At 54.1% G+C, this 453,698-nt stretch overlaps 12 protein-coding genes, 5 long non-coding RNA genes and 1 other non-coding gene across 70 annotated transcripts in view; 9 read left to right on the forward strand and 9 right to left on the reverse strand.

The window, feature by feature from the left end:
* STK25 (serine/threonine kinase 25) overlaps nucleotides 1–1,003 on the forward strand; it is a 9,892-nt gene extending 8,889 nt beyond the window's left edge. For both annotated transcript variants that reach the window (XM_017664770.3, XM_017664769.3), the window contains 2 exons: nucleotides 281–417; nucleotides 508–1,003. In XM_017664770.3, the coding sequence (XP_017520259.1) occupies nucleotides 281–417; nucleotides 508–547 (177 nt within the window). In that variant the 3' untranslated portion in view covers nucleotides 548–1,003. The remainder of the gene's footprint in view (nucleotides 1–280; nucleotides 418–507) is intronic.
* A 15,923-nt stretch (nucleotides 1,004–16,926) lies between these two features.
* FARP2 (FERM, ARH/RhoGEF and pleckstrin domain protein 2) lies at nucleotides 16,927–82,996 on the reverse strand. Of its 2 annotated transcripts, none has more exons than XM_073217793.1 (13): nucleotides 82,798–82,996; nucleotides 72,417–72,633; nucleotides 44,023–44,127; nucleotides 43,180–43,222; nucleotides 41,981–42,059; nucleotides 39,889–39,986; nucleotides 38,117–38,231; nucleotides 33,518–33,665; nucleotides 26,988–27,083; nucleotides 24,912–25,075; nucleotides 24,523–24,591; nucleotides 23,969–24,026; nucleotides 16,927–21,848 (listed from the first exon to the last, which is right to left on the reverse strand). In XM_073217793.1, the coding sequence occupies exons 2-13, from the start codon at nucleotides 72,612–72,614 to the stop codon at nucleotides 20,733–20,735; spliced, it is 2,289 nt and encodes a 762-aa protein (XP_073073894.1). In that variant the 5' UTR covers nucleotides 72,615–72,633; nucleotides 82,798–82,996; the 3' UTR covers nucleotides 16,927–20,732. The 2 variants fall into 2 exon arrangements, with proteins under 2 accessions (XP_073073894.1, XP_036865669.2); XM_037009774.2 differs by lacking the exon at nucleotides 82,798–82,996 and adding an exon at nucleotides 82,121–82,352.
* On the forward strand, nucleotides 82,368–83,932 carry LOC118970788 (uncharacterized). Its single transcript, XR_012123352.1, has 2 exons — nucleotides 82,368–82,879; nucleotides 82,988–83,932. It is a non-coding gene; the product is annotated as an uncharacterized lncRNA (long non-coding RNA).
* Nucleotides 83,933–87,424: 3,492 nt separating this feature from the next.
* SEPTIN2 (septin 2) lies at nucleotides 87,425–112,631 on the reverse strand. Of its 2 annotated transcripts, none has more exons than XM_017664767.3 (12): nucleotides 112,347–112,631; nucleotides 106,651–106,680; nucleotides 105,093–105,213; nucleotides 97,379–97,465; nucleotides 96,494–96,617; nucleotides 95,442–95,576; nucleotides 95,174–95,291; nucleotides 92,371–92,472; nucleotides 91,826–91,971; nucleotides 90,436–90,519; nucleotides 88,885–88,942; nucleotides 87,425–87,527 (listed from the first exon to the last, which is right to left on the reverse strand). In XM_017664767.3, the coding sequence occupies exons 2-12, from the start codon at nucleotides 106,657–106,659 to the stop codon at nucleotides 87,426–87,428; spliced, it is 1,086 nt and encodes a 361-aa protein (XP_017520256.1). In that variant the 5' UTR covers nucleotides 106,660–106,680; nucleotides 112,347–112,631; the 3' UTR covers nucleotide 87,425. The 2 variants fall into 2 exon arrangements, with proteins under 2 accessions (XP_017520256.1, XP_017520257.2); XM_017664768.3 differs by lacking the exon at nucleotides 112,347–112,631 and adding an exon at nucleotides 111,982–112,109.
* Nucleotides 112,247–181,742, forward strand: HDLBP (high density lipoprotein binding protein). 4 transcript variants are annotated; one of them, XM_037009559.2, is made up of 29 exons: nucleotides 112,247–112,387; nucleotides 151,288–151,352; nucleotides 152,611–152,723; nucleotides 154,473–154,630; nucleotides 155,644–155,859; nucleotides 160,539–160,745; nucleotides 160,865–161,080; nucleotides 161,628–161,834; nucleotides 162,003–162,110; nucleotides 162,966–163,070; nucleotides 163,415–163,493; nucleotides 165,135–165,274; nucleotides 166,675–166,779; nucleotides 166,909–167,022; nucleotides 167,896–167,982; nucleotides 168,138–168,269; nucleotides 171,013–171,231; nucleotides 173,234–173,455; nucleotides 173,541–173,759; nucleotides 174,533–174,671; nucleotides 175,865–175,912; nucleotides 176,012–176,166; nucleotides 176,893–176,997; nucleotides 177,201–177,335; nucleotides 178,278–178,421; nucleotides 180,103–180,288; nucleotides 180,824–180,940; nucleotides 181,055–181,180; nucleotides 181,292–181,742. In XM_037009559.2, exons 3-29 carry the CDS (start codon nucleotides 152,648–152,650, stop codon nucleotides 181,376–181,378), a joined length of 3,852 nt encoding a protein of 1,283 aa, XP_036865454.1. In that variant the 5' UTR covers nucleotides 112,247–112,387; nucleotides 151,288–151,352; nucleotides 152,611–152,647; the 3' UTR covers nucleotides 181,379–181,742. The 4 variants fall into 4 exon arrangements, with proteins under 4 accessions (XP_036865454.1, XP_073073893.1, XP_036865453.1 ...); XM_073217792.1 differs by having other exon boundaries at nucleotides 112,296–112,372; XM_037009558.2 differs by lacking the exon at nucleotides 112,247–112,387 and adding an exon at nucleotides 147,138–147,264.
* Nucleotides 181,743–183,408: 1,666 nt separating this feature from the next.
* LOC140844859 (uncharacterized) lies at nucleotides 183,409–188,107 on the reverse strand. The gene is made up of 3 exons (XR_012123350.1): nucleotides 187,590–188,107; nucleotides 183,854–186,911; nucleotides 183,409–183,743 (listed from the first exon to the last, which is right to left on the reverse strand). It is a non-coding gene; the product is annotated as an uncharacterized lncRNA (long non-coding RNA).
* Nucleotides 188,108–188,183: 76 nt separating this feature from the next.
* LOC108399778 (uncharacterized) lies at nucleotides 188,184–194,971 on the forward strand. 3 transcript variants are annotated; one of them, XR_005058901.2, is made up of 4 exons: nucleotides 188,184–189,269; nucleotides 189,382–189,931; nucleotides 192,955–194,021; nucleotides 194,124–194,971. XR_005058901.2 is itself a non-coding variant. In XM_037009569.2 (3 exons), exons 1-3 carry the CDS (start codon nucleotides 189,102–189,104, stop codon nucleotides 192,984–192,986), a joined length of 750 nt encoding a protein of 249 aa, XP_036865464.1. In that variant the 5' UTR covers nucleotides 188,184–189,101; the 3' UTR covers nucleotides 192,987–194,971. The 3 variants fall into 3 exon arrangements, 1 of the variants encoding a protein (XP_036865464.1); XR_005058902.2 differs by having other exon boundaries at nucleotides 192,955–193,638; XM_037009569.2 differs by having other exon boundaries at nucleotides 192,955–194,971.
* A 146-nt stretch (nucleotides 194,972–195,117) lies between these two features.
* PPP1R7 (protein phosphatase 1 regulatory subunit 7) lies at nucleotides 195,118–214,037 on the reverse strand. Its single transcript, XM_017664760.3, has 10 exons — nucleotides 213,903–214,037; nucleotides 210,980–211,108; nucleotides 208,997–209,052; nucleotides 208,392–208,457; nucleotides 207,805–207,935; nucleotides 207,278–207,440; nucleotides 205,517–205,633; nucleotides 204,591–204,695; nucleotides 201,298–201,384; nucleotides 195,118–195,423 (listed from the first exon to the last, which is right to left on the reverse strand). Exons 1-10 carry the CDS (start codon nucleotides 213,952–213,954, stop codon nucleotides 195,247–195,249), a joined length of 1,083 nt encoding a protein of 360 aa, XP_017520249.1. The 5' UTR covers nucleotides 213,955–214,037; the 3' UTR covers nucleotides 195,118–195,246.
* Nucleotides 195,655–205,510, forward strand: LOC108399784 (uncharacterized). Of its 10 annotated transcripts, none has more exons than XR_012123360.1 (10): nucleotides 195,655–196,032; nucleotides 197,057–197,296; nucleotides 197,380–197,599; nucleotides 197,690–197,890; nucleotides 198,903–199,035; nucleotides 200,474–200,634; nucleotides 200,754–200,843; nucleotides 201,887–203,316; nucleotides 203,517–203,570; nucleotides 205,143–205,510. It is a non-coding gene; the product is annotated as an uncharacterized lncRNA (long non-coding RNA). The 10 variants fall into 10 exon arrangements; XR_012123362.1 differs by having other exon boundaries at nucleotides 201,887–202,284; XR_012123363.1 differs by having other exon boundaries at nucleotides 201,887–202,104; nucleotides 202,187–203,570.
* A 138-nt stretch (nucleotides 214,038–214,175) lies between the features above and the next one.
* On the forward strand, nucleotides 214,176–252,456 carry PASK (PAS domain containing serine/threonine kinase). Of its 4 annotated transcripts, XM_073217796.1 has the most exons (19): nucleotides 214,176–214,921; nucleotides 223,559–223,791; nucleotides 225,345–225,577; nucleotides 226,199–226,369; nucleotides 227,019–227,159; nucleotides 227,684–227,818; nucleotides 229,353–229,598; nucleotides 231,225–231,384; nucleotides 231,955–232,108; nucleotides 234,919–236,159; nucleotides 237,150–237,331; nucleotides 237,741–237,908; nucleotides 240,313–240,411; nucleotides 242,227–242,352; nucleotides 242,435–242,569; nucleotides 245,448–245,647; nucleotides 249,543–249,676; nucleotides 251,188–251,334; nucleotides 251,894–252,456. In XM_073217796.1, the coding sequence occupies exons 2-19, from the start codon at nucleotides 223,671–223,673 to the stop codon at nucleotides 252,010–252,012; spliced, it is 3,912 nt and encodes a 1,303-aa protein (XP_073073897.1). In that variant the 5' UTR covers nucleotides 214,176–214,921; nucleotides 223,559–223,670; the 3' UTR covers nucleotides 252,013–252,456. The 4 variants fall into 4 exon arrangements, 3 of the variants coding, with proteins under 3 accessions (XP_073073897.1, XP_073073896.1, XP_073073898.1); XR_012123354.1 differs by lacking the exons at nucleotides 251,188–251,334; nucleotides 251,894–252,456 and adding an exon at nucleotides 244,828–244,969; XM_073217795.1 differs by lacking the exon at nucleotides 240,313–240,411 and having other exon boundaries at nucleotides 251,188–251,472.
* A 1,927-nt stretch (nucleotides 252,457–254,383) lies between these two features.
* MTERF4 (mitochondrial transcription termination factor 4) lies at nucleotides 254,384–259,803 on the forward strand. The gene is made up of 4 exons (XM_037009587.2): nucleotides 254,384–254,724; nucleotides 255,813–256,305; nucleotides 257,892–258,076; nucleotides 258,703–259,803. The coding sequence occupies exons 1-4, from the start codon at nucleotides 254,704–254,706 to the stop codon at nucleotides 259,072–259,074; spliced, it is 1,071 nt and encodes a 356-aa protein (XP_036865482.2). The 5' UTR covers nucleotides 254,384–254,703; the 3' UTR covers nucleotides 259,075–259,803.
* Nucleotides 259,616–333,699, reverse strand: SNED1 (sushi, nidogen and EGF like domains 1). 16 transcript variants are annotated; one of them, XM_037009580.2, is made up of 32 exons: nucleotides 333,323–333,699; nucleotides 315,267–315,554; nucleotides 312,463–312,603; nucleotides 311,602–311,764; nucleotides 309,361–309,486; nucleotides 309,026–309,139; nucleotides 307,402–307,515; nucleotides 307,202–307,315; nucleotides 300,592–300,717; nucleotides 300,245–300,349; nucleotides 299,923–300,036; nucleotides 299,372–299,488; nucleotides 298,136–298,252; nucleotides 297,838–297,954; nucleotides 297,524–297,637; nucleotides 297,102–297,275; nucleotides 288,598–288,711; nucleotides 287,917–288,030; nucleotides 287,462–287,575; nucleotides 286,190–286,303; nucleotides 285,538–285,834; nucleotides 284,161–284,344; nucleotides 282,374–282,486; nucleotides 281,166–281,447; nucleotides 279,834–279,978; nucleotides 279,649–279,725; nucleotides 278,277–278,378; nucleotides 269,445–269,561; nucleotides 268,757–268,844; nucleotides 264,622–264,705; nucleotides 263,845–263,882; nucleotides 259,616–259,745 (listed from the first exon to the last, which is right to left on the reverse strand). In XM_037009580.2, the coding sequence occupies exons 1-31, from the start codon at nucleotides 333,533–333,535 to the stop codon at nucleotides 263,846–263,848; spliced, it is 4,239 nt and encodes a 1,412-aa protein (XP_036865475.2). In that variant the 5' UTR covers nucleotides 333,536–333,699; the 3' UTR covers nucleotides 259,616–259,745; nucleotide 263,845. The 16 variants fall into 16 exon arrangements, 14 of the variants coding, with proteins under 14 accessions (XP_036865475.2, XP_036865469.2, XP_036865470.2 ...); XR_005058906.2 differs by having other exon boundaries at nucleotides 259,654–259,745; nucleotides 264,622–264,775; XR_005058905.2 differs by lacking the exon at nucleotides 259,616–259,745 and adding an exon at nucleotides 262,686–262,999 and having other exon boundaries at nucleotides 264,622–264,775.
* Nucleotides 273,783–273,883, reverse strand: LOC118970839 (small nucleolar RNA SNORA40). The gene has a single exon (XR_005058989.1). It is a non-coding gene; the product is annotated as a small nucleolar RNA SNORA40 (small nucleolar RNA).
* Nucleotides 333,700–335,818: 2,119 nt separating the features above from the next.
* CROCC2 (ciliary rootlet coiled-coil, rootletin family member 2) lies at nucleotides 335,819–400,985 on the reverse strand. Of its 16 annotated transcripts, none has more exons than XR_012123368.1 (31): nucleotides 400,853–400,962; nucleotides 396,383–396,439; nucleotides 391,985–392,135; nucleotides 390,973–391,118; nucleotides 388,873–388,979; nucleotides 387,609–387,774; nucleotides 384,705–384,808; nucleotides 383,928–384,125; nucleotides 382,683–382,779; nucleotides 382,513–382,602; nucleotides 382,192–382,398; nucleotides 381,744–381,943; nucleotides 379,955–380,128; nucleotides 379,403–379,547; nucleotides 378,982–379,128; nucleotides 378,541–378,708; nucleotides 372,355–372,548; nucleotides 368,937–369,064; nucleotides 368,462–368,631; nucleotides 367,636–367,812; nucleotides 365,130–365,243; nucleotides 361,714–361,857; nucleotides 358,909–359,126; nucleotides 358,163–358,322; nucleotides 357,103–357,270; nucleotides 355,145–355,502; nucleotides 354,767–354,966; nucleotides 354,321–354,441; nucleotides 353,507–353,640; nucleotides 350,885–351,054; nucleotides 349,067–349,195 (listed from the first exon to the last, which is right to left on the reverse strand). XR_012123368.1 is itself a non-coding variant. In XM_073217805.1 (30 exons), exons 1-30 carry the CDS (start codon nucleotides 400,928–400,930, stop codon nucleotides 339,157–339,159), a joined length of 4,569 nt encoding a protein of 1,522 aa, XP_073073906.1. In that variant the 5' UTR covers nucleotides 400,931–400,962; the 3' UTR covers nucleotides 339,020–339,156. The 16 variants fall into 16 exon arrangements, 10 of the variants coding, with proteins under 10 accessions (XP_073073905.1, XP_073073906.1, XP_073073907.1 ...); XR_012123367.1 differs by lacking the exon at nucleotides 349,067–349,195 and adding an exon at nucleotides 349,202–350,746; XM_073217805.1 differs by lacking the exons at nucleotides 349,067–349,195; nucleotides 350,885–351,054 and adding an exon at nucleotides 339,020–339,204.
* On the forward strand, nucleotides 394,395–406,791 carry LOC118970789 (uncharacterized). 2 transcript variants are annotated; one of them, XR_012123373.1, is made up of 5 exons: nucleotides 394,395–396,306; nucleotides 396,397–396,428; nucleotides 398,408–398,522; nucleotides 400,389–405,994; nucleotides 406,676–406,791. It is a non-coding gene; the product is annotated as an uncharacterized lncRNA (long non-coding RNA). The 2 variants fall into 2 exon arrangements; XR_005058909.2 differs by lacking the exon at nucleotides 406,676–406,791 and having other exon boundaries at nucleotides 394,395–396,077; nucleotides 396,227–396,306; nucleotides 400,389–401,542.
* On the reverse strand, nucleotides 404,790–408,521 carry LOC140844866 (uncharacterized). Its single transcript, XR_012123375.1, has 2 exons — nucleotides 408,321–408,521; nucleotides 404,790–407,410 (listed from the first exon to the last, which is right to left on the reverse strand). It is a non-coding gene; the product is annotated as an uncharacterized lncRNA (long non-coding RNA).
* On the forward strand, nucleotides 408,521–416,157 carry MAB21L4 (mab-21 like 4). Its single transcript, XM_017664777.3, has 5 exons — nucleotides 408,521–409,447; nucleotides 411,401–411,626; nucleotides 413,222–413,375; nucleotides 414,524–414,880; nucleotides 415,710–416,157. Exons 1-5 carry the CDS (start codon nucleotides 408,964–408,966, stop codon nucleotides 415,800–415,802), a joined length of 1,314 nt encoding a protein of 437 aa, XP_017520266.3. The 5' UTR covers nucleotides 408,521–408,963; the 3' UTR covers nucleotides 415,803–416,157.
* A 6,133-nt stretch (nucleotides 416,158–422,290) lies between these two features.
* Nucleotides 422,291–431,132, reverse strand: AGXT (alanine--glyoxylate aminotransferase). Of its 2 annotated transcripts, XM_017664778.3 has the most exons (11): nucleotides 430,614–431,128; nucleotides 430,343–430,535; nucleotides 429,031–429,095; nucleotides 428,578–428,678; nucleotides 427,487–427,557; nucleotides 426,446–426,530; nucleotides 425,172–425,267; nucleotides 424,359–424,428; nucleotides 423,835–423,930; nucleotides 423,130–423,258; nucleotides 422,291–422,621 (listed from the first exon to the last, which is right to left on the reverse strand). In XM_017664778.3, the coding sequence occupies exons 1-11, from the start codon at nucleotides 430,842–430,844 to the stop codon at nucleotides 422,514–422,516; spliced, it is 1,245 nt and encodes a 414-aa protein (XP_017520267.2). In that variant the 5' UTR covers nucleotides 430,845–431,128; the 3' UTR covers nucleotides 422,291–422,513. The 2 variants fall into 2 exon arrangements, with proteins under 2 accessions (XP_017520267.2, XP_036865490.1); XM_037009595.2 differs by lacking the exon at nucleotides 425,172–425,267 and having other exon boundaries at nucleotides 430,614–431,132.
* Nucleotides 431,133–453,698: the final 22,566 nt, after the last annotated feature.

Consider the following 453,698-nt stretch of genomic DNA (forward strand, 5'->3'; position numbering starts at 1 on the left):
ACAGGCGGAGACCCCTCTTGAGAACCAAGGCCTAGACACACATAGGCAGGTATGAGGGCAGCACCTGCCTTTCCTGGAGCTCTTCGGGGTTGGCTGGATTCTAACCAGACCTCCAGGGACTCAGTAGGGCCCAGCCCATCCTAGCTTGCGGTGGGAGGGGCATTAGAAGCTCTGGTGGCTGGGGGTGCTGCACGCGCACCACTTCCCCGCTGTCGGGCCCCTAATGCAAGTCACAGGCGGGCTGGGAAGCTGGTGGTCAGGCCTGGTGGTCTCTCTGCAGCTTAAGGAGAAGCACAGGCAGAGCGGCGGGGGCGTGGGGGCGCTGGAGGAGCTGGAGAACGCCTTCAGCCTGGCCGAGGAGTCCTGCCCTGGCATCTCAGACCAGCTGATGGCCCACCTGGTGGAGCGGGTGCAGCGGTGAGGCGCGGAGGGCCTGGGGTGGGGACTGGCTGCCCTGCCTTCAGCTGGGGGGCAGGGGTGGTTACGGGGCCTCTCCCTTCTCCGCAGGTATTCACACAACAGGAACCACCTGACCTCGACCCGCTGAAGTGTGCTGGTTGTGGAGCTCCGGGAGGAGGGCCTCAGCTTAGGGCTCCCTGAGGACTGGGCTGAATCAGAACCCCTCGTGCTGTGTCATGGCTGCGTGGGCCTCACTGCTGGGCCACAGACCCCACCCCATGCAGAGGACAGCCCAGCCTCTGCTGCAGCCCCGAGGCAGGGGCTGGTCTTGTGAGGCCCCCTGCTAGGCCATCCCCTCTGCAGGCTTGGATGTGCGGCCACCAGCCTGAGGAGCAGATGGGGGGCAGGTGTGGTCCCCCTGTGGTCCTAGATTTGCCTTGTGGTGTCGGATCAGGTACCGTGTCTTGTAAGTACTGGTGTCAGAACGTTTTGTATACAAGAAACCAAACAATGTCCTTGCTTCCCTAAATAATCTTGAGGTTCAGGTTCGTTTTCATAAAATATTGAGAAGCTTCTACCACTTTAAATAAAGACCTGAATTGGAGGCATGCTGGTGGTGGGTGGGGACCGGGACCAGGCAGGGCCAACAGCCCTGGTCCCCCATTGGAGTGCTCAGTTCCTGGCTTTGGAGTCCCTCACAGCCCCTGGTGACAGCACATGGTCCGCTGGAAGGAAAGCAGGATGGGGGCAGGGGTGACCCTGACCAAACAGAGAAGGCACGCAGGCACGGGGAGATGTCTTTTGTTATGGGCCACACGTCACAGGAATGAGTGCATGTGCACACCACCTGTCTTCAAGGCCCTCGCCCTCTCAGGGCCATGTGGGGACTTTGGTTTCCACTTGTCCAGAGGTATGTCAGATGGCACAGCAGCCCAGCCGCGCCCCCACCCCTGGTTCACCCAGATGAAGGACAGGGTGGCTGGGCTTGGCGCATGTCAGGTGGCAGAAGCTGGGGGCCACTGGTCCATTCCGGGCTGCTGCTCAGCAGGGCCCTGCTCCAGAGAAGGAGAGGGCAGGTGAGCACCAGCTTTGCCACGGCCTGCGGGCCTGCATTCCCAGCCGCACAGGCTGAGGGACCACGCTGGGTCTTGACGTGGTGTTGCTGCTCCTGTGTGTCATTGTGGGGATGAGCAGCTGTGGGCATGTGCTGACCCTGCCCGGCCTCCTGGGCTCTGCCACCCAGGCAGGATAGCTCAGGCTGCCACCTCCTTTGGGCACCTGCCCACCCCGGGCGAGCTGCTGGCTCTCCTGATCACCTCCATCCACCTGGAGAAGAGGTTGGACCATCAGAAACTCCCAAGCCAGCACATCGGGCCAACAGCCGTCCACGACCCAAGAGCCGGGGTTGATGCTTACGAGGGTCTGGAGGGGGCAGAAACCCTGCACCTACCGTGAGGGGACAGCACAGATGGCTGAGGTGCAGTGGCCAGGGCCACTCCCGGCTTGCAAGTCTCAGTGTGGCCACGTGCTTCTGCTCGAGCGTGCCCTGTGTCAGGCCCCATCTGACAGGTGAGCCTGGGGCTCTGAGTGCTTCTGCCTGGCTTTGCTGTTCCCACCCACGGGTTCGACGAGCTCAGAAGCCACACCGAACGGAGGCAGCTTGAGGACCGAGTGGCTGGAGTCCAAGGCGGCAGCTTCAGGTGATGGACCCAGAAGACGACTCGGGGAGGACAAGTGGCCCCTGGCTGCTGTGCCTGAGGACATCTTCCAAGTTGCCCTCCTGCCCAAGGGGAGTGCGAGGCAACCCACTTGTGTGTCTGCCCAGCCCTGCTGCCTCACCAGCCGCTGGCACAGCAGAGGGGGAGCTTGCGGGAGCCACACCTGGGCGGCGGCACTGTGGTTGGCTCTGGAGATGGTCGTGTTCCGTTGCCCGCACATGTGCACCGTGGTGGTGGCCTGTTGCTGGCTGTGCCCCTCTAGAGAGCCTGGCGCCCGGGGCAGCAGCAGGCCGAAGCCTGGGAGCCTGCAGCCCCTTCCCCGCTGTACAGCCTGGGGTGGCCCTTGTGGAAGGAAAGCCTGAGAGCTCAGCGGGTGGGCTGTGGCCAAGGAACACCGATGTACAGAAGCTTCCTCAGGTGCTGTGGGAGTCTTGCGGGGTCCTGGCCAGAACTCGCTGTGGGGTGGGGTGCACACTGCCAGGGAGGTGGCAGCCTGTTCTTGGCTGCATCAGTGGCCGTGGCCAGGTCATGCATCCGCTTCTCTTTTTACAGCTGGGTGCTGCGGGAGTGGGGGGTCAGAGCCAGCTCAGGGGCAACTGGCCTATGGGTCCCGACCATTGCTGGGGACCCTGCCTGCACCCCCCAGAGCTGTGGGGGATGGGGACAGGATGGAGGGTATAGCCCCTCAGCACTGGCACCAGGGCTACTGGGCAATTTGTTTCTGGTGCTGAGCTACAAGACCTAAGCTTCCAGGTTGAGTACCCCATGCTCACTGGCATTGGCCAGGACACGGTGAGAGAGCTGAGGGCTGGGCGCCCGCCGGGGGTCACAGAGGATGCTCCCTGTGCTGTGCCAGGGATGCCTGGCCACGGGGAGGGTGAGCGCTGCGGGGGGGCCCCTGGCTGCCTGGGCTCCCGCCTTCTCCCTTCCCCTTGACCTACTTGGGGAGGAGTGGGGTGACCTGTTCCCAAGCCATGGCCTGCTGGCCTTGTGCTGAACAGCTCTGGGGGTCCTGACGTGGCCGCCTGCCAGCCTGGTGCCAGAGCGCTCATGTCCCAGTGTCCCACCATCCCTGCACGGGGCAGCCCAGCAGTGCCACAGCCAGTCTCCGTGGGTCATTTCAAAGGCACCAGCTTCCCCCTTGCTCTCCACCAGGGGGCGGCTGCTCCTTTGGTTGCTTAACCTTGAAGCTGTGCCCAAGAGGTACATATACCCCTGACTAACACAATTCAGAGGGGACCCCAGGTCATGACAGGCTTCCTGGGACCCTGTGGGTGCAGACGTAGAAGGCCCTTACCTGGCTGCCACCACGATTGTCTCCTGAGCTGCGTGAATGGTGAGACAGTGTGGAATAGGCCATTCATTCTCTCTCCCTTCTACCTGTCAGTGGGAGGAGGTGGGAGTGTGGACGGGAGAAAGCCTGGCTGGCTGGACCCGAGCACAAAGCACGACACGAATCTCCACTGACTCTGGGGCTACGGGCAGCATGGAATCCCCATGCCACAGCACCTGCCACCCAGCTGGGTGAGCTGTGGGCTACAAGACACTACTTGTGGGTGGGTCCAGCACTTATTAGCTGAAAATCAAGCACAGGAAAAAGTGTTGGGTATTATCATTATTAAAAAGGAGTTGGACAAATAGTTTTATAGACCTGGTACCAAAACCTAGTGAAGTTAGATTCCAAGAAAAACCTATACATACTAATCCCAGTTGTAAGTGATTAAATGAAATGACTCCAAAGTAAAATATTACCTAATCAAACCTAAGAGCATAGACAGAAAATTGTTCTAAGACCAAGTAAGGCCTAAGAATGCAAGGGTGGTTTGAAAGCGGGAAGCTGGTCAATAGAATTGGCCTTGTTACACACTCAAGAGGAGAAGTGGACCTTTCTCTACCTGCTGGAAATTCCTTTGCTAAACAACATGTTCCATCTGATGGTATCTGTGAGGAACAGAAGAGATGCTGTGTTGACATGTAAAGGCCACCTTTCCTAAGCCACAGGCTGTCATCCTTCCCCAGGACTGGCCAGTGACACATGGCCCCACAGAGCGCACAGGTTCCCTGTGCAGGGTCTGCAGGATGCCAGCCACTGGGCCCCGCATGGGACATAATGGTCTGAAGTCACATGACCAGTAGCCAGCAGAAGGTCATCAAGAAAATACTCTCCCCTCATATGTCACTTCAATAATCAAAATGGTATATTTTTGAAGGAATTTGCCCAAGTGATTCCAAAGTTTATTTTGGAAGAATCAGATGCTTGAAAATAGCAAAGACCTTTCTAAAGAGAGGAATGAATAAGGGATGGAACTTACACATCCATTAATCAGAGGAGCACAGGTGGACACTGGCCCCGAGAGGCAGGGCAGAATGCCCAGGAGGAACCCCAGGGTGAAGAACCCCTTTTCACATGGTAATGGCAACCTCTGAGTGAGGAAGAGGACTCAACAAGCAATAGGGGAACGGCTGTATGGGAGAGATGTGACGTCCCAATCTGAACCCCACCCAGTGAGCACAGGCAAATGGGAACCACAGGAATGAAACCATAGGTGCACCAGGAAGACAAGGTGCCGACGGGACCCCGGTGTGGGCAGGAGTTGCCCGGGTCAGGGGCATAGGTCTGACCATGGTCACTTGAGTGTTTGCCAGGGCCCCCGGACCAGATGCTGTTCTGGGGAGACAAACCCTGTCCTCATCCAGATGGGAGTTCTTGTCCTACAAGGTAAAGCCAACTGCAGGCAGAGTAGATAGGACTGGCCAGTGGGCCAGGACCTCAGAGGGCTGGCCAGCACCTTTACAAATGTTTCACAAATGTGTAGGAAAAGCAGACTACAGTGGAGACCAGGCGACACAGCCGAGTGCCAGGCGACACAACAGTCAGGCAAGATTCAGAGAAACAGGCACGCACGGTGCTCACACAGTATGCTTCTCAAGACGGCTAAGGGTGTGTAGATAGATGCAGGTCTCAGGGCTATTTCCAATTCTGAAAAATCAGTGCAGTCAGATGACCAGCGTAAGGAAGTTGCCAAGTGATAAGGCGAGGGCACGAGGGCTCAGTGGTGAGCGGGCTGTTCAGCTCCAAGACCCTGGGAAGGTGATCCCAGTGCATGGAGCCTGCGAGTGTGTGGGTCGTGGTGCATGCTGGGCAGAAAGAGTGCTTTCCTTTTATGTTTTCGGTTGTTTTCTCCTATAATGCCAATGTAGCTGTAAAGAGGCCGCTTTAGCAGATGGGTCTGTCCTGCTGCTGGCCGATGAGGCCTGGCTGAGAGCAGGCAGAGCTGAGCTGCCGCTCCCAAGCAGGAGGGGACAGGGCCGCCTGCCAGCAGTGGCTGTAGCAGGATATTCCAGGCCAGACACGTCTTTATGGCAAACCAGCTGTGGCTGCCTCCCTCGGCCCTCTGAAGACGGGCCGCTGGCTGGGTGCAGGTCTTCCTAAGGGGACAGAGGGACAGAGTGCCAGCGCCTCCACATGTCCTTCAGACTGTCTTCATGAGGCCACAAGGGACCAGGCTGGCACCAGCTTTCAAAGGACAGCATTAAGGTGTCACACTGCACCTGCGGCGGGACACGGCTCAGAGCAGAGATGAAGGTCATGATGAGCACGTGGGCCATGCGGCAGAGGCCGTTGGGGCAGGGCGGCCAGGCTTAAGAGCGGCCCTGAGCCCGGCCTGGGCTTCTCATGCTGGGTGCGGGTCTTACCATTTCAGAGCTGTGCGCGTGTGTGTGTGACATTAACTGGTGCCACAAACAGCCAGGACATCATGAGAGGAAAGATAGGCAAGAGGTGGCCGAGGCGAAGGGCCTTGTCCTGCAGGTGCTGGCCGAGACTGCGGGCCGGCCTGCAGGCCTGGAGGGGCGCCCCCAGCCACAGGTGTGGTCGCTGGAGCCCCAGGAGCAGCAGCCGTGACCGGCTGAGGCACAGCCGGCGGCGCCCGGGCACTCACCGTCATGCCCAGGAGCGGGAGCAGGCCCCGGATCCGGAAGTGGCTGGTGTCCCGACACCCCTTTGCTCCTGTGCAGCAGCACATCTGCGAGCTGAGAGATGGGCCTTTGGACAAGCAACTTTTAAAAACAAGTGACTAGGTTTCATTGTTTCCATGGTGAGTGAGACCAGCTCCTTGCTGGGGCTGGTAGGAGCTTGTCAGAGTCAACTTGCTGGGGATGTTTCGCAAAAATGATTTTGGCAGAAGTTTTATTTTATGCACACACTCATTTTTTGACCATATGTAACTAGCCCTCCTGGGCCTGTGCCTGCTGCCCACCAGCTGTATGGGTTCATCAGCTGGAAGGGGGGTCCCCAGCTGGTCCTTACAGTCCCCCTCATCCAGGGCAGCTCGGGACTAACCCTCACTGGGTGTGAGGGAATTTGCTGACTGTGGGCAGCCTGGTGGCCACAGGCACTCCCTGGGAAGGCCTTGGCTCCCAGAGTCCAAGCCAGCACATCGGGCCTGTGGTGAGACCCCACGCACCAGCCACAGGCATGGGGAGCTCTCTTTTGGCTTCTGGCCCACTGAGCACAGGAAGGCGCTGGCCTGGAAGGATTTTGTGCAGCCCTCGCTGGGTTATTCTCCCTGGGGCCCCCACCCAGCGGCTCCCCACCCGCCTACCAGGAGGAACATCCTCTGCTGCAGGCCCTTCCTGGTGACCTTGTGCAGGTAGCCTTTGCCGAGAAACTCCTGAGAGATAAGGTAGGTCCCTCTGGGCCAGCTGAGGGCTGCTTCGGCAGATGGCAGGCGGCAGACAGAGGGCTGGGTTGGGGGACATCTCCGTCCATGCTTCTCTGAGCCCCTCGCAGGCTCCGTCCAGCCCTCCGTGGACCCTCGTACCTTTCCAGCTTTCCTCTCTCCTGCCTGTTCCCCTTGGCCACTGAGGCCTGTCTGGGGGCCAGGTACTCAGTCTTCCAGCTGCTGGGTACTCAGCACAGGCTGGCTATGCTGAAGAGTATCGTTCTTGCTGAGGGGAAGCTTCCGGAAGGTTTGGTCATGGAGTTGACATCTGAGCTCAGCTCAAAGAAAAGTGACAGGAGCAGCTAGTGGGTGGAGAGGGTGGGACAGTTGCTCCCCATGGGTGGCAATAGGTAGTGAGTGTCAGCTACCACCCAGGCATTGGCATTTGAGACAGGATTCTTAATAGCACACAGGCTATCCAACCCCGGGAGTTGCCACCCCAGCAGGCCAGGTCCCACGGTCCTCGTGGAGGAGGGGACAGCACTGCCTCTCCTGCTGGGGCCTGACTGTGCCCCCTCCGTGCTGGAGCAGGGCACACAGGGCACACACTGGACAGGTCCCTGACCACCGGCCTGGTGGCGGGAACTGAGTGTTCTTGCCCACTGATTGTAGTTACCTTCAGACGAGTAGGAGTTGGTGCCCTGAAAACAGGACAGAGGCCCCCAGCCTGAGCAGCCCCAGAAGACACGACAGGCAAGCTCTACACAGATGTACCCCTGGACAGAGCAAGACAGAAAACAGCTGGGACCCAGCCAGTCATGAGGCCTCGCTGCCACCACCTTCCCAGCCCTGCCCTTTCTGCTGAGCAGAGCCAGCCTGCACCCCCCCAGCCCATCTCCAGCGGCTGTCCAGGCCCTGCCCACCTTCTGGGGCCCCAGCCCCTCTCTTCCTTTGGCACCTCCTTATTAACTTCCTACCCAGTTAACAAGCCCTGCCCTTGAATTCCTCTGCTCACTTATGCAGGGTGGTTTCCGTCTCTGACTGATACGCACGTATAGCTTGGGGGGACTAGGAACCCTGGGTCAGGAGACAGGACATAAGGGATTCTGACTAAAAACAGCAATCACGGCGCATGTGAATACAGAGCCTGCTCCATGCTGGCAGTGGGGGCCCCCAAGGCCCCCCATCCCCTCCTCACTCTGTGTCTGCTCTCCTTTGTTCCCTTTACGGGCAGTCCCCTGGGGCCACCACCTCAGAGATGCGATGCAAGAGCCCCGCCAGCCTCTCAGGGAGGGGACGGTGCTGTCCCGTCAGAGCCCCTGGGAGGGTAGACTGGCTGCGTGGCGTCCGTACATGGGCCCACGTCCTCTTCTAATGAGGCTGACGCAGGGACGTGACTCCCGCGCCCACGTGCAAGTGCCTGTATATTTGTTGAGTCAGGAGACATCCCCTTGCAACTGATAATATAAGTTTCTCGTGTTGGCAGCACTGGGTGGCGGAAAGCAAGCCACCCAGGAGATACACAGGCCCGCAGGACAAAGCTGAGAGTTCAGAGGTGAACCCACGCACACAGGCCTATGGTTGCCTGACAAGGGTGCACAAACAATTCGACAGGTAGTGGGGGGCGTGTCCACACAGCAGAGAATGAGGTGACCCACCTCACAGCACTGCATCTAAATGAGAGCCAGGACACAAAACTTCCAGAAGAAAACTTCCAGAAGTAAGTCCTCATGCCTGGGGTTAGGCAGTAGTCTCTTCGCTGTGACACCTTCGCACGGCAACCAAAGAATGAGCAGGTCAGTCGGACTTCATCAAAAGCAACAAAAACACCAACCAAGTGGAACGCGCAGCCCACTGACTGGGAGAGCCCATTTGCAAGTCATATTCTGGTAAAGGTCTGGTATCCAAGTAGAGGAAGAATCTCAAAACAGTGAAAGGACAATCAAAAAGGTGGGCAAAGCTTGGAAGAGGCATTGCTCCAAAGGAGGCACACGGATGGGCCACAAATGCACAGACAGAGGCTTCCGTTGGCCGTCAGGGAAACACATTACAGCTACAGGACCGGCCACGACGTACTCCAGGTAGCTAGACTCCAAGACATGAAGTAGAGAAGACAGAGCCCTCAGATGCTCCTGCTGGGATGTGAAACGGTGCAGTCGCTCTGGAAAACTTTGACAGTTCCTCAAAATGCTATACAGGGTCTCCGTGTGGCCTAGCGATGCCGCCCCTAGGTATACAGCCAGGGGTCCACATGGGGACATGCACGTGAATGCTCAGAGGCCCTGTGCGCAGCCACCAAAGGGGGAACAGCCCAAGTGTCCACTGGCAGACAAGTGGGTGGACCCCAGGTGGCCCTCTGAGCGTGGTGCTGCTCTGCACAGAGGATGGGCACTGACAGGCTTCACCCAGAGGGACCTCGAAAGCCCTGACCTGGCCCTTACCCCTGACCCTGACAGAAGTCAGACACAAAGGCCATGTGATGCAAGATTCCATGTATAGGAAGTGTTCCGAATACGGAAATCCAAGAGACAGACAGTCGGTTAGTAGCTGCTAGGGACTGGGGGCGGGGGAGCGAACAGGGAGGGGTTTCTTTAGGGAGGGATAAGAATTCTGGAGCAGATAGAGGTGATGGCTGCCCGACTTTGTGAATGTGCTAGAAGTCATTGAGTCGCATGTGTTGAAAGGGTGAATTCTGTGGTGTGCATATATATATATATATTTGCTATCATTAATCTACAATTACACAAAGAACACTATGTTTACCAGGCTCCCACCTTCACACCCCACTACAGTCACTGTCCATCAGTGTAGCAAGATGCTGTATAATCACCACCTGTCTTCTCTGTGTTGCACAGCCCTCCCCGTGCCCCTCTACCCCACAACACTATACATGCTAATCATAATACCCCCTTTCTTCTTCCCGCCCTTACCCCTCCCTTCCCTCCCATCCTCCCCAGTCCCTTTCCCTTTGGTAACTGTGTGTCCATTCTTGGGTTCTGTGATTCTGCTGCTGTTTTGTTCCTTCAGTTTTTCTTTGTTCTTATACTCCACAGATGAGTGAAATCATTTGGTGCTTGTCTTTCTCTGCCTGGCTTATTTCACTGAGCATAATACCCTCCAGCTCCATCCATGTTGCAAATGGTAGGATTTGTCTTCTTTTTATGGCTGAATAATATTCCACTGTGTATATGTACCACATCTTCTTTATCCATTCATCTACTGATGGACACTTAGGTTGCTTCCATTTCTTGGCTATTGTAAATAGTGCTGCGATAAACATAGGGGTGCATCTGTCTTTTTCACTGGGCTGCTGCATTCTTGGGGTAAATTCCTGCAAGTGGAATTCCTGGGTCAAATGGTATTTCTATTTTGAGCATTTTGAGGAACCTCCATACTGCTTTCCATAATGGTTGAACTAATTTACATCCCCACCAGCAGTGCAGGAGGGTTCCCCTTTCTCCACATCCTCACCAACATTTGTTGTTGTCTGTCTTTTGGATGCTGGCGATCCTAACTGGTGTGAGGTGATATCTCATTGTGGTTTTAATTTGCATTTCCCTGATGATTAGCGATGTGGAGCATCTTTTCATGTGTCTGTTGGCCATCTGAATTTCTTCTTTGGAGAACTGTCTGTTCAGCTCCTCTGCCCATTTTTTAATTGGATTATTTTCTTTTTGTTTGTTGAGGTGTGTGAGCTCTTTATATATTTTGGATGTCAAGCCTTTATCGAATCTGTCATTTATGAATATATTCTCCCATACTGTAGGGTACCTTTTTGTTCTATTGATGGTGTCCTTTGCTGTACAGAAGCTTTTCAGCTTGATATAGTCCCACTTGTTCATTTTTGCATTTGTTTTCCTTGCCCGGGGAGATATGTTCATGAAGAAGTCGCTCATGTTTATGTCCAAGAGATTTTTGCCTATGTTTTTTTCTAGGAGTTTTATGGTTTCATGACTTACATTCAGATCTTTGATCCATTTCGAATTTACTTTTGTGTTTGGGGTTAGACAGTGATCCAGTTTCATTCTCTTGCATGTAGCTGTCCAGTTTTGGCAGCACCATCTGCTGAAGAGGCTGTCATTTCCCCATTGTATGTCCATGGCTCCTTTATCGTATATTAATTGACCATATATGTTTGGGTTAATGTCTCGAGTCTCTATTCTGTTCCACTGGTCTGTGGCTCTGTTCTTGTGCCAGTACCAAACTGTCTTGATTAGTGTGCTGTGCATCTTCCAAGCCATTTTTGTTTTTGCACCAAAGAGGGCTAAACAATTAGGTTTTCTAATAAGAGAGTCTCCAAGCCAAATGTCCTTCTGCCAAACAGTGTCCGGGGGGCCCCAGGGGCCCTGCCAGCCGGCCAACGCGCATGCAGGCCGAGACCACATACTGAGGCGTGGGGGCGGCTGCAGAGCCTTGCACATGGAGCAGGGGTCCAGCTTTGGGAGTCACGCCCTCGCCTGGCTGCCCCGCACGCCAGCCTGCCTGGTGGTTCAGGGGCTGCTCCCGCTGCACAAGGGGTGCACGCCCCCTGTCCTTGGCCTTGGGGTGCCCCCTGCACCCCAAGTACAGAGGAGATGCATGGGCGGCAGGGACAGATATGCCCTCTGCAGCCACTTCAGGATGAGACCCAAGGGGATGCTAAGGTGCTCACGACGGCAGCTCCCCACACGGGCTGCCACCGCTCGCAGGGCACAGGTTCTTCTTCCCTCCCCGCGGCCCTGGCCCAACACAGTCACAGCCCATTGTTTCAGTCACCCTCTTCCCCAAACCTCGGGTTCCTGGGCCCTTTGTCCTTTTGGTGTGCCCACCCCTGAAGCCACCTCACCCCCACCACCTTGTCTGCAACGTGAGGCCCTGGCTGCAGGTGACGGCCGGGCCACAGGTGCCATTGCCTGGAGCTCAAGCTCCCTGACAGTGAGCAGGGGACTGCAGGGAGGGCCTGTAGACCCACAGGCCCTGGCACGACCCTCCACCCCGGGGCACCCCCACCAGCCCGAACGCCTCCTCTGACTCCCGACAAGACGGGGTCCCTGGAGTCCTCCCCCTTCCTGGTCACTTGACTGACAGGGTGAATGCCCAACGAGCAGGACTCCTGGGGCCCCAGCACTGGGAACCTGCGGGTGCCAGGACTTGTTACCTTAACAAGCAACTGTACCAAAGGGCCCCAGATGGCGACTGGCATCAGGACGAGGCCGGGCCGGGGGCGCCATCAGCCCTTCTGCTCACAAGGCCGGCCGCCCCACCCTTGGGAAGAAGTCTGCAAACACAGGCCCACCGCAGTCCTGTGCCCGGGCGCACCCACCTCGGGCGTCAGCTCCTCTGCGTCCATCCCGGCTCTGCTGGCGTTGCTGTGGGCAGGGCTCCAGAGTGGGGACAAGCCCTGCTCAGCTGGGCACGGTGGGCTGCTCCATGCAGAGGGGCAAGGCTGAGGACTCTCCATGGAAAGGCCTGGAACTGCGCAGGGTGGGGGCAGAGGAGGAACAGGAAAGGCTGCCATGCCGGCCAGGCACATGCCTACCGTGCGTTGGCGCGCGTGTTCCGCGCTGCCTCCAGGCTCTTTCTGGGGAACGAGTAAACCAGATGCAGTTCTCATGTGACAAAATGAGAGACAAGGTGGCTGGTCGACCCTGCTTCACAGAGGCCACCGCAGATGGTCGGGACCCCAGGGCTCTGGTTTCTAGGGGCTTCTCACTGCTCTTGGGACTGTAACCGTGACGGGGCACAGAGCCTGTAAAGCGGGGGGCATGGTCAAGGAGGGGTTCTTCCTGTGGGTACAAAACAAGAGCCAGTCGTAAAATGTCAAATTGATGCTAAAAAAGTGTCTATTTGAAGGCCAAACTCATTCATTGTTCATTAAAGAAAACTGGATATTATCCAATTTGTCAGTTTTCTGCTTCCTGGGATTTTTCATGAACAAGGATTTTATTTTGTTTTTTTAGAATACTACAAAAGTAAGTCATACTTAAATTTCTTCTCCTTCTTAAAATAATGTTTGCTTTTGACTAGATAGAAACTTCTGGACTAGTTCCAAGGAGGCTGATGGCGAGGCACATTCCATCACATGCTTTGTAATAAAGAAATTTTCTTTTCTTTTCTTTTTAATTCTCAAAGGGTATTTCTAATGTTTTTCTATGAGTAACTTGAGTGTCAAAGTTTTAAAGATATCTTTAAAGCATATATAGGAGAAATTTAACTACTGTTTTAAAGCTATTTAAGATAGTGTTTTAACACCCAAAAGAACCATTATTTCTAACTATGACTGAACCAACTCACAAAATGCTGGAATAGAAGGAGGCACCGGGCAGAGCCCAAGGGCCTCCTCCCTCCCCCATGACTGGCTTCAAAGCAAGACTGTCTTATACAATGGCAGACTTCAGATGCCTACAGTGACCAATTTATGAAACCAAAATGGTTTATTTAGCCTAAAACATGTAGGCAGGTTAGAGTGGAGCTGTGTGGCCCCCACGCGCACCTCTGGCTGCTGGTGAGGCAGCGGAGCTGGTCAGCACCCGCATGTGCCTGCGGCTGGACAGGGGGGCCCTGGTTTTCACACTGAAAACCCGGAGCCTGGGGAGACTGCAAACTGGGGTTTCTGGCTGTGAGCCATCAGTGCTCAGACGGCAGAACTGCTCACAACCAGACAGATCCAAGACATGGGGGAACATTCAGGGACATTAGAAAGTCCAGACAGTTGCAATAGGAAATTATTAACAACAGTTTATTAGGATTTGCTTTTATTACACATTTAAAATTGCTAAGCAACCTTAAATAGCACAGCACTCCTCAGTTCCCCGCCCACTCCCCCCAGGCTGAACACGGACTTCACAGCTTCTGTGGGGACCACGTGGGGGCGCGGGTACAGGCCTGGCGCAGAGGGTTTCCAGGAGCCAGCTCTTCGGATCGGCGCTCCAGAACCCTCCTTGTCCCTAACGAGCCGAGGGCTGCATGTGAGAAACCTTCACACACTGAAAATTCTGAAAAAAGTCTAGAAGTTACTAGTAACCTATCTGTTTATTCTTCACCCTGGTATCGTTTAAGGTGTGAGAGCCAAGGTGAGTCACACCTGTCGGTCACAAAAATAGGGCAGTTTTATGCTCGTGTCTCCAGTGCCCCCCGCATGGCGTCTCCCTCCAAGACGAGCACTCCTGCAGTGGGTCAGGGTGGACAGCCGACCACAGTGGCTGCAGAACTGGACTTTACCCTCAGACAGCAAAGGGGAGACTCGGAGGTGGCGTCACATGCGATGAGCCACACCACGGCTGGGCTGGTCCGCACTGTCCCGTGGGGTGGTGGACTCCCGGCGAACAGCTCTGTAGCCGCCAACTCTGGGAGGAGAGGAACCCCAGGGCAGCTCCCAGAGCCAACTGACATTGTTGCGTAGATGTCATCGCACAAGACTCGTAAACTCACTACTTACTGGATGAGAAAGTACCGCCACTTGCCATTAAATATTTTTTATTAAATCAGCTACAGCAAAGCGCCGTGAATCACAACCACCTCAAACCATGTGACTAACACAGATCCCGCAAGACAAAGCAGGTAAAGCTGGAGTGGCCGTAGCATGGTCTGTGCAGGCCGGCCTCTGGCCCCGCCACGTCAAGTCCAGAAGAACCCACAGACCTTGTTTTGCGGCAGTTCACAGATGTGCTTTTGACAATTTGAAGGTTTGCGGCAGCCATGCATCCAGCAGGTCTACTGGTGCCATTTTCCCAACAGCATTTGCTCACTTTGTGTCTGTGTCACATTTCAGTAATTCTCACATTTCAAACTTTTTCATTGTATTTGTTCTGGTGACCCGGGACCAGTGATCTCTGATGTCTCTAGTCTAACTTTTGGGAAGCACAAACCACACCTATGTGAGACAGTGAACTTTATCCGTGAATGTGTGTGTCCTGACAGCTCTGCTGGCCGATGTTCCCGTCTCTTCCTCTCCTCAGACCGATTCACACCCTACGATGGCCTCCAAGTGCTCCAGGAAAAGGAAAGCCACACATCTCACTTTAAATCAAAACCTAGGAGCGACTGGAAGCCAAGAGGGGCTGAAAGCTTGGCCTTCTGCACCAGCCAGGTTGTGAAGCAAAGGAAAAGTCCTGAAGGAAATTAAAAGTGTTCCTCTAGCGACACAAGTACCAGGGAAGCGAAGCAGTCTCACTGGTGATGTGGGGAAAGTGTAAGTGGTCTGGACAGAAGATCCCACCAGCCACATCCCCTTAAGCCAAAGCCTAACCCTGACTCTCTTCAACTCTGTGGAGGCTGAGAGAGAGGAAGAACCTGCAGAAGGAAAGCTAGAGGCCAGCAGAGGTTTAGTTCACGAGGTTCAAGGAAAGAGGGCGTCTCCCTAACATCAAAGTGCAGGTGAGGCAGCGGGTGCCAAGGGGGAAGCTGCAGCAAGTTACCCAGGAGACCTGAGATCGTTCAGGCAGGTTGTGCACTAACACCAGACTTCAGTGTAGACGAAACAGCCTCCTTGGAAGCCGCCGCCGCCTGGGGCCTTCATAGCTGGAGAGGAGAAGTCAGTGCCTGGCTTCACAGCTTCAGAGGACGACTGGCTGAGTCTCTTACAGGGGCTAAAGCGGTCGGTGACTTTCAGCTGAAGCCGGTGCTCACTGCCCACTCTGCAAACCAGGGGGCCCTTAGGAATCGTGCTCTGTGAGGGGAACAGCAAAGCCTGGACGACAGCACACCTGTTTACAACCTACTTTACTCAGTATTTCAGGATTCCTTTGAAAATATGACTGCTCGCTGACAATGCACCTGGTCTTCCTGGAGCACCGATGGACGACGAGACAAATGTTTCCACACCTGCCGACACTACACCCACCCTGCAGCCCCTGGGCCAAGGAGTCCTTTCAGCTTGCAGGTCATTGTTTTAAGAAATACTTCTCGTAAGTCTGCAGCCGCCACAGGTACTGATTGCTCTGCTGGGTCTGGGCAAAGGCAGTAGAAGGCCTTCTGGAAGGGGGGTCACTACTGCAGATGCCATTGGGATCACTCGTGACTCATGGGAAGGGGCCAAAATATCCCTTAAAAGTACTTAAAGTTTTAAACTCTCACATCAAACTGTCAGCAGTGAGCAACTCTGGCAGGTGATTTTTTGGCATTCTCTATTTCCAAAACTTTCTAAGTACTCTTCTCACAATTTTTGAACCTCATTTTAGAAAGCTCAGCATTACATTTTCGTGCTTATCTTCACTCCACTCCCCTAACTCGGCGATAAAAGATAAACACCATATACAGAGGAAAAGTCAGGCTTGCTTCTATTCCGTGCCTTTAAATGCTCTTCTTCACTGTGATAAACAATCTTAAACAATTTTTGCTTAATAGTGGAGGAAGAATCAGCTCGTTCGGGAAGTTCAAAGACGGGTGACAGCAGGAGGCGTGGAGCTAGAAGCCAGCAGCTCCGTTTGGCTCGAACAATGACTACAGGGTTCGGGGAGACTGCGTCACCCAGGCGCTTTCCTAAGCCTTCCGCCTCGGCCCCCTTCCCTGGCTGCGGCCAAGCAGACGGACACCGACGGACGCTGGGTGCCAGAGGCCCTGAAACCCGAAGACCAGCAACCACTCCCAGGGGCGGAGGCAGGACCCTGCTCCTCAAGGTCGGCTGCCCGAGCACTCCCACCACCCGCACGGGCTGGAGCGGTGCACACACTCCGCGGAGGTAGCAGAGAGCTGTGCTGGGCGAGTGGAAACCCAAGTTCAGAACTGAAGTAAAGATTGTGACAATCTGAGCGGCCGCCGCGCTCCTGGGCCAGGGATTTTACGGGCGGGTCTGGTGAGGGGATGGCGGTACTGCTCTCATTTTTAGAGTTCGGCAGCCAACAGCGAGTGTGCCCTGAAGGTGCCACAGAGGATGTGCAGCCAGGACAGGCTTGCCCACGCCCGCCTCTGTGCACCCCGCGGGCTGCGCCAGGCTGAGCCGCCAGGCTGAGCAAAGAGCAGCCACCACACAGCAGGGCCTCCCCGGCTGCGCCCTGCGTGCACCTGCCGAGCGTCACAGTGCCTGCGGCTGTGTGGGTCGGGGGACACACGGAGCTTGGGGGTGGGGGCTGCCTAATGCTCGGGATGACCTTTGTTCATGTGAAGCAGAACTGTAAGCAAACAGAGGGAAAGAAAGCTAAAAAGCCCATTAAAAAAAACTCATAGTAAATGTTTCCTTAGTTTATTGAATGAACAATTAAAAAATTCTGAATTAGTACATATCCACAAATTCATAAATGGCAATTTCAATGGAAAACAAATTTAAAGTACCGCAAACCAGGCAACATTGGTGTCTCTTCAGAGAACGAACAGGTTCAAATGCATAAAGCGAGGCTAGTCCCTTTTCTCATCGTTTCCTGGGGTGTAGAGACGCCGCCACGCAGGCCACAGCACCAAGGACACGTCAGGCCCAGGCGCTGCATGGAGGGCCCCAAGTGGCCCCCCACACCCTGGCCATGGCCCCTCTTTCAGGACAAGAGTTGAAGCAAACATGGGCAGCACACAGCCTCGAGGAGAGAAGGGAAGACTCCAACTTCAGGAGCCTGAGAGGATGTAACATTTCTGTGAGTAACTGTTCTAGAGACGGATTTCTTTGTTGATGTTCCATGAACCAGAGGCCTTGGTACCTTGAAGACATAGGAACTGGCATTGAACGTCACATGAACACATAACCCATGGGCAGGGTTCACGGGCTGTGCCCGTGAGGTCGTGACCACACCGCGAGTGATGCCTGGCCACCCCTTCAGGGCAGCAGACGGTGGAGGGGTCTGCACGGAGATCAGAATGTACCTATACACTGACAATCGAAAGGGCTTCACAAAGTGATGGTGATGGGGGTGAATTAACCAGTCTGTTTAAAGTTTTTCCTATTCAACTTTTTTTTGATGTGGTATTTTCACAGTTCATCACTCTATCATCACTACTATTTAAAAAATGTATTTTTACTGGAAAAGGGAAACTTGATCCCATAACTGGAGAGTTCCTTTGTAATATAAGAAAGACACATCCATGCCTAAGGATTCAAAAATGGCCCAGGGCACAGCATCACCTATTTCAGCACAGTCGTACCAACGAAGCTGTCCTGTGGGGAGGCTTTAAATAAGCATATACTGGCTGACATAGCATACTGGACTTTGGGAACTCAGATACAAAAATAGACTTGATAACTAGTAAAAATAAATATTCTACCTAAAGCAGAGTATTTTACTAGAGGTGGGCTTCATGGGGACAAAAGGCACGACCTGCCAGGGACCTGCTGCCAGCCAGCTCACCCACATGCCCGGCTCTGACGGCTGGCGGCGAGCCCCTCCTGCTGAGCAAGGCCACAGAGCTGGCAAAGCAGAGAACAGATGGAAAGGGGAAAACGGCCGACCTCCGGCAGGCATCCACCCGGACCACCGGCTCCTGATGCGAGACGCACCGGTACCAGGCGACAGGCTTCCCTCAAACATGGGCATCTGGCCTGGAACCCAGGTACACGGGGCGCCCTGCCACGGCGGCATCCCTGTGTAGCACTAGGGCTCCCCGAAAGGCGATCATGACCAACAGCCATGAACACCCAGAAGGCAAGCCCAACAAGGCTCGGGGCGCGGTGCCCTGGGTCTGAGTCGTCACATACATTTTAGTGTTTGCGATGAACCATCTCTTACAAAGATGAAGCACATAACGTAGCTGTTCCAGCTGCCGAGACAGCAGACAGACACCATATACGGGAGGAAATGAGGTCCTTCAAGCCCTTTCCCTTGGTTGCTGGAGGATTCCCTTGGGGTGGGAGTTACAGCCCCTCAAGAGGGGGTGAGGCACGACTGACTTCGATAAATGACTTCATTATAAAGGATGAGCTGTAAACTTTAAAATACTGTGAGCACTTTGGAAAAGTGCTCTTCAAAATTTTCCTAGATCTTGCCAAAAAACTAAGCCTGAGTGTGAGGATACCAGCACACCAGTGTTGTCTGTAGGGCACCTGGGGTGCCAGACTGGATCTGGAGCGGCACATGGGGCTCTCGGGATGGGCTGGGTATGAGCAGGGCAGAGGCGGGAGCACCCTTGTGTTTCAGATTTGTGCAGAAATTGAGGGGCTGCACGTAAGGGACCCACTTTAAAACATAGAGGACAGAGCATGAGCGAGGTCTTGTACTGGAGGCACTGACGGGGCATTTGCTGTATTCCTTTTACATTTTTATATGCCCTGAAAACTTTTAAAATAAAAAGCTAAAAATCCATCTCCAGAAAATGGAGTCTCACTGAAGAAAGAAAACAACCCTTCCTTGGGAAGGGTGCTAGAAGTGGTCTGACGACAAGGAGTTCGCTCAGGACCTCCAAGACAGGAGTGGACGGGGCGGCCCGGCTGCAGGGTCAGCTTGACCCCGTGGGCTCCCCAGGCAGAAAGGGTCCGTGCTGTCAGCAGTGGCCACCGCAGGCACCAGGCACTGACTGACGGAGACACGGCTGCCACAGGCTGGCTGGCGCACAGGTATATTTGTGGCTAACCCACACAGGCTTCCCCCCCAGCCCCAAGGCTTGTTGTGTAAGTGTCTAAAGGGAGGCCAGAAAGTCTCGAATGCTATTCTGCCACATGAGCTGTCAGATTCACATGGGCCAGCGCGCTTGCTGCAGACCAGGGTGATGGCCAGACATGCTGTGGTTCAAGGCAGCTCCAAAAATGGAAGATTACTCAGCACCTTTGGCCAAAACCCCTGTTGTTACTCGACTAGAGAGAAGTCCCTGCAAGAGGCCCCTGTGGCTCCCAGAGACCCGCCACCTGTGTGCACACAGGACACCAGCTCAGGCGGGCTCAGCAGGACGAAGACAGGGGGCTGAATGTCACCACAGGGTGTTTAGGAAAGAAACAGCTCTTAAGCAGGGCGCTGCTCTGAGAGGTAAGGTCAGAACGGACAAGCCACAGAAACCCCCAGACAAGACGCAATCCGTGGGCTCAGCTGACAAACGTGGCCTGTCGGCCCAGGGCCTGCATGGGCATGGCGCTTCTGTGCTGGGCTGCACAGCAGTGGGGTTCCTGTCCAGCCTGTGCCCTGGGCACCAGCCCCCACCCCACTGCCATCTGCTGACACCACCCTTCCTGCTGCCTCGGCACAGACGACTTCCATGATGCCACCCATTAGAAATGGCTAAAGCCCCCCTCACCTAAAGGAAACGTTCCTAAAGAGTGAGTGTCGGTTCACACCCGACATTCATCCTTTTCTGTGAACGGCCTGGGGAGGAGGCTCTGGGATGCGCTGCAGCACCCCTCCCGAGCGGGCCGGAGCGCCCGCTCTGCGCTTCCTGCCCCGGACCCGGGAAAGCTGGGCGGAAGGGGGCAGCTCGCGCTCACAGTGCATTTTAAGCCAACGCCTCTCCAAGCCTCTATCCGAACACAGAACTATTCCAGGTCTACACTCCCTAAGGGGGTGATGCTTTTGGTGCTGGGACACCAGGGCAGTCCCAGGGACCCTGCTATGTGCATGTGCAGCTGGGGACCACAGTACAGAGGCTGCCACCACTGCCTTCCCAGGATCTGGGTTCTGTGGGGCTTACTGGAGATTCCGTGGAGTGGCTGCACAAAGCAGGGACTCCATCTAATTGATCACAGGCAGCCTCATCTTAAAAAGTGGGGACGGGCATAAAACACCTTCTATCCAAGATTGACACATTTCAGAACGGTAACATCCGTGGCGTACGGCCCTGGTTCTAGGTGGACTGAGGCGCGAGCCAAGGGAATACAGCTGCAAGACTGGCGACGAGGCCCCGGACGCCAGCGGGAACAGCTCACCTCCTTTAAACCTGACGCATGGCTCTGAATTCATTCTGTGGAAGTTTGGTTCTTTAACATTCAAAACAGGGTAATCAATCAGAGAATCATTGAAAAAAATCTAGCCACGAGCACAAAATCACTTTCTATGTCTACAGCTAACAGCTTGAGCCCTCCCTGCGCTCAGCAGGGGGCCAGGTCACCCTGGAAGGGCACTGGGCACGGTCAGGATGGGTTTTTATCTATCCATTCTCCTGGAGTCAAATTCTTTACATTATTCTGCAAATCGAAAATGACTCTCTCCCCTCTTGTCTGTGTAAAAGGGTTGCTGAAGAAAAGCCTGATGTCTAGGGGGGCCTCAGCCTCGGAGCCCCAGGAATCTGTGTCTGGGCTGCTGGAGTCCTCGGCCGTCGTGGGCGGGTAGCTGAGCTGCTCTAACTGGTCGATGATGTCAGAGAACTGGAGGGCCGAGCTGGACTCGGAGCGGACTGAACAGGCTGGGAAGTTGGCCATGGAACTGGCCTCGGACTGGCTGGCCGAGCTGGGCGTGTGCGCAGACAGGCCGCCGAGCAGCGGCACGTGGCAGAGCGATCCGGCCTCCGAGGCGCTCAGCAGGCTCTGCGCCAGGCTGGCCTGCGCCTTCACCTCGAACAGCTCTGAGGTGTCTGGGGGGCGCACGCTGCTGCCAAAGCCACTCTCCTCCTCAAACTCGAAGCCCTGCTCTCTGTGCAGGTGGCCCACCTCAGGGGTACACCTGCCCAGGCCGGAGGCGGGGGGTCCCGGGGAAGCACACGCAGGTGCCCGTGGGGCTGGCCTGCAGTATGGGAGGGAAAAGGCTTCAGCACCTCCGGCAAAGAAGGAGATGTCCGCCGGGTCGTCATCTATGAACTCCTCAGAAACCTGCAGCCGGGTGGTTGTCAATGTGAAAGTGGGGGCCCCCCCGCCCTGCCCACCACACAGGTGCTCCACATTGGAGGGGGACGAGCATGCGGGCAATGCGCCCCCACCACGGTCATTTCTGCCAGCACCCCCAGCACCCAGGCCTAAGGGGCTGCAACTCCTCACGACACGACAAAACCCGACACCTTGACACGGCTGCAGCGCAGGGGACCGTGGGGGTGGGGCCCGGCAGGTGTCAGGGCCTCGGGCTGCTGCCCCGCTGCTCCTCTCAGCAGCTGGCCTCCTGTCCTCTGGCGCCTGGAGCTCACTCACGGAGCCGCTGCTGCCCTGGAAGCCAGGCAGGCCTGGAGGGGCCGGCGGGGCGGTGGAGGAGACCGAACAGGAGGCACCCACTGGAGATGGGGGCGCAGAAGTCCGCATGCCCTCGGGGAATGAGATGCTCTGGGGTCAAAGGAGAAAGAGAAAAAGGAGCACATGGAACTACAGATCACCACCAGAGTTGCCACGCTAGCCCAGCCCTCGTGAGCTCCCCCTGCACCTGCTGCCGCCACACACAAGGCCCCTGGGCCGGGCTTTCTTTTCCCTTTGAGAGCTGGAGGATTTCCAAGGGACCCAGGGCCATGGGTCCCTAACTTCTTTAATTTCATTTTATTCTTTTGAGGCATGAAATGTCTCCAGTAAGAAAACGTCCATCCCTGACATGGAGCCACACGTGCGCCACAGCTCCTTGGGGCCCATGTCACCCAAGAACGTGTTGGGTGCCCGGTGTTTCCCTGAGCCGTCCCGCCGGCTGACGAGGCCCTAAAGCAATGCACCGGCAGGGGTTCAGGGTCTGTGGCCCTTGGTGCTGCCAGCTGGCTGCGGCCAAGGGGTGAGCCGCACCGGCAATCTGGCTGAGGGCCCGCCTACAGCGCTCTTCCCAACACGAGGCGCGGGTCCACGGCGTTCTGAACATACGGGAGCAGCGCGAGTGGGGGTGCGGAGAGGCTCTGAGCAGGAGCGAGAGCTGGTGGGGCAGCGGCTGGGATGACCAGTGCCCCGCAGGTGCCCTGCACCATGTCCCCGCTCACGGTCCCACACAGGAACACCAAGTAGGCCTCTCTACTGGTGACGTCGCGTCTCACTCCACGCCACTCATACACACACACTAAGTGGGTGGTCAGACCGATCTGTAACACATGGTCCAAGTTCCTTTCTGTACAGGAAGAGGGTGACCAGCAGATGCATGTCGGAGGCGCAGTGGCTAACCTTTCACGAACAAAACTGAGCTCAAGTCGCTAAGGCTAATCTGTTTGTTTATCATACCGGCTTTTCTTATTCATATTTAATATTCTCCTGTGGCTTTAAAAAGACAGTATCAGAGAATTGAAGTCAAATGCAATTTTTAGACAACTCGTACTATTTAAGAACTACTCATAAAATTGAGTTCTGTTAAAGAAACAAACACTAATTCTTCTAATTTCAGTTGATTTACCAAGGAATTCCTAAACAGGAAACACAGAAGAGTTAAAGAATGTTTTCATTTAAAAGACACAATTAAAAACCTGTGGGGCACATAACCCTCGCACCCGAGGTCCAGGCGCAGCTCCTGGGGGCACCGACAGAACAGACTGTCCACCAAAGGCACCACTGTGCAGAAGTGAAGACTGTGCATATGAACCCGTGTAGCTGCATGAGGGACGGTCACGACGCACCCCTGCCGAGAAGGGCGAGGCTGCACATAGAACATGCCCATCTGCGGCGGCCTGGGGAAGGGGAGGCTGTGGTGCGGTGGATGCAAAACCCAGAAGGCCTGCTGCCCGCACGTCCTGGGGCACCGCGGCCAAACGTTTCCCATGAAGTGTCTGTGCCTGTGTGTGTCTGTTTTAATACAGTTGTACTCATGCCAACACAGAGACAGAAATTTTTTTCTGGTTTTCACCCTTAGCATAACAGCAAAAAGTCCCGCTCCGGGAATAGGGCTTAAGTAAATCTGTCTCCTAAACTGGCGTAACACTGTCTCAAGCTTTTATGAATAATATTCCCCTAGGTGTTTACCTGACAAGTAGCCTGTTGTCCACTGTGAACTCAAACAAATGGAAGCACAAAGAGGAAGCGAAGCCTGCCCGGGACCCCGCCACCCAGAGGCCGTGGCCTGTGAGTCCCCTCCTCCAGCCTTCCCCTCTGCACATCTACTTGGCGTTGGAAACCAAAGCAAGGCTGCCTTTCGCTGGCTGCACCTGCTGACAGTCGGTGTGTATCCCTGGTCATGCACTGTTCTTCTGAAACAAGATTTCCAGGCTCCTCAAGGTCTCCATCAAATGGCCACACCCGAGACTGGGTGAGTAAGTCCCCACACAAGGGGAGATGCTCACGCTCCGGGTTCCTGACAGCTCTGTGACGCACATCTCACCTCACGCGGCTTTCCCCATGTCAGGACTCGTCTCTGCAAGAAGTCCTATGGCTGGAACTGCAGCACGAGCAATGCGACCCATTTTAAGATCCCTGTTACAACACTGCCCACTTATTTTCCGAAAGTACAGGTGATTAGTATTGTGCATGCTTTGACCGGAGGGACTAACCTGTCTTGGGGAGTCTGCAGTCAGAATGCGGATAGACATCCGAGTCTTGCTGTGTCTTCTGCAAACAGAGAACACGTTGTGAGCACAGAGCCCTGCTCCCCTGAGCTGTGTTTAACACAGCACGTGCTGTGCCCATGAGGCAGATGTGCATAAAGTGTGGCTAAGGCCGGTAACACGCCAGAAGGCACTTAACTAGAAAGGGGCAGGATAACACAAAACAAGAATTCAAATAAAAAACAGATGCCCAGAAGAGGTAAAATCACCCCTCAACGCTGAAGGGAAAATTCCACATGCAAAGAAACAACATGCATTTTCAGATTCAATGTTTACTATACTGTATAAAAGCATGTTACATGCTAAGCTGCACAAACTGGAAACTGAAAAGCAATCTCTCTCTGTGTACAGAACTGTACAAATACATCACCAAAAAAAAAATAGAATGCAAGTGTCAAAATACATGTTTATGTATTTGCAATGACTTTTATTCAAAGGTCTACTATATTTAAAAGATTAATTCTAAAAGCACACACCATCCATCAAAGACCAGCGCGTACCTTTCATACGGAATTCTCTTCATCCCACCGTCTCTGACATAATCTACTAGTTGTTTTTGAGTTCTCCCGCTGTGAACAGAGGCAGAAAAGAACTTAAAGAAAAGAACCCATGGTAACCCGCAGCACTAATCTTCCACAAGAAGGCCTGCCCATCTGCTCACAAATGTACACATACATTTCAAAGTTATGCTTGAAATAAGCACAACTGATTTTCTAGACACAGACTTTAGTAAGCCTATTTTTCCACGGTTATATTTGATGTGCTCTCTCCAGTTTTACAATAGCTGCATTCTTATGTGATTCTCTGAAGCATTTCTAAATGCTTTCTTTGTGACTGGGGTACCCCTGCTCATTTTACAAGGCAGCCCGAGCCCCGTGCGGTGCCCCACCTGTATCTGAAGGAGGAGCCCCTGCTGAAGAGGACGGCTTTAGCCTTTGGCTTAGGTTGATCAAAAAGTCTAAAAAAGGTGTGATACTCCACACAGATCTTCCAGAAGTTCTTACATTCATCTCTGCTACCTAACAAGAATTCCAGAGTGTCCTGGTAAGGTCCCTAGAAACAAAATAAAAGGTTCCAGTAAGTAATTCAAAAATAAAATTTAGGAACAAAACAGCAGCAGAATCACAGAACCCAAGAATGGACTAACAGTTACCAAAGGGAAAGGGACTGGGGAGGATGGGTGGGAAGGGAGGGAGAAGGGGGTGGGGGCAAGGGGGCCTTACGGTTAGCATGTATAATGTGGGGGGTGGGGGGCACGGGGAGGGCTGTGCAGCACAGAGAAGACAAGTAGTGATTTCACAGCATCTCACTACGCTGATGGACAGCGGCTGTAAAGGGGGTTGTGGGGGGGACCTGGTGAAGGGGAGAACCTAGTAAACATAATGTTCCTCATGTAATTGTAGATTAATGATACCAAAAAATAAAAATAAATAAATAAATAAAATTTAGGAAGCAGGTCAAACGATAGGCTGTTAATTCCAAAGTTAAAAATTAGGAAGATACTTTTTCTGAAACATATAGAAAGACTTCTGGTTCTAGTTTTATTTAAGTGAGGAAAAGCGCAGTTCATATATCCAGGTGGAAGTGACAGGTTAAGGCCCATGTCCTGAAGCCTTCCCCGACTAGCACCCCAGGCCTCTCCCAGGCCGGCGGGCCCGTCCGTCTGCTGGGGCAGAACTGTTTCCGAGGGGCCTCGGGGCTGCTTGGACGTCCAGGATGCCCAGTTTTTCGGTTCACAAACATCACCATGAGCAAACGACCTCATTCTCTCTCATGATTATTCCTTAGGATAAATTCCTAGGAATTCATACTGAGCTCAAACAATGCACATTTCAATCTTGTCACATACATTGCCTTCCAGGACCATCACACTGTGACTTCTACATTCAGTCCTAAAAACCTCAGTGCTGAGGGATGCCAGGGGCAGGTGGAGGCAGAGCTGGGCCTTGAGTGCCCAGGCCAGTCCGACGTGCTGCTGCTGCGGCGCCTGGAGCAGCGATTCCTTTCTTGCCCCATCTTTTCACAAAAACTGCTACAATCTTTTTTTACTTAGAGAAAAGGAAGCAGCCTCCTGACTGCAGTTTGTTTATGTTTTTGTTATTCCTATTATTTAACAAGAAATCCAGCCATTCTTTCACACTTTCTACCTAAGGTAAACACACTTACATGGGGCACGTGAGCCTGGCGTTTAACAAAAGCCCTGGCTCATCAAATGCCTTTTAAAAGCTTCAGTGAAGCTTCCGAGATGGGTGCAGGGCCCTAAACCTCCCGGTGCTGAGGGTGTCTAGGCTGGCTGGACACTAAGCGTCGACCCCGTGGTGGCTCGGCTAATCTACCTTTTCTATTTCCTAACTTCCTCTGTACGCTGGCGAAGCAACGATCTGAACATCTGCGGACACTCTGAAGTCTTTGTTTTTTCCTATCAGACTGTACATTCACTTTTTTCCATTTTTATTCATTTTAGTAGATTCCTATGTAATTATTCCTTTATTGACTGACAATCTCAAAAGGAATATTTATTTATTTTCTGGAAATCAAAGCTTCTTCAGTTAACGCTTTTTAAAGGTCAATTTCTGAATCAAAATGCGTGAGCCTCTCGGGGACGCCCGTCTCATTCTGCACAGAAGCTCTAACGCTGATCTGCCGCAGGGCTTCGTGCCACAGCCCCACACTGTCTCGGCAGCCACTGGGGTCTCGCCGGGCATGTACATTCCCACGCCTACCCCAGACCTGCTGGGTCTGAACCCCAGGGTGGAGCCAGTGATATACGGGGTGCTGACAGGTTCGCCAGGAGAGAACTGCTGGGCAGGTCACCCAACAAGCACTTCCAGACTCCAACTTCAAATCTTGCCCTTAAATGCTTGTGTGCATTATGCTGAAATGATTTATGAAGTAGTTTAAAAACTCAGTATTCTAGCAAAATAAATTCTCTCACAATTTAAAAAGTGCTCAAAATAATACGTACATGGACCTCTGGGTGGAGTTTGACAAGAAACCTTTTCCTCTTGAAGCTGAGTTTACGGACCCTGGACCAGTTGAAAGTGTTAATTTTGGTGGTGTTCTGAAAATCATGAGACAGACACTTTGTAACACATTTGTAATCTAGACACACACACACAAATTTCTCAGGAAATGGAGAATGTTTAAATTATATCCTGACAGACAGCAAAGTAGTCCACTTGACATTTTATAATTACACTGGGATGAAGCTGAATTATTATTCAAAAGAAAACAGTTAAGTAAATGTCAGTACCAAACGTGTGTCTGTTTTAGAAGGAACTACTGCAAGCAAGGCTTTACTAAAAAATATATTTTTTATCAATGTTACTACCGAACAGTTTCTGCAGCCCACCCCTGCAGGAAGCGTGGTCGGGACGGGGCAATGGTGGGGCCGGGCAGGGTCGGGTGCAAGGGTGGCTCCTCAGTGGTGGAAACGAGTTAGGCGAGGAGGCCTGGCCTGGAAATGCAGCCGAAGGCAAGTCTGCAACGCTCCCAAAGCAGTGGGCACCCTGAGCACGTGGATTTGGGTCTCCAAATGCTCCTTTCCTCTGGGAAGACCAGGGCTCTCCAGGGTCTTGCAGGGTGAAGCGGGCACAGTACAAAACGAACCGGGAGGATCTTGTGTGAGAAGCAAACAAGCCCTCAAAAGGTGATGGGATGTGTCCGAGGGGCACAGGAGCCAGGCTGAAGGGCCTCCCAGCAGCCAGACACGGGTCAATTTATAGATGAAATAAATAACTAGTACAACTGATTAAAACCCTGCTTTCAATATTTTGAGTTATAACAATAACACAACCCGTGAATCCAGTGACAAGAAGGAACTAGAGGAATGGGGAGAAAACCTGTCCAGGAGCATGGAGGTGGACCAGAAAAGCCACCGCTTGCCCCTGGGACTCACCCTCCCAAGAAGCCTAGCCTGGGCCTGATCACGAGCCAGTGTCGGACCAGCCCATCTTACGGCCATTTGACACAATGACCAGCTCATAACCTGCTAAAACATCAAGGTCATGAGCAGTCAAGGGAAGAAGAATGTTCTAGATCGAAAAGACTGGAGACCCAGCTACGGCTGGGCACGGGGTCACTGGACCTCAGATTGGCTTTGTTGTGATAAATGGGATCAGGGCGAGCAGAGTGACCACTGAAGACGGGTTGGGGTGAGGAAGTGTTTGTAGTTCTCCTGGAAGCTCAAAAGGGCTATTGTCTAAAATGTACTTAAACACTTTCCTGGCTTTTCTCTTCTACTCTTGACCATCGTGACCTCTTATTCTTTTGTGCAAACTCGAGATGGACAGCAGCGAGGTGAGGGACGTTCTCCTCTCAAGAGACACTGAAGAGACCAGGAGCCCCAAGCAGGCCCGAGGTGCAGCCGTCCCACCCCCAGGCTCCTGAGATGGGACAGGGAGGGAGCACTGCTAACAGGGGCGGGCGACTCACATGTTCTGGAAGTAGATACTGGCGATACCTGCGCAATTCCGCAAATACACTAAAAAGAACTGAATGTGAACTTGAAAACGGCGCGTTTTATGTGTGTGAATTAATTTAAGAGACGTCCAAGTTAAGAGATGTCCTCAAAGCCAAGATCAAAATGTTAGAGTCTAAATGGGAACTGAAGCATCCTAGGCTCCCCAAATATTGCCCAACACAAAATCACTCTAATTTCTACTCAAAACAAAAAAACACTGGATGATTTGCCACTGTTTTCAAAGAGAGGCAAACACACACAGAAAACAGAAAACATCAGCAAGAGGAAAGGAAGGAACCCCCACGATCCCAGCTCTCAACTCCAGACCCATCTGGGCCCAGGGCAGAGGCTTCGGAGAGCAGACACCGCGGGAGACAGAGAAAGGCGTCATCCCGGGAAAGGCACGGACAGCAGTGCGGATGCACAGGTGCTGCAGCCGCCTGCCTGCCTTTCTGTTTCCTCTTCTGGTCAAAATAAAAAGTTACTATGTCCCACGGTTTTAGCCACCGTCACAGGTGAAGAGTGAACAGAAGCCAGGACGCTCGAAGCCTCTCCTCCTGCCCCTCACCTTGCCTGGAGGGGCTCTGAGACGCAACCCCTACACACACCTGTATGCTCACCATCATTTCTATCACACAACCTAGGGCCTGACTCCAAGTGTCAAACGAGACTGGAAACAAAACCAGGCGGTGCCAGGCTGGCCCTGCCCTGTGTCTGGCTCCGTTGCTACCCGACTCACAGTGACAGTGAGATCTCACCACCTGGGTCACCGCCCCGATGGGCTTCAACTTGCCCCTCCCCGCCCTCCCTCAATTTGCGCTAAATTCTAAATTGGGCGTTTCTATCACTGGTCACGTAAGTATTGCTCACACACTGAGCTATGGTGAATTATATTTTGTTCCTTTAATTTTAATTTTCCTTGAGTTACTAACTGCCTCTTTCATTTGCTTAATTTTCTATGTACCTATCGCTAACTGAACCCAGAGTAACCCACAGAGCTTCAAGACACTGCTGCGCACCGCCCCACGACCTGGTTGATGGGCTTAGTTTTCCGGGCGGCAGCCCGCCCTGCAGCTGGAGGGCTCCTTGCGCCTGCTCCCCACCTTTATGCACCCCTCTAAGGGACCTTAGGGACAGGGGTGCAGACAGTTTTGAAAACTGAACATCTGAAAACTATAGCTTCTTTCTGTACAGAAGTCACATGGGACAGGGCTTAGCATTCACGGCTGGGATGATTTTCTCCCTCGTTTGGGCCCACATCTGCTCCCAGTGCTGCAGCTGGCATGGCAACTCCGTTTCCGTCGCTTCCTCCCCTCTCCACCACCACCTGACCTTTCATGCCAGCCTGCACTCCTTCCTTGACTAGAACATGAGGTGTCTTCAATATGGAGATTCAGCCTGGAGTCCTGGAAGGTTTTCCTCATGTAATTCCTCTAACAATTTTCTTCTGCTGTTTTTGGGTCCTCTAGGACGCCTGGAGAGCAGACCTCCTGGACTGCTCTTTGAATTTACTTTTCTCTCCCATCTTCTGTCCTTTCTCTTTTATTCCACTTTGTGGAGATTTCTTCAACTCAGCCTTTCAAATACAGTCTCTTCTGCTACTATGTCTGCAAACATTCTTGTCTTCTGCGGTTCCCAGGAATCCGTCCTGCTCTCCTTTCAGAGATGCAAGGTTCTCTCTCATTTCTGTGAGGTTCTTTAGAAAATGCAATACAGGCCCACACTGGCACAGCTCCAATCCCACAGGCTCCCAGAACATGTCTGCAGCGAAAAGCCTGCTGTCACTCCTTCGCTGGCCTGCTGGCCACGGTGGCCTTCCCAGCATGGCTTGTCTGCGTGGAGTGAACAGTGTGTGTGCACTTTCCCCTGTTTGCTCCGCAGCCATAGCAAGCTACACACAGTTCTGCATCCCCTCCCTGTATCGCAACACGCCTTGAAGATGTTTCATGGAGGATGCAGAGAGCTCCCGGAGTCCGTACGGTCGCCCAGTGCTGCATAATGTGGGCGCCCTTCTCTGAGCACCCCTGTGACTCGCCAGCAGTATCTTACTACTCAGCAAACCAGGCTGAGTGAAAAGACGGACTGTCCCCGCTCATGAGGGGGCAGTGCGAGCACGCTGCTTGACAGAGGACTAGTGTCCTCTGAGGGTTCTGCAGGCTGTTGTTTTTCCTTTTCTTTCAACCTTGGTGCTGGTTGTTTCTTCTGAATATTAATTTGGTATTAAATTACCAAGGGAGTTCAACCATTGTGGAAAGCAATATGGAGGTCCCTCAAAAAACTAAAAATAGAAATACCATTTGACCCGGGAATTCCACTCCTAGGAATTTTCCCAAAGAAAACAAGTTCTCAGATTCAAAAAGACAGATGCACCCCTATGTTTATTGCAGCACTATTTACAATAGCCGAGATATGGAAGCAACCTAAGTGTCCATCAGTAGATGAATGGATAAAGATAATATGGTACATATACACAATGGAATACTATTCAGCCATAAGAAAGAAACAAATCCTACCATTTGCAACCACACGGATGGAGCTGGAGGGTATTATGCTCAGTGAAATAAGCCGGGCAGAGAAAGACAAGTACCAAATGGTTTCACTCATTTGTGGAGTATAAGAACAAAGAAAAAACTGAAGGAACAGAACTGCTGCAGACACAGACTCCAAGAAGGGACTAGCAGTTATCGAAGGGGAGGGGTAGGAGAGGGCAGCTGGGGAGGGAGGGAGAAGGGGATTGAGGGGCATTATGATTAGCACACATGGTGTGTGTAGGGGGCATGGGGAAGACAGTGTAGCACAGAGAAGACAAGCAGTGACTCTGTGGCATCTTACTGCACCGATGGACAGTGACTGCAATGGGGTGTTGGGGGGACTTGATAATATGGGTGAATGTAATAACCACAATGTTGCTCATATGAAACCTTCATAAGATTGTATTATCAATGATACCTTAATAAAAAAAAAGTAAAGTAAAATAAACTACCAAGAGAGAGGCTTTCTTCCTATTTCTGGTGACCCTCGGTTCTCTGCTGTTCCACCTGGCAAACACTGATTCAGACGTCAGTCTGATGAGGGCCAGGGCACCAGTAGGGTCTGAAAGCATCTCTTCACAGATCACTTACTAAAGAGAACAAGTAAATGTGCAGTGAGGCTGCACAGAGGCTCAGGCATGGTGCTGGAGGAGGACACCACATCACCCGGGCCTGGTTCAGCTGGGGACACATCACCCTGCATCTCATCACGGGGAACACCAGCCAATCACAGATGGGGAACACTGTGTTCAAAATGAAGAGGGATTGTGTTTAATACTGCTAATGTCATAAAAGATTAAGAAAAAGCTAAGTTCCAGATGAAGGAGTCTGCAGGCATGAAGCCAAGGCTGGGTCTGGTCCTGGGCCAGGTCCTGTCCTGGAAGAGGATAAGGCCCAAGGGCCTCCCTGGCCAGGTGACAGGGCTGGGGAGTGAGTGGTGCCTTAGGTCAAAGGGGTATGTCGGCAGCTTCGACAGTGCCCTGGGGTTAGGTGAGGGTGTACCCTACTTTAGGGACACAATGAGACCCTTAGGTGCAATGGGCCTGACACAGGCAACCTACTCTCAAGGGCTTCAGAAAAAATCGTGCACATGCACGTTTGGTGGGGGGCAGTCAGGAAGGATGCACATGCCAGGGGTTTGTAGGTGCCAACGGGTGTACTTCTGTGCTCCTCAAACTTACACAGCTTTTGCTACATTTGAAAGTGTTTCTGAGTGGCAGTCTTTAAAAGAGGGGCTCTCGGGTGCTGGCTGGCTCCTCTGTGGGCTGAGGCGGGGTCCAAGCCCGCCACCATGGGTCCCCAGCGCCAACACCTCTGGGAGCCTGTCCCGTTCCCAAGACATTGGCCGGCAGCACCCCCGGGCCAAGACCGTGCACAGCACAGGCTTCCTTGAACCCCACTTCCAGGGAGGCCATCATCCATACCTCTGAGCCCACCCTGGAGAGGAGACCTGGGCCTTTTCCAGGACAGGGGGTGCTGCTCGGCTGGGAGCAGGGCTGCGCTGAGCCAGCCTTCCCCCCTGCAGTCACTCCCTGCTCATCCACCCATTCCCAGCTTCCAACATTTTTTGACATTCCTCGTCTTCTGGTGTTTCTTCTTCTGCTCGTTGTTCTTACTGACTTAAAAAACAATTCCTATACTGTGTCTGGTGGGGTTTTGAGTGAACAGAAATGAATCCGTCTGCCACCTTGAATCTGAAGTCCCTTATTGCAGCCTTTTCCACTTCTTCGGTTACAATTTATCTTTTCCTGGGGACACGGACTGTGACGGACACCTGCCCTTCCCTCCTCAGTGAGCAGGCAGGGGCCACCCACCCAAGGGTGGGGCTCACTCGCTTGTTCTCGTCACAGGTGGTAGAGAATGTAACAGAATTAACATTCTATTTTCAAAATTAGACTTTTCTGACAGGAAATTAAAATTTGACACTAAGCTAAAAAAAGAAAAAAAGAAAGCAAGCATGGCTTGGCCGGGAGGCCTGTGTCAGACTTGGGCTCAGGTGAACCCAGGGCAAGGGGGCTGCCCGGGCTGGGGTGAGGGTCTGGCACCCCTGCAGCTGCTCTCAGGCTTGATGTCACACAGCCCAGCACTCATGCTGGACCACAAACAGGACTCAGGGGCCATTTCTGTGGCAGTTGACCTGTCCACTCTCAACTCACACAGAATCCCCTAGGGCCACACTGATGGCCATCACAGGCAAGGATGGGGGAAGAGGGGGCTGGGCACCTGGGAAGCTCAGGGATGCCCGTCAAGCTTCAGCGGGGCCCCAGCGGTTCCCTGTCAGGACCAACAAGGGGGTGTGACAGGGTGCCCGGGGGGCAGAGCCGCCCCAAAAGTGAGGACCAGGACAAGAGACAATTCCTCTACTGGGTGAAACTTGGATCAGACGTACAAAATCCCTCCTCCAAGTCCAAGACCTTATTTGTCAGAACAAGAACTTACCAGCACGCAACACACCCACACAGCCCCACACAGCCCGCCGGCCCTTGCCTGGTGCCTCCCTACCTGGAACACAAGGACCCCTGTGTGGGAAACGGCCAGGTGAATCTCGGCCCCTTCCCGATCGGAAGCTGTGTGGAATCTGATGCCATACATTTCCAACTTCCGGGCAACCTCAAGCACCTGGAAATCCGACTCAGCAGGTGTCTGGCCCCTGCAACAGAAACAGCTTGTCATTGCACAGAAAAGAACGTTTCCCCAAGAGCCAACGTTATAGACATGATCGGGAAAACAAGACAGAATAAGACAAATCAACAGAGGAGGCTTTGATTTTTAGAGGATGGATCACTCATCATTAAGTTTATTTATCCATTTGCAAATGCCGCACACCCAATACAGAGACTACAGAAACCGACTGCTTGCGTCTAGCCTGTAATCTGTTTCTTAACGGGCAAAATGTTGTCTTTGCGTCTCGAGAGGCTCAGCCTTACAATTTGTTCTCAGTACTGACAAGGGTAATGTGCTAACATTACACAAAGAGACTAATATTAAACGGTGGAAATCCCATGATAACACTGGTATACCATCAAACTCATTTCAATACTGGTAATGACTTATTTCATGATGCTCGGATTCTAACCATTCGAGTACACTTCTGTAGAACGCAATTATGAAATGGAATAAAAGTACCATCAACACATATTTTATCCCCATGACTCTCTCCCACGGCACTGCGTCACTCAACTATGTCCATGGGTGTGTCACCAGGATGGGGCCAACGCCAACTCACGACCGGCCTTTAGGAGGGTGACAGGCAGAGAGAGGCACCTCAGGGCAAAGGCGATGTCCTGGTTGGGGGCACCCACAGCCAAGGCCTGGGCCCCACATGTGGGATTCTCTGCTAACCACCTTTTCTTCCCTCCGAATGCCTGAAACTTTGCATCTTCAAAGAATAACACGACTATATGGGTCCTGTGACCCCGAGGTCTCCACTCTCTGAATCTGATAAACACCTATCGACTTCCATGCCAGTCAACCATCAACAAGGAGAAACACTGCTGTGATCCCACAGTGGCCAAGCTGCCCTGACCTGGGAGGTGGCGTGTTCCCAGCGCTGCAGGGAACCCTGTTGGGGATGGGGTGGAGAGGGGCTGGGGAAGAACTGTGGTGCAGCTGTCACTTTGAATGTGCTTTTTGCGGGGCCAGAAAGAAGCAGGGTGTGGCGAGCTGCCTCCCCTCCTTGGAGAAGCCCAGAGCCTCCTGGACCAGGGTCACCTCAGACGGACGGCAAGGGCCATCTTGATGAGGTGTCAGGCGGGAATGGGAAACATGTACTGGAACCAGAGCAAAGATGATCCTTTGTATAAAATGTCAGAAACCATGGCTGACTTGTGCTCGTGTTTCAGCGCTTTGTGGAGCAGAGGCTGTGAGCAACGAGACTGGGTCCTTAGCAGAACAGAATTCCAGGTGGAGTGCTGACGGTGAGGCTTCAGGGGTGTTGCCAGGCACTGTCTGGGGCTCAGAAGGCAGCCAAGGGAGCAGAGGGGGTGGCTGGGGGAGGTTCAGACTGGCGACCTCCGCACAGGCCAGGGAGTGGGGGACTGAAGGGGCTGCCTCTGCCCCCAGCCTGGGAGAGCTGTGGCAGGGCGGAGCCACTGCACAGAGCTCTGGGGGTGGCTGCCACCTACCCTGGTAGGGCGGCGGGCAGAGGGTGGAGCCACAGAGGACTGTTCTGGAGGTCCAGGGCTAACTGTCACCACCCCTTAGGTTGTGGAGTCCCTGGGCCCCAGGCCGCCTTTACAATTGGTCCATCTGGAAGCACTGACTTGTCTGGTTTCACGTTCACAGCTGGAGGGCGCTCTGCTCAGCACAAAGGCGCCTGGAGCCTCACTGTCCTGATTCCCGGGAGAGCCACACAAGATGCCCAGGGCTGCTGATGGCATCTGCACGTGAGAAGGATGCGCATCTTGGAGGGACTGGTCAGCTGCGGCAGGCTGGATGCGTCCCTCCGAGATCCATGTGCTGAAGCCTGACTCCCGGAGGGATGGCATGTGGAGGTGGATCTTTGAGAACCCTCACAGGAAGGGCTCAGGGAAGGGGCTAGTGCTCTAGAAATGAGCCCCATGCACCACGGAGGACAGAGAGAGAAGGCAGCCCCCACCTGAGCCGAATCTGCTGACGCCTCATCACAGACTTTCAGCGTCCGGAAATAAATGTGAGAAACAAGTGTCTATTGTTTCTGAGCCCCCAGCCTGGGGTGTTCTCTAACAGCAGCTGGATGGACTAGGACATCAGCTTTCAAATCTTTTTCTGTAATCTCAAAGACCCAAAAGAAATATGGTACAAATCAGAGAAACACATCTTCAATATCCTATTCAGTGTTTACAAGAGTGTTTCCAGTGGGCAGGGAAAACAATGATAAACTATGTAAGAAATTTATCTTAGTTAAAATGAAGGCAAAATACTTTCTTTAGAAATCCTACACAAAGATGATTAAAAAAAATAAAAGATGTGCAATAAATTTCTGATGAACGTGGTAAGCAAAGTCAGCATATCAGAACTGTGAGAACCCAGAGACAACTGAGCTCAGGGACCCTGTGCCTCCCTTGGAAACAGTCGTTTCATTTGCATATATAGCAGGTCACCCGACTTTCTTACTGACTTTCTGAAGTTCTAAAGCAGCCTCCTGTGACAACACACATATGAACACACATGTGCATGCAAAAACACACACAGGCACATGTGCTGACACACATGCACACGAGCAGACACTTAGCCCTTTCTGGACTGCCTCTCTGCTCTCTAGACGGACAGTCATCCCCAAGTCCTTGCTGGTGGACCTGAACCCACTCCCTCACCCAACTTCAGCGCCCTTGAGTCTGGCAACCACCCTGAACCTTGTGGAGCCGCCCCCAGGCATGCTTTCTTTCCTATCCCTTGGCCTGGACACGAGCCTCCGTGTGGGGCTACAGTCCTTCCCAGAAACCTCTCCCTCGGTGTCCGTGGCCCCGGGCCCCTGGGTCTCTTCTTTCCTCTAGCTGTTCGCAGCCCCCGTGGGTGCCCCTTCCTCACTCAGCCTCCCAAGGCCAGTCCCCAGGGGTTTGTGCTGGGCTCTGCCTCCCTGTGGGCCTCTACTCTCTCCCTAGCTGACCTCATCCACTGCAGGGCTGGACTCAGCCTGTGTGCTGACGATGCTCCGCCTGCGTCCCGGACCCACTGTACACGGGGTGCTGTCCATGTGGGACACTCCACAGCGTAGCAGTGTCCAGCATGCCGTGTCCTCCAGGTGTCTGGCCCCAGCTCTGTGTCTCTGGAGGGAGGGACCCTGTCCCCAACTCCAGGAACCAAGCCTGAACAGGACAGGTACATGACTCAGGTCACACTGGGAGAGGCCCTGTGTTTGGCTGGTCATCAGAGTCTGGATGTGGCCCTTGGTGCTGCTGCCCAGACCCCACTACCAGCCAGAGTGAGCAAGCACCCCAAAGGGACCAGCCAAGGGCATCCAGGCAAGGAGCCGGAGCCCCAGCAGGCCGGGACCCGGGAGGAGACTGCAGCTGCCCCAGGGCAGCCAAGCGTGCTGACCTCTGACACCAGGAGGCACTCGGAACCATGCTGCCACACCCAGGTGGGCCTGTGCCTCCATCAGCTTCACCGTACACAGGGGATCACGACAGAACATGTGTAGCCTCCACAAGCCTGGCCCACCATGAAGGTGGTTGACAGTGGCACCTTTACCCCCTCCTCCTACCCCCAGTCACCAGAGTTGCCCCATCACGCTGGCCCCTCCCTGGGCTGGTGCCCCTAGCCCCCTGGAGCTGAGTCCTCAGCCAGCCTGCCTGAGAGGCTCCTCCCACATGAAGCAGGCTCTTCGTCATTCTGGCTCCCGCACCACATGTACGTATTCTCTGTGTTCCAGAGCCGGGCGCACATAAGGCCCCCACCAAGCACACATGCAGTCTTGCAGGCGATGGGAAGTCCTCAGGGACTATGACCTTGGTCTGTGCTGTCCCTACAGCCCCCCAGTGCTGGCATAAGGCACTAAGCCCCAGGCCAGGTGAGGGATGGCCGCGGAGCCCCACCACCTGGTGCTGCTGGTGGAGAGCAGATAGGTGTGTCCCTGGCTACTAGCCAGGGCAAGGCCAGGTCACCCCCCTCCCCTGTGCAAAATCAAGGTCGCAGTCACCTCGCCACACTCAGCCCCGGTTCTTCCCCGAATCCCGCCTGAGCCCCCTCCTCCAGCCCCTTTCCTCACGGTGCCCCTCTTTTCACCCAGAAAAACACCCCAATGTCTAGTCTTGGAGAAGCCAAAACAATCAGTCAAAGCACAGGGCTGCAGCAGGAGTGCCAGCTGGCTGCCCCGCTCTGCTCCCCCATGCCTACCCCATGGGGGGCCAGCGCTTCCCACACGCACTCCTGTACCTGTGGGCCCCAACACAGCAGCCGCCCCGTGGCCTGCAGCTGGTGTCCTCCCAGGGCCCTACAGGCTTTCCTGGCCTTTCCGGGCGTGGCCTACCGTGTGGCGGTACAACTGCGCCCAGGAGTGCCCAGCACTGGGCGGGGGAGCCCGCAGAAGCCAAGGCGCGGCTCCTCTGGCCACACCCACTGTCCAGTCCTCACACAGCGCCAGCGCCAGCGCCAGGTGGGCAGCGCCGCTGGCTGACTCACGCGTGCCTCCGGTGGAACTCCAGGATCTTGCCGAGTGCGCGCTCCTGTCGGGGCCAGTACACGTGCGCTCGGAGGTGCTCCCGATCCAGACTTTCATCAAAGTCTCCTATTTCCGCTAAGAAAGGAGAGCAGCAGTTGGTAATTTTAACTTTCAAATGAAGAAAAATACATAAATTAAAAGTATTGAGTACTCTAAACCTGCACTACAAGAACATATCCCTCAAATAAACAAAACTTTGTATTTTATTCTCCGAGTGCCTTATGCTGTCAAAGGCAAACACAAAGGCAGGTGAAGAGATTTTTTTCTGAGTTTTGAAGAACAAAGACACTGACTGCCAAGTGAGGCCAGAGAGGCAAAGCCCTGAGCTGCCAGTTTCATGCAAGTGGGAGTGTTTTAAACCACAGTTTATCTGTAATAGTCTCATGACTATTGTGACCAGGATAATGTATTTTACTTTATTAGTTTCAAGGTGAAACGATTTAATTCTTTCTTCCTTCAGGGCCTCTTGAATTCTTGAGGAAGGTCTTTTTCTAATTACATGCTATTTTAAGGCACAAATGTTTTAAAAAGTAGTTAAAGCCCAATCATTTTATGCAGTATACTTCTTCTGTTTCGAGACCATCTCAAATTCAAAGAAAATGTTCATACTTAGTATCACACTTCAGTGTGTGTTCACAAGCCAGGACATTCTTATCCACAAGCACAGTACAACCTCCGTGGGCAAGGCAGGGCCGCGGTGGCTGCTACATTCCAGCCCCGGAGACCATCACCTTCACCACCCGCCTGGTCGGACCTCACAGCACAGACCGCTCAGGGTCACCCACTGCAGCTGGCTGCCACGTCTCTCTAGCTTCCTTCTATCCACACAGCAAACCTCCCAGGTGAAAATCACAGTTGGGTAAGTTACTGTAACAATGAACTGCTCACAGAGCCCTCCAGCAAATGGCACGGCCATATGACAGTTTGTGCTGAAAGCCATCTGTCTGTCTGAGAAGATGTCAGGCCAAATAAAAAATAGCCATCGCTCTGAAAACATCCTACTTAAGGTCAGCAGGCTCCAGGGCGCAGCATGGCGGACCCACAGTGAGGTTTACTGGTTGAAGAAGGTGTGTCGGGGGAGGGCCAGGTAAACTGCAGTCAGTCCATTACTCGTCAGTTCCTAAATTTTCTCACATCATACTTCCTGAGTCCAAATTTCAGAAACATTTAGTTTTGTGTCAGGGAGGACTGTGGTCTGGACTCGGCTTCTGGCCCAGCAGCAATGTGGGCATTTCCTGCTCCCTCTCCTGCCAGCTAGGGGCTGTGAGCTCCGCAAAGCACACCTGCTCTTCAGAGCCTGTTCTTACACTTTTTCTAGTTTATTTCTGAAGTAACTATAATTCCCCATACATTGCTGAACCACCTCTTGCTCTGTGTGAGATAATGAGGAAATGTTTGTTTTTTCCTTCCGGGCTTAATGTCTAGTCACAGAGGGGCTGTGACATTCACCCCAAGGAGGCCTCTTTCTGGGGGTTACCATCTGGCTCCTTGACTGAAGAGGTCTGTGGGTAAAACATGTGATGGCAGATGTGAGACAGTCCAAAGAAACGCACGTGGCCACAGCTTTGGCCTTGAGCCTCTGTCTTCGCAGGTGAAGACCGTCTGCCTCAAGAGTTCCAGTTCAGCTTCCCAAGGACAGCTGTGGGCTGTCAGCCCTGCCCCTCGGTCATGCCCCCAACCTGGCACCGGTCCTGCAGGCGTGAGTGCGGCGGCAGCTGCAGGGGTTACCCACCCTGCAGGAGGTGGGATGTGAGGAGGGCCGCTGTGGCATCTGCACAGCGCAGGTGCTCCTCCAGAAGGTCTCTCTTCAGTTGCAGGACAAACAGGTATCTAGAAGGGAGTCAAGGACGTCAGCGGTCAGCTGCAGGCCCTAAAACACACTCCCCATGCCTTGACCCCAGGAAGCAGCAGGGACCGTCATCAGCCAGCAAAGGCCAGGTTACAAGTTGTCACACGCAGTGCCTGGCACGAATGGCAAATGCACACCCAGCCCACAGAGCTGCCAGAGCTGGGCCGCATCTGCAAGAGAGGCTCACAGATCCACGCGCCTGTGAGCTGCACACACAAAACTGCACTGATGTTTTCGTAAGAAAGAGCAGAAATACCTAATTAAGACACAGCTTAGAATGTGGCTGTGAAATTTTTAAACAGTGATAATATTTGGTCTTGGCTAGAATCTGAGAAACAGGCATTCTTGAATACCACTCGTGAAAATTAACTAGAAGGTAATGTAGAAATATTTGTATGTTCATTTACTTCATCCACGAATAATTACCGAGCATGTATTATGTTCTCGGTGCTGCTCCAGGAGCTGGAAATAGGATGGTGAACATGACAGCCTCTCTCTGCCCTTGTTGGAATTCATACTCCAGTGTGAGCTGTTAAAATTTACTGTATTCCCTTACAATTTAAACATGTGTGCCCTTTAACTCAGCAATTTCATTTCTATGAACCTTTCCTACAGAAATATTTCCAGAGTTCCCAAAGATATGTAGGCAAGGATGTTTACTTGCAGGATTATAAGAGAAAAAAATTGGAAATAACCTAAACATGCACTAACATGATAATGGCTGAGTAGATTAAGGCAGTCACATGTGCTGACAGAAAGACGTCCATGATACGCTATGGACATGTGGGCCAAAAAAAATCAACCTGCAGTTCTGTATGTACAGTTTGATACTTGGTAAAATAATAATTTCTTTAATCAGGTCTGTTTGTGTATTGCTGGGAATTCATCTGGAAGACACTTGCTGAAGTGTCGATACTTCTGGGGAGATGGGGGGCAATGCTTCCTTTTCACTTTACAAAGCTTTATTTTAACGTTTTCTTCTTTGACCACAGAGGTGTCCATTTCTCTAAATAAAAGGACGTCTGCACAGAGACAGTTGGGACCTGGGACCCTGAATTCGGTGGCACTTCCTGCCGCTCATCATTTTCCAGGTGTGTTTAAAAGTTATCCCTCAAAAGGGACTTTCTTGGCAGATGTCAGGTATGTAACACTGTTAAGCTCTGTGTTCACTCATAAAAACACTTTCTGAGGTCCATGGAGTTCCATTTCTGCACCCGTAAAAACAAGGGGCCACACTGAAAATGGCATTGCTCCGTTTCCCTGTACCTGACAGTCCCTGACTGGTTGTATTAAAATGATCTGCACAAACCTACAGATTCGTGAGCTGTGTCTGCTCAGCGTGGGATCCACTCAGTCAGGAAGCTGCCCAGTTACTGTTACTACATACCTCACGGTTCTCTTCATGTCATCTTTGACCTACGGCTTTGAGTTGGCTTTTGGGTTTTGCTGTTTCATTCTTGAGTGGCACATGAAACACAAGGGAAGTCCTCCACGATCCTGTCACCCAGATGGAGCGACTGCAAACACTTTCTTGCCATCATTTCTGGAAAGACTAGATCCTGAACTCAAGAGCAGCATGGGATGTCCTGCTGGGCGGGACCCCATGCACTCGCATTCGGAGCCTCTCCCAGGTGGGCGTGTTTTGTCGGTGAAGAAGTAAATCTATGGGCAAACTTCCTAAAAACTTTATGCTCACGTGTAAGCCTATGCTTATTTGGAGAATATTAGTTCAATAGAACCCCAACATCCCATTTTATTCTCTAATTTGTACCGTAAATCTTTCTTCCAAGTCCTATTTGCATTGTGTTTGTACAAGAAATAACTGCCAAAATGCTTCTTTTAACTACTACATTTTGAACACACACAGGGTCATCATTTCCACGAGTAAATATGCCTGAGCACCTAGTGAGCCAGGTGCTGGGAGAAGCGCGGGCTGACCCCGCTGACAGCAGCCATGTCCAATGCAGGCTCGTACCTGGTATATTCCTCCTGCAACTGGCCTGGGTCAGGAGGGAAGAACTTCACTGCTAGACGAAGCACTGCATTCTTGGGCCCTACAACAAGAAAAATTTTGACCTCACAAAGAACGTTAATCTCTGCATAGGCACATACTATGATGTAATTGAGGTAGTCCTTTCAAATGGACTGTTAAAGTAAATCTCTTCACAGAAGATAGTAAGAGATTTCCTATGTATGAAATTACACACCCCAAGTGCCAGTCACATGTATCAAAGAAAAACTTAAATATTTTTGCATTAAGCAAAGATTACTCAAGAGATTCCTAAAGACAAGCAGGAAATTGCACATAAAAATTTAAAATATATTGCTTATATATTAGGATTAAGAAAGTGATAAAGAAAACTTTAGGCGTTTACACTAGCAGTAGTAACAATAAAAACATAGTTTTTGAAATCCTCATTTACTTCAGTGAAAGAAACATGGTCATCACTCACATGCCGAATCAGAACAACCTCATCACTAAGGAAAAGCGCAAGAAGTGAGTCCCCCTGAGTGCCCACCCCCCGCGTGCTGGCACTTTGCAAGGACACAGGCTTATTGTTCGCCCCCGAGGAGGCCTGTTCTGCCAGCTTGTGATGATCGGCCTTTGCCTGCCAGTGGGCCACTAAGTCCTTCCATGTGCCCTTTTCTGCTCAGTTGAGGACCAAAAATGTTACTGGTGGATTCAGACTATTAGTTTCTCAAAACACACAAAGAACTAAGAAGCATTACAATTGGCCTTAATTTTTAAAAATTTTAACAGAATTTAGACTAACAAAAATAATCACGTTTATAATTACAGAACAATATTAATAAAAGTATTAACTTTTATTAAAAGTGTTAATTAAAGTAATAACCTCAATGTCTTTCTATAACTTGGAGGGAAAATGCAAACTTATTTCTGCATATTGGCCAAAAATTAAAGTGGTGCCAATAGCCTATCCGGTTACTTCCAAATGTGAGGTGAGTTAATGGAGACCAAATGGGTGGACCTCTCTGCCTCATCCCCATCCTCCATGGTTCAGCACCAGACAGCAAGACAGCTTCCAGGTGCACATGCTGCTGGGTATCACTTCACTCCCCAGAGTGGCGGTGATGAACAGCTGGACATGCCTTGAAGAGTCAAGTATAAAAGCATCTCAAATGAACTGAATTTGAAGTTAAAAATGGACTTACTTCGTACTTGCCTAATGATGGGTTTCATAGGTTCAAGCCAAATCTAAAGAGATTTAAGAAAAGAGATAAAATTCGTTAAATAACTTATCTATTTAATAAGCATGTTATGAAATACAAAAGTGCTAATAATGAAGAGCCGTTTCAAGGCCGGACCATCGGCCCTTTTGCTTTTGATCCGGAACCCCGATGAACTCAGGGGCCTGGCGTGAAAGGCTAGCGCTCCAGGGAACACACGCAGCTCTGCAGAGCCGCGTACAGGGTGGGCATGGGGAGCACCGGGGGCGGGTGGGGGGTGCCCTGTACCAGGGTCACCTGGGTGGGCGCTGTATCAGTAGCCCGGCTGGCGAGGAGGCTCTGGCACCCAGAGCGTGCCCAGCGCTCGGCAGTGCAGACTTGCCTTAGAACTAATGGGTGGATTTTGGTTTCTTTAAAATAGTTCTGCCTATAAATATCAGAGCTCTCCATTTTCTAAGGCTCACCTACTAAGTAAAACGAGGCATGACCAGTTTAGAAAATGGTTTGCCCAATGATTGCCACACAGGATATACCAGAGATCGCTTTTATAACCTGAAACAAGAATTTCCTTGGCACACGTGTTGGCAGATAGAACCAGCTTAGGGAGGATGTGCATTTGGGCTTAGATAAAAGGCAGACATATTCCCCACGGCTATGAATAAAATATCCCAACAGTACAGCTTTGAGAATGATCGATCATGTGCGGTCATAAAATACCCTGCTTCTATCCTTACGGGGGGTCCTCGAAGGTGCTCTGTGACACGTATGTTGTCAGTGCCCCACAATCCACCCAGAGATAATTTCCAAGAACAAGTCAAAAGCACGTACCCAGTAGGACTGGATTGTTTGGAACTCCAGCCCGAAGTAGTCACATTCTATGAGATTTAAATGCTTCCACACCTGAGTCAGCAAAACCTGGCCGTTGCGCTTGGGCTGTGACGAGGTGGCAGAGAAAAAGCATGAGGATTAATGACCTTCAGCAAAGATCTATGAACCAGACAGGACGCTGCTTCCCGCATGTAAACTTCATTTGATTTCCTGCTTCCCTTTGCCTCCTAGTGAGGTTTACAAAAGGTCAGAGAAAAGAAATGAGGCTGAGGCTCTTCATGCTCGGAAGCTGGCAGCACCGGCTCCAGTCTTAGGTTCTCAGTGCGCCCTTGGCCCCATTTCTCTGTAACTTCAGGCTGTGGGATCCATTTTCGACCTCGGGAAATATTTGCTCAAATTTACTGAAAGGTGAGTCTCATGATCCATGTAGAGTGACTTACTGTTCAGGAGCAGTCACACTGGTGACAAGAGCAGAGGGGTGGCTTGAAAATGAGGTGGCAACTGGCCTCAGAGTGAGGCCCCCGGTGCACACTAATCACAGAAAATGTCCCAGTGCAGGAGGCGCAGCACGAGTGGGATTTACACCCGGGCGAGTGAAGTCCACCAGGCATGGCGCGGAGGACAGACGTGGGTCTGGCTAAATCACAATGTCTGTCTGGACATAAAGACAGGGACAAAGTGACACCCTAGAGTCACACGGAGAAAGCTATGTCTTCTCCTGTACGCTCTTACGGACTGGGCGAAGAAATACAAACGGCTGCAGCTATAAAAAAGGCACTCAAGCCCTGTAGTAACACAATTAACAGAAACAGCAATGCCACCTCCCAGAAGGCAGAGCGATGGGGAGGACAGGGATGCAGTGGCACTGGGGCTGCGGGAGAGCTTTTGAAATACAGTGCACAGTTTTCAGACTTGCCCCAGCAGTTCCACTCCTAGAACTTTCTTCTCCAGAAGGGCTCACACAGACATGCAAGGGGAAGCTGGTAAAATAAACAATGGTACCTCCATCACCGAGAACCATGCAGCCTTTAAAAAGAAAGCAGAACCGTGTCCATCAGTAGATGAATGGATAAAGAAGATGTGGTACATATACACAATGGAATACTATTCAGCCGTAAGAAAGAAACAAATCCTACCACTTGCAACAACATGGATGGAGCTGGAGGACATTATGCTCAGTGAAATAAGCCAGGGGGAAAAAGACAAATGCCAAATGATTTCCCTCATTTGTGGAGTATGACAATGAAGCAAAACTGAAGGAACAAAATGGCAGCAGACTCAGAGACTCCAAGAATGAACTAGTGGTGACCAAAGGGGAGGGGTGGGGGAGAACGGGTGGGAGGGAGGGAGAAGGGGACTGAGGGGTATTGTGTTTATTTAGTACACGTGGTGTGGGGGATCACGGGGAGAACAGAGTAGCACAGAGAAGGGACATAGTGGATCTCTGGCAACTTGCTGCACTGATGGACAGCGACTGCACTGGGGTTTGAGTGGGGACTTGATAATATGGGTAAATGTAGTAACCACATTGTTTTTTCATGTGAAACCTTCATGAGAGTGTATATCAATAGTACCTTAATAAAAAATAAAAAAAATAAAAAAAAAAGTAAGAAAGCAGAAACCTGTGCTGTCAGGGAGAAAGTCCCGGACAACAGTTCAGTCATGAAGGAGAGGCTGTGCCTCTGAGCAGCGTGATGACCCTGCTCATGCCACCTACCTGCGCCCAACAGAAGCAGGTCCAGGACACCAACCCCTAGCCCTGGACAACCCTGGGCTCTGCGACCACCTGGAGGGATCTCCCAGGGCTCCATGTCCTATGTCCACCTTCACCCCAGGGGGGTCAGGCCTGGCTGCGGGGCCACCACAGCATCGATGGGCGCCCAGGTCCCCAGTGGCCTGGCTTCCCCGTCCCTCCCCGGCTATGCCTCCCTCTCTGCCTGGGGGCTGCCATGTATGTTCTGACACCTGCTACGCCCCCTACCCTCGAAGAGCCTGTTTCGGTCAGTCCGCCTCCCTGCACCAGGCAGTCTGAAAGCTGCAGTCTGCACGGCGGCACTGTCCACACACTCAGACACTGGGTGAGCTTCTCCCATGGTTGTGGGACTTGAGGGCACCTGGAAATCTCCAGGCCAGACACTGCGGCTGCACCACCAACAGTCACACCCAGGCCATCTGCACTGCTGTGCTATACCTGGCCCCTCTTTTCTTTCAACTGCCTGGCCGCCCCAGGTGCTGGTCCCAGGGCAGGGTGAATGGCCCCCCCACTGGCCAGTCCCCTACCCACTGTCAGTGCAGCTGGGGCCTGTTCCTGACAGCCTGCCCAAACGCACGAGGGGACGCCAGCCTGTGGCAGGCGTGCAGACACAAACAAGCACCTTTCTGGTGTGCTGCTGTCATGCAACATCCAATGCCCAGAACAGGGTTCCTAAATCTGGGACAAAAATACATTTAATTATGATGCATTTTTATTTACAGACACACGTGTGGGCACACAGGATGGATACAAATATACGTACGTCTATGTATCTGTGTTTGACCTCATGAATTGCAGTAAAGTTTGCTGAACTAAAAAAGTCTTCCCAAATTCATTAGCCTGTGTTCAGGTAACAAAAGGAACTTTGTGATCTCTGTGTCACCTGAACTCCACACTCAACACGTGCAGACACTATCAGAATCAGGCGGCTTCACAACCACGCGGGAACAGGTATTTTCAAAGCACAGTGGGGGAGGTGGGTGGGGAGGCTTCTGAATCTGCTTTATGGAAAAGAACTCCCACACTCCAAGTAAATCCACACACATACCCTATAGAAAATTGCAACGAAAATAATCTGAAGTACAATATCAGCAAACACAATCTAGCAGACAAGAGAGTCATATACCAAAGCTGAGTAAAGTGACCCAAAAAAGGATGATTCAATATGCTATTAGGATGTTTATTACTACCTCACATCAGTAGACTTGTAGGAAAAAATCTTAGAATTATTCCCATAATCTTTGATAAGGCATCTGATAAAACTCAATGTCCACTCCTGGTATAAATTCCTAAGGAAGTAGGAAGTGGCTCCTCATCCAAGACAACACGGGGCACGGCCAAGGGTGTGCCCGGCCAGCCGGGCTGCCTGACGGAAAGGAAGGGGCACACTGGGAAAGAAGGCAGCTCACCACCTGCACACGCGAGAGTTTGCTCTGAAGATCCAAGAGCAGCAGGTGGAAAACAACTGCAAGAAGGTGGACATCAGCTGGGGCAGAGGACGGTCACTAGACAGACAGCAGCGGCCTTCACAGGTATGATCCATCACCACTTTCGGGACAGAAAGGAAGAAACCATCACAAGCGTAACAGCAACGAAAACCTGAAATATCTTGGAATGCACTGATAAAACCAAAGCTTCACTGCAGAAATCTAAAATCTGTATTACGAGAAAGAAAGGGGAACTGAGAGGAGTAGTTTGGAGGTGGGGAGCACTCCCAGAGGGCCATCCTCCTTTACATTAGTCCAAGGATCCCACGCCGTCCTAAGAGAAGTGTCAGGGGGATACTTGGAGGAGCCTGATAGGTGACTGTACGCTCGATGTATTCTTTAAATGCAAGAGTGGCCACGGACATTCTGAAAAGGAAATACAGGGAGGCCTGGGCCTGTCTGATGCTCTAATGGTCGAAAAAACCACAGTGGCAGGACTGGTGCCGACGCACACAAGCCAGAGGGGCAGACGGGGCGAAGATATGTGTCCGGTATGTACAATGTCGAGTGTCTAATAAAAGTGACATTTCAAATCAAGTAGGAGGAAAACAGATTATTCAATAAATACTACTGGATATCCACTGAGAAAAAATAAGGCTGTACCCTTACTTCACATAATCATTTCAAGATGAGTACAGTATCTAAGCACAAACATCTACCAGTGTACTGCACTGACATGACCGTTTATACGGGACACTCCAGCGTGAAGCTGTAATGGGAGGCTTGAGAGACTGGGCAACAAAAATACAAGACGTCTGCACAGAAACACTGTAACGTCAAGACGTCTTCAACAGAAATGGAGAAGACATTTTTGGCTCATTCCACAAAATGCTGGTTTCTTTAAAACATACCCAACTGTAAAAATCAGTAAGAGATTATAAACTGAATAGAGGAAGAGGCAAAGGATAGGTGTTTACAAAACCAGAAACCCAAATGATGCTCAAACACACAGAAAGCAGCTCACTGCACTCGCAATCAGAGATCTGCAAGTCGAAATTGAACTGGGATTCCATTTTTTGTCCATTAGGCAAGCAGAAGCAGCCTGAAAGCTCACTGTGCCAGGGAGCGCGGGAAACAGGCTTTCCCACGTGGGGCTGAGGGGGGCACTGGCACTGCCTCTGGGGGGCCATGTGTGCATGGAATTCTGGGGGTTGCAAACATTCTGCCCACAGCACCCGGCCGAACATGCATGGCCTGTGCGGTCAGGAGGAGCTGGCAGTCAATCTCTATGACCGTCTCAAGCATCAAGGTTGTGGAACACACAGGCCGGGGACCAGAGAGAGGTGACCATGGCCAGGTCCTCTGCATGAAGGACACTATGGGGACCAACAGGGGAACCTGCATGGGGCCCAGGAGGAGCAGATGGCAGGAAGAGGCCTGCGGTAATGTTCTGAATTATACTGATGAAGAAGCCGCTTGTTTGCAGGAAGTACACATGGAGTATGAGGGCACCAGGCACAGCGCTTCGTCTTGGTAACTCACTCTCCCATAACCCAGGGAAAAAAATTCTTTGTACTATTTTTGCATCTTTTCTGTAATTTGAGATTGCTTCAAAATAAAAAGTTAAAATATAAAAATAAACCCCCCCCCAGTATCTTAGCAATTGAAAACAGAAGACTGTACATATAAACTATTAGAATAAATGAATTTAGTAAGGTCACAGAACATAAAGTCAATACACAAAAACAATTTGATTTCCATAAACTAATAATCAACAACTAGGAAGTTAAATCTAAAAATTGCCATTTACAGGGGCATTGAAAATCAAATACCTAGGAATAAACTGACAGATCTAGTAGTGTGCTATACTGAAAATTATAAAACTCTGCTGAGGGGAGCTAAAGAAGACCTTAATGTAGGAAGGGATATACTCAATGTCTTCTAGTCTATGAACATGATACTTCCCTCCATAGAAGATGTCAGTTCTCCCCATGTGATCTGTAGTTTCAAAGCAGTTCCAATTAAAATCCCAGTGGAAATTGAAAAGTGATTCAAAAATTATATGAATACCAAAGACCTCAAACCAAGACAACATTAAAGACAAACAAAATTGGAGATATGAAGACTTTCAGATGTGAAGCCTTACACTGAATTTAGTACAGTACTGGGGCACCACCAGACCAGCACTTACACAAGAGAGTCCAGAAACAATCCCCCTCACCTCAGTCAACTGATTCACAGCGCAGGCTCTACGTGATTCAGGGCAGAAAGGATGGCCTTTCCAACAAATGGTGCTGAGCGAAGTGAATTTCAGCTGGAAAAAAAAAAAAACACTGACCCCTAAACCTCACACTACACACAAATATTATTTCAACACAAATCACAGACAGGCAGAACAAGAAAGCTTTGGGTAGCATAATCTTTAGAGGCAAGTATTTCTCAAACTGGATACAAAAGCACTAACTGACTAAAGAGTGCCTGACAAACTGGACGACCTGGGGTCACAGACGTCTGTGGGTCAAACACACTAAGGTGGGAAAATGCCAAGTCATCAACTCGAAGGTGTCTGCCATCTCACTATCCAATAAAGGTCATACGACATATGAGATCATAATGACAGACAACCCACTTAAAGAAAAATGGGCAAAAAAACTTAAACAGGCACTTTACAAAAAAAGATACCGAAATGGCCAGTAAACAGTAAGAGAAGTTGTATAATACGACATCAGGGACACAGTAAAAGCACAATGAGATACCACACAGGGCGCCTAAAAATAAAAGGACTGGTAATACTGAGCTGTGGCCAAGAATGTGGAGCGACCAGAAGTCTCATGCACTGCAGGTGGGAGTATAAAACTGTGCAGTCTCTTTGGGAAACTGACCGAAAGCATCTGATGAAGCTGTATGTCCATATACCCTGTGACCCCCCAGTTCTAGTTCTGGGCATACACTCAGCAGAAAAGCCTGCTTATGTACACCAAAAGATGTTCAAGGATGTTCACAGCACCTTCATTTATAGTTAGCGAAACTGAAAACAGCAGAAATATCAGACAGGATGAATAAATAATATATGGCTTGGTCCTACAATGGAATGGAATGCAGCAATGACAAAGGAAAGAAGCCACTGCTCCACGTACCGCACTTACAAGCCTCACGGAGTACATGCTCTGTGGTTTTGGTGATGTGGAATCTGGCAAAACCACCTGATGGTACTGGAGGTCACAACAGTGGCTACTTCTGGGGGGTCACTGAGTGTTAGGGATAGCACAAGCGTGCCTGCTGCCTGCTGTCCTTGGGGTAGTGGTACATACATGTGCATGTCCATCAAGCTTCCCACGGAGACAAGTGCACTTTATTGTGTAGGTTACAGCTCAATAAAAAGTGTTGCACAACAGCCTTTAGGGTTCATGAAAACCCATCTTTCACTTTTTACATCGATCCCCTCTATAAAATCTCTGGGGTGCCAACCTCAACGCTGCTCAATAACCTCAGAAGTCTCAAGATTGCAGCGCAGCTGCTTCTACTGCTGTTAAGTTCTGCTTGAGAAGAATTCCTAGCCTGTGAAGTGTCTCTCCATCTTCCACCTACCTAAATCCTTACCTGATCAGTCTCCTACAGACACAGCCCAGTTTGTCCAGAAAAGAAGACTCCCCAAAAATACAAGTCCAGTACAGTACCTACACAGCAGGATTTATGCACTTAAAGCAGATCTCCACGTGCAAATCCAGGCATCTGGATGATAAAATGTTCTCCTGAGATCATGACACTAAAACATATATTAGTTCAGTTTATCAATGAGTCATTTTCCAAAGTACTGAACACAAAAGAAATATAATTTCTTAGACTATGTTTTGGGAGAGCAGGAACCATATTTTCAATTTTATTCAGTAGTTAACAGATGACCACATGTGTACGGACTTTAAACAGAAAGAGGTCTCCTCAGAACGCGAGGCAGTTCTTGGTTCTTCGACTCAACAGTATTAAAAACAGCCAGGAGGTTCTTTGGCCCCAAATTGTTTACAAAGCAGTCATTCAAGTGTCTGTTCACAAATAAACAAATCACTTAATAACAGGGAAAAAACTTTCCGTCTGACCACAGTAACGCAGCCCAATCTGACGCAACTTATTAGAAGACTGGGTGTCATTACAGACAAAAGGACCAGGTGCGCGTGAGGCCTGGCGTGGGCCGTGCGCGCACTCCCTCCCGTGCAGGAAGCCGAGCGTGAGCCACAGCAGCACGCATGTGTCTCCAGCTCTCCCGGCTGCCCTCGGTCCTCTGGACCTGCAGTGACATAACACCCGGCTCCCAAGCTGGGGAAGGATGTTAGAAGGGTGCTGACCAGTCAGCTCCCAAACCCGAAGACGACCCCACAGGAAGATTAGTACTGACAGCATGGACCTGGGCTCAGACGAGGAAGCATCTCACGGTAAGATGAAGAGGAGAAGGCATTGCTGCTCCTCATCACCTCCAGGATGGAGACAGTTCCCTGACCAAGAGTGTCTGTTTTCGACTCGAAGGGGAAGAGGGACCAGGAATCTCCCTCAGGCACCTGCACCCCTTGGTGTCGCCACAAGGAACACGTTTCGTCCCTCAGTCCTAAGAACACAGACAGGGAGCCCTGGCTTTCCAGGTGGTGGCTGTGCTGAGCACGGGTTCTCCTCATCTGAGGAGGAGATACAGTTCTTCCCCTACAAGGGACTTATGGAGCTGTAGCAAAGTCATGTCTGAAAACTGCTCTGCCTGGTGCCTGACACCTGACAGTGTCCAAGTCCAAAGCAGGGGGTGCCCTGTCCATGCCCACGGGGCAGAGCTGGAGTCACGAGGAAACATCTTGCAGCTGTACGGAGAGGGCTCTCCCCCCACTTTGAGGACAATTCATCTCAGGCGGTATGTTCATCAAACATGCAAAGTATCTTCTCAACAAACATCCGGAAAGAAAAGGCTGCCTCGTCTACCTAGACTGAGAAGGCAGAGACGAGATGGAGGCCCCCGGACTCGATGGGGCTGAGTATCCAGATACTCAAAATGGCATCCAATTCTCTCTCCTGCCAATGCACGAACATGAAAAGTCAGTCTTTTCTAGAATGTATTTTCAAGATACTGAACTTTAAGAGAGTATTTTTCAACATTACTTAGCAAAATATGTTTTCACAGGCTCATTTCTCTTAATTTTTACTGGGGCATTGTGACCAGGACGGTGGTTCATTAAGTGGTACAATCAGCTGATCCCAGTTCCCTTGTATCTATGACATGTCCATCTCTACCCTCTCACATCTTCTATACTTAAAACTTTCTGTTCCTGAAAATACAGAACTTCACCCCAGCCGCACAGCAAAACTAGCTGTATGGCCCCAGAGTGGCAGAGGACCAGACGAGGAGAGGCTCCTGAACCCTGACCAGGGCCCATAACCTCTGGGAGCCCTGGTGGTACGGCAGATACTCAGCCCGTTTCCCACCTGGGGCGAGCAGCCACCTAGACCAGTGCTGTGTTCCAAGCACCAGGCTGGAGGACACAGCATCAGAATGTGCCGCATAAAATACAGGATACACGTCAAAGGCTTTTGTTCAGTGTTTCCATTTTCCAGTTGGTCACGGTGTGAACGTGACCCCAAGCTTAGACATAAAGCGTATTGTTAAAAATTTACATCAACAAAAGTACCATTAAAGATTGTGTCTGCATGGAAATGGGCTACAAAAGCTTAGCTAACAAAGTACTCCTTATTCCCCCATCTAAAGCTCTGTGGGAAAATTCTTGAAAAAGCTCAATTTTGTGCTGGAGCCTGTTTGCCTCCTGCACCCATCTATGGTTCATCTGCCAAGCTGTGACTCCTACACCCGTCTAGATGCCATCTGATTATACATTCACAGCTCTGATGCTTCCATACTTAAGATTTTTCTCATCTAATAATGAGAGCAAGCCCAGCTTCCCTCCTATAATATCATACTGTGCAATGAAAATACTCGAGAGCCTGCAAGAAACCAGGTCACGCATCCTAGAGTCCTGAAAGGTCACTGACAGTTGGGACAGGTGTTTCATTCCCAGCCTTGCACACTTCCAAACCCCAGGTTCTCACACAGCCTGAGAACACCACACCCCCTGAGGCCTGCTCCAGACTGCACAGAGAGCCGTGCGGGCAGCGCTGGATCTGAGAAGTAACTGCTCCTTCCGCTGACCGGGGAGGAGCGTGTGTGTCCCACGAGAAGGGATGTGCCTGTGCATTCACACTGTGGGCACAAAATAAGGTGGCGTATCAATGGCCCACTGGCCCCCGGCCTTTCTACAACAGTTTATCTTAACAACACAGGGGAATGGGATATGGGAGACCCTGGCCTGAGCCTGGCACTGCAGTGAGCTACTCGTCTACCTTCGGCCCAGGGGATCCAAACCCACCCTTCTTCGCTGTGCTCTGTGATACTGGGGCAGGCTTGTCAGTGTTTCTCTTTCACAAGCTGGCCTCGACAGTAAAAGGCGCTGGGGAAGACCACAAAAAGAGGGGGCTTCTCTCCCTGTTTCTGGGGCTTTGGGCTTTCTCGTTATGCACAGCTGCCCGCCAGGCTCTCTGTGGCCAGCAGGAGGCAGGGCACCCAGTGGCTCCACGGTCCTGTGACTCTCCTTGCCCGTTTCCGTGGCACCTTGGCAAACATCTCCACTGTACTTGGGTGGAAACCGCACCTGTGGGAGGAAGTCTCTTCTAAGGCTGAGTTGGCAGCTTCTGCTCTGTAGTTTTTGTGTTCTCCCTTCTTCCTGAGTAGCTGGCCCCCATTACCAATTAATAACCACATCCCCATTACACTTCCCAGTTCGAACTGTCTCCTTACTGGACCCTGACTAACTCAGGGGGAACAAGCTAGAAAATGCCTGTGGTCAGCATAGCTGGGATGTCTCTAGCTTGGAAAGAAGAGCTCTAAAGCTGGGGAGAAAAGCGCCCATCTCCAGGGGCCCTCCTGACGCCCAGACGAGGCTTAAAGGTGCAAGAACACCAGGCTACACAGGGTCTTGCACGGGCACCCGGTCTGACCACTTCCCCCAGAAGCCCCCACGTTCACCAGAAGGAAAACTGTGCCTTCCATGAGCTCTCACAAATGGGGGAAGGCGGGGGCTGCCTGGAACACCGACCTAGGGGTGACCTTCCAGGCAGAGGAACCAGTGGGGTGCAGGGAGTTGAGACGTGAGTGCAGAGTCGCATGGATCCCTCCATCACGGGAAGGCCGTGAACTCTCCTCACATCAGAGCAGGGATGACGCCAGGTGAACGCGGCTGTCCCCCTGCACTGCAGTCGTGTCCAGCACGTGTCCTACACTATCAGCCAAAGAAGCCACTTGCCACTTCTGGTAAGTTCTAGGAGTTGAGCAACCCGCCCACTTTTTTATTCTTTGCCTTTAACTTAGCACCAGGGACAAAGCCAGACATACAGGTCTGGGCTCAGCAGTAAATCTCCAAGAACAGTCGTGTCCTGGATGGCATGAAAGGCAATTCCTTTCCTTCTCTTTCTCATCTACAGAAGGGGTTCTGCTGGCTTGCCTGTCCGGACTTGTGTATACTTGTGCAAACTCACAAACAAAAAGGAAACCTGTCCACCAGTGGGCCCCACCCACTCATATAGGCAAGATCTTGCTCACCCCCAGGGCCCTGCAGCCAGGTACCTGTCATCTTCAGAAGAAAAGTGTGCCTGGAAAAATCAGACTGTGGCCTTTAAAAAAGGCCAGTGAAACCAACAGTGATCAGTCTGGAGCCTCATGTGCAAAAATACGTGGAGAACCAAGAATTACCAGACACTTAAAACCAAACTCCTGTAATGGAGATATTTACATGAAAAGCTAGGAAATTAATTCCCAGTAGAGCAAATGCTCTATTGAGTAGTATACCAAAGAAAACCTAACTAGAAAAACTAGGATTCCTCAAAAAGGTCAATGTATTCATAACATGAGGTGACTTTGGGGAAAAAAAAGGGAAGTAAAAAGATAACTCCAGAAATTAAACCTCAACAGGAAGCCTAGTAACAAAATGGGTAAGATGTGGCTCTGAGTCAGTGATGTGGAAGAGCAGACAGAAGCATTCTCCTAGACATGGGAATGAAGAAGGAAAGTTCAAGTTCAGAGATGCATCTGAGGAGCTCCACGGGGAGGAGATGACACAGGGTGGGGTGGCGGTGGTACTGCTGGCATGGCAATCCAGGAGGTACCCGCCGACTCCTCTTCTAAGGACCGTGAGGGGTCATCTCCTCAACCTCTTGCTGGAATCGTCAAAAATCAAAAATAAAGTAAACAAAAACATAACCTCTATTTTCAGCAAAACTAGGCAATTGGTCAGTCCTGAATCACAAGCTCGGTGGGAGGAGGGCCAACAGAGCCAGAGTCGGAGGGAGCCGGGGTGCGCGGGAGACACGCACAGGTCTCCGGGGAGCGGCTTCGGCAGGTGCCTCAGAGCGCGCCCGTCAAGGGCGAGGGGCAGCCTGGCAAAAACCTAAATCGCTTGGTTGCAAAAATGAGGGGAAAAGGCATTGGGAGCAGGGTCCAAGCTTGGGCCTGACTGGCTTGGAGAAGCACGGGACGTGGGACCAAACGGGCCAGCCGTGTGTGCGGGACATGGTGAGCGAGAACGCCCTGCTGGAAACCCCACCGCTGGCTCCGGCCACTGCCTGGGAGGGAATGCAGGCTGAGCCAACTCACAGGCCTCATGTCATCACATAGACTTCAAACGGCAACTGATGTATATGACCAGCCACCCACTCGAGGCCTCCTTAAAATAGCCAATCCATGAACAGCTTCTCTGCTTTAAAGATGGGACATCAAAACAGAACCATCACTGCAAAGGAGGAAACAGGAAAAAAGACAAATGTCAGGTGAACACTCAGCAGAAAGATGTTGCCTCTTAGCAGATGAAACTACGGCCAGTTTCACCATGAAAGTGAGACGGTTAGTAAGGTGCTGCCTCTGTATTACAGGAGCACAAAGCAAAGACGTAAGAGCTCTAGAAAGAGAAGATGACAGCTATTCAAAGAAAAAGGACCAGCTGGGTGATGGTCCCTATGCCCCGCTTTCTAGCTGTGAGGCCTTGGGTATACTTCAAATTGAGTTACTTGTCTTTTTGTTGTAGAGTTGTGAGACTTATTTAATTGAAAATATTTTTGTTTATTCTTTTCACTTTCTCAGTAGTATTTCTAGCATAAGTATATTTTATTTTAATGAAGTCCAATTTATATTTTTCTTCTGTCACTTGTGACTTTAGTATTGTATCTAAGAAGCCACTGTCTACCCTGTGGTCATAAAATTTTACTCCTTGGTTTTCTTCTAGTTTTGTAGTTTGAACTCTTAACATTTAGGTTTTTGATTCATTTTGAGTTAGTGTTTGTGTCTGATGTGAGGTAGGGGGTCCAGCTTCATTCCTGAGTGGGTGGATACCAACTGTCCCAGCACCATTTGTTGAAGACTTTTCATTTCCTATTGAATTTGCTTAGCACTCTTTGCGGTATTTTCATGAATTGACCACAAATGTAAGGATTTATTTCTTTTCCCCTGATCTATCTGTCTTTATGCCAGCACCACCCCACCTTGGTTACTGTAGCACTATATTAAGTTTTGAAATGCTAATTGCGAGTCCTTCACCTTTCTTCTTTTTCAAGATTGTTTCTTGCTATTCTAGGTCCCTTACATTTCCATACAAATTTTAAATTCAGCTTGCCAATTTCTGCAAAAAAGAAAGAAAGAAAAAAAAAAGCCAGCTGGGATTTTGACAGGGATCACATTAAATCTGTAGATCTGTTAGGCACTAATGCCATCTTAATAATGCCTTCTCATCCATGAACATGGGATGTCTTTCAACTTATTTAGATCTTCTTTAATGTCTTTCAGCAGTTTTGGACTTTGCAGTACACAAGTTTTCTCTTTTAATTATCAGTTTCACTGGAACTCATAATATTTTTTGGAATACAGTTGAGCTGTCTCTGGTGATTATTAGAATCTGGGCTATCTTAAATAAAGTATGGGCAAGGGGAGTGATGAAACACACAACAAAATTCCTGGGCTTTCATAGCTGAGGTTTATGCTTTGTTTACTGTCTTTACTCGAAAGCACTAAGAACAACTGCTAAGAAACATTTATGGTATTTTGGTAAACACCATTCTAAAAATGGAAGCGAATGATATATGTTCTCTAAGCCAATCTTTTCTCTTAATCCTTAGGTATTTACTAAAGGAAAAAAAAAATCTCAGTTTCTTTTGACATTCATTTGGTTCTGACATTCAAAATTTCTCTTTGAAGATTTTTTTCCCCCAGAAACAGAGTGAGATTTATTGAATTTACTTTTAGTAGCATGCAGGTCCACCCTCAATTAATGGAGCTTTTCAGAGGAAACACGCAATTCTATCACATATCAGTACTTGTTGTAGACAGGCCAAATGTAAATGTAGAGGAGATCAGAGATTCAATTATTGTAGGACTTTACATATATCACTGTGGTTATATTTTTTTGGAAAAAATTACAATGTGAAAATAGTAAATATTTTTGTTACTGGATTCAGCATAAATACAACTGTGAATTAAGTTTTAAAATGTAGGAAAATGGGTGGACAATGCACAAGGAAGGCTAATTTGACTGTAAATAAAAAAATCAGTGGACTGTATTTTAATTAGAATTTTATTGTGCTTGGGAATTTTCAGGTTTTAGTATTCTTTAATTTTTATTTTTTATTAAGGTATCATTGATATATAATCTTATGCTCAGGTTTCACATGAGCAATATTGTGGTTACTACATTGCCCCCCATTATCAAGTCCCCCCCACATACCCCATTACAGTCACTGTTTATCAGCGTAGTAAGATGCTATATAATCACTGCTTGTCTTCCCTGCGCTGTACTGCCTTCCCCGTGGCCCCCTACATTATGTGTGCTGATTGTAATGCCCCTTAATCCCTCCCCTTATCCCAGCCCCTTTTCCTTTGGTAACTGTTAGTCCATTCTTGGGTTCTGTGATTCTGCTGCTGTTTTGTTCCTTCAGTTTTTGCTTTGTTGTTATACTCCACAGATGAGCGAAATCATTTGATACTTGTTTTTCTCCAAGTTGTAGTATTCTTACATTGGAAAGGAGAAAAGACTTCTCTGGGTTATTCCCTTTGGAACTTTTTTTTCTAGAAATAAAAGTTTAATTCAAAATCTCTAGCTGACAAACTGGCTCTTCAAAATTCTCTTTTTATGGGTTATAACTACAGATCTCCCCTTCAAGAAATTAGCAGTTGACTATTTGAGAGTGTATAAATTTTGAGGTTTTTTTGTTAAACTTATTCCCACGTATTTTGTTCTTAAAATTTTGATGCCACTGTAAATGGAATTGTTTGGGGATTGTTCATTGCTAATGTACAGAAATATAACTGATCTTTATATACTGATCTCATATCTTGCAACCCTGAATTTATTAGTTGTTAATACTTTTTGTTGTTGTTCTTGATAGAGTTCTTAGGATTTTCCACATATATGAGACAGTTTCACTTCTTTTCCAATCCAGTTATCTTTTCATTTCTTTTTCTTTTTTTCCTAATTGTCCTGGCTGGAACTTTCAGTACTATAGGTAAGTTTTTAACTCTCTGAACCTTAGTTTTCTCAAGTATAAAATTAAACTAATAATGCTAACTGTGAGGATGAAATTAAATAATACATGCAAAGTGCTTTACAATAGCACTTGGAATGTCATAAATACTCAAAGCTGGCCATCAGGTTACATAGGTAAGAAACACTTCTAAAGCAAATGATTCAGGGAGGCTGAAAATAGAACGACATGGATGCACTGGCATATTGCAAACAAACAAGAAAAACTAGGGAAAACTGAACTTTATAGAGTGTGTGGTTGAATTTAGGCCAAAAGGCACTGGGACAAGAAAAGGACAGTTTATAAGAGGAAAACAGTGACATACCAAAAGGTTGATATATCAAGACATAATAATGAATATCTTTGTACCAATTAACATAGTGTCAACATTCATAAAACAAAACCCACAGGAGGTAAAAAGAGCAGACATAAACACATGAACAATGGGAAGCTGATTCACTTTCTCGGTGCTTATGTGACCAAGTGGACCAGAGCGGTACCATGGATGGTGTGTGTGTGTGTGCACAAGCACACACGAAAGTACTGAGAAGGCCTGGAAGAGTTAAATAGACAGTTATGCCCAAAATGTCGGATTATTTCTTGGGTGTAGAAGAAGTAATTTTAACTTTTTTCCCTCTGTACTCTTTTATATTAACTGAGATCAAATATCTGGTATTTTCTTTACTGTGAGCATGCATTAATTTTTTAATTGGAAAAAAAGTTTTCTGAGTAGAAAATGCAAACAATACAAAACACCATTATTTTATAAATCCAATTGACTTGAATAATTAAAAATAACAGCACCAATTTCTAAACTGCAGAAAATTTACAGTAATAAACACTGTTTTTTCATTGTTATTTTATATAGCAACAATTTTCCAAAATAAATCTCCCCTCCTCTAGTGGTCTTATTAGCTCTCTCCAAATCTGATGCCATTAACAAAAAAATGAAGACCCATCAGAAAAGCCTGTTTTCTCAGCAAGATTTCATCTCTCTCAAGATGTCTGTTTTTATTTTCTATGGTAATATGCTAACAAGTTCTATTTTATATGATCTTAGCACTTATGTATAGTTTATAATTTCATTTCATAATACAATTTGTAGTCAGTACTACATTTAGGATATGTTTCCATTATTTTATATGGTTTAAAAAGATGTAAGATTAATAATAAAGACAGAAGCAAACAGCTATAAAGCTAAATATCCTTGACTTAGCATGTCATCTATTTTTCACATATATGTTCCAATATATTTTCCAGGAGGATAGCTATGTTTAGAGCCTTAAAGTCATTCTGACTTGTCATAGTGAAAACTAATAGAAAATAAAAGACTTTCCTTCTGCTACAAAAATATGACTTTACCAGTTTCAAATATCAACACCTCCTAAAAAGCATATGGCCACATAATTAGTAAGGACCAAACCAATCCAAAAAGTAGAAGGCAACAATATGAATATCTAAAAATAAAACACTAAGAAGGAATGTATTTTTCATCATCAGGAACTCAGATTTATTGAAAAAAAGATACTTTAGATCCATCAATAAAATTATGACAGAGTCTAAATTGAGGCTTTTGAGAAGGCTGTTCGTTCCCAGGCAGGCTTTTTTTTTTTTTATTAAGGTATCATTCATAAACAATCTTATGAAGGCCTCACATGAACATTGTGGTTTCAATATTCACCCATATTACCAAGTCCTCACCAACCCTTTGCAGTCACTGTCCATCAGCGTAGCAAGATGCTGCTGAGTCAGTGCTTGTCTTCTCTGTGCTGTACTGCCTTCCCCGTGACCTACCTATATGGTAAGTGCTGCCCATAATGGCCCGTAATCCCCTTCTCCCTACCTCCTCACCCACCCTCTCCAACCCCTTCCCTTTGGTAACCGCTAGACCCTCCTTGGAGTCTGTGAGTCTGCTGCTGTTTTGTTCCTTCAGTCTTGCTTTGTTCTTATGCTCCACAAATGAGTGAAGTCATTTGGTACTTGTCTTTCTCCGCCTGGCTTATTTCACTGAGCATAATGTCCTCCAGCTCCATCCATGTTGTTGCAAATGGTAGGATTTGTTTTCTTCTTATTCCATTGCGTATATGTACCACATCTTCTTTATCCATTCATCTGCTGATGGACACTTAAGTTGCTTCCGTATCTTGGCTATTGTAAAAAGTGCTGTGATAAACATGGGGGTGCATGTGTCTTTTTGAATCTGGGATCTTGTTTCCTTTGGGTAAATTCCTTGGAGTGGAATTCCTGAGTCAAATGGTATTTCTATTTCTAGTTTTCTGAGGAACCTCCATATTGCTTTCCACAATGGCTGAGCTAGCCGACATCCCCCCCAGCAGTGTAGGAGGGCTCCCCTTTCTCCGCATCCTCGCCAGCATTTGTTGTTCCTTGCCTTTTGGATGCTGGCCGTCCTCACTGGTGTGAGGTGGTGTCTCACTGTGGTTTTAATTTGTATTTCCCTGATGATCAGAAATGTGGAGCGTCTTCTCATGTTCCAGGCAGGGGTTTAAGACAGTGGACTGAAGAGAAAATCTTTCTTTCTTTTATTGTCATCAGAAAAGCCTGTAAGTAAGGGCTGGGGTCCTTTCTTGCCACCATGGCAAAAATGAAGCTGTGTTACATGAAACTACAAACTATACACATAAAAGCTAACACATGTGCACAGAACATTCAGAGCATGCCAGTAACATCAGTTTGGACGCGCCTACAGATGTTTTTCATGTTTCTCTTAACAACTAGTCAAAATTTCTAAAAGTAAAAGCCCGTAATTACTGCAACCCAGGAGTCAAGGACCGAGGACAGTCTTACATAGTGGCCTCCTTGGCTAATGGCGTCACATCACTGATACCTGCATTTCAGCAGGAACCAGGAGAGCGTGACGCCAAAGGGCAGCACTAGCATCTCCCGAAGGGCACCACAGGAGTCTCCCTGCCACGTGCATGAGCACCCAGGCCCCTTGAGGGCATGGCAAGGACCCTCTCTCTACTCAGACGCCGAGGAGCCCCTCAGACAGCTCCTGATCTTCCTCCCGCAGCGGCTCTCCTGTGGGCTCCCACCTGGGGCCCAGCGCTGGCACCCTCTTGGCTCTTCAGTCCCTAAGCCCACACCTGCTGCCCCGCAAGTTGGGCAGGCTCCAGCTCCAAAACATTTCTTGGACGAACCTGATTCTCACCAACCCCTGCCCCTCTCACCCACGCCACTTCCTGCGCCAGGGCCTCGGCGCACCTCTGCTTCTGCTCCTGCACATGCTGTTCCACCACCTTGAACACTCTTATGAGAAGAGGGGTCCTTACCCCACAGCTGTCTGCCCACCTAAGAATGCACCCCCATTCCTGTCCCAAGTTTTATTCTCTCCTGAGTGGCACCTTCTTTACTGCCAAGCCCCCTCTGCAGAATAAGCACCAGGAAGGCTGAGCTCATTGTCCATCCTGGTCACCTCAGTACCCCCAGCTTCTAAAACAGTGCGTGTAACACAGCAGACACTCCGTAAACACCAGCTGAACAAATACTGTCCCCGAGTGCCACCGGGTCAGTAGCACAGCCTGTGTCCCAGACAGGGGACCCTCTGTCTTCCATCCTTTCTTTTTTTTTTCCAGATCATATTTTATTTTATTTTATTTATTTATTTTTGAGAGGGCATCTCTCATAGTTATTGATCAAATGGTTGTTAACAACAATAAAATTCTGTATAGGGGACTCAATGCACAATCATTAATTAACCCCAAGCCTAATTCTCAACAGTCTCCAATCTTCTGAAGCATAACGAACAAGTTCTTAGATGGTGAACAGTGCAAGGGCAGTCATATCACAGAAACTTTCGGTTTTGATCATGCATCATGAACTATAAACAATCAAGTCAGATATGATTATTCGTTTGATTTTTATCCTTGATTTATATGTGAATCCCATATTTCTCCCTTATTATTGTTAGTATTTTTTTAAATAAAATGCTGAAGTGGTAGGTAGATGCAAGATACAGGTAGAAAACATAATTTAGTGCTCTAAGAGGGCAAATGTAGATGATCAGGTGTGTGCCTGTAGACTAAGTATTAATCCAAGCTAGACAAGGGCAACAAAACATCCACGGATGCAGGAGATTTCTCTCAGAACAGGGGGGTGAGTTTCTAAGCCTCACCTCTGTTGATCCCCAATTTCTCACCTGATGGCCCCCCTGCGACTGTGCCTGTCTTAGGTTGTTCCTCCCTTGAGGAATCTTACCCGTCTCTGGCTAACCAGTCATCTCTGGGGCCATACAGGGAACTGTAAAGTTGGTAAGTCAGAGAGAAGCAATATTCTTTGAAAAGGTTAGCTTTTTACTTCTTTGCAGATTTATGCCCTGTGGCTTCTATGCCCAGCATTTGTCTTGAGGTATCTTTACCACCTGGAAGAATTATGATACTCGGTTATTTTCGATATGAGGCACGAATTCTTCCATCCTTTTCTTTACTGTCAGCTGTCATTTCCTATGAAGACTCCAGCATTCCTTCTCATTTCCTCTTTTTATTTAACTTCAAATACAATGTATTTACTAGTCCTCCAACTCTTAACTTTGCAACTTCAAGCGCAATGTAGAAATACTTGCAAATCATATACCTGATAAGCAGTTAATATCCAGGACATACAGAGAACTCTTAAAACTCACAGCAAAGAAAACAAACAGCCTGGTTCAAAAGTGGGCAAAGGGCCTGAACAGACATCTCTCCAGAGAGGACATGTCGGTGGCCAGCGGGCACACATAAGGACGCTCCGCGCCGCTGACCATCAGGGAGTGAAGATGGGATCACAGTGAGGCGGCGCCTTGCACCCATCGAGATGGCCGCCATCCAAAGAACAGGACAATAAGTGCAGACAGGGATGCGCAGAGACTGGAACCCTTGTGCATTTTTGGTGGGAATGTGACATGGTGCAGCCTCTAAGGAAAAAGTATGGAGGTTCCTCAAAAAGCTAAAAACAGAAATACCATGTGGCCCAGCAACCCCACTTCTGGGTATACACTCTGAAGAGCTGAGAGCAGGGTCTTGACAAGGTATTTGCATATACAGTTCCTAGCAGTGTTGTTTACAGCAGCTAAAATATGGAAGCAACCCAAATGCCCCGTAACATTTGAATGGATGACCAAGATATGGGGTTCATCCACACAGTGAAATATCATGTAGCCTTAAAAAGAAAGACATTCTGACATGTGCTACAACATGGATGAATCTTGAGGACATCAAGAGAAGTAAGACCATGACTAAAAGAAAACTACTGCACAGCTCCACTTATGAGGCCCCTTGGTGGTCAAAGCGATGGAAACAGAAAGCAGAATGGGGTTGTGTGTGTGGGAAGGAGTCAGTGTTTACTAGGTACAGAGTTCCAGGTTTAGAAGAGAAAAGAGTGACGGGGATGGATGGTGTTGACGGCTGCACATGTGAATGTATTTGATGCCACTGAAACCTATGCTGCAAAGTGGCTAAGATGTAAACTTCGTTATGTGTTTTACAATAAAAAACAAAACCAAAAAAGTGATGTAGACCATACATCAAACAAGCCCACAAAACCCACAAACCAAAACAGACAAGTAAGTCTGATAAAATTGTGTCTAAAAAACATAACTGCTTATTAAACAGGAGATTTATAAAAAATTATAACACAAACTGCAAAGGTGAGACATGAGCACCTGCACGTGCTGTTGGTAGGGCCATGACATACAACACACACCAAACACCTCAAAACCCTGACACAGAAGCTCCCTCCAGGTGGTATCTACATGAACCAATCAAGAGTGAGTATAAAGACTACAGAGACACTGAAAACAAAACCGTGTAGTCATTAAGAACTTTCTAAAGAGCAATTACATAGAAAATTGTCTACAATATGATTAAGTTTAAAAACAGACTACAAATGTGTATGGTCTGATTCCAATTTTGTTTACCTAACATATACGAGTAGGTAAAAGGCTACAAGCACATCCAGAGAACGTCAGTATTCCCTCGGGTAGTTATTAGCCTTGGCTCTGGGCCATTTATGATTTTCAGTTTTTCTACAAAGAACATGTGTTACTTGATTTCAGGTGAATCCTCTCAAGTGTCAGGAACCTCCTGGCTGTCTCCTGGAAGCCACTGGAGTCAGCAGCAGCGTGCGGTCCCTGTGCTCGGAGCATGGAGAGGCCAGGTTCCACCCAGAGCTGCTGCTGCGAGTGTCAGTCCTGGGGAGGCATAATTGCGAAACAGGGCAGGCCAAAATTTTGGGGAAAAAAAAATTATATATATAATACTCTGTACAAGTGAAAAAGTAGAATTCTCTCTTGGAAAGAAGAGAGAGAACTGTAATTATACAATTAAACTTTCTGGATATTGGTTACTTTCTCTATGTAAACGTTACAAATGAATTAGCTTTATTAATAACAAAATGATTTGTAGGGCTGGTATTACCTAGAAATGCTCCATTTAAGTCAAGGTTGAATGGGCCCTTGAGAAACACTGCCCCTCCTAGGTATGGAGAAGGGTTTTGTCTGTTTTGTTCAAATGAATGAATGAAGGGAAGGATGCAAAAGGGTGCCTGTGGAGTGACAAGGTGACAGGAACTTAGGGAGTGAACACATTTCAGAATGTGTCAACTCTTTTCTTTTTTGTTTTATTAAGGTATCATTGATATACACTCTTACGAAGGTTTCACATGAAAAATACTGTGGTTATTACATTCACCCACATTATCAAGTCCCCCCCATACTCCAATGCAGTCACTGTCCATCAGTGTAGTAAGATGCCACAGAGTCACTACTTGTCTTCTCTGTGCTACACTGTCTTCCATGTGTGTCAACTCTTTTCAAAGCCACTGGCCCACAATCCCACCCAAAATCACCTGAGAACCTTCTCAACATCGCTGCATGTTTTAAAACTGCAGCTAGGTGGAAGGCCCAGTGGTTATACAGGATGGGCAGAAGATGGCTCCGGTAGTTGGCCTCACACAGGGCCTGGACAGAGCAGCAGCACCAACAGAAGGGTGAGCTAAAGAGACAGTGGGGCAGGCAGGGTGCACGGCTATCTGCTGGGAGGACAGGCAAGAGACAGACATGCTGGGGGTGCTCCCACAGGGTGCAGGACGCGGTGAGAGGGTGCTCCCATGGGGTGGACATGGTGGGGGTGCTACCACAGGGTACAGGACGTGGTGGGGGTACTCCCGTGTGGATGGAGGATGTGATGTGAAATGAGCCTGTGGGGGAGGGGGACATTCGGGCAGGGCTTGCCTGAATGGTTCAGCCAGCTTGCAGAGCAATCCTGCAACATCGGGGCAGGGCTAAGATGGGCATATGACAACCAGCACATCCATTAGGACACCTGTGCACATGATGACACATGCTAGGATTTCTGAGGCAGCCAATACCAGAGGCCACCTCAGTGCTCACCAGCAGGACAGGAACAAACCTGTATCCAGTCAGAAAGCACAGGTCAGTGTGAGCGGGCAGCGCACCTGCGTGTTGGCTGGGCAGCTGCAGGAAGGCCTGCAGAGGACAGTTTGGACCTTCTGGCCTCCTGGAACTGCCCTCACCTTCAATCCTTGTGATGCCAGCAGGAGCTGCCCTCCTACAGGTCCAGAAGGGCACCTGAGCAAAGCTGTTCCCACACTTGGAATGAGGCACTTCCACGTGCCATCAGGTGACTAAGGGATGGGATGACCTTCCCATCGGCCATCACCACTACACACCAATCTCACGAGGTGGGGCTGTGTGGGGACCTGGCTGTGGAAGCTTCAATACCACTACTAGAGAACTAAAAAAATGTCCATGTCTGCCTTGTACCACCTGGCCATGTTCCAGGCATCAAGATCAAAGTGACAGATTGGCTTTCCAAGACAAAATAACAGGTTTCTACAGCTCAGGTAGAGTCACATAATAGTTGTATGTACTAGAAACACATGGAGCTTCTGTATAAAGCCTGTTTTATTCCCAAATTTCATATGCTTGAATTACGTTTTTTTCTGAGATCAGACCAAAATAAATTCTAAGGCAGTTTATTTGCCATATTTAGGATGCTCATGTGGAGAAATGACAAACATCTGGCTATGACACTTTCTGGAATTCCGACTATTTCTTCCTGTCCAAAAAGGAAACATGGAGCCTTTACTGGAACAGCAAGTCGTCTACATGGAACGTCACGACTGGAAGTCTGTCCTACTTGTCACAGGCTAAGCTAATAGCTCCTGCATTTTCTGAAAGAAACAAAAAGGCAGCAGGCAGGTGAAAAAAAGAAAAAAGCACTATAGGTTGGTTGAAGGATAGGGAGCCCGAGCAGGCAGAGGGCAGGGCGAGGGAGCTTTGTGGTCACCACCGGTCCTCTCCCAGGGGCCTCACACACCCAAACCAGGCAGGATGTTCTCACCACTAAAAATCACTTTTCCCACCACACTAACTTCCAGATTCTAGAAAAGCTATCGTTCACGTGAATTCCTGACCTGACAGTGAACTAAGTTGCTAAGCCATGACTGCTCTGGACAGCCTGCCCTTTGCGTCTGGGAGAGGCCCTCCTAGGAAGGACCTATGCCCTGGGAAAGCCTGTCACCCTGATGGGGTGTGGAGCTGAAAGTGCTTCTGTTCCCTAAGCGCGCCCAGGCTAAGCGCGCCCAGGCCACGCGGGCAGACAGGCAGCTTCGAGAGGGTTTCTTTTATGGCTGAGAAAAAAGGCTCTCTAGACAGAGGTCAGCTTTCTATTTTCAAAACGACAGAATTCATCTAACTGGCAACAAATCAAGACTTCATTAGATTTAAAAAACTGGCCAAGACAGACCTTTGGGCAGCTAAAAACCCCATCAACGCATGTCTAATGCCACTTACAATAAGACACGTTTGAAGCCCACATGTATGGCTTCACCCTGAATCCGTCTCAGAGGCTGCACCTCCCACTATGATAAATGCCTTTCCACACAAAGAGAAGTATTTAATTAGCAATCAGCATAAAGAACCACAAAGTATATGGTACTTCATTATCTTACAAAACCCCAGTGAGCCTAAGTCTGTGGCCGCAAATGATTTATGTGGATGAGGGGACCCTACACACTGGCAGCTGTTGCTCAGGGGCTGGGGGGAGGGGGAACAGCGCCGATGCACAAGCGTAGTGCATACAGTTCCTCCTATCAATTTGTGGGACAAGGCTCAGCGAGACAGAGATGAGCACCTGTTGCAGCCACGCTTCCTTCCCGCCAGCTCTCTGCAGCCCTCAGCCGTGCTCTTTGTGGGGCCCTCACTGCTCTGGCATGTAAAAATGTTCATGCACATGTGCAACCTGGGCTCTTCAAGAGGGTGAGCTTCAAAGCTGCTCACAATCTAGCCAGGGAACACTCCTGATGATAACTTTTTAATGGTGCAATTCTCATGTTTTTGGCTCAAAATCTTCCCTTCTTTAGCCATGGAAAATAACTTCTAAAATTTCATCTCAAATCACAATAAGATACTTACTACTTCACAACCACTAGGATGGCCAGCATCCAAAAGTCAGACAGTGGTTAAGTCCAGGTGAGGATGAGGAGAAACTGGAACCCTCACACACAGCTGGCTAGTGAAATGTGACATGGCGCAGCCACTGGGAAAACGGCCTGGCAGTTCCTCAGTCCGACACAGAGCGGCCATGTGACCTGGCAATCCCACCCCAAGGTACATACCCAAGAGAAATGGGGAAGTACGCTCACACAGAAACTTTCACACAAATGTTTATGGCAGCATTATTCAGAATACCCAAGAGGTGGAATGTCCATCGGGTGACAAATGGGTGAGCAAAACATGTATCCATACACTGGAATATCATCTGGCCACAAAAAGGAAGTTAATACTGATGCATTCACACCACAGAGCAGCCTCTAAACACGGTGCCCAATGAGAGGCCGACACATCGTATGGCCCCCATCGTATAATTACACTCGCTGTGAACCCCCCAGGGCAGTGCAATCTGTAGACAGAAAGTGGACTGTCTGCTCAGGGCTGCGGGGAGGGTCAGCTAGGGCGGGGCAGCCAGAGGCGACAAAATGGTCTTAAACTGACCACGCTGACGGTTGCGCACATCTGTGACTTAGGAGCGAATTGTGGGGTATGTGAATTGTCTCAATAAAGCTGCTAGACAGTCAGAGCTCAACTCTACCCTTCAGCACAATTAAATACCATTTGGGGAAGAGCACACCCTAGTTTCTAGCTTCAAACCAACTTAACTTATGGGCAGCGAGAATTAAGCAAGCATGTGTTCTCTAGATCTATAAAGAAAGAGGTGGAACAGAACAGCCCCCACACTGATCAGCTACACTAAGTTTCTCTCTAACTCCTGCAGTTTTACAGTGTTTGTGCCGACAGACAACAAAGTCCACTTGCCCAAGCTAGGAGACAGGAGCCTTTCTGAGGGCAATGCACAAAAGCCGAGGCCGCCTCGCCTGCGGACAAATGTGGAACCACGAGACTGCGTGAAGGGGGCATGAGTGCCTACAGTGAGGCCTTCAGGCTGAGCTGCTGTTTTCACTGAAGCAGAACAGAAGCACTTCAAAAATAACTAAATATCAAATGCTTCCCTAGGTTAAAAAGGTCTCCAATGTATAAACCTTCCATCTAAACCAGGAGATTCGATGCAATCACACAGAAGCCAGTGTTTTCCAAAGCAGTGTCAGCCATCAGGCTTGCAAGGTCACAGACACGACTGCTGAGGGCTTAGGTAAAAAGTCCAAGTAAGCAGACAGGACGGGGGTAAGATGGCTCCAAACACAAAATGACGCAAAACATGTGAGTCCCTGAGGACTGAAAACACTGCTGCAGAGAGAATTTAAAAAACCACTCTCACAGGTAGGGTGTCAGCCCCATCTAGACTTGACTGTGTTCATTCAATGTGCATTTACGCAGCAAGGCACTGTTCCGGGTCAAACGAAGCCCTGCCTCCTGGAACCTGTCTTCTGGGCAGAGGGAGTGCAGGCCAGCTCTGGGCTGGAGAGTCAGAGCTGGGATCTCACAGCCTGTGGCACAATCCCACACCGCCCCGCAGAGCCAAGAGCAGAAACCACTGCACCACGGTATCTGACTTCCAGTATAAAGGGTAGGGGGAGGGGAGACAAAGGTCAGCAGGCAAGCATCAAGCAGTCTTGACCTTGGGCTCTTTGGAGCTGTGGCCATGGGAGACCCTGGCAGAAAAGGGCAGGGCACACCAGCCTTCTTGGCCGGCCCCTTCCTGAGGGCTACGCGGAAGCGCTTCCTGGAGAAGGTGCTTGCTTGCTGGGGCAGGCCCCGCAAAGCATGTCACCGGGCAAACCAGACCAGCCGGCTGACATGCAGCTGCCCAGAGACAGTCTTCTTTCCAGAGACTGCATTCCTGACCTACGCCAACAGCTGTTGTGGCAGACTGCAAAGCTGCAGGTTCCCTGGCTCTCCCCATCCAGGTAGTTCTTCTACCTCTCTGCCCCTCGAATCTGGGCTGGCCTGGCTGCTTGCTTTGATCAATAAAACCTGGTGGGAGTGCAGGAATTCAAGCCTTGACCCCAACCGATCTCAGAGCTTCCACTCCTCAGAACATTTCTGTCAGTGTATTATAAACAAGGCCCAGCCTGCTCATCAGCGGGTGAGGTTCTGGACGGAGAGGGGTCCCAGGTGGGCCCCAGACATGCAAGGAAGGCCATCTGAGACCACCTAGCCCCTCTAAGCCCTCCCAGACCAGAACCTCCAATCCAGAATTCAGACATGCAGGAAACACGAGATATTTGTTGTGTAAGTACTAAGTCTTGGAATGGTTCGTTACTTCACAGAATCCACTGAGTTGTGGGGACAGGGAGTTTGGAGACAGAATATAGCTAACATATACAGGATACTGACGGTTAACTCCTTCTGAGGCACACATCATCCTCATAAGGTGCCCGCCCAACTCAGGGCAGGCACCAGTCTTCTGACGCCTCGATCTCTGGTGATGCTGCCGGGCACATCGAAATACCAGATGAGGGTTAAATGTGGTTAATAGGAACCGTGGTCTCAACTTATTAAAACCTTGACAAGTTCTAGATAGTTTGAAATCTTTAGAAAACATTGTCTCTGATTCCCTGAAGTATAAAATGACCCAGGTACCTGGTAAAAGTGTCTTTCTCAGAGAATGATCACATCTTATTTATGATTCAGCAGTACACAGGTGCTTTCTTCCACTTTGGTCCTAGTTTCAGTAGCTAAGGACCATTAAGCAGGACAAAATATTGTATGTTCTAAAAGTAAATTCTATATAGGGCAACTCTTTTCTTTTTCCTTCCTTCTTTCCTTTCTTTAAAAAATTTTGAACCTGCTGTGAGCTTGGATTACAGCAAATGTGTTTATTGTAGGGTGGCTACGTGGTGGAAAGTATCCCAAACATTTGGTTGGAAGAGATTTGGGAGTCCCAACTACATTTCCAGACCTTTAGCCTATTTTCTACAGGTGATCCATCAGAGAGCCAAGGATATGCTGTCAAATAATCGGCAGCTGGGAGCACTGCCAGGTGCCAAGGTGGCCAATTCCAGGTCCTCCCTACACAGGCTGCCTCTTGCAACACTGAAGTGATTGGGTTGCCGGGCACACAGGCCTGACCAGTTTCAATCCCTGTGCCCTAATGAAATGATATCTGATTTCCTCTTCAAGTAAGACTTTAAAAGAAGCATTTGGGGGTCCCTTGAGTTCAGCTGGTCTGAATCTAGCACTAGAAACACACGAGCAAGAGGTGCCGGCGTGTAGGAGGCTGGCCGCACACTCCCTGCAGCCTGAAGGGGGTCTCTGCTGCCCTCTTCTCGGCCTGGCTCACAGCCTAGTGACCTATCCTCTATGGAGCAACTGGACTGAAATCCCCAAGCACAGATAAAATTCCTGCTTAAGTCTAAATTCATTCTCTTGTCCTTACTTTTGTGACACCAAGAACAAGACAAGCTTTTAAAGATAATTGTTTTAAACCAATATGCAAACATTAGAAAAAAGAAAATACGCTTATGCATTACATATGAAGATAATTTTTAAAAAGAATATTTTTCTAATGCCATTTAGAAAATCAGAAAAAATATTTTCTAGAGTATTACATGGGTCTAAACAGTGTTAAATATAAATAACTAAATATATATACATATATACACAAACATACCTATGCTATATTCAATTCTTCTGGCCAACATTATCGGTGCAATCTATCATTAGAGAATGTTCACAATAAAAATACTGTCCCTGACCCAGAGTGACAAGCTGTGTGCTAACAGGTGTGACGCCTCTGCATGGTGAGTACTCAGTCCTCACTCCAGCAGCCCTGAGAAGGGGGGACTACGGGAGCCTCCCAAGTCAGGCGAGGAAGGCGACACACAGTGGGGCCAAGTGCCATTCCCGCATCCAGGTGGCCAGTGGCCAGCAAGGAAGATCTGGACAGAAGCAATCAGCTTCCAGCGTGCCCTCTGCGTCACTTGGCCTGCCTTCGCAGGCTGGGAACCAAGTTGATGTTGTATCAGCACTTTGAAGAAAAACAGGGAATGCTCTCCAAACAGAGAAACTCAGACTGCATCCAAGGACTTGACTGCACTACCACAGCCACGCTTGGTTAGCCTGACACTGAGGCCGTCCACCCAGTGAAATGGAGTTTGTGCTCCATACCTGACTTACAGAGAGCACGGAAGTGTGCCTCCCGGGCGTCGCTTCTTACCTCGACGGCAAAGAGCTCCATGGTGTTGTCCAGCAGCTTCACTCGGACGTGCAGGTGCTTGTCGAGCGCATGGGCTGTGTGCAACGCCGCGGATGCTGGGGTGAGCGTGGGCTCAAGCGTGCTCACACCTGGGGGGCTTGGGGTGCCCAGGCACGGCCCTGGGGCCTGCAGAACCCGATACGTCCCTGCTGTCTCCATCTCCACCAGCCGGGCGCCTCTGCAACAGAGCACAGAACAGTCGGCGCGGGTCAAGAGTCAGACACCATCAGGTACACAGGCCCTCCGCACTTCGCTCTCCGCGACTTCCCATCTTAAATTACACCGAATTAAGAGTTGACATTATTTTCGATTCATACATGGATGTGTGGAGTGCCAAATCATAACGAGTGCCACCGAATGACAGCGTCTCCTGGGTGCCTCTGTGAGCCGGCAGGGCACCCACTCAGGTGACCCACCAAATCGGGCACACGCTGCAGGGCCCCGCCCCTGCTACCCAGAGACCCGGCACACATGCCGGCCACCACTGCACCCCGGCCATCAGGTTCTCAGCCGTGCCGAGGGGGAGATGCAGAGAAAAGTGGTGAGGACTAGGCTCTGCGCTCTGGTTCTACCAGTGGTCAGGGCAGGAGCTCCAACCTCAGCCCCAAAGGCAGCATGCGAGACCCACACACCTGGTGTTGGGAGGCACCATCTCACCTGCCCTCACAGTAACCTTGTGACCACATCATGAGGACAACAGGGAGGTGCTCAGGGAGACACACTCTCCCTTTCAATACCCCCTGTGAGCAGAGAGTCTGGCTGGGGTGTTAAGCTATTAGCTTGAAAGGGCCTCATCGCATCCTTCTTAACAAAGAAGAGGTGCACCTGCCAGAACAGTTACACAGGCCTGCTATTAATTTTGTCTATTGATACACTTACCTTCTACTCCTGACAGATTTCCTTCTTAAGTATATGTATTTATGCTTGAAAGGCAGTCCGAAGGGAAACACAGTATGGCAAAAAGAGTGTCAGAATGTCTCTCCAGGAAGGAATGCACAGCTGCAGTTTCTCCAAAAAAATCTTCTATTTCTTTGCAAGTTTTTAGAGAATTAATCTCACTAAATTCCTAGTCACCCTTGCTGCCGGTTTAACTGCTCCAGGTCCCCAGGCCCTTTCCGCCTTTTCATGCTTATTTTGTTATCAAGACAAACCATTTTATGAACTTTTCATCTCTTGAATTAAGTTTCAAAAGCTTCTCAGGAACCCCACCAACACTTGCCACACTCAAGCCCTACACAGCAAGACTGCTTGCACGCATACAGAAGCACAAGAGATGAGACGCCACGGCCCCTGGCAAGAGTGGCACTAGCAGAATGGTGAGTTGTGTCTGCCTGCAGACACACTACCATCCAAACAGTTGCGAACGAGTGGCTGGCTGCCCTCGGGCGGGCATGGTGTGGCTCAGAGGTCACCGGTTACCTACAGAATCCTCGCTCCAGGCTGTGCCCTGAGAACAGGAACTAGATTCTCACTCCTCATGTTGGCTAAGTTCACGTCTCTAGCAAGGAAGACCATGAACCGCAGTAAGATGCAATGCTCCGCTCAGGACACAGGCCATGCCACACACGGACTGCACTCTGGGAATCACGATCTTCATGCCACTAATAGCAAACATGAGACCCATAAGTATGAGCATTTTCATTTGAACTTCACTAACTCGAGTAGTTAACACCAATGGGAGGGTCTGCAGCATGAAAAGGTGAAAGCACGCACTGGGCAGCTCACAAGCATGCCTGACGGTGTGCCTTCAGGAGCAGGTTTCTGAAACAAGCCTGGGAATGCTTCGCTTCAACAGCAAGGCGGTCCTCTCTCCCTTCTAAGTAAAGCTAAGTTCTGAAAACACATACTATCAAAATACAGGCTTAGAGTCACTTCCATTATTTATTCTATTGTAAATTCTTATTTATATTTCTTAATAATTTTAAATGGAAAAATTCTTTAGGTTTTCTTTTCTACTCATTATAAGGAAGTCATGTGCAAACATACTTCTAAAAAAAAGGACAGGACTCACTTAAGGTGTCCAGAGGGCACATCTGGGAGGGAAAACTCTAAGAACCACGTCCAAGGAGCTTATGACAGGAAAAGCCAGGGCAGTGATCCCTTTCGATGGGAGGGGGGGCTGTCACAGGTGCTGCAGGGAAGCGTGTCAGCAGTTCCTCTGCTTGACTGGGACAGTCCCCACTTTATAATTCATTAAGCCATGCATTTGACTCATGAGGTTTTTCTACATATGTGTTTACTTTATAATAAAAATATATTCAAGAATAGGATACTTTTAAATATTTTTTCATCTGTCATAAGAATGAAAGACAAATTAGACAGATGAAAAAAACTTGAAAAACACCTTCCCTGGCACAGCAAGGCAGACTAAGCCGTGGTTCAGAGGTGACCTCTCAGGGCCACACACCTTGGGAGCAAAAAGCTTACACCCAACTTCTCTTAGTCTAGTCCAAAGGAAGACATGGACAGGCCCTGGCTGAGACTCAGGGCCACAAGCTGCTCTCACACCAGGGGTTCATTTGAGGAAGACAGACTCACTTAAGAGGAAGTGACCCTGTGGGATGCCCTGCTGATGTACCAAAGAATACTATTGCCATTACAGGCAACGGGGCATGAACCACCCATTTAACAATCACTGGGCCTTCGGCTTAAGGCGGCCTAGAAAGGAAGGAGCTTTAAGAGAGCAGATATGTCACCCCATGCTGTGAACGTCAGTCAACCTTGGTCTCAGCCTGCCATCTATTTTAGGGCAAGCAGCATAATTGGACCCCTCCTGTGGGAATGTTCACCCAGCAGTCACTCCCTCCAGCCTGACAATGGGAAAGCTGTACATATTCAACATGTTTCAGTAAATGATGACCAGAGACTGCTGCTTTGCTTTGTATTCTTGCATTTAAAATGCAGGAATATGCAAGCTAGGTCTCGCTGCCTCCCCTTCTGCTGCCAGCTGGAGAGGGAGCTCTGCTTACTTTGAGGGCCCCTGTGATTAGATGGGGCCTACCTGAATAATCCGGGACAGCCTCACTATTTTAAGATGAGCTGATCAGTGCCCTTAATTACATCTGCCACATGATACAACGTATTCCCAAAAGTAACACATGGGGGTGAAGGTCATGGGTGCCAAATTCTCTACCCTGAAGTGTCGTCAGCAAATTCCACTGGCATCGTCTTGGATTTAGTCCGGCTCCTCTCTTGTGAGGATGTTTCCCTGGTTCTGCCCGTGTGGTGCCGTCCTGGGGTGTGTCCTGGCATTTCTGTATTGTGTTGTTCTGAGGCCATGCGTCCTGGCAGTCCTGTGGGTTCGTTTAAGCCTCAGGCTGTGGTCTCAGTGTCTGCTGACCCCCCAGGGGACCTCTCTGTCCTCCCTGTGCACTCGGGGCCAGCCTGCTCTCTAGGCAGTGGGTGGCTTACCCCCAGAATCTCTGGCCAGTCACTCAGAGACAGGCAGCCTGAGTGCATACGCAATTTCAAGGGCCACTTTCCCAAGCCCCTCCCTCTCTGCAACCTCCCCGGTGTACGGTGTACTTCCCAGTTGCCCGGGGCTCCCCTCTGCAGTGCTCCAGCCAGGAACCTGGGGTTTCAGTTGCCCTGGTCCGCTGAGCACTTCCTGTGACTACATCCCTGGCTGAGACCAGACGGTAGGAGGGAAGAGAACACAGGTCCCAGGTTTTGGTGTCTGGAGGCTCCTGCTGCCACAGGCCTGGCTGGGGCTGGGCTTGGGGCATGGTGACCTTCCTGCTCTCCTGGGCTGGTATCAGGCTGGGGTGCCACAGGACACAGGGATCCACAACGCAGTAGCACTTCAGATTCTGGCCTCTGTCCCCAGTCCGCCTGTTGTCATCTGTCAGCGTCCTGCACTGTCCAGGCTTCGCAGCCACAGGCCGTGGCAGAGACAGCGTGGCATGAGCTCACTCACTCTTCCTGGACCCAGAACTGGATGTCCACACATTTTAAAACATGTTTCCAGCAGTTGTCTTTGGGAAACGGAGGAGGGTTGATTTGTAGCTCCTTCTTCCCAGCATTCTGCATTTTTTAAATCACCCACAGCGGCGAGAGGACACTGCTTTGTAAGCCAGATGGCCTTTCTGCAGGCAACTGCCTGAGGACGCCTGCTTTAGGGACTGAGCTGGCGGGCGACCCTCAGCATCCACAGGCCCACCATCTGAGAGAAACTGCTCTCTCTCCTCTAGGAGTTATGCTTTTCTTTCTAAAACTGTTCAGGTAAGGTGCAAACACTTCAAACGCTCTGTGTGATCGATTTCTTGCTCAGATATTGAGACCTGTTCCCTCAATGTTCATCTTACTAACTATAACCAAAGCAACGGGGACCTTAAGCACAGAGACGAGAGAGTTAACACAGCCTAATAAACGGTTTGCAGAATACCTGTGCCGCTCCCTCCCCACACACCACCAGCTGCTGGAAGAGCACCCTCACCCCAAGCGCCTCTGCTGCATCATTGGCGTCAAACACGGGCCAGAAACTGCTTGGGCAACACCAGCACGACTCTCGAGCTGCCTGCCTCTGGCTCCTGGGCCCCTCTCTTGCACTGGCACCCCCCCCAGGGTCCTGGGAAAGGCCCTGAGCAAAGTGTGCCTATGGTCATAGCCTTTTGCAAAATTTACAAAAAGTACTCTAATGGTCATCTAAGGCTGCTGCCGCTCCAGTTTTACCTCTGTCCTTCTTCCCCTTTTTGTCAGGTAGCTTAGGAGGGGTCGTCAACCTTTGTGGGGTCCAGCTAAGGACACAATGAGTCAGAGACCCACTTAGTCCGGGTCTAGAGGACACACTCAGGTTGTCTGTGGCCATGCAGAGCATGCTTTGGTTACTACTGGCCGGACAGCGCAGCGCAGAGAGGGCTTCTCGGAGTACTGGCATCACCACTGCCTGCTCACCAGGGGTTTAGGACACCAAGGTGCCAGCCAGGAGTCCTGCAGCAAGGGGTATGGGTCCAGTGGCACCTGGCACCAGAAGTGTGAGGGCGGTGGGAAGGAAACAAGGTGTGAAATACAGGGAGCCAGGTGCCTGAGGGCGACCTGTCATCAGCATGTTCCCCTGGCAGTGGGGCTGTCCCATGCCTGGTCAAGGCTGCAGCTCTTGCCTATTAGAAAAATGTCAGTAACAAAGCAGCATAATTTTAACTGTGCCAATGGCTTTTTTTTGAAGAACGTTATGTTTCTAGGGTCCTCCCTTCACCAAGTCCCCCCCACAAACCCCATTACAGTCACTGTCCATTAGCGTAGTAAGATGCTGTAGAATCACTATTTGTCTTCTCTGTGTTGCACAGCCCTCCCCGTGCCCCACCCACCCAACACCATACATGCTAATCGTAATACATTCCATTCAAAAAAGTTTTTTTTAAAAAGCAATTGGCCAAACAAAAAGCAAATGATCCAATTAAAAAATGGGCAGAGGAGCTGAACAGACAGTTCTCCAAAGAAGAAATTCAGATGGCCAACAGGCACAAGAAAAGATGCTCCACATCGGTAGCCATCAGAGAAATGTAAATTAAAACCACAGTGAGATATCACCTCACACCAGTAAGGATGCCTACCATCCAAAAGACAACAAGAAATGTTGGTTCCCTCCCATCCTCCCCAGTCCCTTTCCCTTTGGTAACGGTGTGTCCATTCTTGGGTTCTGTGATTCTGCTGCTGTTTTGTTCCTTCAGTTTTTCTTTGTTCTTATACTCCACATGAGTGAAATCATTTGGTATTTGTCTTTCTCCTTCCTTGGCTTATTTCACTGGGCATAATACCCTCTTCTAGCTCCATCCATGTTGTTGCAAATGGTAGGATTTGTTTCTGTCTTATGGCTGAATAGTATTCCATTGTGTATATGTACCACATCTTCTTTATCCATTCATCTACTGATGGACACTTAGGTTGCTTCCATTTCTTGGCTATTGTAAATAGTGCTGTGATAAACATAGGGGTGCATCTGTCTTTTTCAAACTAGGCTCCTGCATTTTTAGGGTAAATTCCTAGAAGTGGAATTCCTGGGTCAAATGGTAAGTCTATTTTGAGCATTCTGAGGAACCTCCATACTGCTGTCCACAATGGTTGAACTAGCTTACATTCCCACCAGCAGTGTAAGAGGGTTCCCCTTTCTCCACAACCTCACCAACATTTCTTGTTGTCTTTTGGATGATAGGCATCCTTACTGGTGTGAGGTGATATCTCACTGTGGTTTTAATTTACATTTCTCTGATGGCTACCGATGTGGAGCATCTTTTCTTGTGCCTGTTGGCCATCTGAATTTCTTCTTTGGAGAACTGTCTGTTCAGCTCCTCTGCCCATTTTTTAATTGGATCATTTGCTTTTTGTTTGGCCAATTGCTTTTTAAAAAAAACTTTTTTGAATGGAATTGGGCAACACAGAATTTATCACAACTCCTGCTTTCATGAGACACAAACCTGTAGCTGTACTAGAAACAGCAGCAAGTATGTCTACAGGTGAAACCATGTTTTATGCATCCTGCCAATAGGACTTCTGAGCAACTATGCTAGAGGGATCACTGAAGTGTTCTATTTTCTGGCTTATGAAGGGACAATTTAAAAGCACACAGCCAAAGAAAGAGTATTACAGAGATGTGCCAGGTAATTAACACAGGTGCTATTTTTCTGGACCTAGTGACATTTGTATTTTTGGTCAGCTTTTTCAAATCTATAACTTATTTTCCTCATTCTACATAAATATTCACTTTCCAAGTTAATTTTTTATGTGAAACATTATATCTTTTTTTCTTGCAGTGGCCCATTCCCCTAGATTTTATAAGCTTCAGGCCCCATAAAATTGGCATCCACCCTCGCCCCACATGTTTGGTTGATTCCTTCAGACATTTATTGAGCACCTACTCCTTACTGAGCATGTCTGAACATGTAAGGATATGGCTTTAAGAGAGAGAAAATCCCTCCCTGTTATGGTAGAAAAAATGGGGAGATGGCCTGTGAAACAGTGGTAGGTGCCACGGAGGAGGTGAAGTGATGACAGCAAACAAGAAGTCGTTGGGTGGTGAGGGAAGGGGAGGTCTGAGGAAGGTCCTGACACAACGGCCACAGCGGTCCATGCCATGGCCACTGCCAGGCACTATGAAGAGGTGGCAGTGCCAGTGCACCCAGGTTTGGATCAAACCATTGGTGCACCTCATGGATCAAACAGATGAAGGCACTCAGCTCGGGAAGGTTAGTGACTAGCTGGTGGTGCTCAGCTCTGCAAATGACCTCTACCCGACCCTGATTCCAAGATGTGCTGTCTCCTCTCTGGTTTAAGAGACTCCACGTGCCAAGTACAAAGATCTAGAGGCAGAGGCAAGTATGTAAGTGGGCAGAACTGCCTGCCGCTGCAGAAACAGGAAGGTGGCCAGAGAGGCTTCTCATCTCAGGCGAAGGCCTCTCCAGACCTTGCAGAGGACAAGAGTGGTGTGTGCATAGGCCCGAGTCTGCTGGGCTGAAATGAATGGCTGAGTATGGCAGGGTCTAGCTGGTCTATAAGCATCATGGGGGCTGACCTAAAGGTCTGGATGTATCTCCTGTTCTGCAGCCAGGACAGATGGGATGGAGGAGGATTGTCCATTGCATTCTATATTATAGTATCTTTTTGCTTCTGAATTTTAAAATGGCTATAAACTAAAGCACCAGTTTAGTGGGAAAACAATCCCATGACTTTAAATTAAAACTACTTATGTCACTCTAACATCCCTTCTGATCTGTGTCCAAATCCATACATATTTTAATAGCAGTATAACTGCTATGTTCAAACTGTTTTGCCTTTTTGGTTAAGGCATGTTTTTGAACATATTTCTGTGGATCAAAATGGTTCAAATTGTTTGGATAGGACAGGAATGGGATTCACAGAGAAAGTTTACCAGCTGTGGAGTGTCCTGCTATAGTGACTGACACACAGGTTTTGCATAACGGAGTTTGTTTTCAAAACTGGGATTTGAAAATTAAAATCTTTATCGTATCTGCTAGTTGCTGTCCAAAAATATGAGACCAATTTACAGGATCAACCCCAGGGAAACCATTCCTCAGAAACCCACCAAACACTGGTCTTAATCAATGTAAGCTTTGTGGAACCCTCATCTTTTGGACTATTTCCAAGGTATAACTCAGAGTCAACAGACACACTACACATGTGGGCCTCAGAGAACACCACTGAAGTGACCTTGGCTTGACACCCAATGTTATGGTGTAGCTTTCCTGAATATCTGACACTACGCTGTGTGCAGGAAGCTAGAGACCCACTGGGCAAAAGAGACAAGCTGCTAAGAAAATGAAGGAGAAACCGAGCAAGCCAGGAAGAATCTGCTGCTGCAGGGCAGGGAGGAGGTGCTGATGTGGCCAGAAGCAGGAGTGTTTGGAAAGAGGGAGTGGAGCCTGCCTGCAACTGCCGCTGCAATCTTTGTCAATACAGCTCTTACCCTTCCCTGCAAGCAGGAGAGCTCTCCTGAAATCCTGCTCACTTCTTTCTCCACTGTCTGCTAATATCACGCTTCCACGTAGTAAGAGAGTGGCTGACATGCATTAGGCACTGTGTGCCAGGCATCTCACCAACGGCTCATCTACAGACGCTTAGTCCTCGCAGCCACCTTAGGAAGTAGGTAACTGTTAACCCTCTTTTATTGATAAGGGGCGGGAGGCAGAAATAAATGAACATGTCATATAAACGTCCTCTTTGGGGAAGGAGTTAGTACAGAAGGAACCTGGAAGTCTCTGAGATGTTCCCGCATATACATGAGCCAGCAAACCCCTGCAGTTCAGGAAACTGCGCGTCAGCATGTGGTTCAAAAAGCTCAGTGTGAAATACGTAAGGCCCTGCCCCAGGGCTGGGCAGACACCAGCCACTCCACTTCCCCTCCTTAAGGCAGGGCCGTGCAGCCTGGCCACCTCTCCTAGGCCGAATGAGAACTACGTAAGATAACGGGCGCGAAGAGCTTCTCAACACACCCCACACCTCTGTTCTGCAGAAACAAAAGCTTCAAAAAATGGCAGGGCCAGAAAATTAAAGTCGTATTTGGCCTACGTGCAAAGGTTACTCTACGGCCGCCACGTCTTCCCCCTCTCTCCGCAGGGAGGACACCCAGGTCCTCTGGGGCGATGCGTTCTACACACAGCGCGCGCTAACCCGGGCAGGCAGCCCTGGGTCAAACCTCTCCCCTTTCCTCTACGCCGCATACTGACGCTTTCCTGCAGCGCAGCCCGCTCTGATTTGTTTTTCACGGCCATTACCAACGAGCCCAGGGCGGGCCCTCGGGAGGTGCCTGCGCGGGGCGCGGGGCGTTTCCGGCCGCAGCCTGCCTTCAGGAGGCTCCGCGGCTTCGGGGGCGCGTCCCCGCAGACGTAAACGCACGAGCCCCTAAGGCCGGACTCCCACCTCTAACGTTCAGCGGAGGGAACGAAAGGTCAACACGAGTTTTCACAGGGCACTCTGAGCGGTCCTGCACGCGGAGCCCTCCCGGCCCAGCCACGGACCCCACGCTGGCCCCCGCCTCGGGCCTTCACGCAGACCCGCCCGGGCCGCGGCCTCCGGCGGGAGGCCCGCGAACAGCGAACCCCCTCGCTCGGACCCACAACGCCGGCAAGCCTTCCGAGCCCGGGCGCGGACTCCCCCTGCGGACCGCCGCGCAGAGGCGCCAGGCCCTCTCGCGTCCCCGCGTCCTCACCAACCTCGGGGTCCGCGTCGCCGCCCGCCGCGGCCTTCGCGTCCACGCCGGCTCCGCCTGCTCCCGGCTGCCCGCGGGCCGCGGCGCCCCGCCCCTCCGGCCCTGCCTAACCGGCCACGCAGGCCCCGCCCGCTCAGGCCCCGCCCCGACAGCCCGCCCACTCTCGGATGCCCACCCACCCCGCGGACGAGCCGCCGATTGGCTTGTGGACGCCGTTGGGGCGGGGCCTCCGCGGCAGGAGGTGAGTGCAAATCAGTAGGTTGCCGCCCCCGCCGGGCCGCGCTCTGCTTGGGACGGGGCCTCGACTCCCCGGGCCCGCTTCGTCCGGCCCAGGCCGTGGGCTTTCTTCCTAACCCACAGCCATTTCCCTCCTCCTGGGCTGCCGGGACCGCGGCCGAAGGGCACTGACGGCCACAGGAGGGTGTGCTGCAGCCGACGAGCCCGAGGACAGGGGCACCGCAGCTCTCTCCGCCTTCGCGGTCCTCCTCCTCTATAGCCTCATGACACCCACCCGGGGCCGGAAACGCGACACAGCCGGGGCCTCCCGGGCTCGACTCACAGGGGCACAAGCCCCTTCTCTTTCCAGGTGAGTGAACTCCTCTGGATCCCTCAAGACCCCACCCAAATTACTCTACGATCTTGGTCCAGGCGCGCCCCCGCGCGTCCGTCGAGGGTACAAACCAGGATTGACTCGTTTCCCTCCGAGGGGCCTTTCCGGTGTTCCGGTCCGCTGAGCCGACCTTCAGGCTTCCCTACAGCCCAGGTAGGGGGTGCTGCCGCTCCCCTCCCTGCCAGCCTGCCTCAGGGTCGCGGGCTCTGCCGCCGCTACACTGTGAGGGGGCTTCTCCTCTAAAGCGCTCCTTGCCCGCAGGCGTGAGCGGGATTACCCCTCACCCGGAGCCCCGCGGAGGGAGCGCAGGGCAGCGCGTGGGGGGGACTGGAGAGAACGGACTAAACGGTCGGCAGCTCAGGAAGCGCTGATGCCAGGAAGGGGCTCAGATCCTGGGACCCTGGGCGGTGCTGGAATGCAGGGGGCCGCAGGACGGGCAACGGCAGGAGGGCCTGCAGAGCCGCCAGCACGACGCTCTCGATCCAGCTTTTCAACATTCCCGTTTGATGGGTTGTGGGTTTTCCCTACCCCTACCTTCTTAGAAATACCTAGCATGGAAATTATTTTATATATTCATTATATTTCTATGTATTTAGAAGCTGTTTCTGAAGGAAATGAGATCTTTTCCCACTCCACTTTCTAATTAGTGAGTGGACATTACTGAACTCTTACTAGTGCTAATTTTTATCAGACGGTGTTTCACCTTAAGTAGATGATCAGATCACCAGTAATTCCTCTCCAGTCTGTGGGGCCTTTTTTGGGGCTAGCTCAGTACAAGGTGGCTGGGTCCTGATGGTACTGGTGCAAGTAATTCTTGGTTTTATGACATCCACATCTGCAGGGCTTTGAACCTTTCCTAGAAGACCTCCAGCCCTTTCATGAAGAACCAATAATGAGAACTAAGCATTTAATACCTAAACAATAGTGCTTTATTTATAAAAGGTTAGTTTCAATGGATACAAAATTGCTGTGTAGAAGTTGCCAAAATATATTTCTACAAGTAAAGAGTATCTCTTAGTAAAAAGAGCAACTGTCTATTGGCAAAAGCATTTATTTAGATTTGGGCAGCAAAACAAAAGGGGATTTAAAAGTGTGACAGTGTAGCCCCAACCCCCAAACCATTATTAGGTGGCAGTAGCCCTAAGTAGCAGTTTTACTCAAACATGCACAAGGTTTAGCGTTGACCACTTACAATCCCCAGCCCTCTTTAAACAGCTTTTAACTAGCATCATTAATAAGTGTCAAAATAACCCAAATAACTGGCATGGAGGTGCTCTAAAGTCACAGAACACTTTTTCTTGGTGAAAACTGCCTAATGTGCCTAAACCTACAGCTTTTGACCATTCACAATTATGCAACAGTGAAGTGGCCAAGATAGGAAGAACACCAGATTTTTCTGTAGCACATCTCTGTAACATAGTTTGGACCAAAACAAAGACCTCTCTCCTCATTCTCTGGTTTTCTTCACCTCCCCCTTCCTGTTCTAGCAAAATGAACACACTGAGCCAGCACCTGTCCTCCAGGTCTCCCCTTCAGATCTGTCACTTTCTGGGGGCCAATTTCCCAGAACCAGTAGAAATGCTGAGAAAAGCCTCCCCTGGGGGGTCAGTGCCCCACCAGAGTACACAGAGGCAGGTCAGGAGAAAAGGGAAGGGCTGACCAGGTGCGGTGTGTGCTGGTGGCGCCTGTCAGCCAGCCAGCGTGAAGACTTGAAATGTCTTTGTCATGGAGAAATTTGTACTACACACGCACATGGAAAGGGATCACTGCTGCTTGCCTCCCCCCTTCAGAAAATCATCCAAAAAGTAAACAGCTGAAGGAGAAAAATCTGGTCAGCAATTCAGGTCATGGGGCCAAGGCCCCAGGGCCTCTGACAAGGTCTGGGTCCTGAGGCCCACGCACCTAAGAGCTCTCATTTCCCTAGTGGGGTAGATCTATATTCGCAGTTACAGAGGATATATTAAAGTGCAGTATAAAAAATATAAAAAGGTTGACTTCTGATCAGACTGTTAATTTAAGAAGTTTTTTTTAAAATCTAGTTGAGTAAAATAGTTTGACTCTCATGGTATAGCTAAGAATCTTAGTTGCAACACGAAAACTAGAGCCTACAGAGACCGACTTTTCCAGAGCAGAACATAGTATGCAGTGGAGAACCGTACATAGTGGCTTGTGGCACATTCTCTACATAATGGCTTAAAAAATGACCTAACACAGAATCCAGGTACTTATTAAAAATTCACCTCTAAAAGCCTGTTTTTAAAAGCTATTTAAATATAACATCTCATTAGGTGATCCTATTGTTTCATTTAGTAAAAGATAAACGTGCAGATTAACTGACGGTATTGAATCAAAGCAGCAAAACTGGTTTTAGGTGTTGTGTTCAAACAGAAGGAAGTTCATCTCCCCCAGTGGGAATGTAACTGAATGGCCTTGCCCCAGGTCAGATCACCTCTCTACAACACTAGGTCCATGTCTTTGCCACTCTAGGCATATCTGTATGTTCTAGAAATAAATCAGAAATGCTCCTCAGCGATCAGTCAGGCCAGCCAAATCAAAGCAGTTCAATATTAACCACACAGACTGACCGACCCTGGATGTCAGCTCTAAATCAGTGGTTGGTTAAGGTAGAAGAAATGAAAACGGGAAGTTCACCTCACAAAATATAAAGTGTAATATAGCATGAATACAGATGTGGAGAGTACCTCATACAAAACACGTCCAAAGTTTAAAAAAAGTTAAATTCTCAGGCACAGGTACTATAAAATGTGGACACACCCCTCCAAGGGTCTCTTGAAAACACGCAGCTGTATTAGTCGCAGGGTGTGTTCTCTTCCTCTTAAGTGTTTTCTGTTAAAACAAAGTGCAACTGTGTAAATGGGAGTGGCGCAGCCTGGCTGCTCCCGCCACCTGCATTACGTTGTACTAACAAAAGGCATGAACGCTTACATCAGCTCTTAGGACCACAGAGTTAATATGTCAAGACCTAACTTGAGACTCCTGGAAATCCGGAGTACTGAGAAGCAGAAAAGTACAGATACACTAATTGTACGTGCCGAGAAAATAGTAAAGGAAGCCTCGCTCATGTGTACCAGTACAGGGGGTGCTCTGGCACCCACCCGGCCTGCCAGGCTCAGACCCACCGGAAGGGACACCCAGGGGCTTTGTCTCCTTTCCTCCCAGGAGGGAGGGAAGGTTTCCGCTACCCTGGAACAGCCAGGCCACGACACGTGAGACTCGGAGGATTCTCCAATGGACTTTCTCCTTAGAACATGCCCCTCCTACTCCACTAAAAGGGCCTCCCCTCTGTTCCCCACTCACCCAGGGTTTTGCTATAGCTTGCCTGACCCAATTGCAATTCTCTGTTCTTGAATAAACTCCATTTTGTTGATAACATTTTTGAGGTTAATACCTAGTCTTATAATTCCATGCTTAAAGTCATAGAGAGAGGGGCAACTCCTGCCTCAACAAGCCCTTCCCTCAGGAATCCTGTTCTCCACGTCACCATCACGTCCCGTGTCAGCCGAGCCTGTCTGGAGGTCCTCTGGCTAGTTCCATGACCAAAGGCCGATCACCAGCCCCCAGCAGGGCACAGGTGTTCTGACCTATAGGGGTGAACTCACAACACATATATCCCCCAACTGTTCTAGGGCTTCCGGGTGAGGACAAAGGGGAAGCCACCAACTCTGACGGGGGTGGGGTACACAGATGGCCCCCACAGTAACTGCTTACACCGTGCTTGGTATTCATCTTTTTGTGCAAAGATATTTGGTAACTGCAACTTTCCCCAGTGAGCCACACAAGGACATTCCCCTCCAGGTCCTCCCTTGCCACCTGCTACCTGCTGGGGAAGACACGTTGCCTTCTGTCTCCTGTTCATGCCCTGTGTGTGCCCTGTTCTACAACTCTCTCTTGCCTCAACCTGGTGTTGGGGAGCTCTCCACCCACTGCCACAGGTCTGTTCTGGTCCAGTGATCTTCTCTTCTCCAGGAGCTAGTCGGCCTCCACCGCAGGCTAACTGCTTCCTCCTCTGGTTTTTCTCTGATTTTACCTCTTCCTCCTTATGTTGGGAGGCGACGGGAACACCCACCTGGACAGCTCTGAATGCCCAAAGGATGCAGTGAAGCAGACAATTGCCTTTTCCTCGTCCTAGGGCCCAGGTGCCCTCAGGTTCCCTTTGAGCAGGGAGGCCAGTGCACACCAGGCTAGTTGCCTGTGGGACTCTGACTGCCACTGGTGGGAGCTATGACAGGGGGTTGGGGATGGGGCAGTCAGTAGCCTCCACCAGTGGCAGTCAGTGAGTCCCACAGGCAACTAGCCTGGCGTACACTGGTCTCCCTGCTTGAAGGGAACAAACCTGGCATAATTTGCCCTTTCATGTCATCTTTACCTTTGCATAAGCTGTTTTAATAACTTTTAAAATTCTCTCTGAAGAGATGTTCTCAGCTTTAATAAAAATATGTAATTTTCTCTCTACTGTTTATAACATTTGTAAGCTCAGGGAATATGAAAAATCTTTACTAGATGGAGTGGAGGAGAAGCTTCCATTTTTTAGGAGCAACCCTTTCTCCTTTAAGGTGAGCAACGAACTAAAGACAAAGCTTCAAAATGCTAAACATTAGGAAGACTGAAGGAGGCACTTGCCACTACATTCAGGTCAGGCTGTTAGGTAACAGGTCCACGTCCTCTGTTTCTGATTACCTCACACATGGTGCCCATGAACACCACTGTCACTGTCCCCGCTCTGCATCTGCAGCTGCATCTGTGCCTGCATCCTCGCGATCATCTCCTGCATGCGGCGGAGCTAGAGACACAAGGTGTTTGGAGACACGTTACTGGTTCTCAGGGTCTTTAGGGGCCTTCTGTGAGTCCTAGAATTTCAACTCCTATGCTTTCCCAAAACATGATAGAGTCAATATACAAAGAACTCTTACAAATCAGTAAAAGCACCAATAACTCAACAGAAAATCAAGCAAATGATAAAAAAATGCAATTCAAATAATAGAAATTAACAATAAACAGAAGAAGTAAGTGAAGAGAGAAGACAACATGAGGTATTTTTTTTTAAGCCAAAAGGAAAAGAGACCAGTGTCACCCAGCGGGGAAGGTGCAGTAACAGGGGTGGGGCCGGTCCAGCTCTTCTGGAGGCAAGGAGGCCCTAGCTCTTCACATGGTGCGTGTTCGTTCTCTGTTATCCTTGTTACCTTTTTCATCATGTTTATACGTGTTCAGAAAGGCCTCCTCCAGGCAAGTATTAAAGAATATTTATCTAACTTTTCTTCAGCTAACTTTGTTCTTAACACTTAAATATTTGATTCATACTGAATTTATTTGGCTAAATAAGTTTATTATATTTGTTTCCAAAAGACTGGCCTGTTCTGAATCTGTCTGGATTGCACATATTCTAACAGATCTCAATGCCACCTCTATTTACCTCAGAGCATATTTCCACACTTCGGCCTCCACACGTGTCTTTAGTCAGCCTACCATATGCCTGTCCCAAGCGCTCTGGTGACCACTGTTGTGGGAATTCCATACCCATAACGCAAGCTGCTGCTCACTGGTCCATTCTCATAGAGCTATCTGGTGTTTCCCATGCTTAGATTTCAGAACAAGTATTAGAAGTACTTTATCAAGCTCTCCCCTAAGAAAGAGTTCAGCAAACACACAACTGTGCTGGAATTACATTAAATTTAGAGAGAACTGAGATTTTTGCGCTTTGCATCTTACCTAAAAAGTTATGTCTATTTAAACTTTGAAAATTGTTTTTGGTAGTTTTCTAGTTTCTTCACCCACATTAAGTCCTACACATTGTTTCTTGAATTTTTATTAATGGTTGTGAATAGCAGTTTCTTTCATTCTCGTTTCAAATTGGTTATTGTCTTTGTAAAGGAAAACTACTGACTTTTTTGAGGAACATTTTATAAAAATCAGCCATGTTACTAAATTCTCATTATTTCAGTTTTTTCACTAAATTATAACTGGATATTGAGATAATTTATGTGAAGCAATATGTATATTATGTGTAGATGTATACAAAATAAAAATTGTATGTAACACATTCCTTCCCCCCAAAATTAAGAAAGTTGTAAGTTAACCACAAGTAATATTTTTGGATATAAACTGAAAGCTTCACACTTACAAAGTACTTTTCCACTTACCTCAGCTTCTTTTTCTAGCAAGATCTGGTCTTTATTCATGTCCTCATTTTCCACTTTTCTACAAGTTCAAAGGAGTTCCAATTATACTATTGTGACAAATATAGTTAGTTATTTCTGACAATGGATACCCAAAGCAAAATTTCACTTTACATTTCTGAGAAACATTATTTAACATTACATATATTTGTCATTTTTCTGATTAATGACATGAATGAATAAGAAAAAGAATGATGAAAAAGAACATGAAATGGAAAATTCAAGAGATTTTTCTTACTCTAAGTTGGGGTAATGACACATTCATCTTTACTCAAAAAACTAGCTATTTTAAAATAAGAGAATGGTCTTTTTAAGATAGTTGTTCTTGATGAACAGACTACAACCATTACAGCAAAAAGGAACAGGACATGTGCAACCCCGAAGAGAGGGCCGAGCAGAAGGCCCTCTGAGCACACGATCACACAGCTCCCTGTGTGCCCACAGTCTCAGGTTCAGCTGGGTCCCTTCCTCAGAGTGGGATTTTCTTGCTGCCTCTGAAACCTTTCTTAAGGTGTGGTCCCCAGTTAATAAGATAATAATGTGGACTTTAATGAGTACCTCCTATGTATGCACAAATCCATCAGATTTAATAACTGTGAATAGTTAAAAGAACTACAAGACAACAGTCCCTCTGTATCCAAGGCCTCTTGTCCCTGGTGTCAGTTCCCCACGGTCCAGAAGACGATCCTCCTCCTAACGTACAATCAGAAAGTCAACAGCAGCCTCACGCTCCAGCGCAGTGCCCGCATCACCCCCTCACTTCATCCCCTCACATGGTGTCTTCTCTCTCACCATCACAAGGTGGGGTGCAGCGCAGTGAGGTGTTTTGAGAGACACACACACACACTTGCACCACTCTTACTAGAGTACACCGTCATGACTGGTTTTCTGCTAGCTGTTGTCACTCTCTTACTGTGTGTAACATACATTAAACTTCATCACAGGGATATACACGGAGGAAAAGACAGCACCAGGGGTTTGTTAACCATGGTTTCAGGCAGCCACTGGGGCTCTTAGAACATGTCCCTCGCAGGTAAGGAGGTAGACTGTACAGAAAATTCTTTTCATAAATGATATATATCACTTATTTGTTAATTAAATCTAAGCCGAGATGTGGTTGTATCAGACACAAATCAGGGTCTCAAATAAAGACCTACTAGGGTGGGAGGCAAGGAAAGACCACTGCGGGCGGCTGCATGTGCTCTAGGGGCATAGGGGCCCCACCCTTAGTAGCTTCAATGGCAGGGGATAAGTCTGTCCTCGTTTACAGAGTGATGCTTCCAAGCGAGCGAGGACACACTACAGGTCTCTGGCCTTTTCCACCTAAAGCTGTTCTTTATGTGCAGATGATTAAAGCTACCTTTAACAGGCTAAAAAAGAAAAGCACAATTTCAGTTAAATTAGCAAGTATCTCCCAGGGGTTTCTGAGTAGGAAACCTAATCATGCTGCTCAGAAGCCAAGAAGGCTGAGCTGAATAGACAGAGGAAGGGGACAGCGGGACTCGGGACAATGACCTGCCGCCTCTTTTGAGTCTCTCGGAACGGAAGTTTTCGTAGTGCAGGTCCTGGGTCACCTCCTGGAGATCCTGCATGTGCGTGCTGGAAGAGAACACACCGAAGTGGCTACACGCATGTGCTGTTTGCACAGAGAGAGCAGCCTGACAGGAGCGCAGAGGCCCCACTTATACCTGATGAACTACACAAAGTTGCTGCAATTTCGAGGTAAGAGAGGGAGGCTGTGGGGACACCTCTGTTACCTGCATGGAACACAAACATGCCCCACAGGACTGTTAAGGGTCTCTTGGGCTGGGCCTCCCCACAGGCACCAGCAAGCTTGGCAGAAAGAGTCTCCACTGGACAGAGGCAGATACACAGAGACTCTCAAGATTTTTTTGAATAAACAATGTCTGAAACAATATACTTTTCTAAAAGTATGAAAAATACACAACTCAAATATTCATGACTGCATAAGTTTAAAATCTGTACCAGAAGAGCTAATTAGCTTAAGCTATTGCAAGACCATAAAATGAAGTATTTCATGTTCTGGGTAAACGAGAAACAATACTTTGAATTTTATCTTATAAAATGTACATGTTTTTTTGCCCAGCTTTTTCAAATGCTTGGCACTCAAGAACCAGTAGTGCCTTCACATTCCCGTTTACTCGGATCCAGGGAAATGGGCTGAGGACCGGCACAGGGCGGCTCATTCTCTTGCACCCGGAGAACACAGGTGGCACTGCCCCTCCCTGCAGCCTCCGCAGCCACCGCCTCTGTGTGGTGACGGATCACAGCAGCCAAGGACCCATCCCTCAGGGGCATGAGGCACTTCAGCATCTTACATGGTGATTCAGTTATGTTTGATACAGATTGAATGATAATTTTAATGTTATTTTTAGTGATTTTAATTCGCTAAAAATAGTTAAACCAAGTGAAATATATGGAACATATAGAGCAATTTTCAGTTATTCAAAATTTAGATCAGCCATTTTTTGAACTCCTCTGATTAAAGAGGTAATAGATTTGAGCAGTATTTTTAGAGTCCAGAGCAATAGCAATGCATGTATGTTGCTAAATGTGAAATTTACTTCTAGAAGAAAAGGTCTATTTTCATAGGTCTGTTGTAAGTGCTAAGAATCAATGGAAGGTTCTCCTGGCTCACTGTGAGAGCCTGAGGCTGACTAGCTGTGGTACCTTTCAGACCAGAAAGGAAAGTACAGTGAGCTACAGGCCCTATGGGGAGCAGGCTGTCTCACACTGTTTCTGAGCCCCAGGCCTGTGGCCCCACTGCAGCAGCATGATGGAGCTGGAAGCTGGTGGTCAGCTCCCATGCCACACGTACATCCCTATTTGGAAGCTCTGCTCTCCGTGCCAGGCACTGCCAATGGGGAATGCGCACACAGCTTACATGAGCATTGTCCTCAGCTTCAGGAAGTCATTGTGCTCTGGGTTTTCCACCTCGACGACACCCCATGGGTAGAGGCGCCCTCTGACCTTCTTGCCTTTGGCTTCAATCAGCTGATTGGACCCAACCACAGAGAATGGGATACTGGCCTAGAAAGATACACACAGGGTAGCAGGCTTACACTGGGAAGGACCCCCAGCTTTCACTGAGAATGCGAGAACACTGGCAAGGAGGGTGCGGAGCACTCTCACTGCAAGGCCCACTTGACAAGGTGATGATCTACAACGTTCTACTTGCAAGTGGCAGATACTTTCCACATGGGACAAATGCATGAAGACCAATTACACCTGCAGTAAGAGCTCCCAGCCTGAATGACAGCAGCATCACAATACATCGGAGCAAAGTCATTACTGTAACTGAGCCCATGTATAGCTTCACAGAAGCCCCGCCTTCCAGGACCTAGCCCTTGGCCAACTCCCTCTGCTGTGAAAGCACGGACAACAGGACATGCAGCTACTTATACCATGCGCGTGGGGACTGGGTCCTACTTTGAGAAGTCTAGTCTGCTCCTTAAAGTCTTCATCTTCATCTGATTCTGCATCAGGTAAGTGATAGATTTTGATGTTATGTTCTTCAATTTCATCCAGAATCTGGTGGAATGACAAAACCAGGAGCAATTTTAGCAAACTGCATGATCTTTTAGTCAAATCTAACTCGTAATATTAGAAATAGATCAAACATGAATAAAGAATCAAATTGTTTAGAATTATTTTCAAATGATTTTGCAAACTGCTGAAAAAGTAGTTGTTCATGTCACATTTTGAGGGATCCTCTGTCCAGAACAATGACGACACACCTCCACCTTCAATGTGCAAAGCAGCAGACTCAACAGCCTGCACCACAGCCCCAAGACCAACCCTCATCCTGGGTGCCTAGCGAGGTGCAGTGTGTGGAGACTCAGGAGGAGAGATACCCAGGCTGGGTGTTCTTGTCAAAGATACTACATTGTAGAAGTAACAGGAAATCCTGGGTGGCCAGAATGTAAGACATCCAGTCACACAGGACAGGAGAAGAACTTGGGTTACCAAGTGGAGGGTCCCCCCAATGTCAGGCTAGGGATCTGGAGATATAATAAGCAAAAACTGTCCTGCGGTGGAACTTCACACTCTGAACCATAAAGCAGGCAGTAACAGCTGAGAGGGGAGAAAAAGTTGAGCTGGAGTTGAAGCAAGCTGTCATTCATCAGTCAAAAAATTAAAAACCATGCCCCAAATGCCCCCACGTGCCAGGCACTCCACTGGGTGCAAGGCAGGCTGGAGCCCTGCTCGCTCTCTCACCAGGACCTGACCTTCCAAGGGGAGTAAGAACACAAACCAAATCAGCAGGAAATACCTGCTCCCTGATTGGTTCTTCTGAATGGGATGTTTTGGGGCTTGCATAATAAAAGACCTTGGACTTAATGCATTGCCCGCACTAACTCAGGAATCAAGCAAAGGCCTTTCTCGCCACCCACATTCTCTGCCCTGCAGCCTTGGCCTGCTGCCCTCTAGTGAGCCCTCGCTCCTGAATGAGGGGACGAGCCCCTCGCTCTGGGAAAGGCAGAGCGGTAAGCACAAACCTGCTCTGCCTGCTCCCTTTTCCTGCCTGTGACCCATCCCAGTCAATCCCACCTCTTTCCCTGGGCGGCCCTGTGAAGACAGGGCTTATACTGGGGATGAGAACAGAACTGAGACATACGCTAAGTAGTCTGTTCAGAAGACAGGATAAATGGTGATGAATCAAAAATGATCATGCATTTCTCAGTCTAGGCGACTGTAAATGTGTGGGACCATTTACAGAGTCAGGGAAGCTAGGAGAGCTGTCAGTGGAAGGGGGGGCTCCTGTCTACACATGGTTTACATGAAAAAGGAGGAAGGTTCTTAGAAAGCAGAAGCCACAAGAGATGATAGGATCAAGCTAGTGTTATGCAATGCTGACAATTTAGGGATCAGAAAGACAAGGGAGGTGGTAAAAACGGGCAGAAACCCAAGTCTAGGAAGAGCATAGCAGCCCACCTGTGGTGAGGCCAAGGCTGGTGGCCGGCCCCCAGCCAAGCCAATAGGAAGCAAGAGTTAAAGAGGTTAAGAAGAGGGTAAGAGTAAGCCTAGCAGGAAGGAGAGGCAGCGGGGGGGGGGGGGTCCAGAAGAGGGTCTTCTCGGTCAGAGTAGAGAAGGGGCCAAAGAAGGCGTGGAAAGACATTGCCATTCATCCCAGACTTTGAAGCAAGCCTAGGAGTTGGGTGAGAGCATTCTAACACTGACACGTCCCCTCCCTCACCTCTCCCTTAAGCAGTAATTGCTAAAATACTTTTTATCAAGCATAAAATGACAACCCTTTCAGGGACTCTTCCAGGGTCCTAAATATTTCCTAAAAAAGTGGCAAACAGTAGAGAAAATAAAGAAAAGGGCCAATACATCTGAGTCACAAATTTAAAAGCTGCAGCGGCAGAGTACACAAGGAAGTGAGAGAACACAAGTCAAACAGGGAGAGATTGTTTGCAGCAGGGCCATCAGTGTCTAAAAATACAAAAACATCTGTAGGTCAATTTATGAAATCAGTAAGAAGAGAGCAGGACTCTTAAGACTCAAGAGAACATGCTGCTGGGCATCAAGCCCCAGGATGGACACTTGTACCAACAAGCAGGAAGCAGACAAACCGGGCGCTGCCTCCTACTTCTCCACCAGGGAACACCACGGAAATGGTCACATCCAGGCCATTCGGGGGGTGGTGGTGGGAGAGAAGAGCTACACATTTGCTTTGGGAACAGAAGTTGCTGCAAGCTTGTTTTGAGAGAAAAACAGCCATCTTTCTAATGTTTAAATGTGCATGCATCTCCTGTGTAATGGTCTGCCTGCCTTACAGCACTCTAAGGCAGATGTGCGCCCAGGCCCATCACACAAACACTTTCGAGGAGCACGATGTGCCAGGTACTGCTCTCAACTCTTGGAATACACAAGTGAGCAAAGATGCCAGACGCCAGGACTGAAGGAGGCATGGGAAGACCAAGAAACACACAGGAGAAATTCAGGTGCCAGGTGCTATAGGGCCAGGTGAGTACTTGCTAGGTGTACTGGGGATTCACACTGTCCGACAGCAGAACAGTATGGCCCCATTCTGTAAAAGTAGGGACGTAAACAGACTCTTCCGGAGGCACGGCTGCCTACAGACCGTAGCTGATGTCTGGATCATCAAAGGCACTCGCCTGTATGACTCAGCGTGAGCTGGGAGCCTGCTGAGCACAAACGGAGCAGGTGAGCTCCCCTTCTGCCTCCCCAAGCTCCCCAGCCCCTCCCAGCTGCCCGGGGGGCTCACCCTCCTCTTCAGGCGCTCCCGCTCCTTCAGGGTGAGGGTGTCAGCCTTCGCGATGACAGGCACAATGTTCACCTTGTTGTGTATCGCCTTCATGAACGCAACATCTAAGGGCTTGAGACTGAAGAGTTCAGAAGTGTCACATATTAGGTAAAGAATAGGTAGATGACCCAAAACCTTTCTTTTCTCAAAATGACCCCAGTTCTTAAGCTGACTCATGCAGCGTGGGGGAAGCCCAGCGTGAGGCAGGCGGCTGTGGGAGGCCACGCACCCGTGCCCAAAGGGTGAAATGAAGTAAAAGCAGCAGTGCACCCTGTTGTCAACGATGTGCCGCCTGTTCAGGCCACTCTCATCGTGCAGGTACCGCTCAAACTGTTCATCGATGTACGAGATGATTGTCTTAAAACTGAGAGAAACACACTTATTAATCAAAAGGTACAAAACGCAGGCGGTCCCTAACAGAAAGCAAGGCTTTCTGTCTCCTGTCCTCCCACCAAATACAATTTGATAAATCACTGGTAAGGTGGGAACGGAAACCTGATTCCTACATTTGGCATGATGGAGGTTCTGCGGCTGTGACAGGCATGACTTCCCCTAAACTCTGGGGGTGGGGTGTCAAAGCCTGAGTGGGGTAGGTTCCAAAGAGCCTGAGATAACTGAATGGAGACAGAGGGGTGCCGTTGCTTCTGGGAGAGTGACTCTGAGGGCAGAGGGGCACAGACGGCGGGCCAGCATCAAGAACGGGGTATAGGATGTGAAACGGGGCAGAGTGCTGCCAGAATGGCCTGCGGAGGGAGAACTTCCTGACAACAAAGAAACACGAAACATTCTCCCTTCCTTTCCTTTTCCCATCTGGTGCTCCAAAGCTGAGCCTTAGGCTGGCAGGGACTGGGGCTTGACAGTTTGTGTGGGGCCATGGGAAAAGCTGCTCTGCTCTTCTGTTCTTGGCCTCATCTGGCAAATGAGTGTGTCTCTAGATTTCACTTTCTTGCACATGGACAGGAGGAAGACCATGCTACAGCATCCTGTCCGCTGCCCACAGTTCACATCAAGGTGTTTCGTTTATACTCACATTTAATGGATGGCTAGCTTTGCAGTCTGATCTCACTAGAAAGCTTAGAGAAAAAAAATACTCATTCTCTGTGAAATCTCTCATTCAAACAGTCACAGGTAAAGTGCTTTCAAGTGTCTCCCTGTTTTATTACATCTGCTACCCTAAATCCAAAGTTGCACACTGACACTGCAAGTTTAATACGTCAGGATGGGTGTTAACAAGCGCAGGGCCCTCAGCTCTCTCAGGGCCCCACATCCCTGTGCACGCACCAGTCCCTGCTGTTGATGGCATCCCCGTAGCCGGGCGTGTCCACCACTGTCAGGCGCAGCTTGACCCCACGCTCCTCAATCTCAACAGTTGAAGCCTCAATCTGGACAGTTCTCTCGATCTTCTCTACAAAAGAAGTCAGCTCAGTTAAGAGCCTGTACCTTAAAGCCAAGCCAGTTCGCAAATGAGAGACATGACCTGTTAGTAATCTTATTGCTATTAAACAAATGGAGTTTATTATTGCTCTTTGAGGAAGGTTCTTAGAAGATAATGTGAGAATTGTGTAGGAACAACCCCAGAGACACCAAAGAAACCTCAAGGCTGAGGTTAAAGGGTTGCTTGGCAAGGTTAAAAATCAATATTGGAAATTATGATTTCTGTTCCTGGGACTATCTGATGTCACTTAAAAACTGAACTAAGAAACACCTGGTGGAAAAAAAAAAAAAAAAAAGAAACACCTGTTGAGAGGGTTGCCTGTCCTGCTGCGGAAGCCCAAGTCCTAGGCTCTGGCTCTGCTGAACTCATCCACTCAACGGTGTTTGTCCTGCCCTGGACCCATCGTCTACACTAGTGACCTTCTACTTATGGGGCTTCTATCAGAGACACTGTTTTCACCTGATCCTCACATCAAAAATATGATGTTGACAGAAGCTACTTACTATACGTTACAGACAAAAACACAAAACTCAAGAGAGGATGGACACACAGATGTGTGGTCAGTCTATAGCCAGGGCGCCAAGGCTTCAGGGGCACATCCCTTTCCCTACATGGTGCTTTCCTTCTGTTAAAGCTGAATGAAGACACACACAGGCTAAGGCATGAGATACTTGGTCATGCACTCGCTTGCATGCAGAGCCACACTGACCACAATTTAGGAGCTTCCGTACCTGCAGCTCCAGGTATGACTCTTTCTGGATACAGATCAGTCAGGAATAGGCTGTTTATGAGAGTCGATTTTCCCAGACCCGATTCACCTTGAAATGAAAAGGAGAATATTGTCGTGAGGGCTGTCCATATGACGGTTACTCCACGGAGGCTGGGCACCATGTAGGTGCCTCACAAGCATCATTCTCTGTACCCCAAGCGATGACTGCAACTGGTAAGATCGTTTCACTGATGGGCAACTGGGGGTCAAAGGTCATAAACTTGCCCACAGTAGGAGCACCTTCCAGGTTTGAATCCAGGTCTGTGAGACTCCAAAATTCATACATGGTAAGATCAGAGATGCGATCTTGCCCTTCAAAATGGGTGGGTAGAGACAGGTTTCTTTTTAATAGAAAATGCATAGTAGGTTTTCAGTTACAAGTTTTGCTTATCATTAAACTCATCACATCTTTGTAAGACTGAACATATTTGTCCAATGCTGCCTCCCAGGCAACGCAGAAGGGAACTGGGAAGACACCTAGGCTTATCATTAAACTCATCACATCTTTGTAAGACTGAACATATTTGTCCAATGCTGCCTCCCAGGCAACGCAGAAGGGAACCAGGAAGACACCTAGGGCCCCTGCGACCTCTCGCTGTAGACAGACAGGCAGGAGTGGGCCATCACTTCCCCGTTTCAGACATCCCAGAGCCCACTGCTGGTGATGCCCCACTCAGTTGCGCAACAAGTGTTCTCACTCAAGCATCTAATGAGTTAAGAATCCCTCTTCAACTACTGTGACTCCATATTCTGAACGTTTCAAATTTGATTTCAAATTTGGTCCAAACCACCAAGATTAAATTTTATATTCTAAGGAAGAATGAACAGATCCCATCACTTTCAGTGTAGGTTACCATCTATGGCTTCATTTTGCATAAACAAGTGCTTCTGAGCTTGGGACCCTGCTGTCCCCAGATGCTTCAGTCTGCACTGCCCTCTGCTACGTCCTGCATGGTATGTGGAAGGGGTACACACCTGTTTCTAAAACCTTTATTTCTGAGAAAATCAGGAACAAGAGTGAATTTGAAATGTGTAGACACCCAAAATTAGGACTGCACTCCAATTTGACTGTGATTTTCACAGAACAGAAACACTGAAAGGACAAAATTAGTTATGTGTTGAATGTGTCCAAACCTAAGAGCACAAAAACATGACTAAATGCACACGACCCCTCCAAGTACTTTTTTAAAAAGTATCCAGCAGTGCCCTCTCTTTATTACACCGGAAGGGGATTTCACCAGCGTGCGCTAAGTCCCTTCCATGTGCTGGCACAGGCTGAAGAGCCAGGACCGGCAGAGAACAGGGGAGTCAAGTCCGTGCCCCTCTGGGGCTCTACAGTCCATCCTGACTGGGTGGCAACAGCTGTCTGAGCCCAGGGGCGGCACAGAGAATACAAAGCTGATGGTTTCTCTTGGAGCAGGGCCTCCTGACTTAGGGCACAAGTAGCTCTTGGGCAGCCGTACGAATAGTCTGCTCAGTAATGCAGAGCACAGGCTGCTCTTGGGCTGTGCGTGCTCCCCAGCTCACACCAGCACCTCAACCCCGGCAACAAGTTACTCAAACAGGCGCCTTTACAAGCGGAAAACGAGACTCAGAGGAAGACGTTTATTTAGGCCAGCGCTAATTCCTCAACATCCAAGAGTCAGCACATCCCGGGGTGGCGAATCTACTTTATTTACCCTTTAAGAGTAGTGATAGTCAAGACTGGGAAGGGAGGCATCCAGACTACAAAGGGCTCCTGCTTTCACCAGTGACAAGGAAACAGCATCTGGCACAAGGTGGCGCCACCACACAGAAAACGCGCAGAGGGAAGGTGGAGCTCCCTCCGCTGTAGTCTTTTCTGAAACCCTGCCAGGCGGACTGTCATGGAGGCTGGACATTTTAATCTAACAAGTTCTAGACTAACAAAGTAAACAGCAAAAGTGAGGCCAAGCCAGGGATGCTAGGAAATAATGAGCTTTCTCACCTGGGAAACTTCTTTTCACATTTACTTCTTGATTTTAACATGAGGAAACTGCTTTTGCAAACCTGTACCAAGGGCCCACGCTGGGCAGTGTTCCACGGCTCGGTGCGCTCTAGGAGCCTGTGAACCTACAGTCATGCAATTGCTGAAGGGTCAGCTCACATTTTCATAGCTTAGCCCTAGAGCTCTCAGGCTCACCGTCATCCTCCTGTGGGCGTGGTCACATTAACCCCCCTACTTTCCACCAGGTGATAAATTTGGCAACAAGCTTTGAATTTTTGTCCCGCTGTTGTTTCAAGATGAACTAGCCTCCCCCCACCCCCCACATAATGGGGGGGTGATTACCTTGGTTCACTAACTGTCACCTCACGGACTCTTCAGGGCACAGTCATCACGTTTTCTCACTCACAGACGACCTGCCACGTGACGGGGGCAGCTTCCCTCCTTGATGTCTTCAAACAGCTTAGTTCTGATTTTAAACCCCTTTTAGACTGCTGCCCAAACACCCCCTGCAAGAGCAATGCTGAGCGCTTTCACTTTTCACCTTTCTTCGTAGAAGTGAAGTGAAAATCCTCTTTGGATTTCTTCCAGTTGGCAAAAACAGGTTCTAACGTAGGTCTTACATACACTTAGGAAAAGGACTGACACCTGCATACCCTTTTCTTGAACTGGTAATGATTACAGTGTAAAAGTGGAGGGTTCTGGAGTTAACTGTCTCGCTGTTTCTTTCCCATCTCAGCCTTAATCCCCAAACTACCTGCTTTACTTTGAATCAACTTTACTGAGTCTCACCGATATGCCTGGGTTAGTTAAGTACACTCGTTTAATCTACAGTTGGGATAGTTTTGCCTGAATACTGCTCAGGCAAACAAACCCCACTCAAGATAAATGACCCCATGCCACTGGAGTCACCTTTGCCCTCGCCAGCCCCCACAGCATGCACCCACTCATCTACCCGCCTCCTGTCTCACTAGATGGGTCTGGATCACTCTGCGACTTCAGGTACGAGGCATCTACAGCGTGCCCTCTCTTGCGTCTGGCTGCTTTTTGCTCGGTGTAACTGATCTGAGACTAGCCCGAAGTGGCTGCATCCACCAGTAGTAGTATGTGTCTTGTACGGCTGAGCAACATCCCACGGTTGGATCTGCCAGCTTGGCCCAGCCTCCCACCCCAAGACAGCAGGCTATTTCAAGAAAGTGGCTGTGAACATTCGCATGCAGTTAGTTTCATGCTGGTGCTGCCGTTCCTCTTGGCTAGCTTCCACGGAGGCAGACTGCCAAGTTGCACGCTGTTTATAACATTAAGTATGTAACAAACAGGTTTCCAGAGTGGCGGTGTCGCTCCATGTTCTCACCAGGAACCAGGAGTACCCACCTGGCTCCAGGTCCTCACCAACAGCCGCTCTGCCAGCCTCTAGGGGGGTACCCAAGTGGGCGCACGGCACCACCTGTGCCGGCAAGCATGCACTGCCGCCCCCCCCTCCCCGCCCCGTGAATGAGGGATGCCGTGTGCGCCCTGCCTACTGCGGCATTCTGCAGTTTACCACAGAGCTCAGAACGTCAAACGGGCTATCCTGTTTGATAGTATTGTTTCAATATTCTATTTAATTCACTACTGATTTTCTATTTTCTCATAAATTACTGTGAGGTGTGTTAAAAACTCACATATTTCTCTATCAATTTTGCATCATGTATTATGAGCTGTTATTAGATGAACATGCAGGGTGTTGTTTTAAACCAATTCCTTTATCATTTGTATTTACTCCTCCGTCTCTGAGAATAATCAGATGGAGACGTGAATTCTCCTTTGCCTGATAGTGATAAGACCATGCAGCTTTCTGATTAGGGTTTGCAGGGTAGTTCCCCATTCTTTTATTTTTAACCTGTGTTTCTACGCTTGAAGTATTTTTGTTGTAGACAACCGAAGGCATTTGGTCTGATCTCTGCCTTTTACTTTGCTTATCTGTGTACATGTAATTATTGATGGGGTGTGCTCAAGTCTGCCGTTTGCCGCACTGTCTCTGTTTGCCCCATCTCTTCCATTTTCTGTGGGATTGAATACCTTTTATTTTATCCAAGCTATTGACTTGTAGCCAAACCTTTTCCTAGCAGCTGCTCTGGAGTTTACAACATGTGCCATTAACTTCATGTTTGTGTGGACACTGGTGCCTCACACACCATGGGAGAAGCTGGCACAGCATGCATCTACTCACCCTCCCATCCTTGGGGCTGTTCTTGCACGTTTTATTCCCACGTGGCTACATTGCTACTATTCTGTCTCAAAGCCAGTTATCTCTGAAACAAACTAAAAAGCAAGGGAAGCACTTATTTACAGCACACTGGCCATTTCCTCTGCTCCTCTTTCCAATCTGAAGAGCTTCACCCAGCCTAGGGTACAGGTCTGACAGTGATAAATGCTCTCAGCTTATTTATCTGAAAATGCTTCATCTTTTTTCTTTGATTATTGAAGGTTGTTTTGATCACACAACACTGGGCAGATGGCTTTCGTCACTTTACACTGTCATTCCACACGGTTCACTTTACTCCTGATGAGAAGTCGTGGCCTTTCTTACCCTAGATCTTGTAAGGAATCATTGTCCTTTCCCTTAGCTACTTGTGAGGTCTCTCTGTCCGACAGCAGCCTGCATCTACCCGCTCTGTAGTGACCTGCGTTTCTTTGTACTTACTTGCTCGGGGCCAACAGAGTCTGGATGCTGTTCCCTCTTCTCTTCTGTGCTTAGGCCCATCAGAACATATTTCATCTCGTATGTATCTTTTTTAACCTCTAGATGTTCCATTTGCTTCTTTTTTATTCTGTACTTTAACTCATTACATTCATGCTTTCCCTTTAAATACAGGCACATACTTAAGAGAGTTACCGTTCTTATTTGCCAAGTCCCTCATCTCCACCACTTCTGGATGGGCTTCTACTGCATGATCTCTCCTGGTTTTATGCCACATTTTTTTGCTGCTTTGCATATCCAGTAACTTTTCACTGGATGCTGGATATTGTGCACATTAACGGTATAGACACCTGGATTCTGATGTCCTTCAATGAGTGACGGGTTTGACCTGGCAAGTAGTTATTTGTGTATCAGCTTGATCCTTTCAAGGCTTGCTTATAAGCTTTATTAGGAAGGGTTTAGATGGCCTTAATGTCCAGAGTACTAAGCAAGGACTTTCCGGAGTTCCTAGTGAATGCAGTGTGATTTCTCCTCTGGTTGGCTGGAACTCCACTCTCTCCTGACCTCACTCCAGTTTTCCAACTCTATGCAGTCTCCAGTTCAGCATGGTCTCCTGGTGGCTGCCATTTCGCCCAGCCTCATTGGAATCTTACCTTACCTATATGAATTTAGTCACGAGGAACCCCCAACACACATTTCTGGAGCCCTTCCTCCTCTCTTCTGGAACTCGGTCTTGCTGCCTCCGTGTCCAGTTACCTCAGCCTCTTTGGGGTGTGATCCCTTTCTTCATTGCTCAGGTCACTGTACCCCCAGACCTGCCCTTCCTGTGGCATGGACAGGTGAACAGTAGAAAGCTGGAATGACTTCACAGTGCTTGTAATTTATTTTCCTTCTCTCAAGATCAAAGTCCTTTGTTGCCTGTTGTCCAGTATCTTAAAAGAGCTGTTTTATGTATTTTGGCCACTGTTCTACTCATTCAGGCCAGGAAGACTAGTCTTCAATCAGTTATGTCAGGGGTCAGCAAACTATGGTTCTCAAGTCAAATCTATCTTTCCAGCTCACAAAGCTTCACTGAACACTGCTTTGCCTCTTCCCTGATGGAATGTCTACAACTGTTCCCAGCACACCAGCAGGCCTCAGCAGCTACATCAAAAAATGTACGGTCCACAAAGCCTTAAATACTATCTGACTTTTTATAGAAAAAGGTTATTAACCTCTTGATATCATGGCCAGAAGCAGGAGTTACTGCCTGCCTTCGAATGCTCTAAAACTAAGTAACTGTGTTAGACTGCCCTGGGTTTCTTTTCTACCAGGAACTTGAATTTATATCATTATCACTATCATGTCATTATGCTCCTAAAACATGTCACCACCATTAACTTCTCTAGATCAAAGGTCCCAGTTTCTTTTCAGATATGTGTACTATTTACTAATAAAGAGTATTACCAAAATAATCACTTGCCCATCTCATGCCTGATTACCATCAAGCTTTTCCAATGACGGCCCTCACTGTCTTCTGGGGACTCTGCAGTTACAGAGAATCAAGTAAGATAGGACATGGGAAGTAGCATCAACAGTTCAGCAAGTTAAGCTTGTCATGGGCTCAAAAACAATACATGCCGTGGTCCACAGCAAGAGATACCTGACAACAGGAAAAAACGTCAGGTAACCCCTCCATTTCAAAGGACTTTAAATAATTTGTTAAAACTTCACAGAGGGTCCTTGACTTACGATTTTTCGGCTTTCTGATGATGTAAAGGTGATACACATTCAGCAGAAACTACACTTCAAGTTACTTGAAGACTTCTGATCTTTTCCTGGGCTACTGACATGTGGTACACGTGGCACAGCAGTCCCTTCATGATGCTGGGCAGTGGCAGTGAGCTGCAGCTCCCAGTCAGCCATATGATCATGAGGGTCTACAACCGACACGCTGACCACCATGTTTTTTTCACTCTTAGCACAGCATTTGATAGGTTACATGAGATACTCAACACTTTATTACAAAATAGGCTTTGTGTTAAATGACTCTGTCCAACTGTAGGCTAACATAAGTGTTCTGAGCACCTTTAAGGTGGGCTAGGCTAAGCTCTGATGCTCAGCAGGTTAGGTGTACTAAATGCATTTTTGCCTTATGACATATTCAACTTATGGGTTTATTGGGACATAACCTCACTATAAGTTGAGGAAGGTCTATATTGTAAGGGTTATTACTTATTTAAAATACATCCACCACAAAAACTTAAGTAGTCATGCTTTGGATTAAATATATTAGCTGTATTAAATATATTAAATGTGTAACAAATTACGTTAACACTCAGAGGCCTAAACCAACAATAAACATTTTGTTATTTTCTTACGCATTTTTCTGAATCAGGTATTTGGGAGCATCTAAGGTTGGTGGTTATTGCTTGGGTGGGGATGGAAGGGTGTTTTTAGTGGGTAACCATTAATATCAGTCACCAGCAGGCTTAACTGGAGCCAGAGGGTGTTTGAGATGGGTCGCTTACGTGGCTATTGGAAGGCCTCAGTTCCCAGTCTAGTGGACGTCTTTATAAGGCTGCTTGGGTGTCCTCCCAACACGGTGGCTGCTTTCCTCCAAAGTGAGGGACTCAAGAGAAGGCAAAGAACAGGCTGCAGGTAGGTCTCTGACCCAGTCTCAAAGTCACACACATTTGTTTCTGTGATTTCTTACTGGTCACACAGGGGAGCCCTATTCAGTATGGGAAGGACTAGAGGGCATACTGACTGCCAGGAGGCAAGAGGCACTGGGGGCCATTCTGGAGGCTGACCACCACAGTAAATAGAACTTTCACTACATATAAATAAGGAAATGACAGAAAAATTGTAATTTTACTCTTCTGCAGAATTTTCCAAAGAGTTTTTTCCCCTAAATTCTTAGGTCATTTGATTCTTTCAACAAAGGATTTTTCCCTTTGGTTTTATAGGTCACGCTATTACATTCCACAGGCTGGCGACAGGCAAAAGCCACGTAGTTAATAAGCTTGAGGGTATAAGGTAATTTCTTACCGACCACCATCAGTGTGAACTCGAAACCTTTCTTCACAGATTTTCGGTGAACTTGGTTGGGAAGATTTGCAAATCCAACATAGCCAGGAGTTTCTGGATTTATAAACTGAGGTGGTTGTTGCTAAAATAGAATTAAAAAAAGAGAGAGACAGTGAGAGAAATTGAACACCTTACTTGTTACTCATAAGATACAAACATGTGACAAACTCAGGTATCATTAGTTCTCACAAGTTAAAAAACACATAAATCAACACTTCCAGAAAGTCACTTCTATGAGAAAATTGATGGTATTCACTGAAGAACATTTATGAAAAAGAAACACTGATCCAGCATTAGTCCATATCTATATTCTCACCTAAAACTACACTTCTGTTAAGCAATTAAGCAAGACAAAAAAGACACATGCTTAATTCATCTCAGTACAACTTCAAAATTTTGATTTTATAAATCGTCTATAGTTTCAGGTAAGTCAGTCCAATTACAAAGTAATGCCACAATTAAAAGTGGTCTCACCCAACAAACACAGCTGAAGAATAGCTTCCCAAGCAAATACCTCCAAGCATCAGGTGTGACACATTTGTGTGAAGTCTCCAGAAAAAAACCATGTCTCTATATTCCCTAGGAGTTACGGAAGTGTCAGCAAGGGGAGGCGGGCATTTTAGGAGTGGGATGTTTAACTATCTGGCTTCAAAGCCCAAAGGGAAGACCAATGAGAAGGTAGTCAGACCGGAGGGCACTGCAGCATCACTGTCCCCTGCTGGGGGCTCCCTCATGGGGGAGTAACAGATGAAGACACAGCACAACTGCAGATCCAGGGATTGGACTACTCAAAGTGGGAGGAAATAAAAAAAAAAAACGATTCATCAATTGTAAAGAGCAAGATATAAATAAAGTAGTGTTTCCTTTAGGATCACATTTTGCAAGTGTATATGCTCATGTGCACACACAGGTGTAAAACGTTATGGGGTTACTTGCAGGTCAAAGAATGGCAGCTAATCTTTATTTTCTGTTTTGCTTACTGGTGAGCCACACTAATACTTGATTAAAAAGCAAAAATTCGTATGATGACTACACATCAGATAGTAACAAACACCCAAAGACTCCAAAATAAAAGGAAAGAGAAATCTTAATCTTGCAATTTTAACCACAAGTTCCACTTTTTTCAGCATGTCTTTTAGAACTAATTTATTTCAAGGTTCTGGGCTAATTGGCAAGAGTTCATATTACACCAATTTATCAAGTCTAAGAGCCTCATCAATTTCATCATGATAAATTATTAGAATCTGAAATTATTATTTGATTCATCTGCTGGGAATGATCTAAAGAGGCTAAATGGACTGTTAGTCATATACAGAAACAAGAAATTGAAAATCTGAAAACAGAAAGCTCCAAGCTACTAGGAAGACAAATTATAGTTATGTCTTAATGAATCAAATATATCAGCTGTATTAAAAATAAATATACATTAAAAATAAATATAACTCTTGAATATAAAGTTTGAAAAAATAAAGCAGTTTCACCTTACACTGTATATACATGATGAAATGTGATCTCTTACCTTAGACATCTTTTGTGAAGTTTTGTCAATCTGTTAAAAAAAAAAACAAAAAACATCCATATACGTACACACACATTTAATTCAGCATAAACTGACATCCAGAGAGACTTACACCTAAGGTGTCAACAGCCTGTATCACTCAGCTTCTTTCTCAATTACATAAAATACACTTCCCCAGAAATGATGGAATTATCATCTCATTACAAAATTAAATATAAACATGACCTCTGGAATTATGTAATTTCCTTTCTTTCAGTGAAACCTTTCAACAAGAAAGGGCGCTTGCCTGAGAGGCACTGTCTGCTATCTGGAGATTCTTCAGCTCCTGAGAACTAGATTTTTACCCTGGGGCCCACGGCAATATGCCTACACTTAAAAAGGAAGGAGGCCTTGAAGCCCCCGGGTGCTGGAGATGTGTGACAACGCCTTAGAGGTATCTGGAATTTTAGAACAAATTTAGAAGTCTTGCAGCTTTGGGAAACTTGGGAGTCTGTTGGGCCAACCTCTGATAACAAAAGTCAAGAAAGATAAACGCAGTCAAATTTGACTCCCTCTGGAGCTTAGAAATGTGTCCGACACGGCTTTCACTTTCTTGCCTCCCCATTTTCCCCAAACCTTAACATTCTGAAATACTACACACCTTAAGTTTCCCTTTGGAGTTAATGTTCCCAAGCACCTCTGAAGACATGGGCCCCTGCACCCTTCACAGGTGCCTTAGTTACCAAGCGTAAGACAGCAGTAGGACTCACGGGCCCTTAATCCCGCCGTACTGAGTCACAGAAGGTAAAGGTCACAGCCCTGGTTCCTCTTTCCAGGGCCCACTGGGAGCCTTCCTCTCATGTCTGGGAGGAACCAGATGGGGACTGGACGAGGAGGGTGAGACCCGTACTAACACGCATGCAGTCGAGGTAAGACCCGGACCACCACAGGAGGACCGCTGACTGAGAAGGAGAGCGAGGCCGGGTCTAGAGGACAAGAGCACTTCCAGCCTGGATAGCGGGGTGACGTGAGCTCAAAGGAAAGTAGGAATGCTAGGCGGAGGGGCAGCAGGAGGGGGATTCTGAAGAACCTGCCAGCAGGGCAAGGAATATAGTGGATCCTGGGAAAGCATGGAGAGCAGAGGTCCAGAGGTTTGAAAATCTGGAAAAAATGATTTCCTAGGCCCTGTAAATTACCAAAATGGAACCAAGAACTAGAAAACTTGATCAGAATACCACCGATCAGCTGAATAAAGATCTAGCAATGAAAACGTGACCAAGACTGAGTAGAATTAGAGCTGAATTCCAGCCAGCCCTCGCCAGATAGCATCAAGTCACTTTAGGCCACTACAAAAAAAGGGAAAGCAGTCCAGTTTACTTAGGAAGACAGCAGAACTTTAATAACAAACACAGAGGGAGGCCTAAGGAAGAAAGAAAGCTGGCTAGAGTAGGGTAGATAAATTTTATGCATGACCATAAATGCAAAAATTCTCAGTGACATATTTGCTAGCCATTAGATTCCAGAAATGTACCAACAGCATCTATCAGTATATGCCATTACAACAAATTAAAGGAGAAGAGCACATATGAACAGATGTTGAGGAAGCGTATGATAAAATTAAGCAACTAACTCTGATAAAAATAATAAAAATATTAGGTAAGGAAATAGCTTAAATATAATTCATGGTATTTCTGAAAACCAATGGCCAATGTAACTCTCTAAACAGTGGAATGCTAAATTGATTTAAATTACAGTCACTAATTAGGTTGCGATGCCCATTACACAATAATTTTAAAACACGAAAAATTTCAAACATATACAAAAGTACAAAACCCCCATGTAGCGCCTATTATCCTGCTTCAACAATTATCAAGTCAATCCTAGTATTATTTCAAATATCCCCTCAGCCACTGTTGTCATCCCTGATTATGATTACTAGCTGTTTTTAAAAATAAGGGCTCTTAAAATTAACAAACCATCATCATAAATTAAAAACAGCTCTTTATAAAACTTGAATTAACATTCCATATTTCTCTACTTGTCTTTTTTGTTGTTCAGATAAATAAGTAAGATCTTGATATTGCAAACTCACTATGATTATTTACTATTACTTTGGCAAGTTCATTGAAAATGCAGTGAAATAATAAAATGAAAAGTCAGAAAAACTTTCATGCTGATGACAGAATACACAAAAAGCATACATGCTCTGGCTTAAAAAAAATATAGAATAATATAATTTAGTAAGGTGGCTGGATACAAGATAGATATAAAGTAAATTTCTTTCTGTACTGGCAGGGAATACCAAGGAATGGAAACAGGGAAACATGCAATTTACAGTAGAATAAAGAAAAGAAACAAATCAAACCCAAACATGTAGGAACAATTCAGAAAGAGTAAATGCCTGACGATCGAAAAGACTGGGCACTTGCCTTACCAACTACCTCATCCATCTGATTTCCAATCAACTCAGTCTGACAGAGGACCATGCAAGTTTCTCCTGAGCTTCCCAAGTCCTCCTTACCAAAACCCCCGAGGCCCCAACCAACTTCATTTGAGCACCCTGACAGCGCTGCACTGCGAGCCCACCAGTACTCATCCCTTAGCTTGTACAGTAGGACTGAGGGTGCTCTGTATGAGAGAAAGGGGAACTTCCACTCCTATCAGTTTCCTCCCACTAAAGACCTATCTTGATGCAACCCATGAATGGGAAAATGGAGAATATCATGAATGGAACAGGCTTTGAATTCCTAAAAGACACTTCCTTCAACTTTGCTTTAATATTAATTACCAAGTTCCTTTTGCCACATCCTACTTCATATTCAGATTTTGTTTCCTGAAATCTAATTTGGATCCACTACGATTTTCTAACAACTTAAGTTATTAACTAATGTAAAATGCAAGTTGAAAGAGTTACGTTGAACTTCTGAAGCTCCTGATTTTCAGCGAGAATGCCTTGATCCAGCAACAGACTGCCAAGCGCTGTGATTAATTTAAACCCCGGGTGCAGAACTGTATTCCCCAACCCTCAGAAATGTGGTCAAACCAAAATTTTATTCTTTCAGGATGTGCTCATTCTAGATGCTATGAATTGTTTAATTTTTCTCTCCTTGACCCATGGTTGCCTCTTCCAGGGAGCAATTCTCCCATCCCAATTCACATTGAACAAACTTCTAAAACAAAAGATGAAGAGCAAATAGATAAAGCTGGATTCTTAGCAATATATACTTATTTTGCTGGTGGTATTAACATTAGTGGACTAGCCATAACTATGATTCACCACCATGTTATTCTTGTATTTACATACATCCTCCCAATCCACAAAATGACCTGCAGTGTAGGACCCCCAAAGGTCCATAACCCCTTATCCAGAGCCCTTGGAATGTTCTGGCATTCAGGTTCTTTGGATTTGAGGAAGGTACACGCATGGTTTACCACATAATGCCCTCAGTGACATCTGCGGCAGCACCCTGTAAGTAAATACATTTTCTGTAGTCATGTGTATGACAATTAGCACAAAGTGGGATAAATACAGACTGTGTAAATTGATTCACCCCAATTCTGCCAAATGAGTTTTGGTGTTGCCTTCTCTGGGAAAAAAGCAAAAACAAAAACAGCTTTTCATTTTCAGCAGTTACTGTTTTTGGAGTTGGGTCTAAAAAGGGACCTGATTTACATTTATGAATGGTGACAGAGGAGGGCCCCTCCATTTCCCTAGGTCACCTTGCTAGTTCAAGAGCAGTCTGAACGCAAATCTGATCTGATTTGAGAAGCTCCTATTCTTTACCCCAGCTGCAGTGCTGGGTTGGAGCAAAGTGGAAAATGGAAAAAAGTACCAGGACAACTTTTACAGCTGAGGAGATCGATCACTGCCAAGATTTGACAGAGCAGTACACGTGTGAGCCAGGATGCTGGTGCAAAGAAGGCTTGAACTTGAGCTGGTAAAAATGACAACCATGAACCTCCAACTGTGAACACCAGGAAAACAGCTTTCCCACCCCTGTGCGCCGTTACACTTCTCATGATGACAATGTTGACGTGAAACATCAAGTTTATCTCGAGTTACTATGATTTGAATCATTACAGAAATATCTGACAGAAGTTTCTATGTGTGGATCATTGTACTGGTAATGGGAAAGGTGACAAAATTCACACATCCCTTGCCCCTCCAATGACTAATGATCAAGTGGACAACTACCATACAAAACCATAAAGGCTAACATCAGGGAAACACCTATCGCGGCCAGAGAAAGTCTACTATGGGACAGTCCTAAATGACGGAGCAGGGATTAGGAAAGCAAAGGGGGGAGGTGAGGAGGGAAATGGGTTCCAGACAGAAGGAAGGGTTTGTGTCAAGGCCAAAAGCGAGAAAGACCCACAGCAGTTTGAACTAAACGTTCAGTGTGGTCGGGTCTTGCACCTCTGTGTGTGCGGTTGGTAAGTACGGTAGGGGTGGCACTGGCCAGCACTAGTCAGAAAGGTGGCCGGGTCCTGTGGGCCAAGCTAGCGGAGCCTTTACTGAGCAACGGCAGCCACAGGTCTGCATCCCCCTCTCAGGCCTCCAGGCGAATGGAGGGCCCATCATCCCCAGAGCTCCCTCCCCCCGGATTAAGCCCTGCACAGTACAGGGGCCGCCGCCTCCCGTCCCCCCGTGCCCTGCCTTATCTGCCGCGAGAAAAGGCTTTGGAAATCACCATGGCGTCAAGACTCGCTTGATGCTTCCTGTCTGCCAGAGCGGGCAGGGTGGAAAGGCCCCATTGTCCGGACGACCATGGGTGGCCGCACGACGAAAACGCGCCCAATAGGGCACAACCTGCACTTTCCTTCCGCGACTACTACCGCCACCGCACGTTCGGCGCCTCAAACCCGTTACTGAGACCAATTCACGTAATTTTCACGGTGACTAAAGTGTCAGTTGGGTTCTCCCAGGAGACACCTCCGCCGCCTCGGCCCGTGCCAGGCCTCCCGGGCAAATGAGGAGGGCCGGAGAGAGCCCCGGGACCGGAGGGTCCGCCGCGGTGGGGGTGGGAGCGCGGGGGAGGGGCGGCCGAGGGCGGGGAGGTCCCCCGGGGAAAGGATGGCCGAGGGCCCCGCAGGACCCCCGGGGAGGGGAGGGCAGGGGGCGAGGAGGGGCGGTGGGCACCCCCGGGGAGGGGATGGGGGAGGGCCGGGGAGGACTCGGGGTGGAGAAGCGCGCGAGGAGGGTCGGGGAGGACCCCGGGGTGGCCGCCCCTCCCCCATGCCGCGCGAGCCCCCAGAGCTGGTTGACCGCCGTCCCAAGCAGGCCCCATATCCCTCCTGCGCCGGCTTATTGTGTGCGCCCCGCGGCAGCGGCGACCCACGCGAGACACTCACCGCCACCCAACTGAAGAATGCACACCGACCGACCGACAAACCGCGCCGAAGAGCCTCCCAGCGTCCACCGTCTAGCTCCCCGCCACGCCCCGCCCGCGATCGCGTCATGCGTCACCACGCCGTCCCGCCCCCTGCCAACTCTTTCCTTGCCCTCGAGCGACCCGGCCTTCCTCCCGCCCCCTTTCGCCGGCTTCCGAGTGCGCAGGCGCAGGCTCGTCCGCGGTTTCCGCTCTGCGCAGGCGCTGTGCCCCTCCCACGGCGGTTGGCCATATAGAGGCTTGGGGGGGGGCGGTGAGGGAGGTCAACCGTAGCCTCTTCTCCTTTACCAAGATGGCGACTTGTCCCTGTTTCTCCACAGTTCCTACCTTATGAGCTTGGTTTTCTAACGCTGGTAAGAGTGGAACAGGTAATGTGATTCTTCACCTTGAGGGTAACTAGAGAGGGGGTAGGGGCGTTTCTTTAGAAGGAAAGAAGTGGCAGCTAAGGAGACCACGAACGGAGGGCCAGTGGCGGTAGGAGCGCGGAGCGACCACAGGGCTGGAGTATTCGCCTCTTGTGCTCGCCTCCAGGAAGATGGCGGCAGCACCGAGCTGGAGGCTCAGGAGCCGTGCTGCGGAGCTCCGCGAGCGGCCAGGCGGGTCTGCTCTAGCCACGTTGCTGTCGACTCGGTGGTGCGGAATCTCGCCTTGATTGGCTGCCGTTGCTCACGTGGGTCTGCGGGCCTGTGCACAGACCATCGAGTTGGACGTGCGTCCCCGGGGATGTTGCCTCCGTGCACCCCGGCTGGGCCTGCGCCCGAGGGGCCGGGCGCTGCGGCATCGCCTACCCTTGTGGTCGGTGCTGGGGAGACGCGGGCGGCGTCCGCAGGTCGGCTGTCGGCGACGTGGCGGGGCCGACCCTGCGCGTCCTTCCTTCCTCTCGGCGGCCTCCAGGCCCACAGCTGTCCGATACTCAGACCGAGGCTAGGCGCGGATGCCCTCGTCCCGGAAGCCTTCCTAGATTACTCGGACTCGTAGTAAATACGTATTTAGAGTCTGATGGGCGACAGCAGCATAGCTTTGGAACCCGAAGCTGTTTTCTGACGCGTGGGATATCGACAGGGCCACATGTTTTGACATGATGAGACACTCGGGGCCACTTGCTGAACATCTTCTTACCCCCGACTTGAGAAAGGGGAGGGTGAGACTTGCGAGGGTGTTTGGGTGCCCTGTAAAAACCACAGAAAAAGTCTTCCTGTGTAGCGTTTACTAAACATTGCATCTGGTCAGATGAGACATCCGAAGGAATATAGAGGAGTCGAAATCTTCAGTGTCGAGTTGACTCGCCCACCAGTTTTGGGTTTTGTGGTGTCCTCGGTTTAAAGCTACCTTAAGCCCTGTGGCAGTGACTGTTGTGTTTGGTGTCTGCATAAGGGCAGTCATTCTCTTGGCAGGTAACTTTCTTAAGGCCCTATTAAGATGGAGCACGTTACCATTAGAAATCTGACTCAGCCTGTAGCACTGTAGGATAAAATATGGAATGAAACAGTGCTGGGGCTTAGACTTTGATCATTTTGAAAACACCTAAGTACCCCCACGCTAAACTTATTAAGTACATATAATACTAAGATTCTGAGAAGCAGCGATTTAAAGTAGTTGAGAAGATGTTAAGAATGGCTTCCGTATTGAACTCCCAGTTCTGTGGGTCTGAAATGTCAACTATCAACCCATCAGGAGAGCTTTAGGCTTGGAGAACACAGAACATACCCCTTCAAGTCTTCAGGGACGTTTGGAAGCCGGTTGTTTACAACGAGTATTAAAATTCCTTGTAACTGCCATTAGCTCTTCCATGTCCCATGCACTCATCTCTAAGCAAGTTAAAGCCATTTGAGTAATAGCATTGCGTGTGAGGACAGCACTCCTCAGAAGCAGTCAGTCCACATTTCTTGGCACCTGCAGGCCCAGCTGAATCCTTGTCACAGTGCCCTCTCCAGTGGGCAAGGCTGACTTCTCAGTGACCTGATGGGAGAATACCTTCTGGATTCATCAAGTATTTTTTTCCTTTGGTCTCTTGTTTGGGCTTCTGATTGTCTGACTTTGGCCTCATGATTTCATTTCCACATTTCTATTAAAAAACCATTTATCAGAAGTTGCAGTGTACCAGATACTGTTGAGTGTTCTGGGGATGCAAAGGTAAAGAGGATATACACTTTTTCCCTCCCTCAAACAGCTTATGGGCTACTATGAAAGATTCACTTGTGAAAGAATAATCAGATGACAGTGTTCTATGTGCAGTAACAGAAATATGTACAAGATATGGAGATAGGAAAGAGGAGACAGTGATTACCTGTTGGAGAGTCTTCACAAAGAATGTTCTTGAACTGGAATTTACAAAATGAATGAGTATTTACAGGTGGAGTTGGCAGAATGGGGTGTTCTAGGTCAAAGACTAGCTTATGCAAAGGGGACGTATGACAGCTATAGCTGGTGGCATACGTGGGCCAGAGACTGAGAATTTGGTGCACTGCGAACATCTTAAATGGTGGAAGGCTTGGCTGAGATCCTGTGAGGGGCTTTAAGCCTGTCAGTCAGTCCTGCTAAGGCAATCTGACTTGGACAGGGTTTCACATAATTATACTCTCCATTGGGATGACGTGTGAGCCTTAGTCACAGGTGGGTCAGATGAGTTCTCCATTAATGTTTCCCAGCTGAAACTTACTTATTTACCAAAATAGCGTGAGCAGATAACACACTTTTGGAAGTTCAGTACTTAGGTTTGGCACAGCCCTTCACTGTACACCAGTTCCACAGGGCCATTGACCACAGGAAGGCTTTTCCCACTTTATTTTCAGAAATAACCAAGCCCTTGGAAGAAACGTATCCCCCAGCTGAGTAGTTATTGACCAGGTGGAAAAGCGGCCAGAGCACTACAGTCTAAGAATGCATCTGCCCTTGCGTTAGAACACCACCACAGCATCAGCCATTTGAAAATCAAGAAAGGAACTATTTTCTTGTGTATAATACTTTCCAAATTGATCACACAGGTTACTTTGGGGGTAAAGTAAGTTTGGTTTTGTTTTTCGTATTTTTAAAATCAGAGATAGTTTAGGAGTGTTATCCCTAGTAGGCTGTTGTTCACTGAAGTTTCTCAAATAACCATTAAAGACCAGCCAGGTGTGTTCCAGATGTGCGGGCATCTTCTTGCTCTTAATCTGGCAGCAGTATGTTGACCATGCATACTCTCCCTTAATACTTTTTATTGGCATTCATATGAAGATGATTTGATTTCAAATTAAGGCTCTATCTTCATGTAGTTTGTAAGTCAAATAAACCTAGAAAGGCTTTAAGGAAAAATTACTGATTTCCTTCTTTGCAGAGCATGCACACTTGCCTCTCAGCTGATCTCTTTGGTCTTCACCTCCAGCTCCACACTGTTCTTTGTCTATTCACTGGACTCTGAGAGTAGATATGAAATTTCAGCTTTTATCCCTCTGCATTCTCTGTGCAGACAAGTAGATAGATGACCGCCCAAAGCAGGACTGACTTTAATTAGGTCCTTGTTTCCTGTTCAGACTGTCTAGTGGCACCCCAACAGCCAAGCCAAATGCTGTGATGGGGGCACTTTTCCTTTCCTGGGTGAGTTTTAGTTTTCCCTGAAGTCCTTATAAGTCTTGTTGTGCTTAGTTTTCTATGTAACTGTCATTAAATTCAACCCAAAATTCACCCTTTGTCTAAATCTCTTTTCAAGAAATGCAGTCTTTTTTATCTAATGAAAGTCAGTATTTTATTACTCTCATCTTGAATAAATCTCTCCCAGACCTCCCTGCACATCATCTACATTGGGTGTCCCTGGAACCCACGTCTTATTCTTCCTTGATTTTTTTTTTTTGACCCTCATTTTGATGGAGCACTTCCTCAAATAGTTGTCCTGGAACAGATGTGTGGCAGGCGAAGTTTTGAGACCTTGTATGTCTAAAGGGCTTTTTTTCCCTGCGCTAACACAGCAGTGAGAGTTGGGCACCGTTTTGCTCTTTAGTGTTGAAGTCTGAAGCCATTCTGATTCTGAACCTTTAGATGTGACCATGTTTTCTTCTTTGAAGCTTGAAGGATTTTCTCTGTAAAATTCAAAACACACAGAACAGTAATGTCCCTCGGAATCTTTTATCATCTGTGTGTCACCTACACTTTGGATCCCTTTATTTGGAAACTTCTGTTCTTTGATGTTGGGCATCTGTCTTGATTTATTGCTTCAATTTCTTCTCATTCACTTCCTCTCTCTTCTCGATTTCACCTGTTGGGCCTTCTGGATTGACACTCTGATTTTCTTAGGCTTTCCATTTTCTTTCTGGAAGACATTCTCAAATTTATTCTAGCCCTTTCATTGAGTTTTTCTCATTTTATTTCTAAGCCCTTTCTCTTGTTCTATCTTATAAATACCTCCTGTTTTCATGGATATAGTATATTCTCTTATCTCTCTGAGGACATTAGTAAGTTTTAAAATTTCGGTTTCCCTGAAGACACTATTTGCTTCAGGCAGCTTTTTTTTGGGGTTTTGACTTCCCTATCAGAGCCTTTTCTGGGTTATCTGGTGATGTTTGCCTGCCTGCTCATACATCAGAGGGCCCCTGAGCTGCTTCGGGACTTGCCGATCGTGGTCTTCACTGCAGAGGCACTGGGCTGGGCCATCGCCTCACGGGACCCCATCAGCTTCTTCAGTCTCTTTGGATTCTCCAGAAAAAACACATTCCAGCCTCTTGCCCAGCTAGCTGCTTGTGTTCTGGGGGTCAAATGAGGAGAGAAGGCTACAGTCTTAGCAATAACTATGGAAGAATTTACTTCCCCATTAGGAGTGCCCATTAGGGTGCCCATTAGGAGTGTTATTTTTAGCTTACAAGTTGAGTTTCACTTAAATTTGTAGATCTTTTGTTCTTTGCTACTCCTTTGTAGCCCAGCTGTGGATTTGCCGTTTTTCAAGTGTGTGTGGAAATGCTGGTAGAAAGTGGACAGTAATTGTCAGTAGGAAGCCAGATTTTCTAAGAAAAGCAAATGGCCAGTAAGCAGAGTAGGATTTTGGTTTCATTGATATGCAAAGAATTGACATTAAAATCATATTTCCCTACAGATTGGAAAAAAATAACATGACCACTTTTAGTTATCAAGGTGAGGGGGACAGATACACTCCTGGTGTGGGGTATAAATAGTTAGTTGTAGCTTGTTGGGAGGGTAATCTTGCCTTGTTGATCCCTATCCATGCATCCTCTGTAATCATATGCAGGTACAGGCTCAAGTGAGCAGAGGGTATTTTAAGTGTTTGTAACCACCCACTAATAGCAACATCGATAGGGGATTTATAAGTTATGTTTATTCCCATTCGACATATCCTTGTTAATAAACAATGTATATTTGTAAACTTGGAAAAACAGCCATGATGCATTTTGAAGTGGACTAAGTGTAGCAAATGGTAAACAATGCACATAATATGATCCTGTTTGTATTTAAACCATATGTTAATATATCCAAGAAAAAAATACTTGATATAACAATTTTGGAAATATTTTTTGGGGAAGAATCATGAGGGATTGCCAGTTTTTACATTGTTTTGTTGTAGTTACATTTGTGCCAAAAATCACATTATTTGGTAGACCACTACAGCAGCCTTGTTGTAGTATTAATGTATTAATACTATCATTAATAAAACCAATACTATCATTAATAAAGCCCCGCAGCCCTGTACCATCCCATCCCAGGCTCTGCCTTGGGTGCAGGGTCCTCAGGATGCACGGTGGTGCCCTGAGATGCCACCACTGGGACCACAGGCCTCATCAGTGGCAAGGAAAGGCAGGAAGGTGCTGGTGCAGAGGCCTGTAGTTAGCAAGTGGCACTGAGCAGTCCGTATGCATTCTTTTCAAGTAGGTGTCTTATGAAAACCCTCTCTGTTCTGCCTGTGATTTGTCTGAATTGATCTTAGATGTCTGTGGAGATGGGCTTTGTGAGACACGCTGCCGTGGCTTGTGTCCTAGGTTTAGACTCAGAGGCACTGGAAGGTTGGAATGTTTGTCCAGGTGAGGACTGGGAGTCAGGAGCTGCACTTCAGTTTGGGGCCTGTACTTGACTTTGGGTGTTAGTTAGCCTGTAGGAGCTCAGCACTTTGCCTTTAAAGATGAGAAGCTGAATCTCTGATCATTTTTACCACTCTAATAGCACAGAACTCTTGGTCAACTCAGTCCATCAGCAACTTAATCCTCAGGTCTGGAAGGCTGGCAGAGGCACAGCAGCCCTCTAGCACACTGTTTTGTGATCCATTTCAAGGATGCATAAGTAATAACAAAAGCTTTGCCTTCTTCTGTGTTGTTTTATTGTCATCATGTTTCACAACATTTTGATGCCAGAAATCACATTCCTTGGTAGACCATCCTTGGTAAATCTATCCTTGCTAGAATAAAGCTCTTGTTCACTGTGTCCTATGCACCAGGCATCATGCCCTTTATTTTCAGCAGTGGCTCAGCCAGGCTATGTTGCTCAGCAGAGAACATCTGGCAATGTCTGGAACATCAGGCACATTTTCCATGGTCCTGCGTCAGGGGTGCTGCTGGCATCTAGTGGTAAGAGGCCAGAGGTGCCCACCACACTGCAGTGCCCAGGGCGGTCCCATACGAATTGTCTGGTCCAGAAGGTCAGCAGTGCTGAGGTTGAGAAGCCGTGCTGTATAGAGTCTGTTCTTGAGAGGGCTGAGCGTGTGGCAGGCCCTGTTGTTCAGCTGAGAGAAGAGCCTTGCCAGGTGGAGCCTCTGCAGGAGTGGCTGAGGCAGAGCTGTCGTGCCTGCACTGTTGGAGTCCTCAAGGTGGGCGATGGTAATGGACTGTCTCCACCGAGCTTATTCTGTGCCAGGCTTGGGTTAATAAGCACTCTACAGGTAAGCTTATGTGATCTTCATAGTGACACCAAAAGGTAGGTATTAATATCCCCAGACTTTATAGAGGTCAGGAGATAAGGCACAGAGAAGTCAAGATCTGTAATTATTTCGTCTTTATCTTGGTCCTGCCTTTAGAAGTTCACATGTTTGAACATTGAGGCTTGTTAGCTCTACCTAGTGCTTCCCCCCAGTGTCTTTAGCTTATGCTAAATCTTGAGTTCAAGAAGGTGATATCACATCCTGTAGTCCTTTCTGGTCCAGGAGTGGGGCCAACCAGGCCTTTGCAGTAAGATGTTCTACCCTGAAGTAAACATGGTTGTTTTGTGTCCCATAGGTTTTTTAATCTGTCTCCCTTATTTCAGTCTTCATCAGTAGGTTTTGGGTAAGGAAGTGAAAAAAAATCAAAGTTCCAGTCCTAAAGCCATTGAGCATTTAGGGCACATCCCTGTGGAGTAGTGACCTGTAGGTGGCTGCTGTCAGTCCATCTGGCTGCCTTCCTGGGATCTGCTTTCCACTCCAGACTCTTTCTGGACTGTGCCTTTACCATCCTGTCACAGCACCTCCAGTGCCTCTCGGATGTCATCTGATGAAGGCACCCATCTCCTGAAGTAAGCCCCTGCCCCCAGTCTGATACAGGACAAGCCCCAAAAGCACTTGTACTTGTTTTGGACCCGTGGAGCAGCAGTCATGCAGTCGTGGCAGGTGTCCCATGAGTGTTTTGAGGGGATGAACAGACAAGACAGTGTTGTTAGCTAAAAAGGAATATTGTGAGCACTTGTCCTTCACTGACTTTCAGTGAATTATAATGGACTGCTGACCAGGAGCTGCTCTCCATGCCCTAAGGGATATGCTGGACATAGAAACAAGCCAGTCCGAACGCCAGGTCTCAATGTGGTGCTTTCGTGTTCTTCAGCAACTTTGCACTTGTGGTGTCAGCCAGTGGCTTCAAGGAGCAGCTTTGCCCAGATGTTTGGGTGTGCCCGGATTAACAAACTGTTGACGTTCAGGGCCCAAAAGCAGGCTGAGCAGGTGCCTTTGAAGGTGTAGTACAGCAGTGGTCAGGGGCCTGCCGCTGCTCAGGCAGCCAGGCGTTCTGTGTAACACCGTGTCCTCTTGCTCATTTCCTACACTGTTACCCTAACTGGCGTGTCCTTTGTCTGACCTTCTAGCACTTGTCTTGGTGTGGTTTGAGCTGGGGACTGAATGATGAAGTGGGGCAGTACTTGGTGTTGCTCTGCTAGGTGAGAGAGGACTGCACATAAGCGGCATTCCCATGGCTTAGCTTGCTCTGATTGGCCATTCAGAGCTTCCAGATGCAGTGCTGGCTGGACCAGTGTTCTTCTTTGTTTCTTTCTGGAGGGAGAAGTAACTTATGCCAGGTACATTCAGTGTGTATTGTTTTATCTCTGCAGAAACTAACTGTTTGCCCTTCAGGGAGTCTATGGTGGGAACTTTGTGGTGATGTGGGGATTGGGCCTGCTCCGCACTTGGCCTGGGTGGGCAGTTAACTGATCTCTTCAACTTAATCCAGGGGCAGGCACAGGAGGGCATGGTGGCAGAATTCCCCTGCTCCAAAATAATGCAGCAAAAGTATATGCTGCAGAAACAGAGTCTAAGGTGTCTAACACTCTGAGGTGTCCGCAATCCTCCAGGTGTGTGTGGCTCCTGGGGAGGGAAAGCAGTCTTTGCACAGGTGCCTTGATAGCAGCTCCGTGCATGGCAACCACCCCTAGCCTATTAGCAGATTTACATCGGGAGGCTCTGGAGAGAGTATTCTCCGAAGAAGTTGCCACAGCAGACAGTCTTCAGGGAAATGGTGAAGCTAGAGAAACCGCCCTTACCCCTAAAGACTCTTTGGAACAAACAGAAGTCAGGGGGAAAGAGGAAAAAATAGGAGTGTAGAGTTAGAAGTAATCATTTTTGAAAGGGAATCATTTATTGGGCATTTTTTTGCTGGTTTTGAAATCAGGCTTGAGGGGTGTGATGTCCTGAGAAGCAGTTCTTCCCCCAGGGCTCTTCCAATAGACTTGCATGGTTTCTGATGACTTATTATACAATTGGAAACCTTTTACCCTCTCTTTAACTCTTTTTCTTTAAAAATTAAAAGGAGAGGACTGGATGGCCCTACGTGCTCATGTGCCTTTCTATTGTGCCATTCTGACAGATGTGAGCTGTGTCGCTTGATGGTCCCAGAACTTCCGGAAGGCCCTGGCTGGAGTTTTCTGAATGGGACTTTAAGTTGACTTTTTTCTCTCACTTTGTTTTATGTTGGAGATAGTGCACTGACTCCTGAATGTAGTGTATTAGGTGGTGACACGTGTGGACTCCATTTCTGCAGCAAATACTTATAGCTCATTTATAAATATGTTTCAGGTGGAATTACTGAATTGGATTTAGTGCTTTGATTTTTTTCTGGTAAATAGGCTAGCTTGGTGGTCCTGTAGCACTGGCTTAAATCACTGTGTGAAATCAGCTTGAAGAATACGGTTTTCTTCTTTCGAAACAAGGCTTCTATTTTGATACATTTGCTTGTGCTTGGAGCTGACTTGCCAGCCCCTGAGACCAAAGTTGTGTGTTGCCTTTGCTGCCAGTGCAGTGAGCTCAGCAGGTCTGCCGGGCTGCCTGTGCACCAGCCCCTGGGCTTGCAGGCTCAGCCCTGTGGCCTCTGGGATGCACAGACAAGAGCCAGCTGCAGCCAGGGTGATCCTGTGTGGCTTCATGCTGTTGGGGGTCCAGCCTTAGTTTGTACAGGTGCTGGAGATGATCATTTCCCCTTGATATTGGTAAGTACAGTTCTTTTCTGAGAGATTGGGCAAGTGAAGAGAGAAGACAGTAGTGTTACTGGGGCAATGTCTTTAAGAAAATATGTTGGCTTTCCTTTGACCTGTGAAAGATGCCTTTGCTGTGGGAGCAACCTGGCACGTCAGCCTCACCTTGTCTTGGGTTGGCTGGGGCGTCAGGTGTGCTTAACTACATCTTTGAGAACACGAGTAGACCTCCCGCCCTTCATTTCTTGGGATTGAGGATCTTGTGGTTCCAGGTGGTGCTGGTCGTTCCAGGACTAAATCTTCAAGGAGGAAATGGCGCTGAAAGACCCTGTGGTTTCCCTCCATCAGATCACATTGCAACTGGCGAGTATAGTAATTAGTTTGGATACCATGATGCGGCCGTGTGGCTTTATTGAGGGCTTTTTTCATTTCAGCTTATTTAGAGCTTAATTTGGTGTGCATTAGGAGGCTTCTTACAATGACACCATGATCCCAGATGTACTCTTGCTCATCTCCTATCTCTGTGTGCATCCTGAGGTGGAAGGCGGTGTGTGTGTGGACATACCTTCTCTTTGAGCGGCTGCTCATGTACATGGCCACTGCACTCCCCCAGCCTGGTCCTCCCTTCTCCTTGGGCAGTGCCCTCTTGCCTGGTATGGCTAGTTTTCTGAGTTCTGCTTCTCGCTCAGAATAGTCTGTTGGTGGGTCACAAGGCCCATGGCTGGCTCCCATGGGGCGTGTCGTGCTTTCCCCATCTTAGTGTGGTGTCTGAGAAGTTTGAGGAGCGCAGAGACTCCTGCCTCCTGGGGGGCTCTGTGCAGACCTTGGAGTTTGGGCTGCGCTGCCAGCACCTTCCTTGACTCTTTCTGATAGTCGAAAAAGATCTTCCATTAGCTTTGTATAGAAATGTGTAACAGGCTTCAGTATCGTAACAATATTATAAAATATAGGTAAAACTTTGTTAGGCTACATAAAACCTGGGTGAAAGATAAATTGATCTTAATAGTTGAATTTAGGATTAAACTGGATTTTGACATTGACCTTGAATGGTCAATGTCATATGCTGTCCCTCTTTGTTGATACGTTTATTTACAAATTAAGGCGTTTATTTTTTCTATTTACCGAAGTAGTACTATCTCCCATTTCATTTATATTTTTAATTATTTTATACTTACAGAAGTATTCCAAGAACAAAGGACTTTTTCTGAGCCACCTGAGAGTAAGCTGGTAACATGAGACCTCATGCCCACGGGTACTGTGGTATACTCCTTAATCACAGTACAACTGCCAAGTTCAGGAAAATAACATGAATGCACTGCTACTTTCAGACCCATTCACGTTTCACCAAAAGGCTCTGGTTCAGAATGACATGGTAGCGCTCCTGGTCAGGTGTCTCAGGTCTCCTGCAGAATGCGGAGTTTGTGTCCTACCTGCCTTCCTGACCCTGACACTTGCAATGATGACAGGAAGTTGTTTTGTAGCATGTCTGCCAGTGACTGGGCGCTCCTGTCAGTCAGGCTCAGGTCCTGCATCATGGCTGGAACAGCACACGGGGATGTTGGGTCATTCTTTCTGCATTCTCTCAGAGGGCACATCCAGTGGTCCCCAGGCCCAATTCCTGGTACCCTGTGTGGGAAAGCCCCTCCTGAACACCAAGAGGGCGATGGAGAATTCGGTTCAGTTCTCACTGTCCGCAGAGTGCCCCAGACTCCCCAGGTTAAGGCTCTGTCCTCCCATACTGTCCTCCACCCCCACTCCAGACGCTGGTCCCAAGCCCCAGGCTTCTTGTTACCTGTTCTTCTCACCAACCAGCTTGACTGAAGGTTCCCACTTAGGGTTATGAGTTTGCTAGAACAGCTCACAGAACTCAGGAAAACACATTTACCAGTTTAATAAAAGAAACTGTAAAGGATATAAGTCAACAGAGATATATAGAGCAAGGTCCCCAAAAAGGAGGGTGGGGCGTTGCTCGGCAGCATGTGGAGATGTTCTGGCTCCCCAAGTGTGGACACTGTCACTCGGTTAAGCAGGATACAAATGGGCAAAATGCTCTCTCCTCGTGGTTCGTGGGGGCTGCACTGCAGAGTCAAGGTTGACTAAGTCGCTGGCTGTTGGCTGAGTCGGTCTCCAGCCCCTCTGTGCTCTCCCCTCCCAGGGGCTGCGGGCTGGAGGTTCCCACCCGCCTCTGGTCACGTGGTTGGTCTCCCTGGCAACCAGCCCTTCCCTCAGGTGGGGTCCAAAGGTCTCATTAACATAAAGACCCTTTCCAACTTTATGGCTCCTAAGTGTTTTAGGGACTGGCTGAAGACCAGATATCTGAGAAATATACTTTGGCCATCTGAAGACCAGGTATCCACCTCTTGTAGATCATTATATCACAGTGCACAATTTTATTTTGTCCCGTTACTAGTGATGTTGACTGTGATCACTGGGCACCTTAAGTGGTGTTTGCCAGGCTTGTCCACTATGAGGTCTTTATAATTAAATATACAGTGAGGCAGTACTTGAAACTAAGTATCTGTTCCTATCAAACTTTTATTTTCTTAATTATCAATCATTAATATCAAGGTAGGCTAACTGTGTCCCATTTTATTCAGTAAGTTATCATTCTCTATTATCAATGTTTACTTTGACCGTCACACTGCCCCTTAAAGCCGGCCCCTATGCTCTTCTGCTGTGTTCCCGTTACTCATTTAGCACCTCTCGCCTTCTGGTACGGCAGCTTCCCCTGTCCCAGCCCTGGCCTCAGGCTTTTCTTCAAGCAGGCTGGGTTCCTTTCATGACAGGTGGTCTTCTGAAGCAGAGTCTGGCACCAGGTAGATTGGTTGTTGAGATGTTCCTGCCCTCAGGCCCCTCTCAGCAGACGAAGCTGCAGAGTGTGTGTGTGTGTGTGTACACGTACATGTACACGCTTACGTACGCAAATATGCATGCCTGTGTACTCATGCCTGTGTCTATTTCTATATCTATATATTGAAAAAGGTGTGTTAATTCCCATACCTCCAACTGCAGTCTGGTGTCACAGGGTTGCATTCTACTTTATCCCCTTCTTAATTGCTAGCACCCTTTTCCAACAGTGACAGTCCTCAGTGCCAGTGTCCCTCATGTACTGGTCTATTTGATTAGTCACCTTGTATGTTCCCAGTCTCCTATTGCTGCCCTGGCCTGCACAGGTGCCCTCTGGCTTCTTTACCTCATTCAGCCTCTGACACCCCAACCCATAGACATCCTCTTCACCCCAGCTGGGCTCTCGTAGCCCTGCTATGTGGACACTCCCTTATGTGGAAGCCCGTGTCCCGGGTTTTAAAAAGAAAGCCGAGTACCCTGTCTTTCTGCTGTGTGCAGGCTACTACTTGGGCCCTGGCCTCACTCTTCGCACTGGTCTGCCTGCAGTGTGGTGTCGGTGGGCGGTTAGCACAGCCTCACTGGTGCGCCCGGCCTTTCCAGTTCTCTGCCTGTGGCAGCCCTGCTGTCAGCCTCACTCCTGAGAGCCTGTGCTTTCTGCACCCTCGTGCAGGTACTGAGAGGAGCCCTTTGGAAGAGTGACTGCTGAATTGGACTGTGCGGACGTCTGTTAACTGTTGTCTTTAAATTGCCGTCTAATTTTACACATCCTCAGCTGTACTGTGGCCTGTTTTTCCTCACCATTTCAAGACCTGTGTCACCTTTGCTCGTTTTTGTTCACCTCAGAGTAAGGGCTGAGTGAGGAGGAACGTCTGATCGTCGGTTTATGCAGTTTGTGTTAATATTCTTTGAACTGTATGTTCACATGTCCTAGCCAGTTCAGAGGTTTTCCAAACAGAAAAACTATTTGTATCCTAACTTCCATATGTATTAGACAGTCTTTGCTGTATAAGATTCTTAAACTCCCATAGGACCAGATGAGTCAGTATCATCCTCCGTGTTGTCTCCAGTCTGTATCATCAGTAGGCTTTTGCGCCCCCTAATCACAGGCTTTCCAGCGCCTCAAGGCTCGATTGTTTGCTTCCAGATCTCTAATCCAGCTAAAATTTATTTTGGAGTATGGTGTGAGGTGTATGGAGCACCTTCATATTTTTCCAAAATGGATGACAAATTGGCCCAGTTCTGTTCGTTGCCTCGTCCATCCTTGCTGACTTGAGGTGGCGCTTACATAGGGTAAGCTCGTAGGTGTTTGAGTCTGTTCCATTCATCTTTTTTCCTCTTCCTTAGCTAATACCGCCAAGTAATAATTACTGTTGCTTGCAGTGTATACGGACTTTTTCTTTCCCAAATAAACTAGGCTGATTTTATTTTTAGGTGAATTTGGGAGCCTTTTTTACAGTAAAAACAACAATAGAACACCCTGCTGGGATGTTAGCTTCCTAGGGCTGCCTTGATATATTACCACAAATTGAGTGGCTTGAAACAACAGCAACTGGTTTTCTCAACAGTTCTGGAGGCTGGAAATGGGAGATCCGTCGGGGCCATCATCCCTCTGCTGCTCCAGAGGAGAGACTGGCCTTCGGCTCTTCTGTCTTCTGGGGGCCACGTCCACGTTCCTGGGCTTGTGGCCCACCGCTCGTCTGCCTCCATCTCCATACAGCTTCTCCTTTGTGTGGTCTCTTTGCCTTTCTTTCTAAAAGTACTTGCGATGGCCTTTAGGGCCCACCCAGATAATCCACGGCAATCTCAAGATCTTCAACATTTTTCCAAATAAAGTAACATTTTCATTCCAGATACTGGGATCCTGGGATCTTTGGGTGGCCATTACTCTATCACAGATGTTATTTGGCATTTGCTTGAGGTTGTAGATGACCTTGGAGACAATAGGTGTTCTTGTGATTGAGTCTCCTGGTGGAGACATGGCATCCTCTTCATGATTCAGGCCTGCGTGTGTGCGTCTGTGCGTATGCACGCACACGTGTATGTTTTGTGACTTACCGAACTTTGGTTTTCGTTATAATAGAGGGGTCTTTTGCAAACAGGTATTTGTCTCTTTGCTTAATTATGTCTCCTTAAGCTCATGTTTGACAGTCTTTGAAAATACAAGACATCTTTGTCATTTTGTTACTTAATAGAGTAACTTGAGCTTTACGTGAAGTATGATGTATTTTATTTCTGGGAAATACTTTTCACATTGCCATTTTCCTCTATTCCTGGTGTTAAATTCAGTAGGAAGCAAGGAATAGTGATGAATTTCATCAGTCTTTCGGGCATTTTTTAGGATGGCCATCCATCAGTCATATATATGTTTTATTTGTCCTCCTTTGAGCTGTAAATGTGAGGTGTATACATTTCCTAATAATGAATCATTACTGCATCACTAGAACAGATTTTACTTAGTCACAGTGTCTTATTTCCTAAATTTAATGCCAGATTTATTGGGCTGGTATTTTGTTTAAAATTTTGCATATTTTTAAATTGGTTTGTCATTGATAACCTCTTTTCTCTGCATTCATTTGTTTTGGGGAGGCAAAACAGTTCCCTGATTTTCCTCTGGGGAGCCACCTTTTCCACCATGTACAAGCCATGTGTTTTAGATGAAATGGCCCAGCTGCATGAGTGTACCCTGATTGGCTGTGGCTAATAGACATATCCCACCCCCTTGGTCCCTTGGCTACAGTTATTGGTCCCTTAATGGGCTTAGAACCCAATTAGTACCAGTGAGATACAAAAATAATTTGTGGGACCCCCAGAGGACAAAGAAACTCTTACTTCCTTGGGAGTTACCAGAAGATATAATTACTGCCACTGGTAATACCATTCTTATTTCAAAACCAGGCAAGCACTATGACCTCATCTTCTGTGTGTTGTTCAGTCCTTTTCTTTGTCGGACTAAAAAGTTAATTGCTCTTGATTGCTTTTTTTTTTCCTGAGAAAATGATTTTGGTTTCGATTGACCAAATCAGCTGCTTTTTGTGTTTTCAGTTTCACCAATTCTATTTTATTTTTTCCTTCACTACTTCTGTTTTCTCTCCCCATCTGGACTTGATTGCTTAGCTCATTTATTTTCATTCTTGTAATAAAATTTACAAGTTTGATTCACCCTCTGAGCACAGCTTTGGCAGCATCCTATAGACTTTAATAAGTAGTGTTCTTTGATCTTTTCCTTTTTAAAACCTTATTAGGAAAACTTTCAAACATTCTCCACAATAGAAGAGTGTACTGATGCCATCTGTCCACTAGCTTCGACAAATGGTAGCGCATTGCCATATTTGCTTTATCTTCATACTTCCCTCTTCCCTTACTTTTTGAGTTTGAGTATTTTAAAGCAAGCCTCAGATCTCTTGTCGCTTGTGAACACTTTAGCAATGTATCTTTAGTAGATGGGAGCTTAAAGAAATCGGACCTAACAAAATTAACTATACTTTGTTAATGTCATCCAATATCTATTCTGTGTTCAGTTTTCTCCATATGTTGCAAAGGGTTTTTATACTTGCTTTATCGGAATCAAAACCCAAAGAAGGTCTCCATGCTGCATTTAGTTGATGCTTCTTAAGTCTCTTTTAAAATCTATAACAACTCCTTTCTTACTTTTTTTTTTTTTTTTTTTTTCCATGTTGTTTGCTTATGAAAGCAGCTGGGTCATTTGTGCTGTGGATTTCCTACTTTCTGGATTTGGTGCTTGTATTTCCTGTGGATTGGTAGCTAGGTCTGGATGCTCACTTGGTTTTGGTTTTGGGTTTGGTTTTTGTTTTCATTTTTGTGTTTTTCAGGGTTGGGTTTAGGTGGGATGATGTGGGAGGTGGGAGCGGCATCGCTGTATCATAGGCCGTGCTTGCACCTAACGTGTTATACCAGTGGCATAATATCTGGCTGTCTTTCTTTTTGTGATGTCATGATTGACCCATGGGTACAGAGTCAGCAGGCTGATTTTATCCCTTATAAAGGTCTTTATCAACCACTTATCCATTGTGTTGAACAGCCATCTTGCTTGTGTCCATTATCTCATTGGTGTATCAGTTCCAGTGCTGCTGTAACAAAGTATCACAAACTGGGCTGAAGTCAGTCTCCCTGGAGTAAAGTCAAGGTGTCAGCAGGGCCTCCTGGAGGCTGTAGGGAAGAATCGTTTTTTGCATTTTCTGGCTTCTCAAAGCCATCTGCATCCTCCTCCTCTAAAGCACGTGATTTTAAGGACACTTGTGATTACATTTAGTACTACCTGCTTAATCCAAGGCAGTCTCCCCATGTCAGTATTCTTAATTCATCTGTAACATTCACAGGTACTAGGGAGGACATGGATATCTTTGGGGGCCATGATTTAGCCTAAAATTAGCAATTACAAAATTGAAGATTTGTCTTATTCTGTTTATACATGTATTAGTTGGCATTCTTGTATAAAGAAGGTTGTTCTTACCAATTCTGGCTACCCAGAAACACAGTTCCCACTGGAGAAAAAGGAGAAATGAATACTTTCTTTCCTTTATCAGTGTCTTAGAGTGCATGGGACTAGCAACATCTCAAGTGACAAAACATTTATTTGTGGCTTTTCCCTCCCAGTATTATAAACTCACTGCTCTGTATGTAAATGTGTTTCAAACCACTGAAGCCATTTTTTGATGCTCATATTGTTCCCCCAAGTTGGTTGTGTTCCTTGGACAGAGCCCCATTGTCTGGGGCCACCACCTTTCTGCCACAGCAAGATGCCCCATCTTGTCATACTCTGCCCCAGGCCCGGATCCGCCATTGGTCCCCAGCAGGCCCAGTTCCTCTTAGTGGGGAGTGATGTGGGTGACACATTCTGCACGCTGAGGACACTCCTTGCTGCTGCCCTCCTTCTGGTAACGGATGGACGCGGGTCCAGTCATGAGTGTAGTTCTTTCTAGTTCGTGTAACACTGACTTGGTTTTCACTTCGATGTGCATGTTATACTTAGGCCAAAAATCTTGGTTCTTCAGCATATTAAATTGATTACCTAGTCACCTTATCCTGTGATTTATGTAACATTTTAAGAATAACAGTACTAAACATTATTAAGACATGTCTCACTTGGAGTATACTGTCAGATAATTGTGTTTTAAAGTTATGTCTTCTCTGATGCTTGTGCCACCAGTGTGACATGGTTAGATTTGTTAGAACTTTTTTAGTAGGCTTTTTATTATAGTGTAAACATAGGAAAACTGCAAATCCTTAGTGCATATGGCTCAATTTCACTAACTGAACCCACCGATATAACCAGCATCAAGATGAAGAGGCAAGACATATTTTATTTGCTTTGAGAGTTTGTTCTCTGATTTATATGGTTCTAAAAGCAACATTGTGAATCATGGTATATTCAGATGAGTTTGGCATCCATCCCATTCCGCCCCCCACTTCTCCCAGTTTTCTTCCATTATTTCTTTTTGAAAATACAGAGGGATGTATGTACATTGCATCTCTGACTCTTCCTAGAATAAGTAAGGAGCATGGGCTGCACCTGCGGCCCCTCCTCCTTTCCCGAAGAGCGGCCCCGGAGGCCACGCCCTCTTGCGTGTGCCCATCTTCCCTGTGTCTGCGCTGAGTCATTTCATTGCATGCATATGACATGATGTTTTCAGTCACTCTCCTCATGGAAGTTGTGGTTGTTTCCAGACTTTCTGTTGGCTTTTTATTTCTCTCTGTTTCTGCTGTTGTCCTTTAAGCCTTTCTTCACGCAGCAGTTAGAGTTCATCCTAAGTGGGTGCTGAAACCCTGCTTAGAGTTGGCCTCCCTCATTGGATGCCACCATGCTGATCTGGACCTTGCTGGCCTCCTGTGGGGCCACAGACAGGTTGTCTTTTATCATCTGCCCTCTTTGGTTGATGTTGGTTTTCTCATAAATAGGAAGGTTAAGTTTGTTCTTTCCCTGCCCAGCTTTCTTTCATGACAGATGAACAGCTAAGCTCCTGCCCCCATTCGTTCTTACAGCACCGTGGCCAAGCTCTCTGCTGCCTGACTCAGGACAGAGTAGGCTCTGTCTTCTTTGGTCTGTCCAATGGTGGTTGTGTTCATGCACCTTAATGTTGAGATCTTTGGTGGGGGACAGCTGTGTAATTAAGGGTTTCTTAGGAGGTCTTTAAATCCAAAAGTTAGGTTTACTCCCTAGAGCAGACTGAGAAAGATAGTACTGGAAGAAATGATGGGGTCCCACCTCCTTATTTGACGAACGAGGAAACAGGCCGAGTGAAAAAATGTAATGTGCCTGGTATCACCAAGCAGAGGCACACTTTGAGCCCAGACTGTCACCCACTGGGGCTCAACATCTGGAGGGGAGAATCCAAAGACTGGATTTTTGTGATGTTTGTTCCTTTGTGGAAAAGCATTGTATTTCTACTTGGGTAGAACTGTTTCTAATTCCCAAGTATTTCCACCCAGGACTTTAACTAGCTTTGTATCCATAGCACAGTTTTTGATAAACATGAGCTAAGCTCATTCTAGCTCATGGAACTTTTCTGTGTAAATTGTAGGAAAAAAACATCTTCAAGTATTGGTTGTTGCCCTACGTCAAACTTGGAATTATTTTGTTTCTTGTCCTTTCAAGGGATTCATAGTCGGAAGATTAAAAGTATATATTTAGTTGTCGGATCAAGGCGAGGCTGCCAGGGCCTCATCTCTAGGTGTCTGTCCCCATCCCACCCTTGCTGCTCTTGTCTTCCCAGAAGCCACCACCACCTTGAGGTGGGCCTTGCTGTGTCTGTGTCCCATGCAGCATCCTCACCCCCTCCCCTGGGGATGGGGAATGAGGAATATGTGTGTCCAGGGGCTGCTCTGAATCGTGTCACCATGGTGTTCAGAGACATGGATGCATTTCTACATGGAACTAGTGGCCGGTTTCTTCACTGAACAAATAATTTTAGAGACGGAGGAGCCGTAAGGAGTCATCTAAGCCAGACAGCGGGGAGCATGCTGCTGGTGGGAGCAGTCTCTGCCTGGTTTCCAGGGTACAAGTCCAGAGAGGCGTGCTCACTGTTAGAGGCCTTTCTCTTTGCACTGAGGTGGAAGATGTTCCCATGGCCCTCCCCTGCCCCTTGTTGTCCCTGGTGCCATGCTGGCCGCTGGACAGAATTCAGCCCTTCCCTTACTGTACTTCATATTTAAAGACAGTTCTTACGTATCTTCCAATTCCCAAAAGTTTTAATGGGTTAATGCAAATTCTCATTCTTTTGGTAATGAGTGGTCCCTCACAAAGAAATCAACAACAAAAGTCTTGCTTCAGACCTCTTGCTGATTACGTGGTCTAATAACACAGCAAAGAAAAGAATTCTTGGGACTGGGCTTTTCTCTGATTTGTGGGAGCTAATACTACCTCACAGTTCCTCTGTTTGCCTCTCCAGATGGTAGTATCTGGTGAAAAAGTAACAAGCATCATGAATGCAGAGCTTTCTCTCCTCCTGTAGTCAGCTCTCACGGCACTGAACATATGTCTGTCCATAATGTCTATGCCTTTTAAAGCACATTTTTTTGGTAAGTGGTACAAGCAGTATATGTGCTCACCTCCCAGCTTAGTAACTTTGTTGTTAGGTTGTGTCTTGTTACCTTTCCAAGTCCATTAGTGTGTCCCCCTCCTTTATCCAGCTGCTACTGCGGATGTTTCTCAGTACCTGGCTTGGTGCCCCTGTTCTTCTATTCGCAGTGGCTTGAGTGTCCTAGAGGTACTGTGTGCATACATAGGTGTCTTCCTAACACAGCGGCTACGTGTCAACACAATGTGGAGCTGCATATTCTTCAGTGGTCGACATGGACCCTGGGCATATGGTTTAAGATTTGTTTCAACTGACATAATTTTTATTTATTTATTTGTTTGTTTTTAAAATTTTGTTATCATTAATCTATAATTAGATGAAGAACATTATGTTTACTAGGCTCTCCCCTACACCAAGTCCCCCCGACAAACCCCATTACATTCACTGTCCATCAGCGTAGTAAGATGTAGAATCACTACTTGTCTTCTCTGTGTTGCACAGCCCTCCCCTTTCCCCCACCCTCCACATTATACATGCTAAACATAATACCCCCTTTCTTCTTCCCCATCCTTATCCCTCCGTACCCTCCCATTCTCCCCAGTCCCTTTCCCTTTGGTAACTGTGTGTCCATTCTTGGGTTCTGTGAGTCTGCTGCTGTTTTGTTCCTTCAGTTTTTCCTTTGTTTTTATGCTCCACATATGAGTGAAATCATTTGGTATTTGTCTTTCTCCTTCCTTGGCTTATTTCACTGAGCATAATACCCTCTAGCTCCATCCATGTTTTTGGAAGTGGTAGGATTTGTTTTATTCTTATGGCTGAATAATATTCCATTGTGTATATGTACCACATCTTCTTTATCCATTCATCTACTGATGGACACTTAGGTTACTTCCATTTCTTGGCTATTGTAAATAGTGCTGCGATAAACATAGGGGTGCATCTGTCTTTCTCAAACTGGAGTGCTGCATCCTTAGGGTAAATTCCTAGAAGTAGAATTCCTGGGTCAAATGGTAAGTCTATTTTGAGCATTTTGAGGAACCTCCCTGCTTTGCACAATGGTTGAACTAATTTACATTCCCACCAGCAGTGTAAGAGGGTTCCCCTTTCTCCACAACCTCACCAACATTTGTTGTTGTCTGTCTTTTGGATGGTAGCCATCCTTACTGGTGTGAGGTGATATCTCATTGTGGTTTTAATTTGCATTTCTCTGATGGCTACCGATGTGGAGCATCTTCTCATGTGTCTGTTGGCCATCTGAATTTCTTCTTTGGAGAACTAGCTGTTCAGCTCCTCTGCCCATTTTTTAATTGGATTATTTGCTTTTTGTTTGTTGAGGTGTGTGAGTTCTTTATATATTTTGGATGTCAAGCCTTTATCGGATCTGTCATTTATGAATATATTCTCCCATACTGTAGGGTACCTTTTTGTTCTATTGATGGTGTCCTTTGCTGTACAGAAGCTTTTCAGCTTGATATAGTCCCATTTGTTCATTTTTGCATTTGTTTTCCTTGCCTGGGGAGATACGTTCATGAAGAAGTCGCTCATGTTTATGTCCAGGAGATTTTTGCCTATGTTTTTTTCTAAGAGTTTTATGGTTTCATGACTTACATTCAGGTCTTTGATCCATTCCAAATTTACTTTTGTGTTTGGGGTTAGACAGTGATCCAGTTTCATTCTCTCACATGTAGCTGTCCAGTTTTGCCAGCCCCACCTCTTGAAGAGGCTGTCATTTCCCCATTGTATGTCCATGGCTCCTTTATCGTATATTAATTGACCATATATGTTTGGGTTAATGTCTGGAGTCCCTATTCTGTTCCACTGGTCTGTGGCTCTGTTCTTGTGCCAGTACCAAATTGTCTTAATTACTATGGCTTTATAGTAGAGCTGGAAGTTGGGGAGTGAGATCCCCCCCACTTTATTCCTCTTTCTCAGGATTGCTTTGGCTATTCAGGGTCTTTGGTGTTTCCATATGAATTTTTGAACTATTTGTTCCAGTTTGTTGAAGAATGTTGTTGGTAATTTGATAGGGATTGCATTGAATCTGTATATTGCTTTGGGCAGAATGGCCATTTTGACTATATTAATTCTTCCTAGCCAAGAGCATGGGATGAGTTTCCATTTGTTAGTGTCCTCTTTAATTTCTCTTAAGAGTGTCTTATAGTTTTCAGAGTATAGGTCTTTCACTTCTTTGGTTAGGTTTATTCCTAGGTATTTTATTCTTTTTGATGCAATTGTGAATGGAATTGTTTTCCTGATTTCTCTTTCTATTGGTTCATTGTTAGTGTATAGGAAAGCCACAGATTTCTGCATGTTCATTTTGTATCCTGCAACTTTGCTGTATTCCGATATCAGTTCTAGTAGTTTTGGAGTGAAGTCTAGGGTTTTTTATGTACAATATCATGTCATCTGCAAATAGTGACAGTTTAACTTCTTCTTTATCAATCTGGATTCCTTGTATCTTTGTTTTGTCTGATTGCTGTGGCTAGGACCTCCAGTACTATGTTAAATAACAGTGGGGAGAGTGAGCATCCCTGTCTTGTTCCCGATCTCAGAGGAAATGCTTTCAGCTTCTCGCTGTTCAGTATAATGCTGGCTGTGGGTTTATCATATATGGTCTTTATTATGTTGAGGTACTTGCCCTCTATACCCATTTTGTTGAGAGTTTTTATCAAGAATGGATGTTGAATTTTGTCGAATGCTTTTTCAGCATCTATGGAGATGATCATGTGGTTTTTGTCCTTCTTTTTCTTGATGTGGTGGATGATGTTGATGGATTTTCGAATGTTGTACCATCCTTGCATCCCTGGGATGAATCCCACTTGGTCGTGGTGTGCGATCCTTTTGATATATTTTTGAATTCAGTTTGCTAATATTTTATTGAGTATTTTTGCATCTATGTTCATCAGGGATATTGGTGTGTAATTTTCTTTTTTGGTGGGGTCTTTGCCTGGTTTTGGTATTAGGGTGATGTTGGCTTCATAGAACGAGTTTGGGAGTATTCCCTCCTCTTCAATTTTTTGGAAAACTTTAAGGAGGGTGGGTATTATGTCTTCTCTGTATGTCTGATAAAATTCTGAGGTAAATCCGTCTGACCCAGAGGTTTTGTTCTTGGGTAGTTTTTTGATTACCACTTCAATTTCTTTGCTCGTAATTGGTTTGTTTAACTTTTGTGTTTCTTCCTTGGTCGGTCTTGGAAGATTGTATTTTTCTAGGAAGTTGTCCATTTCTTCTAGGTTTTCCAGCTTGTTAGCCTATAAGTTTTCATAGTAGTCTTTAATAATTCTTTGTATTTCTGTGGAGTCTGTCTTGATTTTTCCATTCTCATTTCTGATTCTGTTGATGTGTGTTGATTCTCTTTTTCTCTTAATAAGTTTGGCTAGAGGCTTATCTATTTTATTTTCTCAAAGAACAGCTCTTGGTTTCACTGATTTTTTCTATTGTTTTATTCTCAATTTTGTTTATTCTCTGATCTTTATTATGTCCCTCCTGCTGACTTTAGGCCTCATTTGTTCTTCTTTTTCCAGTTTCAATGATTGTGATGTTAGACTCTTCATTTGGGATTGTTCTTCCTTCTTTAAGTGTGCCTGGATTGCTATATACTTTCCTCTTAAGACTGCTTTTGCTGCGTCCCACAGAAGTTGGGGCTTTGTGTTGCTGTTGTCATTTGTTTCCATATATTGCTGGATCTCCATTTTAATTTGGTCGTTGATCCATTGGCTATTTAGAAGCGTGTTGTTAAGCCTCCGTGTGTTTGTGAGCCTTTTTGCTTTCTTGGTACAATTTATTTCTAGTTTTATACCTGTGTGGTCTGAAAAGTTGGTTGGTAGAATTTCAGTCTTTTGGAATTTACTGAGACTCTTTTTGTGGCCTAGTATGTGGTCTATTTTGGAGAATGTTCCATGTGCACTTGAGAAGAATGTGTATCCTGTTGCTTTTGAATGTAGAGTTCTATAGATGTCCTTTACGTCCATCTGTTCTAGTGTGTTGTTCAGTGCCTGTGTGTCCTTACTTATTTTCTGCCTGGTGGATCTGTCCTTTGGGGTGAGTGGCGTGTTGAAGTCTCCTAACATGAATGCATTGCATTCTATTTCCCCCTTTAGTTCTGTTAGTATTTGTTTCACATATGCTGGTGCTCCTGTGTTGGGTGCATAGATATTTATAATGGTTATATCCTCTTGTTGGACTGAGCCCTTTATCATTATGTAATTTCCTTCTTTATCTCTTGTTACTTTCTTTGTTTTGAAGTCTTTTGTCTGGTACTAGTACTGCAACACCTGCTTTCTTCTTGTTGTTTGCATGAAATATCTTTTTCCATCCCTTGATTTTTAGTCTGTGTGTGTCTCTTTGGGTTTGAGATGGGTCTCTTGTAAGCAGCAGCATATAGATGGGTCTTGCTTTTTTATCCATTCTTTTACTCTGTGTCTTTTGATTGGTGCATTAAATCCATTTACATTTAGGGTGACTATTGAAAGATATGTACTTATTGCCATTGCAGGCTTTAGATTCGTGGTTACCAAAGGTTCAAGGTTAGCTTCTTTAGTATCTTACTGTCTAACTTAACTCGCTTATTGAACTGTTTTAAACACTGTCTGGTGATTCTTTATTCCTCTCCCTTCTTATTCCTCCTCCTCCATTCTTTATATGTTGTGTGTTTTATTCTGTGCTCTTTTGTGTTTGCTTTAACTGCTTTTGTGGGTAGTTGATTTTATTTTTTGCCTTTAGTTAGTATTTGGTTGGTCTGCTTTCTTTGCTGTGATTTTATTTTCTCTGGTGACATCTGTTTAGCCTTAGGAGTGCTCCAATCTAGAGCAGTCCCTCTAAAATACCCTGTAGAGGTGGTTTGTGGGAGGCAAATTCCCTGAACTGTTGCTTGTCTGGAAATTGTTTAATCCCTCCTTCATATTTAAATGATAATTGTGCTGGATACAGTATTCTCGGTTCAAGCCCCTTCTGTTTCATTGCATTAAGTATATCACACCATTCTCTTCTGGCCTGTAGGGTTTCTGTTGAGAAGTCTGATGATAGCCTGATGGGTTTTCCTTTGTAGGTGACCTTTTTCCTCTCTAGCTGCCTTTAAAACTCTGTCCTTGTCCTTGATCTTTACCATTTTAATTACTATGTGTCTTGGTGTTGTCCTCCTTGGGTCTCTTCTGTTGAGAGTTCTGTGTACTTACGTGGTCTGATCGATTATTTCCTCCCCCAGTTTGGGGAAGTTTTCAGCAATTATTTCTTCAAATACTCTTTCTATCCCTTTCTCTCTCTCTTCTTCTTCTGGTACCCCTATAATGCGGATATTGTTCCTTTTGGATTGGTCACACAGTTCTCTTAGTAGTGCTTCATTCCTGGAGATCCTTTTATCTCTCTCTGCATCAGCTTCTATGCGTCCCTGTTCTCTAGTTTCTATTCCTTCAATGGCCTCTTGCATCTTATCCATCCTGCTTATAAATCCTTCCAGAGATTGTTTCATTTCTGTAATCTCCCTCTGGACATCATCCCTTAGCTCTTGTATATTTCTCTGCAGCTCCGTCAGCATGGTTATGACCTTTATTTTGAATTCTTTTTCAGGTAGACTGGTTAGGTCTTTCTCCTTCTCAGGGGTTGACTCTGATTTTGGTCTGTCTCAAATTCTGCCTTTTCATGGTGATAGAGATAGTTTGCAGAGCTGGTAGGAGTGACCGCTGGAAGAGCTTCCCTTCTTGCCAGTTTATGGCCTTCCTCTCCTGGGAGAACAGCGACCTCTAGCGACTTGTGCTGGGCAGCTGCGTGCAGGTGGGGCTTCTGATTCCTGCCCGACCACTATGGAGTTTAGCTCCGCGGTTGCTGTGGGCGTGGCCTGCCTCGGGCTGCTGCTCCGATATCGCGGGGCCACATTGGAGGGGAAACGCGGCCGTTTATCTCCGTGAGGGGCCTCCAAGCTTCCCTGCTGCCCAGGGGGTTAGTGTGCCCGGAGTTCCCCGGGATTCCCAGCTGCTGGGCTAAGTGTCCCGGGACGCTTTCGTCCAACTGTGGGGTCCCTGTCCCTTTAAGACTTCCAAAAAGCACTCGCTTTTCTTTGTCTCCAGGGTGCCGGCTGCAGGGACCGCTCGCATGCACTGTGTCTGCGCTCCGGTGCGGGTGGCTGGGGCTGGGTGCTCAGCAGTCCTGGGCTCCCTCCTCCTCCCGCTCCGACTCCTCTCCTCCTGCCGGGAGGGGCGCTCGGGTCCTGCCGGGCCGCGGCTTGTATCTCACCCCCTTCGCGAGGCGCTGTGTTCTCGCGGGTGTGGATGTAGTCTGGCTGTTGTCCTGTGTCTTCTGGTCTCTCTTTTAGGAAGAGTTGTGTTTGTTGTATTTTAAAAAATATATGTGGTTTTGGGAGGAGATTTCCGCTGCTCTACCCACACCGCCATCTTGGCTCCGCCCTCTCAACTGACATAATTTTTTTAAAGCAATCTGAATTTATTGGAGAATTTCAGTATGGTAATGTAGAAAGATTTCTCTATGCTCTTATTTCCTTATTTTGTATTATTGTAACGTTATATGTTTGCCTTAATGAGCAAAACGGGCGTTAGCAGGTTTGGGAGCACGCATCCACTGTCATGGGGATAGCTGGGCTTGGGCGGTCTGTTGGTGGAGAAGGGAGTTAGCCCCCAGGGTGGCTGGGGCCAGACTTGGCTTTATGCTTCGTTCTGAGATGGCTCTGCCATGGCTTGTTTACTCTGTCTCTTAGTGTGAGAACCAGCTGCTGCAGAAACGCTACAGTACATTCATCTTTGGGTACATGCATGAGTATATAGGTGAGAAATTCTTACAAGTTGGAATTGCAGGTCAGAGAGTACTTGAAATTTAAATTGCAACGTGTGGGTCACATCCATTTTACTCCTCCAGCTACACCAGTTTTCCCCACACCTTTTCTGATAGTCATGTAACTTTATTTTTGCCGAACTGAGAGGTGAAGGTACGATCTTATCCGATATTCAACTTGCATTTCTTTCCTACAAATTAAATACACATTTCCTCAATGTCTGTGAAAGATATTTATATCTTTTGTCCTTTTTTTTTTTTTTTTTTTTTGGTGGGTTGCTAGAGTCCTTGGAAGAAATACTATAAACTAAGCTTGGGCACTTCTTTCCCAGAAGTTTCTGAGACTACCGTGCACCACACACCCCTGAGATATTTTCATGACTGACACAGGTACCCATTTTGGGTTTTTTCCCCCCCTAATCTGAATTTATTCATTTTAAAAGATGTGAAATAAATTATTGGGATTTTTTTCCCTTTTAGGATTGTTATTATATAAAGTTTATTAATCAGAAAAGCTTGTCAGATTACATTTCTGCTTTGGTTGGAAACCAACTATATAGCAGCTGCTCTTCAAATAAGAGCTCCATGTATAACTGAACATTTTCTAGTACCCACCTTAAAAAGGTAAAAAGAAACATGTGAAAGTAAGCTCAATAATGTATTTTAACCCAATCCAAAATATTATCATTTCATTAATGACTAATAACAAATTTTACATTGTATTTTTTCATATTAAGTCTTCAAAATCTATTATGTGTCTTAGACTTTTATAGCATACATCAGCTGGCACCAGCCACACCTCAAGTGTTAGGCCGCACGTTGCCAATCAGTGCTGGCCACCACAGCTCTAAAGAGTGATGTTTCATTTCATTTCTATGCAAATCCATTATCTTAGTCTTTTGACTCTAACATTTGTCCCATCCACTTTTTTTAAAAAAGTCACAAGATATATTTATCTAACACATGTTCTTGAAGTATGCTGTAGGTGCTACTCTTTACTCATCTGTATAAAGATATACTGATTATTTCAATGTTTGTACAATTGTAGCAGATAACTGCATTAAATGTACTCATTTAGCAGAATGTGGTTTGTTCTTTTAGTGGAATAAACACTAATATCCCTAGTTGAGATGCCTACTGTAGGGCAAATTATATTCCTTGATCTTTTTAACAATTCACAAAGGCGTCAAAAGTTTACAAATGGGAACCTTGTAAAAGTTGAGAGCTGGGTCAAACAGCCAAGGTGACCCGGATGGGATGTGAGCAAGATTCTGAAGTCAGGTACCAGATGCCAGACTTAGGGTTCCCTCTACCCTTCCTTCCACTGTGGTTGCCTGTCGCAGCCTAGCTAACTCCTGAGTTATGCATTTTCACATCACTGAGAAATACATGAATCTAATAAGAGTAACTGTCTTTGAAAGTTCTAAGTTTCCCTTTTTATCACTTCCTGAGAAGAGGTGAAACTGACAATTAGCGGAGAAAGAACAAAGCGATGTAAAGGAAAACAGGGCTACAGCTATTTGTTTACTTCTCGCCTGAACTTGTACCACTATTGCAGGGAAACAGAGCTGCTGAGTTGAATGTACACATGGTAGTAAATACTCTCTGAGCTGCAGAGAAGAATCTAGTTTTGATGTGTTCAGTGTTAAGAGTATTCTGCAAGTCAACTTTGGTCGATACTACAGTTTATATTTATAGCCAAGTATAAACAAACTTAATCATAAAAGGAATTTATTAGTATATTTTAGCCATCTAGGGGGCTGAAAACATACTCTTCTTTGCCCTGACCTGACCACCACACTCAGTGTGGGAGAGCAAACTGCACTAAACTCTCTCATCTCTTAGTGCCAGCTTCCTACAGGATCGCAGGGCCTCTGAGCAAGTGTAGGACCTGAGCGGGTCCACAGCCTCGGATATGTCCTCTGGTCCAGTGCTCCTCCAGAGCCCTCATCAGTGTGGCCTCACCTGAGTGAGTTCCTACTGGGTAATCCGTTAAAGCAGAGAAGGATAGGAAGCATAAGTTACACCTCCCAGTGTGTCTATCTGTGTTGATCCTTTGACAGGTGGCTTAAAGTTGTTGACTGTTGCTAACAGTGCTGTGATAAATGTTCTGTATGTGCTTCCATTTACTCACTTGGGAGAGCCTTTTCTTAAAGTATGTGTCTAGAAATGGGATTGTTATCTCATGGATTTTGCATCTCAAGCCTTACTAGGCCTTGTGAGTGGTGTGAAGGAAGGACCTCAATTTTTCTCTTGTCTAGATAACCAGTTTTCCCAGAGGCACTGGTTGCATAGTCCTGCCCCCCAGGCCACCTCTTATGAGAGTGACATCTCTGTATTGTGGTGTCCATGTAGGGACCCTCCAGTCTGTGCCACTGTCCTCTGTGCCTGTTGCAGAACCAGCACTGCATTACCTGAATTACCAAAGCTTGATGTGTGAGGAGAGCAAGTCCTCCCCACCTTGTTTTCCTCAGAGTTGTGTCAGTATTCATGGTCTTTAATCTTTTGTATAAAATTCATTGTATATACAATTTCATATGTAAGTATTCTAAAAATTGTTTATGTATTGTTTTATAATAGTCATTATAAAAATTATATACAGAAATCTGTCAATAAAAGTATAAAATCTGGTTGGAAAATGCCTTATACACATGCATATTCACACCTTTTCTGAAATTCTAGCTGTACTTGCTTTCAATTTCTAGTCTATTGAGGGGAGAAGTACAGTCGCTATGATGAAGTCTTACAGGTAAACATGTCATTTCTTTATTAGGACTTTTCTGTATTTTAACAAAGGATTTTAGAATAGTCTCTATAAATCCTATTCTTTTATTATTAGACTTATTTCTTATAGTTTGATGTTTTGTATATTGATGTTTCCAGAATAGTGTTAGTTCTAATCATGTATTCATAAATCCTCTTGGATCTTGTGTTTGGACAGCTTTGTTGTCCATGAACACTGGCAACTTTATTTCCAATCCTTGAATATTTCTTTTTCTTAACTTATTGCTCTGGCTAGAATCCTTAATGTAGGTTCGAATAAATACAACACTGTTACAACCTGTCTTCATGGTCTAATGTGAATGCCTCTCATACAAAGGCTTTTGGTAGGCACCCAACATTAATGATTAGGGACACAACCTTGTACTCCTCCTTTTTGTCAGGAATGGATAAATCATATCGATTCTTTATTTCAATGTTTTGAGATGACCAAATACATTCTTGCCCTGGAGCTGAAGAAGTGTGGTGAATTATTTCATTTTTCTAATATTGTACCATCTTGTATTATTGGAGTAAACTTGACTTCCATTATTTATTATTTGCTTTTTCATTTCTGGATCAGTTTGCTAAATTACCTTAGGCTCTTGGTGAAATTCACACATTTTTCTCCTGTTATCCTTGTCTGGGAGGTATTAAAATTTCCTAGATTTGTGAGTGAGTTAGGAAGAAAATCTTGTTCAGGGCTTCCTTACAGAAGCATCTGGGCCTGTGTTTTTATTTCGATTTTTACATTTTGTTTCTTTGAAGATTGGAGAGGGTTGGTTAAACTTCCCATTTCTAACAGACTGTCTTTCTAGAAATTGCCTAATTCATCTGTTTTCAAGTTCTTGATAATACTTTTCTCAATAGAATTATATAATTTTTCAAAGTCTCTGTTGTAGCTGTAGTTTTTGACACCTGTTGAATTCTTAGTATTGCTTTTTTAAAACCTGTTCTCTCTCTCTCTCTCTTCTTTCATTGGTCATTTTTTGCCAGAGATCTAACTGGTCTTAAAGATTCAGTAGTGTGTTGTGTTTATTTTCTCTAGTATATGTCTTTTACTTCATTGATTTCTTATCTTTATTTCTTTATACTTTTAGATTTATTCTGTTGTTCTAATTTCAGGAGAGGATAATGAACTAATTTTTATTTTTTCCTCTTTACTAATATGATGGCTTGAGGCTATAAACATCCAAGTAACACTGCTTCATTCCACAAGTTTGGATATATAACTGCTTTATTCAGTTCTGAATATTTTCAGATTTCTTCTTTTGACTCATGAGTTATTTAGGAGCAAGTTTTTTAATTTCCAGGCTTCTTAAATTTTTATGTTGACTTCTAATTGACTGTGTTGTGGGTCAGAGACTGTTAATTGCTGTTATATTAATCCTTCGCCATTTGTTTTTGTGTTTTTGTCTTAGCTCCTGGCTGATTTTTATAAAAATTCCATGTATATGTGAAAAGAGCATGTCATTTCTAATCATTGAGCAAAGAATTATGTAAGTCCAATAAAGTAAGTTTATTAATTACATTGTTTTAACTTTATGCACGTTTTTAGTCTTCATTATCTTTTATCAAAAGAGTTGAGTCAATCTTTCCCTGTAATCTTGGATCATCAACTTCTAGTAACCTTCCATGTTTACTTTATATATTTTGTAGCTCTATGTTATTAAGTGCGTACATAAAGTTTTTTTTTAATTCTTGACCTCCTTTTTTCTTAATAATATTCCTTCTCCTACAGTCTATTTTATCTGAAAATAATATAGTTAGCTTGGCATTCATTTGGTTAGTGTTTGCCTGCTGTACTTCTTCTACCCCCTTACTTTTACCCTCTATGTCCTCATGGTTTAGGACTCTTAAATAAATAACTTACAGCTGGGTTTTGTAACTAGCCAGTTTAGTGTATTAACATTAGATTATTGCCACATTTGACGTTCATTTCTTCCATCCGATAGTTTGTGTTTTATTTGCCTTGTCCATTGCTTCTTTTTTACTTTTCTTGCTTCCTATTCTGTTTTCTTTTTTCCTTTTTTTTTTTTAGTAATTAGTAGTAAAAAATAAACAGTAAGTTATAATGCATATTGTAATGAGTACCTCTGAACCTACCACCCAATCCAAGATCTAGAACATTATCAATAACTTCCATTGGAATGAGTTTGATGCTTGGTTTGAAAGTTAAAAAACATTTCTGTGTACTAGATTATCTTAAAAATTTTATCATTCATTTACCAAGGGCTAAAATTAGTATCTCCAACCTCTCCTCAAAAAACGATCTTCAAGTATTGTAACTTCAGTTTCCTCCTACCACCTTATATTTTATTGCTGCCTGGAATTTTAATTTACCTTATATTTTAATTCCCTCCAGATGTAATTGTCATTAGTACATGGTCAGTGCTTGTTCACTTGATCAATACTTCTGTAAGCCTTTGGCTGTCATTCTCATTGTGCTGACATTCCCGTTGGTGGCAACTGCTTCATCCTTCGGATGTGTCTACTTCATTCTTATGCTTAAATAAGAGAAAGAATTTCAGTTGACAGTTACTTCCTTCAGTATAATTTTAGGGTGTGATTTGTACTGTTAAGTGGTCTGCCCTCCATCTCACAGTGCTGCATTAGCAGTAACCTGGCTTTCCTGTCTAGTTGTTTTTAAGATCTACTCTTGTCTTTGGCATCCTGAGGTTTTGTTATAGTATGTTTGGTCTCAGTTTGTTTAAATTATCCTGCTAGCCACCATTCTGTCTCTTTGGAAGGGATGTTATCTTTATATTCTAGAGTTTTCTCTGCAATTTTTCCAATATTTATTCTGTTATTTGTACATTTAACACTTGAACAACATGGGGGTTAGGGGTGCTGACCCCCTGTGCAGTTGAAAATCCACATACAACTTTGATTCCCCCAAAACTACTAAAAGCCTATTGTGGACAGGAAGCCTGACCATACATAACACCAACGATTAACACATATTTTGTATGTTACATGTATTGTAAGAAAAGGATTTTTTCAGATTGTTGCAAATCTCCAAAGAAGTTTCTAGTATTCATGATGAAATAATCTGCGTGTAAGTGGACCCAAGCAGTTCAAACCTGTGTTGTTCACGGGTCAGCTGTACTTTCTACTTTGAGCGCTCTTATTAGACATATGTTGGACTCTCTGTCTCCTTATCTGTGGTTCTAAGCCTCTTCCATTTGTTCCATGTCTGTTTTCTTTTTTTTTTAAGGCCAGCTTTTGTATCTCTAATCCCTTTGATTTTTTTTTTTTAATAGTTTAAGTCTGATCTGTCATCTGAAGTTCTTCAGTCTTTCTATTTTTTGAATTTTGGACTTCAACCTTTTTACAGTGTGGGTGGTCTATGGATATCCTTTGCAGCCTGATGTGAGGTTTATTCCCTCCTGAGTGGGGTTGCTTTGTTTTGTTAATATCTAGGTTTGGGCTAGGGGTTCTTGGACAAATGGGGTTGCAGGAATTTGAGCCTTGAACCTCTGTGCTACTCCATGGTTGCTAATCCTCAAGAGGTGCTCCCATCTCCCAACACAGACCAGTCAAGAAAGCATCCTGTCGTCTCTGTTCTAGTGGACTTTGCTGCTCTTTCTAGGACCTACCTTCTATTGAATGTTAGGCCTTTAAGGGATGGGGGTTGGTTCTGTTTTAACCTTTCACCTTGAGCGGGCCCAAAGTTTCTTCCTTGTCCCCCAAGGACTGAAACTCAGTTGTCACGGACTTGTTCAACTTTTGAGGCAGCTGTAGGGACTCACATATTATCTAGTGTGAACATTTCTGGACCCAGATGTCTCACAATTTGCCTTACTGTTAGTTTCAGTGCACTAAAGCTTGCTGGGAAGAAAAGTGGTCTTAATTACCAGCACAAAAGCATCTCCTAGGATGGTTTAGGGCACAAATTTAACATTTGACTTTATGTATATGTATGTCTGTGTGTTTTTTTTTTTTTAACCAACTCGTTTAAGGTCTCCTGTGTACCAGGTACTGTGTGAGCTTCTGCCTGTGGTGACATCCCACCTTCACTGGAAGTTTCTTGATGCTGGATCTGTTCCAAATCCCTCCACTCCTCCTTTCTCCTCATCCCCTCCTGTACTGCTGAACCCTCAGAAATAAAAAAACAGCAACCATACATATGTCTGAGTTGCTGGTTGGTTGACCCCTGTGCACCTCAGCGGAAGGAAGCAGTCCCTGGTACTCACAGAGGCTCTGCCAAGTCTCAGGAGGTGCCACCGACCAGGTGCCATTGGCGACTTAGGCTTAGCTTTGATGAGAGTGGGGTTCCCTTTCCTTGCAGGGTTTCTCTCCTCAGTGGTGTGAAGGGCTGGGATGCCCCTGCCCGCCGTGCCAGGCTTCTGCCCGGCCTTCAGCTTGCTGTACAGCTGCCTGCTTGATGTCTCCATGTGGCCTCCAGTGGGCGTATCACTTGCACATCCCTGATGTGAACTCCAGAGCTTTTGCCACACACTCCCCCTAACCGGTACAGGCTTCCTTCAGTCTCCCCGTTTGAGTGAGGGCAGCCAGGGACCTCCCTGCCATTCTTGACTAAGAAGGAATGCAGGCCACCTTGGTGTTTACTTCCAATCGTAATGAAAAGTCATTGTCTTCTTCAGGCTGAACAACTGCCGTAGCCCTGGACCCCCGTGCTCCCACGTACCTTGACAGTGGTCTTCTAAAATAACACATCTGGTAATACGTCATCTGCCACCAAAGCTCCTCACCAGCTCCCATCCTGAGCAGCACCTGTGTCTTTACTACAGGTTGTGCTGACCCAGCCCTGGGCTTCCCGCCTGCCCGACCTCGCTGTTCCCCTGATGTGTGCCCCATCTATGGCGCACGCTCAGTGTCCATGCCACTTCTCTGGAGGTGTAACCAACCTTGTATGTACAAATTCCTACACTGGATCTGTACCTGCGGACAAGAACCAAACAGGCAGTTACCACTGTACACAGTGAATGCAGCCCGCCCACTGGGGTGGGAGCCCTGCTCAGTCTTGTCTCGGGTTGGGCACACGGTTGCCCACGCATTCTTACCTGGATAAGTGCAGAGATAATGCGTTCTTTAAAGGAAGGGGCTCCACGTTTTGAAGTGGATTAAACTGGTAGCCAAAGAAGAGAGTAGGGGTGTGTTGTGGAAGTGAGGGGCGCAAGGAACAGAAGGGAGGTGTGAGGGAATGAAGCTCTGTGGCCCCCCACTCTGCGGCACGATCGCTTCCCCACGGGAGTTTATTAGGCTAGCGTTGTCCTGTCATCCAGCTTTTGGAAGTTGTAAAGGGTCGCGGCCAGCAGTTAATTTCCTTTGTGTTGTCGCAGAGGATTCTTGTTTCGGTGGGGGTGGCGTCGTTGGTGGCCCCTGCCTCCAAAGCAGAGCCTCCTTCCTGCCCTGTCCTCCTCGCCAGACCCTGCGGGGCTCCTGGCCGGCCCCTTGGTGGGGTTCCTTTCCCGGCTCCCGACCGCCGTCCCCCCCGCCTGGGAGGTGCCAAGCTCTTCGGAGTTGCGCTCGGCGGCCCGGGAGCTCGTCCCGTGCGGGGCTGCGGGGCGGGGCTGCGGGGCGGGCGGGGCGGGGCGCCGCGGCTTGACGTGTCTCGGCGGGATTGGAGCTGCCGCCCTATATAGCGGCGGGGGCCCGGGCGCCGGCCTCGAGCACCGGCTTCTCCCGCGCGGCGGGTCGTCGGACAGGCGGACAGGCGGCAGGACGCGAGCCCAGGAGTGAGCGAGCGGGGCTGGGCCCGGGGCGGGGTCTGGCAAGTTGGGGCGCCGGGGGCGGGGCGGTGGCGCGCCCTGCCGACGTGGGGCGCCGGCGGGGGAGGGGGCCAGGCGGCCTTCTGCCCCCCCACCCCGACCGCCCCGCCGGGACCCCCACCAGGGCCCGGGCGCCCCCCTCCCGCGGGCCCTGCCCGGCGGGGGTGGGGGGACGGCTACGTGTCACCACCGCGCATGGCCGCGGCTCTGGCACCGGCAGTGAGAAACTTTCCTGAGTCCGCGCACGGGGCCCGGCCGCGCCGCAGTCCCGGGGCCCGGTTTCCTCCGCGCCTCGCGCCCGGCCTGCAGCCCCCCAGGGCCGCGCTTCCACCCCGGCGCCCAGCCCAGCCCGGCACTGGGGGAGGGGCGGCCAACCTGGGCCTGGGTCGGTGACGGTGGCTCTGGCCGTTGCTCCCTCTTTCCCTCCTGCCCCCCACTACGAGCGCCCCTTCTCCAGCCCAGAGGGGCTGGGCGCGCGGGCCTGTCCCCTGTGCCGCAGGGGAGCGCTGGTGGCCGGGGTGGAGGGGAGTGGGGGGTGAGAGGGCAGGCCCGGAGCACCTCCACCTGCTGCCCGCCTGCGTGGTCAGGGTTGGGATGCAACTTGGACGGGCCCCAGGGTCCGTGCACGAAAAAGACATTTAGGAAAAATACCGAATTTGGATGAAAGGCGGGGAGGCCGACCGCGCTACTGCCCCTTTAAGCCTGTCCCCGCCCGCGGGCCCGCGTGGCCTGTGGGAGGGCCTGCTGAGGTGGCATCTGCGAAAGTTCCTCCTGCAGGATGGTGCCGATTTCCAGAACTCGGTGAAACGCACAGTGCCCGCCTTCTGCCCCTCCAGTCTTGTGCGAGGGCCTTCCTTGGATTAGGCTTTGTGAACTTTCTCTCTGCAAAGACTCTTACTTTTGAATACGTAATTGGCAGAATGTCACAAGGAAATCAACTTGTTTAGAAACACAGTAAAACTTCATTTAAAGACTTCTATCCTATCTTTGGAGCAAGTTTCAGATGTAATCTACAGTATCATCGCTTCCCATTTCTCCCACGCACCGAGTCCGGAGGGCTTGACAGCTCCCTGGGGTGGGAGGGATTGTTTACTGCTACCCACCCTCTTCCTTTGGTTCTAGCTGTGTGCTGCATAGTTATATTTTGAGATGTGTTTTTTTTTTCCTGTGGACATGTATATTCCGAGAAACTCCACTTAAAAGTCCAGGTTGAGAATAGTTTGAGGTTTGCATTGGATGGGCCTGAATGCTTCGTGCAGGGAATGGAGGTAAGAGCGACCAAACCGATGAAGAGACAGGGCCATCTTGGGAATAATTGGAGGAGGCAGGAGAAGGGGCTTCACGGGTCTGAATGGAGTCCTGGAGGGAAGAGTGGGCTTGTTCTCTGGCCAGAAGGGGGAAGGCAGTTGTAAATTTGGCATCATATAACAGACTCTTCTGAGGGCTACACAGAGGTGGGGGTGGGCCCCCTGGAAAGCCATGCAGCTTGTCCCTGGTGGCACTCAGACTGAGGCCGAGTGGTGTCTAAGGTCCCTGCATCCTGGTTTGAGCGGGTACTAGATGAAGTGGGGGACTGATAGCATGTGTTTGGCTTCTTTTCTCTGATAACGGGGCCTGACTTAGGTGTCATGGGAGCTTGGGATCCCAAGCAAAGGAGCTGGAGCAGAGCGCACACCCAGCTGCCCTCACTTTTAAGAGGGTGCTGAAAGTCCCCTGTGGAGCAGGGCGGGTAAGCATGCTGGGTGTGCTTAGAAGGCAGTTAGGCCAGTGGGAGGTTGGAGGGAGCGTCAGGCTGTGGGCACAGCTCTTCGGGGCTGCTGTGTTGAACTAGAGGCAGGTAAACAGTTGAGCCTAAAGCACAGATGGTGTCCAGCTCTGCGTTTCGTATGGGTTGTTGGGTTTATGTTCAGAATAAATTCTTTAAGGACAGGGTTTTGAGGAGCTTATAAGAAAAACAACCATCATACTTGATGATACCAGAACTCTAGATGTTCAGTCAGTTGCTTGTTGTGGTCTGTTTGTTTCCAGCTGTGACTGAGCTGCTGTGTGAGATGTGGAGACAGCGACCCAGTGTGTCTGTCACACTAGTCTGGAGGTCCACTGTCTGTCCTGTGCCAGGTGCCCGAGAGCCTGTGCACTTGAGAGCACTTGAGGGGCCCTGCGATAGGCCCTCCCTCCAGTGCACTACTTGGCCAGTTCAGCTGTGTTGATGCTGCTTCCTAGAGCCCCTGGGGCCCAGGGCTTTGATAGAAGGGCTAGCTGGAATTGCCCCTGGAAGGTGAGCTATCTCAGAAGATACCTTCAGGAATTGGCACCAACACCAGGTGCAGAGTTGGGACTGCTTATCTTTACAGACCTGTGGCTGGAGTGGAAGTGAACAGTGGCACACCACAGGTTGTTGTGTGGCTGTGATGGCACTGAAGACTGGCCCCATCCAGGGAGGCAGGAAGACTGTTGTGGGAGCACGGACAAGAGGGTGCTGGTGGCGTCGGTCACATACATGGACCTGGCATGTTAAGGGATAGATATCACTGGGTTTCAGGAAGTGATGTTGGCAACTGGGATGACCTGGAGTGGGCAGCTGTTCAGATGGAAGGTCAGCAGGCAAAAGAGTGAGTGTAGCCTGAGTCGGAATTCTGAGCAAGGAGGGCAGGGTGGACCCCTGGGTCCTGGCTTCCCGGTGCTTTGACCTAGAACGCCTCTGTCTTGCTCCAGACTGGCTAACTGCACCGGCCGGACACTTGCAGTCCCAAGAGTACTTGCCTTTGTCGGCATGTCAAGCCAGCATGTTAGAGTTACACCACTCTGATGCTTTGATTTAATGGAAAGGCTTTCTTGCCTCCTTGCCTTAATCTTTAAAACTTGCTAATTAGAATTGGTTTAAGACAGGTTTTTAAATAAAATGATCTTGGTCTGTTTGTCTCCAGCTTTCCCCCTTCAGCCTCAGGAACACCTGTGTGTCTGCTGGGACTGGGTCTAGAGGGGCTCTGGCCTGTGGCTCATAGCACTTTACCCGCACAGCTCAGGCCCTGCACTTAAATTTTCAAAACTCCTGAAATGCCACTGGCCTGTGCCCCAGTTGGGACAGTTGGCCCCCCGCCCCCACCCCCATTGCCATGAACTGTCTTCCTAGCTCCTAAGCCGTGTGTTTAATGGGGAAAGGTTTGGGGTTTGGGGTTTGGGGACAGGTAGGATGTTCCTGCTGCTGCTGTTGATCCTCCCATTCTAGACACATGCCCTGCCCAGGCCGTAAAGTCTGCCTTTGTGCACCTCACAGAGTGTGGCAGGCGACCTACCTGGCAGCCTCACTACCCCCAAGTCCCCCAAGGCACAGTGACCCACACTCTACTTCACAGAGCAGGGCTTTGCTCCTCCCAGGTAGCCTTTGAAGGTTCCTTCCAACCTGCTATTTTATGGCCTGGTTTCTAAATCCCCAGTGGATTAGAAGGGACTAAAGGAGGAGTTTCACGAGATAACAGCAAGAAGAGCAAAGTGACTGTGCAAAAATGCGGAGGACTCCGAAAGGCAGCGGCTCTCAGCCACCCTGAAAGGCTCAGGAGCCCCAAAGGCCCACATTCTGTTCTACGGGGCCGCATGGTTTCACAGAACCTTTTTCCTTTTGGCTTAACAATCGGATATTAAGGAGTACAGAAAAAGTTACTCAACCATCAGTCTTGTAAGGACTTTGCTTCAGAAGTGTTCCGCTGAGTAGTGGCACTTAGGCGATCCCTTGTCGGGGGAAGTTGCTTCTGACGGCCCCGGGGGCCCAGGCCCCACTGCGATGTGTCTGCTTCACAGCAAGCACGGCCGAGGGGCAGAGCCCCCTTCCCCCTCCTAGGAACTCGCTAAAGTATTGATGTCAGTAACCCAAATGTAAATGATATTTTCACCTTTTCTGGTTGGGAGGTGAAAGGATTGACATCATAGAGTGCAGATAAGTAACTTCTCTGGTTTTCTCCTTGTTCCCTCCCCCTGCCTGCCCCACACCAGCCAAAGCTGGCAGGCTAGCAGAGGCAGCCTCAGGACGGACTTTCTGGCTACTGACCTCTTCGCTGGTGAGTTTGACTGTCCTGTCTGAAGGCTTCCTATCCCCAGGCTGTGTATACACCTTCTTTCCTTCCCTTCATCCTCAAGTTTCTGGTCTCTCTTCAGAGAGCATTGCAGCGCGAGCAGCACATCCCTGCGTGCCCTTCACACGTGTCATCTGCCTCCCACTTACTCTTGATCTTTTCCTTCACTGGATTATGTGCGTGGGGCTGTCTGAATTGGGGTATTAACATCTCTTAGGGACACAGGTTATTAGTCTTCTTGAACTTGGGTGGGGAGGGGTCCTACTGAGATATAAAAATCATGCAAAAACTCACTATTCTTACTAATCACTTGACCCTCAATACTTTGGCCATGGTGATTTAAGGAGATGCCAGGTGTGTAACTGTATGAGGAGAGCGGGTGGTCCTTCATCGCAGTGTGGGCATGGAGCCCCCCTGGCCGGGAGGAGGCTCACACACCTGCCTCAGTGCTCAGGGAGCCCCTTTCCTGCAGAGGCCACCTGAGTCCCGTGCACTCAGGAGTAGGGCCTGGAGGAGGACTGCCCAGTTCTTCCCTGAACTGAGGAACTGTGGCCTTAGCCAGGCCCCACCTGCCACAAGAGCTCTCCCACCCCTGGGAGACAGATGCTGGAGAATAACCAGTGGGCACATATGAGGCCCTTCCCCGCACCCCCTTTGGGTCGCTCCTGTGGCCTCTTGCCCTCACGTTATGGCCACAGAGTCCTGTGAGTCCTTCCTGCCCACACTGTCCAGGCAGCACTGGGAGTCTGTTCAGGTCCCTGGGCCCCGGATGAGACACTCAAGGACACTGATCGGCTTTTTGTAGCAACTGTCATGTGACGACATTTTAGAAGCTTCAGGAGGCATGTGGATGAACAAATGAACAAAATAACCAAGATGGCTATTAGGAGAACCATCCCGATGTTGGGTTGGGGCTGGATCAGATGGGTGGTGGGTTCCTGGGGACCCTGTGGGTGGGGAGAGAGGTGCAGACCGTCCTGAACCCCTTAGTCCCTGCCTCCATCTCCTCACGGCAGCTTTTGAGGGGAAGTGGTCCAGGACTCTCTTTGACTTGCATTTTTCTCTTGAATCACTTGGTGAGAGTTTGTGTGTCACCTACGCAGGAGGCGTAAGTGAGGAAAATAAGGTGTAGTTTGCTGGTGAAACGGTCAACCCTTGGGTAAAACTCTGAGCTCAGCGGGCATAGATACTGAGAGTCGGCTGTACTTGACTTTGTTCTCTGACTCACGCCCTCCCACTTCAGGGGCTCACCCGGATTGTGTGTAGGCACGAGACCAACCATGAGCTCCGTTGCAGTTTTGACCCAGGAGAGCTTCGCTGAACACCGCAGTGGGCTGGTTCCACAACAGATCAAAGGTGACGTCCCCTCCCTTCTCTTCCTCACTCTGAGGCACCACTCCCTCCGAATCCTTGTCCAATCTGGGCCTTTCTAGAAGTGCCGTTCAGCCCTGTAGCTGTGGGGTAAGGCCAGGACCCACCTGTCTTGTGTGCTCTGTTCTGTCGTACCCTTGACGCAGGGTGGGATTGGCCAGGAGTGATGGATGAATCTGGATATAGTAAGATTTAAAATGGGGACAGCTTTCTGGAAAGCCAGTGGATTTGGCCATTGGTAATTAATGAGATGATTCTTTAAAATTGCTGTTCCCTGGTGTATTGGCCTAAAATCCAGGCTGTGAAGCATCCCCAAACAATCAGGAGCCTGCCTTGATGGTGACTGGACACTAGGCCTCTGGCTTGTGTTTTCCAGGGCAGCTGGTCAAAGCTGGGAATAGTGTCCTCAGTAGGAATGGGGTATGGGCAGTGAGTCTAATAAGACATTGTCACGTCAGCATCTCTGTGATGCAGAAATAAAGACTGATATTTTACATTCTTTTTCTTCCCCTTCAAAATCTGTTATGCACTTATCATTACAGGACAACTTGATTTGAGTGCTAAATTTTCATCTAGAATCCTTCATTTTGTATTTAGATTTTAGACAGTTTTCAGTTCAAAGAGCAGATTGCTCTACACCAAGTTGTTCCAAACATTGTGAAGTGTTTCTAATGACTGAATCAAATATCAGTTCTTAAGTTTAAATTAATTGAAATAAAAAATCAGCTTCGTCAATCACACTGGCCACATCTCAAGTGCTCTTTTCTGTGGGCGGTGGAGATCTGCACCCGTGGTTTACCTTGGGGCTGAGTACCCGCAGGGCCTGGTCTTTCCACCTGATGCAAACCCGGTGGGGTCTGCATCCCCTTTCTGGATGAGGGAAGCAGGGCAACGACTGGCCCACCCTGGGTCTCCACTGGTGTCTGAGGTCAGCGTGGCCACACAGCCAGTAGAGGCAAACCCACAGTGGGATGTGGGCCTGTCTGTGTCACCCCCTGCTCTGGGCGAACATCATGCCCAGTGTTCTCCACTGGGCCATGCCATTTCCAGGCACCACAGTCATCCTCAGGCATTCGGAGTGCTCCACGGTGCTCACACCTCTGCTCCCTTGGAGCTGTGGCGAATGGGACAAAGGCCTGAATGACTAGGACACTGGAAGGTGGAAGTGGTGGATGATTAGGGCCTGATTTCCCCAAAGCGTGCTGTTCCCTGTGGAGGGTAGGGGAAGCCAGGCTGCGGTTCCCACCAGAGGCATGTACAGCGCTGGGCTTTCCGTGGGAAGTCAGCAGGTGTCGGCCTCAGAGGCAGTTCTCACTGGCAGTGCTGGGCAGTGGCGTTACTTTGTTCTGCAAATTTAATTGCCTGCTGTGCGCCACACATTGCTGTAGTTATGATTTTCTAGAAACAGGATTAGAAAACTCTTGAGGGCTTAAAAAATCTCTTTGTCAGGCCTGCCATCAGGGGCTCACGCCATCAGAGGAGGAGTGGGCACCCGGTGTCTGAGCTGGCCACTCACTGCAGAGGGGGTGTGGAAGCTAGGGCTTTGCTCACAGGGTCAGAGTTCACACGCTGATCCTGAAGAGGTGGGCCTAGGGCCCTTGTCCGCCATGAAGAGGTATGGCGGGAGCTCTCAATGGAGCGGTGTTCTGTTTAGATGTTAAAACCTCACGAGTGTTTTTTTCATCTGATACTGAAAAGTACTGTGCTTGCCTTAATCTTTGTTGACTGGTCCAGTTGCCACTTTAAGTTCAGAAGAGGAGAGCGACCCTCCAACCTACAAGGATGCCTTCCCTCCACTCCCCGAGAAAGCAGCTTGTTTGGAAAACACCCAGGAACCCGCTGGCGCCTGGAGTAACAAGATCCGGCCCATCAAGGCTTCCATCATCACTCAGGTACAGACTCCGCGCTTTCGTCAGCTGCCCCTCCAAGTAGCCAGCGGTAGCATCTAAGGACTGCTTGGGCATGTAAAGGGAGGCTCTGATCAGTGAGCCTCCACCTTGGGGGGCTCCGCTAGTGCTCGGCGGCCCAGCAAGGGCCTGGGGAGTCTTCGAGTCCATGCAGTGCGGCCTTTGCTTCCAGCTGCTCAGATGGCCCTTCCCTTCCACAGCCCTGGCTCCAGTGGAAACTTGTCTGTGTCCGCTTGGCCACCTGTTGTCCCACCTGAAATACTCTTTTTGCTCCCATGACACCTGCCTCTGTCACCTGAACCGGGGGTGCTGGCAGGCCCAGCACTTCTCTCTGAATTCATGTCTGCTTACGGTGTTGCATCTTGCTGGATCTTCCCATCTTGCTAGGGGGGTCCCCGATGGAGCTGGTTTCTCCCCAGTCTTCCTGATTTGTTGAACGCACTTCCTTCCGCCTCGTGGTCCAGGCCCAGAACTGGGAGTCATCTTGGCTCCTCCTCCTCCCACCCTCACCGTCTGCTCAGCCTCTTCGCAGAGCAGCCAGGGTGACCCCGAGTCAGCACTGGGGATGTGTCCTGCCTGAAGTCCGTCATTGCCCTCTCCTCCTGCTGCAGGGGGTGCTGGGATCCAGCCCTTCCTTCCCGGCTCTGCCCGCACTGCTCCTGGCAGCCTCCGTGTTAGGGCCCTTGCTGTCTCAGAAGGCCCTCTGGGCCCTGCCCCAGCACCTCCCTCACCCGCCTGTTTGTGTCCTTCTCTGAACTTTGCTGCTGTCAGATGCTCCCCAGCTCCTCCTCTGCCTCAGCGGCGGTTCTCCACACCGAAGCATCAGCCTCCTGGCCTTGGGTGCTCTGGCCTTAAGTGCACCGCCAGCCTCAGAGTAGTGCGTGGTGGTGCTTAGTGAAGAGACTCGTGCTCTCCACCCTGTGCTCAGTGCCAGGACTCAAATGTCCTTCCCGTCTTCTTGCTCTATGACCCCTCCCTTTTTGACCTTTTCTGAGCAGGTGTTCCATGTACCCCTGGAGGAGAGAAAATACAAGGACATGAACCAGTTTGGAGAAGGTGAACAGGCGAAAATCTGTCTCGAGATCATGCAGAGGACTGGTGCTCACCTGGAGCTGTCTCTCGCCAAAGACCAAGGCCTCTCCATCATGGTCTCTGGGAAGCTGGACGCTGTCATGAAAGCCCGGAAGGACATTGTCGCCCGGCTGCAGACTCAGGTAGGAGTTCCCCAGATCCGGTCCTCCCGAGGGGGACACAGTGCTGCTGGTTCCTGGGACAAAGCTCAGACCTCATCAGACCCACCATAGTTCGGAGGTAGAATGACAACATTTAGAGCCTCCCGGCATTTTAAGTGAAAAGCCACTAAATCAGTAATAGCTTGGGACACCTACCATTTTAGTTATTTGGCTGAATAACCTGAAATTAAAGGCTCATCCCGGAGTTTGAGCCGTAGAAGACACGGAGCTTGCTGCATAGTGTCATAAGGACATGGGTGCAGATGGCAGTTCCCAGAGCAAGGTGGGGGAATCCTTGAGCGTGTTTACTATTAAATACACATTTCCAGGCCTCCAACATAGAGATTGCAAGTTGAGATTTTGTTTGTTTTAAACCAGTTACATAGTCATTAGCAGTCTGATACCATCACTCAGAAGTTAATTGGGAGCCACTGCAACAAATAAATGTGGTGCACTTTTCCGAAGCAGCACCACTTAAAGACCAAGAGACGCGGGGAGCGTGAAATGTCACATGACAGACAGAGCTTCCAGTGAGTTAGTTACACGGGGGCCAGTCCTGCCTGCCGCCAAGCCTATGAGCTCACAGGGTTGCTGGCTCTGCAGTGTGCTTAGAAGATGGGCCAAGGGGCAGGAGGAGCCCTGTGTGATCCCATCCATCACGTAGCCACATGGGGTCTTAGGATAGTCCCTAACCCCACCAGCCTCAGAGAATTAAATCATTAAATGTGGGAAGTTGAAAATGTGTGTAAATTGCTTCTCATTGTGTCTGGTGCATAGTAAGCTTGAGGACTTGCTTTTATTTGCTGGTGTGTGAATATCCAAATACTTTGTGATTGAGCCCTGGCTGAGGAGAGAACACTTTGAAGGCAACCTTCCCAGACCTTCTCCACTCCCTCTGGCCCCCGTTAAAAGCAAATCCCAGACACAAACACACTTACTAAAATTAATAGCAATTTCATAGTCTATCTGTGTTCCACCCAGTCTGTATGTGGACTTCCCTCAGTATCTTAAAGATGTTTCCAGGCTGATCGGTGCCCAGCAGCCCGCAGAGGAGGCTGCCGGCGGCCTGTGCTTACCCGCCTCCCCTCCGCTCATTCCTCAGCAGGCCCTGCCCCTCCTTTCCTACTACTGATTTCTTGAGACAGGCAGGTATTCGGCCTGTCGCACTGGCCATTACTACTCCTGTAAAGCTGGTGGTTAGGTCTGGAGGCTTGACTGGTTCCATATCCACCCGTGGGCACTGCTGCGTCCTTGGCGGTGGTTCCGAGACTGGACTTGGGGGTCTCTGCCAGGCCCGCCCACAGCTACTGCCGGCCCCTTGTGCTTCATAGCTGGGTCATGTGATCACTCCCTGAGCTCATCGGGATGCGGGCGGTGGCCTTGAGACCTCTCCCTTCTGCATTCCTGGGGATTCCTGTGGGGAATTTCCTCCTCCAGCAATTCAAGTGGCAACTTCAGGTTAAGTAACTGATCCTTCTCCCCTAAATGTTTAGAATAAATAGGTACTCTGGTATCATCATTTTAGTGTCATCAGGAATTTCTGATGGGTTTATTTGTCATCCTTTACGCTGAAATTGCCTCCTCTTGGCCAGTGGGAACCCCTTCAGGTTGGCACCTGCAGCTTTCAGACATGACTGCTCATCTTTGGTCACTTCCTAGTCTCTAACTCGGAGGGGTTTGTGTGGACTCACCTTAACCATTTCCTCCCACAGACCTGAGATCAGCTGTTTGTCTAAGAACTCTGACATTTCTAGAATGAAGCCATGTGAGTTCAGACTGATACTTCTAATTAAGTAGAAAAGTAGTCGGTTTTTAAAATCATTTGAAGTAAGTCTCTGTTTAGGTCATCTTGATGTATTTTAGGTTCATTTGTTCTAGTTTATTTTCAATTTTGAAAATTATTTAAAACGTGCTCAACTGTCGTTGCTCACCCCGTCCCGTCCTTCCCCTGCCGGGGCACCACCATCAGCCTTTACTGTCATACTGAAGTGCTCTGTGCCCTGGTTTCCTCCTGCCCGTTTTCTGGTGGCGCCCTCTCAGCAGCAGATAGTGGTTGCCTGATTCCTGTACGTGGCTGCGTGCTGCAGCTCAGTCACGCGTCCCTGCTGCCAAGCGTTTGGGAGCCTTCCTGACGGGCTGTTACAGACCACGTCACAGTAAAGATGAAAGCCTTGTGCAAGAGCTGTCCTCTCACCTAGCATATCTCGGGGTGGCTTCCTAGAAGTATGATGGCTGGGTCAGAGGGTAACCACAGATGTGATTTTGTCGTGACAGCCACAGCCTTGTCTGACCCTTCAAACACTTGGAGTTTTGTCAATCTGGGAGGTAGCTGGGTGTACATGTAATTTTCATTTTATGATGAGCAGGACTGAGCATCTTCAGTGCCTGGAGCACCTTGCATTTCTCTGCGCATGGGCTGGTCATGGGTGCATTTCTGTCACCTGCAAGTTCTCCATCTTGCTCAGTGACTCAGGCTCCTGAAACCATTCATCGGCAGTGCACGTCACAAGGAATGGTTCCTGCGCCATTCGTTTTTTGATCTTTGTGTTTTGCTGTGTGAAAGCTATTGGGTAGTCAAGTTCATTGATCTTGTTATTTTGAGCCATTGTTAGGAAAACTTTTTTTCAGTTGTGGGTTGTAAGGAAGTTGGTTTTTGTTTTCTCTGGTGCTTGTTAAGGGTATGCTTCCAATCACTGATTTGTTGGAACTTACTGAGAATGGTGCAAGGTACAGACTATGGAGTCAGCACCATTTTTTGAGAGTTTCCCCTAATGACCTGAGAGGCTGTTTAATCCAGTCCTGAGTTTTCATATTAAGTGGGTCTGTCCTGGGCTTTCACTGCTGCCCTGCTGCTGTGTCTCTGTGCTTAGTGTCCTGTTCTGATGTCTGACACAGCTGCCACCCCTGCTCAACTACTCTTTCTCAGGGCTTTCCTGTCCCCTCTGTCCTTTTTCCTACCATACAAACTTTAAGTCCACTTTTTTGCTTAAGATTGCAGAGCCCTTGGGTGGGTGTGTCTGATTCCCGACACACACAGGTCCCACTCTTTGGGCTTCGCATCTAGCTGCTTCATGGCCTTTTTTTTTTTTTTTTTTGCTCTGGCCTCTGGGAAGTGGTCATCGTTCCCACTCTATCTTCAGCTGTTGTTAGTGTCAGTTAAATGAAGCTGTTGACTTCTGGATTCTAAGTGTTCTTCCTGTTGGAGACAGTAAGAAGTGAATACAGTAGTGGTTTCCCCAGCTTCCTGGGTGTGCAGTCACACACCTCTTCCCAGTCCAGCCCTTGTGTCCGCTGTGTGCCCTCGCGCCTGCTCTCGCGTCTCCTCTCAAGGGAGGTTCAGCAGGGTGTGGGCAGCGCACAGCCTCACGGGCCACTCTCCCATGAAGTGTGGCTGGCCCTTGAGCAGTGCAAGTAACGTGCCCACCTCCCTGTGCAGTCAGAAATCCGCACTTGACTTTTGACTCCCCAGAAACTTTACTACTAAGTGCCTCATTTGACTGGAAGCCTTACCAGTGACAATAAACAGCCACTTAACACAAATTGTGTTTGTTATATGTATTACGTATTTTATTCTTAGAATAAAGTAAGCTACAGAAAGGTGTTTTTTCAAGTCACTGCAAATCTCCACAAAGTTTTCCCGTGTAGTTATTGAGAAAGGTCCATGTGTAGGCGAGCCCATGCGTTCACACTGTGATGTTTAGGGGTGAGCCGTTAATCTTGTCATATTTAAGGAATACATCCATTGATTTCTACCTTCTTGCACATTTTTATCATGAATAGATTTAAATTTGGTGGAGATGATCATGTGATTTTCCCCCTATGATGAATTATAGAAATGGATTTTCTAATAGTGAACCATTTTTGAATAAGCCTCGTTTGACCATAGTGTGTAAGCTGGTGGTCTTTTCTGTGCTAGTTGGGAAGTAAGGACACTTTTTTATTGCTTCTGTGTATAATGTTTCTGTTGTTGAATTGTCCACTATATAGTTATGTCCCTTGCGACAAAGGGAAGCCGGCTGACCCGTGACTTTCTGCTGCACCAGTGTTGGGAACCTTAATACTTTCCCTTTTTTTTAAGTCCTCTTGTAGATGGCTTCTCTGTACAGTTAGGAGGCCTGGAAACCCCTTTTCCTCTCACATTTTCCTGTGACCTCAGGAAGCTGCTTAGTTTCTGGCAGTTTGACTCTTTGGATGGAGGGGTGGGTTGTTTCCGTTTATCTCCTCAGATGGGATGAGCGAGGCAGGAAGGAGAGCTCACGACCAGGTAGCAGCAGCTCCGTGCCGGCTGCTCTCTCGCTGTGTCCTACCAGGGCGTTAGGGATTAAAGTGGAAAAGAAGACAGCGCTCTTACACATGCCTGTCCTCACGATGTCTACCGCTAGGCCAAAGAGTCATCGCACAAATGACCACTCTTACAGTCATGACAGCTGAAGGTGTGACTCGGGGCCATGGGAACGTAGCACACGTGGACTTACTGTAGCCTGGGGGTCAGGGCAGGCTTCCCCTAAAAGGTGCTGTTTAACCTGAGACTATTCTAAAGGCGTGGGGGGATTTGGCTAGGTAAGAATGGTATTCCAGCCAGGCATAATATCAGAGAAATTTGCTTTTTTGGAACCTATAAAAAAATTTTTTTCTTAGTCTTGGTTCTCATCCTGTCGTAGGCCTCAGCAACTGTTGCCATTCCCAAAGAACACCATCGCTTTGTTATTGGCAAAAATGGAGAGAAACTGCAAGACTTGGAGCTAAAAACTGCAACCAAAATCCAGATCCCGCGCCCAGATGATGCCAGCAATCAGATCCGGATCACTGGCACCAAAGAGGGCATCGAGAAAGCTCGCCACGAGGTCCTGCTCATCTCTGCAGAGCAGGTGAGGCCAGCCATGGCATGGTGGGCGTGCAGCAGCCTGGGCTCTGGCCACTAGAAGTCCTGTGTGTCCTCCATTGGTGTCCAGGGCTGTGTTCTCATGCTCCGTCCTTCCCTTCCCAGGACAAACGTGCCGTGGAGAGGCTCGAGGTGGAGAAGGCATTCCACCCCTTCATCGCGGGGCCTTACAATCGACTTGTCGGTGAGATCATGCAGGAAACAGGGACGCGCATCAACATCCCACCGCCCAGCGTCAACCGGACAGAAATCGTCTTCACTGGAGAGAAGGAGCAGCTGGCTCAGGCTGTGGCTCGCATCAAGAAGATCTATGAGGAGAAGGTGAGGTTGAGGAGGGGCCCATAGGCAGAAACAGAGGCCGGGGCTTGTGGTCTGGAGCCGGGGTGTAGGCCCCCCCTGCCCCTTCCTTCCCTTTTATCCCTGGAGAGCTTGCCTCCCCAGTCAGGATGTGAGCCCGGCCCCGACTCTGGAACAGGGTCAGAGCTCTGCTAGGCCGGCTGCCGCCTGGTCCCTGCCCGCGCTTGCCCTGCCCTGGACTGGGCTGCCTGGGGGCTGGCTGCCACTCAGAGCTGGTCTTAGAGTGAGCCGTTGGCCCATGACATTGGTGGGCTTGAGGTCTGCAGCATGTCCCTTTATTTGGGAATGGGACTTGATTTTCCATTCTTCCAAGTCACAGTGACCAGTCTTGCCTTGACTTAAATTCTCAGGTAGTCTTGAGGAGAAAACCAATCCTTGATCAGAGGCCTGTCTGAGGAGTGTCATAAGCCTCAGCCGCTGCGGTTCGGGGCCCTGCGCCCTGCCCCCGCCCTTCTGGCAGCAGCAGTCTGTCCCCGCCCGCCCCTCTGACACTCACCGTGCTCTCGCTTAGAAAAAGAAGACCACAACCATCGCGGTGGAGGTGAAGAAATCCCAGCACAAATATGTCATCGGGCCCAAAGGCAACTCCCTGCAGGAGATCCTGGAAAGAACCGGGGTCTCCGTGGAGATGCCGCCCTCAGACAGCATCTCCGAGACGGTGATTCTCCGAGGGGAGCCCGAAAAGCTAGGGCAGGCCCTGACAGAGGTCTACGCCAAGGTCAGTGCCCCTCCCCTGGCACGGGCTCCTGGCAGCGGTCCTGGGGCGGGGGTACAGCCCCGCAGCACATGGTGGGGTGCTCGCCCGCCCCCAGACCCCGGGGTGGCCTGGCTTTGGCCGCTGTGTGACTATGCGCAGCAAACCCACAGGCCTCCCTTGTGTTCCCAGGCCAACAGCTTCGCGGTCTCCTCTGTCTCTGCTCCTTCCTGGCTTCACCGTTTCATCATCGGCAAGAAAGGGCAGAACCTGGCCAGAATCACCCAGCAGATGCCAAAGGTACGCGCGCACCGTCGGCCTGCCGGGCAGTTGGCCTTGTGCTGTGCTGTTTGTCCTGTGGGCACTTTGGAAACTGGCACATTTTTCAGAAGCCAGCTTTGTGTGACATTCAGCTTCCGTGATTAGCTAAGGAAGAGCAGAATAAGATTTTTAAAACGTCTGTGTCATCTTTTGGTCTTTGTAACCAGAGAGAATGTATATTTCTAGGTTTGACGGTATTTTGTAGAACGTGGTTTGTAAGCTCTGACGAGCAGGCCTGTGTGCAGTGCTGCAGGGTGTGGGGTCAGTGGGCCTTCATCCTGTGTTGTCCTTGAGGTCTTCCCAGTTTTCCAGAGGAGACAGGATGGTGCACTTGAGCACGTCCTCCCCCACACCCCTGTGCTGGGCAGGCTGCCGCCAGGTGGCTTTCCTGTGAGCTGCATCTTGGCCCACCAAGCAGCTGCCACTGCTCCACAGGGCCAGTCCCCTTTCCTGTCCTTGTCACGTCACCACCTCCTTACCAGGGGGCAGGTCTTCATGGATTACAATCTCATCCCTGTTACCGTCTCGTTCTGTATGAGACCAGAGGAGGCAGCACACTGAGCGGGGGCAGCCCTGGAGCTGTGAGCACTGGGCACTGGCGTCGCTTTGCATGAGTGGTTTTGGAGGCAGGCATGGTGAAGCATCTTGCAGTCCCCATTTTTGGTGAAGGAGGTGATTAGACCACAGTGCTTAGTGTCCGAGCTGTGGGCACCCCGACCCCTGCAGCTCCTCGTGGGGTCTGTGCAGTTTTGGATCAGCCAGCGCCCTGGGCTCGGAGGGCACTGCCACTGTGCTTCCATCTTGACCGCCTCTGTCCTCACTCCGGCACGGCAGGTTCACATCGAGTTCACAGAGGGCGAGGACAGGATCACCCTGGAGGGCCCCACGGAGGATGTCAGCGTGGCCCAGGAACAGATCGAAGCCATGGTCAAGGACTTGGTAGGCGCCCCTCCGAGGACCACAGGTGCCGCTGGAGTGAGGGGCTCTGATCCCAGTGCTTCCCGCAGACCCCCTGTGGGCGGGCGCAGGGGTGGAGGGCTGCCTGCTGACAGACTCAGAGATAGGCTGGCCAGGGGCGGGAGAGGTGTGGAGAGAGGAGACCTTTATTTTGAAGAGGGACCTTCCAAGGTGCCAGAAGGACAACTTCACAACAGTTCTAGCAGCCGGAGAGCGAGAAGCCAGCAGCCGCCGGCCTCTGGACTCCAGCTCTGGCCGGTGCCCCAGCCCCCAGCGCGTCTCATGGCCTTGACGCCTGTCCGTGGGCCGCTCTGCTCCTCCCGTAGATTAACCGGATGGACTATGTGGAGATCAACATCGACCACAAGTTCCACAGGCACCTCATCGGGAAGAGCGGAGCTAACAGTGAGTGGTGCTCGCGGTGTGCGGTGTGAAGGCATTGAGGCTTCTGAGCATCCTTGTCTCCTCCTCGGGCCGTGGTCGGTCTGGAGGTGGACGCAGGGAACCTGATTGGGTCCCCTGCGTAGCCGTAGGGGCCCTAGGATTCCCTCCTTCCCCCTGCAGCCAGGCCTCCCTGCCGAGCACACCCGAACCTGGGGCCTGGGGAATAAGAGATTGAGAATGGCCAAGTCAGACAACACAGGGGGCAGGGAGAGGCTGTCTGTTGGGCAAGTAGAAAGCTGTCAGCCTGGGTCCAGCGTTGGACTTGTCAAGGTCAGACTGGCAGCACGGCTGTGGGGCGCCATAGTACACGTTACGTGGGCACTGTGCTGGAATCCCAGGGGGCTGTAAGAGCCGCTCCTTTGTCAGTTTGACTGGAAGGCTGTTGTCCATCATGGTGCTTAGTTCTGAACACAGCTCTGGCTCATGTGTTTCCTTTGTTGGGAGGCAAGAGGACCCTGTTCTGGGGTCTCCCCTGAGTTGCAGGGTCCCGCTGGTGTGGACATGGTGCCTCTGTGAGCACACCCCTTCAGTTCTTGCCCTCTGCGGTCCATTTCCTGTCCGAGGTCAAGCTGGGCACCTCTGCCTTGCTGGCTGCCAGGGTTGTGTCTGGGGCCACTTGAAGTGTCAGGGGGAGTCCGCACCTGTGGACGGCCCCCACAGTACTCACAGTGCTGCCTGGACTGTGCACCAGAAGCCGACTTTTGTCCATCTTTCTCGCTGGTTTTTGTTTGGGTTCGTCGTGGTGTTTTCTTAGACATGAGGACGCGCAGGGCCGCTCGGTGTGGTCCAGGGACTGTGTCTGCTCTGTGTTCTGGTTCCATTGCCCACCCACCTCCTCTTTCATGATCTGAGATCTGTCGTCTGGTTTCTGTGCCTGTGGCTTTTGTCCTGTGCGGTTCCACCTTGGAGCAGTTCATCGGCTCCTGAGCGTCTGGTGACCCTCTAAGGAGCGTGGCTCCCCGTACTGCACACTGGGCAAAATGCCCACCTGGTTTCCTAGTGATGACACTTCTCCAGCTGTGGGGACCTGGCTCTCTGACATGGGCACTGGGCTCTGTCCAGACAGTGACAGGAAGAGGTTTTCAACCTACACTTGTTCTGCAAAGTCAGCGAAGAGCTCAGTTTGGTCTGAACTGACAGTGGAGCCTCTCGGCAGCGGCACGGCCTCCTTGGGGCTCGAAAGTGCTCACGGGGGACTTGTCGCATGGGAGGGCTACTGATTTTTAATGGTTATTTTTGGAGAGCAAGCAGTTCTTTTTTACTTGAGAGCAGTTTCCAAATGTGTCTTTCCATCACAGACACCTGAGCTCTTTCGGCTATTCTAAAGCCCCAGTCACGCCCCACATCAGCTACATCCCCATCTCTGAGCAGCCCAGCTGTTGAAGCCTGAGGGGCAGTGCCAGCACGTGGTCAGCTGGTACAGGGCACACCTGGCTCACTTGAGAAAATGGGCAGTTGTGCTCTGGAGGTCTGACCATCATCTCTGTCTGTGGGGAGGCTGATGAGGTTGTTTGGGGTCTTAGCCCCATGCCATCATGTGGCTGGTCATCGGTGGGGTGTCACAGATGCTGAGCCCAAAAGGGATTTCTCTGTACCCTTCAGTAAACAGAATCAAAGACCAGTACAAGGTGTCCGTGCGCATCCCTCCTGACAGCGAGAAGAGCAGCCTGGTCCGCATCGAGGGGGACCCGCAGGGCGTGCAGCAGGCCAAGCGGGAGCTGCTGGAGCTGGCCTCTCGCATGGTAAGTCCTTCAGCCGGTGCCTCCGGAGGCCGCGAGTGCTCACCTGTCAGCCGCCCCTGTGGGGCAGCGCGGTCTGCAGGCAGTCGTGAAGGACCGAGTCGCCTGCCCTCCTGTTGGATCCAGCGGAGTCTGTCACAGCGGCCATGCTTCCTGGGTCCTCCTCAGGTCGCTGGGCCGCGCCTGCTGTGCTGGGAGATGCTGGGGCTCTGCGGCAGGGTTCCTGGCCTGGGCCAAACCCAAGGATCTGTGAAGCCCAGTTGTCGAGCACAGGGATTGGGATGGACTCCTCTGGGTTCTTACAGGTACCCGGGTGATTCTCAGGCGCAGTCAGGGTCAGAACACTCACTGTGTTTTACTCTGCCAGCCAAGGTGGGGCCTCACCCCTCCTCCCAGGGGAACGTGCTGCTCTCCCTGGGCTCAACTGCAAGGACACGCACGTTTTCCTGACCCTGAGTCAAGTGCAGATAACCATGTCACATGATTGTCAACCTTGGCTGCATGTGCCAGTCTCCTGGGTACCTGTAAGAACGGGTGAGAATACCACCTGAGTGCTGTGGCTAAGCGTGGGCCTGTGCAGAAGGGCAGAAAGGCCCGTGAGGAGCAGCCCAGGGCTTGCTGCTGTGCACCTAGGCCCCGCCGCCCAGCACCTGTGCATGCCTGGGGAGTCTCCCACCCAGTTTTCCCAGTTGTCACCTTTCTCAGCTATAATCTAGGGTGTAGATTCCACTTTCCACTGCCCTGTGACATCCCTGAGCTCCTTGCTGGCCAGGGTCCCTGTCTCTGGAGTATCTGGTGCCTACACCACCCTGCTGAACCCTTGTCCTGCCCACCTCATGCCAGTCATCCGTCTTTCAGAATCCTTCAGAATGCTGCTTGGCCGAGGTGTTCTGCCTTGTGCTGCAGCTCTGTGTCCTGTGTTGCTGCTGCTGTGTCACTGGGGCCTTGGAAGAGGGTGGACACCATGGTGGTGCAGTGCCTGTCAGGGCTGTTCATTATCCTGCACGGGGAAGTGCTGCCCACCTCCCGGAGGGGGGGGGGTTAGGCTGTGCAGGTGCTCAGGCCTGTGGCCCTCAGTGCTCGTTCAGGCGGAGTGCTGAGGAAGGCCCCGGAACCTGCGGTGCCACAGGCGCACTGGGCTGAGGTCCAGCACTTCTCACTGTGCTTCGTGTAGAAGATCAACATGCGGGCAGCGTGGTGGCTGCTGGAGGGAGCAGGCACCCCGTAACTGGTGCTCCTCCTGTAAGGGGGTGCTTCAGGGCTGCACCTGGGTGCCACCTCGCGACTGCTCAGCCTGTGCTGGGCTGTACCCTGGTCCCCAGGGCTCTCAGACGCCTCGTGTGAGGGGGAGTTGCTCACTGGTTTAACACCGATGACATCCTCTGCTTCAACTGTGTCTTTAGGAAAACGAGCGTACCAAGGATCTAATCATTGAGCAAAGATTTCATCGCACAATCATTGGGCAGAAGGGTGAACGGATCCGTGAAATCCGCGACAAATTCCCAGAGGTAATTTCCCAAGGGTGTTCTTTTTAGCACTAGGGGTGATCTGATTGGCACTGGGGGATCAGTGTCTCAGGATTTTGGAATCCAGTCTTAACACTAATGGATTTCAGACTCCTGATGGTTTCTTCCTAGGTTATCATCAACTTTCCAGACCCAGCACAAAAAAGTGATATTGTCCAACTCAGAGGGCCGAAGAATGAGGTGGAAAAATGCACAAAATACATGCAGAAGATGGTGGCAGATCTGGTAGGGGACATGTTCATCCTTTGTGCTGTGGCACTGCTTTGGCACCATGATGGCCGGGGGCTGGGGCCCTGGCTTCAGGACACTGGGTGCCTCTGCCTCCTCGGGGCCTGAGAGCAAGCAGCGATGTCGTCTCTGAGCACCTGGTGTTTGGTCTGATGGAAATGGCTGCAGACATCAGTGTGTTGTGGGGTCAGAGTGGGACAGGCCCCATTTCCTGTGCTGGGCCAGCTTGTTTACTAGGGGGGTCTTCAGATACCTGGGTGAGGAACTGTCCCATGCAGTGAGGAGAGCCAGTTACACAGGAGCTGAGGAGTTACTTGTTGGCCTGTTAGCTTCCTCAAGACCTGGAGTGAAGGACGAGTTTGCCAGTGTGGGTGTGATCAGTGGGAAGGCTGCAGGAAGCCTGTGCTTCCCGCAGTTTCGGGGGTGGGCTCAGCTCAGTATCACTGCAGCAAGCCAGTGGGGTGGCCCCTGCGCTGAGCTCCTCGGCTACCTGGGGCTGTGGGGCCTGTGTGCCCCTTTGTGTGTCCTGGCCTCTCCCTGCTCTCAGCCAGCTCTGGTCCTGGGTGTGGCATGGAGTCCCTCTTACCCCGAGTGTTAGAGGAGGGCACCTGGCCGCTCCAGAGTGCCTCTGGATCGTAGCACGTGCGTTTGACACATGGCAGGTTCTGTCGCTGCTGTTCATGAAGGGCTTTGTGTTTGCTGACAAGGACATGCCAGGGTAGCTTGGCTGAGTCATCTCACCTGTCCTCATGATAGACCCTGGAAGACCAGATGGTGGGACAGAGTCTGTCGCCTCAAATGGCCTTCGGGGACAGAAGGGGTACTTGACTTTAGTGTGACAGTTAATTGTGCCATCTCTCTCATTTTAAGGTGGAAAACAGCTACTCGATTTCTGTCCCGATCTTCAAACAGTTCCACAAGAACATCATTGGGAAAGGAGGTGCAAATATTAAAAAGGTGACTGGCCAGTCTGTCCCCTGAATGTGGGCTCTTCTGGCCTTGCCCTGTAGCCCTGCACCATTCTGGCTTTACCTCTGAGGGAGGGAGCCTCACGTAGCCCTGGGCTCTGTCTCAGCTGAGAAGCCAGATTCTCCTGATCTGCTCTCTTGTAGATTCGGGAAGAGAGCAACACCAAGATCGACCTTCCAGCAGAGAACAGCAATTCAGAGACCATTGTCATCACCGGCAAGCGGGCCAACTGTGAGGCTGCCCGGAGCCGCATCCTGTCCATCCAGAAAGACCTGGTAATGGGGTGCTGAATGGAGAGGCGCTGACCGGGCTCTCGGGTGTGGGAGCCTCAGCAGCTCCCTTGGCGTGGGCCTGGGGTTTAGGCCCGCGGGCAGGTGGCCCTCACTCACCAGGGAGAAGGCCTCGGTCTGGGGTTTGGGCCTGCTGCAGGCTTCCCGCCACTCAGCTCTCGTGGTGCTTGGGTGGGTACATGGAAGTCATCATGTCATGAAGGTGCTAGATGTTTCCTTGTCAATTTTTGAGAAATTTACATGGAAGAAACTATTAAGTGTTTAAAGGGTAATTTGCTAGGTTTTGATGTGTACTCCCACAGAGTCATATCCACAGCCAAGGGGAGGAACATACCCATTGCCCCCGAGATGGCCTCTGCCCCCTTCTGTGCTGCCTTGTCCCACTCGCTGCCCAGGCCCCCACGTGCCCCGATTCCGTGTCCCGCCCCAGGAGCAGAGTCAGGATGTCCTGCCAGCTCTCTGGACGACGACGGCCTCCCCGGCTGGTCCTGAGGGGCAGCCGCCAGCCATGGTGTCCCGCAAACCCCTGCGCTGCTCTGTGGCCGCACAGTGCTTCGGGGCATGGGTACAGGGTCTGCCTCCTTGCCTGAGCTTTGAAGTTTGTGTTTCAAGGGCTTTTCTGTTTCATCTACATTGTCAAAGTTTATTAACAGGATTTTCATCACATCCCAGTCACCCTTTCACTGTAGTGGCGTCATCTTTCTCATCCCAAGTATATAATTTACGTCATTATGCAGTGACTTCTCTTACCCCTGATTGTATTCCTGGCTCTCGAATCTGTTTTTCATATTAAAGTGGGCTTCATTTAGGCAGCTTGATTCTTCATTCAGTCTGACAGTCCGCCTCTTCAATGGACGTGACAGTAGCGGGCATCGCCGAATGCTCGCCCTAAGCATGTTTGCCATCGGCCAGTATACGAAGTTCTTACAGTAGTGTTGACTGTATTTTTAAGGTGATCTAAATACTAGGAAATCCTTGCCTGTCTGCCCCTGTGAATGTACCCTCTGTGCCCTGCCTGTATGTCACACCCACACCCACGCCAGCCATGGACCTTTTCCCTGTGCCCTTGTGGTTTGCCCCTTTCAGAGTGACGTGGAGTCGGAACTGTGGAGCATGTGGCCTTTTCAGGTCGGCCTCTGCTGCTTAGCCATGAGTGATGCCACGGATCATGCAGGAAGATATGTTTAGGTTTATAAGAAACCACCAGACTGTCCAAGTGGCCGCACCCTGTTCATCCCCACCGGCTATGGCACTAGCTCCCGTGGCCCTGCCTTCAGGTGGCTGGCACTTGCCTTAAGTTTCATTTGGGGCTCGGCCTCACCGTCATCGCTTACGGTTCCTGATGAGATCTGAAGCCGTCTTTGCTTTGCTCCACTGCACAGACAGACTAGCCTTCTACTCTGGCTGATTTTACAGTCGTGTCACCAGCTTTGAGCAAGTTATGACGGATCTTGGTGTGGTTTTCTTTGTGTTCCTTTGTTTGGAGTTGATGGAGCTACTTGGATATTGGGTTGAGAGTTGTCATCAGGTTTGGGAAAATCTGGGTCATTGTTTCTTGGTATGTTTTCCTGGCCCCCCTCTCAGGGACTCCAGTTGCCTGGTGTCGGGCATCTGGAAGCATCTTACCCCTCACTGATGCTCTGGGGTTTGGGCCAGATGCTTACTAGGGTGGGGAGAGTATTATTTTTTTCCATTAGTTTTAACTTCATTAATTTTCTGCAGTGTCTAATCTGCCTGTAATCCCTTCCAGCACATTGTCTATTTCAGGCAGTCTTTTCACCTCTAGGAGTTGGGTTTGAATCGTGCTCTATGTTGGCGCGTCCAGCGTTTGACCATATGCAGTGCAGTGGCCGTACCTGTCTCGGTGCTGTTGGCCACTGGCTGTAATATCGGGGTCCTTTCTGGGCTCTTCTCCATTGTTGTTACCTCCTTGCGAGTAGTTTTGTCCTGTTCCTTTGTGTGCCTGGTGCTTTTTTTGCGTGCCAGACATTAATCAGGATGACTGGTGGGTGCTGCATATTTCTGCGTTCCTGTAAAATCTGAGCTTTGTTAGGTCACTTCAAAGCAGCAGGCTCCTCTCAGACTGGCTGTGAGGACTGTCAGGTAGGGTCACAGCACTCCTCATCTGGGCCGGCTGTTTCCTGCTGCTGGGTGCTAGGTTGGAGTCTGCCTGTGTGCAGGGCTGGCTGAGCACTGCAGCCTCTCTCTGGCCCTTCGCTGGCCTTCGGCAGTCTCCACACATGACAGCGGTGTGCCGCCTCCTGTTCTTGGGCGTCTCTGTGCAGGCCGCACTTTCTTCCTGGGCTTTGACCCACCCGCCCTCGGCACCTTCGTCTTCCCAGACTGTCGGCTCTGTGTTCTCAACTCAGGGGCTTGACCAGGGGGCAGTCGTAGGCCTTTCTTGTTCACTTCCTGTCTGCAGTGTCTTGGGCTCCATCGCTTCATTCAGTATGCCTTGACTGGGGGCAGAATCCTTGCCTAAGGGTTTAGTAGGAAAGGTGGGCACATAGGCATCTTGGACCTGTCTCTGCTGCAGCACCAGGGAGGGTCTGGGAAAGCAAAGTCTGTTTCGGTGTGACACACGGCCCTCCTATGCGCTGACCCCCGCGTGCATGCCTGTGCAGCACCGGCGTGTGGTCCTGCTGTGCTGGCACCTTGCAGACTGTGACACACACTTTGTCTCCAGCCCTCGCCACATGTGGACATGGCTCTCGTGCTGTGATTGCAGGCCAACATAGCCGAGGTGGAGGTCTGCATCCCCGCCCGCCTGCACAACTCCCTCATCGGCACCAAGGGCCGCCTGATCCGCTCGGTCATGGAGGAGTGTGGCGGGGTCCACATCCACTTCCCCGTGGAAGGCTCGGGGAGCGACACCGTCATCATCAGGGGTCCTTCCTCAGACGTGGAGAAGGCCAAGAAACAGCTTCTGCACCTGGCGGAGGAGAAGGTGGGCACCAGCCTGGGCAGCGGGCGTGGGTCCCTGAGTCCGTGCCAGGCCATCCTCTCCTCATGTTGGAGAACTCCAAACACCCCTTCTCTGGGGCAAATCAGGAAAGCACGTCTTAATGTCCCTCTGTGAGGGCCTTTCTAGGTCAAATGCCACATACACAATGTAGAAAACCTGCTGTTGGGGCTCCCCCCACCCTTTTGTTTAAGAATAGTTTATGTATAATGAAGTTCTCCCTTCCTGATGTGTAGTTATGAGTCATGACAAGCGCACATCCATGTGACCACCTCTGCAGTAAATACGTCCTGGCTGGGACCACCCACCGTTCCCCGTCGGCTGTCTCGGCCCTTTGTCAGAGCCCCTCTGTGTGTCTGCACTTTGCTCCGTTCCGGCCTCCGGAGAGCCCGTCAGCTCTGTTCCTAAATTGCTTTTGGCTCGGCTGGACCTTTTGTCTTTCCCGTAAGCACTATGGGACCAGCTTACCGGTTTCTAGGGCGGAAGTCCTGCTTGGATTTGGACGGGATTGTGCTGACCGTGAAGGTCGCTTTGGAGAGAATGGACGTCTCAGCGTCTTGAATCTTCTAACTATCACCTCTTCAGTTTAAGTGACCTGTGTTGGTGGTTTGTAGTTCCCAGCGTGCAATGCGTGTTCACGTTTTTTTCCGTTTATTTTGTTCTTAGTGCTGTTGTAAGTAGGTGCTGCTTTTACTCGTCTCGATTTCAGTTAATGTGGCTACAGAAATATATTGGGTTTGTATATTGGCCTTGTTTTCCTCACCTCTTTATAGTTCCAGCGGCTTTTCTCGTGGATCCTTGTGAGTTCTATAGGCAGACCTGCCACCTGGGAGTAGACGGTTGTGCTTCTTTCTGGTCTGTGTGCCTGTGTCACACCGTGGTGCCTCGGCCTCGGTGTGGTTTTGAGTGAATAGCCACGGTGGGAGTGGATGCCCTTGCCCGTCAGCGCACCTGGGGCCATGCTCTGTGCTTGGCTCTTGAGTGTGAGGTGGGCTGCGCGACTTCGCAGATGCGCCTTCATGGCAGGGGACCTCGTCGCTGAGTTTGCTGGGAGCTGGGGTGGGGGTGTGGGTGGGTTTTGTCAGGCTTTTCTGCATTTACTGGCATCCCAGGGTTTTCCTTTTTTTAGTGTATATATTAGATTCCTCCCCCACCCTTACTTGATGTTTAACCTTGTCTTTCTGGGGTAAACTCACTTGGTTTTTGTGTCTTAACCCTTTATTGTGTTGCTGGCTGGGCTTGCCTGACACGTGCTTTCTCACGAGTCGCTCTTTGGTGGGGGGTATCTGAGGGTGGAACCCCCTTGGCAGTGAGACTGAAAGGCAGCACTGTTCTGTCGTGCGCTGTCCGCCTGGCCGACTTTGTCCTTGGGACCTTCATGCTTGTGGCCGGGGCGAAGGCAAGAGAAAGGGAAGAGAAAAGGCACCGTGGGCCCAAGGTGCGTGGAAGGGTGTGGCCCTGTGTGCGCCCTGGGCGCATCTGCCAGTGGGGCTGGTGTCCATGGCGGGGCCTCTGTTGGGCCCTGGCTCTTGGTGTCAGATGAGGACCTTGGTGGCTGGTCTTGTAGCTTGCCATCTGTGTGGGGGCTCACTTGGAGCACATGCCAGGGAAGGCCTGGACAGGGGCGTGCTCTGCCTGCTTTGGGAGGAGCGGGGGGCCCGGCCTGGGGGTGGCCAGGTGTGGTGCGGGCTTCATGCTGTGCGGGCCACCAGTCCCTCGCAGGTGGAGGGTGGCCTGCAGAAGTCCAGTCACTGCCGGTAAGTGGCAGGACAGGGGCTTGATAGCCATGTGTCCTAACCATCAAGGTGGGCAGTGCAGGTACTGTCTGGGTGCCCACCCATTTGTTTGGATGAGGTTGGTTAGTCCTGTCTGGGGGACGTGAGCAACAGTGTGGGAGACCTGCACCACACCACTGTCCTCCAGCCCTCATCTGCTTGGGGGCCAGGCTGGTGGCATCAGGAAGTGCATCTGGGCTCCTCCTCTGCAGCAAACCAGAAGTTTCACTGTTGACATCCGCGCCAAGCCAGAGTACCACAAGTTCCTCATCGGCAAGGGGGGTGGGAAAATCCGCAAAGTGCGCGACAGCACCGGAGCCCGCATCATCTTCCCCACGGCCGAGGACAAGGACCAGGACCTCATCACAATCATAGGAAAGGAGGACGCCGTCAGGGAGGCACAGAAGGAGCTGGAGGCGCTGATCCAGAACTTGGTAAGGCCGGCAGGGCCCAGGCCTTCAGTGTGTCCTGCTCTGCCCCGTGGTGGGGCCACTTCCTTTCCTCTCCTCCGTGCTGCAGGACAACGTGGTTGAGGACTGCATGCTCGTGGACCCCAGGCACCACCGTCATTTTGTCATCCGGAGAGGCCAGGTCTTGCGGGAAATCGCGGAGGAGTATGGTGGGGTGATGGTGAGCTTCCCACGCTCCGGCTCACAGAGTGACAGAGTCACCCTCAAGGGTGCCAAGGACTGCGTGGAAGCAGCCAAGAAGCGCATCCAGGAGATCATTGAGGACCTGGTAGGCACCAGGGAGGCCCGCTGGGGCTCTCGGCCCCGATGGCTGCTGGGCAACGCGGGTGGGTGTGCTGTAGGCCGTGCCAGACCGGGTGGGCTGGGGGCTCTCTGGTCCCATCTGACCAGCAGTCACTGAGAATGTGCTCCCTCCGAGCAGCAGCTGTCTGAAAATGTCTGAAAGTACAGTCTGCAAGGAGCCAGCTTCCTGCCCTTCTCCTCCAGTCCCCAAAAGAAAAAACATAGATTGAAGCCATCAAATCAAAGCCATGGGAAGCCGTGGGAAGCCGGGTCGGGTTTTCTACCCCAGCCTCTGGAGGGCTCCAGCCCGCTCCTCGTCCCCGGCACTCCCCTCCCGTGGTCCCGAGGGCCTCCCAGACCTAGCCCAGGGCCTCTCATGTAGCCACAGCCACAGTGTGTGCCTGGCACCTGGCTGGTGCGGCCACTTCCTGGGACGGGCCCTGACGGGCCGCCAGCTGTGCCGTGGGGAGGCCCTCCTTTGGCTGGAGAGAAGTGGGACGTTGTTCCGGGCAGAGCTTTGCTGTGGTTCAGTGTGGGGGTGTCATCGATCGTCACTTGCGTCTCTGGGAAACACTTCAGAGAGAGGCCTTCCCTCGGCCCTGCCCCTGGTGTGCCTTGGCCACCAGACTCACCTCCGGAAATGCGGGCATCTGTGCTTGCGAGTGACTGTAGAGGACCGAAAGGAAGGTGGTTTGAGCTGCATCTACCCAAACAGTTCACCTCTGCCTTTGTTTTTTCTTCTTGTTGTGCGTCCCCCAGGAAGCCCAGGTGACCATGGAGTGTGCTATACCCCAGAAATTCCATCGATCTGTCATGGGCCCCAAAGGTTCCAGAATCCAGCAGATTACTCGAGACTATAATGTTCAAATTAAATTCCCAGACAGAGAGGAGAACCCAGGTGGGTCCCTGCAGTGAGCTCCGTGCTGAGTGGGAGTCGTGTGAGCCATCCTGTTCTGGGGAGAGGTGGTGGCAGCGGCTGTCAGGTGCCCTGGGAAGTCCTTTCCCGCTTGGGCCCAGTGCAGGCTGCCCTTCTGGGACAGTGCTTCAGCCCTGAGTGCCGGGCTTGGGTCCCTGGGGACGGGTGAGGTGGTGGATGGCCAGGGAGGTGACCAGTGGGCTGAGGGGTCCCTGAGCAGGATCTGGCTATGTCTCAGACCTGACTTGGTGCGCCCGTCTCCTGTGTATGTGCACCCCAAGTGTGTTTGTGCTGGTGGTCTGTCTGCTGTGACCCCTCACTGGCTGGCAGCCCTGCAGCCCCCGTGTCCTCTCACTCATACCCTCTTGTCACGGCTGTGACAAGCTCCTCTGTTTTCCTGAGAATACAGGCTGCTGTTTTGAGTAGAAAATGAGTGAAATCATATTATCACATTTGTTTTACATTTGAATATTTACTTCTTAATTTTATGTTATTTCACCCTTAAAGGAAAATTGTGTAGACTGGTGCACCTGCCATCCCACCCACCCCTTTTTCCACACGCTCTTGTTTTTTCTGAATCATTTGAGTGTAATCTTCAGGCCTGTCCCATATCTGTAGTGGCTGCTTCCTAGGAGGAAAGACATTCCCCTTGACCATTTGCCGTAACTGGCACATTCATCTAATGTTATCGGTCCTGCGGAATCATGCTCGATGTTCACATGTTGCCGGTTTTGAAAGCGCCTGCAGGGCCTCCCCTTCCCAGCTCAGCACAGGACTGTTCACTTGTTCTCATGTTTGTTTACATCACATGGACTCCCGGCTTGTGTCACTCCATGGATACTGTTCTCCTGTCTGTTGTGCACACGTGGTCCCCAGCGTGGCTGTGGGACCCCCACTGGCCAGCTTGTGTGTCCTGTCACCATGTGCCTCCGTTTGGAGCTCTCTTCCCTCCTGCCTAACTCGCTCCTTCCTCCTAACTTGCTCAAGCACGTGCCCCCCACCGGCTCCACATCAGGGCGCCATGTGCCCATCCCCTGCCTGCAAACAGTGGGCCCTGCTCCGCACTCCTCCCGTGTGTCCGCCTGTTTGCCTCCCTTAGCCTTTGAGGTGGCTAGCTCCATGCCCGCCCAGGCGAGGCCCCAAACGGTCTGCTCTGCGCACCTCCTCCCGTCCAGGCCTTGTCCTCCTCCTCCCCCACCCAGCTCGTGGAAGGCGAGCTGCAAGTACGTGTCCTGAACAGAGGCTGGCATGCCTGCCGCAGACTGGGGGGCACCCAGGGCCTGGGTGCTCAGGGTTGAACTGCCCCTCTTCTCTGTCCCCAGTTCACAGCGTGGAGCCACCTGTCCAGGAGAATGGCGATGATGCCGGGGAGGCACGAGACACCAGGGAGGCTGACCCCGGCTCCCCACGGCGCTGTGACATCATCATCATCTCTGGCCGGAAGGAAAAGTGTGAGGCTGCCAAGGAGGCCTTGGAGGTTCGTGCGGTAGATGAGCTCAGGCCAGTGGGGCACAGAGCCACCCAGGGCCTGGCCCCTGCACGGCGCCAGCCTCCTGAGCTCCACAGGCCTGACCATGGTGGGCGAGTGGGGAGCCAAGGGTCCCACTGGCAGCAGGGGAATCATGACCCCCAGCCTCAGCTTCCCCCTCTGCAAGTGGCATTGCCTAGCCTGTTAGGCTTCAGGGCAAGTCAGTCGGGCAGTGAATACTGAGGGCTGCCTGTGTGCCACACCTCCACTGTGCAAACAGACCACCAAGAAACAAAAACGTATCCATCCCACGTCGAGGCAGATATGTGCTGTGGGGGAAGACGAGCAGAGGTAAAAGGCAGTGGTGGTCAGGAGTCATTCAGGAGCCGGAATGCAGGTGGCAGGCAAGCTGGTGCCCCTCGCCGTCACCTCTGTGACTCCCACAGGTGTCAGGGCCAGCCTCTGTGCCCTGCCTCTCCTGGGCAGGCCTCAGGTCACCCTGCTTTCCCAGGTGTTCTGTCTGCTTGTTTTGCTCTATAAGGTGCCAGGCTTAGGAGCACAGGCTTTGGGGTGAGTCTGAAAGTTTGCTCTGCCGGCATTAACCCAAGAACTGGACTCTGTGCCCTTCGCCCTTGGGTTTCCTGTTGAGTTGAAGTCTAGGTGGCTGTCCAGTCCACGTGGAACAGTGTGGAAGGTTCTGGGAAGCACACTGGTTCTCCCGGGGCTTCTCTGCAGGCGCTGGTCCCCGTCACCATCGAGGTGGAGGTGCCCTTTGACCTTCACCGGTACATCATCGGGCAGAAGGGAAGCGGGATCCGCAGGATGATGGACGAGTTTGAGGTAGTGTGGTTTGTGGCTCTTCCCGGGAGCCCATGTCGGGAGCAAGCCCTCTCCGGGCGCTGCCAGGGGCCCAACACTCGCAGCCGTCTGGGTGACGTGCTTCCCCTGGCCCTGTGTGCTGGTGCCTGTCTGTTACGGGGCAGCAGCGTCACGCTTCCCGTCCTCCTCGCCCCCAGCCTGCAGTCCTCTCTGTGTCTATGTAGGTGAATATCCACGTGCCAGCCCCTGAGCTGCAGTCTGGCACCATCGCCATCACCGGCCTCACCGCCCACTTGGACCGCGCCAAGGCCGGGCTCCTGGAGCGTGTGAGGGAGCTGCAGGCAGAGCAGGAGGACCGCGTGAGTGCCCGCCCGGCCGCACCGCCAGCCATTAAATCGGGCGTCCCCTCGTGCAGTCAGCAGCCAGAGGTCCTGCTGTTGGGGGCGCAGCCCCTTCTGGTTTCCAGTACAACAGCAACCAGTTAGATTTCATGTTTTCTCCTGACAGTAAATCTGAAAACATGTGCCTCCTGCCTTACTGAAAGGGGTGAAGTTGGGGTGGCCTGGGAGGGGCCCCCAAGCCTGTGCTGTGTGGTCTGGAGTGGGTGTCAGCAGGCCCCACTCACGTTCCCAGTCTGCGGTTTCCCGGGCGGGGACCCACTCTCCCTGCTGGGCTGACGTGGGAAGGACCTGAGCCATGGTGCAGGCTGAGGCGGCTCCACAAAGCCAAAGCCCCATCATGGATGATGCAGGGGGACGGGCTTTTCACTGCAGCAGTGACACTTGGGAGTCTGGCGGCAGAGCAGAGCCTGTGGACCCCTCTCAGCCTGGGCACGCTCCTCGCTGTCTCTGCCCCGGCACAGGGCCCAACCTCCAGCCACAGGCAGCCGGGACTGCCTGCCCCGTTGTTCCCTCTTCTCTTTCTGGCCTGACCCCAACCATAATGTAAAGGACCCTGAACATGTTTCACACCTGTTCCTTAGATCTGTAGTTTACAAGTTAGAAAGCAGAGCCAGGAGCTCGCTTCTGTGCCAATCTGAGCCCACCTGTGCCATCCTGGCCTCTGCACAGCCTCCCCGGGACTGTTTGGGTCTGATGGAAGGAGCAGTTGAGTCCTGGCTGTCACACGAGCTGAATCTGGAAGGTGGCACAGAGGCTGGCAGGCCAGCTGGGCTTTGTTTCTGCTGCTGCATTAACAGCAGTGCCTTCGAGGCCCAGCCTGGAGTCGGGGCAGGTGGGCGTGGTGGCCAAGGCTCGGCTCTCTGCCCTTTGCTTATTGTCAGTTGTTTGTTTCGCCTGCAGGCCTTACGGAGTTTTAAGCTGAGTGTCACTGTAGATCCCAAATACCATCCCAAGATTATTGGGAGGAAGGGGGCCGTGATCACCCAGATACGCTTGGAGCATGACGTGAACATCCAGTTTCCTGATAAGGATGATGGGAGCCAGGTAAGAATGGCTGTTCAGGTCGGACGCCAGGTTGAGCATGGGAGTAGATGGACTCTTGCTGGCTTTTGTCCCGACCTGGGAACAGTGACCAGGCAAACTAGGATGTGCCCAGATGAGCTGTGGAGGGCAGAGGTCAGCTGGCAGGTATCTGAGGCCCTGATCTGGACTCGGGGCCCTCCTGGCCTGTGCCAGCCCAGCGAGGGTTTCCGGGCCTGTGGGTGTGGCCCTGCTGCAGTGTGCCCTCCGCTGCTCCCTAGGAACCCGCCTGTCCTGTCTCCTGCAACAGCCTTTACTGCTCCTCAGGCCCAGCCCCCTCCCAGCACAGCTTTGCACGGGGGGAGCCCCGTGTCTGCGCCCAGTCCCCGCCATGGTGCACAGCAGAGTGCCCAGAAGCCCTGTGCTGGAACCTCCTGGCAGGGCAGCAGCTGCTGATAGGCCCCTGGAGCCTCTGGCCCCGCCTTCCCTGGGTCTGTGCCCGGGGGCTTCTGGCTGGCTGCGCCTTCCTTCCCTCCTGGGTCTGCAGGTCAAAGGTTACCCATCTGCCTCTGACCTGGGTTCCCAAGGAAAGGGAGTCTGCTTCCAGTCTGCCTCTGGGGCTGTTCCTCTCCGGCACCCTGGGCCACGTGTTTCCCTGCACTCAGCCTGTCTTTCCACAGAGTATGTTTGCACTGCCATTCATTCCAACTTTAATTTTTCCTTATCTTACCTGAGAGTTTAGCTCTCGGATTTCTCGCTTCACACATTTTCTCTGCACTTTTCCACACAACTCGGTTGTAAAGTCGTGACCTAGGCTCAGCACACTATGTCTGTCAGCAAGCATCCCACGAGCTGGGAGGGCTGCAGCCAGTTTCCACGCGCAGTGCGGTTCCTGTGAGGACCGTGCGCCATCTGCAGGACACTCTGCCTGGGGCTGTGCTTGGCAGTGAGTGTGCCCAGCAGGGTGCAGCTCCGCCCTACCCAGGACAAGAGGGGACAGGAGGCATGGCTGCTGGTCCACAGTCTCCAGGGCGCGGGCCTCTCCAGGCTTGTGGGTGGAGGGGCCTCTGAATTTCCCCTCTTCTGACTCGGTCCGGGTCCGCTCTGCTCCTTTACCTTGTGCTCTGTCTTTGTGAGTGTGTTATTTTCTCCTGTCCTGGAGAGTATGGCTCAAGGTGCTAATTGGTGCTCCGGTTTCCTTCTCTGGGCCTTGAAGTCCCGTTGGCTCTGGTTTGCTCTTTGCGCTGGACCGTTAGTGTGGTTCTGAGAGGAAGGCCCTGGCTGGGTGCCCACCCTGGCATCTGGTGCGTCTGCAGCTCGGTCTGTCTATAGGCGGCTCCCCCCTGTGACAGGCCTGAAGGGGCCTAGCCTGGCCCCGTGAAGCCCCTGGCCTGCACCCCAGCCTGCTGTCATGTCCTTATGTTTGTGGGCAAGCACCCTTTCTCTGCCTGCATGTGGCTGTCTTCTGGTGGGTCTGAGAGGGACCAGAGCTAACCGGACCCTGTTAGCCCATCGTCCTTTTAAGTCAGCCATTTGATTTCTCTTCCCTTGTAAGGTGAGGCCTGCCTCCCTCTCTCAGGCTTCTGTCCGACCTCCCCAGAACCTGTGCTTCCTTGTCACCTTGGAACCTCGTCCCGCTGGGTCGGTGCCGGGGGCCAGGAGTCCCTAGGGCACCCCCATTTCTGACTGGATTCTCCCTCCTTAGCCCCAGGACCAAATTACCATCACAGGGTATGAAAAGAATACCGAAGCTGCTCGGGATGCTATACTGAAAATTGTGGGTGAGCTCGAGCAGATGGTTTCTGAGGATGTCCCACTGGACCACCGTGTTCATGCCCGTATCATTGGTGCCCGTGGCAAAGCTATCCGCAAAATCATGGACGAGTTCAAGGTGAGTCCCCAGCCCCGTCGTGAAGGGCGTGTGCAAAGGCCCGCAAGCACGGTGGGTGAGATCGGGTGTGTGCTTGCCGTCCATCCGGGCACCTCCCTCCTCACGGGCTAGGTGAAGGGGCACCAGGGACACCCTGGGGTCTTGCCTTCCTGCCTCAGCTGCTGACCATGCTGGGGGTCCGGAAGGGGTGTCATCTGTAACTCAGGTGCCTGCCCCTAGGGCAGTGGAGTCATGTGGGGCCACAGTTGTGTGCAGTTGCCCTGCACTGGCCTGCAGAAGGTGGCCTCAAAGGGGCTAATGGGTTCTGCAGCAGTCAGGCACGTGCACTCTGCGGTACCAAGGTGCTTCCCCAGTGCACTGCCCTCCCGTCCTGTTGGCAGAGGGCAGCTGTGAGCCCAGGCTTGCACACTTTACTGAACTCGCTGGGGGGAGCTCCCCACAAGCCACCATCCCCACCACACATGGTGGCAACCCTCTGGTCCAAAGACCCCGGAAGGCACTTAGCCGCCTCAGCTGCTGCTCATGTTCCTTTCAGGTGGACATTCGTTTCCCGCAGAGCGGGGCCCTAGACCCCAATTGTGTCACTGTGACAGGGCTCCCGGAGAATGTGGAGGAGGCCATCGACCATATCCTCAACCTGGAGGAAGAATATGTGAGTCCGGGGCCAGGGAGGTCGTGCACCGCTGGAGGGGGGCCAGCAGCAGGCCAGCACGGTGGGGGTGCCCTCGCGCACCCCTGCTGCCGGCTGACTCCCCCGTGCCCACAGCTGGCTGATGTGGTGGACAGTGAGGCGCTGCAGGTGCACATGAAGCCGCCGGTGCGCGAGGAGCCCAAGGCACCGTCAAAGGGCTTCGTAGTGCGGGACGCTCCCTGGACCGCTGGCAACGAGAAGGTCAGCTGCCGCCTTCCATGGGCCCGGGACAGGCAGACCCGGCCTCCCTCTGGGGGCCCGTGTGCCAGGGTGGCAACCCCAGTGCTAAAGCTGTGCCTTGTCTCCCCACAGGCTCCTGACATGAGCAGCTCTGAGGAATTCCCCAGCTTTGGGGCTCAGGTGGCCCCTAAGACCCTCCCTTGGGGTCCCAAACGATAATGATAAAAAAGCAGAAACCTCTCCAGCCAGCTGACCTGAAGTCACCACACAATGGTTTGTCAATCCGACCCGGCGGCTGGACCCTCCATAAATCGTTGACACCCTGCCCCTGAGGTCTCGCAGTGAAACCGGGCGCCAGCCCCCAGCGTGCTCAGGACCTGCCCCTGGCTCCTGTTCCCGGGACGGTTCTCCGCTGTTGTGAACACTACCAGAGGTAACTGGACATTCGCCATAAGCTTCCTGGCCCACCCAGCATGTCAGTAAGGCTGGGGCCTCCACTCTGAGAGCTCCACGGCTGTGCCCGAGTCTCTTCCTGTGTCATGACCTCAGGAAATAAATTTCCTTGACTTTATAAAAGCCAAAACGTTCGCCCTCTTCCTTTCCCACCCCCCTTCCCCTCTGCCTGCCGTCCAGACCCTCCCTCTTGTAGAATGCAACCCCCCTTCTTCCAGCTGCCAAAAAGCCCACTTAGCCAGACCCCAGGGTGGGGAGGAAGACCCGGTGTGCCCCCCGGGAGCGCCTGGACCTAAAGGAGAGCTGTAGTGGGGCCGGTGCCGTCTGAGGCTGCCGGGTGACCAGATTCTCGGCTGGCCCTGGCTTGGCCGCACTGGGGTCTGAAAGCATCATGCATCCGCCCCGTCCCACCCGGCGCTGGAGGTCCCGTCTGGTGAGCAGAACCTGGGGGCGAGGCTTGCACATCTGCACTCTGGGTCGGCAGTGGCTGTCACCCGGCCAAGAGGCGGGGGTGGGGAGGGGCGGCAGAGGGGAGGTGGAGGCCCCTGCCCCCTCCCTCCCTGAGGGCCCTGTGCTTTCAGACACTGAGCTCAGTGGCCTTCTTCCCGCCTCAGAACTGGGTGGCAGCGGCATCACATTCAGGGTGGTGCCAGCCCAGCCCCCACGCCTCCTGGCCCAGCCTTTCCTGGTGGTGGGGCATTTGCCGCGGCCTTGGGGCCGTCCCGTGCAGGGCTTGGTGCACGCTGGGTGGCTGTGTGCCAGCCCCGGGGCTGCCTGGAGCAGCGGGCTTCACGGGCTCAGGGTGGACAGAGGCAGGGTTGTACCTCCTCAGGTGCGTGGCAGGCCTTGGTGTAATGGTGCCCTGCCCTGGTCACGTTGAGGGTCAGCTCTGGGGAGGAAAGGCGGCCTGGCCGCAGAGAGGGAGGTGCCTCTGTGCCATGCTGCCTCCCGGGCCCTGCCCCCGAGAGGTCCTGGGGGGCCTTCCCGGAAGACCAGCAGAGGAACTGGAGCTCAGCTGACTCGAGGCTGAAATGCCCACATAGACCAGCCACGGCGCAGGCAGCCTCATGTGCCGCCCACAGGCACGGGCGAGGACGGGTGCCTTGGCTGTGTGTCCAGGGACCCAAGCCGGGGAGAAAAGGGAAGGAAGGCCCTCTCTCTCGGGGAGCCTCTCCTCTCGGCACTCTTGCTTCCCGCCCGTCACACCTGCAGGTGCTTCACGACGTCCTTCCCCGGCATCTAGCCTCCACCCTCCCCCAGAGGTAAATTTTTAATTCTCACAACAGATTTTTGCACATGCACATCTACATCTGCATTTATTGCTAAATGTCCATTTAAAAACCCCCTTTCCTAAAACAGTGCATGTAGGGTCTCACCCTGTTTTTGGTGGTTACGGGTCTGAGGTGACTGCCCCCAGGCCTCCTGTGTGGTGGTGGCAGATGCTGCCGGGACCGCCCTGTGGGTCTGGGACGTGTGCCTGTTTCCTACTTGTTAAATGTCTTCCACATCCTATGTTTCCATAACTACAATCCATCCCTTGGCCTTAACTTTGGTATTTGGAGATTATATGCAAACATGTTAAAGGATTATGAATATGGATGACACTGGAATTTTATAAATTCTGAAATAAAGCCCAAAACAGATGTGATGTGCTGGGACTCGTTTATCACGCTGCACGTGAAAGTGGGTTTCCAGCTCACTCTCGGGCAGAATCTGCGGATGGGTCTGCTCTTCAGGGACTCTCCCGGAGCACGCGGCTCAGCCCGGTGTGAGGGGCCCCCAGGGGAGCCGTGCTGGGGGCCAGCGGTGGTCCCGGGCCCCGCGTGCTCACCCTGCCCCTCCCCTTGGCTTCCGAACTCAGGCATCCAGCAGGTGCTGAGCAGCCGTGCGGGGAGAGCCCTCCACTGAGGGAGTCCCCGTCCCGGCACCCATGTGGCAGGAAATGCCTCCAGATAGGAGCTGGCATCCAGATGCCTGGGGGTGGGCTTGTCCCCTCCTTGTTGAAGCCGATGGGTTCACCCAGGGACCCGCCAGTCTGGCTCCTGACGCACCCTACACGGAGCACCAGTCCCCCAGGAGACGGGTGGAAGAGCTTAGTGGAGACGACCCCGACGGCCGAAGACGAAGCCACCTGGCAGAACGGATCATTCAGAGGCGGGAGGGGCCTCGGACGCGCCCACCTGGCACAGTGCACGGTCAGACGCGGTCAAGGCCGTGGGGGTGGCTGCTCTGGGTACTTACGTGGGAAGGGTCAGCAGGACTGCCCCGATCACTTCATGAGAGCCCGAGGTGGGACAAGACCGTGTTCTTGAGCCACATTACTTAAAATTATAAAGTGTAAGACAACAGCAACAAAAAGGCCACTGGTGGGAAGAAAATGATGAGTTTTACAATGAGGGTACAGCACATGGTGGGGCCGAGCCCTCCGCCCGGGGCGCCTCACTGCTGCCCAAGAGCTGGCACGCGGACACGGATGGCTCCCCTTCTGAAAGCCAGTCAGCGAGGGACAGGAGGAGGAGCGCGTGCACCCCACGACAGCCACGCAGCCCGCAAGGTGCTGCCCCCACCCCCCACCCAGGCCAGGCCGCTGCTTGAGGAGGGCGGGTCCCGGACGTGCAGCTTTCTGGAAACCACGTCCTGACAGTGCGGTCTGCCGCCGAGAGGGCCCCTGGAGGAGGCCACCATGGGCATGGCGTGTCCCCCGTGTCAGTCCGGGGCGACTGGTGACGGCAGAGGAGGAGGAGGAACCTGGCGTCCCCCAAACCCCACCCCCGTCCGTGGGCAGCGAGTCCACAGAAAGCAGACGCAGAGCCTGGTGAAGCCCATCAGCTCATGGACTCTTCTCCCAGTTTTGAAAACAATGAAAGACAAAAGCTTCTGGAAGGAGCTGCACCAAGGGTCTCAGGAACATCCTCTCCTGAGTGTCTCCCTGGTGTAGGGGAAACTCCCATCTCCTGGGCATTCCCAGGCGCCTCTGCTCTGGGTCCGCACTGGCCCCAGGCTGGAGGCTGAGGGGGACGCCACACAGGCGTGTGGCTGGGCGGGGGAGGCGCTGGGGGACGCGGCCTCCCGCTGGTCTGCCGCGGTAAGGTTAAGGGGTGCTCCAAGGCTGCTGCCAGTGGCTAGGAGGAGAAGGGGGGCTCTGTGCAAGAAAGGAGAAGACGGAATCAAGGGGCCTTAGCAGATAAAGGGGAGGGTGGGGTGGTGAGGTGACTCCTGGCTGTGACCTGGAACCCCAGGGGTACGGGGGCCATGTTGTAGGCAGGACCATGTGGCCAGTAGGAAGAGGCAGGGGCAGGAAAGCCTGGAGCTGGGGGTGGGTCCCAAAGCACAGCAGCTTGACTGACACATGAACTGTGGTGTGTCAGGGCTGAGGGGCAAGTGGCCGCATGAGCAGGAGAGACCGGGGTGCAGGCCATACCTAGGCCAGCGAGCGCGGCTGGGGAGGTTCAGGGGGCTGCTGGGGGGTGGGGGGTCCCAGGAGGACTGTGCTCTGAGGGTGGAGTGAGGAGTGGGAGGGGAGCTGCGGCCAGCCAGCCCCGAGATGGTGATGGGAGCCCTCTGCAGGCCGCAGGGTACCCCGCACCTGGTGCTGCTGCAGTCAGCTGCCTCCGGGACTCTGGGGGTGCCGTCCCAGGACCCCGGGAGGCAGGGCGTATGGCAGAGGCCCCCGGCAGTAAAGGATGCCGCAGCCCTGCGGCCGGGAGGGGCAGGAGGTGAGCAGTGGCTTCTGAGGCTGTGAGCTCCTGCCGAGGCCTCCCTGTGCGCCTGGCTGCAGGTCCCTCAGCAGCTGACTCTTGGTGACCCCCAAGATCTCAGGAGAGGAGCTCCCGGCAGCCGAGGCTGTGGACCCAGACTCATCTCTGAGCCTGGGGCAGCTGTCCTTCCTGCTGTCTGTTCCACAGAGAGCCTGTCTCCGGGAGAGGGCGGACCTCATGAGCGGGGGACCTCACTGCCCTGGCTCCCAGGGGGCTGGGGCGGGGGCTCACCTCGTTCTCAGCCAGTGCCTGCGTGGCCAGGTAGTACTCCCACTTCCCCTTAACTCCAGGGACTCAGGAATGTGGACACCAGGAGGTGAAGGGCCTGGCCTTTGGAGAACACCACGTGCTGGTAGGGGAGGGGCACCCCTTAGTGAGACAACGCCCAGACGGGTCTGGGTGGCCAGAAGGGCTGAGCTGGAGACCACCCACCTCCCGTGGCCCTGGGAGCTGCCCTGGGACACGAAGCACCGCCGAGGCCAGATGGGGGTCATCAGCTCCACTCTACAGACTGGGAAATGGAGATACAGAGAGCTGTGAGCTGACAAAGGTCACGTGAGCTCGCCCCACACTTGGTGGTTTTGGGCAAAGCATCCCAGGGAGGGGGGCGGGCATGGTGCTAGGCTAGAGAGTGCCAGTGGGAGAAGCCCACGGGGGAGCTGGGCGGGCCTCGGCTGCCTTAAACACGACGATGGGCAGCGCGGAGGGCCCGGAGGTGCCAGTGGGTTGGGGAGTGGTGCCCATCGTCCTCCCTGAAAGCCCGGCGCCTGCGGGAGACGTGGCTGGCGGGAGGGGAGGGCTGGTTGCCGGCGGCACGTGCCTTTCTTTCTCCACCGTTCCTTCCCCTAGTCCTGACCGTCGGCCTGGCTTGCCACCGAGCGCACCTGAAGCAGGAACTGCTCCCAGGCGGGACACCCCGACCCTTCTTCAGCTTTGACCACTGTGGTTTCAGAAGGGTGGAAGGGCTGGGCTGCCCCATGCCCCTACCAGGCTAAACTGGGCCCCAGAGTGGCAAATACCTATTTTCTGGTAGGTGTGACAGTCCAATAAAGTGCTTCTCTAGGTGATGTCAACCTACCTACACTATGAAAACGTGCCATTGTATGAGGTGGGCGGTCTGCTCTGCTCAGTGGCGCCCTGCCCAGCACAGCTCTCCTTACTGACCAGCACGATGTTCAGCTCTGCTACTGCGGATTGAAGGGTCATCTTGTTATCCTTTGACATCTTAAGTGTATTTGTATTGTAAGAGATGACATTCTTATATCTTATAACATAAGCTTACAGGTAGTTGCCCTCCATGGAAAATATTACCAGGGCCAACTTTGTAGGACAAGGAAAAAACCGTTGAAAATTAAGAATACAGTCATTGAAAAAAATTCCTCCATGAATGGGATGGACTTTAAAGGCCAGATGAGACGGCAGGGGAGAGACAGCTGGAAAACCATTATGATGAAACCCCCTGGCATGCAGTACGGAGAGCCTGAGGGTGTTCGTCGGCGCACCCCGTGCCTGAGGGTTCCCACAGGTACACTGCAGACACCCTGCAACGGGGAGAAATGTGAACTCGGGGAATGCAGTGCAGAGGAAATCACTGTGGCCACAGTAGTAAGACACCAAACAGGTGTGATTAACAAATCACCAAAAAATGATCCTGTGTTTTTTGCATGGTAAAACTAAAGCTGCATAACAGAAAGATGGGGTGATGGGTGTGCAAAGGTTGGTAAAGCACACAAGGGTCCATGTCATGTAGCAGGAGGGGACAAAGATGAATTCCTTCAGTCTTTAAGAAAATGTAGAGCTAAGAATGTGTATTAAAAGTGTAATTTACAATAAAAATAGAGACCATCAGCTCCAAATGAGAATACAGAGGAAAAAAATACAAAATACTTGCACCCATCTACCTGAAAAACAGGAGAAGAGAAAAGGTATTCACTAAGAGATCACATACGGATTCGCATTCAAGTAAGAACCTCATTATACATAAAGCAAAGCTGGACAGAACTACATGAAGAAACTGATGATGCTGCATTCATGGAAAGATTTTAACTCACCTCTGGAGGGGGGTGGGCATGAAGATCTGAATTAACAAGCCTGACCTAATAATAGGTGTGTAGAGAACCTTGCCACAAAATTAAGATTCTTTTCAAGTTCACTTGAAACATGCAAACCCGTAATGACCAGACCCTAAAGGAAGTTTCACCTAAAGGCGGGAGGCTTACATCGTAGCCAGTCAGGTTCTCCGACCTCCAAGCAATTAAACCGGAATCAATGATTTTTTTAAGTAGCAAAAAGAAAACTCCATGCTTGGGATCTTCTCTCCTAAATCACAGATAAACAGGGAAGTCACAACTGAAGTTATGAAATATTTAGAAAAGAAGAAAAGAAATATTAACACTAACGGGCAGATTTTTAAGGGGTATGTAGAAATAGACATAAATTTATTAAAACCCAATAAAGGCTGAAAACAAATGAGTTAAGTTTTCAAGTCCAGTAGACAAATTTTGAAGAGGAAAGACATAAACTATATCTGCAAAGAAAATGGGTCCATAACCACAAAAACAGAACTTAAAATTCTAAGAGAAAAATATGAATGTTTTGTGTCGTTAAATTTTAAAGCTTAGCTGAAATGCTGTTTCCTGTAGATAAAAATTTCCAAAATCGACTAAAGAAGAAACTGTTCTAAACAGTAACCGCAGAGCCGTGCCGGGAATGAGACAGGCGCGCCCCCAGCCCCCACGCCGAGCGCCAGCGGCCCCTCCTCCCCCGCCGAGGGACCCCCGCTCTCCCCGCGCCCCCCCCCCCCCCCCCGGGCCGGCAGGTGCGCAGAGGCCCTCCAGGATGTGGAACCAGATGCCGGTGCGCTGCGCGCGCTGGGCCACAGGGCGCCGGTGCTCGCAGACGAACGTGGCGCGTCCAGGCGGACCTCCACCCAGTTGTTGAGAGCGCAGCGGCCACGAAGATGGTGACGAAGCCGAACTGCAGCACCGCTGGTGGGCGGCGGGGGTCCCCGCCGGGCCTCGCCCGCACCCCGTGACCCCTGCCCGCGCCTCTGGAGAGGGCTCCAGCTTCTGGCTACACCTGCCCCTCCCGCTCTTATCCTGTGGACTGAGCTCCAGGCTCCCTCCCCCAGGAAGCTTCCCGACACTGCCCCCGAGGGGCTGGAAGAGGTCAGGGACTGTGCACCTGGCCTCCCCAGTGCTGGGCCCCTCCTGGCCGGGTGCCCCAGAAACCTGCCTCTGATTTGAGGACTGGCTCCCTGCCTCCGGGAAGCTTCGGGAAATGGCTCCGGGAAAGAGGTTCCTGGGTCTTCCGTGCAGTCACTGCCGGGAGCACCAGGCCCCACTGCCTGCTGCCCAGTGGGGCAGGACACAGAGCCAACCCCCCTCGCGGTCACGAGAAAGCAAGGCTCTCCTGGCGGCTGTCCACCCTTTTATCCGTAGATGCCACTACTGTTACCCTTGTATGTCTTCTGGGCCAGGGAGGCCAGAGCAACAGGCTGGGCCAATGTGACACTGACATTACGGGTGGGCCCTGATGTGGTCTATCAGACCACCGGCTGGCAAAGGCACAGTTGAGGGTCCGAGTGCGGGCACTGAGGACACTTCCGGAGAAAGTCCAGTCCCCAGGCCCGAGCCTGGTCTCCCAAGCACCCCACTGCTCTCCTCCCACCGAGGCTGTGGCCCTGGCCTTCTGGGAGGGGACACAGAGGCCTCTCCAGGAGAGCTCCGTCGATGGCCCCGGGTCCCCTTCCGGCCTCTGGAAGGCGCTGCCCCTTCCCACCTCGGCCAGCCTTCCCTGGACACTGCCTGCCCCAACTTCCACAGTTCTCCGATCCCCTGCAGGCCTGGCTCAACCTGGGACCTCTGTCCCCCAGCCCCACCCCTGCGTCACATTTCAAGGTAGATGTAGATGGGATGCTGAGGCTGGAAGCCCCCAGGGGCACGGTGCCCTCCCTGCCCACAGTGCTGGCCGTTGGTGGCTCCTGCCCACTTCGAGTTACTCGTCAAACAGGCCCTCCCACGGAAGAAGCTCGTCTGCCTCCCGGGGCGCCTGTCCAGCCTCGGCAAAAGCCCCACCTTCCTCCTCCTGGACCGCTGCCGCTTCTGCCACCAGCCCTTGAGCTTCCTGGAGTCGGAAACACCCAGGAAGAATGACCCCTTCTCCCAGGTGGGGCCTGGGGTTGGGCACAGCAGGAACGAGGCCTCCGGACTCCCGAGAGCCCCCAGGCGCCTCTGTGGGGGCCGCCCCTCCCCCTGGCTCCCCCGCAGGGCTCTCAGGAAGATCTGCGTGGTTCACGGAACTCTGGGGGAAGGGGATTCCTCCTGCAATGGCAGAAAGGCGCCAAGAGCTATTGGGAGGGTTGGGAAGGAGCAGACGAAGACTGGCTGTGCCAGTGCGGGAACGGGTGCCTGGCCACACGTTCAGCCCCTGCCCCCAGCAGGCACCGAGCCACACCCTGCACTCGTGATCCTGTGGACTCAGCTTCCTGGCACCACCTGCCCTGAGAGGCAGGGCCACACAGCCAAGGTCCCCAGCCACAGTTCACAGCGTCCGGTGGCGGGTGAGTAGGGGTCCAGGCTGGGTCCAGTCTCCGGCAGCCTGCCACAGGGCTCTGGTTTGGGAGGGGGCCCAAGCTGCCTTGATGGGGGCCCCCGTGGCTGTCCACCGTGTACCTCTCTTCCCCTCAGCCCCATGTGGGGCAGTGGGGCCTGAGGGGACCCCAAGGGGTGGGCTGGCCCCCACCTTCCTTCTGCTCACTTGCACGGGGAGCAGACAACACCCTTTAGTGGATGCAGCAGGGGCCTTGGGTCCTTCTGGGGGTCACAGGCCTGGCAGGCTGGCAAAGCGGGCAAAGAGTGAGCAGAGCCCAGCGGCCCGGAAGGAGGGATGTGAGCGGGCTGGGCGGGCACGAGGGTGGAGGAGCTAGGGGTCAGGGCACGGCCCCTCGGCCCAGAGAGCCCGAGGCTGGGAGGAGCAGAGGGCTGAGCCCGCAGCTCGGACCCCCTGCCTCGCTCCAGGTGGCCCAGAGCCAGGACGTGGCATCACGGGCCAGGAGGCCCTGCGGGAGGTCTGTGCGGGGCCCCATCCCTGCTGGGGTGAGTGGGTGGTGGTGGCGATGCTCTGTGTAGAGTGGAGGCTTAGAGGGCGCCCCGGCCACAGAAGCTCAGTGTTCTGCTCCTCGGCGGGTCACTGGACAGGGGGAGACAAGCTCCCTCGGGTTGGGTTCTCTGTCTGGAGCCACACGGAGCACCTGGCCTTCCCCCCAAGGCGGAGCAGACACCGTGCCAGGCCTCTTGGCTCCAGGCGAATCCTGGAGCTCCCCGCCCCCCAGTCCAGGACACTGGGGCCCTGATAGGCCAGGGGTGCCTGCCCAGCCTTCTGGGGTCCTCTCCCACCTGCCTTCTGGTGGCCTATGCATCGCAGGACAGGATCCCACCCGGCACAGCGGCTCCCCGGCCTTTCTTGTCTCCTTAGCCCAGTGCCTGTCTCCTGGGGGCCACTTACCGTACTTGGCCCTCCACACACAGCTCTTCCTCATGGCGCCTCTTCCACCCGCTAAAGCCCGAGGCAGCCCCTTGTCTTGGCTGGAGCCACCCTGGTCCCCACACCCCCCCAGGAGCCCCTGAACAGCGGGTCAGGCCCCTGCAGGTGGCACTCCCTCTCGCCCAGCAGAGCCCAGCAGGCACGAGGACCCCCTGGGCCCGAGGGTGTCCGCACTGAGGGTATGTGGGGTCAAGCTCTCCTAACCCAGACCCTGAGATGGGTTCCCATTCAAGACCTCACCTCAGAATGCTCCAGAGGCCAGGGACGGAGTGGGCACCAGGCAGGGCAGAGGCCTCTCGATCTCACGGGCCTCTGGAGGGGAAGGCACGGCCCAGAACCTTCCTGGTCTGGAGCTCTGGTCAACCACTGCAGAGGACCATCCCGGCTCTCTGCCCTCAGTGGCCAAGTGGCTCTGACGGCCTCAGGGCCGAGCACCCAGGAGCGGTGGGGGCAGGTGGCTGACACAGTCTGCACGGGAGCGCCCCCGGGGGTGGTTCCGAGTCACTTCATATAATGTCTTACGGCTGGAAACGTTTTCAAGTTGCATTATTTTTGCAGTTTTAAAAAAGAGAAAGAGAGAGAGAGAGAGAGAGGAAGAAAGGGAGGGAGCAGGAAGAGGCGGGCAGGCTGCAACTAGCACAGGCCTGCTGGGGGGCCCCGGGGGCCAGGATCTGCTACACCACCTTCATTTGACTATAACTTTTTACATACATTTTTGTGACATTTAGAAATAAATTTGGTGGAAGTAACGAAAAGACCTCCTTCCTCATCTCACCTCACAAGAAGTGAGGAGGTGGTGGCACCTGAGTCCACTCAGTGGCTCCAGGAAGTGAGGGCCAGAGCCCTTCCCTTATGGGCTGCCGGGTGGCTGCAGCCGGTCCAGCCATCACGTCCACATCCAGGGAGCCGTGACAGCTGTGCCTGCCCTTTTCCTCAGGAACGCAGGGTCATCCGTGAAGCATGAGTCTCAGGCCACCCCCAGTTGTGAGGCAGCCTGGAAAGGGGGCAGATGCGTCAGACTGCTTTAGAGTAAACGTGCCTCACCGAGGGTGGGCACAATGCTGCTCTGAACAAATGGCTGGGGTGAAAGGCCCCTGCAGGGCCTGCCAGCTGGGTGCCCCCTCTGTTTTCCTGACATCACGCCCCTCACACTGCCCAGGGCTAGGCCACAAGTGGATCCCAGTCTCCCTGTGGCCACACATCTGCCCCATCTCAACGCCCACCCACCCTGCCTCCACAACACCCCCTCCCTTCTCCCTCTGCAAGGTGCCTCCTGTGGGGTCCGGGTGGGTGGCCCCTCCCCAGGTGTGGATTCTGGCTGCAGCAGCCCCACCCTGACCCCCCAGGGTAGGGAGCGCTCCTGTAGGTAAGCGCCCTTGGAGAGCTACATGTGCTCCGTGGAGTCTAGTCCGCGGGGCTGCGGCCCCTTCCCAGCCAAGGGGCACGGACTGCACCCAAGGCCCACTCAGCACAGTGCCGGGTGCTCTTCGGGGCTCAGGGTACAGCGGGTCCCTCTGCCGGCCTCGGCCACCACTGTGCCCAGGGCCCAAGAGCCGTGCCTCTGGCGTGCAGGAGCGGCGGCTCTGTGTCTGGGCTTTGGAGGGGCAGCCTGCTCGGCTCACTCCCTCGTCGGGAGCTGTGTGAGTGTCCGCGGCTGCGCAGCGCCGGCTCTGTCCCCGTTTGCACTTTGAGGACAGCACTGGGGCATCCAGGCCGCGTGGCCCTCTGGCTCCGCACCGCCTGCTCCTGCCCTTGGCCCTGTTTCTATGGGGGTTCCTGTCTTCTTTTTAGATTTGCTGAAATTCTTTGTACCTAAATGTTGGGCCCTTGCCAGATTTAAACACTGCAGACATCTCTTAATCTGTGTGTCTACTTGTGTGTCTTGCTCTACAGGGCGTTTTGCTCTTATGTAACCAAACACATACAAATCTTGTCTTACAGTTGTGCTTTGGGGTTTTAAGAAGCTCTCCCCCACTTCTGGCTCACAAACGTATTTCTCCACATTTCTTCTACCGACTTACTTTAACTTTTCACACTCAGGTTTAATGCCCTGGAGCCGGCCGGGCATGTGATGCTCAGGAGGGTCCAGCGAGAGTTCTCCACAAGGCGGGGTCCTCTGCCCAGCGCCATCCTGCCCCCGGCCCGTGGGCCCCCTCCACCCGGCCAGCCGCCGAGGCCCCACGCGACGCCCTGCCCGAGGTCTGCCAAGGCTGGCTGGCATCATTCTCACTATGGTCTGTGGCTTTCAGATTCTGCAGGAAGTCACCTCTCCAGCTTCTTTTTCAAAGTTCACTGAATTGCTTCAAAGTTTCAAGGTTTGATGTGGATCTTCCATGTATATTTTAGAACTTAATGAGTTCCTCAAAGAAACAAACACACGCTGAAGAGGACTGTGCCGGATTCGGCACCCCCTTCCCGCCCCTTCATCACTTGCATAGTCTGTTGAAGAAGAGGTGCTGGGCTCCAGCTTGCGGCCCAGCCGGGACGCCTCCTCTGCCTGGGGCGCCTCCCACAGGGGCCACAGGGCCACCCTGCCAGCTGCCGCCTGGGGTGCCGCCTGGCACCTTCCTCCTCAGATGCGTCCTCACCTGGAGCGTCTGGGCCCTCTTCCTCCTCCTGAGCGGGGGGCTCCGCGACTCGCCTCTGCTCCCGAGGGGCTCCGCTGACCCTGCGTGTACCACGGACTTCACGGAGCAGCTTCGGCTCCTTTGCTGCCACACCAAGGTGACGGCACGCAGCCCGCTTCCCCCTCTACCTCCCAGACCGGGCAGACATGACTGCGCGGTGCAGCTGCCGACTCTTTGGGGGGTGTATTCTGTATCTTGTCAAGAATTCTGGCCTGCATTATGGACAATGCTCAGGAACTTGTGGCTCAAACCAGTTTCATACCAATTGTCCTGGAACTAGTTGGCAGGCAGAGACCACAGCCCCACACCCACACCAGACACGTCCAGGCTGCGTGTGGTCAGGGAGGCCACTGCCGCTTCTCCACCGGCGCCCTTTCCTCAGCTCCGCACTTGGACTCATCTGTGGTTTGGCTGCGCAACTCCTCCGAAAACCCTTCCACGGCAACGGCATGCAAATGCCGAACGCTTGTGCCTTTGAAGGTGTCTCCGTCCTCAGGGTTTGGTCAGGGGCAGAATTCTAGGGGGACAGTCCAGGAGCCCTGTCTGGGGCCATGACCCTCATAAGCCCTCCTTCCTTTTTAGGAGTTTGCTCTTCTATCGGTGGACACTCACAGATTCGGATCACACAATTTATTCTGGCAAAGACTAGAGTCAGGACCAGACACGTCCCTAACCCTCGGCCGACCACCCACGCCTACAACTTCCCTGGCAGGGGACAAGCTGTCGCCGGGCCTCGGACATGGGCTCCCTGGCCTGGGGCAGTCTGTCCAGCAGAGTCCTCTGTGACGATGGAAACAGGTGGCCCCTGGCAACATGTGGCCACTGGGCACTCGGAATGTCACAAACACAACCACGGCCTGAATGCCTGTCATTTTAACAGACTTACATTTGAACTGAAGCAGCCACGTGTGGCAGTGAGCAGCTCCCATATTGGGCAGGGCGGCTCCGGAATCCTGCAGTAGGAGGGACCCTTGGTGACCCCATGATTCAGTCTGATTCTGCAGAAGGGGGACTGAGACCCAAGGATGACAGGGTCCTTGTGGCATCACATTCAGGCCCCAGGGGGCTGTTGATGTAAATCTGAACAGAGCCTGATGATGGGGTAACATGGGAGGTAACAGCGTGAGGATCCGGAGGGGGGCTCATGCTGTGAGAGCAGCCCTGCGCTCGGGGAGCCAGTGGTCTCCTCTCAACCGCGTGGGCACTACCGGCCTCAGAGCTGGGTGGGTGGGTGGGGGCATGCCCGGGGAGGGCTTGGGGGCCACAGCACAGGGCCACCACCCCCTGCTCACAGCTTTCTGTTTTTTAATACATATAATTGGGAATAAACCTGGCTGAGAAGCTCTGGCCGATAGGCCTCGAGGGCCCCAGAATGGCCTAGTTCCCCTGCACCAGGAGCACCGGCCCGCCCTTGCCAGGCAGGGCTGGGGCCTCCTCCCATCAGAGGACACATGGAACGAGGGGCCAGTGGCGGGACATGGGGTACCCGGACCGTGGGACATTAGCTAGGGACACTGTGTGGCACAATGTATCACGATGGCGTCCCAGAGCGGTGAGCAGGCCCCGCACACGGCAGTGATCGCTCAGGCCTTTTATTGCCATTGGGTCTGTGACTGTCAGTGGTGGTTTCAGGAGCAACAGGCAGGTCAGAAAACAGTGGCTGGGAAGCTCTTTGAAGAGAGGGCCGAGGCGGGAGCAAGGAGGCTCAGAACCTGACGAAGGTGGCGTCGATCTGCCGCACGGTGGGGAGGGCCAGCATGATCTTCCGCCTGTACTGGGGGTCCCTCTGCAGGGGGTTCCGCTCCAGGTACACCGTCTCCAGGCTCTTGGCTCCCTTCAGCTCGTCGAGGTCGCTCCAGCTCTCGAGGAGGTTGTCGTTCATCTGGGAGGACACGCGCACACGTGAGCACACACACTGGAGGGCCCTGGCACAGGCCCGCCTGGAGCCCCTGCCCCGCCCGGACGCGAGGCACAGGGGCACCTGGGTCCTCCCCACCCAGGAGCTGGGTGGGTGGCTTGGTCTTAAACCTCCCCCGGCACCCCGCGGAGCCTTCCGTCCCCTCTTGGTACACCTGGTCACCTTTCAGCAGGGCTGCAGGTGGAAGGGCACCTGTACGTGCCCCGAGCTGGGCCGTGTCGCCTCGACAGGGGCAAACCCGAATCAGGATAGGCAGAGGAGAGATGCCGTGGCTCTGACCGTGGCCCTGGCCCCCTCTCTCAGTAAAGAGCTAAAGTGGGTTTGGGGAGCCCTGTTTTCACAGAGCTTCTTGAGGACCTGTGACATCACCTGCTTTGGGAAATCTAGATTCCCACCACCCAGAGCTCGGCCCTTGTGGAGGAACGGAAGCCTCCTCCTGAGCTGAGTCACAGGCCCTGAGACTAAGAGCGGCCGTCGGCTGTCAGCCTGCAGGGACCTTCACTGGACAACCACAGCGGAGGACAGTGCAAAACGGGGCCTGCGGGGAAGCAGCCTGCCCTCCATGGGACAAGGGTAACTGCAGTCAGTGGGTTAATGTGAGCCTGCCTAAAATGCAGGATCACAGTAATGATGCACGTACCTTAAACACTTTAGGATAACACACACAGAAACACATTCATTAACCAGGTACTCATATGACTCTGCTTAGAAGAAATAAGATGATTTTGTGGCACACTCTATTTAAAAACCTGTCTCTAATATCATCAGCAGTTGATATTAGATTCAGGCTCCCAGCACTGGCAGAGGATGTGGTGCAGTGCCCACCTTCTCTTTTTCAATACAGTGGACCCCTGAACAACACAGGGGTTGAAGGGCTGACCACCATGCAAAACTGTGTCTAACTTCCAACTCCCCAAAAACTTCACTAGTAGCCTACTGTTGATCAGAAGCCCTACTGAAACATTAACAGTCAATTAACACATATTTTACATGTTAACGTGTATATACACTGTATTTATACAATAAAGCTAGAGAAAAGAAGATGGTTTTTCAAATTGTCATGAATCCTCCCCAAATTTTCCAAAGTATTTATTGGAAAATACCTGTGTGTATGTGGCCCTGTGCGGCCCCGGCCCATGCTGTCCGGGACCGCTGCGTGGCGGTTATCTGTCTCTGGCCCCAGCGTGCTCCCCGCCTCGCAGATCACGGCACTTCCTTTAGTCCACGTGGTGTGCTATTTTATAGACTCCTGGTCTTGTCAAATTTACAATGTTTCTTATTTCTTAGTACAACCAGCCACAGGAGAGTTTTCTCCAGTTTTAGTACAACGTAGAACTGGGAATCTCACTCATCATCAATGGTGCATTGTGAATGATGTCTTTGATACAGAGAACTTTTAGAGATTCTCATTTTTGTATTTTTCCAAAAATGGAACCCGAAACCATTTACCTCGGTTGTTTCCATAGCCATTCCAGAATCTCCCGAGCCTGGGCTCGGGTGGAGATAAAACAGGGCCTTTACTGGCTGTGAGGGAGTGGGGCTGGGGCGTGGGGTGCTCACAGAGGCGCCCCGTCGCTTTAAGAGCGCCTCTCCCCAGGGTGCGGCTTCCGGTCTCTTCTGACCCTGAGTACCTCCCACCTCCTCACGGGTTTTCCTGCTAAATGAAGCCTACTTGTAAAAGAAGCCCAGCTGACTGTCTTGCAGAGCACCGCCCGCTCTGGGTTTCTGCACGGGTGCCCCGTGGTGCCAGGGTGCCGCTTAGCTTGTTCTAGCCCTCCTGCATCCTGTAGACTTGAAGTGAGCCTAATGCCTGCTTGGGGCACACTCATTCTGGCAGGTAAGCTTTACAGATGAATCCCAGTGGGGGGCCCGTGCCCCGGCTGCCCCACCACCAGGATGCTAAGTTTGATCATGTGGTAGGTGGTGACCCTTGATGACTCTGGGGAGCACATCCCCCTTTGCAGTTAGCACATTCTCTGTACAGAGACACTGGCACATGGGTAAACAAGCAGCTCTGCAGTGACTTCAGTGTGCAGGGATGATCCCTGCCTCAGCCACAGGGACTCGGTGACAGACGCCTCCCTGGCTGATGATTCCCAGCAGACAACCTCATGCTTTTCAAGACCCAACCTTGTAGGATGTACGTTTCTCCATTGCAATGGTTTTTGGCTGACTTCTATATAGAAAACCTGCGTTTACTTTCCTCCAAACTCTGTTTTATACAAAACAGGTGTAGTACAAGATGCATTCCACACACAGCTGGTAGAACACCAAAATCACTTTTTCCTGAAAACCTACAGCACAGTTCAGCAAAGGGGATGTGTGTCTTGCATGCTGACTGAATCAAAGGTGTTATCTGTGACTTCACATGAACCTGAGATTCAAGAAAGAGCAAGAGAGAAGCCAGTCTTTTCCTGACCCAACCACAGAGGTGAAATCCTGTCATTCTGCTGTATTCTCTGCGTTAGAAGTGAATCAGTAAGGCCAACGTGCACTCACAGGAGGGGTGACGTGGGTGTGAGTCCAGGGCCTTGGGTGGAGGCACATTAGCAATGGCCCCCCACCACTTCTACTGGCACTTTTCCTCCCTGTGAGGAGCCACACTCACTGCCTCTCTGCCCACCTAGACTGGGGCCACTACACTGCTGAGCCGGGCTTCTGTCCCCATCCTTTAGAAGGTGCTGTGCAGGCTCGGCCACAGGCTTTGGAGCCTCCTCTGCCTGACGGGGCATCCGGTGTTGGACAGCCCCCACCCTGGGGCTGACGCCAGTGTCTCTGAGCACTGGGTGGCCACTGCAGCCGCCCTCTGCCCGGACTGGCTGAGTTTTGCCCCGTGCACCTGCAGGTCATTCTTTGGCTAAGGAGTCCGAAGGCTGACTTCTGGGCTCCTTCTCTTTGAGGCAACCTCCCTGCAGGGAACCTGCCCTGAGAACCCAGCCAGCAGAGCTCCACTTCTGCTTCCTGTGCCCAGAGAGGCGGCCGCCCTCTGGCTGGGCCCAAGTTCCCTTCTCTCAAGGCACAGCCTGTAAACAGCCACTGTGCACACTTGGCCATATTGTAGCTGTTTATGGTGCAACGGTATGACTGGCGCCGCTACACCTTCATGCCTAAAACTGGCCAAACCCAAAAGTAACACTCGCCGCTTTCTTAACCCCTTTGACCTGGCATCTCTCTTGAATGGGGAATGCCAGGCGGGGTCCTACTCCCATTATGGAGTTGCTTACCCTGTAAAACACTTAAAGTCGTTTCAAAATCATAATACCAATATTACTCCCAATAGAACTGCTGAGTGAAGTCCAAGGCTCCTTTGGAGTTATTTTTGTCATTAGAACATCTCACAAAGGCCACACAGTCAGAGCACTGTTTTCAGAGTCCCTTTAAACAACTCTTTCCTTGTGTGGCTGTTGTACTAATCTAAATTGTTTTGGGGTCCTTTGTTTCAGCTCATTTTCAACTGTAGGTTAAAACCTTTTTCCTGATGTGCAAAGCATTTCCAAAGCCCTAACTGTGTGAACGTGTGTACTCAGAGAAGTCGGTCCCACGCCTGCCTCCTTGCACCCCCACTGTGGCCACTAGGTAGTCAATGCTTCTAGTGTTTCTCATTAGTGGTTTCTTTGCAATAAACAACTGGAAAACAGGACAAACAGAGATGAAACAAGTGTTCTCACAAGCTGGACAAAGGTGGTCCAGGACGGAGGCCCCTGAGGGAAGGGACCCTGCCTGGGGCCCTCCCTGGACCACAGGGAGGGAGCCTGGGCAGCACCCACCGCCACACTGAGTTGAGGTGGTGTCCACAGTCTGGGGGTGCAGAGGCAGATGGGCCTTCTGGAGAGGAGTGGGCCATGAAGCAAAAAGGCTCCAGAAATCCACCCTTGAACTTGGACTCAAACTAAGCTGTGAGAAGTAGAGTAAAACCCTATAGATTGGCCAATGAAAAAGCCCCAGGAAGCCCTGAGCCGATCGATGGGCAGAGCAGGCCAGGGGGGGGAATGCGTCTGTGCTTTCAACAAGCAGAGCGGAGAGATGGCATTCAACACCCAGGACACTCCCCGGAGACCCAGGAAGCCACAGCCTAGGAACAGGGCACCCTGCCTCGGGCACTACTAGGGGGCAGGCCTCTTAGCTCCACTGGAAGAGCTAAGCAGGCCTCAAAGACCAATCAGGGTCTTCACTGTCTGCCAGATAAAAGGTCCAATACACTTTAAAGAAAAACAACAAAAATCTAGACACCCAGTAATTTGACACCATAATGCCTAGTTTCCTGTTTCTCCCCTAGAGACCAGCTATAGCTCAGTACAGCTCACCTGTGACGTGGGCACAGCACAGTCTGACGGTTCCTAGTTTGCAACTTCCCCTCTGGGAATCAATTCCTCAGCTGTAAAATGGGGGCATCCCGCAGGCTTCAAGGGTTGTCGCGACCATCAGACAGCGAGGGAGGGCATTGTGAAGGGAGGGCACTGTACAAATCCTAACTTTACTGTCTCTGTCTGGTGGTCCAAGAAACAGGACTCCCCTGGGTGTTCCAGGGCCGGGTGCTACCCAGCCTCCAGCAACTGCCAGCCTGCCTGCCTGTCTTCCTAGCCTCGCTGGCCCCTACCTGTGGCCTTAGCACCCCATGGCCCATGCTGGTCCCTGGCAGGGCAGGCAGAGGGAGGGGTCACACACGTCAGAAACACTGCTTCGGATCAGCAGCCTTCCCAAACTCACTCCCTGATTCTGCCAGGCACCTCTGCCCGCTGCCCAGGTCCCCGCCTCTGGATGGCTGGCCCTGTCATTTGGTTTCTCTGTGGGCTCCGCTGGCCTCTTCAGAACCAAACCCCTTCGTCCCAACCCCACCAGCCCACCCCGGCTGCACCTTCCTCGCGGCGGCTCACTTGCTCCCCAGCCCGGGAACACCTTTCCCACCGTCTCGCCCTGGTTTCTGTCTTCCCAGACCCACTCTGGCACCACCCAAAGACCCAGTGCTACTAACAAGGAGAAGGGGCATGTCCACAGCATGCTTCCTGTTTTCTAGGGAAAGCCGGACGCTCTCTGAAGATGAGGAGAGGAGAACGTACAGGGTGTAAGTGGGGTGAGCAGCGTGGCTAGACAAGGAAGAGTCACGCCTCGGACCCAGCAGGAATCCTGGACCAGACCCACCACACGGAGGACAGCACTCACGCTGCAGCGTCTCAGGTGAAACGCGTGGTGGAGCCAGGAGCTGGGCGGCGGGCAGCAGGATGCCTCAGGGGAACACCTGAGTGGGTCCTGGCACTGAGGACCGCCCCTCGCTGATCACTGTGCAACCCCTTTAGAGGGTCTCACAGCTCCTTACGTCCTGTCCACCTACTGGCTCTACAGAACTGCTCCCGAGAAACATGCCTAATACCATGAGGCAAACACAGGTGAGTTCCAGGATGACAGATTGCAGACACCCCACTGCTTCCCCTTCTCCGTGCTGGCACACATTCGCACTGAAGGCACCGGCCCCTTGGCTGTGTCTGGAAACCTTTTAGGTGCACAGCGATTCTCCAATTTAACTATAGTTAGTGCAGGGCTTCTCACACTTCCCTGCAGATTCGCACTGCTGACTGCACGGCACTGTCAGAACACCCACCTCGACTTAGTCTGCATCCGGGGGGGCCACGGGGCTGGAGAGCCTGCATTTTTAACAAGCTCCCCAGTGATGCTGGCGGCATAAGGCCATGGACAGAGCCAGTACCAGACACCCATGGCGGCACCACCCCAGGCCCACTCCCGCCGAGGATCTCGGGGCTGGAGCTCCCACGTCCATTCACACCACACCACACCAGCAGGACGTGCAGATGAGCATCGCCAGTCGCAGCGTGTCAGACTCACCCAGAATTCCTGCAGCTCTGTTAGGTGGCTGATGTTTTCAATCTTTTTTATTCTATTTGACGCAATGTCCAACATGGTGAGTTTGTTCTAAAACAAGGAAATAGAATTTTTCCTGGGTCATCTCAGTTCAACAATGACTCAGTGTCGTGCTGAGCTTGAGGCAGGGGAGAGCCCCCCTCCCTCAGAACATGACAGAACATGACCTGCCAGGGAGGCGACACGTGCCTGCTTCCTGCAGCCCACCCAGCCTCTCTGCTGTAATTTATGCCTATAAGCCTCACAACCACCCCATCGAGCTCTCATTTTCCCTGGGATTTTGAAACTGGTTCTGTCAGACCCAAGCCCCAGGCTCCCAAATCCCCGTTCGCAAAGACCCAGGGAGATACACAGTCCTGGGAAGAGCAGAATAACCCCTGCCTAAAAGCAGAGGGAGGCCTGGGGCTCCAGGAGGCTCCCAGGGCCGTCCGGGATGGGCTTCGAAGAAGGGGTGATGATTGTAGCAACGTTTGTTTGGTGCTTATCTTGAGGGAACATAAAATACCACAATACCAAGTAATCCTTAAAATAGTATTTCCTTCTTCATTGACAGGGAGGAGCTGCCCGGGCACAGCAGAGGGCGCAGAGGGGGCCACTCCCGGTGGTGGCCCTCCTCCCGGCAAGAGGCCCCCAGGAGGAAGGGGCAGAGAGGAGAGCCTGGGTGCTGGGAAGGGCAGGTCTGGAGCGGGCCTGGGATTCACAGGATGGAAGAGAGGCGGGCGGATGCCTGGCCCTGGGCGTCGGGCGTGTGGAGACCACGCTGTGTCCATAGTGTGTATGCCTTGACCCTTTGCTCTAAGATGTGCCCAGCAGACACTTTCCAATACACACTGAGCCTGAGTCATTTTTTAAGGTCAGAGTTTCATGACTTAACGGAGAACACGACTGCAGTGATCATGAAGTCTGTCAGAGCTCGCATTGCTTGCCCAAGTTTGTTTAAACAAAGAGTTGGTAAGTTCTTCTCCAATCAAAAGGGGAACATCTAGGAGTTGGCTGACAGCCTGGATGGAAGTTCCTTCCCCTGCTCTCTGCCTATTTCTGACTGAGGACTCCCTTCTGACATTTTCCACTGTATACCTATGATTATTATTCCAAATCCTTCCAAGTGCTAAGAGGAAGTTAAAGAATGTCCCAATAGAACAAAACCCGCAATGCAGACGCATTCAGCCAACAGAGCTGCCGATTCAGAAGCGCTCTGGCCTGGTCTGACTCCGTGGGGGCCGGGCCCTCACCGTGGCTCATCCCATCTCACAGAGCGCTGGCCTCGCCATGCTCCCAGAAGCCACGTGGCCCTCGGGCTGGGCACAGGCATGCCTGGGAGGGGTCCTCCGCCGGCTTCTGTAGGGCCCATCGTGCCTGGTCGGATTACTGAGGGACTGCAGCTTGGCAGGAGGCTCCCTCCTGCAGGGCTTCTGAGCAAACAGGGACTTAGGAGAACCCGTAGAAGAGGGGCCTGTGTGCAACAACAGGCCAGCAACAGGCCAGGCCCACTAACACAGCGCCCGCAGCCCTCTGCCACCCTTCTGCGGTGCTCACATGCAAGCACGAGGTGGGGGAGGCCAGCGAGGCCAACGTGTTCTGAAACAGGGCAACGGGATCCTCGTGCGGCCCCAGTGCGGAGGCTCCGTAGCAGGGGCGTTCTGGCTGCCAGAACTGGTCCAAAGCCCTGAGCACAGCTATGCAGTTGCGTGTTAACACATCTCATAATTTTTGGGGAAGCTGGACAAAGTTCCCAAAGCCCATTCAAAGGCAAACCAATGAGAACTGCTTAGCAAAAGGGAGGGCACACACACACCAAGACTGCGCTACTGGACCTCGCGGGAGCACAGCAGGGGCGGGCAGGACACCTGCTGGGCAGCAGGAAGACCCAGGGGCCTGCGATGTTCCAGGACAGTGGCTCTGCCATCTGCGAGGAAGGCGCCTTTACTTCCTTAGCTCCCACACACATTCCAGATGAATCAGAGAAACCAGAAGAAAACACAGGTGAGCCCTGGGCCTCTAGCTGAGCAGGAGCCCGGGGGAAGGGCCGGCATGCAGTGCCGAGCCTCACAGTGACCCGACGGCCTTCGGAGCTCATGCTGCTTTGTGCTGTTTGCTTCGGAGACCCAAGAATGACCCAGGGGTGAACCCACACGGTGGGCAGCACTCCTACTGGTAAATCCTCAACTTTGCTTCTTCCCCAGGGGCCTGGGACCAGCTGCTCCTTTGGACCATGCTGCCAACATGCCCTCTCCTGGGTGGGTGCTCGCTGTGGACTGCAGGGCCTTGGCACGGGAAGACCGGGTAGCAGGAGGGGCCCCAGTGCTCCTCACAAGCGTGGGCCCGACAAGCTGGGCATCCTGTGTGTACCCCCCACATGGCTCTGCTTGTGCGGCCTCCATCCCAGCCCCACCTCTCAGAACCATGCCTCAGCCTGGCACTCTGGGCCACCTGAGCGTGTGCCGGTTCAAGCTCACCAGCTGGTTGCCGGGGGAGGACGGGGACTAATCTTACCATGAGCAAGTTCTGACTCTTCCAAAATTTTATGTAGATGTTGGTGAGATGAAACTCAGCACGTATCTTTCCCCCAAAACATTTCTCATGGTGACTAGGCTCAGGGGCTTAGGCAGAGAGGCCAAAAGAGCCTTTACTAAGAATGAAACTGTTCACAGTAACAAAAGTGGCCAATCCAGTTACATTGGCTGGTAATTAAACAAAACAGAAAAACCCTCAGTAAATCGAATGAGAAAAAGTATTTTATTTGCTGTGAGTACTAGACTGAGGAGGGCAGGGCCACCAGGAGCCTTTGTGCTGGGTCAAGGTGGGGCGGGATGAGCACGCCCAGTCAGGCTGCAAGGCCTGCTGAAAATCGGGGCTGAGAAGCAGGGCTGAGGCAGCCACTGGACAGGAGTGGGGACAGCGGCCACTGTCATCACCACTAGCCCTCTGTAGTGCAGGGCGCCTGGAGCAGGCACAGTCGTTCTTACCGTCCTCCCCCGAGCCCATAGTGCTGCGGAGGCACATCTCCCACCAGCTTAGAGACGGCACCCTGGCTGCAGCAAAGCGGCCACTGAACGCTCACTCCAGGGAGCGTGGAGACCACCACACATACACAGTCCCCAGCGTGGGGAGGGCTACTGAGCTTCCAGGGCTCTAAGGTCCCCATGATAAACGTCTGGAGGTGCTGATGGTACCTAAGCCCAGGCCAGAGGCCAGGGTGTGCTGGCCCACCAGCCGCCCATGCCCATACGTCCCAGACAGACAAGCACACATCTTACATTGTTCTCCAGGCCCTCAATGACCTCGATGCCATTGTGGCTGAGATACAGCTCCCTCAGGTTCACCAGGCTCTGCAGACCCTCGATCTTGGTCAGCCGGTTGCTCTGCAAGAGGGAGAGTCAACAGCTGTCAGAGCAGTGCAGGGGCAAGACCAAAGGGCTGATGGGAAAGAAGGTGTCTCCTCTTCAAGAGCCGTAGCGATAGGGCGTCGCACCAAAGATGGGCCAGAGCAGAAAAGGAGGTCAGAATCTTGGTCTGCTGCACTGGCTAAAATTCATGCGGTGGGTAAAAGGCTTTTTGGCTGAGAAGCCACGTTTTAGGGGCACTTGGGGAAGGTCCCCTCCAGTTAGCTCAGTGACTCAAGGGTCACACCAGGGAATATTAAGACAGACAGCGACCCCCGCTTTCAGTATGCACTGTGCTCGGGGCTGAGCGGAGGCTGCAGAGCATCTGCTTTACAAGAGGCGTGCGCGGCTGAGGCTCCTGCTGCCCCAGGGCAGCCCCGCACGGCGGGTGGCGGGGGTCTGACTCCACTCTTTTGCTTCTGACAGAAAAGGTGACGGGAGGCTGGGCAAATGTGGGCCCTTACCAGCTCCCAGACACAGGGTCTGCCGGCTCCAGGGTTCGCAGACGTGGAAGGAATCGCTTCCACCACTGAGCCAAACACTTCAGGAGGAATCAGAACAAACCGAACCTACTGAAGAGCCCCTTTTGGCTAAAACTCACAGAGGACTTGGACTAGAAAAAGGACTGTGACCCTGAAAGAGGGAAATTTGAGCCCGACATGGACTTGCACAAAGTCTGCGAGACCTGACGTCTCCGTGGCTCACTGAGGTGGGAAGAGGCGGTGGGCCCGGACACAGGGGGAGGCACGCTCCCGGCCGCTCAGCAGCCCTGGCCCGGCGGGCGTCCGGCAGGGCGGTACCTGCATGCTGAGCACTGTCAGACTGGTCAGGGCATCCAGGTTCTGAAGTTTAGTGATCTTGTTTTTCCCCAAGAACAGACTCTCCAGGCTGGTCAAGGCGTCGATGTTCTCAATGGCCTGTGGGAGGGACAGGGCAGCGGTGAGCCCCCCGAGGCCGACTGGCCGCAGCGGGCAGGGAGCAGCTGTCTGGGGGTCAGCCCCGCACTGCTGGGCAGGCACATACCCCTCGGGAGACTGTCCCGTGAACCCTCCCTGGAGCGTGGCGGGAACACCAGGAGGCTCGGAGGGTCCACGGTCACACCCATGGGCTCCCGGCCCTCGGGTCCTCACAGGGCTCTGGTGCGCTGGGGAACAAACAGTCTGAAAACCCAGAGTGGGGCGACTCCTCAAGTCCCTCTGACTTCTAAAGTTCTGAGTGGACACATCATACTATCCTACATGGATATACCATTAAAATACGTTCCCCAGAGCCCAGGTCTGCACAGAAGAGAGATGCTGGATGTCCTGACCTTGGGATGCCCACTCAGGATTCCTGGAGCAGGGGCCCATGCTCCTTGGTGGTCAGGCCCCCTCAGTCTCTGTAACCCCGCTTGTGTCTCCCAGCTCGGATCCTGCGCTCAGCAGTCACCCCCAGGGCCTTGCATACAGCAGCCAGTCCTGAGCGCTCCTTCCCCCTCCCTGGGTTCCAGCAGACACCAGTAGAGACGCCAGCCGGCCAGGCCATCTCATCCTGCCCGTCACAGCAGGGCTTGGCAGGGGCAGTCTGAGATTCAGGGGGAGTGCACCCCGACTGCTACCGCCTGCGTGCATCTGTGACAAGCTACCTTCCTCTTGGGTCTCCCACGGGAGACACCTGATAAAACGCCGACACCTGGGCCACTGTCTGGTTTTGAGTGGGCTACACTTCGCTATTTGTGGCCCTCCTCTGCTAACAACTGTCACCAGAGGCCCGTGTCAGTACTGCCGCTGTGGCTCACATCCCGCCAGCTCTGGTCACCTTGTGCTGTAGGCGTCCTTCTTCCTTCAGACATGAGAGGAGGGAGCGGTGCTGGGGGCACTCACCTGGGCGGCCCCGCTCCCCTGGGATGCCAGGTGGGCTCTGAGCCACCCCCTGGCTGAGCTGGCAGATGTGCTCATCTTTCCCGCTGACCTGCCCCACACCAGTCCTCTGACTGCTCCCCCAGCTCTTCTCTGAGGCTCTAAGTCAGCTGAGTAAGGGCCCGTCTGCGTCCATGGAAAAGGAACTGCGTCTGCTTCCCACTCCGCCTGCTGCTCCCAGGTCGGTGGAGGCAGCATCTAATGCGGGCTGATCCGCGGTTGTACCCTGGGGTCATGGGCCAACCAGGCACCGAGCTGCCACATGCTTCCTGGGGCCCCAGCTGTGGAGGCCGGGCCACTGCGAGCCGCTTTGCCCTGCGTGGGGCACTTTCATCTCAGAGGCTCCCTGGAGGACACAACATTGGCACATTCGAAAGCAACATGCTCAGGGCTGGTTGGTCCACCTCCTGCAGGATGTACATGGGATGGTTTACTAAGGGTCTAGGTCGTGGTTTGGATGGAGAGCGAGTGAAATCTCTGTGCAGAAAGGCTAGACCCCTGCATCTGGGTGAACAGTCAATTAATGCTGACCTCCAGACAGCATTTTTTCTTAAAAAATACTGTTTCCAAAAAAAAAAATTATAGCATGTGATGAAACTAGGCGCCCCCTCCCCCCGGGCCCCCACAGGCCACGCACATTGCCGCCCCCGCAGCCTCACCTACCCGGATGCGGTTAGACCCCAGCTCTAACATCTGTAGCTGCTGAAGGCTGCTCATGTTCTCGATCTTGGTGATCTTGTTGTTGACCAAGAAGAGTTTTCTCAGTCGCGTCAACTTGTCAATCCCTTCAATGTTTCGCAGCAAATTAAAAGAAATATCTAGAATCCTGGGAACAGGAAAGATATTTACTGCTTAATAAGCATAGGTCGCACAGAATTCAGAACCTCACTAACTCAGAGGCGGCACCCTCTTCCGGCAGCCCGTACACTGCCCAGGGGACAGCTGGGGGCAACCTCCAAGACGCCCACCTGCACAGGACTGTGCTGAGGGCAGAAACTATGCCAGCCTCCAGTCAAAGGTCTGATTTGCAGGTTGAGACTGTGGGCAGGCCAATGTCACCCAGGACCGCCAGGTGCAGGGCAGGACCCTGGCAGACACAGGAGCCCCCAGGGTTGAGAGCTGGGGCATAGGGTTGGTTTTGGGGAGATGGGACAGGTACCCCAGTTGCTTCCCCAGGTCTCACGACTCACTCCAACTCTGTCAGCGCCTCCAGATTCTCAATCTTCTTGATCTGGTTGTCATAAAGATCCAGCTCTCGAAGACTCTGTAACTCCTCCAAATTCTCAATGCATTTAATTAAATTTTGACGGAGGCAGAGAGTCTGGGGGATGGAAAAAGGGCAGTTGACGTAGGCAGTGGAGGCCACAAGACAGTGTGAGCTGCGTCACAGGGCAGAGGACAAGCCTTCCAGGTGGGAGGATGCGGTTTCCACTCTCCTGCTGTGTCCTAGAAGGGTGCTGACCTTGGCCAGGTCGGGCGGACACCCACAGGGAGCAGACCTACTTGGAGAGGGAGGCGTTGGTCAAGCTTGGGAGCATGGCCTATCTCCACCTGTCTGCAGGCTCCGAAGTGAGTTAGGGACCGTGCAGTTCGGTGTGCGAGCTGCAGCAGGACACGCCCCTCAGCCTCCTGGACTGCTTGAATCCCGCCAGGTGTGGAGCGAAGGGAGCTCAGGTGCTGTGCGTGCCGGCCAGCACTCCTGCAGCACCGACTCTCAGCAACAGGTCCCCTATGTCCCTCAGGTGGGCTAGGCCCCAGGGTCACCGAGCCCCCTCACCTTCACTTTCTTCAGCACTTCAAACCCTTCGATCTTCCCAATGCGGTAGTGGTTCAGGTCAATGTCCTGAAACAAAGCAGAAAGCCAGCTGAGCTGCAGGCAGAAGCCTAAAGACGTGCTTCCTGGGACAGGAGCTACAAGGAGGCCAGCTGGTGGGTGGAAGACGCTCTTTGGTTTACCTATGACTTCAAAGTTTTGTGTGATGCTGACCCTCCAAAAGAGAAGTATAAAGGACCCCTCTCTCACCCTCTAGCCCCCGTGAGCACAGACATCAGCCTCAGTTTGGAGGAGATGAACCTGCTCCCGTCACTGTGGGTGGCTAGCTGCAGGCTTGGGGGAGAGCCCACGGCAGGCTGTCCCACAGCAGGCGGTCTTCCCCAGGCCCCGAGGCGTTGATGCACGGTGCTTTTCCAATGGTGGGGATGGTAGGACCCCACCAGCAATAACGTGATCATCTGACCATGTGATTTATGAGTCTAAGGTGTTTTGTTTGCTACACAGCCCTCAGTGGTTAAACAGAAGCAGGACGGCAATCATGGTATTGAAAAGGATGCCCTGGTGGTCAGAGGTCTGGCCCTGAGGCCAGGTTAAGCAGGTGGCCTTACCTCTGCCTCTCGGTCCAGGTTAATGGTTTCCATGTCCACAGGCAACTCCTGTCCTTCTGAAAAAGCAACAAGAAGAAAAGCCCACTCAAAGTCCCTGAGCATCGGAGGAGGGCTGTGATCTGTGTTGCTTGGCTCACTGAGCTAACCTGAAGGCAGAGGAGTGGCCAGCGGGGGCTACTCAGCAGGGGCAGCACCCTGTTCCAGAAACGGTCATCTTTCAAGCATGCTGAGTTTCCTGAATTCGGCTACTGGCAAGTCTCCAAACTCCCATCTGTGCCACTGAAGTTCCCAAGAAAGGAATGTGGCTGCTGCTGTCATCAGAAAGGAGGGGCCAGGCCAGCTGAGCCACAGGTGAGCCCAGTTGGCACTGGGGAGCCTGCCTGCCAGCGGTGCCCGGGCTGCCTCACCTAACAGCAGCCCGCCCTCCCATGGCCTTTCTTTCCTTGTCTGTGGCACTAAATCAGGCCGCCCGAACACAGACCACGTTCCAAAACACGCCTTTCACTGCTTGGAAAAGTGGAACATCTGTAAACACTTCTCTGGCTTTGTTTATCCATAGATTTACAGGAGATCACCCAACCTAAGACTGAATAAAAGGAGTCGGGCAAAACCCAGAGATGTGGGGGCAGGTGGTGTCCCGGCGCACGGACTTTCTGCGACTAAGTCAGTGAGGGAAGCTTTCACTCGCCATCTCCCTGCAATCGTTCCACCCACATCACTTCCAGAATACCAACACTGAAGTTCCCAAGTAAATGCCTGGTGCTTTTGTGGTAATTGCCTTCTACCTTAAAATTAGGTTGCCATAGTTACCAATCATCTTCACTGGCACAGAGAGCATATTATCTTAAAAATTAATTAGAAAAAGAATGAATTTGTTGCTTTCAACTGTAATAGTAATAATGTACAGTTACCAATATGCTAAAAGGACCATGTACTGTATATAAATCTGGAAAATGCAGAAGGTACAAGGCCCTCTCAAACCCCATGAGGCCCTCACCATCAGTCTGGTGTTCTCTCTTACGCGGATAAGACTACATACTACTACTGACACTTTTTTTTTTTTGGTATCATTAATCTACAATTACTTGAAGAACATTATGTTTACTAGGCTCCCCCCTTCACCAAGTCCCCCCCACATACCCCTTCACAGTCACTGTCCATCTGCGTCTACTACTGACACTTTTAAAATGAGATTCGGACATGCCCACTCTTCGGAACTGTGCTTTTTCCACCTGGTAATTTATCTCAGATACTTTTCTGTCTATTCAAGTGGTTTTCCTCATTCTTCTCAATGTAAATTGACTTTCTAAGCAAACAAAAAAGGGCTTAGATCATGGCTGACGAGGGTGAAGACCACCATTCTGAGCTGAGAACCTAATTTTTCTCATCTCTCAACTCAATTTGTTGCTGTTAACAAATTGCTATCAGGATAGTTGCCCTGTAAAACTGTCTTCCTAACGTGCAGGCAATTTGGACAATGATTCGCAGGCTTATAATCTGAAGCAAGATTCAGAAATGACTTCTCTAAAATATTGAAAGTGCTATTCTGAAATCAGTTCGCTGTCCCAGGAAAGACAAGCATGGGGGCGAGCCATGGTATTTACTTCAAATCTGTTTCTCAACAAAAGGTTAATGAAACAGTTTACTGATTCTGTCCCAGATGACACTTCAGTACCAATATTATCAGAAATAGGATTCTGCCTTCAGTGGAATTAGAAAAAACTGCAGCCTGCCTTCAGGGGCCATCAATGACCCAGCTTGCTAAGGGAGTGCCTCAGGGGAATTGGCTCCCAGAGGGCCGGTCCAGTAGCTTCCAGGCCACTGAGGGCCTCAAATGTACGGCAGCAAAGATCAGTCAGATAAACCTGTCTCTCACAGCAGGGCTCCCAGGACCCACCCAGCACGGCCACCTGGGGGCAGACCCCAGGCAGCACAGCCCCACCTGCTCACCCCAGTGAGCGTAAGGTCAACCTGGCCTGGTACCTTCTGGGTCCTCTTCGCCCCGCTCTCCTCCATCTTTCAGGCCGTGCTCGCTGAGGTCTGCCCCGATGCTGCCGCTCTGCTTCTTCCCTTCTTCATCACCTGATTCTTCAGATTCAACCCGCCTGTCAACTGAATCCACACCCGTCAGTTAAGAATTCACATTCACTTTACGTGACCTTTGAGGGACGCGTAACAGGCTGACTTTTAGTTTCAGTTTTAAGTCCAAAAGATTTCATTCAAAAACATTTGTCGAATCCGTTCAAGGAGCACTTGAGTGTCTTCCACGTCCCAGGCACCATCTGAAGTGTGCAGTGATGGGGAGAACATGGGGGTGGGGAGGGATGGAGCGAGGAGGCCACGAACTTGTGAAGAATTGCCAGGTGATCCAAAAGCCCCAGATCATTTTTGATTAAACGTACTAATGGTAAATGCAGTGACGCGCCTCCTGAGCGGCTGGCTTTTGGCCTGGATATCCACGTGGGGACGACCGTCATGACCCTACCGTCACACGCCTTCATCCATGCTCCACTATTCATTTGGCCAAGAAAGTCAGCCCAGTTCACAGGCCCTCATTCCGAGAGAAATCAAGACTAACTCAAATCAGACTGCGGACAGGAGGAGCTCTGATGGAAAGGGAAAGACAGTGAACAGTGCACAACGCCCACATAAAGTCACTGAAGCTCAACGTCAGCAGAGTGACACTGGCTCAATGCTTTGAAAGGCTGGTAAGTATTTTCTGAATTAATAAATAAGGCAATAACTGAATGTGGCAGACTGGTACAAATCTTTGGCAAGATAGCCAAATAATTTTCCTTTTTCCTAAGATTTTTTGACCTCTTCTGGAAGTGTCTAGCAGACCCGAAGCTCTGACACAGCACTCGGAATCACAAACCATACGGAAAGTGTTCTCTTTCCCACCTGCAGCCTGTCCACAGAGGGGTGTGCTCTGAGTGGAAGGAAGTCCTATTTCATTTTTGTGTCTCCCGATGGGCCTGCCAAAGCAATACCCAGGAAAAGGCTGCTGGGGAAAGCAAGTTCTCAGGAAATCCACCTCCAAAACTCCCAAATCCAGCCCTTCGTCTCTTCCTGGCAACTGCCGTGGCCCGGCCACTTTCCCTGTGGCGCAGGCTCCTGCCTGGCCTCCTAAGTGGGCTCCCTGTTGCCTGTCCAGCTCTGACTGATTGATACTCCACTGCGAGAGCATTTGATCTGAGTCTAAAATCCAAATCTGGTCTTTGACTCCAAAAATTTCTGCAATGCCAGTGGATCTTCCTGAGTTTCATCTTGTGCCCAAACACACAGCTTTGGTAGGTGTTTCCTTTTCCAAGCGTCAGTTCCCCCATCTGTAGGAAGAAGCTACTATATAGTATAGCACCTGCACACTAGAGCTGCTGTCAGGAGTAAATGAGAAAGGGCACTAGAGCAGCGAGCGTGTGCACGACAGGCCACAGACATTCACTACATCAGTTATTACCAGGCACATGGCACTCTGTGCTCAAGGCCAGGGGAGAGCAAGTTGTACTGGGCACTAACTAGTCTGCAGCAGCTGAGCCCAGGGTGGGAGGGGCTTGGCTGATGAAGAGCAGCCAGGGTGAAACCTGGGACTCTAGCCTGAGGGTAACAGGGATCTGGGCATGGGAGTGCAGATCAGCATATAAGGTGACTTTGGAGTACTGGGGACAACAGGCTGGCTCAGGGCATCGGCAGTGGGAATGGAAGAGGTACCGGAGACCGGAGACATTAAGGAAGTACAGGCATCAGTTTGTGGATTGACTGTGGGGGAGAAACACCTAGGTTTTGTACCTACCATTTACCAAGACAGGGAAACAGATGACGAGGAAGCAGGAGTAGATGGGGGAAGGGGGAAGGAGGAGGGTAGGAAGAAGCACTTCCTTGCCTGAAAAGAGCCAGGGTCCGAGTCTAAGACGGCTCAGCAAGACCCTCCTACCGCCTTTTCTCACCAGCCTCACGGCGCTCTCCTCCCTTATCCAATACGACTGCTATTCTGGGTCAAACTCTCCTGCAAACAGCTCACGTTCTCTCACACCCCTGTGCCTTTGCGTGGTTTCCTTGGCCTGAAACGATCTTTGATCTCTCCCCTACCCTATCCCCAGCGTGGCTGATTTGTGGTCGTCCTTCAAGGTTCAGATGGAGGCTGGCTTTGGTCGTGCACAGATCGCTCCCAACCTGCCAGCTCGTCCTTCACCCCGACCCTAACAAATGACACAGGGGGGAGCGGCTGCTCTTCTGGAGCTCTGTACCCCGCCCACGAAACCAGCCCAGCCAAATGCATATAAGCATTCGACGTGCCTGATTTTCCAATTTGGGTTATGCGTGTGTGTATGCATAATTATATGCACATATATGCATGAAATTGTTTCAACAAAGCGAAATATTTTAATTTAGACTTTTGGGAACTATGACAGCTTTGAAAAACAGGCACCCGCTCTTCTAGAACTCAGTCTCTGGGCTCCCTGTCACCCCTTCCCCACAACCTATTGGCTTTCGAGAAGACCCTTCTCCGCCCCACTACGGTCACCGGTGAGCCACTCGGGCGGGTCCCACGGCGCCCTTCGCCTTGTCTCCCCGTTAGCTGCCAAGACCTCCCTGCGGGTCAGGCTCAGAGGGTCGGGGCGCGGACCACCAGCCGGCGGACACCGGGCGCCGAGGCCGGCGCGCCGTCAGTCCCCACCCATCGACCGGCTCGCGCCGCCGCTCTCCCTCCGCCGGGTCCGGCGCCTCCCCGGCGCTGCCGCCCCCGCCCCGCCCCGGCGAGCCGAGCCTGCGAGCAGCTGTCAGAGGGGCGCGCGGCGGAGCCTGGGCCGCGGCCGGAGGCGGGCAGCCCCATCTTCCTCGAGCAAGGCGGTGCGGGTCGCCGCCCCCGACCGCTGGGCCCTTCGCCGCTGCCCCGGGAGCCGCTCACCCTCCATCATTTCCTGCGACTGGTGCTGGCCCGCGCCGCATTCTGCCGCCATGTTGGCTGCTCGTCCCCTTTCCGGAATCTGTCGCCTCAGGCGCCTCAGCCAATCAGGGCTCCAGCTCCGAGCCTACCTAGCCAATGGAATCCCAGTGCAGGGCTGAGTCCCTGGCGCGCCCGAGCCCCTGCGCTTCATGGGAGTTGTAGTGCAGCCGCGAGGCCGCACTTACCGGGAGCCCCTGCGTCGCCGACCTCACCTCCCCGCAGGTAACTGGACAGCGACTGCGAGGGAAGAAGGCAGGGGCAGTCCGGGCCGCACGCACGGAGCCGTGGCTGCAGGAGAGCGGGGAGGCGAATCCGAGACATGTTCTGGGCTCGTGGGCTCATAGAGGGACACGCCGGGGCGGTCTCTGCGTGGGGCTGCAGAGTGCGGGCCAATCGAGTGCGTCCCTGGCCTCAGGGCCGCGTCTGTACCGTGGGCCGATTGTGTCCTGGCATCGCCGCGCGGACTGAGCCCGTGTGAAGGGACCGCCTCTAGTTAACGCTCAGCGTGTGGCGCCCGCGGTCGAGCGCGGATGGGAGGCCGGAGGCCGGGAACCAGGGGGTAGGACCCGCTCCGTTTGCAGGTGCCGGGACAATCCACTGCCGGCGCCGAAGCCCCCGTCGGCCGCTCGGGTATGAGTGGCTCCTGATGGAGCCTCCCGCGTCCCCCACCTCCAGGCGCGCTCCGCGCTGCTCACCCTTCTTTCGAGACCGGAGGAAACGGTTTCCTCCAGGCTGGAGGAGGCTCGGTCTCTTTTGGCCCCTCTGCGGCGCCGTAGCGGTACTTGGCGCGTCCCTAGCAACCGTTAGCGCGGGCTTCTGCCCGCCGGCTCTCTGGATCCCGCCTTCAGGTGCCGCTGATTGGCTTTTAAGGCTTGTCAATCGGTGCGAGTCGCTCTGCGATTGGCTGATGGACTAGCGGCGATAGGCTCCCTCCCGGCGGGGTGAAGTGAACTTGGTGGAGTGACCCTCGCTTTCCCCAGGTGAGATTCGTGTGCTTCGGGGCGCCTGGCCGGGCTCTGCGGGGTCCCGCCGGCCTCGGCGCGGCTGTCCGACCAGCCCAAAGCTCGGGGCTCGTGCGGGCCGCGGCCGTTTGCCTGCCAGCCTCTGGGCGCGGCTGCTTGGCCCTGCGCCGCCCGGACTGAACGCGTGCGTCTGTCAGTCCCGCCTGCTCCCCGGAGTAGGCTTCCGGGAGGCTCGGGGGGCCTGGCCCGCGGGGCCCTGCGCCGCGCACGAAGCCCGTCGATGCTGGGCGGAGCCCGCGAGGTGGCGCGCACGCCCCTGCCTCCCTCCGCTTCCTTCACGACCCACGCGCGCCCCGGCGTCCCCCTCCTCACCCGGTTCTCCACCCAGGGCCCCGCCGCGGCCCGAGCTCCGAACTCGGATGCGGCCGTGATGCCTGGCAGCCCCTGGCCTTCCACACCCCATCGCCCAGATAAATCCATGTCAAGTCCAGGTTGAAGTTTCGCTTCTGGGTTCCTCTTTCCATCTCTCTGCCGTTGCCTGGGTTACCGTAACATTTCTCCTCCCCGCCCTCACCCGGGCGCCTTTGCCCCTGGAGGGATCTTTGTGAAAATGTGTATCTGGCAGTGTTACTACCAAGCACGGACCTTTTTAAAGTCAGTCTTTGGGAAAGAATGCAGACTGCCTGGGCAGGCGTGGGAGGTCCGGTGGCTCGCCCATGTCCTCCTGTTCTCTCACCGGTGTGCTGAACTCGTCCCACGGGAGCTCTGGGGATCTTTGCCTTAAGGCGCCTCTGCCAGGCAGGCTTCTTCATTCCACTTTGCTGGGCTCGGTTCTGCCGGAAGCTTTGCTGGCCTGGATCTGGAGGTGCGCTTTGCTTACACCCTCCACCAGAGCAGTCATCATCCTGGGTATTCTTTTAAGATGCTCCATGCCAGAAACATACAGTCCCAGAATGGCTCTGATGGTGAGTCAAGTTACCCCTAAACCTGAAGTCCAGAGGAAGGTAGATTGTAGGGTGGCTCAAAATGACATCTTTGCCATTTTCTGCTCTGTTGTCCACTGTGTTAACTTCATGCTGAAGTTGATTTTGCTCCTGGGTGTTCGACAGTGGTGGGAGCAGTCGAAGCTATTTGCTTTCTAGCTGTGTTTTGGTGGGAGAAAGGTGGTTGCTTCCAGAAGTTTAGCAACAAGTATTTTCCCAGAAATTCCCTGCACACCTATCCTGGCTGCTGTTAGGTCCTGCCATGCCTTCTGGAACCAAAAGGCACAACAGGAATAGGATGCCTCTGAAGATCCATTCGGTGCTGTATTCAGGTTCCCATGTTTTCTGCTTGGAGCAGGTACCGAAAACAAAACAAAAAACAAACAAAAAAGCCATTCTAAAAATCGAGGCCTGGGCTTCTGGGCATTTCTAGTTAGTGTTTGAGTCAAACTAGTGAAAAAGAAAGCGATCTCAGCTTGCCTGAAGCTGGGCTCTGTGCTCTCGGGGCCAGGGGAGGCTCTGCAGAGGCGCTGTGGGCCTGTTCCTGTGATGCGGGCGTGCTGAGCAGTGCTGAGCAGGCCCACAGGGACTGCCGCCGGCACAGAAGGCACAGAAAGAAAAAGGATTCCCTTTCCTGCCTCCACCTCCCGACCTATCAGCTTCAGGCACTATTTATCTACTTCCTCCAGTGAAACAGAACATTGCTTGTCCTTACCCTTCCCTCCTTTCCCTTTTCTTGTTATTTTTACAAAGTAAACTTCTATAATATTTACACTGTTTTCTGAAGAGTTTTATTATTGTTTTTTTACAAAGTAGAGTTTTGTAACATTTGCAGTGTAATCTGAAGCACGTCAATGTGCTTTTGTCTATAGGTTGGTTGTAGTAGAAAACTAAACTATGATACATTATTGTTATTTGTTGTAGAAATAATGAGTGTATTTAGATGCTTAGAGAAGGAAATGCAAACCCCTGACATTTAAATGTTGCTACTTGAAGGAAAGCAACCTGTTCTAATAGTTTAATATTTAATTTCTTGCTTTCTACTCACCTTTTGGTTCAGAATTAGCTGCTCTTTTTAGGATCCTGTGCTGGGTATATATGTGTGTATATAAAGCATCTCTTAATTTTTTAGGATGTAGTAGTTGATTTATACAAACAGATAAATGCAATGTTAGTCACAAACCATGACAGTGAAGTCAACACTTTTAAGCCCACCACCCATATGAAGAACCAGGCAGCCCTTTGCCATTGTGCCCTCCCCCGTTCCAGCTTGCTTGGGACTCTCAGAGGAAACAAACCTCCTGCCTGGAGTTTGAGTTTATCACATAAATGTGAATCCCTAAACAGTATATTTCAATTTGGGGGTGGGGTGTTATGAAAAGGGAATTCTGTTGATACGCTTTTGTAACTTGATTTTTTTTTTTTTACTTATGTTGCTACGATTTATCCTTGCTGTGTGTGTAGAAGTTGTTTTCACTGCTGTAATTGATAGCATGAATATACCAGAATTTAAAATCTGTTTTCTTGTTGATGAATGTTGTGTCCTATTCTTTTCCTTTTTTTCTCTTACTATTGTGAACCATGCTGCCCTGAACATTCTTGAGTGACAAGGATTTCTATAGACTTTTAAGTCTAAGAGTAGAATATACTGTTAGAGTAGGTGGATATTTGACTTAAATTGTTTTCTAAAGACATTGTATCATTTTCTTGTGGAGCCACATCTTTATCAACATGGGGTATTATTAGAATTCTTAATTTTCGCTGATTTAATAGATATAAAATAGTCATGATTATGCTAATAAAAGTTAAGCCCTTCATCATAGGTTTATTGGCCACTAGGGTGACCTCTTCTGTGAAATTCTTGTTTCTTTCTCATCCATTTTTCTGTTGGCCTGTGTCTTTAAATTTAAAAAAATTTTAAAAAATTATTGACATTTTAAACTATCTTGGATACTAATTCTCTGATTATATATGTGGCAAATATCTCCTCCCAAGTTGTGACTTACTTCATTTCTTTATATATTTTGTGAACAGACATTAGCGACTTCAAATTTATCAGTGTTATTTTTTAAAAAGCTAGAGCTTTCTGTGTCTTAAGAAAACTTGCCCAACCTAAAGTCTTACAGAAAGTCTTCCCAATTTCCTTCTAAAAGTTCAGTGTTTTGACTTACGGAGATTAAGTCTGGGGACTGATTTTTGCTCAGGATGTGTGCATAGCTCTGTTTTCGTTGTTTCCCATTTGGGAGACGAGTTGCCACAGCACCTTTGTGTGACTGTGAATGGCCTGTACTTCTTATTATTTTTTATTTATTTTGCTATCATTAATGTACAATTATATGAGCAACATTATGGTTACTAGACTTCCCCTATTATCAAGTCCCCACTGATGCCGGGGTTCTTGTTCATGAAGTCGAAGAATGAGCTTCACAAACGCTCAAGGTAGGAGAGCAAGGTATAGGCTTTTATTTAGAGATAAAGTGAGAAGACAGAGCTCCGGCTCACGCCAGGAGGGGACCAGAGAGTCCGTAGTGGTTCGCTGGCTAGGGGGTTTTATAGGCAGTTGAGGATTTTTCGAGAACATGAGAAAAAGTTTAGGGGTGTGGACTTACTAAGTAGTCCTAGAATATTAGAATTAACTTGATACAAGTAACTTCCTGCTCTGTTTTCTCCCTGAGATACCAGCATCTTGGTCTGGGGACAATGAAACAAGGCCACCTGCTCAGCCCCCAAGGTGGGCTGAGGTATTGTTTGCTAAAGAGTAAGTGAAGTGCAGTCTTACCCGTAAAGATGGAATCCTTCTTACCTTTTACTGTGTTATGGTTGGGCTTGCATGCTAAATTAGTTTGCCCAGTTTTGCAAAACCACTTCATCAGGTCTGAAGGAGGAAAGACAGCACATAGGCCTGGGCCTTTTAGCATGTAAAGTGAATTTTATACATGATTATGTGATTAGCATAAAATAAACATGTGCTACTCTTCTATATCTGGGGTACACCAGCTAATCTCACTGAAGAATGACTCCAGAGCTGAATGTTTAACACAGAGTTTTAGTAGAGGGGTTTCCTTGCATGTAGGTACATTGCTCTGACTGTAAATATCCTGCCTTGCTTTTTCCAGAGGCCCTCACCCTGCTCTGATTACACCCACGGTCCCTGTCTCACCACCACATACCCCATTACAATCACTGCCCATCAGCGTAGTAAGATGCTATAGAATCACTACTTGTCTTCTGTGTGTTATACTGTCTTCCCTGTGCCCCCCACCCCCTACATTATGTGTGCTAATCATAATGCCCCTTTTCCCCCCTTATCCCTCCCTTCCCACCCATCCTCCCCAGTCCCTTTCCCTTTGGTAACTGTTAGTCCATTCTTGGGTTCTGTGATTCTGCTGCTGTTTTGTTCCTTCAGTTTTTGCTTTGTTCTTATACTCCACAGATGAGTGAAATCATTTGTTCCTTGTCTTTCTCCACCTGGCTTATTTCACTGAGCATAATACCCTCTAGCTCCATCCATGTTGTTGCAAATGGTAGGATTTGTTTTCTTCTTAGGGCTGAATAATATTCCATTGTGCATATGTACCACATCTTCTTTATCCATTCATCTACTGATGGACACTTAGGTTGCTTCCATTTCTTGGCTATTACAAATAATGCTGTGATAAACATAGGGGTGCATCTGTCTTTTTCAAACTGGGCTGCTGCATTAAAAAAGATTTTTTTTTATTAAAGTATGATTGATATACACTCTTATGAAGGCTCCACATGAAAAAACAATGTGGTTACTACATTTACCCATATTATCAAGTCCCCACCCATACCCCAACGCACTCACTGTCCATCAGTGCATGGGCTGCTGCATTCTTAGGGTAAATTCCTAGGAGTGGAATTCCTGGGTCAAATGGTATTTCTATTTTGAGTTTTTTGAGGAACCTTCATACTGCTTTCCACAATGGTTGAACTAATTTACATTCCCACCAGCAGTGTAGGAGGGTTCCCCTTTCTCCACAACCTCGCCAACATTTGTTATTTGTCTTTTGGATGGTGGAGATCCTAACTGGTGTGAGGTGATATCTCATTGTGGTTTTAATTTGCATTTCTCTGATGACTAGCGATATGGAGCATCTTCTCATGTGCCTGTTGGCCATCTGAATTTCTTCTTTGGAGAACTGTCTGTTCAGCTCCTCTGCCCATTTTTTAATTGGATTATTTGCCTTTTGTTGAGGTGCGTGAGCTCTTTATATATTTTGGATGTCAACCCTTTATCGGATCTGTCATTTATGAATATATTCTCCCGTACTGTAGGGGACCTTTTTGTTCTACTCATGGTGTCCTTTGCTGTACAGAAGCTTTTTAGTTTGATGTAGTCCCACTTGTTCATCTTTGCTTTTGTTTCCCTTGTGAATGGCCTGTATTTCTTCAGGGAGAAGTAGAAGTCCTCAGTGACACATCAGGTGTCCATATGTGACAGCCTTTTGCTGTCCCTTTGATCAGTTCGGTCACTCCTTCCCAAACACGTCGGCACCGTAGAGCGCACTGAGTCTTCACACATGGCCGCCTGAGTGCTTCCCAGGGCCTGGATCTATGGGTTCGTTTCTTTGTTATTGAAGGTGGTTCATTCTCCTGTGTTCCAATGTTTCTTCCTCCACTGTGTCTCCAATCAGATTTTGGGTCATCTCAGTTCCTATCTCTTCTCTCTCATATTTTTATGTTTTCATTTCTCTGTGTTGCTTTCTGGGTTATTTGTTCCAGTGTATCTTTCAATTCACTAATTTTCTTTTTGGTTGTGACTACCTGCCTGTCTTAGCCATCTACTGACACTGAAATTAATGTGGCTGAGATATAAATTACGCACATAAAAATGTGCCAGCGTTAAGTACATAGGTCAGTGAGTACAGCGACATATATACAACCCGGCAGTCACAACCATCATCGGGTCCGAGAGCGCTTTGGTCACCCTAAGTCCTCTCCTTGTGCTCTTTCTCGGTCGACCTCCCTGCCCAATCTGCACTAGCCCCGGACAGCCGCGGCTCTGCTTGGCGTCCCTTAGGCCAGGTCTGTCTCGGGGTCACTGGAGTCCTGCAGGCTGTGGTCCTTAGTGTCTGGCTGCCCTGGCGCGTTGTGATGGTTCTGAGATTCATCCATGCCATTGTTTTTATTTCCAGTTCATTAATTTTATTGCTAAGTAGGGTCCCTCTGTGTGGGACACTTCCATTTGCTTTCCTGTTCTGTGGCTGGACATGTGGGTTGTGTCCAGGTTGGGGCTAGTAGGGATAAAGCTGTTGTAAACATACGTGTGGGAGTCTGTGTGGACGTGTGCTTTCCTTTCTTTTGAGTGGGTGCCTAGCAGTGCATTACTGTGTCCTCAGGCCCCTGGCACACGGCTTCCCAAAGTGTGTGGATATACCATTGCACATTCCCAGCAGCAGCAGAGGGGAGTTCCAGCTGCCCCCCATCCTTACGACACTCAGGTTTCCGTTCTTCTTAACTCAGCCGCCCTACTGGTTGTGTGCTGATAGTTAATTGTGGGTTTAACTTGCATTTCCCTGATTACTAAGAAGTTCAAACATTTTCTCATGTGCTTCTTTGCAATTTGTGTGTCTTCTCTGGTTAACGTACTGTTCAAAACCTTTACCTGCCACCTTCTTTTAAGAAAATTGTGTCAATCTTCTTATGAATCCTTAGGACTTTCTATGTATATGGTCAGGTTTTCTGTGACTCGCTTCGGTCGGGTCTGTGCCCTCCATTACAGGATGAGTGCTTTTTGTTTCTTTTTCCTGCCTTCCGGGTGGGCTGCGGCCTCCAGGACAGTGCTGAGTAGAAGGGGCAGAGTGGACCACTGCACCCTGTGTCTGACCTCGGGAGAGCGTTCAGCTTCTCCCCATTAGGAGTGCTGCTAGCAGTAGGTTTCTATATGTGCTCATTACCAGGTGAGGAATTCTCAATTCCAGATTGCTGAGTATTTTTTCTCATGAAGGGGTATTGGATTTTGTCAAATGCTTTTTCCTGCATCAGTTCATATGATTGTGTGATTTTTCTTCCTGTTTTTCCTCTTTGGCCTATTGATAGGGTGGATCGTGTTGATTTTCAAACGTTAATCACCCCCCGACCCTCCCAAGGAAGCCCTGCGCTGCCCGTTCCTCGCTGCTGCTGGCTTGCTGCTGGGCCGACCTTCCCTTTTGTCAGGGACCTTGTCCTCTCTGTGCATGAGCTGGCGGCCTGTAGTTTTTCTTTCTAGCAACACCTTTGTCTGGTTTTGGTATCAGGAAAATTCTGGCCTCAAAAACTGGGCTGGTTTGTTCCCTCCTTTTTTAATTTCAAGAAGTGTTTATGTAATATTGATGCTATTTCTTTCTCACGTGTCTGATAGAATTCACCAGTGAAGCCAAATCTAGGACCTAGAATTTCCATTGTGGGGAAGTTTTAATTACATGCTGAAACTTAAAAATTTGATTTCCAAAAAGCTGGCTTGACTCTTCAAATCTGGTTAGTTTTGAGAAACCTGCTTGCCCATTTTTGTGACTCCATCTTTTGTATTTTTAAACATACACAAGTATTTCTAATCCCTAATATTCCTGTGTGTCTGAATCTGGTTTTTCTGTGGACTCTCCTAGTAGCGGTTTTCCTTGTCTGCTTGACTGTAAGAGAGCATATCCGGCTGGTCTTAGTCTTTGGAGGACCTCAGGACTGTGCTGGGGCGCCTTGCTTCCCAGAGGACTGCGTTGGCCAGAGCCGGGTGCTCCTGAGTTAGGGCCCCACTGCCTTCCTCACGGGTCCCTGGCTGTTTTTAGGAACCTAGGGGCCTCCCTCCTCCTTGGGAGCGCTCATTCTCAGAGTTACGGCTTCAGGTCAGCTTTCAACTTACTTTTCAGGCAGCTCAGAGATGCCATAGAAGTGAAATATTTGCAAGATCTAGTTGTTCTGAAATGTAAGGCCACTCAAAGTTATCCACTATATTCTTATTCTTACTTTTTTCCAGAACTTTTATCTTTTGTTCTTAATCTCATCTTGAACTAGCTTTTGTACAGGGCACATTCACCCTGACTAGCTATTCTAACCCATGTCAAACCAGCAGACTCCACCTAGGAAGCGTTCACAGTGCGCCAGTCCCAGCTGGGGTCTTGGGTCCTTGAGGGAGGGAGGTGCAGTGTGACTGTTATGGCCCACATTGCACATATGAAGGCACTGCCACTGGAAGGTCACCACCTGCCCAAGGCCTCACCACGCTGGGTGCTGCGCTGCTTCCCCCAGCCTCTGTGAGCCGCTGTGCATATGTGGTCTGTTTCTGGGGTCGATGATGATATAGTGCAGCTGCTCGGTTGCCTGGGTTCGGGGAAAGCTGGGGCCGAGTGGTGAGCAGCCGCACATGGCAGCGGATTCCGCGGCCCTGTCGCGCTCCTCTGGGGCCTGGGGTGCTTTCAGCTGGTGGGGACCTGGGGCCTGCCTCCTGCCTGCTTTGCGGCACCTCCCTCTCTGCTCTGGTTCCCCGCGTTTGCCTTCTCCTTGGCGTCTCTCCCATGCGTTTCCCCAAGAGCTGCTTTCAGCACACGTTTGTCCCGGCCGCCCTCGCTTTGTGAGTTCTGACCCAGAATGGCAGTTGGGTGGGCGGGTCTTTGGGCTGAGCTTAACTCAGACTTGCAAAGAATTAATACGTTAAAACGCTTTTTTGTTCTTGCAGATGTTGAGTGGGCGCACTGTGTTCTGACAGCCGTTCCCTGGAGGACAGAGGCTCAGCGGCCTTTGACCCGGACCAGCGGCGCCTGTGCAGGAGCCTGTCCCTGCCGGCTCCGATGGAGAGCCCCGCGGCCCTGACCACCCCTGAGCCCAGCAAGCCCTCGTCCTTGGCCAACAGACACCTGAGCAGAAGGAATGGGCTTTCAAAACTCTGCCAGAGCAGGATGGCTCTCTCTGGTAACCCCCCCCGCCGGGTCACTGTGGCGCCAGCATTGAAAGTGAACACGTGGAATCACCTTTGGCTCTGTTCGGTTTTTCTGTTCTTGCTGGAAGATGGCTTGTTTCGGCCCACGTGGCTGGACCCTCCCTGCCGGACTTGTTCTTCTGTGATTCTTAGGCACAATACTCTCCTTTTTAGGCCATGTTGGAATTCACTGCCATGTTTCAGGGGCAAATTAGAGCAAAACATTATTTCTTGTATCAGACAGTGTGAGATGCTGTCCTGGGCTGCATGGCAAGCAAAATCCAGTTTTGCTAAATTAGCTCTAAATATTTACTGACCATGTTGCAGTTCACGCTTTCCTCCCTGACATGGACAGTCACCCAGACTTGAGCACAGCCGACCTCACATGTAGGTGGCGGGCAGCAGGCAGCAGTGTCCCGGGCTGAGTGGACAGCTGCCGGTCGCCTCCTGTCACCTGCCCAATCACTCCTGGGTGCCTCAGCACCCAGGTGGCCTGGAGCCTGAGGGAGGGGCTGCAGGGGAAGCAGGTGGGACCTGTCCTGCAGGGAGGGGGAGGAGGTGGATGGATGGGGAAGGACAAGGACGAGGAGGACGATGATGGCTCCGCCTGGTGGGACAGAGCTGGCCGCCCGGGGCCTGTCCTGAGGTGCAAGGAGGGGCCGAGCCTTGGGTCTGGCTGCCTGGGAAGAGGAGGGCCAAGGCAGAAGGGGGCGGGTTCCCTGCTGCAGGAAACGGCCTGAGCAGGCCCATGAACTGAGAAGGTCGGAGTGTCCTTGATGAAGGACTCAGAGGGAAGGGAGGGAAGAGTCAGGTCTGTGCTTGGAAGGGCGGAATTGACGTTAACTGAGATGAGAAAGAGGGCAGTAGGCAGCCGGGCCCCCGGGAGGGGTCGGGGCTCAGGTGCCGGTGTGGGCTGTCAGCACATTCCTGTGGGAAGTGTTCTTAAAGCCACAAGGAGTGGGTAGGACGAAGCAGAGTGCTGAGGCTGAGCGTGGGGCCCTGCTCTGGTGAGGGGTCAGGAAGGCGAGTGGGGCTGCTCTGCTGGGGGCAGTGGCTGAGGAGGCCCTCGGTGCCCAGGGTTGCTGGGGGCAGGGGAGGGGGAGTAGATTTTCTGGAACAGCAGGGCGAATGGGACAGTAAGTGGGGGATGGAAAGGAGGTGGGGGAGACAATAGGTAGCTCTTGAATTTGGGACTTTCCAGGAACAAGTGACGGATTGGGCAATAGCTGGAGAGGACGGCAGGTGAGGGCACCCCTTGGAGAGGGCGCCGGAGGGGCCTCAGAGTATTACCTACTCAGAAATGTTACCCTGGGGCCATTTGTGCTTCAGATGGGGCATGTCTCCATGGCCACAAGGCACCTGGTGGTGGCTTAGGTGGACTCTGGGACCATTCAGACTACCAGGGTGTGAATCAACCCTGCAGGTTCATGTAACCCTGGGTTCCTTTTGCAGGCGCTGGGGGCAGGGCCTGAACGCTTTGTGTGTTTCAGAAGCGAGACCCTGGCAGCCATATGAGGGCTAAAGCTTCCTTTCCTTCTCTTTCCAGAAGACAGATGGAGCTCCTACTGCCTGTCATCATTGGCGGCCCAGAATATCTGCACAAGCAGACCGCACTGCGTGGCTGCTCCTGAGCCAGTGGCCCTGGCGGGGTCGCTGGGCAGCGCATCCTGCTGCTCCCCGCCGGGAGGCTTGTCCTCGGGGTGGTCTACGCCCCTGCTCCCGTCCCCCATGTATAACCCGAACAAGGCTGTGTTCATTGTGGACGCCAAGACCACAGAGGTATTTGCTTCGATCTGTGACCCAGCTGTGAGTTGGGGTCTGTGCCTTCACCCTATAACCCCAAACAGAGGAATTAGTGTTTAAAGTGCAATTAGAAAATGCCTGGCTTTGCCTGCATAGTAGTGAAAGGGATGAATTTGGAGACCTAAGTATGAATCAACTAAAACCATTTGAGTCCTTATCAAGACAGACTGAAGGAAAGGGGATGAAGCACATTCTTGACTCGTGCCAACGTGCTGCTTAGCTAAATAAGGGTGGGTGCTCAGTATCTGAATTACATGTGTTTGTGTAACACCCATTTATATACAAATAACTGACACGGGCAGATGGGTAGGAAGTGTGGTATAGCCCTCATGTCTTCTGCATGGTTGTGATGGCATGGCGTGCCCGCCTCGGCAGGTGGAGGACATGTGTTTCCGGTTCTGGCAACATCCAGTGCACTGACCCATGGACGTTCTTGTTTCCATGCCCTCGAGATCCCAGAAGACCCGTGGGTGCTCCTGCTGTGAGCTCAGCCACCGCAGAACACTGCGGGAGGCCGGGTCTCTGGACCATCCCTGGGGCCCGTGCCACCTTCTCCTCAGCTCTGGTGGTGCTTATGCCCCTCTCTGCCACCTGCAGATCCTGGTTGCCAGTGACAAAGCTTGCCAGCTGCTGGGGTACAGCAGCCATGACCTGATTGGCCAGAAGCTCACACAGTTCTTCCTGAAGCCAGATTCTGACATGGTAGAGGCCCTCAGCGAGGAGCACCTGGAGGCTGACGGCCGCGCTGCCCTCGTGTTCGGCACAGTGGTGAGTGCAGAGCTCACTGACAGCGCAGCCGGTTGCCGGCCACCTCAGTGGCAGGAGCAGCTGGGTGGTGGGCAGCAGGCGTCAGAGGGACAGGAGCGGTGTTGCCGGGGCTTGGCATGAGGGCGGTGCAGGATGCTGGAGGGGACTGACCTGCGTTTGGCAGACCTGCAGGCTGCCACCTGGGCAGCATGAGTTCACGTCCCCACCTTCTGTCTGGTTTCGGTTGGAGGGGCCACGTGGCTGGGAGGGTTTCCTGGGGCGTTGAGCCTCCCCCTGTGACGTCTCCCGCCCGACACCCCCCTGACCAGCTCTGTGGTGCCGAGCCCGGAACCGCAGGCACCAGAAGAACCGAGAAAGCTGCCTGCTCAGGACTGGCTCCCAGAGGAGCGCTGGCGGCCCCGCACTGGGCCCGCCTCCTTAAGCGCTGCCAAGCTTTTCCTGCTGTGTCTCTGGGAAGCTGAGGACGGAAGGTTCTCTTCTGAGAGAGTGTGTGCACAGAGATTGAAAGGCTGAGCGTCAGACGCCTTGCTTCGTAGTTGGTCGACTTCTGAAGTGTGAGGCAGCTGAGCAGGGGTCCAGACACCCTGCCGGGGCCCCGGGGGACTTGGTGGCAGCCCCCAGCCAGGCGTGGGCCCCTCTCTGCCCACAGGTGGATGTCCTGAGCCGCAGTGGGGAGAAGGTCCCAGTCTCCGTGTGGATGAAGAGGGTGAGGCAGGAACATAGCTTGTGCTGTGTGGTCGTGCTGGAGCCTGTGGAGAGGCTCTCGGCCTGGGTGGCTTTCCAGAGCAATGTGAGTTTGTGTTCAGTTTCTCAGCGGCACGTGGCTTCACCACGTGCCACCCCTCCCAGTGCAAACCGTGTTCCCACTGGGAGCCTTGAGGGAGGGCTCTGAGGGCTGCGCCTCTTGCTGAAAGTGTGCGCTTGGGCAGGGACCTGACTATCCCAGGCCTCGGCTGTGAATCAGGATACAATCGCACCCACTCACAGGGTTGCCTCACCCGTCAGTGAGGTGACGTATGCAGAGCGGTGGCTGGCAGGCAGTGCTCAAACGCAGGCCGTGGCCGTGGGGGTGGCTCTTGTGATCAGTGGCTCTTGGGTGCGGGGCCTCTGCGGAACGCCCTGGGGAGCCAGTAGTGCGGGTACACCCGGCAAGAGGGGGAGGGTGCATCCTTGACAGGCGCTTGCCTCCTCTCGTGCTTGGGGAATGGGGCATGTGAGTGGTCTTGCTTTGAGCGCTTCAGGCTTCGTGAAGTTTAAAGCTGACATGCAAGAAACTTGTACTGTATCACTGAAAACACTGGTTTTTCCTCCAAGGGAACCATAACATCATGCGACACTCTTTTTGCTCATCTGCACGGGTATGCATCCGGGGAGGAAGTGACCGGGCAGCCCATCACAGACCTGATCTCTTCTGTGCAGCTCCCGCCTCCTGGCGAGCACATCCCGAAGGTAGGACCCCTGCCTGCTGCAGCACGTGGCTGTGGCTGGGCCAGTGGCCACTGGAGTCTGTTGCTCTGGTGGCATCAGGCTCTTAGAGCTGGAGACATAGACTGGGCTTCCTGACAGCAGGAGTGTCCCCCATGGGACGGTGGGGCTGGACCGACGAGAACACTCTGGGATCTGAGCCTGTGACCAAGGGTCAGAGCCTGTGTGGCTCCCCAGCTGACTGTGCTGTCCCCTCGGTCCTCCCCTTGGAGCATGCAGGGGGCACCTGTGGTGTCCCTTTTTGTGGAGCGGTCTGGGGGCCACGAGGGGCAGGGAGGATGGCTGACGGGGCTCCCCTCAGGCAGGTGGAGGGCCAGAAGGGGGATGGTGGGCAGCTTTAGGGGACAGTGGAGGTTTGGGGTGTGGGTGGAGGTTCGTTAACAGCTGAATCCTCCCAAGTGCCAGGCCGGACAGCTGTGTTTGACCGGTAGGCTCTGCCGCTGCAAGAAACAAGACCCCTTCCGGACCCCGTTGGCACCCCTGGCTCTCTGGCCTCAAGCTGAGAGCAGAGGCTCTGGAGCTGTTCGTTTGCTGCTTTCAGTCTTCCGGCTTGATTGGAAGCCCCTCCCCAGCCCTTATTTTCTCTGTGCCTTTTAATCTTTCCTAAAGCCGTAGCCTCTTGGCCCCCAGGGCTGGTGGGAGCATCCTTTAGTACAACCGATTTGGGACAGTGTTTGGCAGTGTCTGTTCCATCTGCACACAAGCAGACCTCTGACCACGCCAGGCCCTACCTGAGGGACATGCGCTGGAGGGCACATGTGAGCGTATTCTCTGCATGTTTGGGACAGCCACATACGGGAGCCACCCCACACCCCCAGGGCCGAGGAGACAGGGCTGACGGGGGTCACTGGTTCTGACCTGTTCTGGTGAAGCAGGAGCTCCCGCACATGCAGGCGCGTGCCTAGGACACAGGCCCCTGTATGCCTCGAGTCGTACAGGCTGCACCCCTAAACAGAGGGGCAGGTGGGATGGGTGAGGGATGGGCACAGGCTCTGGCCAGCTTGCCGTCTTATGAAGCCAGTAAGGGAGAAAGCCCTCAAAGCCTTTGGTTAGGAACACTGCTTCAGTCAAGCTGTGCTGAGGAAATGGGATACATTCCAGGTACTGAAGGCAGTGAACCATATGCAAGGACTTGAGGCAGACGGGGGATGGCCAGTAGCGGCAGGCAGCTGCTGCCCCCGGGGCTGGAGGAGGGAGGATGGAGTGAGGGACCAGATGCCAGTCCAGTCCTGGCGCCTTCCTCCATTGCCCTGGGTGTGCCGCCCTGGGGCTGCTGTGGAGTGGGGGGGCAGCTGCCGGACTGTGTCCCCTGCCCCAGTCATGGCTCCAGGTCAGGGCTCTGGCTCCCGGGGCGAAGGTGGGGTGCAGGCAGATGGAGAAAGAGTGGCGTGGGCATCGGGTGTCCCAGGGGCGTGGGGTGGGTCTTACTCCAAGCAGCAAACACTCAGAGCTGGGCCCCGTGATGCTGCTACAGCTCGGCGGTGTGTCTTTCTTTCAGAATCTCAAGATTCAGAGGTCTGTTGGAAGGGCCAGGGATGGCACCACCTTCCCCCTGAGCTTGAAACTGAAATCCGAACCAAGTGGCGGGGAGGCAGAAGGCAGGCCGGCATACCGGGCCTCTGTGTGGGTCTTCTCCACTGTCAGTGGCCTCATCACCCTGCTGCCCGATGGCACCATCTACGGCATCAACCACAGCTTCGCACTGGCGCTGTTTGGTTATGGGAAGACGGAGCTCCTGGGCAAGGTGCGCTCTGGGCTGCCAGAGTGTGTGCCTTGCAGGGAAGCTGGTCTGCTCAGACCACGAGGGGGCGTGTTGGTCCTGCGCCTTGTGCCTCCACGTCTTTGGTCCAGCAGGGCCCCCCCAGCCCGCCTGCATGTGCTTCTCTGGGCCCGCATCCAGTGTTCTGTGTCCCTCTGGGCTTTCTCCAGAGCCCCTGGCATTTGTTGTATGCGACCAGCTGCCCCAGGAGAGGCCTGTCCTCACCTCCTCTGACTGTCCTGGGGGCCGTGGTCGGGGCAGGGGAGGTGTTCTATGACCTTCTTCCCTGATGAGCTTTCTCAAAATTCCTTGAACACAGGGAGGTGGAAGTCTCCACATCCCAGGAGCCAGGCCCCCCAGGGGTGTCGACTCCCTTTTTTCTTATCTAAGACTGCTAAGCAGTCCAAACTATCACAAGCTTAGTGGCTAAAACACAGCAGTCATGTATTTTTGACACAAGTCTGCCTTTGGACCGAGCTTAGTAGGACAGCTCATCCCGTTCCATGTGTGGTCGGCTGGGGTTGTGTCCTCCCTGGGCTCATCCGCTCGTGTGTTTGGCCAGTGGGGACCATGGCTGGGGCCAACGTCAGGACCCCCTCCAAGAGCTTGGTGACCGGGCTCCAAGGGCCACCTTGGAGTGCCCCTCCTTGGTCCCTGCGGTCTTCTGGGCCCCTGGGGAGGGGACTCAGGCCCCCACTTGATGGAGGAGGGTCCTGGGGGAAGGAGGGGCTGCTGTGTGGCACGTTGCTCTTGAGGCCAAGCGGCCCCACCCTGACGGGCCTGGCTCCTGGGTACAGGAACCCTGAAGCCTTTCCCAAGCGCCTTGGCCACCACAGGCCTCTGCAGGTGCGGCAGCAGCCGTTCCGTCCTGGCCCTCCTGCCGTGCTGATCCCACGCCCTGAGACAGCTAGCCTGTTTTCACCTCTTTTTGAGGCTCCAGAAACAGGCCCCTCTCTGTCCTCTGATAAAAAGAACAGGAAGCAAGTAAGCTGACTTTTAGTTATGCTGAACCAAACGAGGTTTGGTTGTAGTTCATGAAAACACGTCTAGCATAGTTTCTGGATGAAGAGTCCCACGGGAAGGCCGAGGGTGCCGGGCCCCCCAGGGAGCGGGTGTGTTCCGGGCTCGCGGCTGCCCGGCCAGCAGGAGTGGGGGCTGCTCGTGGGTCTCCTGTGCAGGACATTCGCTCGTGCAGCTCCTGGGCCGGGCCCTTCACGCTGCAGCCGTGGTTGGACCCTGTGCCTGGGCTCTTCTCCTTTGCACTGGGGTGCACGTCCCTGAGACTTGATTTAGGTGCACTTCGCAGACGTGCTCTAGGCTGAAGGAGAACATGGGGTGGAAGCTGATGTGTCCATGGAAACCAGTAGGTGTTAGTGTAACTGGCTTCAGAGTGCGTTAGTACTGTCTTTTTCATAAGAAAAAGGGGAAATAATGAATTCCATGCCGAGCCTCAGAGGGGCTTTGGGGCTGTCAGAAGGAACTGGACCCAGGGTCTTTCCTACCTCTTCTGGAGGCTTCTTCACATTTTCAATGTCTCCCCAGACTGGGCAGTGGGACCTGTGGTCAGTGTGAAATCTTGTCAGTTCTGAAATGTCGATGTTTGTTTTCTAGAATATCACCTTCCTGATTCCTGGTTTCTGCCAATACATGGACCTTGTATATGACAGCTCCTTACCACTGCCAGACCTGGCCGACTGCCTGGACACTGCCACCCAGAGTGGGCCTGGGGAGGTGACCGTGGGCCCCCAGCAGGACCAGAGCCCAGCTGGTGGTGAGACCCGGCTGCCCTGCCCCCAGGCCCCAGGGAGAGAGGAGGGGGCTCTGGGTGACCTGGAGCGGCTGCTGGGCTGCCATGGGGACCCTGTCTGTGTGGTTTGATGTCCCTCTCTCTGCCTCTTGTGTGCTGTGTGTTCCTAGGGGATGGGAAATGTATGGGAGCCTCACAGATGTGTCGGCACGTGGAGGAGGACTGGAAGTCCCCAGGATGTCACCACAAGCCTGTGTGTGGGACCCAGTAGCTAAATGGCGGTCTTCATTTTAAATGGAGCATGTGGGCCAGCAGCCTGGTCACTGCTGTCCTGTGGGAGGGGACAGAGGAAATGGAATGAGAAACTGCCAAGTGCAGGCCGGGACACAGCGGGGGGGAGAGAGGCTGCTGGCCTGGGAGCGTGCCCGCGGGGAGCCAGAGGTGGTCGGGTGGGACGCACTGAGAAAGGCGTGGGGAGAGGGCTGATGGCGTTTGTAAGATCAAGCCGGGCCCCCCGCCTGCTGCTCAGAGGAGGCCCGTCCCGGCAAGGTGTGCCTGCCAGTGCGTGACACTCTCTTCTGGCATTGCTGCTAGAGTCAGCGGCTAACACCACACTTGCTGGTGGCCGTGTCCTGCTGAGAGGTGAGGTGCTCAAGCCTGTGGGAAGCCAAGAAGCCTTCACTGGGACCCAGGCCCCGGCCACTGGAGGCCATCGCCCTTCCTCCTGCCCAGCTCCGCCCACTCTGGGGTAAGGTCTGTAGGGAGCAAGACAGTGCACTGAGGGGGAGGCAGGTGGCAGGCAGATGAGGACTCGCTGGAGGGCAGTGTCAGCCACACGGCGGGCAGGCTAGCGTTCGGGGTGCCTGCAGCAGGCTGACCAGGGCAGGCTTTGTGAGACACTCCCTGTCTGTGGACAGGAACTGTGTAGGGCCCAGGGAGCTAATATCAGCAGGATTTTCTCACCTTCAAAATCTGTTCTCTTTGTGCATTTTTAAATAACAAAGTATTCTATCTAGAGTAGAGGAAGTCCATGTTAGAAAATCTGGAAAATTTGAAAAAGTAGAAATAAAAAATCCACTGTTCAGTTATCGTCCTGTTCTGCAAAGCATTTCGGTGTGTTTTCAGTTCTAAAAATCTCTGCAGCGTAGCGCCCAGGAACGGCCAGACTTGCTGCGTGCATGCCCCTCCCTGCTCTGGCCCAAGAGGCACCCGCTTCCTTCCTGCTCAGCTCCCCTCGCGACCCTGTGACCAGGATGGGGGTCAGAGCTGCCTGTCCTTGAATGTGACCTGTGCATGCCTAGGTCTGGCTTCTTCTGCCCTTGGTCATGCCTGTGAGGTTGATCTGCATTGTGCTTTCCAGTCTTCTTGAAATACGTAAAAATATGTCTCCGGTGAGCAGGTGTATTTCAAGAGAATGGTGGTGAGAGGCACAAGCCCCATGCTCGTGTCCTGCCTCCCCTAGAGGGGCTGCTGTGCCAGCTCTGCTCTTCTGGACCCCCTTCCCTGTGCATCGGACACATGTGTTTGCTCAGGCATGTCTGCTTTTGGTCCTATAACGCAGATAGGTGTGCACTGTGCACATGTATGCACATACGCATGCACTCACACACACCCGAGACCCGTGCCCAGCTCCACAGTTGACGAGTTTCCCCATGGATGGTTGCTGCCTGGCTTCTGCCCGCTCCCCTGTGGTCTGAGCCGTGTAACTTGCGGGTTCCTCTTGTGGGGTGCCCAGCAGCGGCTCCTCGGTAGGTGTGGTCCAGCGCCACGCAGCCTGCAGTCCCCTCGGTGCCAGGCCAGAGCTTGTTTTCGGGTTGTGCCATGAGGAAGTTCCACCGGGCAAGCCGCTCCACGTTTGCTCTGGATCGGTCATGCTCGCCTGCTGACCTGAGGTTGGCTGGCGCCTATAGACAGCCCGCGGAGGACCACTGCCCCCTCTCACCTGCCGCCTGTCGCCCTCCCAGTCCTCACTCTCACTGGCCCACTCACGGATTTCACTCAACAACTAAACATCACTAAAGACGTGAAGGCTCGTCCCTAGAACTAGGCTGAGATAGTCAGTGAGGCTGGGACGTGGGAAGGCAGGAAGCCCGATGCGGAGTGGCTGGGTCCCGGGCGCTGGTCAGTGCCCTTGCTCGGTGCACCCTGCGGCTCTCCTAGTTCGCCTGGCACTCAGCCCTGTTGTGTTCAGGCAGTTGATGCCGAAGCCAATGGATTGTTAGAGTGTCGATCAGGTGCTGAGACCTTGAGTGAAGCACCCAAACAAGCCGGTGGGGGCCTCGGGTCCCCGCGGCGCTGCTGCTGGAGGCCCTGCTGCCTTGGGGCTGAGCTGGGGCAGTTGAGGGGCAGGGAGAAGAGGGGCCTCACTTGCCCTTAAAGGCTCTCTTGAAAGCCCCACCCTCACCTCTCCACCTTAGCCAGAGGTCAGTGACACTGCTGCGTCTGGCCACTGGGGAGGGAAGGAGGTGGTGGGGTGCAGAGCCGCCCTGGGCCTGACCCCTCACCTCACCCATGTCCGAAGGGTGCCTGCCTGCCCGAGGCCTGGCCCACACCCATATCAAAGGGATTGCCCGCACTGCTGGCGAGAGGGTTGAGACCCTCCTGCCTCCTCGGCTGGCCCTGCAAGGGGCGTGCAGCTCCCTGGACACTGGCACAGAGCTGGTCTCCTGGCATGGGATGGATGGATGGAAGCAGATGACCTTTACCTGGGTCTGCAGACCCTCGTCTGCCCTTCAGCTGCTCCAGAAAGCCTCTGCTCTTCCTCCACCAGCAGCTCCTCTGTGGAGCCCTCCTTGCTTTGGGCTCCTCTCTGCCCTGCCTCCTTCCAGACCTCGGCAATCCCATTTGCCAGACGGCTGGCATGTTTGCCGCATTCTGATGGTCTTGGTGCTGGCCTCTGGCCTTGGACAGCATAAGGCAGGTGCTCAGCAGTCTGTCCCGTGGGACTGCGGAGGCGTGGCCAGCTGGAGGGGTGCTGGCCCTGGGGAGGCCTGCGGGTGCCTGCCTGGGCTGTGGCGGCCTCTCCCTCTAGGGCCCCGTGCTCAGTGTGTGTGCTTTGTGCTCTGGCTCCTGGGCACTAGTGAGCCCCCCACCTGTGAGGCTCCCTGCTCCTGCCCGCACCTGCCCTCTCTGAGCCGTGTCCCCTTGGCCGTGAGGGCCGGTGCATTGGTAGCCGGTCAAAGTTTAACCCTGTGCAGTGCTGGGAACTCTCAAGTCCCTGCTGTCCTTTCCTCCCCCTTCCTGAGGCACCCTGTGGATGGCTGAGGTTGCCCAGCCTGGATGCCTTACTCATTTCAGGGGACATGCTAGCCCCTGAGTGTATGACCCGGCGTGCTCGGTGGCATTCTTTGGTAAATCACTGCTCAATGTGGATTTATATGGAGATTCTGTGAGTTGCTGCTTTATTTTTTAATTTTGTTACAAAATTTAATTTTTTTCTCTGTCATAGTTTATGGTGTGAAATGCTTTGTGCTCATGTCCAATAGAGGGGGGTCCATGTGATCCTTTAACCCTTCTGTGGCCCTTGAGTAACTAGGTCATCTGTATTACAATCTCTAGGGTGGGCAGCATCCCAGAAGGATGCCCCCCAGCCCAGGAACAGTCATTATCTGAGGACCAGCAGAACATCCCGGAAGGAAGCCCGCCAGCCCACAGCCAACAGTCATGGCCCCAGGACCAGCGGAACCCTGGCTTGGGGAAAGAGGAGCCCCTGGCAGTAGGGAGCTCCCGAGAGACCCTTCGGGGGGAAAGTGGGTCTGACCCAGTGGACACAAAACTAGGTGCTTCCCATGAACATCCTGCAGCTCCAGGGCCAGCTGAGAACAGGGGCAGGAGTGTTGACACACACGGCCTAAACCAGGAAGCCCAGCTAGGACAGATGGGTCTGGGCAGTGCCAGCAGTTCAAGCCACAGATCTGATGCTGCCTGTCAGCTGGCTGCCCATCACCACCCACCTGCACCTGCACAGCGGGGAAGCCCGGGCCCCACCCGGACTGTGCAACTCTTGTGCCCCATGCCTGCTTTGGATGAGCAGGGAGCCTTGGGCAGCCATGAAGAGCTGCACACGTGCTTCGTCAGGGAGCAGCTGTCCAAGCCGAGCTCGGTGGGACCTCAGGGCGTCTCCTACACAGAGCTGCCCCTGGCAGAGCAGCCCCTGCTCCCTGCCCCCGTGTCGCTGTACAACCTGGGTGGCAGAGACCTGCACAGAGGCCGCTCTGGCAGCTCCTCGGCCTGCTATGCCCTAGCCACGGACCTCCCTGGCAGCCTGATCGAAGTGGAGGCCTCAGAGGCCAAGGAGAATTCCTTTACCTGGAACCTCAAGGAGCTCTTCCTCAGCATGGGGACAGACTGCACCTCCTCACACTGCCCCTGTACCACGTCTGAGCTCCTGGACAGCCCCTCTCCTTCGCGGGGAGGCTCCGGTGTAGACCTGAGCAGTTTGCACGGGCAGAGGCCAGATGTCCTGGACGACAGAGAGCTGTTGCTGCTGACAGGCACGCGCTTCCAGCCCCGTGTGCGCTGTTTGGGACACAGTCGGGCAGAGCTGTCTGAACCTTGTTCAGCGTCCTCTGTACACTATGGAGGGAGTGGCAGAGAGAGCCCAGGCCACGTGCCCCCCATGCTGGGGGCCAGCCCAGGGGATGTGTGCCCACCGTACGAGCCCGGGCAGGGCATCCAGGTCACCTCCACTCCTGTGAGAGGGGCCAGCTCAGTGACTCCTGGGGCAGCAGGCCTGCGACATGACATTCAGGAGGGCACCTACTGTGGGAGCTGCTACCACCGCGACGGCTTGCAGCTGAGTATGTCCCAGCGCGGGGAGAGAGGTCCCTGTCCCCAGCTGGGGCGTGTCCCATGCATTCCCTGTCAGGCTGCCTGTAGAGTGCAGAGCAGTGGGGTGTCGGGGCTCCCTGGTCCTGGGCTCTGAGGAGGCATCGTCCCCCACTTGGTTTTGGCAGAGATGATGTATTTAAGAGCCTGCCGTCATCATTCACCTCTTGAGAATCAGGATTCCAGGCGTATGTGCCTAGGAAGGCAGGATCCCGAGGTCCCAGCACCTCCCTGCCCCTTCTCGGAGCTGCTGTGTGCTGCGGGGGCCTGTCACGCCGTGGGGAGGTGCATGGCCGAGGTGTCTGCGCTGGTACTCCTGTGCGTTGGGGTCCGGGCCGCTCTGCTCTCTCGGCCGCCTGCTGGGGCTGGGTGTGAGGACCAGGCCCCTTGGCTTGCCTTTGGAAGTGATGCTTTCACTTCCCTTTTTGTTTTCTTGACTTTTTAACAGGTCCAAGTTCTAGCATCTGTTCCCTTATTGTCACTCTTGTGGTGGACTTACTAGGGCTGTTTTCCTAGACTTTACTAAGTCATAGAAATACTAGGAAACCAACAGAAGAAAAAAATAAAATCACCTGTAACAGGCCCAGCCCCCTGACAGAAAAATGCCGCATTTTAGTGTATACCCAGGAGGCCCATGAAACAAATTACATGTATAAACACACAAGTGCTCTATGCACGCTTGTGTGTGTAGAGCTTAAATGGCATGTGTGCGGTTTCAGTAGAGGCTGGCCACGTTCCTGTCACCCGGATGCGTAAACCCCAGTGTGTAGGGCTGTGGTGAAGGCAGGCTCTGCGGGCTTTCCCGAGGTGGCCGGCGGCCGCAGGTCTCTCCCTCACCTCTGGCTGCCCCCATGGACAGCCGAGCTGCGGCCCGCGTGTCCTTTTGCTGCCTACCCTCCGTGGCGTCCCCTGTGCACGCAGAGGGCCCTCTGAGTATGGAGCTGTGCTCTGGTCCCCCGCAGGCGTGCAGTTTGAGGTGAAGCGGGTGGAGCTCCACGGCTCCGCGGCATTGTTCTGCTGCTGGTTGGTGAAAGACCTGCTCCACAGCCACCGGGACTCAGCCACGCGGACCCGCCTGCTGCCCGCCACCCTGCTGAGCCCCGCGCACTCTGTGCCCGAGCTGCCTGCACCCAGCCCAGGCGAGGTTGGTACTGCCAGCAGCCCCACCTGTTCTCCTTGCCTTTCTCGGTGGAGACCCTTACCCATCAGCACCTGTTTCTCCTGGGATGGGAAGAGGGTCTCTGCAGCCTCCTTTTGACGCTGCCTTCTGATACCCTGTGGAAGTGTTAGCCCCACGTAGGATTTTAAATCTGTACTTGCCTGTGAGCAGGGTAGTGTGTGAATGCGTCTCCACACAGGTGCAAGTTTGCACTGATGTGTTGAGGCCGCATGGAGAGCCCACAGAAAAAGGGTGTCAGGCCGGGCACTCTCAGGCACAGGGGGTGGGGAAAGGCAGCTCAGGGTAGGTGCTGCGCCCACGGGGCCTGCGTGCCCACGGCCTCCTGCCCTGTATGGCTGCCTGCGCTCCCTCGGACCTTCCTGTGCATTTGCAGATGCTCGGAACCAAACCCTGGTTTGAGGAGCCTCCCAAGGCCATCGAGCTGGAGGGGCTGGTGGCCTGTGAGGGTGCATACACCCACAAGTACAGCACGCTGAGCCCCCTGGGCTGTGGGGCTTTCGGCTTTGTGTGGACTGCGCTGGACAAGGAGGAGGATAAGGAGGTACGGGGCTCATGGAGAGGAGGGGGCTGGGTCCCACGTCACGTGGCTCCATGCCTTCAGTCCCTTTGTGTCTGAACTCTGGGACCGTCGAATTAGGGTAGGAGGCCCCTGCCCAGCACCAAGCACACAGCCTGGGTCAGGAACAGTGCGCACATTCACCCCTGGCTGCCCTGTGCTCCCCGCCAGGGCACCGGCAGACTCCCCCCTGTAATGCACCCAGGGGCTGACATCTTAGTTTCCAGCTGGCTCCCTGCAAGGGGCCTTCCTGTGTCTCAGCTCCACAGCCATCCGCACTGTTCCTCTTCCAAAGGAGCCTCAGGCCTCGCCGTCTCTCCCTCCCCCACCCGCTGTGGGATGGGACCTGTCGTTGCTGGGGCATTTCTGATTGGGGAACTGATATGGTGACGGGCTGCCTGACCCTGCGAGTGCTGTCGGACAGCCCGGGAGTCCGTATCCTGGCCTGCCATTCCCGGGAGGCCCTGTGTGTGCCTCTGTCCCCTGCACCACTCACCACTAGGGCTTACCGAAGCTGTGAGCCGGGGGCGACGTGCATCTGCACTGGAGTCCCATGGCTCTGATTCTCACGGGTCCTCTCTGACCGTATGGACCGATGATGGTTCCCCTGCCTGCAGGGACGGTTTGTCCCTCCTCCCTGCTGTCCGTCCTCCTCACCCCTTTGCCTTCCCTGCCACGCTGGCCACAGGACCCGCAGAGCCATGGTCAGTAACAGGCATGTGGCCAGGGCCCCTGTGCCTGTCGATGACAATGCTGCTTTTATATCTTGATGGACACCTTCTGTTTGAGGATATTTTGTTTTATTTTCAGCTCAGTAAAGTTTTTTTAAAAGAGTGAATGTTGAGTTATGAAATGTCATTTCTATTGAGGTGACCATATCCTCATATTTGTTATATTAATACAATGAATGACACTGATCAACTTACCTCTGTAGAACCCACCTTGATTATGTTATAGTTCTTGTACTGCATTGCTGAGTTTGCTGTGTTAATATTTTTATCTGGGACTTTTTTCATTTATATTCATACATGAGTTTTTTCTTTTTTTTTTTAATGTCAGAGTTATGTAAGGCTGCAGGGCAGGCGGGGCTGTGGCACACTGGCCACATGGTACATGCGTGGTGGTGTCTGTGACCACGTGAGGCTGCAGGGCAGGCAAGGCTGTGGCACACCGGCCACGTATGTGCGTGGTGGTGTCTGTGACCATGTGAGGCTGCAGGGCAGGCAAGGCTGTGGCACACCGGCCACGTGGTACGTGCACATCAATGTCTGTGGCCACTTACGTCCAAAGAATTGTCTGTTCCAGGCATCAGCTATTTTTTTGGTTTTCTATAAGTTTCCTTTCTTATACTTCCTGTGAGTTAATTTTGCTATTTTTCTAGCTTAGCAGACTGAGTTAATATTTTTTAAGTTATTACTTAATAAACATGTTCATGGTCGTGGGTTTTCTTTGTCCACTTGGGTCACATCCTAAAGGTTCTGACATTTGCTGCTCTTGTGTTATGTGTTCTTAAGAGTCTGATTCTGAAGCTCGTGTTGTTACCTCTTCCCATTCGTGGTTTGAGTCAGGAATCGGGTGGGCTCTAGGATTTCCTTAGACCTGATACCTGAAGGAAGAAGAAAGAAGCCCCAATTTCCCTTGGTTTAAAAAGAAGCACACATATGTCTGCCTTTCAGAAACCAAAGATGACAATCTGAATATTGCCAGGCCGATACATTGTGCAGTAAAGCAACTGATCAGTGGGTATCTTGCTTGCGGGGACCACATCGGGCTCCACGGGGCAGAGCGGTCCCTGTGCTTGAGTCTGGGGTCAGTCTGGGGGCCGCTGCATCGTGACACTGTCCTTCCTGTGGCCTGCGAACATGGGGCATCCTCTATTTGTTGCACTGTCTTTGATTTCTTTGAACAATGTTTTATAGTTTGTATTGTACAAGTCTTGTCTTTCTCTTGTTGATTCTCTTATTTTTACATCTGGTTTCTTCTCCTTGTTTATTATTCATCTGCTGGAATATGTTTATGGGGTTTTCTAGGAAGAATGCATGGGCATCACACTTTGCGTCCTTATATGCGTTAAAAGGTGTTTATTTTTCCCTCATATTTTGGTGGTGATGTACCATTTTTTTCCCTCTCACATTTTATCCATTAGCATTATTTCGAAGTAAATTTTCCTACCAGCAACCTAAGGGTTTTCTTTCTGTTTATTTTTTATTTTTTATTTTTAATCTTTGGGCTTCAGAAATTTTACCAGCATGTATTTCTATGTGTGGGGGTTCTTGCTTCATACTTGGTAAGACTTTGGTGTGAACGTGTACAGCTTTCCTTACCTCAGGAGAATTCCATTCTTTTGTGCTGTTAACCCTTTCCTCTGGCTCTGAACTGTCTTCTGAAGCTCCTCAGGTGGGCGCTGGTGCTCGTGCGGGCGGTCCTCCTTCTCCGCGCACCCTCTGCAGTCTGCCTCCGAAGCCTGAAGGCGGCGGCCGTCTCTCCTGTAAGCCTCCGAACTCGAACTCATGCCAGAGCCAGCTCCTCCCGGCCGGCTCCCCGTGCTCTGTCCCCACGCTCTGTCCCCGTCCCTCTCCATCATCCCCCGGCTCCCTGGGCTCTGTCCCCACGCTCTGTCCCCGTCCCTCTCCATCATCCCCCGGCTCCCTGTGCTCTGTCCCCACGCTCTGTCCCCGTCCCTCTCCATCATCCCCCGGCTCCCTGTGCTCTGTCCCCACGCTCTGTCCCCGTCCCTCTCCATCATCCCCTGGCTCCCTGGGCTCTGTCCCCACGCTCTGTCCCCGTCCCTCTCCATCATCCCCCGGCTCCCTGTGCTCTGTCCCCACGCTCTGTCCCCGTCCCTCTCCATCATCCCCTCGCTCCCTGGGCTCTGTCCCCACGCTCTGTCCCCGTCCCTCTCCATCATCCCCTGGCTCCCTGGGCTCTGTCCCCACGCTCTGTCCCCATCCCTCTCCATCATCCCCCCACCCCCGGCTCCCCGTGCTCTGTCCCCACGCTGTGTCCCCGTCCCTCTCCATCATCCCCTCCCCCCCCCCCGGCTCCCTGGGCTCTGTCCCCACGCTCTCTCCCCCTCCCCCTCCCTCACACCCCCCCTCCCCGTGCTCTGTCCCCACCCTCTGTCCCCGTCCCTCTCTGTCACCCCCTGGCTCCCCGTGCTCTGTCCCCACGCTCTGTCCCCGTCTCTCTCCGTCAACCCCCCCCACCGGCTCCCTGTGCTCTGTCCCCACGTTGCTGTCACTCTCCCTGTCGATGGCAGCCTCCTGCCTCGGTTCCTTGGATCTTCTCCTGCATCTACCCTCACACCTTGTTTTCCCTCCCATTTCTTGTCTGGCCTGTCAGATCACGGTGACCTTCCCTTTTAGGGATCTTCAGAACTGGCCCACCTATCACCACCCACATGCTGGTCCCTAGGCCTTCACCCTCCTCCCCTGCATCGTGTGGGGGTGGTTGGGGACTGTGGGTGCTCCTGGCATCTGTGTGCACCTGCCAGCTCCCCTGCCCACTGCCGCACCTACCCCAGGGCCCTTGCTCAGAAGCTTCTCCAGCAGAAACCCTCCCAGGAAGCCTCCTGCCTGTAGTCCGGCACCTCTGCTACCTCCTCGGTGTGTGTGGTGGGCTGTCTGCCCTCTGCACAGACTGTGCCTCCGGGCCACTGTTTAGGCCTCTTGCTGAAGCGTAGAAGGCGGGCCCTCAGCCCCCTCTCACCGGGGTGCTGCTCATACCCTGTGCTGGCTCTCACCCTGGGCCTGTGTTCTGTTGAGTGATGAGCTTATGTTCAGTGACTAAATGGTATCTTTTTTCTATTCACTTTCTAATTGACTATCGTTAATTTTGGTATCATCATTTTTCTTATTTTTATCTTGTGTCCATCAGTCTTGTGAACTGTCTTATCAGTTCTCAGAATCAAGGTGAATGACAGCTTCAAACATGTTTCTAGATCTTAGGCCCCTTGTTTCAGTTTTCAGCCAGGACATCCAGGACTCAGCTGAGAAAGGGGGGTGTTGTGGGGTGCTGGGGCACCACTCTGCAGTCTCAGGGCCTCTTTCCTGCTGCACCCCCACCTCCCTGGCTCTTCCGGTGTTCAGCCCGCCTCCTATGGGACGCACAGGCCTGCTGAGCATTTCTCCCAGCTCAGACGTGCCTCCCTGTCGCCTCGTGTTTTGCCCTCTGTCATTAGGTTTCTTCTCCCAGGTCCCTGGGGCGACGGGGAGGGGAATGTGGGGGTCCTGCCTGCTGCCGAGCCAGCAGTGGGTGCCAGGCTCCATGGCACCAGTTACTTCTCCCTCTGCTTTCCTCATAGGTGGTGGTAAAGTTTATTAAGAAGGACAAGGTTTTGGAGGACTGTTGGATTGAGGACCCCAGACTTGGGAGAGTTACCTTGGAGATTGCAATTCTGTCCAAGGTGGAGCATACCAATATCATCAAGGTGGGCTCTGTTTGCTTGTCATTGAGGCCCTTACCTCGCTCTGTGAGGAGTTCTTACATGTGGTACTTTTGTCTCTTGCCAGGTGTTGGATGTATTTGAAAACCAAGGATTCTTTCAGCTAGTGATGGAGAAGCATGGCTCTGGCCTGGACCTCTTTGCATTCATTGACCGCCATCCCAGCCTCGATGAGCCCCTGGCGAGTTACATCTTCCGGCAAGTGAGTGGCTGGAGATGTGCTGGTGGGTGTGGTTTACTTGGGCGCTATGTCCTGGAGGCTGCAGAGACCAGGGGTGCATACCCAGTCCTGGAGGCTGCAGAGACCAGGGGTGCATACCCAGTCCTCACTGTGAGCTGGGTCTAACCTTCAGGTTTTTGATGTTATGGAGTAAGATACATACTAAGACACATATCTGAGGCCAGGTACCATCCTGGAATGATCGGGGTGGTGTGTTTAGTACTTGAAGTTGATTTGTATACATAAAGTACCCATACCTATTGCAAAAATTAGCCATCAAAGCTGACAGACTGGGCTTTCGGACCTGTGCGTTTGATCCGAATCCTTGTGCACCCCCAGAAATCCGTGCTGGCCTGTAGCAGGGACCACATAGCACCATGTGATCAGGCTGTGGGGACTCAAGGCTGCCAGGGCCGAATCACAGGCCCCCAGAGGTCACAGGGCCAATCGTAGGTCCCCTGGAGGCTGCAGGGCAGCACCATGTCCAGCATGTAGTGAATCTCAGTGAGTGGCAGCTGTTCAGCTAATTAAAGTTATCAGCAAATATGGGGATTCTGACAATTAATTTTACAGTGTGTTTTGTTTTGGTCTTTTTCATGTCTATTCATGTACGGATCTTCATCCACTTATTACAGAATTGGGAGAGTGATTAGTAAAAAAGAAAGGCGTCCTGGGAGAGAGGGACATCGGGGCAGGAGGTGGAGAGGAGACGATCATTCTTATTTTGAGTTTTAAAGAGAAGGTGGTCCCGAATCCAAGACTGTTCCTAGCTCCCTGGAAAGAATGGAGGAATACCTGGAAGGGGGGATATGAACAGTTCACAGATTAGCTCTTTGATTATTTCCTGGAGATGACTTGATTTCTAATGCAGCTTCCATAAGTTGGCATTTCTTCCTCAGAGCTGCAACTCTCACAAGTTCTGACAGTGTCTCAGGCCCCTGCTTGTAAGTCTGAGGCATTGTGGTTCTGCCCAGAGAGTGTCGCGCTCTGCCTTCCTGTGGTGGAAGGTTACCTACCCGTCTGTTTAGTTCATGGGAAAGTCGTGTTTCTGAAATCATGGCGAACAGTGTCTGTATGACGTCACAACAGCAGTTACTTGTTAAAAGCTGCTGCCTGTCGGTGATTCAGGGGCTACTGACAGGCACCAGTATTGTTCTGTACTTCACAATTTTGTACCAAGTATCTACAGCTTTTTTGTAGATTTACATACATAATAAGTGTTAGTTATCACATGTATTTACATGTAATGTAAATCAGAATTGCAGCTTTACAGAACTGTATTGCCATATACAAATTTATGTATACATAGAGCCGTTTCTCAGTGCAGTGCCTCTCTGCTCCGAATCCATTAGGGCCTGCTCAGCAGACAGCTCTCCAGTATAGCAGGTGCTGGGGGGCCTGCAGGAAGAGTGGCCTCTCTTCTGGGCTCAGGTTCTCTTCACCCCTTTGTGGTTAACCCCTTGGTACTAGTTAATAAACCTTGATGAAATTTTCCACATTCAGATTAATGTGTGGTTTGTTTCCCGACTGGACTCTGATATGTATGTAAATGTGTATGCACATGTATGATGTATGTTTATGTACATGTGAGTATGTAAGTACATGCACAATGCACACGTATGCACATGAGTATGTATGTATATGTGCAGTGCATGCATATATAAAGGTGTTTATAAATACTTAACTATGAATGTTTGCATATATGTGTATTTAAATACATATTTACTTGTTAATTACAAGCTAATTAGTTTAGCTGAGTTAACCCACCATTAATTATGGCTTCTGATTAGAAGGTACTCATCTATAAATGCAATGTTATCACTAATGATCAAAATGACTGATATTTGTGAAGTCATGGCCCGAGTTGGTAGAGTTGTGTCCCAACTGTGGAAGTGGTCAGGGAATTTACCGATCCTGGGTGAGCTGAACTGAAAGCCCACCATTGTTGATCCGTGACATCAGCCGTGCGGTGGGGCCTTCCCAGGCCCCGCTGACTGTAGTGGCTTTGCTCTTTCCGAGCAGCACTTGTGCACCTGGCTTGTTGAAATGAAGCCCATTTCCAGGGGAGCTGCTTTAAGTCCACATGGGAGAGAATCCCGCACACATCGGGGAAGGTACCGCAGCTGCTGTGCTTCTCTCTGAGAAGCTGCTCCGGTCCTGGGGCAGGGTTTGCAGACTCGGCTTCTGCTCTCAGCTCTGCCTCTGAGGCCTCGAGCACTTTCCCTCCTTGTGAACTGCAGGTGTCACGCTCAGGCTTTCTCCGGGCCCACTGCCCGCGCCCGCCTGACCTGCACCCATGTGAGTGCCTGCCACGTGGCTTTGTCCCTGCTGCCTGTGGTCTCTGTACCTCCCTTCCAGGATGGCTGTGGTGTGTGTGGAGGGGTGAGTGAATGTCCACTGGGAGGATTTCTTCAGTAGCCCACAGACAGAACTTAAGCATCATATATTTATTTGGGGGAGGGAGAAAGGGGGTGTTGTGGGAGAGCAAAGTTTCAGTCAAGTGAGATGAGTGAGTCCAGGAGACGGTTCCCACTGCTGACAGTGCAGCGCGGTCTCCTAGAGGTTTGCTGAGAGAGTAGAGCTCATGTTATGTGTCCTTATCACAAACCATAATAATGATAATAATGATGAACTGCAGGGGTCACGGACTCCTGCTGCCCTGTTGGCAGGGTGTGCATTGGCCGTGGTGAGCACCCCACTGCCAGTCGCTTCCACTGCCCCCGGCCTACAACATCTGAGTTCTTTGCTGTCACCTATGCATTATGAGTTAGATAATTGCTTTCTTCTTGTTTATCCTTATTTTAAATACATGTTTTACTTGTATTGCTTTTTTAAAAAGTCCCCTGTGGCCTGATTTCAGCTGGTGTCGGCGGTGGGATACCTGCGCTCCAAGAACATTATCCATCGGGACATCAAGGACGAGAACATCGTGATCGCTGAGGACTTTACGATCAAGCTCATAGACTTCGGCTCTGCTGCCTACTTGGAGAAGGACAAGCTGTTCTACACCTTCTGTGGGACGACTGAGTACTGTGCTCCTGAAGTCCTCCTGGGAAACCCGTATGTATTCGCATGCTGCATGCAGCCTGCTTCCCATCCCTGTGGGCCCTGTGACTGGACGCACTTTAGGTGGGAAATGGTATTAGTGCATGCCTCTTTCTGACGAGGGTGTTGAGTGATAAAGTATGTTTTAGAAAATAAGTGGACAGGCAGGCAAAGAAAGATTGGCCACAGGAAGCTGGGTGGTGGATACAGGGGTTCATTATATTTGATCAACTGTTGTTAGGTGTTTTACATAATTAAGAGTTAAGAAAATGACGATAGAGAGATAAAAGGGCCAAAGTTGGGATTCCTCAAATGCATGATGGGCATTTTTCTGTGTGGTTTATTTATTTTGAAGACAAGAATAACATCTATTCCAGTAAATATTGTAGGGCTAGCCGTACAGGAAATGAAGCAGTAGAAAAGTACCAAGGCAGGGCGTCCACACTGAAGCTGGCGCTCCTCACTGGAGGCGCCGCTGACGTCTGAGGCTGAGCTGGGCCGGGCAGGCCTGTCCCAGAGAACCTTAGAGAGGAGACGATGTGAGAGGACACGCGCTGACGGCTGCTCACACACCGGTGCGGCTTGAGTGAAATGAAATGGTTCTGTGCTCTTTCTCCTTGCACGAATTTCTGTCTGTCTGTACATGTACAGAATGGACTTACAAGGTCAGACCCAGACCACAAATATTTTCCTGTCCCATCCATTCATAGTTGAGAGAGGTGTAGTTGATGTCCCTGCCAGAGGGCTCATGGTCAGAGAGTCTGGCTGCCAGGGCGCCACGTGCACCTTTGCTGCTGTTCCTGCTGTGCCGGGCCACACCCCGTGCCCCCTCCACTTGGTCGTGTTCTCATGTGACAGGTGTGTGGGGCTCGGGTGTATCTGGTCGGAGCTGGATTTGACCTCAGGCAGCCTGAGTGCAGAGCATTCGCTTGCAGCCATGCTCTCCCTGTGATGAGTCTTGGCTCTTGGAGAAATCGCTCTGTGCTGGTGTCAGAGGCTCCAGCCACCCTTCATTCCAGAACTGGGACCTGAAGGCTGCAGGCCCTCCGGCCCCCATAAGCAGGGTGCTGGGCCCCATCTCTGTGCACATCCAGAGCCATTAGACAGTGTGAAAGACTGGAGGGGCAGAGCCTAGCAAGGGCCTCGGAGTTTCCTTTAAGATGCAGTTACCTTAACCATGGTATCCAGAGTGCCAGTGGCCGCTCTCCTGTCCTGTGAGGCCATCAGGTCATTGGTGTGAGATTGAGACTGCATGTTCACTGTCCACAGGACCATGATGTGTGCTGCGTGGGCTTCCCTGCCCCCACCCTTGCCCCTGGGCTGCGAAGCTCCCACAGTGTGGGCTGGGAGCACGTCTATGCCTTTGCGAGCTCTGATGACCTTGCAAACGTAGGGGTGCATATGACCCTGGTGACCACCCACCGGCCACCCGCCCTCCCCCTCTGGGGTGCCTCTGCCCCCTCTCCCCCACCGGCCTACAGGTGTGCACCCTGCATGCTCTCCCCGCTACACTGGTTCTCAGGCAGGTCTCCTGGGCTCTGACTCTGGATCCCACCCTCAGGAGCTCTGCGTCCCCCTCATTGGTTCTTTGTCCTTCTCTGCCGGGGTCAGTAAGTTGTGGCTCCTGGCCAAAGCCAGGCCACCACTTGTTTTTTTTTTTTTGTGTGTGTGTCATTAATATGCAATCACATGAGCAGCATTATGGTTACTAGATTCCCCCCATTATCAAGTCCCCACCACACACCCCATTACAGTCACTGTCCATCAGCGTAGTAAGATGCTATAGAGTCACTACTTGTCTTTGTGTTGTACTGCCTTCCCCGTGACCCTCCCTACGTTATGTGTGCTAATCATAATGCCCCTTATTCCCCTTGTCCCTCCCTTCCTACCCATCCTCCCCAGTCCCTTTTCCTTTGGTAACTTAGTCCATTCTTGGGTTCTGTGAGTCTGCTGCTGCTTTGTTCCTTCAGTTTTTACTATGTTCTTACACTCCACAGATGAGTGAAATCATTTGGCATTTGTCTTTCTCTGCCTGGCTTATTTCACTGAGCATAATACCCTCTAGCTCCATCCATGTTGTTGCAAGTGGTGGTAGGATTTGTTTTCTTCTTATGGCTGAATAGTATTCCACTGTGTATATGTACCACAGCTTCTTTATCCATTCATCTACTGATGGACACTTAGGTTGCTTCCATTTCTTGGCTATTGTAAATAGTGCTGCCATAAACATAGGGGTGCATCTGTCTTTTTCAAACTGGGCTGCTGCGTTCTTAGAGTAAATTCATAGGAGTGGAATTCCTGAGTCAAATGGTAAGTCTATTTTGAGTTTTTTGAGGAACCTCCATATTGCTTTCCATAATCGTTGAACTAGTTTACATTCCCACCAGCAGTGTAGGAGGGTTCCCCTTTCTCCACAACCTCGCCAGGATTTGTTGTTGTTTGTCTTTTGGGTGCTGGCCATCCTTACTGGTGTGAGGTGATATCTCATTGTGGTTTTAATTTGCATTTCTCTGATGATTAGCGATGTGGACCATCTTTTCATGTGCCTGTTGGCCATCTGAATTTACCACTTGTTTTTATAAGTAGTTTTATTGGAAAACAGCCATGCTGGTTGCTCACACAGCGTCTGGCTGCTTTCATACTGCCCAGCAGAGTGGAGTAGGGGCGATAGGCCTGTCGTGGACCCTGGGCCCGAAATGTTCACTCTCTGGCCTTTTATGAAGAAAGTCTGCTGACCCCTGTTGTGCTCTGTTGGGTTTTTCTCTTCAGCCTCCAGAATTCTTGGAATCTCTCTCCAAAACAGAAACAACACAAAACAGAAAGTGCTGAATCTGCTTTTCTTGCTTGAGCTCCTGCAGCCTTTTATCCCCTCAGTTCTCTGAGGTCTGCCCTCCTGGTGCCCCCTCCTGACCCTCTCCTACCCTCCCATCTATCCCTGCCCTTCCCCTCCCCTGTGGCCCCATCCTAGCTTTCTGCCCCCTGGCATCCCCAGCCTCTCTGCGGCCCCTTCAGAGGCTCTGCCCAGGGTTCTTCTCACTCACCAGCTCCTCGCGGCCACCTTGTCTGAATTCGAGGTCTGGTGAAATGTCTCGGGTTCCTAGAGCTGCTCTCTGGCCAGGAGCTCCAGACCCAAGCGCCCAGCTGCCTGGGGAAGCACGGGTGTATAACGGGCCCGGCCCCGCCGGGCAGCAGCTGCTTCTACATAAGTGGAGGTGATGTTTCTCTTGCCAGTTGTTGTGAGGTTTAGGATTGAACCAGGTAAATGCCTGGCAGAGTGTGGGCATCTCATAGGAGCCCAATAAGTGGTAGTTGGGATGAGGGTGTTGACAAGAAATCAGAACAGTGTGCCCCAGGGCCTCCCCACAGCGTGCCTCCCTTGCCCGGCTGCCCGGATGGCCCTGCGCCTTCTCACCTGGCTGCCTGGACCGCTCCGTGCCTTCTCGCCCACGCTGCTCTGTCCCTGCTGCCACCCCTCACTTTATCCGTGAGGAGCTCTCGCCTGTGCCAGTCTCACCTCGAGCACCCTTCATGAGTCACCTGGGCCATTCTTTCTGAAGGGCACACCGCTCTGTCTTGGTACTGTGGAGGCTCCCTGTGGTCCTGGTGAGCTGAGCTCCTGTGGGGCCTGGAAGTACTCTGCCCCACTGTGCTGCTCCCCACCTCCTCCAGGAAGCCCTGCCCTGCCTCCACATGCCGTGCGTCCTGTCCTCTGGTTGGCTGCCTGAGCCCCATGGCTGTGCTTTCCCCCTCCCTCCCCAGCGTGTGGCCGGCAGGGGGGCCGATGTGCTGGACGTTGAGTGTGTGAGGATGTGGTTGAGTGTGGCAGACTCACTGGGAGCCACTCCCGGGTGACGTGGGGGCTGGGCTGGCTGAGCAGCCCCCTCCGAGTGCCTCCTCCGCCCCCTCGCAGGTACAGGGGGCCAGAGCTAGAGATGTGGTCGCTGGGAGTGACGCTGTACACACTCGTCTTTGAGGAGAACCCCTTCTGCGAGGTGGAGGAGACCATGGCAGCTGCCGTGAACCCCCCGTTCCTGGTGTCGGAAGGTGAGTGTGGGCACAGGTGGTGAGCCGCCGGCAGCCCGGCACCTGCCTGCTTCCTGTCTAAGCACCCCTGTCCACACTGAAACTGCCCAGTATTTTGATCTGGACACGGGATAATTTGAAGATGACTAAAACATTAAGATAATCTTGTTTTTTTGAGACTTTTCCTTAGGGTGCGGGACCCTCTTCTGAGAGGGAGATGTTAGTGGCTGTGGCAGTGGCTACAAGACCTCGCATTCTGGTCAGAAACTCATCCCTCGGGGGCAGTGGAGGGACTCGGCCCCCTGGCGGCTCTGGGAAGTCTGGGAGTTTCTGACCCACCACAGGCTCCCCGGGAGGCAGTGACGTGAGCTTGGCTTCCCTCGCGGCCACGAGTTCTGGCAGGCATCTGAAGTGTAGGCCCGCGGGGGAGGCGGGACTGGGCTTGGCGGCCAGAAAGGCCTCGGGGGGGCCCCAGTTTCTGGGTCCCTCCCAGTTGTGACGTCCTGTGACCCCACGGTAGTCATTCATCCTTCTAAGTGGTGAGGCAGCAAAGGTCCCCATGCGTGAAGCCTGTGCTGTGGAGTCTCTGCTCAAGTCAGAGGCCCATCTTGGTCGGGCCGGGCTGCCGTTCCAGAGCCCCACTGATGGGGCTGAGCACAGACACGAGCTGCCCACGTCTGGGGTCTGTGGGTCTGGATCAGGGTGCTGGGAGACGCGGTGCTGCTGGGGCCTCCTCCTCGGGTCCTCGCGTGGTGGTGAGGGGGCGCGAGCTCACCGATGGCTCTCCTGGGGAAGGCGCTGTCCCTGCCACGTGACCCTTCTAACCCTGACTGCCTCCAAAGAGCTCACCTCCCGGTGCCGTCACGTGGGGGCCCGGGCTTCCACACAGGAAGTGGGGGACACGTGGTAGTCCAGAGCAGCCTAGCAGGGATTCTTAGAGCTTTGCTGAAGTTCGGGATTCCTGTGGAATCATGCCTCCTGCAGCCACTCCCAAAAGCTCTTCCAGGTGCTCCCTCACGAGGCTGCTGGACACTCTGCTGGGACAGTAAGGCCCAGAGCAGCCCTGGCTGAGGTGACACCCATGTTAGAAGAAATGGGACCCAGGTCCGGACTCAAGGCTGCAGCTCTTGGAGCTCGTGCTTCCTTCCTTGGGGACCATCTGGGGACTGGGCTGCCGGCCACCTCCCTCCCGTCCCTGTCATGAGAACCATGTGTCATTCCCAGCTCTGCACAGCCAGAGCCTGAGAATAGGCCATGGTTGGGAAGCACCACATGTTGGTTAAGTGAGCAAGGCCAGGCCCCCAACGCCAGCCGTCGTTCCAAGGCACAGACTCTGCAGCCTCCAAAAAGCACAGCTGCGCCTGTATGCCAGCTCCCTGGGGTGCCAGCTGAACATGGAAGTTCCCAGGCTATCCCCCACCCAGTAAAGGGGTGGACCCAGGACCTGTAGTTCTGATGTGCGCTCCTCTTGACCTCAGACCTACTATTGGTCTTCTGGCCACATGCCCACCACAGGGCTTTATGTCCCGCAGATCTCATGAACCTCATATCTGGGCTGCTGCAGCCTGTCCCCGAGCAGCGCACCACCTTGGAGAAGCTGGCGACAGACCCTTGGGTGACGCAGCCCGTTAACCTGGCTGACTACACATGGGATGAGGTGTGTCAAGTAAACAAGCCAGGTAAGAGGTGTGGCCTGTGCACCACGTCAGGGCCCATAGCTGGCATGTCATCTGTGAAACAAATAGGGCTTGCTTCTGTTCCAGAGATACCTGAACACCACTGGGGTTCAGAGCTTGGCTCTGGGCCTTCTAAAGTGGGTGAGCAGCTGTGGGAACCCCTGACAAGGAGGTACCCACAGAAGGGGGCAGGAGCTGGGGGTGGAGGGCCTGAGAAGGACAGCTGGCCATGGTCTGAGCAGGCTGAAGGGGAGGTAAGGCCACAGTGAGTGCAGTGCTCTGTGAGTGGGGAGCTTGGGGGGGCCCCTGGCTTTTCAGGCGAGGCTCCAGCAGCCTGGTTGTCTGGTCACTGCTGCTCAGAGCGGGCCGACCAAGCTGGTGTTGATGGTTCTGGGCACAGAGTCCCTGAAGCACCTCGGCAGGGTCTGGGAACTCTAGAACATTGCCGGATGGTTCCGAGGTGTCTCTCTGATGTCTTTTGCTCATAGGAACTCTTCCAGAGGGAGGCATTTTAGAAATTTGTGTTGTTAGCATGTGATACATTATCCTCTTCTTTCTTCAGAAAGCAGAGTTCTGTCCACTGTGAGTCTGGAGATGGAGAACAGGAGCCTGAGTGAAGTGGCCCATTCCCCGGGGCAGTGCAGGGCCTCGTGCCCCAGGGAGGCCCATGAGGGGAGCTGAGCACCAGCTTCCCGCTGCTTTTCTTCACTCTGCTAGGAATCATTTTGTTTTCACTCAGAGAAGTAAAGTCTCAAGAATTGGGCCCAGTTCACTTTCTAAAAACTCATATGCAAGTTTGCTAAATGCTAAAACAAAGGCTCCTGATACTGTTGTTTAGGTTATGAAATATACTTGGAATTCATTTTTCCATGACCTTGAAAAAGCATTCTAGTGTCAAGCTGAGTTTTGTACTGTGAGAAGGCTTTTAATTTGTGAACTGAAAGGCACATTAGATGCTTTTAATTTTCTTTTGTTTATATGCATGTGTTGTTGTTTCTTGACTTTGTATATGCCCATCTGATATGTGGAATTTGTAGCACTGGTTAGCCCGATGGCCAGACTATTTCATTAATTTATTTTTTTGAACTCCTTCCAAATTAAAGCAGTTTTGTTAGTAAATATTTACCTGCTTGGACTGTATGCATTCTTCCACGATGCTGGTGTGGGAAGCACTTCATTTGTTTTCCTGTTTCTGTGCTGCACTTGCCATAGCTGCAGAGAGGTTCAGTCTTGGTCAGTTTGGAGGTCCCTGCCATGCGGGTGGGTGGGCCCCAAACTCTGCAGCTCGCTCAGTCTAAAGAGGGTAGGGGGTTGTGGTGTTCCCAGGCACTTCCCTTACCCCTGTGCACACCTGTCCTGGCCCGGCCCACCATCTGTCAGGCCTGTGCTATGCATGAGGTCTGTAGCAGGACTCTGCTGTCCACCCACCACACCCTCCCTGCCATCCAACAGCCAGCTCAGGCCCCACTTCTGTGTTCATACGGGGGCATCCTGTCCAAGGCCCCACCTTGCGGCCTAATGGGGGTGTCCCCCAGGGTGTACGCCGTGTGGGGGTATCCAGCCCTGACTGGCTGCTTCCATCTTGCTCAGGTCCCAGTGCAGCTGTCACTCAGATGCCCCCCCCCCCCAACTCCAGCCCCTCCTCTGAGATGGAAGCAGCTAGAGTTGGTGAAAGCCAGCCTGTATTCTGCATCTGCTGGAGGGGAGGAAGTGGTTAGGGATAAGAGGGAACCTTGCAGTTTTGTCCTCTGCTGAGACAGCAGGGAGAGTAAAATCAAGAGTAAAATCCCACACATTGCTTCCTGCAGGTTCTGAGGCTCCCCCTACCTAGAGCCTCAGGGGCCAGGTCGCTTCTGGTAGGGTCCCGTGCTCGCTTCCTAACGCTCATTTAGGAGGCACTCAACTGGCCTCAGATCTCAGGAGGCTCAGCTAACAGTTAATTTTATACTCATCTAGCAGGACGTGGGCTATGCCTACCCGCTTCCCTTACAAGGCACTGCTGGCGCCTGCTGTCACAGGAGACCCTCCTCTGCCAGGGACAGTGAAGGCAGGGTTTTTAGCAATGGAAAGTGTGTGCTAAAAAGTTAGTGACGTTTACTCAGCAGAGTTCAGAGGAGCTTCTTGATGTTCTAAGAACTGTTTTCAAGAGAGAAAAAAACCCAAAAGTTGTTCCTTGTAGTGTTTATGATACTTAAGACATAAGTTACAGAATTTTATTTTTTTGAACAGGTGTACAGTGGGCTGAGAATGCAAAGTCCTGGCTCTAAGAACTGTTACTTCTTTATAAGAAAAGATACTTAAAACTCAATCTGACTGTTGGCAGTGGAAGGGCTGATGCTTTGAGTGTGCTTAGAAAGAATGACATAGAAAGTGCTGAGGCGGAGGCCGACAGGCTTCCTCGCAGGTCCCGGCCCGACCCCAGGGACTCAGTTCCCCAGAGGACTGAGGTTGCTGTCACCTGATTAGAGTAATTAATCCCTGGATGCCGGCGGAGCCAACCCTGTTTGGGAGTGCGGACAGCACACAAGGATTTTCTTAAGCTTTGGATGTAAAAGCATTCACATAATTTATTTGAGATGCTGACAGTTGGAGTATTTTAAGAAGAAACTTAGAGTAAAACAAACAAAAACAACCAATTTTATTCCACCCAGTTTAAAACCTTCCTTTTATTTGACATAATCCCTTTGTAAAAACATACGTTTTCTAGCTGGTGCCTGGCACAGAGCAAGTACTCTGTGTATTGTGACCCTGCAAGAAGCAGGTCATTTTTCTCGGTTCAGAACCAAGCAGATAAAACAAGAAACGCTTGCAAGTTAAGGCTCTGCAGTTTCGGCAGCTAAGAAAGCACACCTTTCAACTCTTCTTCACAACTGCCCTTCTGAAAGATGTCCCGATGTACCACCGAACCACGGTAGGTCTGATCTGGAGTTCGAGGGTGAATACAGGGGAGCCCGGAACGCCCCTGGGTTTCGGCCCCAGAGGAGACGGGACGCGCGGCGGGCACGGCTCCGTCCTTCCGTCCCTCGGGTTCCTCCGGGCGTGTGAACCCCGCCGGGACACACCTGCCCTCAGCGTGCGCGTGCGCTGCCGCCCTGGGACGCGGGTCTCCACACAGTCGAGCCGAGTCACTGCACCAGCGGAGACCCCGGGCCCGGCCGGCGCCGCGCGGGACACGTTCTCGCAGGGGGGCGGTGGAACCCGCTTCCCGTGCTTCTGCGCTCGCGACACGGAGGGCGGAAGCGGCGGTACGGAGAGCGGAAGCGGCGGCACGGAGGGCGGAAGCGGCGGCACGGAGAGCGGAAGCGGCGGCACGGAGGGCGGAAGCGGCGGCCCTGCTTCCGGCGCCAGGGGCGCAGCGGGCGCGTCCGGGCTATGGCGGCGCTCCGCTGGCGGGTGAGGTCGCGTCGGGGGCCAGGGCTCCGCGGGGTGGCGGGCGGGGCCGGGGTGCGCCGACCCGCCGCTGCCGCTGGGCCCGCGGCGCTCTGCCCCGGCAGCGCGCCTGTAGTGCGCCTGCCCCCGGCCGGCGGCCCCCGCGTCCGGGGGCGAGCCAGGCGGGCTTGGGGGCGGCTCGCCCGGCGGACGGGCTGCGGCGGCCCGCGGCGCGGGAGAGGGGCTCGGGCGCGATGCCAGAGTTGCGGGGTGCCGGCGAGGTCGGTGCCTGGTTACGCGCTCGCCTGAGCGCCGGGTGTTTGAAGTCGGCGGGAATTGTGTACGCAAGTTGGCTGACGAGGGCGAGGGCCAGATTTTTCAGGTGTGGGCACCAAAATTCGGACCCCCAGAGGTGGCGTGAAAATTATTTTACAGTAAAGACAGTTGCGATTCAGTAGCTACCGGCAGAGCCTTCTCGGAGCTTCCTCGTCAATAGCGGGAACTCTCGGGAGTGCGGATGCGGAGGACTCCCCTGGGGAGTTTCATGGTCATGAAGGAAGGATCTGCGTGAACAAGGATTACCACACACTTATCTCCCTGCAGGTTGTTCCCCTAGAAACCAGTTTGTTCTGCCCGTAGAAGCCTCCCCTGCCACCCTGTTTGCTCGGTAATCTTAGCCTTTTAGGGAGCCGCCTCGTTGAGCTGCCATATGCATATGAACAAACCTTTTTTCTCCTTGTCAATCTATTTTCAGTGGAATTGGCAGCCCCCATACCCTCACTGAACCTTAAAGGGTAGGGGGAAAGTACCCCCACCCAAGTTAGCTTTAAGCTGAAGTGGTTCTGCCCCTGCCCGTTTCCCTCAGTTGCAACAGCAAAAGCTAACGGAGACTTGCTTGATTCTGATCTCTGCCATCTTGCAATGCTCTGTTCTCTTTACGTGAACTTCCTTCTCTGTAGGATTTTTAAGTTCAGATATGATTTTGCAGATTGCTTACTAAAACTGTTAGGTTGGTGTGGGAGCGAGGCACCGAATACCTTGGCTCAGAGATCTTGTGGTGTCCACTCCACTGGGGCGGGGAAGAATTGACTCCCGTGGGTGCTGTCTTGTAGGCCTTTGGTCGGCACTGCCTCATCCCCCTCACCTGGGCCTGTGTTGCTGGGCAGACTCTTCATGGAGCACAGAAGAGGGTGACTGCTTCTTTGCTTCGTAGACGGACCATGGCCTCCAGTGGAGGGGGCCTTGAGGAAACCTATGTTGAAACCAAAAATGATGTTCAGGAACCGGAGTGCAGGACAAATCTGACTCAGTGCCTCCTTGAGAAGCAGAGGACTCCTGTGGCTCGAGGGTCCTTGGAGCGAGAGGAGGTCGTCCTTTCCCTCGTGGACATGGGCTTCAGTGATGTCCACATTCACGGACTGCTCAGTGTACAACCAGGTACCCACCCTCAACAGTTGCTTGACATCATTTCAGAATTACTACTCTTGGGTTTGAATCCAGAGCCTGTGTATGTGGCCTTGAAGAAAAGTCCTCAATTATTGAAACTGCCTATAATGCAAATGAGGAAGCGCTCCAGTTACCTGAGGAAGCTTGGCCTTGGAGAAGGTACGAGAAGGTGTAATGTCATTTATGGTGCTGAGGAGTCAGAGCTAGGGAGCGTGTAGTTCAGGTGAGATGGATTAGGGAGGCTTCTGGGAAATGGCCTGGTGAGTAATGTGTGGTTCAGCTTAGATGTGAGGGAGAGGAGGGACCTCTGCAGAGGGCATTACCAGAGGGCACGGGGATTGAGTGACAGGCAGGGACTTTGCCTGGGTTCTGTTGTAGGAGCTCCAGCATTTAGAACATGGTATGCGTACAGCACGTAGATGTTAGCATATGTGATATTTGTGTACATGTATGTGTGTGACTTTTGATGTTCAACTTGACTTGTACTTTGTGTCTATGATGGAAAAGCCAAAGATCTACAAAGTCCCTTGTAAAGACTTGGATTCCAACTAGGTGTCTTGATTCACTGTGGAACATGAGGTCTTACAGATTCCTGGAAATGTCGGGGTGGCTGGTCCCTCTAGTCCCCAGCTCCACCCCAACAGGGTTCATGCCTCAAGGATACACAGGTTCACTCAGTCTCTTTTGGGGCCTTCTGGAGAAGGGGCCTGGGGCCCGTGAAGGTCCCCAAGGACCCCTACTCACTTTGACCAGAGGGTTTCCACTGTTCTTTTTTTTTCATTCTTGATTCCTACTGGTAAGATTCTGTTGGGGTGGGGAGAAAAGGGTTGGGGATCCACTATTTCAGAGGATCTTGATAGGCCTCCTTCTCAACACAAGCAAAAATATAGCTTGTGTATTTCTTAACAGGTGACCTGTTAAAGGCTAAACTCTGTGCCTGTGTACCATGGCCATGAGCTAGCCAGCTCAGCACCACCTTCAGCGACAGAGAGAGCATCTGAGCTCCTGAAATTAATTCCCAATGTGTTTTAGCAAGACACTGACTAACTTAACTGCTAGGAAGATTTTAATTAGCAGTTTAAATAACTCAAGTTGCCAAGTACTAAGTTTTGCCCAACTATCCACATGCCCCAGTTTGCCTACAATAGTCTCAGTGTCTATCAGTTATCCTTATGCAGTTATTAATAGGGTTTCTTTCACTCCAAAATGTCCTGGTTTGGATGACGTGAAAGGTCATCCAATGAGCTGTTAAGTGGGCTGGGACATCGGTGTCCATGGCTGCTTTCCATACCATTCCTGCTGTCACATTAAGTGTTGTCCTGGAACCCCTTTCCAGTGAGGTCAGGTTCCCAGGTTTTAGGAATGTTGGTTGTGAAAGATTCCGTGACTTTTACTATGGAGGTGAGCATCCGCCCAGAGCCCCAGCACAGCTACCATTCCCCTTGTACTGTCTGATCTTCCCAGTAAATCCCTGTGAAATTCCTTTGGAGTGAGGAGGAGGGGGAGGTGGCCTAGAATGTGAAGCTGGCACCTTTCAGCTGGGAGGCCGGGGAGGGTGGGTTGGTGAGTTGGAGAAGTGAGAGGGAGATGTGTTCTGGCTCCTCCACGTCCATGGTGCTCTGGGAAGACATGGGTGAAGCCGACTTGCTTGTGCAGGATCCTTGTCTGCTTTCTAAATGCTGGCTTTAACTGGGTGCAACTGGCCCCTTGGGTTTCTGGAATATCCTGGAATTATGTACTTTTAGGGAAACTAAAGAGGGTACTTCAGTGTTACCCTGACATTTTCACCGTGCGTCAGCGTGACCTTGACAGCATCGTCAGCGTTCTCAGAGAGAAGTGCCTCTTCACGGGGCGGCAGGTGACCCAGATTTTGCACAGATGCCCTCACGTTCTTCGGGAGGACCCTGCTGAACTGGAATACAAATTCCAGGTGAGAGTAGCTGATGGGTGAGCAGGCCAGTCATGGCAAGTGTCAGCTCTGCCGGTGAGGGCACCCTGAGGGGGAGCAGACAGGGAAATGGCTTAGGTCCTCCACATGCACCACCCAGAGAGAATCTAGTTTTGGCTCTTTCACTTGTTCACAGTAAAACCTGCTCTGCAGCTTTTCTGCCATTAATAGTGAATGACCCAGTCCCATTCTTAGAGTCCAAATGGGGTCTCTGTTTGAAATAGTCAACTTAGAGCCAAAATCTTCCAATCTTTTGAACATACTTTGCTTGTTAATTTTTTGATGTAACTGACAATTGTTCTGGTTTTTTGGTGACAATTATGATGACTTTTTTCTGAAATCTTTGCATATTGTTTCCATACTGAGTTTTCCTTCCCCTATCTGAAGAAAAACAGTTCTTAATTTCTCTTCCTGCACTTTTATTTTCTGCATTTTTCTCAATATGCTTTGAAAACTTAGCCATCATGCAAATGCTGGTATCATAGTGTCCTGCCACTGTTAAATAGGCAGTTCTTTTTGAGTGCTTTTAGATGACTTGTGTTTATATGGATCGTGGAACAAGAGGTTCAGGTTTCTGCGCCTGAGATTCCTAACTGTGTCTGCCCCAGTATGCCTATTTTAGGATGGGGCTTCAGCACGTGGACGTGGTGAGGACCGACTTCCTGCAGTACTCCATAGCCAAGACCAGGCAGAGACACGTGTTCCTCGAGCGCCTGGGAAGGTACCAGACTCCTGATAAGAAGGGGCAGACACAGGTCGCCAACCCTTCACTCAAGGACATTCTCAGAGTTTCAGAAGCCGAGTTTTTGGCCAGGACAGCCTGTTCTTCTGCCGAGGAGTTTCAGGTTTTTAAAAAGCTCTTGGCTCGGGAAGAAGAAGAAGAGTCTGAGAGCCACGTGCCTGATGAGAAAAGCGCAAGTCTGGTCGGGGAGGAGGGGGAGGGGGAGGCGGAGGGGGAGGGGTTGGGGTTGGGGGAGTGATGGAAGGAACTGACTGGAACTAAGCACCCAGAGGTGTCAAAGAATATTCTCTTAATTTTCTCTTGGGAGCTTCACTAGGATCTTCTCAGATGATTTTTCATTTAAAAACTGTCCTTCTGGTTAAAAAACTATTCTAAGTCACCCGAAATGTAGGTCAAACTAAACTGGAGTGTGACCTGTTGCCAGGTCTCTGGGGAAGGCTCTCTTCTGTCCTGAGTAAAAGATTTACGTAGAGCTGTTCAGGTAGGGGGAGTCAGTGCGTCAGAATTCGGCTTTATTTTCCCCGTTGTGTCTGTGGGTGGTGATTCCACGACAGGGCTGGGGTGAGGTTCTTCCTGGTCCAGATGTCTTCTTACATTTCCTTCTAGTGATGAAGACAGAATCAGGAGAAGGCAGCGAGCTTTTAGGACATCACGGTACTTTATTTCATGAAAACAGTTAGCAGGCTTTCCATAAAAATACCGCGTCCCAATTGCATTCTGTGCACAGCAGAGGAAAGGGAGCCGGGATGTGGTTTCGTTCCGTGCAGCCCCTCATGCTGGCGGACCGTCGGGCTTCTCTCTCCCTGGAAGGACGGCCTCGCCTTTGCCCTCGCGGAAGTTTGTTCTCACACCAGCTAATGGCCAGTGGGCCATGCCCAGGCCTGAAGTCTGTTGCAGCTGAGGGCGGACCTGGAGTGGACACACAGAAAGGGGACATGGAGCGGGCCTCTCCAGCCATCCCTGCCCACTTTACAGGCAGGTTCTGAGACCAGGGGCAGGGCAGGGTGGGGCGTGGAGCCACGGCAGGGAGCTCTCCATGATGCCAGAGGGGGTGGCAGACCCCTCAGGGAGCTCAGGGGTCTGAACAGTGATTCGTGTCAGGCCAGGGAACGGAATGTGCTGAGCCTGGGGTCACCTCTGAGGGAGAGGCCTGCCCTGCTGACAGGAGCCCCACGCAAGGTGGGAGGATCGGTGTCTTAGAGCATTCTGGGTATCCCTTCTTGGGAGGGACTGGCACAGGATAGATGCTGCACAAAACATTCTTGGTGATGTGATGAACATTCGGGGCTTGGCAGCATTTTAACAGCTGTGGAGACTCCTGGGGCCTGGCCTTCTTTTTCCGTAGAGGCCATGTAGGAGCCTGTTGGCACGGCTCTCACCTGAGGCTATCTTGATCATCTAGCACACCTGGGGACTTGGCTGCTAGGCAGGTAGTGCAGTTGGGATCTTGTGGCTCTAGGCCAGGGCTGCTGTCAGCATCCTACCACACAGGACAGTCCTGCGATGGATGTGACCCAAAACAGCAGCGCTGAGGCCGGGTCTCCGTGGGAAGGCTTGGTCCAGCAGGATGTGACTTGGTTCATGGGAACTCGAGATTTTATGTGGGCTTACATTTACTGTATTCCTTTATCTAAAAGAGAAGCAGAAGCTGGTCTCCAAGGAGCCCTCCCTAGGCCCTGGCGTGCTGTCAGCAGCCCGGAGCTGTGTTCTTCGGGGGTGCAGCCTGCAGAGTGCCAGCTGCCCCCTCCAGGCTCATATTCAAGCACGACTGGGAGAGAGACATTGCTTTGCAGAAGAAAAGTAGCTCAGTGAATCCTTGGCCTCCGAGTCCCACTTAAGTGGCAATGGTTTGCCAGCGGGAGTCCTGCTGAGCGAGTGCTGGCGTTGGCTTGTGCTGGGGGGAGCCAGGGAGGTCGTCTTCACTGCCTTTCTCGGCCATGGGCACATTATTTGAAAATGAAGACATTTAACTCTGTGCCAGTGACTCTCCTCCTTTGTGCATCCCTGTGTGACACGTTCCTGGAACCGAGAGTCCTTGTGTGCTGCTGGAGAACTGCGGAGGAGCCTGAATCTGTGCGTGACCACACAGTCAGTTCACCTGAGGTTAGGCGCCACGTTGCTTCCTTGGCGACTCACAGGTGCTCCTTTCACCTTGACAGGAGGGAAATGTTGGGCCCTGATTGATTACCGTCTTCCTTGGGTGGGCTTTGGGTAGTTTTAAGGAAGATGTTAAAGCTTTAAGAATTAAAGAGTTTAAGAATAAGAGTTTTAAGCCATGTGAAAAAAGCAGTGGCTCATTTGGGACATTTCCAGGATGGACTGTCACTCCTTTAACATCAGGGAGTCTTTTCCCAAGTAACTGACTAGCCAGTCTCCAGACAGCGCACCACGCTCAGGACTCAGTAGACTTTCTTACAGAAACAAATGCTAGCGTGATAAACCCTAGACCGTTTCGACGTTCCCCTTGTGGCTTGAGGTCATTAACACGGCGGTAGAGTTAGGTGGACTTTTCCAGTGATGCCACTTGATCCTGCCGTTGGCTGGCGATGCAGCAGGTCACACGGATGCTTGGTGACTGGCCCCGGTTGCCACAGTCCAGGAGCCAGCAGTCCGTGTCTGTCTCTGTGCTTTCTCTCCATTCACCCAGTGTTGGAGCCCCTTGGCTGAGCTCAGCTGGCTTCTCCAGGGGGGCCTTGGAAACGGGGCTTTCTGGAGTACAGCAGAGACTTCTTGAACTGAGTATTCCTCCTTTCTGAAAGTAACAAATTGCAATAAATCAGACATACGTGCACAAAATTTTAGTAAAAATAAAAAGCTGAAATATACTCTTTTCAGAAGTGTTCTATAGAAGATGAAGGTCGGGAGCCCTCCGCGGCCGGGACGCTGCCAGGCCAGGCAGGGGAGATGCAGGCTTGAGCTTGGTTCCAGGAGCTGGGACGCTCAGCATGGCCCGGAGTGGCCAGCTTCTTCGGCTTTTACCTCATCTGCAGGGCGGGGACAGCTGCTCAGAAGGTGCTGGAGGGCAGGAGGCGTGGTGAGCAGGCTCTGCTATGGAGACGGGACTGCGAGAGGCTGCTTAGGGCCAGTCGTCTGAGACGGCGCCACTCTTGCCACGGACTAGAAGAGGCCTCCCACGCCTTCCGTCTAGCTGCCCGCTTGTCCGTCTCCACCGCGCTCAGACATGTAAGGAGGAGCCCTGGCTGCTCATGGTGGAGATCCTGCCTTGGCTTCCCGGGGGCTTTGTGTGGGGCTTCCATGAGACTCCGGGCCTTGGCGCTTTGGAGTGACACGTTGTCCAGGGCATGGCTTTCTCTGCATAAGGCTGAAGCCTGGGTGGTCTCATGGCCCATGGGACTTGGCACTCCCTGTTTTAGTAAATAAAGTTTGATTGGCATATAGTTGCAGCTGTTTGGTCACATGTCTATGGCTGTCTGTGCTGTGACTACCCAGCTGGTAATTGCTGCAGAGAGTGGTCCAGAGCCCAAGGTATTTGTAGACTGACCCTTTACAGGAAAAGCTGTCAACTCAAGAGTGCCTGAACCCCATCTTAGTATGAATTTCCATTTCTGCTCTCACAGTCCAGGGGCTTGTAGGATGGGTCACTAGCCTGTGACGTACCAGCATAAATCTGGAGGAGAGCAGGTGAGCGCCTGGAACTCACTGTCCTTTCAGGACCACCTCGCCTCTGTCCCGCCCTCCAGCCCACCAGCTCTGCTTCCACAGCAGCTCGGCCGCCAGGTCTCACAGGGAGAGCCTCTGACTTTGGAATCAGAACTGGTGTCTGGACATTGCAAAAGCGTTAGTAGCTGGCAGCTGCCTTGCTCATCCAGGGCTAACGCGCACACACAGGGTGGTGGATTATTTGCTGTGGCACACACTGCTCCTTTAAGAAACCTCAGCCTGGGTCATAGCACAGCTGTGAAGTGTATTGCAGGACTAGGAGGCGACTGGTCCCAGAACATTGCCAGGCAGGGTGGTGGGTGGCCAGGTGCCCAGCCTGGCAGGCCGTCTTCTAGAGACCAGAGGAGATGAGCTGCAGAGGGTCGGGCGCCAGCCAGGACCTTGTCTCTCAAGGCGTCCTTTTCAATCCAATTTCAGACCTTGTCTTCCTGGGCTTTAGAAACTCCTGAGGTTGAAGGAGTGTAATAAGAACGTCTTGACTCCTTTGAAGAAAAAATACAACAGGGCATGAGGGGAATGATATGGTTCCTCTTTAAAAGCTTTTCTCAGTGGTCCTGGGCCGCTGCCTGCACAGGACCGATGCTCTTGCTGCATCAGAATGCCGGGTGCGCTCCCTCAGCTGTGGCCAAGGGCGGGGCAGGCCTGCTGAGGGGGGCTGACTGCATCCTCCAGGGGTCGGGTGTTTGGGCAGCATTGCAGTTTGTAAACCTGAAATCTGCTGGCTGCTCCTGTTAATTTGGTGACGCCCTCACATCTTTTCTCATGACTTGGGCTGTCCCCAGTCACTATGGATGGAAAATTTTTGCATTCTGTTCTTGGGTGTGTGTCTGGGTGTACATGTTCCTGTTTTCTCTGTTGTTTCAAGAATGGGTTCTACAGGCTAGACTTTGTTCTAAAAGCTAGACTTTGATAATTAGTTGAGTTTCTGTTTTTATTAAAATGGATTTGCTAAATGAGTTTAAAAAAAACATTCTTCTGGGTTACTTGCTGCAATATAAATATTTCAAACCCACATTAGATTTGTGTAGTGACTTGCTTGCAAGCTTGGAGTGCGTGTGTTTTGGACACGTGTGTCTTTGGAGTGTGAGGTGGGAAGGAACTGACACCTTTGGGTAGACGGAAAGAACATGGAGACTTGCCATCTGATGGACTGACAGTGCCAAGGCCATGTTCTCTGTCACATGCTGTTTCCCGCCCCTCTGATCCCGGCCTCAGCCAACCAGGGCTGGAGTGAACCTTCTCTTAAAAGGCCAAGGGTGGGGATGAGGAGCGTGGCGTGGCCCCTGTGACCCCCTATGACTTCCCAGCAGGGTGGTGGGGGGCATACCTTAAGACTGCTCCAGTGCTGAACTGTTACTTTGTTTCCTGAAACAGAGGAATGTGGTTTATGAAAAAGAAACTGTGTCTGCAGCCCTGCAGCTTCTGTGCCCAGGCTTGTTCTGGCCCACATCTTGCCCAGTTTGGGGAATGTCATTAGTGAGACACTGTCACAGTGATCAGCATTCCAGTCTGTGTGCGCCCACCTGGCTGGATGTGAGCCATGCAGTTGTGGCAAGTGATTTGCACACGGCAGCTTTTCTGTGCCACACCCAGCATGTGGTGTGTGACTCGGCCAGCGTGTGGTATGTGAAGCCTCTGACTCGGGTTCAGCTCTGCTGTTCTGTAAGCACGCGGTGTGCTCGGGCCGTCCCTTATATCAGAGTTCCTGGGACTGCCCCGAGCCCTTGGAGAACGGGCCTGGCTGTGAGTGAGTGAAAAGTAGGTAGGGATTTACTGTCTTTGCAGGTATATACCTGGCTGCCAATAACGTTTTTTGGTTTTCAATTGTAGTACCAGGTACAGTGTGAATAAGCATAGCCATGACCCCCAGCACCCACCATGTGATCCCCAGCACCCACTGTGCCCAGCTGTACCCATCTGTGCTCTCTTGCACACATGTGCATGTGTACACGGCTGCACATCTGGGCAAACAGAATGCTTGGCTCAGCCCGCGGGCCTGTGGCATCACACAGTGGTCTGTCTCCAGGGCCACCCTTGCCCTGTCACTGTGTAAACTACACACAGGACACAGGACACAGCGTGAGCCTTCTCCCCAAGATGGCACCTGTTTGGGGTTTTCTTGACGCTTGTGCTTTCACAGCTCTCTTGGAAGCAGATGTCCTGGCGCACTTTGTAGACCCTCTTGTACCTGCGTAACAGGAAAGCTCTGTGAAGCCAGAAACCGGAGCGGACTGTTGTCCAGCCACTTCATCTGGGCCCTGTGAGTCCACAGATAACCGCAGGTGTTTGAGGGGAGGAACATTATTTTCATAATAAAACTTTACTTCATATGAATGTATTAAAAAGCCCAATATAAAAGTCATGTACTTTTTAAAAAAGTTAATTTTACCAAGGTATAATTTACATAAGATGATATACACCATTTTAAGTGTACATTTTGAGAAGTACTTGGACAAAGTCATATGATACTAAGAGAGAAAATGTGAAATGTCAATGACACATCTTGCTTGAGGCGGGCATTCGGCCCCAAAGCCTTGGGGCGGTTCATCCTCCCTTTTCTGTCTGTAGGCAGTTCATGGAGAAGTCGGGAGCCTTGGAGATGCAGGCATTAGGGGTGGGCAGGGTGGGACAGGGCACCTGACTTCTAGCGCTGCCCGGTCTACTTTGAGCATGTCTCTGGAACTTAAGCCTCAATTTTGTGTGAAATGGGACTTACCCATACTACCTCTCTCATGAGTTTGTAGATAAGAAACGGGGAAAATGTTTTGGTTCTTGTTAAAGCTATCAAACATCTGAGCTGTTGAAAGACCCAGGGAATTTGATGGGCAAAGCCCCAACTTGTGCTCAGTCTAAGAGAGACTTGAGGATTTCAGAACTTTGGTAAGACTTCCATGTTAGCCATCAGAGAATAACAGGATCTGGAATTAACCTCCCAGTACGAACTGGAAAAATATAAGAACTAACTCTCATAGATGTTAGAACGGAGCACAATACTGGCGTCCCTGAGAGAAGGGAAACAAATGAGAACGGGCCCGGAGACCACCCCGGAATTCGGCCTGGAAGCCCTTTTTGGACTGCAGTGCACAGTGGGGGTGGAGGTGGAATCCAAGCAGTGGTCACACTGAGTTGAGGAAACAGATTGGAGTTGGGGAGGCAGAGGCAGCTGGAATTTGTTGGGCAGAGTACTGGCGAGTAGGAAGCTATGCGGAGGAAGAGCTCCAGAGATCTGGAGGGGAGTCCCCTTGAAGATCGAACTGCACTTGCTTAGGGCGAAGCCCCGTGAGGCTGTGCAAGAAGAACCACTAAGATGCCAGACCGTTCCTAGAGCTGCAGCAGACAGTTAAGAGGCCACTCCGTAGAAATGGACACTCCAGAAGGTCACGTGTAATAGGGCAAAATTAATCCCAGAATAAAGGCTAAGCCAAAGCCATTCTGAAACAAGCCTCAAGAAGATCAAACCAAAATAACTACCTTGCAGAAAAAAACCCAAATTCTTGAAAAATGCACACACACATCCAGCCCTCAATAACAAAGTTTACAATGTTCAGCATCCAACAAGACATTTGAAGAATCATACAAAGAACTGAGTGTGACCCATGAATAAGCAAAAAATAACTGAATAGAAAAACACCCAGAAATGAGAGAATGACAAAAAGAGCAGACAAGGACCTTAAAGCATCTGTTAGATATTTGATCTAATAATGAGAAGAGAAATGGAGAATCTAAGAAAGAACTAAATGGAACTTCTAGATATGATAAAACAGTATCTGAAAAGAAAATTTTGCTGAGTGGGATTAATGGTAGGTCAGACACTGCCGAAGAAAGATCAGTGAACTTGAATGTATAGCACCAGAATCGATCCAGATGAAGGAGCGAGACAAAAGACTGAAAAGCAGAGAACTGAGCTGTGAGACTACCAGTCTAACACATGTCATTTGAGTTGCAGAAGGAGAGGAGAGGAACAGGAACAGAAAAAGTATTTGAAGAAATGGCAAAAATCTTCCCAATTTGATGAACGTCAGAAACCCACAGATAGAAGGACCTTAACAAACTCCCTGGAGTGAAAACATTCACCACTATACCACAGCACATCATAATTAATCTCCCCAAAAACAGCAGTAAAGAGAAAACATAAAAGCCGGTAGGGGCAGGGGGTGGGGTGCTCACAGGGCGCATAGTGGACCAGGGACTGCAGCCAGAAGACAGAGGGGTCACCTCTTTAAAGTGCGGAAAGGGAAGACTAATTGTCAACCAAGAATTCTGTATTCGGCAAATACATCCTTCAGAAATGAAGGTAATAGATAAACCTCTTTAGAAAAACAAGCAGGGAGAATTCATCGCCAGCAGACTGGCACTGTAGGAAATGTTAAAGCCCTGTAAGCAGAAGGAAGGCGATGCCAGATGGAGTCTTAGATCTACACAAAGGAGTGAAGGGTGCTGGAAATGGCAGCCATGCTACTAAATGCAAGAGACTTTTTACTCGCAACATATTTTTTTAAAAGATGATTGTAGAGAGCAAAAATAATGTGTAGTTCAGAGCATGTGAGGAAGGAAGTAAAATGCCTGACGACTCAGAGCACGAGGTGGGGTGGAGGCTTGCCATGTACGGGGCTGCCATCGCACTGCCATCGCACTGCGGCTGTGTAACCAAAGGTACATCGCGGTAAGTTACAGTGCACGTTGTAAATCCCAGGGCGGCCACTACAACGTTAGACCAAAGAATAACCAGTGAACGCACAGTAGAGATAAAATAGAATTCTAACAAAAAATTCATCAAAAGTAGCAGGAACAAAGACCAGATGGACAAAAAGAAAGCAAATGGCAACGTGGTGGGTTTAAATGCAGTCACCTCAGTTGTTCATTAACCTGAAAGTGGTGTAAACACTCCAAAAAGCAGATGTCTGACTGGATGGAAAGCAAGACTCTGCTGATACCAGGAAGTCACTTGAAGCTGAAAACAGGCTAAAGGTGCCAGGATAGGAAACTAGGCACACAAGGCTCTCCTGGGCAGGTGTCGGTGGTCCCACAAGCACAGCAGGCAGGTGGTGGAGACGGGCTCGCGCTGCTGGAAGCCGAATCCAGGTGCCCTGCCAGTGCAGGTCCCTGTGCCCCCACTGCCCTGTCTCCTGTGTGTGCTGCTGCGCTAGCCTGGCCCCAGGCCCCCCTCAAGTCCAGTCCACCACCTGGCTTCCGTGTCCCGTGAGGTGATCTTTCAGCATGCGGTGGAGCCCACCGCCTTCCTAACGAAGCATCCCTCCTGTCTCCCCATTCAGAGGACAGGTGCCCGTCTTTCCAAGGCTGCCCAAGGCCCGAGGGCGTCCCCTGGCCAGGCCCAAGCAGCACGCCCTGGGCTCCCAAGGCTCCAGCCCCAGTGGCCTCGGGCCTTGGCCGCCGATGCTTGACTGGGATGTGGTCCCCTCAGATGGCCCTCGCCTTCTCCAGGTCTGCGGTGCCACCTTTTCCAAGAGGCTTACCTGGATACCTGTCTTATGCTGCCCCTCTGTCCCCCAGCCCTGGCTGTCCTGGCCCTGCCTGTTCACCTCCTTTCTCCTGAGCACGGCCACCTTCTAAAGGGCCTTGAACATGCTCATGCTTCTCAACTGTCTCCCTCCCTCAGCTGGAATGCAAGGTGCCTGTGGGCAGGACGTCGGCCTGTTCTGTTGGCTGACCTGTGCCGAGGGCCTGGAACTATGCCTGGCACACAGTAGGTGCTTGTACTTGTTGACTAAGTAGGTTGACCCACAGAGAGTGTTAGCAAGAAAGGTCCCTGGGGTGAGCTAGACAAAGTCCCCCACAGCCCGGTTCGCCAGGGCCGCATCCTGAGAACAGAGACTCCAGCTCTCTGCTGTCTGTCTGCTCGGGGCTCTGAGGCAGGGGGGAGAGGAACACCCCCGGGAGTTCATGCACACGTGGCCCTGCCGTCAGTGGGGGTCGGGGGGGCCCAGGCTGCTGGGGCTGTGGAGGGGAAGGCCTGAGGGGTCCACGGCCAGGCACTGGGCTCAAGGCTTCCTGTGCCTCTGCCCCCGGGTGCACTGACTTAGGCAAGTTATTCAGCCTTTCTGCCTCGGTTTCCCACCTTGTTACCTGGTGGGAAAGGGTGGTCAAGGCGAGCCCCTGCTGTGCCCCTGACCACATGACCTGCTCAGGCCTTGGGAGGGTGAGGAGCTGGACCGTGTGAAGGTGGCTTGGGAGGTCAGGAGCCCTGCACAAATGCGGGAAAAGCAGAGGAAGAAACTTACATGTGGTGACACACGCCTCCTTCCCAGACCGGCAAGGACTTTGTCTCCGAGAGCAGCCGCGTGCAGGGCTGGGGCACCTTTTTACAGGCTGTGGGGCAAAGGGAAGGGCCTGGTTCATAAGATGTTCACTGCCACGGAACTCATCGTGCACCCTGGGGGCTGCCCATGCTGCTTCCTGGGCTAGGGGTTCTGTCCCCAAGGGCGCTCAGTGATGCCTCCGGGTCTTTGAAGCCTGTGGGCTGGCCTCCCTTAGGGCCATAGCCTCTGGGTTGGGGGCCCTTGGGTCTGCACAGCTGGAGTGGGAATTTCTGCGCCGGCACCCTTGTCCTCAGTCCCAGTCTTCTCAGGGAGGCCTGTAGGCCTTTCCCTCTCACCACATCTGGCCTCAGAGCGAAGACAGCCCCCTGCACCCTCCTCTCGCTGTGGGGTGGCTGTTGCTCTGTGCTTCCTGACCCCAGACTCCCCAGTTCTTAGGGCAGCACCTCGCCTTGGGAGGTCAGTGGGAGGTCCAGTGGCTTCTTGCCCACTGGCCTCCCTTCTGGGCACTTGTAAGTCTGGGCCCCATCCTGGCACCTATTGGAAGTCCTCATGGCAAACCCACCCTGGGCCACCTGTTTTTGCAGGCATCTTGAGGTCAGGACCTGGCCTGTGCCAAACCCCGCAGGCAAGGGAGTGACCCTTGACTTACCAAGCTCGCAGCGCCTGCCTTTGAACCCTGGGCTGCAGTCACAGCTGTGGGCATCCATGCCTGGCACGCAGGTGCCTCCATTCTGACAGGGGTTTTCCGAACAGTTCCCAGGGCTGTCTGCAAACATGCCGCAAACGGTCAGCGTCCAGGCGTCCAGAGGAAGGCCTGCTGGCACTGCCCATTGCTGCTTCTGGAGGCCCATCGCTGGGCCCTAGGAGTGGTCCCATTTTAGGTGGGCAGAGAGCAGAGAGCAGACCAGGCCTGGCATGCCCTGCCCTGCCCCCACTACCTCGAGGCAGGAGGACCATTCTGGGGCCCCACTCAGAGCTGAGCTCCCGCGTGGACCCACAGCCTCAGCGGGCAACTTAGGTCTGCACGGCCTCCAGCTGCCTTCAGGAGAGCCTCCCAGCTCTGCCCTGGCGAGTGGCCCCCGTCCCCACCTCTGCAGACTGCCCTTAGGCAGGGTCTCTTCTGCCTGGAATGGGCTCCCCTCGAGAGCCCCCCTTGGAGGCCTCCTAGTCCTCTAAGCTAGCCCCAGGCCACCTCCCCTGCCCCAGCCCCAGTCCAGGTGGCCCTCACGGCAAGCCCGTCTCCCTACAGCATGCCCACCACACACCGGGGACCCGAGGGCAGGCTGCCAGGGGGGACAGGCCTGGCCTGCCCTGGAGGGACCACTTTTCAAAAACTGTTTAGCTTTGTCAAGCTGTTTTCATTTTTAACTTAAAAAAATCGGGAAACACCAATGAGTAAGAATTCTGCATACCCAGCACTTCCAATCTCAGAAGGCCAGCCTCCCGCTACAGATATTCCACATCCCCCCCGACCCCCGTCCAACGCCCCCGCCCGCCAGCCTGGGGCCAGTGGCCTTTCTGGGGAGCTGGCCAGGGAGACCTCGCATCCCCCCTTGCTCCCCTGCCGGGCCCCCCTGGTTCTGTCTGCGGCCGCTTCCCCTGTCCTGCTGGATCTACTTCACTTTCTCTCCTTTTCCTGCCACGCAGTCTGGGACTTCCCTTGTCCTTTGTCTTTAGCGATGTGCTGAAGGCGAGTTGTGGGCTCTGAAAGAACTTTTTATTATGAAAAGTTTCAAACCTACAAAATATGGAGTGTGAAGAACCTGTATACCGTCACTCAGCCTCAATGATTATTAATGTTTGCCAATCCTTTTTAATGTTTCCATCTGTCCATGTCCCAGAAAACATTTCACCTGTAAATACACCAGCAGGTATTTAATATGTAAAGAGTCTTAAAATGTTTACATAAGCACAATGCTACTATTACAAAATTAGTGGTACTTTCTTAATGTCATAAGAAATCATAGTCCATGTTCAAATTTCCCTGATCATCTTAGAAATGTCATTCATAGTTGGTCTCATCTAATCAGGATTCATAAGGGTACCACTGCCTTAGTTTGATTATCTTACATGTCCTTTAATCTATGACTTTTAATCACCTTTCCCTCTGTATTTATTGAAGAAACTAGGGCATCTGTCCCAGAGATTCCCCTCCTGCTGGATCTGACCCCTGCTTCCTTGTGCCATTAACTCCTTGCCCATCCCAGGTTTCCAATGGGGTTCAGTCTCAAATGGTCTCTGCAGGGCTGCTTCTAGGTGGCGGCTGTGCACCCTTCGGCCACTCCAGGGGCATGATATGTCGCTGTGTCCGGTCTCAGCGATGGGAGGATCGATCACTGGTTCAGTGCCGGCAGCCTGACTGATCCAGAATGAAGTCCCCTTAGGCTCTGCACCTGATGGCTTGAGCGGCCATGGAGGTGCCGGATCTGCGTCCCAGACCCATCGTCTCACTGGGGTCGTATCTGACCCGACCTGGCGCTCCTGTGCTGTCACTAGCGGGGAAGCCATCTATGAAGACCTGCTTCTCCTTGCCCACCACTTGGTCACCGTGCAAGTCCGACAGGCAAGGCTGGAAGGGCGACCCATTCTCCTTTATTTGTACACTTGCCCAGCAAGCTGTAAAGTTGAACGCTACGTTATTCTTCCTTTTTGGAGCATCAGTGTGAACTCATGGACTTAAATATATATGTTACAGCACATAAAAAATATATATGACAGACGGGTTTCCATCTTGCAGCGGTGAGTCTTCCCCGGCCAGAGGGAGCCGGTTCGGTCGGCTTGTGCGCACTTTAGACGCCATCCCAGTTGTTTTTGAAAGTTCGCAAGTATGTCCTGGGTTCATTTTATTCAGTCTGCTTCAGTCTTGGAATCAGCCCCTTCTCCAAAGACCCCCGTTCCTTCCAGTGGAGAATGGCAGCCAGAGCCCACGGTCTGGGCAGCTCTTACTACTACGGGGTGTCAGCGCTTCAGCCCTGTTCGGTAGACAGAACTGGGAAATTAGATTTAAAAACTAGATTACCAACTCATTATCAATATTTCCAGTTCAAATGAACAGAATTGAATAAAAAGAAAGACACGAATTTTATTTAATTTCTTTGATTTTATATCTCTTTATGCCGAAAATCTTGGTGATGTTAACATAATTATTTTCTTTATCCCACAATGTACATGTGACAGTTTTAAAATAGCAGTATCAGCATTACTGCTCACATTAAGGTCCCTGAATACAGCTTTAAATTTCTTGCAATTTAAAAACATTCTTAGACTGTATCCCCCTGGGAGTGTTTCAATGTCACGTGGAATGACGCCTCTTCCTGTGCGGCCACGACGCCAACATGACGGGCAGGTTTATTCATCCAGCTTGTTCTCAGTTCTCAGCTGCTTTTGTTTTTTTCTTTTGGTGCCACATTTTCTTGGTTCCAAAGTCAAAACTGCAAAGGCATACTGAAAGAAGTCAGCATCCATCTCTATTCCTTTTACTTCCTCGTTTAACTATTTTTGTTGGTTTTATTGCTTTTTAAATATAAGAAAATAGGTATATATGTCCACATTTCTTATTTTTTTATCACAGGCTGCCAGTGGCACTTTGTCCTTTCTTTTTTCCACTGCCAGTTGCCTCGGCTCCTCCAAGGTCTGAGTCGTGACCTGCAGGCCAGTCCCTTTAAAGTCAGTCCCGTCCAGTCCCCAGCTGTCACTGTCGGCCAGCCCGGCGCTCTTCCAGGGGCCTCTGATCTCCACTTGAATACGGACAGGCTTCAGAAATTCTCCACCTGTAATCTCTGGGATCCAATTTCTTCAAACTGTGAGTTAAATTCAAACCATATTCACTCTAAGCTCCTGGGAATAGCACAGATCACTGGGGTGTGCAGAACCTGAGATCGAAGATCTCTGATAGGTCTTCCACACACAGATCTGACACACCATTTTGTAAGTAAAGGGAACCACGTATATCCTCTATGAGGTGTTTCCAACGAGGCAGGTCTACAGAAAAGGCCCCATTGTTTACACCTTTAAAACATTAATGCCACAGGATCAAGGCTACACAGGATAACAAGTATTAGAAAGTCATCTGATCAGAATTGTGTACAAGCAGTAAAACCTCCGTCCAAAAGAAATCTTCCCATTAATTAATCCCATGGATTTTTAAGCTGCTACTTAGCGAACATGGTACACACTGGTACAGAAAAACACGTAAAGTTCCAAGTATTTATTATCGATGAGCCAAACGAATGAAGATTTCACGTATGAAGTCTTGATTCTTTTTTCAGTCTCCAATACTACAATCTGTTTTGCTTATGAATTTTCAGATTACAGCTAAATTTTTACTTTAACTGAGTTTCTGCCTCAATTTAAGGTATAAAATATTTTCTTACTTGCTATCAATATAAAAGTACAGAAAAATATCAATGTGGCTATGTATGTTCTTACCACATTGGAGGAGAAAAAAACCGGGTGCTTTTAAATTAAACTTCACATCACTCAGACTTATGAAATCCTGTGTCCTATGCAGTCATTTCTAGCATTGCAATATTAAATCTTATACCTCATTTTACATTATGCACTAATTAATAGTGTTGTAAATGACCCAAGTGGGAATATCCAAGATTCTGTTTATTGCTGTAGCCTAACTTAATAGTTTTAGAACCCTTTCCCTGCAATAGTGGAGCTGGCCAATGTCACTGTAAAATGTGTCAATCCCAGGATTCGTTTTCTGAAGTCACGTGATAAACAGGGATTAAAAGTCTGCAAAAATGTCTAAATTATGACAATGTACTATACTTAATCTGACCTAAAAACTCACCTAAAGCTTAAGACATACCTTTAAGTCCAGACATTGTGTTCTCAAGTTAAAAGCCTAAAAAGAGAAGCCACCTTGAATGTCAACATTAGAACACTAAATTGTATAGCTGAGAGTTCCCTTATATCCTATTAGTTAATAAATTATTATCAGCACCAGCCTCCCACCACTTTAGTCTGTGTTAGGTATCATGCTCCTTCTTATGTGTATCAGAACTCACACTGAACAGTGACCTCTTGGTTGAAAAAGAGGATTTTTTCTGCACTTGTCTTTGTCCACAAACAAGTGCTAATATATATTCATGCTTATTTCCTACACAAAAGAGATGCCAAAACACTGTTCCACACATTACATTTTAAAAACAGCTTTATTCAGGTATAATTTATGTACCATACAATTCACCCATTCAAAGTGTATGGTTCACCGATTTTTAGCATATTCACACATATGTACATTTACCACAGTCAATTTTAGAGCATTTTTGTCATCTCAAAAAGAAACCCATTCCCTTTACCCCCACCCCCAGTCCTAAGCAACCACTTTATCTACTTTCTGTCACTATAGATTTCCCTATTTGGGACTTTCGTATGAATGGAATTACATCATACATGGTCTTTTGTGATTGGCTTTTCACTTAGTGCAGTATCTTCAAGGCCCATCTATGTCGTAGCCTGTGTCAGCACTTTATTCCTTTTTATGGTCAAATGTTCTGTTGTGTGAATAGACCACATTTTGTTATGAATTCATCAGTTGATGGACATTTGGGTTGTTTCCGACTTTGGGCTGTTATGACTAGTGCCGCTCTGGACGTTCTGCACAAGTCCTGGCGTGGCCACGTTCTTATCTCTCTTGGGGTCATACCTAGGGGCGGACTTGCTGGTCATATGGTGACTCTAAGTTCAATTCTTTGAGGAACTGCCAGGCATTTTTTCCCCAAGTGGTTGTACCGCTCTATTCCCACCAGCAGTGTTTGAAGATTCCAAGTTCTCCACATCCTTACAATGCTTGTTGTTATTTGATGCGTCCTAGTGGGAAGTGGCATCTCACTGTGGCTGCTACTAGCATTTCTTTGATGACTAATGATGTCAAACATCTTTTCATGGGCTTGTTGGCCATTTGTGTATCTTCCTTGGAGAAATGTCTATTCAGATCATTTGCCCATTTCTTGATTGGATTATTTTTGTTCTTACTCAGTTGTAAGTGTTCTTTATATATTTCAGATACAAATCCCTTTTAGATAGATGATTTACAAATATTTTTTCTCATTCTATGGATTGTTTTTTCACTTCCTTGATGGTGTCCTTTGAAGCACAAAAAGTTTTTTAAATTTTGAGAAAGTCCAATTTATCTTTTTTTCTTTTATTTCTCATGCTTTTGGTTAATCTAAAACCTAAAAATCCTTTGCTAAATCAAATATCATGAATATTTACCATGTGTTTTCTTCTAAGAGTTTTATAGTTTTCATTCTTCCGTTAGCTCTCTGACCCACACGGAGTCAATTTTGTGTAGTGAGGCAGCCGTCCCACTTCATTCTTCTGCCTGTGGTGTTGTCCCAGCACCACTTGGTAAAGGCTCTTCCCCCCCTGAACAGTCTGGGCCCCCTTATCGGAATCAGTTGACCACAGACATAAGGGCTCATTTCTCGACTCTCGTTTCTATCCCATTGATTGGTGAGTCTGTGCTGGTGCCAGTGTCACACTGACTTTATTACCATTGCTTTGCCATAAGTTTTCACAATGGAGTGTGTGTGTGTCTTACTTTTTAAGGATTGTTTTTGCTGTCTGGGTCCCTTCTCTGTGAATTGGCAGCATGCAGGGGGTATTCAGAAACTGTGAAACCCTGTCAGCAATCTCAACCCTCTGTAATTGGGACACCAGGCTGCAGAGACTATTAGTGAAATTCATACCATTCCTGGGTGTCTAAGGCTCTAACCCTGCAACTCATGTAGCACTGGGGGGTTTTACCAAACCAGCACCTACTGTAGCCTCGTTCTACAAAGTTGTCTCCACTACATGCCAAATTTATCATCACACACACACACATTAAATGAAAACAGAGAAGGCACGGGGGATGGGATGTTGCTGCATGCTGGGGTGGGGGCAGTGGGCTGCCCCTCTGTGAGGACACATTAATGAGTACAGTTTTAAATTCTGTCCTTGCCTGCTGTTGTCTGAGGATGGTAACTGCCTGCCTCTTTCTGGGTGGCAGCCACCCAGACCACCTGTGTAGTTGTCCAGGGGATAAAACCAGGATAGTCCCAAAGCCCCGCTGGGGTGAGAAGCTGGAAAAACAGGAAGAATCTGACTAGCCTCAGCATTCACTCCCAACCCCTGCAGTGGCAGGTTTGATCATGAGCTGCTCCTGGGGACTCGAAGGTGCAGCCCTGACCTGGAGAATTGCTTGGTGAGGAAACGCCAATCAAACTCTGCTCTTGAGGTTTCTAGGGCTCTCTGGGGATCCTATTTTCCTTGGGGAATAAAAGTCTAACAGCTTCCTGAGAGAAGGAGCAGATCACCCTACAAGGAGACAAGAACAGTGACGAGTCATCACTCAGGGACAGCAGCACTGGACAGAAGGTGACAGGGGGCTCTGTGAAGGACTGAAGGGGGGAGGGACTTTGAACCTCAGATTTTATATCCAGCAAAACTGTCCTTCAAATAAGAGCCCACATGAGCATTTTCAGGCATACAGGGCCTCAGCAGCTCGGCCATGCGAAGCCCCTACTAGTGCTTTGTGGAACTTGACAAGGTGATCATAAACTTTTATAGAAATGCAAAGGACCAAGAACAGCAGACACTGAGGGCCAGAGTGAGAGGGTGGGCCCTGCGGGGTGGTGGGCTTTGCCAAAGATACTGCCGTCGATGTGTCGGCTTGAAGGCAGAGCACCGGACGGAGCAGCAAGTGTGTGGGGCCTTTGGCAGCGCTTGCGGAGAGGTGCTCAGTGCATCTGCACCCAGGGGCTGCGAACCCAGGTCCCAGGGTCCAGAAAGCCAGCAAGATAAGCTCTGGTGAGACTGGGTCAACCACACGTCTCGCTCCTCACTAGAGAGCCTCCTGGGCCTCCTGTGTTTAGGCAGCATACGCCAAGCATGTCTACTTTCGTGCACGTGCCAGGGGATGGGTGCAGCACTGACCCCAGCCAGACACCACCGAGATGCCCTCTGAGCACAGAGAGTTTGAGGCTGCACGGGGACGTGACCGCCAGGGTTGCAAGCTAACAAGTCGTGGCCGCGACCAGCCTCAGGACAGAACATGGGGCGAAACCCAAGTCTGGGAGGCAGCCCCAGCTCTCACATGACTGCCCAGGCACATGTGTTGGTGCTGAGGTCACTCCTCCCCACTGTTAACCCTCAACTGAGCAAAGGACTAAACATCCAAATTCAGGGGCTAGCTCATGGGCGTGGCAGCAAGACACAAGGCACTGTTTGTGTTCTAGCTCACGGGTTGGGTTCCAGACCTAATGCCATCATTTTAGCAAAAGCTACTTAACGAAATTAACTCAGAGGATGGGGCCGGCATGACTGGTGAGAGGTTTCAAGGGAACAGATTTGTGCATCTGAGGCCGTTAAAGAGTCTTTCCTGCCATCACCTAGAATCATCTCACGCCCTCCAGGGCTTGTGTCCCTCACGTCAGCAGACACTGCAGACTGCCGTGGTGTACCCTTGAATCTCCCTGCAGCAGGGACCCTCACATTTCTGAATTTTATGAAATGAAACATCTACTATTTAGAAGCACTGGTAACGCAAACCATCTGACGAAAAGTTTATCTCACAAAACAATAGCACCATGGGTGTCTTCAGTCTGAGCTGTACCTTAACTAACCAAACATTGACTGCGTTTGCCTCAAAAACCAGGCCCCTCGGTGCTCACTGAGGCTGATGGCAACTTCAGGCCTCTCATGGTGAGAGGGAAGTGCTGACCTGTGGGGTGAGGGGAACGTGTCTATGAATGCACCCTTGGCGGGCACCTCTGATGTGTGCGTGTGGCCGTGTGACTGGGGGCAGGCCTGCAGGTGACTCGCCCTCAGAGGCGGCATCCTGAGCTCTCAGCTCACCCTTTCCAAGTACCCACCCCCTCCTGGGGTCTGGTTGATGGGCAGGCCCGGTCTGAGCCTGTGACTTGGGAGAAAGGGCCACTGGGTCCTAGAAGAACTAACTCCCTCAGAGGACAGGGCCCTAAGGGTTAGAACAAGGGGGCGGGGGAGAGCACGGGTCTGGGTTTGTGAAAGGCACCTGGGCCTCTTGGCACCATCCAGAAGGGAAAAACCCACAAACATGCCCTGCTGGGGGCACACTTGCTGCGATCCTCAGCAGATGCACCATCCAGCCCCTGGCTAAGGTGAGTGTCAGCAGGGCCACTGGCTCTGGCTACGCCTGGGCGGTGGTGGGAGCACAGCCTGCTCCCTTGCTGAGAGGTAGGGAGGGCTCTGCTGTATGCTGGGGGCGGTTCTCCAGGCAGTCTTGGGTGGTGTGGGTGGGTGCTGGCCCCAGGCCCACTCAGGGTCTGTAAGAGGACAGGGAGCCTCTGCCCAGTGAGGCCCAGCCCTCTTTCCAGGAGGTGCCTGGCTGCCCTGTGGGCAGGCACTGGGCCTCACACTCCCTCACTGCGGGTGGCCCCCGCCAGGCCTGCAGCCATCGAGGCTCCCAGAGGCGGGCAGCCCTGCACGTCTTCTGCCCACTTACTTTCCATGTGCTCGTTGCGGCCGTGCTCGGGGAGCTGGGGGGCCTGGCTGGCCTGCTCGGGGGCCGGCTCCACATTCGCGAGCTGCACCGGAGCCGTGGGTTCTAGGAGAAACCAGAACGCAGCTCGCTGGCCTCCATGCGCTGCCCTGTGCTTTCTTGGGCTGCTCCTCTCCCCTGGGGGTGGGGCCAGACCTGGTGGGGGCCCTGTGCTGCCTCCAGCAGGGCCCAGCCCTCCCCATCCTGCTCGCCCTCAGCAGGAGGCCCCAAATTCCACCGCCATCCCCCGTGCCCCCCAGAGCTGCGCAGCAGAGGTCATCAGTGGCCGAGGCAGGCCAGATCTCCGGTGTGACCCAGCAGCCTTGTCCTTTTAGAAGCTGCTGACGCTGCTGCTCTTTTCGGCCAGATGCTGCTCTCCTCTCCCTGCACCTGCTTCCTGCGGGCCACGACACCGCCTGCTCTCCTCGCGTCCACCCCAGGCCGCATGTGCGTGGCCTTCCAGCTGCAAGGCTGCCTCTCTGGTGTCCTGGCCTGCACTCTTGGGCATTATACATCTGCCCCCTTGGCTTTAGGAGGCCGTTGGCATCTGGCTGGCTCCTCGCCTAGCTCCCTAGGCACTGCTTGCACCCCTCTCCCGAGTCACCATGTGCAGTGACCCCCTTCTGCTGCCCCTCTGCTGGGCGCCAAGGGCTGCAGATGCCCTATCTGCTCCTCTTCACTGTCTGGGTGCCCACGCTTCTCCTCCCTTGCCTAGAAACGTTTGTGTGGGCTAAAAATTCTCATTAAACTGGAGATTAGGCTCCGTGCCAGAGACTTCTGTGAGGATGGGACCTGGCCTACAGGGGAGGGAATGGCCCTGGAAGCCCTGTCCAGTCTCAAGGTCCTCCGGGATAGGGGCAGCCAGCGGGCGTGTGGCTGCTGTGTCAGAATCTTGGCACAGGCCTGCTGCACGCAGATTAACCAGGTGAGAAGAAGCCAGGGCAATCCAGCTGTTCACTTGTGCCTGTGGTGCTGGGGCCAGGTGGAGAGGCCCAGTGGGTGCCATAGGTGGCTCTTGGATGGGGCATTGGCTCACCCTGAGGAGCAAGGGGTCAGGCAGTGTCCCGGGCAGAGCCCCCACGTCCAGCCTGCTGCTGCCGCATCACTGTCGTCTCCCCTGTGCGTGCCAGCTGGCGGCCTGGGCCTTGGCCCGCTGGCGGGCCTGGGAGGGCTCCTCGAGCCTGCAGTGTGCCACCCTGAGCCAAGAGCCCTGCACGGAGCCAGCAAGCCTGGCTGAAGAAGCTGGCACTGGGGGTGGCCTTTAAGCCCAGATTTGGGGCCTCATTCCTCATATGCTGGGGACAAAGGTCAGGTGAGGGGGCAGCCGGGCACTCACGTGGTCTCACGGTGATGCCGGGCAAGCTGTGGACCTTGGTGCTCACCCGCCCTCTGCCATCCACAAGCTCTGAGAACCTGTCGGGGGTCACAGCGGTCACACTGCAGGTTCTGCATGCAGGGCAGTGCGCGGGTGTGCCCAGCATCCAGTGTGCCCTGCAGGGGGCTGACAGCTGCGGCGTGTACCTGGGGATTGAGGTCGGCATGTCGGGGGGGTCTTGGCTGCTGAGCAGGCGCAGCTCTGGCAGGCGTGCGGGGGTCAGTCTGTTTCTGAGCACCCGAGGGTGGAGTCCTTCCCGGTGCCAGCGTCTGTCAGCGCCGTCCCTTGAGGCTGCGGGCAGGTGAGATGAGGGGGTGGCCCCACAAGGGTGGTCTGAGGCTTCCCTTAACCCCACCCGCCCGCTGCTCAGGGGTAAGAACTGAAGGAGGACGTGGGCGCCACGTGATGACGTGGCAGGTTTATAGCCCTGCCGCTTCCCTTCTGAATAGCCCCACATGTGCTGTGCCCCTAGCCCACCCTGGGCCCAGGTCCTCCACCTGCAGGCAGGGTGACACCTCACGGAGGCCCCCACCCACCCACACCTGGCTTCTCTGTGGGTCTCTGTCACCTAATGGCACCCTTCAGCCACCAGGCTGGGCACTGACCTTCACCTGCCAGCCACTCCTCCCTGAACCAGCTCATGGAGGAGCCCGACCTGCCTGTGCCCCAGGGAGGTGTGCCTGGAGCTGTGCCATGTTTGGACCTCTTGGAGCTAGTGTCCTTCAAGCCCAGAGCAGGCTGGGGGTTGGGAGAGAGCCCCTCCCTCCCGCATGTCTCCTGGCTCATGGTCCTCTCCCTGCAGCGCTGCCCAGATGCACCATCTGCCCACATCACCTTGTGTGAGCTTCAAAGGTGAGCAGGCTTGTGCCGGGCCCTGGGGGACCTGGCGGGCTTCCTGGGCACTGAGGGGCAGACCTGCATCTTGCTGTGTCAGCTGGGCCTCTACGCGCCCACCCCCTGTCCACCCACTCTGGCTTCCTCCCAGGCTATCCCTTCCTGTGGCCTGGCTGCAGTTCGGTGGCTTCCCAGGGGTCAGGCCTGGCAGCGAGGCCCTCCTCCCTACTGCCCACCTCCCTGGGGTCCTGCCACAACCTGCCCTAGCACCCGTTTTCAGGGTGTGCCCTGTATTCCTGCTCAGCCCATTGGGTTCATGGACAGCACAAGGTGAGGAGCCCTAGGCTTGTTACCGAAATTGCTGGCACACTGACCCAGGGCCAACTGTCCACCAGCCCTTCCTACCCCCCGATTTTCAACACGGAACTCCATGTCAACATGCCCTATTTCTAGGCTATCTGATGTTCCGTGGGCAGTGTGGCCCATGCCAGGTGACAGTCCTGGGCTGAGCCCTCCTTTTGATAGGAAGGAAGGCCCAGCCGCTGCCCTGCCGGTGGCTGGCAGTGGGCACGAGGCACTAGGCTGTCTGCCCAGCCAGCGTGCATGCCATCAGGTGCCCTGGCCCCCAGTGGCGCCATACTTACAGGTGATGATGTAGATGTGGGCAGGCTCACTGTGCAGCTGCTCACCCTCGGCGCTCTGCACGGCCGTCACGGAAAGCTGGTACCGCCGCCCGGGCATCAGGTCCCGCACTGTGTAGGAGCTCAGCTTCCCATTGGGGATGTAGCGGCTCTTGGTGGTCTGGCTGGTGGTCACATTGATGACATAGGCCTCCAGCAAGGTGCCCGGAGTGGGGGCATCCCAGACTACATGGGCAGAGGTGGCTGTGACCCGGGCAGCGGTCAGGTTTGCGGGAGCCAGGGGCCCTGCGAGCATGGAGTGGGGAGGAGGTGAAGGGGGCCAGCGGGGTCTTCTGCCAGGACACAGTTTAAAGATCTGATACACTGAGTCGGGATAGATGCCTTTGTCATTCTGAGGGATGGAGTGGGGGCGTTGGCAGCTGCTCTGTGTCTACTACAGGGCCTCTTCCTGCCCTGGGAGTTCCCCCGGAATGCCGCCTGCCAGCTCCCAGCAAGGCCCCCTCACCCGCACAGTCTGTCGGTGTGCCTTCCCTGTGGCACTTTTGAGCCCCCTGAGACTGGCCACACACACCTTCCCCTGGAACACAGATAAGGGGAGTGGGCTAGACAGGTGGGGGACGGGCCAGGGTTCTAGGGCTCAGAGCCAGGGCCAGGACTTGGGACTGTGCTGGCTCTGTGTGCCATGGGCTATCCATATGCCCCGCCCCAGGTGAGTGGGGTCCAAGTTGCCAAGAATGGGCAGTCCTAGAGCCTGGTGGGGAGGGATCATCGTCCCCATTGGGTTAGACCTTCCCTCCTCATTCATCCCACCACTGGCCCCAAAGCACGGACAGCACGGTGCTTTCGCCCCACCCACGTGCTGGGGAGAGACAGGTGGTGAGGGCCAGTCCTCCTCCCATGAGACCATGGAGCTTGGCAGAGTGGACAGGGTAAGCATCTCTGCCCACGAGCCCCTGTGCCTCTTTGTTCAGTGATCCCCGCCTAGTAGAAGCCCGGGAGCTCCGGGTGCTAGGCCAGCACCCATGCAGGGGGCCGCCTTGGAAGGTCGCCCCCGGTGCCCAAGGGGGGAAGGTCTCCAGGCATGTCACTGTTCGGGGCATGCTCAGTCAGGGGCTGCACTTCTGGCACCGCGGCCACTTTGGAGAGGACCGAGGAGGCCGGAGAGCTTCCAGAAGGCTCCAAGTGAGCCTAGCCCGCATCGCCCTACGTACGAGTCCACACGTGCAGCGGTGCTGAGGCCAGGCTCTCGGTGGGATGCTCCTGTCCTCCGAGCCCACTGAGGGCAGTCGCCTGGATGGTGTATCTCCTTCCTGGCAGCAGAGCCCTGCGGGGAGGGGAGGCCAGGGAGAGAGGGACAGGACTGTCTTGGGGTCCTTTGCATCAGGCCTGCTGTCCCCAGCAGGTACGACCAGGGACGTGGCTGTCCGGGCCCTGGCAGTCCAGGCAGCCTCTGCGAGGGGGGGACTGGCGGCCTGAGATTCGTGTGCTCCTCAGGCAGGAAGCTCATCCCAGGCCTGTGTGCCTGGCACAGTGAGAGGGCTGAGCAGGGGCCAGGCCTGCCGGGGTGCCCAGGCATGGTGGCCAGAAGGCTGGGGTTGGCAGGAGAGGCCAGGAAGGGCAATTGAAGGTCCACGGCACCCAGGGCAAGGCCTTCTGAAAGGTGGCATCTGTCGCTGCAGCCCCCGCACAGAGGTGCAAAGCGTGGGGGAGACGGGCCCCCGTGTCTTCCGGGGCATCTGGACTCTCCCCAGGCAGAGGGTGCCCCGCAACCGGCCCCAGAACACCCTGGGCCTGCATCTCTGACGGGCTGCTTGGGGAGGTGGCACCCACATGTGGGGGTACGAGGCGAGTCCTGTGCGACCCCACGGGAGGGTCTCTGGAAGCTCACGCCCAGTCCCCTGACTTCTCCCCAAGACCTTTCCCTTTGTGGGGCTTTGTGCCATTTCTGCCCAGTCCCAGTGAGTCCTGGGGTGGTCCTGGGACCCCAATGCTGTCACCAAGTGCTCACCTGGGGCCCCCTTTGTGTTTCTGTCATGCCATTTGGCAGCGGGCAGGATGTAAATCAAGAAAAGTCACAGGAACACTTAGAGGACAAAGCGCCGTGGGCTCCAGCATGGCACAGTTGGGAAAGTCTGCAGACTAGACCCATGTAGCGGCGTGTGCAGCTCACAGGGGGCAGAGGCAGACAGAACACTGCCTGGCCCAGCCACCCAAGGCTGCCCTGGGCGCCCGCCTTCCAGACGCCCATCCCGGGACCACAGCTTGGGGCTGCTCTGGACTGGACGCTGCTGAGCCCTTCCCACCAAGCCCGTCTGGACCTCAGGTGTCAGCGGCACAAGCGCTTTGGTGGGAACTGCTCGAGGGAGCGGGGTTTACTCTATAGGTTTTGTGGCTGGTGAACAACCCTCAGGGGTCCATCACGGACGGAGCCTGGGAGGGTTCAGTGGGTCAGGAGCGGCCCGAGGTAGGGGGTTGTTCAAGTGTTTATTTCAGTCATCAGCTATTTTGAATGACTGATGTTCATTGGAATTTCACTTATTTTATAGTTTTGTTTGTATTTGATTTGTAATAATTAAGCTTAAGGAGTTTATATGCCTGGTTTAAAGTTTGAACATATTACTTGAACAAAATAAAAATTTCAGGCACCCCTAGGGGTGTCCCGTTTTTTCTCTTTCAGAGGGGTCTTCATGACTCAGGCTGGAAGAACTCTGGGCCAGTCTTCTGGGGGTCTGTCTCCATCTGCACAGGACGCAGCTTTCCCAGACTTTTAGGGGGTCCCTGCTCTCTCGCGGCACTTTTGAACACTTGTGACGAGGAAAGGCAGAGAGACCCAGGACTGAGAGTGGCTCCACTGGGGGATCAGCAGGTGCCCTGCTTCTCCAGGTGGGCCGGGCAAGTGGGGGTGGCAGGGGAGGGGCACAGAGGGAGGGAGGGAGGCAGGGAGGAAAAAGCCTGGACCCCCGAGGGAAGGGAAGGCAGGGCTGACCCACGCTCTCACCCAAACGTGAACTTGTCCACGGCCTTGTCCACATCAGTAGACTGGCCCTCTTGGGCCTCGGGGCCCCGGAGCAGCATGCGGATGCCACTGACAGTGGCGTGACGGATCCTGTGCAGAGCCCACCGCACAGAGATGGTGCTGGCTGTCACATCGGCGACCTCAAGGCCCTCGACAGGGCGGGGTCCTGGGGGGCAAAAGGCTGCTCAGCTGATGCCACCTCCTTATGCCCAGGGGAGGCTGGGGGCTTGAGACGATGAGATAAGGCTCAGGAAGGGTGCTGGGGGTCACGGACAGGGGACCTGAGCCAGGCACGGCCAGCCTGGGCTTGTGGAGCGCACGCCTCGGCCACAGCAGGCCTCAGACGGTCGAATTGGCCCCAGGCTCCTGCTTGCGTTGGGGGCCACCTCAAAGGGGCCCCTGTGGGCACCGCTCTAGGCCATCAGCTCCACCCCAGGGCCGGTGTAGGTATTGGCCATTTGGACATGCCAGCAGAGGGCAGGGCCCTTCCTGAAGCGCGCCGACCCTGGGTCTCCCTTTTCCTGTCTCTGGCTGTTTTGATGGCTTTGACAGTGACCGTCTGAGCAGTCAGGGCGATGCTGGGGACTGGCAGGGATGAACCCAGAGGTTCCTGGGCAACCACCGGAAGGGGCCAGAGGGGCTGGCCCCCAGTCCAAGGGGCAGAGGGGAGCCCCCAGCTCCCAGTCACACAGCTCCCCTGCTGCCCACCCTGGTCTCCTGGTGGAGACCCCCCTCCGGCAGAGCAGGGAGCACCCCCCCACCTCATCCTGCTTGCTCTGCCAGGCGGGCGAGGGCTCCTGTAGCCCCGCTCTCCAAGCCACCCCGCTGGCCCAGGAGCACCCTTGGGGCCCCTCGGCTGTCCTTCCCAGCCTGCCAGCGGTGAGCCCCTTCCGCACCCCTCACTGGGCCTCCGCGTCCTCAGCGTCAGCGTCTGACCAGGCGGGACGCCTTCCCTCCTCCTCCCACCGATACCCTCTCCGCATCTCCCCTGTGGGCACCCTGACCCCGCTTTGGGCTCTCCACGCTGCCCACTGGGCGCCACTCACCAGCCCTGGCCTCCAGCGCCCCTTCCCCGGCCCCCGCCCGGCCCCCTGCCTGCAGAGGACGCCCCCAGCGAGGCGCCCAGGCCTCCCGGGCCTGACCCGCAGCTTCCTACTCCCCGGGCCGCGTCCTGGAGGCGTCCCCACCCCACTCCAAGGCTGCCACCTCCCGCTTGGCGCGTCGTGGGGCGCGCCTGGCCGGCTCCCCGCGGCCCCAAGCGCCCTGCCCTTCTGCGCTCCCACCCGCGTCTCAGCCCCGCGCCCGCTTCTGGGCGCCCCCGGGAGGCGGCCGCGGGTGGGCGAGCGCGCCGGGACCCACGTGTGCGCGCGAGCAGCACGGCCGGCCTGCTGATGTCGTTCTTGTTGCCCGCGTTGCGCCGGACCGAGAAGACGGAGATGGTGTAGGGCCTGCCGGCCGCCAGCGCCCGAAGCCGGTGCGAGGAGCGGCCCCTCTCCACGAAGTCGGTGCGGCGGTAGGAGCCGTCGGGGGATGCGTAGGTGACCGCGTAGCCGTCCAGCACCTGCCTGCTGGCCTGGCCCTCGGGCGGGCGCCAGGAAATGGAGACCCCGCTCTCTTCCACTCGCTCCACCTTGAGGGCCGTTGGTGGGAAGAGCTCTTCAGGGTTTCGGTCGAGAACAAGGGAAGGGGGTGGTCAGCAGTGGGCCGTGGAAGCCCGGGCCGCCAGGCGTCCCACCCGGCCGGCGCCGGGGCCTGGCCACCCCAGGGCAGAGGTGGGCACCGCTGGCCGGGAGCCGGCCTAGGGTGCCCGCAGGGCCTCCTGCATTTGGTCCCTGGCTCGCGCCTCCTGGAGGGTCACGTATGTGCGCACACGTGACTGCATTGACGCCCCCCTCTGCTGCTCAGGCAGAGCCAGGGTAAGTAGGCACCTGCCACCCTCCGGGGTGTCTGCGCCCTCCGGTGGGCAGGGCAGGGCAGCCCGCCCCCAGCACAGGCGCCACTGCCGCCTCACCTTTGGCGCAGTCCTTGCCCGTGTAGCCCACTTTGCAGGTGCAGCTGTGGGACCCATTGCTGGCCAGGCAGTAGCCACGGCCCCCACAGGGGCTGGAGAAGCAGGGGTCACTCACTGCGGGAGGGAAAGGCAGCAGTGAGCTCCCGGGCATCGCCAGGCCCCACCTCCAGCCGTGCCTGCTCCTGGGAACAGGGGCCCTTCCTGCAACTGCGTTTCTGGGGTGGAGGAGGGTGGTACCATGGGCAGTGCTTTGGGGAGGTGGAGGGGACACTGGGTTGGGGAGGGCAGCGCCTGCCAGAGGCCCCACTGGGAGGCTGGGCAGGTGTGGCCTTCTGCCACTGAGCCAGGCCATCCTGCCCACCACCAGCCAAGGTGCCCGGGCAGGCCTTGAGTTGGGGCAGCGCACGCCTGCCGCTGGCCCTCCTGGGGGCAGCTGGCAGCCAAGAGGCCGGGCCCAGCCGCGGCCTCTCTGCCCTGGGGCTGGTGTGAGCTGAGCTCCCTGGGCCCGGGCCAAGGTTCCCGGCGCAGCCGCAGGAAAGCACAGACGGCGAGCCCCCACCACTGTCCAGCTGCTGCTCTCCTGCCCCTGCTTTGCCCTCGCCCACCCCAGGCCTGTGCAGTGAGACTCTCTGGCCACACACAGTCCCCACCATGCTTGTCCTCAGGCGGGTCTCCTGGTCCCAGGCCTTGTCCCTAGCCCGGCTGTCACTGCCCGGCAGCCCTGTCTGCCCTGCACAGCTCGGTCCACCAGCCAGGCCCAGCTTGGCGCTAGGGACACGCACAAAGCCAGACCACTCCCCACCAAGATGTGCCGGCTCCAGGAGGGGAGACTGTGAGCACACTGGGGAAGTGGTGACAGTCCTGGGTGGTAAGTGCCACGGAGGAGGAAAATGGCGCTGGGATGGAGACGCATTTCAGACCAGTGTCAGGAAGGCCACCTCGGGGAGGGGCACTTCAGCCGGGACCTGGCCCTTGAGGGGCACCGCACTGGGCTGATTGGGGAGAGTGTTCCAGGGGGAAGGAGGCGAGTGCCAGGACGTGGGGGCCATCACAAGCCTGGCTCCGCAGGGCCAGGGGCCTGGTGGACGTTGGGCCAGATGAGTCTCTTTGGTGTGAGGTGGGACTGTGGGGAGGAAGGTGCAGGTGCAGGAGGTGGGGAGCTTCGAAGCTGTGCTGGGGTTCCCAGCAGGGGCAGAGGAAGGCCGCCAGCAGGGGGCCTGAGGTGGGGCCTGAGGTGGGGTCTCTGGAGGAGCAGGGTGCCTGCACCTCTACCTGTCTCACAGTGGTAGCCGAAGAAGCCCTCTGGGCAGACGCACAGGTAGGCCCCGCCGCCATTCTCACACCGGCCTCCGTGCTGGCAGGGGCTGGAGTCGCAGGCGTCCACCTCTGGAGAACACCCAGAGAGGGGGCCTGAGCCGCAGGGGGGCGTCTGGGGGAGGGAGGAGAGAGGCCAGGCAGGGGGTGGCGAGAGGGGGCCGAGGGGATGTCTGGGGGTGGGTGGGAGGGGCTCAGGGAATGTCCCTCAGCCTTGGCAGGCGCCCAGCCCTCCTCTCCCTGGGGCCCCTGCCTCTGGGCGGCCTGCCTGGTAGGGCCTTGGGTCCATCCCCTTCCCTCTGCCAAGAGGCCCAGCATCTGCGCCTGCTGAGAACAGGTTTGCGGGGCCTGCCTGGGGCCTCGGGGGTGAGGATGAGGGCCCAGTGCTCAGGGGCCCCCCGAGCCAGCCCTACCTGTCTCGCAGTGCTCCCCAGCGAAGCCCGCCGGACACTGGCAGACAAAGGCCCCCGGGAGGGGCCTGCAGGAGCCTCCGTTCCTGCAGGGATGCCCTCGGCACTCGTCTGTCTCTGCAGAGACAGGACAGGAGCCTTCACTGCCCCACGTGGCTCTACGTGACCCTCCGCGGGCTGCACAGCCCCAGGATCGGGTGTGTCCTGAGGTTTCAGCCCCATACCTGCCCCTCCACTGTCCATCTGACAAAGCCCCACTCCCAGCCACGCCTGCACTCTGCTGCCCGGGCCTCCCAGAGGCCCAGACAGGACACCCTGGCTGGCCCTCTCTGGGCCGGTGTCTCTGTCTCACAGGTGCAAGGGGGCCAGAGCTTGTCCAGCAGTGCACCCAGCAGGCCTTCCCTCCTTGCCGCTTGGCTTGGAGCACTGGACCAGGAGTCGGGACCTGACCCACCTTCTCTGCTCCTGAGGCCAGAGGCTGGGGGTCAGTGTCTCTCAGCTGACCCCAGCCTCCTAGGGACATGTACAAATGCCGTCCTTCTGGACGTCAGAGCTGGCCGGGGCCCGAAAGAGCAGGCTGCACCTGACCAGACAGCCCAGGGAGGAGGGTGGCTGGAGCCAGGGGGGCATGGCCAGTGCCTGGTCCCCAGTGCCACCCTGCAGTGTGGGCTGCGACTGTCTTACCCAGCTCACACTGGGCTCCCTCGCGCCCTGCGCGGCAGACACACAGGTACCCGGCGACACGGTCCTGGCAGGAGCCCCCATGCAGGCATGGCTGGGACCGGCACTCATCCACTTCTGGGGGCGGGGAGCCCGCGTGCATGTGCAGGAGAGACACAGAGAATAAAGCGTGTGGTCATCATTAGAGGCAATGACTTGACACCAGATTGAGCTGGACAGGAATTAGCTCTGTTCTGAGGAACTGGGCAGAGTTCTAGGACTTCCCTTGGTGCTTGGAGAGGCCAGAAACGAGGGCGGGACGCCCAGGAGGGGAAGGGGCTGGCGCTGGAACCGGGGCCTCAGTGCTAGGCTCGCGTCTGTGAGGCGACCGGGATGCTCCTAGTGGGTGGCCGTGAGGACCCTCAGGCGGCACTGCAGGGTGAGCGCAAAGGCCCCGGGACAGGCTCTGTCTTACCAGTCCTACATATAACAGCAGCGCATGCAGTCAGTACATCTGGGGCCAAGTCCTGCATTTTAAATTATCCACAGAAGGTTTAAAAATAAAAACTGGGAATTGTACTCCTGAATTTAGAATGCTCAATTTAGAAGGTATTAATTTTAATGCTTAAAATGTAAATATGTAAATAAATGGTAATGACATGATGACACCTGGGGCCGACCCCAGCTCCTCCGGTCGCATGGTCCTGCTCATCCCTTGTGATGAGGCTTCTGTGGTATCTTCTATTTTTAAATTTTTATGAATTGCCCGATTATGTGACTTTTTTGCTATTTATGAACTTTGTTAATAGGATATTGATCTGTGTGCTCTCCTCTCAAAATTGAATCAGTAAGACATGTCGGGTTCGCTTCCGTGTGATACTCCACGGCGTGATCACGCAGGACTTTATCCATTTGTGTCTGGTGGGCATTTGGGTCGGTTCTGGACTTCTTGCAATACCAAAAAGAAAAAATGCTTCTGCGTGTTTTCTTTCACATCTCCTTGTGTAGGTGTGCACATTTTAGATTTATACCCAGAAGTGGAATTGCTGGGACACAGTTTCATGAGTGGTCAACTTGACAGGTTAAGCTGCCAAATCCTTTTTCAAAGTGCTTACCAGTTCACACTCCGTCCAGCAGTTTACAGGAAGTCCTGCTGATTCACAGCCTCACCGATATGTGGGGTCTGAAGTCTTGCCGAAGTCTTGCCAACGGAATGTGTCTCTCTCTGCTTTTGACTCGCACTTTGCTGATCACTACTGTTTCTTTGTTTTCTTCATTTCCTCTCCTGTGAAAGGCCTACTCACACATTTTGCCAATTTTCCTACTGGGTTGATCATTCACTTATTGATTCAGGGCTCTTCATATATTCGTGAAAGTAGTCATATATAACTATATATATCTTCTCCCAGTTTGTAGCTTTTATTTCACTTTCTTCTTTAGGGCTGATGAATTTAAGTTCCTAATTTTTATATAGTCAGATTTGTTTACTTTTAGAATTTATAGTTAGTGCTTTTTAGTGGCTTAAGGAATCTTTCCTTGCCCCATGGCCAAAAATGCATATACCTATATTTTCCATTCAGAATTATATAGTTTAAGAAAAAACATTTAAGTTGCTAATTGATCTGGAATTTCTCCAAGTGCATAACCATTTTATTCCAGCTGTCATGAAGATCTTGTCTTGCACTTTTAGAAATTTATAGTTTTAGCTTTTATTCATGTCTGTAGCTCATTTCACATATACAAAAACATGTTTTTCACAGAGAAGACAAGTAGTGATTCTACAGCATCTTACAACGCTGATGAATAGTGACTGTAATGGGGTGGGGAAGGACTTGATAATGGGGGGAGTCTAGTAACTCTAATATTGCTCATGTAATTAATTGTACATTAATAATAGCAAAAAAAACTTATGTTTTTGATGCTATTGTATATAATATTGTTTCATTTTATTTCCTGAGTGTTTGCTGCTAGAATATGTTTGTTTCTATATATTGGCCCGCGTCCGGTGGCTTGACTTAGCTCACTCATTAGTTTTATAGCTTCTTTTATAAATCTCTTTTAAGAGTTTCTGTGCATGATTGTGTCACCCGTAGTTCTTCCTTTCTCGAAGATACGACTTTTATTCTCTTTCTTACTTACGGCACTGTGCAGGGCCTCCAGGATAAGGCTGGAAGGAATGGTGAAATGGGGGACACCCTTGTCTTATCACTGATTATAGGAGGAAGTCTTTCACCATTAAGTATTTTGCTTTTTTCATGGATGCCCTTTATCACATTGAAGAAATTCCCTTCTACTCCTAGTTTGTTAAGAGTTTTAAGTAATAGTTCAATATTGTCAAGTGATTTCTCTGTGTCTGTTGACATGATCATATGTTTTTCTCTTTCATCTCCTAATGTGGTGAATTTGATCATTGTTTTTCAAATGCTAACCTGTCTGTGTTCCTGAAATACACCTCACTTGGCCATGAGGTGTTATCCTTCTTAGGCAGTACTGCCTTCGACTCAGGAATGTATTGTTAGGGTTTTTGTGTCTATGTTCATGAGAAATATTAGTCTGTGATTTCATTTTCTGTAATGTCTCTGTTGGGTTTTGGTTATCAAGGCAACACTGGTGTCATAAATGATTTGAGAAGTGCTCCTTCCTCCTATATTTGCTAAAAAAAATTATATAGGATTAGTATTACTCCTTGTAAATGTTTGATAGAATTCACCAGTGAAGCAATCTAGTCCTGCCATTTTCTTTGCAGAAAGATTTCAAATTATAAATTAAGTTTCTCTAATAAATGTAGGGTTATTAATATTTTCTATTATTCCTGTGTCAGTTCTGGTAAGTAGTGCCTTTCAGGTATTATCCTTTTTCTTTAAGTTGTCAGAAATATTGGCCCACAGTTGTTTACAATATCCCTTGTTTTCCTCTAAATGATGACAGGATCCTCTGAAGGAGGAGCTCCTCTTTCATTCTGATATTGCTCATTTTTCTTTTTTTCTGGATCACGCTAGCTAGAGGTTTATCAATTTTATTGGTCTTTTAAAGGAAACAAATTCTGGTTTCATTGATTTTTCTCTGTATATGTCTTTTTTGTAATTACATTTTCTAATTGTTGACACATAAAAATACTATTGATTTTGTTATAATAACCCATATTCACTACATATGCTACATTTCCTGTAATTTTCAGTAGTTTTCCTGTAAAAACAACCATATCAGCCTGCAAATACTGACCTTTTTACTCTATTCTTTAGTATTTTCATCAATTTCTTTTTCTTACTTAGTTACATTGGCCAGTACTTCCAATATAATATTGATTATGTTAGTGATAATGGGCATCTTGTTCCCAATTTTAAGGGGAATGTTTCTCTATTTAGGATGTTTATTCTAGGTTTGAGGAAGGGCATAGTAAAATTCCTTAAAACTAATTTCCTTTCCCCAAGCTCAGCATGTCTTAGTTAAACAGAAGCACAGCTTTTGAATTCCAGATCCTCCTCCTGTATAACAAAGATCAGGAGACTTACTGTCCCACAGCTCTCTTGATGTGACCTCTACTCCTTCCTCTATGAATATGTGGAGTGTTAACTGTGTTTTACATGGTGCGGCCAGTCTAGCTGTGCTTGCGTAAGCACACCTCTCTGTGGGATGATGAACACTTACGGGGTCGTGTGGGCTCTGCTACTTCTCTCTTATAAGTTTTCTCCCCAATAAATCTTATATTATTTTATACCAAATGATACTACAGGTGTGTGTGCACACATATGTGCGTGTATGATGTTATTTTAATCTGGATAAGGAAGTACTTTTTTATTCCCTATTTGGTAAGAACTTCTCTTATGAAAGGGTATGAATTTTCTGAATTGCTTATTATGCATTCATTGAGATTCTTCTATGATTTTTCTCCTTCAATTGGTTAAATGTAGCAGATTTTTCTAATACCAAACTATTCTTGCAACAACCCAACTTGATAAGAGCATACATAGTCTTTACAGACTGTCAAATTTCTGCATCTATGTCCATGTGTAATGAACCTGTAATTTTACTTTCTCCAACTGTCTGTATGTGGTGTTGGTGTCAAGGTTATACTGGCCTCATAGAATGGGCTGGCACATGTTCTTTTACCTTCTGATCTCCGAAGAGCCTGTAAAATGCTGCAATGATGTGTTTCTTGGCAGTTTGGTAGAATTTACTTATTGTTCAGGCCTGGTATTTCTTTGTGGGGAAAAACTGATTTGATTTCATTAAATAGTCATAGGATTATGTACGCATGCTCTATTTCCTTGGGTAATTTTTGGTAATGGGACAGGGAGGCAGCAGGGCGTAACTCCTGCCCAGTTAGAGTAGGTGTGGGCCCTGGAAAGGGACAAAGTCTTAAGAAGCAGGGTGCTTGAAAGTGAAACAGTGTAACAATTTATTCCCCCTCGGGACCCAGTGGTATGGAACAGCTGTCGCTCATAGTGGCGTAGGCCCGTTAGCTTACAGCAGAGTATCCGGGAAACCCTCACAGACATAAGTTAACATACAACTAGCATTCTGGCTGAGTCTGTAGAAAACTCCCGCTGCAACGGGCATAAGACCCTAGACACCCAGACCCCAGCGGCAGCCTTGCCCCTCCCTGCCCCTGCGGGGAGCTCCACACTTTCTCTTACCCTGAATAAAGCTCTCTCTCTGTCTGAATAAAAACTATAAATCTCCTGCCTTGTGTGTTCACGGAGTTCATTCTTCGACTCCGCAAACAAGAACCCCGGCATCAGTAAGTTATATTTTTCTATGAATATTATGTCCATTTCTCTTACGGTTTCAAATTTATTTATATAGACTAGTTGATAGTATTCCCTTATTATATTTTAAATCTCTGCTACATCTATGGTTGTGCCACGCTTTTAACTTCTAAAAGCTATTTGTGCTCTTTCTTCATAAGTCTTGATGGCTATTTGTCCAGTTTAGTAGGCTCGTCAAAGCTCTGATTCTGGTGTTATCTTTTCTTTTGTGTCATTGATTATGGATCTTGTGTCGCCTCTTTCCTTCAAATTTCTTTAGTGTCATTTGCTGTTCTTTTCCTCACTTCTGAAGTCAGGCATTTAGTTCATTAACTTTGAACTTTTCTAACGTGTATTTAAGGCTATAAATTTTTCATGAAGCATTGCTTTGTTTCATCACACACATTTTGATGTAGGAAATGACTATTCATTTAAAAATCTATTTTCAGTGTCCATGTGATTTCTTCTTTGACCCATGAGCTACTTCAGAATGTCTAAAAATATCTAAACACAGAGATTAAAAATTTATCTTCTTGTTCTTAATAACTTAATTTTTTTGTTCAGACAATGCATTCATTCAAATTATTAATTGTATTGTTCAAATCTTTTTGCTGTTTTTTTTAGCTCCTTAACCTGAATTAATTGGGAGAAGCGGTCCAGAATTTCCCAGAATTATGGTGAATCTGTTGGTTTTTTTCCTGCAGTCTATTAATTTTTGCTTTTTATGAATTGAGACTATTGTATTAGATCCTTGAATATTCATAATAGTTGGATTTTCTTGATGAATTGAACCAATTATCACTGAGAGAAACCCTCCCATCATTAATGTTGCTTTCTTACAGTCTATTTTGTCTGATAGTAATGTAGCTAAACCAGCTTTATTTTGATCTGTTTTCACCTGGTAATTTTTCCATGCTTCTACTTTCTCTTCGTATGTCCTCACAGTTTAGGAGCGTCTTTTCCAGGAGCTGCAGCTTGTTTTGTTTTGTAATAAATCTGGCAATCTGTCTTTTACCTGGAGAGTTTAGTCAATTCATATCTGTATTTTTCCTATTATAATATTAACTTTGCCACTTTCTGTTTTGTTTTGTTTTTTCCTTCTAGATAGTGACAAACCCTACTACAGTATTTTCTAGTTCTCCCTTCTCTGATTGCTTACAGAATGTTCTGGGTTTATCTTATTATTTGAGTACTTCCTCTAAAAAAAGCCTCTGAAGCTGTGCCTGCGTGAGAAGATTGCTCTCACGATTTGGGTCTTAAGTTTAGTTATTTGGGTATTTATCTTGCTTGGGATCTGCTGACCTTGGCTTTGTGGGTGGATGCATTTCTTCATTTTTAGAAAATGCTCGCTTACTACCTCTTCAAGTTTTTATTTTCCGCATTCTGTCCCCTCCTTCTGGGACTCCGATCACACACCTGCCTGTCTGTCTGTCCCACAGACGTCTGATGCTCTTGTTTTTGAGAAGGACTCACTCACGAATGGCTCATGATGCACTTTTCTTCCTCTGATCTGTCTGGACGGTTTTCTGGGAGCCTGGGGCTCTGTGCTTTGTCTTCTGTGGTATCATTCTGTTGTGAGCCTATGCGATTTACTCTTCACTTCGGATGTTGCGTTTTCTACTTCGTTACTTGATTTTCTTTCCTGTGCTCAAATGGTCTCTTGTGTCACTCATTTTCCCCCCTTTTAAAAAATATATTTATAATGGCCATTTAAAAGCCCTTATCTGCTGATTCCGACGTGAATGATGGATTCCGTTCGTCTGCCGTCCTGTTTCCGTCGCCTGTTTCTCCTCCTGTAGATCACGTGTCGTGCCTCCTCACCTCCCGGGCACAGCGCACACGAGAACAGAGAGACCCGGGCAGAAAAGCCCGCCCCAGGGACGCACATGTTCTCTTCTCTGCCGGGCAGCCGAGCTGAAGAGCTGACCTCTAGGAGGTGCTCCGGCCTGGGCTGGGCACTGTGCTGGTCACAGCTCATGACTGGTTTTAAATGCCTGAGGGCTGGCACAGGCCTCTCCCTCCGGGTGGGCTCGGGATGCCAGCTTGTAAGGCTATGGAACCCCTTGGCTTCCCACGGAGCCCGCGGGAAACCTGTGGGCGCTGAGGACTTGCTCCGCGTCTGGGACCCCTATACCGGCGCATCCCGCCCACCCACGCCAGCGTCAAAAGCGTGGCGCGACTTCCCTGCAGCACGAAGCACGTGCCCGTGGGGGGCTCGCTCCCGGGGTGACGCGGCCGAGGGTCCCTCTGACCGAGGAGGGGCTCACCCGCACGGCTCTGCATCCTCCGCTCTGACAGGTCGAAAGGTGATTCTCCAGCTTACCTGGTGTTGGGCTTTTATGTCACAGCGAGGGCGGTGGTGTTTTGTAACTGTCTAGACTGTTACTGAACGGACCTCCTCAGTATTTAAAAATGCCACCCTTGATGCCACATCTGTCGGGAAGCCCGGCGGCCATCTGCCCCGTGTTCGGTTTTTGCCTCTGGGTGCTGTAAGAATTTCCTCTGCCTCTGATACTCTCCCATTTTATGATAATGTGTGTAAGGTTCCTCTTTTCTCCTGGTGGGTGTCCTCGTCTGGGAGCCTCATTCTAGGAATTGAGCTCCAGGGCAGCTCTGACATCTCATCCCATTGTTATTCTTCTCTGACTCTCGGGCTCCTGACCTCAGTGCGCACGTCTGCTTCTGCCCCAGAGCCCCCGCATTCTCTTTATGACTTACTATACTTCCCGCTTGTCTCTGGAACATTCCTCAAGTCGACTTCTCAACTCATTAACTCACTCTTCGTCTGTATCCACTTGCGGACCATTCAGCTGTTACAGCTTTCCAGCCTTCTTCCTTCGCTTTCTTTAAAATGAGTTTTATGGGTCCTGTTTTTATGGCCGCGTTTCCTTCTGTGTGTTCGCCAAGCTTGTTCACACACGTGTCCATTGCGGTACTTGGGCTCCCGACTGCGCGTCATCCGCACTTTGTTTCCTGTCTGAGGTAGTTGCACATCTCAGGCATCTTGACATTTTGGCTTGTGAGCTGACGTTTTCTTGGGGTCCTGGCTCCCTGATGACATGTTGGGAGGTGCAGCACTGGGGGGCGGGGGTGGCCCTGGAAGGCCAGGATGATGGAAAGATGCCTGCGGCCAGGCAGTCCCCTCCCGTTTCCTAGACGTCTTCATCTAGGGCGTGGCAGGGCATTCGGGACACAGGAAGGGGTCATGCGCCCCACCCACCTCTGGATGCTGTCACTGTCCCTAAGTCACTCCCTTCAGGAATGCCTGTTTCATGGAAACGGTGTCAGTACCACACAGACTTTCTGATGAGGGGACTTGGGAACGCCTGCCTCCACACAGCACGCCTGCAGTCATGCCGGGACCCATATCCGCAGCAGCGTCTGCCAGAGGGGGGTCCTGCCTCCGGGCCGTGCAGCTGGCGCGCTGTGGGGGCCCAGGGATGACGGTCTGCAGAGCAGCACCCCTCACGTGGCCCTGGGGGTCCTGGGGACCTTGCTGGAATGCAGGGTCTGATCCCTGAGTCTGGGTGAGGTTGGGAGCAAGAGGCAGGCCCTAGACCCTGACCTGCCTCATCAGGACCCTGCCCAGAGGCCGCCCCCTGACCTCAGCTGCTTTGTCTGCAGAGTGGGCCCACGTGAGGGTGTGGGACCCCGGCTCTGGCTGCTCTGAGGCCAGGCCAGAACCCAGCCCTGTGCCCCTCCTCCTGGGGAGGAGGGTGTGGACCTTGCTGGCTTAGCCCACCTGCCCTCCCGCCCCACCCCAGAGGGCCCGCAGATCACCGTGGCATCGGGGAAGCTCGCTCCAGACACCCTGTGGCTGGCAAACCCGGACGTGCTTGGGGGTGCTCAGGCTGTAGCCTCGGTCACACACGTACAGGGCCACCGAGCCCAGGCGAGTGCCGCTGGAGTGCAGTGTGGCATGCTCCACCTCCTCCGGGGGGCCGCAGTCCACCTCTGCAGGGACACAGCCTGTCCTGCACTTCCAGGCAGCAGCCTGGCCTCTCCCCTGCCCACCAGGCCCAGGCCCCAGCCCCGCCCCTGCACAGCGGGCCCCAGGCGGAAGGTGCCTTGACTCCCAGGACTGCCTGCCCGGCGGAGTCCCTTCCTCCCTGTCCCCCTCTCCCTCAGCAAGCCCAGCTGGCCCTGCTCTGCTCTTCCACGCTCAGCGGGAGCTGCTGTGCCCCCCCCACCTCTGCCCTCACCTGCCTGGCACCGGTGTCCTGTGTACCCTGCTTGGCAGCGGCAGGAGAAATCTGTGCCCAGGTCCTCGCAGGTACCCCCATTCACGCAGGGGCTCTGGGAGCAGGGGGAGGGGGCTGCAAGGAGGCGGGGGTCACTGAAGGCCTCTGGGCTGCACGGGGCTGTTCTGCCTCCGGTAGCCGACCCCTCCCCCACTCCACGGTGGGGCCGCCCCTGCTCCCTGGGCCTGTCTTCTCCGTGGAGGAGATGCTGTCCCCAGCTGCTTTGGCAGCGCTGTCCCTAGCTGGCCTGGCCTGCAGGCCTCTGCCCACCTCACCTATCTCGCAGTGCCGCCCAGAGAAGCCTGGGGGACAGTCACACTTGTATTTGCCGATATAGTGGAAGCACGTGCCACCGTTGTGACAGGGGCCAGAGGCGCACGAGTCTGGCTTTCCTGGAAGCAGAAGGTGCCCTTGGGGTCAGGTGTCCTGTGCCCATTACCCACGACCCCTTCCCAGATCCTCTGCATCTCAGTGCTGGGGGCCTCAGGGAGAAAGTCCTGGCGCGCAGACACGTGGCAGTGGGCCGGGGCTCTCCCCACGCCCCCCAGGCGCCCCCCAGCAGCGGGCCCGCACCGATCTCACAGTGCCGCCCGGTGAAGCGGTAGGGGCAGCTGCAGTGGTACTCGCCGCTTGCCTCCTTGCACGTGCCCCCGTTCCTGCAGGGCCCTGAGCTGCACAGGCGCGGCCGGGCTGTGTGGGGGGAGAGAGACAGGCCGGTGAACAAGGGCCTCCTGCCCCGTGGTGCCCGTGGTGCCCCGCATCTCAGACCAGGCACCCGTGGGCCCCACAGGCTGGGCCCGCCTCGGCTGAGCTGCGAGGCTGGGCAGCAGGGGCCCAGCCAGCCAGGTGCATGCCAGGTAGGACTTGCCACTGGAGACCCTGCTCGGCCTCAAGCTCCCCTGAGGAGCTGGCCAGCCTGGGCCTGGACTCGAGGGGAGCCATGACTACAGCACAAGTCCGGTGCATTTGTCCTCCCATGTGGCGGCCACACAGGCCCAGCAAGGAGTTGCGGCCCTCGGCCGTCTCCACGTTCTTGGGGGGCAGGGGGCCTGCCTGCCATGCTCAACCCTTCTGTTCCCCCACCCCACACCCTGCAGGGCCACCCCACCCTCGAAGCAGCCCTGAGTGCCCTGTGTCCAGAGTGCAGGGCCTCAGCAGCACGTGCAGAGTGGCAAGCAGAGAGGCCCCCCACCCCGGGAACCTCCTCCTGCTGCAGGGTGGGGGAAGTGGTGGGTGCTGTGTGTCTGAGTGTCAGGGACCTCCCTCCAGGCCACCGTGAGAACAGGAGAGGCTTCCAGAAAAAGCCACTGGGGTCTCGGCTTCCCAGACAGAGAAGGGCAGCGGGAGAGCCAGGGGCATGTGCAAGGCCTGAGCTCCGAGCCCCGAGCCCCAGGGAAAGGGCCGTGGCCACACTGGGGTCTGGTGGCCGGCCCTCTGGGCTCTGACCAAGGCGTGCATGGGATGCACGGGCCACTGAAAGCGGTCCTTTACGTCGCTCCAAACTGCATGACAGGAACAGTTTGGGGGCCAGCAATGCCTGCAGTGTGCTTACAAAGCATTTACCTCCTTGAGTGGCTGAATGTTGTGAAATGTTGATGTTTTCCAGGGCAAATTAAATTTAACAAAGCCCTGATTTTTAAGTCAGTGACTCTAGAACCCATTTGGAAAAGTGCTGGGCAGGAAATAAGGCCTTTTCTGAGGGAAACAAAGTGATGACCAGGACGAGCCCAGGCCCAGGAGGAGGGGAGGCCAGCTGGGGGGATCCTGCAGGGGCTCGGAGTGGCAGCCCAGGGGCCCCTCATCCCCCACCTTTCTCGCAGTGCCTGCCGTGGAACCCGCGTGGGCATGCACACGTGTACGTGTCATCGTGGGCATCACAGGAGCCTCCGTTGAAGCAGGGGTCAGAGTCGCAGGGCGATGGCAGTGCTGGGGGCAGAGGGCGGTCACCCTGACATCCTGGCTGTCACCAAGGGGGCCCCCGGAAAAGCCTGTGCTCTTGAATTACCAGGATTCACCCCCCTTCTTCTACCAGCTCGGGCTGAGCAGTGTCCACACAGCTTTGTGCCACCACGTGAAGCTTCCCTCATGTAAGGCATTCATGATTGTACACCAACAGAGGTGTGGCAGAAACTTCTAGGCGGGTCAGGCCTGTGCTGACCATTTTAACAGCCAAGAGGGGCTTGGGGAAGATGCTGTCATGGCTGTGAGCTCACTGCAGTGGAGCAGAGCGGGCGGACAGCTGGGCATGTCTTGGGCGGTCAGGCCTGCCCACCTGCGTGCCTCTGCACCCACCACTTCCCCTCCAAACATCCTCCCCCTGGTTTCTGGGCTGCCTGCGCCTGCGCCCCGTGCCCACTCACAGTGGCTGACGTTGTGTCCTGTGTGGCAGACGCAGAGATAGCTCCCGCCGTACTCCATGCAGTAGCCCCCGTCAGGGCACTGTGTGTTCATGCTGCAGGGCGTGGCTGTGACCTCTGTGGGGAGAGGAAGACCTCGTGAGTCTCCCTGGGGACCCTACTGGGGCGACAGCTTCAGGCACTGCGCCAGCCCCTCCAGGGGACAGGTCCCGGGACCATTCCTTGTGGGGCTAGGCCTGTGGACTGGGCCCAGCCCCAAGCCACCATTCCCACCCTGCTTTGCGGAGTCTCAGGGCAGGGCAGGGAGGGCACACTGGGCACCCACCAAATTCACAGAGGAGCCCGAAGAAGCCTGGGGGGCACTGGCAGAGGGTGGCGTTGGCTCTCGGGCATCTGCCACCATTGTGGCACTCACAGCCACTGGGGGTTCCTGCCACGGAGGGAGGGAGATGCTCCAGTGAGTGGTGCCGGAACGTGGGGCCCTCTCCTGCCCCTGCCGTTCCTGGCCACCTCACAAGAGCTGCTCTGTGCACACATTCACACATGCACGCACACTCGCTCTCACACACTCACACGGGTATTGGCATGCACCCCTGCCTGCCTTCCCGCATGCACAACCCCTGGGAAGTCCCAGCCCTGGAACACAGTTCCAGAGACCCTGCCCACACTCACTGTCCCTGCAGTCCAGGCCTGTGAAGCCTTGGGGGCATTCGCACACGTAGCCCCGATCTGCATCCACACAGGTGCCCCCATTCTGGCAAGGGGCCGAGAGGCAAGCGTCAGGCACTGGGTGGCTTCCTGCAAGAAAGACAGTGGTCACCAGAGGTGGTTAGAGCTGGGGATGGGAGGCCGGGGGCGGGGAGGGCTGGGCTCCTGCTCAGCACCCACAGCACACGTCGAGGGGCTGACCTCCCCTCTCAATGTCTCTTCTCCGGAAACGTTTCTAGCTGCCCCTCATCCTTGAGCCCCCTCTTTGGAGCAGAATGGGAAGCAAGCAGAGGAGACCCCCCGTGTGCACCAGAGGACCAGCTGAGGCCTGAGGCCTTCAGGCGTTCCTGACCAAGCACTTGCTAGTGAAGTATTTGGGGTTTTCCAGACGTCCTTCTGTCATGGGTGTCTAGTGTAATTCTGCTCTAGTTAGAGAACATACCCTCCTAATTTACTGAGCCTTGCTTTACAGTCATCAGGACGGTCTGTCGTAGGGAATGTTACACAAGCTCTTGGAAAAGAGTGTCTTTAAATGTCACTTAGGCCATGCTGGCGGCCAGCGCTTTCTCCCCTCCACATGCCTGCCTGCTGGTTCTGTGTGTCCCTGAGGGAGGCCATCGGGCCCCCCGTTGTCCCAGATCTGCCTCTCCCCCTGCCATCTGCCAGCTTGTACTTCATGTATTCCGATGCACGTTACTAGGTACATAGGTGCAAGTGTATTTAGTGTTGCCATGTCTTCTTGACGAACTGACCCTTTGTGACTATAAAAGGAACCCCTCCATTTCTGGCAGTATCCCTTTTTTCTAAAGCTCAATCTGATACACACACAGCCATGCCAGCATTTCTTGGTGTTTGCCAAACCTATCCCTTTTTGTTTTTTAGATGTTCGATTTCTTCATCTTATTTTGGAATTTATCTTGTAAATTAACACACAGTAACACTGACTTCGGTCTGATGCACATGCCTGTGCAGTTGAACACATGCATAGATTTGTGTGACCCCTCCCAGTCAGGACACAGAACACCGCAGCGCCCCAAAGCCTCCCTTGATCTGCCTCCTCAGGGCCACAGACTCCCTCTGCTCCTGAAGCCCCGGCCACTACTGATCTGTCAGTCACTATAGTCCTGCCTTTTTAAGGATGTGAGAGAACAGAGCCACACAGTGTGGGCTCCTTGGAGACTGGCTTCTTTCGCTCAGCAGAATGCCTCTGAAACCCACAAGGTTGGTGTGCATCAGTAGCTAGTCCTTTCTATGAATTCCTAAGCATAGTCTTCCATGGTCTATGTCCATCGCCCACCCAGGGAAGGATGTGTGGGTTCCCAGGCTTCGGTGCTGATAAACAGGCATGCTGTAAACATTTGTGCATTTTATGTGAACATGTTTTCTCTTCTTTAGGGTTCTACCTAGGGGTGCGATTGTGGGTCATATTTTAAGTGTATATTCAACTTGATGAAAAACTGCCAAACCATTTTCAGGATGGCTAAACTGTTTGGCATTCTCACCAAAAACTGTGAGCATGCCCATTGCCCTGCATTCTCGCCAGGTATTTTATTTGAGCTGTTCTGATAGGTTTGCAGTGGCATCTCACCTGACTTTAATTTGTGTTTCACCAGTGGCTAATGATGATGACAAGTTAGAACATTTGTTCATCTGCTTATTTGCCTTCTGTAGGTCCTTTTTGGTTAAATGTCTGTTTTTTTTCTTTTGTCTGTTTTTTGACTGGTTGCTTGTTTTCTCACAGGTGAGCTTTGAGAGCTCTTTACACATTCCAGACACCAGGTCTTTGTCAGACGAGAGTTTTGCAGACACTTCTCCCAGGCTGTGGCTTTTCTCCTCATTTTCTTAGCCATGCCTTTCACAGAGCACAAGTTTTTAAATTTGATGAATTTCAGTGTATTTCTGTTTGAAGAATTGTGATTTTGCTGTATTTTCTAAGAATTTTTGCTTAACCCCAGGTCACAAAGATTTTTCTCCAATGTTTTCTTCAAAAAAAATGTTTACATTTTCCATTCAGGTCTCTGATTCATTGAGTTAATCTTTGTACGAGGTGTGAGCTTGAAGTTCATTTTCTGCATAAGGATGTCTCTGTTCCAAAACCATTTGTTGAAAAGATCACCCTTTCTTTACCAATACCACATGGTTTTGATCACTATAGCTTTATAGTAAGTCTTAATACTTTTGACTATCCTAATTCCTTTGCTTTTCCCTATAAATTTTGGAACCCTAATTCCTTTGCTTTTCCCTATAAATTCGGAAAAATTCAAACCCCTATAAAGTTTGAATTCCAACTACAAAAAAACCCACTGAGGTTTTGGTTGGAATCATATTAAGTCTATAGATAAACTTGGGGAGAACTGACATATTTACTATATTGAGCCTTCTGGTCCATGAACATGGTATGTCTCTTCATTTACTTAGGTCCTCATTGATTTCTTTCATCAACATTTTATAGTTTTCAGCATACAGATCCTGTACATGTCATATTAGATTTATACCTAAGTCTTTCAATTTGGGGGAAGCTATTATAAATGGTACTGTTTTTGATATTTTGGATCAGAGTCCACGGGCCCAACTAAGGGAGCTCAGAAGTCCATAAGTAACATTATAGGGTTGCTGTCCCAAGATCCCCCTCTCCAGTCTCCCCGGTGCTTTCCAGTTCTCTGGGGCCACACTTTTTAGTCTTCTGGCAAGAACACTGGAGTTTTAATCGCCCCACTCTGCTGCATACTTCCTGAGACTGTACTCAACTCTGGGGCCAAGGGGTGGAAGGACAGAGAAAGGGGGAAACAGTGGGAGTCTGCCCACCCTCATGAGGCCGTAGCACCTCCAACTGGAGAGGAAGGTTCCCCAGCCCTTGTCAGTTTTAGGCACCTGAGGGCTCCCCCATTGCTGCCACCGTTGGCTCTGCTTTTCAGTCTGACTCAAGGGCTTCTCCTGGAGTTCCCTCTTTGTCCATGCTGATGCTCACTTCTGGTTTTTGGGGTCACCTTAAGTCCAGGCAGGGGGGATACCAGAGGGGAAAAATGGTGAACTCACCACCGATTCTGTGGCACTTGGAAGCTCAGTCCTCTTCCCCAGTCCGCTTGCCACTACTTATTTTCAGAGTCCTCGGATAGCTACTCCATCGCTCTGCCCAGGCTGTGTAGCCACATTCGGTGGGAGGGACGGGGTGCAGCGCGCTTACTCCCTCTAACTCAGAACCGGAAACCCACTCTGCCAGCTTACAGCCATCTGTGAGTTTACACTGATGGTAGGGTTCTTGTGGACAGTATACAGTTGGCTCTTGCTTTTCAATTCATTTGGACAATATCTGCTTTGTAACTGGTGTGTTTAACAGTTTTACATTTGAATGTAACTAGCCATGTGATTGTATTGAATGTATAATCTTACTATTTGTTTTTATTTGTCCCACTTCTTCTTTGTTCCTTTTTTCTTCTTTTCCTGCCTTCTGGGTTGAGTATTTTTAGGATCCCATTTTTTCTCCACAATTGGCTTATTAGCTATAACTGTTTATTATTCTATTTTTACTTATTGCTCTATGGTTTCCAATGTATTTCTTTAACTTATAATAGTTTACCTTCAAGCAATATTATGTCCCTTCAAATACAAGGTAAGGATCTTACAATATCATGCTTCCTTTTCTCCCCCCGTATCCTTTATGCCAGAAGCAGCTAAGCTGTGGCCCACAGACAAAATCTTGCCTGTCAGTTAAAAAAAAAAAAAAAAGTTTATTGGAACACATCCATGCCCATTCATTTTCATATTGTCCATGGCTGGCTGCTTTTGCATTACGGTGGCAGAGTTGGATAACTGTGACCACATGGCTTGAAAAGCCAAAAATATTGATATCTGGCCCCTTACAGAAAAAGCTTGCACATTCTGCCTTAAGCTATTGGTGTCATACATTTTATTTCTATTTATGTTATAAACACCATTTCTATATATTTTTTAAGTTATCTTTAAAGAGATGAAAAAGAAGTACCCATATATTTGCCACTTCCAGAACTCTTCATTCCTCTGTGTAGATCCAGATTTTCATCTAGTATCATCTTTCTTGTGTCTAAAGAACTGCCCTTAACATTTCTTGTCATGCAGATATGTTGGTGCCAAATTCTCTGTTTTTGATGTCTGAGAAATCTTTATTTCACCTTATTTTTTTACGGACAGTTTTTCTGGGTATATACTACTAGGCTGACTTTTTTTCTTTCAGTGCTTTAAACACGTTGCCCCTCCATCTGCTGGCTCGCGTTGCTTCCAATGAGAAGTGCGTTATTCTTTCTCTGTAGTACTGGGCCTTTTTCTTCTGGCTGATTTTAAGATTTTCTGTCATAGGTTTCCAGCAATTTGATAATGTGTGGCTTCGTGCAGTTTTCCTCATGCTTTTCTTGGACATGTGGGTTTTAATTTGTGTCAAATTTATACAACGTTTGGCTATTACTTCTCCATATACTTTTAGTGTACCCTTCCAGCCCCCTCCTCCCCGGGACTCCAAACAAAGGCACCCCAGACTGCGTGACACACGTCCGAAGGCCACTGTTCTTTGTTTTAGTCTCACTCTCCCCGTGCTCGTGTTGAGTTGTTTGTCTCTCTCTCTCTTCAAGTTCACTGGTCTTTTCTTCTGCAATGTCTAACCTGCTGTTAAAACCATCCAGTGTATTTTTTAAATTCCTGTATTATTTTCATCTAGAGAAGTTTCTTTTTTTTTACATGTTCTACTTCTAATGGTGTCTTTTTTCCTCAACAGTCTTGAGCATATAGAGCATGTTCATAACAGATGATCAAACATTCCTAATTCAATTCATAAACATTGGCAATTCTATCATCTCCACCGTCTGTTTCTATTGATCTATTCTTCTCCTGGCTGTGGGTCATATACTCTTGATTCTTAGTAAGCCTGATAATTCCAGGATCCTGGGTTTGGTTATGTTCCTTTAAAGAGTGTGGGATTTTATTCTGGCATATGCCTAAATTACTTGGGATCACTTTGATCCTTTCAAACTTTAAGATTTGTTAGGGCAGGTCAAATTAGCCTTTAGTTTATCCCCACTGCTAAGGTGATACCCCATCAAGAATTCTACCTGGTATTGGTTTGGCCCTGGGTATGAGGAATCTCTCCACCCCAGCTGGTGGAGAGGTGGATTGTCCCCAGCACTGTCTGAGTTTCAGGAATTGCCTGACTCACTGCTCCCAGTGGTCCTTCCCCCAGCCTGGAGGACCTCACGCCACACAGCCTGCACTGCAGAGACTGAAGGGTCCCTCTACAGATCTTCAGAGCTTGGTCTCATGCTCTCTCTCCTTCTCCTTCCCCCTCAGTAGCTCCATGCTTGCTGGTATTCTTCCCACAAATTCCAGCCACTGAACTCAAATCTCTGTCTCCTCGACTCAGAGACTCGGAGGAACTGCTGGAGTCTGGGTCCCCCCACCTCCCTGCACAGCAGCCTGGACAGATCCCCAGGCAGACGTTGGGGCAGCTGCCAGGCTCACTTCACCCCCTCCCCTCAGGGATGACAATCCCATGCTGTCTGTTGTCCAGTGGCTGAAAACAGTTGTTTCATATATTTATCTGTTTTTCTGGTTGTTGATGGTGATAATGAGGAGAAGTCCCAGAGCAGTTCATTCTTCTTGGCCAGAGCAGAACACTAGATACTCTTGTTTTATGATCTCTGATCTCTGGCCCACTTCTGGTTGGCTCTGGCTGGAAGCCCAGGTCTGACCGTGTAGGGCGGCCGATGCACCGACGTCGGGACTGGGGCGCCAGGTCTGTTCGCTCTCATCGGGTTACTCTTCTGCCCAGTGCACTTTCTCAGCAAGATCTTTTGAAGTCATTTACCTGGTTTTCTGACACGAGTTCAGTTGAACACACTGATGCTTAGATGACAGTCTGGGTGAGATGGCTCTTTGTAATCAAGCAGCTGAAGCCTGCCCCTGCCCGCCCTCCACACCCAGCCCTCCCTGCGTGTGGCCATTTGGCCACAGTCTGATGGAGGGCACAGTGTCCACCTGCGCCTCACGTACGAGCAAACTATAACCTCCTTCCTAAGGTTTTAGACTCAAAATAAACCTGAATGGTTTGTTTTGAGCATCTCCCTGGAGAGCAGCTCTCATGCTTTGTGTACAGCTGCTGTGGGACAGGGCAAAGCCTTGCAGGTCAGGACAGTGTCAGGCACGAAGGCCCTGAATCCACCCTGGGACGTAGAGTCCTGCTGGCCTTTGAACTGACCTATGAGTCACAGCCAGGAAATGGAATAGAGACGAGCAGAGCTCATCACAGGAGTTCTGCCTCGGTTTCTCCCTGACTCCCAGGGCTCGCTCGTCTCCCTGCAGGTGAGGGGCCTGGAGTGTGGCCATCCATCCCTGCCCTTTACAGATGAGCCCAGGCCCAGAGGCGAGACCGCTCAGCCCCACACAGCACAGGGTGCAGAGCCAACACCAGGCCATAGGTGCAGGTGGGCAGGAAGCAGGGAGGGGTGGGGAACCCTCACCCCAAGACAGAAGCTCAGCCCAGTGGATGGTGAGGGAGAAGGGATGGGTGACTGTGAAAACCGATGTGGCCTGAGGGGGCTGAGGGAGCTACCTGTCTCACAGCGGGGTCCCTCGAAGGGCTCTGTGCACAGGCAGGTGAAGTTCCCCACCAGGTCCACACACGTTCCCCCGTTCAGGCACGGGCCAGAGCCGCATTCATCCACCTCTGGGGCAGCGGAGAAGGGTCTTGGCTGCAGCCAGCCCTTGGCCCCCTCTCATCCCCCCCGCCCTGTGGCCCTGGGGGGCACTCACCTGTCTCGCAGGCCTTGCCCGTGTAGCCAGCTGGGCACACGCACACTGCAGAGCCGCCCTCCTCCTGGCACTGGCCGCCGTGCTCACACCCCTTGGTAGCACATGGCGACTGTACTGCAAGTGAGGAGGGGGAGGCCCTTGGGGTCCTGGCCGTGGCGCCCGGGCGTTTCTGCGGAGCCCTGCTCCCAACGTGGCTGGTTGACTGGGGAGCGTGTCAGGCCGTGGGGCCCGACCGGGTAGCAGAAAGCCCGCAGGAACTGTCTACTTCAGCGGCTGGGGCCGAAGGAGGGTGTGTGGGTGCCGGGCCGGCCCACCTCTCTCCCAGGCGGGCCCGGGGAGAAGTGTTGTCCAGATGGGACTTGGGGACCAGCTGGATTCCTCCCAGCCAGGTCCGGAGCACAGCTGGCGACTAAGCTTGGAGGGTGGATGATGCCCGGGGGTACAGGAGGGGCCCGAATGGCCCGCGGGTGAGATGCCTCTGTCCGCCCTCGCCCGGGGTGTTGGCCTCCTGCTCGGCTCCTGCGGGCTCTGGGGGCTGAAGCGGGTCCTGAGGCCTGCGAGCCTCGGTGAGGGCCTGGGGGCTGGGGCCTCACTGGGCTGGGACGCGCGCATGCTCTGGAGTAGACTAGAACATTCCGGCAGCCAGCAACGTCAAACACTGACGCGCTGCTGTTTGTGCACACCCAACTGAACGTATTGTGTGTTTCTAGTTAATGGTTACACATCAGTAAGTGTATTTAGGGGGACTGTTGTGTCTGGCAGAGCCCGGTAGGGACTGGGGGTCAAGGTGCTTTGATTTTAAGGGGCTCCTTTTACTGGGCTCCCCTAGCAGCTTCCCACAAAAAGACTGGGGACAGGACTGGTGGTCTGCCTTCCTTCACCAGGTGGGTGAAGGGCCAGGGTTCGGGGGCCCCAAAGAGGTACAAGGCAGGTGGCAGAGGCTGCATCCGACAGGTCTGCTTCAGAAGAGCCAGGCTCAGAAGGGGTGCAGGCAGGGAGTGTGGGGAGCAGTCTGGAAGCAGAAGGGGTGTCTTGAGGGGGACCCCAGTCGTGCCTAGACTGGAGAGGAACAGCTGCACTCCTGCCAGGAGCTGCTGGGGTTCAGGTTCTGGGGGTGCAGGCAGGAAGAGGCTGGGGTGGGGGAGTCGGTGCACACCGCGGAGCCACCCTCCTCCTGGCACTGGCTGCCGTGCTCACACCCCTTGGTACCACATGGCGACTCTACTGCACAGATGGGACTTGGGGACCATCTGGATTCCTCCCAGCAAGGTCCAGGACACAGCCTGTGACTAAGATTGGAGGGTGGACGACGCCCTGCAGCAGCCCTGGCCAACCTCAGAGGCCCTGTGGCCCCATCAGGCCAGCCTCGGGGCGGGTCCAGGCACAGCCAGGGCCGCCCTCATTCAGGCCCTGCTCCAGCCTGGATACGGTGCCAGGGCCCTCTCCTCTGGGGCCTGGGCCTCTGTCCCCTTGGGCCTTGCTGGCTGCCCATGCCCGGTGCCAAGCCCTCTGTGGCACGGCGACCTGATGCTCCATGGTGCTGCCCCCTGCCCCCTGGTTTGGCAGGCCCGTCCCAGCTGCCCTGCAGCCAGCCACACCATGGGGCCTGGCAGGTTCCGCCTACCTGTCTCACAGGTGGGTCCCCCAAAGCCAGCCGGGCACTGGCAGCTGAAGCTGTTGACGCCGTGTGTGCAGGTCCCGCCGTTCTGACACGGGTGGGAAGCGCACTCGTTCACATCTGCAAAATGGGGTGCGCTGGGGCCTCAGTGGGGGAAGCCGGGCTGGGAAGGATGCGCCCCGCCCTGGGGTGGGGGCAGCAAGCTGGCCCTCCCGAGCCCCGCCCGCTCCCCCGGCTGCGGCACCCGGTGGTCCCTGCGCTTGCCCCCCCGTGGGGCCCCACCCACGTCCCCTGTACCGCAGGGACAGAGCCTCGGCCTGGGGCCCTTGTGGGGGACTCACCCAGGTGGCACCTCCTCCCTGTGAAGCCCGAGAGGCAGGAGCAGGAGTAGGAGGGGTTTCCCGTGACACAGTCATCGATGCACTTGCCCCCGTTGAGGCAGGGACGCAGGGCCAGGCACACGGAGGCTGTGGGCACGGCAGCACGGGCGTCACCCTCTCCTCCCCTGACCCAAGGACACTCTGCAGAGCCACCGTGGCACCGAGGTGGCTGAGCTGGCTTCCGCTTCCCATGTCTGCTGGGCGCCCAGGGGGACTGCTGTCTGCCTGCACGTCCACGCGGGCAGGCTTTCCTGGCGTCCTGTCCCCCCAAGCATCTCCCCATCTCTTCGGTCCATCACAGGGCCCCAGTGATGCCCGGCAGACAGGGAAATGTGAGCGCTCCTCGGGGAAGGGAAGGAATGCCCGGGGACCCAGGAGGGGATCCCCCGGTGTGTCTGCGCTGGGGTTGGTGGACCAGGGACCCTCAGACCCTCCTGGGGGTTTGCAGTCTGTCTCCGGCGCTGCCATAGTTAGAGACCGGGCCTGCGGGGCCGCCCCTCCGGTGTCGCTGTGTGTGCAGTGGGCGGCTTGCCCACTCGAAGCCATTCAAGCTGCTGTCGCTCAGGGGCCCCTCCTGGCACTCCCGGAGGCCACCCGACCCCAACAGGCAGTCCAGAGGGCTTGGCTCACGGAGCCCCGGGACCTCTTCAGAGAGGCAAAGCTGCTGGAACCTGCCGACCTGTGGCCCAGGACACCACCAGGGCTGTGGGTGTCTTTCGGGACTCAGCCACGCTGTCACTTAGTCTGCTGGGGCTTGGCTGCCCTGCACTGAGGGTGGCCGTCCGTCTGCACCAGCCATTGCCGACCCAGCCTTCCTGGGGCTAGACTTCCGGATGTGCGCGCACTGCCCCCAGGTGTGAACCAACATCCCTTCTGGGAATGCGGATGTGTATATAAGGCCTCCTGCCCCAAGAATGCACAGGGTCCACCTCCTGCGCTTACAGGGTCCCACCTGGACAATGGGGACCCATGGGGCTGGTCCCTCCCCTGCAGCACTGAGGGCCTCCTTGTGGGCTAGTTTGGAGGGCCCAGCAGTACCTCCACCGTCTGCTCCCCCAAAGCCTGGACAGTGTGGGGGAGTGCCTCCCAAGGGACTGGCTGGACCCCCTGTTGAGGACCCCACCCCGGGTCACAAGCTGCAGTTTCTGCAGGTGAGCCTGGATCTACCCACCCCTGTACCCACACCTACACCCACACCTGCCCACACACAGCTCATAGCAGTCCCCACCTGCACCCAAACCTTGCTCCCAACCCACAACCCAAGCTCCTGGCCACTGGCAGGTGACAAGCAGTCAGACCTCTCTGTACCCCTCACCATCCCTCCGCCCGCACCAAAGGAGTGGCTGTCAAAGTGGTGGTATGTGTCCTGAAGCGCCCGGAGCCCGGCTGACAGGGCAGGCGGCCTGGCGAGATCCCCAGCTCCTGGGCCCCCTGCCCTGAGAAGCCCCGCCCTCTAAGTCAGACTCAGGCTGCGGCCTGTCTGGTGTCCCTGCACCTGGGCAGCTCTGGCTCTCCTCTGTCTCAGGCGCCATCCCCAGGGCTTGGTGCCGCCTGCCCACCCCCTCCAAGTAGGCACGCCTCTGTTGGACCCAGGCCCCCTTAGACCCCCGCCCTGGGAGCGCACACCTGCTCCTGCCTGTCTGGATGGGTCCCACGCCAAGCCACCTGGTGTGGGGGCCGGACCACATCCTGCCCAGCCAGCGTGGGCTGTCCCCAAAGCCCAGGGATCGCCCTGCGGTTGGCCCTGTCGCCATCTGCCATGTGTTCTGGGCTGGAAGGAACCCTGCGTGTCGGGGACTCCCTCCCGTTGGATAGATGGTCGGGTTGTCAGACTCTGAGGCCCCACCAAGCAGCAGACTCAGGGTGGAAATGGGGGAGAGGTGCGAAGCGCCCTGCCTCCCAGGAGGCCCCGGAGCGCCCCAGCAGGAAGGAGGCGGCGTGGGAACGTGGGGCGGCGAGGACGCCTGGGCCCGGGGAGGGCGGCCGGCTCCTCTCCTTCACCCTGCAAACCAGCAGGTTGTCCCCACCCCCACCCCAAGCCGAGGCAGGAAGGCCCCCGCAGGAGGACACTGAGCTCTGGGGTGAGCCCGGACCACCCAGGGTCACTCCGGCCGCCCCGTGTCGCCCCCATGCGCCCCTGCCTGTCACCCCCTCCCTAAGCCCATGCACCCCGCGCGCCGAGCTCTCGCTCCGTCCTCTTACTTGTGTGGCTGCAGCCCCCCACGCGCACCTGGGCATCATCGATTCTGAACGCCCAGCGCCCGGGCACACCCACGTTGGTGGTGGCCTCCACCTCCGCCATGTCCGCCGTGCGGGAGCCGGGGATGCTGAAGTAGCGCCGCCCGTCCCCCGCGTTGAAGCCGGCCTGGGGGTGGGCGGGGAGAGAGCGGGGGCAGGTGCGTGCGGGGTCCAAGGCTCTGCCTGCAGGTGCGGAGACCCACCTCTCCGGGGTGGCCGGGGTCAAAGAGATCAAGTGGGAGGCCGCCTCATAAGCTGGTCAGCTCTGCGGGTCTCGGGGTACCCTCGCCTCCCCCTGCACAGTCCCTGCCCATCAGCAGCCTCCCAGGTAGATTGGCACCGGCCAACAGCATTTCCGGCTGGGACACGCTGGGCCCTGCCACCTCCCCCAACTCCAGGGGCCCTAGCCTGGCCTCCGGGCCTCCCCCTCAGGGCTGGGAGCCAGAGTCTGACCTCAGGAGAGAGCAGATGGCCAGGAGGGAGTGGGTGGGGGCATTAGCAGTGAGGAGTGCTAGCAGGTCCTGGGGGCTTGCCCTTGACCTCTCCCTCCACACCCAGGACTTCCTGCTGGCCTGGCCCAAGCCAGACCTCAGGCCAGCCGGTGACCACCTCCCAGGCCTCTGTGCTGCAGCAACTGGTCCTACAGGGCTCCCCCAGGGCACCACGGGCCAGGATACAGGGGCCTCCCGCCTGAGGATGTGCTTGTGATTCTTGGCCGAGAGGCCTTGGAAAGCCTCGCAATGGCCTCTACACAGTCCCATGTGGGGATGCCCACCTGCCTTAGTGGCTCATGACAGTCCCAGTCGCAGGGAGCAGGGGCCCTACCTGGGCTGCGATGCCCCCCAGGCCAGTGGCATTGCCCCCGCTGCTGGCATGTGTGCCTGTGGTCCACGTGACGGTCTCATAGTTGAAGATGGTGAAGGAGAATTTGCCGTCAGTGATAAGCACGGTCTGGAATGTGTTGACCTGCCAAGGAGTGGGGCCTGAGCAGGGTCCGTGTCCCCTCTTCCCTGCTCCAAGGCCCCGCCCTGTCTGCCAGCTCCAAACATACTGTCCTTGTCCACTGACCCCTCGTCTGCCTCCCCAGCTGGATGGCCAGCCGCAGAGCAGGCCCACAGTGACCCCCACCCTCGGCTGCCTCCAGGGCCTACGGTCCCCAGAGACTGGCTCTGTGAGTGAGGGAAGCCCTCACCAGGAGCAGCCGCTGGCCCCTGCAGGGGCAGGAGGCACAGAGGGCCAGTGCTTTCATGGTCAAATCTGCAAAACCACCTCGTGTGAAATGAACAAAAATGTAAAAAGAAAAAAGGGAAAGATAAAAAGAGGAATCAAGGAAAAGCAGTTTTTACTAATTAAGTTTTAGGGTTTTTGGGGAAGTCTTCCATGTATGTGTAAGCCGGTAGCGTGTACGAAGAGATACATACTATTTCAGACTGGGCAAAGGGTGGGCTGTTTCAGAAAGGGTCTTGGGACAAATAGGAAACTCTAAAAACAGTAAAATTAGAGCTTCATATCACTCATGAAAATGAACCCCAAACCAAGTAAAGTTGTAAATGAAACCATTGCAGTCCTAGAAGAAGCACAGGTGAGTGTGTGGAGCATCTTGGGGAAGGGCGTTTAAACATGATGTTTGTTAACTGCAAAAACCAAAAAGGAAACTTATGCATTTGACTACGGAAAGTGCTGAATATAAAAAGTGCCATAAGGTCAAATCAAATGGCAAACAGCAAAGTGAAAAACGTATTTATAACATACATGGCAGATAAAACTTGATACCCCTAATTCAAGTAGCACTTCACCAGGTCATAAAAACACCAAAGCAATTGCAGAAAAACTGGCAGAGGGTACGAATGGGTACACCAGGAGAGAGCACGGAAGGAAAATAACAGTGTGCTCCGTTAGGGGTACCGGGAAATGGGCATGCAGAATGTGGCCTATATGAGTGTGAGCGGGCACTGTTTGGGGGAGAAAATTGGAATCCTACAAGCAGCAATCTCCCCTCTAGAGACTCATGCAGGGATATAATGTTGCCACCAACTCGAGGCTGAGCAGTGCACAGCTCAGGGCAGAGGGTGGGTCTTGGGGCCTAAGTGCTGCCCGGCTGCGGGCTGGTCTGCAGGGTGGCACACAGTGGGGACTCGTGCAGCTTATCTCCTCACTCACATGAAAGTGAGCAACAGGGAACCAGCTTCCCACGAGGAGGGCGGGCCGTGCGGGCTCTGTGAGCCAAGATGGGCCGTGCAGGAAGCCCGACCACCTCGTTCTGGTGCCACCCTGTGCCCGGGGGTGCCACCGGGAGAGGGCTTCCAGATCCCCAGGGTGACAGGCTGGTTCCTCGCAGGGACGTGCCGCCCTGATGGCACTTCCAGGTTGAGCACAGAACATCAAGGTCCCTCTGTCAGTGCAGGAGGCGCTCTGTGCCCGTCTGTCTGCACAGCTAAGAGGTGAAATGACTCTGCAGAGGCGAAGCAGCGGTTTTAAAAATAGTATGGAAGGACTTACACGAGTGGGGAAGTGCCCATGATCCTGCTGAGTGAAAACACCCACCAGACAGTGCGTTCTAGGTGGTTCTATTTATTTTTTAAAGTGGGTTAAGATGCAGAAAGAAGTGTTTACCGGGAGTTATCTCTTGGCAGTGGATTGTATGTTTTTCTCTCTTCTTTTTGTTACAAAGACATTCTTAAAATTTGATGATAAGGAAAAACAAGTAAAACCTCCAAATAGTGGGCGACACGTGAACAGCAGTCCAGTAGTGTGAAAATTTCTTTGTGGTAGCGTGTGCAGGAAAAGCTCTCCTCTCCTGCTCACTGTCCCACTCCTGGTAAGACACGTCCCTTGGGTGCCTGGTGACACTTGCCAGCTTTCTCTTTCTGTCCTGGCTGCGAGAGCTCAGTCTGGCAGCAGCCGCTCATGGGCTCGTCCCTCTCCTGGGCTCTGTCCCCCCACACTGCTCCCTGAGCCCCCACTGGGCCCTGGGTACAGGCCTTGCCAGAAACCAGGAGCTGGTGTTCCCTGCCTGCTCGGTCCAGGGCGTCTCCCCAGGGCCCAGCACACCGCTGCCCCCAGGGGGGGCCCCTAAACACATGTTCATTAAATGGACCAACAAAAGGCTCTGAAAATGCCACTCTGCACCCCAGTGCCTCCTCTGTAGCGACCGGGTTGTGACCCAGTGATCCATCGGCCCAGGACAGGTGTTCTAGGGGACAGCTGCTGTCTTAGGGGACCCACCTGCCAAGTTGACCACCTGAGCAAAGGGCAGTTATTCTGGGCTTGCATTTTTTTTGTCTGGCATTATCAACGGGCAGAGTGTAAAGCAATAAACTTCCTGTTTTACGCTTCAAGTACAGACCAATTCCAAATAGAAACCCCATCCTAACGTCCTCCACATCTCCCTAGCGTGTGAGCCCCTGAATCGGGGCGTTAGGCCTTTTCCTGGAGGCAGGTGTTTCCAGGAGGCCCAGGGAGGGTTGAGGCTCCTCCAACCCAGCTCTGTGACCTTGAGCAAGTAACTTCTGTCCCAGTTTTCCCTTTTCTGGCAGGACCAGTGATTACGACCCACCTCAGCAAGGCGGGGGGCCCTGCAGGGGGACCCTGGGTCCCGGCTGGACATCCTCCCGTCCCCAGGAACTCACAGGGGAAGACGAGCTGCCTCCAAAGAAGGTCACACGGTACCAGGTGGCTATGAAAACCCAGGTGGCAGAGAAGTCTTGGAGCTCGGGGAAGTAGCGCCTGACGTCCTCCGTGGCTCTGTGCAGCGTGGCTGGGTCAGTGGCCTCTCGGTAGTACACGTCACCTGCCCGCCGATTGTCCACGTCTGCCCAGAAGGCTGCCACCACACAGCGGTCCTTGGCGATGGGGAAGGCCACTGGGGTGAACTGAGAAACCTCCTTCAGGAAGGATACGATCCCATTATTGTTCACCTGTCCGGGCGGAAAGCCAGAGAGGGACCGATGGGGATGGCAAGCAGACAGATGGCCGATGGCCTCCCCAAACCCCCCCAGTCACCCTCCAAGGGAGAGCCGGCCTTGGTCAGGGCATCACCAGGAGAGGCTGACAGTACCTGGTCCCTGACACAGGTCCCTCAGCCTGCTCTGTCCACTCGAGGACAGAACGCGTGCTGGGGGCACAGGCTGTTTGCTGTGCTCAGTGCCCTGTGAGTGCCCGGGCCTGTCTGGCACTGTGGGGGTGGGGAGCCCCCAGAGTGGGCCCCGGCTGTGAGCAGGCAGGGTGTGCAGGCCAGCCCAACAGCCCCAGCTCCGTGGTCCCTGTCCCACTAGGGGCCTCAGAAGGGCAGGACAGAGTCCCTGCTTCCAAGCCACTTCTGGAAGGGGGAGCAGGAGGCATGCACACTGCAGAGCGGAGGTGGGGGTGGGCAGTGGCCAGCGAGGCCACGGGGAGTCTGTGCCCATCAGTCCAGGCATGGGGAGCCCCAGAGAGCTCCTGAGCAGAGGTGGTGGAGCTGCACCTCTGCAATCATGGCCACGTGGTTGCAGTGCTGACCCCGCCACTCCCTCGTTGTGCAACCACAGGGAAAGCTGGCCTTTGGCTCTCAGGGCTCTGGTTCTTAGCCTAGTTCTGGCCTCATGCTGGGCTGGGCTGAATGAGTTCATGACCACAGAGTCAGGGTCTAGACTGTCACGATTTGCTCCAGATACCCAGACTGTGGTCAGAACTGTGCTTTTAGAAAAAAATCCTTTGAACTTGCCCTTTGCTGAGGGCTCTGTAATCCCGACCAACACAGATGCAGATAGATAGACCCCCGTCCCTAAAACCCCCAAAGAGCCTACACACAAGTGAGGAAGGGCCAATTCCGAATCGTCAGCACACGCAGCTCCTTTTCCCGAGTGGGAACATCTGCAGATCTCAGAGCAACAGCTGCAAAACAGACCTGCAATTTTAGTAGCCCTGTGGCAGGAAAGAGAGAGAACTGTCCCAGCTCAGTATAATTCAAGGTGGGGAGCGTGATGACCTCACCCTCAGCTGGGACTCGAGTCTCCCCGACACAGTTAGCAAATGGTCCCTGTGCAGACTTACATTCACCTTCACGATCCAGGGTGCCTCAAGCTTGGGCCTGGGGTTAAGGTGGTTCCTGAGAGGGGCACCAGCTATAAAATAACCCGGCTTACTATGTTCAAAGAAATCAAATGCAAGTAAAAATTTCATCAAGAGAACAATCGAAGCAATCTTGAAAAAGAATGAAGCTGGAAGACTCACACTTCCTGATTTCAAAACTTACTACGTATCTACAGTAATCAAAACAGTGTGGTACCAGCATAAGAACAGACATATAAACCATGGACTAGAATAGAGAGCCCAGAAATAAACCCTCACACATACGGTCAAATGAATTTTGACAGTGGCACCAAGACCGTTCAACAAAGAAAGGGCAGCCTTTTCAACAAATGGTGCTTGGAAAACTGGACCCCACGCAAAAGAATGAAGCTGGACTTTTACCTAACGCTATTTAAAAAATTAACTAAAAATGGATCAAAGAACTAAACATAAGAGCTAAAAATATAAAATTCAGAAGAAAATATGTGGTAAAGTGTTCATGACATTGGCTTTGGCAATGATTTCTTAGCTATGACCCCAAAGTCACAGGCAACAAAGGAAAAACTAGACAAACTGGACTTCATCAAAATTAAAAATGTTTTGTACATCAAATGACATTCTCAGTAGAGTAAAAAGGCAAGCTACAGAATGGGAGAAAATACCTGCAAATGATGTATCTGATAGGGATTAATATCCAAAATACATAGAGAGCTCCTATAACTCAACAACAAAAAATTCAAATACTTGATTAAAAAATGGGCAGGAGGCTTGAGCAGATGTTTCTTCAAAGAAGATCAGCAGCGGCCAACAAGCCCATGAGAAGACACTCGACAGCCTTAATCAACAGGGAAAGGCAAGTCAGAGCCACCAGCCGCCGCCTCACACCCACTAGGACGGCTGGCTATTCTCAGAACAACAGCAATAATGTGTCGACAAGCATGTGGAGAGACGGTTACCCTAGTGCACTGTGGGGGGAATGTGGAATGGTGCGGCCACTGTGGAAAATAGTTGGCAGTTTCTCAAAAAAATTGCAAATAAAATTACCCTATGATCCAGCAATTCTGCTTCTGGGTGTGCACCTGTTAGTCCCCTAGGGCTGCCGTAACAAAATGCCACAGACTGAAGAATGACTTAAATGACAGAAATTTATTTTCTCACAGCTGGGAGGCTAGAAGTCCGAGATCAAGGGGCCACCAGGGTTGGACTCTGGCGAGACCTTTCTTCCTGGCTTGTGGATGGCTGGCTTCTTGCTGTGTTCCTCCACTCCAAGGGGCAGGGGGCTCTCTGGTGTCTCTGCCTCTTCCCAGGGGATCAGGGCCCCACCCTTGTGATCTCCTTAAACCTTGATTACCTCCCCAAATGCCCCATTCCAAATAAGATCACATTGGGGGCTAGGACTTCAACATAAGAATTTTTTTTCCTGGGTGGGAGACACAATTTAGTCAAAGATATGTATGCACCTTGGTTCATGATGGCATCATCCACAATGGCCAGAAGGAGGGAGTAGCTCGAGTTCCATCAATGCATGAATGAATAAGCAGAATGTGTTCTATCCATACAATGGAATATTATTCACCCTTAGATGGAAGGAGATTCTGACACTTGCTACAACATGGACGAACCCTGAGGACATTATGCCAAATGAAATAAGCCAGTCAAAAAGGGACAAACGCTGTGTGACTTCACTTATATGTGTTCCCTAGAGAAGTCAGACTCAGGGACAGGAAGCAGATGGCGGGCTCAGGGCTGGGGGAGGGGACGCAGAGTCAGCGTCAGCGAGGGGAGGGTTTCAGATGAAGACAGTCCTGGGGACGAGGTGGTGATGGCCGCTAGCACGACTGCCCTCAGCATCACTGAACTATACACTTAAAGATGGTTAGGATGGTAGATTTTGTAATATATATATTTTCCACAACATAAAAAACTGATTTAAAAAAAGATGGGGATGAAAAAATCATTAGGGATGGAAATTGATTTTTAAAAAAGCCACTTTAAATAACTAAACAGAAATTCTAGCAGCAAACCAAATAAGAATCAGAAATTAAGAACTAGATAGATTTAAGGGCAGATTTGATTCAATTAAAGAAAGAATCAGTGAACCGGAACTAGAAGACAAGTTAGGAGAACCACCCGGAATTTAGAACAGAGACAAAAAGATGGAGAGTACAAAAGGGGAATACAAGGCACATGGGAAGCAGTGAGATGTCAAATATGTATAAAATCTCTATGAGGAAAACTACAAAGTTCTGATGAACAAAATCTAAGAAGAACAAAATAAGTGGAGAGATATTCCATGTTTATGGATAGAAAGAATCACCATTTCAAGACGTCAGTTCTTCCCGACTTGATCTACAGATGCAAAGTGATCTGAGTCAGAACCCCAGCAAGTCGCTTTGTGGATATTAACGAACTGATTCTAGAACTTACCTGGAGAGGCAAAGGGCCCAGACTAGCCGACACGATATTGAAGGAGAAGAACAAAGCCGGAGGACTGACACCACCCGACCGTGAGACTCGCTGTCAGTGCGCACAGACCGAGAAGTGTGGTGTTGGCGGAAGAACAGACAGAGACCAGGGGAGCAGAACGGAGAGCCCAGGAATGGACCCCATGAATGCACGAGCCGGCCTTTGGCCAAGGAGCGCAGGCAACACCAGTGGAGCAGAAATAAGTCTCTCAGCAAATGGCACTGGAGCAACTGAACGTCCACAGGCAGAAAAATGAACCCAGTCACAGACCCGACACCCTTCACAAAAATGAACTCAAGACGGATTACAGAACTTAATGTAAAAAAAGACTCAAAAAACTATAAAACTCCTAGAGAATAATAGCAGAAAATCTAAATGACCTTGGGTATGGCAATGACATTTTTACATAACTAAAAACACATGATCACTCTTAGATACAACACCACAGGCACCACCATGAAAGACAGAACTGCTCAGCTGCACTGCATGAAAATCAAAGTCCTCTGCTCTGTGGAAGACAATGTGCAGTGGAGGAGAAGACAAGCCGCAGTCTGGGAGAGGGTATTTGCCAAGGACATATCTGATAAGGACCATTACCCAAAATCCACAAAGTGCTCTTAAAATGCAACAATAAGAACACAAATGACCTAATTAAAAAAGGGGCCAAAGACCTTAGCAGACACCTCTGGCAAATAAGCATATGAAAAGAAGCTCCACATCGAGTGTCATCAGGCACGAGCAAAGAAAGTGAAACAACAATGAGGTGCCACTACACACCTACGAGAATGGTCAAAGCCCGTGACCCCGACACTGCCAGATGCCAGTGAGGACGTGGGGCCACAGGAACTCTCACCGCTGGTGGGAAAGCAACGATCAAACCCCAGTGAAATAGCACTTCACACCCGCTCGGGTGGCTCTAGTCAAAGAAATAGATGAAAACAAGTGTTGGCGAGGAAAGTGGGCCCCTCATGCATGCTGGCGGCGTGTAAAATACTGCAGCTGCTTGGAAAAGCACTTCCTCAAATGGTTAAATACAGGATAACTCTATGTACTGGTAGCTCCACTCCTAGGACTGTATCTACATACACAAGAGAAATGAAAACATGTCCACACAAAATTTGTACATGAATGTTCATGACAGCGTTATTCATAATAGCCGAAGAATGGAACCAACCCTTATGGATTGGATAAACCAAAGCAATGGAATATCACTTGGCAACAAAGAGGTGTGAAGACCTGATACATGCTCAGCACGCAGGAACACGGCTCAGCTCCGTGAAAGAGGCCAGACCCAGAAGGCTGTGCGGCCCCATTCACGTGCAGTGTGCAGAATGGGCAGATCCTTCGACATGGAGAGCGGATTAGCGATGGCCTGGGTCGGGGTGAGCTGGGGGCTGGAGGGTGACGGCTAAGTGCAGGGTTTCTCTGGGGGCAATGGAAATGTTCAGGAATTGACTGTGGTGATGGGTGGACAACTCTAAATACATGAAAAGCCACTGAATAGTCACAATGTGAATTTATGGTATGTGAATTTTATTTCAGTGAAGCAGAGGGAAGGAAGGACGGACAGAAGGAGGGAAGGAGGGAGGGCAGGGGGACAGAGGGACAGGGGGACAGGGGGCCTGGAAGCTGAAGAAGGATCGGCCCCCCTGAGGCCCTCCCCCTCTCCCTGCATCCCTGAGCCTCGCCTGGTGCCCCCAAGGTTTACAGGGGGTACAGGAAGCTCAAAGGAGCCAGGGGCTGGGATTTGGGCTGCGCGGCCTCAATGTCTGACGGCACAGAAGCCGCACACAGGGCAGCTGCAGCTGAGAGGGGGCGGGCACTGCCCACCATGCCTCCAAGCCCTTCTTGCAAAAACTGCTGGATTGGGGTGATGGCTGCAGCTGGCTGAGAGGTGCTCCCCAGGCCAGGCCCCCTATTCCAGGCTGGGCCCAGCCGCACCCCGCTCCGTGCTGGCTGCCCAGAGCTGGCAGAAGCTGGGTGTGGCCTGTGAGGGCCTGATGTCCCCATCGGGGGTGGGTCCACTTGAACTTGAACACTGACAAGGGAAGGTCCCGACAGGGTGGTGGCCAAAGGGGAATGACACAGACGCTGTCTCTTGGTTTTACACGAACAAATGGCAGCTGCTATTTGGGGGACCTCGTATCTCACTCGAGTGACGGCACTGGTTCAGTGGGCCCTCGAGTCACAGAGGGTCCCTCAGGGCCTGCGTGTTCACTGACAGGCCAGCCCCGGCTCGGGGGGGCCTGCAGGAAGGCCAGTCAGTGTGCTGGGGGGTCAGGCCACCTTGAGGACCAGGCCAGACCTGCACTGACTCCGGGTGGCTGCAGGGCCCCGTGGACGTCTGCGAAGGACCGGACGGCAGCCGTCGTGGGCACAGCCTCGGTCTTCCTGCTCTGTCTGCGCCTGCGTTCACACCCCTTTAGGAGCAAACAGCATTCTGAGCTCCCAGGCCCCACACAAGCAGGCCACAGGGACGTTCCCTGCTGTGCTTTGGACCCCTGGGCTGGCTTTGTCGGCAAAGCCTGCTGGTACTGGGGCATGCCACTCATCGACGCACTGCCTACAGCTGCTCGGGGGCGAGCAGTGGGGCAGAGACCTTGTGGCTGGCCGGCTCCCTGGCAGCTCCGTGCTGCATCGGGCACGAAGCGCACAGCCCGTGACTAGAGACCCCACCTGGGGGCCTGCCTGTGGGAGCAAACTGATTCCAGTCTGGGGGGCCCCTGCAGGGCCCAGAGGGCAGGGCGTTCTCGGAAGGGACTGTCGGAGTCCAAGCCACTGATGAGCTGTCACCCAGGTGCCCTTCCTCCTGGTCCCTCCTGGAACTAGAAATGGCAGCTGGGCCACCGCCCTGGACCTGGTGGAAGGACGGGGTCTGTGCTGCTGGCGTAAATGCCGGGGCCACTGCGCGTGCCTCCCCACAGCCAGGGCGTGCTCTCCAGCCCACCCCGGAGGACCCGGACCCCTCCCGGGCCCACCACGGGGGTCCCACTTACCCTGGCCTGGGTGCTGCCCTTCTGGCGCAGCCGGCCAGCACCCCCAGCCACATGACTGCCCCCCCGATGACTTCCCAGGCCATCTGCATCCGACAAGGAAGCACCCTTTGTCCCAAAGGCCAAGCAGGGTGGTTGATGGTCAAGTGTCCAATGAGCATTCCACACTCCCCACTCACCGTGGGCATCTGGTGCCACTGAACCCTGGACCAACCTCCCTCAAGTCAGCCAGGAGACCCCGCCTCTGCCACGCACCCGCCCTGGTCCACACACCTTGGCCAGGCAGTTTGCTCGCTGGATGTGGCCGCCCTCAGAAAGGGTCCGTCTCCTCTGGGCCGCCTCTGGGTGACAGCCACCACAGAAGGGCAGAGGCTGGTATGGGGTGATACAGGTCTGTTTTAAAACTTTGGGATTGTACCCTGCCCACTGCTGGAATAATGTGCATCTCGCTCCTAACAACAGCCCAGGCCAGCCGGGTGGGTGCCGTCCTTGGGGGCAGCACAGCCGACAGGGGCCTTTAGATGCAACCTGAGCTCTGGCTGGGCCACCTGAATTCTCCCACTGCACTGACACAATCCCCGGTCATGGAGACCGGGGCCCTTGGTTGAGTACACAGCTTGCTGTCATCTGTGGTGGCCCGTGGGGGTCAAGGTGGTGGGCTCAAGGAGTGTGTGCAAAGTTCACACGAAGGCACCCGGATGCCCCAGGTGGGAGGTCTCGGTGTGAGTAGGGGGCATGGGAGGAGGAGATGAGTCAGTCAGAAGGAGCTCCTGGGCGGGGCCGCCTGGGACCTGGGGGTTCATGGCTGGGAACACAGTGACTACTTTTTGTGCCCGGATCCAGCATGGAGCAAAGCCCCACCCCACATCCTACCTGTTAGGCACCTGTGGCTGCGACCCTGACCTGTATCGGGTTCGCATCACTGTCTGCGCTACAAACACAGGAAAACTGCGGGGACATGACCAGTCACAGCTCCCGGGCCTAACCCGCGATGTGGGCCCAGGCACCCCCATTGAACACAGACGGCACAACCCTGTTTCAGTCTTACGGGCGTGTGAACTCGTCCTTCGCCTTGGGGTGTATTTGTGATCCAGGACACAAGTACTGGTGACACAGCGGCCACCAAATCAAGTGCGGTGCCAAGTCCCAAACTGGGGTCATGTGTCTGCCCGGTGGGGAGAGTGGCTCACTGGCATGGGGGCCAGGGGCTGGCAACGGGCAGGCAGGGTGCCCAGACTTCCGGTGCTGAGACTGGGATGAGGTGGCCACCCCAGCGCCCCAGAGCCACTTCATCGCCCACTCACTGCCGCTGTGATTATCAGCGATACATCACGGGCAGGGCAGTCTGAACTCACAGGGGCCGTGCTGGACCACAAGCCTGGCCGCAGCCCACATCCCGGCTGTCTGAAAAGGGACCCGCTGGCCTTCCCAGGGCTTCTGCTCGGCCGGCTGCCTGGCACCTCGGGGATGGCAGCCATCCCGCACCCAGGACTTCATCATGCTGCCTGGAGCCCCGGGGACAGGAGCCTCAGGTAAATTCAGTGTGAGACAAATCGCAGGTTTGGTCCTGGCCTTGGTCAGTCCGATTAGTCAGAGTGCCTGACGGAATGGCAGACTCGTGTGAGAATCAGGGTTCGGCCAGATGGGGGACCAAGGGGCTGGGTCATGGGGAGGGGCAGTCTGCCGCGGGCTCTGTGTCCCTCTGCAGGTGCTTGTTGGGGTCCATGTGTTTAATGCAATCTCAGTAAAAATCCCATCAGACGTGTGTGTGCGCCTGTGGCTTGAGAAGCCAATTCCAAACTTCATATGAAAATGCAAAGCCACGAATAACCAAGACCCTCTTGGGAAGAACAACAGGTAGGCACATGCCCTCTCCCCACAGGAGCCCTGCAACCCTGGGAAGCCCAGGGGAGCGTGACTCAGGCAGACAGTGGGGGGGCTGTGGAGCCCCAGGGAGGGCAGCCCTTTCCACAGCAGGACTTCCACTCTCCTAAGATGGGGGACCTATGTGCCACCGACCACCTGCCCTGCCACGCATAAAGCCCACTGAGGTGCGACAGACACCTCAGTGTGAACGACTAGACAACTCAGCAATAACACTGTCGCAGAACAACATGATTTCTAAAATGAGGCATAAAAACCTCTCACCATGAGAATAAAGAGGACGCCTTTTACTGCATGTCTGTTCACCCTAAGATGCCATGAATGGCAGTGACTTTGCAAACAAGGAGGTCCGACAGTCAGTGGATACACACAAGATGTGCTCAGCCTCACTGATGACCAGAGAGGTGAAGCCAGGTCGCCACACCAGCTCACAGGCCAAGCCAGAACACGTGCTGCCAGGTGTCAGCAGCGGGGACCCCCATGCTGCTGCAGGCAGGTGCGCCCCACAGCCCCACAGTGCCACGTCGAGGTGTGGATCTACACAAATGTGTCCCTGCAGGCCCCGGGACAGGCATCCGGAATCTTCCCAAACAGCATCGTGAACAGCCTGAGACTAGGAACAACCCCGAATGTCACCACAGTGAGATGCAAACTGGGGGGGTCTGTCCGTGAGTCACGTGTCAGTGCGATGGACAAAGACTCCCCATGAAACGTGGTGAACGAGCCTGAACACAATCTGGAACGAGGGAAGCAGGTGCGGAGAACGCACACTTTCACTGAGGCGTAGTTTGCAAGGTTCAGGTGGGGAGCAATGCCCGAAGTGAGGCGCCCCTGCAGGGCGTGTGGGTCCCCAGGCCGCCAGGGCCACCTGCTCTGTCCCACCCTGCATCCCGCACACCCTCCTCCCAGCAGGCCGGATCCCGCTGTGCCTGTGGCCAGAGGCCGCTGAGGCTTCCTTCCTGCCTTTGAAGAGCAAGTCCAGCTCTTCAGTGTGTGCGGAGCAGAGGCCGCGCTGCCCGCCACTCTCCTGCTGGCCCAGAGGCCGTCCGGCTCTCCTTCCTGCTGTCCCTGTGGCCGCCCTCCCCCACTGGGTGTGGGCCCAGAGCAGTGGGCGGGATGGGCCGGGAAGGAGCCAGGACAAGCCGGCCCTGTTCCCATGTGGGGGAAGGCGGGGGAGGGCCCGGGCGCCAGCAGGCAGTGGCACTGGCACTGGCACCTGGGCAGGAACCTGGCAGGGCTTCCTGTATCCCCTGGGGAGCACCCGAACATCCGGTGGTGGGGGCAGGACAGTGGGCAGGGCCCGCCAGAGGGCTGGGTGCCACCACCCCGGGGAAGGGTGCTGTGGGGTGCGGGGAGCAGTGCCGCAGGCCTTCGCTGACCCCACTGGGGTCCCTGTCCTCCTTCGGGGCAAATGCTACTGCCCAAAAAATAGTAATTTTTAATTATTTGGTCCCACCCGAGTAGCTCTGTGCTGCACAGACATGGAGAACAAGGAGAGAGGACCAGCCCCCGGCCACCAGATGTCCCCAGCCACCAGATGAATATCCTACACGAACAGCTGAGCTCTAACCCCCGGGGCGCTCAGAGAAGCTGGCTCCGCAGTGTGCTGCTCAGCCACTGAATTCTCAGAGGCCTGCCGTGGGCCTGGGTGTTTGCTGTGGTGCCGGGCCGAGTGCGCCCTGGGCCAGCTGGCACCGAGGGCCTGAGGGTGGCCCGGCTGCCCAGCCCAGAGGGAGGTGGGGCCTCCGGCTCCGCGTCCCCTGCAGCCCACCCCTGCCCTCCCCTGCCCTCCCTCGGCCTCCAAGAGCCCAGGTCTGGGGGCTCCTTCTGGCATGGCTGTCCTCTCCACAAGGGGGCTGCCTCTCTGGTGTCCATCTGCTGCTGAGAAAAACAAGGCCCTGGGTATCACAGAGGGTGGGACGCACACACGAGCTGCCTTCCAAGGCGTGTGGTGGGTGGAGCTGAGCACAGGGTGGGCAGTCTGCAGGTGTCCCCTCTTCTCCCCAGCGGGCAGGAGGCCTTCAAGCCCTCTGAGCAGGCTGAGGGTCCGGGAGGGGAGCTCCTGGCCAGCTGCCTTGGCCACGCCTTTGGGGAGACCCCAAGGCTACATGCAGCAGGGGGCCACAGTGACTGGCCAGGGGCGTGAGGACAGGAGGGGGCAGAGCAGCGGGCACGGCCCGTCTTGCCTCTCCTGCAGGACCGGGCCCGCCCCCCCTGGGTCAGGAGAAAGCAGAGACCAAGCTGGTGGCATTTCCGACTTGGATACGACCAGGAAAGAGCGGAAATGTCCTGGACAATCTGGGTGACCTCCAGCTGAAAGCGGGGCAGGAGCTGGTGCCCCTCACTGGGTGAAGGGGCTGCTCCGAGTGGGGCGGCCGGCCTGGAGGGGAGCCAGGGACCCCAGGCAGCCTCAGCACCCGCTCTGCAAACGCGGGATCAAAAAGGGTGGGGTCTCGGTTCCTCTGCCAAAAATAAAACAATAAAGCCCCTGAGGCCTTTTATAAGCTTGTTTTGAAAAATGTAGGCATGTCTTTTATTTCCTGGCAGTTTTCTGGCTAATTAGGATTCCTCCCACAAGCACAGCGGGGGCTGGAGGCATTGCAGGGCCCCTAGGGCAGGGCCACTGGGCTCCCTGGGCACAGCCCTGGGTCTGAGCCCTGCAGACCCAGAGCCTGCTGCCTTCCCACCCAGGAAGGGGAGGAGGCTGGCCCTGGGCTGAGCACCCACACAGGCAGGCAGCCTCAGGGGCCAGCACGCGAGGCTGAGGGAGGGCAGGGGCAGGACGGAAGAGGGGGAGCTGCCCCGGGGACAGCCAGGCTGGCCTCCCCAGGACGTATCTGAGCTGGTTCGGCACCCCGTTGGCTGATGGGGGGCAGGACTCCTTGAAGGGTGGGAAAGCAGGAAGCATGGCCTTGGAAGGCCAGCCCTCTTCCCGCCTGGCCCATGGGCCCCGGGGCTGTGCGTCCTGCTGCGTCCAGGCTTTCCTGTCAGCCACAGCCCGGGCCTCCCTGGGGCCGCCCTCTGCTCCTGCAGGGCGTCCTGGCACTGCCTGGGGCCTTGGGCCCAGCCCGTGAGCCCCCTCCAGAGGAAGCTGCCTCCCTGGAGTGTCCGAGCACCTGCCCCGTGTCCTGTCCCTCCTGCTGCCTGCCCTCTCCACTGACCACTCTCCTCTCTGTGAACACACCAGCCCCTGTGCCCCTCCCTGGCAAAGCCACCTACTCGCTTCACCTACAGCACACCGCAGCCTGTCTCCCAGCAGCCCTGGATGTGCCCACCACTGGGCTGCAGTCCCACATTGCCAGGGCATCCGTGCCCTCCCTCCAAGCCCAACACCAGCCTGAACAGCTGCCTCCTGGCCTTCCAGGCCTTAGCGCTCTGGAACACGGTCCACACCTTGGTCAGAGGGCCTCCTTTGGCCACCCTGCACCTCTCTGGCCCCTGTTGGGTCCATGGTCACCCCACAGCTGCCACAGGTGGGGTGCAGTCACCAAATGCAGGCCTGCCATGTCCCTGATCCCCAAGTACACCTGGGACTCCCACTCTTCCAGCCTCACTTCTGAGGACAGCACACAGTCCTTGGAACCCCAGCCCGTCCCAGGTTCCCTCCCCAGCAAGCCTCCGAGACTGCCTGTCCCCGGTGTCTCCTACCCAGGGCAGGCTGCAGGAAATGTCTGTAGCAGAATGTGTGTGTGGGGGGGTGTGCTTGGCCCTAGACAAGCCCCTGGACCAGCTCGGAGAACACTGTGGTCTGGGACACTGCGGGTCAGGGCCGAGCTTGGACCCAGTCCTGTTCCCACTCCTCCTACCCTGGACCCGGGGTGCCGAGACTTCCGCCAAGAGCTGAGCCGGGACTGGGGTGCCGGACGGTGGCCGCCACATACTAGGTGTTGGTGAATGACTCACCCCATTTGGTAAAGAATCAGTTCATGGGTGTTGGGGCTCTGAGCCCGGGCCCTCTGCGGAGGACAGGCGGAGGGACTGCCTATTAAAATGCTGATTCTGGGACCCATGCAGGTCTGCAGAATCAGGCCCTCCAGGGAGGCCTGGGATCTGCTTTCCTACCCTGCACCGGTAACACTGGAGCTCTGGGGATGCACACAGTCCTGGACAGCTGCTGGGGCAGTGGCCCCTCCAGGCTGGCTGGGGCCGTGTGAGGTGGCCATCTTCACCCGGGAGAGGAGGATGTTCCTCTGGGTGACAGGGGCAGTAGGGAGACACCCCTGGAAAGGGCATGCCCTTAGCGGGCTCACCCACATGGAGGAGTTCACTGTAAGGGAAGGAAAAGGCAGGGCTGCCTGCACGGTGTGTGCGGGACAGACATGCGCCGGAGCACTGACAGGTCAGGGGGCACGGGGCTCCCACAGAACTAGTGACTGGTCGTGAAGCATGGTGGTGTGGCCTGGGTGGAACGACATACTGTCATCAAAAAGCATACTGTCAAATTTAAGGCATGGGGAAATGCTCACACCAAATGAAAGAAATACCAAAAATATAAGCGTTCATGAAACAGGAACCCTGACTTTGCTCTGTAGAAACCTGACGATGCTGGGGAGCAGACAGGGCAGGGGTCCGCCAATGCCACCAGGGCTTATTCTTGGGCGGTGGGATTACGGGTGTCCCATCCCGGGGGCCAGGTGGACTCTGCCGAGCAGCCCTGGGGCGAGTGTCTCCTGGAAGCTGGGACAGCACAGTGCGTGACAGATGGAAGGAACTTCAACGCTGAAATCCCTGCTGCTCATGGTCTACTGCGGGCCTGGAGCAAGGGCTCTGCTCAGGCTTCGGGATGAGTGGACGGAGGTGTGCTGGGCAAGTGAGCCACGGTGAATGGGTGCACCAGGTTTTCAGGGCGACTTGTGCAGGAGGACATGGCCTGGCGAGCTGGTCACTTCCAGCCACAAAGTTCTGGCTTCACACCTCATCATGCCGAACTCACAGAACGGTCACAGGGATCTCCACCCCCCCCTCCACAGCCACCAAGCCCCAGGGGTCCTCCCTGTCAGGGCGCTCCCCCCCTTCTCGATATGATGCTTCCCAAACCACCTTGCAGACGTGATGACCCTCGATCCCCAAACACTCTGGAGTGTTTCCCACGGGCGAGGATGCTGTCTTAGGGGAGCACACAGGTCACCCCACCAGGATGCGAGGCTTCCACTCAGATATGCCATCACTTACCTACTTACTTCAGTGGGGACTCACTGACTTCCCCTTTAATTAGTGGATGAGAATCTGTATCATTATTCCAAAGCTCACATAGTTCTAGGCTTGGCCAGGGAGAGCCCGAGATGGCCTCGCCCCTCACCCTCTGACTGCCCCCTTGCTCGTCGGCACAAGGCAGCCCTGGCAGGTTTTCTGATTTGGCTGCGCACCCAGGAGTGCTTGCTGCACCCACCTCCATCAGGGACCAGAGCTGGGACACATGCGTGCACCACATACACATGATTATATATGTCCTCAGCCACCTCCTGTGGTATACACATGTACACACACACACATGCACACCCTGACCTTACACCGATGTGTGGCATGGGCTCATGTCCCTGTGCAGGAGACAGACTCCAGACACGGAAACAGCAAAGGTGGTGTCCAGGTGACCCTGTGACCTGGGCGAGCGGGGGCCTTGTTCAGGGAACCGCAGGCTGAGCAGGAGCTGGCGAGCACGGAGGGGACCAGGACAGGCTCCAGACTACCCAGCCTCGAGGCCAGGGCGGGTGAAGGTGGGAAAGAGGGGCAAGGGCAGAATGGGGGGGCACTACTCTCTGGCTGCTCTGTGGACAGGCTTCAGGGGCAGGACCAGGAGCCAGAGGCCAATGAAGAGGCGCATGACTCTGGCAGGGCTGGGATGTGGGTTGCCAGGCCCAGCTGGTGGCCTCGACAACATGGGAGGAGGAAGGGAGGGAGGCATGGGGGTGACCCCCACCTGTCCCCCAACGGGCTCGCACCCTCCATCTGCAGCTGCCAGGGCACTCATGCACCTCCATGGCCGCTGTCCAGTCCTGCCTGCAGGGTCACCTCCTTCTGCAACCCCTACTTTCCCGGCACCAGTGGGAAAAGCCTCCGAGGACCCGGCCTGCCGCCTGGGGCCTCAGCCTCTCCTCCCAGCCAGGGGCTCCGGTGTTCACTAGGGTGCTCCACGAATCAGAGCAGAGGAGGCCCTGCTGCACAGACCAGTCTGTCCCTGTGGGTCAGTGACAGCCGGACATGTGTCCGGGGCACACTCAGACAGGGGCACTCTGCAGCACAGACAGGGAACTGAGGTTTGCAGAGGAAATGACTGGCCCTGGGCTGTGGGCTCCTCAGGGCTCCAGTCCAGGCTGTCGGGGCAGCCATGTGGTGTGGGGTGTGCAACCAGGCCTCACCTCAGGGCACGAGGGTCAGCTCTGGTCACATAGACTGTCCCCTTCTTCTCTGGGCTGCACAGAGACCCCAGCCCACCCAGCTCCTGTCCTTCCATCACCTAGGGCCCCTCATTCTGGGACTGGCCCTAAAGTTGGGGGGGTGTCTGTCACAGATGGTGCGGAGGGACCAGCAGGGGCTGGAGCAGGCCCTGGGAGAATGGTGGAGGGTCCCTGGGGGCCAATACACCAACACTCAGCGGCAGACACAAGTGGCTACTGTGCCCCCATGAGGCTCACAGGCCCCTCTGGGTGCACAGCAACCTCAGGCCATCGCCACCTGGCACCCCTTTCTCCTTGTGAAGGAACAGAGGCCGAGAGGCAGTGTGGTCCCCATGGCCACCATTGGGGGCTCTCAATGCCAAATAAACCAAGACCTTCCTTTGTAGCCTGAGACCCTCCTAAGGGGCTTCCACAGGGAATCATGAGCTCCTTGGCGGCTGCGCTGCCCTCAGAGGACACTGTGCCTGGCTGTCCACGGGCACCATGTGGCACCTTTCCCCTCAGACGCAGTGGCTGGCAGGGAGTTCCCCTCAGCAGGGTCACTGGGGTGCTCTCCAGCCTGGTCTGCATTCAGAATCTCAGCAATAAAACATACTCACCACCATTTTCAGACCCTATGACTTTACACGCACAGCTGCCACAAAACAAGAAAGAAGCAAAATCACGGGAGCTTTCTAGAGAAAGGGGCCGTGCCATGCCCAGCAGGATGGAGTCCTTGTGGGGCCGTGGTCTGCATGCTTTTTCTGCAGAAGACCCAGAAAGCAGTGGTCTTCAGGCAGGGTCAGCTGTGGTCTCCAAGTGGGATGTGTGGGTGTGTCGGCCGAGCAACCATCTGCCGTCCATTCATTCATTCATTCATTCATTCATTCATTCAGCGAGGCTGCTTTTGCCTCACGATGGGCTGGGAACTGAGGGGGTGGAGGCCAGAGTGGGGCCACCTGTGGGGTGCCTTGCTCAGGGACATAGGTGCCTGGCTCAGGGCTACTGATGTGACAGCTGCATGAGGTCCAAGCCAGGGGCACGCAGGGGCTCCTCTGGGCCCTGTGGGCAGGGGACACCTGGCATCTCTCAGCGGGCTTCACTCCTAGTGACCTCCCGCCCTGCCCCTCTCCCACTGGAGGTGTTCCAGGCAAGGTGCCCTGGGCAGGCCCCCAAGGATGTCATTGTCTTTCCTACTGAGTAAAGAGGAGGAGAAGCGGGCTCACTATGGCCATATGGGCAAGGGTTTTTCAAATGCCTTTGAAATAATATCAGGAAAACGCTCTTATGGAGATGTATGTTTTGCTGGCAGATCTTCCCCTTTAGAGCCATTTCCCCCAGCTGGGTTGGCAAGGGTAGATGTTTTTGGTGAGGCTGTTAAGAGGGTCAACAGTTTTAATAATATTTTCACCTGTGACTTGCAGTGGGAAGTCGGGCCCAGCGAGGATGCTCAGGGAATGCTTTGACCGCGTGCTCTGTTAGAGTGGCGCAGCACAAGTGTCCCCGTTTCTAAGATGTGTGGCCTCCCTGGCTCCCACGGGCTTGAGCACAGCTCAGCCCTGCCCACCCTGCACCTCCAGGGCTACTGTCTGTCCACCGCCCGGCTCAGGGGGACTTTCAGCAGGGTGGCATCTACAGAGAGAATGGTTGCCTCCTGGCCCCACCATCATATATCAAACGCTGCCACCCAGGGGAGAGGCCTTCCCGCACAGGCATGGGGACAGGCAGCTGCCAGGCTGTGCAGGGGTCATGGTGGGGAGCACCGGATGCTGGTGGCTATGGTGGCAGACGGGGCAGGGAAGCCATGTGGATGGCAGGGGTTGAGGCTGAGGACAGCTCCTTGGCAGCTGCGCTGCCCTCAGAGGACACCGCGCCTGGCTGTCCACAGGTACCATGTGGCACCTTTCCCCTCGGATGCAGTGGCTGGCAGGGAGTTCCCCTCAGCAGGGTCGCTGGGGTGCTCCCCAGCCTGGTCTGCGTTCCAGATGGAGGTGGTACTGAAGAGTCAGGGTGAGGATGTTGGGGGGGTGCTGGTTAGGGTGCACAGTGTGCAGGGCCGCTGTCCAGTCCTGCCCGCAGGGTCCCCTCCTTCTGCAACCCCTACTCCCCCGGCTCACTGTGGGTGCTTGCCGGGGACGGTGGAGGGGATGACACTGAGGGAGGGTCTGCGGACAGAGGTGGGGGCAGCTAGAGGGGCAGTGGTGGTGGTGCTGGAAGTTGGCAGATTGCAGAGGTTGTGGCTGGGGTAACACTACACCAGGCTGGACCCTCTCTTTCTCAGCCTAGGAGTCCAGGCTTCAGGGCCAGAGGGCCAGTGTCTGGGCTGCCCACAGAGGCCGCTCTCTGCAGTGTGACGCGGCCTTCTGTCCCTCTGTGGCCGAGGAACCACCGGGGGCTGGGGACAAGACGCCCTCAGGCCTGAGGTCCCCCTGGGGGTCTGGGGTGGAAGGCTGGGCCTGAGAGGCCAGAGAGGAGGGAGAGGCTCGCAGGAGACAGCCTGCCGGGCCCCCGCTCACCCTCGGATGCCGCCCACCTGGCCGCCCTCCGGAAAGCAGCAGCCCTGCCTCGACCGCGCGACAGGGGTTCCCCCTGGCAGGGGGCCTCAGGTGTCAACTTGGGGCCACGGAAGTGCCCCCAGGGAGGGGCTGCGACCTTGGCAGCCAGGGGCCCCTTTCCACTGAGGCTGAGGCTCCGGGAAGCGGGACCAGCTCCGGGCCGGTCCTCCCCGCACCGCGCCGGGGTCCAGCACCCGGCAGCCGCCCGCACCCCCTCCCGGCCCGGCGGGGCCGCTGTCCGGCCTTGGCCCTCGGCCGCGCGGGAGGAAGCGCTGTCCTCATTCCACCTCCGGCCGCCGCGGTGCCAAGCGGCCGGCGGGGCTGCGGGCGGCGGCTGGCACCCGCGCGGCCCGGCGCTACTCACGTAGAGGCCGGAGTGCTCTGCGCCGAAGAACGGGAAGGGCACGGAGAGCGGCCGCAGCCCGGAGCCGCCGTCGTCCTGCTTGGGGGTCACGGCGTCTCCGCGCTCCGCGCCGAACGGGTAGAAGTCGGCGAGGGCCACCGCGCAGCGCCCCGCGCGCGCCCCGAGCCCCAGGGCGGCGGCCAGAACCAGCGCCCAGGCGGCGCCGCGCGGCATCGCCGGGGAACGGCGGGGGGACGCGGAGCGGGGCGCAGCGGGAGCAGCGGGGCTGCGGCGGGCCGGGCCGCCAGGGGCCGGCAGGCTGGGCGGGGTGCGGGCAGCGCCGTCGGGGCCCGGCGCGCTCTCTCTGGCCCCGGCTCCTCCGAGGCAAGCGCCGGGCGGGACCGCGATGGGCCTGCCCCGCCCCTGGGGCCGCGCCTTAAATACCCGCCCGGCGGCCCCCTCGGGCGGGGCGGGGACTGGGCGGAGTCGGGGGCGGGGACATGCAAACGAGCGGCTCTTAAAGCGCCAGGCCTCGTGGGAGGAGGGGCGCACGGACTACCCACCAGGCTGGGAGGCGTGACCCGCGGCCAGAGCTCGGGACCCCCCGGGCCGGGCTTCGGCGAGGAGAGGGCTTCGTGGGCGCGCCCTGCCCCTGTGGCGGGCACGTCCTCCACTGCGGGTCCCCAGCCGCCAGCCCGGGGCTGGCTCAGAGGAGGCGCCTGGCCCCTATCTGTCCAGGGACAAACCAAGGCCCGCCTGAGGAGTTCAGCTGGGGCACAGGCTTCCTGGGTACCCTTTCGGCAGGGTTACCCCTCTGCCACAATGTCATCAGCCGGCAGCCACCCTGCCTGAGCAGCGCCGGGATGCACCCTTCCAGAAGGGCCCGAGGCCAACCCCGTGCTGCCCCCCGACAGGAGCCTGGAACACCAACTTGATGCCTCGTTTCATGTGAGGATGGCCCTGGCCTGGGGGATTTTAGGGCGTTAAACAACATATTTGGGCCCCACATGGCCACATCAGGATAAATCCTGGCGGCTTCCCAATTGGCTCAGGGGCCCAGGGGAACCTCACAGCAAGACAGTCCGGGCAGACTCCCTGGTAAAGCAGCTGACAGCGAGGAAGCTGGTCCACGTGGGCCAAGGGCAAGTGGAGAGGCTGCCCCTGGGCCTGGTGGGTGGGAGCAGGACCACAGTCTCAGAGTCTGTGTCCCAGCCTGTGGCCATCCCAGCCCCTCTCTGCCTCAGGGACCACTGACCTCAGACATCCCTCCTTGAGCACTTGTGCTTCCTCAGGGGGCTGGCATCTGGCCCATATCTGGGTCCCCGGGCCCAGGGCAGAGCTGCCTCCTGGGCCCTGAGTGCCCCCCCACCAGCCACCATCCTCCCAGAACCCTGGTGCTGGTGATGGGGCTGCAAGCTGGGCTGGGGCCCCAGAAGACAAGGCTGCATGCTCACAGATGAGCAGGATCTGGGAGAGAAGCAGCTGCGACTGAGGTTCTGGGTGGCGTTACACTGGCTGTGTTCTGTATTTTCTAAAACGTCTCTGCGAGCATGCGTTGTTTAGCAGTGAGAGCAAAGGAACAGCAAATGTGATTCTTAAGCTGCAGTGCAAGTGTATGGCTTCTCCGAGTGAGAATGTATGACCGGGAGTCAAGGCTTACCTAGATCCCTTCAGGCAGGTGTTAGAAGAGGCACCCACTGCCAGGGCCAGCCTGCACGGAACACTAGGGCGCCAGCCCTTTCCCTGTCCACTCTGCTCAGCTGTCCAAGGGCCAGCCCCTGGGGCCAGGCTCTGGCTGGGAGACCCCAGGACAGTGGGACGACCACGGTTCTAAGAAATGGGCTGGAAAGGTCAAGCCCTTCTATCTTTGCAGAGAAAAAGTCAGAGATGACATCTAACTGCAGGGGCTGCCCTGGGACAGAATCCCCACCTCCTGCGGTTCTCAGCGGGTCCTGGGGAGGAGAGGAGATCCCCACTTGCTCACGCTCACAAACACACTCAGACACACTGAATCTCACACACATTCACACACTCTCTCACATATGGACATAGTGCGTACCCACATGACCCTCCTCTGCTCTGCTGACCTCTGAGCACATGCCCCAGGGGACCCTAGGTTTGGGGTCCACCTGGGAGCCTGCTGGGAGCACCCCCACACACACACACCACACATGCCTGGTGCTTGGTAGACACACCAAGAGTGGTGGGAGCAGTTGGTTTAGACAGGGGGTCCCAACCTGGCCACGCAAGGATCCCTTAGGCAGCCTTGTGAGGTCCCCAGGACTGGGCCACACTGGAGGGCCTCAGTGAGGCCGAGCTTACTGCAGGCTACACCTTGCTGCCCCTCCATGGCCTTCTCTCTGGGCCAATTTGCAGCCTAGCCTGGGAGACCAGGGGTTAACACGAGGCTTCAGCACTGGTGGGCATTACATTTCCAAAAAAATTAAATGAAATAAAAAATAACCCCACAGGCAAAAAGAGAAAAAAATGTTTTTTTTTTTCAGGTGCTAAAAATATGATCAGGAAATACTTTTCAGCAACATGCTGTTTTAGGTTCCCCTCCGGACTCAAGGGCGCCTTTGTCTCTGCCACAGAAAGTCCACATTTATCAAAACCAAAATCGTTTTATCTAGCAGGCTCATATTCTGCAGCTAGGAAACCTGAGCCTCCCCAACAGGCCTGTGACATTTTAATTTAGGGCCTGAGTGTGTGCACAGTTTAGATGGGGGAACCCCGGACCTGACCTCAGGACACCCCCGAACTCAAAGCTCCATGCAGGGCAAGGTGGGGAGTGTCCTCTCTGCCTGCACCTGGCCCCAGTTGGCTTGTCCCTGTCCCTACAAGGCTGGGGTGTGGGCTTGGGGCAGGACTCCGCGTGGGGTTGTTAGAGGCAGGGCCTGGTTGGTGGCACCTCCTAACTTCTTCCCTCCAAGAGGCAGCTGACCGAATATAGATCTTCCCAGAGCAGCTGGTCCTTCCGTGTAGGTGAAACCAGGAGCTCCTGCCCCAGGTAAACCCCCACCTGTTCCAGGTATGAGGTGTGGGTCTCAGAGGGGCAGGTAGTCAAGACACTGTAAGGCTGGATGGGGCTTGGCACAGCTGGTCCACTGCATCAGGCTCTGGGTGGTGGCAGCCTGCACACAGCCCCCATCCCTGCCACTGGGCTCCTCTCCTGTGCAGGGAGGGGCACCGGTTCCAGGGAGCCCCCACGCCTGGACACCTACCACGGGGTCTCTGCCATTGACCTTAGGGAAACAGTCAGAATGGAGCTCAATGCTGACCTCCCTCATGTCCACTGCTGCTTTATTTAAGAAGTAGAAAGTCACTGCAAACACTTAGAGCCAGGGCCCTGTGGGAGAGGCCTTCAGTAGCTCACAGCTGGGCTCGGGCTTCCAGCCCTCTGCCTCCTGCAGGCAGGCAGCCTCACCCTGGCCCCCAGGGCACCAGCTGGGTTGGGCAGCCCATTTCCTGCTCCTCCCAAAGCCAGGGCACTGCTGAGGGGCTGGCACCTGTCTCCTCGAGCGCCCCATCACGTCCTCTGCTGGTCCATAAGCACACCACCACCCGCCTCCCGGCACCAGCACTTCCAGGTGGCCCTCCTCCAGGGCCCGCCTGCCCTTCCTCAGCCCCTCTCCACCGGGGGCTGTAGGGCCTGTCTTTTGACACCAGACCCACAGGGGCTGCAGGATGACGGCCCCACCCCCAGTGCTGAGCGCTCACTGTGGGCCTGGGGCCAGCCTGGGTGATACCTCATACGGGACTCACCATGGCCTTCTGGGTGAGGTCACCCCTTTCCAGATGAGGAGAGCAAGGCTGGAAGTCCTGTCCGGGATCTCATGGCTGAAGGGGCCAAGCTGGGACTCCCCTCCTCGGCCGATGGCTCCCGACTGACCAAGGGGGCCTCTTACAGGGAATGGGCCTCCACGTGGAATGGTGGGGGAGAAGCAGCTGTGAGCCTTCTCTCCGACTCTGGGGAGGGCATGGGCCACTGCCCAGCACCCCTGCACGCTCAGACTGGCCCACCCCAGCCCTCCCTGGGCCTCACCTCTAGGAGGGTGGGATGCTGGTGGTGTGCGCACAGGCCTGGGCCCTTGGCCTCACCTCGCTCAGGCCACCTGGCCTGTCTGTCCACTCCTCAACAGGACCCTGGGCCCCAGCCTCCCTGGGCAGATGGGGTGGGCAAGGCCCTGGCCTAACTCTGAACTCTGGCCGACTGGCTGTGTGGCCACCGTCTAGAAGCAAGGCCTTGTGGAGGCCCAGTCTCCCTCTCAGCTGTGAACAGTGCGGAGCAGAGCCAGGCCCGTCCGGGCTCCCCAGGAGCTGTCGGGATCTAACACGCAGTGGCCCCCATGCTGGAAATGCTTAAGGGAACACCAATTTATTTCCACTGCAAAAATCCTCCTTTTCCTAAGCAAGGCTTTATGTTGAATAAGTAAAACTAGTATCTCCTACGTTGACAGAACCGTCATGAAATACCAATCTGAGGGACCTCACAGGTACTCTGGGTGTCTCCCATGAGCAGCTGGGGCAACCCAACATTTGTCCAGTGTGTTGGCCAAATTCGGGGGTCTTTCACAGAAAAAACAGTGAGCCGTCACCCGACCTGCTGCCACTGGGAGTGTGCTCCTCTTTGATCCATGTGTGAGTCCCAGAGGTGTGACAGCAGAGACAGCAGGGCGCAGGGAAACAGGGTGGGGCTCCAGGCTCTGGCTTCGGGCACTTCCCTGCCACTTGACAGCCCTCAGTGCCTTCTGCTGTCGATGTGGGTTGGGGGGCAGGTGGGTTGGGGGCAGTGGTCCTCCCCAGGGAACTGCACATGGCGTAGCAGGAAGGGAACCGGTCACTAAACTCAGTCAGAAGCAGGGTCTGACAGGCGGCCTGTTTGAAGGCCCAGTGACTCTTGAAACAGACAGGCAGGCGGTTAGGAAGGCTGTGGTGGGTGGGCGCCAGGAGCACCGCACCCCTCCTGCCCTGGCCAGTCCTTGAGGCTGTGTCAGGAGTTAAGCGGGAGGAGCCGCTGCAGGCCAGGTGCCGGGCACACAGGGACTTACTGGGCCAGCTGGTGCCTGCAATGTTGCAGACTTACTGACAAATGAAAGAGGCCACTTGGAGAGGCGCCCAAAGCAGCCCCAGCCCCTGGCAGCGCCGTGTGGGCCAGAGCAGCAACCGGGCACACGCGGCCAAACAGCGGTGCCTGTCTTCATAGTGACTGGCATGCGGCGGCAAGGGTGCTCCCCAAGTTCGCAGGCTGGGAGGGTGGGAGGCCCCTGAAGGCCTGCAGCTAGCCAGTCACCAACTGGATGCTGAGCCGTGTCCAGCCCTGCCGCGAGCTGGGCCTGTGGCTCCTGGACATGGGAGGCCCTGCAGCCTCTGGATGTGGGGACAGTGGCTGGGCCGCACAGGACATTATGTTTTTGGCTCTAGTTGGTGGAAATGTTTTCCACGTGTTTCCCTGTGTTTACAGAGCCTGTGGCTGCGGCAGCCAGCCTGATGCGGCTTGGCCACCAGGGCCTGGCCGGGCAGCACGTCCAAGCGGAAGCTGAGTGCCAGGCCTGGTGGGGCTGTGAGGCAGCCTTTGCAGTTGCGGAGGAGTGAGAGAGGGGTGTCCTGAGGTGTGGCCCGCGCCAGCCGCAGGCTGGGGGAGCTCCGTGTTCAGGGACTCATAGGGTGCCTGCTGCCCAGAGGAGGGCTCCCAGGGCGTAAGTGGTGGGCTCTGGGCAGCGGCTGCCAGCACCACGCAAACCCCTTGAGCTCGGCCCGTCCCTGAGCAGCACGGGGCATTGGGCCCCAGCGAGGCCCTGCGGGCCCTGGTGCCGGGCTGTGGCAGGGGCCGCTCTGGCGCACTCCTCGGCTTGTCACTGCCGCTGCACTTCCTGGTCCGGCTGCTCCTTCAGGTTGGCCACCTGGGGACAGAGCAGGAGCTCAGGCGGGTGGTGGCCCTGGCTGTGGAAAAGGGCTGAGAGGACACAGTCCATGGCTCCAGGAGAGGTGGTGTGAATGGGAGAGAAACACAAGGCAGACAGACAGACTCGCTAGCAGCCAGCTGGGGAACGCACAGTCCCGTGTCCTCGGGAGCACTGCCCGTGGCGGCGCTCTGCACACTCACAGTGGCTGGACCCCCTCCATTCAGGCGTGAACACACTCCGAGTGCCATGCATGCAGGTAAGTGCTGCTTAGCTTATAAACTCAGCAAATGTGGCTTGTGGGCTGAGGGACACCAACCCGGGGGTGACACTGGGCAGTCACTTTACCTCTTTGGGCCTCAGTTGCCTCATCTGTAAAATGAAGGTTTTGACCAGGTGGCTCCCAGGTCTCTGATGCTCAGAACCCAGGTCAGCCCCAGCAGTGTGCAGCTGTGTGCAGCGCAGGTGTGTGCTGCTCAGGTGTGTGCAGCACAGGTGTGTGCAGAGCAGATGTGTACAACTCAGGTACTGCCAGTGTCTGGCAGTTACCACCTTGTTGCCATATACACACTGACTCTGAAGGGCAGGTGCAGGGGCCACCATTGCTGCAACTGCCACATGCCCGGCACTGTCTGGGCACTTCACATGCAGCAACCTCTGCCCCAGGGACTGTCCTCACCATCTGTCTTGGGGGCAACGGTGGAGGCTCAGGGAGTGTGACCTGCCCCAGAATCCTTGTCAGGCCTCTCAGTGGGGAAGGGGAGTGGCAGGTGGAAGGGTAAGCACCCCACGGGTGGTTTGGGGCCCTGGGCAGCAGTGCTGGGCCTCCCGCTGGAGGACTTCAGGCCAGACCAGGCAGATCTGCCACATCCGTCTGTACCTGCCCTCTGCCCACCTGCTGGGCACTGGGGTCCAGGCCCCACCTGCTTCTCTAGGAACTTCACCCTCTGCTGCCAGGTCTGCTCTGGACCACGGGGGCCTATGGGGCCTGCAGCCTGGCTCGTGGCGGCTGCTCAGCCTCGAGGCCAGGTCTTGCTGTCACTAGGCAGCCAGCTCTTGGAGCTGCTGGTCGTGGGCCTGCTCCGGCTCTGCTGTCTGGACCTGGGGGTTGAACCTGGGCATCTCCCTGCTGCCCGCCTGCCCGAGGGCTGCAAAGAATCCTGCAAGGTGTGTAGCTCTCCCCTGGAGGCTGCTCTTCCTTCCCAGGCCTCAGGTGCCCCAGTGCCCTCTGCTTGTGGTTTGGACCTGGGGTTCAGTGTAAACATCCAGCCATGGGCCTCATCTGGGTAGAGTACCACCCACAGACCCCCAGGGTGGGCGGTTTCCTGGTTTCCTACTGGCCAGACTGGGGGTCCCAGCAGCAGCACCGGCTGACTCTTGACCAATTCCTGGAGCTCCCCAGAGGCCTCTCCGGCCCTGTGCGCCCCATCCTCCCCCTCTTCTGGTCCCCATACCGGCTCACTAGGCCCCTGGCCATCCTACTGCTCCACAGGGTATTGGAGAGAAGACCAGGAGGCCCACGGAGCCCCGGTTCCACCTCTGCCTGGGACCTAAGGAGTGCCCCAGGGGCCACCACTGGTGTCCAGGGTGGTGCCCCCAGGTCTTCCCTGTGTAGGAATGGTCCAGCCTGCCCTTTCTGAGGGTGCACATTGTGTGTGTGTGGCGAGAGACGGGCCCACGGGCCTGCCCTTCTGGGGCCCACACCCACCTGGACATCCCTACCCCTGGGCAACCCCCAAGGCTGGGGTGCGGGGCTCCAGGGCGCTAACCTGCATCTGCTGGCCCTGCCTCAGGGTCTCCTCTGTGCCCTGGTGCTGCTCGGGGTTTGGCTCCACTGCTTCCCCCCAGACCCCAGCCTCGCTGGGGCCCCTCTTCCTTTATCATCTCTGGCTCCATCTGTAAGAGCCCGGGTGACAGAAGTAGAGGCCTCCCGGCTCGGGTCAGGGGTCTGGCAAGGCTTCATCTGGGGGGCACACAGGGTGCCTCTGGGGAGGGCTCTGGAGGCCCAAGAGCTGCCGGGTGTTGGGGAGGTGCTGCCCTGGACCCCAGGTATCTGCAGCCCTGGTGAGACCCCAGCGAGGAGCAGGGGGTCAGGTGCCCACCTGCGTCAGGCCAGCGGGGCCCCAGCATGGCCTCAGCAGGGCAGGAGCTACAACCATTCCTCCGCCATGGGGCCCGATCCCAGCCGGGCAGCCCTGCACTCCAGGCCTGTGGCCCACTCCCGGGCCCTGCTGACCTGCGCCCACCAAGCCCATGCTGTTCGGGCCACCGTTCCTGCCATGTGTCCTGGTGCTGCCACTGGCTGAGTAGAACCCGTTTGGCCACCCATCCCCGACATTAGTCACAGGGCAGGAGAGATGAGCTGGGGGTTAACCACCAGGGACCCGGGAAACACATTTCAGCAGGAAGGTGAGGGAGGTCCTTCTGACCCCGGTGGGTGGTCCTTTGGAGGAAGGGCCCGACCCCCGGGCATGCCTCCTGGGTGCTCTTGGAGCCAGGGCCCCCCGCCCCCTGCTGCGCCGGTCCTGGGGTCCTGCCGGTAGGCCACCTCCCTGTTCCAGCAGGGTCGGGCGGAGCAGCAGTCTCAGCGGGCAGCCCGGCCCAGCTGGATCCCAGGCCCCACCTCCTTTCTGGGCCTTCGGGGCTGCAGCAGGCCTGGTCCTGAGGGGCCCTGAGACATGGCACACCAGTCTTGAGGGTAAAGATGTGGGTTTGGTGGCCGAAGCCTTACAAACAGAAAAATTCCTTTCTTCTTCAGGACTGAGAAAAACAGGAGGCTCCCTCCACCTAAAAAGGAAGTCCTGTTTCTTTAAAAATCCAGTTACACTCCTGGAAGTGCATGTTAAAAAGAGAAGAGAAAAGTGAAATCCAAAATAAATAAACGGCCACATCCGGGTTTCCCCTCCTGAGACACCAATAAAGAGTTTACGGGTCTGTGGGCCCCTCACAGCTGACCTCCTGGAACCCATTAGCGGTTGTCCCCTCCTCCACCCAGGCCCCAGGGACCCGCAGCTCTGTGGCCCTGGCCAGTGCCACCATGGCCACTAATGCCCCGCCCCCAGGCCTCCTGGGAGGGGCAAGGGGGCCCTGGCTCCCCAGCCCAGCAGCTGGCACCGGGCATGCCCTTCAGAGGAAGGGTCCTGGGGACACAACCAGCTGTCCTTCCTGGGAGGCAGGTGGTCCTGTGTTGACAGGCTGGTCAGTGGCTTTCAGCGACTGTCCTGGCCTGCTGGCCTCTGTGCTTCCACTCTGACCCCAACCCTGTCCCCAGAGTCCCTGCCCTCCACTGCCACCCCACTGGCCCGGCCATTCCCTTCTGTCCTCCAGGCCACCTCAGCTGGACAGTTTGCACTTGGTGGCCAGGCCCTGCCCAGGACAGGTGTCCCTTTGTGGCTGGCGACACACGACAGGCAGGCCCTCCCCTCGCGGCTTCAGGCCCGGCAGTGGCCGACTCTGGGGCTGACCCTCCTGGTAGCAGAGGGGCCGGGGGTCCCCCCCATGCAGCTGTCCCCCTGCAGGGACCCGGCCCTCCTGGTCTTACATCTTGCTCCTGATGCCCCCTTACCGCCCCTGCTGTGCCCAGTGGCCCCCACCTGTTCTTGGGCCTTGTGCTGGTGTTCCCAGGCCCCACTGGCATCTTGGCCTCTCGTCGGAGAGCGCTGGGCACTGTCCCCTTGTCACTCGTTCCACCGGCCGACCGTGACTCATTCAGGCCTGGCCTCTCTGGTTACCTTGTCCTTCTGCCCTTGGGCCACACTGCCTGGTCAAGCCTGGCCCTGGCACAAAGCCTGCCTTTGCCGGTCTAGGCAAGTAGGTGACTCAGTTTCTGGGGATCTGCTAGGCCTGAGCAGCCCCTATGCAGTCTGTGGGGCTGCACCACTTAACACGGACCCCTGCCACCCAGCAAGGCCCTGGCCAGACACCAGAACAGCCACCAGTGACGGACGTCCTCCGTTCTCACCCCCTCCCCTTGAGCAGGCAAGCCCCGGTCAGCACACCCACACCTCTATGCAAAGCCGGGGCTGCATGTCCACCTCTGCCTGTGCTGCGCACCACTCGGGTCCCAGTGCTTGTGGGCAGGTAGGGGGACCCTCTGCTCAGACGCAACCCCGACGTGACCACAGAGGCTCTGGGCCTTGAGCTGCCAGGCCACCAGAAAGCAGGACACATCTGTGGCCTTGCCCCAGTGAGGCCTTGGGAGGCCACCCTGCCCTGGTCCACCCCTGAGACCCTCAGCACCCCCAGTGCCAGGACTCACACCCCCCACTGTGTAGCTGGGGTCACGGAGGCCAAAGGACTGCCAGTCCCCCAAAGGCTGTCTCCCCTCCTCCTGCCCACCCCGGAGGGGCTGTGAGGGCGCCAGAACCCCAGAATCCACAGCCTGGCCAGCCCACTCCCTCCTGGTCCCTCAGCACAGAGGAAACACTTCGAAACAAGGGGCTGTGTGCATCAGGGAGGCCTGGTGCACAGCTGGTGCCTGAGCTGCATTTGGGACCCTGGTGACATCTGCCTGCTTCCCAATTTCAACCCAAATCACTCCGTTTGACCTTTCTCATGCATGGAGACGGGTCCACTCATGCCTGGAGACAGTCCCGCTTTTAGAACCACTGCTTGGGGGCTCTGGGGAGGCCTGGCCCTCAGCCCACTGCCTCCTTCCTTCTCATGCCCATGGGCTGCCCGCTGCCTCTGGAGCCCAGGACGTACTGTGACCTTGTCCTACCTCTTTGGTGGGGCCCTGTCTGTCCCCGCCTTACACCAGGGCTGCCGGGTGACGAGACTGCCTGTGTCCCCCACGTCACAAACTCTTTTCTGTTCCTGCTGTGTGTGCCTGCCCCCTACACGCCGAACCATTTCCACCACCGATGGGGATCTGGGGCTCCAGAGGTAGGCAGCATGCAGAGGTCCACTGGTACCAGAGTTCAGACACCAGCAGAGCTGGGCACTTGCCATGCATTGTGGTGCCTCCCCAGGGAGGCAAATGTGAATGGGTGGAACTACCAGGGCCAGGGCTGTGGGGCTTGACCCTGAGCTTGGAGGGGGTGGGTGCAGAGCAGTCGCCATCCACACTGGTGGGTGTGGACACAGAAGCTGGTCCAGGTCAGCACCTCCCCAAGCCGGTTCCCGCCTGGACCTGCACTGGGTACTCCCCTCTCCCTGTGCCCACACTGCAGGGACTGCCCTCCACCCCTGCCTGCCACCTCAGGAACCAGGCACTGGAACCAGGCCCTACCGTACCTGCCCAGTGCCCAGCGCTACACACTCCCTGTGTGGGTGAGCCTGCTGTGGCACTGCCCACCAAGCACATGGGAGGAGACCAGTGAGAATGGGCTGGGGCCTCCAGTCTGAGGCTGGGCTGTGGGCTTGGCTGATTCTGTTCCCTGAGTCGAAGGTCCACAGTTTACCCTCGCTTCTTGTGGGGCCGAGAATCTGGGGGCAGGCCTAGGGCCTCTGACTCCCGGCGTGCCTCCTTCCTCCTCAGCGTCCCCTCCATCAGCCAGGGATTCTGTGTGCCCGGACTGCTCTGGGTCTGAGCTCCTGCCCTGGGCACCAGCCTGGACCTCCCTGCAAGCCCAGAGGCATGTGCTGGGAAGGGGAGGCAGGGCTGTGCCCTCTGGGGCCCCTCAACTGCTGCCTTGGCTCCGGGGTGCCCGTGGCCTCCTGGCACCTGTGCCCCCAGCTGGCGGCCGGCACCTGCAGTGCCGCGCCCTCCGAGCCAGGCCTGGCTGTGCCCGCCGCTCTCATCCCGGGCCTGGTGCAGGGTGTCCGGCTGCTCCCGGGGGGCGAGACACGGGCTATCCTGGAAGCGGGCTGTGCGGGAGGAGCCCGCCACCTGCGGGGACCATGCCGGTTGCTGGGGTGTAAGGGGGCAGGAGCAGGGAGCAGGCTGAGAGCGGTGAGCTCAGCAGGCAAGTTGTGGCGGGCCTATGGGCAGAAGGAAGGCAGCCCGCCCAGCCTGGTATGGCCGTCCTCCGCTGTGCCGGAACACCCCCAGGAAACCCACATGGCGTCCTGGCCCTGCTTCCAGCCCTTGCAACAAAGACCCCCACAATGCCCCCAGCTCAGGGAGCCTGTGCCCCTGCCTGCTCATAAGGGGCGGCCAGCCTCAGCGCCTGGCCCCTGCCCCACAGGCACCCACCCTGGACACACCAGCCCAGATTGAGCACAGGCACCTATGATGGCCTGTGGCAAACCCCGCATGCCCTCCCCTCAGCCTCTCTGCCTCCAGTCCATCTGCCCAGAGCTCACATTCGCCCAGGCACCCGCCACAGCTCCCTGCTTCTCTGTCTCCGGGCACAGTCCCAGCAGTGGCCTCCCAGAGCTGCGGCTTCTGCACCCAGCCATGCCGTTTCCCTGCTCTGAGCCTGCACTGGCTCCCCACCACCTCCTCGAACCCACCACCCTCCCGGCTCTCGGATGAGGGCCCCCTCCTTGCTGTCCCCTGCCCAGTAGGGTCCCGGGGACTCACGGGCCTCTCGCCTTCTCCCTGTGTGCTGCAGCCCCGCCTCCCTATCACCTCTCACAAAGGCACAGCTGAGCCTGTGCAAAGAGCCAGGTGCCCCCCCAGAAGCTTGGAGCCCCACCGCGGGGCGGCGCAGCTCTGGGAGGCCGTGGAAGCCTCCGACCGTGAATGGCCCCGAGTGATCTGTGGGAGAGGCGGCTGTTGCCTCCTGGTCCCACGCGCTGAAAACCGAGAGGGGAGCGCAGGTGCCGGAGCAGAGGGAGGCGAGCAGGGGCCGTGGAGGCCGCCCACACCAGAGCCCGTGGGGCTCGGCCTCGAGGGGCAGTGGGAGAGGTGACGTGCGCTTCAGAGAGAGGCCGGCGGGGCTAAGCAGGAGTGAGGGGCGGGCAGTTCTGAAGCCCCCCAGGCCTGGGCTGTTGGGCAGTCCTGGACCCACTTGCCAACACGGGAGGGTAAGCAAGCTGCTGGGGGAGGGGGCTCAGAGTCTGGTCTTGAGGGGCTGTCCAGGAACCCCTGGATGGGGGGACAGTGCTGCAGAACCAGGGGGCTCCGGAGGCCCAGTGTGGACCGGAAGGCTGGCAGAAAGTGGAAGAGGAGGAGGGTGCCAGGAGAGAGGGTGAGGTCACCCCGCATGGGATGCCCCCAAGGGTCGGGTAGACACAGACCCCAAGAGTCCCCTTCAGACGGGACCAGACGTTGCTGGTGACCTTTGCACCGGGGGCTGAGAGTGTGAGGAAGAGGGGGGAGGAGGCGCGGCCCTTCCCAGAAGGCTGGCCGAGGTGGGGCACAGGGCCTGCAGGGCGGGGGCAGGGTGTGGGCGTGCTTGCTTAGGAAGAGGGCTCCGGGGCACAGCCAGAGGGAAAGCCGGCAGGCGCGGGCACCCTGACGACCCACGCAGGCCCAGCCCTCGGGTTACAGGCTCCCCCTCAGCTGCACACGTGTGGCCCTGGGCGCGCGGGGCCTCCACAGCCCTCCCGACACCGCCTGCAGTGCAGTGTGAACGGGCGGCTTACGGAGTGGGACTCAGGAGCGCACCGTCCGTGGGAGGCTGGCTGAGGGGAGGGGGCTGGCCGTGGGGAGGGGGCTGGCCGTGGGGAGGGGGCTGAGCATTCACACTGTTCTGCGACCGCTTTAGGACTTCCAGAAAGGAGGAGAGGACAGTGATACTGGACCCAAACTGGCCATGTTTCACCCTTCCTTGCAAGTTTGAAAATTACAATTTTCTGTTTGTACACATTTTCTAGTAGAAAGGCAGAGGTTACTTTCAAATATGGCTTGAATATTTCATGGTATTTTAAAGAGGCCTCAAACCACTTATGTGAAGCATTATGCTCCTCTTGTGATGACTCCACTTTTGTGGAATTCAAATTAGCCGTGATAATTGAACAGTGCACTCTTCACAAATATCACCTGGTGTCCCGCTGAGTTATTCCCTATTCTTTGTCGCTGTGGGTCTGAGGCTGCGTAAGATACAGGCTGACCTAGCGCGCGGCACAACCCCAGGCATGGTGAAAGGGCTCAAGTAGCTGCAGGGAAGTGCAGACCCCTGCCTGCCCAGGCCCTCCTGATGACCCATGCTGGGAGCTGGGCACAGAAGGGTTTGGGCTTGGGGCAAGGGTGCAGGGCTCCGCACGGCCTGTGAACTGGGCGCCTGGCCCCAGTTTCCCTATCTGTGGCATGGGTGAGATGCCACCCAGGGCTCTAGTCAGGGCAGAGAAAGGTACAGGGGCTTGAGAATACTGTGGGCACGGGAAGATGCCCCACCTGGATGGGCTGCTGGGTGGTGAGGGTCCTGCAGATGGAGGGTGGGAAGTGCCTCAGCAAGGGGTCAGCTGGTGAGCATCCCCAGGGTGCTCAGTGTGGGCAAGCGCCAGGGTGGCAGTGCACGGGACACCTGGTCCAACCCTCCTGGTGCTGCAGGGCCCTGCGTCCAGGCTCAGGATGCAACCAGCACCGGCAGGTGCTCATAGGAGACCGGAGACCCTCCCTTCACACAGCAGGACTCAGTGGCCCCCATGGGCCCAGGGCCAGATGCTGGTTAGTGATGGTGGGCATCTCTGCCCTCTCCTGCTTGCTCTGTGCCCGTCCTTGTGCCCCCTCTGCTCTGACCACACTAGCATTACAGTTCTACTAATCTTTTCCAAATTTCCTTGGAAAGTCTCTAGCATCTGTTTTCTCTATAAACTTTGCAATCAGCTTGTCCACTTTCCCTCTGAATATTCCACAAACAAACAGACGAAATCAAACCAAGAAAGCAAACCTGCAACCCCAAACCAGGACCACAAACACAGCCCCTTCCAGAAGCCGATCAAAGATCCTATCCCACAGTGATACTGGCTGGAGCGAAAGAGGCACAGACATGTAATTATTCTTTTAAATAACCCTTGAATTAAGAAAAAATAAAGACGGAGGCTCCTAGAAAACTGGTAAAAGTGAAAGGAGCTCATATAAAAAAACACGATTAGGGGAAATGTGGTAATCGTGAAGGCTGTTACTACTGAGAGAGGAAGCCCAACATTGATGCATTGCTATTCAATTTAAAAAATGAGGAAAACTACAACAGCAAAAAAAGATGTCAAGCAGGATAAAAGCTGAAATGAATAATCTAGACAAAAATGAGGGAAGAGATAAAAGTCAATTCTTTGTGAAGGCCAGCAAAACAGCCGGGCGTTGGCAGGCCAAAAACCTCCAATCAAGGACAGAAATGCATGTAACTAAGTATGTAAATGGGCTATAATGACATATGTAAAGTAACACATTACACAAACATGTGTGCAAGTCCTTGGCGATGCACTTAAAACATGTAAGATGGATGGCTTCCAAATGGTGAAAACTGACCCAAGAAGAGATGGAAAACCAACTGGGACCAGCAGTAGAACAGGGCTGGAGTAGCGAATTACGATGTACAGCTGACAGGTTTGAACCGCGTGGGTCTATTCAATGAGGATTTTTTTTCATACATATATTGGAAAACTTTTTGGAGATTTGCAACAGTTTGAAAAAACATTTTCTCTTCTCTAGTTGGCTTTATTGTAAGAATAAAGATGGAAAGCTCACCAGCTCATTTTATGAAGATAAGATAATCTTAACACTCAAGAAATCTGATAAATGTGGCACTTGAAAGGACTAACATGCAGACGTTGCTGACAAAGCGTCCGGAGCCAACTCCAGCTGCACCATGGGCCCTGCCAGCCCAGAAGACCCACCTTGCCTCTAGAGCCCGGACTGAAACTGCTGGGGCCTTGGAGGAGAGCCCTCAGGGGAAGAGGGAAGGATGCCCAGGCTGGCACCGGGGGCCAAGAGTGGGACCCTGGGAGCCCCTCAAGCTGTGGAGGCTGTGACCTGGCTCTGAGCCGAAGGTGACCTCGTGGCCTCTCCCGGTGGGCGAGTGCCAGGTCCTCTGCCCACGCTTCCTGTTGGCTCTGAGGCCCATCCAGCCACTGCAGGACCCCCACGTGCAGTGCTGGGCGTGCGTCCTAATTCTCTGGGCTCAGTTCTGCATTGTTGATCTATTGAATTCCCAGGGTAGCCCTGGAAACGAGGAGAGATTTGCTCTCAAACAAGAATCTTACTGTTTGCATAGCACAGCCTACCATTTAATTAGAAAAATGTGTTTTTAATTAACTTCCTCTTGACGAACACATCGGTTCATGTGAAACTGAGAAAGTTGGCGGCTTGGCGGCCTGCCACAGCCAAGGTGCGGGCAGTGGGTTCCTGCCCCTAGCCGCTGGGGACACTGCTGCCCAGGGGCACTGCTGGGGAAGTGCCTAGGGCCTCCTGCTGAGTGTGCCCCAGTCCTCTTCCCAGGCACCCACCACATGGCCTACACCCAAGGCGGAGGCCCGGGACTCTCAGGGCACCCCCAAGAGGGAGGGCAAATGGGACCAGCAGGAGGACGGGTGACCGCCAGCCTCTAAGGCAAACTGGGTGTAATACCGATAGATTTCAGCACACGCACTTCACTAAGAAACTGAGTAAATTCTTGATCAAGCAGATAAGTCAACATGGGTAGAGATCTGAACAACACCCGGAAGAGCTCTCTGCGTCAGACTTTGGAGACCCACATTCGACACCTCTGGTACCCTGGGGGCCCTGACTCAGAAGGCCTAGGCTAGAGGGGCTGCAGGGAGGTGGAGGGGAGGCCTCCAGGATGGGGGTCCCGGCAGGTAAGGGTTGGGAAGGCCCCAAACCCCTGGCATGCAAGCGGGGGAAGAGGGTGTGAGGACACCACAGCTGGGCCCTGAGAGTGGGACCCTCACCTCCCTGTCCTGGAGACAGAAGAGCTCTGGTGAGTGTTCACTGCTGCCTCCACTGCTACGCCAGAACCCCAAGGCTCCCCGTGGCTCTGCACAGCACCCTGCAGCTCCCCACACCTCCCCACGGCTCCCTTGGACCCTTTTTCTGCCCTTTATTTGCACCTGAACTATGAGGACAGGGACGCCTGGAGTCCCAGATGGGTTCCTCTCACTCTCAGCTTTGAACAAGACCAGACCCCCTTTTTTAAAGTCATGCAAAGGAAAATGTCATGACATAATTTGTAATCCACTGCAGTTCAATAGACAGTCAGTCCAAGGAATCAGATGTGAGGATCACAAATTAAAAAGAGAACAGAGATACTACAAGAAATGCAAATATATATCAGAGAATGTTAACTGACATTCTCAAGAAGATGAGACCAGGGTGGGGAGCCCCCGAGTGAACCATCAAGATAAAAGCACCAGCCCAGGATGGCATTGAGGCAGGGATCAGATCAGACACAGAGGCAGTCGGATCAGCCAAGCAGGAGGGAGACCCCAAATCCTCCTGGACTCGGCAGGGGGACCGTGACACCCATGCAGGTCGGCGAGGAGGGCCAGAGAGCGGTGCTGGGCTGCTGTGGATTCCAGGACAGAAGGTTGGTCGGGCAAGACGGAAGAGAAGAGATGTCTTTGAAGTGCAAAGAACTTGCTGAACTGAAGACAGAGCTGTTCCTGCCCAGGCAGAGGGCTCCCCGGGCACCGGCAGGAGGACAGAGGGAACCGACTCACGGAGGCGTTCCAGCATTTCCGGATTTCAAAGATAAGTTGCTTTCTAGCTTCCACTCTGGAAGGTATCATTCAAATGACCCACAAAACCCTTACACTTCCTGAGCCCATCTGAGACTGAGGTCAGAGGAAAAACAGTAAAAGAAACTAAGGAAAAACAGGCCCCTCCCAGAGAGTGGGGATGTGAGTCATTCACCTGTGTCACCTGCGTGCATGCAGAATTCAGGTGACATGGTGCACGCTGCTGCAGCCAGCTGCGGGAGGCAGAGCTCTGGGATGGCCTGGAACCTGTGGCCCTGATGTCATCCACGATTGTGTTAGATTACGTCGCAGATATAATCAAGGCCACCAATCAGTTGGCTTGCTCTGAGTTAATCAAAGGGGAGATTTTCAGGTGGGCCTAATGAATCCCATAGGCCCTGTAGGCTGGGGCAGAGGGGCAGTTGTGGGCCGTGAGTGTGAGGAGACTCCTGTGGTCTTGGTGACGTCAGAGCTCGCAGGCATGCCCCGGCCGCACGGCAGAAGCCTCCAGAGCACGCCACCCTCAGCCAACAGCCAGGAAATGGGACCCCAGCCCCACAGCCACAGGGACCAGAACCCTGCCGACGCCTGCATGCCCCCGTGGGGATTCCCCCCACCCCAAAGCAACCCCGCGGAGAGACCCCAGCTGGCCACAGGAACTTCTGGCCTGCAGGACTGGGGGACCACAAATGGGTTCACCCTTCACTCCTCGGGGATTGGTGGCCAGCAGTGATGGGAAAACAGTACACCAAATGAGGGCTGCCGAGAGCAGACGGCCCCTGCGTCCACAGACCCTGGGCCGGGGGCTCAGACTCAGGGGCAGGTCCTTCCTGGACCCTGCTGGCCCTCAGGAGAAAGACAGGGGCAGAGCAGGTGTGCAGGAGGCAGAGCAAGGGGCCCCCTTCAGCCCCCGGGACACAGGCGCAGGAGCCCGGAGCCCAGGGCCACAACACTGGCCTCCAGGCTTGCCCCTCAGTGGTCCCAGGGCCCATGAGGAGCCACACAGGGAAAGGGGTGGTGCCAGGAGGCCGACCCCAGAGGGGGAGCAGAGAGCCCCCGTGATGGTGCAGCGCAGGCCACGAGGAGGCGCGAAAGCAGCAGCACAGGGCCAGCCACCACAAGACTAGTGAGGGGAACTCCCCGAGACCCCGAGGTGGGAGTGAGGCCAAGGCCAGGCGGATGGAATGGTGCCTGAGAACGTGAGGAGCAGAAGCGCGGGGCCGTGAGGAGAGGGTGGGTGGTGGCACTGCCTGCGCCGCTGAGGCAGAGTCCAAGAAAAACAGCATCGAACGGGGCACGAGGCCTCCAGGCCTCAATGGGCTGGAGCTGCGGGGGAACCAAATTCCAAACAGCATGTCAAGGAAACCTGTGAATCAAAGACCCTTGGAAATAAAAGGAGGCGGTGCCAAAAAGCTGCTGTGGGAAAATTCAATGCATCACTCTTGGCTTTGGCGACCTCGGGACACAGATCCCGTGTGGACGGCTGGACAACAGATTTGTAAAGGTTGACTTAATAGGTGTATTTCAAAATATGGGACCTGCACACAGAAAACGTTATTGTCAAATGTGCACAGAACAAATACATGTGAACATACGTGTGAAATGGAGCACAGCCCCTCCCCCCTCACGCGGGTTCTCAGGTGCCCACGAGTCCCGTGCTCCTGAGGCCGTGACAGACCCCACTGAGTGTGCCCCCCATACATGTGGCAGGTTTGCCTGACGAATGAGCAGGCTGGTCTTAGCCTCACCGCCTGGGCACTTTGGCACTTGGCAGCCCCAGGTCTGCGGTTCCACGGTCCCCTCAGGAGTCCCCTTCCCAGAGAACCAGGCCCTGCGACCCAGCCTCTGAGGGCCACTGGGCTCCAGGCTCGGCCCTGAAGGGACCCAGCACAGCCAGGCTTGGCACCTGCCCCCCGAGAGCCTCCCCTGGCCCACCTTCCCTGCAGAACCCCACATCCAGAGTTGTGTCCTCACAAGACCCTTGCAGGGGCGTGACCTGTAGCTCGTGGTGCTTGTGGGACTGTGCGTGTCTGTCCCGCCCTCCCTGGGCTCTGCTGCCCCCATTAGCCCCGTGCTTCTAGCCCCTGGTTCCTGACCCCAGGTGTAGCCACCTCCATGGGCCCTTGCCCCTCAGCCGGCACCCTGTTCTCCATGCCTCTGAGGTCCTCAGGAGCTCTCTGCAAAGGCGCAGACCCAGCTGTCTCCCAGCCCCGTCCTGCCAGGGGGCCCTTAGGACAACCCAGGTTGCTTCCACCTATGGCCTGGACAGAGAGGGGCATGGGGCTCCCCATGCGAGCGGTGAGGAGCCATGTGTGCCGGCCCCTCCATGCAGGCCTGCCCCGACCAGGCCCAGCTTCCTCTCCTGAAAACCACAGCCCCTGAGGTCACCTTCACAGCACGAGGCCCGCAAGTGGGGGCCTTCACCAAGTCCATCCTGTGCAAACTCCTTCTGCACCCGAGTGACGCAGGACAGGTAATGGTCCTGCAGTGGCGTTAGTGTGACCTCCCAAGGGCTCCAGGGCCCCTTGCCACTCTGTACCTTCCAGGAGGGCCGATGGGCCTGAGAGGAAGGGGTCTACCCGAGGGTCAAGTCACTCCCTGCCCAGGACTCAGTTTCCCCAATCTGTTAAATAAGGACTGGGGCAGGGAGAGCCCTGATGAGCTCTGCGAGTGCCCTTTGCCCCCCAAGGCTGCCTGAGCTGGCACGCAGGGAGCCAAACGCCGCCTCCTGCAGAAGCCCACCCAGGCCTCCTCCCGCCCTGCCCTGGGGTGCGGGTGTCCCCGTCAGGGTCCCCACCTGCAGCCGCCGCCTGGCCTGGCCTGCTGCCCGTGTGCCCGCCAGCTGCTCCATCTCCAGTCTCTGGAGCGCCGCACTCTGCAGGGCCTGAGCCGCTTGGGCCCTGCTCGCCTTACCCTCCGCCTGACGCCAGCCTGTGGGGAGGCCATGCGCCTATTCCCGAGGGCTGTGGGCGCACGCACGGGGTCACCCCTCCCATTCCACAGGCCGGGAAACTGAGTTTGAGTGACTGGCACCCAGATGGTGGGGGCTGGAGAGGTTCCCCCTGAAAACCCCTGGGCCTGGGAGGAAGGGGTCTATCCGAGGGTCAAGTCACTCCCTGCCTAGGACTCAGTTTCCCCTCTGTCTCTGAAGCTGCAGGGTCGCCAGGGCAGGTCTGGGGTCCCAGTTCCCTCTCGCCTCTCCCCACCACCCTTCTCTCCTACCTTCTTTCCTTCCAACCCTCCCTCAGACTCCACAGGGCCCTGGGCCTGCCTCCTGGGCAGACCTGCCGGAGGGGGCAGGGGACAGTAGTGCCCTGGGTGGCTGGCAGGTTGGGAGGGCCTCTCTGAGGCAGTTCAGGCAGAGCCCTGGTCTGGCTGGGGGAAGGCCTGTGACGTCTGGGGAAGAGGGCCCAGTAGACCCCTGGCAGTGCGAAGGCCCTGAGGTGGGAGCCAGCACCCAAGGGTGCCAGAGGGTCTGGGGCAGTGGGCGGGGCCTTGCCAGGCCTCTGGCCCCACCCCTCACTGAGAACCAGCCTGCGCACCATCCAGCGTGGGGCGCCCCTGGGAGGCGTGCCGGTCGGGGCGAGCGTCTGGGGCAGGGCGGGAGGTACCTTCCTCCACCTGGGCCAGGGCCTTCTGCAGCTGCTGTGCGCGGCTCTGGGCTCGGGCGCACTCGCCCTCGGCCTGGATCAGCCGGCTGCTCAGGCTTGTCACCTGGAAGTGCCAGTTGTCCTGAGCAGAAGGACCACAGTGAGTGAGCAGCCTGGTGGGTAGTGGAGGGCCAGGCCTGGGGGTCGGGTGGGGCAGGAGTGGGCACAGGGATGGAGAATGCCCTGCCCTGGACCCCAGGGGGCGTCACAGCGGGGCCTGATGAAGGGGGTGCCCAGGCCCTGGGGCAGCCGTCAGAGGGACCATGACTTATGGTCTGTCTGAACACTGAGGTGCCAGGTGCCCCGGGGGCCTGCCAGCAGACCCAGGATGGAGACAGACGGACAGCAGGCTGCGTGAGCAGCTCCTCCTATCTCCTGGGCCCCCAGGGCATGTCCGCCCCTCGTACCCGCTCCCGCTGGGCATCCCGCAGCTTCTGCATAAAGTCCCTCAGGGCTTCCCGCACAGCGGCCACGTCCACATCTGGGCTGTGGTCTGCAGGTGCTGGTGAGGGCCGTTGGAGCAGAGAGCTGGTGAGGGCCATTGGAATGGGCCTGGTGGCGGGGCTGTCACTTTGCCACCCAGAGTGACCTTGGACACCATCCAAGGCTGCAGGACAGTGATGGCTGAGAGCACGTGGTGGAGACAGACATGCAGGCACCCTGACCCCTTCCCTCTGCTGTGCCCACCCACAGGGAGCTTGGGGGGTACAGGATCTAGGCCCAGGGAGTGGGGTATCCCAGGTGGGTGGCAGAGCTGGGACAGGAGCCCACCTGAAGCCACTGACCTTTGGTGGGGAAACTGGGCCTCTCAGGGGAGGCTGAGGGGCTCCGCCCCCGGAGGCCCAGGTCTCGGCACAGCGTGGACCATAGCTGGCCCAGCTGGCTCTCTGCAGCCCGCCTGGCGCCCTCGGCCTGGGCCAGCTCCTGCTGCAGGCTGTGGACCTGGAGGCAGGCCCCGTCCAGGCGAGCCTGGAGGCCGTCAGCCACACCGCTGGCCTGATGTAGCCTGCTGGTGGCGCTGTGGAGCTCTGCCCGGAGGCTCTGCTCTGCCTGCCGGCTCTCACACAGGCGCCCCTCCAGGTGTTTCTCCCAGGTTCTGCCTCTGGCCTCCACCTCTGCCAGCTTCCGCTGCAGCCTCAGGACCTGCGGGGACACGGGGGGGGGGGGGTTCCGAGGGAGGTTGCTGTCCCACACCTGCCCTCTGAAAGCACCCCCAGGCCTCTCGGCCTCACCGTTGCATGGAAGGGCCTTGGACCTGCCCCCAGCCCACGTCTGGTGTAGGGAACTGGAGCCCAGCTGGAGAAGGACGCCCGGGACCCCGGAGCCCATCCTGGCAGACAGCAGAGAGCCCCACTCGCAAATGCATGAAAACCCGGCAAGACAGGGCCGTGGCCCCAGGCCGCAAGCCCTGCCCACCCCTGCCAGCCCCTCCTTCCTGCCCCCTCCTGCCAACCCCCTGCTTGCGGCTGCTCACGTCCTGTGGTACAAAGCGGGTCGATGCCATCCTCAGACCAGGGGTGGCTAACCTCAGGGGGCCTGACACCCCGCCATGGGCTTCCTAGGGGGCTGCCCATGGAGAAACCAGGGCTCCAGCCCCTGACAGCCATGCCCCGGCACACAGCATCCGTGCATGAGAGGATGGCAAGGCTTGGAGTGGCCAGCCCCCCTCGCTTGGCCTGGGCCGCCGCTCCCGGGTCACCTCACTCTGGCCGCCTGGCAGCCCCTCTCTCCACGGCTCCTGTGCCAGGCCACATTCCCCTCTCTGCTCTGGTGGCTGTGCCCAGGTCTGGAAGGACTCCCTCCGACCCGCCGCCCTCTCCTGTCGTTCGCAGTGTGGCCGCCCTGTCCCCTGCTTGCAGACCCTGGTTCTGGGCTGATGTCTGCCCCCAGGCCCTGGCACGGGGCCTCCTCTCATGCACGTTTCCCTCAGCTGCTTGTGAGTGAACACGGAAACAAATGGGTGTACTGCCACCCCTGGGAAGTGACAGGCCTGCCAGGAGGCAGCCAGACCCCAGCTGTCAGCTACAGAGCCCCTGCCCACCCGCGAGCTCGCCTCTGCATCGCCTCCCTGGTAGCTGCAGTGTGACGCCCCGTTCATAGGTGGAGGTGAGAGGCCTTGAGGTCACACAGGGCCATGCAGGCCGCAGGAGGTGAGCCCGTGTTTTCTGGGCATGGTGGGTGCTCGATGCAGCACCTGCACACGACACTGTGTCTAACGGGCCCCAAAGCCGGGGAGGCCTTCTCAGTGTCTGCTGGGGTCCGAGGCCACTGGCCCAGCGGCAGACAGAGTGGAGCGGCCAGGCCAGGACAGAAGGCAGGCAGTGTGGGCGCCGTGAGCACTGGTGAGGGGCTGGTGGGGACACGCGTGCAGGCGTTGGGGTGGGAGCAAGCCGGCAGTCCTGAGGACCCTCGAGAATCGGTCGTCTCAGGGCCCCCACTCCTCTGTGGGCTCAGAACCCTGGCTTCACTTGGGTGGGTGCAACCCTGCCCTTTTTTAGAACATGAGGCCCTGTGGGTGCAGGGGCATCATTTCACCTGGGTTAGTTCAGTCAGAGGGCCTCTCCCTGGACCTGACCACACGCAGTCCCATTGGGAAGGGGCGGGCAGGTGGAGCCACGGGGCACCCATGGGTAAGAGCCAGGCCCTGGCCCTGGAACTCAGCAGTCCCCACATCCCTCAGTCCTGAGGCCCTGGCAGCACCGTGGCCTCTGCCTCCCCCGCCAGTGCCCCTTCACCCATCTACCTCCTTCTGGGAGCCCTCGAGGGCAGCCGCCGCCTCGGCCACCTGCCTCCGCAGTTCTAGCACCTCCTGACGGCCCTGCTGCTGCCGGTGGGCATCCTGTGCGTCCCGAGCCTGCAGCAGGACCACCTCCTGGCTCGTCCTCTGGTTCTCGGCCTGCAGTGTCTTCACCTGGGAGTGTGGAGGCGGCTGATGGGGTCACCCGGCCCCTATGCTGGGCCCCTGGACACCCGCCCCACTCACGCCCTGCAGAGGGAGCCTCCCCTGGGGGCTCAGCACCCAAGACACGGCTGAGTGTCCTGGAGCGACGTGGGCGTGGGCACTGATTGTGGGGGTGCGCTCTGGGCTCAGTTTCTGGCTCCCACTCACAGTGACCCTGGTCTGACCACCTAACCTCACTCTGCCTTAGTGTTCTCATCTGGAAAGGAAGGTGCTAGAACCCCCCCTCAAAGGAGGGCCACGAGGGGACCTGTGCAGAATGTCTGGGACGGAGGGCTGACAACCAGTGCCCGTTTCTGCTGCAGGCAGCTCACCAACCAGCTTGTCATCAGGGATTTGGCAGAAATGATTGCAAATGCTTTGACAAGACTCCCTGCTCTGGGTGGGCGTGAGGTTGAACAGATCGGATAGGAGTGCCTGTGACTCACCCGGAGCCCTGAGGCGGCCATGCTGGGGGGAGCCCAGGCCTCTCAGGGACACGCAGGTGCCCCAGCTGACAGCCAGCACCGGCCAGCGGCCTGCAAGCAGAGATGCCTGCCTCCCAGTGGCCGGGTACCTGCCATCATGTCCCCTGCTGAGTGGACTTCCAGGGTGCATGCCCTGTGGGCAGAGCCAAGCTGCCCCTCTGTGCTATTCATGAGCCTCAAAATGGCTGTTTTAAGCCATTAAGTTTGAGTCCTGAAATCTGTGACCCCCGGGGCAGGACCCTTCGGCCAGTGGCTCTGTGTGGGGACAGAATGTGGCAACGGCACAGGCTTCTGAGCTCCGGAGCTGGGCCGGGGGCAGGGCTGGGGGTGAGGCTGCCGGGCAGCTCTGTGGGTCGGGGCTCCAGGACAGGGCCCACCTGTCTGCGGGCCTCCTGGAGCACCCGGCGGGTGTCCGCCCAGGCCTGCTCCGTGTCCCGCAGGCTGGCCCGAAGCTCGCTGGCCTCCTTCTGGGCCGCCACTCGGGCCTCCTCCACGACCAGCACCTTCTGCTCCTTCTCGTCCTTGGACAGCTGAAGGCTGAGCAGAAGGTCACAGGCTGGGCCGGGAGGAACGGGGCGCCTGGCATCTCCCTCGATGCCCTTCCCGGCCACTCCAGTGAGTCGCTCCCCAGTGTCTTGACTGCACTGTACCCCCGAGTCCAGCCTCCCCGGGGCTGGCTGGCACCTCTGGGGCACAGTGGGTCTGAGGGCCCCATGGGGCTGCCCCTCTCCCCATTTTGAGCCCCTCACCTACTGCTGCCCTCCCTCCAGCCACCCTCCGACACCCACTGTCCAGTGCCAGCCTGCAAGGGCTGCAGCCCTGGATTTGCGGTCCCTCCCATGGGTTCCTCTGCTCCCAAGCCTTGGCCGCCTCCTGCTGGCCACTTGGCCCCTGTCCTCCTTCTAGGCAGGAACCCCTGGAGGAGAGGATCGGCTCCTAATGGGCCAGCACTGCTGACCCCTTGGCTGGGCAGCTGACATCATGAGTCTGCTTGACATACCCACCATCATCTGGCCCCGCTCAACAGGACATTGACACCCACCCACTCTGCCCCCGCTGAGGCCTGGGTGAGCTGTGGGGCCGGGAGGTGCCTTCACAGCCACTCTGCGGGCAGCCTCCATACCTGGCCTTCTCTCGCTCTGCCCTGTGGATGGCGGCCCGCAGCTCGGTGTTGGAACGCTGCAGCACGTCCTTCTCCTGGGCCTCGTCAGCCAGTGCCCGGCGGGCCTCCAGGACCTCCCTGTGCAGCCCCTCACGGCTCTCCTCGCTGCCCTGAAGCTCCCGGCGCAGCACGGCCAGCCCTTCCTGGGCCTCGGCCAGCCGTGTCCGCAGCCTCTCGGCCTGGGGGAGGAGCATGTGGCTCTAGGGGCCAGCTGGGGCCATGGGCTGGGGCCATACGGGGGTCAGGAGCTGTGGGTCAGGGCGGGCCGAGGCTGCTGCTCGAGGGATGGTCACAGGCACCGTGCGGCCTCTGGCTCTGGTCTGTCAGGGCTGCTGTCCCCCTAGCCCTGGGTCCCCCAAGTGCTTGGAGGAGAGGCAGACAACCTGGCTGTGCCCACCCATGGTCCCCTGGAGCAGGGCAGCTCAGCAGGGCCGGTCCCAGAGCCCAGGCAGGCAGCACCCTGACCCCTCCTCACCTGGTCCTGCCCTGTGCTCCCTCCCAGGACCCGGGGATGCTGACCACTAGTGGGCAGGCCTGTGAGGCCCATGTGTCTGCACCACCCTGACCCTGGCCTAGCTGCCTTTGCTGGCGGTCCTCCCCGCCTGCTGCCCCCTGTGACCATGCTCCTTCAACAGTGGCATGGCGCCCACCCAGTCTGGGCAACAGCACCAGCTGTGAGGACCCTGAGCCCTGCCAGGCCACAGGCACGCCCACCCCCACAGGCCTCGCTTCCCCAGCCACGTGGAGGGCATGGGGTGGCTCTGGACAGCAGTGCTCCTGGAATGCTCGGGCAGCCCCGGGCCTGCTTGGGCCAGGTGTCCACCTGCCTGGGTGTGGCTCTGCCCTGTCACATGAGCACTCGGTCAAGCGCTCCACAGAAGCGTGGGCCTCCTAGACCTGAGGGGCAGGGGCAGCGGATGCCCAAGGCGGGAAGGCCCTGGAGCCAGTGGGTGTCTTGTGACTACTGGACTCTGGCCCTGGCAGCTTGGCACCTCTGGGAGCTGACCAAGTGAGGAGAGGCCACAGGGGTGTCCTCCAGCCCTGCCCCTGCCAGGCCCGCTCTAGGCCCAGAGGGGACGCCAGGGCCCTGCTTCCCAGAGGCCTCCAGGCACGGCCTGCCAACTTTGGTTCTGGGAAGCAGAGCTGGACGAGGCCTGGAGCATAGGTGGGGGTCAGGGGTCGTACGCATCCCGGGACACAAGGGTCTCAAGGCCCTCAGAGGGAGGGTCTGGAGGAGAGTGCAGGCCTGGGGAAGGGGCAGCCCACCCCTCAGCACCAGGCACCCCGGAGAAGGTCTCTGAGGAGCAAGCCGAGGAAGCCGCAAAAGTGAGCGGCGCCGCGGCGCTGGTCCGCCAAGAGCAAACCTCCCTTCACTGGCTGTTTCCATGGGACACTGTCCAGGCCCCTGGCCGGCCTGGCTCCCGCAGCGGCCGGCTGTTATTGTTGTTCTGTTTTGGGGAAGGGCCCGAGCCCCCCTCCGCTGCCTCCCGCCCCCCACACGTGGGAGCCGCGACCGAGCAGAGCATTTTCCGCTGAGCTCAGCAGAAATCCGCCCAGAAGGTCAAGGACCAGCGAGAGGGCCTTCCCGTCGTGGAAGAGTGTCTTCCCAGGGCCAGGGGACAAGGACAAGCAAAACAATCGGGGGGCCCCTCCCCGCACCCCACCCGCCCCTCTGCCTCCTGAGAACAACCATCCCTTTTACAGGAATTTTACAGCCAAATCGCTTAATGTGATTATAATAATGATTTCTTTACTAGAAATTGTATAAACAGCCTCTTTTGAAATCCCCTGCAGGAGGTGACCGGGGGCTCTAAGGGAGGGGACAGCAGGAGGGAAGGTAGGGGCAGGGCCGCGGATGGCCGTGCAGGTGTGCGTGTGCATGTGTGTGCGTGAGTGTGCGGTTCAGTGTGCATGGTGTGAGTACATGTGGAGTTGCATGCGCTGCTTGCTGCACATGTGTGCACTTCGCGGTGTCCCTGTGTGTTTGCACACGCAAGTTGTGCCCATGTGTGTGTGCATGTGCACGTGCTGGCACTGTGTGCACGTGTGTTCCTGGGGGGTAGGGTGTGCATATGTGTGAGCAGTGTGGGGGTGTGTGCGTGCACACGTGTGGACCTCAGGCAGGTCTGCAAGAGGCTGGACAGCCCTCTAGTTTACAGGCTGTGAGAAGTCATGGTTTCCATGGTGACTCCGGGCCAGCCTGGCGCCTGGGAGGTTCTGCGCGGCTCCCCTAGCTGTTCTTTCTGCCCCCCTCCATTTTGGGGGCCCTCTCCTTTCGGGGCTCCTCTCTGGGAACTGGGACTCCTCACCCCGCCTGACACAGATGCCCCCCTTCTCCCTGGCTCCTGCCTGTGCTGCCCCCGGCTTCCAGGCCTCTCTTTGCTCCCCCGTGTGGCCACCCGCTGGCCTGGCTCTGAGATCCGTTGAAAGGAGCCCTTTCTCAGGGGCCAGAGCAAACAGCCTGTTGTGTCCAGTCTCACTCTGCCTCGGTCTGCGCCTGGGTGCTGGGAGGCCACCCCTCGCCCGGGGAGGGCACGAGGCCGCCTCGGCCCCTTGGCACCCCCGGCCCAGCCTGGGCTCCTGCTCACCCTCCGGCCCAAACCCCTGGCCCCGTGCTCCCCTCTCCCAGGTCCCTAGGTCCTGTCAGGTCCACCTCAGAAACGGCTCCCCTTCTGCCCACCTGTGGAGCTCCAGGCTGCCCAGCTGGGGCACTTCCATCTAAGACTGTCCCCCACGTGCCTCCTGGCACCGCGGCGCCAGCCTCACCTCTCTCCCCACGTTGCTGCGCTCTGCCGCCATCTCCCGGAGACTCTGGCTCCAGGCCGCAGCCTCTCCCTGATGGGCGGAGATGGCGTCCTCAAACTGGGCCTGCAGGGCCTGCAGCTCGGCAGTCGTGGCACTGACGGTTTCCTGGGGGGAGCGGCCACACTGTCAAGGGTCAGTGGATGTTCTGCTTGGGCCCATGGGGGCAGCCACACCCGTCCTGGGGCCACACAGGTGGCCTCTTCAGGCTGCACAGGTGGGTGGGGGCCGGCACTGGGCCGGGGGCCCCAGGTGAGGGCCTTTATGCAGACAGATCTTGTGCCAGTGTCACTGATGCTGGGTCACAAGGGTTCAAGGTGGGGACAGGTGGGGACGGAGGCCCCAGAGAAGCACTCCCCATGGGGAGGGGCTGGCCCTGGGCCCTGCCCCCATGCATTCCCTTGCCAGGGAAGGGTGGGCAGCAGGGGCCCAGTCTGGGACCCACGTACCAACTCCTTTCCTTCCTGAAACATTGCTGTTGGGCCAAGCGTGGCCATTTGCAAAGGATATGAGGTCCTGCCCTCCCAAACGCCATAGACCAGGAGCTGCATGGGATTCTGTGCCCGGGGGCTCAGGGCTACGGCTCTGCCCTCACCCGGAGGAGCCCCTAGGCCCCACAGTCCCCAATGGCTGGGGCGTCAGCTGCGGTCAGTGCCTCTGGCCCCCTCTCTGGGGCCCCACCCATTGGCATAGGGTGAGCAAGGCTGGACCCCACCTCAGGAGATGGGGTGGTGGCCAGGGAAGGGAAGGGCCACTCCCCCAGTCCAGGTGACCGTAGGAGCCGCCCCCCTATCATCCAGACCCTTGGCTTCCTGAGCTTTCAACAGGAGGCATTCAGGGACACCCACAATCCCGGCCTGCTCTAAATGTGTGAGTACCCACAGACATGTCTGGGAGGGGGCCAAGGGCTCTGCCAACCCCCCTTGGGCGGGGGCCATGCCTGCAAGGGCCACGCTCAGGTGGCTTGGACATCCCTTCAGGACTCGGCACAGTGCCCGACACCCTGCTCTCCAGAGCCACCCACAGGTGCTTGGAGGAGAGGGGGCCCTGGGCCCCAGGCTGGACAGCAGGGTGCTGGAAGTGCCTCCCTGTCCACGAACATGAGCCCTAGGCCCTTGCCGAGACCCTCCCCCTCCCATGCCATGGCCTCAGAGTGGTCCTGGCCCCCAGGACCAGCTCCTTAGCCAGGTGAGCACACAGAGCTGGCTTTGTGCCCCAGGCAGGCGGCACCCCATCTCCTCTGCCTCCGGCCTTCGTCTCCCCAGTCGGCTCCTGCTGCCTCACTCCTACCCCAGGGGCTCTGCAGGCCACTGCCCACGGGCACGGCTGGGCTGGGGGCTTCCTCCCTCTGAGTTCCCCGAGCCTGACAAGGGAGCCTGGTGGTGCCCTCTCTGTCCCCGAGCCCTGCCGTCCCTCTCCACTAACAGGCACCACCTAGGGTGGCCCCAGCGCTGCTATGGAAGTGTCAGCACGGCCAGGCCAGGAGGCCCCTGTGCGGGCCATGGGTGACTGGGCAGAGGTCAGGAGCCCTCCGTCCTGCAGGGGCTTGCTCTTACGTCATCCCCCAAACGGTGCTTCTTGGCTGGCATTTCTCCCCTTCCCACCACAGCTCAGAGGGTTTTAATTTCCATTTTCCAAACCAAGTGGCAAGAGAGGCCTTGATGGCTGGCAGGCCACCCCTGTCTGGGCAGGGAAGGGTCCCCAGGAGGCCCCTCCGTGAGCTGGGCCTCGGCTCCCAGGCCTCAGGAGCTTTCTTGTTCCCTTGTGGCACGCGGGGCCCATGGAGCAGCTCAGAAGGGGTCAAAGGAAGGGGGGGCCTCCTCCAGCCTGTGACCCTGGAGGGTCCATCAGGTCTCAGGGGCAGGGCACACCTCCAGGGACAGAGGCTCTTGGGCAAGACTCCCCGGGATCCAGGAGCAACTCCCTGTTCCGCTCAGAGAGCCGGGTCCAGGTCACCCCGTGGGGCGGGGTGGTGGGGGTGCCATGGAGAAACGCCTGGCAGCCAACTCCTAATTGCAACTCCCTTTTCCACTGCTTGATGCCCTGTGGGCCTCTCTGCCCATCTCCCGCCTCCCGCTGCCTGGCTGGTCAGTCAACTGTGAGGCTGCTCCAGGCCCTGATGTCCTCCCCCCACCCAGCCAGGAGACTTCCCGCTGCCCTGGTGAGTGGCCGCTGCTCACCGGAGGTTCTGGGCCTGGAGCCCTAGTCTGTGTTCTGTGCACTGACTCACTGAGAGTGCCCTCAGTACCAGGGCCCTCGGGCTGGGGACACACCCAGGACCAGGGCGAGGAGGGTGTCCTGGACTGAAAGGGAAGGAGTGGCACTGGGCAGCCAGAGGCCAGAGGCAGAGGAGGTGGGGTGCCAGCCAGCAGAGCCACGCATGGGGCAGAGGGGAGTGGAGGGCAGGGTCCCACCTAACCTGACCATACCCGCCCGCTGCAGGGTGGGGGCTGTGTCCTGGGGGCCATCCACGTGCCTGAGGCACCTGTCTGCTCAGGCCACCCCCAGGGCAGCAGTCCGGACCCCAGCTGCACGCAGCTGCTCCTCACTAGGCCCCGCTGCATCGCCCCCCTCCTCCTGTGAGCTGGCCCTTTTCTCTGCATCACTCATGCGGGGCTTGGCAGCACCTCCCAAACGGGCTGAGGCCGCCCTGCCAGCAACAGCAGGGGGACCGATCCCGCTGGTGGTGAGGGAGCACAGGTCCCAGAGTCTCTGCCCCACCTCCCCAGGGTCCGAGGTACTGCTGCCTGACTTGTCCCCTGGGCGTGGGCTCCTGAGGAGTCTGGGCCCTGAGTGGCCCCTGCTGGCTGCCCTCAGCAGCCCCATGCAGAGTGGGCATCTGTCCACTGGCCCAGGGTGGGCAGCCGCCTGCTGGCAGCCCCTCAGTGGGTGCCTCCCTCCTGGCCTTGCCTCAGATTCTGCATGGAGTCCTTTTGGTGAGGCCGCGATGCTGACCCCCCTGGGGCTGCTCCCCTGGAGGTAACTCGTGCACATTTCCCGCAGCTATGCGTACAGAGCAGCTCGAGGGCACCAACACGCAAGGCTCGGGGGACCCAGGCCCGGTGCTGGCCCCTGCTGCTGCCCCACGTGTGGCCAGGGCGCCTCTCCGGCCACTGCCTAGTCCACAGGTGAGGGGGAACTGGGCCTGGTGGAACCGTGGTGCCTGCGGCTTGCTGCCAGGGGCAGGGACTGGCTCCCTCAGCAGTTCACGCAGCCTTTTCTTCCCATGGAGACAGTGCACCCCCACCCCCAAGCACGAGACCCTGGGGATGGCCGGGGAAACTGCCGAAGGGGGACGTGTCCCTCGGACCAGGAGGAAGGGTGCAGCTGGGGGTTGGCGGCGTTGGCCGGGAAGCATGCAGTGGGCCCGGGGGGCTCACCTGGGCTTGCTCACGCTGCCTCTGGGCCTCTTGCCGCACGCGATCCACCTCCCTCGCGGCCTCAGAGAGCTTGCCCCTCAGCAGGCTCCTCTCTGCTTCTCTCAGAGACAGGGCCTGGTGAGACAGGGTGGGGGTGCTGAGAGGGGACAGGGGTCTCTCTAGGGAGACGCTGCAGTGAAACGCTGGCTGTAAAGCCCCTGCCGGTGCCCTGGGTTCCTGGCTCTGCTCTTGGAGGGGCAGCGCCTGGGAGGCACCCCGAGTCCAGCCTTGGGCCTTCCCCTCCCCATCCTGCACCTGTCCAAGATGTGTTCTTTCCAAGCTGGCTTCACACACCACCTCCGCTGAGCCCCCCGAACACGCCAGACAATGTTTCCGCAGAGCACAGGGCAGGGACCACCAACGGTCCTTAACCTCTGCAAACACTCACGCCACCTCAGGTGAGGGCGCAGGTGCGTCCAGAGACGCTGCACTTTGCGCATCAGCCCCGAGGGGGGGGCACGTGGAGCAAATGCTGCTCCATCGCACTGGCCGTGGAAGGCAGAAGGCGTTCGCAATGCCTGTCAGAGTCACAAGTGTGTGCTCCCTCGAGGCCCAGGCCCACTGGGGAAGGCAGGCCTGGAGACCTGTGCGCCAGGTGAGAGGACCTGTGGTCAGGGCCACGGTCAGGGCCATTGAGCACTGTTTGCAATGGTAAAAAACTGGAAAGAACCCACATATCCAGTGTCGGGAGGCCGACAGCACAGATGCTGACCCGTGTCCCCAACCGGACATTTTGCAGCTGAGATGAAGAGTGTTCAAGCCCTGAACACACAGGTGTGGACCTACTTCCAGGGTATGCTGGTCCTGAGGAAAGAAAGGCCTAGAACATTGCATGGTCTTCTCACCGTTCTTGTGTAAAGGTAGGGGCAACAATATCTATTCCTCTTTGCTCCTCTAGGTACAGTGATCTCTGCGAGGATGATACAGAATAAAGAATTTGGTTTTTGTCCTGGGTCCCGGGGGCAGCCTCCGGATCCTTGGGATTTCCCAGGTGGGGAGTGTCTTTGTTGTTCCTGGGCCCCTGGGACCACACCTCAGTCGATGCCAGTGAGGGAACTCCCGGCGCCCCGTCCAGTTCCAGGGCTGGGAGCTGGCCATGCGAGAGCTCGAGCACGTGGTCAGAGCTCCTGGACCGCCGACCCCCAGCCTCCGGAGGGGCGGAGCCTCGGCCCCACATGGCCAGGGATGCCCGCACTCACGCCCAGGGGGGGAAAGCCCCATGAAACCCGGAGGCTCCCGGGGGCAAGCACACGCAGACGGGCAGGGGGTAACATGCCCCGACGGCACGGGGAGGAACTCCGTCCCAGGGTCTCTCCATCCAGCTGGCCCTCGTCTGTGTCCTTTGTAACAGAACCGTGATCACAAGCATAGCGCTTCTCGAGGTCTGTGGGTCACGCTGGCGAGCGGCTGCACCTGACGTGCTCTGCACAGGGCTCCTTGGGGCCCCCGGGCGCCCTGCAGATGCCCTTCGCCGGTGCCCACAACCTCCTGCTCCTCCCTAAGGCCTCCGAACGCCGCCGCGGAGGCAGAGCCTTTGTTCCCTCCCGGGAAGCAGAGTCCTGGAGTGGCCGAGAGCGCGGCCCCCTGCCCAGCAGGTGCGCGTTGCCGTCCCGGGTAAGGCGTTCCACGTGCAGGCATTCGCCCTGTCACCAGCACAGTGGGGCCGGTGAGGGCGTGTACCTCGGGGCGGTGAGAATCCGGGCGCACAGCGCTGACAGTGACTTGGCCGTTCCCACTACTGCAGGTCCCCCCTTGCGACTTGTCATTTGCACCGACATGGAGCGTCCCATCACACGGCGTAAAGGGATGCGTTTCCTTGTCTGTCCCGTTCGCTCCACAGGGGGCGCTTCAGGCCGGCACGGAAGCGCCTGGGCTCAGAGCGGGTTTGATGCGCCCAGGTCCGCGTCCCCACACCCGTGGGAGGGGGACGGCCAGGCGGTGGCTGATAGCTGTGTGTGCTGGGAGACATTCGCTGACGACTGGCTGGCTGGGCAGCTGGACGCCTGGGTGGGTGTCTGGTACGGATGGACGGCGGAGTGTGTGGGTAGAGGGAAGGGTGTTTGGTCAAGAGATAGATGGTCAAGGGGGTGGTTAGACAGCTGTGCAGATGGGTAGTTGGATGCATGTTTAAGCAAGTTCATGGGAAGATGTGTGTTGCGTGTGAGAGGACAGGGAGGTATGTAGACAGAGGGCTGTGCGTGTGGGTGGGCAGCTGGGTGTGCGGATAGAAGGATGACTGTTCAGGTGAACAGATGGATGATGGACGACTGGACGGAGTGGCGGTCAAGTGCATGGAGGGCGGGAGGGGTGGGTGGGTGGTTGGACTGGTGGATGAGTCGGGGGGGGGGCGGTGTCTGTCTGCCAGGGCTGCTGTGAAGACCAAAGGTACAACCGCAGCGGCCCAGAAAGGCCGCCCCCCCAGGCGGGGCGGGGGCGAGGACCCTGGCCACCTCATAGTCCCTGTCACCTGCTGCGTCTCATGTTCCAGTGGGAGGAGACGCTCACCACGCTCTTGCCTCCAGCTCTGAACCTCCGCCCTCAAGGCCTCCCTCCTGGCAGCCCTCCTCACCGCCAGCTCCTTCTCCCGGTCCAGCCGACGTGCCGCGGTCTCCTTCTCCTTCGTCAGAGACAGATTCAGTGTCTCCTGGGCCGGGGCATAGGGACGGGTAAAGAAGACGTCACAGGTCAGGACACATGAGAACAGCTGGTGCTTGTGGTCTGGGCGCCCTGGCTCACAGGACAGCAGGGCAGGACAGGTCTCTGGGCGATGTCCGCTCCAGCCGGACGCACACCCTCATTCTACACACGGTGGCATGGGTGGCACGGGAGAAGGGCTGCAGAGGGCTCGCTGGGCCTGAGCATGTGCCACCCCACTTTTACCTAAATTTGGGAGCCTGTCCTTAGCTTCCACGGGCACCAACCACCGCTGCATGCAAGACGTGGAAGGACACGTGACGGCCTGCCAGAGCCTCTGCCCAGTGGGATGGCTCAGGGGGGTAACATGCTCTCCAGCTATGAGCCCTCCGGCTGCAGCCAGGCCCGTCAACCCCCAGGTCCGGCTTCTTCTCTGAGGGATCCTCCCCCAAGCCCTGCACACGTGCGCCAGGCCACAGGGCCCGGGGTTGCCCCCTCGAGCTCCGAGAGGCCGCCTCCGGCTCAGCCTCAGGGCGGCTGGAATACCTCCACCTCCTGGCTGGTGTCCGTGGCCCCTTGCCCAGGCGTTTGCAGTTCTTTAGGACATTGGGGCTCCCGGGAAGTGACCCGACAGCTTGGGTGGCCCCAGGGAAGCAGACCTTCTCCCTCTGGAGCCGTGCCAGGTCCTCACGGTGGGCCAGCGCCTGGCTCTCCAGGGCCAGCTGCATGTCCCGCTCCTGCTGAACTGCTCGCCGCCGCAGCTGCCCCACATCCCACTGCAGCTTGGCCTCCTGGGCCTCCCAGGCACCTCTCAGCTGCTCCATCTCCACTGTGAAGCAACAGGGGCATCAGGGACGGGCCACAGGGCTGCCCTGCCATGGCATCCCCCTTGGGCCTTGCCAGTTCCCTCCAGAGTGGTGGCCCTGAAAGGAGGCCACCTGGGCCAGTGCTGGAAGCAGGCCGGGCAGTGCCCACCCCTCACAGATAACAGTGGCACCACCCTCTGGACCACATGAGCTCCAGGCCCGTGTCTGTGCCCCTTCAGAGACCACAGAGTGAGGGCAGCACATCCGGGACAGAGCCCCTTTGCAGGGGTCTTCTGGGGCCCCTGTGGGGAGCCTGCCCAGGGAGCACCTTGCAGGGCCTGCCGAGCGAGCCGGGCACTCTGGGCCTCTCCCTGCAGCTGCTCCTGCTGTGCCTGCAGCTGCTCCGCCAGCTGCCGGGCCTCGAAGAGGCTGCTCTGCAGAGCGTCCCTCGCAGCCCTGCAGAGAATCGTCCAGCAGAAGGGCCATCAGCCAGGCAACCCTGCCGATGAGGGACGGCCCAGAGCCTCTGCTGGGTGACAGAACAGCGCCCACCAGGGCCCAGCTAGTGAATCAGAAGGTAAACACATGGCGTCTCGTTGGTTTAAATCTCCAAAGACAAATTGGACCTGTTTTCAAGTGGATTAAAAAGCTAAAGGCAGAAACAAATCAAAGCAAACAACTAAACTTAGAACCATAAAAACAGAATAAAACACAGAAAGGTATTTTTTAGTCTTCTTATGCAAGAAACAAGATCCAGAAGGTAAAAATAAAGTGACCAACAGAACTAAATACAGTTAAAGAGAGGGCGAGGGATCTTTTGTACAGAAAAGACTCCACAAACCAACTTAAGGGACGGACTTGGAGAAAAAATCTGCACTAAATATGCAAAGGGTGAATATCCATCATACCGAAGAGCTCCTACTGATCGGTGACAGCGAGTCAATGGATCCCACAGAAAAAACAAGAACAAATGCTTGTTGTTCACAAAGAAAACACAAATATTGAATAAACAGGAAACGCGCTCAGCCTTCCTGGTACTCAAGGAGAGTCAAATCACAATCATTAAGTGTTGCTGAGCACCGTCAGATTAGCGTAAGCTCAAAATAATAATATACAGTGTTGGCAAGGGTGGAAGGACCGTTTTCTTTGGTTTTTGGGGGGGAGGGGCTGAGGAATTTCAAAACTCTGGCTGTGCTATCTTTGAGCCAGCAATTCCACTTCCAGGTGTCAGTTCTGTAGGAAAATACATGAACCCACAATGTGTGTACAAGAATATCCACTGTAGCTTCAAAGAGGGTATTAATCGGACTCCACGTCAATGCTGTAAGTGGCAAAATGTTTTAGTGATATGGTGCATCTTGTCTGTTGTTAATGAGGATGAGGAAACTGTCCTCTCCTGCGGTGGGAAGAGCCACCCCGAAAGCAGTCCGCCTGGACAGAGCTGCGCCTGCAGCGTGACCGTTCACACAGAAACAGCCTGCACTGGGTCTCTGTGTGCACAGAGACGCTCAGAAAACACCCGGGATGATACACAGCAGAGCCCATCTCTGCAGAGGGTGAGAAAGTGGCCGAAGTGGTTGTCAGAAGACAGCCAATCCCTCACCCGTCAATGGGCCAGTGACCGTGTTCTAGTGGTCACTGCGCTCTCCCTGTGCTGGGTGATGCACGGTGAAAACAATACACCACAGATGCTCAAACAGTGACGCCCGCAGGAACACACAAATAGCAGACATATCCCACGAGCCCGTGACACAGGGAGGACCATGGGGACCTCACCCGCCCTAACAGGACCCCAGTCTCACACGGTCTCCCTGCTGCCACCTTTCTCAGGGGTGGCTTATGCCAACACCTCCCAGGGCCCCTAATGTCTGCAAAGCCCAGAAGCTTCACTTCTCTGACACCCAGGCCCCCTTCGGGTCCCTACCCTGTAAGTGCCCACTCCCTGCACCAGCCACGTGCTCCCCAGCCTAGGTGCTTCCCAGCTCTGCACGTGGAGAGTCCCCATTCTCTGCCCAGATGCCTGCCTGTCCCTCTGGGAGAAGCAGCCTCTGCTGCTTGTCCATCAGGAACTTCACCAGGAGGCCTGGGAACCTAAGGGGGTGCAGTCCCTTCTTCTGCAGAAGCTGAAGAGCATTCCAGCCTGCTGGCGTGCAGGCCCAGCACCACCAGCACGGGTGCAGGTGGGGTGCGGTGGGGACCCCAGACCATCTCGCAGGCAGCGTCTCCCCATGCACCTGTCCCTGAACTGAGCGTCTCTCTGGCGCCCCAGCCTTGGCAGGGCCTGGTGGGGGGGCCAGAGGACCCTGAAGTCTGGGGTGCCCCGTCAAACAGGTCGACTATGGGAGCGGGAGCAGAAGTGAACAGCTGGAGCAGGACTTCTCAGGCCTCATGCTCGCCAACAGTACCTGGGAGCTCACTGAAACAGCGGTGGCCAGACCCTCTGGCCCCAGCAAACCAGCCAGATAAACACACCATGTGCATCCGGTGTATTTCACCCCTTCTAGATGCTCCCCCTAAGTCCCAAGCATCCCTGGAGGCTCAGGCTGGTCATCGTGAAGCGCTGTTTAGCAGGAGAGAGACTCTGTCTGGGGGCTGCAGGGCTCCCGCACGTAGAGGCCCTGGGTGCAGGCAGGACTGAGTCTCAGGGACGGTTGTGGCTGGTAAAGCCTCTGACCAGGGCCCGTGATCCAGGCAGCAAATCCTGGCAAGAGTATGGGTCCCTCGTCCCCTGCTTTTCCGAGTGCCCACGGGGCCTGGGAAGGGGGGCGGGCAGGACCCTGGGACCTCCACTCCTGCCAACCCAGAGCAGCCCCCATCAGCTTTTCCTTCCTGATTTCTGTGCGAGCTGGCATTTGCAGGAGACGTTTGCCTGTGAAGGTGTCCCAGGACCTGGGACTCAGAGGGTTCTCATGACCCCCAGATTCTGGAATTCCAGGAGGAAATAAATATTTTCTACAAAGATACTTAGCTGTTCCTGAGAAGAGCCCACAAGGTGTAGAAAGCCACCAGCTTTCTGATTTCCAGAGAGGCCGCGGGACCCGCTCAGCTCACCCGGCAGCAGTACAGGACGCCTCTGCTCTCGGGTACCAGTGCCCACCCACGTCTTCGGGAAATGAACCACAGTGGCCTTTGGAGCTCACCCTGCCCCCTCTTTAGCCTCATGGTTCCCTGGGGCTGACACTGCCCCAGCTCCAGGCATGGGCATGTGACCTCAGACTGCCACTCTGAGCCCTGCGACTCCCAAGGCGGATCACGCTGGTCAATGGCAGGAGCTCTTCCTGGCCCTGTGTCCGCTGGAGCGGGAAGCCTGGAGGGGCTGCTGGCCATCTGGCCCCCTCACCCCGAGCCCACCCAAGGGTGACATCTCCTCAGACTCGAGCAGCACTGAGGGGAGAGAGGCAAGGTCCTGAGGGCATTGTGGGAACACCCGGATGCAGCCTTGCCTGAAGCCATTTGTGCCCTGAACTTCTCAGACCCATGAACAAGGTGTTCCCTGGCTGGCCGCTGCTGGTCCCAGCTGGGCCTCCTCTCTCAGGAAGGCCTCCCAGGGCTTTCACTGGATTCACTTCTTCTAGATGCTCCCCCTGCCCACGAGCCCTGTTTGCCCCTTACTCGCAGCCTGTCTCCCAATTAGATATATTTGCCCGGCCCTCCAGTTGCCAAGGGAGTGTCTGATCCCTGCCACACTGCGGGCTCTCTGAGGGTAAAGCCATCCGGACACACCCCATCGGCGGGCCCCCTGGCACCTGAGGTCAGCTGCCTCCTCAGCAGCGAGCTGACCCCGTCTCTCTAGAGCATCCTGCTTAGCCAGCAGCCGGGCCTGCTCCTCAGACAAAGCCTCCTTCTCGCGCAGGGCGCCCTGGAGCGTGTCCATCTGGGCCGCCTGGTCCTGCAGGCTCTGGGCCAGCTGCTCCTGCAGGTCCTGTTTCTTGCATGTGACCTGGAGGAGGGGGAAGGGAAGAGCTCAGCAGAGAGAGAGAGAGCGGGTCTCCTAAGGGAAAAGAAGCCATTTCCTGCAGGATGCCATGGAAGGAAGGGGTACAGGCGCATTGGGGCCCAGCGGAGGGATACCCCGCTCTTGCGACCATGACAGGGTACCTGTGCCGAGTACTCCGGGCAGGAGACGGCCGCCAATCCAAACGGGGACCTTGGCTGGGCCGCAAGTATGTGGGGGGCAAGAAACACCACACAGAAATGGCAGCAGAAGGTGACAGAGGACCAGATCATTGTAGACTAATACTTCCATCAAGAATGTCACAAAAATCTAGACAAACATGTCACGGAAATCCACACGAGGCCTCAGAGAGCTGTGGAGGTGGCTGGGACGGGGGTAGTCGAGGCCCGGGGGAGAGCGGGCGGGGGCACCCCGCCACGCAGTGCCTCTTCTCTTCTCGGAGCACTTAAACATCTCGGCTGAGGAACTGAGAAGCCAAGGAGAACTTCTGGCAGCACTAGGGCCTTAAGGGTGCCAGTCGAGTTCAGAGCCACCATAGCAGAGAAGCCTTGATACACACCCAGGTTGCTAGTTATCTTCACAGAAGGGCTTCAGCCTGGAAGGGGTGGTGAGCCAGAAATGGGGCACCCCACATAAAACCGAAGCCCAGGTTCGGATCATCTCGGGCATGGGTCGCAGTGGTCATTGAGCTTCACTGCCTGCCCGAATCAAGAGTAAATCCTCTCTGAAAGAACGGCATCAAGACCCTCAAATCACTTCTACAATTTTTATATATGATATTTGGCATTTAATCAATATTATCAGGAATATTGGGAGATATGATCATATAGCAAAACCACATGTAAGAACATAAACACAAATACCTCCCTGCTCCCTTGGTTATCCAAGTACTTATCAGAAACAGACTTTAAAATAGTTGTTATTAAATGTTCAAGAAGATGGATGGCAAGATACAGAATTTCACAATAGAACTAGAAACTAAATATAAACAACATAATTTAAATACAATACCCAACATTAATAAATATATGGGTTCAATGGTAGATTAGACAGAAGATTAATAATCTGGAAGACAGAGAGAAGAATGTGTTCAGACTGAATCATGAAGAGAAAAAAAGATGGAAAATGCAGAAAAGAGCATAATAGACATATAAGAAAAGGTAACAAGGTCTAACACACATACAATTAGAGTTTCAGAGGGAGAGGAGAGAGCATATTTGAGCAGATATTGAACTTTCCAAATCTAATAAAATACATCAAGCCACAGATTTAAAAAGCCATAATCCTCCAAAAGGATAAATACAAAGCAAATGTCACATAGATACAGCTTAGTTAACTTTCTGAATACCAAAGCTAAAGAAAAATATTTTTAAAAATCAGAGGCGAAGAACCACACATTACCTTTAAATGAACAAGACAGACACTTGATTTCCAAATACAACAATGAAAGTCAGAGGACAGTGGCATAAACTCATCAAAATGCCAAAAGAAAATAATGGCCTATCCTGGTATTCCATACCTGGTAAAAACATTCTTCAAACACAAAGACCAGAACTTTCTGCTTTTGATAATGCTGAAGTAGATTGTTGAAGACCAACCCTTTCACCTAGATCAGCTAGAAAATCTGTATAATGTACCTCCAACATGTCTGCATGAAGGTCTCAGAGATGCCAAGGGAGCCAAGACCCAAGGGGGCTCAGCTACTGAGAGACATGGATTAAAGTGAGCCCGACATTCTACCACAGACTTCCCCTTGAGGTACCTGCCAGCTCCTAGGCAGCACAGTGCCCAGAGCCTCGGGGGCCAAGGATAAAGCCTTAGCTGACAGGCTGGGGACTTAACCTAGGGCAGCGGCAGGCCTGTGAGACTGGGGAGTCACAGCATGCAGTCCAGAGCTATGAAGGGAGCTGGTGCGGGAGAGTTTAAGAGCTCAGAAAGGAGGGGGAGTCTGAGATTGTGTGTGTGTGTGTGTGTGTGTGTGTGTGTTTAATGATACTATTTTTAAAAAATAACTCACAGAAAGTATAGGGCCAAGGGACTATAAATCTGAATGAAAAGTGGCAGCTGAGGATCTGGAATTCAGATAGAACTTTGGACAGTCTTGTAGAATTGAGAAAAAAAATTAAACACCCAAAATGTCCAGTTAGGAACACAGGAGAGTTATGCTATACCTTGGGGTAAACCAGAAATATATTGTTCCTCACAAAAGACTGAAACCCAGTTACAAATGGGCTAAATTCAAGACTGGATAAAGGTGACCTGCACCTACTCTGATTTCTCAAGATCAAAAGCAAATTCCCTCTGGAAGTTGATATTTTTCAGAGCTTCAAATTATCTCTACAAAAACATAACATCTGTTATTCTATAAAAATTGTTAAGCATACCAGGAGGTAAGACCAAACAACTGAAAACCAAGAGGATCAAAGACAATAGAAAGAGACCCATTAGGTGGTTCAGATATTGGAGTTTTCAGAAAAAAGGCTTGAAAAAGATTGTAATTAATATGTTCAAGAACATATCTGGGAAGATAATTTTGTCAGATAACTGAAATGTGCATGTGCATGCGTGTGCGTGTGTGTGTGTGCGTGTGGTTAAAATGACCATTTAAAACAAAAATGTAGGCTTTATAGCAATGCATATAGAAATAATACATATAACAACAAGAGCACAAAGGACAGCAGAGATAAACATATGGTTGTAAGGTTCTTAAATTATTTGCGAAGTAGTATAATATTATTTGAATATTAACTATGCATATCATGATTTTAGAGTAATTAGTAAAATAATAATGAAAAGAAATATATCTGAAAAAATCAGTAAAGAAAATAAAACAATACTAAACAAATATGCAACTAACTGAAAAGAAAGCCAGAAAGGAAGAATGTAAAAAAAAAAACTTTTTTTAATGATACAAATAGAAAACAGATGCTGACATGGTGAACTTAAACCCAGCATATCAATGGTTACATTAAATGTAAATGGTGTAAATGCATCAATTAAAAGGTAGAGATGGGCAGAGTAAATATAAAAGCAAGACCCAACAATATACTTTTTACAAGAAACACACTGTAAATATACATACAGAGACAAATTCAAAGTAAATGTATGTAAAGTATACATCATGAGAACACTTAGCATAAAAAAGTTGATGGGGCTATATCATTATCAGAAAAAGCAGGCATCAAGATAATTCAAAATATATGAGCCAAATGCTGACAGAATTAAAGGTAGAAATAGACAATTCCACAATGATAGATGGAGATTTTGATGCCCTTCTGTCACTGATAGAACAAGTAGACAGAAACAACCAGCCAAATAAATAAGACAAACAACAACAACAAAAACCCCAGCAAGGACATAGAAGATCTAAACACTATCAAGTATGATTGATATTTATAGACACAACATTCACCAGCATCATAATACACATTCTTTTCACATGAACATGGAATGTTCAAAAAGATATACAATAGGCTGGGCCATAAAACAGGCCTCAATACATTTAAATCCATTTAAAAAATATGGGAGTGTTTTCTGATCATAATGGCACTATATTAGAAATGGGTAACAGATATTTAGAAAACCTCTATATTTGGAAAATAGGCAAAATACATCTAAATAATTCGCGGGTCAGAAGAAATCACATAGAAAATGAGAAAATAGTTTGAACTGAATGATAATAAAAACACAAGCCAAATTATTAGCATGCAAAAGAAAAAAGAACCACAAAAGTAAATAGGAAATCTGAATAGTCCTGAATCTGTTAAATAAATTGAATTATCAAAACTTTTCTCACAAAGAAAACTCCAGACTCAAATTACTTTGCTAGTGAATTCTACCAACATTTAAGAAAGAAATAACACCAATTTTAGAACACTTTCAGGAGACAGAGGCGGAGAGAGCACTTCCCAACTGATTTTATGAGGCCCTGATTCCAGATCTGACAAAAACTTCTTGAGAAAAGAAAATTGCAGACCAATATTCCTCATGAATACAGATGTAAAAATCCTTAACAAAATATTATGAAATTGAATCTAAAAATATATAAAATCATTGTTAAGTTATGACCACGTAGGGTTTATCTTAGGCAAGCAAAGTTGGTTCAACATTTTAAAAATTAATCAATATAATTCACCACATTAATAGAATAATGGGGAAAATGATATGGTTACCTTTATAGATACAGAAAAAACATTTGACGGATTTCAAAGCGCATTCATGGTGCATTATCCTCTCAGCACATGAGGAATGAAAGGGGACATCCTCAATCCGATAAGGGGCATCTATGAAAAGCCTACAAACAACACCACACTTAAGGGTGAACTATTGAATTCTTTCTCCACAATTGGGTGGAAGAACGGCCACTCTTATCACTACTTCTCAACTTTCTTCTGCAGGTCGTTAGCCAGCACATTAAGAAAAGAATAAATAAAACACATGGAAATCAGAAAGGTAAAAAACCCCGTTATTATTCAGATTGTTTTTAAACTTGTTAAAATGGACTTTGCCAAAGTTAAATTTTTTTGCCCATCAAAAATACCATTAAGAAAACACACAGGCAGGTCGCAACCCTGAGGAAAATATTCATGGTACATCTGCCTGACAAAGTACTTGTATCCAAGATAAATGAACTACATATCCATAACCAAGCACAAGCACCTAACAAAATACGCGCGAATGACTTGAACAGACACCTGATGAAATACAGTATATGAATACCCAATAAGCACATGAAAATGGGCTCAGTCGTCTGTTATCAGGAAAATGCAAATTAAAACCAAGTGGTATATGACTTTACACTCACAGAAAAGCTAAAAAATAACAACAGATGATACCAAATGCTGACAAGGCCAAGGAGCAGCTGGAAGTCTCCCGGGGTCTTGGTGGTGAAGTAATGTGACCACTTTGGAAGATGGCTCAGCAGTTTCTTATAAAGCTCAACACGAACCTAACCAATGACTCCGTGATTTCACTCCTATGTATTTACTCAGGAGACATGGGAATATATGTACATGAATGTTCAAAGCAGGTTTGTCCATACAGCTCCAGATGGAAACAACCCAAATGGCCAGCAGCAGGTTCCTGGGTTAACAAGTGTGGTATTGGCACACAGTGGAATATTACTATGCAGGCAACAGGAAGGGCCCTTGGACACCTACCATGCAGATGACTCAAAGATTTCATGCTGAGAGAAACCAGACACTAAAGAGTATTACTCTATGACACCATTTACAAGAAGTTCTAGAACAGGGGAAGCCAGTCCAAAGTGCTGCACGTGACAGCAGGGGGTGCCAGGGGTGGAGGCTGGAGGGGCACGTGGCGGCCCCTGAGCTGGTGGAGGCATTCTACTCTCCACCTCAGTGGCGGCTCTACAGGTGCACGCAATTGTCAGAGCTCGCAGAACTGCACCACGATTCACAGTCATACTTCAGTTTAAGAAGAGAGGAGACATAACCAGAAGAGGGACAGGACAGAGTCTGAGAGGCTGGAAGAGGCTGTGCTGAGTCCCAAAGGTGATGGAGCCACGGAGTCTGGATGCTACCAGAGGCCCACGGCCGCAGGGCAGGGTCTCCACGTGGCCCAGGCCAGGACTGCAGAAGAGCTAAACTGGGTCTGAGCAGCGCAACAGAGGGTCTGCGTCCCTGGGAGATTTGGGAGCCGGTGCTTGGATGCACGTGCGGCTCAGGAAGGAGAACAACGGGACGAAGCAGAGGCGGTGAGGCCCTGCAGCCCTGAGGGTGCACGACCACGGGCCCGAGGTTCTGGGTTCCCTGAGGGGCAGAGCCCAGCCCCGGCACATGGGGAACGCGACTGACAGAAACGTTCTCTGCACATCCCTTCCCCATCCCCTGCCCCACCCCACCAGCCATGTCAGGCAACTCTGCAGTTAGCAAGCACAGGTGCGGACGTCCTAACGGGGCCTGTGGCCCATCCACACCCAGAGGCAGGTGGGGACCAGGAGCCCCGCAGACCTCACCTGCTCCAGCTGCTCCTCCAGGCGCCCGCAGGCCTGCAGCAGGCCCTTCCGCTCGGCCCGCACCAGCTGCAGCTGCTGCTCGGCGTTCGCCAGCTGCTCCCGGGCACCTGCCTGCTCCTGCTCCAGTGCCTTCTGCTGCTCCCGCAGCTGGTCCCGCTCCTGCTCCAGCTGCCCCCAGGGGGAGGGAAGGGGTCTGCGTCCTTACCCTGGGCACCCATGGACTGGCCATCTCTGTTCTGGGCCGCCCCATGGGGCATGGCCTTCCCACCCTCAGCCTAGCCAGGGCCAGCAGACTCCCTGTCCCTCTGTGGGCCTCTCGGACCCCAAACCAGGAATGGACAAGATGGGGGTGGGTGGGTGACTCAAAGAGCCTGGGCTTGGAGGCCAGGGCTGGGACACCCTCACAGCCACAGGGGCGGGCAAGGCTCAGGGTCATCGCACCTGCAGGACCAGGAGGTTCAGGGTGCCCTTGTCCTGGGCCAGCCCCTCTGTCAGGGTGGCCATCTTGGCCAGGGAGTCCCTTTGCTTCACCCCCTCTGCCTTCAGCCGGGCGGTGAGCAGTTCCAGGTCAGCATTGCTGGACTCCACCTGGGGCAGCGAGGGTGGGCAGCCGTCACCCCAGGACCCCAGGGAAGGGCTCTCAGATTCACGGGCAGAGCCTTCCCACAGGGCGAGGTGTTGGTGCCGGGCAGGGAGTGAGCCCAGTGTCTCAGAGGCGTGTAAGTGGAGCTCCGGGTGGGACAGGGTCCCACAGTGGGGTGGCCTGTGGGGTAGGCATGGCCAGCAGCTACAGAGGACAGGCGGGTGCCCACTGGCTGGTGCCCGAGGAGGCCCAGGCAGGTGGGGGTGGGCGGCAGCGTACCCGGGCCAGGGTGCTGCGCAGACCCTCATGCTGGCCCTCCAGGATGTCCCTCTGTAGCTGGGCTGCGCTCAGGGCCTCCCGGGCTGACACCAGCTCCTTCCTGAGCCCCGAGACCTGCTCCTCCAGCTGTTCCAGGCGCCCCCGACTGAGGGCAGAGGATGACATCACCTCAGGGCAAGACAGGGCCGCCTCCCAGGGCCTGGCGGGCAGGCGACTGCCTGCGACCCCCTCCAAGCCCAGGAGCGCTGGCCGCTGGCAGGTCCTGAGGGCACAGCGGGCACTGAGTGCCTGTTTCTGGGCTGGCATGCCTGGCCCAGGAGTGGGTGCTCACAGGCTGGGGGCCCCGCCCGCTGGGCCTGGGGTGGGCTTGCCCAGAGGGCTCTGGCGGGAGGCTGGAGTGGCTGTCTGGGTGTGGGGAGTCCAGGTAGCCTCTTACCCCTTGTTGGGTGCCCCAGTCCCCAGATGAGACTGGGAAGGAGGCGGACCCACAGCAGATGGGGGCTCCAAGGCCAGGGGGGCATGACGGGCGCTGCCAGCCCCCCGCCGGCCCACCTGGTCTGCAGCTGCGTCCTGCCCTGCAGCACCAGCTCCTCCTTCTGTTCTGCGCACAGCTGGAGGCTCCTCCGCAGCTCGGCACTGGTGGCCTCTAGCCGCTGCTTCTCCACGTCGCGGGCAGCCACCTTTCCCCTCAGCTTCTCCACGGCTGACTCCAGAGCCCTCTTTTCCCTGGGAGCAGGGCATGGGGGCGGAGAGCCAAGGGACCCTCTCTGGGCACAGAGGGTGGGCAAGGCAGGGTGGGTGCTGGCTTGTGGAGGCCTCTCAGGACAGGAGCTCAGGGAAGCGTGGGCAGGAAGGAGGAAGATACGGCCACCAGGCTGGCCTCAGAGGTGGGAGGCCCCCAGCCAGCTTGTCCCCCTCTGGCGGTCCTGTGGGAGCCCCTAAAGCACTGGGGTATCTTGGCCCCTGGTGTGTCCCAAGCTCAGCTCTGTGCTGCCTGCAGGCCACGCTCAGCCAGAACTCGGCTGGAAGGCAGGGGCCACTCCCGGCCCGGTGCCCTCCCCAGCTCCACGGGGCAGCTCCACGGGGCTCTGCGGCCCCTGAGATCTAGCGCCCTTGTGCAAAGCGGTGCTCAGGGTCTGGCCGCTCCCGAATCCTCCCTGCATGTCACCCACCAGCCGAGACTGTGAACCTCAGCTGCTCCCGAGTCCCAAGGCCTGCAGCTCACAAATCGCCCCTGCACCTGGGTCCTCCTCCCCATGCTGAGGGCCCACCTGCCCCCAGGGCACTGCAGCTCGCCCCCGCAGCAGGCAGACCTGCCCTTCCAGGCCTTGGGCTGGAAGGCGCACGCTGCCCCATGCCCCAGGGCTCCTGCCGCCCTCCGATTCTGGTGGTGGTGGGGCCCCTTCCTGCCTCACCTGCACTCAGTGAGGTGCAGCTCTGCGCTCCACCCGCCTCTGTCCTGTCTCCCTGGGAGGCCCTCCCGCCCTCCCACTCTCCCAAACTCCTGTGCTCCTACCCCGGGGGGGTCCCAGGACCCACACTGTGCCAGGCAGAGATGCCCTGCTCCAACCTCTTTGCCCCTACCAGGGTCTCTCGAGGTGGCACTGGGACTAATTTTCCATGGACCTCCCGTCCCAGTGGAGTGACCACCAGGCCTCCAGGGAGGAGCCGCCGGGGGACTGCTGCGGTCCCCCCAGGGTGAAGGAACGCAAGCACGGGAGGTGGGCACTGCCCCTCCCCCTGTTCCTGCAGGAGGCCTCCTGAGCCACCAGCCCGCACCCGTCACCCTCAGCCAGCCTCCTGCTCAGGCCGCCCGCGGATCTGGGGAGCCCCACCGAGCCTACCACCCAGCACTGTAAGTCCCGGGGTTCTCGCCCCACACCCCTACTCCCACCAGCGCAGTAAGACGCGCAGTCACGGCTGAGCGCACCATGGACCGCCAGATCCACAGGACGCGCCAGCAGGGCATGCGGACCACCAGGGCATGGGGAGGAAAGGGAACTGGGGGTGTTCGGGCACCGTTTCTGTGGGATGGGGGAGTCATCCTAGGAGCCAGGCAGGGGGCTGGGAAGGGCCAGGAGGGGAGTGTGGGAACGGTGCTAGGCTGGCGGCAGCTCGGGGTGCAGGCCACGGAGGCAGGGCACCTGCTCAGCCTGGGCTCTGGGAAGCCCAGGTGGGCTCAGGGTGGGAGAGGGGCTCGGCATGGGCGGGGGTAGGGGACACCTTGCCAGGAGTGGCTCCTGTCTGGGAGACGGGCGCTCCGCCTTCATGCTGGAAGGCCTAATGAGGGGAAGGCCCCAGGCTGGGACGGCCCCATGCCACCTGCCCACCCTCTGGTCACCTGCCCAGGAGCTTGCTGGACGCCTGGCAGCGCTGTGCCTCCCGGCTCTGTGCCTCCAGCCTGCCCAGGAGGTCCCCGTGCTCCCGCACCCGCTCTTGCAGGAGGCTCTTGGAGGCCCGCAGCTCCTGCTGGCTCTCGGACAGCTGCTCCCGGAGCCCAGCCGCCTCCTCCTGAGAGGCCTCGAGCCGCAGGCGCAGCTCCTGTCCGGGGTGGGGGCACATTGAGTCCCCTCTGGCCTGGGCAAGCCTCTGACCAAGGACTCCTCCAGAAGGGTACACTTAAGAGTCCGAGCCCCCTTCCTGGGGAGGCCCTGTGGAGGCCAGGTGCTTGGCCCACCTGGTTGAGCCACAGGCAGGACCCGTAATGGCACCTATCATGGCTTTGTCCCTGGTGGGGACCAGGGAACAGCTGTGCCTCTCGTGCCCTGGGGGGCACTGTGGCCACCCACCTGCTCCAGCCGCTGTCTCCTCTCAATGGCTGCCTGCACGGCCTGCAGTGCACAGTCCAGGGTGGCCGGGGAGCTGGCCCGTGGTGGAGACAGGCCCGAGTGCAGGGACACGGTGCATGGTGGCCTCCTCAGTCGGCCCTGCCCCTCCTCACCCTCAAGGCTGCTGCTGTGCAGCAGCTCCGGGCACACTGCGTCTGCCTGGGCCACCTTCCGGGTGCAGAGAGGAAGCTCAGGACTCTGGCCAAGCAGGGACCTTGCAGGCCTCAGGGTAGCTGGGCCTGTGGGGTTCATCCCTGCTCGACCAGGGAAATGGGCCCGCACCTTCGTGATGCTGTTCAAGACATGCCACAGGGATTCGACTTCATCCTTTAAGTCGCCCACCGCCAGCTGGCCTCCACTGCGCCGCGCCTCCTGTGGCCAGGGCAGACTCCTCAGTGAGGTGGGCGCTTGTCCCCCACCACACAGCTGCTGCTCTTCCCGGCCCCACGCACCAGGTTCTGAACTTCTGTTTCGAGGTGAGAGATGGTTCTCTCCTTCCTGGAGTTTTGCTCTGTGAGCTTGTCCACCAGCTGTGTCTGCTCAGAGAGTCTGGAGAAAAACTGGGGGGTGTCACGGCAGGGCCATGAGGGCAGAGGACAGAGGGCAGAGTGGGGAGGGCCCTGAAGATGAGCCGGCTGTGCCCAGACTCCTCTGGTGCTGTCTTGCCCGCTGGCACTGACCACTGACCACCTCTGTCTGAGTGGGCCTTGGTGCCTCATTGGATCAGAGCCTCTCTCCTAGAACCTTCAATGGCTCTCACTTTCTCTGGAGTAAAGCTCAGACTCCTAGTTCAGCATTCAGGACCCCCACCCCCACCCCAACTCAAGGTCCAGCTTCATGGCCAGTGGCTTCCTGAGGCTCTGCCCCGTCCTTAGGCCATGGCAGGTGCCGCGCTGACCCGTGGGCCTCCAGCACAGGTGCGACCTCTGCCTGAACACCTCTACCATCATAAGTCTAATGATCAGCTACTGTCCCTTCCTTTCCAGGAGCTACCTTCTTCTCAAGGACTCCTGGGTCTCCCTTCCTGTGGCCCCAGAGAACTGAGCGCAGGCTCTGGGGTGCCACCCTGCAGGTGGCACTGGACCATTCAGCACCCCTAGGTCCCCATGGTGGTCCTTCAGGGCTGGGTTGGGGAGTTTGGCTTGCTCCCGCCAGCCTGGCAAGGAGAAGCCTAGGTCCTGTGGAATCTGGCTGCACGGCTGGCAGGTTCAGCCTTTACTGGGGAGCTGTCTCCCCATTTCCTGCATCCGAGCTTGGGTCGTGGGGTCTGCTCCTGGCCTTGTGTGCTCACTCTGGGTTCACAGACCCCAGCTGGGCCTGGTCTCATGTGCACCAGGAGGGGCCCTGGGTCCCTCCCATCAGCTTCTTAATCAGTTCACCTCCAAACAAGCACCCACCCGTGGAAGAATGTGTATTGGGGCCTGGCGGCAGCCATGAGTAAAAGTGGGCAGGTGTCCCTTGCAGCACTCCCTTGGGCCTCCTGGGGAAGGCTAAGGGCATCCGGGCCATCTGCCTTCAGGAACGTCATGCAGCCACTGGGAGACTGATTGAGAACCATGTGCACAACAAGGGACCGGGCACGATCAGGGAGCAGGGCTGTGCAGAGCCGCCTGCTCAGAGCCTGCAGCTACCCAGGGGTATGGGCTGCCTCCCTCTGGCCTCCACCTGCCCTCGCCTGCCTGACCCCAGGTGCCCACCTGGCCTGGAGGGCCACCTTCTCCGCGTCCCAGCGGCCCTGCAGTTGCAGCATGTCCTGCACCTTGTCCCGCAGCCGCTGCTCCAGGGCGCTGTGGGCACTGCCGGCCGCCAGCCGCAGGCTGGAGTCAAGGTTCAGGCAGGCCGTGTGCAGGCGCCGTGCTGTCTTGGCAGCATCTGCTTGCATGTCAGCAAGACCCCTGGAGGACAAAGGCGGCAGCCCCAGCTGAGACTCGGGGCGTTCTGTGGGCTCCCGCTGGAGAGGCAGGGTGTGGCCCCATCGGGCCTGCTCCCAGCAGCAGACCCCTCCCCTGCCCCCCTCAGGAGATGCTCCTACGTGCAGCACCACCTGTCCCTCCTTCAGCTGGGAGAAGTGAGCGGGGGGTGGCCAGGCCAGATGCGAGGGGCTGTCCGCCTCGAGCAGGACACTGATGCACACGTGTGCATCAAGGGCCATAGGACAGACCTGTGTAAGGTGCCTGGCAAGTGCTGCAGGGACCCAGAAGCCCCGTCCGTGTGGACGCCCCTCTGCAGCGACCCCTCCCTGGCCGCCCTGCCCTCATCTGCCCTTCGCACCCCTGCTGCGTTGCTGTGTCTTCTTGCCCTCCCCCACTGCCCATCCTTCCCACCTCCCCACCACTCCCACGGGACCAACCCCAGGCCCAGACAGGGCTGTGTGGGGCTCGTGAGCCAGAACTGAGCACCATGAGGAGCCAGAGGGCAGTGCCAGGCCACCCCCGGCTGCCCCACCCCTCCCCGAGGAGCCGCCAGGTGCCCACCTCTCGGTGGCTTCACGCAGCTCAGCCAGGTGTGCCCGGAGTGCTGTGACCTGTCTCCACAGCAGGAGGATGTTCCGGTGCCCTGCCAGGCATACACCCCGGGTCTGAAAGCAAGAGCTTTGTGTCCACCTCAGGTGGAGGCTGAAGGGCTGGGAGGGGTGTGGAGTCCTGTGCCCCCACCCACCTGCACAGCCCAGAGCCGGGTGTCCTGCTCCACAGTGGAGCAGACCCAAATAGCCTGCCCTTCTGCAGCCAGCCCGTGTCCCCGCAGCCCATAACTTATTTTCTGGAATAATGCAAATCCTCTGCCCCTGGGACCATGACCCAGCCAGCTTCTGCCCAGGATTGGCCCCCGTCAGCCCCCGGCTGGGCTGGGGCCCCAGCAGCTCTGGGGGGGTGGTGGCCTTTTCCTCCTCAGGGACCCAGGGGGCAGCTTGTTCTCCAGGAGGGCTCGGGACACCCAGGTGTGGGGGATCTTCCTGGGCAGGTGGGGAGGCCACCAGCTGAGACAAGATGGGCTGGGGAGGCAGGGTGGAGGGTGGGGCGGAGAGGGAGCAGCACGTGGGCAGCCTCGCGGGGAGCTGCACGGAAGCCCAGAAGGTCCTGAGTCCCTACACTACCTCCTCGGGCCCTGACTGGGCTGTGCCCTGGCTGCTGACCTCCAGGGACCCTGAGGTCACCAGCAATCCTGCGCATCCCAGGCCCCACTGCCCACATTGCCTATTACAGCCCGGCCGGCCAGCTCTGGCGAGTGCACGCACCCCGCTGGTCCTCCAGACCTGCACCCCCACCTCTGCCTTCACAGGCCTTTGCAGTCGCCCTCCCCTGGCCCCCCATCTGAGGTCGCCCCGCTGAGCCCAGGAGTGCTGTGCTGTACAGGGACAGGGCCTGCCCCTTCACGCCCGTTCCCAGAGCCGTCTGTACACTTGCGCCCACCCCCGGCTGCCATCATGATCCCCCAAGGGCCGGGATGAGACACTCCTTCTAGTGACGTGAAGGAGCAGGTGCCCAGTACCTACATGACATACACTAAATTCACAACTTCTTGAGAGCAGAGCTGGGCTGGCCAGGGGACGAGGAGCGTGCAGGCCACGAACGGTGATGCTGGGGGTTTGACACCCATGTAGATAACTTCTTGTCAAACTGAGCAACTTGAGCACATCTCCTTGACCCCAGGAGCCCAGGGACAGAGAAAGAAGCCAGGGCCCACCCAGGGAAGCATCTACTCACACCAGGAAGTGATGTCCCAAAGCTGCAGGCAGTAAGGTGTGCTAGCAGACACACACATGCACACCCACGCTCCACTGCCTGCAGGGCCCCGTAAGGAGGTACAATGGATAGAATGTTTGTGTCCCCACAAATTCACACGTTGAATCCTAGTCCCCACTGTGCCAGTATCTGGAGGTGGGGCCTCTGGAATGGGGTCAGTAGTCTTACAAAACAGCCCCAGAGAGCTTTTTGCTCTGTCCATGTAAGGTTATAGCCAGACCCCCATGAAATCAATGTGTTTACAAGGCCCCCTCCCCCACCAGCCTTGGTATTCTGTTATAGCAGCCTCGATGGACTGAGACAGGAAGGAGAAAAATCTTCCTTGTGCATTTGGAAACACAAGTTAGCCTTTATGCAGTTTTCAGCCTGAACTCCTATAACCCACATAGTTTAAAAAAAAGCAAACCTCAAGCTAAAACTCTACTTCAGGGTGGTCCCAAAGACTGTCAGTGCCCCTTGGCACCCACCAGAAGCAAATGAAAATCCTTTCTGGAATGTAGCACGTTCATTCCGGATTTCAAATGATTTTCACAAGGTTCCAAGAAAATAAGCAGCTTTTTGTTAAAAATGAAAATTAGAAATATCAAAGACACAAGGAAACACAGCACCATGATCAAGAGCTGGCAGAGAGAGTAGAACCTAACCCTGAGGGGCTTCAACTATTAGAATACGAGGCACAGGCCACAACACAACCGCTTCTTAAGATGCATCAACATGTAAATGAGAGGCTTGAAAATATGAGTTAAGAGTAAGACATGTGTTGAATCAGAATTTTTACAGATGAAAAATAAAGTATTTGGAATGTAAGCCAAGGAGGCAGGTTTAACAGAGATTTCTGCAGAAGAGAAATTGATGACCAGGAAGGTAGGTTTGAAAAAATCTTAATATAGACCAGAGTGATAAAAAGGAAGAAAATATGGGCGACTGAGAAGCGTGAGGAGAGCTACGTGCACGGAGCTGGGGAGGGGACAGCACGCGCTCGGGCAGCGTTTACAGAGGTCACGGCTACTTTCCGACTATACTGAAGGGCACAGAGTCCTGATGAGTTCTGAACGGGATAAACAGCACACACTCAGCATGCAGTCGCAGCACAGCACAACGCAGAACACCGCAGCCACGGCAAGATCTCCGAGCAGCCAGGCTGAGAGGCAGGTTACCTCTGCGAGGGGTCAGTCCACACCAGAGGGACTGGGTGCTGACTTCTCGGCAGCAAGGACGGAGGCCAGAGGCCAGGGAAAGGACACTTCACGGTGCCGCCGCCTATGAACATTGCTGACCAGGACAGGGGGAAATGAAGCCCGTGGCAGCCAACACCAAGCTGAGTCCGAGAAGCGGCCCCGGGAGCCCAGCGGCGGGTGATGTGGACAGGCGGGGGCCTGGGCTGAGAGCTCTCCCCAGCTTTTCCCAGGCCCCATGCCCAGAGCCGGGCCACTAGGGACTCCCTGTGCTGGTGAACACAGCTCTCCCCAACCCTGAGGCTGAGGCCACAGGCACGCTGCCCTAACCCCTCGTCAGGAAACCGCAACCAGGTGAGCTGAAGCCGGCTCACCCTCTCCTGGCCCCTGCTGCCCACACACCGCCGCCAGCCACAGGCACTGACAGGACACCCCACCAAAGCATCAAGGCCAGGGGCACCTCTCTCTTGGTCCGGCGCTGTGCCTCCCTCAGCTCCAGCTGGCCCCGTAGACGGAGCACGCGGCCAGTCGTCCTGGCAAGCTCCTCAGCCAGCCTGTCGTTGGCCCTCTTCATGTGCTCCAGCTGCCCCCGGAGGAGGGTGTTCACCTGGGAGAGGCCCGTGCTCCTGGGCGGACGGAAACCACGTTGCGGCCGTGGGCGGGGGCCTCTCCTTGGAAAGGCGTTCGGAGACCCAGGCCCCGAGCTCCTGGACCAGCAGGCCCCAGCTCGGGTGTGCAGCAGCCCCTCAACGGCCCCAGGCAGCCCTGACCACCAGCAATGGGCCCCAGCAGCCTCCCAGACGGGGCCAGCATCCGGGAGCCATGCTGCACGCTCCCCTCCCTCCATCCTAACCCTGGGTGTGGAGGGCCTGGGGACAGGCGAGAGGGCCAGGCCTGGGAGCACGGGGGCGAGGTGGCAGGGCTGGGAGGGAGGCGCCATCCCTGCAGCCCGGCAGGAGGTGAGGAGGAGGAGTCAGGCGGGCCTCTGGAGGGGCCCCTGTGGCTGCACTCAGGGACCCAAATCCACCTGATGGGTGAACCGACCCTCCGAAGTTCAGTGCCTCCCAGCCAGGCTGGGAGGCCACAGGTAGGACACTCCCTTCTCCCATGTCAGCCTCCACTAGGGTTACCCACCCCCCAAAACTGGTTTCCAAAATGCACTTTTCCTCCTTCCCCAGAGCCCCCTAAGAGGAGGCGACTACAAATGGCTTCACCTCCCACAGGCCTGGCTGTGGAGCCGGACTTGGGGGCTCGGCTGCCCTCCCGACAAAGTGGAGAGACGCCCTCACTTCCAGGGACGGCACCCTGGGGCCTCCCCACAGGTTGGGGCTGTGGCACACTTGCCGATGGTGAACGAGTGAGCCTCTGAACATATCAGGGCAACTGGGAGCAGCCCGAGCGTGAGGAGGAGTGGGGCCCGGGGCAGTGCCCGTGAGGACTCCCGGACTGACTGCGTCGGCTGAGGGCCACGGTCAGGCCAGAGGACCGGCCTCAGCAGTGCCAACCTGAGGCCGAGGCCACAGCGGGTTGGTCCCCTCCCCATCCTGCTCTGCCCCCTTCCCCTACCCCGAAGGCCCTGGCCAGGGACTCCCACAGGCAGATTTGACTTCCAGTCACTTTGGAAAGAGGCTGGCCTAGAGCCCCAAGGCACAGCGGGGTTCGCTGCCTGCCAGGGCGATGCTGGGCTCCCTGCAGCCCTGACTGCCCCGCCTGCCTGGCCTCACCTCTGCTCAGCAGCTTCCAGACGGCTCAGGGCCTCCTCCAGGTCCGCGCTGCGCTCCAGCTCCGACCTCCGCAGCCGAGCCTCAGTGGTCTCCAGGCGGGCCTGCAGCTGGAGGGGAGCGTCGGCCCACCCGCAGGCCACTCAGGCCCCCTGGGCAGGGTGGCTCAAGCACTAAGCCCTCTGGCTAGGAGAGAGGACTCCCCCGGGGTCCCAACAGGCACAGGGTCAGGCTGGGCTGGGCTCTGGGCTGGGCCTGGTGAAGCTCAGGCACCTCCACACGATGGGTCACACGGTGGGCATCCACACCCCACCTCTGTGCCAAGTGCCCGTGAACAGCAGAGAAGGGGCCCCCAGGCCCTGGTTTGGCCACGTAAAGGGCAGGACAGTCAAGATGCAGAGCAGGTCAGGGGTCACTCCCACAAGATGTGAATGGGGGGCTCCCCCAGCTGCCCCTCCTGTCTGGGCACATACACCTCTGTCTGCTCCCAGCAGGTGGGCAGGACCACGCCCACCCTGAGTGGGTTTCAGCCTCCAGGGGGGCCTGGCTGGGAGGGGTCCAGGCTGGGCAGGCAGGCCTGCCGCCACCTCTCCCTGCTAGAGCCCGAGCAGACGGGCCCTGGGCTCGGAGGGTGACAGGAGGGGCTGGGGGGCCCGCCCTGATGTGCTGACCCAGAGCACAGTCTGGCACACAAGGAAGAGACTGGCCCCTCCACAGCCACCTGCAGGATGGGGAGGCTGAGGCGGAGGTGGGAATGCAGCCCAGATGCGGGTGACTGGGACACAGTCACACTGGCCCCCGTGGCCCCCGCCTTGCCCTGTCTGGGCTAAGGGGAGGCCTGGCCCCTCCCAGCCCTGGCACAGGGGAGCTGAAACGGCCGTGGGGGCCTGGCACGTGCGTTGAGCTGCAGGCTGACAGTTCAGGTCTGACTCACAGGATTAGTAACCCGCCAGCAGGAGTTCTGTGGCTTCTATTCCCACCGGCCCATTCCCAACATTTCCCCACCCTGTGCTAGGAAGATCCCCCACCCCCAGGGCCAGCAGAGGCTACAGACAGCCCCAGGAGCAGGCCAGCTCCCTGCCACGCTCCCATCCCCCATTCGAGGGGCCCATCAGGCGTGGGGGCAGCAGTGAGAGTGGGTGTTTGCAGTTTGGGGGGTCTAGGCAGAGTGCACCTCTGCAGGGTGATGCTGCCTATCCCGAGAAGCCCTGAGGACCCCAACGAACACGAGGCCAGCGCTGGCCTTGGGCACTTAGCACGGGTCCTGGGTCACACCAGAGAAAAGGCCAGACCTTTTCAGGTCTCAGCCCCAATAATGGCAGCAGGGTCCTGACAGCAAGGACCGCCTGGAGCCTCGGGCTCCTCTGCTGGAAAGTGGGGTCGTCTGTCCTGCCAACAGGGTGAGGGAGGCTCTGAGGACAGCATGGCCTCAGAGGTCCCCACTGTGGCCGGGCACCAGGCCAGCCCTGGCTCAGGGTAGCAGAATCAGGAAGAGCCAGGTTTTTTTTCACCTGCCTCAGTTTCTCCACCCCCACAATGGGGGGTCCTTCCCAGCCCCACACTTTATGAACAAATGGCCTCCTGCTGCAGCTCGCCAGTTACCCTAGAAGGCAGCTGCCGGGGGCTGAGGGGCTCAGCTGTCCCCGGAGTGTGGCCGTCGGGATGTGTGGGAGGCTGGGAGCAGGGCCAGGGCTCTACAAGCCCTGCCTGAGGTTTGGGGCCGCATCCCCCTCCCACGGCAGGTGCTGACCGTGCGCTGGCACTGTGGGCACAGCCTGGGGCCTCGGGGGCAGGATGGAGTGGGCCACCTCCTTGGGCTCCCGGCAGGCAGGGAAAGTCAGTGCCTGAGATGGGCTGCAGACCTGGTGGGGCTTGGGGGGCTGGAGGCCTGGTCACCCGCCCCGCTTGCACCCGCCCCCTCTAGCCTTAGTTTCTCCTTCTGCTGCCCAGGGTTTTGGATGTGCTGGGCTGATGCACTCACTGTACAGCCTGAGGCTTGCTGACAGTGCGCTGGTCTGGCGGCCAGTCCTAACAGATGGTGCCTCACCCCGGGCCTGGGCCACCGCCCTCTGGCCTGCCATGTGCCACTTCACACACACTTACCCGCTCGCTGACTGCATGGTACCTGCTGGCCAGCTCATCCCTCTCAGCGCCCGCCTGGGCCAGCAGGTCCTCCAGCCGGGAGAGCTCCTCCTGCAGTAGCTCGTTCTCCTGCACGTGGGCCGAGGTGGCCGGCAGCTCCTGTGGCCCTGCGGGTGCAGCACTGGGTTCAGCCTGTGTGGCCCCCCACCACAGCACCCTGTCCCCAAGGCAGGACTGTGGGCTAGTTGCTGGGCTCCCCTGCTGGTCTGCCCCAATCTCCCCGATGAGTCCCAGCTGCGACCCGTGAGACCTCCTGTTTGGGGCTCACTTCCTGTCCTGTCAGGGGGCATTCTCCCATCTTTCCCATACAGACTCCCCATCTTTCATCAGCATCTTTAACTCAATACAGACGCACACGCAGGGTGAGCCTGAGCCAACCGGGGCTCAGGGTGTGGGGCCAGCCTGGGGTCCCACACTCTCCATGAAGCAATGAGAACTGATGATTCAGGGAACTGGATCACATTCACAGTAAGAAGTTGCTTTTCTAACCACACAGTGGGGTTTCTTTTTCTTTAATACACATATTTAGTGAGCTACGCCCTCCTTTAGGGGTCTCTGGGGCAGGCTGCCCGACCGGTGAGGGGACCCAGCCTGGGAGCCAGTCAGGGGGCTGCAGGGCTGGGAGAGCAGAGCCTGGGAGTGGGTGCCCCACGTTGGGCTTCCCGAGCGTCAGCCTTTAGGGTGGGCACTCATCTCCCGAGAAACAAATATGGATGAGGTCAAGATGTGGTCACAAATGTGTCCCAGACTCAAATGCTGCGCTGGCATGGATGGCCAGGTGGCCCAGTGGAGCGCACAGCGCAGGGAGCAGCCCCAGGATTCAGCAAGAGGCTGTGGCTTTGCCACCTGCCGTGCTGGCATGAGGGGCCAGGAGGAGACAGCCGGCTAGGGGACAGCGGAGGGGCACCTGCCTCTCTGTGGTTGGATCCCGGTGACGGCACCCCAGCCGCCCCCGCCCCCCACCTCCCTTCACCTTGGGGTGGCTCCTCGCCCAGGCTGCCAGCCACGATCTCACGGATGCGGGCAGGGACAGGGGTGGGTGTGGCCCGCCAGCCTTCCCCACGCACGGTCAGCGCCCGGTCTTCTCTGCTGGCTGTGGGGCTCAGGACCGTGTCTTCCAGCCTCTGAAAAACACCCACCAGAGCCTGGCAGCTTCCCAGACAGCTTCCAGGCACCCCCACCGGAGACCACTAGAGTTAGTGGGATTGACATGAGGTGCCCCCTGGCAGCACAGTGGCCTGCAGAGGCCTGGGCATGTGCCTCGGTTTCCCCACCTGTAATGTGGGATGGCACATACGGAGGAAGTGGGAGAAGGGTTGCCTGGAGAACACCTAGCTGAGGTCACCAGGAACTGAGGGGTGGGGTGGGGACACAGCAAGGGGGCCCCCCTTCCTAGCGGGTGGAGCACCTGCCGTGGAAGTGGTCCGAATAGGCCTGGAAGCGGGTGGGAAGTTCCTGGTCCTGGATACCCAGAGACTGGTCTTGGGTTGGGAGCTGGCACCTGGCCTTGGTCCAGGGGATTCTTTGCTCAGTGAGGGGGCCCCCCGGTGGGGAAGGCCTGGAGGTGCCCTCTGGAGGCCGGGCCTGGGCAAGGCCTCCCCGACAGGTCTAACAGAGGCGCTGACAGTGTAGAGGATGTTCAGGGGCCTGTGAATGCTGGGGTGGCCCAATCCAAACCAGCATGAGCCCCCTGGACGTGGGAGGGCACGGTGAGAGGAGACCAGCCGGAGTCAGGCAGTCTACAGCTGCCCGCCTGCCCTGCCGCATGAAGGACGTCGGGTTTTAAGGCAGTGAATTGAATGTTAAAGAGTGACCAGACGCTCCTGCGGGTCCTGCAGGTGGATTCCACTCCCAGGGACTCCCCACGGCACCAAACAGGGTCCTCCAATCATCCCCAGAGAGGCCCGGACTTCTCAGACCATGAGCCCAGATCCTCCCTCCTCCAGCATCCCAGGACCCCTCTCCCTGGATTCCCTCAGAGGCACAGCGGACTCCCCGGCTGTGACCCCCAATCTCCCTCCCCGCCGGGGTCTGTGAGTGGAGGCTGAGCAACCTCCTGTCTCTGCTCCCCCTCCCTGCTTCCAGCTCTCGCTGATGGCCCTCTCCGTGCCTGTGCCCCTCTACCTGCCCTGACTCCCAGGCCAGGCTCTGCAGTGTGGCCCTGGGCCCGGCCCACCCCCTCCTCCTAGGACCCCAGGCTGGCCTCGCCCATGTCCATCTCGAATGCTCCCTGGACACAGGCTTCCTTCTCTGTCAGGACCAGACTTGTGAGAGTCCCTTCAAGACCTGGGCTCCCGCATAGTACCTGGTGAGGCCCGGGCCGGACCCCCAGCAGCAGCCTGGCCACGGGCAGCCTCTGAGCACATGCCACCCACTGAAGCTCGCCTCCCTCCCTAGGGGTGAGGATTCTGGGTCTGCTGCCCCTGGAACCAAGCCCTCCTTCGGGCTGGAACCTTCCTTTTCACTGGGGGGGATCTGAGTTTGGGTCCCCTCGGAGGTCCAGGGGAGGCACCTTCCCTTTGCCAGATGAGCCCCTTCCGAGTTACCCTGGGTGGGGTGTGCAGCCCCCCTTGGAGGGCGTGCCTGCCGCCCCTTCTGGGCCAAGACTCCCAACCTTTCCTGCCCTGCGAGGACAGGCGAGTGGAAGGGGCCCAGCTGTTGCCTGCCCTGAACCCCTTATTTGCACGTGGGGAGACTGAGACCCGGCGGGGTGGCGCCCACCCCCCCGGCCTGCGGCGGGGGCATCAGCTCCAGGAGCCTGGAAGGGCGCTGCCCCCGCCCACCCGCGCCCCCCCCCCCCGCCCCGCTCCCCCGGGCATCCCGGCGCCACCCGCTAACGGGAAGGCAGCAGCGCGGCGTAGACCTGACTCACTCCTGACATTTACAGAGGGTCACTTATTAGCCGAGAGTCCCGGGAGGCGCCGGGGGCGTAATGGGTTCCAGCTGTGGCCGGGTGCCTGCGAAGGGCCGAGGCGCAGCTGGAGCCGAGGGGGCGCGGCGGGGGGCCCGGGTGCGAGGGCAGCCCTGCCCCCGCGGAAACACGCAGAGGGGAGGGAACTGAGGGGGTCGGACGGGCTGGGGCCGGGAGGGGAGAGGAGAGAGGAGGAGAGACCGGGAGGGAGGGGGAGGAGGGGGGAGGGAGGGGAGGAGGAGAGGGAGGGGTGGAGAGGGAGGGGGAGGGGAGACCTGGAGGGAGGGGGGAGGAGGAGAGGGAGGGGTGGGGGGGGGGGGAGGAGAGGGAGAGGTGGGGAGGGGAGGGGGCGGAGAGAGGGAGGGGAGGGGGAGGGGAGGGGAGGAGAGACCCGGAGGGAGGGGAGAGGGGGAGGGGAGGGGAGGGGGACAGTGGGGGCGGGCGGCAGGCCCGGAGGGGAGGGAGGGGAGGGGCGGGGAGGGCCGACCAGGACCGGAGGGGCCTGGGGGATGGTGGGGAGGGGCCAGAAGAGAAGTGAGGAGGGGCTCCGTCCGCCTGGCCGCCTCGTCCGTCCGCGCCGACCTGCCGCCTGGGCCGCGCCGCTCGCGGGGTCTCCCAGGACGGCAGAGGCTGGTCCCGAGGGGCTCCACCACCCGGTCCCGACGCGTTCCTGCGGGCACCCTGGGCTCCGCCCCGCCACCTGCCTGCAGGTCTGGGAGGGTCGCCTCCTCCGCCGGGGGGCCGGGGGCACCTTCCTGGCGGGCCCGCCTGTGCCCGGCAGTGTCGGGACACTCCTAGAAGGACCCCTGGGGACCTGAGCTCGTTGGAGGGACACCAGGGCTGGGCATCAGTTTCCCAAAGGGCTCAGACCCACAGTGAGCCCCGCCGTGTCCCTTGCTCCTGCCCCAGCGCCTCCTTAGCGCTACCCGCGGTCCGAGCCCCTCGTGGCGCGGCGCGGCCGGTAGAAGCGGATCCCGGCCCTGCCGGTGCTGCGCGGAGGGGGGTGAGCGGCCACCCAGGGGGAACGTGACCCCATTTCCCCCACCCGGGATCAGAGCAAGACTCCCCTTCCGGAGAGCTGGGCTGGGGTCCCGGCTGCGTCACCGCCAGTGCCTTGCGCAACCCTGGTTGTGTCAACGCAGGTGCCTCGGGTCCCAGTGACTCTGCAGCGCCGAGGAGGGTGGGATCTCTGGGACCACCCCTCCGGGGTCACAGATGAGGACAGGCGGAGGCTCTGGAGGGGGTGGGGTCGTAGGTGGAGGGCAAGGTCACTCCTTCGCCTGGCTGACCAGCATCAGAACCCCCTGGGTCCCTGGGTGGCTCCTGAATCTCCAGGCTGCCGGGGCACAGGAAGGGACGGCCCGCGTCCTGGGCCCCTCTGCGGGCGGCCTGCGGGGACCTGCCGGCCGCGGGGCCCGGCCGCGCGGAGCTCCCACAGTGTCCCCGTGTGGCTGCCGAGGGCGCTGCAGGGCCCGGCTGGGACGGCGCCGGCTGCCGCAGGCTCCAAGGGGACGGAAGGATGCAGGGCTCCCGCTTCGCCTGGGAGAGGCGGGCGCTCACCTCCCAGGGGTTCTTAGCCATTATTTTGACCTGAAAGGGCAGCTCGTCGCCTCCACAGTGCAGATGAGGAAGTGGCGAACTCGCTCAAGTTCATCTGCCCACCTTCAGCGCATTAGGACTAGGACCCCACCGGGGAGTCTCCGCACCTTCCCAGTGGCCGGGGATTGGGATTCAGCCTGCCTCAGCCCCGCCCACCTCGTGGCAACTCCCTGAGCCCAGGCAGACGAGAGCTCGCTGCAGCCTGGGGCCCGCACCCACCGCAGCTTTCCTTGCCCACCTCTGCCGCCCACTCACTCCCAGACGTTCCGCACCCGCACTTCCAGGCCTCCCTGCCTCTGCAGGTGCAGGGTTTGGCCCTCACCAGCGGGAGGCCCAGGTCGAGCACAGCTGAGGGCAGGGCCTCCAGCCAAGTCCAGCCACCAGACATCAGCTTGCCGTCCTTCCACGGCTTGGCCTGCTGCAGAGAAGACCCGGGCCAGGGTGGCTGCCCTCCAGGTCCCATTTCCTCAGGAAAAAGAGCTTCTGTGGTCTGGGGTACACCTGGCTCTCCACGTGCCGTGTCTCAGCACTGCTCGGTTCAGACGCCTGTTCAAATGTGGGTCCTTCTGGGGCCCCAGAGCAAGGCCATACCTCTCTGGGTGCCAGTTTGGTCCCCAATAAAAGGGAGATCTGGGCCAGGCATTGAACCAGCCACTGCAGATGAGGGGGATAGCTTCTCATTCACCCCTGTGTGCCCACTTCCAGCTCCCAGCATGATTGATGCTTGGCACAGAAGTGGTCTCAGACACAGGTCACTACACAAATATCTGGAAACCTAACCTAAGGTATGAATCACTAACAGCAAAACGATTCATATAAAGGAATACCCAGAAGGGCAAGGATCCTGTTGATCTTACTTACTCTTGTGTCCCCAGTACCCACACAGGCTTCCTGGAGGAGGTGGCAGGTGAGTTGAACCTTGAAGGATAAGTAAAAGTCCAGCAGCCAAGGGGGCACAGGTCACGTGTCCAGGAGGAGGGGACAGTGGAAACAAAGGCAGAGGGTGGGTTCTCACAGTCTGCGTGGGGCCCGGGAGAGTAGGGTGTGGGGATGGGGGTCAGCGGGAGACAGGAGAGCAAACTGTGACGGCCCCTTTGAGGGAGACCCTCAGATCATGGGGCTGGGAGCGGTGCTTCTGGATGGGGAGGTGGGTGTTGCCCACTGATGGCGCATCTGGGCAATCAGATCGGATGCCGCCTGAGCCTGGCTGCTCCAGGGGGAGCAGGAGGGGGATGACGAGATAGGCAGGCGCTTCTTCCTCTGCGCCCGGTTCGCAGGCCTGGCCCTTGGCATGTGACCATCCCAGCATCTGTCCCACAGGAGGGCCCTCTACTCAGGCTCTAGGGAGCCCCAGAGGCCATCTGTTTCACCCCACTTTATAGACAGGGGCCCTGAAGCAGAGACAGTGGCGGAGCAGGCACCAGAACCGGGATGCCACACTGCCGTCCCTCCGCTCACCCCGCCACCATGCCCGGCCCCTCTCATGAACCTCCTGACAGCACTTCCCACCCTCCCCTCCCCTCCCTCCCCCACCCCCAACCCCCCAGCATCCCTCCTTGGAGCTGCATTTTCTCTCTTTGGGGACAGAAGTCCCACCACAAGAAAGATTTCCCACCTCCTGGGGAATTGCCAGGGCCCATCAAAGCCCGGGGTGGAGAGACTCTCCAACAGGTTGAAATCCAGAGACTCAGAATGTGCCCTTCTGGAGGCGTCTGTGAGGGTGCAGTGAGCTGCGCTCTGTGGCAGCTGGAAGAGCAAATTATGAAGCTTCTGTTTTAGGGCCGAATCTAGAAGATTCTGAAAGCAGAGAGCTGGATGGACAGCATGGCAGAGAGAGTAGCTGGGGGTGGTGGGCTGGGGAGGCGGGCGCCCACGGGTTTCCCAGCTGTGTGAGGCTGCGTGATGGAACTGGCCTGCCAGTTGCCTGTGAACAGAGTTGACTGGAATATCGCCACACCCATGTTTACACTCTGTCTGTAGCTACCTGATAGCTTCCAGAAAATGTCTGACCCAGTGCTGCGCACCCACCCTGCCCCCTCCTCCCTTGCCCATCCACCACCATCGCTCACTCTCAGAGCAGTCCTCCCCTCTCTCCACACGGGTCATTTGCCCCTCTGCCAGGCCGTTCTGGCTGACACAGACTGCTTTAATTCACCCACACCTTAGAAGGAAGGGTGGCCACTGCACACCTCTAAGGGGCCCTTGCGGTCCACGCTTATGGATCTAGAATCTCCATCTCACTGGGTCCCCCAGCAGCCTCTGGACCAGTGCCTCCACCCAGCACCTCCTCAGGGAGTCCAGCCATGGTGCTCCCCCAGCTGACCGTAACCCCCTGGCCACCCCGGTGTGGTCCCCTTGGCCGGTTCCTTCCTGCCTCCTGCATCTCTAAGAGTGGGGTTGCCCTAGCTCCTTCTCTGTGGGCATGCACCACATGCCAGCAACTTGGATGTCTGCTGCCAGCATGGCGCTTATCTGAGACCAGACCCACAGGTCCATCTGCCTCCCTGCCATCTCTGCTTGGATGCCAGCAGGCTTCTCCACTCTAAGATGTTCAAAACAAAACCTCTGTGCACAGAATAGCCAAGTTGGATATAAACAAACTTTGAGAATCTCTTATGTTTAGAAATTAAGGTATTTATATCTGTAGCTAATCCATGGGTAAAATGAGAAATCACAATGGAAATTAGAAAACAATTTGAACCCGATAATAATGAACATTATTACATCAAAATCTGTGGGATGGTACTAAAGCCTTGCTTAGAAAGAAAAATACATATTAGAAGAAGAAAGTGGGAATGTATAATGGTACAGCCACTATGGAAAACAGTATGGCAGTTCCTACAGGGGGTGGGGAATTGCCCTGTGACACGGCAACCCCACTTCCAGGTGTGAACCTAACAGAAGTGAAAGCGGGGACTTAAACAGATACTTGCACACCCATATTCACACCAGCTCTGCTCACAGTAGCCCGAGTGGAAACAACCCAAGTGTCCGTGGACAGGTGAGTGGGCAAACACAACATGGCCCAGCCACACAGGGGAATGTGGGTCAGCCTTAGAAAGGAATGAGGCCCTGAGACAGGCCACAACGTGGGTGGCCCTAGGGGACATTGTGCGCAGTGCAGTGGGGCAGACACAGAAGGACAAATACTGTGTGACCCCACTTCTGACAGAATCACGATGGCAGGGAGTAGACGATGGGGGCAGGGCTGGGGGTCAGTGCTTAGTGGGCACAGAGCCTCTGTTTGGGACAGTGGAGGGGCTCCGGGGCCGATGGTAGGGTTGGCTGCACAATGTGAGTGCTTAATGCTACTGAGCTATATGCTTAAGAATGGTAAAAATGGTAAATTTTATGCATTTTTTACAGATCAGATGGCATCTGATCTGATCATATACGTTTTTTACCACAATGTTTTTTAAGGTTTAAACATTTTTTAAGTGAAGGTTATAAATCAGAGCTGAGCACACCCCCAAATCAGATGAATGACAAGCCAGAGAGCTGAAGAGCAAGTAAATGATAAGGATGGGGATCAATGGAACAGGGACGGAGCATGCGGGGGGTACGGGGGGCAAGTGAGCGGCACCAGAGCAGGAAAGGGCGCGTCCCGGGGGCTCGGGCGGCCGCCCCACTCCAGCCCACCCGGCCTCCTCGGGTTGCTCCCTGGAAGTCCTGGGTCCTGGGCAGCTCCTGGGCTCAGACCATGGCTACCTTGCTTCAGACCCTCAGACATCACAAAGATGGAGAGATACTGAGAACAACTTTTGCCAGTAAACGTGACAGTTTAGATATAATGGACCCATTCCTAGAAAAATACAGTTAATTGAAACCTAACCCAAAAGAAATAGTCTGAGAAGTCCCACGGCTACTAGAAGGACTGAGCCCAGCACCACAGATCCACTCATTCGCCCTCCCACCCGGGCCGCTGTTTGGACAGGCCTCTCTGGGATCTCTGGCGCCCGCCTGCCCCCCGTCCCCTGCCCTACTCTGTGTAACTACGCCAAGATGTCAATTACCACAGGGCAAATAGCAAGTGCTGGCTGGGCAGGCAGCACAGGGCCCGGCAGGGATCTGTGGAACTTCCTGATGAGTTTCCCACAGGCAGCGGGAATTTCAGGGCAGCCACACTTGCCAAGTACCACTGCCCGCTGCTGGACGCCCTCACTCTTCTGTGATTCTCTCTCAAACCCGCACATAACCATAGCAACTCGCTTCACTCTGTGGCCTCTTTCCCCAGAATCCAAAGACAGTGATAGAGTCCTCACCAGCAACAGGGGCACCAAATGGGATGCTGGGCCCAGAGCTTCTCAGAAGCTGTACTGTGCCAGCCCTCCCTCCCCCACCTGCTGTCAGTCAGCCTCGCTCCCAGACCTGCCGAATGCTGAGACCCCCGGGAGCTGGACAGAGAGCCACCCACCAGGGCCACCTTGTTGGGCTCGTGTCACCCAACTCGAACATCCTGCCCTTGGCATGCTCTGTCCCATGTGTACGTGCACGTGTGTGGTGACGCCACATGTTATTTAATCACCTGGCACCAACTGTGGGTGGCCACTCTTCTCTGTGACCTGTACTGTTTATATAGGGCTGTGTCAACACCCTACAGTGGAGTTTCAAGGTTCTGAGAACTGGGTTAATAAACAACTCTGAGTCAGCAGGGGCATCAGGGGTTCACTGAAATCCCCAAGGGGTCAGTCAGGGTGAGGACCCTCTGGCCGTTGATGGCCGGAGTCAGGTGATGGCAGTGGGGGGTGCCTAGGGGGGTGGTCTGGCAGGCCTGGCAGTGGTAGGCTCTGGGAAGCAGGGAGTGGAAGGGAGAGGGCATGGAGATGATTCCTGGGCCTGTCATTGCTGGTGTTTCTGACTTTGTTAGCTGGTGCTTCAAGGAAACGCAGACCCAGCACCTCTGGAATGCTCAGAAGCAATGCTGGGGATGGACCACACCACCAACAGTGGCCGAGATACAGGGAAGCCCCGCCAGCTCCCACACATTGCCCCCAGGGCCGCGGTGCACTGAAGCCAGCCTGTCAGTGTGGGAGGGTGTCTGACTGCAAGCCTGGGGCTCAGGGAGGGGTCTGACGTATGTATTCACACAGTGTGGATGGGGGTTGGGCCTGGGACCCGGGGATCTCCATTCAGTCTCTCCCCAGGCTCCTCTGCCGAGTCACGTGAGTCTGCATTGTGTGTGCATGCCCATGCTGACCACGTGAGCACATGGACAGGTCCCCTTGCAGTCAGGGAGGTGTGGCCTCTCCGTGCAGGGTCCCTGTCCACCCCCCCCAGGTGCCCCTGGAGCCTGCTCCCGGGAGGGTGCTGGAGGACAGTCACCCCACTGACCTGGATCACGGTGTCCAGATCCAGCTGGGACCGCTCTGCTGTGTCCCCCTCGCCAGGCTCGCTGGAGGAAGCACTCATCGCAGGCGGGACGGAGCACGGAACCCAGAAGAAAGCCGTGGAGGCGGGTGCTTGGCTGGGCCTCCTGCTTCAGTGCCCTGGCCCCACACCTGTGCAGCACTGACTCCCTGGCCTGGGTGCCCAGCTGCCCGCTCTGGCTTGGCGGGACCACACCGCCAAGAGAGCCCATAGGTGTTGCTCTGGCAACTGAGACGCGGAGGGCTGGGTTTCCCTGGAAACAGGAGTGCAGGCCCGGTTGCCATGGGGACTAAGAACGCTGTTTTCTGGAAGCCGTTTCCTGGAGAGGCGGAGCAGCCCTGGGCCTAGCCGTGACTTGAGCGACCACACGCACGGAGGGCTGACCCTGCCCCAGGCACCTTCACCGTGGGGCCCCAGCCAGAGTTGTGTGCTTGGCAGTCACACACCAGGGACAGGGCCTGCAGACCACAGCTCCTCCCAATGCGGAGTCACACACTGCGGATTCTTTTCTGACCTTTGGAAGAGAACTTAGAGCTCAGCAGTGCAGCGGCTGATAGCTGGGTGGGCTCAGGCCTGAGGGCAGCCACCTGCCCCACTGTCAGAGGCCTGTCCTCCTGACCTTGCCCAAAGACGCACCTTCTGGGGTCTCATTTACCCTGGAGTCCCGCATGGTGTGCGTCTCCTAAGTGCCTGTGAAGTCATTTCTCCACACCTGGGCCTCCGAGGGCCACAGAGGGGAGGGGACACAGGGACGCTCCGGTCACCCTTGGGGCTAGGAGCACCCAGTCCTGATGGGTAAAGTGAGGGGGCCGTGTCCCCTCAGACACAGAGCTCTGTCCCTCCCAGCCTGCACCTCCCGGGGGCTCAGTCACACTAGCCCCCTCCCCTCACGGCTCTCTCCAAGTCGGGCCTCTCCCAGCTGGGCTCATGCCAACAGAGTGCCCTCTTGGGAAGGGTGTCTGCTGGAAATGGGCCCTGCAGCCAGGAGTGGCTGCCCCTCTAATGAGAGGTGGGGGTCCCTGGGTGTGAGGGTGTCCTGAGACCCACAAGGTTCCTGTGAGGCAGCCCTGCCGAGTGAGAGGAGACCTGCTGGGTCCGCAAGACCAGAAGGGTCCAGGCGGTGAGGGTGGCACTCAGTGGGTGACAGATCCGTTCCCAGTGCTGCCTGGTGAGGTGGGGGTTTGGGGTCAGGAGGGGATGCCTGAGGGGTCCAGGATGCTTCCTCAGGACTGACGCCCATGAAGGGGGCTGCCTGCCCTCAAAGGACCACTCCCTGAGGAAGGCCTGCATTGTGTTCTCGGGCACCTGCAGGGGGCCCATGCCCCAGCCCCAGAGGACAGCCACCAGGGTGCTCCATGCAGGGACAGGCCACTCTTGGGCCAGACGTGGCCCCACTGGGCGTCCAGGGCTGGTGCGGGGTTCAGAGGGTGGTTTCTGGGGAGTGAGGGGCTAGGCAGCTCTCCAACCCTGACCCCTCTAGACTAGCAATTACTTCCAGTTCCTGAATGTGCAAAGCAGAGGTCCAGGGGAGCATGCTGTGGCCTGGGCACCCTCTGGAGTCCTGACCAGAGGGGCTTGCGGGGCTGTTAGGCAGCTGTACCCAGGGGAAGGGCCAGCATTTTCTGCTGCCCAGGGGCTGGCCCATGTGGCCCAGTGAGGTGGGCTTAGAAGGTGTGGCCCCGCCCTCGGCGAGAGCGCCTGCCTGGCGGGGGGTCAGTGTGGAGTGTTTGGGAAGTGAGTAGGGGTGGGGTGGCTGCAGAGGCCTGTGTGACCCTCTGGGAAGGTCACTTGCATTGAAAGAGGGCTCCAATAAACTGGAAGCCGGGACAGCTGGTGTCCCCTGGTGGGTGGGGTCATCCTGCTCCTTCCTGCCATTCCTCCCCCGCCCCACATCCAGCTCAGCCTGTTCTCCCCCTTAGACCCTGTGGCCGTGCAGAGAAGGCCAGCTCCTGCCGCGGGCACCAGCCCTCCTGCACCCTCTCCTCCAGGTGCCTCCTCTGGCCCCAGCTGGTCAGGCCCCTCCAGGGTCACGCTGGCCCTGGGCATACCACCCCAGGCCTCTCTGCTCAGCATCCACACTCATGGCTCCAGGGCCTGGGCTCTGATGGACTAGGAGTGCCCCCAGGGAATGTTCTGGAATGTGATAGAGGTCCTCACCATGAGGGGGGCACCCCTGTGGTATGGGCTGGTGGGCAGGGTGGGGCTCAGGGAAGCCATGGCAGGTCCTGACCCACGTCCTAACTGGCTGGACTCGCTCTCTGCCCACCGGTGCCCTGGACCCTGAGCCTTCCCCCTGAGCCTGGGAAGAATGCTCTGTGTCACCAGGCAGCAAGGACCATGCTGGGGCCTCGCCCACCACCGCCTGCCAGCGTGTGGCCGCCGGGCCTTGTCTGTGCTCAGAGGAAGCCCCTCGCAGATGGGCCACGGCCAGGTCTGTCACTACGCTGTCCTGGAAGAGGGGAGCCCCTCTGGGTCTCACTCGGCCACAGGTCACCTAGACTCCAGGCTTCCAGCTTCTCTGGGGCAGTCCACAGCCCTGGCTGTGCAGGCACACGTGTGGACATGGGGACACAAGGGGAGGTGAGGCAGAGCCCAGCTGGCCTCACCTCTTTCTGTACCCCACTGGCTCCAGGGGCACCAGAATAGGCCACCCCGACCCAGGCCCTCCCCAAGAGGGGGTGAGACCTCGAGGCTAGCGTGAAAGCCCTGCCTTCCTGCCCGGAGGCCGCGTCACTCCCGCCCTGGTCGGCCTCTCCTGTCCTCACCCAACAGGCAGGAGTCAGGGGTGGGTGCCGTGTCGGTCTGGATGGAGCTCGTGGCCCTGATGTGTCCTCCAAAGACGGGGCACGTGCAGGGCAACTTGGAGGAAGATGGTGGGAGGCCGAAAGGAAGGGGGTGCCACTGTCCCAGCCTGCTGGTCCCACCCCAGTCAGCTCTGGGGTCTGACTGGCCTTCTCTTTGTCTGTGCTCCTCACGACCCTGTGCCCCCAGGGACCCACCTCCCCTGCAGAACCAGCTGCCCCCACCCAACAGACATCTCTTTTGGTTGACTGACAGTACTCAGAGTGGGCGATTTCTCAGGAGAGCGGTGGCTCTGCCAGTGGCCATGGCCCAGCTGACCCAGGTTCATGGCCTCTGTGGGGCGTGTCCCCTGCAGGTGCTGGACGGGAAGTAGGCCATGCATTCTGCTATTGTACCAAAATACAGCCCTGTGCTGGGCACTGGCTGGGGCCCTGCCCAGACTGCTAGCTGGTGCCAAGGCCGACTGCCCTATTGCCTGCTGGCTGGGTGCCCAGGCCCTGGCTCTCCCGGGTCAATGCCCACACTTGAGGCCTGGCCATGGGGCAGCATGGGATGCCCTATAATGAGGTGGTTGGGTGAGAGGGACAATGAGACTCTCATTTAGGGACATGACCAGGATAGCACCTTGGGGTCACCCGTGTGGGTCCCTGGGCACAGCGCCTGGGGAGAGAGGTCTCATCCCTTTCCCTCTCGGTCCAGCTGCTGGGGCTTCTCAGCATCCCACCCTTGGCCCCAAGGACCAGGAGGGGGCCGTCACCCCTGGCTGGCGGGGTTCAGACTGGGGTAGGTATGAGAGTTCCCCTGTGTGCTTCCCTTCAAAGGAGCTGGTGCTGGGACCTGTGCTGCACAGGGTGCTGGGTAGCCTGGGGCCCCTGCCCTCTGGTGCCTGTCATCAGGGCTGCAGGCAAACCCAGACACTGCATCGCAACAAAGAAAGGAGTCTGATGGCCCTTGCCTGGGGCGGCTGGGAGGCTGAGGGCTTCGGGGGGACTAGAGCCAAGGCTGGAACTGTAAGGCCCCCAGAGCAGAGCACAGGGGAAGCTGCAGGGCCTTGGACTCGGCACTGATTCTTGGACATAACCGCAAAGCACAGGCCACAAAAGAAAAAAACAATTAAATCAAAAAAGATAAATTACAGAACTTAGTGCATCAAAGCACATTATCAAGAGAGTGAAAAGGCACCCTCAGACCCTTGGAGGATGCTCTGCCCATCAGTGGCCTCCCGCCTGGGAAATCGCCGCAGCCCAGCTGTCCGCTGCCCACTTGCCCTGCTGCTGGCTGGGAGGGGCCCCCTCCAGTGACGGTGCTGCTCGGCCACAAGTCTGCTTCTCGTGCGCCCCAAGCATCTACAAACACCGGGACGGCTAAGTCCTCAGGGTGTCCCCTCGACGTCCCCAGGCAAATCTACCCTCACTGCCCAGTCGAGCACTGGGTCTTATTAGGAAGCTCCTGCCCCCTTGCCAGCCCCAGGCACCTCCCCAGCCTACTCTGCGGCCCTGGTCCGGTGGCCGACGCTCCTTCTGCATCCCGTGGGCAGAGTTAACTGGATGGGATGTGTGTTCAGGGAGAGCTGGGCTCAGCCTGACTGTGGTCCCTGCAGCTGCCACGAGCCTGTCCCCCTGCCTGCCGGGCTCCCCTCCTGCCGGGCTCCCCTCAGGCAGAGGAGCCTCTTTCCGTACCAGAAAAGGCAGGGCACTCTGGTGGGGGGCGCTCGGATGAGCTGTCTGCGAGCAGGCTGGCAGGGCCCACGGGCAACGAGGGGTGGTCAGGACAGCTCCTGGGCCGCGGGGTCAAGGGTGGAGACGACTACTGGGCTCTGCCCCGCACACCCTACAGCCCAGGTGACCATGTCTCCCAGGAAAGCACTAGAAATGGGGGCGGGGAGCTAAAGTCTGGGGGCTACTAAGCGTCGCTGGTGCGCATGAACGGGATGGTGGGTTAACGGGATAATGGGAAAGGCAGGGCACGGGGGTCGATGAGCAGGAACGGGGGCACAGCGCAGGCCTCACTCTGATCCCAACCAGCCAGGGGCTCTGCTCCGCGGGAAGCCGGCAGGGCCCCCTCCCGGCAGAACGCCCTCCTCCGCGGGCCCGTCACCCTTCGGGATAGCCACCCCGCCCTTCCTCGGCGCGGGGAGGGTCCTGAGCGATGCTGCCGTGTGAGGGACAGAACCCTTGGCCAACGCCGCTGCTCTGGGCCCTGCGCGGGGGCACCTCCGAGGGTGGAGCCCCCCCACCCGGGCGGGAAGCTGGCGACCGCCCTGCGGCTCCTGCGGAGACGGACGTCTTGTCTCCCCCTCCAGAGGTTTGCCACCTCCTGCCCTGGCTCCCCGGGGCGGCTTCCGGGGTGACCGTGGGCGCCTGGCTTCCCCGGGAAGCTCGGTGGGCCGGCCACGGAGGGCCCGCCCGGCCCCGCCCGGCCCCGCCCGGCCCCGCCGAGCCGGCGGCGCCCCGGGACCCGGGGCCTGGGCCCGCTCCACCGCCTCCCGGCCAGCTGCCGGTCTCCCCAGCCCGCCCAGCTGCGCGGCCCCGCCTCTGCGCGTCCCGCTGGGCACCACCTCGCGTGACCACGCCCCCGCGTAGCCCCCGCGCAGCCACGCCCCCACTGGCCACCCCGCGTAGCCCCGCCCCGCGTAGCCCCGCCCCTCGTAGCCGGCCCAGGCCCCGGGCAGCCGGTGTTCTCCGGAGCCCCTTACAGGCCCCGCCCGAGGGCGGCGCGGGAGAGGAAGCGGCCCTGCTCGGCAGCGCTCGGGGAATGCCGCCCGCAGCCTGGGGCGAGTGTCCCTCCACAGGCCCTCATTTCTCTGTTGCCCCGACCCTTCCCGGTGGGCCAGCAGGGAGCAGGGCTGCAAGGCTCAGCGAGCGCGATTCCACGGCTCCCGTTCGATCTGCATGCTTCGTAGGCAAAAAATAAATGTCACAACTATGTCCATAGATTAATTCTAACTTAACTGCGTGTCTTTCGTCACTGGATGTCACTTCGTAGGCCACCCCACACCAGAGTTAGACGCTGAAGGGGCTGCCCACGAGCAGACTGCTGGGACCCGGGAAGCATCTGGGAGCCAGGCCGGGGTTCCGGTGGGTAAGCATCGCCGTTCCAGGCTAAAGCCCTCAGAGGCCTCGCGCAGGAGGGACCCGCTGGCACTCGTCATGCTCGGACCCCCGTTTCAGCAACACCCGTGTCCTACCACGAGGACTTGCTTCCCTGGGAGAGGCGTCCTGCAGAAGGGATTGCTGGTCTCCGGGCGGGCAGTGGCCACGATCCTGACACTGTCCCAGTGTGCAGGCTCCCTGGGGGCCCTTCCTGTGCAGCCTCCTCATTTCTCTGTGGAGGGCTTTTGAAGCAGGCGGGGCTCTTGCCCAGGGTCTCGTGGAGGCAGCGCTGAGTTAGGCTTCTTCTCTCTGAGTCTGATGGTCGTGTGTACCCTGAGGGTGAGCAGCCCCAGCAGGTGCCAGGGCATGCCTGCCTAGCCTAGCAGGGCGTCCAAGTGTGGCCCAGGCAGGGCTGGGCGGTTGGAGTGGTGGCCCAGGGCTCTGGGAGCAGGTGGTGAGTGCAGGGCCGGTGTGGACAGTGTCCTGGTGTGGCCCCACTGTGGTCAGCTGGATCGAGGCCACATCGCAGCCCCCAGGCCTGTGACTATTGCCTTACTGGGCAAGGAGCGAGTCCCAGGAGGGGCAGGACTGATGGTTGTGCAGATGCCCTTGGGGTCTCCCAAGGGTCCTGCTAGGAGAGAGGCGGAGGGAGCTGACACAGACAGTGGAGAGGGCCCATGAGGGTGCGGGCAGAGGGGAGGGGCGCGAGCAGGGCTGTGGCAGCCAGGGCGCTGTCCCCGGGCCTGGGGGTCGGGGTCTGGGTGCTGTGACCTGCAGGCCTATGAAGTATGGGGCTCCTCTGGGGTCAAACGCAGGGGGCAGGCAGGGTGTGAGGTGGGCCACGGGTGCCTGGGTCCTTGACCCTGAGCAGCTGCCCTGGGAGAGGGGCACCCCAGAGGACAGGGCTGGGCCATGTCTGAGGAGAGAAGTCTGTCTCCTGCTCCACCATGGCATGGACCACCCTGTGAGGTGGTGAGTTCCCCGTCCTGGGACGTGTGAAAGCAGAGGCCCTCGCACTGGGGCTGTAGCTTCTTAAAGAGGCTCCAGTGCACCAGGAAATGAGGGCCTTGCATCTGGTTCTGCCTGCGGCTTGGGCTCAGGCTCTGCTCCCCGGGTGTCTGAGGCCATGTGGGTGGGAGTGGGGGCTCCCCAGGAGAGCTCTGTGGTGCCATCAGTGCACACCTGCATGGGGGTGTCTGCGTTCACTGCAGACGCTCCAGCCTGACAGCGGGTCAGCCTATTGGCGGATGACTGTCAGGGGCACCTCCCCTGCTCGCTGAGACTTGCACAGCCCTGACCAGGGAAGTGGCAGGGCCATGCAGCCTCCCAGCCCAGGTGCTGGAAGGGCTGGCAGGGCAAGGCTTTCCAGCCTGGTGACGCAGAGCCAAGGACACTTCCCCTAGAAACACACTCGTCAGCTCCCGGCCCAGGTGGGTGCTGTGCCTGGATGCACAGCCCACGAGGGGCGAGGCAGGACTCAGACCTCGGCTGCTGCAGGGCCAAGTTCGAGGCTCCCAGCTTTTAAGGGGGATAGGTACCTGAGGGGCTGTTCAGGCTGCTATGGCCCGAGGCTCCCAGCTCCCCAGGCTGCCTTCGGAGAGGCCCCCGTGCAGGGGGGTCTGTGCCAGCTGATGCTCCGCCTCATCTTTCTCATCCAAGCAATGGGGATGCCATTTGTCCCCCACTCCAGTCTGGTGGGGAGGCCCTGATGTGACAGAGACCCTTAGGTTAGATGAGGGTGGGAGGGGAACCCCAGGAATGAGCCACCAACCTCCAGGGACAGCAGAAGGAGGTGGCCAAGCCCAGGAGGGGCAGGATCTCCAAAGGTGAACTTGTCCAGGGCCGTCCTGGGCCTGAAGGTTCTTTAGACCTAAGATGCGACGTCAGTGCGCAGGGAGGGAGGAGCCCAGGGGCCTCCCCCAGGTGATAAGTAGGCCCCGCCTCCCTGCCCTGAGACGTTCTAATTGTTGGTGACTGACTCACCCTCACTTCAAAAGCCTGGGCCAGTCCAGCTATTTGACCGCCCATCACTCTGGAATTCTGTGGGGGAAGCTGGGGCCCCACCTGCGGAGGCCCCACCTGCAGAGGCCCCGCCTGCGGAGTGGCTCCTCACCTGGGCAGGTGCCTCTGCACAGCTGCCTCAGAGCCGGCCTAGGGACTGCCCTCTGCCCTGGCAAAGCCATGGCAGTGCAGGTGCCCCTGTGGCACCACTACCTGCAGGCTATCCGCTCGCGGGAGGCGAACCGGGCACAGGACCACCAGCGTGCAGAGAACGTGCTCTTCACGGTGCTGGAGCGCGTGCACACACTGGACCCCCGCTTCCTCGTGGACTACTCCCGGGGCCTGGAGGCCTTCCAGTTCGCCCTGCGCTCCTCAGAGGATCCGCTGGACATGGAGGTGCCCCTGTGGGTGGACACCGAGGCCCTCCTGCTTGAAGAGGTGGAGGCCACTGAGGCAGGGGATGGCCCCCCGACCTTCTGCCTGGGCGTCCCCAGGGAAGGGGCTGGCTTGGAGCGGTGGATGTCTGACGACGTCTTCAGCGTCTCCTCAGAGGGCAGCGCCAACTGCTGTGGCCACATCGTACCCAGGAAGGTCCTGTGCATCCTCAAGGACCTGCTGGTGGCAGCCATTGTGCACTGCAAGCACCAGAGCATAATCTCTCCAGGTAGCTGGACCGCTTTGCTCGCGTGTGTGCGCACACGTGTGTGACGGCGATGTGTGGTTGCTCAGTGTGCTTGGGGGTACAGCGGTTGGCAGACCCTGCTCTGAGGTCCTTTCTAGTTCCAGACAGATCATGTGTCCCATGTCATGTGTGTTCTGCGTGGTGGATTTTTGGTGGTGACACTGGAATGGATGGTACTTTTTGAATGCCTCACCACTGCACCCAGTAGCTGTTTCCCAGCTGACCCCCTGGTGGAGGGTCCCTGGCACCATTCTGGGCAGGTGATTCTGTCGTCAGCCCCACTCTGGCAGGACCGTCCTTAGAGCTGTCCCCACGTCCTGCATTTGGTCACATGCCCTGAGATGGGAGGACTGTGTGTGTGTACATGTGGGTGTGCATATGTGTGCACACGTGTGAATGTGCGTGTGGGTGTCTATGCCTATGTGCACAGATTGTTTCCATTTATGGCCCAGTTGCTTATTGTGTCTTGGGCCCTGAGCAGGCTCTGTGTTGGGGCCTGGCCTCAGGGTCCCTTCTGGGTGCCTTTCTGAAGTGCTCTGGGGTGGCAGGGCCAGAAGCAGTGGGCATCCCTCCAGCAGGTGCTGCACCCAGGACAGCAGGGGCCCCAGTGATGAGCCCATCTTCCCGGGGGTCGGGGAAACCATCAGGCTGTCTTGGCAGGGACTGGGAGGACACAGGCACATGGTGGTGGCTGCCACCCGGTATTCACCTGGTCCTCACATCTGCTGTGAGGTTAGCAAGTGGGGTCAGCACACCTGAGGGACAATGACCCGCCCTGGGCTGCCAGTGTGTGGCTCTCTGGACAGACTTCCAGGAGCAGAAGGGGTGGCTTACAACTCGCCCATCTCCACCTGGTGGCCACCCTCCGGGGCTGATGACAGAACCCTCACAGGGTAGCCAGGGCGTGTCATTAGGCACTCCCAGAGCCCTGACCTCCAACGTCTTCTCTGGGCATCTTCTGAAACCCCCAGTTACCACAGGCAGCTGGGCAGAGCCCTAACACAGCGTGACCTAGCCCGGCTGTGTCCGCCTGGCCCTGGCCCTGCAGGCTAGCTGCCGGACCTGACAGACACCCTACCTGCTGGGGTGAGCACCAGGCTCTGCCCTGTCCCCAGGTCCCCGCTGTCCTCAGCTTCAGGGCCGAGAAGGGGGCGAGGCTGGAGCCACACCTGAGGGCACTGGGCATGCAGGGAAATTCCAGGCATTGCTTCCTGACACTTACCTTAGGGAAGCCAACAGCCCCAGGTGGCAGGGCCAAGGCTGCCCCTGCCTGGGGAAGAACCGGTGAGACCAGGCTGGCACTGGGGTGGGGAGAGGCTGGGGCAGCTGTGGGTGCGGCTGGCCACCTTCCAAGCCACCATTCATGGACAAAATGTGTGACCAGTGGTAGATAAGGAAATGAAGCCACCAACCAAGATAGGTGCCTCAGTTGGGAGGGACCAGGTTCACTGAACCCTTTTCTTCCTCTAACTGATGGGCAAACAGGCCTGTGTCAGGGTGGAGTGGCCTCTCTCCTTGGCATGCGAGTGCCACCCTCTTGCTGTGTCCTCACTTGGCCTTCTCTGAGTCCTCTACGTGACCCTCTCCTGTAACGACTGGTTGTGTTGGATGACGCCCACCCCAAAGGCCTCATTTTACCTGACTCATCCCTTTAAAGATCCCCATCTCCAAATATAGCCAGTCAGAGGTGCTGTGGGTCAGAGCTTCCACGTACGACTTTTGGGGGACAGAAGCCAGCCACATGAGCTGTGCAAGCTTGCCCAGCCCTACGCCTGGCTAGGCTCGGGGTATATGCAGGCCCGGGGGTCGGCAGCAGCCTGCAGGTGGGGCCTACCGGAGCAGAGGGGGCTGCGGGTGAGAGGTGGGGAGGGCTGCATGCCGCGGGGGGAGGAGAGCAGTGCAGGGCCCTGGCAAAGGCACAGCGGGTCCTTACAGGCGCCCTGAGTGTGGACAGCCTGAGGGAGGAAGGCCCCCACCTGCGCCTGCTGGTATCCGGTGGCTGGAGGACGATGCGCTTCAATGTCGTGCCCGTGGTGAGGAGGAAGCACAGGCTGCCCGCCCTGGAGGGGTCCCAGCGGACGCCTGGGTTCCCCGAGGGCAGCTTGAGAAGAATCCTCAGCCAAGAGGTAGCCCTGGTACCGGCCAGCGCCCACCACTGGAGGTAAGACGCACCTCCTGGGCCTGGGGGTCCCGCGGAGCCAGCGGGAAGGGGGCCGCCCCCGCTGCTCCCCTCCCTTGGGGCAGGAGGATCTGTAGGGCCCCCACCTGCCTCTGCCAGCGGGCATCTGCCCCTTGCTGATGTCACTGGGATCTCTGGGGAATTTGGGATCTGGCTGGAATGCTCACTGCCCACTGGCTACCTCCCCACTCTGAGCTGTGGGGTGGGAGGAGCCGTGCCCTCTGCCGCCCAGGTGCAGGAGGCTGCCCTGGACAGGGCCCCTCACAGCCTGGCCCAGCGCCTTCGCCGTCCTTCCCTGTGGGAACGCGGCATAGGGGATGGGTGACTTGTCTGGGGTCCCGGTGGGCTCCCCGAGCACCCGGCAGAGGTGTGCGCGCAGTGAGGGTCCTGCACGCACTGAGGACAGTACGTGTCTGATGAGATGGGTTAGCGCCAGGACTTCGCTAGCTCCTCCTTCTGGGCGGCTTTTTCTAGACGCGGTGCGAGGTGCCTGCCTGCCAGGGGTCCTACGTCTGGAGTGCTGGCTGCCCCGCCCGGCCCTGGCGCCCCAGCAGCCCCTCCTTGGGGCCCTGGGGTCAGCTCCACAGCCTGCGGGCTCTGCGGGGGCCACACCTACACGGAAGGGAGGCTGAGTCAGTGTCCGCGGGGGGAGCAGGGCAGAGTTCCCCTCGAGACCCCAGCCCATTCAGGTCTCCCGCTGCTCAAGCAGCAGCCCTCGGCCAGCTGACTCGACCCACCCACTCCCACGCCGAGTGATGCCTTTGGGGAGGTGGCACAGGGCTGAGGGAGGCGGGGGTCCCTGATACAGTGAGCCGGTTATGGGAAAGGGGTAGAGCTGCCTACGCCCTTCACGGGGGTTTTTGTCCCAAGGACCGCCCCCATCTCTGCACAGAGCAGGGCTGCATCCAGGCGGTGAGTGGCCGCCACCTGCCAAGGCAGGGGAGGGTGGGCTGGGCAGTCATGCCCACAAGTCGCCCAGACTCGGGGCACTCAGGGGACAGTGTCCAGTCCGAGACTCCGGAGGGGGCCCGTGAGACGCTGGCCTCAGCTCCCACCCCTTCAGTTGCTCAGTAAGCATATAGTGAGGGCTGCTGGTGCACGGTGCCCAGCGCCCCGGGCTCTGCTGGGGGGCACATTCTGGGTCATGTGGCTTCCTGGGGGGCTGGACATCCAGAGTGATGTATGGGGGGAGATGCTACACACCCATACCCCTGCCCAGGGACCGGAGGCAATGCTCCACCTGGGTGGGCAAGAGTGGCACCTTACTGTCCGCACAGAGAGCCAGGCTGGCCTGGAGGCTCCCTATGTCTGCCCAAGTTCTGGGACCTGGGCATCTGTGTGAAAACGGCCATTTCACACCCATGGCCCACCCACCAGGGGCTATTCCTGAAAAGCAGAAGGGGGCCGGGTGGAGGAACAGGACGGTGCCTGTTTTGACCTGGGCCACCCCGTGGGGCTCAGGAGCTTCCAGTCCTGGGGAGGCCGTGCAAGTGGGGACCTTCCTTTCTGGGTGAGCTGTGGGTGCAGGTTCCTGTGTTCAGGCTGATGTTGACCTAGGGTGTGTTTCTCGGTTCCAGAATCTCTACTGACCACCTGCTCCCCAGGCTGCTTAGCGCACTGGGCTCCCTCCCGGGCCACCACCTGGACAGCCTCTCCATCCTGGACCGAGTCAACCATGAGAGGTGGCGTGACGGTGGCCAGAGCCCAGGCCTGACTTTTGGCCACCTGAAGGTAGGCGTGGGCCCCGCGGGTACCCGGCCCCACTCTGCTTCCCCCAGGCCCGTGTCTTCCACCAAGGGCAGACCCTCCTGCCCGCTCTGGTGGCCGGATGGCCTGGAGTGAGCTCCAAACCAGAGGCCTCACCTGGTGTCCCGGGAGGCCAGGCTGTGGCTGAATGACGACTCTGGCTGCAGGTCACTGTGGCACTTCAAAAACACTTCTGCCATCCAGGCTGGTGACTGTGGAGGTCCTCCTGGCCCTGGGATGCTGGCTTTTCAGCCAGAGCTTGGTGGTGGCACAGAGCTGGCATCCCACCAGCTGGTGTTGGCCCCGTGTCTGTGAATGTTACCTGCTGGGGGCGCCCCTCTGGGAGGAGTCAGCCCAATCCTGTCACTCTTCCTTGCTGCTGGGACCGTCAGGTGCCATGGTGGGGCGCAGTGCCAGAGGAAGTGGGTGGGGCTCCCTGGATGGGAGTTGGTGTGAACAGGGGTGGTCCACCTGGCACAGAAGGTGGCTTTGCCGTGTCCCCATGTGACCTACTCACTGCCCTCTCAGGCCTCCAGCCCACCTCTAAGTGGGGGCCAAGTCTATGGGCTCCCAAGCCCCACATTGAACAGGGGTGCAGGGGCTGCTGATGGGAGGGCAATGTGAGGTGCAGCAGGTAATAGAGTAGCAGAGAGGGGCCCTGGTGGGGGCTCAGGGGCAGAGGGAGGAGAGGGCACCTGGGGTGGTCACGGGAGTCTGTTCTGTGGCTTTGACTACAGCTAGCCCCACTGTGGGGCTCTTTGGGTGGGGCTTCAGAGCATAAGTAGGAGTTTAGTTCAGGGGTGGGTGCATAAGGAAAGGCCCAGAGGAAGGGTAGGAGTGGCAGAATCTGCCATAGGGGTCCTGGGTTGCTCAGAGGGGCTGCAGTGGTGGGGCCTCAGGGGCCTGCTGAGCTTGGACTTGGCTGCAAGGAGCCATGGGGCACCAGGATGGGGGCAGCGTCCGGGGAGGTCCAGGGGACGTGTGAAGGGTTGGGATGGTGCTGGAGGCAGGGGTCTTCCAGGGAGGGGTACACATGGAATGGGACTGCTCTGGAGAGGGTGCTCGGGTGCTCGGGTGGGCCGGGCTGGGTGGGCTGGACTGGACCGGGCCTGACCCCACTGACGCACCCACAGATGGTCCTGCTGTGGGCCTCGACGCTCTTCCCAGGGCCTGAGGACTGGGCAGAGCTGCAGGGCGCGGTGTACCGCCTGCTGGTGGTTCTGCTCTGCTGCCTGGCTACCAGGAACCTGCCCCATTTCCTCCACCCCGAGTGGAACCTGCTGCAGGATGCCGGCCTGGACCTCAACGTCCTCTACCGGCATGTGGAGCACTTTGCCAGCCAGCCAGAGGTGTCCCTGCGTATCCATGTCACCCACCTGGGCTGCAGCCCCCCGCCGCGCATCGACAATGGCGTCAAGGCGCTCCTGCAGCTGCCCGCCAGCGACCCCTCCTACTGGGCCACTGCCTTCTTTGACGTCCTGCTGGACAAGGTGGGTGCAGCTGGCAGAGGGGGCTTGGGCAGACCCAGGGTCACACGTGGTGGGACAGAGCCCTGGTCTTCCTCCAGGTCCAGGCCAGGTCAGTCCTCTGGACAGAGCCTCTGTCGGGAAGGTGTGACACCAGGAGTGCACCCCACCCGCTAGTGGCCCACGAGTCCTGGGATGCTTTCTGGGGATGAGGGCAGCGTGCCTGCACCCGCTCCCCGCCAGAAGCAGCTCCAAACCCATGGTCAGCGGGCACTCAGAGCCCCTCCTGCCTACCCTGGCCTCCCTTCCTCCTGAGGGGTATGGCCATCCCTGGGTCTCCCAGGGCAGTTTCTGGCTGCATCCCTGTACTCAGGAGTCCCGTGCCATGTCCCTTGGGACTGCACCCCCTGGCCTGGTGTTGGGGGGCCCGGCTGCTCCACCAGCTGCCCCTCCTTGGCCCACGTTTTCACCAGCTGTGTCCTCACACAGCTCCCTGCTGCTCCTCTGCCCAGGCCAAGCCCACCCCCCGCACCCCAGACGGCCTGAAGAGTCTCCTTCCAGGGCACATGGGGGTGGGGGGTAGTAGTCGGAGGGATGGTGCACACTTAGCCCTCACCAAGGGCCTGGTGGGGCCTCCTTTGTGCCAGGCTCGTCCAGAGACACCTGAGTGGGAGGAAGGGCCCTGGAGGAGAGGGCCCCAGGTGGGTACACCTGTCGGGGGGGCTGGTGGGGAGAGGCCTGGGGCAGGAAGGCCCAGAGGTCAGGCAGCCCGTGTGGTCCCACACTGTGTTCGGGGCCCTGTGATGGGCTCCCAGATGTCTCTGTGACCCCCTGTTCCCTGCCCCACCTGCAGTTCCAGGTCTTCAACATCCAGGATACAGACAGGATCTCAGCCATGCAGAGCATGTTCCAAAAGACCAAGACTCTTGGAGGGGAAGACAGCTGAGCTGCCCCCAGCCCCAGTCTCTGCTGCCTCACGGAGGCTCCCAGGGCATTTGGAGAGGGAATGGGCTTCACCTGGAGGTGGGTGGTGAGTGGTGGAGGCTTTGTCCCCAGGGGCCACCTCAAACTGTCCAGGGTGCTGGGCAGCAGCCTCCTGGAGCTGTGACCTTGTGAGGGTGCTGTGAACTTGATGTGACATGTGTTGCTCCATCCCATGTAATGTCAAGGCTCTGAAAAACGAGGGTCTGCATGGGACCTGGAGCTTAAGGTCGGGTCTTACCTGTGGGTTGCTGTTCTGTGGTATGTATCTATGGATCTTACCTTGAGTAAGTTAGTGAACTGGACGTAACAATGGAGAAGGTGTCTGCCTCTGTTTGCATACCTATGTGGAGAATATCCCCGGCCAAAAATCACAGAAGTGGGTGAAGCTTCTGTGCAGAGAGCAATTTCAAACTTTCTACATTCCCCTCCACCCGCACCTTCTAGTTCAAAGAGGAAGCTGCAGCCAGCGAAAGGGACACCCACGGCCCCCCCGACAGCCTGGTCTGGTCTTTCCAGGTGGAATATCCCCTCTCCTAGGCAGGGTGACCTCTCCTTGCATCTGATGCCACCTCCTCCACCCATTCTCACTGTTCTAGTTCTCTACCTTGAATTCCCTCGCCAGCCCCCTGCAGCCAGCTGCAGCCCCTTCCCCACCGAGCCTCCCACACTAGGGTCCCAGTAGCCTCCATGTGCCTTAACTCAGCAGGCTCTCCATCCTCTTTGCCTCTTGGGACATTTTCTGCCCAGCTTCTGGGCCACAGCCCACATCCTGGGCTCCCGGGCAAGGGCCTGAATCCCATGGCGAGTGCGTGAAGCAGCAGCTCCCCCAGACCTCCTCCAAAGGGACCTGAGGCCACATGTGCAGGGGAAGTGCCAGGTCCTTGAGGGTTTCGGGGTTCAGGGCCTGAGCTGATGCCAGTACGAGGGGATGCGTCATGCCCTCCCTCCACTAGTGTGCAGCTTGCACAGTACTGAGACCTGATCTGACTCACTCACAGTGGGTACAGAGTGCAGGCCTACCCTGTGGTCATTTCCTCAGCATCTGGCGTCTGTCATGATGGCCGTACTTAGCATGTGTAAGAGCCATAATTGTAGGAAAAACCAAAGGAAAGATTTTAAAACCACCTCTACTCCCATGGCCAAGAGTCCAGCAAAACATACTGATTCCCAGATACAAAAACAGACAGTGCAACTCTCAAAGACCTTAATTCACCAGTATGACCGCAGCAAAAGTCCGATGGGTCAATAATGAAAACTTAGGTATAAATCCAACAAAATATATACAAGATCTATATGAGAAAAACAATAAAACTCTGACAAACAAAATCAAAGATCTAAATAAATGGATATTCCATGTTCATGGATAGGAAGACTCAATATTTCAAGATGTTAGTTCTTCCCAGTTGATCTACAGATTCAGTGCAATCCAGTCCTAGTGAGTTATTTTGTGGATGTTGACAAACTGATCTAAGGTTATAGAGAGACACCTGGAACAGCCAACATAGTGTGACAGAGAAGAACAAAATTGGAGCACCAACACCACTGCACTTTTAGACTCACTATAAAGGTACAGTTCTCAAGACAATGTGATAAAAGAAAAGACAAATGTGGCAAAAGAATAGACACAGGTCAGCGGAGCAGAATAGAGAGCCGAGAAACAGACCCATAAACACAGCAACTGATCTTTGACAAAGGAGCACAGGCGACACAATGGGGCAAAAATAGTCTCTCAACAAATGGTGCTGGAGCAGCTAGACATCCGCAGGTAGGAAGATGAATCTGGACACAGACCTCATACCTGTCACGAAAATTAAGTCAAGATGGATTATAGACATAAATGTAAAACAAAAAACTAAAAACTCCTAGAAAAGAACATAGGAGGAAACCTAGCTGACCTTGGGTATGGTGGTGACTTTTTAGATACAACACCACAGGCACCACCATGAAAAAAATAACTGATCAGCTGCACTTCATCGAAATCAAAATTCTCTGCTCTGTGAAACACAATGTGAAGTGAAGGAGAAGACAAGCTGCAGTCTGGGAGGAAATATTTGCCAAGGACATATCTGATAAGGACCATTACCCAAAATCCACAAAGTGCTCTTAAAACACGATAAGAAAACAAACAGCCTGATTAAAAAGGGGCTGAAGACCTTAACTGAAGCTGAAGACACCTCGTCAGAAAGATATACAGATGGCAAATAAGCATATGAAAAGATGCTCCACATCGTGTGTCATCAGGGACGTGCAAAGTGAAACAACAATGAGGTACCGCTACACACCTACGAGAATGGTCAAAGCCCGTGACCCCGACACCGCCAGATGCCGGTGAGGACGTGGGGCCACAGGAACTCTCACCGCTGGTGGGAAAGCAACGAGGTACAGTCGTTGTGCAAGACAGTTTGGCAGTTTCTTACAAAACAAAACATACTCTTATCATATGATCTAGGAATTGAGTTTCTTGGTATTTACTCAGAAAAGTTAAACTCATGTCTGCACAAAAACTTGCACATGGATGTTCATAGCAATTTTATTCATAATTTCCCAAATTTGGGAGCAACCAAGATGTCCTTCAGTGGGTGATGGATAAACCGTGGCCCATCCGAACAGTGGAATATTACTCAGTATTAAAAAGGAATGAGCTATCAAGCCATGAAAAGACCTGGGGGAGCCTTACATGCATGAGACTAAGTGAAAGAAGCCGACCTGAAAGGCTACATACCGTACGATTCCAGCTCTGTCGTCTGGAACAGGCAAAAAGCCGTGGAGACAGTGAAGAGACCGGAGGTTGCCAGGCATTCGGAGGGAGAGAGGGATGAAAAGAAGGAGTGGAGCGTTTCTAGTCGATGAAAACAATCTGTGTGATACCATAGTGATGGACACATGCAATGCGTTTGTCCAAGCCCCTAGGACACAACAGCAAGAGGGACCCTCATGTAAGCACTGGCCTCTGAGTGACGACGATGTCAGTGTGGCTTCCTCAGCTGTGGCGCATGCCCTGTTCTGGAGGTGTTGTCGGGTGATGGGGGGCTGTGCAGGTGGGGGGCAGGGGGCACATGGAAGATCTCTGCCTTCCTTTCAGTTTTGCTGTGAAACTAAAACTGCACTAAAAAATATCTTAAAAGTAAAATAAATTAAAAAATTTCCAGATCGTTGGATGGTGATGAATGATCATGGATCACATAAACGGAACTGAGTCACAGCCTGCAGCCAGGCGCTCTGCGGGCTCTGATCTGTTGATGGACAGGGAGGGCAGTGCCCCTGAACTCGCTGTGTGGCTACTGAGCGGGGCATGCATCCTCCTTCAACTCCCGTCAGAAAGGAGGATCGGAAACAATCTGCCTCGCTTGCAAGAGGCCCTGCCCGGCCAATGTTGATCCTTCAGCTCTGTTACAATGCAGGCCTGATGGGGCACCAACAGGCCGGAGAACAGCCTGCGGGCACACTCTACTGGTGGCAGGAAACGAGCTGGGGGGCACCAATGGGCAAGTTCTTTGGGTGGATTTAAGATGTACCCATTCCCAGGAGTAGGAGGTGAAGGTCACAGTCTCAAGGTCTGCCCCAGATGAAGACGCCAGAGGGTCAGCGGTCTGGGCATGCCAGGACTGGCTTCTAAGGGATGGCCCGTCCCACTTGCCAAGAAGACAAGGACAGGGCAGGGCGGGCCCCAGTGGATTTTGGAGATCGCACAGACCTCCTTGGGAATGGAAGGCTGTTGGTTCTGGGTGAGGCCAGAGTGCACGTGGCTTCTTCTAGCAGGTTCTTCTATGACACAGTCATGGTGTTGGTGGTGCCCAAGGGTGAAGTGGGTGCCAAGGGGCATCTCTGGAAACTCTAATGGGGAAGCCAAGGTCCTAGAACAGGACTATGTCTTTTGTAGCAGAGAACTAGTCACTGTTCAAAACGCAGCGTCTGACGTGATAGTGGCCCTAACAGAGACTGAGCGCCTGGCCAGAGACCCCGGGTGACTATATGACCTGCGCTGTCCACCAGCCAAGTGTTACAAGGAAAAATAAGAAAAGGGTGTGAAAACTGGAAAAGAAGTAAGACTGTCCTTAGTCACAGACAGTTTCATTATCTCCATAGACTATCTAAAGGAATATACAAAGAAACTACTAGACTTTGTAGATATAGCAAGGCCAGAGATGCATGGTTAAAAGAGAAAAATTAACTGCACTTCTGTATAAGAATGAACAATTGGAAGTGAAATTTTAAAAATACCATTTACATTAACACCAAAAATATCAATCACCCAAGAATATATGCCTAACAGAAGATACTAAAACCTCTGCACTGAAAATTAGAAATACTACTAAGCATAATTTTGTAAGGCCTAAATTAATGTTCATGTATAGGAATTTATAAAATTTTAACGATTTCTATTTCCTTAATTTGATACATAGATGTACATACATGCATTCTTATCAAAATTACAACAAGCTATTTTGAAGAAATAGGATGATTCTAAAATTTATATGGAAGTTCAGAGAATGTAAGATAGGGAAAAAAAATCTCCAAAAGGGAGAACAAAATTGGAGGGCTTGCACTACTTGATTTCAAGACTTGCTTAAAGCTACGGAGTTGCAGAAAGCATGGCACTGACATAGGACAGGCAGATTCAACGATGGAACAGAATTGAGAGGCCAGAGAGAAACCTACATGACAGAGCGGTCCCAGCAATTCGATGGGGAAAGGCTGTTTGGCAAACATTTCTGGAACAACTGGTTATCAGTAAGGATAAAAATGAACCTTGACCCCTCTTCCACTCTGTGCACAAAATTAATATGAGGTGGATCATAAACCTCAGTGTAAAAGCAGATGCCATAAGGTTCCTATGAGAACACATAGGAAGATAAGCTTCAGGACCTCACAGTATGCAGAGGTTTCCTAGAATGGATACAAACAGCACAGGCCATAAAAGAACAGACATGGGTACACAGGACTTCATCACAATGAACAATATCTGCTGTTTGAAAGACATCATTAAGAAAATGAATAGGCAAGCCCCAGAGTTGGAGAAAATATTCGTGACACATGCATCGGACAATATCTAGAATCCATAAAGTAACTATCACAAACAACAAAAGATGAAAATCAAATAATGAGCAAAATATTTGAGCTGACACTTCCCAAAAGAGGATACATAAATGACCAAGAAGCACATGAAAAGATGTTCAATATCATAGTCATCAGGGAAACGCAAATCAAAACCAAATTACATACAACTTCACACCCACTAGAAATAAAAAGACAACATCAAATGTCAGGTAGGATGTGGAGCCGCGGGAACTCATCTACTTCTGGTGAGAATGTACGATGTTACAACTGCTGCATACTTTCCATATGACCCCACAATTCCACTCCGAGTTCTTTACCCAAGAGAAATGAAACATGTGCCCAAACAAGGCCACATATGAGTGTTCATTACAATCTTATTCCTAATAGCCCCGAACTGGAAACAACCAGAGGTCCACCAGTAGCAAATGCATAAACAGATCGAGATGCAGCCATGCAGCAGAATAGCGCTCAGACACAAAAACAAGCTGTGTCGCTCACAACACGCATGAATGTCAAGTGTTGGGTGAAAGAGGCAGACACAATAGGGGATATACTGCGTGAGTCCGTCTGTGTGAAATCCAAATGCCTGGAAACTGATGTTGGTGATGGAATTGGCGGGGGCAGTGCCTGCAGGGGAGCACAGGGCCCGCTGCTGGGGGTGCTGGACTTGCACTCTCATCTCTGTGGCTGCTTCTGGGGAAACCCAGACCAAGACACGGTCGCACTCAGGACAGAAGCCAAAGTCTCGAAGGTGGCCCGTGTGGCCCTCCGTGCTCTGGCCCCCTGAACTCTCTGGCCTCCTCTGGTGAGGCCCCCCACCAACCCCAACCCCACAAGGCTGCCCTGGCCTGCGGGTGTCCGCCTTGACAAGAGGGTGGGGGGTTGCTGGCTTTCCTTCTGGGGGTTCTTAGGACCAGTGAGGCCCTGAAGTGTGGCATGGCTGTGACTGTCCTAAGTGTGCCTTGCTCCAGAGCAGACCAGAGGCCTGCCTGGTCTGAAACTCCCCAGCAAAGAGAGGCCAGGAGGCCCTGGCACAGGCAGAAACCGCAGTGAGAGGCAGGCATCTTACAGAGGGTTGGATGGAGCCCGGCGGAGAGCGGGGAGGGTCAGGGGCTTGTCCATCCTCAGCGACTCCTGAGCCCTGGAGTCATCATGGGCTCAAGTCCTGGCTGTGTGCTCCTGGGCAGCTTGGTGCCTTAGTCCACAGGACTCACACAGCCCCTGGAGGTGCTGTGTGTGGGTGAGACCCAGGGCCAGAGGGTGGGGTGCCTGGGCCCTTGCACTCCCTGTCTCCAGCCGCAGGAGGCCCCAGGCAGGGATCTGCCCCCGAACACCTCCAAAGGTGCCGTCAGGAAGCAGGGCTGCCCACCGCCCTACTCAGTGAGTATGGAAGGCTAGTCAGTTTTTTATTGAATATCCCAGAAGGCAGTGACCTTGAGGCTGCTGCTCGTTTGGGAGGGGCCCTTGGGCTGGGGCAGCCGCCCAGGCCTGCCCCTGCCACCAGCCTCTCCCTGCCGGTCAGCTGCCCTGCCCCCGGGCCCGTCCATTTGCAGAGTCTGTTTGCTCCTGACCCCGCCCTCACCCACTCCAGGTCGGCGTGGGACATGCAGACAGGTCACAGTTTGTTCCGGGGGCAGTGCTGCAGGGCCGCTTGGAGGGCTGCGATCACTCGGTCCACGTTCTCCCGGGTGGCATTGCAGCCCAGCAGCCCAATCCGCAGCACCTGGGGGTGGGGTAGGGGTGCAGACCTTAGTTGCCCTCCAGGCCCCCTGGCCCTGACTGAGTTCTCAGCAGAGCCAAGGGCTCCCCCGGCATGGGCACCGCCACATCGAGTGTACACGACTTCTTCCAACTGCACAGGGAGCCCCCAGATGCAGGCAGAACCATATCTCTCCCTTATGCACTGCCGAGCCTCAGAAAGGGGGCCAGGGTGGCAGACAGTAAAGGCCACTCAGAACTGCCTGCTCAGTGGGCACAGCTGGACCCGAGCAGGGAGTCTCCAGCCTGGGCTGCCCACACTGTGGGCACTGTGGGTGGAATGAGAGATGCTGCACCCCAAGGCCTCCAGCCCATGCAATGGGGGCAGGAGGGTGCCCTCTGCCTGACACCCTTGAGCAAATCCCTGGGGTTTGGAGGGGAAGTTCCTTTCTGGGCAGCCCCTGCTGTCCACGGCCTCCGACGACCACCTAGCCACCCCTCGGCCCTGGGCACACAGGGTACCGCCCCCTTACCTTTCCCAGTGAGGGCCCAAGGCCACCCGTGATCTCGATGCTGAAATGGTCCATGACATAGTTGACAATGTCCCTCCAGTCGTAGCCAGCGGGCGCAGCCACGGTGGTGACGGTGGGCAGCCGGAGGGCCTACGGGACAGGCCCAGCTCAGCCGCCTCAGGGTGGCTCCAAGTGCAGCCACCTGAGCTGCCTGGCCTTGGGCTTCAGAGTGAGTGGTGGGGGGGAGAAAGGGCCTGAGGAGAGGAGCACCCCCTACCCTCACAGCCCCCCCAGCAGCCCGTGGGCTGGTGCTCAGGGCAGGGTGTCTGTGCATCTCTGTCCCCTTCGGGCAGGTCACAGCCCACTGAGGCGCAGGGGCTTCAGTGTCCTACTGAAACTCATTCAGCTGACCCCTCCAACCAGCCCTGCTGGTGACTGGCCGGGGCTCCGGGAGCTGATGGGCGTCTTCCAGCTCAGAGGTCCCTGACAAGCATCTAAGCGGTGGGGCAGTAGGGTGAGTGGGGACACCAAACGGAGTGTCCTCAGGACCAGAGGCCGAGGAGGCACGACCGAGAGAGCAGGGCCCCAGGGTCATCCTCGCCCTCCGGGACTGCAGGACCCACCATCCACCCAGAGGGGCTGGGCAGGAGCTCTGCCCTCCCTGCCGCGCCCATGGGGCACAGCCTCCCGCTCCTCGTCCCCCCGCCCCCTCCCCCTGCCCCTTACTGGGTCCTTCACGAAGAGCTGCAGGCCGAGCCCCTGCAGGCGGCCGTGCAGGTAGGCCGTGGCCTCCCGGTGCCGCCGCCAGCTCTCCTCCAGGCCCTGGGTGGGGAGGGACAAGGACAGGGCAGGGCCGGGCAGGGAGTGGTGACAGTGACCAGCTGGCTGCACCCATGGTGTGGGGCAGCTTCAGGCTTCTCTCCGGGCCGGGACCCTGGGCCCCTTGGAGCCCCTTGAGCCCTGGGGCTCAAGAGCCCAGCCAGAAGATGGTCTCCATCTGCCCCATCACTTTATCTGCCCCCAGGGCTCTGTCCTCCCCAGGGGCGCCCCCACCCATGTCCCCACCCCGGGTGGCTCTCCTGCAACACCTTTCTCTCTGCTCACCAGCCCAGTCTTCCTTCTCTGCAGGCCTGGCAGGCACACTGACCAGCTGGTCTCAGGCGCACCTCCCCACGGGCGCCTGCGCCTGCCAAGTCCACACTCCCCACCCCACTCCCCACCGCCCCGCTCTGCCCCCCGCTGGCCCTCACCTGTTCGGCTATGAGGGCCAGGCTCTCCCTCAGGCTGTACAGGCTGATGTTGGGGGTGGTGTGATGGTATCTGCAGGACAGGAGGTGGTCAGGTCGGGCGCACTGGGTGGGGAGGCAGTGCCCAGTCTGTCCCAGACCCGGAGGGTCGGGCCCTGATCAGCCCCCGCTGCAGGGGTGTGGTGTCCAGTTTGGGGATCGTGGACTCAGAGCTGGAGGGGCAGCACAGTGTGGAGACCAGGGCTCAGAGCCCAAGCACCAGCCAGGCCGCAGTGGGAGGCTCAGAGCAGAACCCACGTTCCTCCTGGGCCCCCAGGGACCCCCCGAGAAGCCCACACTGCCCCCCTGTGCCTGTTGGGTAGTGCACAGTTCCTGGTGTCCCTGTCCCCTGGTGTGACATAAGGGGCCTTGGGTTATGGCCAAAACCACCTCACAGAGAGACCTGGTTCACCCCTCCTGCTGAGAGACGGGTGAGCTGAGGCCCAGCGTGGGCAGATACAGGGCCAGGTCCAAAGGGTCGCAGATGCTCTGGGACTTCTGGGAGGAGGGGGCCCCATAGAAAGGGCGGTGGGGGCCGAGCCGTGAGGCCTGAGCCTCCAGGCCGGGGAGGAATGCAGAATCCAGAGTGGGGCACAGACGGCTGGCACTGAGTCCCCGAGGCTCCGCGATGGTATGGGAGCGCGGAGGTGGGGGCTCAGAGCCCCTGTGTAAGATGGCTGAGGCTGGGGTCAGTGAGAGGCCACACCCTGCCCCCCTGCGGCCCTGCCTCCATCCTATCCCCCACCCCACCCCCATCCTGGCCCTGCCAGCCCTCACATCCTGGGCTTGTCGTCACAGCCCCAGAAGTTGGCCAGCCACTTGATGTCCAGGTAGAAGGAGAAGGGCTTCGTCTTCCGGGCGTAGATCTTGCTTCTGCCGAGGGAGAGCTGGCCTGAGCGTCCGCCTGGCTGCAGCACTGCGGGCGTCTCCTCAGGCCCCCCTGCTCCCTGGAAGTGAGCAGGAGTGGGGCTGCTCGGGCCCAGGTGGGTGGTCAGCCCCTTGGGTAGCCCCACCCCGCTGGCCCTCAGGCCTGGCTGCTCCTCTGCCACACTGTGTGACCCTGTTGTGTGGGGGCGCGGCTTTCTGCCTGTCCCCAGCCCCCCAGCAGAGCCAGCCTCATTCCTCAGGTCAGTGAAAGGTCACCTAAAAACAGGAGGGTCTGCTGGGCTAGTGAGTCCATACACAGAAATGACAGTGGGGACACGGAGGCCGGGGGCCTGGGGAGGGGCCTCCGGTCCTGTTGACTACTGTGCCCTCGGACACAGACTACGAAGCTGGGTCGACACCCCCTCCCGCAGCCAGTCCGGCTCTCTCTTCCTCCTTGGCATCCCGTGACCTCTCGGGCTGGGCGCTCCCGGGCCCTAGGCCATGGCTGGTCTTGATGCTTTAAATCTGTGATGCACATCATGGACAGGCCCAGCCTCCCTCCAGCTCCCAGCTCAGCCCTGCTGCCTCCTGGGCCCTCCTGCAGGCGGCTCACCCTTCCCATGTCCACACAGAATCAATGACCACCCCCCCCAAGTCCTCTCTTTCCTGGCAAACGGCACCTCCTGTCCCTAGGGTGCAGCTGATGGTCCCCACCTGGGGGACCAGCCCCCCATACTCTCTCCCAACCCACCTGGCCTGGCTTAGGGTCTGAACACCAAGCTGGGGGACACTGCGGCTGCACTGGGATGCATGTGGCCTGTGCCCATCTTGTGGAGCAGGCTGGCCTCAGCTCCTAGGTGCTGAGAGAGGGCTGCAGACAGGCGGCAGGGCTAGCACTGGGCCCCCGGCCTTGGCTTGAGGTCAGGGAATTTCTAGAATGCCAGGCCCTGCATCCCACACATGAGTCAGGCTCCCTGAGGAGCATCTTCCAGAGGCCAGCCTGGCCAGCCCACTGCCTGTGAACCCAGAGCCCAGAGAGGGCACCTGTCCTTGGGGGACGCCTGCCTGGATCAGGTGGCAATCTTTCCAGAGGTATCTCTGAGCACGACCCACGGATCCCTTCCCGCCACCGCTCAGTCCCTCCCTCCTGATGCACACCCAGCGCTGGGGCCCAGGTCCCTCACCTGGCCTTGTCGCTGAAGGAGATGAGTGAGGTGCCTGGGGGGGCATTCAGGACCTTCTGGGAGCCCGAGTACAAGACATCGATGCCTGTGCGGAGAAGGGCACGTGCTCTCAAGGGCCCAGCCCAGGCTCAGCAGGTCGGACAGAAGCTTCGGGTGACCGCCACGCAAGTGGCATGAGAGTAGGGGGCGGTCTCACAGGACCCAGCCCTTACCCTGCGGCAAGGGCCCTGGCACTATCTCTAGGCCAACTGAGTCGGATCCCAGAAGGCCAGGTTAGGGTCTGGGGTGGGGAAATATGCACTGGTGTCAGGGGTGCTGTGTGGCGGGCACAGAAAAACAGGTTTTCTTTCCACATATGGAGATAATGGTCCCTGAACTTGCACAAAACCCATGAGGTTGGCAACCCGGGGGCGGCAGCAGAAGTCGGAGGCCAGGTACCCAGGCTGTGAGGACACAGAACCAAGGCCGCCCCCCACCCCCGTATGCCAGGACCCAAGGAACTGTACCACTGTGCCCTGACAGGCCCATCCCAGAACATCCTGCACAGTTGATTCCTAAGAGCCTGAAATGGAACCGAGGCCTGCCAGTCGGAAAGGGCTGCACCGTGGTATCTTCATGGCATCGGTGAAACTGAAGCTCACGTGCCCCAGACCACAGTCTTTATGCATCCTTGAGGGAGTGCTGGGCAGGGATGGCTCCTCCAGGCTGGCCTGCATGCGACCCTAACCAACTGCTCCCTGGGAGTGACAGGTGGGTGGGGTACTGGGCAGACGGGGAAGCAGGCCACGCTGGCCTCTGAGGGATTCCAGCCCTGCAGCTGACTGACAGGAAGTCTGCACCACTGGGGTTGAGTGCCTCCCCAAACGCCACCCAGAGGGACACGCTTCTCCCTCTCATCTGCCCCCACAGAGCCTGTCCTGCACCAGTGCTGCCCTTGGGCCTTGGGAGATGGGCAAGCAGCCCTGGCCCAGAAACCCTCCCAGTGGGCCTTCTGCATCATGGAGCCCCCAGCGGCTGGGGTGTTGGGGGGCACACCCTTACCTTGCTGGTCCATGAAGATGGGTGCCCCACCCAGTGATGCCACTGAGTCCACCAGGAGCAGGCACTTGTACCTGGGGGCAGGGCAGCAGAATGAAGTGGACAGGGCTTCTGGAGGGACTGGCAGGAAGCAGGGACAGCCTCTCACGTCCCCCAGGGTCCCTCCTCCAGATCCTAGGTCCGGCTCTGTGACGGAACCAGGGTGAACGCAGGGCAGAGCTGGGGGAGCCTTGGGGACTGTCAAGACCCTGGCCATCCGAGGCACAGGACTCCTGCCAGGTGTGCTTGAGGCCATCCCAGGCGGTCTGTGGTCCTCAGGGCAGTCTGGGGGCCTGAGACGGGTCCAGGGGCAGCATGAAGCTGGGCCTCTGTCTGCCAGCAGCTCACTGGTCATAAGTCCCGAGCCCAGGCAGGATGGAGTCCAGAAAGCCCAAGCCACAGCTTCAACTCCTCCACATCGTCATCTTAGGGAAGCGCATGAAGGGTTTCCCTCCCCTGCCCAGGGTCAGGCGCACCCTTGGGGATCACTATCCAGAGTGTGTTTGCGAGCTTGGTGTACCGGACAAGATCCCAGGGCAGGCTGTGCTGTCTGGGGCCGTGCGGAGCAGCCCACATCCCCCCCGGTGGACGGCAGCCCTGCCTCTGCTGCTACCTGGCTGTGGGGATTTTCTCTCCTCCTACCGGAGGTCAGCTCTCCCAAGCAGGTCTGTAGTCACAGAAGGGGAACCTGTCTGGCTCCACCCAAGGCCCTGCACAGCGGGTGCAGGAGGTGGGGAGGCTGGAGGAGTGCCATGGAGGGCAGGGGGCTGCTTTGGGGCTCAGGGTCAGCACCAAGCCCTTTTGCAGCCCTGGGGACTGGAGGGCAGAGGGTAATGTGGGGGCCCCTGGCCCTGCTCTCAGATGGGGGGGACCACCTAGACCCACACAACAAGGACACTGAGAGGAACCTGCAGCCACACCATATGACACGGTGGGAGTGGGGCCTCACCTGCTGCCTCCCAGCCAGAGGAGCCTGCCGGCACCCTGCCCGGCCCCAGCCTGGCTCTGAGCTGCGCTGGGCTTCCCACCCAGCCCTGCCCTGGGGACAGGCTCACCTGTGGCAGAGCTCCCCATAACCATCCAGGGGCTGCAGCACGCCACTGGAGGACTCCCCCTGGGTCAGGAACAGCAGCTTGGGCTTGTGCTGGGCCAGGCCCTGAGGGGACAGAGGGGACAGCCGTGTGCAGAGCAGCTGCGAGGAGTCCTCCCAGGACTTCTCCAGGTAAGCAGGGCGCAGGATCTGCCCCCTAACACCACCTTCCTCCCCGCGGAGGGTGCAGACCTGATGGGACGGGGACACCTCCACCCCGCCAGGTCTGTGTGTGCTGAGCCGGGGCCCTAACATCCCAGCTCTGGGAGGAGGACTTGTTCCAGGGTGACTTTTTCCCAGAGCCTGAGGAAGGGTGGCTGCAGCCTCCCAGCCCATCCTGTTGGGGCCACGGTGAGCTCGGGGATCCCAGAGGTCCCCAGGGTGTGGGCGGGTTGGGACAGCCCCATGCCTGCCGTACCTCCTCCACCTCCTGCAGCGTGTGGTAGCCTCCTGGCTCCTTGACCATCGGGTGCACCTGGGCTCCTGGGGGCAGAGGCAGGCTGAGTGGTGCATGGCCCGCAGGCACCTGTGGGGCCCAGCGCTGGGGACAGCAGCTGGACTGAGCAGCCGGGCCCTGTGAGGGCAGGGCCCTGGCCCCTGGCACAGAGTCAGGTGCTGTGTGCTCAGTGAGGCTGCCCTTTGCAGACCGAGACCTCTGGGTGCTCTGATGAGGGCGGCATCAGCGCAGCTCCACTGCCCCCTCAGGCTGCCTCCCTTGGGCCCAGCCAGGCAGGGGCAGCGCTCCTCACGTGGGAGATGAACAAGCACCCTCACTAGGCCCAGTTGACCGCACCAGCAGAGGGTGGCTCCTGAGGGGCCGTGTTTGATGAGTGACTGAATGATGGAACAGATGGATGTGCGAGGGCATGAGCAGGCTTTGCCTTCCTTGGGCCTGGGCGCTTCAGGGAAGCAGCCCTTGTCCTGCTCCCTCTCTCAGACTCCTGGGTCCCCGTGCACAGCTGCCCCCACGGCTGGATGTACGTGGGGAAGAAGCCCTGGGACCATCCAAGTGCGGCGTGAGAAGCCCAGGCCTGGGGTGTGAAGCGGGGCAGGGGAGGGGCTCACCCGGGGTGGGCAGCCAGAGCCACTGCAGGGCCCAAGGTGCACGTGGGCCCCTTGCCTCTGCCAGACCCTGGCTCCCGTGGAAACCAGTATGTGGACTTCAGGGGACCAGGTGAGGGGTCGGGGCCCCCTTGGGCCACCTGGGATTGTCCATTAACCAGGCTATGTGGTGCTGACCATGCGAGAACTGTGGGGTGTCCCAACGCCTGGATGGATCATAAACCAGCCGTGCCTGCTCCTGCTTTAGCCTCTAGAGAACTTGCTGTGGGAAGAGAGGCCCTGCCGGCATCTCGTATTTTGCAGCTCCAGAAAGAGAGCTGTTTCTGAGATTCTGGGGGGGATTTCAGTCTCTGACACCCTGTTCTGTCACGGGAACCCCAAGAGCTGTGGGGTGCTTGTTTGTGTGGAGACCAGAGGAACCCCTGCAGCATCATCCCCCATGTGCTCCAGAAACGGCAGTTCCCAAACTCTGAGAGGCCTGGAGATGGGGGTCCTTGAAGACCCTGATGCCTGCCTGGGGGAGGTGGCAGGTTGGCCTGGCAGGGAGGTGGGTGCAAGAAGGCCCACAGAGGGGAATGAGCCCTGTCCTGGGGAGGGTCCACGGTCGGTACCCCAGGCTTCATGTGTGCGGCAAGAGGCCACCCACCCACCCTCTGCCCGTCTCTCACCGATGCGCTCCCCGATGTCCACGGCCCGCTGCCCCCAGATGCCGCTGACCCCAACTAGGAAGGAGTCCCCTGGCTCCAGGATGTTGAACAGGGCGGCCTCCAGGGCGCAGTGCCCTGAGCCGCTGATGGCCAGCGTGAGTGGGTTCTTGGTCTGGAACACATACTGGATACCTTGCTTGATCTCGTCCATTATCTGAGGGCAGTGGTGCAGGTCAGACCCCGCTCACCGGTGAGGAGGGGTGCAGGGCTGGCCGCCACCTGCCCGGCCCACCTGGTGCATCTCCTTGTGCATGTGCCCAATCATCTGCAGGGCGCCAGCCGCCTGGGCGCGAGGAGCCAGGTTAGCAGGGCCCGGCCCCAGCAGGAGCCGGCTGGGGATGGTCAGGGGCTTGAACAGGGCCTCTGGGGGGGCCACCAGCAGCGGATGGGAGGCCATGGTTCGCACCCAGCCTGCCGCCTGGGGCCCCAGGGCCACACTGGCGGCAGCCAGGGCTCGGAACATTTCCCAGCTGGCCCTGCGCTGGACGCTGTGACAGGCGGCCGTCCAGAGGTGAGGCCTGGTCGATGGGCTCTGGCTACAGCCTGCTGCCTGTCTTGTTTGTCGTTGTTACCTGACCCCTTATTGAGGCTTATCCTGCCTGTCAGGGCCTGACCGCCAGGGTGTTGAACCCCTCTCGGTGGGGAGGCAGGTCGGGGTGGGTGGAGGAGGCTTCTGAGTCCAGTCAATGAAAAACAGAGTGTGACGAGCTGCCCTCTGCCCTCCAGCCCCTCCCATATCCTCTCCGCCCTCTGATGCCACAGCCCAGTGCATCCCGCCAGGCTCAGGGGCCTCAAAGATTTTCTTAAAGGACCAGAGAGCAAATATTTCAGGCTTGGCTGGCCTTATAGGCTGTACTGCAACACCTGACCCTGCTGTTGCCGTGCAGGAGTGGCTACAATGGTACAGCTGTGTCAATAAAACTTTACTTACAAAACCCAGTGGCAGGCCACATTTGGCCCATGGGTCATAGTTGGCTGACTCTGGCTCAGTTGACAGAAAGGCTCAATTTAGAAAACACATATGCCCCGTGTACAGACACACACTCCCATGCATGCACACACACACACACACACACACACACACACACACACACACACGACACGTTGATTCCTGATCCTTTTGGAAATAGTATTTCCTCTGCTCCCCCACACCCCAGACCCCGAGATGCTGTGCTCACTCTCATAGCCAAGGGGCACTTGCTTGGGGAGCCTCCTCTGCTTCCAGAGTTGACAGGCAGGTGGAGTAAACGTGACTCAAGACTCCCTGTAGGAGGAAGGCCAGGCCTGCCCTGTAGACCTGCCCCATCCTGGGAAGTCAGCAAGCCCCCGCATTGCCACAGCAGGTGGAGGCACTGGACTGGAGCCCCCCTAGCAGCCCCTGTACTTCTCACAGTTCTCGGGGGGCCTGGTTGGAGCATATAGGGGCCTTTCTGCTCTGTGGCTGTGGGTCTGACATCTGGGCCTTAGTGGCCAGGGAGGCATCAGAAATCCTTTGGGACGGGAACCAGACCTTTCCCCACGGGGACCCGAGCCCCAGCTCAGCAGAGACCCGCCTTCAGCACCGCTTGCTGGGACTGGGTTTGTCTGGCATTCTGGGAGTGCGGGACCCCGTGAGCTTTACCCAGGCTGTACAGCCATAGCCCAAGCACCTGCGACTTCCACAACCCTGCAGCGGTGCGGGTGCTCTGTCCATCTGATGGGTGAAGAAACAGGCAGCGAGGCAGGCCCCATGTGCTGGTCAAAGAGCAACCCAGGGCAGCCCATATCCCAGTCTTGCCCCAGGGAAGGTGACCAAGGTGTGGTCCCTGCTGGGCCAGGGCAGTCACACAGAGCCACTCGCTCTTGGCTTGGACCTTCCCAGCACACTCGGCCCAGCCTCCCTCCCACCTGGGGAGCTGCACTATGTGCCCCTAGACCAGACATCCACCCCCCATGCCCTCTCCCAGACACACTCCCTGATTCACTGCAGTCTACAAATGCATCTGCGCCTTTGCATATGCTGTTCTCTCTGCCTGGAATGCTTTTCTCTTTCTTTGTTCAGCCCCTTCCTGCTCCTCTGTCAGAGCTGTGGCCAAGCCTCTGGCCCAGGGAGTCATCTCAACAGTCCAGAGCTCCTCAGATACCCATCCACATGCCACATGCCACACAGGCCACGCTGTCCATTATGGCCTGCCCTTCCTGGGGTGGGACCCCACTTTGTACAGTACTGTGTACCCGGCATGGCACATGGGAGGCGGGAGATGCCTGTGACTGGGGTGGGCCAACCAGTCCTGGGGTTTGATGGGTGGTGCACCAGGGAAACCAGGGAGTGGGTGCTTTGTGCCCAAACAGGAAGATGTCCAGCATTGACGTAACAGGGTGGGGAGCTGGTGCAATCCGGGAGGTGTTTCTTCAGGCCACGAGCCGATTGGGAGCTTTGGAGCCATTGATGACAGCAAACAGCAGGGCAGGCAACCGACCTCTTGTCTCCTGTGGTCCTGGAGATAAGGGCCACCTGGACAGGTGAGCAGGCAGTCCTGCCCGGACGCCAAGGCCAGCAAGGCCCAGCCCGCAGCAGCGCCTCATGGCTCCGCGAGGGTCAGCCGGGCCCCCACCCTGCCTTAAGGGCTCTGGGCCAGGGCCTGGGGTCTGGGTGGAGCAAGAAGTCCAGACCAGGACCCAGTGCCCACCCAGCATCCCAGTGCCCTCCCTGAGTGGGGCCTGCTGGCCCAGCTCCCAGGACCTGGGCTGACTTAGCTCTCTAGTCAGTGGTGGAGCCCACGGGCTGCTGCCTGCCACGTCACTCTACAAACCAAGCTGATTTTTAAACTTACTTCTGGTCTTCCCCCAAGCAACATGAAAAGCACAAACTTTTGCCCATAGGTCCACTATCCGCACACCCAGAACAGAGTCATGAAGGCAGGACGTGTGCCACCTGCTCCCTCGGTGCACCAGGCAGACAGAGACCTTGTTGGCTGGCAATGCAGGCTTTCTCCAGCCTCCGCCAGCCACCCCCTCCTGTTGAGTGTGTCCTCGGAGGCTCATTTTTAAGTCTATGGCTAAAGCCAGTCTGTTGTGATGTCGGGCGGAGGAGGCTGCAGAGGCCCAGGCACTTGTCTTCTCACAGGCAACCTGCCTGTCCAGGTGGGAGGCACGGGTCTGAAATCTGCAGCCTCAGCCACGCGGGTGACGGTCATGAGGAAACTGCCCCACACAGGGGCCCTGATGAGACTGTGTCCCTGGGTAATTGCTTAGCTGTGTGGTGAGAGGTGGCACGAGGCTAGCGTTCTTGGCAACATCTATTATCACCCTCACCCCGCTGAGCTGTTTCTGTGGGTATGGGGCACCCTAGGGTGCAGGTCACATGGGGTGGAGTGGAAACACCTGTGTGGTAATGGACCAGGTGCCCATCCCCAGGGTGGGGTGCAGCCCAGCTCTGCCTGGGTGGTGGCAGGACAGGTTGGCCCCAGGGCAGCCACCCTGGGGGCACTCCTGTGCCTCATTGCTGCAACGATGCTGATACCTGGCAGCTGGGCAGCCGCCGCCTCTACCCGTGCACCCCGCTTCCCAGGCACCGACTGTGGGATGATGAGTGACCAGTCACTCGCGGAGCACATGTGCTCGTAGGAACCGCAGCCCAGGTGACAGTGACGGGGCTCCTGGGGCTCCTGAGGTGCCCTCACTGTGTACGACCACTCTTGGGGCCTCCCTCATCTGCTCCTTTCCCATCTGGGGTCCTTGGGGTGCTGTGCTTAGCTGTCACAGACCACAGGGGCCTTGGGCTGTGCCATCTAGGCCCTGATTCCCCACAAATTGAAACCCACTCCCACGCTGCCCTGGCAGGCTGAGGGTGCTCGGGAAGGCTCTCCCAGGATGGGGACAGGGAGGGAAGGGTAGCATCCAGAGAGAGGAGTCCCCCAGCCCATCCTCGGGACCCTGGGAGCGTCCATCACAGAGGCGGGGAGCAGGCTCTGCAGGGGCCGCAGGTGGAGGGCCCGGGGCAGGGCACCTGGGGTCACCTCCGCCAAGCAGCCAGGACCCTTCCCTGCCTGGAGCCGGCATCCTCGTCCATGAGGAGCACGCGCCTCAAGGGTCGTGGTGACAGGGTGGGGCTGGGCGAGTGGGAGACCGGGTTTGCCAGGCACACAGGCACCAGTTAGGGTCTCCAGGCCCCGATCACATTCCTCTGGGCCTTGGGCGTCAGATTCTCAGGGATTTTTTTTTTTTTGAGAGGGCATCTCCCATATTTATTGATCAAATGGTTGTTAACAACAATAAAATTCTGTGTTGGGGACTCAATGCACAGTCATTAATCAACCCCAAGCCTAATTCTTGTCAGTCTCCAATCTTCTGAAGCATAACGAACAAGTTCTTACATAGTGAATAAGTTCTTACATGGTGAACAGTGCAAGGGCAGTCACATCACAGAAACTTTGTTTTGATCACACATCATGAACTATAAACAATCAGGTCAATTATGATTATTCGATTGATTTTTATACTTGATTTATATGTGAATCCCACATTTCTCCCTTATTATTATTATTATTATTATTATTATTATTATTATTATTTTAATAAAATGCTGAAGTGGTAGGTAGATGCAAGATAAAGGTAGAAAACATAGGTTAGTGCTGTAAGAGGGCAAGTGTAGATGATCAGGTGTGTGCCTGTAGACTAAGTATTAATCCAAGCTAGACAAGGGCAACAAAACATCCACGGATGCAGAAGATTTCTCTCAAAACAGGGGGGGTGAGGTTCTAAGCCTCACCTCTGTTGATCCCCAGTTTCTCACCTGATGGCCCCCCTGCGACTGTGCCTGTCTTAGGTTGTTCCTCCCTTGAGGAATCTTACGCGTCTCTGGCTAACCAGTCATCTTCCGGGGCCATACAGGGAAATGTAAAGTTGGTAAGTGAGAGAGAAGCAATATTGTTTGAAAAGGTTAGCTTTTTACTTCTTTGCAGATTTATGCCCTGTGGCTTCTATGCCCAGCATTTGTCTTGAGGTATCTTTACCACCTGGAGGAATTATGATACTCGGTAAATTCGATATGAGGCACAAATTCTACTTAAGGGTTGTAATTATGAAGGAAGAAGAGAAGCTATAGAAGTAGCAGGCGGAAGAAAACATGGGAAGATTGATTATTTCTTTGTCATATCTTCTTGTAGTGTAACATAAGCGTGTATAGGTTTTAAATTACTAATTAAATTGCGCACACACATTAACATAATAGAAATACAGCTACATAACCAAAGCAGACCTACAATTACCAGCCATCTCCAGTGAAACCAAGAAAACCAGTTAGGCACCCTAGGCATTTGTGAAAACTTATCAGTGATATGATGGATATTGTCTAACTGAATTTGAATATTTTGAGAAAAATCAGACACATTAAAACAACACATTCCTGGGAACTGTTCACATCCCATATGTTCTTTTAACAGTAGATAGTCTATAGTCGCAAGATTTTGGAGCACTGCAACTTGCACTTCTCCTAATTCTTGGTTGAGTTCTGACAGTATAGATCCAGTCAAATTTGTTGTTTTACTGTATGCACAGGCCAGCTTAGATATCTCCTTCTTCATTCCAATGGTAAGTCCAGGAACCGGTGGGATGGATGCAGCTACAACTGCAGCAGCATCTCAGGGATTTTTTAAGATGCCTGAGAGACACCCCCAGGCCAAGGCGGCCCTTTGCTATCTCCACACAGAGGGCTGGGTTCTGAGGACGGGGCTGGAGCGGGGCGGCCCTGCCAGGGCTTGGTCCCAGGGCCGTGCCCGCTTGGAAGCCGGGTTCCCAGTGGCAGCACAGTGGCCATGGTGTGGGGAGACAGGCGCTGTCCACTTGGGGCCCGGGGTTCCTGAGATGAGTGTTGGATGGTGTTGATCCCAAATACATGCTATGGTCCTGCCCCCCGGGGCCTGTGCATATGAGGTCAGCCTGGAGGAGGCGGGCCCCAAACCCATGCCTGAGGCCCTCACAGGGAGGGAGAGACTCGGACGTGGACACGGCGGGGGCCCACCACGCTGGTGGCAGAGGCTGGAGGGTCGCAGCCCCATGCCTGGGGTGGCCGGCAGCCACGAGGAGCCGGATGAGGCAGGGACCACCCTCCCCAGGCCATGGTTTTGGACTTCTGGCCTCACAACTGGGAGAGGATATATTTTTGTTGTATGTCAACTATACTTCAGTTAAAATAAAAAAAATTTTAATAAAAACATTTCTGTTGTGTGTTAAGCCCGCAGCATGTGTGACTCACTTCAGCAGCCCTAGGGGATGGATACCCCGGGAGCTCCTGACACCTGGGGTTCACGCCCAGGTGCTGTGTCCACACCTGTGGAGTCAGGCTGCAGTGGGCAGCCAGGCCCCTCCTCCAGCCCTGCGCCCTCTTCCTGGGTTCCTCGGCCATGGCCCACCTGGTGTGTTTCTTTCACACCCACTAAGGTGTCAGCACCTTGATTCAGCAAACACAGGAAAGCACAAATGGTTCTCTGACAGGCGGGAACGCTGCTCTCCTGGCAGCTCAGGCTGAGGACATGGTGGAAACCCAGGGCCCCTGCCAAGTGTCCCTGCCAAGTGCGCCAGCCCCTCCTGCCCGGCCCACCTCCAGCTCTTATGGGAGGTTCCAAAGTGCCAGGACTTCCAGGCTGCCAGGACTCGGCCCTCAGCTGAACTCCGGTCTTGCCCCACAACCCTCCCACGTCTGACCCTCAGTGACATTCCCGACATGACTGCTCCCCAACCTCAGTGTTTCCAGGGGCAGGTGAGGACCCATCCACGGAGGTGGGAGAGCCGAGCAGCTCCGGTCCTCGCTGGGCCTGCCCAGTCACTGACCCCTCTGCACTGTGGGGAGCAGGGGCCCATGCGCACCTGCCGTGGTGGGGTTCCTGAGGCTCGCAGTGGGCTGCGAAGAGACACTTCGCCAGCTCGTGCTGTGGATGAGCTTAGCCCGATGCCCTTGAAAACCCAGGGGACTCGGCTTTTCCCAGGATGTTTCCTGGGAAAAGGGGTTCAATGCCTACCTGAGATCCACTTTTTAAATTGAACTTTTTAAGGATAAAAGTACTGTGTGCTCACTGTAAATAATGTTGAAAAAGACCAAAATAAATTTAGAACAAATTAAATGCCTGGAAACCCTCTTTTTACATGAAGCCAATTTTATTACATGCCACTTTCTTGGGTTTGCAATGCCAGGTCTTTGTCTGACCCCTGGCATCATGTCAACACCAGAACATCCTTGGGTTCGATGGAAGAGTGCAGAACCGACCCATCAGAGCCCTGGGCTGCGTCTGCTCCTTGGAGAGCTCCGGGTGCTCAGAGCTTGTCAGTGTCTCCTGCTGCAAATCTTGTACAATCAACAGGAAAAGAAACAATTTCTTGAGCCACTGGATAGGCCTGAAGGTGTGGAGAGTTGGCTTACCTGCGGCTTAAATCAAATGTTATTCACCGTGTTTCTAGAGCTGGTGTCATGGTCGGCTCTGTGGGAGGTCCAGAGCTGCACCCACACACTGTGCACACATGGGTAACAAGCGGGCCCCCCGGGGCAAGGCCATCCAAGAGGTGGCATCCCTCGCTGCGGCCCCCGCACGGAGGAACAAAGCATGGGGGAGATCAGTGCCCGTGTCCTCTGGGGCATCTGGACTCTCCCCAGGCAGAGGGTGCCCTGTGACTGGCCCCAGAACACCCTGGGCCTGTGTCTCTGACGGGATGCTCGGGGAGGTGGTACCCACACGTAGGATATGAGGTGACTCCTGTGCGACCCCAGGGGAGGGTCTCTGGAAGCTCACACCAGGTCCCCCGACTTCTTCCAAAGACCTTTCCCTTTGTGGGGCTTTGTGCCATTTCTGCCCAGTCCCGGTGAGTCCTGGGGAGGTTCTGGGACCCAGACAAATACGCACAGCTGACTTTTTAACCTCAGGAAGCAGTGGGGGTTTTTTCCCTCGGCGCTGACAGCTTGTGGCCAGACTGTGCGTCCGTCCTCCGTGGGACAAGCTCTGCCTCGTCTCATCCCGCCCTGGGAGAGGCTGTCGGCGTCTTGGTGACTCGTGCCTACTCGCCCCCACTCACAGATAGCTTTCCCCGCGCCGACACATGAGAATGAGCCACTATGCGGAAGTCGGCGAGGACCACACGGGCTGGCCCAGGAGAGCACGGGGCGCCCCGGCGTGGCTGCAGCGGGCACACGCAGGGTGGGAGCGGGCGGAGGCGGCTGTCTGGCAGAAGCAGCCCCTGAGCCAAGCTCTGCTGGGAAGAGAGGCTCCCCAAGACACATGGGCGGAGCGTGTCCCCCTGGGGTTTGCCCTGGCTTCGCCCCACGCAGTGAGATCCCACAGGAAAGCCCTTCGAGTGGTCACCTCCCCCAGGGTGCCCTCCTGGGTCTGGGGGGCAGAGGGTGCCTCAGGTGAGCAAGTATCAGAATCCCCAGACCTGCTGGCTCCGCAGACTGGGGTGGGCTCACAAACCTACACCTCTGGTGCTGTAATGAGCAGGGGGCCTGAGGAGACCAGGACTCTCGGGGGTCCCACAGGGCAGGAAGGCTCCAAGGGGTGGGCTGAGCCAGGGGTCACTGACCCAAAACTCTGTGCTGGCGGGAGCTGCGGGCCTGGGGACTGGACAGTGACACCCAGTGGCCAGACAGAGCTGCCCTGGCGCTTCGCTCCTCCCTCGAAAGCCAGCTGATGCCAAGAGTGACGCAGAAGGGTTGTTGGGGGAGGAGGTGTAAAGAGAACGGTGCCCCCCACCCAGTGCAAGGGGGGCATCTGCTTATGAAGATGCAAACTGCAGGCCCGAGGCGTTTCGGCGGCTCTGCTCTGGGCGTGAGCAACGCGACAGTGACCCCCTGTGGCCGGAGCCTGCCGGGACACCCACTGGCAGGGGGTGGGGCGCCCAAGAGCCTCGCCCAGGCCACCAGGGAGTCACGAGGGAACGCGTGCCAGAGTCCTGAAGCAAGTCCCGGAGGTCACGTCCCCAGATCTCCTGTGTGCGTGCGGGCGCGTCCGCCCGCGGCCGCAGGGCACTGCCACATTTCACAGAGCCGGCCGGCTCCCTGACATCGCCCAGCGGCCTGTCCAGAGACACATTTCCCCATCTGTCTAGGAAACGTCTTGTCCAAGTGGCCTGTTAAAGCTGAGTGCCAAGCCAGGCCCAGGAAGCTGCCGGCCTGGGGACTGGACGGGGAGGTGAGGGGACCCCACAAAGGCAGTGACATCTCGTGGCCTGACGGAGCTGCCCTGGGGCTTCACACCCTTAACGAGGCTCCAATGCTCAGGGCTCCTCACGTGCCAGTGGAAATTCACGCCAGTGAGCGACTTGCCAAGGTCAGATCCCGGCTTAAGAGGTGGAGCGGGGTGAGACCACCCTTGTGGAGCCCCACGTGTGGGTGCCCGGGTCTGCAGGCTGAGTGCCCGGCAGCCCGAACCACCCCATCCTTTCCCAGCTCGGCTCCACAGCTGTCCTGGCCTGTCAGCATTCTGCCTGCTGGGCCCACCGCTCACTCCCTGCAGATTTTCTCGCCCGCCGGCCACTGTTCACCACGGGCCCTGGGGCTCCAGTGTCCATCGGTCAGCTTCATGTGGCCAGATTGCTGTTCCATTCATTTTCCCGGAATCGGGTGCTCCAATCAGCCTTCCCTCCTCCCTCAACACCAGGTCGGGCAGCTTCCAGGCAGTGACAACCTGTCTTATTTCCCCACACGCTCTTCTGGGTTGCAGAAAGGGTGGTTCTGAGTACAGGAGGGCGCCCTGGGACAGATGAATGAATGGGCTGCTGATTCCTTTTGAATTAGGGCATCCAGTCTAGAAAGGGTCTTCTGGCCCTGGGGAACTGGGCTCTGGGGTAACCCGCAGCCAGCCCTCCGCCAGCCTCAGCTTGTGGCCCGCTGCCCAGGCTCCCTGGCCAGCCTCCTCTCCTGGAATCTTCACCCATCCCACAGGGCAGAGAGGAGGTGGGGCGAGGAGCTGCTGCCCCCGGGTCTGAGCTTTGTCTGTAAGACCTGGGTCCCAGCACCTCACCCGATTTCCTGGGAAAGGTGAAACTGCTCCCAGAAGGGCTGTCCAGCTCAGAGACGTCCCCAGTTTCCTGTCCCAAGGCCTCAGCTCAGGCCTGCACCCAGTCACACTGGAAGCCCCTCCTAGCTCTCACGGGCCCCCTGCCTCCGCCCTGCCCTGTCAGGGGTCCTAGAAGCATCCCCACACCCCTTCTGTGCTGCCCCTGCCCTCCCAGACCTGGTGTGTGGAGGGGTGTGCATGGAGGGGTGCTTTGAGGTCACAGCCTCCTGCTGACCTTTCCTGTTGCACCTGCTCCCCAGGCTGCACACACGGCTGGGGAGACACTGGGAGACCTCAGAACCCCGAAGAAAGGTTGTTCTCACTGCCCAGCCAAGAGCACAGCCACATGGGGCTCTGGGGGGACGGGGGTCCCCTCATCTGCTGGGTCTACCCAGGAAGGGCTGAAACCAAAGCCCAGGCAGGAAGTGGGTTCCTGTATGTTCTAGAAACCCAGGGTGTAGTGAGAGGGCCCTGTCCCTGCACCTTGTAGAACTCAGCTCAGCCAATCCTCGAACACTTTCAAGGAAAGGCCACTGTTATTCCCTGTTCACAGGTGAGGAACCTGAGGTCTGCAACAGGGACGGGACCTACCCGGGCACCTCCCACACAGTGGGGAAGAGCATGGGAAGGAGAGACTAGCTGGGATGGCAGGGAGGAGGAGGGGCCTGGGGCATCCCCGCAGACCTGTCTCCACGGGCCACCGGGCCACTGTGCGCATGTCCAGCGGATGAGTCAGGGCTCCCTGCCCCAGGCTCCCGATGGGCATCTAAGGCAGTGGGCTCAGGCCACTCTGAGGGCCGGCGTGCTTGCCATCAGAGCAGGCTGGGGTGTCCCTGGGAGGTGGGCAGGCCAGCCCCGGCTGGGGTGTCCCTGGGAGGTGGGCAGGCCAGCTCCAGCTGGGCCCCGGCCCCGGGCGTCCGGAGCTGCCTGGGGCTCACACAGGGCACAGTCAGGAGCGCGATGCCGACCTTTCCTATCATTTCCAGACCTGTTCTGGGTTCTACCTCTTCTCCCCATGTTCCCAGAATGAGGCCCAGACGGTGGGGTCACTGGGATCCGTTTTGCACCAACCAGGCAGAGGGAGCTGGTTCTCCGTCGGGGCGCTCAGGCCACGCCCCAGTCTCCAGACTCCCCTGGCACCCTGCTCTGCCCTGCCATCTCTGGTGCCCCTCCACACGGCCCTCCCTTTTACCCACATCCCCCAGCGACTGCACCCAGTGGGGGGCAATCCCCACACGAGGCTCACGGCCACTTCCCGAGGAGGCCTGAATCTGCCCAGGGCCATGGGGATCAGTGGGGGGAGCTCCCGGCCCCGCAGCCCACCTGGGCCTGGTGGAGGCTCAGCAAACGGCACCACCATCTGGCTTGGACTGGCCTGGAATAACCAAGAGAAAGGAATTGGTCCCCACACTCCTTCCTCCAAGGTCAGCCTCTTTTCTGCCAAGATCCAAGAAAAGGTTTAATTTAGTCACTTTTGCTGCCAATTTTGTTTTTGCGTTGTCACCCTGTGACCTCGGATCCTCCTCAGGCTGAAGCAGGGCTGCAGGCTGCTGGGGCGCCTCCGGCCGGGACCAACTCCATAGAGCCGGGGAATTTCACTGCCAGTTCTGCCTGCACCAACAGGTCTCAAGTGATGGATTCAGTCCTTAGAAAAATAGTATCATCACATGGAGAGAAACACATATTTGGGGGAAAAACACAGACAGGAAGATACTGACACCAAAACTCTCGGGGTGAATGACCTCTGAGCACAGGATGCTGTGTCTGGGGGCTTCGTGGGGGCGTCTGATGCTGGGAAGGGCTCCTAGAGGCCCCAGAGCAGCAGGCCACGGACCACGGCAGGACGCATAACGAAAGGTGGTAGGACTGATCACGTGGCACCATGCAGTGGATGGCTGTGGCCATCGGGCCTGGCAGAGTGAACTGATACCCGGAGAGAAGGAAGTCTGCTCACACTTGGTGGGACAGAATCCAAGCACCTTTGGAAATGCAGCTCCCAGCGGGAGGGCTTGCAGCACGTGGGACGCAGAGCAGAGCGGTTTAAAGCTGCCTGGGCCTTGCAGCCACACCGTCCTGGGTCAGTCGGTCCTGGGCGGGCTCAGGCATGGGCAATACTCCAAGCTCCCGAGGGCTGCTAATTGAGCCCTGGGTGAGATCCACGACTGTGGAGTGTACCACAGCGTGGCAGAGGTCACCAGGGCTGCCTCCCGGATCACCCAGTCAGCACTCAGTGGGGACGTCATATTGGCTGATGTGAGCAGGAGGGGGTTTACTTCAGGCTGAGGACCACCATGCTGGGTCAGCGGGAAGACTGCAGATGCAGACCTTCTCGGGAGTCCTGGAATGACCCAAAGCTGTGGCACTCACCTGGGCCACCAGGAAGGGCCACCAACCAGACGGCCCACTGCCTTCCAAACCCGGGCACCCACGGGGTGGGCAGAACCTATATGGCAGTTAGGGTATCTGGGAAATGGAGCTTCTGGCTACCAAGCCTCTAGGGGACTGCAAAGCACACAGGTTGGGACAAGCACATGCACGGCAGCCATGTGTTCACTTGTTAAGACATCTCAACGTAAAAGATAGTTAACGGTGCCCTCGGCTGTGACTGTTCCTTTAATAAGCAAAGGTTTTGCAGGTGTGATTAAGGGTCCTGAGAGGGGACATTATTCTGCATTATCCAGGTGGTCCCTGAATGCCATCATGGGGTCCATATAGTGAGACAGAGGCGGGTAGACACGGAGGAGGTGGGGACAGTGTGGCTGTAGGAACAGAGATGGAAGATGCTCTGCAGGCCTTGAAGGGAGCAGGTGATGGGGTGGGTGGCGAGGTGAGGGAGGCAGCCTGGACCTGAGCAGGAAGGGACACTCTCGAAGCCCCACACTTGTGATGCATCATGCTGGCCACAGGAAAATCACACAGCCGCTCAAGAGAAGTCATTCATTTGACCTGAGGGGATCACGAACCATAGCCCCCCACAGACACAGGCACACGAGGTGCGGGCTGAATGTGCAGGGACCCCACTAGGCCAGGGCTCCCCCAGGCCCCTCCTGCCTCCTGGAAGGGTTTGCGGAGAGGCACCCCAGTGAAGGTCCCCTCAACTTCGTGATTTCTCATGGTACTTTTTTTTTATAGCTCAGACGTCTTCTCAAAACATTTCGAAGTTGGTACCTTCTTTGAGAAACACTCAAGTACACCGAAGCCTTGATGCAATGCTTGCAGGGTTTCCATGTCACGGAAACAGATACAGATACGTCACGTTGCAATCACTTTCTCCTTGTGGGCTTATCATTTAACGCCGCCTCTTGCTGGTTTTGTCAGAGTCACGTTCTAGGTTCTGGTGCGGTCACATCCTCCAGGTCTGTCCTTTGTGGCTTCTGGACTCATTACGCCCCAGAAAGGCCTCTGTGGACTAAGGATATGAAAGATGGGAGTTTTTTTCTTGGTTGAACAAAAATAAGCAGTTTTATTTATTTTAAATTTTGAATATTTTGTGTGTGTGGAGGAGAAGACACATTCTTTTTTCCAGCCTGGTAGATCTTTTACTCAATGAATGTGGTTCAGAATATTGGCTGTCTTTCCCCTATTGCTGTGAAATGCTGTGAATTGTATGCTAAGTTAATTTATATCTGATTTGTTTTGGTTATACTTCTATCAGTTCCTTGGTCAGTATTGAGTAGTTTTAATTATAGCTTTAAGGTCGATTTGCATAAGGTAGATAAATTTCCCATAGTAATTATCTTTTACATGTTTTACTTTTTTCTTGCTATTCACTCTTATGTTGCCTACATTAACTTTAGAATGACTTAAATTCCTAAAATACTCTTATGATTTTTATAGAAATTGCATTAAATTTACAATATTTAGTCTTCCTTTCCAGGGAAGTATTATATTTCCCAATTATTCACATTAAGCCTATGTCTTCAATAACCTTTTATAGATCTTTTTTTAAGTGAAGAATTTATTCATTTATGATCACATTTATTCTGAGGTACATATAAGTTTTTGATGCTCTTTTGATTGTAATCTGTCTCCCCTTACCTGTTTAATTATGTTTTAAAATATTTTGCGAGTTTCAAAATCCATAGACCCATCCCTAGATTTAACAAGTGTTAACATATTTCTATCTTTGCTTCAGATCTTGTTTTTTTAAAGAAAATGTTATTGATAACCACTGTTATCAAGACAGCATGGTATTGGAAAAGAAAAAACCAGTTGATCAATTCAACAGAATAGAGTGTCTAAAAATAACCCCACACATAGGTCAATGGTTTTTGTCAAGGTTTTTGGTCAAAAATTGATCAAGGAAGGGAAACCTTTGCAAAGAGCAGGGCTCGGACAACAAGATTATCAGTTCAAGCTGATCATAGACTAAAGGCAAGGCTACAGCCACAAAACCACCGAAGAATACGCAGCCTCGGGGTAGGCACAGATTTCCCGGGACACAAGAAAGCACTGGCCACAGAAGGAAAATAAATCCATAAATGGGCCTTAATCAAAATTGAAAACTTCTGCTCATCAGAAACATCGTCAAGAGAAAAAACAGACAAACACAAACTGGCAGGAAATATTCACATATAATTGGCAGATGAGCTGTATTCAGTATCTATAAAGAATCCTGCAACTCAAAAACAAAGAGACAAATAACCAGCCTGTGTTTTTTTTTAAGGGGCAAAGCCTTAGAGAAACACTTCACACACAAAAAATAGGCAAGTGGTCAGAGAGCACGTGAAAAGTTCTTAACATCCTTAGTCATCAAGGAAATAAACCTCCTCGGATGGCTGAAGCCAAAAAGACCGACAATGGCAAGGGCTGCCAAGAACCGGAGGCACACAGACTTGAACACTACTGAGTGGGAAATGCTCACCCACTTTGGAACTGCCTTTAACAGCCCGTGAGTGGACACATGGAGTGTCTATGACTTCCCAGCTCCCCTCCCGGGTATTTATTCGAGAGAAACTGAAGGTAAGTAGCCCCTGAAAGCCTTGTGCAAGAATGTTCAAGCCGTAGCGTAAGTCAAAGGCTGGAAACAGCCCAGATGCCCATCACCAGGAGGGTGGACGACAGACCTGGGGCAGAGCTGTAGGGTGGGTCACAACCCAGCAGGACAGACGAATGGCTGTCAGGCAGCAGCACGGGGAGGCTCAGACACGATGCCGTGTGAGGGAGCCCAGACACAGAGGGGCATGTGACATCCACGTCCAGTGGCTGAGAAGCTGGAGTGGGCAGAATGGCCTGTGTGACAGAAATCAGGTCCAAGGTGGCGTCCAGGGGTGGGGACGAACTGGGAGGGCATGTCACTACGTAGTTGTGAGACTGGTGAGGTGGTGCATATCTGTGCCTTCCCCTGTGTGCACATTATACCTAGACAGAGACCAAGGTGGAATATCCCACAGATGCACCCGAAGCTCACACACTCTGCCCCAGCGTCCCTACCCCTCCTTCCTGCCCAGAGAAGCTCGAGTCCAAGGGCAGCGAAGTTAAATTCACGCTTTCATACATTTACTATGACTATATTTGTTTGGCTCCATTAACAGTAAGTAGCAATGTCTTGGAAGTAAAATGTGTATGGCAGGCATTGCCCGCTTGCCCCTCCCCCCCATGAACAAGAAAATAAAATACTTTCAGAGACATGTAAAGTCACAATGAAAATAGAGCAGAGTACCATGTTTTCAAGACTGCGTTTGATGTTGGATTTCATAAATATCTTTTGAAAGTTAGGGAGATCCATTCCATTTCTAGTTTAAGAATTTGTATCAGGAATATTCATCAAATTTCAGCAAATGTATTTTTTGCATGAGTCAGTATAACTTGGTTTTTCCTGCTCTACATTGTGTAACAAATTACACTGTAAGATCTCCTAATGTCCTAATGTTGAACCATCTTTTCACTCCTGGAACAAATTCTGTGTGGTCTTGACACCTCACCCTTGTCCTACACTATCAAACCCCACGTGGGACTTTTGTGTTTATGGTGGAAAGTGATATTTGTCTTTAGTTTTTCTCTCTTGTGCTGTTGTTGGTGTTGATACCAGGACAATGTTACCTTCAGAAAACAAAATAGGGATTTTGCCGTATTTTTTCCTGTTTTAGAACACTTTAAATAATAGATATTACATTACTTGAGGAGTTGGGAGAGCTTGCCCGTAGATAGCACCTGATGCGCTAAGCATGCAGGAGAGAAGTCAGAGCAGATCACCTACAGCAGCTTACATTTTCTCTCCGTGTTATGGAATCACTTACGTTCTCTCTCTCCTGTGTCCCAGTCTGTTCTCGCTGTTATCACAGACTAGCAAAGAAAGACTGAAGGGCTTGAAAACAACAGAGGTTTATTTCTCACAGTTCTGGGGAAGGGAAGCTGAGATCAAAGTACCAGCAGATGGGGGATCTTGGGGGATCTGCTCTGCCCATTTCTCCCTGTGTCCTTCACAGGGGATAGGCTGGGGGCGCTCTCCGGGGGCTCCTTTACAAAGGCCCCCGTCCCCTCCCTAGGGACTCCAACCTCGTGACCTGACGTCCTATCCCATCCCACTGGGGATTTGGGTCTCAGCGTATGAACTTTGGGCAGACATAGACATGTGGTGTAGAGCGCCTTGTGAGAAAAATCTTAGCAATTAATATTTTCTTAGAAAATGATCCATTTTATTTAAATTTTCACTTTTCATGTAAATGTTTTATTTAATTTGTTTCTGTAGTGATACCCTCTTCTCATTTTCAAAGAGCCAATCCTTTATTTTTCTAAGTTCTGTTTCTTTCCTCTTTCATGACTTAAGTCTTTACATTAACTTCCTTCTGTGCTCGGCTGAATGTTGTTGTGGTTGCCATTCATTGTCTGGATTCTGTAGCTGAATGCATAGCTCAGTCATGTTCAGTCTTCTTGACTCTTATCAAAGCATGTGGGGCTTGCATTTGCCTTCTTTTAACACAGTGGCTGCTGCCCATTCGTTTGTTCTCACTCATTTCTAACTAGAGTGTAATTTCAGTTTTCTTTCCTCATTTAATCAAATATGCTTCTTAACTTCAAAGTGTCCAACTTTTTTCCTGGGCCATGCTTTTCCCATTTGCATCCTGTTTTATTACCTTGGGAGTCCCCAGGTAAAAAAGGGACTTTTATTACCTTTTACAACCTATGCAATTTCTTCTTTGAATGATTTACCGGTGTTTTGGATGGCTGTAGGCCTGGTTAAAGTCACACCGCTGCTCATGGGCTTTCGAGCAGGGCCAGTGTGTGTGGCTGAGGCTTCCCACAGGAGGCTTGTGTCCACACTCTAGTGGGGTGGCTGCAGGGTTCAGTGAAGGGCCACTCACTAGGTGGCCAGGGTGGAGGGCCCACTGGGGGGCCTCTTTGCTGGCCCTGGGGGCAAGGGGAGTGAGCCTACAGGAACCTGGAGGAGGCCGTACAGGAGCCAAAGCCCTCCACCTGGGCAGCAGATTCCACCACCTGCTGGTACTAGGGACACCTGCCCTACCCTGACACCACCCTCCCCTCCTGGCCTCTGACCTCCTGCTGGACCCACCCACCAACTGGAACCTAACGGGAATGGAGAGGCCAGCATGGAGAGACACAGCAGGTAGAGGCTGACTGGGGAAGTGGGGGTCAGGTCTGGGGGGCCCACCCTGCACACCCCGGGTACTGTCACGGTGCCGCCTCCCCACTTGGCTCTAAGTCCCTGTGGAAGTGTCCGTCTTTGGTAAGAGGGCAAAGATCCTCTGGGAAGGCTGGGCCCAGCTCAGCCCATTACCCCATCCACACCTAGCGCTGGGACATGCCCCACGGCCCGACCCCAGCCCCCACTCCCAGACTGTGGGCTGGCGTCCCTGGGAGCCCATAACCTGCACCCTCCCCACACTTGACCAAGCCCAGGGCAGCCAGTGGGAGCGTCCTGATGTATCAGCCTCTCCTAACAAAGGGCATTTTTCATGGAGGCACAGGCCCCCTCCCCTGTCCCCCCAGCCAGCAAGCCCCAGATGGCTCAGTGCTTGTGGAGTCTTTGTGGACGGGGAGGAGGAAGAGCGGGGGGCCAGGCCATGAGGGAGGAGGGAGGGGCATGTGCTGGGGACTCTGACCTCAAGGGATCATCCCTTCCTTCTGGTGTGGGTCACTAGAGAGCCGCTGGGAGCAGCAGCTCGCGGACATTGTCCCCCGCAACGGGCCCTGGCCCCGCGCACGCAGCCCGGCTGCCAGGCGCTGCTGGCCAGACACTGAGTCAGCAGCTAGCCGCCCGGCGCGCGAGCAGAGCCCAGCAGAGCTGTCAGCACGGAGGGGCTCCCTCTGGGCCTCCTAAGCCCCAGGCTGGGGGCCCAGGCACTGGGGGCCTCCCGGCTCTGCACCCCTCCGCTGGGTGGAGGCTCCCAGCTCTGCTCTGTCCCACCCTGGCTCCAGCACCCAGCCATGCCATGCTGCTCCTTGCGGGTTACCACCCTCCTGGTAACAGTTTACGTTGGGCCATTCCACAGTGCAGTGAGATCGGGAATGTCAGCGGGTAGGTTGTGTTCCGACAAATGCAGAGTCCTGGGCCTCAGCCAGGCCCTGCTGACTCTCACGGGAGGGGCCGGGGTGAGGCTAGCCAGAGCCTCCATCAATTGAAGCCTGGGTGGGCCAGCCATCTCCTTCCTGCCATCCCCCAAGGGCTGCCTCATCCCGGCAGCTCTGGCCTGAGAAGCTCCTAGAGTCCGGGAACCAGTGTTCAGCCAGGGGTTGGGCTGGGACACCAAGCGCCGTTGACCCTCAGGGCTTCAAGTCTCTCTTGGTTTCTTCATCTGCAAAATGGGGATGATATCTGCCTCCTTGGGCAAGGCATGTGAGTAAACCTGGCAGCGCTCTGCAGATTCTACGCCTCGGCGCACTGGGGAGGCCCAGGGCACTGGCATGAGCTGGGAGCAGGTGCCTGCACGCTGGGCCTGAGGCTCTGCCTGGCTGCCCCTCTGTGTTCCGGGTGCCAGCCTTGGGGGTCCCCAGGCCAGCTGGGTCAAGACTCCCAGCCCTAGGACTCATGTCTCTGGTCAGCTCTTGGGCCCCAAGCTCCACTGTGTGTGCCAGACCAGTGTTGGGGGCTCTTACAGGCCTCCCCCCTTTGCACCCAGACCAGTGGCTGGTGTCCAGGCTTCACCCCATCTCAGCAGGCCTCTGTCATGCAGGAAACATGTCCACACCTTTGCTGAGGTACCTGGATGCTTTGCACACATGCTGACCCACCAGCCTGGGCAACCTGCACCACGCCCTCCTGACCAGGACCGGGTCCAGAGAGCCTGCTTGGCAGACAAGTCACATGCTGCCTGTCAGTGCACTTGTTTTACCCTTTCCTGAATCCACAGGAGAGCACTGCCCCACTTTACACACAGGCCCTGGGACTCTGAGAGGAGGGAACAAATAGGAACTCAGAGAATGGGAACGGTCCATCCAGGAAGGCTGCATGGAGGCAGCATCCTAACAGGGCTTTGGAGGATGGGAATTGTCAGTTTTAGGGAAAGGCCGCAGAAGCTGAAGAGAAAGTATGACTATAGGGTGCGCAAGGGCCTAGGAGGAATTGGCCAGGACCCGATGGGTAAGGGAATGTCGGACAGACCCCAGGGGGGGCACAGGACGTAGGGTCCAGGTCGGGGACGTGCATCCGTCACCCTTGGGGCCTCGACCTGCTAGAGCCGACTGAGCAACGCTGGGAGGAAACGGTGCTGGGTGGGCCGGCAGGACGCGAACTCGTTGCCTTGGGGCGAGTCCTTCCCTTGAGTGCCTATCTTGGCCTCGGTTTCCCCGTCTGTAGAATGCAGCTAAGGGCATGCTGGATCTGGAATCCCACCGCAACGCAGCTCAGACCCACCGACCCTCCGCCGCTTGTCCCCACTTGAACCTCTGGCTCTGCACCCCGCAGCGGGACGCACCGACACCACCGCCTGGGTCCGCCGGGATGAGCAGCAGCTCAGTGAATCGGGGTGGAAACGCCCCACAGTTGCCATGGCAGCGGCGCCTGGGGAGGGAGGGAGCGGAGCCCGGGACTCTGGCGGTGCAGGTTGCCACGGCAACCAGGCTGGGGCCTCCGCTGTAGGGCGGGGCCTGTGCGCTGGGGCGGGGCCTCCGTGGTGGGACGGGGCCTGAGGCTCGGTGTGGCTTCACATCTCCGGTGCGCGGGACAGGCTGGCGGACCCCGCCTCTGCTGGGCACTCAGGGCCTTTGTGACTAATTAATAATTGATTGATCAATCTGGTGTTCTGCAGGTTTGTTTTTCTTTTTCCTATTCGGGATCACGTTAATTCCTCAATGCCCATTTCTGTCTACCTGCAATTCTGGAAAATTTTAAGCAGATATTTCTTCAAATACCGTCTGAATGTTGGTCTGAATACCTTCCTCCTGGCATTACAGGCATCTTTTTCAATGAGGTCACGGACTTTGTCTAGCTCCCTGTTCCCACCCCGCCACCCCGCCCGGACCCCAGCACCCCTCCTCGGCCCTCCTGTGGTGTGCTGGCCTGGTCCACTTCGGGTTTCGCCAGGCAGGAACCTCTTGTCCTGCTTTTCTCCCCAATTTTGCTGAGATGGCTTGAGCAGATCCAGGCCCCAAGGGTGACCCGTGCGGGACAGTCGTTTTCCTGACCTGGACCTGCCGCCCGGTACCCACCTGTCTCCCTGCTCGGCTGGCAGCTGCCCAGCTTGGCCGCAGCCCCCACCACGGCTTTGAGTTTCCTCTCGGTGTGCATTACTTCAGTTGCTTTTTATTCTGCTTGCAAGCTTGGTTTGTGTATTTTGAATTCTGTTATAGTTTTCTACAATTCGTTTTTACTAGGTTAAACCATTTGAAATGACCATTTGTCGTAGATAGGTGAAGATCCACGGTATCCTGAGATTCAGTGTTGTTTAGAGTGGCTGGGCTCTTTCTGTGTTGCTTAGCCTTTTCTGCAGCTCTGTTAGGATTTTTAGTTTTTCTGTTTTAATGTAGTATTTACTAATATTGTAAATAATGTAAATTCAGAATGGTACAAAAAGAACCCTTTCGATATACTGGGTTTTTTTTTGTGAGAAAAAGATCTACAGTTTCAACCTCTCCCCATATTTCCAAAAGCCATTTGTGTGTCCATCGGGGAGTGATGCCTTGATGCACATGTTGGTAAACTCACAGGATTTGACCCAAGTGGGCATTTTTGAGGCGGCAGAGTCATGGTGGACAGGTGGAGCGTGGCGGAAAGATGCCCACAGGCACCTCAAAAGAAAGGGGTTCAGAGCCGGGTTGGAAGGACATGGGGAGGGGGTGCTGCTGTGGGGCTCAAACAGGAAGGAGTGGGTTGTTGGCCAGCCGTTCTAATGAGGGGGAAGGGGCACTGAATTCTGTCACCACCCAGAAGGCGAGTGAAAAGGATAGTTTGAAAGTACCCAGAGAAGAGAAGAGCTGCGGAGAAGAGACCAGCCAGCATGTCCCCAGAGAAGAAAAACATTAAACCTGACAGGAGAAATATCTGGAAAACTATGGAGATGAGTTTTCCAAAACTAAAGAAAAATATACAACCCCAGACCCAAAGGGCTCACAGACTGTCGAACATGAGGGGTGCAGAAAAATCCACATCTAGGAAATTCTAGAAGCATCTTGGAATGAGAAACCAACCGTGGTTGGACTTCTCAATAGGTACTCAACTCTCCTTACTGAGACCACAAAGTGTATTTTTAAAGTGTTGAAAGAAACCAACTTTGCACCTAGATTTTTACATTCAGCCAAATTGAAAGTATAGAAAAAATATTCTCGGTAACACAAGGCTTCAGAATGTTTTCCACCCCAAAACCCAGAGTAAAAATGCTTTGCATTTTGTAAGTACGCAAATGCAGGAGAACCTGCAAGAAGTATAGAAAATAAGGATGACCGGGTTCATGGGAATGTGCATTACTGGTCTCAAACAAAAGCAAAGACCAAAGAAAGCAAGAACATTCACAGGTCAAGACTACAATTCTAGACACTCTCAGCGTTGCCCGGGAGTGAGGACACGCGACCGAGCGGAAGTACTGGATGTTCGGAAGAGTACGTAACTACAGAGGGCATGTAGAGGAAATAAAAGGAAGGGCAAATGCCATAAAAATAAAAATAAAAATAAGGATAAGCCAGCAGAAGAAAACTCTCTGTATTTCATGAGAAGTAGGGAAAAATCTACAATAAATGAAAATTTTGAATAGGATGGCAAAACTAAGTCTCGAATATAATGGTAATTATTATAAATGTAGCTGGATTAAATTCCAAAAGGTAGAAACAGATTACAGAGTTTAAAATTTCAATGATGGGTTATGTAAAAGAGATACATTAAAACACACACACACACACACACAAAGTTTAGAATTAAAAAGTTGGCAGAATCAATACCAGACATTAAGAACCAAAGGAAACTGGATTTACATTTAAACATATGACATTCAAATTTCAGGCAGAAAAAAGAAAAATTTTAAGCCAACATTAGACAAAGAAGGCTGCGGTACTGATGAAAGGGGCCACAGAATGTTAATGCACATGTCACAATCCAAATCCCAATCAACATAATTAATAATCTTGAACTATTAAGTATATATATAACTCTATACACATCAGAGAATGCAACATTTTTGAGCACATGTGCGCTATTTATAGAAATACACTGTGTGTTAAGACCTAAAGAAGCTTCAACAAATCCTGTGGGTAAGATTCCAGGCAGACTGTGCTGCTGTTTAGTTCGTGCTTCTAGGTGGACGCCATGCTCTTCGGGACCACCTACACGCACCCGGCAGTGGGTGGCCTGCCCTCCAGCTGCTCCTTGGGGTCAGCCCAAGAGAGCCATACCAGATTCAGAGGAGAGAGAGCGAGGCCCAGGGCCTCCTGGCACAGACCCTCCTGGGAGGTGCTCAGGCTGGGGGCGTTTTCCCTGCACCAGCCCCTCCCTGCAGCCGGGCAGCGGCACTCAGGTCGGCCATGTGGTCCCGCCGCCTCCCACTCACACCTTGGTAAACTGTCTTTCACCCAACGCTCCTCGAATTACCCAGCTAGTGCCATTTGCTTCCTGCCAGGATCCTGACTGAACACAGATTTTCTTCAGACAATAATGCAATTAAATTAGAAATTGATAACAAAAGGTTATAAGAAAAGAAACACTATTGGAGAGTAAATACCATTATTAAATCACCCATGGGTTTAAAAGATCACCAGGGACATTAAGACATTGTTAGATGTGATTGAAAGTGGCAGCATTGCCCATCCAGACACGAGAGAACCAGCTAAGGCAATGCTGTAGAAGGAGTTTCGCAGCTTTAAGTTAAACTATCAGAAAATCAGATGGTTTACAAATAAATGAGCTATGC

This window comes from Manis javanica, chromosome 12 (assembly GCF_040802235.1).
Source record: "Manis javanica isolate MJ-LG chromosome 12, MJ_LKY, whole genome shotgun sequence".
NCBI lineage: Eukaryota > Metazoa > Chordata > Mammalia > Pholidota > Manidae > Manis > Manis javanica.

Coding starts and splice junctions, on each gene's coding strand:
- HDLBP (XM_037009559.2), top strand. CDS start 152,648: ATGAGCTCCGTTGCAGTTTTGACCCAGGAGAGCTTCGCTGAACACCGC. Junction 160,746..160,864: donor TGCTCATCTCTGCAGAGCAG/GTGAGGCCAGCC, acceptor TTCCCTTCCCAG/GACAAACGTGCCGTGGAGAG. Junction 163,494..165,134: donor CGGGAAGAGCGGAGCTAACA/GTGAGTGGTGCT, acceptor TGTACCCTTCAG/TAAACAGAATCAAAGACCAG.
- AGXT (XM_017664778.3), bottom strand. CDS start 430,844: ATGTTCCGAGCCCTGGCTGCCGCCAGTGTGGCCCTGGGGCCCCAGGCG. Junction 428,679..429,030: donor CGCTGCAGGAGGTGGAGGAG/GTACGGCAGGCA, acceptor CTGTCCCCTCAG/GGCCTGGCCCAGCACAAGCC. Junction 427,558..428,577: donor TATGGGGAGCTCTGCCACAG/GTGAGCCTGTCC, acceptor CCCTGCCCCCAG/GTACAAGTGCCTGCTCCTGG.
- CROCC2 (XM_073217798.1), bottom strand. CDS start 400,930: ATGAGTGCTTCCTCCAGCGAGCCTGGCGAGGGGGACACAGCAGAGCGG. Junction 396,440..400,852: donor ATCTGGACACCGTGATCCAG/GTCAGTGGGGTG, acceptor TTATCCTTCAAG/GTTCAACTCACCTGCCACCT. Junction 391,119..391,984: donor GGGCGAGGAGCCACCCCAAG/GTGAAGGGAGGT, acceptor CTGCACCCGCAG/GGCCACAGGAGCTGCCGGCC.
- PASK (XM_073217795.1), top strand. CDS start 223,671: ATGGAGAGCCCCGCGGCCCTGACCACCCCTGAGCCCAGCAAGCCCTCG. Junction 225,578..226,198: donor TGGACGCCAAGACCACAGAG/GTATTTGCTTCG, acceptor TGCCACCTGCAG/ATCCTGGTTGCCAGTGACAA. Junction 236,160..237,149: donor CCGCGACGGCTTGCAGCTGA/GTATGTCCCAGC, acceptor GGTCCCCCGCAG/GCGTGCAGTTTGAGGTGAAG.
- PPP1R7 (XM_017664760.3), bottom strand. CDS start 213,954: ATGGCGGCAGAATGCGGCGCGGGCCAGCACCAGTCGCAGGAAATGATG. Junction 207,441..207,804: donor GAGGCGCTGACAGAGTTGGA/GTGAGTCGTGAG, acceptor TCCTGTTCCCAG/GATTCTAGATATTTCTTTTA. Junction 195,424..201,297: donor CAGAGCTGCAGGAATTCTGG/GTGAGTCTGACA, acceptor GTGTCCTCCCAG/ATGAACGACAACCTCCTCGA.
- MAB21L4 (XM_017664777.3), top strand. CDS start 408,964: ATGGCAGTGCAGGTGCCCCTGTGGCACCACTACCTGCAGGCTATCCGC. Junction 409,448..411,400: donor CCAGAGCATAATCTCTCCAG/GTAGCTGGACCG, acceptor GGGTCCTTACAG/GCGCCCTGAGTGTGGACAGC. Junction 414,881..415,709: donor TTGACGTCCTGCTGGACAAG/GTGGGTGCAGCT, acceptor CCCCACCTGCAG/TTCCAGGTCTTCAACATCCA.
- SNED1 (XM_037009571.2), bottom strand. CDS start 333,535: ATGCCGCGCGGCGCCGCCTGGGCGCTGGTTCTGGCCGCCGCCCTGGGG. Junction 282,487..284,160: donor GTGGACAAGTTCACGTTTGG/GTGAGAGCGTGG, acceptor CCCTCCCCGCAG/GGCTCTGCTGCCAGGAAGGA. Junction 264,706..268,756: donor GGAGGCGTGTGTCACCACAT/GTAAGTTTCTTC, acceptor CCTGTTACGCAG/GTACAAGAGGGTCTACAAAG.
- SEPTIN2 (XM_017664768.3), bottom strand. CDS start 112,089: ATGACGCGATCGCGGGCGGGGCGTGGCGGGGAGCTAGACGGTGGACGC. Junction 106,681..111,981: donor CATTCTTCAGTTGGGTGGCG/GTGAGTGTCTCG, acceptor TTTTTTTAACAG/ATTGACAAAACTTCACAAAA. Junction 91,972..92,370: donor AGCAGACTAGACTTCTCAAA/GTAGGACCCAGT, acceptor GTATCTTTCTAG/GCCAGTATCCCATTCTCTGT.
- LOC108399778 (XM_037009569.2), top strand. CDS start 189,102: ATGGCCCCGGGTCCCCTTCCGGCCTCTGGAAGGCGCTGCCCCTTCCCA. Junction 189,270..189,381: donor CCCCTGCGTCACATTTCAAG/GTAGATGTAGAT, acceptor CTCGTCAAACAG/GCCCTCCCACGGAAGAAGCT. Junction 189,932..192,954: donor TTCACAGCGTCCGGTGGCGG/GTGAGTAGGGGT, acceptor TTTCACACTCAG/GTTTAATGCCCTGGAGCCGG.
- MTERF4 (XM_037009587.2), top strand. CDS start 254,704: ATGGCGGCGCTCCGCTGGCGG. Junction 256,306..257,891: donor GAAGCTTGGCCTTGGAGAAG/GTACGAGAAGGT, acceptor ATGTACTTTTAG/GGAAACTAAAGAGGGTACTT. Junction 258,077..258,702: donor AACTGGAATACAAATTCCAG/GTGAGAGTAGCT, acceptor TGTCTGCCCCAG/TATGCCTATTTTAGGATGGG.
- FARP2 (XM_073217793.1), bottom strand. CDS start 72,614: ATGGAGACAGCAGGGACGTATCGGGTTCTGCAGGCCCCAGGGCCGTGC. Junction 27,084..33,517: donor CAGGGGTCCTTGTGTTCCAG/GTAGGGAGGCAC, acceptor CATGATTTTCAG/AACACCACCAAAATTAACAC. Junction 25,076..26,987: donor AACTCCACCCAGAGGTCCAT/GTACGTATTATT, acceptor TTTTGTTTCTAG/GGACCTTACCAGGACACTCT.